At 39.4% G+C, this 576716-nt stretch overlaps 4 protein-coding genes, 3 long non-coding RNA genes and 1 pseudogene across 42 annotated transcripts; 3 read left to right on the forward strand and 5 right to left on the reverse strand.

Moving 5' to 3' along the window:
- Positions 1–1029: 1029 nt before the first annotated feature.
- ZDHHC21 (zinc finger DHHC-type palmitoyltransferase 21) lies at positions 1030–74202 on the reverse strand. 14 transcript variants are annotated; one of them, XM_070590167.1, is made up of 11 exons: positions 73555–73694; positions 70165–70191; positions 67737–67819; positions 65291–65422; positions 57431–57629; positions 55862–55960; positions 49090–49201; positions 45874–46012; positions 21186–21302; positions 9040–9083; positions 1030–8495 (listed from the first exon to the last, which is right to left on the reverse strand). In XM_070590167.1, exons 5-11 carry the CDS (start codon positions 57582–57584, stop codon positions 8363–8365), a joined length of 798 nt encoding a protein of 265 aa, XP_070446268.1. In that variant the 5' UTR covers positions 57585–57629; positions 65291–65422; positions 67737–67819; positions 70165–70191; positions 73555–73694; the 3' UTR covers positions 1030–8362. The 14 variants fall into 14 exon arrangements, with proteins under 14 accessions (XP_070446268.1, XP_070446266.1, XP_070446267.1 ...); XM_070590165.1 differs by having other exon boundaries at positions 65291–65448; XM_070590172.1 differs by having other exon boundaries at positions 1974–8495; positions 57548–57629; positions 65291–65448.
- A 9551-nt stretch (positions 74203–83753) lies between these two features.
- LOC139078754 (uncharacterized) lies at positions 83754–106161 on the forward strand. The gene is made up of 4 exons (XR_011531800.1): positions 83754–83851; positions 92006–92198; positions 102042–102172; positions 105276–106161. It is a non-coding gene; the product is annotated as an uncharacterized lncRNA (long non-coding RNA).
- Positions 87944–97329, reverse strand: CER1 (cerberus 1, DAN family BMP antagonist). 7 transcript variants are annotated; one of them, XM_070590750.1, is made up of 5 exons: positions 97134–97297; positions 96780–96947; positions 94122–94196; positions 91981–92560; positions 87944–90342 (listed from the first exon to the last, which is right to left on the reverse strand). In XM_070590750.1, the coding sequence occupies exons 3-5, from the start codon at positions 94145–94147 to the stop codon at positions 90028–90030; spliced, it is 921 nt and encodes a 306-aa protein (XP_070446851.1). In that variant the 5' UTR covers positions 94148–94196; positions 96780–96947; positions 97134–97297; the 3' UTR covers positions 87944–90027. The 7 variants fall into 7 exon arrangements, with proteins under 7 accessions (XP_070446851.1, XP_070446852.1, XP_070446854.1 ...); XM_070590751.1 differs by having other exon boundaries at positions 93934–94196; XM_070590753.1 differs by lacking the exon at positions 94122–94196 and having other exon boundaries at positions 97134–97329.
- Positions 106162–106271: 110 nt separating the features above from the next.
- Positions 106272–252070, reverse strand: FREM1 (FRAS1 related extracellular matrix 1). Its single transcript, XM_070590749.1, is given in 39 exon segments — positions 106272–109189; positions 111016–111101; positions 119101–119216; positions 119658–119786; positions 119966–120130; positions 120398–120445; positions 121117–121355; positions 122847–122996; positions 128099–128171; positions 130766–130895; positions 139957–140101; positions 140837–141038; positions 146350–146764; positions 154472–154629; positions 154631–154737; positions 159154–159349; positions 163019–163160; positions 166792–166936; positions 170926–171148; positions 174913–175109; positions 176202–176387; positions 177464–177658; positions 181859–182111; positions 185905–185998; positions 188618–188826; positions 192385–192552; positions 194134–194175; positions 194177–194225; positions 194843–195039; positions 201846–201988; positions 202615–202959; positions 205074–205205; positions 208482–208590; positions 211027–211350; positions 217135–217331; positions 218707–219008; positions 222536–222630; positions 227856–228362; positions 251757–252070. Coding segments are annotated over 38 exon segments (6546 nt in total). The 5' UTR covers positions 228096–228362; positions 251757–252070; the 3' UTR covers positions 106272–108989.
- LOC139078755 (uncharacterized) lies at positions 131250–137652 on the forward strand. The gene is made up of 3 exons (XR_011531801.1): positions 131250–131429; positions 132142–132233; positions 133278–137652. It is a non-coding gene; the product is annotated as an uncharacterized lncRNA (long non-coding RNA).
- LOC139078756 (uncharacterized) lies at positions 138987–139843 on the forward strand. Its single transcript, XR_011531803.1, has 2 exons — positions 138987–139266; positions 139509–139843. It is a non-coding gene; the product is annotated as an uncharacterized lncRNA (long non-coding RNA).
- Positions 252071–380077: 128007 nt separating the features above from the next.
- TTC39B (tetratricopeptide repeat domain 39B) lies at positions 380078–522796 on the reverse strand. Of its 17 annotated transcripts, none has more exons than XM_070589709.1 (22): positions 522528–522657; positions 498859–498985; positions 486735–486769; positions 442803–442898; positions 440582–440680; positions 432177–432287; positions 429800–429931; positions 428743–428819; positions 422087–422154; positions 419109–419173; positions 411810–411915; positions 410419–410484; positions 408514–408622; positions 407873–407940; positions 407723–407782; positions 405849–406010; positions 405130–405221; positions 401963–402089; positions 398699–398807; positions 392989–393106; positions 388276–388392; positions 380078–387082 (listed from the first exon to the last, which is right to left on the reverse strand). In XM_070589709.1, exons 2-22 carry the CDS (start codon positions 498925–498927, stop codon positions 386992–386994), a joined length of 1977 nt encoding a protein of 658 aa, XP_070445810.1. In that variant the 5' UTR covers positions 498928–498985; positions 522528–522657; the 3' UTR covers positions 380078–386991. The 17 variants fall into 17 exon arrangements, with proteins under 17 accessions (XP_070445810.1, XP_070445811.1, XP_070445812.1 ...); XM_070589710.1 differs by lacking the exon at positions 522528–522657 and adding an exon at positions 499082–499118; XM_070589711.1 differs by lacking the exon at positions 498859–498985 and having other exon boundaries at positions 522528–522793.
- A 35490-nt stretch (positions 522797–558286) lies between these two features.
- On the reverse strand, positions 558287–559120 carry LOC103567278 (ras-related C3 botulinum toxin substrate 1 pseudogene; annotated as a pseudogene).
- Positions 559121–576716: the final 17596 nt, after the last annotated feature.

The raw sequence follows: 576716 nt of genomic DNA on the forward strand, positions 1-576716 counted from the left end.
TACACCTCTCCTTTGTGACTTCTTGCATGTACAAGTAAAGCATTAGTTGAGACTTAGGAAATGTGTCAATAAAAAGCTATCCAGATACTCTTAGACTCTAACTCCATAAGAACAAAGGCTTTAAGTAATTTAATCTCCCTAGATCGAAAACAATGCCTAGTTGTATACTTAAGCCTTCTGCATTCTATGTAAATTATTCCTCAAAGAAAAAATATTTCCATAAAACAGTGTCTGGCACAATAAATGTTAAATAAATTGGGTGACTGAATCTAATCATCTGGGTCATCTCTAAGACAAATGTGCCTAACTAGGAATATTATGTTTGGCAATTTCAACCCTAGTATGTATACCTAGTTCTTCTTGAATATGTAATGAATTCTGAGATTATGGCAGAACAATATCCTCAGGCTACTAAGTTTGAATAACCATCCAAATTGTATAAAACTGAAAAAAGTGGCCTATCACACTGGTAGTTCTGAAATCTAGAATTTGGGTTGGTTTTAATAAAGAAAGGTGGGGGAGAAAAACAGTCCTATGTTTTTAGAAAATATTTATTTAAAAATAAGATTTCTAAAAATACAGTACATAATACATTTCAAGAGAAGTAAAAATTCCAGAATTTAAATAAAAAACAATCTGCAAAGAAAAATAGAAAGCTAACATGATAAAACTAAACCACTAAAATAAATTAAAAAAAAATATTGTTCTTAAGGTAGATACATGGTTTATTTTCCATTTTAAGAACCAGTGTAGACTTTTCGCTTAAACAGGTATATCTTAGATACATGGCTCCCACTTGATATTTTCCTCCTGCCTCTTCTCATCTCTCTCAATTACTATTTTCTTTATTACCATTAGCATTAGAAATGTTAGTGAAGATTTTCTTTCAATGCTCTTAGGGGAACAGACAGGTGACACAGCAGACAACGCAGCAAAACAGCCCTCCGATTTAAACATACGCACTGAATGAAAGAATGCCTGACAAACTTAAAAGCAAAATCTTCATACGGCACTTGGAACACACCACTATTAAAATAAAAGTCTTTTATTTTAGGAATATAGTATTAGATACAATCTGAGGTTGACACAACATTTTGGGAGCCTCAAAATATCACAGATTTTGCCTATTCATTAAACTCACCAGTTGAACTTAAGACTAATTCCAGGGACACAGAGCTCATGCAAGCAGGGTCATGTGTGCTCAGGTCTCACCAACAGCCTGCCCTGTTCCCCGCATGTCAGACCTGCACGTGATCATCTGAGTGTCTCTGATTGTGGTGAAAATTCTTCCTAGGATATCACTGATTTGCTTTATTCTACCTATGCTAAAGTAGAAATTTCTTTTTAATGGTCATCTCTGGAGGACGGCAGAGAGTGGTGAACTCTCTACTACTGTATAACTTGAACAAACAGCTGCATTCAGCTATGTTAATTTAAATAATACATAAACAAGCCAGATACCCCAGAACCGATACTGTGGCAACAAAATCTGGGAAATATATTGTTGACAATTAGAGAGACATGTGTTGCTGCTGCTTCTCATTTTGCTTTCAAATTTTGCTTTGTACAATGACATGTACGTCTATATTTCTATATATCATTCAAACGATCCTAAGTCACATTTCATGTAAGTGTCAGACTTGATTCTTTTTTTCCATTCAGAATTCACTGCAAAACCATATACTGTATCTACATTCAAAGAGAGATTGATTTTAGTTGGTGATTGAAAAATAATGTAAAACATTCTCAAACGTGATTGTCTACCTTTCCAGTACATACAGATTGTATCTTCTGGCCAAAATTTTTAACCATTTCAGCTACAGTGTTAAGGACACTAGATGAGTGTTTTGAAAGTCTGTGGAAACAAATAGGGAATCAGAATAGGATACACAGCAGTATTACATTTGGACAATTACAAGTACTTCTAAAGGGTGCTTTTTCCCATTTTTTGTAAAATGAATCACTAAGCAGAATTAGTTTTTAACATAATCTAACTTTTTATGTAAAGAGTAACAACATCAAGACTTTTTTTTTGTAAAGTTCAGTTTTCTACTAGTAGTTTTGCTTAAATCAAAGTACATTTGCATTTCCTATTGGGCAAGTGTTTGTATATGTATATTTTAAAAGTGTTCTTTAATTTTATCTTTATTTGCAAAATAGACAAATGGCAATATCATTCTTTAATGCCACTAAGGATTACACACACACATTCACATACACAGACACAGAATTCTTCATTTGTAATCAGAATGGCCCTTAACTTTCATTTTAGCATTTTGTTTCAGCATTCATTAAAAGAGCCCAATAATCAATATAGTTCATTTATAGAAATAAAAGTAGAGTTCTTATTATTTCTTTTTCTTGCAGAAATAAAACCAAACAAAACAAATCTTGTGAAAAGAGCTTCAATTATCTTTTGTAACTTCAACCTATTAAAATACCTTTTAAAGTAGCCAATCTATGCTAACATACAAAATGAAAAACCACGCTAATCTGCCTAACTTAAAAAAAAATGCCCAAATGAGAGACATTTAAAACCAGTAAACTGAGGCAGCAGTGTGCAAAAACTACAATCCATTAAGCAAAATTATTCTTAGTAACATTAACTTCTACTTTATAAACACAAGGATGCGAGAAGGAAACTCTCAACCAAAAAGAAAATGAACTCTTTGGTACAGGAATTAAAAATATCACTCAGGGCTGAAGTGAGCAGCACCACAATGTTGTTGTTGTTGAGGTTGTAAAACACTGACTTCAGGCACCAGTAGGTTCAACTTCACCCCATGTGCATGGCAAGAACACAGAACTCTCACTAGGCAGACAGCTTTCCATTTAGTTAACAGCCTATGCAATTAAACCCTGTACTTCGTCAGAGGCAAGCAAAGCCACAAGAAGAAATACACCTTTCATTCTTGCTGTTTTGTCCACATCTTTGTTTATGTATAAAGCTATCAATACCAAAAAGACGAGCGTGTTGAACTGTGTAAGCACTACGTTACATGCTACAGGTATTCACAACACCAATAGATATGGAGACCCTCAAGGTAGCAAGAACTCCAAAACGGCCCAAATTTTAAAGTGAAAATCACCCTTTATAAACAAGTTGTTCATCTTTCCTCTGGTGACAGTTTACTATAATACTTAGTATCCTTTCTTTGCAATAGGAGACCTGGAAAAAAGGTCAGCTTTTTCAACCAAACTTTTGGCAACCTATTTATTTTTCCTCAGCATTAAATAGCTGCCTCGTTCACAATGTTCTTAACATTTCATGTTACCAAACACTACACAATTATATTTAAAATTTAAAATAATTTCTCAAAGGCATCTGACCAGCTGAAAAGAATGAGCAATATAAATTGCTTAGATAAAATAACTCAAACGAAATGCTTAGATGCATTAACAACTCTTACAGTAAAATGGTATCAACAAGAGATAAGCCTACATTGATTGTAGCAGGGGGTTTTCCAATGTCACAGAAACTATCAGCAACTACCCAGATGCTGAGACGCTGATTATCCATGTTCCATCTAGCCTTCTCTCCATCTTACTGTAAGTTCCTCTACTCTCTTCATCCAATTTTGGCTACTCACTACTCATTTGAACTTGTCCTCTATGGTGGACAAGGGAAAAGAACATGATAACAGTAAAAAATACAATGATAATGGAAAATACTGGCAATACCAATGACTTGAGAATTTTAAATACCATTGTTATCTCTGCTTCAAACTAGCACTAGCAGGCAATATTACAACATCCGAAAAACAGAAAAAAATGTAGTAAATTTTGTTGTTAAAAGTTGCACAATGATAATGAAAGGAGACGTCAGAGAAATTATCAATTTCCTGAAGTTAAACCATCATCGTCTCAAAGGCAGCAGAAATGCTAAATATTGACTGATATACAGAAGGACAACATTGGTTCAAAATACTCCAAGCAAGTTGGTTCTATTACTTTCTCACATTCTACTGTAGAATATTCTAGAATTCAATTGAGAATGGCTAAATTCAGAGCATAATGAAATTTGTGATTTATAGATAAATCCAGAGGATTCTTAGAATAGAAGGTAACAGACGTGGACATTAAATAATACACTCATTCATTGTTAATTATATGGTTACTAATACTAGCAAGTAGAACATACTAAATGCACAACTTACTAACTACTTTTGCCAATACTTATATTTTTGAAAGCAACAATAGTAGTGTTGAGTAAAAAATCTAATACTTCTCTCTATTAGTAAATTATTTAGTGTTTCTAACTGTAAACTTTACCAAATAAATTCTAGATATATCTATGTATATTAGAGGTCACGTCAAAAACTTGTTTAATGAAGCAGCAGTAGTTAAGTAAACTTGATCTGGGTAATCTACTCACACACGAGGCACAAGGGAAGCGGTCAGTGACTAGAGAAAGGTCCAGGGAGACCAGCAGCTCTGTTAGTATCAATGCCACTGTAACCAGGGCTGGACACACTGTGATTGTATAGCAACACACGTGAGAACACTAGAACTTCCCCACGACCTAACACATCGAAAACTGTGTGGACGTAATCGAAATGACTGCACATTTCCTGGTTGGAAGTGCTGTCCTAACTTAAGTCTTGATGATGAGCAGTCAGAATAAATACACCCTGTTGGGTGAAACACATCTTCAACTCATTACTTGCATGTGAGTGACTTGAAAAAGCCTGATGAAGAATAGTTACAACTGGCCACCATCCTTAGAGAAAAATACCTCTAAGCACTAGCAAAAATGCAGTGATGTTCATTCTGACGGAAGTGTTGACTTAGCTGTTAAACTGAACTTTATGCATGCTTATGTTCTCAACTTCGACTACTATTAAAAGTAAACTATGCTTTCTCCTGTTAAAAGAGATGAATACATTAACTGAAATTTTAAATATAGCTATCTCTTATGTTAACCACCAATATTTTTAATACAGCTCTTAAGCAAAATAGCATTTTTCTTATAATGGAACATCAGCTAACTTAATATTTTTAAATGATAAGTCTTGGTTTCAAAGTACCAAGAGCTCTTTAGCTGGATGCCTACTGTGTGCGGGATTTTGAATTCAATTTTTGCCTGCAGTCTTGAGCCCAAAAACATCTTTGTTTACAGAAAAGAATAATAACAAATATAATTGTTCAAGAGGCGTAGTTTATAATATCTAGGTAAAAATCTTTCATTCCAGAAGCCCAATTAATGACTTTGCTGATGTAACACATCCTTTAACATATATTTTGCTTAAAATGAAACGGAATGTTTGTAAGAAAATACTTCATCCAACATATAGATTACATCAGTAATCTCATTGTTCATTATTATTTTCTAATGCCTAACATCATTAGTTATTTGCCAGGTTATCCAGAATATAGAATAAACTGGCTACTAAAGCTACAGCTATAACTCTGAGTAGGAAAGTTTAAAAAGAATGAAGAAAAGTATAGAAAGAATTAGTAATCTCTTACTATTTTAATCCAATAGAATCAGTAAAAAAAAGTCATTCCAAAACTGAGATTTAAAAAACTAACTTTTTTTTAGCTATTCAGTAAAACACATTAGATATTTGCTTGCCATAGTAACTACAATAAATTTCTGTGTTTTGTAATAAATTGGTAATTTTAGGGTAATGGCTCTTCTAAATCTAAGGACTTAATTTGCCAAAATAAGGTTTAAAATAAAATTCATGAAATGGTTGACATTTTTTATCCTGATCTGATATAAATTTATAATTGATAGTAAAACATATAGTAAGAATATACATAAATGAAGCGAAGTAGTCATCATATTTGTATGAACCAGACGTTGACACCATAAACAGGAACACAGTTTCATAAAATCTTACATTTTTGTCCATTATTCTCCCTAAGTTTGCACCGCCGACATGTTCAGAATTTGGCTGCACAATTTCCTCGTGGGGCAGTTCAGTCTCTAGAGCCAGTGCAATTACATCACTTAGCCAAAAGAGGGCGCAGAGAGAACATCGGACTTTACGCACGCCCTAGGAAACTGCCAGGTGGGTTCTCTCAAGTCGTCTAACAAGAATTAGAAAACCCACAGTTAGGGGTGCTAACTTGGTAATACTGAAAGTTACAGCATAAGTATATATATACTTTAATATAGATTCTTATATAAATATATTGATATGTAGCATTTCTGCCATTCAAACAAAATAAATATATGCCTTGCCTATACTAGTTTGTATTCCAGTAACTTAGAGGAATCAGGACCAGGGAAGATAAAGAGAAAAGAGGGAAGAGTATGCACCCTAGAAGTGGTAAGTCTAAGGATAACAACAACAAAAGCCCTCAGAGCGGGAAAGGAACCCCCTCTGCTTCTTACTACTGAGGCCGAGGGTGGCTCTGAGGACCGCCCAGGTGCTTTGCAGGGTAGCTCCTGCTACTCTATGAAGTATAAATATGTCCAGAAAGCTCTTTAGGGCTCTTCACTTGGCTTTGCTGTTTCCTCAAGGTCCTCATTTCAAAGGAATGTATACAACATAAGGCATTCAACTGATATCTATCTACTTTATGTATACGTTGCTTCCTTATAACAGTTCTGTCACCAGGCCAAATTTGGTCAATACGTTAGCTTGCACAAAACCCAACCCATGTGCCTGACACAAACATACTAATTTTGTGGTTCATTAAGCTCTATAAATATATTTCTCATATTAAATTTACTATGCATCTTATCAGCACCAATAAAATATTTTCATCTGCCACTTCTAAGTGCTTAAATAATAAAGCATTGTAATCAGAACATGAAAGACATGGTACTGACATCTCTGAGATGAGCTTATTCTACTATTTTAGAGGATATTTACAATTTCTGAAAGAACTAACCATAGTATAAGTTAAGTGGCTGACAATGGCAATCTTCTGTTTCATGATTTGTCAGGTATGACTGCTTACCATCCAAACTAATTAAAAGGAAAATATCGATATGCTCGAAGAACAGCAGCCCTCTTCAAGGGAAAGACTGTGAGTACACATATTTTTTAAAAAGATATACGGATTTTGCAGTATTCTAATGGAAAAAAATTTAAAGGCTGAATTTCCTTCAAAGCATGCTATATGCCTTTTCACACAAATGTTCTATGATTTCCAAGAGACCATCATTATTAGCAATTTAAATTTGTATAAAGCTAATGATAAGTCCAAATCATTATATTTCTTATTTTAAGGTTATTTCCTAACATTAGCTACTAACAAAAGGTCTCTCAATCCAAATTATAGTTGGCCAATTAGAATTTAATTTCAATTTGGGTGACTACAGGTACACAAAAGTTACTGACTTTTACTATAAATAAAATTTCAATATTTGTTGGCCAATATCTATTATATATAAACCTTCAATGTGTAATTTTAGATCTACCAGTAGGTAAATAAAAAGCATATATATATTTTTCCAAAAGCACAATATTCCTCTTTATACTGTACATTAAATATTATCTAGTTATATTAGCATTTTAAAACATACACCTTCTAATATAACTGCACTGGAAAAGGTATCTGTGGAGTTATTGCAAATTCTCTAGCCTTTTGCTCATCAGAATCTCAGGGTAAGATAGGAATACATGCCCACTTGGTTAAAAATTTCTCCTTGGAGCAAATATTTTTAAAAAACTCAATAATTACAACAGTACAGGGAAAACAGATGGGAAAGGTAATGTGAAAAAACATTTTAATCCCTCCTTTAAAATAAGGTAGGTAGTTGGTGTTTTATTTTAGTGGTATTTTTATTTTATTTTTGGTGGACAGAATAAAACATTAGAAACCTACTGCTAAGAAAACATTGCCCTTTTGTTGCTGTTTTTGTTTTGTTGTTGTTCGATCCTATGCTGCATTTTAAAAAATCCTGCAGCACATATAAAAGGAAGTACTGTGTATTTTAAATTGTATTTGATAAAGAAAACTTACATATAAGGTGTATCAACTTTTGTAAAACCTGAAGAATTAATTTCAGATTTGGTTAATACTGCTTAAGAGTGAGAAATTTAAATAAACATCTGAAATTTCCCATAAATTAAAATCCATAACATCGTCAGTACTACAAGAAATTATGTACAATTATTTCATCCCAATCACTGCCTTGTGAGTTTAATAAGAAAAGCATTTAAAGAAATCCCTGTGGAAAGCTAATTTGAAAGTAAACATGCTTTAAAACTTAAATATAGACCTTGTATTAGTCCCACAACAGGATCAAGATCACTATTAAAATAAAGCCTGGGGCACATTATGATGCCTAAGATTGGTGGGTGGATTTTAATTGACTTGAAGACTGTCATAGTTCTATTATCAGAAAACCTGTAACGCATTTCCAGCATGGAGGACCCATCTGTGCCCACCATCCATCTGTTTAGACGTGATTGGCAAAGTGGTAGGGAACTCGCAGTGGTTGTCTCTGCCTGAAAGGAATAAACCACAGGATCTTCCAACGAGTGCCAAAAACTTCTGAGAAGGTCTGCTGCCATGGCTTTCGGGGCCTCGATCTACAGAAGACAGCATTATTAGTGAAAGACAGCACTCCCATGGTGCACTTCAGTCAGCTAAAACAATAAGGTTGGCTGGGGATCCGTTACTGGACTCTGATGAATTGCGTCCCAGCATCACAAATACAGCTTTTCTTTCATTATGGCATGCAGCTGAGTTCTAACTCTGGAGAGCAGATATTGTATCTGTGTCGTCAATCAACCTAGGGCAACTTTTGAAGCAGAGGAGAAGCTCGGGATTAACAGAATGTGTGTCAACAACACAGTAGCAAATCTCTTTGATGTACTTTCAGAACAAATAATTTAACTTACTTTAGTTAGACAAGGAGCAAGAACGATCAGTACTTATTTTGTTTGAAAACTATGATGGCAAGAAGACCCCTACTGTAAGACTGGGTATGCCTGTCTAGCTCAGGTCTTAGACAAGGCACCAAGAAAAAGCCATCATTATATTATCTTTCCACTACACACAGACATTTTTCAAATGGGGCTAGTTGTTTCTGTTTTTAAATAAGAACACTACAGACTTCACTTTTATACTTACATTTCTTCACAACAGTTTGACATCTTTTCAATAGACGTTGTATCCTATTAAAATTGAAAAAATTACACTCAGATGTAACAAAGTTATCAAGGCTTTATTCTCTATCTATTTTATGATGTTTTTAATCATATTCAGAGAATACTCTGAAGATTTAAACAGTTCATATATGGCTACTAAGAATTTTAAATTATCTACACACTTTGCTGAAATTCCCGTGGAAGCACAAAATCAACATCACATTGTGCAAAAAAAAAAATTTCTTCAATTACAAAACTTCATAAAAATTGTAGAAGTCTCACTTTATTAAAATATAACCTTTTACTACACTTGCTTTCTTGATAATTCTTTCAAAAGACTAGTGTCTATTTTTATTTCAACTGTCGGTGAATATGCATTAAAAATAAATAACAAAATGACAAATGAAAGGCACTAATGAACAGAAAAGAGCCAAGAACCAAGAGTGCTATTGGTTCTGGACTTCTGTAAACACACACAATTCACAAGGCAATCTACGCATCTGCCACACTACAACATCTATTTTTATGAAAAGTAAAGTTAACTGATGAGCATTCTTTGGTGACAACTATTCCCTTTTTCCAAGAGAAAAATCAGTCTCTTCAAAATAATACAATTTCTTAGTATGTGTTCTCTTTAAGGCTCTAACAAAAATATATAAGAAAAACAATTCAACAAAAAGAACATAGCTCCTAGACACACGGGTATAATTCATGTTAAGAGATGATGTATCTTTCAACTGAGAAACTGTGATAAGTATTGTCCAAATAATCAAAACACAAATTATACAACCTTATTTTAGAAATATATTGACATTTTAAATATAAAGTAGTACAAGAGAAAATATATTCTTTTAAATATAAAAAAAAGTTAGAGATGTTTTCCTCCCGTTATCCTTTAGGAGCTTGCTCATATACAGCAGGTGGACTGTGCTGTCATTAAGCAGTACTATTCACGCAAAATATCTGTGGCTGCAACTCCCATCCCAAGAACTACTTTGGTTGTAGAACTTTCTTCCAATGACACTAAGAAAAAGCTCCTTTACTTTAAAATACTCCTCATAAAAGTTACATGAATAGCTCATAATAGTAAATGCTCATGTATGAACAGCTGAAAACTACAGTTAGCCCACAAAAGGGAAAACAAGTCTATGTTTTAGATGACTAGTAACCAATAATAGCATTTCATTTCCAGATTTCCCAAGAATTTGTGACAAGATTAAAGATCAGCTATATATTCTATACTCATTAGTTTTCCTATCATGCTTTGAAATTCATGTTATCCAATGACAATTCTACTTATAATTAAACTTTCTTGGTTCTGTTGCATAATTTCTGTTGCATAATTTGTTGCAACATACTATTTTGCTTTGCGAAAACAGTCTGCAAACACATAAGAACATTGATTAGAGTCTTAGAGGGAAGTTGGGCCTGTGGTTCCACATCTGTTAAGAAAGTAACTGAAGTAATTTTAACGGTTTCTTAGAACTGATGAGTGATGAGTTGTTTCAAAACAATTAAGATAGCTTGTGCAAAAATACAAAGGGAAAGAGAACAGAAGTCAAGAAGTGCTATTAGGAAAGGTACATAAACGGCCTAAAATCACAATTGTGGGTAACTTAAAAATTGGAAACTACTTCAGGACAAGGAATGCAATTACAAGGTCAGACTACTGTAACTAGCCAATATTACATAAAATGCTTACTAGGCAGAAATTTACAACTTGATACAACTTGGAGGAATTTACTTGTGGAGACAAAAGAATCAACTTTAAAGACTTTGGATTTAGACTTCATATGGGAAGAGTTTTTATTTTCAAGTGCTTTTGAAATCTCTTCTAGAATCTGGTTCAAGAAATAAGTAGAATACTACCTATCAAGTTATTATAAACACATGGTTATTCTATCAAAGGATGTGATATTCACCGTGACTTTATGAACAGGATTTGTGAGGCTAGCCAAAAAAGGCTATTTTTTTCTCTCTAGAAATGGCAAATGTTTCTCTCTCTGAAACTCAGCTATCCAGAATACTGTTATAAGAAAAAAGTACAATTTGTATTTGAACAGCCAAACATGTTCCAAAGTTTTTCCACTGGCACTTACACAACATACTCAGACCAACACAAGTTATCACACCTTCACATTCATAAGCGCAATAGAAACAGCAAACTAGAAGAGGAGAGAGGTTACTACTGGCAGGAACATTGGAAACCATAAGTTATTTCCAAGTGCCAAATTAGGTTTAATGTACTTTTTGTTTTGTTTTATAAAGGAGGGAAATGTGGAATACTTCAGAAAACACGAACTAAAAATAATTAAAATAGATTTTGCTGCAGATAATTCCATTCAATATAAGACTCAATACCTTTAGTGACCATCAGAAAATGACAGTAAGATGATTGCTGTCTTCAAGGAGTATAAATATAATTGATAAATTCTTAAGTTATATGTAAACTTTGACTATCCAGAAAAATGTATTCTTCAAGGAATCATAAGAAACAAGCTTATTGTATGTTGTCTACAATCAGGATATCTTATTTCCAGAGAAATATTTATGTCTTGATTATGGTCTAATGATCAAAATACCTAAGACTTCCATCAGTCTGCATAACTAAGAGAGATATGCAAATGCTTTCCTATTTTAAAAACTGGAAGTTTTCTATTTTCTAAAAAAGGATAAACTAGAAAGAGCAAGACTTACAGAAATATAGGCCTTGTCTATTTTATCAAACAATACTTTATCTTCTTCTGATGGCTGATGTTGCCCTAAGAACTGATCTTTCAGATTCAGTCTAAGAAAATATGTTTGACTAAAAAATAAAGCTGTGCCCTAACTAATAAGAGTACACCCGGAATGGAAAAAAAAAGTTCCTAGAAGAAAGGAAGAAGGAAGTAGTTATTGCCTATTGAAAAAATCGGGAGATGAGCAAGGCCTGATGGTCCAGTGGTTAAAGTTTGGTGCTCTCACTGTTTCAGTAGCCAAGGTTCATTTCTCAGTGGCGGCACCACACCATCTGTCAGTTAGTTGCCATGCTGTGGTGGCGGCTCACGTAGAAGAACTAGAAGGACTTACAACTAGGATATACAACCATGCACTACAGCTTTGAGGATGAAAAAAAAAAAAATGGGAGGGGTGAGGGGCAAAGAGCAAGAATTTATCACCAGACATTACCTGGCTAACAGACTTGAGAATCTAGTCCTCTTAGAATAGATAGCTTGATGATACAATCCATCCAACTAACTCACCCTGCTTTGAGTTCATTCTCATCAAGCAACACTTTGCCACATATGTTCTTGTATGGGAGAAAGAGTGTGCTGTAGAGTCCTTTGGCGTAATTGAAAATTGTACATAAGCGAATAAACAGTCCATCTGGTTTATACGACTATCGCTTTTGAGTCTGGAAGTAAGAGTCATTGCCCCTGTGCCTGATTAACTCTGGAAACATTTTCAAACTGAAGCTTCTAGACCTGCCAACGTGAAGACCTGATGAAAGTAAGAACATTGTATCAGAAAGATTCCTTGAAGATAGTTCCATCTATCCTCAATGATAGCCTATACTCTTTATTCGTATTATAGGTCTTTCCATGCTTTTAACTCTGTTGCACATACCTAATTCAACAAGTGTTGATTTAATCTGGAGTTAAAAAGACTATTTAGGAAAGTTTTTCACAACCAGAGACTATATACCTGTTTTATCTATTACTAATTTCTACTAATTCTAAGATAGACTTTTGCTTGCCTTCCTAGCACCTCTGATCAACAGACAGACACCAGGTCATTTAGCTTTCTATCTTCCATAGCACCTAGTGGCATATATTGCTCAAAGAGGGCACCCAATATGTGTTTGCAGCACTAAACTAATTGAACATAGAACTATCATGATTCCTTATTTTTATTTATTTTGCAGTCCAAAGAGAGAAAATGTTCTGTTAATCTTAGTTTTTTCGCCTCCTTTGAAGCCAGAACTCACTATATATCCCTCATTTGAAATACGTTGTTCTTTAAGCATCCATCTCCAACAGCGGACCAGCTATATCTTTTATTAGAGATCTGAAGTTCACATAAACATTTAATCAATCATGGAACCAAAGAGAGAGGGCAGTAGATCTTACATTTACAGCCACTGAAAATCTCTTTCCAGAATAATTCCCATACTTTTCTAAATCAACCTACTTTCTGGCTGTATAAAATCTTAGAAAAGTTACTAAAACTCTCTATTTCAATTTTCAAATACTACTACTTAACCTCATAGGTCTTTGTAGGGATTAAATGACTTAATAAATGTTGGAGCCCTTAATAAGTCCTCAATAAAGGGCAGCCCTAGTTTTTACTGATATCGCCTACTGAACACTTTCTGAGAGGGACTGGAGATAGAATATCTCAGTTACATCAGAATGTAACTTTAAATAATCATATTTAAACAAAAAAGGAGTTTTTATAATGAAAGATAAAATGACAGAGACTATGGGAGACTACACAGATAAAATCCAGTGTCCACAAGGGGTTTATAATCTAGTTGAAAATACAAGTACTAAGGACATAAGCCATGATTCACTTTCTCATTTACCCATCTATCAAGAATGTACTAAGTATCTATTATGGTACAGCCCTTGGCATCAAGCAGCCTACAGTCTAGGGCAAGTAGTCAAGGATGCAAGAAATAACTACAGGAATATACAGACTATGCCAGGGAGGATAACTATACCCAATAACACGTGGCATAAATAAGCCTTACACTAAATATTTGAAACAGCTGAAAAATTATGTTTGCAATCAACACTTAGGGCAACTATTCTTACACTTTTAATACAAAATTACACTTTCAATAAGATTTTTGGTTATCAGTAGAGGTAAGATGGGCTAATGTGCCCCTTCGGCTGGGATTTGGGTGTAACTAATATATTGATAGAATGTGACAGAGAGAAGCACATGAATCATTGTGGAAAAAGATATACAAGTTAACCATAAATATAAGATTCACTGTGTTTTTCAATCCTATAATATTTTAAAGTCAGATTAAAAATTCTTGTAGATTCAGGGGCCGGCCCGGTGGTGCAGCAGTTAAATTCGCACGTTCCACTTTGGTGGCCCGGGGTTCACCGGTTCCGATCACGGGTGTGGACATACACACCACCTGTCAAGCCATGCTATGGCAGGAGTCCCACATATGAAGTAGAGGAAGATGGGCATGGATGTTAGCTCATGGCCAGTCTTTCTCAGCAAAAAAAGGAGGTTTGGTGACAGATGTTAGCTCAGGGCTAATCTTCCTCAAAAAGAAAAAAAATTTCATGTGGATTCAGAACATGAGATAAAAAAATGAATATCTTTGAAAAACATCAAGTAAAAGGTAAACTCATGTTTAGCTTCTGTCCAAAAAAAAGCATCTACTTAATTACTCGAGCAATTAGCAATGCTTTAAGAAAATTAAACTGTACTATTCCTACAGAAAAAAATTATAGAAATAGATTTAAATTGTTTTTAATTACTTTTAACCTTATCAGAAATACTTCCAAGGAGTTTATTATACTGAGCAAAGAGAGATGATGCAATACAAACACATTTTCACACAGGAACGAACACGTTTATGCGAAAGAGCAATCCAATTCTAAACATAATTTTGATGCTAACAAGCATTTTTAAAAAGTATGCTTTTATGTTACCATGCAATGTAACTTAGTAGGTATTTAAACTAATTCCTTGGCAAGAGGGAAGCCTAGTTTCTATAAAGTTCTCTATTGTATCAAAATTCAAAGAACTACTACAGCCAATACAAGATGACATTAGAAGCATATAATGTGACATTTTAAATTTTTATCAGTTTTCTACATTTTTAAAAGCTACTGAGAAGGTATCTTGTATAATAATTGGAAATACTGTATTAGAAATACATTTTGTTTTTATTAAACAAAAATATAATCCAGAAAGGAAAACAAAATGCTGTACAGAGCTCCCTTTACAGAAATGTGAGTGAGTTGGGTTTAGCATTATTACCAGTGATTTCCATATGTGCAATGCTGATTTGGAGTTATGTAAACCAAACATAATTTGTACAGAGATGGTACTGAATGCTGCTAATTCACCACTCTGATGCAGTGGGATACCTGGCAAAATTTAATTATAAGGATTAATAATCTCAGAACCACATTTCTGGGTACATATTAAAAGGCAGATAAGTCCACTAATTGTCTGATTAATGAGAATGCTATTTAATAGATAATCTCACTTAAAGTAATCTGACATTTTGAACATAAGACATTTTTCATTGCATAAGATAACCAACTTAATATTAAGTCACCCCTGCATTTGTGGCTCTTTCTGTACTTATTTAGGTAAACACGAGCCAGTATTTAGAGGGAAAACATTTTCCCCTTTTAATTTGAAAAGCTTTGCTTTAAGCTACCCTCAATAATTCAAGTAGAGTCCAACACTCGTACCTGTGAGACCAAATGCAAAAAGCTCAATTTTTTCTTTGAGAACTTAAAGCCTTTTACAAAACTGCCACTGAATACATCTTCCCAACCCTACCCTCAACCTCAGCACAACTGAGAAAAGCACTAAGCTCCAGAGACGCCGTCAAAAGCTGAAGCTATTACATAAACTCCACGGTGCCCAGAAAACAAAAATGCTTGTATATAAAATTTAGATAAACTGTCAGGGCAGTGTCATGGTACACAATAGCTCACTGTCAGAAGCGCACCAGAAGGCACTGCACCAGCTGTTCCAGAGCTTCTTGATGAACTCTGCAAGCCCAGTGACGGAAACATGACTAATACAATCACCCGGCACTATGAGGACTGGTGCTCATCAGAATGGACATTATTCTTGGCTGTGTGTGAACTACTGCTCAGTAAGAAATTCTGACAACATCAATTACTTTAATAACAACATCACTATCCATTTCATTCAGAAACAGAAAAAAAGGCTAAACATTCTAAGTAAGGAATAATTAGAATAATCTGTTCCCTAAATAAGGAACGCTTCAAAGCACATTGCTTTGAAGACACTTTAACTTCAATATTAGTTTTAATAAAAATGCACAAACACATATTTAAATCCTGTTTGAAATTAAATCTAAAAATAATCAAAGGTAATCCTTTAAAATTGGGTTTAAGATTAGTCTATTCCACAGAAACATCTGGTTGTGTTGAGATCTTTTAACCTGGGAAATGAGATTAGAAATACACTATTTTTAAATTTAAGTAATTTTTAATTATTTTATCTGGGTCACAGATAATCTGCTCTTGCTAGGTCTAAAATGACATCAGATTATCATTACTATGATTATCCTGCTACCTTCTACTATCAATAAGAAGACGGGATTTTTCCTCTGACACAGGAGAGAAATGATTTATTTATTCCAAGTAAGAATAAATAACGAAAAAAAATTACTGCAAATTGATATGCTGCTTCCTCAAAACCTCAATCTACACCTAAAGAGACAGCATCTGTTTTGCTTGTTTGTTGTCTAATAGGTCTGTATTCAAGCTATCGAATTACACAGTTTATATAATGAAATGATACCAGTGTTTTCCCAAAATGCCTCTTGGTCTTTGGGGTGCAGGAGGAGGGGAAGGAGGAAGACTTCAGTTGGAAGGGTTAAATTTACTGTGATTCCTTCTCCTCCTTTTCTTTCTTAAGCTACCTGAAAAATTCATCACTACTTTCACACTGTAAAGAGAGATCCATGGATTCAGATTACGATAAAAACACGTCCAGGTGTTAAATTTCCTGTAGGTAGCATTAATTTTTCACAAAATGAAATAGCAAGCATCTTTTATAAAGAAAGTAAGCAAAATACTGAATGCACGACAACTTTCAAGAAATAAGCCTTAAAGAACCTGAAATCAATGTAGGGAGGAGTGCATTCTGAAAACCTTTTAAAATTTTTCGTTAGATCCAAAAAGAGTGGTGCCTGATGTTCACTATGAAAGCCTAGGTAAATGCCATTGAAATTTACCATAACTTTTCAAACTACTTGGGTTCAAGAAGTACAGTGACTAAAGACTGGACTAACAAATAGAATATATTCTCTCCCTTAATTCTTGAATTCTTTTTTGAATGTTTCCCAAAAACATAATTTCTACAGGCATCAGACCTGTCTAGTACAGATGTTCTGAGAGGACACTATGCGTATACAGAAGGAGATGAAACTTCTGAAGGCAGCATTATTAACAAGTGTGATTTCTACTCAGTTTTAGAAATATCACAACATCAGAACCAATCTCCCCATCTTAAGACAATGAAATGTTCAATATTATAGCAAAAAAGAAAACAGTGAAATTTGAAAATTAACATGTAGTATGGAATAGAGTTATAATGGAATCTGATGTTATACATACTTTAAAAACAAAAAAACAAGATAAATAACTTTATGTCCAACTCAGAAGTGAATGCTAAAATTTTAGACTAGGGATTCTTAAAAGATCTTGAAGACTTCGCTGCCAAACTCCACTCTCTGAAGCTACTAGGGCTTCTAGGTGAGAAGGAAATTGTTACCCTCAGCTACAAACCCTGCCAGCCCTCCTAAGTTACGTGACACCTTAGCAGGGATGCTCCCAAATGTCCATTTCCAGTCATTAATCATAAGAAATTGGGGAAATCTGAGAAATCCTATTCCAAGGGATATAAATACATACCAATGATTTTGGTAAATTCAAAAGTAGAAATTCAAAAAATGCAAGCATAATTTGGCAATTTTGACATGACTTATAAACAGACTATAACCTAATTATGAATTTGTACGAAAGTAGAGACAAAAGATTTTAGGGGAAGACCCACTCTGATCCTCGGCATTGTTATTAATATCATGTCATTCATCATCATCCTTAAAGAAATGGCAAGAGATATAAGAAAATATTTCAAGCTAAATAATAAAAATATATTTAGATAGACATTATACAATCCATGAACAGCCAATAAGCATATGAAGAAGTGTTTGATATCATTAGTCATCAGGGAAACACAAACTAAAAAGAGATACTATTAAAACCTACCAGAATAGCTACAATTAAAAAGACTGACAATAACAGATGTTGACAAGATGTGGAAACCAGAATTCTCATACATTTTTGGTAAGAGTGCAAAATGGTACAGTTACTTGGGAAAAAGATCTGGCAGTTTCTTATGAAATGGAATACTACTCAGCAATAAAAAGGAATTATCAATACATGCAACAATATGGATGAATCAATAAACATTATATTGAGTGAAAGAAGACTTACATAAATGAGTACATATGAAAATCTATAATCAATGATGGTGAATCATTCATCCACCATCCCTGACCAATGGTGGTCAATCAATCATCTGTGGTGAAAAAAATCAGATCAATAGTGCCTTTGCAGAGGATGCAGATTTACTGATACGAGGTATGGGGGACCTTCTTGGGGTGATGGTAATATTCTGTATTGTGAAAGGGGCTTGGATTGCACATGTGTCCATTGATCAGAGCTTATCAAATAGTACACTTAAATGTAAGCCGTTCATTGTATGTAAATTTTCCCTCAAAAGAAAAAAAATGTAAACAAGTATTGAGCTCTAGTTAATGATTTGCATGGTGAACTATTTGATGCCTGCAATCAACTTTGACATGTATCAAAACATATAATGGATTGACAGATGGATTGTTTGAAATGAGACAGCTAGAAGGATAAAGACAGAGAGATATCTCCTGCATTATTTCTTTTTTTGAAAGTTAATGTTTTAATTAACATTTCTTATTAATCAATAATAGAAAAGGATACCTTAACAGAAAATAGACAAAGGATATTAACAAACCATATATATAATGAATGAACAAATGAATGAAAATGAACAAGTGAATAAAATTAACATTTAAATTATGCTAGAAATTAAGCTTATTGAGATACAATTCATATACAGTTCACCCACTTAAAGCATACAATTCAATGGTTTTTTACTATGTTCACAGAGTCATGCAAACACCATCACAACTAATTTTAGCACATGTTCATCACCCCATAAAAGAAACCCTGTGCCCTTTGGCCATCACTTCCAGCACTCCTAGTTCCCCAACCCTGGGCAGCCACTAATCTGCTTTCTGTCTCTATAGACTTGCCTATTCTGGACATTTCATATAAATGTGATCATACAAATATGTGACCTTTTGTGACTGGTTTCTTTGACTTAGGATGTTCTGAAGGTCCATCCACACTGCAATACGTGTCAGTATTTCATTTCTTTTTATGGCCAAATAATATTCCGTTGTATGGATATACTACATTTTTTGTACCCTTTCCTCAGCTGATAGCCTTTGGATTGCTTTCAGTTTGGGGTTATTACAAATAATGAATAAATATTCATGTACAAGTTTTTGTGCAGACATACTTTTCATTTTTCTTGGGTATATACCTAGGAGTGGAATTGCTGAGTCAAATGATAACTCTACCTTTAACTTTTTAAAGAACTGCCAGACTGTTTTCTAAAGTACTTGCACCATTTTACATTCCCACCCGCAGTGCATGAGCGTTCTGATTCCTCTAAATCCTCACCAACCATTGTTACTATCTTTTTTTATTATAACCATCCTAGTGTGTGAAGTGGTACCTCATTATAGTTTTGATTTTCATTTCCCTGATGACTAATGATGTTGAGCATCTTTTCACATATTTATGGTCTATTTGCGTATCTTCTTTGAAGAAATATCCATTCACATCCTTTGTCCATGTTTTAATTAGGTTGTCTTTTTTTATTATTGAGTTATAAGAGTTCTAGATATAAGTCCCTTATCAGATGTATGATTTGCAAATATTTTCTCCCATTCTGTGAGCCTTCTTTTCAGTTCCTTGATAATGTCCTTTGAAGGACAAAAGTTTATACTTTGGATTAAGTCTAATTTACCTATTTTTTTCTTTGGTTGCTTCCACTTTTGGTGTCATATCTAAGATACTATTGCCTGACCCGAGATTTACTCCTATGTTTCCTTCTAAGAGTTTTATAACTTTAGATCTTACATTTAGGTCTATGATCCAATTTGAGTTAATATCCATTTATGTATACAGTGTGAGGTAAGGGTCCAACTTCATTCTTTTGCATGTGGATATCTAGTTGTCCCAGCAGCATTTGTTGGAAAGAGTTTTCTTTCCCATGCTAAATAGTCTTCAACCACCCTTGCTGAAAATCAATTGACCATGGATATATGCATTATTTCTGGACTCCTCAATTCTATTTCATTTGTCTGTATGTCTATCCTTATGCCAGCACCACACTTTCTTGATTACTCTTGCTTCATAGTCAGCTTTGATGCATTTTTTTCTTATTATTTTTTTCACTGAATATATTCTGGTAAACACAAGTTTTCATACACAATATACATGTTATATATAATATAATAATGGAGATCTTTTTTAACACACGTTTACTTACAAACACGTGAATTAATCCCTACAAAATAAATTCGTAGAGGTTGGTCAAAATGAGTGCACATTTTCAATTTTGATAGACATTGATAATCAGCCCTTCAAAAAGACTATACCAATTATACCCCCACCAATAGCATATGAGAAAATCTGTTTACCCTATATCTTCTGCAATACAGTGTATTATCAAACATTTAAATCCTTATTCAATATGATCTTTCTCACTTTTTGATCTTCTCTGTTGTGATAAATCCTATTGGGCTAATAAATACACGCAAAAATTTTAAGACAACTACTAAAAAAAAGTTTCTACTAGCAACTCCATTGTTTGTAATTTACCTTAAATAAATAGTTTAAAGAGGAAAAAAGAGATGTTCAAAGTAATGTTATTTGTAATACAGAAAAAAAATGATCACATACCAGATGTTGATCAACAGGAAAACAATTAATTAAAATATGATATATTCACTAAACAGAGTATATCCAACTATTAAAAACTATAAACGTGAAGTCTATAGCCATATAAAAAATACTTTACGTTAATTTTTAAAAGCAGGATACAAAATTCTATGTATACTCTGCACACTGATTTTAACTACCTTAAAATTACATAGGCCTAAGGAAATGAGAATATACAAAGGACTATGGGTAACTTCTCCTTTAATTTCTAAACTTTCTGTAGCTTTTTTGAATTAAGTTCATAATTATGGAATATGTCCATAAATACATTACTTTATATTAAAAATATACTTACTGTGATGATGCCAATTAGTTGAGTATAAAAAAGTCCAGTTATTCCAACTAACAAAGTAATGCCCATAAAGGCAGCTAGTCTCATTATGGCCAATTCATGTCTAACAACAAAGAGGTCCTATAAGAAGAAGAAAAAGAAAGTCTTAAAAATAATTCAATAAGTTACTTATAGTTGTAATAATAATCAAGAATTAAGCCATAACATTTCCCCTTACTATCTTAAAAGAACTACTCCCCTCGCTTTTGAGTTTATTCCACTTAATCAATGTATAAATATTTGAAAATTTCAAAAACAATTGTTTTTAACCCATAGTAGCAAGCTGAAAAACAGGATTTTACTACTCCACTGGGTCAAAAAACCTCAATTCTACAGTCGCAATTCAGCCATGCTCATTTACTATTTGTAGTAAAAAACACCCAAAAACAAAACCAAAACAGATGGTGTACAATCTCTGATTTGACAAAAGGAAATTTTAGTATTGTATTGCTAAAAAGGTTGAATGTATGAGCCTAATTCATAGTATTAAACGTCACGTGGCCAAAATACTTAGAGATTATGTAACAGTCAAAACACAGGGAACATAAATAGTAGGATCATAGAGACAGTTCTCTTCAAGCCCACTTCATTTATTCACCCATCCAACCACCCAACCACCACTGCCAAGCACTGTGCTACGTAGTAGAAAGGTAAAAATGATAGATATGATCCGTGCCCTCAAGAAGTATGCATTTTATTTAGAGAGAGCGCTCAACTTTGCAAAACTCCAAAACAGCGTGATACGTGCTATAAAAGGGACGTGCGCACAGGACTCTACAAACATAAAGGAACGCCTGGACAGGAGGGAGCAACGGAAATGCTGGGAGGGAAGGCTCATTTTCTGGCTCAGGGTATAAAACTTGGGTCTTGAAAGTGAACCAAAGAAATTATAGTGGAAGAAGAGGAAAGCAAAGAGAAGCAGTTCATGACCCTCGTTGTTACCAAGCAGACAGGCCAGCGAAAGAGAGTGAAAGAACAAAGACTTCTCCTGGAACCTGTCGTTGCTAAGCTTTGGAATAAAACAGCCACAGTGGATAAAAACAACAAATGAATGGGAAGGACTCCAAAAACATAACCACTCACGTGATTTTTTAATACTGATTAGGGTTAAGGCTTCAAGGGATCCTGGTAGCAATACCAAAAATAGGGAGGTGACTGAACATAATGCACTAGCTCGACACAAAGGAACTGATGCTCTTCTGTGTTTCGCAGTGATCATCCGCCAGGCTCAAGCAAAAATCAGTCAACTCATTAGCCTGGAAAAACTGAAAATTCACCAAGATACTTAAGGTGTTACGTAGCAGTCAAATATTAGGCAATCCTTTCAAAACTTCAGTAAAAAGAGCCTAATGCAGACTCCTTACAAAACATGTAAAGATGAAAAGATGGGACTATAAATAATATAAAAAAGTACAGTAAGTTCTGCTATAACGCTGTTTGAAAACACAAATGTATTCCAATATGACTGATACATTAAGCAACAATTTGAGCATAGCAAGTTTTTGTGTTTGCTTATGCATGATTTTATCTGCGAGAAACCCTAGATGAACACGGAAAACTGCATCCAGCTAAACCAAGCCACAGAGAAACACACAACACACAAACACCCCCTCAAACATCTACCAGCTACCTCAGTTTATCGTGTGTGTTATGAGCCACACTCCCCCACATCTGGTATTACAACTTGGCCTCCAACTTCAGAGGACCTTCCTCCATCACTTCACGATAACTCACACACTGCAGCTCTTCCGAGTCCCACTCCACAGGAAAACTTCAGACCTCTTTTAAGTTAAAGGGCCATGTTCACTATAGTATTTATATATAGCTTAACTATTTAACGTGTATAAGACTGTGCCGCTGTTTTATCAGGTTCCTACCTTCTTAAGCGTCACTGACAAAATTTTTGAGAGCTGTGCTTCCATTTTCCCATAAGCCCTGTGGCCTTCACTGCACAATTCTGCATAGTGGGGTCAATTTTAGGAATGCATATATTGTCTTATACTAAGATTATTGTAATAAAAACATCATATATGACCAAATAAAATGCATCTGCTCTTGTCCTAATGAAAAGATTTAACAAATTTTTTGCCAACTAGAATTTATAAATGTTAGGGATGAAGGTGAGAGGAAAGGATTTACTTACTAAATTTATTCACTTGGTTACACATTTATATTTAAAAGTATTTGTGTAAAATAGTAAAATAACTTAGAAATTGTTTTTTATCACTCTTCGATGTTCAAAAAACAATTGTATCCCAAGTTTACACAGAGATAATTAACATCATCAGTACTAAATCCATATTTTGAGTAATTTAACACCATTCTCCAGAGTACAACATCTTTACTTCTACCTTAGTTTTTTTTTAGATACAGCACCTTTTGAATTCAAAAATTGGCTTGGGAAGTTTTATCCAAATCACAATAAGCCATCTGCTATTCAAGATCTTTACTACATAATCAGTGATATGGCAGAATGTGTCTCCCCAAAAATTCACACGTTGAAGTCCTAACCCCCGGTACCTCAGAACGTGACTGTATTGGAGATGCGGGCCTTTAAAGAGGTAAATAAGATAAAATGAGGCCCTTGGGAGGGGCAATAATCCAGTCAGACTTGTGTCCTTATATGAAGAAGAAATTTAGAAACACAAAGAGACACCAAGGATGCTCAAGCACAGAGAAAAGACTACGTGAGGACACAGCAACAAGGTCGCCATCTGCAAGCCAAGGAGAGAGACCTCCAAAGAAACCGAACCTTGATCTTGGGCTTCTCGCCTCCAGAACGGTGAGAAAATGAATTTCTGTTGTTTAAGCCCCCCAGTCTGTGTTATTTTGTTGCGGCAGCCCTAGCAAACTAGTGCAATAACTGTATTTCTTCATTATTTTCATTTCTTCCCAATTTTTTAAGAAATGTGCTTATATACAGATAAACACATAAAACATAAGTTCAGTTTAGAGAAAAGTAACACCGCCCTCTCAAGAATGAGAACATTTGAAACCCCACAGAGGCTTTCCTCGGTGCATTCCTTGCCTATCACATTCTCCCCCTCATCCCTACCCTAAAGGTAAAGCTTCCTGATTCATTTGGATACGCCCGTGTTTCAGCAGCACATTGCAAATATCTTCTCCCGCTCTGAGTCCACCTTTTCACTCTGTTCATGGCACCTTTTAATAACCCCAAGTACTCAATTTTATTGTAGTCCAACTTATCGGACTTTTCCTTTAGTGCTTTTTATTTCCTGTTTAAGAAATCTTTCCCAACTCTGCAGTAATAATGACAGTCTCCTACATTATCTTCTAAAGCCTTCAAAAACTATATAGCTTTGTCTTTCACATTTAGGTCGGTTTCTTTAAAAAGCTGTCCTTTCCTCAGTGATCAGAGGTCAAGCGTCCATACAAGCACGAGTTTGATGTGGGCTCCCTACTCTGTGCTCCAATTTATTTGCTCATCCCTGTACCACTGACACACATCTTAGTTACCATGGCTTTGTAATAACTCTCCATACCTAGTAGGCCAAGTCAGTTCGTTTGTGCTTCTTCAAGAACGTCTTGGCTATTCTAGATAATTTGTATTCCCATAAAAATTTTAAAATTAGATTTTCAAGTTACAATATATACTCATACACACACATATAACATATTCTCTCCATTAAGCTTCCCAATTTTCCCCCTAAGGATCCTGTACCCTTTTTGTCAGATTAAATTCAGGAACTTCCTGTTTCTTGATTCTATTATAAATGGTTTTGCTGTTAATTTCATTGTCTAAAGGGTTGTTTGCTAGCATATAGAAATATAATTGATTTTTTTAAATCTTGTTTTTTAGTCACACTTCTTAAACTTTCTTAAAAATCCAAAAGAATCTATAGATAAATCCTTTACACAATCATATCACCTAAGAGTAATGACAGTTTTTTCTCTTTCAGCAGTTATACCATTTCTTTCTTTCTCTTGCCTCACTGCACTGACCAGAACTCCTGGCACCACGTTTAATAACAATGGTGATGGGGGCAGAGTGGGCATCAACGCCTTGTCCCCCCAACTTGGAAGGAAAGAGGTCAACATTTCACCATTGAGCATGCTATATTTGTTGTGTTTTGTGGGGTTTTTTTTGGGGGGGGGGTACCTTTTATCTCATTAAAGAAGTTCTCTAGTTCTAGTTTGCTAAGAGTTTATGACATGAATGGATGCTGAATTTTATCTTTGTCTTCATACATTGATACATACATTGTCTTCAGATATTTGATTTTTTTCTCTAATATGTTAATGTGATAAAATACACTGACTGATTTTCTAACATAAAAACAATCTTTCAGCCCTAAAATAAACTCAACTTGATCAGGCTAGTTACATATGACCAGATTCAGTTTGCTAATATTCTATTTAGAAGTTGTTTATCTATGTTCACAATCAGACTAATCTATAATTTTCTTTCTTTCTCTTATGATTCTTGATAGGTTATGTATCTACCATATGCTATACACATAAAATGAGTTGGGGAGAGTTCCTTCTTTTTCTATTCTTTTCAAGAGTTTGTATAACACTAGATTTACTGTTTCCTTTCATCTGTGATAGGGCTAGAACTCATTGGTAAATCTGTGAATATTCTTCGAAGGAAAAGTTTTAACTACGCACTCACGATTACAGAACTACCTATGTTTCCAATTTCTTCTTGAAGCAAGTTTCTTCTTGAAGCTATACTATGCTTACGATCAGGAAACTCAGCAATGGAAAGATGTCAACTATCCAAACTGATGCAGAGAATTAATACAATCCCAATAAAAATCCCCCAGCAGTAGATTATCTACTCTACTGCTGGGAGTTTTTTCATTTTACTTTGATTTGGAGAAATTGCTAAGGAAGCTGTTTCTAAATTTCATAGGAACAAACAAACACAAAGAATAACATAGCACTCCTACGTGAAAAGAACAAGGTGGGACAGCTTGCTCCACTGAACACATTCTCAATAGGGGTACTACCACTCCCAGGGTAGATACTTGAATAAGTATCAGAGGGGGAAAATTGGTTCTTGCAGGAAAAAAATCTTAGCTATTACAATGGTTTGTGGCCGTACACAAATCAATCCTACCTGACAAAATCTTATTCCTCAGTATTTAACTTCATAGAGAGAAGGAAAGAAAAAGTCTAGAAAGGTTCCTTAGGGAGCAATAATAATGACAAAAAAGGTTGAGAAACACTTTTCTACTGGATAACAAGATTTATTGTAAAATTACAGTCATGACACTGTGGTACAACCACAAGGATAGACAAATAGACCAACAGACTAGGAAAAAAAACAGAAACAGATATATACATATACAACTCTTCATTTATTACAAAGATGGCACTGCAGGGTAGAGTAGAAAGAATTATCTTTTCAATAAATGGTGCTAAATCAATTGGATATCCATCTGCGAAAAAATGAAACCCTGATCCTACCTCATAAGAATCACAAAAATCAAATCCAGGTGGAAATATGAAAAATATAATACTTGGAAGACAATATAAAAGAATTCTATTGACAACTTGGGCATAGAAAAATATTTCTTAAATTGAAATCAAAAAGCACTAACCAAAAAGGAAAAGATTGATAAGCTGGAGTACACTAAAATTAAAAACTTCTGTTCATCAAAAAAAACATTAAGAGAGTGAAAAGGTAAGCCACACGGTAGAGATACTTACAACACACACAATCAGAAAAAAGCTCAAATCTAAAACATCCTACAACTATAAAAAAAAAAAAAAGTCAAATAATCCCCCTTCCAAACGGGTAAAATACTTAAACAGAAGCACTGCACCAAAAAGGCTATTCATAGTCAGTGAACATAAGAAAAGGGGGTCAATACCATTAGTCACTGGAGAAATGCTCATTAAAACTCAATGAAGTACTGCTCATCCCCACCACACTGGCTAACTTTAGGAAGACCTGAATAAGTATTAGAGAGGCTGTAACCAGAACTGATACTCCACTAGTGGAGGTTCCTTACCAAGACCATTTTAGAAAAGCATTTAACAATATCTAAAGGAACATACACATAACCTCTAACACTATCACTTCTAGCTATATATCTGAGTGAAGCACGTAAGGCAAGAGACAGGAACAAGGTTGCTTCTGGCAGCATTTTCGTACAGCCAAAAACTGTAAACAATGTAAATATCCACCAATAGAACGGAGAAATAAATTGTTTTATATTGTGAAATACTACAAATATTTATAGCAATAGTCATAGCAATGAAAATAAACTATATCTAATGTAACAAAAAGAATAAATCTTATAAATATTGCTCAAAGAGGCTTTGCAATAATTCACTGAGCTACGCATATTTTTATTTTTGTGCACTCTTCTATATGTGTATTATATTTTACAATACAAAAGTTACAGAAAATGTAATTATAGTAAAAAGAAAGTTGTGATTGTGAAATAAATAAAAAACGGTTTTTTAATTTTAGAAATAGAAACAGAACTCTTTTAAAATATATTTGACAAAATGTAAAATAAAATTTAGTTAAATATGGCCTGTGAAAGGACAGACAAAAATATGCCAAATAAGTTACAGAAAAGGATATAAGAGACAGAGGAAAAAAAGACAGCTGAAGAGGCAGACTGGCTATCTGATCTCATCCAGCACTTTCTTGCTGGCCCACTCTGATCCAACCACAGCGATCTCCTTGCTAGTTCCCAAAGGCGACATCAGGGCTGCAATATCGTCTTCCCACAAACTTTTTCCTCAGATATCCATATTTAGTCTCTCACTTTCCTCAGGTCTCTGCTTACCATCACCTTATCAAAGACTTATTTGCTTATTTTTTCAACAACCAAACTACAGAAAACCTCAGTGTTCCCTATCCCCTTGGCCTATTTTATTTTTCCCATCTGATACATATTTATTTATAAACTGTCTTTGTCTCTCAGTAGGATGTAAGTTTTTTGAAGATGGGGACTTTGGCCTGTGTTGTTCAATGTTGAGTCCCTGCAGCCTAGAACCAACTTTATCTCAAAGCTGGTGCTCAATAAATAGGTACTGAATGAATGAATGAAAATGAGGAAGAAAGCTAAGGAGCAGAGTCTCCTCCCCCAACACAAGAAGAGACAGACAGTACGACCTACAAAGACTGTCACTCACAGGTAATAGCAGACATAAACACAGAAAAACCACACGGGCAACATGTACTACACAGACACACATCACACAAACCAAGAGAAGAGGAGAGGGGCAGTTACATGAAATAATATTCCTCTAATCCTATCTGGTAATCTTCTGGAATTACATTATTTAAAATTTCAAAATGTTACAAAACTAGGGAGTAGTGGGGACATCACCTCTCGATGCAAGCTAAATGAGAATAATCCAAGAGTCAGATTTTGCTACTTAGGATCTAGTAAATAATTCTTCTAACACTTGGTCTATGAATTCTTTGAACAGATTTCTTTCAATAATCTTGTCTTCTATCCTAATCTCAATCCAAATTCTTTGATTACATCCTATACCTTATCATTTCCTATAAGTGTATCCATAAGATAAACTGCAAATTCAGCACACCACTCTCTGAATACTACCTCCTGTCTTTTGAGCTAACTCCCTTTAGGTCATCAATGTGAACAAATTCTCAGCCTCAATGGGACTTCCAATCTGCTCACCCACCCATCATTTCAGTGTCCATCACTGCCTTCCCCCAATAGTTCCATTTGACTCCCTACTTGTTTATATTCCACAGTGCATTGTTATAATTTCTCCTTCAACAAACCATCAACTTTCTTGACCCTCTCTTTCACCATTGTTCCCCGCCTGTTTCACTGGCTGCTCCTGCTTAGTCACCTTTCTGGTTCCTCCTCATCTTTCTGACTTCCAAAATTTCAGAGTGCCCAGGGCTTGGTCTTCAGACCTTTTTTCTTCTCTATCTATACTTACTCCTAAAAAACCTCCTATTAGGTCCCATGGCTTTAAATACCATCTTTATGCTAAAAGCTCCCCAATTTACATACCTAGCTCAGACCACTCCACTGAAATCCAGATTCCTATGTCTGTCTAGTTAACACCTCTTCCTGGATGTTGAATAGGCATCTCAAAGTAATCATGCATAAAACCAAAGTCTTTAATTTCTTCCTAAAACCTACTCTTCCTCCAGGCTTCTCCATTTTGGTATCTGTTATCTCTCTTTTTCCAGTCGTTCAGGCCATGAAATCTTGGAATGATCCTTGTCACTTTCTATCTCATACCCCAGATCCAAATCATCACCAAATCCTGTTAGTTCTACAAACTATAATGGACCACTTCTCAATAATTCCACCACCACCATAATCATCTCATGTTTGGACCATATTTTAATAGTCTAGTAACTGGTCTTCCTACTACCATCCTTCCCTCTCAATTTATTCTTCCTAGCAATCAGTTTTCTTTCTAAAATGTAAATGAGTTTGTGTAACTTTGCTCAAAACCCTCCAGTAGCTTCCAAAGCCCCAACCACTAATCGTCCTGACAAAACAAAGTCTCCACCTCCAATCCTAGGCCCCAATCCATCTCCTACTACTCTCTCCCTACCGCCCTCCACTCAAGATACACTGGCCTCCCTACCGTTCCTTGAAATATCAAGTATGCTCCCACCTCAGGGTCTTGGCCTTGGTTCTTTCCTCTCCCTGGAATGCTCTTCCTCCCATATCAGTGATTTGCTTGAGTTCCAGGTCTCTGCTCCAGTGTCACTATGAGAAAGACCTTCCCTGACTTCATCATCAATCATTCTTTCTTTATCCCTTACGCAGCTTTATTATACTTCATAATATTTATCTTGTATACTATGTATTTGTGTACTGCCTGTCTCCCTAATTGGAATGTAAACTCCTTAATGCAGGAACTTTGTTTTGTTCACTGCTGCATCCTCAGAACTTACAAGAGGGACCAATGCACACAGTAGGCACTCAATATTGGTTGAATGACTAAATGAGTGTTCTTCATAATTTTTGAAAATAAAGAAGTATATTTTACAAATAAAATTTTACATATAAAATAATAGTTTTTTATATCAAACTATTATTAATAAGTAGTTTTCTGGGTTTTTATGAGACTAGATTGAAAATTAATAATATGCGAGGTACCTGTGATCCTCCTCCTCCTGAAGGGTCTCTCAACCTCAGCACTACTGATACTCTGGGCTAGATCATTCTTTGTTGTAGGGGACTGTCCTGTGCGTTGTAGGATATTTAGCAGAATCCCTGGCCTCGACCCACTAGATTCCAGTAGCACTCTCCCAGCTGAGACAACCAAAAACATCTACAGACATGCCCAATATCCCCTGGGGGGTGAAGTCTCCTTCCTTCCCCCACTGTACTACTAGGAGAGATTTGGTTTTGTCTGTTTCCCAAAAATGAAAATAGCTTAGATCACGACATATCTAAAGTAAACAAATTTGAATTTTCAAATGGCTAAATAGCCAACTTCACATGCTGAGGTTAGGTTCCTGTGGGAATTACTCTTGTACAAAATAAAATCCTATTATATCTTTATAGTTATCGGCACTTTTTGGAATGGGCCTTAGCTTAAGTTTTATCACTATGTTCAAAAAAACAAGGAAAGAAGTTACAGGACTATTCTGTACATCCCTCTCTAGCCTCTGGCCCCCAGGTAAATGCACTTTTTCAGTCTTGTCAAATCCTAATGAAAATTAATAACTAAATGAAAAAAATCAATATTGATTTCTAACTAATGATTATCACTGAGTGTTCAGAATTATACATTAGATTTTGATGCAAATATAAATGCAGCTTTCTTAGAAAGCAAAATTCACTGGCACCTGACTGCCAGGTTCATGGCTGAGGGTAAAATATTTCAGAAAAGTAATTTTGTCTGCCTTCCCTTATTTTAGCAGTAAAACTCTAGAAAAGTTGGAGCAATTCAATCAAAAACAAGATAACATATTTGCTTGCTAAATTTACCATTTAATACAGTGCAATAGTGTTTGGTAAAAGTAAAAGAGAAATGAAACAATAAAATTACCACCAGGGTTTAACCATTTAAACTCAAAGTGACTGAAACATTCTTATAAAAAAACAAAAACTGATAAATCTTTTATGCTAGATGCTATAATATTAATAATCAGTTATATAAACAAATTAAATGAGAACATACGTCAGTAGACCCGGTATTGCAGGGCAAGGTCAAAATTTATTAGAAAGTTCCTGTGTTCCATCTGTCACTAAAGTCACAGGGATATACTGACACACAGAATTGACAATTGCTAGAAAAACAGGGTAATCTTAAACTTTTTTTCCCCATAAATATAAATTAATTATATATCTGACACTATTCCTTCCAAGCAACAAAAAAAATTTTACCAAGAAACAGTATCTCCATTAGCATTTCAAGATATATGAACAAAAACGCCAAATTATCTTTCTACTAGCATTAAAAGTAATTTTCATCTCATATTCTATTTACTTAATTCCACACTACTCTTGGCTATTCTTGACTAGTCTTGCCAAAAAATCCAAAAAGCTAAATATATATTTCAGCAATTTTATCTGTTATAAAGTGACCATGATAGATAAATGACCCCACAGATATCAAAAAAACAAAGGATATTTAGTAAAGCTTAAAATATTTTTTTAAATAGCAATAACTACCAGAAGTACTCAGGATACTTTGATTGTATAAGAAGATGAAATAAATTATAAAGAGATCTAGCAATATCCCAAGCTACCTGCAACCAAGTCTTCTGGCTATTTCTACTCTTTGTTAGCCAAAAAGCTAGGCAAATAATTCTGTGGCATGGTTCTATCTGACATCCAATCCCTAGCAACGCTATTAGATATGAGCTATTTGGAATAACAATGTATCCTCCTAGCTGAAGAGCTGGCTGGACTGCTAAACATTATTTATTTTCCTCTTCTGAATATTGGCAGCGTGTCCTTTATTGAAATTCTCTCCCTTCTTTCTCCACTTCTGTCGCTCTCCCCATAGCCTTAAATGCAGTTAGTATATTAGTTTTTGCCCTTCACATAAAAATAGGTATAAAAAATCAATTAGACATTATCTGAATCTATGTCATCTGAAAACAATCTGAAATATGTAACTTTAGAAGTGGTATGCCACAAATGATTAGTTGCATAATTTCTACACTGATAACCACAAATTATTTATTTAAAAAAGAAAGCAACCGCTTATTTTCTCATGTAGACAGTAGTGCCTACAACATGTGATTGCAGCAGGTATATAGTTAAAAAAATATTTTTAACCGACTCTAATGCTTTTTGTAAGATATATTTTGACAGTCTTTATATTAAACTACTAAAAATAGGTTGTCTCAATGAAAAATGAGAACAGCAAAGCAGGAATTTACCAATCATGAGATGCAATGAGCTTTCTCTGAAGAGCAGATTTTGTGATGCTTGAGCATATTTTAATCTGTATTGTTTTTAAATGAACAATGCTACAATCATCTTGCTAAAAAATTTCCTCAGGGAAAAATGCAAAAATTGGAATAGCAGCTTGATACTTCAGAAAGAAGACTGACTTAGGGGCAGACAGAAATGGGACCAAATCGCGCCTCTGCCAAGTGGTAATGCTCTGCTTAGACAAGTTATTGGACCGCTCTGAAGCTCAGTCACCTTATCTGTACAATGGGAACCATACACTTGTCCTCTTGGAGCTATTTTAAATGAGTTGACATTTTTCAGTAATCAAATGCTTACAAATGCAGAAAAATATAAAGTAAAAATTATGAAATATATGACTAATGAAATATTCATGGATCAATAAATAATAAATTTTAGAAAGTATACTCTCTAAGTATAGTGATACCTTCCTTCAGATTTAATTAAAAAGCTATAATTTTCTAATACTGGATTTGGTAAAAAACTAGCATACAATAAAATGAAATACATTATTATAATTTAATAATATACCAAATGACCAGGCATTTACTTATAAATATTTAAATGACTATGTAAAAAATAGTCAAATATTGACCTTGGTCGAAGAAAATTCATTTTCTTTAATACCCATCTATTTTATTCATTTCAAATGAGAATCACTCCCCAATCTACAAGTTTTGAAATACTTAAAATAATTTTCTTTTCAATAACTACTTAAAGTAACAGATTAGTTTCAAGAAAGATTTTAAGTAAAATTTAATGTTATATTGGCATGATAAATGCAAATGATGATCAAACTAATTTTACATCCAACATCTGAAAATCTCCAAATATCTCAAAGCTTATAATCTTTATTGATTTTGGATCCTGTGATTCTAAATAAAAATGTTTAATTCATTCCCATTTATTTAGAAAGATACCTATTAAAGCTGCTGTAGCTTTTCTAAATATGAATTTTTGTCTTACTATTAATTGAGAATTTTGAGGTTTCTTTTTAGTTACTATTTACAAAGAAGATAGTAATACTAACTCTTCTTACATTTGTAAGTCTTTAGTATAAGACAGAATATATCAATATCTACAGCTTAAAAATAAATCCTTATTTTGGGCATTGATCCATGATGAATGAATTCCTTATCTCCTATGCCTTTTCCTACCTCCTTCCCTCATTAAAGGACACATTAAAGCATTTCCTCAAACTGCACACAGTAAAAACACAGAAATCCTTGGAAGTCCATGAGAGGTGGACATTTTTAAAGCAAAGATTAAGAAAAAATCTGAAAAAACATTAAGTTACTCTAAAAGACAATGGAGCAGTTGCAAAGCAATTAAAACAATCCAGCACAGAAGAATTCCCCTTATAAGAGAAGGCTAAGAGAGCATTGGGAGAAAATCAGGGTCCCAAACTCCTCAATACCCAGAGTTTGTGAACAGCCTGCTTTCTCTCAACTCTCCTTCCCATGTGCTTAACTATAACGTACCAGTTTTCTACTGAATACAGGTTAAGTGGCATTACAACAAAGTTTAAAGGGCAATCCATTTTTTCTTTTGTTTAATGAATAAACACTTTCATCTTAAAAAAACGAAACGAAACAAAACAAAAGAAGCAAAAACCTAAGTAGGAGTTAACACTTTCTTTTCCTACTCAGAGTACCACTGAGCTTTAGAATTTAAAGATGGGCTAGAAAAGATACTATGCTGCCATCTACCTACCTGAAAGGGTATAAAGAAGAATTCAGACTAGAGCTTTCACGTCCTCTGGCTGACAGACAATACAGGGTCAAAGTCCATGGCATACTTTAACTGTACTATTATCTCCTCAAGAAAGATGCACAGTAATCATTAATATAGTCTGAAAATATAATTAGGAACATTTTGGGATCTTTATTTCATATCCCAAATAATGGAAAGGGTAACAAGGTGAATGAACAAGGTTGCTAACACTATCTGGTCAGCTTTACAGACAAAATGAAGAGCCAGATACAGTTTTCTGCTTGTTTTAGAGAAAAATGAAAGAGACACATGCAAGGACTAGGGGTAAAAAATGGTGAAGCAGGACTGTTTGAAGAATATTCCACTACTAAACACTATTTTTTTTTAATGTCAATGGTAATAATGGTGACTTTCATACTGAAATTACTGGTAACTTTTTTCTACCTTTATAAAAATAGTACAACAAATGTCATCACCAAAAGAAATGCTATAGTAAGCACAATGTTCTATTTTGTAGCCTTAGAATATTTGCCATACGGTATATTAGTACTTTAGAACACATTTGACCTTAAAGCCAATTATTCCAATTGCTGCCTCAAGCCTTTTGTTGTTCTCTTGTCCAGCACGACTTCTCTCATCTCTCCATCTAGTTAACCTCTACCTAGGCTGTAATGTCCATCACAAGTCTCATTCCCTATAGCACTACAGCTCTCAAACAGTGTGGCTACAGGAGTACTCTTCTCACCACTCCACAGGATACTGTTTACATAGACCACGACCCGAGTGTTGACTCCCGGAGCTGTGCACTTAGGCAGCACTGATCAGAATCACTTGGGAAGAAACGTTTAAACAAAACGCTACTGCGAATGACACCTATAAGGGAAGACATTGTATGAGCCTAAACTTCCCAATAAAAACACTACCAAAAAACAAATAAAATCCAACTAATTGATCAACAGCTAACTGAAGACATGGGAAAGTAGCCAAACTAGCCAGAACTTAAAAGGCCAAGATCCCAGAGAGAGTAGAAATGCATTAAGGTGAGTCCTACATTCTACACTGCTTTTTACCTTAAGGTCCTCGCCAATTTATAAGCAGTATTGCACAGAAGGCCAAGCAGATGTGGAGGCTCAGAGCTTTCTGCAATCTCACAAAGCTGGAGGAACAAGGAGAAGGCACAATCCGCAGTACATACCTAAGTTTTTCAGCTGAGATTCCCCAAGGGCTGCATCATAAGAGAAAAGGCAAACTGAAACTAGACCCTCACAAAGACAAAACCCAATAATCATAAATACTTGCAAAATCTCAATAAACACAATAAATGTTATCTTCAAAAGAACTGCTGTATTAAGACCAATGTTCTGTTATTTAGCCTTAGAAATATTTGTTATACAAACTCTTGATTGGATCAAGATGAGCCTTCTCCTATTCCTGTCCAAAAGGAGTAAATCATATCTTGAAAAAGAAAAATCAACCAGATCTTCTACAGTTTGTCATACAAAATGCCCTGCATCCAACAAAACTTATCAGATATGTCAGATGAAAGGACCAAATATCTGGAAACTAAGAGAGAGAAGAAAAAAAAGTCAACGGAAACAGATCCACAAGTTGATCTCAATATTGAAGTTATCAGACATAGACATTAAAATGACTTTCATTAAAACGTTTGAAAATATAGATGACAAATGGAGAATTTCACCAGAGAAGTAATCTATGAAAAGAAGTACCAAATGGAAAATCTGAAAGTGAAAAACATAATAACTGAATTAATAACTCAACAGAAGGGTTTGACAGTAGATTAGACAGAGCAGAAGAGCTGATCAGGTCAGTAGAAAATACTCAGTCGGAAACACAGAGGAAAAAAAAGGAAAATGCAGAAAAGACCGCAAAAGTTACATAGTGCAGTGAGATCTCATATACATATAATTAGAATCCCAGAAATGCAAGCAAAAAAGATTGGACAGAAGTAATATTTGAAGTGATTTAGGCCATGAAATGTCCATAATTTAAGAATGTCATCAAGCCACAGATTCAAGAAGCTATATAAACTCTCAAATAGGAGAAATGCAAAGAAAACAACAATGAAGCAGGTCATAGAATAACTGCTAAAATATAAAGACCAAAAAAATTCATGGGAGTTCTGATCCAAGATGTCAACAGATGAACTCAATTCTTCTCACAAACACAAAGAATCTACTGTTACACACAGAGCAATTTCTTTCGGAAAAAATCCGGAAACTAGCTGAGTGACTTCTACACATCAGGCACACCACTACATAAAATCATCAAATCACAAAGGAAGAAATAAAGGAATTACAAAACTGCCAGAAAACAATTAACAAAATGGCAATAGTAAATCCTACCTATCAATAATTACTTTAAATGTAAACAGAATAAATTATCCAATCAAAAGACATAGGATGGCTGAATGGATTAAAAAAAAAACAAGACTCAATTATATGGTGCCTACCAGAGATTCATTTCAGCTTTAAGAACACAGAGACTGGAAGTGAAGGGACAGAAAAAGATATTCCACGCAAATGGAAACCAAAAGACAGCAGAGGTAGCTATACTTATACCAGACAAAATAAACTTGAAGCCAAAGCCTATAATAAGAGACAAAGAAGGTCAATATGTAATGATAAATGGGTAAAGGCATCAATCCAACAAAAGGATATTACACTTGTAAATATTTATGCATGCAACATAGAAGCACCTAAGTATATAAAGCCAATATTAACAGACCTGAAAGAGAAACAGAGAGCAATACAGTAATAGTAGGGATCTTCAATGCCTCACTTTCGAGAAGAGATTAATCATTCAGATTTAGAAAATCAACAAGGAAACACTGGACTTAAACTACATGTTAGACTACATCCAACAGCAACAGAATACACATTCTTTTCAAGTGCACATGAAACATTCTCCAGGACAGATTATATACTAGGCCATAAAAAAAGTCTTAATAAATTTAAGAAGAAGGAAATCATATCAAGCATCTTTTCCAACCACAATATTATGAAACTGGAAGTCAATTACAAGAAGAAAACTGGAAAATTCACAAAAAGCGGTGAGTAAACCATATACTACTGAACAATCAATGGGTCAAAGAAGAAATCAAAAACTATCTTGATTGGATCTTTCTTTGAGGCAAAGAAAATGTAAATACAACACACCACAATTTATGGGATGCAGCAAACAGTTCTGAGGGAAGTTCATGCCTACATTAAGAAAAAAAAAAGATCGCAAACAAACTTACACCTCAAAGAACTAGAAAAAGAGGAACAAACCAAGCTGGAAGTTAGTAGAAGGAAGAAATAACAAAGATAAGTGCAGAAATAAATGAAATAGAGACTAAAAACACAACAGAAAAGATGAAGGAAACTAAAAGCTCGTTTTTTTGAAAAGACAAACAACAGAGACAAAACTTTAACTAGACTCACTAAGGAAAAAAGGGAAAAGACTCAAATAAGTAAAATCAGAAATGAAAGAGGGGGCATTACAACTGATACCACACAAATACAAAGGATAATAAGAGACTAGTATGAAAAATTATATACCAATAAATTGGACAACCTAGAAGAAACAGACAAATTCCTAGAAACATATAACCTACCAACACTGAATCATGAAGAAACAGAAAATCTAAACAGACCAATTACTAGTAAGGAGACCGAATCAGTAATCAAAACCTCCCAACAAAGAAAAGTCCAGGACCAGATGGCTTCACAGGTGAATTCTACCAAAGATTTAAAGAAGAGTTAACACAAATACTTCCCAAACTTTTCAAGAAAGTTGCAGAGAAGGGAACACTTCCAAAATCATTTTGCAAAGCCAGCATTAACCTAATACCAAAACTGCACAACAACAATAGAAGAAAAAAAATTACAGGCTAATATCCTATGAACATAGACACAAAAATCTTCTACAAAATATTAGGAAGCCAAATTCAACAATACATTAAAACAGATCATACACCATGATCAAGTGGGATCTACTCTGGAGATGCAAAGGTGCTTCAACATCTGCAAATCAATCAGTATGATACACCACATTAACAAAAGGAAGAATAAAAATCACTTCATTATCTCAATGGATTTAGAAAAAGCACTGGACAAAATTGAATATCCGTTCATGATAAAAACTCTCCAAAACAAAACTCATTATAGAGGGAATGTACTTCCACATAATAAAGGCCATATATAACAAGCCTACAGAAACATCACACTCAGTGATGGAAAAAACTGAAAGCTTTTCCTCTAAGATCAGGAACAAGATAAGGATGCCCATTCTTATCCTTTTACTCAACAAAGTACCAGAAGTCAGAGTAATTAGGTAAAAAGAAAAAAAAAGAAAGAAAAGGCATCCAAATAGAAAGGAAGAAGTAAAATTGTCTCTATTTGCAGATGACATAATATTATATATAGAAAACCTAAAGACTCCATCAAAAAACTTAGGACTAATAAATGAATTAAGTAAAGTTGCAGGATACAAAATCAATATAAAAATATTTACATTTCTATACACTGAAAATGAACTATCAGCAATATTAAGAAAACAATCATATTTACATATGCATCAAAAAGAATAAAATACCTAGGAATAAACTTAATCAATGGGGTCAAAGATCTGTACAGTGAAAACTATTAAGACATTGATGAAAGAAATTGAAGATGACACTAATAAATGGAAATCTATCCTATGTTCATGGATTGGAAGAATTAAATATTCTTAAAATGTCCACACTACCCAAGCCATCTACAGATTCAATGCATTTCCTATCAAAATTCCAATGGCATTTTTCACAGATATAGAATAAACAATCCTAAAATTTGTATGGAACCAAAAAAGACCCTGAATAACCAAAGCAATCTTGAGAAAGAAGAAAAAAGCTGAAAGCATCATACTTCCTGATTTCAAACTATATTACAAAGCTATAATAATCAAAACAGTATGGTACTGGGATAAAAACAGACACACTGATCCATGGAATAGAATAGACAGCCCAAAAATAAACCCATGTATATGTGGTCAATTAGTTTTTGACAAAGGAGCCAAGAGTAGTCAATGGAGAAAGGACAGTCTCCTCAATAAACGGTATTGGAAAAACTGGATAGCCAGATGCAAAAGAATGAAATTGGACCTCTATCCTACACCATACACAAAAATCAACTCCAAATGGATTAAAGACTTGAACATAAAACCCGAAAACATAAAACTCTTGGAAGAAAACATATTGGGTAAGCTCCTTGCCATTGGTCTTTGCAATGAATTTTTTGGATTTGACACCAAAAGCAAGGGCAACAAAAGCAAAAATAAACCAGTGAGATGAGAGCAAACGAAAAAGCTTCTGCACAGCATGGGAAACCATCAACAAAATGAAAAGGTAACCTATGGAATGGGAAAAAATATTTGCAAATCATATGTCTGATGAGGTTAATATCCAAAATATATAAAGAACTAATACAACTCAATAGCTAAAAAAACAAACAATTTGATTAAAAAATGGGTAGAGGACCCGAATAGACATTTTTTCAAAGAAGACATACAAACGGCCAACAGGTACTTGAAAAGGTGCTCAACATCACTAATCATCAGAGAAATGCAAATCAAAACCACAACGAGATATCACCTCACATCTGTTAGAATGGCTATCATCAAAAACACAAGAGAGATGTGTTGGCAAGGATGTGGAGTAAAGGGAACTCTTGTGCACTGTTGGTGGGAAGGTAAATTGGTACAGTCACTGTGAAAAACAGTATGGAGGCTCCTCAAAAAATTAAAAATAGAACTACCATATGATCCAGCAATTCCACTTCTTGGTATATATCCAAAAGGAATGAAACAGGATATTGAAGAGATATCTGCACTCCCATATTCATTACAGCATTATTCACAATAGCTAAGATATGGAAGCAACCTAAATATCCATCAATGGGTAAATGGATAAAGAAATTGTGGTATATATACACAAGGGAATATTATTCAGCCATGACAAAGAAGGAAATCCTGCCATTTGCGACAACATGGATGTACTCTGAGGGCATCATACAAAGTGAAAAAAGCCAGACAGAAAAAGACAAATCCTGCATGATGGTATCACTTATATATGTGGAGTTAAAAAAAAAAGTCAAACTCACAGAAACAGAGAGTAGAATAGTGTTTGCCAGGGGCTGGGGATGGGGGAAACAGGGGGAGGTTGGTAAAAAGGCACAAACTTTAGCATGAATAATGTCTGAGAATCTAAAACACCATGACCATAATTGATAATACTGCATTCTATAACTGAAATTTGCTAAGACAGTAGATTTTAAATGTTCTCACCAAAAAAAGATAAATATGTGAGGTGATGGATGTGCTAATTAACTAGATGGGGGAAATCCTTTCACTGTATACACATATATTAAATCACCATGGTGTACAATTTAAATATCTTACAATTTTATATGCAATTACATCTCAATAAAGCTGAAATAAAACAAATAACTGAATAACTAACTAAATCATAAAAGCAGCCAGAGAAAACATACATTTACTTCAACGGAGTAACAATAAGACTAATAACTGACTTTACAACCAAATTGATGGAAACCACAAAACAATGGAACAACACCTTCTAAAAATTAAAACTCCAACCTATGATTCTATGCCAAGCAAACAAATCCTTCAAAATTGAAAGAGAAATAAAGACTGTTGGAAGAGGTAATCAATCGAGAGGACACGGCCGTTGGTTTACCCTCGAGCTGAACTCAGGCAATCGGAGGCTTCTAATCCCCTCCCCTGTCCTTGGAACATACGCTCTGCCTACTGTTCCCACACTAGGGGCTGTTTCAAGGGCACAGCCTTGAGAGAGTAAGGTGTTGTTGAGACCATCTAGACAGCTAAGGCCTCTCTATACAGACTTTTAAGATTTGGCAGGTGGGTGCAGAGATCTACTCAACTTGTGGCCACCCAAGACAAGCCTCGTATACAAGCTCCCTTGCTTACTAACCTGCCACCTGCCGATCTGAAGTGGTCTGCCTCTTTCTTCAGTCTCTCCCTTCCCTCCGTGTATGGGGCTCAGTTTCAGATTACACCTGGGAAGCTCCTGGGGTTGCAAACTAACAGGACATTTTCAGGCGAACCAAAACTGGGAGAATTTGTTCCAGTAGACTTGCACCAAAAGGCAGAAAAAAATCCTTCCAGAAAGAAACTGAGAAATTTATGAAGACATGAAGGACTAGGAAAAGTAGCAGTACGTGGATAACTCCACATGAAGCCTGACTTCATATGGATACGCATCATAACATATAATAAATAAACAACAACAATAGTGTCTTATTGTCATGTGTTTTAGTTCTACATTTATTTTAAACCTCACAATACCAAAAACGATGATGATGGCCGTTCTAAGGCCACTGTGTTCATTATCCAGGCAATGGTCAAGTACTAATTTATATTAAATTTCAAAAATCAAAAGAATATTTTCATCTCTGGGAAAATAATTAAAAGAAGATTAAAAAAAGAAAAGCCATCACAAGGGATAAATTGGTATTTTTTTTCAATTGAAGACTCCAAAGCAGGCAAGAAAAGGAGAAAAATGGAAGCAAAGAACAGATCGGTTAAACAGAAAATAAATAGTAAGATGACAGAATTAATATCAGTTACACTAAATAAAAATGGACTAAATATTCCAATTAGAAGACAAAGATTATCACACCATATTTTTTTAAAAAATGAAATATTCAGTATCAACAAGACACACAGATAAGACACAAGAACCGAGAAAGACAAAGTAAAAAGATAGAAAAAGATATACCACGAAAATAGTAACCAAAGGAAAGCTGATAGAACTAAATTAATAACAGAAAGAAAAACACTTTAAGGCAAGAATCATTACTAAGATAAAGAGATATGATTTATGATGATATAAGAGTCATTCCATCAGAAAGATGTTAGAATTCTAAGATTATATGCATCTAGTATCATAGCTTCAAATTACCAAAATCTAAATCAATGAAATAACTAGAATTCATTTCAATGAATCTTGAGTGCCTACTGAACATTCACTTTGCTTCAGATCCTTGGAGTATCTGGGTGTATATAAATTATAAAATATTTTCCCCAGGTTTAGTTATAATTCCTGTCCTAGAATTTAGCTTTACTCTAGTAAATTTAAGTAGGCTAGAAAAACCAATAATAAACATTCTATTTTTATGAATTTAAGTTAATCAAACAAAATTGTCTTTCCTTATGTTGCACAACATTATGGCAAAGTTCTTCTCTCTCTGTACATAACTTGACAATATATGAATCACTTCATTCATTCAGAGAATATATCTCAAACAAGGTTAAAATGTACTAGATTCCTCAATAGGATGTTAAATGATCTTGGAAATATAACATAACCTCTTTGGATTTCAATTTCATTATCTCTAACATGAAGGTAATTATAACAGCAGCCTACTTAACACAACAAAGATGCTACAAGACTCCATCTAAGACAACAATTCCTGCTCAGCACTACTGGATAAAACAACCCTGCCAGGTCACTAGGACTGTTTATAATTTACTGCTTATTACCAACACAATGCTACTACAACCAGCTATGATCTCGCTAATTATTTAATTTTCATTTGGTAATCCTATTAACTAACATATTATGATTTTTAAAAAATCATTGCTTCTATAATTGATTAAGGAGAACTCAGTTTGAATTTTCAAAACCCAAAACTTGTACTCATTTTTTTATATTTTCTTCCTAGATTTTTAATCTCTTAATAAACTTTGACTATACTGCTAGTCTTTTGTCAACATTCTGTAAGCATGTAAATATATGTGTGTATATATATTTCTAAGTATTCAAATATTATTATCTAATAATCAGTTCTTCCATTTTAAAAAAAAGTGATTGCTTCTCTAATTGGTAGTAATTTTTCCAGTTTCTATCTTTCATTTGGAAAGGGAAATTAGTTTGTAATTTCAAATGTCTTTATCCTTCAGTTAAATAATACCATTATATTCTTTTTTTTTTGCTGCAGAAGATTAGCCCTGAGCTAACATCTGTGCCAATTTTCCTCTATTTTGTATGTGGGTCACTACCATAGGATAGCTTGACCAGAGGTGTAGGTCTGCACCCAAGATCCGGACCCACCAACACAGGCTGCCAAATGAGCACGTGGAACTTTAACCACTTGGCTACTGGGCCAGCCCCCATTATATTCTTATTTGAGTATTGGAATTTCATTAGTCTGTCATTAACCTCCTAATAATACTGTTAAAAGTCTATGAAATTTTCATAAAAATTAATAGGCCAAAGAACATTTGTTCCCTCCTTTAAGAGCTTTAACTAAAATCAAATGTAATATAAATTGAATGTCTATTATATACCAGGTACTTTTACATGTGTAATCTCATTTAATCTCATTCTTATTCATATTTTTCAGAAGAGGACTCTGCAATTCAGAGAGGTTAAATGATGTGTCAAAGGTTACACACATAGTAAGAAAAGCCAGACTTTGATCCTAGGCGTGTCTGTCTACAAAGCCAAGATGATTCCACCACCAAGGGTTGACAAATTCAATATAAAAAGGCAGAGAGTTCATATTTCAGGCTTTCCAGGCCATATGTCTCTGTCACCATTACTCAACTCTACTGTTGTGGCGCAAAAGCAACTGTAGACAATATATAAACAAACGAGAGTAGCTGGGCTTCAGTAAACCTTCGTTAACAAAAACAGGGGGAGGGTCAAGTTTAACCCAAGGCCCAAAGTCTGCCAATTCCTCCACGATAACAAGCCAGTCCCTCCCAGAGAACCTCTATCGGCTTTTCGTTACCACCATTAAATTTTCTCTCTCTCCCACTTTTTAAAAAATTATGACCTTAATCTTACCAAGCAATTTTATTTTAATGCTTTTCTTATTAGCTCAATTATTTGAAACTGGTTACTCTTAGGTAAATATGTACAACCTTTTACATATTCTAACTATAATATAAATTATATCCGAAATTAATCTTTATTTAATTTTAATTGCCTCAAATTAGTATCTGATTAAAATTTATATCTAATAAGCATAATCACTACATGCATAATCACTACCCCACTAATATACGTAGTGAAGCTACAACAGCAAATATCCTCTTTTAATTATACAAAATGATCATGTGTACAAAAAAGATGGGAATAGATAGAACTTAAAGGCCTTCTCACACTCACTCCCTTCTTCCAAAATTGAATTGTATATACCAAGAAACTTATGATTTTTAATATAAAAGATTTAAACACTACAACATGATATAAATAGGAAAGAAAAATTCCCCTTCTCCATCAGGGATTCTATTCTTTCTTCCTCTCTCCTTCCCTACCTTGCTTTTTCACATGCATGTTTGCACACTTGTGCGTTGCTCTCTTTCTCTGTCTCACACACACATACACACATGAACACACACACAGGGTATTTTTAAAACCATTCAAGTCCAAATAACACACAAGATCCAGCTCCATACACAAAACACACAAGAGAAGATCCAGAAAACACAGGATCAGGTTCAAATCCCAGCCCTTCTATTAAAGCCAGTTGAATACTCACTTCCTAACTTTGTGCTTTCACAATTTATTTAACCTCTATTAGTCTGTTTCCTCAACTATAAAAATGGGGACAAGAATCGGACCCACTTCATGTGGTTGTTGTGAGCATTAAAGTGAGAAGTAAAATGACATGCCCACAGCATAGTGTTGATATATAGTCAAGAGCTCAAAACTCCTAGTTGCTGTGGGGCTGGCCCGGTGGCACAGTGGTTAAGTGTGCACATTCCCCTTCAGCGGCCCAGGGTTCACTGGTTTGGATCCCAGATGCGGACATGGCACAACTTGGCAAAAGCCATGCTGTGGTAGGCGTCCCACATATAAAGTAGAGGAAGATGGGCATGGATGTTAGCTCAGGGCCAGTCTTCCTCAGCAAAAGGAGGAGGATTGGAAGCAGATGTTAGTTCAGGGCTAATCTTCCTCAAAACAAACAAACAGAAAAAACTCCTAATTGCTGCTATTACCATCATCACTACTACCACCACCATTTTGGGCAATTCTTATTAACATCCACTGCAGTTTCTCTACAAAATGGGAAAATCACTGCTTCAAATGGTATATATAACAACTTTTTAAAGCATCTTGCAAATTTTCTTATTACTGTTAAAAGTCAGGGACAAACAAGTTCTTTTTCACAAAAATTTAATGTTCCTTTGAGAACTTTTATAAAATTAAAGTGTATTTTCATTCCTGAAAAGAAACAAACAGTTAACATGTTTGATTTTGTTTTGATTATTGTAGATACTTTTAAACCAAAACAAATATATTGAAAGACCTAATATGTTGCTTTTCAAAGAAAGTCACTCAACAGTAACAAATAATTATAAATGAATTTGGTTAAAAGGGAATGTCAGATTAGGGTCTACTTTCTCAATCCCAAGATATTTCAAAATTCACCAACTTGAGGGTTTATTTTTGTTGTTTTTGTTTTCAATCTTCCGCACTTAAAGGAGCCACATTTTAACAAGCGAATGCTACAGCTGCTCTGCGATTAGTGGACATAAACATTTCTTACCAAGTTACGCTTTTTTAGTGGAAGAAAGTAGTAATAGTGGCAGAAAGAGAACATCAGTGCGTAGCAAGTAAGAAGTTCAGTGTAGAAACACAACTGCAGAAAAAGCCAATGATTATCTTCACCAACACAATTGTTAATCCTGAAGGAAAAAAACGAAAAAATAATCAATTATTTTAAACTTTAATAAGACAATTTCAGGATTGGTAAAACTAAAAATAAACACAAATGACTTCATACATGCTTAACGTCATGGAGATACACTAAAGCCACTCAAACCTAAAAGCAAACGGTACATAGGAAAAGATATAAACATGCCACCTCACATTTGTAAAGCACTTTCTACTTCACAAAAGAAGTGCGTGTATATGGTTCCCCTTCAAGTCACAAGTCAGGGAGACAGGAAGAGCAGATGGCAGTCTCCTTGTTTCATTGATATGGAAACGGGAACAAAGGAGTTGAGACACTTGCCAGAGGATGCACAGTTAGAAGACACAGTGGCCAAGAGAAGGAGAACCCTCTTCTACGTGCGCCCTTCCATTACAGCATTCTAGCTGCAGAGAGCAATTTGAACCATGTGAAGTGAAATAACCTAAACCTGACACTCTAACATGGCTGCTAAGTCTCTACGATTTGTATTACTTTTAAAATCTATCCTTGGTTGCTGAAAGTAAACATATACCCAAAACTATTTATAAACTCTTATAGCTACACTTCCACTAACACAACGTGAATCATAACTAGGAAAAAAGGATTAACGTTATAATCCCAACATTTTCAAGGCTAATGCAAGCTGAACATTTTATGGTTCCAAATGTATTTATTGTATCCAAATTTTCAAAATATTTTACAATTCCAGCAGAAAACCCTAGTTCAAAACTATAAATTACCTTGTACAAATGTTTTCATTTTAATATAGCATTATACTACCACTGTTCGGGAAAAAAATGGTACAATAGGTTCTATTCCTAACTTAAATTCTTTTAAAGGTGAGTTGTTAAACTGCTTTTTAAAATCAGATATAGAACCGAACCAAAAATCTTGCAGAGGAATTTCTTAGACTCAAGAGCTTACGCTTGGTAAACAAGAAAATTTCCTGTGTTTTGTTATTGGCAAGCAGGCCTATCAGAGAAGCGCGCTTATATATGCACTCGAGAAATACTCTTCAACAGCTGTTGCTTCAAAGATGACTTATCCTTGTCCCATTCTTCCTGTCCCCCCAAAATTTGAGAAATAACTGCTATGATCATGGCATTCTTCTTAATCAGTGACCTTTAAGAAAACACTAATGTACTCAATCTAGATGTAAGAGTTTTTTTGGTAACAGTTAAACTACTTAGAGAGTGAGCATAGCGAGCAATAGAGAAAATCTTAAGGTGATCTGAGAATAGGCCTCCAAATCTAAAGCTGTTAGGGAGTTAGGAGAATGCAGTTTCTGAAAATAGCAAAACTTCGCCTTGCTTCCAATTTACACTGTACATTTCCCTCACTCTGAATGTCTCAGCAACGCTCTATCAGGGAATCCCCAAACCTATCCAGGCCCACGGTCTACCCCCCTTTCCTATGCTCCAACTTTTTCTACTGCCACTCTCCTTCCCACCCATACTCTGACAAGTTTATTAAACTGCGGAGGCAACAGGCCTAGAAAGAGAGAACTCATCCCAATCGTAGAATTTAGGTTAAATAGTACTTTATTTTGTCACCAAGTTAGTTTTTATTCCATAAAAATAAGTAAATAATATCTCTAATTTCTATGTACCAAAGCATTTCCTAGCTGATGGAGGTTTTTTTAACTTAAAACTACTGCATTCTTTTAAAAGGAAGTACCAATATCCCACAGTATCATGGACAATTATTACATTTTTAGTTAATCAGAAACATTACTCTAAAAAGCATAAAATTGAGTTTTTCAGTGTGATGACTACTTATCTGAATACCCGTTTTACCTAGCTTTTTAAAATCTATTACCATTGTAAACAGCTCATTGAGATTTAGAAAAATCACTTGAGAATTAATCTGTTTAAATTCAAGGCACATATTTTAAACACCAACTATATTCTGTTGATGGAATTAGATGATTTTAAGCTTTTTATACGGTAACAAAGTGCTTTTATCTAAAATGCTTTTAGTTTTTCCTGATCTCAGGAAATTACCTTCTATTTAAATAATAAGTTTATAGTAAAAACTAAATTTCCACTAAAAGCTTGGCTAATAATAACTTGTGCTATCAAAATAAGTTATCAAAAATAAGTAAAACTCTAAATTGATTTGCATTATTAGGCAAAGCAAAACTCTACCCTTGAGTCAACTTTAGATAAATGCGATGATAAATTTAAGAAGCCAGCTATGTAGTTCACTTTCTATATATGCATGCATGTGTGTACAAACATAAATACAAATGTATATAGATATATTTATAAAGTGCTACATTATACCAGTTTAAATATTTATACAGAGAACTCATGCTAGGAAAACAGGATTAAATACAATATCTTGTTCACAGATTTTTGTGACAGCTTTGAAATGAGATACAATGCAGAATTCTCACAGCATTTGTTTTCAAAAATTCTATTTCTCAACTGAACATTTTCTTTAAATAGTACAAGAGAGCCCCCTATTGACCAAAAGTGTTGGCAGTTTGGCAGAATCAGTTAACTACCACTTACACACATTCGGCCGGCATGTAATGTTAATACCTATATCCAAAACATAATACTGAAAAGGCTTCAAGGGGGAGAAATGAGGTATCAGGGTATCTGGAGTGTGTTATTCTTGAGTTAAACAAATGGGAAGGAAAATACAAACAATGGGATGTATATGGTTTATTACAGTTAGAAACAGTAACAGCTAGTATTTAAGTACTTTCTATGTGTGAGATACTGTATCAAATGCTTTACGTACATTGCCTCCTTTAATACAATCACCTTACATATTTTGTATATTTGGGTGCATGTTAATTCTTAGTTTTCTGCTCCAATATCCCCTTGTTAGAAAAGCTAGGATTTCTTTCTTTCTTTCTTTCTTTGCTGAGGAAGATTCACCCTGTGGAAAAATGACTTTGGGAGCTGATAGAACCATATGATCAAATAAAGCTATCCTTATTAAATGAGTTTTTTAAACTGTATAACTTTAATATAACTATGGTTTAAACCTGCTATGTACTAAGATTTATTTTTTCCTGTCTTTTTTTTTTCTAAAAGTGAATTATTCATTTCTTACCACGGACAGTGATGATCCATTCTCCTCACACAGTGGCCGCAGCGGCTGCAGTGATGGGAACGCTTTGGTCTCATCAAATTACACTTGTTACATAATTCCCAGAACTCCCTTTCTAGAGAAGGAAAGTAAAATCCGTTTAACGAAGGCAAATGAGTAACGGTGAAATTTCACAATAACTGTTTAGAAGATTTTATAGGAAGTTTTCGACATATATATCTAAGAGATTTTTCTTCTTCCAAGTCTCCAGTGTATATGTGTTTCCCATGAAGGCTGCTGCTCTAGTCTATGCATGTCATATTTTGTAGGTTCCTAATTTTAAACAATATAAAAATAAGAAACTATTAATAGTCAAACTAAGGGACAGAAAACAAGTATTTGAGTTTTGGACATATTGCTATAATAACGTAAAATAAGTACAGTTTAATGACAAAAACCCTAAAGTACAACCAAGTTATTACATTAAAGCAGAAATTTAGACAAATTAATTTCTAGAAATTTTATTATCTAGTTTCTAAAGAAGAAATAATACTGAGTCTTGGTTTCATAGATTAAGAAGTCAAAATCAATCCTACAAACTCATTAGAAAAACAGAGATGGCATCACCCACCAAACCATTTCATATTTTTAGCATCAATGGATTCATTTGGGGATGTTTATGGGAGAGAGCTGGAAAAGAATTTCAGATACGTTTAGGAGGTATCAGAATAGCTTTAGAAGTAAAAAAGATTATAAGAAAATCACTATTTAATGGAAATAAAAGAGTTCTTTACAAAACTCTGCCCTAGCAACCAAGCAGCAATCTCCTCTAGCCTGCAGTGAAAGAGCACACAATTAAGTTTTGTGCCAAAAACATGGTTTACAGAAATAAAGAGAAAAGTCATTTGTTTTCATTATAAATTGTTCTAATGAGGTCCATAAAAATTATATAGGAGAGTCACCTATCAAGACAACTGCTTTATTATACAGAATGTATCTTTTTAATATTTGTTGAAATGGAATTTTACTTTTACAAAATTCTTAAACCTCCCATCACTTATGTTTAAACTATATCCTACGCTCATTAAAAGTATGGGCATAGTAACCTAACTCCCATATTCAGAGTGAATATTAGTATATGCAAAGTGTGACCCTGGCACCCAGTAGGTGGTCACTAAATGCTTGCTAAAGTATGAAAAGTTTAAAATTTTAAAAAACGAAAGATCCTAAACATAAGTAAAGAAGATAATAGAAGGTAGCGTACAATTTTCCAAAAAGATATTCTATTTTAGTTCCATTATTTTAGTTTAATGGCCAGGAGTAAAATCAATATACTGGAATTTTATATAATAAGGTATTAGAAAACATTCTGCTATAGACGTCTCTGAATCAATCAGTAAAGTAGGAATAAAAACCTCTATCAAAGTAATTGTTTGCTCTAATAATGTGAAAGTTGAGAAATTATCTTTTACATTTAAAATCTCATTTTAAAATAAAATCCTCTTTCATTTCGTACTTACAGATCTTATTTTAATGAAAACATATCATATGAGAGAGCAACAATATTAAAGCTTAATTTAGATACAGTTAAACCAGTGTTATTTAAGTGCAAGTGAAATGGAAACTCATTTCATACATAGCATAACACAATGTCACAAGCATATCACTTTTTTCCCCACTTAACTAGATTCTCCTAAAGATCCCAATGTTAAAACTCCCAACTCATCTATTACAAGGAATATAGTCAGAAAGGAGATTCTCATCAATGAGTTAATTTTCATTATAAGACAACATAACTTATTTTCTTAAACCAGTCCCTTATAACATAAATATGGCATATTCCTTACTGGCAATTTTAGCATGTAATATTCTAAAGAATAAAATTCTTTATTTCATACTTAAAATGTTGTAGCCTCAGAAAAGAAGAGAGCATTTGACTATCGTCAGAGAAAGCCTGTAACTCCGTAGTCTAGACCAGAGGGTGGAGAGCCACAGTCCACAGGCAAATCCAGGCCACCACCCGTTTATGTGTGACCCAGACCCATGAGCTAAGAATGGTTTTTACAATGCTATTTTATTTTAATTTTGGGGTTTTTTTTAAAGATTGGCACCTGAGCTAACATCTGTTGCCAGTCTTTTTTTTTCCTTTTTCCTTCTTCTCCCTAAAGCCCTCTGGTACTTAGTTGTATATTCTAGTTGTGAGCACCTCTGGTTGTGCTGTGTGGGATGCCCCGACAGTGGTGCCATGTCTGCACCCAGGATCCGAACCGGTGAAACGCCGAAGCAGAGTGCATGAACTTAACTACTCCACAACAGGGCTGGCCCCTACAATTTTAAATGATTGAAAACAATAGCAATAATAATAATTTATGGTGTGTTAAAATCATGAAATTCAAATTTCAGTGTCCATAAATAAAGTTTTATTTGAACACAATGTCCATAAATAAAGTTTTATTTGAACACAGCTATGCCCGTTCATTTATGCATTGTCTATGGCCGCTTTTGTGCTACAATGGCAGAGCTGAGGAGTTATGACAGAGACCACATGATCGATAAAGCTGAAAATATTTACCATCTGGCCCTTTATAGTAAAGAAGAGTATGCTGATCTACGGTCTGCACCATAAATTCGTTTAAAGAAAGTGCTTGAGCCATTCCTCTGGCTAAATTTAGCATACCATACAAGTATCTAAAATGAGAAATACCTAAGAAAACTCAGATCTTCACACACACACTTAACATGTTTAGAGAACAAAGAAAACACTATTGTAAAAGACTAGAAATTTAAAGTGTCATTTATGTTTTTGCCTTGTATGGCAAGAAAAAAATCCACCTATCTTAATCTACTCTACAGATCTATAAGCCATTTCCTAGTCTTTTCTCTTTCCTTCTTCAGGGTTTATTCATATCCAAATAGGACCATGGTGACTGATACATCTGATGTCTGATGATTACCTACAAGACTTTTGTACTAGCCATCGACCAACATAAAATAAAAGCCTATGGGAGAGAGTATCCAATTGCTAATTTATGGTAGCTATAGAAAAATTAAAAACTAACAGACACTTTTTTAAAGAAAAATCAAAATATAAAACAACTCAAAGAAAAAAAGACAAACTCCATAAGTGATTGAGGCTGTTCAAGGAAAGTGGGAACAGCATCATACAGTTTAACACAGATCCTCATTAATGCTGTACATGCATAAACGAACATAAAGCAAGGTTTTGTTTTGTTTATCCCTCAGACAGGAAGGAATCACCTTCTATTTGAGTCCTTTAAAAGACTCACTAGCATATTAGGGCCCCCCCCTCAATTACTGTATTTCAAATCACAAAGTAATGTTTTGGGGAGAAAAATACAACTTGAAACTACCAAAGTCAATACAAGGTTTGGGTCTTAATGAAGGTTCCCTGCCCGAATCAGCTGTCAAGGTAGGAAATAAATGTCAGCAATTCTCTTAGAGATCACCTTTAAAAAGCAATACAAGATGGGGGACAAAAGCAAACTAAGAGCGAGTACATGACCCCAAGTACTAACAGCACACGCATCCCTACAGCTCAGGGTAAAATCTCAAGGGACAGTAGCAGACAAATCTAACACATACTCTATTTTTAAAAAACTTGGAAGATTTTGCTCTGCATCAGTGTATCAAAAAGCGGCTCTAGTGATGACAACAACACTGAAGTCAAACATGCAAGTTAAGGCTTGATGATGAAAATGTTCTAAGCTTGATTGTGGGGATGGCTGCTCAACTCTGTGAATATAATAAAAACCACTGAGCTGTCCACTTTAAATGGGTGAATTATATGGCATGTGAATTACGTTCAATAAAGCTGTCTTAAAAAAAGTTGAGAATGACTAAAATCATTTCATAAAATTTGAATGCGACAAGAAGTAATATTCCTATATTTCAAACATGCATTGAGTAATTGAGTAATCTGAATAATATTGACAGACATCTAATGATTCCTTTTGACTATTTCATCCATATACCCAAAAGTTCATAAAATCAAATTCTTGGGATCTTTGCGTAGGAAAATGGAATATTCTCTTATATTGAAATTGCCTCATATCTGGTGGGTTATATAGATACTAAATTTATTCTGTTTAAAAAAACAGAAAGGCACGTAAAATATGTCAGAGTAATTCAATAAAAAATGGTTAAAATCATAAAACTATTAGGGTTTAAGTTTCCTTTTCTAAAAAATTCAATTATATAACACGGCTCAACCTTAAAACAATGCTGAATAAATGTCACTACCATAGCCTCAACTCTTTAGTCATGCTATATTATTTTTCACTGGTAAAATTTTGCATTTTTTCACTAAGTTAAAACCATATTTACAAAATAATCAGGCATCCAGCACCAAAAATCACACAATGACTTTAATTTTCCAAAATCAAGGCAAAGGTGAATAAAAAGCTAAAATTATTAATCTGTATATAGATCCATAGTGAAAAGATGACGGAGACAAGGATCTTGGCCTCAGAGCAGCTCCATAACAACCTGCGGGTGACCTACAAAGCACAATCTATGCTCCTGATTCCTTAGTCTACCTACCTCACACAACTACCATGAGGAACATATGATACGAGACACCAAAAGACTTTGGAAACATTTAGAATACAATAAATGAATGTATTTTTTTTCATTTGGGCAAAAGGGAAGTCTTCTGGACTCAGTGAAGAAAAAACAGGCCAAATGTCAACTGAGATCAGATATAATGCAGACATCCAAATAGCCAGGAAGATGCCATGGTGTCCTCCGTCACTAGAGTCTACAAGCTAAAGGTAACACAGTGGTTTCACATGGATTCAATTAGGCGCAAAGATATAATGTATTTGGCATGCATTTAAAAACAATGCTTTTAAAATTTTTAATTAGTTGCCAATATTTTTTAAAATCATGAAATTCCTCATAAAAATTGAGATTCCCTGGTTTTGCTTTAAAAGTTGTAAGATCTAAGAATATCAGGCCTGCCTGACAATTTCACTGTAGCGGAGCAGCTGCTGCTGCCTTTAGGTAAGATACGAGATTTTCAATATGAAACAGTTCCTCCCTGGTCCCTTTCATAGATGTGCAGTATCTGACACACTTCGGCACTTGAATGTTTGACCGCTGCAGACTAAAGACTTCATCAGAAATGGGCCCTGAGTTAGGACAAACCTGTTTCTTTGATTTTTCAGGGAACACTGGGTTTTAGAGGTGAAGTAGACAACACAACTATCGATATTTTACAGAACCTTTGGTTTAGGCTAGTTGAGAAGAGGGATTCTACACAAATTCCAAGTGCCACTCCCCTCCCAAACGCATGTGCACGTGCACATACAATACCTGCTCAGGGACAGTGACACTGTCTCTATAAGTTAAAAACTAAACATTTAACACAGTTTTCAGAAAGTTCTGCAGCTACACAGAACATCAGTGTCATATCATTCCCATTTAATCATTAAACTTGCAAGGCCAAGTAAGCGCCTAAGTGATGCGTCTCAAAAAACAACAATCAGGAACTCAAGAGAGGCTCTATGAGCGACTCCCCACTTAATCTAATTCTGGAAGGAATTAGTACATTGATTCCCAAACTTTGCTACACACTGGAATCACCCCGAATCTTTCAAAAATACTGATACCTGACTCCCATCCCCAGAAATTCTAATTTAATTAATATGGGATGTGATCTGGGGGACACTGAGAGTTTTCAAAGCTCCCCAGGTGATTCGAATGTGCAGCAAGCCTGGAAACCACTGAATTACTATAAAAAGCATTCTGGTTCTGGGGGCAAGCCCGGTGGCGCACCAGTTAAGTATGCACATTCCACTTCGGCGGTCCAGAGTTCGCCGGTTTGGATCCCAGGTGCAGACATGGCACTGCTTGGCATGCCATGCTGTGGTAGGTGTCCCACATATAAAGTAGAGGAAGATGGGCATGGATGTTAGCTCAGGGCCAGGCTTCCTCAGTGAAAAGAGGAGGATTGGCAGCAGTTAGCTCAGGGCTAATCTTCCTCAAAAAAAAAGCATTCTGGTTCTATAATGTACAAAAAAGACAATAAATTTCTCACTGGAAGAAAGTACAGAGTTTGCAAAGCCTACAGAGTAAATGATCAAAAAAAAGAAGGTAAATGAGGTTTACTATATCTGACACGTAATAAAACAAGGAATACATTGTCGATTCATTTTTGTGGTTTGAATGGTTACTATGCAATAAGGAGATCAAAAATTATCTTCAATTAACACTAGAATAAAAGCCTTTCAAATTTTTCACTGAATTGCTAGAACTTGCAAAAATATAGGCAATAGTACCATAATACTACAACCATCTACTCCAAGTGAGATTATCTGTATAATATCATGAGCTAAGTGGCACCATCAAAAACAACTCCCTTATTAAATAAAAATATAATTTCTCACATAATTATATATCATTCAACAAATATTTACCCAGCATCCACTAAGTGACAGAGACTGTTCTGAGCACTAAATGAATTCATTCAGCACTGAACTAATGAAGAAAACAAAACCAAAAATCTACACCCTCACAGAGGTTGTATTGATCTAGAGCGGGAGGACGGAGAGACAAACAGTGAACTGAAAAGGAGAGCCAGGGAATGAGGGATGTGAGGAGGCAGCTGGGATTTGCAATTTTAAACAGAGAAGTCTGGAAAGGAAACATTCCAGGAGAGATTTGAAAGTGGTGTTAGATGACACATGTAATGAATACACACTAAAGACAATAAAATATCTTAATAAAGACAATAATTCCAGTACAGTAAAACTCGCAAGTCTGCAGAGGATCATACCTCCGTGCGGGATCTTCGGGTTCTCAGGGAGTCTGCCCGGATCTGCTATCGAGGCCCTCACTAAGGCAACCAGACAAAAGATGGCAATGCCATAGAATACTATGAAACAAATAAACGAATAAAATTAGTCATTCACCCTTCAAAACATTTTATCAACAAGCATATTTAAAGATTAAATGTTTATCTTAATTATTGCCATCAGGATAATTTTCAAAACACAAAATTAAAAAATGATTAATTCATTTCACTCATCAAAATACTGCTAAGAGGACCATCTTAAATGTACTAATTTTAAATATTGTTTTGCATGATAACAAATGATAAACTTGTCCTAAATCAGATTCTTTATTAACAGAGATTCCCTATCAATAATGGTGTGAATGAATGGGTTCTCTTTTAATTACTACATGTACTATATTTGAAAGAATCAAAGCAGCACTTTTAAACCTATTCTACGATTACACTTTTTCATTAACTCTACCCTGGCTATCTTCAAAATTACTTTGAGTTAGTGATGCTCAATTGTTCCTTTCAACAGATCTTAAGATACTTAATTTGAAAATAACCTAGAAATGTTTGAGTTTTAAGATGAATAACTAGAAAAAAACAGTAAGGGAAAAGAGATTCATTCACCATAATTCTACCTTTTGAAGGAATAAGAAATAGACACTTTGTTAGGGGCGTGCTTCACCTGTAATAGGAAACAGTTCGCATGCTAACTCCAGGACTGACTGCATGGTTCTGGTCAGTTTTATCATTTGTATAACAGAGATTATATTTCCAAAAGCTCTTGTGAGATCAGAATGACATAATGTACATGGAAACTGTAAATGCCAGGTACATACAAAATATATCATTTCAATCTTATTTTTTTTTTAAGATTTTATCTTTCCTTCTTCTCCCCAAAGCCCCCCAGCACACAGTTGTATATTTGAGTTGTGGGTCCTTCTAGTTGTGGCATGTGGGACGCCACCTCAGCATGGCCCGATGAGCAGTGCTAGGTCCTTGCATCGCCCAAGATCCAAGCTGCCGAAACCCTGGGCTGCCGAAGTAGAGCCCGTGAACTTAACCACTTGGTCATGGGGCTGGCCCCTCAATCTGATTCTTTTAATCATAAGCAAGCCATCACCAATGAACTTTGGCAGAAAATAATTATCCAGAAGTTCAAGGTATTATCGTAATCAACATCATAAGCAATAATTTTTGTATCATGAAATTCTCATTTCTCAGTAACGTATACCATCTTCATTCTTAAAACGCCTTCTACATTTGCAATAAGTACATAACAGAAACATTAAAAATATACAGACACACAAATTAGCACTACTGTACCAGTTTTTTCCTTAAACAAAATGGCCTTTATGTATTTTGCAGAGTAAGATACAGAGATATCACATTTATCTAACCCGAAAAATACATAAAGGTCATGCTTTTTTTAAAACTTTCATAATTTAGTAAATAACAATATTACTAACACTAATAATATTAGTGGCACTAATACTCCAAAAACATTCACAGTAAGAAAAATCTTTAATTATATAAGAAATAAATAAAGATCTAGAAACTTACTTATTATTAATATGCCTGGAATATGTCCTTCTTCATAGTGAGGAAAGAGGACAATTTTGGGAATTAAAAAAAAATTGTATAACCAGACAAAGACAATCAAACCCATGCAGCACCAACCATGTGGGTCAACAACAAAGTGAATCCGGAGACCCATTTTGCAGTCCTACAACTGCGTGCCAACCCACAAGGAGAGATGATCCTAAGGAGAGGAAAAAAAGAAAAAGTTGCTTATATAGAAAAAATTATTTGACTAAAACAAAACTACTGGCAGCTATAAAATCACACAGTTTTCTTTGTATATTTTTGACAAAATAAAACACTTTGGAACACAAAGAGAAGATTTAGGATATTCAAATTTCACAATAAGCTTCAAATAACTTAATTTCAATTTTCATTATCAACTGCTATCATAGAGTGTAAACCGGCATTACCTTGTGAAGCTAAACACAGTCTGCCCTTAACTCAACAATTCCACGTGTAAACCCAAGAGAAATGAGTGCACTAGCTACCAAAAGATATGTACAAAATTTTTTAGTAGTTTTAATCATAAGACTAACTGATGGTCATACAAGTCAAAATAGTGGTCATCTTGTGGTGTGAGAGGTATTTACTAACTCGAAAGGAACATGAGGGAACCTTTGAGGCTAGAAATGTTCTATATCTTGACCTGGGTGGTGCTTTATGGGTATATCCATATGTAAAAATTCACTGAGCTGTACACTTAAGATTTGTGCAATTTAGTTTAATTTTAAACCACAATAAAATGCTTAAAACATCATTTTGAAAAATTATAATAAAAAGTGAAAATTACAAATTGCCAAAAATATTTAAAGTAATGGACTGAAGCCCAGCCAATCTTATTACTATCAATTCAAGAAGATGTCTGTTGAAATGGGGCTTTTTCAGTTGTGTTAACAAAATGCTAACAGACATCCCAAAGAGACACTTAAAGATACTTTGATACATATGGTACCAAAAAAGTGACTTAAAATATATCTGTACTTATTCACAATTGCTACAAAAAGAACAAAATACCTCAGGGTGAATTTAACTAAGGAAGTGAAAGACCTATACAATGAAAATTACAAGGCTTTTCTGAAAGAAATGGATGACGACATAAAGAGATGGAAAGACATCCCATGCACATGGATTGGAAGAATAAACATAGTTAAGATGTCCATTCTACCTAAAACAATCTACAGATTCAACGCTATCTTAATCAGAACCCCAATGACATTCTTTACAGAATTAGAACAAAGAATCCTAAAATTCATAGGAGGCAACAAAAGACCCCAAATTGCTGAAGCAATCCTGAGAAAAAAGAACAAAACTGGAGGCATCACAATCCCTGACTTCAAAACATACTACAAAGCTACAGTAATCAAATCAGCATGGTACTGGTACAAAAACAGGTGCACAGATCAATGGAACAGAATTGAAAGCCCAGAAATAAAACCACACATCTATGGACAGCCTATCTTCAACAAAGGAGCTGAGGGCCTACAATGGAGAAAAGAAAGTCTCTTCAACAAATGGTGCTGGGAAAACTGGAAAGCCACATGTAAAAGAATGAAAACTGACCATTCTTTCTCACCACTCACCAAAATAAACTCAAAATGGATTAAAGACCTAAAGGTGAGACCTGAAACCATAAGGCTTCTAGAAGAAAATGTAGGCAGTACACTCTTTGACATCAGTATTAAAAGGATCTTTTCAGATACCATGTCTTCTCAGAGAAGGGAAACAATAGAAAGAATAAACAAATGGGACTTCATCAGACTAAAGAGCTTCTTCAAGGCAAATGAAAAGAGGACTGAAACAAAAAAACAACCCACTAACTGGGAAAAAATATTTGCAAGTCATACATCCGACAAAGGCTTAATATCCATAATATATAAAGAACTCACACAACTCAACAACAAAAAATCAAACAACCCGATCAAAAAATGGGCAGGAGACATGAACAGACATTTCTCCAAAGAAGATATACGGATGGCCAACAGGCACATGAAAAGATGTTCATCATCGCTGATCATCAGGGAAATGCAAATCAAAACTACACTAAGAATCACCTTACACCTGTTAGAATGACAAAAATATCTAAAACTAATAGTAACAAATGTTAGAGAGGTTGTGGAGAAAAAGGAACCCTCATACACTGCTGGTGGGAATGCAAACTGGTGCAGCCACTATGGAAAACAGTGCAGAGACTGCTCAAAAAATTAAAAATAGAACTACCATACGACCCAACTATCCCACTACTGGGTATCTATCCAAAGAGCTTGAAGTCAGCAATTCCAAAAGTCCTATGCACCCCAATGTTCCTTGCAGCATTATTTACAATAGCCAAGAAGTGGAAGCAACCTAAGTGCCCATCAACAGATGATTGGATAAAGAAGATGTGATATATATATACAATGGAATACTACTCAGCCATAAAAAAAGAACAAAATCGTCCCATTTGCAACAACATGGATGGACCTTGGGGGAATTATGTTAAATGAAACAAGCCAGATAGAGAAGGACAATCTCTGCATGACTCCACTCATTTTTAGGAATTTAAAAATGTAGACAAAGAGAACAGATTAGTGGCTACCAGGGGAAGGGTGGGGGGTGGGCACAAAGGGTGAAGGGGTGCAACTACAACATGACTGAAAACAATAATGTACAACTGAAATTTCACAAGATTGTAACTTATTAACTCAATAAAAATTTAAAAATATATATATATATATCTGTACTTTAGTAGATAAAACTTATAAAGCCTAAACAACAAATTACTATATAAGGTCTATGGGGCACCTTTTATATAAAATACAATGCAATAATACAAAAATAAACTAGGACAACGTTTCTCAAACTTGTCAGCAAACCAGAATAACTGAGGAGCTTTTTAAAAATACTTCTCCCCAGGACCCATTCCAGACCTATTGAATCATAATTCTTTACGGAGTAAAGCTCAACAACCAACAAAGTCTCTCTGATACAGCTGACTGGTATCTGAGAACCACTGATCCAGGAGCAACTAAGACTTCAATGTCACAGCAATGAGTTGAACTCAGTTCAACAAATATTCATTGAGCCTCCACTATATATCGGTCACTTGCTAGACACTGTAGATACAATGAAGAATAAGACATGGTCTTTGCTTAAAGGAACTAACAGTCTAATAGGGAAGAGTCATAAAATGGGTTTAACATAATATGGTAAGTTCCAGAGATGTGGACATGATGTTACCAGAGGCACAGAAGATCAGCACTAGTTAAATCAGGGCAAGACTCCTTATTGGGAGTGAAACTTGAGTCCAATCTTAAAAGATGAGTAAAAGTTACCCAAGCAAAAAAAGTGACAACAACACGGAAGGAAACAGAAGGAAGACCAGGAGGTATACAAGAGTAAAAATTGTAGGAGGTATCACAAACTTCCATCATAAATCATAAAGCTTTTAGTGGAAAGTGAGTGGTGAGAAATAAGGGGCCATATCATGAAAGGCATAAAGATGCCATGATGGAACGCTAAGACTTCATTCCCACGCATTGGAAAGCTGCTGAAGCAGGAGGTTAACATAACGAGATTTTTACTTTTAAAAAATTATTGAAGCTCTGGGGGCTGGCCCCGTGGCCGAGTGGTTAAGTTCGCGCGCTCCGCTGCAGGCGGCCCAGTGTTTCGGTGGTTCGAATCCTGGGCGCGGACATGGCACTGCTTGTCAGACCACGCTGAGGCAGCGTCCCACATGCCACAACTAGAGGAACCCACAACGAAGAATACACAACTATGTACCGGGGGGCTTTGGGGAGAAAAAGGAAAAAATAAAATCTTTAAAAAAAATTAAAAAAAAAAAAAATTATTGAAGCTCTGGTGTGGAGGACAAAATTAAAGACAGAGATCAGTTACGCTGAGAGAAGACAAAAGCCAAAATTAGTTTTAGAGAAGAGATCAGTTGAAGACACAGTTAGAATCAAACCAGTAAGTTTTAGTAATTGATTGCATATTAGGGAGTCATGGAGGAAAGGGTAAAGGATGACTCCCAGTCTTTCAGCTTACATCCAAGACTACTTCATTCTAAGAAGAATTTCACATCGGTTGAAGAGCCTCAGGGTACCATCCCTTAGAGGCCTTGCCAATGTCCTATAAAGCTACAAAGCTACAAAAACAAACAAAACAGCATTAAGGATTATCTAACCTTAAAGGAACAGCTCTATCCTATCATCCCTAGACACTGCAAATATTGGGGCAGAAGAAAAAAAGACAAGAACTCAAACGCAACGCCACCCAACTGTTTAAATCAGATATGGTGCAAGTTAGTACCTATGTATGAATCCTAAAACAGGAATAGTGCCTAGGCCTTCACAAACGTGCATGTTGAACTTTATTACCTTTTAACTAGGAAATTAAAAGACCTATCAGTATCATTAAAGTGAGGAAAGTCACAGAGGATAAAGTATGCTATTTAACTTGCTAGATATCATTATTTTAAAAACTAAAGGAGCTAAAATATAAATGATAAGCTGTCAACATAGCAAAAAGGAGAGACATTAAAAAGAATGTTTAATTTTACAGTCTTGCCAACCATCAAGTGCTGAAGGAAATGACAGAAAGCTCTGTCTCTCAACATGGTCAACATTATTAGCTTCATGTACCTTCTTTCTTTTAATGTTTCAGTTCCATTCAGGACTAAAAAACAGACTATGAATTTCAGTAATTATATACAAGAAGGAGTAATTTCATTACTTATTTCTAAAGTTATTAATACTAGAAACAGAAGCATACAAGACAGAAAAACAAGTAGCAAAGTTATCAAATACTCATTTTTGAACTCTATTTTTACTCTCTTCTATCAGAGAGTAACAAATTTTTCTTATCACTAGAAGAGATTCCTCACAACAGGAAACCACTAGATGGTGGTTAAAACGTGTCTGTTTTTCCTGGATGTAGACACACGCAGCAACAAGCTCTCAAAGAACAAGCATCCCCAAGGAAAAGCGAGCCAAGGATGGAAAAATAAAACAGTGAGCAAACAAGGTGTTGAATATTTTTACAAAAATACCTGATTAGGGAAAATTACTGCCATATACTCCTTACACTTGGATCGTAGAAAAGAAAACAGTTGTCTTCCAAGAGCTCGAAATCAGATGACAACCCAAAACAGGTAAGTGGTGGAGCTGCAGGACTGCTCCGCTCAGTTCATATCCACCAGGCGTGGCTCACGGCCGAACAGAAACTATTACACACCCTGAGAGGTAACCCAACTGAACGCAATGCTGCTGCTCAGCCTTAAGGGTGGCATTTGTAAATACTTTCATTGGCTGGAGATTCCAACATACTAATTCGTATATTAAATGAGGAGCTCATGACTCAGACTTTGATGCAACTAGTGGACATACTAGTACTTCAACATTGTTGAAGACTGCTATTTGGTAACCACGCTTGAGCGCTGTGACTAACTTCATGAATGATGTAAATTACTACAGCCCAGACTTTTTCAAAAGGAAATTATAACTCAACTCTAATAAACTAGACTCTGTAAATATTTACAATGATCAAACTATTCTGGTAGGAAATCATCTCTCCTTTTTCACCCTTTCAGGCAACTAAATTTCACAATATATTTTCCTCCGGAAGAATACTCAAGTCACTATGAAAAAGTGAGACAGAACTGTAACATCAGAGTGCAGGTTTTAGAAAAGGATAAAAGTTGGCCACAATAATTAGCAAGATATCTAGCCAAACACGTATCTCTAAACTTACAGTTTTTCATGACGCTCCACCTCAGCCAGGGGTCTTACTACAGTCCCATGAATATGAAAAATACATGCCCCTCCCATTCCTCCTGTCTGTCTGACACGTCCCTACCATTTTGCTTACTCTATTTAAATTCCACTCATACTTCAAGGTCAATTTGAATCTCACTCTCCATGTAAAGTTTTTCCTGGCACCTCAGTTCACAGTGATTTCTCTTTCTCTTCTAAGTTTCAAACAAAAAGCAAAACTAGTAGAAGAAAATAGCAAGTGGTTTTAGAATCTTGGAATGAGGAAGGGCTTCACAAACGAGACCCATAAGCCAAGTCTGACCACACAAAGATTACAATTTCTGAAGCCCAAAACACACCAAAAACAAAGTTAAAAGACAAAGCAACCCTGGGAAAAATAATGTAATATATGACTGATAAGAGGCACATAAAGTCAATACATAGGGAGTCAAGTCACAAAAGAAAAAAAATCCAACGGCTAATTATTAGGAAAATGTGAAATAACTAGGTATATTTTTCATCCTTTGTACTGACAAAATTTTAGAAAGATGATACCCACTGTGGAGAGGGCACAGGGAAAAGGACACTCTCCTACATTACTGGTATGCATGAAACTGACACCATCATCTCTGAAGGTCAATTTGGCAATATCTATCAAAACGTCAAACTCTTTGACCCAGCAGTTTTATTTCTAGAAATACCTACAAAACTACTCATCAGCATGTACAGGCATATATACACACAAGGATGTTCCATACAGCAATTCTTGTAATCACAGAAATATGGCACAACCTAAATGTCCACGGAGGGGGAGGGCAATGATCAAATTATAACTCATTCATAGCGGGGACTATTCCAAACTACTGCAACTTAAATGAAAGAAAAAGAAGGGAAAAAAAGAGGTAGATCCAGATCTGCAAGTGACTACCTACATATAATGATGAGTGAAAAAAGGAAATTACATAGGCAAAGTCTACAGTGGGGGTAAAAAATCTTAACACTGGTTTCCCATAGGGGAGGATAAAGACAGACTAGGAAACGGCATAAGGGAACTTTCTAGGGTGCTAATAAAGATCTCTATCTGGAGTTTGAGATACAGAGATTATGAATTTGTCAAAACTTGGCAAACATATACTTAAGATTGGCGCATTTCATTATATGTAAATTAACCTTTAAAAAGCCCTGTAAACCAATAGTGAACCCTATTTAATGATATGTACGTTGAAGTACTGGGGAGAGGTGGGAGGAACTGTACTGCTTGTACCGATGTCTGCAATTTACTTTGAAATGGATCCAAAAAAGATAAAGTGGATTGATGGACGGACAGAGAGACGGATGAGCAGGTGATGAAGTTCAGTAAAACCTCAGCTGTAGAATCTAGGTGTTACACTCTAAAATCCTTTCAACTCTTCTGTCTAGAATTTTCCATAACTAAATATTGGTGGGGAAAGCAAGTTACAGGAAAGTTCATATAACTTGATTCTTTTTCTGTTAGAAAGAAATATACATATAAGTAATTTCTGTATAGGTATAAGAAAAAAAGTGTGGAAGAAAACACTTCTACCAAACTGTTAACAGTGGCTCTCACCGGGCTGAGGGAGGAAAGAGTAGTGAGAAGAAAGGTTTTCACATTTTATGTATGTATTTATGTGTTCTTTTAAGTTTATTAATAAACATATGTACTTCTAAATTCTTTTCAGCCAACTGAAAAATAAAGATAGCCTGGGCGGTCTGATCAGACACAACCACCTTACAAACAAAATGTTTAATATAAGCCTCTCCTTATCATTATGTATTATCCCTATATTAAATGTTCTTAAAATTAATTTTTTTTAAATGCAGTGCAGAAACATCAGCTGTAAAGCCATATAATATTTGTAATTCAGAAAGAAGTCTCTGAAACTCATGTTACTTACAGATTATTTTTCTCTATGGAAAAGCCTTAAGGAAATGTTTACTTAAAATTTAATACAAAAAACTTAGAAAATAAAGTAACTACAATTATTTAACAAATGAACAATTGTTAAATGCATCTAAACATAAGACTTTAAGGATACTATGTCACACAATTCAGAAACATATTTCCATGTAAAATTAAATGCAGACTTACCACTAGCAAATTCACTGAGATGTGCTGTAATCTTTCTGGTACTTGCATTTAGAGGTTTTATCTTGAGTCATTGTTTTTTTAATTACATCCCAACAAATGGATCTCTTCTCAATAACAGTTCTCCATGAGACTCTATTAATGGTTTAACAAATAATGATCTGTCACAAAGATAAAAAGCAGCTAAATATTCTGTGAAAACGTCAATTACACAAGTTTAAATTCAGAAATAAGATGCTTCAACTCCACCTGATTCTGTGCTTTCATACCCCACCCCATTCCCCCGGAAATCTGCATTTGACTACCATAATACATGAAAGTTCTTCTCTCTTTTGAAGCCACCCAGTTCCCATAAAATCAAATTAGCATATGTGTCCACCATTTGGGCTTCATCAACTTCCTGACCACAAATCATAAAACGACAATAGATTCTGAGGTCACTGCTGTGACAAAATGCAATGTAATGTCTATCAAGATGTGAGGCTAGAATCTATTCATAATTGATAAATACAAAATAAAAAATTTAAAATAGAAGCAAGCTCTAGTTTAAAGTGTTTTAAGGAAAAATGTTATCCTCCTGTAATGAAACTATTAAGAGAATCAATCATAAGTTAGTTTCCCAGTTCAAGCTTAAACAGTAACATTGTAAGGAGTTCTAGATAAAATATACTGATTCATCATTTCATCAATTCAATCAACATCTATTGACTATATCCTATGCCTTGGTACTAGGTATAGATATAAAAAGACGGGCCCACCCTCAATGGAGACAAACTAGTAAACGGACAAGATCAACATCACCTAACACAAAGCAAGAATGAGAGCAAGGGGGCAAGAATGCATCTCATACAGGAAGGGTATTGGTTCAGGAACATTTTTCAGTTAAGTGAGTATTTATGCATGTACTAGGTTGCAGTACAAAATGTATTCCTTACGGTAAGTTACTGTGAGGACCCGGAATTGGCCACCCCAAGATATGTCTCTTTGGCATCAGGATTATTTGAGGCTGATTGCTTTTGATAAACTGGGACAGGGAAGGAGGTTCTGAGGAACGGAACTTGCCCTTTGTTAGGACACTTACATTTGTAAGGTAAATCTCTATCTGTAAAAGGTGCCTCCCTCTCTGTACCAGGAAGAAGAAAGGAGATGACCTTCTCTCTAGAAACTCTTAATCAATACCAAAGGCAAGGACTTAAATCTGCATTTTATTGTGTTTCTCTGGTAACCTCCTGTAACTGACTTCCCTCCCCCTCCAAACATTGGCATCTCCTTAAAGATTAAGCATCTTTCTTTAGGCTGGGAAGCGATTGCAGCGCTCATCTGTGACCCCCCAGCCCGAGGTAACACACCTGCCACCCCGCGGCGTTCACTGAGACAGCAGACCTATCTGCCGTTTCCATCAAGAGCTGTGCTGAAAGAGCAGTCTCGTGATTAGTGTAAAAGGGACATTTCAATCTATGTGAAACACCCTGTTTGGGGGTATATAACCACTCTGTGCACCCCACTTCTTGGGTGCCCTTTCTTCCTTCAGGAAGAAAGGCCCCGGGCCATGGTTCCTCAAAAAGCTTTGTTTAATTTTCTCTTGCTATTCTGTCTCATGTGAATTTAATTCGTTCTCCTGCCAGACGAACCCCCATTTGGGGAGAGGAAATGTCTTCCTCCCCTACATTACCATCAGAAAAAGATTTCCAGGGAGAGTGAAGCCTGTGAGTTAGCTAGAGGAAGAATAGAGACTGTCTTGAACAAGGGAGCAGAATAAGGTACAAAAACAGGCAGAGAAAATCTAAGTAAACAGAAATAACTAGAGTCATTGCATATGGGATGGGGGAAACATGTCTAACCTCCGACCACAATCAACTCTAAGAAATATATTTCACAATGTTACCAGTACACATAGAAACATATGAGATATATAAGTGATATATGAGTATATTTTAATACAGAACTGAAAAAGTTTACTGAAATGATATTTACCCTTACTACATGGGATACACTGATAACTGTTATTCTCTTATTCTACTTCACATTAATAAAAATATATAATGCTGGTCACAGCATACTAAACAGATTTCATGACCCACAAGTAGAGAGTGAGCACAGAGTGAAAAACACTGTTAAGTCATCCCAATGAGTTTGGACTTCACCCTGAACACAGTGGAAAACCACTGAAGGATTTTAGGCAGAAGAGTGCCCTGATGAAATCTGCATTTGGAAAGAACAGCAACACTCTGAAGAATGGACTTGGGTGGATGGATAAAGTTCCAAGACTGACTACATGAAATAAGCTAGGCTTACTGGTCACCCAGATGAAAAACGAGGACACATGGAAAGCACCCCGAAAGCACTAACTTATAAGGGGAGTGGGGAGGGGAGGGGGTGAGGAGGGAACACTTCAGACAGCAGGCATGCTGGAAAAGGGCAGATTAAGAACTTAATGAGTAAAACTTACAGGACTTGGTGATCAAGTGGAAGCAAAGGGCAGATGCTAGGATGGCTCCCAAGTTTTTGGCTTAGGGACTAGGTGGTATCATTCTCCAAGACAGGAAATAAAGGACAAGTTATGAGTTTGTTAAGCATACTGCTTACCATAGCAGCAGGAAACTACTACATACTGAGGATGTGAAAAATACAACAAAATCATTATCATTACATTTCCATTCCCTTTACAGATTTTTTTTTAAAAAAACTGTACTTTCTCCCAGGGTCAATTTTCCTATGGTCCACGATTGTTAGGATTGTCAAACGTAATCTGTTTCTGCTCTAACTTTCCAAGCTAACTTAAAGTGCTCCTTGGCTGCACCTTTGCTTCTTAAGAGACAAAAGATGGAACGACAAAATAAAGGAGCCGCTACTCTAATGGCAAATGAAGGAATTCACCTTCTTCTAGAAAAAAACCTCAAGCAGAAATATGGTACAACAAAATGTTCTGAAACATGGCCAAAGTCAATAATGCTACTAAGGCGAGGAGTCTAGGGTGGCTTCCTAATGTTTCAGCAAAACGGCAGTTTCCATCAGCAACAGTGTTAGGTAATAGCATAGGTCAACAATCCATGAGTCAAACCCCAGTCACTCACTGGCTTAAAATCCAGGAAAAATCCTACTTTACATTTACAGTTATCAGAGCTACACTGCAGCCACAGCATCCAAATGAGATGAACATTTCATCTAGTTCAACAGCACCACCATTGTGGAGTCAAATCTCACCTATGTGGTATAAAACCAATGCTAGGCTTAAAAATCCAAGAAATTCTGGGATAAGAAAGAATATCCCACGGTTTCATAACTATAAAATGTCATTAAATATTTTTACCATTGCTATGTCTAAAAGAATACAAGCAACAATTATAGGGCAAACCAAAAAACAAAAGCAAAACAAATTTTTCCCCCAAAGGGCCAAAATAAAATGGTTAATATATGAATCTATAAAATTTAAACCTTATAATTACAGCTTAAAATGAATTTTAAATATAAAGTTACAACTATATACTTTTAAACATATTTATAGAGCTATTTAATTTCTGATTTTATCTACCCTGAAAATTGGTCAAGTGAAATAATTCTACCTATCAAGCTACAGCTGTCTCTAATAATTAGCCAATGAGGTAATTCAACTTTTAAAATATCACATAGGTATGCAGTTTATTCCAACAGAGCAGGAAATTAATCTTGTACAGATATTAAAAAGACAACCGCATTCAAATCATGACACAGCCTCTTATTAGCTCTCCAAGCTTCAGTTTCTTTTCAGGCTTTAGTTTAACCATCTGTAAAACGGTGATAAAAATATCAACTCACGGGGTTGTTGTCATGCTTCAGTGAGAAATGACCTGGCAAATGAGAGGCATCTCCAAAAATGGTAACTTTAAAGGGGAGTGGGGGAGGGGAGACGAAGGGAGACTTAAAGATGAGTTTTCCTAGTCTTAGAAACTCCGAATGAAACGACGTTTCTGGGTCCCGGTGACTAAGGTAGTGATACAGTTTACCCTCAGCTATCTCCTTTCTCTAACAGGAAAGTCTGAGAACTACTTGTCAGAGATGAGAAACCTCAGATAGTACAGTCTTTCAGCTAGCATCATACTATAAGCATGTAGGGAGGTTGTATTTCCACATGTTGGCATGAGTTCTCTTCAAGCAGCAAACCAAAAATAGAGATTTGCTCTAAAATAGAGTGATTGAACCAAAGCCTGTGAACTAAATCTCTTTCAAGTAAAAGCAGGACTGGTGAGTTAAGGACTGAAGCACTGGAGAAAATCAGGACCCGATTTCAGAAGCTAATAAGAATGCATAATTAAAGTTGCGAATTCTGACTGAATTGCTGAGTTCTCCAGGAAGACTCTGCGAAAATGTGGGTGGGCAAAGAGTCAAAGTATAACATACTTGCACCATCCATTTGTTTCAAGAACCCACTTCCTAAAACAAAGCTTTAATCACTACATTCTGGGCAAAACTGAACATAAGCCATTGCTGTTTTGTGTACCTGCCTCAAGGGGGAAAAATAAATGTAAGTTCCTATCTCTGTTTAAAATATTACACTACAGTGACACGCTTCATCAGAATCTCCCAACAAAAGGTACAAACAACTTGGAAGGATGATATGAATTAAAGACTACCAAATATTGTTTCAGTCAGTACAGAGTGTCCGTATGGGACTCGTCACTTAGGAAGGTAGGGGTATGGGAACAGGGACAGAAAAAGCAAGAGAAGAACTGGCGTTAAATGCAGGGTAGGGACAGAAGGCAAGAGATAACATTTGCTCCGAAAACGGCACAAGGAAAAATCGTCAGAGACAGTCAAAGCCAGAAATGAAGAGGCTCTTGCATTTCCTAGGTGTGAATCAGGCATCTTCTTCCAACAGGGAAGGGAAGCCAGCTACTTACCTCTACTACCCACGGCACCAAGACAGACTGAAAAAAAAAAAAAAGACTAAATTAGATTTCCTTCACACCAGCCTTTACCAAAGCAGGCATGATTTAAGAATAACACTAAAAGAAAAAAAAAATCTCTCCTTACTTGCTTGCTGAAGCTAAAAATCCTGCAGTAGGTAAAAAAGTTATTCATTCCATCACTATGAATAAAAGGCTTAAAATCAGAGGCCTGATTGAGATCACCCTTGAGCACGTTAACTTAGAACTAAAATCAAATTAATGAGTGAGGGGTAAAATACTAATTTTTACCTAACCTGATCTTTGTGGAAGTGGCAACAGACGGATGAAGCCAGCAGCTATCTATTGAGCCTGTTCAGTCAAAAAAGTTAATCCAACTGAGAGGAAAAGTCCAGGGAAAGAGGCCAGAAAGGCAGAAGACAAAGTTTAAAAATGTCACATTTTGGGGCCAGCCAGGTGGCACAGCAGGTAAGTGGGCATGTTCTGCTTCGGCGGCCCGGGGTTCGCTGGTTCGGATCCCGGGTGCGGACATTGCACCACTTGGCAAGCCAAGCTGTGGTAGGCGTCCCACATATAAAAGAGAGGAAGATGCGCATGGATGTTAGCTCAGGGCCAGTCTTCCTCAGCAAAAAGAGGATTGGCAGTGGTTAGCTCAGGGCTAATCTTCCTCAAAAGAAAAAAAAAGTCAGATTTTTGCCCAGGGTACATCAAAAGAGGGAAGTAAGTAAATAAGCTACCTTCACACTGTGGCATTTTTGGTAAGGCAGCTACTAGTGAGAGCGAGAGCTCCTTCACAGCTATGAAGATGTACTTCTTAAACTAGGCTAACTCAATTTATCAAGGATCTTTAACCAAAAAAGTCACTAGTCTGACAGTAAGAAAGACTGGTGTGTTTCCGTTTATTCTTGTCTTTCACCTGTCTTTTTCACCCATTTAAAATAGTTCAAACATTTTCAACTTTAATAAAAGGTAAGAATGCACTGATTATTCTACCAGATGCTAAAATGCTATTTACATTTAGTGCACTTGAAAAGTTAAACCTGAGCTAAACATTTAGTAAATGTTTTACTAAAGCAATATAAAATGTCTCCGTTCCTTAGTATGAAAGTAAAACTGAGCTTAGGGAACACTTCCTGATAATAAAAATAGCTTTTCCTCGGCCTTCCCTGTTACACCAAGTCGTACTAATACCACCACTATGTAGCCTTCTAAGCTGAAAAAGATTTTGTGGACTCGCACTCAATTACAGCTCCAGAAAAAAAGCTCTATGGAGACATTAACAGACTTCCCAACTTCTTTTTGTTTTTTTGAGGAAGCTCAGCCCTGAGCTAATATCTGCCAAGCCTCCTCTTTGTGCTGAGGAAGACTGGCCCTGAGCTAACATCCATGCCCATCTTCCTCTACTTTATATGTGGGGCGCCTGCCACAGCATGGCTTGATGAGCGGCGCCACGTCAGCACCCGGGATCGGAACCACCAACCTCGGGCCGCCGAAGCAGAACGTGCGCACCTAACCGCTGCGCCACTGGGCCGGCCCCCCTCAACTTGTTTCTTCACTAATATAGGGCACTATTTTATCCACACGCTTTTCCACAGGTTCTAAATCAGCCCCTATGAATTAAAGAAATTAGGCAGTAGGCAAACAAGAAGTAAAAATTTTATGATTTACTGATTACTTTTTCATGTTTTAGGACCTACCGGTTAAGCTGATGGTTATGTGGACACATTTTAAAATGCTTAAATTTCTTTTATGAAATAAAACACCCCAGAGATACGCAAGGTGACACAGTTATCATTTTATTTAGAATATGCTCTATTTCATTTATTCCAACTATAGTTTTAAAGTATGTTAAGTTTAACAGAAATCACAACAGTTTAAAGGGACATAACGTAATCCTATTGTTTTACATCCAAAATGAGGGATTCTGGAACAGTCCTAAACCAAATTCTATTCCCAAAGTATGGAATTATACACGTTCTAGTTATATTTTGATATAATTTTATTAATACTTCTTCAGGTGTTTTAAATCTACCTTTAACACGTTAAAAAGGTCTTAAACTATTTCCAAACACAGCATACGCCAAGCAAGCATGGAAAAGCTGAAATAAGCCTTAAGGAATTTACCCTGACTCCCTAGTTGTCTAGATGAGAAAACAGCGTGGGTCACTGACCTACCCATGACCCCACAGCCAGATTATGACAGCAGTGGGACTAGAATTGAGTTTTTCTTCCACAACACCAAACCTCATTTGGTTCTTTCTTTCTGATTGACTTGTCACCTAATCTCTTCTTCAAAAATCTTTTTTGAAGACATTAAGACAAGGGACAACTAAGGCAAAATAAAATGCCTCTCCAGATTTTATCTTTAAAATAAATAAAATCTAAAGAGTTGGAAGGATTCAGCAAGATATGACACCAAAAGCCTTTCAGTCCAGGGATGGCACATACTAGGCTGTCATCAAAAGATAACTATAATTATTATTGTTATTTTACAAGGAAGGTAGTAAATTTAAGTACACATATTAGCCTACTAGGTCCAGGATCCATTTGACGCATCTCTTTAACTTGAGCTAAATTGTTCTCAGTCGTCTTTATTTTAGACTGCAACTTTACACTATGATTTATGACCCTGATTTATTTTTCCTCTTGTACTTTTATGGACTGCTACAGTGTAATATTTTCAGGTAATAACCGGTCAGGTTCTCTCAGCCCTAGAGATACAGGCATCCTCCACCAACTCACAAGGGATCTTAAAATGTGACCCAAATATAGCTTGAGAAGGACCACAACTTTAAATGGACTCTCCAGTTAAAATCCAGTGACCTATTACAGTGAATGGTCACAAGTGCAAACTGCTGCCATCCCCAAGCCATGTTTTCAGAACCACTCTGGGATCTGGAGGAGGGAGGCGAAAGGTCAATAAAGGAGCAAACTATCTCGCCTCCTGCTCGTCCTCTGCAGCCTCACACCAGCGATGCGGCAATGAATGAAAGGCAGTGACAGCAGAGATAAATCTGAGATCCCTGCGCAGGCCTCCGGGCGGGGCGAGACAGGGAAACTGCAGCGCACAGGCGAGAAACTCAAGAGCCAGATTTAATCAATTAAAAAAAAAAAAACTACCCCAAATCATCTCGACTACAGCAGGAGCCCACCCACCACCAGATACGGGAGGGCAGCTGGCGGGCGGCTCTGGCTGAAGATGCTCCGAGAAAGGCCAGGCCAAGGGCGAGCCGGGCACCCAGAAGCCGCGAGGTTCCGCGCCGGCCGAGGGCAGGTGCGGGCGCGCGGCCCGGGGAGGGCGGCCGGCGCCGGGGAGCCGCGGCGGGGCCCGGCGGGGCGGGGGCCGGGGGCGGCCGCGGGGCCCCCGCGCCTGCACACACTCACCGGCGCCGGCGGGCTGGCCTCTCGCCGCCGCTGCTCCCGCGGCGCCAGCGGCTCTTTCCCCCTCCGCCTCCTCCTCCAGCGCCGCCGCCGCCGCCCGGCCGGGCCGCGCTCCCCTTCCGCTTCCGGGAGCCCGGGCGCCGGGGCCGGCGGGGTGGGTCTCCGCGCGGTGCAGCGCCCCGCTGCCGCCGGCGCCGTCTCCGCTCCGCGCCCAGGCGCCGCGATGGGAGCCGCCGAGGGCCGGAAGACCAGAAATCGCGTCCCGGGCGGGAGGCGCCGCGGCTTCCAGACCGCTTGTTCCGCCGGATCGCCATCGCCCGAGCACTTGTACCTGACGCACCTCCGCGCACCCCTGCTGCCACCTGCCCAGCTCTGCCCCGGCGTCTTTCCTGTGTCCCCACACCCTCCCCGTCCCCCGTCTCCGGGGGGCCTGCAGAGGGGCTTTCCTTTAAGGATTGCATTTATCCTCCTTCCTTCGGGGGAGATGACCAACGGGCCTCTCTCCCCCTAACACGTTGTGGATGTGCGTCGTACCTTGCTTCAAAATGCAGTCCCCAGCATCAGCATCCTCTGGGAGCGTGTGAGAAATGCACAATCTTAGGCCTGCTGAACCAGTCTCTGTAGTTTAACAAGATCGCCAGGTGATTCCTAGTGTGCACCTTAAAGATTGAAAAGCACTGACCTCTAATGAATGGTCTTGCCCACTTCAGACCCTCCATGGAACAAGAGCCAGAGGTGCCCCAGGCATCCAAGATTTTTTCCTATTCCTGTTGTTAACCCAAATCCATTTCCAAACTACCTTTACTTAGTATTTCTGGAGATACCCAAAAGTTGCCAGCTTTCTCATCCCTGCAACCTAGGGGAAAAAATGGACTCAACATTGCAAATAATCCACCTCCCTGTCTAAATTGGTACTTTTGTGAACACCAGAGATATACTAAAACCTGTCCCCTCCCCTCAGCTGAACAGTACATACTTTGGGATGGTTAAAATGTTTGCAATAACGTGGAGCTAGATCTTTGTGCCTGCATGCCACGGGAGACAATGTGTGGATGGAAGAAATATTACCTGCTGCATAAATCTGAACTCCTTACATGACAGCATTGAAAGTGCTCCACAAACTGGTCCCTACCTACCTCTCCAGTCTTAGCTCTAACTTGGTTCATCTACCCATCCTAGAACACTGTCCATCTTCCTCTCTGATCATCTTAATTCTTTTTTTTTACAAAGTGCTCAGACATATTTATTGCAATCATAAATTATTCAAACTCCAAAAATTTACTTTCTAAATATTTCAAATAAATTTACTTAGCTACAATTATACAATTACATAATATTTTCAGTGGCATGCTACAATATATTATTTATTATTGCCTAATTCAAATCCATTCTCCTGTAATCCAATTAAGACTTTAGTCACAATAATCTATTTGAAAGGCACAACTAATCAGTGGACGTTTCCTTTTACATTCTTCATCTCTGTCTTCAGCAGATATTTGTAGAAAAGGAGATCATAAGTCTCATTTGATTCCTGTTATCCGGGTATAATTATTACTAGCAACCCTTTAATTACTGAGGATGTCCCAGTTTGGAGGGAAAATTATTTGCTCTCTCTATTGGTAGAGTACCTATCACATGCCAAGCTGTGTACTAGAACCCGTGATCCAGAAATAAACATTAAAAAGTCACTGCCTCTATTTATTTTAATATTGGTTAGAGCAAAGAGCATCATGAATTTCTATTATAATGCCAGGTACAGTTAAATGCTGGGATGAACAATAACACAGAAAGAGAGAGAGGAGAACTAAGGAAGGAAGGGGGGAGAGAGAAAATGAGGGAAGAGGGGGAAGGAAGGAAGAAGACAAATAAATTACCTACAATTCAAGGGAATGAGACTAGGGAAGTACTAATCTGTGACATGATATTTGACAACAGAAGTGAATAATAATCATCATAAAAAGGTAAAGCACATTTTGGATAAAAAATTTTTCAGAGGGGGACAATTTGAACAGTGCAAGCCAAATACTACTTCCCCCTCATAGTGATGTGGTTGGTTAAAAAAAATCTGTGTAATATCGCAAGAAATCTTCATATACAAAAAAAGTACAATATCTTGAATATTACTCAACAAACATTAACACCTAGGAAACATCTTTACGTAAGATACTGTCTTGTTGTAAGAGCAACCATCCACTAACTTAAAGAGGTTTCACAGAAAGGAAAAGCACTCAGAGGACACCCCTGCTGTCAGTATGGACTCCACGCCTCCTAGAGGAGGCCAGCCTGGAAAACAGGCTGATGGAGGTCCCCTCATGGTCACAGAGCTGTGCCGCTGTCCCCACTCCCAGTGTGCAGGCAGCCTGTGGCCTGCTGGAAAATGCAATGACCTCCACCTCCGATGCCCCCTCTATGGAGAAAGAAAGTGGATAAACCAATCAGTGGGTAATCCAAAGGAGACACCCTGACCCACATCCACAGCACCCAAGAGACTCCCAAATCCTTCTACAGAAACACAAAAATGCGGGGTTATTGACATTGTCAGATGCAGTCAGCAAATGAAAATATTTAATACATTTGTGCATGGGGGATGGTATATGCACTTTCTATCAACATTTTAATCTGATGACCTTAATTCCATCCAAACTTGAGAGTCAGCTCAAATCCTACCATCCCAGAGTTCTCTCTCACCCCTACACTTCTATCACACACACGGTAGCTTATTTTGGGTCCTTATGTTACCCTGTGTAGCTAGGTATTTTAAAACGTGTCATGTCCTGGTTTCTGAATTAATTACCTTGCAGACCTACATCAGTGGTTTGCAAAGTGTGGTTCCCACACCAACAGCGTCAATATCACATGGGAACTTGTGAGAAATCCATATTTGCCAGCTCCACCTCAGGGCTACTGTATTAGAAACTTTGGGGGTGAGGCCCAGCAATCTGTGTTTTCACAAGCCTTCCAGGTGATTCTAATGCATGCTCGAGTTTTAAAATTACTGACATAGAATATTGTCTCCTACCCCCAAAGGAACTCAGTGGTAGGGATTGATTTGACTATATGGAAGTTTTTGCCTTTCAAATTAAGAAATAAGCTCCTCCATTCATGCATAGCTAGGTTGGAAGACTGTCACAATTGCTTTTGGAAGAATTACCTTTGATTTTCACAATGCATTTGATGTAGTAGGATTTTTGTAAGTGGGTTTGTTTGAAAAGAAAGAAACAAAACAGACAACTAGTCACTTTGGGGGAAGAGCAGACATATGGAGTTTTATCCCCTAAATCCAGGTACCTGAATTGCATATTATTTTGCTCTTTCTTAGCATACCCTTGTGAGAGAGAATAATTTGCAGCAAATGATCTCAACAAGTGCCAAAATGAGGATTAGTTGATGGGCATGTGAATGCACATGATAATTGGAAGTGTACGTATTCTTCATGCCTTTTTTTCCTGAGTTAACCTGTCTCTTATCAGCCACATGAGTTCCAGAGAGATTTTTCTAAGAAAGTCGTGGAAGGAGAGAAGTGGCAGGAAAAATATTCTCAAAATCATGAGCCTTTTAACATGAGCAGTTGAGAAGTATCATCAAGCGCCTATCTGTCCTCTACACTGAAGGCCAAGTCACCTATTGTATTGTACTGCAATGCAATATTGCAATATTACAACAAGACTGTATTGTATTACAAGCCGTATACTTACATACCTGTGTCCTAATGAGAGAGTAGGGAGATATGGCGTCATGTAATCCTCTTTAAGAGCTTCTCTATTTACTGTAAGGATGGAGAGAAGATATATATCATGCACTACTTTTTCCCTCCAGAATTCTAGTCTATTTCGTGGTGCCTGTGACGGACTGAAACATGATTATTAATCAAACTAATATTTATCTGGGAATAGGAAGAGTAGACAAGGACAGGTAGCATTGCTGCCACTGCCAATTTAGCTTCTCAACAAAGGCACAGTCAGGGCATTTATGGGGATAAACTCAGCCAACTACTGTGCTTCTGTGCCGTGACTGGGGAGGACTGGATTTTACTGCCATTTCCAAAAGTCAGTGCAAGTGCAGTCCAGAGTTTAATCAGTACTGGCTAATAGCCCTTGGCAGCTTTGGGTGGATAGCGTTCTCCACCTGCCCAGCTGGGTACCATGCCCTAAGCACCCACATTTGATGCACATTCATGATTTCTCGGTTGCTTATAGTCATCTCCCCCATCTGTTTGAGTGGCAGAGTGCCCGTTCCACAACAGTCTAAGATTCTAATAGCTGTTCTTAACCTCTTTTGGGTTACGCATCTCTTTGAGCATTGATAAAAGTTACGGAACCCTCTTCCCAACAAAGTACACATATGCATGCAATTACATAAACATATACATAAATATTTATATATAAAGTTTCACAAGCTGCTCCACCTTCCCACACCTTCAGAGGACCACATTGAAGTCATGAACTTCAGGTTAAGAACTTGCCCTAAGACATAGAGAGTAGGTAAAATAAAACTTTTTTTCCAAATATCAAAGACAACTCTCAAAAACCACTGTGCTCTCAGGAGACAGAACAGAAGCAGTGCTAAACGGAGTTACAGGCAAAGTGCTGTGGGAGTGCACTTAGTCAGGCCAACAGCGTCCTTCGGGAGTGGCTTCTTGGAGAAAGGGTCTTGCATCAGGCAAGTGAGAATAGGACTTTAATTGGGACAAAGGATCCCTGCAGGATGAGGGAAAGTGTAAGCAAAGGCATGGAGATGTGAAAGTAAGAGTCCACCTGGTGTGCCTCCAGTGTAAAATATATGGAAAGATAGAGAAGAGGACGGAAAGGTAGAACACAGTCAAATCAAGGTGAGCTTCAAAAACAAGGCTATTTGCAATGAGGAGCCACTCACTTTTGGAGTAGGGCAAAGACCTGCTCTAATCTGGAAAGACTATTAGTGAGGGCAGTGGCATCATCAAAAGGCAGAATGGTGGGACATCTGGAAAAGTTCTAAATCTCCTAAATAAGAACCTATTAGTGAAGCCACATGGCTTTGCCTCAACATTTTAGGGTTGCTTGATGTTTTCTCTAGAGGTTTCTGTTACGCTAACTCAAGATGAACCCAAGATTCTTACGGTGGGTTAAGTGCCACTGGAAAACGTATTCTCATGAGTGATCAGGTGAATTTAGAGTCCAGGACGCCGAAAGAGTTAAAATCTGGAATAGAAAGAATGAAAATCACCTTGGACTGAAAAGAGAAAGGAAGCCCTGCCACTAATCAGGCTGGGAGGACAGACGCAGATAAAGCCAGCTGCAAAGTTAATGGAAAACACTGTTTCTGCCAAAGTCATGCAGCAGTTATAAATTACCATAATGACCTCTCTTTTGGGTGATTACTGACCAGGGATGCCCCAGACCACTTGCTATTTTCATTTATTGCTAGGGATACCCAATTGCTCAGCCACCTTCACCTCATGACAGCACCCAATTCCTAATTAATTCCCTCCTTTTCTAATCCCACCTCAAAGCAACAACCAGTCCAAAACTGATCCCTGCTTCCCTAGACTATCTTCAGAATCATTCAATGAGATCCCAATTGCCTCGCTCCTCCTTGTCTAGTGGCACTCCTCTGAAGTGCCCTCCCTCCTTGCAAGGCAATAAATCTGATTTTGTCAGGCTACAGGCTTGTTCTGGTAGTTTTTGACTCATTAAGTTTTAACAACCCATGCAATAATGAAAGCCACCTGTTGTTGGGATCTGAAATCAGGATAAAGGTCTCCCTTTCTGTGTCAATGGCACAATCAAATAGCTGCCGTTCTCAGCAGTAAGACGCAGCAGTTTCACGCATGGACTCTTCCAGCATGGGAAGAAGTGATGCTTTGGGCAGGTCACCCTCATCCTTTGGAGAAATGTGGAGGGAGCTGGAAGGCAGAAGGAAAAAGTACTTTTAAAAACAATTTTTGTGAGTAGTGCTTTTAGAAAACAGCTTAATTTAAGTAAATTGGATTAACAGAGTTCCAAGACAGAAGTAAAATGGGTCTAGAAGAATAATAAAAGTTCTGCCCTGGTTCAATGTAAAGAGCATATTAAAAAGAGGGGTGATGCCAATCTCTGCTTGAAGAAGAGAGACTAAGTGAGATTTTCACTGAGAGGTTTTATCATAAAGAAAATAGCAAAAAGAGATGGAGGAAACCTGGGTTTGTCTCCCAGACAAATCCATAGAAATAGAGAACAAGAAGACAAGTTAGAATTGGGAGCTTAACCAAAGTGTGGGGCAGCAGCACCAGTGGAATGAAGAGTTCAAAAGGAGGGTTCTCTTTGGTAGAAGGAAAAATAGTTACTTAGTTTTCAAAGTCAGACGCAAAAGAAGAGCCAGAGGGTGACCAAGTGGGAGATTTTGAAGAGGGAGGAGGGGATTCGAGAGTTAAGATTCAATGGTTTCCACCTTTGTGCAGACACAGGAACCAGAGGTGTTAAGTTCTCCAAAAGGGAAAAGAAAGAGGGGAGGGTTCAGCACCAGGAAAGGAGATGAAGAGACTAAGGAGACAGCCCACATGGCTCACGTGCAGATAATGTTGACTTGGGGAATAAAATAATCTCTGCATCCTTCAAAGAAAAACCAGGTACCAGAGGTAACAAAAATACTAGTTTCTGCTATAAGTGAATGGCTCTAAAACACTTGGGAGAATTAACTTTTGTTGATTTCCAAATATACTAACTCAACAACCTGCTTTGGCTTCATGGTCCCTACATCTAGTAGATGAAAAAATTTAGGCCACCGGACATTCCACCTTTTGACGCCCTGCAGTGCCACAGCAGGAAGCCTCAGCCTTAGCTGGTGAAAATGTGGTTGACATGGGTGCAACAGCAAATAGACGCCTGAGAAAATTCCATAGGCAATGCAGGCTCAGAGTGCCATGATGAAGAACAGCAGGAACGAGCAAACTTGTAATTGAGGAATTCAGTGAAAGCAATGGTGAAAGATTGACCAAGTACGTAGGATGCACTGACCACATCTTGGGTTTATTAAATACCTGGGCTGTTTTGGATAGTAACACCTGCCAAACTCATAGACATGCACGTAGCACACACACACATCATTGCTGTTGTTATCCTTCTTCTTTGATCTCTTAGTCAAGGAGTAATTTTCACTGTAACTGCATTACAAAAACAAAAAGTTAGTCCCAAGCTCATACCTGTTTCATCAAGCAACCTCCTTGTTCAGTCATCTCTTCTTATTCTATTTTTGCTGTTTGGGAAGAACCTGGAGATTTGGCCCTCCAGAACCATATAGGCAATAATGAAATGGAACTGACCTTAGGTTTACAAAATCCTGCATCTAAGAATCATCCCCAGACCTGAATTTGTGAAAACCAGCATTCCGAGAGAATCTTTCTGAAGCAATCTGATCCTGGTTGTGCTGTCATTCATTAATTGCCACAGGAATTACCAACTGCCATCATGAAGTATTTTATGGGCACACTATAAATATTAAAAGAGCATGTTAAAATTACCCCATGTGCAGCAGCAGCTGATGCCGTTTTATGGGGAAAATATTAAAGAGTGTGCAGAAGTACACACTACAACTCCCATGATCTCTATTTCTTACAGCTCCCCTGAAGCATGACGCTGGCCACAATTTTAACTCTTTAATCATAAGCAGGAAATCATTCAACTGATCATTTCTGCTGAAGCAAATCTTATCCCTTAAACTAGGTGTGTAGTTAATGCTGTAGTTGCCTTTTTGTACACTCATCAGTCAACTTTCTACTGTAAAAATGAGGGCAGGAGGATTTTCTTTCAAGTTTCCCAGGGCAGGAAAGAACATTTCACCTTTCCTATAGTTAAAACCAGTGCGTGGGAGTGCATCCTAGGAGCTGGATGACCTGTCTGGCTTCTCTTAGGCTTTGTGTCAAGTGGAATGAACATTCTGGCAAGGTAGGACACTGCCCTGATTTGTGAAATCTGTGCAGAGCTAATCAAGACCTGTTTGGGTTGTCTCATAAGTCCTGCTTTCTCCCCAAAGATCTCTTCCATTAGCCCACCATAATGTCTGAAACTTCCAACTCTGTACTTGAGAGAAAGAACTAGATCCAGAAAATGTCTGTTAAAATGCAAATGACTAGATGATGGAAATCTTGTTGTTTCTCCTAGAGATGATGATGATATCATTATCCTCATTATGTAAGAGAATATCCTCATTCTTAGGAGATGCATACTGGAGCATAAGGCGTGAAATGCCATGATATGTACAATTTACTTTCAAATGGTTCAACAATAAAAAAAATATGCAGTGAATACACATACATACACATTCATACAAACTGAGAGATAAAGCAAATATGGCAAAAGGTCAACAATTGTTGAATTAAGGTGGAGACTATACAGATATTCTTGGTACTATTTTTTCAATTTTTTTATATGTTTGAAAATCTTCATAATGAAAAAGTGGAAAATGCAGATTCCTGGGCATACAACAACCCCAGTGAATCAGACTCCTTGGATGTGGAACTAAGAACACATTGCTTGTGAGCACCTGAAGTAAGTTTTAGGCACACTATTTGAAAGTTATTGAATTATGGTGCCAAATGCCAATGGAGAAATAAGTGCAATCGGTACGTGATTAAAAGAGCAACTTATTTGGGGAGAAAAAAATCAACCCAATTAAATACCTCTATTTCCTCTGGGCAAAACACGCAATTTCATTAACTGGGCAGGAGTAAATGGTACCCATGAACTGCACAGAAGTGAAATTTGAGAAACTTAGAGTTTCAGGGGAGAACAACAAGAGGTTCAGGAAGGGCTGGGAGACAGCACGATGCTCTCATTCTGGAAGAAATCTGAGCAAGTGTTTAGAATTCCTATGATCAAAATTCTTTAGTGACTCCCACCTCCTCGTTATCTGGCCTGGTGGTAAAATCATCTGTGGAGCTTTAAAAATATATCGACTATTGCCTGCTGTCCCCAATCCCTATCTCCACCCATTGGAACAGAATTTCTGTATTTTAAAAGTTTATAAGTAATTCTAATACACAACCAGGATTAAGAAGCAGTCAACTGTAGAATGAAACCCAGACTCTCCAGCCAGGGAAATTCTGTCTCCTCAAAGCAGGACCCAGTCATAACCAGCTTGGTACCCAGAATGCCTGACACTTAATAGGTTCTATGTAGATGTTAGTTGGATGAATACATTGATGGACTAGAGAGATAAATAGACATGAATTAGGAGCTCTGGGCAATTGGAGATCATTTGAATATCCTGAAATGAAGGTGAGAGAGGGAAGGGAGCTCAAGGGTGAGATCACAGGCAGAAAGGACAAAGAGAAGACACCAAAGAAAATTCCAGCTGCTGTACGATTTTCCTTAGAGCTATGCCAGGACTCATACTCTCCTTTGTAGATAAGCAGAAGAATGGGAGCATAAAGTCTCTTTTTGTGATATCTGCGCATTTGGAAGCCTCTTCAATTGTAACTTCACGCTGTGTTCTCACGGTCCTGAAAAACTCCAGGATGTTCCTTCTTTTTTATGTTCAGGGACACTATTAAATCCCCTGGACCCCAGGCCCCCTGACGGGCATCCTTTTAGTGTCTTACCTGAGTTGATGTAAAATGTGAGGTGCCCAACCATGGTGGCCTAGTGGTCAAGATTCAGCGTTCTCACGGCCGTGACCTAGGTTCCTTTCCCAGTCAGAGGACCACACCACCCGTCTGTTGGTTGTCATGTTGTGGCAGCTATGTGTTGCTGTGAGGCTGAAAGCTATGCTACCGCGACTTCAAATACCAGCAGGGTCACCCATGGTGGACAGGTTTCAGACTAGGAAGAATTTGTGGACCTGGCCACCCACTTCCAAAAATATCATCTATGAAAACCCTATCAATAGAAGCAGAGGATTGTCTGATAATAGCGCTGGAAGGTGAGAGGATGGCGCAAAAAGATGGGGCAGGGTTCTGCTCTGCTGTCCACAGTGTCACTAGGAGTTGAAATTGACTCAATGCACTAATAACAAAGATGAGAAATCTGTCTGTTCATTAAGTTTTCATCTAGTTCTTGCCTGAGGTTTGGGCAGGACACAAGTTTCCTTTTAGTTACCGAATTGTGACATAAAGAAGCGCTTACTGGAAATTCTTGTTCCTTGTATATTGGACATAAAGAGGTGTGTTTTCCTTAGCTGGTAGACAAGAGGCAGTTGTGATGATTTCCTTGAAAAACATTAACCCGAGTCCCCACCCACAGGTAGTCACTGGTGATTGTTTCTTTGGGAGGAAAGGAGGAGGAATAAAACAGAATCAGAGGGAGGCAAACAACAAGATGAACATCTGAGCTCTCTCCCGGAAGTGTGGGTGAGTAAGTGGGGCCTGGATCTGGAAAACTAGTAGTACAGGAAAGTCCATTCCTTCGCTCAGGGTATTATTACTCACCTGTTTCACCACTGCAAGCTCCTGAATGTGAGCATTAGATTAAACAAGGTGAAGAAGACCCACTCATGTGTATTTAGAATTCATTCTCTGTTCCTAAAATGGAAACTTGACTTTCCTGAGTTCCAGTCAGAAGAGGTTTGTGCACCTGATTTCCAAGGTTTCTTCCAGCTCTTCTCGCCTCCAGCTTTCTCTCCATTCCAATTTATCATACCCACGATAAAGATTTTTGGCTCATGGAAATCTTTGAGAAGCTCAGGAAAATTCTGGACCTTCTCCCCTGAAGTATGCTCATCCCTACAACATTTGCACACATTTCAGGGGGTTCATGAGCTCCTCTGAAGCTACTGTTGTAAACCCCTACCACCCTAATCTGAGAAAAAACCTTCAAAAACTCCCTATTGCCTGCCAAATATGTTCTTAAAACCTGTTGGCTGCCATTCAAAACTCCCCACACTATGAGTACTATCTATCCTTCCAAGAACGGCTCCCAAAATTCATTCATTTAGCTTACATACATTTGAACACTTATCCCTTATAAAACATTAAAATTATACATTTTATGTATATGTTTATATTTATGTATATATGCAAATATATACATATTAAAATATAAATATTATACTATAGAAATAATATATTCATGTATTAAATAATATAATATATAAAGCATAAAATATTATATTAGAAACAGAGGGGTATCAAAGATGTATAATATACAGGGCTTGCTGTTAAAGACTTTACAATCTAGAAAGAAAGATAAGATAGGTAAATAAATTATAAAAGTTAAAAAGTAGCCATGGCTGTGGCAGATACTGTTGCTTGCCTACTCAACAGCCATTTTCTCTTTATTTCTTGCTGTCAGAGCAAAGATTTTGTTCCATCGTTTATCCCCAATGGAACTGATTTTATTCAGCACTTTAAAAGGTACACAAGTGAGAGAGGATAACTTTTTTCTACTATAGACGTCAGTGTGTGAACAGTGAAACATGATGTCTGGAACTCCAGCAGCCATGTTGTGACTGAGGGGAGTTTTAGCTAGTGGAAGACCCACTGAAAGCGACAGATCAGAAAGAAGGAAGGAACCTGAATCCTTGATGGAATGGTGGAAATGACTTGACCAACCAGGGAACCAGTTGTCCTCCAGACTTCTTGTTAGTGAAATAATATATCCCTTTATAATTTAATATATTCTGAGTTGTGTTTTCTGGTACTTGAGTTGAAAGCATTCTCATGGATATAATTGCCTTAAGACAGGCATGGATAATGGGCTTTAGGAATCAGAGCGGGAATAGACAAGTGAATGAATCAGGTGTTTAACTCTGACTACGTATGGATATATATGGATGGATATGGATATGGATATATATATATATGATGCTTATATAAATATATATATTTCTTTCTTTGCTATCTTGAGGCAACGTGGCATAGTATGAAAGATCTGGGACTTTGGAGTCATTCAGCCTCTGCTACTCCCAGCAGTGATACTTTGGGAAGGCTATTTAATTTATATGAGCCTCAGCATCCTCATCTATAAAATAACACGATACTCCCTTCCTCACATGGTCTTGTGAGGGTTAAATGAGATGATATACACAAAGTGCTTGGCACAGAGCCTGACGCATGATACACTTTCAGCATATGATATCTATCAATATTATTTCTTTTATGAAAATAAAAAATTTTTCTTGAGTAGCTCCTGCATGCTGGGCACTTTCATAGGCATTGATTACAACAGGAAAAGAAATCCAACATGATCCCTGTTCTCCCGGAGCTTATGATCTGACTAATGGTGACACCAATAAAGGTATAATTATAAACTGAGGTGTGTGCTCTGAAGTGAAGGCCACAGAGCCATGAAATCATGTGAGAGGTGAACCTGACTTTGCCTTGGGTTAAGGAAGGGTTCACTGGGAAAGTGGGGTTTGAGTTTGGGGTTGGGGTCATCGTTCTAGCTTTACAGAAGCAAATACATTTAGTTACTTGTTCCTGGACTGTAAGCTTCTTAAAGTCAGGAATTAAATTCAGATAATCATATATTCATTTATTTATATTGTTTGTGTCCAGCGCAGTGACCAGGCTCATCACAGAGAATCATAAATATTTGTGGACTGAATGAATGAACCACTATGACTTTCACTCTCCTTGTCGAAAAAATGGGTATAAAATGTCTACTTCTAGGAGATGAGGACTATAAAGCACTTGAACACATAGTAAGGGCTCAATAATTGGTAGCTTTTATTATTATTACTATTATTATTGCTTTATAATTTACATGCATTAACTCTTTTACTATATTATAAGCTCCAGGGTGGTGAGAAATGAGTCTTATCTATCTTTGATTATTCCAGTGTTCTCAACACAGTGTCTTGCATAGAATAAATTCTCTGTAAAAATTCAGAGAACACATGACATTCTCAATTAGGAATTAAATTGACATGTTAAAGAGACTATGTACATTGAAAAAATAAGTTAGCAAAGCTAAGTTAATCACTCTCTGTAGGGAATACTTACTGCCAAATTTCTAGAATAAAGATAAAATATATAGAAAAAAGACCTCTAAAAACTGTTGTAAAAAGAAGCCAGAATCCTGTGTGGAGAAGAAAAGAACTTAGAACAATTCATATCGAATGCCATGCATGTAATTAAAAACTCACAGCTTTAATGTCCCCCTTTCAGAGACTACCCAATCTAGGGTAACTAGTCTCGAACACTCTTCTCTACTTTAATTCTTTGCATACCACGTATAGACACCTGGTATTTTTGCTTTTCAGCTGATCGATTTTCAAGTTGCTTGACTCTCCCCACTAGAATGTAAGTTCTCTAGGACCAGGGATCTTGTCTGACTAGTTTCCTTGCCATAGTCACAGCACCTAGAGCTGTATTTTGCACATAGTTGGTGGACAAATGTATACCTGTTGAATAAAGGAACACGTACGCAAAAGTAATACTCTGTATTATTGACGGATGTGCATGTACCTTTGCAAAAATCTAAAAGAGTATTGGAAGAATAAACAAGAATCTTTGGGGGTAGGGTGGGTAGTGAAGGGTCGGGGCTTGGGGGATGGGACTCAGCATGGTGGTTAGAGGGGACATTACTTATGTGTGAAATGGTGATTTCCTTTAAAAAAAATAGATGAAAAGCACAAGATGACAAAATGTTAAATATTTTGATGATGAGAATTTAAGTGTCTGTTATATTATTCTTTGCACTTTTCTGTGTCTTTTAAATTTCTCAAAACAAAGAAAAAAAAGAAATTCTGAATGGACAAGAGTGAATTAACCCCTTGCAGTTTTACAAGACCTAAAGCTCTCCAATGTACTGTTACCTACACTTGATCATCACAATAATTTTGATGTAATTATTATCTACTTTATTTTATGCAGAAGGAAAATGAGACCAAGACCGATGAGGCGGCTGCCGTGACCACCTCTAAAGTCAGGGCATGCTTGACTGAACTTGACCTGGTGATGATCTCTCTTTCAAGAGATAACATCAGGGCCAGCCTGGTAGCGCAGCAGTTAAGTGCACACGTTCTGCTTCGGCTGCCCAGGGTACGCTGGTTCGGATCCTGGGTGCGGACATGGCACCACTTGGCAAGCTATGCTGTAGTAGGCATCCCACGTATAAAGTAGAGGAAGATGGGCACGGATGTTAGCTCAGGGCCAGCCTTCCTCAGCAAAAAGAGGAGGATTGGCAGCAGTTAGCTTAGGGCTAATCTTCCACAAAACAAACAAAAAGAGAGATAACGTCAATGTCCTTCAAATCTGAGCACTAGATAAGAAGTAAAAAGAAAACAGCTTTGAAGCCTATAGGCAAGAGACCCAGAAGAGTTAAATCTAAATGGATGGACAATGAATGAGCAAATATTTTAATACAAAGAAAAAATACACTCCAAATGACCTTAGGTAAATTGCTTAAACTTTTTAAAGCTTATTTTCTTCACCTATAAAATAGAGTATTTACCTACCTCATGTGTATTTCAAAGGGATTGTATAATTTATGCATTTATGTAGTACATAAATTGTACAATTTGTATAAAAGACACGGCACAGTATCTGGCACTTAATAGATTGGATACTTTTGTGTTTCCTCTTGGTTTCTTATGCTCCCATGTATTATGTTGAACCACTGAAAATTTCTTTTTTTGTGAGTAAAATTGATTGACTATGGACAATTTTGTGAGGTTCATGCTATCACTCTATGAATGTAAGCTCTGATTCTGCTGTCAGCTATCTCATCTCAAATTCACATGTGTGAAAAGGGCAGACCAGAGTTTGAATAAAACTGGTAATTATTTGGGGCTTGGGCTTGCAAGTCCATTTGCAGGATAGATAAAAGCGATTTGCAAGTGTGGAATGAAGAAAAGGATAGTCCAATTGGCAGAGACAGGTTTACATAATCAGGGTTAAGCAATTGCAAACTAGACAGCTGCTCAATAGCTTTTGGCACCAAAATATATTGACCAGCTGGGATATCATTAATACCTAACAGTTTTATCCTTATGACCATATTTTGGCCAATGAGGTTGTCTTTGACCACCAAAGGGTATAATATATTCTGAAGTAAATGCCACGTGTGTATCTGTGTATCACATATTCTATTACATTGATGTGTGATAGAACATACACTAAATATAAATGCATTCGCTTCTTTGGAACACCAGGTTAGATGGTGTGATTAAAGAGGAATAGAATTTAAAAATATTGATGTCTTTTTTTAAAAAAAATAATCATTATTCTGGGAAATGCTTTTTTTGTGTATACTGAAAGTAAAGAGATCCAAATAAAATAATTTTTAAAGACGAATTTTTAAAGAATGATTATAGAAAAAGAAATATGGCTAGGGAAAACCAGTTCTGCACAATGTATGCATACAAATGAGTACAGACAGGAGAAATGTAATCACGGAAAGATAGTGATTAAATGACCTTAACAGAAAGCTGTTTGAAGTGTCAGAAGAAACACTTGGGCCATTGTCATTAGCCTCTGAAGCCATTTCAGAAATGCTACTAGCTAGGTGACCTCCACATAGTGCCTTTCAATTATGAGACAGACAAAATAAATAAGGAAAAAATATAAGACAATTGAATGCCATGACATTTCCCAGAATGTTTCATACACTAAAATTTAATACATTAACGTATTCAGAATATCTTCAGGACTCGCAATTGCAGCATTTGAAGAATAAAATTTGTAATACCAGGTTTTTACATAGTAGTAAAAAACGGTCCTCCAAACGCAGAACCCATACTTGCTACCTAATCCAAAATGCGTGTGGATAAAGGATTTCACTGTAAATTGTTTCAATGTTAAATCCTTTGCATTTTATTTAATTTGACATCTACTGGCATTCCTTGGTCACTTTTGTTAGCATCTCTGGTTGACCTTTAACCCAGGAAAGGATCATGGCCTTTTCCTTGACCATAATACAGGTACTTTTTTAGCCACAGATGATTGTTCCTGGTCCCTCTGTAAACCACTAAAAGTAACGTCAATGTTCCTTCTTCAAAGCCGAAGACCCAACATTATGAACTTTATACGAAGAGTATCAAAAGTAAGGAGGTAACCAAACAACTTACTCCTTACATCTATGAAGCTACTGCCTGACATGCAAAGGCAGCTACAAGTATGAGGAATCCTTTCTAAGAATACGCCCCCTGTCCTTTTTTCCTGATGCTTTGACAAGCTATTAAAAAAAGCCCAATCTTATGGCCTAGTTTATTTCTTTTGCTTCTTCAGATGGCTTTTACCAAAACTTGGAGACAATAGATCATGGAATATTAGTAGTGGAAAGGACTTTAGCAATCAACTAGTTCAAGTCCCTCATTTATAGGAGAAAAAGTTTAGGTGGAGAAAACTTTTCTACTTGTTAACTTGTTAGCATCCTATGGCCAGTTAGTGGCAGAGCCAAGACTAGATCCCAAATGTGTACTGATAATTGGATGAATACCATTTCCTCTAAATTGTTCTATCTTACTACTTTTTAAATCACCTTCCCTTAAAATATTATGGACCCACTAAATGTTTCCAGACTGAATAATCAGCAACTTTGCCATTGTGGTTTTGCTTTTCAAAAGTAACAGTGGGATAGCTTTTTAAGTTGAAAATCCTGGGATAAAGGGATCCTGGGCATGAAATTCTGCCCGGGAGCCTGCCTGTAGGAGGTATCCATGCTCGTGCTCCATCTTCACCTTGCACTGGCACTCCTCCACCAGCATCACCACCTTGACCACGGGGGCAAGGCCAGTGCAGTTCAGCTGCAAGTGCATCGTGGTGAACTTGGCAGGCAAGCAGTGGAAGCAGAAGGTATGGGGGTGCTGCGCAGCTCCAGGAGAATGAACAGACGCACACTTCCCAAAGCAAAGGTTGTTCTGTACAACTACTTTCTCACAGTCTTCATGGCTGATAGTCTAAAAGGCAAGCACATCTCCATTAAATTATCTTGAGTCATTTCATTAACACATATGATGCAAAAGCTATAGACTGTAAGTCTGAGGATAATTTAGACTAAAATTTCAAAACCTTTTCAATTTTGGATATTTTGCAATATCTAAGTAATGGTATCTACAGGGGCACAGAGTGACCAGAAATCTTATCTAGTTGGATGTTACCAGATGAAAAAATTCGAATGGCTAGCTTCTTATATAAGTAATGTGCCATATCTTTGTATTCCTTACAGATCATTGTGCATAATAGATTCTCAATACGTGTTTGTTCAGTTGCTCAGAGAATAGATCAGAACATCAAGAGTTTAATTCTATCCTACGTCTCAGGGCCTATCATACATTCAGATTTAGGAAGCTGCATGAAACAAGGTTGCAACACATATGCCTGCGGATCCTTATGCATTATATCACTTTTGCCTCTCCCATAACCCTATACACCTAGCTCCAAGTGCACTTCAAAATATATGAGTCAAACACCTTACATTTAATTTAATTAGCAATAGAATTCAAAATAAGAGTTTCAAAGGAAATTTGATTGCATGATTCTTAGGAGCAATTTTCTAATTGCATACGGCCAACAAAGCAGTCATTCTTGTTTGATATTTGACTCGTCATTGTTACACATCCTTGCCTTTTCAGGCAGAATACTTAACTGCCCTGCACAGTCAATTACTTTATAATACTGCCTGCTTAATTGGGCAGCCTTATTGGACTGTAAAATTTTACTCTACCCTGTGTTGCTTTTGGTTGAGTATCTTCATGTTTAAGGGCCTGATGCAATTTCTCAATTTTAATTTAAGATTTGGAATGTGGGGGTTGCCAGGACTGACTGGGGGAAGCAGATATGGAGTGCCCCTTCGTGTTAACAGTGTAGGATCAATCACAATAACCACAAATCAGCCAGTGCGACATGAGTTAGGAGACAGGCATTTCTAACGAGAGGAAAGGTGATTTTGCACTGAGATTATTTTTTGGAAGTTTATGAGAAAGTAAGTTGAATCAAATCACTTTTGCTGTTGTAATACTAGAAATGATATGGCAACTTCTGCCTGACAATGTCAACATATTTGATAGAACTTTGAAGTAGTTAGGAATGAAATACAGGGGTTAAGACCACCATGCAGTTGTACGGGAGTGTTTGGGGAGGGGTCCAATTATTCCAACTTCTCTACAGATGGAGTCGACTTACTCATCCTTATCCTAGTAAAGTGTAGAGATAGAGCTAAAGAGAAGTTCTGGCAATTGCTGTAAATTCCCAGTTTCCTCAATGAAGGTACAGTCTTACTCATCTCTCTGGATAGACCACCCCTAACATAAAAATAAGTCAAGAAATCCCCATAAAACCAAGCTCTGTGTCATAAATATGAATGATTACAATATTGGCGGTACCATCATACTATTTTTGCAGCATTTCCACAATACCAAGAGTCAATGGAAAGTTTAGAAGGCAATTTGGTATGTTTTGCCAAATCCTATGATGAGTGCCAGAGGACCAAATCTGAGAGTTAGGCTTCTGGCAGCTTCTTCTCCTACTCTCCACCTACCTCAGCTCTCCATCCCCTTCCTGCAAACCCTGGTTCCCTCTCCCCCAAGAACACATACCTGGCTGAAGGGCACTGTTCTACAGGTCTCCTGATGCACTTCATGGCTTTTGATGGGCAAGATGATCCCCTGAGAAGCCGGACTCATTCTGAACATGAAGTGGTGCCAGAATTTTTTGGCTTCTTCCCGAAGAGGAGACTTCTTCACTTGCATCCCATCCTTTGGCTGAGTGGGGGCATGCAGCCCAGGTGGGAAGTTCTCACTGATCAAGTCATGAGGTGGGTGCACTTCTTTCTCAGGTTTCTTCCAGAACCTTCCAAACCTGGAGAGCATCTTCTCTCTCTGCCTCTGGCCTTCCCCTGCAGTGCTGGCACCTATCAGGTGTGGCACTGCAACAAACAGATCTGGCTTTTCCTCTGCTTCCTCGTGGTTGCCCACGGGGAGCTCTCTGCGATTCCTTTCTAGGAGCACGAGAGAAGCAGACCTCGGACTCTGGCGGCCAGCCCAGTGCCGTGCAGCCTTCCCTAGAGGCAGGAGCACCAGCAGCTGAAGTAAGAGGAGATGCATGCTGTCGGGGGCCCACACTTCTTTGAGATTCACAGATGGCAAGGCGCAAAAAGGAGGCTCACTCTCTGCAGGACTATGAACAAGGAGATCCTATATATAGATACCTGCCTTGTGGGATGGGAAGGCAGGTGGTCAGTAGCCAGGCAGGGTAAACACATTTATTGTTTGCTTGGATTATGTAGTGCTAATGGTGTCCTGCCTTCACTTTGGTTTTGTGTATTTTAGAAGGCCCCAGTGAAAGCCTGGGACCCAGGGGGTAATTAGCTGACACTTTATTGTCTGAGACTGAAAGAGCAGTATTAGCAAAAACAACACATTCTTTGCCGGGATTTCCCATCACTGCTCTTAGAAGAAGGACCAGAGTCAGCTAACATTTGCGGTGCATCTGCTTTGTGCTGGGATAGAATAGATGAGATGTGTTTTTATGAGAGAAGTGTGTCAGACAAAACTAGAGGCATATATTTAGCAAAATCCCAGGTCTTTAGGCTCTTCTCACACACACTCACACACACACACACACAAAACACACTCACAGGAGTGGTCAAAGAAGTATATCAAAATTGTGTGGAAGGGAAAGGAAGAAATAGAAGGATGTTAACTTTGGTGAGCAGAGGACTCTCCATTTACTTAGATGTGGTTGGGGTTGTAGATTTTTGTATTGTAACAGAGTAAAGGGAATATATCCTCCTTCTCCACACATGGAAACTCACAATTCGCAAGTTAATCCCCTCACCTTAAGAATCAAATACTTGGTGCTAAATTTCACAACTGGTGGGTCATCAGATAAACTCTTTCAATTGTTCACAAATTTCTCAACAGGATCCTAAGTAATAGTCAGCTCATCAGTCTTCAGTGAGGATGGGGAACTGTCTCCCTCAAGCCGCCCTATTGATTTTTTTCCTTTCTCTAAACAAAGAGCCAGACTTGAGAACGTGGATTCTAAGAACCAGATTTGATAGCTCTGGGCATGAAGCTGGCTGGTCAATTCTTTACCTCAGAGAATCCACACCATCTTTTTTATTCTGTAGCAACTGATGACGAGGTTAAATAAAGATGGAGACAAACATATTTCTTCAGGATCAAAGGAAAACTTGTTAGGTGACTCTCATTCAAAAATGTTATAAATTGATGTGGATCAAGGCAGCCCCAGGGAGAGAAGCCCAAGGCGTCTGGCTTACATGCTGATCTGTATCATCCTCTGGGAAGCACAGGACATCCTGACTTGATTCGTATCTAAAGTTGTAAGACCACGCAATAACCAGACCCCACCTGCACTGATACCATTTTAATGACTTTTGCACGTGATCTTTCCTTTGTCTAGTAAAAATAAGTCACATACTCATGCCTTATAAATTTAGCCCTAACCCTCAACACATTGCAGCTCTTCACTGCCCGTGGGTCCTGCCCCCATGCTATTCTCTGAATAAAGGAGCGCTACTACCAGACCTTGAGAGTTCAAGAAATCTTTCTTTCGACTCCTCAGCTCACCGAGCCCACGTCATAAATCAGGCAAGGATATGAGAAAGAAACACATCTAAGGGCCAGCCCAGTGGTGCAGTGGTTAAGTTGGCACGTTCTGCTTCAATGGCCTGGGATTTGCAGGTTCAGATCCTGGGTGCAGATCTATGCACTACCTGTCAAGCCATGCTGTGGCAGGCATCCCACATAAAATAGAGGTAGATGGGCATGCATGTTAGCTCAGGGCCAGTCTTCCTCAGCAAAAAAAAAAGAAAGAAAAAAAGAAAGAAACACATTAGAAAACTGAAACTCCAGAATTGAGACCAATCGACTTTCCACACCATTTGAACAGTATTTTCATTGGGAATCGATCCAATACTTGCTTATATTTCTCCTCTTTCAACTTAATCACCCTATTCCTTGCTTTCAGTAACATACATAATCCTGGAACATGTCCTCTTTTTTTTTTCAGTACTGATTAAGCTTTCTTCCCAAGAAGTGACCCATTAGAATCTTTTTTCCAGACACTTGTGTTCTTTTTAATCGTCATGTCTGATTTCTGTGAGATAAAACCTCAAGTGAGTTCCTTTACCTACAATAATGCACTATTTTATAATGCACCACTTTTTCAGAATTCTATCAAAAGAGATATATTTTACTTGAACCAAATAGCCATAGAACCTGTGCTACTATTAATGACAGTAGAGCTGATTCATACTAAATGAGCATTACTATTTTCCATATTGTTTTAATTGCCTGCTGTTGGAATTTCTTAATTCCCCTCGGCCACCCAAGGCAATAGGCTTTCCAGAGCTGACCACTCTGCCCCTTGATTATAAATATAGTATGGACCCAGCTCTGATATATTTCCTGATCCTTTTTAAACTCCACATTTAGTGCCTGAAGTTCCATTGCCATGGATGAGAGTATCTAGCATTTCCCCAAAGGGAAGACTATTCCAAGGATTCCAGGCGGGGTCTCAGGTTGCTCGTCTCTGAACATAGGATGCAATTCAAATAATTTCTGTTGAATTAAAATTTGTAGCAGACTCACTTTGGAGGCCATGCTAGATCTAGAAGATGATAGAAAATGATACGAACTTGGCTCCTGCCCTCAAGCAGGTTGCATCGTCTAGTGGAATCATACATTTCATAACTTTATTATATTAGCTGTAGGGATGTCACTTATTCATTTGTAACTTTTTTTTAGTCCTAAACTCCTCTTCTTCTGATCCTAATTTTGCTGTTTATAAATGTCATTTAAAAACTACTCGTGGAGAATTTCCTTTTGCTGTTCTGTCATTCCTGTTGAGAAAATGTGCAAATATCTTGAAGGGTAAATATAGCAAAATAAAGCCTTCTGTGATGAGAACTATGGTCCCTAAGTATGGCTTTTACAGCTAAGGGCAGATGACGTTCGCCTTTCACCACTGTGTCCTTTCATCAAGCCTAAAGCTATGTATATGATACGCTCTATTTACTTTTAAGAACATAGACAAACATTTTGGAGCTTTCAGCAAAAGCATGCTGCCTCTTGGGTCTCTGGTGATACAGGCATCTAGTTACCTCTCAGTGTGAATGAAGCCAAATGGAGCTGGGTGTGGAGAGGGCCTCCAGTCACAGCAGGAAGCCTGTGTATGGAGAGAGCCCCACAAATTGTTGGTGTCCTTAGTACCAAATGCCACAGTGAAAGGCAGGCCTGAGCCTACATGACCCCAAGCCTGCTAAGTCCACTTCCTGGGACAACGTCAGGCCTTTGTGAGAGCCAGAGGGGCCAATCTCATAATTCATTCCAATTTACAATTCAGTCTCAGCACGACCTGAACTCTCTGATTTCAACCTGACCTGGTTTTCCTAGGCACTAAGATGTCCTCAAGACCAGATAGAGCTCCCAGTGTGCTGTGAGAGGACAGTAACAGCTACGTCTTCTGTCCCTCTTATGAATCTCAGAAGGGAGCTAAAGAGCGGTCTCGTGTGCTCTGAGGGAAAACAGAGAGGCTAAGATCTTTCCTGAAAACCCTGGATCTAAACCCACAAAAGGTGAGAGGCAGTGTTGGGGTAGGAGGTGGGCACTGGAGTTAAACTTAAAGACAGAAAAGGGAGTGGGTTGATAAATTTGTGGAAGGAATCTGTTTAGGGCACATCCATTGCCTCACAACTACCTCTCTCTTCAAAATATGGAATAGCAATAGTGTTATGGGAGTTTAGATTATTTAAAACAAGCAAACAAACAAAACAAGGCAGAATCGTTCTTTTCTTTTCCAAAGGACAGGAAAGAGGGCAAGTTAGGGTAAGTGGTTTCCACCTAAACCTTTTAACATGATTCAGTTTGGTAAATTATTCAAAGTGTAGAACTCTCCCCCCACTGCACTCCCCTCCCTGCCACTTTCTGTGGAAAGAGCACATGAGGAAGGACCTCACTCCCCAAAGCTGCTCACTTATTGGACTCATTGATGCATTCATCCACACAGCATGTATTTGAGTGCCAACTCTGTGCTAGGTCCTGGGAGTAAAATGGTGAGGGTCCAGGCCCAGTGGAGTTTGCAGTCTGTAAGGAGAGTCTGGTTTATTCAACATAAGTTACACAAAGAAAACCTAGGCAGCACCATTCCTGTACTAATCAGAGACTTTCCAGTAGATCCAAATCCCAAAGGCACTGTGCACTGCTACATTGTGTTTCTGCTAATTTTATTCAATAAATATTTGTTGAGTGCAAGGAAGTGCAATAGATGTGTGATAATTTTCTTTTATTTTTGATTAGGTAATAAATATAGGTAAGAACAAAATTCAAATAACACAAAAAGTTGTGCAATGAAAGACAAATCTTCCTCTTACCTCCCAGTCCTCCTGTCCTGCCATGGAGGCAATCGCTGGAATCAACTTCTTTGTGGTCAATCTTTTTAAGTTGTCACCTGTTGTGGGCCAAATTGTGACCCCCAAAATCCGTATGTTGAAGTCTTAATCCTCGGTACCTCGGAATGTGACTGTATTTGAAGATAGGGCCTTTAAAGAGGTAATTAAGTTAAAATGAGGCCGTTAGGGTAGGTCCTAATCCAAGAAAACCGATGTCTTCACAAGAAAAGGAGATTAAGACAAAGACACACACAGAGGAAACACCGTGTGAAGACACAAGGAGAAGACAGCAGTCTACAAGCCAAGGAAAGAGCCCTCAGAAGGAAACAATCTTACCAACGTCTTGATCTTGGACTTCCAGCCTCCAGGACTGTGAGAAAATAAATTTCTATTGTTTAAGCCCCCCTGTCTGTGGTCCTTTGTTATGGCGGCCCAACAGACCAATTCATCCCTTGAAGAGAACAAAATGTGTAGCCAATAGAGAAGGACAAAGATTAAATGGCATAGCATGCCACAAAAATTCCCCATTTCCGCTTTTAGGCACTGATCCCTGAATTCCCTTTTAAGGTCAGATTATTCTGTTCACAGTGTCAGTGTTCTCATTGTTCTCTGTCCGAAACACTCCCACACTATGGAGAAGCATTTTATTTTTTGCAACTGAGGATGTGTCTATTACAGTGTACAAGTCACGGATAATACCTAAATGTGACTAATGAACTTCTTATCAAGATTGCAGAGGGGGCTCCTGCCAATCTGAGAAGTAGGCCAAGGCGGCTGAGGTGACTTCTCCATGTGCCCTGCCATCCATCCATCCCCCACTGCCCACAGCCTCTATGTATGGCCAGCCCAGGATGCCTTCACTGGTGCTAAACCTGTGTCGTGCTTCTTCTTTTCCATCCTTAAAGTTTACCTTGATCATTTTTCATTCTGCAGAAAGCTGCTCTCAGAGAGAGTAATGTAACTGGAAGTAACTCTGGACTTGAAGCCAGAAAAACTTTATCCGATTCCTGGCTCTGCCTTACAGCTTGTAAAATACATGATCTCAGGTATTTAACTTCACGTCCATAAGCCTTGCCAGGGACAATACCAGCTGCCCTGTCTTCCTTACCTGGCTCATTGCCTTTTTTGTTTTTACTCCTCATCCTATTACCCTGGGTGACTTCAGCGTCCACATGGATGCGTCTGACCAATAACATGCCATCAGTATTACATGATGTCCCATTCAAACCCCTGATAGAAATCTGATGACCCCGCTCCAACTGGTCTCCCCATCCCCATCACATTCTGACCCCTGTTATTACCAGGAATTGCTCCACCTCTAAACTGTGAATTTCACATTCTACTCTCTTGTGACATGCTGTTCTATCAGTTCTCTCACTCAGTTGTGCCTACAGCATCTGTTTTCCGCTTTATCCTTGCAATAGCACTACCACAATTGTCGTTAAATAATTATCTGTGTCAACATTTGTTTAACATCTGTCTCCACTTTAGATTTTAAAGTCCCTGAAAGTAGGGGCTATGTCTTTCTTAGTCACCATCTCAGGCTCTGGAACAGTTTTTTCCATGTAGTAGATGCTCAAAAATATTGTTTAAAAATAAAGGAATGTATGAGTGAATATTTAGAATTGTCTGGTCTTCACTTCCTTCCCTATCTGGCTTGGATTCATGGCCCATCACTTAAAACTTTTGCAGGATTGCCAACTCCCTTGCTCTTTTTTCCTTTTCTTGCACCCATTTAGTAAAATTTCACCCCTGGAAATACCCAGCTGTTCACTTTCCCTTGGCCACACCTGGGCTGTGGAATGCAGAGATGATGACAAAATGGCAAAAACTGAGTCTATACAAATTAACTATCTCCCATCTTAACAGAACCCTCAATTCTGCCCAACAATCTTTCTGATTACTCTAGTCAACTCTCTCTTCATTTTCCATATAGATTATTTAAAAATCTTCTCTGATTATTTCAAACCTTTGTTCTGCCTCTTTCCTCATTTTCAATAAATGACCTCACCCCTTCTTCCACAAAGAAAGATCAAAGCCATCAGATGGGAGAGCTTCCTCCCAAATGGAAGAGTTTCCTCCCATTTGACCATCACACCATACCAATTCACTCCTCCTTTCCAATCTGCCCTTGGAATTCCATCCTTTCCAACCTACTTTAACGAGTAGTCTCCTCCCGTATCATCAAACTCCCTTCACTCCAGTGGCTGCCCCCCATCAGCATTTGTAAAATGTTTGCTTGTTTTGAATCATTTTCAAATGTCTCGATTTAATAAAAGGTTTCAGGTTCTGCACTTCGGCGTTGTCTTCTGCCTTCACAGGCAAATTTTGGGAAGAATTATCCAAACCCATTCTCCACTTTCTCATATCCTCTGACATACCACCTCACTGAAGTCTAGCTTTTTGCTCCAGCACTCCTTTAAATCTTTCTTCCCAGGATCAATCATCCATGCCTTCTTGTAGCAATTGGAACTCGGCAGCATTTTACTCATTTCTCATTAATTTGGTCCTACATAAAATGGAGAAAGAAAGGGAGGTCAGAGTGGGAGAAAGAGCCATGAGAATCCTAAAGTTTTAAGCTACAAGAACAGACCTGCCATCCAGCCAGCTCTCTAGATAGTAGAGGATTTTTACAAGGAAACCAGCTCACTCATAACACCAGGATTTGTTTGGGGCTCCAGAAGCCAGGTCCCTTCTTTACTCTGCCATTTAGTGCTTCCTCAAACTTGGCTTAATTTGGGTGCACAAATATCATCCTATCCAGGGAATGAAGGCTCCTCCAAGGCTGGGTCTGTGTTTGCTGGAAACTGCACTGTCAGCAACTTTGACAACAGGGATTTTTGTTTAAAGCATCTTTCTGTTTCTTTCCCATTCCTGGCTCCTCGCTCGGCACTTTGGAAGTTAATGAATATTCGTTTTAACATACCAAATCCAACAAAAATGTGGGCAGAAACTTCTGACACAGGTCCTTATTGTGCTTTGCTTTCTAAGAGGTATCTCTCTGTCCTGGAGAACTTATCCTTAATTCTCTGTGTTTAGACCCTGTTTTAAAATCAAATTTCCACTGGATCTGGGAAGACTCAGAATAAACCTTTCTTTATTTTCCAGCTTGGCTCAGTCTCAGAGTAGGTCTTTGAACTTTGTCCTACCAGACACAGTTCCCAGGCAAGTCTCTCCTGGAGAATAATTACACTCCTAGAAAAGGTAACTCATGCCAGAGGACTCTATGTGTGTTAGGTAACTTTATGTAGCTTGTAAATTGTTTTCCTCCCTTTGGAAGATGGGGGTAACGTATCACCAACAGAAGTGAGTGTAGGGGACATCCGTCTGAAAACCATTCTCCCACTGGCCACCTTGCCAGTTTCTGCTTATACAATGCAGACAGCTTGGGGGAACCATATTGTCCCTATAAGCTCATAACACATGGACAAATGATTAAAAACACATGGAAAAGAGTTCCGTGGCTAAACTAAAATTCAGATGGGAATGGAAAATCAACTTGCAAAGCTTTCAACTGACTCAGGGCCAAATGTAGGACAGAATGCAAGGAGAAGTTGCCAAAAGGGAGGGAAGTTGGAGAAAGAAGCAAGTCCCGGATAGGAAACCTAAAACAATGACACCTTGTATTGACAATTCTCTCTAAGTCTCTCCAAGAGTAGGCACCAAAATCAACTCTGGAAATATTAAGACCATCATTTCATGAAAGATTTTAGACAGATTTATATTTTCTACCCTCTATAAATAAAGGTTGGCTTGACTCTTTTGGCACCTTCTACGCAGAAACATAATGTTAAGTATCTGTAACATAAATATTAAAATATTACACACTTTTCCCTCCAAGGTGTGGGAATTAAATAACAAGGTGGCATGAGACAAACTGTGAAAAATCACGACAATAAAATGCAAAAGCAAAGCAGAACTTTCCAACCAAGCTTGCCTTCTGTTGTGCACCTGACCCTGGGCCCAAGTTTGCCATAAAGCTGGGTAGGCTTTAGTCATATCTGCAAAAGTTAAAATCCTGGTTCAAATCTGAAACTCTAAGAAGCCTGTTATTTGCAGCTAGTCACTAAAATGATCCGATTCTGACAGGTAGGAACTATGTAGACAAGAAGGTGATTTACTAGGAGCCAAGCTCTGCTAGTCTTCCACTGTGAAACACCTTTCTCTCTGTTTAGCACCATTTAAGTCTTCATGTGTTCATCTGGGGGCATGGTGAATCCTCAACACTTGCAATAAGTGTGTTCCTTAAATACTGAAGGCAAAAAAATTTTTGAAAGTGTGGCTGCATGGAGGAGCCATTCTTAGAAAATAACTATCACCCAAGTCCTTAGCCAACAATCTTTTAGCAAAGCAATCCTTTCTGTCACGTGGAAAACTATCCCCTAACTTGTCTCTCTTTATGATGAGAGTCGTGTATCATAGATCACATCTGAAAGCAAGACATACGGGGTTTTAAAAAGGGTCTCCCTGGTCATCTGAATTTCTCCCCAAACTGGAAACGTGTCCATGTTCAACACAAATATTCTAACATGCAGGAAAGTTCTTACTTGTAACATGGAACTTTAGAACCCTCCCATGTCACTCTCCCACCCCCAGCTCCTGCTTGGTTGCTTCCTGGTGAGGAAGAGCGCTGTTTGAAATTGTCATCCTCTTCCAAGTACTTTGCATCACACACACACACACATGCACTTTACAGCTTTTAGAAAGATGTCTTTATTGAGTGCCAACTATGTCCCAGGCGTATTCTTTATAGTTTCACATTTAGTTTTCACAACAATTTTTCCAGGAAGTTATTGCTATCCCCACTTTATAGGTGAGAAACCTAAGTTTAGGGAATTTAAGATGCACAGCTAGTAAGAGATGGAATTGAGACATAAACCCACCTCACGTTTTTCTCCCCTGTCAGTGTGTCTATTGCAATGTAGCTGTTAAAATGGTCATACATTATTTTATATTCTGCTATTTTAAATTAACATTATGATAGAATTATAATTTTAATGGAGGTAATATAATACTCCATTAAGCATTCTTCCGTCATTAGATATTTAAATCATATAATTTTGCTCCAATTTTTTATTGCCCCTGAAATAAAGATATCTTCATGCATAGAGTTTTTATTTTCCTTTGAAAATTTTCCGTTATGTAGAAATTATTTTGTTTCTCTTTCTTTAAACAGGTTTATTCAAGTATAATCGACATACAATATACAATACGTATTTAACGTGTACAATTTGATAATTTTAGATATCTACATGCATCTGTGAAACTATTACTACAATTAAGATAGTGAACACATCCGTCACTCTCAAAAGTCTCCTTACATCCCTTTGTGATCCCTTCTTCTGCCTGTTCCTGTCCTCCTCTCCCATTCCCAGGTAAATCCTGATTTGCTTTCTGTTACTATAGATTAGTTTGCACTTTCTAGGATTTTCTATGAATGGAGTACATACACATTATGTATTTTATTTTGTCAGGCTTCTTTCACTCAACGTAAGTATTTTGAGAATCATCCATGTTGTTGTATCAATATCTCATTTGTTTTTATTCCTGAATAGCAGTTCATTGTGAGGATATACTATAATTTGTTCATCCATTCACATAATAATGGACATTTGGTTGTTTACAGTCTTGGCTGTTACAAGTAAAGCTGCCATTGAACATTCATGTCTAAGTATTCGAATGGAAATAGGCATTCTTTTCTCTTAGGTAAATACCTAGGAGTGGAATGGTTGGATCATATGGTGGGTATATGTTGAACTTTTTAAGAAACCACCAATTTTTTTTCCAAAGTGGTTGGACTATTTTATATTTCCACCAGCAGTGTATGAGGGTTCCAGGTCCTTCACATCCTTGCTAACACTTGGTATGGTCAGTCTTTTAAATTTTAGCCATTTTAATAGCTGTATAATACTATTTCACTGTGACTTTAATTTGCAATTCCCTAAGGACTAATGATTAATATGTTGACATATTTTCATGTACTTATTTGTCATCCATATAACTTCTTTGGCGAAGTATCCGTTGAAATCTTCTGCCTATTTAAAAAAATTTTTATTATTGATTTTTAGGGCATTTTTTTTCCAATATGGTCTGGATACAAGTCCTTTATCAGATATACGTAGAGTAAATATTCTCTCCCAGTGTGTGGCTTGTCATTCGCTTGACAGTGTCTTGGCCAAGATGTATTTTCCTTTTGTGTATATTGTTGGATTTGAATTGGTAAAATTTTGTTTAGACTTTTTCCATCTGTATTCATGAGAGATATTGGTCTGTAATTTTCTTATAATATTTTTGTATGGTTTGGTATCGGAGTAATACTGGCCTCATAGAATGACTTAAAAAGTATTCCTTTATCTGCAATTTTCTGGCTGAGTTTTGTAGAATTGATACTATTTCTTCCTTAAATATTTCTAGAATTCAATAGTGAAGCTATCTGAACCTGGAATTTTCTTTTTGAGAACGTTTTAAAATATAAATTCAACTTCTGTAATAGAGGATTTCTTCATTACCTTTTTTTATTGAGCTTTGATAGTTTGTGTCTTTCAAGGAATTTGTTCATTTCATTTAAGTTGTGTATTGGTGCAAGCTGTTTATGATATTCCTTGTTATTTTAGTAGGATGTATTCTATAGATTCTATAGAATGAGAAGTGATGTCACTTCTCATTCCTGATATTGGTAATCTATGTCCTCTCTCATTTTTCCTAATCAGTCTGGTTAGAAATTTGCCTATTTTATTGACCTCAAAGAACAAGCTTTTGGTTTCATTGGTTTCCTCTATTGCTCTTCTGGGGTTTTTTTCCATTAATTTCTCCTCTATTTTTTATTTCCTTGTTTCTGCTTTCTTTTTTTTCTAGTTTCTTAAGGTGGAAGCTGAAGTGATGACCTTTCTTCCTCTCTATATAGGCGTGTAATGCTATAAAATTTCCCCCAGTACTGCTTTAATGGCATCCCACAAACTTTGATATGTTGTGTTTTCAGTTTTATTCAGTTCACTCTACTTTCTAAATTCCCCTCTGATTTCTTCCTTAGCCCATGAGTTAAAGAAGTCTATAATTTAGTTTCCAAACACTTAGGGATTTTCTAGAGATATTTCCATGATTGATTTCTAATTTAATTCCCTTGTGACCAGAGAACATATTTTGTATGACTTGCATCCTCTCAAATTTATCAAGACTCATTTTATGTCCCAGAATATGGTCTGTCCTGGCAAATGTTCCATGTCTACTTGAAAAGAATGGACATATATTCTGCTGTTGTTGGGTGGAATGTTCTATAAAAATCAGTTATGTTAATTTGGTTAACAATGTCCACACTTCTATATCCTTACTGATTTCCTGCCTACTTGTTCTATCAATTATTGAGAGAGGGTTAATATTAACATTTCTGACTGTAATTATAGATTTGTCTGTTTCTACTTGCAGTTCTATCGTTTTTGCTTCATGTATTTTTAAACTTTGTTATTAGATACATAAATGTTTAGGATTATTATGTCCTCTTGATGTATTGACTCCCTTAAACTATAAAATAACCTTCTTTATCCTCGGTAATATTCTTTGCTCTAAAATCTACTCTGATATCAATATAGCCACTCCAGCTTTCTTTTGATAGTTTTAGGATGGTATATCTTTTCCCATATTTCTTCTATAGAGTAACTTGGGATTGACTGCCTTTGGGAAGCGAAAATACAGGTGGGGATAGAAGCAAAAGGTGAACTCATGCTTCATTGCTTGGCAAAAGTATTGTGGGGTTACCATAAGGCTTTTAATGGAAGTGTTGGTTGATTTTTTGTTCCTTTCTGTCTTAAGATAAACTAAACTTTATTGCCTAGCAGAATACAAGACCTATAAAAACTGTTCAAAATGAACAGTTATATGTGTAAGTTATGAGGATAGTATATTCATTTCCTGCATGATCCTGTTCTAAAGACTTGTAAAATTAACTTTAAGAAAATCATGGCGTTCTGGACATTACAGACATCCAGACACATTCTAGCATAAGTAACAGTTCTCCCGTGATTGATGGGGAGAAAGAGGAGAAAGACCAATAAAGCAGTACTGTAAATTTAAAAATACATCCAATTGGCATTCCCTTCCCTTTAACCAACTATTTAAGCAAATAAACGAAAACCTGGGTGAGACATGGGGCAAAGACTGGAAAAAGTATCTTGGATGAGTCAGAAAAAAACACAGCAAATATATCAACCCATTTATAGCTTTCTAAAATAAAGTTTTATATGGTGATTTTTAATGGCATTTTTTTATTGAGATATACTTCTTATAACATAAATTCACCATTTAAAAGTATACATGTGAGTGGTTTTTAGTATATTTATTATGTTGTGCAACCATCACTACAATCTAATTCCAGAACATTTTTATCCCCTCATAAAGAAACCCTGTACATGTTAGTAGTTAGTCCCAAATTCCCCTCCCCCCCTCAACCCCTGGCAACCACTAATCTACTTTCTGTCTTTACAGATTTTCCTATTCTGGACATTTCGTATAAATGGAATTATTCAATACGTGGCCTTGCACATCCATCTTCTTTCACTTACAATATTTTCAACTATATGGTGGATTTTATCATACTCATCATTCAGAGATATTTTACTTGAATATAATAAAACCCATTGCTCAGAGTGGAAATAGATACAGGAATAATTGGAGGAGGTCCAGCCTACAATTTGGAAGACCCTGGTTCTAGTGCTGGTTTCATCCCACTTTAACTTCTGAGGACTTTGGTCTCTTCTGCTGTATAAGGATGTTAGATGAGATGATATCAAAGGTCTCTTTTGCTCTTCCTGTTACTCCAGGAATCTCAAAAACAGAGAGACACACACTGCTTGTCTTTTTTGGAAAAAAATATTTATTGCAAAATCAATTAACTAGATTTGAAAACTTTAGTTCCTAACTTGATCTGGAGACAGGAAATTTGGGACAGCTGCTATCAACAACACTTTGACCTGATTATAAACTCAGGAAGTTAACACCAACTTCTTTATCAGGAAGAAATATAACAAAAGAAAGCCTGAGCTGTTTGCACCGGTGTGTGTTTTCCTCCAATTCTGAAAAGGGATAATGTAATCAATGGTTTCCACTGTGACTTCCTCCCTGATAAAAAGCTCCATGCTTAAAATAAGTATTAGAAAGTTGCATATATGGCACTATGCATTTATACTTTTATTTTCCTATCTCATTCACTACAATACCTCCATATCTAGAACAATGTCAGGAGCAGGGTTGGTACTCCATATTCTATATTTGTTGAATGAATAGGTGGATGGATGGGTGGGTGGGTGGATGGATAAAAGTCATGTAATTAAAGGCCGATCTAAACAGCAAAGATTAAAAAAAACTACGTTGAGTTTTCTTCTCCATCTCTTCTTACAATGGTAGAATCATCGAAACCTAAAATGCATGTGTCCCCAGGAAAATTATAAGATGTTAAAAACCAAAAGAACAGAGGCTCAGAACTAGACATAAGTTTATTTTATTAATTTTCATACAACACTAGATACAGTACATTTAACATGCTGCTTTGTTGCAGAAATTAATCAGCACCAGTTTATGGTTTAAATTACACAGAACCATAGTGTTAATGAAAATATGTGCATATTCTTTTTGGCTGTATTAAAAATAAGAAAAAACAAAAACCTCAAAAATATCACTTGGTTCATTTTAACCACTCCTTAGAAGGAGTTGAAATTATTATTATATGTTTTTTAAGTTTATTTTTAGCAAATGTACGATGTATATTTGTTAAAGATCAAACATCGGAAGATTCTGAAAAGCTACACACTATTTAGCTGGGTTGACACCCTTGGATAAAATGGAACTTTTCCTGAAACAGTATCCAAGTCTGGGGAGAAGAGTTGGATGGCATTCACGTCCTTTTTTCTGCTCCTCTCCTTCTTAGCTACCATCAGTCCCCATCTCTTCCTGCTCAATTCTTCTCTCCTCTCTCCTCTCCTATAATCTCCCATTCTCATTCGACTCATTGCTCCATTTCCTTCCTTCCTGCTCTCACTAGAATCTGAAGGGTAACAGTGACCGTTCAAGTGGAGGGAAACACGACACATTTACTTCTTGACCCCCTGACTCAAAGCCCAATCATAAGAAAGAAATGAAGGGCATGGTAAACATTGTCCAGCATCCAAACTTGCCTGAATTTTTATTCGTATCTTCTTTCAATGACGTAGATTTTACCACCTGATGAATACTTTCATGATCAGGAATATTTTTAAATATTCTTCTAGTATTTCTACTTGCTATAAAAATCAAAATATTCTCTTTTTGGGCTACCATTTGCAATTACATTTAAATACTATTGTCATTGCAGAAATCTATAATAAAACCTACCATGCTGACCAGGTTCTATATAGTTGCCATGGTTCTGGATTTCCAGCTTTAAATAGTTAATACAGTTCTAGAGTTCCAGTAGGGAGGAGTGACCCCCAAATTCCTCATTCCTTGAACTTATACTTTCCCTCCTAGGATGTAACCTTAGGTAAACATCTCTTCTCATCTGGCATCCCACCTTTCCACACTGCAGAGCCAGCGAATCAGAAGGGGTTGGAACTGCTATGGAGGATGGGTTTTGCATCTTTTGATTGAACATCAGAGACTGCTGTGTCATCCAGGAGACCTGCATATTGTACTGGTCCAGAGCTTACTTGTGATATCTAAGGTTGGGAGCCTCTTGACTCCACAGTGATGCTTAAATTTAAGTAGAAAGTAGAGTCTAAAGCTTACCCCAACCTCTCTTTGTAAATACTTTATTAATCAAAATCTTGATAAATGAGCAGAAATAAAACAAGCTTGTCATGTTTTTAAATTTCTTCAGTCTTTTTTAGTTTCACTCAAGGTATTATGATAATGAAACCTGCACCAAAGCTTTGGTCTACTTGGCAGCCCCATTCTGATTCTGAAATTACCCTGGTGCCCATATAGCAAGTTACATTTGGCACAACTATATTTTTCAGTGATTATGAAAAGAGGAAAATTATGAGTAACAATTTCAGAAATAAATTTCTAATTTCCTGTAACTAAACCTTGATTTCAGAAGGGAGTTCTTGTAAGCCTGCAAATATACTTCACTGCTGCAAAATGTTTCACTCAGCTGACATTACAAATGAATAAGTTACCTTTACATTAGAGAATCAAGTTAACATGGCATTTCTACAAATATTAAAAGATTTAAGGACTAAAAATTGTATCAAAATCCATTCTGAGAATACAAGCTTTCAAGGCTCTGTTTTCAGTGTTATTTTTTTTGTTCATCAGCATAGTTCATTGGGACACTTCTGAAGAAGCAGTATTTTTCTTCCATATGTTAACAATCATTCATATATACTCTTAATTCCAAATATCCTTGAGAAATGCTAGTTAGTACTATAAACACGAATGAGGAGAGAGGCTTATATTACTTCAAATTTCTCACTATTCTGTAAGGCCAGGGCAACCCAATCATGAGCTTTGCAAACATACGATGCTAACATTCTTTTGGGAAAAGAAGATCTGTCTCATGGGTAGTGATGGGTAGACCTCTGAAGGACAGGTAGCCCCTGAATTCTTACCTGAACTAGAGATTTACAGATGAGCTTCCATCTGCAAGATTCTTCCATCTAAAGCCTTCCTTTTTCACCACAGAGAATTCTCCTTTTTATCCAGAGCCTCTAATCTCAGGTTTCACATTTTAAAGGGCTGCAAAGGGACAAAGCAACCCTTCGCAGTCCAGCTTTGATTTAATGAACTGGTAGGGTTAGCTTCAGACTGAAGTCATAGAAGCACTTGCAATATAGATTTCAAAATGGACGCATTTGAGGTGTTGAGACAAAAAAAAAAAAAAATCCAAGGACCATGAAATGGGTACTGACTGAGATTTGGAGTGGGGTCGGTGTGGGCATCTTCTGGAATCGGCAAATCTTGTATCTTATAATATTTGAGGCATTTATATTGAAAGGCATTGAGGTGCAAGAATTGTATCACTTTCTCTAAGAAACCCTTGTTTATCCAACTTCCTGGAACTATTCATCTGTGCTCCTTTTTCACTAGATAGAATCACTCATACACTATGATAAAAAACTGTACCAAGTCAATCATGACTCCTTGTTTTCTGTTAAGCAATATGCACAAATCCTGTAAATAAATAGGTGCGATATCTCAAGCGGACACCTGTAAGGCTAGTGACATTTAGGGTTTCCTGGAGCATACATAATTGTGACGCTTGCCTTTCCTACAGTTCTTTGTCTGCCATTTCCCTTGTCTTTGAACCAAAACACAGTTCTTTCCAGACTTTGAATGTTGAGGGGGCCCTCTCCTCCAGTTGGTGAAGGTGACAGTTTCGCCACCGATCCACTCCCAGTGGCCAGCACGCGCTCTGTCATTCAAACCTAACGTGAACCAAAACAATATGTCAAAAGATTTTATTACATTTATACTTGGACATCATATCAGTCTATTGTTCTAAGCTCAATAACCACATGCAAACATGGGCCTAGGTTCTGAAACACAGACTAGGAACTGGAAATCCTGTAAGACACACTTAAGAACATAAGGCTTTGGGTCAGGCAGATCCGAATCCAAACCCTAGCTCTACCACTCGCTAGCTGAGCATTTTGGGGCAGGCTTCTTAAGCATCCTGAGTTTTAGTTTCCTCATTTAAGAAATGGGCATAAAAATAGTATATCTAGGGCTGTTATGAGGATTAAATAAAATAATCCATATAAAGCTTATACATATCTAAGTGTTTAAAACAGCAGCTTTATTGTTCCTATTACCCTCCAGGCAGAAGTATCCCAGGGAGACAGATACACTCTTTTCTATTCTTCTTCATTATTTAAATGTCTTGCTTTTCATATTTGAAAGTAACTTACTATGTATTATTTTTAGTCTGGAGCTTAAGATTTTTTTCAGTCTAATACAATCCCAATAAAAAGCAGCTTTTCGACTTGCCTCTCTACTCCCACTGGGAATTTTTGCAACTTATACTTAAATGTTATAAAGCTCTTGTAATTTTTCTTAAAGAAATATTCCTCCTCCTACCTCTCTTTCATAATAGAAATGAGAATAAAGTGAGAAAAGAATCCCTTGCATGATCTGACATCTCCCAAACCAGATTTGACTGTGAAAACAGTCTTAGTTTCATAGCATACTACCTTCTCCCAACTGATTCTCAGTCAATGTTTTTAGGTAGAATGAAATGAAATACTTTTGGTTAAAAATAACCTATCTTCTTCTGGACAGTTTCATGAACTATTGATCACGTGATGCTGTGCCGTGAGATAGAGCCTTGTGGGGATACAGCCTTGAGATCAGTCATTGCGGGTGCAGGGAACACATCCTCTAGCCTCAACTTAATACTCTAGAAATCTCCGAATTCAGAGACTGACTATCACAGAGCTTTGAGAAGCCAAAAGTGGGTTTATTAGAGTTCCCTCAAATACAATACCTTTAAGGAGAGATGGTGAGAACATTAACTTTGATGGGCCCTGAGAAGTCTATTTCTAAAGTGGCTTCAAAATATTTGTATTATTAAAATTGTAGAAAACATCAAAGCTTCAGAGAATAAGCAACAAAATTACAATCACCTATTCTTCTCATGTGGAGGCAAAATATTTCTAATTCTTTGGCATATTTCTTTTGATATATATGTACATGTATATGTATGGATTATATATGTATAAATCACATGTAAACAAACTTATTTTTTATTCTAAATTATTTCATGCTTCATATAGCTGTGGATTCTGCTTTTTTACTTAGCACCTTGCCACTAATGCCAGAACATTGCATATTTTATATATAATATGCAGCCAACATGTATTTATTGAATGAATCAATAAACATGAGGCATTTTGCCATGCCTTTAATATTTAATGCCTTACAAAGCATTAAATATAAAATATCCCTTCATATGGCTATACTATAATTTATTTGACCATCCCCTATTTATAGCTATTTCTAATTTTTTACTGTTAGAAATATCATTTGTTGAGCTCTCTTACTTATAAATCTGACCACATCTCTTATTATTTCTTTGAGGTAGACGTCTCAAAATGAAAGTATTGTGTCAAAAGGTTTAAGATGAGTTTTAAAACATGGACAGTCTACCATCTAACCATTGCTTGTAACCGTAAGTCACAATCATTTGGCCCATGGGAGGTTGACGCCGCCTTCACGTTGCTGCCTCTCTCCTCAGGGCAGCACAGATACTCGCCTATCCAAAAGGACTTTCTTCCACTGATGCTCCAGAGCCATCGCATGTGCTGCCTGGAGAGTACAGTTACAAGGCTGCCCAGGTGACTACATACAAACAAACAGACATGAGAGCATCAGTGACAAGGAGTTTAACATTTCTGCTGATAAGAAATACATAACGGAAATAAAAATCAGTTTAAACTAGATATGTAGAAAGAACTTTCCAAGATTTTAATACTCTAGTTTTTTACTTTAATGAGCATCTTCAGGGTTTGGGTAGGAGACAGCAAAGAAATTGAGATTTTATTATAATATGTCAGCTTTTTTTCTTTCTTTCTTTCTTTCTTTCTTTTTTTTTTTTGCTGAGGAAGATTAGCTCTGAGCTAACATCTGTTGCCAATCTTCCTCATTTTTTTCTTGAGGAAGATTAGTCCTGAGCTAACATCTATGCCAATCTCCCTCTACTTTATATGTGAGTTGCCACCACAGCATGGCTGACAACTGGTATAGGTCCACGTCTGGGATCCAAACCCACAAACCTGGGCCACTGAAGCAGAACGTGCTGAATTTAACCACTATGCCATGGGGCCAGCCCCTATAGTATCTGGGCTTTAAAGCACAAATTCAATAGGTTTTAAACATCTTTGGAAAGTCAGCAACTGCCTACTTATAGAGATCAATTACTTAATGCCAAAATGTTACTCTTCTCACAGGAAGTTTATTTCTAAACAGGATAAATTTGGCAATTATCCAGTTAATTCGATCAGTAAGATAACCCAAACTATTCATTTTGGTGTGTTTTGTCAAATACCCCAATAATTGTGACCCTTTCACCATACTCAGTGAAAAGAGCACGACATCACTGTCAAAACTTCATATGTTGTGTAGAAGTCAAAACACCTGTTCTTACAAACATATATAAATATTTTTCCCTAAAATAGAATTCTTTATGAATTATTTTTACAGCTAGCTGAATTATTCCTATAAGCAATATTTGATGGTGTCTAACTCTGAGTAATGCTCATTAAAAGCTCTTTTAAAATGCTTTAAGGAGCCTGCCTGGTGGCATAGTGGTTAAGTTCATGTGCTCCACTTCAGTAACCAGGGGTTTGCAGGTTCAGATCCTGGGCACAGACCTACACACTGTTCATCAAGCCACACTGTGGCAGCATCCCACACATAAAATAGAGGAAGATTGCCACAGATGTTAGCTCAGGGCCAAGCTTCCTCACAAAAAAAAGTTTTAAAAAGCCAATAGGCAATTCTTTTTTTCTTTTCTTCTTTTTGAATACAGAAACTTTCAAACAAAAAACAAATAAATTCACGATGATCTTCGTGCCTGGTTAATATCCATTGACATTAAAAAAGTAGGAAACAAAATTAATAATATTTGCATAAATTTAGACAACTGTTGAATTGATTTTTATTCATTTTGCCTGTGTCTTTCCAAACTTCAGATCCATTTCTCTGCTTTTCCAGATTACAGAGTGAACATAATTTATCCATTTCTTAATGATTTTTCCCCACTAATACAGTACTTGACTGTTCTTTAATGCAGTGGTGAGTCCAGACCTTCTGAGATATGAAAGCCCCTTTACCTCTTCTCTGAATGGCCTCAGGCTGCTGCATTTGGGTTTTGTGACTTGGCTCTGACCTCATTATTTACTGTCAACTCCTGTCTGACAGTTACAGCAGATATGATAGCTCATCTTCTCCCCGCCCCCCATCCAATATGGTGACTCTAATGTGCTGAGGGTTTAGAACGCAGAATATGAAATGTGTGTTAAATGTAGGCTGAGGGAGGGCTTGAGGGGCTGCCCCAGTAAATATGGCGCATGGACAGAGTGGGGGAGACCTGCGTTCCACTTCCTCTTCTGCCCCAAATTCCCCTACAGATGCAACTTGGCAGCCTCAACTCCATCATCAGGAAGTAACAGGTTTACTCAAGGATATTTAACATCAACTCCTGCTTTAAGATTCTTGAAACTACCTTTAAAACAGACTTTGTAAAATCCATTTTAGCTAGTCAAGTACAAGTTCGATTTCCTTTTTGACTCTCCGAGAAGTGAAAAATTCCAAAAACGCAAGATGGGAAAATAGCTGTGTTTAGAATAAGTAAAATGTTAGACCATAGTTATTTATAGAAGAACTATTCAGGCATTTGTAGGCAGTTGATTATTTTATAAAAATATCATCCCTTTTCTTTTATGCCCATATACATATAAAATACAGTAGATGTAATTATTTTTACATCTATATAGATATAAATAGATATAGATATAAAAATAAAATATAGAGACATACGCATACAAGTAGGAATCTTTCGACAGTTCTGAAATTTGAAGGCATTCAAAGCATAGTATTAAAAACAGAGACCTTAATTTATCTAGTTACAGAAATAAACATCTACTTCTTTGAAATTTTTTGATTAAGTATAGATCCATTTCAGAGTAACTCTTTAAGGATAGGCCAGCAGGGGTCCCAGACACTCCTGTGGGACGACAGAATGGTTTCATAGATAATGATCTATAATAATAGAATTACCAAATGTACAATGACTGCCTAAGGAAATGAGCAGATGAGATTACAATATGCAAATTCAAGAAATACCTAATCTAGGAGTCTGGCTCCTCTAGGTTAGAAAAATAATAAAACACCAATGGAGAGGAAAAGAGATTGGAGATAAAGATTGAGTTGAGTTAGCAATCTGATTAGGGACAAGGGATAAAGTAAAATTTGCTGTTCTTCCTGAAACGTGGGTGCTGCGAAGGATCCTCTGTCAAGGATCTTGAGGAAGCAAGGGAGCCCGAGGAAATATAGCTCAGAATCTAATAATGGTTCCTGAGACCAAATCAAAAACATACTAGATGCATATTAATTCTAATTATAGAATCTAAACCCATCTCCTAAATACTTCATGAGAAGGTAAATATCCAGGTTATAAAATGTTGCAACTATGAATTGAATATCACAGAAGCAATCACTAATCCCCAGAGGAATATCCATTTTTCAAACAAAGGGGTTGGAGAAGAAAAGGACAAAATGAACCCAAAATCTAATGGGTGAAGAAGCAGAGAGGCCCATAAGATGAATGAAAACATGTTGAATGGGGGGAGAGGGCTTGGAGTTCAGAGAAAAATTATGCTGAAGAGGTGACCTTGCCACCTCAAAATGTTCCTCTTAGACTGACTGAACCAAAAGAATATGGAAATCTTTTATTTTTCTTTTAGTTTACTTTTAATCTCTGCTAGACATTTTCTGAAATGCCTGGAACTAATATTAACTGTTCTTGGGGTAGTGATTCTTGTCCTTTCGAAATAAAATGCATATTGAAGTATCACACAGACACAATCAGATCAAATATTCATACCCATTCTTTCAATTAAAATTTTAAAATTATAAGCTATTTATGATATTTTAAAAATCTCACACTATATATTTATTTTTTACCTCTCTTACACACCTTGGAATACCATCAGAAATAGATGTTTTAATTTCTGGACCAATGTGGTGATTAGATAATGTGTAATTTGAAAGAATTTATATTACTGATACATAATTAGTCACCTTCTAAAATATGATGGAAAAATTCCAATTGTCCCTAAGCACTATTTCTTGTTTTTACACCTAAAAAGAAGTCACAGTTCTACAGCTTAAAACAATTCCCCGAGACCAGAGTTTATCACAATAAGTTCAAAATAATATGAACAAATTAGTTCTGAACCTGCTTATAATATCATGTCTGATCTGTTAGGTAAGACCACTAATCTCCTTGAATTAATAGAGGAGATGGAAAATTTTGTCATTATTATAACAGATTTTTTTTTTAACTTTTTTTTTTTATAGATTTTATTTTTTTCCTTTTTCTTCCCAAAGCCCCCCAGTACGTAGTTGTGTATTCTTCGTTGTGGGTCCTTCTAGTTGTGGCATGTGGGACGCTGCCTCAGTGTGGTCTGATAAGCAGTGCCATGTCCGTGCCCAGGATTCGAACCAACGAAACACTGGGCTGCCTGCAGCGGAGCACGTGAACTTAACCACTCAGCCAGAGGGCCAGCCCCTATTATAACAGATTTTATGATAGTTTATTCCAGAACAAAATATCTTTCTACTTATACTATTTCTAAACACCATTTATGTTCTTATATACCCAATCAACAAACATTGCTTGCAATGCATATTATTACATTTAGGTCCAGAGAACGCTTTAATTGGACCTATAGTAAGACATCAACTCAATGAAAGCTAAATTCTGCAATTTAAATTCAGCAACTTTCTTGAAAGGGATTTGTGGGAAGGGGAGGTGGGAAGGAATTATCGGGATTGTATGACAACCTTACTCAAGTAAAATGCAAGGTTTAAGGACTTGCCATAAAGGACTTGCTCCATCTGGACAGCTACGGTGTCTATTTCTTTGAAGCTCATCGATGAATGAGGAATAATTTAGTTATTGGGTTGTGCGGCTAATACTGGGGGATAATAATCAAATTGTGGTCTGGTCTAGACGTTTCCAGTACAATAGGCACCCAATAAATATTTGGTGAATGAATGAATCTATAAACTTAGAACTTGATTGCACCTTAGGTTGGCCCTAGAAGATTAGTTTGATTCCATCCAAAGGAAACTTAAAATCCATAATTTAATCAAAATCTTAAGCTGGCTTTGCCGTGAAAGACAAAAAATTAACACAATTTTGAAAACCTATTTTTGGTTAGCCCAACACAAAGTTAAAGTAGATGTGCTTGTCAATGCACGGGAGTTGAGACATCCTCTGTACTTCTGGAGTTATTTTGGATAATATAATGGAAAATTAAGTCCTGTCTCTTCTGTTTACTTACTTGTACAACTATGAGAAAGTTATTTTGCTTCCCCAGAATTCTTTATCTGTAAAATGTAGATAATAGTATCTGCTTCCCTCACAGAAGTGATGAGAGGATCAAATAAGCTAATATCTGTGAAAGAACTCTGTAAATTATAAAGTCCAATATAAAAGTAAGGCATTATTGGGGGCTGGCCCCGTGGCTGAGTGGTTAAGTTCGCGCGCTCCGCTGCAGGCGGCCCAGTGTGTCGTTGGTTCGAATCCTGGGTGCGGACATGACACTGCTCCACGAATCCTGGGTGCGGACATGACACTGCTCCGCAAACCACGCTGAGGCAGCGTCCCACATGCCACAACTAGAAGGACCCACAAATAAGAATATACAACTATGTACTGGGGGACTTTGGGGAGAAAAAGGAAAAAATAAAATCTTAAAAAAAAAAAAAGTAAGGCATTATTGACAAGGAGGCTTTAGAAGCAGGTCAGGCTGGTGTGAAACGGAAATGGTGTGAAGGTGACTCAAATCAAGTTGCAGATGAAATCTTAGGTCAAATGCATGAGGAATTAACTAGACTTTTAGATTAATTTGGGCCTTAAGTTTACTATGCAGGTGAGTGAATTGTGCGATATTAACAGATACATGAAAAATCCCTTTATAACTAGTCTTACTACTCTTTGTACTCACCATTAAAACTCAGCTGCCATTAGATGGATCAATAAAGTAAACTAAAAAAAGATGTTCAGGGACTGATGCAGGATTGTCAATATGAAGACATCAATAATACTACTATAAGTTGCCATTATTTCACAAGAAATGACTTTTGACACCAAAAAGCTAGAAGACCACAATCTCAGAATAAAGAACAGTCCTTCTAAGAAAAGACAGTTGGTGACCCTACACCAACATTGATAAATGGATGGAAAGATATCGCTCAATACACGTTGTCCTTGTTTATCTCATAACATTAAGAACCAAGTAAAGCTTCTCTAGAGGCCAGCAAAGGTACTTGCACTGTCATTTGAGAACCACTGGAAGATAAACAATACGGCTGCTTTCAAAACTTGAGGTTTGGGGTTTCCATTACTTTGTTCATCTATATTTCACCAATGAATCCCAGCAACAATTTGATCTTGATAACCTTGGCTATCACGATAACACTTCTTCATTTGCCCTCGTTTTTGTCAGTAGAGAAACCCTACCTTTCCTTTGTAGCATGTTGCAATCTTCTCCTGTAGTTCAGAGAGCTTTTGATTCCACATCGAAGCTCTTTCCTCAAGGAGGAAAAAAGACCTATACCGCTATTCCTACATGAACTTTCAATGCATTAAGACAAATTTTAAATAAAAGTAGGACATCTGGTTATTTTGAAGGAAGAATGTCTTAGTTGTTCTTTAACATACAGCATTATTGGAAGATACGTATTCAAACAATGCTTATTTATAAGATTTAAAAAAATATTTTAAGTTATCTTATACCATCAAGTCATCGACAAAAACCTGAAAGCCACTAACTTCCATGGTACCTTCACTTACACTTGAAACATGAAATACATCAGTGAAGAAAAGGGTAGTTGATTTGAGAAGTTCTTAAATAGACTTTTAAAAGATTTTATTAGCTTTTTAAAAATTCTAGGTATAATTTACATATGATAAAATGCACAATTTTTGAGATATTCAATCTGATGAATTTTGACAATCGTATATATCCATGTAACAACCACCCAGAACAAGACAGAGAACATTCTATCACTCTAGAACCTTGCTTTGTACTATTTTCCAGTCACCCCTCAATCCCTGTCAGAGACAACTGTTTTTTATTTCTAACACCAACTAATAGATTAGTTTTTCCTATTCATATAAATAAAATCATACAGTATAAATCCTTTCGTATTGGGTTGCTTTCTCTCCACATAACGTTTATGAGATTTATCCACGTTGTTGAAGGTTTCAGTAGTTCACTCAATTTGGTTGTTTGTAAAATAATTTATCAAAAAAAGAAAATTTATTCCCTTGTTGATGGAGAAGCTATAAAGAACTCATATTAATCAATAACAAAATGACAAACGACCCATACTATTATTACTATGAAATTCTTGTGACTGTCTTTTTTTAACATGTATTTTTATTTCTGTTGGGTAAATACCTAGGAGTAGGATTGCTAGGTCACTGGGTAGATGCCTGGAACTTTATAGGAAACGCCAGACAGTTCTACAATGTGGTTGTACCCTTTCACACCTCACCAGCAATACACGAGAATTCCACTTGCTCCACAACCTGTGGTATTGTCAGTCTTTGTGATTCCAACTCTTCCGGTGGATATGAAGCAGTATTTCATTGTGGTTTTAATTTGCATTTCCCTGATGTCTACCGATGGTGAGCACCCTTTCATACACTCATTGGCCAATTGTATATCTTGTCTTGTGAAGTCTCCAAGTCATTTGCTATTTTGTTAATCAGGTTGTCTTTTTGCTATTGATTTGTCAGAGTCATTTGTATTTTCTGGGTTTGAGACCTTTATCAGATATATGATTTGAGGTTAGCTTTTCCCAAATGTGATTTGCCCCTTCATTTTCTTAATAGTGTTGTTAGATGAGCATAACTTTTTAAATTTGATGAACTGCAAGATCTGACTGATATTCACCAGGGACTTCTCTAGTCTCAATTTCCAGCCATGGGGCATATTAGTCTAATTGCATTGTTTTGGATAACATCCAGGTAAGCACAAAGGAGGATCAGGGATAGTTACATGAGCATTTTTAAAGTCCTTCTGGACTAGATAAATGTTGTTGTCATTATTTGACCACAAGTCATCCTTCATTGAGTGTTCCATTACTCAATGACCCTTTTCCAACTTGTCTAGTTTCATAACCATCCATGTCTACTACATTGCCATAGGTCTGATGCTACAAGACCTTTCACTGCTATATATTGTCAAATCAATGGGCAGGAATTCCTATTTAATAATAAAAAATTGATAGAACCTGTAATGCTGCTGACTCAAAAAAGCTCCTTCTGACTTTCTCCAAAAAGATTGAGATAGAGAAGCCAAAAAACAGAATTGTGCCAATGGTACAGTTTTAACACAAAAGAGCTAAGTCAAAATACATTATCAAGGTCAGTCCCAAATCCATTCTGAACTACAAAACTCCCCCTGGGCTCCTAAAACAAAGACAGGTGGCTATTTGACACTCAGCGCTTGAATGAATGAAGCAACTCTACAATTCCATGGGAAAATGGAGAAACAGCAGAAAAGAAAACGTCAACCAAATGGGAAACGAGGTTTCTTACTGTTCCCTGCAAGCTCGGGCAGCTGTGGTCCAGGTGCCTTTCGGCTCTGTGATCAAGGAGTGGCAGTAGCCCGAGTGATGGTGCCACCCAGCTGGGCAGGATTTGGCTTCCACCTCCTGAAAAATAGTTGTCTGTGTTCACATCATGATGGTCTTTACAATCTAGAGCCTGTCCTCAGCATAAAGAGTCCTATGAGTCCCCTAACATGAATGGTTTTGTCACCACAAAGGAGGTCAGCCCTAGTCCCAATTCTCCATCTTGAGAAGTGCAATGACTTCTTCCAGAAAACACTACTACAGTTGGCAATGTTTCAATTTTACACCTTTGACATTACGATAATTAAACAAAATAAGTAAACATCTTCTTAAATTGTATTGCTATAACTAATGTATTTTGAGATTTTTAAAACAGCGCATGGGCCATTTTTTCGTCTTTACCTTCAAAGTGTAACAAGGGCAGGCAGATGTAGCACAACTTGCCAGATCATTCCTTCCCTACTAGCTTATCACAGGGCACACAGCAAGTAAAGGTACTTGGCTGCTGAGCCTGGGTCCCACCTTAGTTTGGGAGCTCCATGCTTTCCAGGCAACCCCATCGCACTTGTACAGCTTTTGGAGGCTTTCTTCAAAGTGGAAGAGTCCCTCTAATTCCAGTGTGCAGTTCTTTGGAAATGAGGGCAACTGGTCCTATGGGAAGAAAAGGCAATTTAGATTTGACTTAACGTAAGTTGATCACACACCTCCTTCAGGTCTTCATTTGTTGGGTAGCACATGTGTTGAGTAAACTATCCCCAAGCTACAAGGCTGTTTGTGGCCCAGCAAACAGCTTGTTGCAAGGTGAATGGGAAGTAAAAAGATTTTCATACCTGTCTGGGGAAGTGTGAGTCAGTTGTGGATTCCACCTTATCTGCTTGAGGTGGTTCTGCCACTTTGACTGTCTTTTGTGGCTGACTAATAATGGAGACTTTGGCCTTCCTCCTGTGAGTTGGGGAACTGTCATCCTCCAGTTTCAGCGACACTATTCCATGATACTTTAGGAAATCAACAAACAACAGTAAAGAAAAAACAAACACCAAGATAGCAAACAAAAATATTTGTTGTAAAAATGAGCAATTCAAAAATTGAATCGAAGCAAAAAGATATAAAGGTTTTTTTCCTGGTCACCCAAGCCTCTAAAACAAATTTCATAACAAGCTTTTAAGAGAAATACATAAATACAAAAGATAAAAAATAGTTTCACTAAATATTTTGCATCCATAAATACGAGAAATTTAGCCATGCTTTCAGACCATGCTTACATGATAGATGATGTCTGTTCCATTTCTATAAACAGAGGATGGATGGACCTGAAATCAACAGAGAACAAAATTGGAACAAAATTGCATTGAATAATAATTAGCAATAGATTAAAACCCTTCCAGTAAGATCTTGTTAATGTCTGAAAAATTTTTAAACATTTGTTTCTTAAGATTTTCCATGTCAAAAATCACTGGAATTTTAAAAACCACTAGACCTAATCAAAACTTATTAATGTTGGTTCATACCTTCATAGTCCCAGTTAGAGAGAAAACACATCCTTATTTTGTTGGTACATTTATAGGACACAGAGGTCCAAGAAAACATACACATACACACACCCCCATGAGCAAGTGCCTGGTTGGAATGGCGTGCTAATAAGGTCAATGCCATGGTTTCTACACCCAAGTAGATCACTTAATTTCATTCTATGCCAAGGTCACTGGTCATTCCCTATCTGTCTTGATCACAAAAGGAACCAGAGCAGAAATCATCTGGATGAGTCACTATATCTAACATCTCAGTTAATACAATTACTGAGGTGGGGCAGCATTATGATATTTCTATACAAAAGGCATTGCATGATTCTGCAAGGAACCATGGCCCTCACTATGAGAATCAAAACAGCTTCTTCAATGTTCCAGAATACTTACTAGTGCCTTTAATTCTTTTAATATGTACTCCTTCCACACACCAAATGCCTGAAAGTCCCCATCCTTACTGTTTTGCCATTCCCGCGGGTCCTAAGCTTCATTCTGGGAGGATTCGTGGAATCAAAGCCCTGCAGGGTGTCTCCCCTGGTGACTGCTAGCTGCTTGGAAGATGGCAGGCGTCTTCTTTCCAGATGAGAGGAACCAGAATTGGTGAGTGAGGAAGACTCTGGGGACAGCGGGCGCCAACTGCCCTTCTCCCACGCGCTGTGTTTGTTTGGGTTGAAGGAATATGAAGGATGACATCGTCCTAGAGGCGTGCAAGATGGCAGGTCAGTTCATTTCATACAAACAGATAAGTGATCACATCGACACAGCCCCTGGAGCAGCTTGTCACTAAACTTAGATGGATGGTCTTCCCACCAGATGTTGCCTTTTTACCATTTGCCAGGAACTCCTTTACTCTTCATCAGTTTCCATCCAGGAAAGCTGTGCCCTTCTGCACATCTACAGGGTGATTATAAAGTCATGAAATTGATTTCACAAGCCACCAGTGAAAATCATGGCCATGATTTTATAATCATACCGTCTACGTGGGAAACAGCCTCACTTCCCTTCATGTTGTAGTGCTCCTCAATATATCAGGTTTATTCACTAATCTAGCATCATTCTACAGACACTTCAGAGAGTTCATCCGTTCATCCTTTCCCCAATCTCAGAGAGGTAGAAACTGGAATTGTTTGAAGATGTCAGTGAAATCAAGTAACAGTTATAAAAATTAGCCTTCAACTGTTACAGAACAAAGATCCAGTCAATCTTAATGGACCTACTTCTATTGGAAACATCGCCAATTAGTATGGAAAAAAATCTAAACCCAGAACCCTTGTCTGGATATTGTCATACCTCATGTGTAAAGTGTGTCCTTCAAGTATTTTATGTACTTAATGTGACCAGAAGATTCTACTGAAAACGACATGAATTTGGTGAGGAAAGGTGGCAGAGGAGAGATATTGTGGAAATATAAAGGAAAGAGGATAGTGTTTATTTTTATTATAGGATGAGAAAGAGAAGAGGAGATAATAGATTTCAGGTAAGGAAAACACATGGACAAAAGGACATGACAGGTGTAAAATCAGGTGTATAAGCCTGAGCACAGTCACTGGACACTTGTCAAATGCTAAATAGACAACCAGAAGGCATTTGGCAGAAAAAAAATCAGAGCACCAAGGACTGTGGTCAATCTTTATTTTCTTTAGTTCACAGGTTGTTCTTGAGCATATCCTATCCAGGACCTATTTGGCTCTGCAATCCACGGTTATTCATTAATATTCTCCAGCTGCTCCTGAATCCCCGAGCCAGCTGCATCTTTCACATCTATTTTTCTCCAATTCCTTCCTCTTTTAAAAATGTCCTGGTCACACTACAGTGGGGGCTCAGATTTTAGGCATTAAGAGCTCTCTTTAACAGAGGAAGATAATTACAGCCCTACAAACTCTGGGGGAAAATAATTGTCGATAGATTCCCACCAACATTGTTTCCCCCTTGGTGAGAACAACAAACGGGCAGAGGAAAAAACTATGGCACTGACTTGTTGCTTTTCTCAAACGATAGTTCTTAGCAGGAGGAAAGCCACATGAAGCAGAAACCAGAATAAAGGGCCTACATCATGATGGAAGCAGCTTTCTTGACAAGAAATTAAGCATTTTGATTTGAAGGCGTTATCAAGCATGTTGGCTGTTGAAAGCAAGCAGCTACAGCGCCAGGACTGCTCCTGATTTCAAGATGAGGATCAAAAGAATACCTCCTTTTGAGTCCAAAATTTTCACTGCAGCTTTTGTCTTTGTGCCAAGAACTGCATTCACAGGGGAGTTCAGAATTACTTCAAAGACCTCATCATCTTCCTCTAATCCGTCATAGGTAATTGCTATATTCCACATCTTAGTTGACATTCCTACAAGAAGTAAACATTTTAATTACTCTTTAATTGCTATTTCAATCACCTAGGTGTCAGAGAAGTATATTAATTAACATGTCTAGAGCCAGACTGCAGTAGCCTGAGTGAGCTATTGTACTGCTACCAGCCCACTGACGTCGTGCTGTTCTCCCAAATAATATTAAAAGACCACATTTGCTCCTGGACAATGATGAATCCATATGAAGGCAAACACTGTAACAAAAAAAGTAAGCTGCATTTTGCAAGAAAGGGATGAACAAAAAAAATGGTTAGTACATGAGATCCAAGACTTAATTTTTTCCCAACCTGCCCCTTCACTTCTTAAGAATAAACAAGTACTGCAATCTTAAAATCTTAATAGTTTCAAAAATCTTAAGAGGTTGATGTAGACAGTTAAAACTGATTATTGGATGGTACTTCATGCTATTCATGGAACCCTTGAAATGATTGATTTCTAAAGACAGCTGCATCCTTCTGCTGCCCTGCTTCCTGAGATCCTTCTAGCCTGCAAATGCTTTTTCTGATGATGTAATACTCAGCAGTTTAATATCCTCCTAGACAGAATTTATGGGCTGGGGGTTCTAGAAGTAGATAGAGCCAATTTTTTTTCTCTTTCTGTCTGCCTCTGTTCGTGGAGTTACAATCAAGCTTGGTCCACAGTAATTTTGTGAACCTGAAACAGAACAGTTTTGATGTTACATATCCCCAGCCATCCTGTCGCCACTAAGATGGTAGGCAAAGCAACCCCAGAAACATAAAATATTCAAGCTGGAAGAAACTTCCGAGATTGTCTAATCCCGATCTGTTTCCATGATGTGGATTACAGGACATTTCCCTGAGTTTATTTAGAAGAGAAAGTGGTGGCAGGAAGAAAAGAAAGTACTGTTTAGTGGAGAAAGAATGCTCAAGTTGAAGGGGAAAAAAGATGATAAACATAATTTAACCTTCTAGGGCAAAGTTCTGAAAACTTTACTCCTTCTCATTTACTCATTGGCTATTTGAGTGCTTTTGTTCCCATAAACCCCTCTATAAAAGCAGTTAAGCTTGTTTTTTTCTAGCCTTCTCTTCTGAAAATCTGGATTCTTTTTCTCCTTGTGGATTCTTTGCTACAGATTTATGCCTCTCAATTTTGCCATCTATATGACGGCCTCCTTGAAAGGATGCTGCATATAGATTTCATGATCTAATCAAAGTCTCATTGATTCCCAACAGAATCCAGTGGAAATATGAAACTGTTCACTATCCTGCTCTTGGTTGCACTTAAACAATTATTTGAAAAGTATTTGAAAAAATTAATTATTTGAAATAATCTTTTAAAAAACTAGGCTGACAGCTAATTTGTTAAGCTTTCACTATAAATTGAGTTCTCAAATCAATTACTTTCATAGTCCTTGCAAAAACAGAAGTTGAAGCATCTAATATAAAATACTATATAATTCCCATCTCATTGATGGATGAATCAATCCATTAACACTTATATTCTGTATCTATTATGTACTTCCCTTTGCTTTAGATGCTATGGAGAATACCAAACGTGTAACACAAGCAAGCCCTGATATAAAGGAATTTAAAACCTCTTTGAAGAGACAAGATGTCAGCACCAGAAAAGTCAATTATTCAAGGCCATGTATAATTAGTTGCCCAAAGATATAGAATAGATGGTAAATACTATATGTGGGCTCCAGAGTTGGAAGGGTTTGGAGGGAGGAAATGGGAAAACAACGTGAGCAAAGGCCTGGAGATAGCGAAGCAGATGACTTGACCAAGGAAGGCTGAACAGATTAGCTCGCTGGAATAGAGGTCACCGACAGGAAGTGGTAAGGCTGCATTGGCAGTGTGCAGTCAGATGGCAGAAAGGCCTGGATACTAGGTGGCTGGATTCAGACTTTAAACCATAGGCAACAGGGAAGGCTCTTGAAAATGGATTTCTGAGAAAAATGGAACTGAACATGTGATGTGGGAAGATTGAGAGGCAAAGGCAGAGAGGCTAGAAGTTGGGAGACCACATAGGAAGCTGATATAATAAAAGTGGCAAGAAGAGATAAGAGGGTAGACAATGAAGAAAGCATATGAATACTCAGATTTTTAATATTCAGAGAACTCTTTTGACTTTCAAAGCCCATAACATTAAGCATTATTCAAATAAAAATCCAATACAGAAAAATATTTCCAAGTCCCAACCAATTGCTCCCTCATTTTAAGAATCATTTTTTAAAAATTATAGTACCCCTTCCTTCCTGCAAAAAAACCTTAAAGTTTTTGTCAGACCTTGTGGAGTAGAACCAGATGGTTAGAGAAAATCTATTCCAAGTTTCACTTAAATGCTTCTGATTTGTTTGCCTGCATTTCAGCTTTGTTTCTATGCCTACCAGGTGTGCACATATGACCAACTTTTTTAGGTTAATGAGATTGGAAGTAAGAACTCTTTTGGTTTCTCTTTTTCCTTCCTCTCCCACTTTCAAGGTGCAAAGTATTTGTTAAATCACTGAGATTATAAGCGATTTCAGAAGGTTGGAACTGCCCCCCTGTTCCCATTAAAAAAAGGTGCTGAAGAGGAGAAAGAAGGTGTCATTTTATGCAGACATACCCCACTTTACGGAGTAGGTTAATTCCTGGATATTTTCCTGCAAAGCTATTTTGCTATTGAAAGACATTTTCTCAATGTTTTTTAGTGAATGTCACATTAGAGATCTGTTCCTTTTGAAAACATTTTGACTCTTAGGAATGACGAAGCCTCAATTAAGAATGCAGCAAATCTTTCAAGAACACACATTTAAAGGAAACACATTTAAAGGAAAACAATCATTTTCTTAAGGATATTTACACTTCAACTCAAGATTAGTCACCGTAGCTGAATGCAAAGCAGTCAGGTTTAGTTTTTGGTTTGGTGCAAAGTCTACAAGACAAGCTTCCTTGAGTGGAGCTCACTAGACTGGAAAGCCTCTCAATTTCTCTCCAGCTTGCTCCCAAGAGTTCTCAAACCTTTTACTATCCCACTGTCTGTGATTTCTCACTCTCTGTTTCTTCACCAATCATGGAAGCTGCTATTTTTAAAGAAATGAACAGATTGCTTTGGGCAAAAGTGGAGGGTGTGGCAGGCGGACACCAAACCAAAAGAGGCGAGGAGTAACAATATGAGAGTAAATAAACATTTATAGGACCTGTGGGCTCGGGAACTTCAAAAGTTTCTAAAGTAAGACTTCAGCTTATGAAACCGTTTCTAGCTAACAAGTTCCAGAACAATGAATAGCCAAGTGTCGTTTCTTTTTAATTTAAGAGATATGTTTATTTTTTCTTAAAATGTCTAAATAATCTCTAAAATCATGACTATTTAGGGCCCCTAGAAGTCATTAGTATCTACTCAAAAGAGCATGTAAACTCTTCTAGACAAATGAGTGTTTATCTTATCCAGTGGAATCGCCAAGAGGCAGATTTCAGAGACGCCTCCAGTGTGATACATTCTAGCTCCTATCAATCCAAGCAGAGCACCTGGGGGGCTGCTCAAAATCTACTGAAAGCCAAAATCACTCCTCATCTTGTGACAATCAGACCTCAAATAATAAAGATGACATCTTACAAAGACTCTTGGCTCTCCCAAAGTGAAAGGTTGGAACTGCCTTAACACGAAGTACAAAAGGAGCATAATGCAAATGCATCAAATCCCTTCCTCTTGGGATTGACCAGACCACGCGGGCGAGGGGAGATATCAAATACACAACGGGAATCGTTCTCACAAAGTGTGGTCAGCCTGAGGAGCAAACTTATGCAAGTCAGAAATGTAAATGTCACAGGAAAGAGGCCAGCAACAATTTTTGGGTCGTTGAATGTCAAATGTAAGGCTCATCGTTCTAGATTGAACTGTGTTGCTCAAAAATCCATATGTTTAAGTCCCAACTCCCAGTACCTTAGAATGTGACCTTATTTGCAAATAAGGTCATTATGGATGTCATTAGTTTTAGTTAAGATGAAGTCATACTAGAGTAGAGTGGACATTAATCCATTATGATTGGTTCCTTATAAAAAGGGAAAATTTGGACACACACACACACACACACACACACACAGAAGAACACTATGTGCAGATGAAGGCAGAGATCAAGTGATACAGCAGAAGCCAAGGAACACCAGAGATTCCAGCAAACCACCGGAGCATGGAAGAGAGGCATGGAACAGATTCTCTCTCACAGCCCTCAGAAGGAATCAACCTTGCTGACAATTTGATCTTGAACTTCTAACCTCCAGAACTGTGAGAAAATCCATTTCTGTTTTTAAGCTACCCAGGTGATCCAGGTCCATCCCATCTGAGTCCCAGACCAGAGGGAAAGAGAGAGAACCATGTAGCGCAGTGAGAAAGAACCACTTGCCCCCATCTACAGAAGCCAGGGAAAGAAGGCGCTTTAGGTTCAACTCCCCAAAAGTGTCACCTGCAGGCCCCTTCTTCTTCTTCTCTGCTCAGAATACCACCTCCCCTGGGAAATCTTCTAGGATTTTCCTTAGCCAGAACAATGGCTCATCCTCTGAGTCCCAAAGCACTAGTAATTGTTTTCACGTCTGTATTTCTGACACAATAGACCATCCTTGAGGGCAGGCACTACACTTTGATGTTGACTTTTGCACCTAGAAATTTTTTCCCACAAATTTAAAACAAAATATGTGCTATCTAATTAAATCATAATTTCCCCTGGAATCTCCTCATATCAACTTATTCCAAGAGAGATCATTTAGAAATGCCCTTTAGGAATCCACGTGAATATAACATTCTGAAAATTCCCATAAAAATATAAGGCAATTAAATTATTTCAGCTTTGGGTCAGGCCCTTAAATAATTTTTTAAATGGCATTATTTTTTCTGGATTTCTTGGATGTTTGCTTTGGTATTTGTTATTTGTTATGATCTTTCTTCTCATTTTAAACAAATATTCACCGGTAATGAAACGCGAGGGGCAAAACCTCAAGTCCAAACAGATCTCTCTTGCAGTGGGGTGATATGGGTCCCCGGGGAGTTTCTAGGTGGCTGAAGTTGCGTGATATTCTGCCTTCTCCACAATCTCCAGACTTTCTCACAAAAACATGAAACGAACTGTAGACACAAAACGTACCTGGGTCAAACTGAATCAGTTTAGATGAAGTCAGGGTAAAATCTTTCCCAACTGTAGCTGACACTTGGTTGACCTTAGAGGGAAAAAAAATGTCTTTTTTTAATAAAATAAATATTCTATAATAGAGAAACATGTAGTCTAGTCTCATACTAGACTAAACTCATGCTCTTAAATCTGTTTTTAACATAAAGGTGTTTTATTTTTTATTATAGTAAACCATTTTAGATCCAGGCTATATGGGTCTTCCTTACAGATAATGTTTTTCTAGACTAATACCAATAAAAGTAAAAGTAAAGCTTTTTTTTTTGGCTTCTCCTTTATAAATGCTTCAGTTATTGGAGAAAGTAACATGAATTTTAAACAATATTTTTCTCTTTGTTATAAGTATCATTTATTTCATTGCCTTCCTTCTACCCCAACCTGGTTTTAAGATGGTGCCTGAGAGGAAAGGGAGGGGGAGGTGGGGGAGGAGTGGGAGGAGAAGCAAGGCAGGCTCTCCTGACAACCTGAGGGAAGATCTGTCAGGCAGCTGTGAGTTATCCTGAGAGCTCCACAGCACTGAAAACCTTTAGACGAGATGAACTAAAACAAGCCTGGTCCATTTTCCCGTGTGGATGAAACCATCCCTCTTCACAGAAATGAATGAGAGCTTTGTGGGGATGAGAGACCTGGTGAACAGCCCCACAAAGGCAATCCACACTCAGAACCAAGGACTTTAGGGGCTCCATCAAGTAAGTTGTAAAAAAAAGAAAAGAAAAGAAAAGAAAAAATCCACTCTAAAGAGACTATTGACTGATCCCCAGTCCCCCACCCCCACGGCTAAAAGCCAGAGGTGATTTAAGGGCTCTGAAATCAAGGCCTTAACTTCCCCTAGAAGGAGCCTAAATATATGGTAAGAATAGTGTCCTTGGGTAGTCTGGGAAAGAGGTTCTTGAATGAGAACCCTGTGTAAGCACAGTAGGCAGTTGGTACCTAGCACATTTCTTTAAGAGATCTAAGATGGTCAGGAAAGTGGGTTAGTATATTTCTTCACTTTCATACAAAGGAAGTGTATTTCTAATCAAAGGCCCTAACGTCTGTGGATGGGTCTGCAGTGGAGACATTTTGCTGAAGAAGGGTATTAGCTCCCAAGATCCCAGTTGCTCTTTGTCTACAATGCCAAGGCTCCTCCTGAACAGCCTTTCATTGTGAAAAGGAAGCCCATTGTACACCTGTATCCACCATATGCTGTAAGGTACATTTCTCCGCATGGTTCTTGCATGTGCAATTACCTAGTATTTACCACCACTGAGTTTACAGAATCTTATGGGTTTACAGAAAAGGAATGGTCTGAGGCAAGGTGGTTGGAGAAATCAATCCGGCGAAGGTGCGTGATTCAAACCAGGGCAAACCACAGAGGTAAAAGTACTCTCTTGTTCTTGCTCCCAGTCAAGCAGCCAATAAACTCTGGAATAAAGCAGCAAAGGGTACTGTGGGGAGCGTCGTCCCTGCAGGACTCAGGGCTGTTTGATGAAGGCCTGCACACTCAGCTGGCAGGTTCACAGTGTGCAGTCAGCTTAAGTAGAAAAAAGGTTCCATGTCACACCACGTATGTTCTTTCTCCCTGGCAAGGTGAATGGTAGTGTGGCCCAAAATTCCAGACTCAGGCATATGGTGCTTCCTATGGAGGAACAGATGATTACTGGAAAACCATCCAGGCAGATTCTTTCTTTTTCCATAAACAATCTGCCAGAAAATTATAGAGTGTATCAAGTTGTCTGATGTTTTAATAACAATAAAGCACCCACAGATCTGGGGAGAAGAGCCTATCCCTGCTCACTAGAAACATAAATACTGAGTCTGGAGATGTTGGAATTTAGGTGCACAAGGTTCTGAGGGTGATTTGAATTTATTATTGTAATTGAGACTTAACTGAGATGCTATTTTTCCAGAAGCTAACATCAGTGCCCTTTTCATTAGACTGAGGAGGAAAGTCTTTAAGGCTCGTTCGCCATCATTAGTATGTAAAAGCTTTCCATGCTCTTGTTCTCTTGAAGTGCTATTGTGATAGCAACGCCTAAGAAATTCCGTCAGTTCTGGAAGCCATAGGTTGTGCTCCATGGTCTATGTCAGTGGAAAGCAGTAGCAAGTTGACTAATCCAAAAGTGGTTACCGAATATTCCTTATATTTCGGGAAGCCTGTATTGATATACGCCCTCCTAATTTTGCATGACTTGGGTGACTCTTAGGATAAGTGTGTCCCCTGATTTTCCTCATCCACTGAGACCACAGGAAGTGATCCTAGTGCATAGTAAGAGAAAGCCATTTGGGGACTGAAATTTGCTCTGGGTACCTCACAGAATGTCTTGCATACAACCTTTCTTTCCAAAGCAGAGTTTGGCCCAAATTCACTAGGTTGGATACAATTCCCTGTGAAATCAAATTTCAAGACTTAATGACCAGATTTAAGAACTAAAAACGGGTTAGAAATATCATATCTGGGAGCTAATGAAGCCGGATAAAGGATGGAGGGACCAGGAGATGTTGTTCTCGGACTCTCCAGAACAGTTGGCCATTCCTGCAGTTTGAAGTTTCCTTGGTTACTCTGATTTTTTCTAAGAAAATAATCAAAGGCACCAACCAGCAACCTAAGTTTTAGCTTGACCGTTCACATTTTAGAGATATTACCTTCACACTCACAAAGGCTGAGTCCATGGAATATCCCCTTCTGGTAATTTCCAAGGGCAACATGCCCACGTTCTCACAGATCTCATATTCAGTCTGTGACCATTCAACATGAGACCACTTCAGTTCCAGACTGTGCGTGAAAGGAAAAGAAAAGAGAAAATCATAAGAAATGCAGAGTAAATGCCCAGAGGGATTCTCTGCTGGGGAAGAGACTGAACCACTGGTTCACGTCACGATGACAGAGGTGGTTCACTGACGAGTGCTAAAAATTCCTTACACTTGTTTGGTATGTTTTAGTTCACAAACAACTTGCACTAACATTATCTCGTTTGAGGCTTACAACAATGCCATGAGGTAGACAGGGCAAGTATTAGAATTCCATTTTGCAAATGCAGAAACTAAGGTTAAAAGACTGTTGGCGGTCCCACAGTTATTAATGACAAAAGAGTGACTCAAACTTGAATGTTTTGAAAGGAAAGGAACCAGTTGTGAGGTTCAAGGAGACATTCACTTTTGGAAAGGACATTGATGTGAAATCTTCTCTCTGATCCCTTGGCTTTCTTCATCAGTGCAACAAGAACTGTTCCAGACACAGATCTTCTCTGAACTTGGGTTCAGTTTAATATCAAGTTATCTTTGAGGATGTGCCTGGGAATTAAAATGCGTAAGTGTTTTATAACCATTATCTGTTCCTTCTTCTGGGCCTATAAAAGGGCTGTGCTAATATGTAGCTTGGATGCAGCTACGCAACTGAATAAACCTGATAAATACAGGGTGGTCTTTTTTTCCCATCATATATTTAGTGAGCCCAGTATTTGATGGAAACTGTCTTCTTTAATTCTCATAATATGGAGAGGAACTTTTTTCTTTTTTTAGAAAAGAAAATGAGCCTAAGAGAAGTTAAATAACTAATTCAAAGGCAGAAGCTGTGACAAAGCTAATAGATAGCAGAGACGAAATTCCCAGCATAAACCTGAAGTCAAATGTTCCGTTCCTCCTTGACCGTTCTTCTTCCCCAGTAAAGTTCTTCATGACTTTTGTTGTTTGAGCTCAAGCAGAGGAATACAGTTTTATCTTTACTCTGAAATATTTCCCTTTTGAGGTGAAAAAACTTGAAACGTTTCATCTAAACATTTCTCTCCAAACATGTTCTAATCTTTTTTACCCCCGTAACCTTCAGCAAGATAAAAGACACAAGCAATCTTCACTACAACCATTGAACATATTTCCATTGCTTTTGCTTTTCTCATTTCCCCTTCATTCTGCACTTACAAAACCCTCAGTGGTTGCCTCACTGTATTCCTAAACTTCCAACTGGATTCAGGCTTTTTCTTCTAGATTTTTACATTACTTTTTACAATTTTCTTTCCTTGCAGAACTAGAAATTCTGGGTGCCCCTGTGTGGAGCATGGAGTTCACAAATTTCACAGAGCTCTCCAGACTTTCCCAGGACCATTCATATTAGACGGTATGTTTATCCTCTAATAACCACTTTTTGTTCTTGCATCAATCACATGTCACAGTTACATCCTATAGATTAACTTCACTAGCAAAATAAACTCAATAGCACTGTTTCGTACTCTAAGGACCATGGGCCAGTGGAACAAGAGTAGTGTGGGAGCATGGAATTATTGCAGAGGTCCGTGAATCTATATGAACATAGATGTTTCTTCAATCAATAGACATGAAATTTATTGTTACAGGCACGCTGGGCTTCATAAAATTTTGACACGAAAACAAGATCCTTATGTTAAATAATATTGGGACCCTCATGGGTTTTTGATGCAACTGAATTGAAATCTGGCATGAAACAGATCAACAAATAAAGAAGTAAAAGACCATGCTTAAAGAATCACAAGATAACAAGCAACAAGGATATTATAAATGCCAATAGAAAATGCATGTTGTAAAGAATTCCTAAAGGATCCAGCTAAATGAGAAAGGAAAAAAAATCAGCAAGAATGATTGAAGGAAAAGACAGAAAGATGAAACAGGAAGGAAAGGAGAGTGGTGGGAATGAGTGAAATAGGTAAATATGGATGGATTTCAGCTAAGTCTCAGTAAGGTTCAATATCCAATCTTCTGAGAATCCATCCATTGCTAATGCTGACCATGACAAGCAAAAATCCATCACTGTCACTCTGCAGATCCAAGTGACCTCAAGGCCTAAGGCTAAATGCAATTTGATTTCTCATCTAGATCCATAAGGGGACCACACAGAGAGCTGTTCAGCTTCAAAGCATAAAGAGTCTCGGTGTTTGGGAAAGTGTGTGCATTTCCCTGATACACCATTAGAATGTCACGTAGTGCTTAGAGGTTAAGGTTGTCATTACACAATGTTCTATTTTATTTTCTTAAAACTATTTACTACAAAAAATAAAGATCTATTCAAAAGCCATGAAATTTAAGCCAGGCTATATATTCTCCAGAAAAATATTCAAATCACAAAGCATTTCCATACCTACAGGATATATGCAACACATGTTTTGAATGTGTTTTTTATTTTTTGCAGTATTCTATTTGAGAAGATCTTTCTACACTGAGACTGTGGTTGCTTAAGTCCTTCACAAACAGCTGAAAGCAACGTAAGCGATGTAGTCAATCCCTTGGGAACTCTCCCTGCAAGAAACCACACAGCTGTATGCTTGGCGTCATATAGATAACCACATGCAGGGACCCATGAGAGAAATTTGGAAAGCTCTGGATGTGTAGGTGTCATGTAGACAAGGGTTGGTTCAAATCTTCACATCTTAGTGATCCCTCCCTTCTCCTAACATCATTGAGTCAGAAATGAAATTTACAGACACACTGCAAAACTCATGGCGATCATTTCAAGTCATTTAGCGGGAGGTGGGACCTCCTTCAGGGGTTTCTGAACCTTGACACTATTGACATTTGGGACCAGATAATTCTTTGCTGTGGGAGGCTGTCCTGTGCATTGTAAAGTGTTTAGCAGCACTTTTGGTTTCAACCTATCAGATACAATCATACCACTGCCCTCCAGTTACGACAATCAAAAACAGTTTTCAGACATTTCCAAATGTCCCTTGGGGGGAAACTCATCCTCAGTGGAGAAACACTTCCCTAAGCGATTTTGGGGGAACTCGTGGCAATAGAAAATTTGATTTAATGTGCAAACTAAGTTTGGGGTTCCAACAACCACCGTTGTGAATGAAAGACGTAGGATGGAGCAGCGGCAATTAAACTGGATTAGAGGTCATCATGCTTCTGGTCCCACTGCCACTCACTAACTCGAAGTCAGGCACAAGAAAAGCTGTTTAAACACCCCATTTAAATTTGCAATCCATCCCCAAAGTCTAGCATCTGTGATCACCCTTATCCTGACCAACTTTTTCATTTTCCAATGTATGTATCATGAATAATATACTGTTTCATTTACTTATATACTACATATGCTTCAAGTAAGCAGGGGTCTTTGGTTCCCTGATGTATCCCCAAGTCCCTTGTAGAGAGACAAGGACATAGTAAGTGCTCAATGAATACTTGTTAAATGAGTGAATGAGTCTTATTTAGCCCACTGTTTCCCAAGCTAGTGGACCATGAAACTTTTTTTCTCCCCAGGCTTATTAACATCATATTTCATACAATTGGAAGAAATGCTAGGCTAGATGATCCTCATATGTTCTTTCTAGCCCTGACTTTCTAGCCCTGGATTCTTTGGCTATTACTAGACTTCATTAGAATAGAGAGAAAGATGGCATTGATAAAAGAGCATTCTACCATAAAGCATGACCTCTTAACACACATCTATTCTATTCCCTAAGCATGTGCATGGTTCCTAGCATTTGGCTACATCTAGAGGCAGCTTTGATTGTCACAACTGGGAAGAGGGTGATACTGGTATCTAGTGGGTAGGGGCCAGGGATTCTGCTAAACATCCTGCAATGCACGGGACACCTACCCCACTCCACCCCACCCCCGACCCCCACCCCATGACAATTATCTGGCTCCAAATGTCAACAGTGTTGAGGTGGAGGCAAAAATATATACTTTCTGACATTTTATTTTGTGGCTGCTTTATTCATTTATATAAATGAACAATGAACTGAAAGAAACATTGGGGATTAAAACTCTAGTTTTGGATTTGGGACATTAACTAGGTTAACAAAAGCACGTGACACAGGTCCTTGGCTGCTCTGTGCGTCAGTCCCCTCACTTCCCATTGCGTGAGAATGATGAGTCTGTACTTCAGAGAGTTAAATGGACCTTAATGAATAGTCTTTAAGTATTTTTGGCTTCTCAGTGAAAGTTTTTATAGAAGCTAAAATTGTGATTAAATTATTCTTATAACTAGATCGTCATTTATAATCAAGTAGCATATGACTTAAGGAAATTGAAATGTTAAAAATATTTTTCCAAGTATTCAGTTTAAGACCTATCAATTCAAAGAGAATGGCCTTAAGCTCCATAGTCTAATACTACAGACACCTGTGTTTTCATTTTTGCCTTTCTCCCGTGATAATGGGGAAACAGTGTTTAGTTAGGAGGCAGCACAGAGAGTCCCCAAAACAAGTGCTTTGGAGTCAGACAAATCTTGCAACTACTTCTCGGTGTGCGATTATGGTCAGTTACTCAGTCTCTCTGGGCCTCAGTTTTCATTATCTTTAAAATGAGGAGAATTATATTCACATCAAATGATGAAAATTAAAATTCGTTAATAGGTATAAAGCGCCTGTACACAGTGGGTCCTTGATAAGTGCTATTTCCCTTCCCTTCCTCTGAGCTTCCTTAGATCTAGTCTGGAGATAAATATTTTTAACTTCTGGCTTGCAGGTAATGCAAAAGCTTTACCTAGCCAATAGTTTCAACCTCTTCCCCTACAAGGTGTTTCATAAAAGTTGCTCAAACGTTCCAAAGTTCGCTTGTCAGAAATTCGTTTCTTTTTTATTTCTTTTGTCTCTTCTCTTTTAAGGCTAAGAATGAATAATAGAATGGCTACAATGAGGGTAGCCAGAGGAAGGAGAAGAATCAGAGAGCTTGGAAGCATATGACGGCTGGAGAAGCTGCCGCTGAGTTACTAAGAACTGCAGTGGGGGTCAACTTTTCTTTTGAAGTTGACTTTTTTACACTGGGCACAAGAAACAGGTCAACATAGGAGATATGTTATGAAACTGCCTTGGTCAGAAGTTGGCTACATTCTGTGGTCTGCAAAGGTGTTTCTGATGAATGATGTGGGTCCTGTGTAACTTAGTTTGGGAGTTCTGGAGATCATCTTGCTATTCAAGCTGGACTGGAGAACAGACATGAGCTGATGAGTGAGTCATGCCAAGGCAGGGGCCCATCAGATGAGCACTCACTTTGAGGTCCGGTGGTCAGGGTTCACTTTTGGTTCAGCCACTCATTCTCTTAGTAACTTCTGGCCAATTACTGAAATGCTTTGAGCCTGATCTCCTTATCACCCTCAGAGGCTTGTATTTTGCAGATTAAATTAGACATTTGTTAAAAGCACCTAGCACAGTGCCTGAAATGTAGGCACTTAGCCAAATCTAAATCTTTATGCAAATTTCCATGGATTTCAGTGTTCTAAAATAGTTCCTATTCACAATAAAAAGTCTCCCAAATGTACTTCATGAACAACTTGTTCTGTGAGCTATTCTAGGGTGGGGTGGTGGTGGTTCTATAGTCTAATCAGGTTGTGATATACGACATCCTATATCCTCCTTTCAGAGATTCCCAATGCATACAAGCATCTCCACGGTTCCGGGATGCGATGCAGTTAAAGAGCATGCAAGCTAGCTAGCTAGCAATATAGCTTGATTAAATCAAGATTTCCTAACGGCTTTTCTAATGAAATATCTATTGACCCTTCAAGACTGATATTCTATAGAGATGCTGCCATAGCAAAAACTTACTAGCAATCAAGATTCTGGGACATTCCCACTGAACATGGGTTCTCGTTCTTTAAAATAGCCTCGGTTCTGCTCCAGATTGCACCCAACAGTCCCTTCAGCTTTATTACAGAAGGTTTTCACTCCTTCGGATATGTAGAATGTTAATACTATTATTAATATATTAGTCTATTAACTCTGTCTACGCCAAACAAGAACACAAAGTTACACAGCATTTAGCTTAATTATTAATAAGCACATTGATTGTCCACTTTGCAAATCATCACAGATTCAATTTCTAATTACAGATGGGCTTTAGCTGGCCCCCAAATGTTTCCAGAATACTTCTTCAAACAGTCAATCTTTGTACCCACATCAATGAGTGACAATAGTAATCACTACCACAAGTTACATTTGTCAAGGACTTTAAGTATACAAGATGCTTTTGTATATTTTTACCTCATTTGTTTCTCCAAACAAATCTTGGTCTTGCCCCCATCTGACAGATGACATAACTAAGGCTTCAATGATCACCTAGGTCAAGGGCAGAGCCGAAGCTCAAACCCTGTTCTTTGGCTCTAAATCCAGTGGTCTATTCTTTATCAGCTGTACCATAATTCTCAGTGTTTTTGATATGGGGTGCACCCTAATATTAAAACCTGTAATTTACATTTTGAAATAACAACTAAAACTTGTGGTCCTTGAAGAGTAAGTACTTCTCCTTTCTTGCTGCCTGGGTGGTCAATGTCTGGAGAGAAAGAAGGGAGATAAGTCTGCTGCTGCTTTCGCTTTAGGCTAGTTTAGCACAGTTGTTAAGAGTAGGCAAGAAGTTCTTCAGTGTGGTAGGAAAACCGGGGACTCCAGAGCCGTCCTTCCTGGGCCTGAATCCTAGCTGCTTCACTATTCGCTGCAAGAGCCTGGAAAAGTCACTTCCTGTCTCCTTGTTTCAACTTCCTCATCTGTAAATTCTGGATTTGGACAGTACCTAACTCATTAAGTGATTGCAATGATTAAATAAAGAGCAATGAAATAGAGCAGAAAACAATTATATTGCACATGCTTGTGATTTATATTGTATATGCAACTAAGTTCTTGCCGCCTGTCTTGGGAAGACAACCCACTCTTCATAACATTATTTCTTACCAAAAAAATGTGCTTCTTGTTCCAAAAAAATCTACTTACAAATGAGGTCGGGGACAACTATACCATTTAAAAATTATAAAGATAAATGCTGAGTAATTTCTACCTCCCTCTGCCTACTCTAAAGAAAATAATGTATGTCAGAATCAAATCAAAATTATTTTGGGGGGCCAGCGGTGGCATAGTGGTTAAGTTCATGTACTCTGCTTCCGTGGCCCAGAGTTTGCAGGTTTGGATCCTGGGCGTGGGCCCACACACCACTTATCAAGCCATGCTGTGGCAGGCGTTCCACATGTAAAGCAGAGGAAAATGGGCATGGATGTTAGCTCAGGGCCAGTCTTCCTCGGCAAAAAAGAGGAGGATTGGCAGCAGATGTTAGCTCAGGGCTAATCTTCCTCAAGAAAAAAATTATTTTTGGACTAACCCTTGGTAGGCATATTTTGCATCATTTTGTTCCATTGGTTCCGATCATTTCAAGCTGAATAAGATACACCTTCAGCATAGATACTTGAAAACTGATATCCAACAGAAGCTGGACACTATTTAAAACAGCCTCAATTAAGGTTATAAATTCTGTGATTCTCCAAGGAATTTGAGGATTATTTAAAAACATAAATCCTCTTCAAAAGCAACGTCCTTGGTAAGGACAAGGAATGAGAAGGGCATGTAAATGAAGCAAAATCAATCTGGTACCATCGCTGAGAAAAAAAATTCTCTATCGGCTAGGCTGTGTTGACATGTGGAGGACTAGCAGACAGCATTAGGCCAGGAGCAAGTCTGATCAATATTCTCATGTTTTTTAATTGAACTATTAAAAAGCAAGTAAAACCAACATGTTTTCGGAGCAGGATATTTTTTTTTAAATTTCTTGAGAATTGAACGATGTTTGTCTGAATTACAAGTTAATATATTTTCTATAGAGACTGTAATTCCGAAGAATCATTTCTCTTCAGCAAGAGGAGTTTAATGGATGGTGGTTATTCATTTTAGTTTTATAATCCCATGGTTATATTTTAACGTCACAGGCCAGGTCTCCCTTGCTCACATCTACTTCCCAGCTTCTAGTACTCTGTACCTGGCATATAGCAGCCCCTCAATAAAAATCTGTGCCATACCTGGGCAGGTATTACACTTTATCAGGACGGTGGAGGTGGGGCCTCAGGAATGCATTTTGTTGAGAAAGACGCCAGTTTTTCTAACAATAACTACAGAGACCTCTGCTGGTGAGTCTTGGGACTACACTGGAGGATCGGAAAGAAAAAGCAAGAAGGAAGAGTGCAGAGGATTTCTCTGGTTTTCTTCCTTTGTCCATATTCTGTCATAAAAGGCTCATCAAGGGGCTGCACTCACTTATGGTGTGTAGTCTGCCTAGGATATGGTGAATATGAAAACTAGGATAAATGAACAACTTTTCTTTGAGTTGACAGGGAAAGATATCAAATTTAAAAGGAAAGAAAAAACACAGCACGAGAACTGAACTATGCGAACCTTTCTGTGACCATCTGATAGCTGGTAAGTTATTCAAGGTCTACTTTCAAGAAAAGCCTAGATTAGGAACCCAGTGAGTGAAATTACTGTGGTCTGTTAATCTCGTTATTCTGAGGGTCATACACTTTATACAACTTCTAAGTGTCACTTAATACCTCCCCAAGTCTATTTTCCTCCTTACACTGTTTTCATCTCACCCATGATAGGTTTATTAACTTCTAAAGGCAGTCACAAGTAATCGTTTTGTTTCCTTTGTTTTTTGTAAGGGAAAGAGAAGATGTTTTGCTAACCCTTCTGACCCCCTCCTTCGTCCCGGCTCCAGAGATTTTCGAAGATGATGGTTTCTAACAGTCCTACAGTGACCTCTTGCTGCACGATTTGTACATGAGCCTGCAAGCTCAGGCCCGGATGCTACAAACTGTCAAAACAGAAACCTGTGTGTGTGTGGAAGCGTATGCATTGACATGCACAAAATGAATGGCCTAGCACGATACAACTTAACTTTTTCATGTTTCCATACTCTGTAAAGCTACTGGCTTTCCCATTACCAAGCAGTAACAGAAAAATCCCTCTCCAAAATAAATTCCATGAGCTTCTGAAATGGTCTGTCATTTTGTCCTCTTAGATTCTGTTTGAAAAAGAATATTTCACTTTCCTAATCAGATACATTCTGGACATCATATGCAAGACAATTGAACAAGCATAATAATTTACATTTGAGGAGTGGCAGAGTTCCCGGTGGGGTCCATGATTTGAAATTCCATGACATCTGAATTTATTTCCAAAGATGGGTTTAGGATGTAAAGAATGGTCTTACTGTTTAAGTCCTTTTGGCTAAATTTCTCTTGGATAAATTCACCTACAGAAAAGAAATAAATGAATTTCATGATTAACCAAACAAAATATTAAATAAGAGATGAAAAAATTATATGGCTATTTCATTTTAAACACAGCTTTAAAAACAGCCCAAGTGTATTTTTTAAAGAAATTAACATTATTGCAACTATCTTAAAACTCGAATTCAATGAACTTAAATTAGGCTTTAAAATTACTTTGTCTCAGAAGTATTGTGTTTTAAAGAAAATATAAAAATAGAGGAAGAAAGAATAGGAAGATACAGTAATAAAATCGATAATTCTGTGCCATCCTGTTTAGTGATATATTTTTATCACTGTCTTTGTAAAGCAGAAATAATACACAATCCAGAAAAACTAATATACCAAAAGATAAAACCAGAATTTTTTAAAATGAACTGACATCATTTAGAATTCACGATAGAAAAAAATGAGTCACAAATATGAATCTGGTTCTGACATGTGTGTTCCTCTGAATATATTACAATCTGGCTGTTGAAAAGAAGTTGTAAACAATAAACATCTGTGTATCAGTATTTGGTTCTCCCACTCAAGATGAATTTAGGAAAGCTCATCTTCAAACCCTCTTTAGCACCAATATTGATTTATAAACGGCATCTACCAGTAAGCCCTGGGGAGTGTTTACCAAATGGGGCTGCACTTAATTAAATTACTCTCTAGCATTGCCAGCCACTGGATATTTTAAAATGAGTAATTACAAGGATTAAGGAAGGCAGTACCTGTTGTTGTGTTCTCCAGATGTCCATGTTGGGGGCCTCGTAAAATCTTAAAGATGATCTGATTGTCCTCGGTGTCAGGATCCGATGCCTTCAACACGTGGGAAGTGATGTAAATCCCATAACAGCCGTTTTTCAGGAGCCCCACTTGAGAAGGGGAATGCAAGTGTGTGATGTGCGGGGCTGTTTTGTCCAACTGGTCCACCTGGATCATTGATAATTACATACAATGTCACACAAAGCCTTCTCATCCCCATGTGACCAAGGGTCTTAATGGTTGGACAATGACAAATGCTCCCAAATTTCACCTTCCTTATCTTCCTCATTTGTTAATTTCTGCTAAAGACCGTCTTGTTAAGAATAACCTCAGCAAATATCACAGTGCCTGGAACAGAGGCCAACTTTCCATTGTAACTTTGACCCAGCTTTATTTAGGAGCCCATTGTCTGACTCTTCATTAGGACATAGCTCCTTGAGGGCTGACACCATGTCTTTTTCCCCATCTATTCCCTGCACCTGGCACAGTGCCTGCACCAGAATAAGCTCAAGGAATATTTGTTGAATTAATATATTAAAACTGACCCAAGAATTGTATTGCAAACTTAAGGTTAGCTCCACAGAAGGATTTCCCCGTCTTTCCAGTGTTCGTTGACTTACAGAAACAGACTTGTAAGAGTTTTTAAATACATAGAACATTTTCTCGGCATGTCTTTGTTCAAATGGCAAAAATGTTGAATAAAAACAAAAATACTTCAGTAAGAAAAAAGTGAAAAGTGATTATACAGATATGTGTGTATTTGTTTCATTGAGGATGAGAACTGGTAACCAACCAGGTGGACTGTGATGATGGCAAGTCGTCAATTTCTCATGAGTGACAGGAGGAGCCCAGGTTCAGCTACCAAGGGCTTCATTCAGGTCCATCTTGCAAACGACTGTTATAGGGTAGGGATGGAGCAGGTCTGGATGAATAGCACAATTCACCACTTACATTAAAAACAGGTACAAGAGCACCGCCTTCATTCCTCTCACTCCTAAGACTTCATTCTTAACTTCATTTACCCAAAAAGGATACTACTGTAAATCTTAGTTCACCCTAGCAAAGAATTAGTGTCAATGATAAGACCATATGTATTTTTTGTATATGATGATATAATAAACTACTATGCACCTATTAAAAAGAATAAGACGTAGGATGAACCAATAATGAAAAATATCCACAACTTAGTGTTAACTGGTTAAAAAAAAAAAGACAGAAACAGCAAGTTGCATAAGAGGAGATGACTATACTGCCATTTTTGTTAAAAACAAATACATATACATGTTCATACAGACATAGACAAAATTCTGGAAGTATTTGCACAAAGCTGTTCATTTCTCTTGGGGTGGGGGAAAATTACCACTCCTCCCTTGTGTATTTCTTTCTTTTGCTTTTTTTACAAAGATTGGCATCTGAGCTGACATCTGTTGCCAATCTTCCTTTTCTTTTTCCCCCCCAAAGTTCCCCAGTACACAGCTGCATATTCTAGTTGTAGGTCCTTCTGGCTCTGCTATGTGGGACACCACTTCAGCACGGCCTGACAAGTGGTGCTAGGTCAACGCCCAGGATCCGAACCAGTGAAAACCTGGGCCGCTGAAGTGGAACACACGAACTTAATCACTCAGCCACGGGGCCAGCCCTTGTGTATTTCTACATGGAATTCTGCAACAACCAAATACTTTTTTCCTCTCAAGTTGGCAAAGTTCTTTTTTATTAACAAAAATAATCATAAATCATGTTGGCTAATGTTTGGAGAAGCAGACATTTTTATATTTTGCTGCTAGGAGTGCAAATTAGTGAGAATTTTCTGGAGCGGAAATTGGCATATACATATATTAAAAACATGCGTATACTTTGATCCAAAACGTTCACTTTTTGGAGTATATCCTATAGAAATAATTAGATGTGCAGATAAACATATATATATGGATGTTCACTAAAATATAATTTATAGTAGCAATTAACAAAAAATTCCATAAAACAGAGAAGTCCAAGAAGGGATTTATAAACCGTCTCTACCTGAGACTGAGAACAATGAAGCCTTTAAAAGTTAGGTTTTCAAGGAAGATCTAACGACCGGAGGAAACTTCCATAACATAATGAAGAGTGGAGACAGGCAATCTACATGATAGTACATACAATATCATCCCAGTTTGTTATTGCACAGAATAAAAGAATGGAAGGAAGCCACCAATGACAACCATGGCCAGCCACGGTGGCCAGTAGGAGGGATGGTGAATGGCAGGAGAGGAAAGATAAAAATACTCCAAGCCATGTAAGAAATCCTCAAAGTTGATCAATAGATGAGTGTAGCTGGATTTTTTTTACGTTGTATTTTCCCTAAAAACAAAAGTGTTACAAAAGGAACAAATGCCTGTTGTGATCATTCGTTTTAAAAAAAAACGTTAATATTTAAACTCTGGTTATGTGGTCCCCTCTGTGTCATTGGTCACACTTGTGCTAAAATGTCTCCTAGTCTTGCTAAACTTCCAGCTTCTTCAAAAGCCGTTCTTCTGACTCAGTATACTGGAAGCATTTTGAAATATTGGAGTACAAAATTTTTTTTAAAAAGGAAGGCTATATCCTTTGGATAACTTGTGTTGGATTTATTGAAAATCATCTCAGACACACCTAAAACACAGAAAGCTGTGATGCTGGTCCTTTCTGCCTCACTTCCAGCCCCGTCCCCTTTTAAGGAAGATTACAGGAATCATTGCATCAAGATTGCAGTATGTTGGTCAGACAGACATAATTTCCTACGAAATGAATGTTGAATTAGTGCCTGCTGGTATCAGTGGCAGGCACCTGTGTTTTAGCTTGTTCAGTCTAGTATCTTTGCCCTTCGTTACCCAGATCGAGACAAGAAGAGCAGTGCACCCATGCTTGGGAGACTTACTTGGAGCAATCCATCACTCAGTGGTGGTCCACATCATATTGTCTTGCCAGAAAAAGCTCCTGTAGGCAAGAGACTAAAGGGCTCATCTTTCCTGCACGGCTGGCGGGGGTTAGTCACTTCCTAAACTGCTTGACCTCTCTGCTCAGAGAGACCAGGGAATTTGGGGGAGAAAGTTTAAGGCTTTCTTTGTCAGGTTTTTACACACAATGATTTTTTTTGTGGGGGGGGGGCAAGGAAAGCCTTGTGAACCTTTACACCTGTAATCAACATTTTCCTATCAGTAAATTCTACAACTTCCAAGGGATAACTCTCATACTACAACCAAGCTCTTTAAGTTGAGGATTGGTGTTGAGACAGACCTGATTTAAGTTCTGATACTTTCTCTAAACTCTACCCTCTTTCCCCTCTCTGCGCGGAAGTGTGGGAAGGAACTCTTATGCCTGTGCTTAGAATTGATAACTCCTACAAATTTGCAAGGAAAATGACCCAGAAAATCACCCCTGCTTGGACAGTACAATGACATTTCTCTACCTAGTATGGGGAGTCAGGAGTCAAGAAAAAAAATTAGTAGACTGAAGAGTGGGATGGGGCTAATAACAATTAAAACATATAATAACAAAATGAAAACACAATAATGTTTACTATGTACAAAGTACTTCTTTCATACTGTGCCAATGACATCAACACCTTCTCTCTACTCCCAGTGCATCATAATTTCATTACATTTTCTGGACCTCCCTAGTGTCAAAGATTCATCCGGGACCCACTCTACGTATCATGACTCCCCACTTTTCTACTCAGATCCTACCTTAGAAAGAGACTGTAATGGTTCATTTTATATGTCAACTTAGCAGGGTTGCGATGCCCAGTTGTTTGGTCAAACATCAGGCCAGATGTTGCCGTGAAGACATTTTTAAGATGTGATTAACATTTAAGTCAGTAGACACTGAGTAAAGCAGATTCTCCTCCATAACGTGGGTGGGCCTTATCTAGTCAGTTGAAGGCCTTAAGAGAAAAGACAGGTTCCTCGAAGAGGAAGGAATTTTGCCTCCAGACTGTTATTGGACTCAAGACTGTAACATCAACTCCTGCTGGAATTTATAACCTGCCGGCCTTCCCTGCAGACTTTGGACATGTCAGATCCCACAATTGTGTGAGCCAATTCCTAAACAATAAACCCGCCCCCCTCTCTGTGTATATACACACACACACATATATATGTGTACACACATACACACACACACACACATATATATATATACACACATGTGCCGCATAACCAGGTTTCAGTCAGTAATGGACCGCATATACAATGATGGTCCCATCAAATTAGTACCCTATAGCCTAGGTGTGTAGTAGGCTGTACCATCTAGGTTTGTGTAAGTACACTTCACGATGTTTACACACTGACAAAATCACCCAATGACACATTCTCAGAACATATCCTCGTCGCTAAGTGACGCATGACTGTATACACATATTTAAATAAGTCCTATTGGTTCTGTCTCTCTGGAGAACCCTGACTGATACAGAGACTAAACAGCAAGGGAAAATTATGATTATTTTACATAATCAGAACATATCTTGAAATAAGAGACAGATTTATATCTTTTCTGCGTTTGGGGGAAGCATGTAGAACAGGGTGAATTATTTCCAAGGAGAGTGGATTCAAGGCTTTGAGAGCCAGAACATACTTGATGTGTTTTGACTAAAAAAAGAAAAACATATTTTGCCCTCCAAGAATCATCGTAATAGTCAACACAAATGTGGCAGTGCGGTGCCATAGAAAGGACACAGAATTTGGGATCGGAAAGATGTGAGGTCTTTACATGTGCTTGAAAAAATTATTGAACTTCTGAGCTTCTGAACATCTATAAAATGGAGATCATAAAACCTACCTCATAGGATTTTCATCAGAATTAAATGAGATTTATGTAAAGTGGGTCTGAACTACAGTTAACACTCTAAAAATTGTAGCTGCTACAATTATTTTCCTCATCATTATTACATGTACAATATTGATGCTGCCTTGTAAGTATTCATACATTTAATTGAAAATTATTAAAATGCCAGTAGATGACATGGACCAATAAGCATCATCATAATAGCAATAGAGTTAGATAGTATAACAGAGTATAGTTAGATATTTTATTGTAGTTATAAGATATTGAATAACTAATATGCCAGTGTCTTGAGTACCGAAGATTATTTAATTCTCACTGCAGTGCTATAAGGTATGTTTTTCAAAGAAAGAAAACTAGAATCAGAGGAGTTAAAGAACTCTTCCAAGGTCACACAGCTAATAGATGGCAAAGCAGAAATGGCCCAGGTGTGCCTGACACCCAAGCCCCTGGTTTTGTTCCCTTCTGTACTACCACTGACTCCTACAGTCAGTCATTAGCCCATATGCAGGGACCACATCTGTTTTGTTCATATCAATATGCCTGGCGCCTTGCTTCGTGCCTGGCATGCTGTAGACATAGCATACCTATTTGAATGAAAGAGGGAGGGAAATAAGGAAACAGTTCTCCTTGTCGTTTTCTGCACATGCCTGGCAACGAACTGTGTATTTGTCATACTTGCCTGGATAGTGAATGAAACAGGTTCTTGCCACACTCTCCCATCCACCATGAAGCCTTGGTTTGTCCCATCTGTGGCCACAAACGTAAAGCGGTCAATCTGAGAGTCCCCTCCCAAGTGCCTGTAGGCCACATTCCCGCTGTCCACATCCTGCTGAGTGAAATTGTGTTGAAGCAGCACTGTCCCCCATAGGTAGAGCTGGCCATGTTGTGGGAGCTGGGCCAAAAGGAAGGTGAGGTTCTGCGCTGGAGTGTCAGGGTCGGTCAGCTGAAGGAGGTGAGGGGAAAGAAGACCTGTGGCCCCTTCGGCCAGTCTCAACCCCTTGTTCCTGGTCACCACGGGTAAGGCTCTGTCCACAGTCTTCAGTGTGATCTCAAACACCCCGGGCTTGGTCTGCAGCCCATTGCTGACTGTGAATCTGGCAAAGAGAGGCAAGGCAGCCTTCAGCATGGATTCTTGTGTCACCATCTACTGAAATGAAATGATAACAAGACACACCTTTACTAAAGGACATGTCGTGTTGAGACTCAAATGAAAACTCAGGGGTAGATCTTTCAGGAGAACGCAATTCTATCTGTGAAACAAGTCACTGGGTAATACACAAATTGACCAGTAAGCACCCAAAAGTGCTCTCTCAACCACATTGATGGTAGACTCATGTGATGGAGCAGGCGAATTCTGCCAGTGGTATTTATCAGGCTTGTCAGTGCTTAGCATAGTTCCTTGCCCTAAATTGGAATTTCACATCCAATTAGACCCATGACATGAGTTTGAAGACTATACTTAATTTAGATATATTTATAATTTTGCAATTGTATTTTTTTGGTGGGCATTTAATAAGCTAAACATTGAAGACTGATCATTGGGGGCCAAACCAAGGGCTCAGTTTGGTCAATTCACTCTATTTATGTATTTTCACGATAAATTTCCTAAGACCAGATCACAATACTGAGCCTTGTAGTAGTCCATAACATATCTCCTTTTCTGGGCCTCATTTTCACTCTTCTGTAAAGCGAAAGATGGACCAGATGGTCGCCGAGAACCATCGACTCTAAAATATCATGTGATGCTCTAATCCCTTACATTTTTCTTATGCTTCTATATTTCCCCTTACAAGATATGTAGGAGTTACACTAGACATGGATTACTTCCCTGCCTTAAAGAAAATTAGAGCAAAAAGGGTCAGAAACGTGGCGGGAGATCATATAGCAGGTAGGAGACAGAGCTGGACTAGAACCCAGATCTTTTGACCCCACACATCCTGCTCTTGTAGTTTTTTAAAATAAATGCTGGTTTAGCAATCCACCAACAAAGAGTTGTGGTGCCTGGGCACCACTGCAGAACTGTAAAGAGAAAACTGAAATGATGCAAATTCAAGGTAAGCAGAATCTCTCACAATCATGGGTTTGTGCTACCGTAATTGCTTCTGATTATATTGATCACTGAATCACATTCCACCCACCACTGCCAATCTCCAAATAAAACCAGTTTAGGGGCAGGCCCGGTGGTGGAGCAGTTAAGTTTGCATGTTCCACTTTGGCAGCCCGGGGTTCACCGGTTCGGATCCCGGGTGCAGACATGGTACTGCTTGGCAAGCCATGCTGTGGTAGGCGTCCCACATATAAAGTAGAGGAAGATGGTCATGGATGTTAGCTCAGGGCCAGTCTTCCTCAGCAAAAAGAGGAGGATTAGCAGCAGACGTTAGCTCAGGGCTAATCATCCTCAAAAAAATAATAATAATAGTTTAAATGACTTTTAGAACATTTCAATGTGTAATTTTTATTCCAAAGAGAATTGAGAGTATAATGAGATTAAGCAAACAAAATGCACTATTAAAATTCTAAAAGTTAGTAAATCACTACCATCAAATGAAATTGACAAATTCACTGTAGATCAAAGAAATGTACATCACAATTATCATGGCGTTGTGTCTATTAGTTTTTCCCCATGTATGGCGGTAGCTTGAAATATTCATGGAGAAGAGATATACTCTTATATTCCACGGATGTAAAAATCTCTAAAAATGTTTTAGTGGAATATAACATTAAATTATACAAGAATTTCCTTCTAGGCTCTTTTTTTTTAAGTAGAGAAGATATGGCGTTTATATTTATTTTACTAATCTGACAATTTGACTAACTAGTTCTTTATCCTTTGCAAAATACATCTTATCCTTCAGAGTTTGAAGGTTGATACTTTGCTTTTGAACATAAACCTGACACCAGGTTGTGTGAGTACAAGGAGATGATCAGCCAGCCTGAGGCAAAGGACTCTGGGAAAAGAGCAGCCAGACCAAAGTAAAGGGAGATGAGTTTGGCTAAGTACAGATTTTGCTTTGAAGGCTAAGGTATAATTTCTGAGCTTTCTAAGTATCTAATTGATAAGACTGCCTACAAGGAAAATGTGATGTGATGCATAGTAAAAGGAATCTATGTTCAAAAAGTTAAAAGTACTAAAGTGAAATATTACAAATAAAACAAATTTTTGACATTTCACATACCTCAACTTGTAAAGACTATAACCTGGTTATTTTCTGCAGCATTATTTTTACAGTTTGAATAAGGACATTGAATTAACTTTAGAATTGTAGATTGAGCAACATTACATAGTTTCCTTAAAACAAAACAGTTTTCATTTTGTAAAGCTGAACTTTTGCTATTTTCTAAGCAATAGGGCAATTTCACTGTTGGCTCATGCAGTCTTTGCAAAATTAGTCATTTTTTTTTTTTAAAAAAGAAGCATACCCAGAAATATATCTGTACGTTCTTCCAACTTTTTATTTACTAGTCACCTTGACAATTTCAAAGGTCAAGTGATATGCATTTGTAGGTGCAAAAATCATGGTCTATTTCTCAGGGAAAGCTTTGCCTGGAATTGTGCCTTTATTCCATTGTTTTCCTGTTCCTTTTCATGTTTCCTCTCTGGTGCCTATCATCAGACCCATGATATAACAAGGGGAAGGTGAGGTGTTCCCTCACTGCCTCCAATTTCTCCATTTTTTACTTAATCCCTCCAGATACACATTTCATGAGTTCCATTTTACCCTCTTTCACAAATAAAGTGGCTCTCTACTCCCTGCCAGATCACTAAACCAAAATGTGCTCTCGTGGAGAGTTTTAAATTGACCATTTATAGTTTAGCACAAATTTAAGCCAAAGGACAAATATTTTAGTATTAGCATTAATTGTGGAATTAAAGACATCATGCCCCGTTAAAAGCATGTCAAATATGAGCAGAGAAGGAAGGGGAAAGAAGGGCAGCGATGGGGATCAGGAACAAGGAGGTTCAGTGAGAGCTCCAGTGACGGTCAGGGGCTCAACCAGAGGCGGCCATCTTGTGTATCTGATTCCCACTTTCCCCTCTGGAGACTGAATTCTGAAAATGTCTGACCAGGTCCTCAAAGCTCAGTCTCAGGATGGCCGCATTTATATGCATGTGTGACCTGTGTGAGGACGCTGAAGTTGTCTCATGATCCAGGCTGTCCTTCTCAAACCCCTCCCTGCCTGATGATGGGGATCTGACCACGTTGGAAATCGGCAGCCTGCCATCAGACAGATGGGAATGAGGGCGAGCAGGCCAGGGACTATATAAGAGGAAGAAATATGTTTACTGAGGCCACTGTTCCCAGCTGGGACACCGAAGCAGCTGTCTGCACTGACCAAAAGCTAATAAGCCAGTGGCGAAAAGGATGCAATTTTTAAACATGACTGGATCAAACACATCATTCCACTTTCACAGGTAACCATGCAAACTACTCACAGGCAGAGAAACATTATCAGAGAGAGAGAGACAGGGTGAATGGTCATGGTTGGCTTCCCAGTCAAAATAAGCCTAGCAGAACAAGTGCACCAAGGTCAGTGCTGTTCACGTCCGCAAAGGTTGACCAGATGATCTTACAAATGCTCCCCCTCCCCCACAAAGCAACCCTCCAAATAGATTCTCCAGTTTTAAAATAACAGTGCCATTGCTATGATGGTATCCATTCCAAGGTTAAGGAGCTGGTGGTATCGCAGTAGCAGCTCCTTCTGTGGGTCCATTTTGGTTAATTTCACTTCTTATGTCCCCCTGAGAAGAGACACAGCCAAGATGACCACTGTTCTCATGAAATTTGGGGAATGACTCTCAGATTCGTCTGGGGTGCCTGCCTGGTCTGATTTCACCATTACACGGTGCTTTCAAGCTTTCTGCATTTCCTGGCAATAGAGTTGGCTGAAGAATCTGCCATCTGTCATGGCATTTAAAAGATAAAAATGGAATCATAAATAGAGCCAGTTCCTCAAAAAAAAAAAAAAGTCCAGCCGGCATGTCAAAATGGAGGACATTAGCATGTTCTTTTAGTACCCGGCTGCCAGCAGCTGAAGTCAGCTTGCTAATCACTTGGTGTCATCTGTCCTAGAATACGCTGCCAAATCTTTCTTCCAGGCCAGCAGCACCAAACAATGCAGGAGAAATTTATGATTCGCAAAATATTTTTGCAGAAGGTAAAATCTGACCATTAAACTCCCCCGCTTAATTAATGCTGCCATATCCTACATTAAAACGAGAAGGGGGAAAATCCTCTGCCACAGAATTTATCTCCTCTACCCAGCCAAATTCCTTGCCAGATTTAACAGCAAGCGACATAAATTTAGGTGATTAGATTGGTTGCATATATTTAATTTTTAAAAAGCACCATGATCACACTTTCATTAAAACAGGCTTTCAGCTTTGGTTTAGTGCCACTTGACAAACAACGCAGCAGTCCATGATTGGGTTAGTGAAATGACAAGATTAAAACGAGGGTCTTGGGTAGATGCTAGGCTCTTCCATCATCAATATGTAAAACTGCTGGCCGAACAGCAGAATGACACATTGAGGAGGTTCCTTCGCACAAGTGCATCTTCTCCGCAAATTTTTGGTACGATGAGGTATGATGGAAAGAACTCTCCCAAATGAGATCTCAGCCTAAATTCAGCTCTGATTCAGTTATGTCGGTTTAGGCAACTGTCTTTGCTTCTTGGAACCTCGGTTTTCTTGTGCACAAAATGGGAACAAACCATCTCTCTCAAGGTGGTGGTGTAAGGCTGAAAGGAAATGATTCACAAGAAAAGGGTCTAGTACACTGTCTGATGCATTGCAGGTGTTCAAGCAATATCAACTTTTTTACACGTAAGTGAAGGGATGGGACTAAATCAATACCTTCCAACCTGTGGTGTTTGTTTATTTTCCGCATCGACCTATTTTCTAATCTTGAGTCATTCAAACACCACCTTCCTAATTTCTGCCAAATTCTTGACCCACCTGTACTCTTATTACTTATTAAGTTGCTTTAGAGCAACCCACTCTTTGTTTTACCTAAATAAATGTCTCTAAAAGGAAACTTTCTAACTACTAAAATCTGAAATTTTTAACTACCAAAAACTTCATCACCATAAATACTGCAAAAATAAATACAAGAAAATGATGTTTTTCTTTCTAGCTAGATATTGTTGCCCAATGGCCTGGAACCTGAGGTCCGCACTCTCTTTGTTAAAAAGGGAGAACGGTTAATACTGAAGAGCTGTGGAGGACATATGGCGCCAGTCTGGGACTTCCTTGTTGAAACAATCAGAAGGATGGAGAGCACTAAGACGAGAGCAGTTTCTCAGTCCTGACTCCCTGTCGTTTATTGCCTTCTTCCCCCATCAGCCCATATTGCATCTTTGTATCACTGGTGGTACAAATCACTCACTTCAGAAAGTACAGCCACAGGCTTTGTGCTGAAAGAAAACCTTGCCCAGAAGCCCAGTGTGTAAAACAAACTCTCAAAAAATAAAATGCAACAAAGCTCTATCAGTAAATTGGAGTGAGGGCCCCATCTTCTGTCTCTGAGAGGCCCCGAGAGGGCTTCCGTAAATCCTCAAGGCTCCTCAGAACACACTTGGAACAACGGCCTGGACCAGGCCAGCAACTGCTAGTCCTGACTGCATCAGAATCACCTGGAGAGATTTTAAAACTACAGAACCTGGGCCTGAGACTGGACTTACCAAAGTTGCCTCTCTGGGGCGAGGTCCAAGAATTTATATTTTTATAAATCTCCCAGGGAACTCTCTTGAGGATCTAGAAATTTGGAAATTTCTAGGATGAATGATTTCTAAAATGCCTCTAGCATGACCCTATATGGATGTGAATTAGGAAACTTCTATAGTATCACCAATTCTCATATACAGAGATGCTGCTTTCTATTCGCAGCTCATCACTACCATCTGATTGATACCTAACCTTCATTTCTGAACGTCTTTACATGCTCATTCATTGGCTTCTCCAGCAGAGTCACTGGTTTCTCCAATACAGTCATTAGTGTCTTCAGCAGACTCTCCTGCGGGTGTTGACTGGGGGAAGTGGGAATGGACAAGAGGAAGAAAGTCTAGAAATGGGTACAAAATTAAAGCCCCAGAATCTCATATACATGCATTAAACCAAGAAGCACCAGCCTCTGTTAGTGAACAGGGAAAGGAGAACAATCATTTCTCTTGTTTATAATTTCTTTCCTCCTTCAAGATTACGCATGGTATTGTAAAGATCAGAGGGAAAAGGGGGGCCAAAGAAGGAATATAATAAGTAATGATAACAACAACAATAACTCTATAGTAGTAGTAATAATTGCAGCTAGTACTTATTTCATTCTTCCTATGTGCCACATAATGTTTTAAGTATTTTACATGCACAAGCTCCTTTGAACCTCCCAACACCCCTGTAAGGCAGGTACTATGAGCATCATTCCTTTTCACAGAACAGGAAACAGGATCACAAGAGGATGTGTAACAAGACGAAGGCCACAGTGTAGTGAGAAATGGAGGCAGTAATTGACCCAAGCCTGTGCCCCACCAACTACACTATTCCACTTCTGGAGCAAAAGAACCAGGGTGAGAAGGAATCCCCTCATCTCATGTTTTAGTCAAAGCCTGTAACACTTATGCACTGAATCGGTTATTAAGATATTGATCACCCAAATGATTAGCTGTTTGTTAAGGACACTTGTCAAGAAAAAAGGAAGACATTAGTTCAAACTTCCCTGGATGTTTTTTTTTGGTTTAAAAGTTGAACTATCCAAATCATCACTCTAAATACTAAAAAAGCAAGCAAAATCATCTTTACTAATATTTAAGCAGTGCTTATCATAACAGGCATATTGAATTTAGATAAATAAAATGTATGATCGAGAGTGGCATTTGAACACAGCTGTATCAGTACACTTGATAGTGTACGGGCACCACTGAATGATATGGGAATATGCTACATTTCCGTTATTTTATGGCGCTCTTTTGAAGGTTGTATTCTGGTAAAAACTATCCAGAAGGTCTGCTTGGGTGGCCGATAAACCGATGCTCTCAGGGCCTCCTCCTTAATTAGTAAAACTCAGAGTCGGGTATGTACCACTGTTCCGCGAAGGCTAGTCCGAGATTTGCTGGTTCCCATCCCAGCCCCAGGGATCTGTGTCCTCTTAAGGACCTTGCATTCAGCCAGCTTTGAGAACTGCTAGACGATAGATTCTTCAGAGTTTCTCTTGCTTTATGTGACTGGAGACAGATTTCAGTATTTTAAATCACCGTCGACTTTCATTAATGTTGAATCTTTGCCTTTTCACCAGATTGTTATTCATTCTAATGATTTATTTGATACAGAATCTTTGAACAGGTGCACAGCCCCAATTATAACATTGTTTCTAAGGGGAAATATGATCCACTTTATGACAGCATGATTTATGATATAGTTACCGGAACACATTGTGTCAAAAGGCAGTGTCTGCTTATGCCAAATGTTTACTAATAAATACCTTTTCCGCAGATAGAAAAACATACTCAGAAAAAGAGGTAAATTACTTTTCCATGTCTCTCCCGAGCTGGGATCCTTAGGTCTTCCCACTTCTCCTCATGGAACAGCTTGCATTTAGATCTGCTTATGTGTTTATTTTAAAACAGCAAACCCTAATTTCTTGCCTTGCCTCTGTCATTTTAATCATGAACCCTCACCTTTCATACATCTAGGCAGTAGAAGAACAACGTAGCTACACCAGAGCTGGAAAAGGACTCATTTTTTCCCCTTCTTTTGTCCTTCCAAGCATTAATCATGGGAAGGGGTTCTGAAAAATTTCCTTGGGGCTCACCTGAATGTGTCGCTGGAGACAGCTGCCTTGCTGTTGTGGACATAGCAGACTGTCCGTCCTGCTATGTCCATTTGGCTGAAGCTCGTAATGGGGACTCCGGGATGGCGGGCGTGTTCGAGCCGGCCATGTCGCGGTGGGGAGGTGATGACATACAGCAGTTTCCTCAGGCTTATCCGCTCCGTCCACAGCAAGGAGAGTGGCGCTCGTCAACCAACCTCTGTCACCTTTAGACACCACAAGTGGTCTTGCAAGGATGACAATATCACCTACGTGGCAGAAGAGGCTGTCGTCAAGAATCACATTAAAAAAAATAAAATGTCCAAAGTGAAGGTAAAAACCAAAAGCCAAACTGTGCAGAAATCAAAACTAATATGACTGAGAAAGGTTTATAGAACTATGATTAAAAAAAGAATTAGACAAAAGACATGAGCAGATATTACACAGAAGGGGAAACATGTAGGGCCAATAAAGAAACAAAAAGATGCTCAACTTATTAATAATCATGGAGATACAAATCAGGACCACAATAAGTTGCCATCTCACAGCCCTTTGGCAAAAATGTAGAAGTCTGATAATACTACATGTGGAAGAGAATGTAGATCAGGATGCTCTTGCATGGGATTCTGGTAGGAGGATAAATTGGTACACGATTTGGCATGATTTTGTAAAGAGCTGAGTATTCACATATGCCTGGATCCAGTGGTTCCACTCCAGCTGTGTACTGGGGAGAAACACGTACCCTTGCACCCAGGAGAGATGTGCCAGAATGGTCCTCGCAGCACTGTTTGTAATTGAAAACACTGGCGACAACCCAAATGCCTTTCCAGAAAGTGAATGTATAAACAAACCATGCTCTATTCATACAACCAAACTTTGCACAGTAGCAAAATGAATGAACAACAGCTCCACACAACAGCACAGATGTAGCTTCTTACCATTTGTAAGTCCCAGAAAACTATAAACAAAAGTCGGAAAATTAACTCAAAATTCATTCGTTTGGTCATTCCGTCTGGAGGATGGGAAGGGCATACAAGTAGATGTTTGTTATTGTTAATATTCCAGTCCTTGAAGCGTATGGTGGTTGCACAGGTGTTTATTATGTATTTTAAAAAGAATGCTTTGGATGAGCCAAGTGGAAATGGGTCACACATGGACTAATGATGCAGTGTTTCACAAACTAAGGATTATAATTCACTTTTGCTCACCTGAGACTCATAAAAAAATTGATCATAACTAAAATATAAAGCTTATACTTTGTGCCAGGCACAGGGCTATGAGCTCTCACATCTTCACATCCACGCTATGAGGTGGGGTATCATGATATCTCCCAATTATAAATGAGGAAGCTAAGGTGTAGAGATGTTAACCAGCTTGTTAATGATTATATGGTTAATAAAAGCTGGAGCTGGCAATTGTACTCAGCCCATCTGACTCAAGAGCACAAACTCAAACACCATATTATTTGGCATCCTCTCTTTAATATATAGAGAGTTCTTATAAATCAACATGAAAAGGGTGAATATCCAAAAGAAAATATGCGTGAAGTAAACGCCAAGCCATTTCTTTTTTTTCCTGCCCCCCCCCCTCCCCGCAGGGAAAGATTCGCCCTGAGCTAACATAGGTTGCCAATTTTCCTCTTTTTTTCCTCCCCAAAGTCCCAGTACATGGTTGTATATCCTAGTTGTAAATCTTTCTAGTTCTACGTAAACCACCACCACAGCATGGCAGCTGACAGACGAGTGGTGTGGTTCTGCGACCAGGAAACGAACTCAGGCCACTGAAATGGAGCACGGCAAACTTTAACCACTAGGCCATAAGGGCTGGCTCACCAAGCCATTTCTAAATTAAAAACACAAATAGTCAATAAAATTTCGGAAAGATATTCAGTCCCATGAAGAAATAAAAAAATGAAAACAAAATATCAAGGAGGTATAACTTTAGACCAGTGGTTCTCAATGAGGGGTGACTTTGCCCCCCTACCCAGGGGACATTTGGCAATGCCTGGAGACATTTTTGGTGGTCATAACTGGGAGTTTCTGCTAGCATCTAGTGATAGAGGCCAGAGATGTTACTAAACATCCTACAATGCACCAGAAAGTTCTCTGCAACACAGAATTACCCACCCCAAAATGTCAACAGTGTCAAGATTGGGAAACTCTGTTTTAGATGATAAATTTGGCCTTTTGGTGTACTATGCTTTCAACCCAAAATGCTATGCAACTTAAGTGCAACGTAGAATCAATGAGCATCCTAACTTTAAATCAAAACCTGAGCCTCCGATGCTTCAGAGGAAGTCAAGATGAATACATCAAAGAAGTAAGGAGCAGGAACAGGACTGGGGAAACAGAAATCACCCACAAGTGGTTTCAGCAGGAGCAGAAGATGGGTCCGGGCGAGGAAGAGCATCCGGGTTTTGCCTCACTGCAGTTTTTCAGCACTGTAACGGCATAGTAGGGATGGGGGACAACTCTTGATGGCGTCCTTCTAAACTTCTCTCAAAAATCGTATTATTTTAGCCACTGTGCAAATCAGAAGACACCACACAATTGGAAGGCCTAATGTTATTTACAATAACTCCCAAATGAAAAGAGTCCAAATGCTCGATGTTAGGGATTTGACTGAGTCCAGCAATTCAGTGTGGTTTTATTTAGAGATGAACATTTATGCTTATAAAGTTATGCTGCAACCTGAGAAAACTCAAGCTAAGTAAAAAGAAAAATAGGATACAACACTGTACGCATATAAAACACCATGATGTAAAAAGAAACAAAGGGAAGAAATTTAGAACTTCTGAAAATGTTAATAGGTTAGTGTATCTACTTGATGTAAGTGGTCACAAATCCTTTTAGAAAATAATCACATGTCAGAGTTAGCAAAGACCAGCCTCATTTCCTTTTCTTCCCGGGCACATCGCTAGAGTGTCTATTGCTTAGCTGACCTTAATGTGGCATGTGACAGTGATCCAGCCACCAGGATGTGTAGAATATAGGTACCCTACCTCCAAGCCCATGAAATCCTCTCATTTTCCTCCACATCTCACTTCTGGAGTGACTTCAAGGTCTCCAGACATAAAGGACCCTCTACTAAGAAAGAATTCCCAGATGGCTTTATGGAACTTCTAGAACTCTCCTCCACCCCCCAGGAAACACACTGTGCCAAGGTAACGAGAAGATAGTCTGCCCTAATCCATTAGTTGTCTGCCCTGATATATTACTTGTATGACATTTTGCCTAGACATATACATATGATGAGCAGAGCCCTACTTTTGCAGAGAGAAATAAACGTGTACACTAACATCTCAGTTATCTGCATTACTTATTAGACATCAAGCAACACATTTTTCTGGTGCTAGACTGCCTGCCTTTATTTTATTATTATTTTTTTTTTTGAGGAAGATTAGCCCTGAGCTAACATCCACTGCCAATCCTCCTCTTTTTTTGCTGAGGAAGACTGGCCCTGAGCTAACATCCATGCCCAACTTCCTCCACTTCATATGTGGGACACCTACCACAGCATGACTTGTCAAGCGTTGCATAGGTCTGCACCCAGGATCTGAACCGGCAAACCCTGAGCTGCTGAAGCGGAACATGTGAACTTAACTGCTGTGTCACCAGGGCAGCCAAGGAACACATTTTTATAACCAAGAAAGAAGCAAATAAATTATTATACAGCCCCAAATAAACAGCACAAAATAAATCAAGCTGACTTAAAATTTGTTTTAAAAAATTCAGGACAATTGTAACTTTACCACACACACAAAGTAAGATTTTTACTACACTGAAGCATCTAATTTAGCTCAAGCTTCCTGGCAGCCAAGGTGAAAAAAGGAAGCATTCAGTTAATCAAGCATGTACCGAGGATGAAAGATTATGTTTGGTCCTGAGAATATATAGATAGTGGACTCTATAGATGAATGAGATATGATCCTTACTCTCCTCACATAAGCTCTAAGCAAAAGTATGGTGTAGTGACAGTTGGGCATCAAAGGCTTATATTCTCCCTTGCTGAGCTTTCTTTTCAGGATTTTTTCACTCTCCTCCTTCCATGATTTATATGCTGCTGTGTCCTATTATGAAAATGTCTGCTTAACTAATTCAAGAGAAGCTTATTATCTTATAGTGTTCTCCCTTGTCCCCAAAAAGTATGTATTGGCACTTCCCAAGTGAAAAGAGCAACAATTCCAAGCTTTTCAATGACAAAGCTCCTTTTTATTATTTTTTTATTTTAAAATGCGTTTGCTTTTATTTCCTTTGTTATTATTGTGTTGGAAATATTCTTTTGAAACTCCATCATCAAGTAATAATTCACTTCTTAAAGATAAAACTAGAGTGATCACATAGATTTGGTAAAATTTTATATAAAGCAAAAACCCTGACAGTTAAAGCAGCCTGTGCAGCCATATGGTGGGAGAGGCTGGGTTTCCAACAGGCTTTGTGAAAGACGGAAAACAACAAATGGATTGGTCTGTCTCGTGAACCTCATAGATCCCAGGCAAAGCAGGAGAGGAGGCAAAGGATCAGATCATAAATGATGGAAGGGAAGAAGGGAAGGAGTGATGGCTGGAAGGATGGCAAGAAGGAAGAAAGGAAGGAAGGAAGGAAGGCTGACCTCTGAATGCTTACACCAGCTCACTTCTGGTGATAAAAGTTGATCCCAATAAATCTTGGTAGAAATGCTTTTACCTTTTCCCATATCATTGATGATGATGTGACAGTCAAATGCAGGTGACCTGTTGTTGCCATCCCAGAGGGAGAAGGTGAAGCTGTCCTGGCTCTGGGAAGCCACCGCCCCAGTGTGTGTGTATCTCAGCAAGTTCAGGTCCACTTCTTCCTGAGTGCAGTTCAGGCCAGGGTAGAGCGGGACCCAGTCCCTCCCTATCTGAAAGGCACCAGAATTAGTCAGCTGCCCATGGTTTGCATTTTTCTCCCTACGCTGTGTTAGTGGATATTTTCCATATCACCTGAAAACTTCCGATATAAATGATATTTCAGGGGAACTCCAGATTCGATTTTTTTGCCATTTTACCTTATTTTTTCCTTTCAAAGAAATAGACTGAAACAAGATAAGACCTTGGGTGGGAAAAAAAAACTAGCTTCAACCAAAGGAGGTTTGACAGTCATGTAGCAATTCAACAGCAGTGCTATTCCAAAGTATTTATCATAAGCAATCATAGCTGATTAAATATTCCAATTAATGAGAGCAGGTGTGTAATCGAGCTGCTGGAATTGATTCTTTAAAAATTAAATGTGCTTCATTTGGAGGTTTCTTTTTTTTCTTTCATATCGTTGTACAACTAATCAAACCTAATTTTTTCAAACATGTTTGTCAGGGGGCTTATGGGAAGTAGATAAAATAAAAATAGAATGAATGTATTTATTCTCCATACATTTTCCAGCCTAACTAAAGCCCAAAGAAAATTATCAAGATCCCTATCACTCCCTACATTTATACCCTGAGTCAGCAAAGAACATAACTGCAAATATCATAGGGTTTTTTGCGGGGGGAGGAGGTTGATGAGGAAGATTGGCCCTGAGCTAACACCTATTGCCAATCTTCCTCTTTTTTTGCTTGAGGAAGAGTGGCCCTGAGCTAACATCTGTGCCCATCTACCTCTATTGTGTATGTAGGAAGCCACCACAGCATGGCTTCATGAGTGGTATTGGTCTGCGCCTGGGATCCAAACCTGTGAACCTGGGCCGCCAATGCAGAGCGTGCAAACTTAACCGCTACGCCACTGGGCCAGCTCCACATCATAGATTATTTTTTATCAGAATCTTCTAAAAACAAGCCAACATTAGTTAAGCATATATTCTATACAGAACTCAGGGCAGCAATTGTGGCATTTTCAATTAAAAGAGGTTCTTATGATGGAGAGGAACTGACAACTGGTAGTACTATAAAATATAATAAATCTGTATCTGATTCATAATTCTATTGTTATTCTCTTAAGATTCACAGCTTTCCCTAGGAATAGCTTGTAAAAGTCATTTGGCATAACTTAAGAAAAATGTCATCTTAAAAATTTACAATATGATATTATCTTGTGCTCTTCCTGTCTGGCTTAAGAGACTAAAACAGAAGTTTAAATCATTCGTTTTTTACTTCTCTTGAAACATGATTCCACAGACTTCAGTTCCTGGCAAAAATGTTTTGTCCTCCTCTCCCCTCACTGTGTTACCATCTCCCTTTTCGTCGTTCTATTTCTCCCGGTTTCCTCCTCTTTAATATTTTTGCCCATCTGATGTTGGTACACGCATGTGTTCTGCCCTGTGCTCACTGGGTGAAAATTAATTATATTGTAATAATTAAGCTCATTGTTCCCATCATAAGGTCTATTTGCAAATTTAATTTTTAAAAGATTCTCTTTCGGGTTTTAAACTGGACAGCCTGCAATTCTACTTAACTTTTTTCCTTTGCAGTCTTTTCCCGGAAAGTAAATACAGAAGAAGATATCTTTTGCTCTCTCTAGTCTCCATCTAATTCCTCATTTTCACTCCCAAATGTGAGCTTTGACTCGACAAAATCATTTGCAAGCCCCAAATGAGGAAGAAAATAAGTTAGACTCAAGGTGTGAAAAACTACAAAGAGTCAACAAGAAAATGAGAACCCTTGAGAAAGTCCAGGAGGCCTGCAGTCCTGGTCCCTGGTCTTGGAAGACTCAGAGAACCCCTAGGGAGCTGGGAGAGAACTTTGTGGTGCCATCTTGGGAAGCTGAACCCATCTGGATTTTCACATATCCAAAACACTTCAGTTCCCATGCCACCCAAATGCGTGAGCTCTCACTGCATTTCTGCTTCATTACTCTTTGAAATGAAATACGGACACAGCTGTACCTCAATTTAAATCAGTGATTGCTCTTCACTCTGATTCTCTATGGTGCCTACATTCTAAGACAATCAAGCTGTTCCACACAGAATGAATCCTTGCTGCTTTTCTAGGACGGTGTCTACATTATATTAGAAGTGAAGCATTCAGTCAAATAATCTCATTGGGGCTGGCTGGTGGTTGTTGTTGCTAGCCTTAATCCGCCATTCAAATAAACATTTTGATGGATTACTCAAGTGACCTTCTCAAGTGACTGCTCTCAGATTTGTGTTGGGCTAATCCTTGGGTGTCATGCAACAATCTGAATCAGACTGGTGAGCACCATTTGATAAGAGACTATCTTTTCTGCATTGTACCGCCTCTGCTCCTTGTCAAAGATCGGTTGACTATATTTGTATGGGTCTGTTTCTGGGCTCTCTATTCTGTTCCATTGGTCTATTTGTCTATTCTTACACCAAACCCACACTGTCTGGATTACTGTAGCTTTATAGAAAGTCTCGAAGTCAGGTAGTGTCAGTCCTTCAACTTTGTTCTCCTTCAATATTGTGTTGGCTATTCTGGGTATTTTGCCTCTCCATATAAACTTTAGAATCAGTTCGTGGATACCCACAAACGCTCTGAAAAATAAGCCTGTTTTTAAAAATTTTAAAATCTAGTGGGAGTAAAGATGTCTCAAAAGATGCCTGATTCTCATCAGAAACTAGGCGACTTGCTTTACCACAGTAACTCCTTCCTCCCAAATCTCGGTGTAATCCCAGGAGGGAGGGAGAAATGAAGAGCCTTAATATTGATTGGATTTACCCTGAATTTAGTCACTTAACCATGGGGATATGTTCTAAGATATGCATTGCTAGGCAATTTCATCATTGTGTGAACATTATAGAGTGTACTGAAGGGCAACAAAATTTGCTGCTCCAAAAGGGGTCTTTTAACATAAGCATTATTTTAGGCTGATTATTCTTTTAGACACAAAAGACTCAGAAAGTTTTTCCTGTGACCTCCTGCCTAACTGCCTAAAGGAATTCAGATAAAAAAATCTGTCTCAGCAAGTGAGATGCTACCTTAGCGTAACATGAACTAAGCGGTAGACAGGTCTAGAAAAGCCTATTTGTTGGCTTTTGTTCTTCTGTTTCTCTGTGAGCAAACAAATACTTGTTTTCCAAAGGTTTGCTCCTTTTCACCTCCCTGAAAATTGCCTTCCCTCCCTTTGAAGTCCCTGACTCTCCCCACACCCAACATTTTTTGTCTTTAGCTGAGGATGGTATTTAAGATGAGGACTTTAGTCATTTTGGTGAGTTATTCAGTTTTCCTGGATGTCTCCCATGTATACATGTTAGTAAACTTTGTCTGTTTTCTTCTTGTTAATCTGCCTCATGTCAATTTAATTCTTAGACCAGCTGGAAGAACCTAGAAGGGTAGAGGAAAATTTCTTCCTCTCTTACGGTACTTACACACACCTAGATGGTATAGCCTACCATACACCTAGGCTATATGGTACTAACCTTTGGGACCAACATTGTCTATGTGGTCTGTTGTTGACCGAAATGTAATCATGCGGTGCAGGACTGCAGTGTAAGTTCACCCCAAACTAGGAAAAGTAAATTGTCTACTTCTGGACAAAATATGGCTATTAGAGAATAAACTCAGTCATAGAGATCTGTGCATTGAGAAAATTTATATCTAACATTCATTTTGAAAAATAAAAGTAAAAAGGCCACTAACCTTAAGCTGGAGTTGCCCATTTTGGGGAAGCCTTTCAAATAAATAGTAAATCTTCTCCCTGGGTGAGTCTCCATCTATGGCTGAAAGCACAGCACTAGGAATAACACGAGTTTCACCCATGTTCATTACAATTTCAGCCTTCCTGTGAAAAGGAAGATGTCAGGGTTGATACAGAAATAGAAGACATTGCTTTAACAGGGGACATTCGTAACGACTATTACAGTTCCCAATCTTCAACAATTAGGGAATGACATTCAATATCCAAAGTATTGAAAATGATGACTCAGACTCATGAAATAGGCTCTCGTTTTACTTTACATGTAAAAGTCCTGAAAGACAATTGGTCAGCAACAATGAATATAGTATGAGGTAAGTATATACTTCTAATTGTTCACATGTATAGAAGTTTACAATTTTATGTTGTAACTTATTTTATAAAATGATTTTGTTTCCAATATTTCATTTGATACAACACCACCTCCATGAAGTAAGTGGGCTAGGTATTATGATTCTAATTTTACAGACATAAACTTAGTTAAAGAGATTAAATGAGTCATCCACAACTGTTCTGGTACCCTTTATGATATAGCATTACGAGTCTGGTGATGTTTAGGTAATCTGTGGCCCTCTATATTACTCTCCCTCTCTCTGGTAATGTTCTGGGTTGCTAGTGTCCTCTTCAGAGTAATTCATCGTCTTCAAGAGCTGTGGCTGCCTGGTCAGCGCCCGACATCTTAAAGAGAGGGCTGGGACAGCGAGCAGCTGCTGTTTCTACCATAGATGCTGCTGCTGTGGTTTTCGTAGGTCCTCTATAGTGGGGCTGCTTTCACAGCCAATATGGCCATTTTCCCTGGTCTCACCAAAGTACAGAAGGGGTGTCTTTCCACCTGTGTTTCTAGTTCTCAGTTTTGGTCATCACACATGGGCTCTGTCCAACTTAAAGCTTTGTTCCCGAGAAAAACTGGGATGTCTCTTTGGGATTCAGATAAGACATCTGAGTAGCATCAATTGGCATCACTCTAAGCAATCTTCCTCTTCTGCTGAGAAGGCAAAGCCCAAACACATCAGTTCTAACCTCTTTTACTTGGTGAGTTTCTTGTTACTCAGGACTGACATCTTCCCTGGCAGTAGGAGGTGACTTTTGCCCACCTCTTGACTGGAGAATATTAATCCCACTATTCTAGAAAGCTAATGAATCAGTTGGTTGGGGGCCTGTGGAGATTAGTGATGCCATTAATAGAAACAGATTAATCAAATCAGGAAGTCAATATGATGAAGAAGATAAGGAGTTTGGGAGGAAGAAGTGTCAGAATTAAATGTCAGAGAAGCTGAAAGAAGAAAGTATGTCACAGTCTGGGTTACCTTTAAAGGGAGCCTGGGACAAGAAATTTGGGGCAGGTAATTTATTTGGGAAGTGATTTTAGGCACAGAAGAGATGGAGTGAGGAATGAGAGAGAGAAGGAGGAAAAGGCAGCAAAGGGTGTTTTTACTGTGATGAGGCTCAATCCTACTGGACAGCCTTTGAAGAACCGTGTATAGAATATGCCTCAAATTGTGCTCCTGAAGAATGGGAGGCTGGGACATTTATCTAACTAACTAGCTCCCATAAGTTGAAGGCTGCTGTCAGGGTGTTTCCTGCTGTGCCTGGACATGGGCTGAAGAGCCACTGCTGCTTCAAAGAAAGCCCTGGGGGAGAAAAGTGGAGTACTGTGGGCACTTAAGGTGGGGCACTGACAGTGTGCGTCGAATGTTCCACCACAACCACAATCAGAGGTGAGCTGAGGGGATGTCACCTGGGGAACCAAAAGCATCTACTACAGCATTTAAAAGGAATATCAAAGAAATGGTTTCAAACACTGTAATAGGGTCCAGCAAGATAAGAAGAGACATTAGATTTGGTGAGAAAGCCAAGGGTAACTTTTGAGGGAGCACCTTTAATAAAGTGCTGGGGGCTGGAGACAGTGGGCAGAAATGGAGGAAGCAAGTACAAGCTACTTCTCCAAATAGTTTGGCAGTGAAATGAGAGACTGAGTCATCTTTGTAGTTTTAGAATGAAGATACCTGCTTGCAATAATCATAATAACTGACACTTATGAGCACTTACTATGTACAAGCCAGTCTTTCAAGTCTTTTACATATTTTAATTCATTTACATATTTTAATTCGCTTAGTTTATTGCAACCTCCCTATGAAGAGAATACCATTCTTATCCCTATTTACAAAGAGATTGACAAGGAGGTAGAGAGAGGTTAAGTAACACATTCTAGGTCACACCACCGGGAAGTGGCTGAACCAAGGCAGTCTGACTCAGGAATTTGCTCTCTTAACCACTAACAACATCCTTATGTGTTGTTAGCAGAAGGAATGAAAAGAGAAAGCTTGAAGACACAAGAGGTAAAAAATAATGGAGCATGCTCTGGGAAGAGGCAAGAGGTGATAAACCCAAGGACACATATGGAAGGGAAAGAAGGGGAAATATAACTACCTCTCTACAGGAGAGAAGGAAAGAAGAAAAGAAAGAAAAAGGAGGGATTTTCAAGCAGAGTTGAAGGAGATTTTATGATTCTGTAGATGAAGATATCCCAGGATGTTAAATAGCAATAACACAGCAAGAAACAATAAGTCAGAGTTGAGTGAGTGTCTTGCGTAAGTTATTTTAACTCTCTGGTCTCAGTTTTCTCAGTGAAGATAATACTTACTTCTCACAATTTTAGTGAAGATTTAAGGAACCAATATATGTGAAAGAATCCCATATAGTGTGGGTCATATAGTAAGCATGTAATAAACACCAGTTTTCACCATCTCCTTCCCTCTTAAAGTGAGTTCATCAGAAAGAAGGTTTCATAATACTGCGATATCCTTCATATTTTCACTTTTATAAATCAAGGTCATACTTATGCGTACATCGCAGTTAGGGAAGAAGGAAAGAGAAATTTTTGTCGAATATTCTTAGTCAAACTGATGTCGAGGCAATCCTCCAAAAAACTATCACCAGTATTTCCCATAATAGCAGACACTTTTCTATACCCAACACTAGAGAAGAGTTGGGCTTCCTAAAGTTCTAATTTTGTACAGTTCTGTACATTTGCCAATAATAAGAGAAATGGCTGGAGCTATAGAAATATAATTGATGAAGACTGTACTCTATGATCAAACTCTGATCAGCTACAGAGGGAGATACAGAGAAAGTCTGCAGTTAATATCAGCTCAGAATGTTTTAAACGTGATCCTTTTGACAAGGAGTTGACAAGGAGCATTGATCTATACAGAACATAGCAGAGGACTGGTGGACAATGGAGTACCCAGATGATGAAAGAAGTGGCACTGATGTATTTCCCTCAGCCACTCTTAGTTAAAGGTTCAACCAAATCCACAGTGAGGACTGTCTGCAGTTAATATTATCATACTTTGATTTAATCTACATATTAACTGCACTTTGGGGGGGGTGTGTGTGTGTGTGTGTACATGTGTTTAAATATCTAGTAGACTGTTCATTCCATACTCTATGTTCAGTCATTCTTAATTATTTACGACTAAATTGAACTTCTAGAGGAAAACCAAATAATTAAGGGGCTAATTTGACAATTGTTGACAGGTTACATTAACCAACATTTGCACTAAAGGTTCTAGGTGCATGAGTAGGTGATAAGTCATGATAGACAGGCACTATCAAGGCTTGTTTCTCTCCAGGGGACACACACTATATTTGCACCTAGTATTCCAGACCTCAGAATTTTATAGAGAATTTGAAAGGGACTCTTTAGGTAGCTTACTTGCTCAGCATTGGTTTCTCATCATTAACTGGGATGACCTCTACCAAAATGGTTTTAAGTATCTTATGTTTCCCATCAGACAACTGGATTGTAAAGTCATCAGCAAGGCTCTCTGAGTCATCATGCACATATATCAACCTCATTCCTGGAAAAATGGAAAAAAAGAGAGAAAGTAAATCTTTCTTATGATGGAACCATTCCAAAACACATTACAGATAATCTGTTTTAATTTCCAAGGCATTAGTATCAGTAAGAGTTCATTAACCAGGGCAATAGGGTGAAATTAAATGGTTTTTATAAGTAAGAGTGCCCTCTTAGTTCATTAAAAAATCCTATTTAAGTACTTTAACAATTTAATAAGGGTCTTAGTTAAAAATCAGTGAAGAAGGATATATTATTTAATAAACTGTATAAGAACAATGGTGTCAAAGAGTGGAAATGAAACAGAAAATTAGTTCTTTACTTGGGGAAGATTACAGTTATATCCTTAACTCAAGCCAGTAACCAAAATAAACTCTAGGTGAATCAAAACTTAAATATAAAATTAATTTTAAAAAACCTACCTAACATTCATATGGAAATGCAAGAGACCCAGAATATCCAAAACAGTCTTTAAAAAGAATAACAAAGTCAGAGGACTCTATTTTCCCATTTTCAAAACTTACTACAAATCTACAGTAATCAAGATGATATGGTACTGTCATAGAATAGACGTATAGATTAATCTAATAGAAGAAAATCTAGAAATGAATACATACATTTATGATCAATTGATTTTCATTAAGGGTGCCAAGACCATTCGATGGGGAAAGAGTAGTCTTTTCAATAAACAGTGCTGGAACAACTGGATATCCACAGGCAAAAGAATGAAATTGGATCCCTACCTCACACTATATAGAAAAAATTAACTCAAAATGGATCATAGACCAAAATATAAGAAACTAGAAAAACTAGAAAACTAGAAACTACAAAACTGCTAGAAGAAAACATAGGCGTAAATCTTCATGACTTCGGGTTAAACAATGGTTTCTTAGATAAGACACCAGAACCACAAGTAACCAAAACAAAACAAAACAAAAACATAGATAAGTTGGGCTTCATCAAAACTCAAAGTTTTTGTGCTACAAATGATATCACCAAGGGAGCAAAACAACAACCCACAGAACTGGAGAAAATATTTGCAAATCATATATCTGATAAGGGAGGGTCTAGTATCCAGACTATAATTAAGAACTCTTACAATACAATAATAAGACAAATAACCCAATTACAAAATGGGCAAAGGATTGGAGTAGACATTTTTCCAAAGAAGATATAAGAAGATGTATAAATAGTCAATAAACCCCTGAAAAGAAGCTCAACATCATTAGTTGTTAGGGAACTCTCATACATTGCTGGTAGGAACATAAAATGTTGTGGCTACTTTGGAAAAAAGTTTGGGAGTTCCTCAAAATGTTAAACATAGAGTTATCATATGACCCAGCAAGTCCACTCCTAGATACAAACCCAAGAGAAATGAAAACGTGTACCCACACAAAAACTTGTACATAAATGTCCACAGCAGCACTATTCATAATAGTCAAAAAGTGGAAGTGACTCAAATGTCCATCAATTGATGAATGAATAAATAAAATGTAGTATGTCTGCACAATGGAATATTATTGGGCAATAAAAAGGAATGGAGTACTGACTCATGCTACAATGGGGATGAGTCTTGAAAACATTATGCTAAATAAAGGAAACCAGTTACAAAAGATCCCAGATTCCATTTGTATGAAATGTCCAGAATAGGCAAATCTATAGGACAAAAAGTAGGTGAGTGGTTGCCAGGGGTTGGGTGAAGGGAGAGATGAGGATGACTGCTAATGGATATGGTATTTGCATTTTGGGGTGATGAACGTTGACTATGGTCATGAATATGCTAAAAATCACTGAATTGTACACTTTATCATATGAATGAATATCATGGCATGTGAATTATTTCTCAACAAGCCTGTTTAAAAAGATTTAGAAGAAAATACAAGTAAATATCTTATTTCTATATTTAGAAGTCCTTGCTAAACATAAAAACAAAAGAAAAAAGTGTAAAGAAAAATAACAACAAATTTTACTACTCATGATTTTCAAATTATGTACTTAAAAATGTGAATTAAAAGGCATATAAAATATGAAAAACCTTGTTTGTAACGTGACAAAAACATAAAACATCAATGTTTAATGATCTCTTATACAGAAATATGAATCAATGGAAAATTGGACTAAGCATATTATCAGGCAACTCACAAAAGGTGAAACATATGATCGATAAACATGAAAGTATGTTCAATCTCAGTCATAATCGAAAAATTTCAAATCAAGATAACAAGGAGATATTATTATTGACCACTGAATTTTTGAGGATTTCTGAAAATAATACCCATTATTGATTAGGAAAATAGGCATGCTTATGTACATGGTGGCAATGGCAATTTGTTCCTAAAAGTATTATAAATGCTCACTTTTTATGAAGTAATTTCATTATAAAAATTTATGCAAAAGAAATAGTAAGAGATGTGCACTGATTTGTTACATAAATATATGTAAAATACATTTATTGACATATAACTTGTAAGATCAAGAAATGAAAAGAGATAGTCGTATAAAATTACAGCACAGCATATCCATACAATGAAACACTGTAGTTATCACAAACCATGTTTTCAACTAATATTTAAAAAGTTAGAAGATGCTTATAATAATCGGTAAGAAAAAACAGATTACATAATGTGGTAGCAGTTTTATAAATTCTGTATATTTGTGTGAGGGGCAAGTGTGAGAATATACTAAAGTTTTAAAAAAAAAAAAAAGTAGCCATAAATGAACCAAAAATAAAATCAAGGTGAAAACCTAATCTCTGAGAATGTCACTAAATTTTAACCAAAATATTAATTTATGAGAACAATTTTAATTTTTTCTTCAAAACGACTGTATAGTCCAACTTTACACAATATGCATATATTGGTTATTAACCTAATAGTAACGAATGAATGTTAGTTTTAAAAAACTGACTTTTTTGAGGATAGAATTTGAATTGCTATCCTTTTTCCTTTGTCTTAAATTTGAGAAAAATCTTTGTAATATATTGTACTATTTGCTACACACGGTTATTGATTTGGTAATATCATTTAAGTTCAAGAATTTATTTCTTTGCAATTGGTAAAAACTGATAAACACATGAATTAGCTTTTCAAACTCAGATGTGAGATGACATTGTATAGCTATTGCAAAGTAGCCTTTGGGGCAGAGAGCTTACACTCTAGTTGGAGAAAGGAATAATTAAAAGACAAAAGGAAAAATGTTGAACAAGTTCTAAAATGAAGCAAGCACAGAGAAGGAATGAGTTGGAGGTCTGGGTGGGCTCCTGGGGGAAGGTCAACAGTAAACTGGCTTTGAAGGCAAGGTAGGGCTCGCCCAGAGAGGAGGGGAAAAGCCGTCCCCCCAACCCTGTCCCTCCCCCCCCCCCCCCGCCCCCAGCTGGGGAAACAGAACATGTGAAGGCAGGAAGGAGAGAGAGTAGACAGTGATTCCAGATCCTAGAACTGCACACTTTTCTCAAATTTTTAAAAGTATTTTTTATATGTAGAAAACGGGATACGATCAATTTTTTTAAAAGAGTAATTAAAAAAATAATTCAGGCTGTTATTCCAATGTGTCATTTCCTTAAAGAGCAAATTATCTCCTCCCAGAGAATAATGAGTTATTATATGTGGTTCTATATTTGTTTCAAGTGTGGAAATTTTGGCAGACAAATCTCTTCCAATTTAGTTCCTTGATCTCAATAGTTTCAAAAAGGAATTTTTTATTATGACATTAAAAGCTTGAGCTAAAATACCAAAAATCACAAATACTATTTTTATTGATACTCTAAAAGTGAAAGAAAATATATTATTTCCTTTTCAATTACCCACCATCTCTAGCTGTGGCTTCATGCCCTACATTAATCCAGAGCCCAGAGAAAACCTTGAGGGATAAGTGAATAAAGTAGATGAGTGCTATTTCTTCACTCCCTGTTTCTGTGATTTCTTATTCTCATCTTTTCTGGGTTCAATTAGTAAGTCAACAATAACAAATGAATAGAAGTGGAACATGATGTACCATTCTGGAGAAGTTCCATGGAAAAGTTGTGAACAAGTTCATGCTTCTGGTCAAGGTTGGCTGGCTGCTTAGACCGAGGAAAGTCTTTGCTAAACACCCCATTGATGAGGAAGCCATGACGTGGTTTATGAGTGACGCTGAACAGCAAAGGGTCCTTGGGAATGTCCAGGTCAGCAGCACTGATGATGGAAGAATCCAGCTCTTTCATCTGACCCTCACACACCTAAACAAAAACAAGCCCAAAAAGTCAGCCACGTGCAAAATAAAACCTGTCTTTCTTTCAGCAAATTGTTCTAAAGAAATAATTTTAAGATATCCTATTTCTAATTCCCCATGAGATTTGTGTATAATGAGTCCTAAAAAGAAACTGCTGGTTTACCATGAGCTTAGAGGAAAAGAACAAATCTATTAATCTCCTTCACATTTTTTTCTGAAGATTTCAAAGCACTTTATTCATTTCCATGAAGGACAAAGGACATACAATTTTCAGTATACATACATTGTTTATAATTCAAAGGTCAGGAGAAATAGCAACCAAAAGGATGCTTGCTTTCTGGAAGCCATAGAGAAGTTCGGTTGTAAACTTGAGTCTAGACTCTTCACCTTCAGATCCCAATTTGTAATTTTAACCCCCTGGACCTCATTGCTGTAACAGTTCTTATGTTTCTGTTTTAGAAATGGCACAAATCTCTGCTATACACACTGGAGGTATTTGAGGTTTTTAATTTTTATCATTGTAGTAAAATCTTCTGTATTTCAATTGCAGCCAACAACAATTGAGAAGGATGCATGGATGCATCATAGCGTATATTTTAATTCGGGGTCCTTATCTCTCCCTAATTCTCACATTTCTAATTTTCCTGAACTACTTTCCCCTCACTTCTCTACTTTCCCCTACTCCTCACTTCAGGTTTCATAATCCCTTAAACACAAATAGAACTGATGTTTTTCATTTCATGCAGGATCTAGTCATTTAGAACTTGACATGGTACTTAGCTGTCTTGATCTTCTTTTTCTCATAGTGAGGATAAAGAGAACAAAGAAATATTTCTGCTTCCTATTTTGAAATATAGCAAGATCTAAATAATGAGTGTATAAATTTAACACATGCTTTACCGGGAATCTGCAATGTCATTGTGCTACGTGCTGTGGGGAATACAAATATTCTAAAAAATCAAAATTAGATGGAATTGGGAAGGCCTGTCCATCAGTGATTATAATGCAAGGAAGAAAATGTCTAGTGTTACTAAATACGGATGAACAAGAAGTGTAAAAGGGTGGAGGAGACCAAGGATATCTTCATGGCCGAGTGGGCATTTTAGCCTCAAAGGATACATAGGGCTTAGGTTTGTGAAAATGCCCTTTCTCTTCAGCCTCTCTTATTGAGAGAGCCTTCCTGCAATCATTCTTCACTGAATTGCATAAAGAAGAATCATCTGCCATATATGATACTTGGGCTAAAATGATGCAGGTTCTCTTTCTTTCTTTTTTGTTATTGGCACCTGAGCTAACATCTGTTGCCAATCTTTTTTTTCTTCTTCTTCTTCTCCCCAAAGCCCCCCAGTACATAGTTGTATATTCAAGTTGTAGGTCCTTCTGGCTGTGCTATGTGGGATGCTGCCTCAGCATGGCTTGATGAGTGGTGCCATGTCTGCACCCAGGATCCAAACCAGCAAAACCGTGTGCCACCAAAGCGGAGCTTGCAAACTTAACCACTCGGCCACAGGGCCGGCCCTTGCTTGTTTTCTTTTATCTGACCCTACTTATTAAGGACTAAGATGGCATCATAATTTAATGCACAATGATACAATTATGAAATCATCTTTGATGGTAACTTGCCTTTTTCTCCAAGAATTTTAATAGAGCAACCCAAAAATATGTTCTAATTATCCTTCTTCAGAGAGCTTGGGACTCCTGGACTCTGCATGGCAACATTTCTCATTTATCAAATGGTAAATTAATTCACAAAATGAGAAATTTTATTGAAAAACTGTGGTATTCTTTTTTGCACATTTAACTGTTTATTGAGATTACAAATAAAAAGTTTAGATAGATACACATGAAATGCAGAAACCCACTAGTAGACAGGCTTGAAATGGATTATAATAACTTTAAAACCTCAATTTTATTGCAAGTCACAGCACAACTTGACGGAAGACTATATACAAAATACATACACTTTTTCACAAGAAAGCAAGACAAATATAACTGTTTTTAAAAATCACTTGAAGCTTTATGTCAGCTGTGTTAATAACACGTGGGGCTCCATATTTGTTTCTCTTCAACAGCTTCTCTAAGGAACGCACAGATAAAAAGCATGATTACTTCCAGAGACGAGCAAGGGACAATTTCCCAGAGGCCTAATTATTTCAGAAACTCCAACCCTAGACAGAGACAAGGCAACAGAGGTAGGTATAGAAGGAATCATTTGTAGATGTTTTTTCTCTCTCATAATTACTGAACTGCTCTCCAGAGAAACCCAGGTGCCAACAGAAGAGGAAAAGCAGAGCTGGCTTTTAATCTCGTCTTGAGGTGGCTCCCATATATCATGAAGATTCCGTAGAAAATTCAAATGAAATGAAGACTTTTGCATTTAGAGTTTGGTGATTTTTAGTGTAAAATAAGGCAAGATGATGGTTTCAACATAGATAATATTTGCTTTGGTCAATGTCAGCAAAAAGACAGCACACAACAAAAATGATAGAAATGGCGCCTAGTTATTAAGGCTCCACCATGTGCCTACCCATCTTGATCACCACAGTACCGTGAAGGAAGGTTTGATACACATTTTGCCGATGAGGAAACAAAAGCGTAAAGAGAAATAACTTACCTGGGACCCTACAGCTAGTAAACAGCAACACCCACATCCCTCTTCCTCCAAAGTCTGTGTTCATCCATTTAATGAATAATCCATTAAATAATCATATATAAAAAATAGAATTGTTTAAAAAGAATTATATACTGATAGGAAAAGATTTCCAATATGCATAATTAAGGTTTTTAAAAAAATAAAGTAGAGAGTAGTGGATATAATATGATCTCTGATTTGTAAGTAAAAAGATACAGAGAAATCACATAAACACATACACCTCATTGGCATGTGCTCAAATTATTTTTGTGGAATTAATTGCTAAAAACTCAATTAATGGGGAGGGACTATGGATGGGGATGTTGAACAGAAAGAATTTCATATTTCACTGTGTGTTTTGCTCAACATTCTGACCTGTTTAACCACATACATTTATTATTTTTTTAAAGATAGGTATTATCTGAGAGGTGATATTATGAGCCACTTTAACTATATACCTGAATTTTTAAATAAAACTAAGAAATGTTACTATAGGAAAAGATTTTTAAAACTGCATAAAAAGAATAGTCCCAACTGTATTTTTTTCATTTCATGTATGTTTATAAATAGCTATATAAAAAAGATGCTTGTAATTTGTGAATTAAGAGTCCTTGCCATCATAGCATTGGTTGAGAAGGCATGCTCTTGGATCAGATGGCCTGGGTACAAATCTCCTATGAGCCACTCCCTCTGCACCATTTAGTTCTAATCTCTGTGATCTTGGGCCACTAAGTTAACCTCTTTATGCCTGATTTTTTCAGTTACTAAACAGCAATAATAATACCATCACCCTAAAAGCCCATTGTGAGGATTCAATATGAATACATGTGAAGGGTTTGGAATAGTACCTACAACCTAATGAGTACTCATCCTATTTATATACGCAACTACAGTTGCATCCACGTGTTTGCTATATGTTGGCAATTATTACTATCATTACAATCATCATCACTAGATTAATATTTTTCAAGTGATTGCATTACATGACATAGGTTACTGCCCTCCCCACTCCTCGTTAACTTAATGTGTTAAGTGCACCTGGGCCAGTGCTAGGTGAACTGGACTAAGTGCAAATGGAGTAGGCAAAAATAAACATCAAAAAATGACGAGAGACATGAAAATTTTGATATCTTTCTTACAGTAAAATTCTGCACTACAAAGTCAGGAGCTTCATCATTTGTGGGGTTGATTATGACATAAAATGTTGTCTCCAAAGACCGTTGCTTCCCGTCTGTGACGTACACCATGAACTGGTCGGCAGTCGGTTCCATCCTCAGATGCCTGGACTGCACATAGTTAATGTGCAAAGCCTTCATGTCTTTCCACTGAAATGAAGCTAGAACACACCAAGACACAGCAGGCAAATAAGAAAAACATTTTTTTTTTTCAAGCTACTTGTCCTTAATCCTTAACCCCATAGCCTATTTCTCAGTAAAGCAAATAAGACATCATGGCAGTTGACCTAAGAATCAGCTATTGCGGGCTGCTATAATGACTGTCAACCATCAGCATAAAAACAGATATCCATAAATCCTAAGGAAGGATTAAAATTTGCATGGAGAACAGAAGGGCAATAACTGCTAACCAGGATATGTAGGGACTTCATGACCATTCTTCGTATACTTGGAATGAACGTCAGTGAGACCTTCTTTTGATTAAAACCACTTCTGGATGAGCAGTTCTTGTCATGCTTGAATAAGACAGAGACCATCTCTTTCATATAATGGCAAAACAAGAGTCAATCAATCATCTGCCTACTTGACACATATGTCAAGCAACTGATTGAATTGGGTGGAATTAACTGATCTGCTGTTTAGGTATTTGGACATTGCCTTAAATAAAGCAAAAGAGAAAGATGCTGTGTTGTGCATTTAGTCACAGGATAAATTGTGTAACCTTTAATACAACTAATCTTTCCTCCCCCCGCCCAGGTTTAGGGAGATAGAATTGACATATAGCATTGTGTAAGTTTAAAGTGTACAATGTGGTGATTTGATACATGCATATATTGTGAAATATTTACCACAATAAGGTGAGTTAACACATCCTTCGCATAATTACCATTTTGTTATTATGGCGAGAAAATTAAAGCTCTACTCTCAAAGCAGTTTTCAAGTAGACAGTATAATATAGTCACCATGCCGTACATTAGATCCCCAGAAATTATTCATTTTCATAATTATTATTTTCATAGGGGAAATTTTCATTTATTTTGGAGTAAACTCATACACATGGGGAATCCCAAAATAAAAAACTTCAAGTGAAACACCATAGTATTCAAAAGTATCAGCAATAATAATAGCAGTTCCTTAAGTGTCTATGGTGTTTTGAACATTTTTGCAGTCCTTACCCAGTTATGAAGCAGGATCTGGCCAACCAGATCCAGAAGCACAGGCGAGTTATCGCTGCGCTTCAAACAGTGACTTACCTATACTTATGCCCATATTGCTTTTTTCAAAACCTGCAGAAGGGAGCGTGTTTTCAAGGTAGCCAAACTGGGGAGGAGAAACCAAAACAAATTCCAAGTCATCTGCTGCAGTGTCAGGGTCAGTGGCCGACAAATGGTTAACGGTTAGGGCTGCTGAGAACCCCTCATCTACAACAAACATGGTACCTGCGTACAAATAATAACACAATTATGATGTAGTGTGAAATCCTCTAATCAGAACAGTGAGGACAAAGGGAGTGATTGAAATTCCACTTCAGAGAAGCCTCCCATATGCAAATATCCTTCCCTGGGAGATGTTCATTTCCTTTGCCATAACTCTCCTTACAGTGAAAATATTCAGGGGTACTGGGTGGAATTTAATTTGACTTATGGAATTACATTTTTTTCTTACACAAGCAAGTCAGACAATAATGGAAAGACGGCAGAAATGCTAAATGCTCCAGTACAGCCCTTTAGGCATCCGCAAGGAACTATGATTTCCCTTGTGTCTCTATAGATGTGACAAATGAAAATAAGAATTGCCAAATGGTTTTAATGATAAGCCACTAAATGTGGTTTATGTACTCTTCAAGATCAGTTGCTACCTCTGTTTGTCAGAGTGTTAATTGCCTGCAAGCTTTTATGAAGTACTCATAACGAGTATTTTTTTCATGCCTTGGTGCTTAATTATTCTGTAGGGATAATGCTTCCTTTCCAGAACATTGCTTGGGAGATAGTTTGCAAATTATAATAACATTCATACATATGCTTGCATTTTTTTTCTGAGAGACAGGACATATACATAATGCCTATGAAGAGATGACTTTCTAAACAGCAAATAAGGTTAAACGCATATAAATGGTCTCTCTGGTATCCTCATTCTGTTCTAATAGAAATCATTATGGATAAAGTAAATTACTCTCTCTCCAGCAGGCAAGTGATATTTTCCTATGTGAAATAAAACCAGAAAATTTGAGGATTCCAACATTGTCCTCATCCCAACACGTAAACAAATACACACTCACGTACACACTTGCATTCTATCTCCAGACGGAATTACCTAAATTTTTCAACAAGTAAATTCTGCTCTGTAACCTTTTATGGATTTAGAATTTTCCACAAATTTGTGTTGAAGAAATTATTGGAGGCAATTCTGTGTGGTGATTTTCTATTTTGACTATAAGTAAAGTTCATTATTTCACTGAACCGCGAAAATGACAGCAGATGAGATAATAGGGCTTTAACAGAAAAAGCATTGTCACCTATTGCAACTGAAGGTGGTTGGTTGTCCACTGGATGCACTGTGATGTTGAGATCATACACTGGAAAGGAGTCATGAACAGGAACAGATGGCTGAGGTCCATTGTAGCAACAGCCATTCACAAAAGGGCCAGCTCCTCCATCCGAAACCACCAATGTAATGGTGTCAAAACAAGGCACCAGGCCAATCTCACCACCTGGAAGACACAGCTATCGCTGAAACACAACTTATTAAAAATATAGAATACCAAGATGAAACCTACTCACACCTCTTCTACAAGCATAGAATGGCAAGGAAAGGAACTTATGTGCCTAAAATGTAAAACTCAATTTTATCACTATGAAATTAAATAGACTCATGAAAATAATGGAAAAACTGCTTGCCCATCTGTTGCCTCTGGTGAAATCCCTGCCAGCCATCTATCACCATATGGAGGGGCAAAATGGGGCTAACAAGGGTGTGACAGTTCACAAACGAACAAGGGAAAGACACGAAACTAGATAGTGACGGTTTCCTTTTTCCTTCATAATTGTTTAGTGTTAGGACCAATCTCAGGGAGAACAGAAGTCACCCTTGTCCCTTTGGTAATTGTCTGCCCAGTTGCATTAACCACCTTAAACGAACAACCATCAACCACATAGCAGTTGTGAGAGACACAAGAAGCTGGATAGGTGAAATACAAAGATAATCCCCATTTTTGTCCTTTGTTTCAGTGTTTTTCTCATTATATAATAGCCAAAGTGTTAAAAAAAAAAACAGCAATGGCACCTGGAAAAGAAGTGGCATTTTATTTTCTTGTTACTCTTTAACGCTTACACCTATGGGTTTCAAAATGGCTCCAACTTAGGCAGTGAGAGGAAGAAGATTAGATGGTTTATCAGTGAACAGGACAATCTGTTCCTGGGTTACCAATTAACAGCACAGAGCTAGGAGTGCTCGCTATCTGGGGACAGAAAAGTCCTGTAGATGTGATTTTGGTAATTCTCATGCATCACTTTGAAAGTCCCAAGAGGGAAGCAATTATGTTTGAAGTTTTGATGAGACTAGGAGACAAAAGATCAGGGGCTTCATCTCTTTCACAAGACATGCCGGTCAAATCTACAGAGTATTGTGCTTGGCATCATTCTCTTTATTTAAAAAAGACAAGGAAAAGCTAGAGATGATATTATTAAGCAACCAAATGATTAAAGGGTGAGAAAACTGGGTTATTTGGAAAAACTAGAGTTGAAGTTGAAAGAATTAGAATTAAACAATCAGCCTTCAACTTTAGGAAAAGTAAAAAAGAAAGAAGCCCTCTCATCTATTCATATATATAAAAAACAAATTGGCTTAAAGCATATTTATTCATCATTCACTTGATACATATATATTTAATGCCTAACCAGGTGACAATTAGTGTTCTTCATGCTCTAGCAGAGAAAAAGGAAGACATTTTGAAAATGTCAAAAATGTTTCAAAAGAATATCAAAAAGCAAAGGACCTACTACGTGTCAGGTGCTGACCTAGTCTAATGGTAGAGAAAGAAATGCAATATGGTTATAATATCACAGATACATGTATCTATCAAGCAGAACCATATAAAATTGCCACTATTAAGCCATTTCTTACCTATTAAATTGAAAATTCATATATCTCAGCCTGATTATGTAAAAGCTGCTGAGGGTGGAAGAGGGTGAGAATATTGGCTGACAATGGTATGGGGGCAGGGCACATATGCCAGAGAAAGTCAGAGAAGTCTTTCAAGATGCTTAGCTAGGCTTGTACTAAGCATTAAAGGATGAATAGTTTACCAGGTAGATAAGGCAGAGAATTGGGAGGTAGGAGAGAGGACCTATAGGGAGAGGGAATCCAAAAGAGAAATGAGAAAATCATTCTAGGAAGAAAGGACAGCTTAAAAGAAAAGAGGTAAACATAATACATTCAGTAACTATAATTTCAATATAATGGAAGTATAGGGTACATTTATAGAGTGAGCTAGAAAAGTAGGCTGAGCATTAAGTCACAAAAAAGGCTACAACATGGATGAAAGAATTCCTCACCTTGAAATGGAATATAGTCTAAGGACATGATCTATACTTAGAACTGTTAATCGTAGTGTTATTTAAAAGGAAAATTTTGAATGACTTCTTGTTTAATGTTGACAGAATAGCAAATTAGTAATGTACTTTATATCATAAAATATTCAATTATTAAAACATGTTTATGATAACTTTATAACATTTAATAAATATTATTATAAACATTTTTAGGTGATAACCTAAATGAAAAAAGTAATCTGCAAAGCCATGCATACAACATAACTGCCACTATGTTAAAAATTATGATTAGAAAATAGTAAATAAAATGCTGTAATACTGAAATGTTAATAGTGATTATCTTTGAGGGGTAAATAAGGTGATTTTTCAAAACTTCGTTATACTTTTCTATACTTTCCAAGTTTTCTTCAATGAGCATGTATTATTTTCATAATCATAAGAAACAAATAAAATAATGGTGAAAAAATTATTCTCGGGTGGCCTATAAAAATCAATGTATTTTGGAAGCCAAGAGCAGGACCACATAAGTCACTGAAACTTCAGATCCTACAGTTCTACTATGCTTCTTTATACCAGTCCTAGCACAGTGCTAAATAACCACCAATTGAGTAACTGAGCGAACATTACAAGAAAACATAACATTTAACTATCAAGCCATCCTTTGAATACAGTTTTTCTTCTAGTTTAGTAATATAACAAAAGCACATCTATCTGAAATAATTTGCCCCAAAGTACTACTAGGTCTTCCAGAAAAAAATTCGTTAACACACCCTTCCACGGCCATCACTCTAGAAGAGATTTATAAATCTGTATACATGTCGTCTTGCACCTGGAATAAGGCATTGGAAGAGAAGACAGATTCGTCTCACCCCTAATTCACCTATGCTGCACGAGCCTGCCAAAGATGTTAAAATTATGTAAAAAAACAACAATCATTGGTCTTTGGATCCCCTTTCTGCCACTCTATTTGAGATCCTTTGGAGAAATCAAAAAAAAAGCATGGAGTTGTGAACTATTGAGAGACATCAAACATGTGGACTACACTTCCCAGGACAAGGAAATAACCACTGAATGCTTTCCTAAGACTAAACGGAGATGAGAAGACAAGGAGATACCATTTAGAGAAAAAAGATGTCTGGCAGAGTGATTGAAATGCCCCACACTGATTAATTGGCCATGAAACAACTGGTACCCTAATATCTCATTGCTTCCAAAGTACATACGAAAAACATTATTTCAAAATGTCTTCTCCCATTTCCGAATTAATCCTTAGCTATCTCAATCTCCCTCCTTGAGTTCTTTCCCAGTGGGAATACACTGCTTGTATTCTTTCTCTATGTCTCTTGAAATAAGAAAGTGATTTAACTCTGATAGCTCTTATTTTCTGCACCACTCACCTGGCTTACATACCCAATCGTACTTCCCTCATGGGATTTACAGATTAGGGAGGCATATGGACGAGTAAACAGGAAATCATAATCAAGTGTGATAAAAAGTTAGTTAGGGGAAGCATATGGTATTATTATTGATGAAGTGTCCTCAACCCAGAATTCAGAAGATGTACCAGGGCGCTGATATGGGCATGTATCATACTGTCATCTCTGCATGTGAATGGGTTTTGTCTACTCATTTAAATCAAATGTCCTTCACAGCAGGATCTGGATTATACTCTTTTATGGTCCACAGTGCCTTGCAGATATCAGATGTTGCTTTAATATTTTCTTTATTTGAACATTTACGTGGGGAACAAATGCCACCTGGGTAACCATATAATGTGATGCCAGAAATGTAAGCATAATGCTAATATACAAACGTTCGCTGTATCTCCAATCTGTGTCCACCACTGTTGTGTGCTGTGGGAAAGGTACACAAAACATAAGACATCCTCTTTGCTTTTCAGGAACTAAAAAGCAGACCAGTTGCTTCTTAGGAGCTAGCTGGTGATCAGTAAACTTTTAAAATTAATAATATAATTATTTTAGAGAACTTACTACAGGCATTTCTGTTACGATTTATGAATCCAGAAGCTGTGATAGTCAAATAAAGTCCTCTTCAAATTGACCAAAAGTGATGAGGACAACCCAGGGTGCGTTGAAGGCCTATGTGGAAGCATCAAGAACTGAGCAGCAATACCATCTGCTCTTTCTCCACTCTTTGAAATTCATTGTTCTAGCGAGATCATACTTCTAAATAAGGTGATCATACTTGAAAACTGGGATACAGGCTGCTGCTGCTGCTTTTTAATGGAAGCAAACATTAAGATTGTTAGATTATCAGAACCCACAGCAAGGGGTGGAGTTAAGACTCTGTCATGTTGCTTGCATGCCCTTACTTGGACTGGCCACAAAACTATCACTTACCTGTGTGTTTGTAGGTCACAGCCCCTGAGATAACATCTCCCTGAGAGAACTGATCCACTGTGACTCCAGCTCTCCTCACCACCCCATGCTGAGGTCCTCGAGCGATCACAAACATCAGTTTCAAATCATCACTGTCTATGTCGGTAGCAAAAATGTATTCAGAGGTGATGATCACCTCATTGCCCTCTGAGCAATGCATCATGGGAGTGAGGTCCGCCTTTAGGATTGGTGGCTCATCATTTACAGGGAGTACCTAAGCAGGAAAAAAACACACGTTTCCAAGAAAAAGAAAGCAATGACAGATTGCCCAACTGGTAACCCATAGCTCATAGTCAGAATGACAAGCATTTTCAATCTTGCAAACATGTGAAACAATAGCCGTGGAATTTGGCCAAGGAGTCCATCATATCTTTTAACTTTCCCCATATGAACCATCTTGCAAGAAATGACCCACACGAGAGACATTGTAGTTAGGAATGGGAGAGTAGTACGGTTATGGTTTGGGACTCAAAGCTCTCGTTTGTTTCGAAACAGACAAAATATAAATATAATATAATGCCTTCTTCACCAAAGTCCCTATCCTCCTACATTAAATTCACACATATTCTAGAGGAAATCTGGTCGTTGTGGTCTGATGCATTTACATTTACCACATCGAAGTTATTTATATTTCAAATTAGTTGGTGATTACAAAGCTTTCCTCCACCCTCAACTTCCTCCCACCCAGGAAGTTTCTCTGGACTTACAATAAGCAGCAGCTGCATTTCAAACATTTTGAGTTAAATCTGAAACTCTATAACCATCAAATCAATGCCAGTTTTCAACTTGGTAAAACATTTTTTCTCACTGTCATGAAAATAAAGCTCCAAGAAAGGAAAGAAAAGCAACATGAAATCACACTGGCTCTCTGAATTTACAAGATGAGGTAGAAATTTGAAAAAATGTGTCTTCTAAATAGGAATAAAGGACATTCCCCCCCTGAGTTCACTGCCACAACCTGGGGTGTGTGCTGCACGTTTATTTATCAAGTCTGGCCTGTGAACACTCTCAACCCTAATTTCCTTCCTGCCACAAGTCAGCCGAAGTAATCTTTTTAAAATGTGGCTTTCATCAAGTCACTGCCTGCAGGAAACTTCAATGGCTTCCCAGGGCTTCTCCTAGGATGTCTTCGGCCGCATCTCATGTGATGGGGTATCTTTATGCTCCCTCTCTATTTTCACCCCAAGACACTGCGTTCCTCACATCCCAGGTCTTCGCACCATCTCTCTGCCCCCTGTCTCCTATGCTCCGCCCTCAGCTCTTTGCTTGGCTACCCCCTCCTTTAAGTTACATTTGGAATCCTCAGGGAAAACTTCTTGACACCTCAGGCTCATTTACGGACTTCTCTTGTTTACTCTCTTTTAGCATCTGTTAATTGTAGAACAGATCCATATTTTAATCAATTATTTCCGTGATAATCTGTTTCATGCCTGTCTTCATGCCTTGCCTGAAGCTCTAAAAGTACAAGGACATTGTCGTCTTGTTCATCATCATACCCCAAGCACCTAGCCCAGGACCTAGCAAAAAGAAGACATTTATTAAATATCTATGGCATAAATGAATGAATGAATGTAATTATGTATATATGCCCTGATTACTCTGCTATTTAAACAGGATAACAACTCTACAACAAATATGCTTGATATTATGTTGACACTTTCCTTTAATGAGTAAAAAGATGGAATGATGCAAACCTAGGCTTAATTATTTAATCAAAGGTAAATTAAAAAAACATATACAACATTCTATTTTCTACTGGCTTATTAGGAAGCAATATCTTTCTTCAAGTTCTCTGAGTGGATTCATTAAAGACTTTATTATTGTTCTTGATTCAGTCTGAGGAAGCTCACCATTGAGTTCATGATGACCATTTTGCAGCAGTTCACAAAAGAGCCTCAGCTTTCAAATGGATAATAAAATTCAAAGGCAACAGAATTAAAAACATTCCTCCTGGATTAGAAAAAGTCACACCTAGTTGTCCAAAATTCCCTGTACCTCTGATTGGCTTTCAAAAGTCATGCCCTTTTGTCTAAAAGGTAATAATAAACAGATTGTTTTCCTCAAATGTACTGCTTATTGTCATTAAGAAGCAGATGGTCATGGATGGAAGATAGGGTTGGGTATCTTTTGCCCTGAAATTTGCTCTTCAGGAAAAAAAGGAACTCAGAAAAGCTTTCTCTATACAGAAGCCCTCCCTTTTCCATGGCGGATATGTTCCAAGACCCCCAACGTGTGCCTGAAATGGCAGATAGTACCAAACGCCATATATGCTATGTTTTTTCCTATACACACATATGTGAGGTGTGACAGCAAAGCTAGCATGAATTTCTCTTTCCTGCTTCACAATTTCACAGATAGAAGCTTCATTCTTCCTCTAGATCTTAGCAACCTCAGCACACAATTTTTTTTCTTTCCTTATCAAGTTGAGAACTTTCACCTTTTCACTGAAAGGAAGCACTTTATGGCTTCTCTGGCATATCCAAACTGCCAGCATCACTACTCTTGTGCTTTGGGGCCATTATGAAGTAAAATAAGGGTTACTCGAATGCAAGCACTATGATACCACCACAGTTAATCTGAAAACCCAGACAGCCACTAAGTGGCAAACATGTGGGTAGTGTGTACAGTGTGGATACACTGGACAAAAGGATGATTCACATCCTGGGCGAGATGGCATGAGATTTTGTCACACTACTCTGTATGGCACACAATTTAAAACTTAAGAATTGTTTATTTCTGGAATTTTCCATTTAATATTTTTGGACCTCAGTTGACTGTGGGTAACTGAAACCCTCAAAAGCTAAACTGTGGGTAAGGGGGCGGGAGGGCCTACTGTATGTAAAAATCTGTCAATAAAGAAAATTTCCCTTTTTGAAGGTGAAGTACACTGCTCATCATCTAGACCTCAAAAGCCATCATGGGGATTAAGTGGGAAAATGGAAGGAAGGGGCTCTGTGTCATGACTGACACAGATAGGTACTCAGGAAATGCCAGCAAGTATAATACTTAAAATCACCGGGTAATTTACAACTATGGCAGTGGCGAGGAGGAAAGAATACTGGCCAGAGAGTACCAGAGGTACCCGAGAGTGGAGATGCCAGCCTAGGGCTACACAGTCAAATTAATGACTTTAGGCAAGTCATTGAAACTTCTTGGGCCTAAGCTTCCTTAGCTATGAAATGAGGATAATTCCTTCTCTGTCTAAAAACACGAGATGGCTGTGATCATTCTTAATTAATTACTAATTGCAAAATATCTTACAAACACATTACTATTACCACTAATAATAATTTCATATCACAAACGTTTGACAAAATTCAAACAGAAACAGAATTTGGAACTGTGAGACTAATTAGTGGCTCTTTCACGGGCATGTTAAGTCTTTCTGAAGACCCTCCTTTGTCACTAACTACAAATACCTGAAAAATTCTCTGAGCTGTGCCTGTGGACGTGGGTGGTTATTCAACAGAGAAACTCCAGGGTTCCCATCAGACCTTTGGCCATGCACTCAGCCTTTATGTGCAGATGCTTCTTCATTTGTCACAAGGCAAAAATAGTCATCTCAAACAGACCTCAGGCCGGGGGCATACGGTACAGGAATTCACAAGGGGGCACCACGCACATATGGACACGCTTCTTCCACACAACAGGGAGAACCCCAGTGATGCTAGCCCAACCGGCCCAGCTGCTAAATAAATATTTCTGAGTATTACAGCCCAAAAATGTTAGAAATAATTTATACATGGAACCAATTGCTTTTTAAGTTATTTACTCATCTGAGTTTGAGATCAGAGTAGTTCTTGAAATGGCTTAGAGAGAGAAAACAGCATACCCATTTCACCCATACAGCTTTGCCCTTTATTGCCTGTCCTGAGACATTCAAAGACATAAGCAGGCATCCTCATACTCTGGAGTCCTTGTGTTTCAAGTTCTACCAGCGACTCCAAGAGGCTTCCAAACCAGATGCTTTATTTCTATATGAACCAGGGAGGAAGCTCTCTACCCACCTCAACGTGGAGAACAAATTCTGCTGAATTCGTGCCATCTGTGACCTCCAAGTGTATGTCATCCTGAAGTACCTCAGATCCATCATGCTGATACCTGTGGGGATGATATTTGTCACTCGTCTCTCTAGGCCACTGTGAGAGTAGGTTGAGATGCCTGACACAAGAGCTCTTCCATGCCTTCGGCCATGTGTTCAATAAATACATAGATAATAAAACACAGCGTAATCATGAAGTGACGTATTTAACTACTTAGGTATCCCTGAAAGTAAAATTACTCCAACCTGGGAAAATGTGTTATATGCGTTCACAATTGTCTCCAAATCAAAAAGCAGTCCTTGAAGTTGCCACTGTGACAATGGAAAGCAGTAAGAATAGCTCTGCTACTCACAAAAAACCGTGGCCAGGGCCAGGGGGATACTGACACTGGGCAGTAGACAGGTAAAAGTGGGGCACTGTGTTGGGGCTGGCCCAGTGGTGCAGTGGTTAAGTTTGACCGCTCTGCTTCGGCAGCCAGGGGTTTGCCAGTTGGGATCCTGGGCACAGACCTACGCATCGTGTATCAAGCCATGCTGTGGCATGCGTCCCACATGTAAGGTAGAGGAAGATGAGCATGGATGTTAGCTCAGGACCAATCTTCCTTAGCAAAAAAGAGGAGGATTGGTAGTGGAGTTTAGCTCAGGGTCAACATTCCTCAAAAAAAAAACTACAAGTGGGGCACTGTGTGGATTTTGATGATTCTCCTTCCACCCCCACTTTCAAGGTTAATCTTTCTGCCTGTACTCTGGATCTACTCAGCTCTTCTCTAAAACTTTGATCTATAAATTATTTATTGCTTCTCTCCTGCCATTTTTCCATTTTCATTTACTAGTTCTCTTCCTCTCAACCTATAAAGATTCTTGAATCTCTCCCAGACTTAAAAAGAGTTTTTGCTTGGTCAAGTCTTAGCTCTATTTCCTTTAATTCTCAGGGAAGTTTCCTGAAGGAATTGTCTAATTCTAGAATTTCCATTGACTCTCCAGCCCACTGCAGTGATAAGTGGTGAGTTCTAAATAATCACTGAGTTGAATTGAGCCAAATGTTTAGCTTATCGATGATCTGTTCAAGACACTGAGGAATGGAAATAAATCCCAGGAATTGAAAGTAAAAGTTGCATTAAAAGTAGTATAGTATTTTGAACATGTATGTTATTTACATATGAAAAAAAAATCCAGTACTAAAAGGTATTTTACTTAGAACTAGTCTCATCCTTATGGCAGGGTACTCAGGTTGGGATTCCATTTCAATGGTGGAGAAAGTCCGCCTCCCACCCCTAGTATCCTTCCCACATGCTGCCTCCTAGGCTTTGTTTTGTCATGCCCCCTGATATTTTTTATCAAAAATAGATTGATATGTGATATTGTGTTAATACTACTTACCATGCTAGTACCTGTAGAAGGGCCAAGTGAGTCTAAGAGTACACATCCAAAGACATGGCTGTGGAGCCAAACAGAACTTCTTTCAAAACCTGACTCCCCCACATACTAGCTGAGTTTGCCCTCAGTTTCTTCAGCTATAATATGAGACTAGCACCATCTACCTTGTCAGGCTTGATTTCTGTGAAGATTAAATGAAAAAACATAATTGCAAGTCTCTAGCAGAATGCTTGAACTATACGTGCTAGCAAATATTGGTGCTTTTTCCTTTTCTATCCATCATTCACTACTTAGTAAGAATTATCTAAACAGAGCTCTTTCTAACATGTAGCTAAGAGCTGAGATCTTGCAGAGAAAAAAGGAAATTTTAATGAGGATAGGAGTAAGTAGTGAAAAGAGGTCAAGATACTGGAGACTGTAAATCAACAGTGTAACTAAACTGTTGGATTAAACTGATCTTCTGTGCACAAAGCTTACTTCCCAGACAGCTTCCTAGTCAAGTATGGACCTAAGCATTTGATGCCTAATACCTTCTACTATACTTTATCAAAAGGGCCCAAATTCCCATTTATAACTTAAACTTGTAAGTAAGAAATTAACCAATCTATCTGTCTACCTGACCACTGCTTTTGGGCAGCTTGCATGGTTTGTCAGAGAAGTTGTTTTACTAGATTTTGTAGAAAAGTTTCTTATGGAACCACATTAGGTGAAAGAAATGTAAGACCTTATGGAGAGGAAAACGATTGTGGGACCATGAGGCAGACTGTCGGAGAGCCAAGTAGAACTCCATCGCCACCTACCCCGCCTACTGTTTTGCTTGCAAATCCCCACACCAGTAGAATGGAAGAAAACATTACACTAAAGACATCAGTCAACTGAATTCTATCCCAGAGTTCCCAGGGTTATGCAATTGGCTTTTCTTAAAGCCAAGTTCAATTATGTAGATTAGCTTTCCAGATTATTTCAGTCTATATTCATCTAGTTTGACTTCTACCTCTTGTGATATGTGCAACTGCAGCAAATTTAATATTCATGGAGAATATTAAAATTGAGAAAATAATTCATCTCTTTTGTTCTTCAAATATCCATAAAGGCATTCCCACTGGTACAGCAAGCCAGAAGGAAAGAAAATGTCCGGAAAAATTTGTCACTTCTAATTTTCAACTGACCCTTGAAAGTATTAAGTGGCACATTGGTACCCCTGAAAGAAGTGGACAAACTTCTTTCTCTTACTTGGCCTCACAATTGATCCAAATAGGAGCCAAAGCAGGTAAAGAAAAAAAGCCAGGAAATGTTCTAACCTAACTTTTAAGGTATGGAGGTCTCCCCAAGAAAATGTGCCCCCTGTGTTTAGAGGAAATCCGTTCAGCTCCACCCTTCCATGTGGAAGGGGTCTCTGCAGGGAGAGGTAGATACTGTCCAGTTGGGTGTCCACATCAGAAACCAGAATGTGCTCTGTGCTGACGACGCATTGACCTCCCTCAGCCACTCTCAGAGGGTTGGTAAATACCTAGAAATAAGGAAGGAAACATTCAAAGCCTTGTTCCATGAGGTGTCCCTGAAGACAGAGCTCATTAAATCAAGCAAAAACTTTCAGTGCCATCTCCACTCATCAATTAATTTTTCCCAAATGTGGTAAAGGGGATAGCGTCATAAGACATCTTGGCTGAGAAATATTTTTCCTAAATGTTTCTGATTCTAAACATTGATGCACACAAAGAAGCAGGCAGATCTATGAACCCGAAAGTACCTACATTTCATTTATCTCAGAGGCTGAAGAGCAGAAACAGCACTTCAATTGGTTATTATCTGTAGTGCTAAATTGAGAAAATAATCACTTTCATCATCATGTCCATACCCACCATGGCTCCACACACGTACCTTAATCTACAAAATGAACAAAACCTATATCAAACTCCCCTATAGAAAAGAATCCATCTCTTTTTTCACCCTCAAAATTCCTAAAGACTTGAGAAATTTTTTTTAAGATTGGCACCTGAGCTAACAACTGTTGCCAATCTTCTTTTTTTTTCCTGATTTTTCTCCCCAAATCCCCCAAGTACATGGTTGTATATTTTATTTGTGTGTCCTTCTAGTTGTGGAACGTGGGACGCCGCCTCAACATGGCCTAATGAGCGGTGCCATGTCTGCGCCCAGGATGTGAACCGGCGACACCCTGGGCTGCCAAAGCGGAGCTCGCGAACTTAACCGATCAGCCCCAGGGCCAGCCCCCAAGAAACTGATTGGAGATTTCAAGCATCAGTAGTCATGAGTATTTTAGAGACGAAAGCAGAGCAGGGAAATTGAAGATCGAAAACTGAATATTCCATAAGAAATAGATTTACTCAAACATATTAAAGCCATGAAGATGATTTTCTATAATAGAAAAACTCAATATTCAACTAATAGATCATTTGTAAGTAAAATGCAAGTTGGAGGGCTTGGGATATTTTATCACCATATTGGGAGCTGGCAAGAAGTGTTCCACGGTCAAATAAGTCTAGAAAACAGGTACATACAATATCTCCATCTTGGAGATGTTTAAGGCACATAAGGGTGACCAACGCTCTGAGGTCCTTAAGTAGGGAAACCTGTTAACTTTGTTTAACCTACCATTTCCCCAAATTTGTTTCACTCCACAGAAGCTAAAGCATCAGATACCAAGTGATGGGCTCTGAGGGCCCCTCACAGATGGCCTAGGCTGAGCACCTGCCAATAGGGAGACACAGCATTCTCCAAGGAGGCAGCTACTCTCCTCGGAGAGCCGCTGCTCCCAGAAAGGAGAAATTTCCCTGAAGAAAGAGCTGGTAAAGCGCAGAGGACAAGGAATGGGCAGAGGAAAGGGAGGTGAGCAAGAAGAAGTCACCACCTCCACTCAAAGCCCTGCTCCAGCCTCCCGCCCACCAGGGCCCAGCTGCCAGGAGCATCCACGGATGTCCCAGAAGCACCCCCTGGATGGTGGAAATTATGAGACCCACACCCCTGAGACAGTTGCCTTCTATACTTTAAGAAGCTGCTTCCACCAGCAAAGGAAAACAAAAGCAAGAGCCTTCTCTCCCAAAACCACCTCCACCCCCATCCTTCTCGGTGCCTTACACTCATTTTGCCAAATGTACATTTTCACTGTTTGTAGGAGAAAGAAAGAAAGGGAACTCTTATTCAAAGAGGAGTATTATCTTTGAAACACGGTTCATGTGTGCCAGCCTCATTTTTTCCTGAGTTGTGTCATTTAATATCCCAAGACGCTAATGTTTCAAGGAACATACTGTGCTCCATTAGATGATTTTTAAGTGTATAGGTATTTTAGGGCAATTTTCAAAAAGTTGAAGCATAAGGCTAATTCGCCCCCACTCATTAATCATCAACTTTTCTGCCCATACCCAGTGCTTAGGTTTCTGGGACTTCAGGTTAGCTTGGTGTCGAGATCTCTTAGCAGTTACCACTCAGCCCAGCTATCTGTGGGTATTCACATCATGGAATCACTTCTGTGACTGTTTTCACTGAAGCTACTCTTTTTAATTTTATTTCTAATATTCTAGGTTCTCTAAGGTACTCTTTCATTTGTTTTATACACTGTAGAAGAAAAGACAGCAGCCACTAAGCCACTTGAGCCCCAAGTCCTCACCACTGCTCCCAACTACCTTCAAACGATGGAGGTAATTGTTTGCTTCACCTTTTTAGTTTTTTTCCCCAGATCATCCTTCTCTAGCAAGAGCCTTGGACTGCTTTGCATAAAAGACTATTTCTCCATGATTGTTCTAGAAAAATGTTTAACTTCCTTAGATTCTGGGTTATCTCAGGACCTGTATCTCATACATAGAAAATGATGGTCTGAGTGAAATCTAATCAAATTAACAGGAATTTGATTAATTTTCTCCACAGGGAATGTGATCTGATTGAAGGAGTCAAAAAATATAGTTTAGGTTCTTTTGTGCAAGCTCTCTGGCGCATCTTCTACTAAAAATTGCAAGTTCAGAGGCCCGAGGGGTCAGGCCAGGGCTGTGAATGTGTGGTGAGTTGGATAGCGACTTTGGTGACTGGAGAGCATGCCCTCTCCAACTGCTGGCGGGGCTAAGTGAGCTCAGTGTTGTCAGAGCTTCCAGATTTTCAAGAGAAGCCAGAAACCCAGACTTCATATGAAACCTCCTAATGTGTAAGTGTTGGCAACTCACGATTTAAAAATGATGTTTAGACTCATCAGAGCAGCTCTGTGAGTAGGGTAAGCCCCTTGGTCCCTCAAGGGGAGACCTCGGCCCCACAACCTTGGGCAGGTGTAGAGATGGCGAGGAGCAAGCAGCAAAGAGAATGTCAGTGCTTTGCTGGCTGTCTTCCAGGTAGGCAGCTGGGAAGCTGACCTCTTTCCTTAGGGATGAAACATGCATAGGTTCTAGTCCCCTCTGGTTCCTAATGAATGGGTAATCCTATATTGTCTTTCCATTTTTAAGGGAAAAAAATGAGCCTAGGAATAGCCAACCCAATTAAGTCCAGCACTCCAGTGGGGAGGGGGCAGGTGTGCAACAAACTCTCAATATGAATCCCAGCCTCGCAGATAAGATACACAGGTAGCATGGCCCTTATGGCTCAGTTTTAATGAGAGACTCCAGTGCTTGAAAGCTTAACATAAACATTGGGGAGTGAGACAGGCTAAGAAGGAAGGGCCCATCTTAATTCATTTGGAAAATTAAAGAGCTTCTTTAGATTACAGAGCAGCATAGCTGGCCTGTGGTGAGAGCGAATAAGCTCTTCTGGTTGCTAAGAGACCCATAATTTAATCCCTTTCCCCTGATCAACACGTGAAACTCAGCAGAAAGGAAAGGAAAGGAAAGAGATTTTGACAAAGCTTTGAAAATAATGCCAAATTCAGCAACTGGAAAACCTCACCTTTTAGATAGGAAATCCCCTGGGAAGTGAAGGACTACCTGCCCCGCGCTTTTTTCCTACACTACAGCTGGAAAATAAGAAAGTTCTTTAAAATAGCCTAAAGAACAGTTAGCTTTTCCAGTAAGTCTTAAAGTCTTTCCTTGGGTCCTCTGTCCTTTTCCTCCTTCATATCAAACATTGTACCGACCTCAGGAACTTGATTGTCCACTGGAAGAATCGTGATGTTAAAGCAGATCCCGTGCAAAGTGCCGCCATGCTGGTTACTGACGGAAAATGCAAACTGGACACGTTGTAGATGGGGGCCTATATCCTGCATGGGTGGCATGTAGGCCACTTTCATATAATTCACAGCATGCTGCAAAGCAAATAGAGATGCACATGTGGGAGCCAATCTGTGAGGAGCAGGGAGTCTCAGAGATCTGGGTCGAAGAGAACCATTGTCTTAAAGGATATCAAACATTGTAAAAGCTGCCATCATTGGGGCTGGCCCTGTGGCTGAGTGGTTAAGTTCGTGCGCTCCGCTGCAGGCGGCCCAGTGTTTCGTTAGTTCGAATCCTGGGCGCGGACATGGCACTGCTCATCAAACCACGCTGAGGCAGCGTCCCACATGCCACAACTAGAAGGACCCACAACGAAGAATACACAACTATGTACCGGGGGGCTTTGGGGAGAAAAAGGAAAAAATAAAATCTTTAAAAAAAAAATTATAAAAAAAAAAAGCTGCCATCATTAATTTGAAGATTCTAATAAGCTCTATTTTATAAATCACATGTTTTAAAAACAGGAGGGAAAAGAACAAAGAAATTAAGTAAATATGTGAAGTGCGTGAAACCCATCAACTCTATAAAGATAGAAGATTTGAATTGCAGTCCAGTTCCACCATGCAGTAGCTGTATGATAATGGTTAAGCTACTTAAACTTGCTAGGCCTCTATTTCCTTATCTATAAAATGAATAAAATAATAAAATAATAGTACTTAGCACATGGGGTTGACATACTCATTTACAATCTCTAACTACAGTGAGATTAGTCATAATCAGCTCTAAACCACAGAGGTGGCTGCTGCCTAAGCACTCTTCACCACCATTGTGACCCCTGTGAGATCTTCAGAGTAGAGTTCAGGAGTAGGGGAAGGGTGGATAAAGTGTTTGGAAGGTAGTAGATGTTATGGGTTGAATTGTGTTCCCCTCGAAAAGAAAGGTTGAAGTACTAACCCCAAGTACCTCAAAATGTGATTTCATTTGGGAATAGGGTTGTTACAGATATAACTAGTTAAGTTAAGGTGAGTTCATATTGGAGTAGGGTGGGCCCTTTGTATCCTTATAATAAGAGGAGAGAGACACAAAGGGAGAAGATGGCCACAGGATGACAGAGGCAGAGATGGGAGCGATGCCTCCACAAGCCAAGGACTGTCAAAGATTGCCAGCAAACCACTAGAAGCTAGGAAGAGGCAAGGAAGGATTCCCCTACAGGGTTTCAGAGGAGTGTGGCCTTGCTGACACCTTGATTTCAGACTTCTAGCCCCCAGAACTGTGAGACAATAAACCTCCGTTGTTTTAAGCTGCCCAATATGTGGTACTTTGCTATGGCAGCCCCAGGAAACTAATACAGTAGGATACTGGGTGAACTGAATTTGGTGGAATAAAAACATATGCCCCAGGTCCCTAAGTGAGAGCCCTGCTGCTGGCAAATCAATGCAAAAGGCTGTGCTGAATTATAATAAGATTTTGAAATCATATCCAGCTTGACCAAGCATTTTCAAATAGATGTCGCATGCTTAACAGAAATGTGCAAGCAGAGAGAATATAGACATCAAGCATTTGATGCTTGTGACAGATGTCAAAAGGCAGTATTCTCGAGTGCAGCACTAGGGGTGCCATACATCCTCAGAGGATGCCTCGATCATTTGTGTCAACATTTCAGCATAGCATCATACCTGAGTGAACGACCTCAGCCCCGGGGCTGCAGGATTCTTGGTCTAGCTTTGGTATGCTGTCTACCATGAATAATTTCCCAGCATCCGAGTGTCTAAAGAGAAATACAGAAGAACACATCAGCTAATTTTCCAAGTAAGAAAAATTAAATCGAATAGCCCATAACCAAATTTTCTAAAGCTCAAAGAGTTCATCACAGGAAGAAATCAAATGTTGCATATTTATTTTCCTTCTTTATGTTGGGGGTTCTAGCCTTTAGCCCAGTATCATCAATGCCGTGCTCATCATGACTTCAAAAACTATGTAAAGAAGTTTCTGCTTTGGCATGAAGAACAGGAATCGTTATTCTCAACCTAAAAATGTTTACTCGCTACCATGTATATGACATGGGCCTAAGGTACATTCGTGCCACTTTTCTGGATTGAGATCATAGAATGTGACCATTTCGTGATCTGCAATATCTAAAAATAATGTTATGAAGACTCAATCTCTTTAGAAAATGGAATGAAAGACTGTTTTGAGCCTCCCTAAGCTGAAGACACTACAAGCTTCAGGTTTTGAAGGGAGGGATGAGATAGATTTGAGATTACAGTAAATGATGGAGTGATCAACAAAGCAATTGAACCACAATATTATACATTGACACTTTCGACTCAGTCCTAGATCACTAGCTGTAATGAATAGCTCAGGCGATGACTTTCATAGAGATACCTGTGGCTGAAGGAGAAAAACGGAGGCGTTGTTATTGTGTAGAGCAACTCCCTGTCGTATGATTCCATATCTATGAAATGTAGATGTTTCTTAGTTATGTAGGCCACCTCAGTTTCCTTGACAACCAAATGCCGAGAAACTCCGGGAGCTTCTTTTGGAAGCTGGTCATCCACTGGAGTGATATGGATTGTCACCACCTGGAAAGAAATTTCTATACCATTAATTTGAAATACCAAAAAGGCACCAAAGAAAACACCCCACAATCACCTCATCACAGTTACAATGATTTTTCTAAAACTGTCGTTTATATCTGACTTGTATATAAATAATTCAGGATAATTCAGGATATTCAAAATATAATAATTCAGGATATTCAAAATAATTCAGGAGCTATGAAGAATGTGAGCCAAAAAATGGAACATTCTCCATCCATTTTATATCTTAAGAATGTAATTACCACAATTACAGTTAATGAAGTCATGAGCACTATAGAATTGGCAAATAAAACACAAAATATGTGCCTGATTTTATTTCTCTATCTCCCTCCACCTGTGCTTTCCCAACCTCCCTCTTTTCAGTCATCAATCCTAGAAACCTTGACATAACTTTTGGTTCCTCCTTTTCCACTCACATACAACACATCACCAACTGCCAGAGTTTCTACTTATAAAATATCCTATACAGTGACCACAGCCCACTCCCACCCCAGCTGTCATTCCCACTGTTACTGGCCTAGCTCCAGCTCTCATAATTTCTTCCTTCCATTATTGCAACAGCTTTCTGATAGCCATAACTCCAATAGCTAATCTAGACTTTTCAGACCTCTAGTGCTATCTTCAAAGAAATACAAGTCAAATCAGGTTATTCACCTCCTCAAGAATCTTAAACACCCACCCAGGAGGAATGGAATTCAAACTCCTTAGCATGGCATCCAAGACCCTCCACAGTTTAGACACACTCTACTTTTCAACTTTTCATCTTTTACTACCTTTCAGCATTACTCCAGCACACCAGTTGCACACCACAGACCTGGCCCCAGTCCTCAAGCATGCCTCTGTGCTTTGGATCATGTTGTTTCTTCAATCAGGAATGCTTTCTCCAGCAACCTGAGAGAAGTCTCTTCTTAAAACTTTCCCAAATTTCTCAATTGAAACTAATTGTTCCTGAATTTTTCTTATCCCTTCACATTGTCTTGTATTATTAGTTAGTAGTTTACATGTCAGTCTCTCCTAGACTGACAGCTCCACGGGAAGAGGATCACAGTACAGTACAAACCACATGGAATTTGCAGTGAACAAAGTCTTGAGTATACCACTTCATAGTTATTGATCTTGAGCAACTCACTCAACTCTTGGGCGTGTCAATTTTCTTCTTCGTAAGTTAAGCATGATACCAACAACCTCACAGAGTTGTTACCAGGATCAAATATCACTATGTAGATAAAATGTCTCGAATTGGTAGGTGCTCAATAAATATGTTCATCTCTGTAGCTCCATAACTTCTGGCATGGTATTTTGTAGGTAGGAGGCACTTCATCAGTGTTTGCTAAATGAATGAATCTACATGCCCTGTTTGTGATTTTAAGAATTTTTAAAACCACATTCATAGATTTGATTTATGCAAGAGGGCAAGGAGGCTTTGTCAAACAGCTTTTATCATCACATTTGTTTGGTTTTTTTACAATAATCCATGATTGGTAACAAGAAGGCAATTATTACCTCTCTCTTGAAATGGTACATTTGCTTGGCATGATGAGTCTTTGCACAGCCTGATGCATGAGAGTACTTACTCTGCTTTTAATTGTTTTAATACTGTCACTGAAGCACAGATCAGCAAAGCCAGTTTGTCTACAATAAGGGTGTTCACAACACTCAATTTGAAAATGAAGAGATTCCTTTTTATTTTTATTTTTTTAAAGGAAATGAGTTGCGTTTTTTTGTTTAAAGATTGGCACCTGAGCTAACAACTCTTGCCAATCTTCCTTTGTTTTCTATTTTTCATTTTTTTCTGCTTTTTCTCCCCAAATCCCCCCAGTACATAGTTGTATATTTTAGTTGTGGATCCTTCTAGTTGTGGCACGTGGGATGCCGCCTCAGCGTGGCCTGACGAGCGGTGCCATGTCCACGCCCAGAATCCAAAACAGTGAAACCCTGGGCCACTGAAGTGAAGTTCGCGAACTTAACCACTCGGCCATGGAGCCAGCCCGGAGGTTCCTTTTTAAATTGACATACTAAGCAAAAACTAAAACATGGTTAAACTTTTGCTAGGAGATAGGAAAGACTGGAACATCAGCTCAGCCACTTACAAGCTGTGCTCCCTGGGGCAAATCATTTAACCCTTTGGGGCTCAGTTTTTCTCTCTGTACATTGGGAATAATAACGACGGCTATTATAGAGAAGCATTGTCCGGATCAAACGAGATAGCTAATAGCACAGTGAGCACCTGGCAGTGGGTGCTCAATAAATTAATTCCCTGTTTCCATCCTTCATTACTTTTACAAAAGCGTATGGCATATTTACTACTCCATTTTGAAGTAGTCCAATAATTAAAAACTAAAGCCAGTTATCAAAATAAAGGAACACAATGACAGTCATTTCTCCAGTTTCCTGCAGTCTGCGTCACAATTTTTTTTCCAATTATAGTTTTTTGCTAATCTACAAAGTTCAGCAATTCTCTATGGGACCTCCCAGCCAGAGTGTGGATCATCGAGGCTCCACTTAATTGAAAAACTGGATTTAATAAGGAAACAATAGTTATTGTGCCTTCAAAGAGACCATTTTCCATGCTAATTTATTCTCCAGTGTGTTCTTTCTGTGAAAAGAATGTACAAGCATGCTTTTTTATGCTCTTGGAGTAATTCTTGGTGGGAACATTTTTCAACATGCTTTATGATCACCTAAGTTGATGTGTCCTTACATATTTATGCATGTTTAAACATTATTGTGGGTGAGAAAAATCCTATTTTAACAAACTCCATAGAGAAATAAAGTGTTCCAGTTGCAGTGAAATTTGGCTGTAACAAAGACGTTATGGAATACTTGTTCCCAGACAGCGGAAAACTAGTGCCCAGATCAATCTCTGGGCTCTTGCTTGCTGGCTCCTCATACACCCCTCCAGTCTGCTTATGGCCACAAGCACCCACGGACAGATTTGTAGGGAATCATAATATAAAGTGATAAATCAGTATATAAAATGCAAAGCCTGACCTTGACCCTCAGAATCGGGCTCACCATATGATACTCCGCTGACTGGCATCTGACTTTCTTATATGCCTGGGTTCTTGATCCTTTCTCTACCCTGAGCTTTGATTCCTGTCTGATTCTTTATTTGCTTCTTCCTTTGAAATAATCCAGTGCAATTTCTCAGCCCCGGGAACTACTTCCGAATTTGGTTTTGCCCACCTCACCTTCCGATCTGTCTTCTGACAAACGCCCACCTCCAGGTGCCCATTCTCTCCTCTGGTCACAGTTCATCACTCCCTTCTACTCCACCCACAGGGCTTTGTGGCATCTGCTTCCTGTCTTCCTCTGTTTCTTAGTCCTCTTTCTGCTTATCTCTTCTATCCTTATTTTGCACTTTCATTTTAATTCTAATATTACTCTCTCCTGGTTTAAGATCTCTTTAGGCTTAAGGTCCATAAAGCCCTCTATGGAGAAGGGTAAAGAAGGAAATATTTTTCAAATTAAATCGAATGGGTGAGGCTTTATTTGATAACAGTCGTGACAACCAAGATAGAAAGAGGGAGGCAGTTTCTTGCTGATATGTAGACACCTTGTTGATGTGTAGGTAGATCTCGTAGTAGGAGCATCCAGTTTGAAAGGATGAGAGGAGGCAAGGGACATCCCTGCTTATGTCACTTCCTGCTTTAATTGCATTGTTTCTCACCTGAGCAGATCCTTGGTTTCCGCCTCTATGAAAAAAAGTGTTTTAACAGTATGGACTAAACGGTGCCTGAGTTTAATCTTCAGTCACCATGGAACCTTCTGATCACAAAAGCTCCCATCAAGTAACCATCTTATCTGGACTCTTAGTTAAATAGTTGAAAGCTACAAGTTTTGTTGAATACTTTAAATACATTTTTATTTGTGGGACATGACTAGATACTAGTCCAAATTAAAGATACAATCATCAAATAGAGCAGATGATTACTTAAGTCCCTTAAAAGCTGGAGTTTTATTGATGATATCAGCGTTTTGCAACCAAAAAACACATACATATACACAAAATACTTGTTTGGTTGTTATGCACACACTAGTTCCTGGAAACTCTGAATAAAGCTTTACACTAGTTACCTCCCCATCTCACGCCCTCCCCAGCTCCTACCAAATGTTTCAGTCTTCTCATTTCCTCCTGGTTTCAATTTTGGGACCAGCAAACAGTTCTTGAGGTTCTACTCTGACTCAGATACCAAGATCTGAAGATACAGAGATAAATAAGGCAGGATTCCTGCCATCAATGAGGTCACAACTGATCCAATAAAACAAATAATGGCCTCACATTACAGTGATTTGATATTGGATCATATAAAAGAACTAGCTGACCCAGCCTGGGGAGTTGTGGGATGGAGGCATCAAAGAAGGATTCCTGGAGCAGGTGGAGTCGTAGCTGAGAGGAGGTCCATAGTCCAGAGTAGAACTAAGCTAAAGCTTCCACAAATCAGAAGAGGGAGAATTGGAAAAAAACGGATGCTAGATGAATTCTACTAAACACACTGCTACTGTATCAATGGATTTCACTTGTTCTCAATTACAAGGATGTGACTGACCTCTTTGATTCTTAAGAGACCATGTGAGGGATTCTGAGGTTAATCTAGTCCTGAAAAGATGAAGGTTGGAACTAACGCAATGGCAGTGGGGTGGGGAAGTAGGGATAGATGAGAGTAATTTATCAAGTAGATTCAGTAAGACTCGCTGAATGACCGGTTATGCAGACATTAGAGAGAGAAAGGAGTTAGAGATGACTTCAGAGATTCTAGTTACAGTGGTTTCATGCAAGTTTTGGGGGAATATACTAAATGTCTTATGGACATGGTGAGTTTAACATGCTGGTAAGACATACATGTAGAGACGTCAGGTAGAGAGGCAGGTACACAAGGCTGAGCTGGAGAACATTTAGGAGCTAAAGAATAGGTGGTACACAAAGACAGAGAAAATTTATTGATTCTCTCTCTCTCACCACATAGATTAAGAAGAGGAAAGCAGAGATGTGATTATGTCTTCTTTAGAAACCTATCCTTCATAAGGAATAAATTTATAACTGGATCTACAGAGTTCAGTCTGACTTATTTGCCAAAATTTAGAAATAATTCTGTTTCAATAACGTTTTCATTACCATGGTCCTTATTACGGAGGGATCTGACACTATATTTGATTTATAAATTATAATATAAATATAAATACTATCTGTAAAATATATAATACCAGAAGAGGAAAAAGAAGTCCTGAGCTTTCTATTCTTTTTTTTTTTTTGATCAGGCCTTGAGCTAACACCTGTTGCCAATCTTCCTCTTTTTGCTTGAGGAAGATGGTCTCTGAGCTAACCTCTGTGCCAATCTTCCTCTACTTTGTATGTGGGACACTGCCACAGCATGGCTTGATGAGCAGTGTGTAAGTCTGCACCCGGGATCTGAACCTGTAAACTCTGGGCCACCGAAGCAGAATGTTCAAACTTAACTACTGCACCACCGGGCCAGTGGCATAAAGTCTATTTTTAGAAAGGCACATAGTCTGCTAAAAGTGATAGGGTATTCTAGTCAGAAACATAGCTTAGTTTGAATAGATACAACAGAAGATTTAGAAATAAATTCTATTAATAGTTATCATTTTAGATTATCAAATCAACTAAGATTGCAAGCAAAAATGTAATCTAGAAATGGCATATAACACACTAAATAAGAAGAGGGGGCTGTCGTTTACAAAGGAGTTGATTGGTCATTCGCTAAGCAGATGAATTGGGAATTTTCTCATTCATTCTCCTTTCCTTCTTAACAGAGATCACTGACTTTCTTCAGTTTATGGGCTCTCTGACATCACTCTTCCTGATCACCCCCATTTGTTACCTTCATCTTAGCAAATAGGTGAATAGCTCAACAATCTGTGCACTGGCTAATGTGAGTGACTATGACATTGTGAGTCTCAAGACCAACAAGGACACATGATTTAAGTAGTCGTTCTAGAACTAGCTCAAGATTTGCTTAGATCCCTACATATGCTACCTTCCAAGATAATAGGTATAAAATGCCTAGCAAACAGAACTATATATAGTAGGTGATCACATACTTTCAGCTGTCTTTTTTCTACCTCTACCACCAAACACCCTCTCCTTGCAAGGAGTCTACCCTTTTATAGTTGTCCAGACCCTATGCTAACTCCATTTTCTGTACTTTCTATACGAGAATGTCTCCTTAAACCCATTTCTGCATTCTATATACTTAAATGATATCCTTGAGGTGGTAAAACACTTAGTTCTTCAAAAGCAACAATAAATAATAGCTAATTTATTTATTGAGCACTTACCATGTGCCAGAAAGTTCTCAGTACTTTATATGTATTATCTCACTTACCTTCACAATCACTCTATAAGGAAGTTGTATTGTTACCTGCTTTACAGATGAGGAAACTGAGGCATGGGTCAATCAGTTAGTGCCAAGGACAGGAGAGAAACACAGGCAAATTCCAGAGCCTATACTTTAACCACTACACATAAAATATCGGTGTTTTCTTGAGTGTCATGAAGCCAGAAAATTTTGTGAGGTGTTCTGTGTAAAAGGGTCCCATTGGTAAATAACCTTGGAAACACTGCGTCCATGTAAATTGAAAAAACTCTTCAGAAAAGTAAATGGTAGAAAAGCCATGTTGCAAAGAAATTGACTTAATTTTGCTTAATCTGTTGCTTCTTAAACTTGGAACCTTTGGACCTGTTTTCATGTAGTTTCTAATAACACCTCCCAGAACTGATGTCTGTGGACAGGACTTTGGGAAAGTGTTCAGAGATGGCCTCTTACCTGTGGCACTGAGAGATTTGGAGGTTCATGGCTGTCCCACAGGACAAATTCAAAAGAATCTTCAAAGATTTCTCCACCAAAGTGACGATAGTAAATGATGCCATTAAACAGATCTTTCTGCAGAAAGCCAGGAACAGGATAGCCTATGGGGTCCACAAAATACCACAGACTTTTGTAACAATCTGCCAAGTGTTGGGGTGTAAAGATATTGGACTTATCTCCAAAAGCCTTCTCTCCCTAGTATATTGTATATATCCAAGGAATCTTCATTAAATGCTTTTTATCAAAGTTTATAAATAATAAAGCAGAAAAATTAACATTGCTACACCTCCCCTAAAATATGTAGAAAAATTAGCATTAAAAATATTTTTAAGAAACATGATCTTAAGTAACATTAACTACTTGATCCCTATTTGGTCACTCTTGACTACTTTAAGATGTAGTTATGAAATTATTCTAACAAAAGGTAAATGACTGTTATTCATGAAATTACTTTACCAATAATCTAGAATAGGCCAAATATCTCTCTTCAAACTTATTTGTTCTATCACCTTGCTTGGCAGACTTACTTTTTCATAGTGTAATGGTTACCTTGAGGCCCAGTTCTGGAACTTTCCAGATGCACAATCTTGGATAGATCAATTAAACTTCTCTAAGTCTCAGGCTTCCCATACACAAAATGGGAATAATAATAGTATATTGCCTCATAAACTTGATTTCCATGTTTGTACAAATTCTAACTCAAACAACCTTAACTGCCCAGAATTACCTATCAGTCCTGGCCCTGGCTTCTTCATGATCTCTCCAGCCTGCGGTGGTTTTGTGATGTTAAAGAAGATGTAGTCATCACTGGAGTCCATGTCTGAAGCTCTCAGCATGGAACCCTGGATCAGTATGGTCTGCCCCTCCTCCAGTTCAATCACAACGTTGGTTATGAGGAATGGGGGACTATCGTCTTTGGGCAAGATGTTGATGGGAAACTTATGGCGGATGCTGTGATGGCCATCGAATATCCTGAAGACCACAAAGTCTTTGGTGGAGTCGCTGTCATCATGATGGTAGCGAACAACTCCAGCCTGAAGGTCAGCCACGGTGAAGAGAAATCCTTTCCCACCTGATGGAGAGAGCAGAGATGCAGTTGACTGAACCAGGGGGCGTGGAGGCAGCAGCTGCAGCAAAAGCAGCCCTGGAGGAGAGGGCGTTAAGGAAAGTGGTGCAGCTAGATGCTTCCTTTGCCTGGAAGAATAATAGATTGTTTGGTGGGCTCTGAAACTCCACAGATCTGGTTCTGAATACTGGCTGTAATACTTACTAGCTTTGTGGACTTGGGCAAGGTATTTAACTTATTTGAGATTCATTTATAACACAGGAATAATAATACCTACCTCAAATTCTCTAGTAAGGATGAGAGAACTTAGATAACAGTACGTCTACAATAATGTTAATTATTCTCAACTCATTGTTTTTATCCTACATGGCAGCACTACTTAGAGGAGCAGTCTTGAACCAGCAGCATCAGCACCATTGGAGAAGTCATTAGAAATGCAAGTTCTTGAGCCCTATTCCAGACTACTGAATCAGAAATTCTGGAGGCAGGGCCCAGCAATCTGTGTTTTATCAAGCCCTCCAGAAGATTCTAAAGCATGCTGAAGATTGAGAATCACTAGCTTATAGGCAAAGAGCTAGAGCCCTGGTACCAAATGGCCGGCGTTCAAATTCCAGCTCTACCACTTTCTAGAGCTTAGACAAGCCAACTTCTCTAATTCTGAGGTTCCACATTTGAAAAATGGGAATAATCACAGTCTCTCACTTCATGAGGTTGATATAAGATAAAGTATGTAGAATGCTTTGCACCATATCTAACACAAAGTAAATCCTTAACAAATGTTTGTACTATTTTTCTACCTCCTCTGAGCCCAGAACATCATTGCCTTATGGGCTATAACTCTCCACTTCATTCCTACAATAGTAATAAACACAGCTTCACTCTGCATAAACTATTACAATTCTTGATGGAAGGTGCCCCATTACTCTCCCCACATCATATAGTTGTATTAAATACCTCACTGGAATAATGATTAAACACTAGTATAATGGACATTACAAGTTACTTGCAGTCACCACTTTCTGCTTCTTCCTCAATAACAGAAACTTAGTTCTATTTGGAATGGCAATGTGATCATTTTAAAAAATCAGGTCCCCAGACTCTGTTGCACCTTGGGGTAGTATGTGAGTTGGTAGGAGATATAAGTGAAGTTGTTATATCAGACTCCTGGGAAAAGTTGTTACAGAGAGTAACTCAGGTAGCATAATTTTTTTCATTATCCCTTCTCCTTACTTCTTTGAATGCAGATTCAAAGCTTGGAGGTGTAGGCGCCGTCTTGGGACCACTGGCAGAGCAGAAAAGAGCTGTTGGCATCATGGATATAGAATGTCTACCTCTAGGCAACTGGTCACATGAGGAAAACAATGAATTTTTTAAGCCACTGTAGTTGGGTTTCCCTTACACGCAGCTGAACACCCACCCTAACTGATAAACCCAGGCTTAAGCTAACGTCCCACTGTCCTGGGATTAGGTAAGCAAATTTATCACAAATTTACCATTTTTTTTTAATTTGAGAATTCCCCAGTCACAAGTGATGATAAATAAGAGCTCTCTTTCTGCTTTATTATTAGGCAAACTAAGAGAATTAAAGCCTCTGAGCTCATTACAAGGAAAGGACTATATTAACATAAACTATGAATATTATTTTTATCAGGGACATTACCTTGTTAACTACCATCCTTATAAGTATAAGTATAAATTCATTTCTTTTAAACTATGGTAACTGCTACTAATAACATAACATAATTATTACTAAAGTATTAAAAAACACATTTTTCTGTTTTTTAATACATTTCTCAGAAATAGAGAAATGAGAGGGAAATATTTTGTCTTCCAACTGGAATAAGATAATCCATTAAGACGAATATTTAGAAGGAGCCCTACATGGCATCTGAGCTCTGAATAATGAGCCAAGCACAAGGTACCATTCTTAAATGGTCATCCATTGATGTGAGCACCTAACACAAAAGCCAGTGGTTTCAAGATCTCTAGAATTTGAGGATATGGCAATGCATTTAGAAACGGGGCCCAAGAAATGCTATGCATATCCTGTGAAATACGATTTGCCTTTGGAGAAAATACTTCTTGGGTTCCTCTCTAGGTTACAAAGGTTGATCATTCACCTCTTAGTGTAAGACGTCCATGCTGCAGTCCGTCCACAGTGACTAGACGGACAGCACGAATGTCATCATTGTCAACAACCTGAAACTGTTCCCAAGTGATGGCCCGAGACTGCCCCTCCAGGAGATTCAGACCTACAAGAGAAAACAGAAAAGCATCCTGGAAAGATCTATGACATGCCAACTTGCCTACTTTAAGACAAGTTTGATGAATTTTCACTCACAAAACTGGCTGAAAATTATATCTTCAAAAGCTTTTCAAGAAACTGGAATTTAGTTTTTATTTTCAGTAATATTTTTGCTTGTACTATGAACTCAAATCTGACAACTGGTTCCTTATGGTACATCTTTTAGAGACACGATGGTGCCAGAAAATAAATACTAAAGTACAGATGTTATGTTCACAGTGATCTCCAGTTCAAAAACACCCACAAGGAGTTATCCAAAGGCTGCATTCAGATATTTTAAGCAGGCAAAAGAGTCAGAGGTACTTCTATGTGTAATTTATGAAAGCATAAGTAGCCCACAGGACAGAGAATGTAAAGTGGCTAAGTATGCAAATAAGGAGCTACTGTGCCAGGGAAGTGTTTGACGGCGTTAGACATGAAGTGTCTGACACTTTGCAACGAGGGCTGTATTTTAGCCTAGACTCTAATAAGGAAGGGACTTTTGTAACTAAAGCCATAGTAACTTAAAATAAAGCCTTCTCCTTGAACCTAGCACGCTGAAGGAAATCTGAGAAGAGAGAGTTGCTCAGAGCAAAAGGAATACAGATTCTGGACTGAACACTCCAGTCAGAGACAGGGAGCTGCAGCTTCATCAACCATTCCCATTACCCAGTAGACCTGGGAGCCAACAGATTGCAGAGAATCTTGAAAGGGAGCAGAGCTTTTTAAAAAAACAAGTTGATAAAATTTGAAGACAGTGTACTGGTGGACCTGGTTAACGCTCCTCCTCAAATCCACCCAACTCCTCTGCCTCCCTGGCCGTGACCATTTGCCTGCTTTCTAGCTGCAGCAGCCCAAGGGTTCTCTTCAGTCATCACAATTGTAAAGCCCTGGCTGCCACCATAGCCTCATCTTCTAATGTGGCTGCTTACTTCAACTGCCCTCATGAGCGAGGGCGACGTTTTGGCATGACTGTGTGATTTTGTGACTGTGGCCAGGTCCTACACCGTGGGACCCAGGGAGCCTGTGATGTGGCTGCTAAGAGGGGCCAGGTAACACAACCTGGATGTGTGGGGAATTAATATCCAGTGAGGCAAACTGCCCAAGGTGAGACAGGAGATGGGAATGAGCGAACAGATAGATCATTCACTCTTTCCCCACTTCACCTTTGACTCTTCCTACACACAGTGTTTCCTTCTCCTCCCAGAGACAGCAGCACTATTAAGCACTTAGCTTTACTTTCTTGTAAAATAAAGCTGGTGGTCGTACCAGCTCAGTCACACCACCTTTTTATTTGCTTCCCTCTCTGCCTCTCTCACTTCCCTCTTCCTCTTCCTCTTGCTTTCAGTTTAGGGTTATGCTTATGATCTACCTCAGAGGCTATTTGTTAGGGTGCCTGGACCAAGGTATGCAGTATATTAAAAAAAAAAAAAAAAAAGGAAGGAAGCAGGGAGCAGGGAGGGTGGGAGGAGGAACAAGCACATATAAAGAATCTCTGTATGAGCCAGCGCTGATGGTCTAGAGGTTAAAGTTTGGCACTCCCCCTTAGGGGGCCCAGGTTCGTTTCCCAGTCGCAGAACCACACCACCTGTCAATCAGTAGCCATGCTGTGGTGGTGGCTCACACAGAAGAACTAGAAGGACTTAACTAGTATGTACAACCATATATTACATCTTTGGGGAGAAAAAAAAAAGAGGAAGACTAGCAACAGATGTTAGCCCAGGGCGACTCATTCCCAGCAAAAAAAAAGAATCTCTGGGACTGGTAGTAAGGGTTTTGAAGCCAAGAGTGCACAGCACAGCACAGGACAAGGCATCATGGGATACAGAAGAGCAAGCAAGAAGACTATAAATTTATATAGCAAATTTTTAACAGTGGTTATGTCTTCATGGTGGAGTAATGAATGATTTTATTCATTCATTGCTATTTCATTCATTTATTCATTACTATTTATTTTATTTATTGTGCTTTGCAAGTTTTCAACCATGAACTTATATTAAGTTCATAATAAGGAAAAATTCACTTTAAAAGGATTCTGGGGGCCTGCCCCACAGCCAAGTGGTTAAATTCACATACTCCACTTTAGCTGCCCGGGGTTTTGCCAGTTTGGATCCTGAGCTTGGACCTAACACTATTCATCAGGCCTTGCTGAGGCAACATCCCACATAGCAGAACTAGAAGGATCTACAATCAGAATATACAACTATGTACTGGGGGGCTTTGGGGAGAATTAAAAAAAAGGATTCTGATGTCCAAAGTAGCCAAAACCAGATTTGGAACCCTCTTCACAAGCCTGGGTTTCACAGATCGCATCTATACACACAGACTACTGAGTCTCTATGCTTAAGCAATAACCTACCTAATAAGTGATTATTACCAAACTTATGTTACCAATTCCTTCTTTTCTCTCATTATCCTTCAAACAGTGGTCGAGGGGGACATAGCACCAGAATAATAAATCAGGGCTGCTTAACCAATGTTCTCCACCGCTATTGAAACTCACATACACACAAACACATACATGTGCATGAATGTACCCACGTGCAAACACACACACACACACATGAGGCAACTCATTTAAGCTGCCACTTGAGGATTTAAATCTGACACAGATATTTTCCCCTTAACAGAACTTACCACCACTGCTTATAAGTATGTTTTGAACGCTATTGATGGGATTAGTGGGGAAAGAAAAAAATCTTCATTTGCTTTCCACATTTACATCTGATCTGAATATATACATTGCATTATAAGTCCACTCAGAAATGAGAGGCAGAGTAAGCCTTCTTTTAAAACAAATAAAGCCATTTAAGCTCTTGTTTATGTACTGTGGTTTCCATGCAACCTGATTTAAAAATAAGACAATGGATTACAGTCTCCACCTTTCTTCAACTGACCCCTCTGATAATTTGAGTTGGAGACCTTTTCTCTCAGTCCAAGTACAGCTCAATATCACAAAAAGTCCCCTTTTTCCTCACTAGTTGAAAGGCATCCTTTGGGCTTAACTCCCGCAGAGGAAAGAACTTGGCTTCAGGACACAGGAATCCTGGATTTAAATTTCTCACCCTGTCAGCAGGAAAAACAAAACAAAACAAAAAACCAACTATCTGATCCCCTTAACATGCCTGGGTATCAGTTGCCTCATGTGTGAAATGGGAATGAGACAACCTTTCTTTCCTGACCCATATACTCTCTTGTCTTGCCCTCAGGGCTGCTTTGCTTGACGTCCCATACTGAGTTTCACCTGTGTTCCAGGACACTCGCGGGGCGTTTGTGTCTGCTGTTCTGATGGAGATGTGGACTGCAATAGGTGCACTCCTTTCAAAGAAGAAGTCATACACCTCCAACTCCACCTGCAAACAAACAGTTGCATATGAACCACACGTTGACAATTTATAGTCTAAAATACCACTGTTTCTGGGATATGCACCACAGATGAAGGCGAAATGGATTCAGGTTTCTGTTGCTGCCTGATCTAATTTTTGACAACCTGATGTCACTTTTTCAGGCTCTACATCTTGTTCCTTAGTTTATTAGTATTTTTAAATTTTATTCTCCATAAAAGAATTTCCTATCCTGAAATAAGCAAATAGGCTGGAGAAGCATTTGCTCAGGAGCCTATGTCAGTCCACCATCAGACCACTTGAGCCTCTCTCAAAGGATAGGGTCTAGAATAGTAGTTCTCAACTGGGAGTGATTTTGTCCCCCCAGAGGACCTTTGGGAATGTCTGGAGACATTTTGGTCTCACACGTGTGCAGAGGGGTGCTACTGGCATCTAGTGGATAGAGGCCAGGGATGCTACCAACATCCAACCATGCACAGGACAGCCCCCACAACAAAGGATTATCCAGTCCAAAATGCCAATGGTGCTGCTATTAAGAGACCCTGCTCTAGAAGCATCTATCCCACTAGACATATAGTTAAATGCCCATATTTTGTTTGCTCCCATGAAATTCATAACTAATAATTGGGGCTGTATGATAAGTTTTGAACCTTATTATGTGCTATGTATGCATTGCACCAGGTGTTGACAGAGAAGGACGAGGTGTGATACAGAAATGGAAGGCACACTGCCTACTTTTGAAGAATGTGTGGTCCATTTGAGAGGGTAAGAGAAATGATCACACAGCAACATATCAGCATAGTACACAACAAAAGAAACAGATTCAAGGGGGCCAAAGTAACAGACCAAAAATGAAACTCTACTGAGGTGGGGGAAGTCTTTTTGGGGGTATAATGTTAATATTAGGTTTAGCCATAGGAAATTATATGTTATGCTCTCACCAAGGAACTTTCTTCTCAAATAAATGTCATACCTAATAAAATGAGTTTGAATTTTCATGCCTGAAAGAACGGACTGCCTTGGCGTTACCGCCCAGGGAAGGGTCAGCCAGCTTTAGGAGCACTGGCCATTGCTCTGCTCTCAGTAGTCCCACCCTAGGCTGTTGAACGGACAAAGTTTTGTAGAGGCCTGGGGCTGCTGGCCTACATGATCTGAAAAGCACATAACCTCCACTGAGAAAATTGAGAGTTACCTTCTAACCAAAGAAAAATCACATATTTGGACAGGATATACATTAAGATTACACTATACAATGCCAGAAAATACACAAAAGAAGCAGCAAATCTGTGGTCCTTTTTTTTTTTTGAGCTTGAGGTAAAACCGGACACGTAACAAGAAATTACTTCATAATATGGAAGGAATGAGAGGTGAGGGCAGGGAAGAAAAAAACAGCTGCCACTTACTATTAGGATGTGAGGAAAAGCAAAGCAAAGGGTAAAGCATTTTTTTTATCGTCTGAAGTCTTTGTCTGCCCTTGAGGCTAAATGCTAAAATGCCCTAAATTAGATGTAGGACAATTTGGTAACCCCAGGGACACTCATTTTCCTTACTAAACCTGAACTCAAGTCTGTATCAATCTGCTCATTTAAATTTTCCATCCTGTTTGAATCAACTTACTGGTAGGTCTGTAAGTTTGTGATGGGTTATTATGTGCAAGTCTGTAACCAGCTATTGTCCACTCCTATTGAATACAAAACAGGGAGAAAGGCAGGAAGGGGTTTCAATTAGATAGAAAAAGGACTTTCCTGATGGAAAGTGTTTGATAGTGAAATTAGTCACCCAATGAGTTTATGGACTCTCCTGTCCTGAATCAATGATATTAACTAAAATTAAGGATCCCCAGTAAAATAGTCTCCCAAACAAAAAAGAATAAAAGAATTTATTAAGGAAAGAATTGTGACATTCATGCCCATCTTCCTCTATCTTGTATGTGGGTCACCACCACAGCATGGTTTGACGAGTGGTCTAGGTCCGCACCCTGGATCTGAACCCACAAACCTAGGCTGCCGAAGTGGAGCACACTGACCTTAACCACTATACCACCAGGCCAGCCTCTAAAAATTTTAGTATGTTTTCTATATTTAAAACTTGAAATATTTTTACAAAAAAATTATAGATTTCTCACTCCTCTTGACAAATGAGAGCCATAGCTACATTGGGCGTGTCTGTATTCCACGTGGCAGCAATCAGCTGGAGCTGAGTTATAGCTGCTGTCTAAGGTGCTAGCTCTTTTCTTCAGTTCCTCACAGTCTCCAGGTGGGTTTGCCCATTTCCATCACCTGCCTGGCTCCTTTGGGCATTGGAGTTTGCATCCTGATTTACAGTGACTGATTCTCTTCGGAGGCCATGAATGTACCAACTAGCCTGAAGGCTAAGGGGAGTAGCCTCTTAAATACCTCTGTGAATACCCAATAGGCTACGAGCTTTGTCTCTCTTTCTTCTTACCTCATAATGTCTCCTCTCAGAATGGCTGCTGTTTGGTGGCTGATAGGCAATCTGCAGGTCGCTTAGATCTTTCCAGGTAAATGAAGAGACCGGTCTGGTGTGATCCCACAGGTGAGTCACATAGCCCTGGGGTGGGGCTTTTGTAATATTGAACACCAGCAAGGGCTTAGGGGTCTCATCCTCTTCACAGTCCAGAACCGATGTAGTCAAAGAGGTCAGGATGAACTGATCCACTTCCAGAATAAACATGGCCATGAATGCAGCCCTTGGAATCTGATTAGGAATGCCAGGTCTAATGTAGACGGGCAACCACGCACTCTCTGACTTTGAAGGAGAAAACAAGAGGAATGAAGCTATAACACACAGGGTTAATAGTATGATACTTAACACAAAGTCACAGCCTAAAGGCTGTAGCCAGCAGTGATCTGAAACCTGGCTGCACATTTGAATCATCTGGAGAGTTTTTAACACATGCTGATGCCCAAGCTCCATCTCCAGAGGTTCTAATTTAATTGTTCTGAGGATGGGGCTAGAACTCTGGTATCTTTAAAGCTCCCTGGTGACTCAGGGTTGAGAAGGGGCATCTATTTCGGCTTCAGAAGGAACTGGGCTTTTGATTCTATCTCCAGCACGTATGATTTGTGTGACTTTAGACAAGTTATTTAACTCCTAAATCTTATTTTCCTTCTTCTATAAAATGGAAATACTAGATCCCCATGTATTAAGTGAGGATTGAATGAGACAGCCAAAGTAAAGCACTTGGCAGGGTCTGGCACACACCACTAACCTCCTGTGGCTCCCCTGTCCACTTCCTGTCCTGTGGTTTTAAAGGGGACAAGGGCAGGATGAATGAGAATGGCTTTATAACTTGGAACTCATGCAACAGAAGGATGGCTGCTGAATTGTCTAGTTAAGATCCTGGGTCTCCGAGTGAGGAGTAGGTAATTGAAATTGCAAGTGACCACTCAGGCTAGAAATGCACCCTCCTCAAATGAAAGGGCTACAAAGAAGAGGCTCCAGTGATGAGGAGCTCCAAGAGAAACCGTGAAATTGCCTCAGGGGGCCTGAGGTCTCAACAAGTGCTACGGGCAGGAAGACCCTCATTGCAGGAAATGCTGGTTATCGTAGCATTTAACATATTCCATTGTCGAGAGAACCAGCTTAATCATCAAAGTTTACATTAGTTCAATACTGCTGAACACTGGATATTGGACTAGGAGTTATAATCTGTACATAACAGCATGCTAAAAATAGAATTCTTCCTGGCTCAGTCTCAACTGAATTTCCAATAAAAGACATATCAGATTTCAAAGTGAATGTGACACAAATACTACAGGCAGAATTTACAAAGTAAATGGTCTGGAACCAGTTCTAGTCTCTAGAATACTCTTGCCCACTGTAAGAATATAAGAGGCTTGAGAGAGGTAAGAGATTTATCTGGAGAGAAGAGTGCTGGCCTGTGCTGAGTCACCTTCTTGACCCCCAACACCACACACTCCTATGAAAAGGAATGGCAGGGCAATGCTACATCCCTTGTCTCAGGTATCAGGAGAGAAGTTTCCCAGAGACCAGCCTTAAAATGTGTGTTTTACAGGTGGAGCACACAAAAGGATGATGCTGGGCTCATACCCAAGGAAGCTAAGTGGCCAGAGGCAGAAGAATAATGATAGTTGTGCTGGGATCAGCCTATTGTCTTCATCTGTGGCAGGAAGGAATATATGAGTGCTCCCAGATATGGGCTAAGTAGGACAGAGGGTTGGTCTGGGGTCATGCTGGACCCTGACCTTTAGGGTACATTTGTGAGAAGCCAAAGAATCCCAGTAGCAAGAAGGTGGAGGTGGAAATCATATTCTAGGAGCTGTGGGAGGAATTACAAGTGACCACTCCAGCTAGAAATGCAACCTCCCAAGATGGCAGAGCTATGAGTAAGAGGCCTCCGCAATGCAGGATCTCCAGAGGAACCATGAAATTACCCCAGAGACAAAGAAGCAGCTTGAAACATCCGCCAGACTCAGAGAACATGAAGTCATATTGTATCAGCACCTGATCAAATAAGACCTCTCTCTCCAAGACTCCCCCAAACCACTCACCCCCAAGACTGGAAGCTCCGAAGCTAGCCAGCAAAGCTCAGAAGAAGAGAGAAGTGCAAGAGAAACAGGCAAGAAGACAATCATCCCCCACCCCCCACCACGGCATGGTTTATGAAGACAAATGAATGATATGCTGAGACATCCCAGGGTTTAGAGTATGTATCTCTTCTTCACATGACAGGAGACAAAATTATTTGAAGATTCATAATTTGAAAACTCAAGATGTTGAACAATGAGGCCCACTAAGCCTGGAGTTAAACCTAAATAAATATGTTATTTTAAACATGTTAACAAAATGGATACAAATGTCAAAACAGCTTACTTGAAATAAAAGCTAGATAATATAAGAAATAATAAGGTATAACAATCCTACACTAGAACTGAAATTGCAGATTGCGTCAACAAAGCCTGGGAGGTGGGCAATTGCCAGGAGAAACGATAAACAGGATCAACCTTCATCATATATAGGGAGGAGCCAAGGGACCCCAATTCATTTTTGACTCAGAAATTAAAAACATAAATAATTTTGTTAAATTTGTAACTAAACTCTAGTAAAACACAGGGAGATAAAGAACCTTCAAATAAGTAGAGAAAAAGGCAAAGAAAACATAACCTATATTGCAAGACAAATTTTTTTAATTAGCAAGCAAACATAAAACAAGATGACAGAAAAAACCACACATATCTGTTATTACAAAAATATAGCTTATACTCCCTTGTTCAACACGAATATTCTGAAATTAAATATCCAGTTATATGTGCCTTATAGGAGAGGCGTTTAAAATCAAATCATATACAAAGATTAAAAGTAATATGACGATCCAAAGTTTTCACCTAAGGGAAAAAGCAGAAGTGACTGTAATTTCAAAGATGAATTCAAGGCGAGAAGCATTAAAAAGGACAGTGTGTGGACAGCTGATATTGATAAAATATACAAGACGAGGATTCTTATAAGCATCATTATATTTCATATTATTCTGGCCAAAGCAGTGGGGAATAGAGCAAAAATAAAAGGAACAATTACTGAAAAAGAAAGAACAAAATTATCATCATTAGTGAAATATATAATTAGGGTCTTTAAAAGCCCAAAGAATGGAAAAATTTTTAGAATAATTGAATTCAAGAAAAAAGCTAGATAAAAGAAAATTATACCAAAAAATAGCTTTCCTATTTATCGTCAGTAACCAATGAGAAGATACAATGGAGGGAAAAGAGCCTATTCACAATAATTTCAGAAAAACGAACTGCCTAGATAGAGTGGACTTAATAAGTGTGATCAACTTACGTGAAGAAAACTGCAAACTTTGCAGAAACACGTCAAAGACCGCTTGCCTAGAGGAAACGAGATGCCTCATTTCTGGACGAGAAGACTCAATATGGAAAATGTTCTAATATTCAATTATTCCTGAAATAATTTATAGTTTTAGTCCAATCCTGATAAAAATACTTAGGGGCTTTTTTTTTTAACTAACATAAATGATTTAATTATTTATCTGGAACTAAGAATAGGTGAGAACGGATAAGAAAATTTTGAAGAGGAGTGATGAGAAAGAACTTGCCTGTAAACTATTAAACTGTATTATAGACCTTCTATATCTAGAGCACTATGGTACTGGCACAGGCACAAGCAGGCGAATCTAAGGAACAAAGGAGTTGGCCTTGAAACAGTATACATAACATCTTTCTATATGATGGAAGAATCATTGAAAATCAATGGGGAATAGGTAAATTACACAACAAATAGTGTCGAAAATTTTGGCAGCTTGGAAATAACTGCCCCTGTGTTTCACAATACAATAAAATTTATTTCAGGTGGATTAAAAAGGCAACTGTAAAAAAGAAAAGCTTTTATCATCTAGAAGAAATTAGGGGTGAGCAGTCATTTAGCCACTTGATGAGGACGCCGTGCAAAAGCATAAAAATAACAAAAGAACAAGAGTCAAAGCTTCGAATATAGCATAAAATTAATTCCAGAAGACAAAACCAACTCTGGGGTGTGTGTCTCCCACAGTGTGTGTGTGTAAAAATGGTAGAAATACAGCTAGTTTTGTTTTCTTCTTATTTTGCTTTCTGTGTTTCTTTAAAATATTCTCTGTCATGAGCATATTACTTCTATATTCATAAAAGGATCTGTTTTATAACGTGTCAAATTGACTACAGAATAGGTTAATTAATAAAACAAAAAAGTCATTTAAAGGGATAAACTCCCAATTAAACTGATCTAAGGATATAAACAAATAAAACCTAACAATATAGAGAGGAAAAAGAAGACAAATCAGTCAGGAAGAAAAATGAGTCTAATACATTTTTATGGAGACAAGAAATCATTAAAAGTGAAAGGTATTTTGTGTCAAAAGAAACAGAAGTTATCCACTAGTAGTTAGGAGACCTAGAGGTTAGTCTTGTCTCCAGCATAACAGACATTTAGTATGTATGGACAAGGTATGCAGTTTCTCTGGCCACCAATATAAGGGCCTTTGGCTAAAGCCATTACTTACAAATCAGGCTGAGGATCAGTTTTTTACTGGTAGCTTTTTTTTTACTGGGTGGTACAACATGCATAGTGCTTACTATGCACCAAACTTTGTACGAAGTACTTTGTAAGTATTATCTCATTTAACTCTCTCACTTACTCTAAGAAGGTTCTGTTATCCCCATTTTAAGATTAAACGAATGAGACATAAAGTCCAAAGACACATAGCCAGCAAATAGACACTGGAAACCAGGCAATCTGGACCCACTGTTCCTGGTCTAAACTATTAATGGTAGACACCAATCTCTCCTTTAAAAGCTCCCCAAGTGACTTACCTGATCAATTTAATCAGAGTACTTCAAAGTTTTTTTAAATCTCAATTCTAAAATTCTATGATCCTGCTTTATCATTTCCTTATCGTTCTTTGTCTTATCAATTCCTTGGGGGTAATATTGTTCAATATTTGGGGCTCGTAGGAAAACTCCTAGTGAGAAGTCAGATTGTGAATGATGGATGTCTTCCACAAATGTGATCTTGGATCATCTTTTATCAGCACAAAATATGAGCTGTTTCAGCAGGTACACATTTACCCCAGCTACCCAAATAAATTATAGAGTAAAGGAATCAGTCGAGTGACATGTTAAAGATTTCATATAAATTGATTCCACTTTCTGCCATCATTTCAGTGTGAAGAGATCAAGAGGCAGAAAGGGCAGGAGAATCTAAAAAGAGACCGGAGGGCTGGCCCCATGGTGGAGTGGTTAAGTTTGAGTGCTCCACTGCAGGCGGCCCAGTGTTTCGTTGGTTCGAATCCTGGACGCGGACATGGCACTGCTCATCAAGCCACGCTGAGGTGGCATCCCACATGCCACAACTAGAAGGACCCACAACGAAAAATATACGACTATGTACTGGGGAGCTTTGGGGAGAAAAAGGAAAAGATTAAAAAAAATTAAAAATCTTAAAAAAAATAAATGAATAAAAAATAAATAAATAAAAGAGACCGGAAGATGGAGCAGGTCTTTGGAGGCCTGTCTCTTTGAGGACCCAGTCCTCCATTTCAAAGTCTGGAAGAGAGAAATGATTTAATCTGCTATAATCATAAAAGTTGCCTTACAGAGTGGGTGTGTGGACCCTCTGAGTCCTCTAACAGGTGATAGAAGGTTGTAATAAAGAGGGGAAAATGAAGCATCAAAAAGAAGGTGTCACAGAAGATCAAAACACAAGATCAAGAATATTGAAGGGAAAGGGGGAAGAAGGTTAGCAAGTAACTGGCCCCAGTCCTTCCTAAGTTGCCTTGGTGATGGTAGAGCTAGAAGAGAGCCAGAGAAGGGAAATTATATACTGATATTACATATACAAGCTACTGTTTTAAGCATTTACTGGCAGAACAAACAAGCCTACAGTCTAATGAGTCACTGGGCTGTTCCACCCACAATTGCACAGAAAATCTCCTGGTGTGGGAGCCAACATGAGCACCCCCATGGAACAGGTTCTCTTGCTGTGGATCAGCTGGGGACACAGACACATAATCCCAAACCCTACCTTGTATACGATCTTACTCCTGCTATCTGTGAGGTCCAGTTGGATGGCAATATAATCAATGTTGGGAGAAGGGGGATCCATATGTTGATATCGAAGCCCCATCAACAGGAACTCCTCACAGCTCACTTTGAGACTTCCTATTTTCTTCAGTCCCAGGGTACAGCTTCCACCTGGACACTTCAGTTCTGTTCCCAATTCTAGAATGTACAGCATTGAATTGAGACAGTTACTTCAACATTAATGATTGTAAAATTCAAAAACCAATCCTCCCTCCCCTGGATACTTATTCAAACCTCTTGCTGCCCCAAGAATACTCATGTGTACCCTCCAATCATGTGAGTGGGTTGTCATTATTCTGAAAGCCTGTCATTTCCTTTACTGAAAAGAACAGTTGACCAGTTGTCTCATCAGGCCCTTGCCCACCAAAAGTTACTGAGAGAAAAAACAATAAAATGTATTTTCTGGTGCTTGAACATCTCTGACAAATAGGCTCATGGCTCACTGTAGGCCTTCTGTAGTCTAGCTCCAGTCTTCCTTTACAGCATCTGCTTCCATGTTTCCATCATGCAATGCTTACTAGACTATTCTACTTATTGAAATTCTCTTCCCATTGTGCTTGTCACGCGCTTGAATTCTGCGCATCTTTCCAGGTCCATTTAGTCTTTTTACTAAACCTTCCCTTAAACATTCTTTGACCACCTCAACCAACTTGCTTTCTCTCACTGAAAACCATAATCATCTCTCCAATAGTCTTCACGGCTCTGCCCAACCGCATTTTTCACTTTTGCAGGGTATATGATACTCATAGTCCACCTATTTTTTGAGTAGTCTTTTGTACATTTCCCTCGTGGACAAAAGTGGGTATTCTACTTCTTCACCAGATGGTTGGGAAGACTAAATAAGATGACTTATGTGAAAGCATGTCTTTAGCTATAAATTGCTGTCCAAATTCAACATATTATATCCCCTATATATCTCGGTCTTCCCATAGTGCCTAGAACACTATTATGCATACAGGAGGTGCCCAAAATACACTGATTAAATGAATAACAGAAGGAATGTTATCCATCAACACTTCCTGATTTAAACCATGGGTACTTCTCATCAGTTCCACCTCAAACCTGTTTATAATCCAATAATACTTAATAAATCCACCAACTACTTTTACTACCACTGCCATTGCTACTATTAATAATAACAGCTGACAATGACTGAGCACTTGCTATGAGCCAGACACTGTGTGAAGCACTCCATGCATGTGCATGTCATTTACTCCCATTTACACATCCCTATGGAGTAATCACTATCCTTGCCCTTTGCACAAAGGCTAAGTAAAGGGTTAGGAAACCTTTACTTAGGTTCAGGAACTTGTCTAAAGTCACACAGGAAATAGGCAGTTTTCAAACCCATGTCTTTCTGATTACAAAGTCCATACTCTTAACCACTAACCTACATTTTTCAATCAGCTACAAATTATATTAAGTAAAACTCTTTGTCATCGTGGAAGATGACCATTTACAGCTATTTTTGTCAGTTTAGTAACATTCAGATAAGTAGTAAAACGTATCATACGAGACTCAGGGAAAAAACTGTGTGGCTGATCTCCACGAGGTTCTCCTGGCTGGGGCTCCACCAGAACCATCTGGCCATGGGCTGGCAGCAGAGTTCCCAAAGGGTCCAGCCTGACTGTACATTCCAGGCTGGCTGTCCTATCATAATCAAATCTGAGCAGGTTCTTGTCAATGGCTCTGGACAGGCCATAGAATTCAGACACCTCCAGCACATTGTTACTCATACGGATGATGTTACAGTCTGGTTCCAGGAGATAGACCCGCAGGATAAAGGTTTCCATGAAGGTGTCTGTCTCAGTAAATCTGTGGAGAGAACAGAGCAAAAGTAGTATTTATTGGTGCTCAGGTCCTTCTGATACCTGTGTACTTGCATGGCTTAAAGCTTAAGGATTGGCCTTCACAAAATTTTGTATATTGGGTAGAATTTGGATTTTGTTTCATATTCTACACTCAACCTCTCTGTTCTTCTCCCTTCTTCTCTTTATCTTGGTGTCAACTCCTTTTTCTGCCACTTCCCTCTCCAATGATCTTTCTTTCAACACCATCTCTCAAATCCATCATCGCTACTGATATTTAATGACTGCTGTGAGCTCAGAGTGTCAATTCTAGCATATATGTAATTTAAGAGAATCAAGCTTGTATAATTCTTGGATTGACTTTTAATTCAGGAGTGAACGGGGTGAGGAGTCTCCGAAGCATCAAGGCCTTTTTTGCTTTTCAGAAATGCTACTACATAAGACGTCATTTATAGTCCAGTTTGGGTGTCCAGCTCATTGCGGGCACATAAAGGGTGTTCAGTGATTGTTACTTCCATCCCCTCCCTTACCTTAGTGACCACATCCTCAGGATGTTTGCAGAGAGTAATAAAGATGGGTTGTCAGTCTTTTTTGAAGGAGAAAATTAATGAGTGATGGATGTGCATCAATAATGCAGCTCCTAATTGACGAGCTTTTCTTATGATCCAGGCATGTGCTAAACTCTTTACAAAGAGTATTTCATCCAATCTTCCTAGGAACCCATGGTAGACATTGTTAATCCCACTTTACAGATAAGGAAACTGAGGCATAGAGAGGTCAAGTAGCTTGCCAAAGGGGCTGCAGAGGAGGTAAGAGGGGAATAAACATGCTCCCTGATCTTCTGCCTCCAACTTCTCTGATTACAGTCATGCGTCACTTAAGAACAGGGACATGTTGTGAGAAATGCATCATTAGGCGATTTCATTGTTGTTTGAAGACCATAGAGTGCACTTACACAAACCTAGATGGTATGGTCTACTACAATCCTAGGCCATATGGTACTAATCTTACGGAACCACCGTTGTATACACAGTTTGTCATTGACCAAAACGTTGTTATGTGATGCATGGCTATATTCTATTTTAAACGTTCTCAAGACCAAGAAGTATGACAGCTCCCCTAACTCTGCCCTTTCTGAGTGCTCCTCCACCCTCTCTGGCTCTTAGAAACTCAAGGAAGAAATGGGAGCAGCCAGAATTCTTCAGTTTCGTCCTAACTTATCACCAGGCTAGCTCTCTGAAGTTGTTTTTTAGCTCTAACATCTTAGAAAGATCAAATAGCTCTGTATGCTGATTGTATAGCTTCCTAAGGAATCCTTGGGTGTGATCACATTTTGTGAGCCCAGCCTTTTGTTCATGCCTCTCTTTTGGCACTTGTCATTCAGCATCACAATTAGCTACCCGTATTTTGCACCAGAGTATGAGCACCAAGAGTCTGTGGATCCTCATCCTTGTGTTTCCTGTGCCCAGCACAGGGCCTGACCTATAGTAGGTGATCATAAGTGTTTATAGAATGATTCACGCTTCCAATGTCCTCTACAAAACTCTTTTGTATTAGTCTAGTGCTTATGGGAAATTTACACTGAAGTATTTTAGCCAAATATTCATAAAACCAATAAAAACCAAGTAAAAAATTATCTACAGACCTACTCCACCTCTTCTCAGTGAGCAACACCAAAAGCGTGAGCTTAATTTTTAAATTAAATTTTTATTGAGATATAATTCACATACCATAAAGTTCACCTTTTTAAGGTATACAACTCAGTCGTTTTTAATATATTCACAGGGTTGTGAAACCATCATGACTCTCTAATTCCAGAACATTTTCATCACCCCAAAAAAGAAATCCTTAACCACGAACAGTCACTCCACATTCAACCCTCCCTCAGCCCCCAGCAACCACTACATACTTTCTGTTTTTGTGGATTTGCCTTTTCTGTACATCTCATATACAATACATGACCTTTTGTGTCTGGCTTCTTTCACTTAGCATAATGGTTTCTATGTTCATCCATGTTGTAGCATGTATCATTACTTCATTCCTTTTTACGGCCAAAAAATATTCCACTCAATGAATATACCACCTTTTGTTTATACATTCATCAGTTTGATTGGTTCCACTTTTTGGCTATTATGAATAATGCTGCAATAAACATTTGTGTACAAGTTTATGTGTAAACATAAGTTTTTATTTCTCTTGTATATACGCCTAGGTGTGGAACTGCTAGGTCATATGGCCACTCTGTTTAACTTTATAATTGATTTTTAAAACATTTTTATTATTTAATATGTTTAAAAATCGAAGATACCGCACTTCTTATAACTAAGCAGCAGATAATCAAAAAGAAGAATTTCATTGAATTTTGGAATATATTTTCCTCCTAATTCTCATTAAGAATTTGTAGTTTGTTACAAAAAACAAACAACTCAATCAAAAAGTGGGCAGAAGTCATGAACAGACATTTTTCCAAAGAAGAGACACAGATGGCCAATAGGCACATGAAAAAATGCTCAAAGTCACTAATCATCAGGGAAATGCAAATAAAAACTACACTTAGATACCATCTTACATCCATTAGAATAGCTACAATCACCAAGACAAATAACAACAAATGTTGGAGAGGTTGTGGAGAAAAGGGAACCCTCATCCACTGCTGGTGGGAATGTTAACTGATACAGCCATCATGGAAAACAGTATGGAGATTTCTCAAAAAATTAAAAATAGAATTACCATATGACCCAGCTATCTCACTACTGGGTATTTACCCAAAGAACTGGAAATCAACAACACAAGGAGACTTATGCACCCCTACGTTCATTGTAGCATTATTCACAATAGCCAAGATGTGGAAGCAACCCAAGTGCCCACTGACGGATGATTGGATAAAGAAGATGTGGTATATATATACAATGGAATACTACTCAGTCATAAAAAAGACAAAATCGTCCTATTTGCAACCACATGGATGAAGTTTGAGGGCATCTTGTCAAGTGAAATAAGCCAGACAGAGAAAGACAAACACCATATGATTTTACTTATATGTGGAATATAAACAAACTTACGGACAAAGAGAATAAATTAGTGGTTACCAGACGAAGGGGGGTGGAGGGTGGGCACAAGGGGTGAAGGGGCATACTTATATGGCGTATGACAAATAATAATGTACAACTGAAATCTCACTATGTTATAAGCTATTATGACCGCAATAAAAAAAAAAAGAATTTGTAGTTTGTAATTCCATTGCCCATCACGAGTGGGGGGCCGGATCACCAGAGATACTTGTAAAAGAACTCTAAAGGGAAAGAGGGTAGGGCTAATCATTTGCCATAGAAAAGCCACCAGGAAGATGACACAAATAAAGATAATTGAAAGCTGGCTACAATTCTTGCCTCACCCACTCAGGTCTCCAGTTTCTTACTTTCTTGTTTGCAATCTAGTAATCCTGCTCACGATAATATCACCCACAGAAAAATCCCTAAGAAGTACACAGAAGGGTTATCTGGCAAAGATGAGCAATGCTCCTGTGCTGCTTACCTGTAAAGTCTAAGCTTTACTGTGTCTTCATGGAGAAGTGGGCAGCCATTGTGAACATACTTTACTTCATTGGGAAGGAAATGGCAGTCAAAGACCTAGTTCACACGAAGAAATGGATAAACATCAGTGAGAAAATTCGTACAAGATTTCATTTGTCCAGCAGTAAATTTCTTCCTGGAGAAATTATGATCTGTTAGTGGTGTGTGTGTACGTGTGTGTGTGTTTTAACCATCACCACCTCTACCCACCCCCATGCTCACTCACCATCCTGCTTATACAGCTGTGTCTTGTTTTGAGAAAATCTAAATCACGAAAATCCAAGCAGATCAGCAGATAAATTAAGGAGTGATTCTCTCTCTAAATAACTATCTTTTTACAGTCTATAGTGCATTTAAAATATAGTTTCACTTTTCAAAATGTTATTTACCCACACCCTTCAGGGATTCATAGCAATTGAGGTAGAGAGGTCTACCTGTGTGTGTACGTGACAAGGCCTGCCTTACCCCACACAGAAACACACTGTATTAGTTCTATATATATTTTTTCTTCTCCTTTTTTTCCTGTCTTTTTGGAATAGTGTTTTTATATTAAAAAATGAAGCCACTGATTATGGACATTATTGTGGTTGATCAGAGCTGAACGTGACTCACAGTCATTTCTCATAGACTTGTGAAAGACTGTTTTTATTAGTTATGTAATAGCAGAAATGGTTAATGAGACAAATAGGCATCTAAAGGCAATTTCCACTATTCAAATAAAATTATAATTAACCATATCACCTCTCTCAGAACTTCTAAGGAAATTGCTAGCTACTATATTTTGGGAACCTGAGGTGTTTTTTTTTTGTTTTTGGTTTTTTTTTTTGGTGAGGAAGATTGGCTCTGAGCTAACATCTATTGCCAATCTTCCTCTTTCGCTTGAGGAAGATTGTCGCTGAGCTAACATCTATGCCAATCTTCCTCTGTTTTGTATGTGGGATGCTGCCACTGCATGGCTTGATGAGTGGTGTGTAGGTCTGTGCCTGGGATCCAAACCTGTGAACCCCAGGCCTCCAAAGTGGAGTACATGTACTTAACTACGACGTCACCAGGCTGACCCCAGGAAATGCTAGTTTTTAAAAGAAGAATTTTCTCTTCCAAACACACCAAGACCCTCATTCTGCTCAATCTTACTTGGTAGAGTTCTAAGAAATACCCTTGAGGTATTCACTCATCGTCCCTGTTGTGTTCATGGTGTTTATTCTCTGCAGCCTCAAACGCTTACAGACAACACAATCCTCTCTAAGAAGACTTTAGCACGAATACAAATGATCTTCCTTTCCCACAGACATCATTGGTTCCTCTTTCTAATTGACAAGGAAGGAGATAAAGGGAAGACCTTCCCCATATCATTGACAAATACTCATGGTAATAAAGAGACAATCTGCTTTGTTAAAAGAAACATCTGTTTTATGTTTCGTAATATGTTTTCCTTTTATAAAAGGCGACAACCGTAATTGTCCATAAATTTACTAACTAAAACAAAGGAGAGCTAAATCCTTTCCTAATTACTGTCTAGCTTTGTTTTTTTCCACTTCAACTGCTTTTCAATTACAATTTATAATTAAATTGTCACACATTCCTAACTCATTACTCACTTTAATGACAGTGAACTGGTTCAAACTAGAGAGATTTTCTCACCGCTGTGTTTCCTATTCAAAAGAGCAAGATCAGCACTAAACTGGGGTGCTTTTCCACCCGGGAAATTTCTTGCTTTGGGGCAGGTGTGAGAAGTGCTGTGTGTGAGGAAGCCTTGTCCTAAAACATGAGGAAAACATATTGCCATCAGCCTTATCTAATTGACTATATCAAGAGGGTTATCTAAACAGAAGGTACTGGTGTGCGCCAATGGAAATCCCTTCCCAAATATCCAACAGGAAATGAACCTGTTGGTCCTAAGACAAACTTCAGTAATGAAATGAAAACACGAATTGAACAGATGTTAAACAAAACATTTTCTGTGCAAATCAAACCAAACTGTTCCTTACACAGCAGGGTGTCGTTAATACTGTTGTCTCACTAGAAATGGGATCACATAAGCCTTCCTTTCAACTTACTAGTAAGCTCTGTTAAAGAACAATCTTTAGGCTTTGTGTGTGTGTGTGTGTGTGTGTGTGTGCCGCGTGCGGGTGCGCACGCGTATGTGGGTACACGTGCATGCACTTGGTTATGTTTAATTTCAAAAACTCCATAAGAAATAAATCCCTGAAAAGGGCTGAATCAGCCTAGATTCAAAAGAAGTGCACAGGCCAAAAAAGCAGACTTTACTTGGGAATTTTGTTTTTGTTGAAATTATCGTAATAAAAAAATAGGAAGGTCACCCAGCAGTTTGAGAAACAAAGTTTTCCGGATATATAGATTTCTTCATGGTACAAAGTTCTAATATTTGACAAAAAAGTGATGAAATGCTACATTTTAATGCACTCCTTTTAAACAGAGTAAATTTTAGAAGGTATAAATCACATATCTACTTTAGGTGATGTAAATTGATTTGAGATGTCGGATTTACCTTGGGAAATACATGCAGTGAACATTCAGGACTCAGGGGTCTTTCTTGGGTGTTTTTAATGAAAAATAGGACTCTAGGGGCCCAGTGGGGATATTTGGAGCCCTATTCCCTTCCCTAGTAGTCCAGACTTTCCTAACTCAGCCAGGCATGTTGTTGTTTCTGTTCCATATTGTCTTTCTATCTGGATTTTTGTCTTAGAAGCAGAGAAAGAGTGCTAAGAAATCCTCTTGAGGTATTCACACACCGTCGCTATTGAGTTCACCGTGTATAGCTTCTACCTTGTTACAGCTTCAAACATTTAAAAACTGGGTTTTTGCCTTAAAACCAGAGAAAGTTTGAGAAGGAGATGATTTGGAGATCTATTCCAACCCTTGATCTTTGTGACCAAATAAGGTTTTTTACCTAGTTTTAGTCACTTAGATCCCTTTTTGCTGTCCAGTGCCTCAGAGCAGGTCAAATGGTCAGGACCATTAAACATCACTGAAAATCTATAATGGAGACCATTCCATTACTCTCAGAAAAGGTGCCATATATGTTCAGAAGTCACAGGCTATTCGGGAGGGAGGGAGGCTACCCAGAGAGGCTGGGCTGAGTAATCGCACATCCTCCCCAAATTTCTCTCTAAGGAAGAAGAAGTGAATAACAGGCTTTTGTTTTTCTCAGTGGAGTATGCATGCTTGGGGCCAGAGCTAAGTACTGCTGGGCCACAGGTTGCTCCAGCATTCTACAAGGAGGAATTTTTCTTCTCTTCTTCTCCCTCCATAAAATATTCAGCCTCATTTCTAAATAAACGTTGAATCATTTTTTTTTAAATATATTGATTGGAAGGGATACCAATTTATCAGTTCACCAGCCTTTATAAGGCACCCTCATATATCTGTACAGCCCTGGGTCCTGCTTTATCAAGAACCTCAGTCCTCTAGGACTAGGGTCCTATCTTGCTGTTCCCCAAAATTCCAAGGGTTTGCTTTTGACCCCAGTCCCTGTAGTTGGATCTCTGTTTCCTGCAGCTGAGCTTATTCGTGTCACTACTCATCGCATCTGGTCTCCAGGTACGAGCTATCCCAGGTCTCTCCTTTTTCCTTGAGTGATGGGTGCCAATCAAACACACTCTCAGAGTGCAAGTTATGTTGGGAGAAAGTGGAGAGGTGTTACAATTACCAAATACTTGGGAATCCAATGCCTTAGGACCTGGGGCCATTATTGTATACTAACATTTTTTCAATGCCCATCTGAAGCCCCGTGACTGACAAAAGAAAATCTCATGGGAAAATGGAGGGACATATTTGGTTACTACCACATCAGGAATATTCTCAGCTTGACAGCCCTCCGTAGAATTCTGATGTGTTCCAGAATTAGACTATAACTTTAAGTGTGGTAAATGGAAAGTCTAGAGATGTCCATTTGAACTAGCATTTATCTAAGTCTCTTTAGTCCATCTCCACAACATCTAGTACCGCTTTTGAAGAACCTCATGGAATCTGTTTCTTTAGCCAAATGGAGAAGAAGAAAATTACTGTTCACAGTTCAGTAAATGGGAATGGTGCATTTTTCCAGAAACAGCAGCAGCATCCAGTGTTGAATATTCTCAAAATTGTTTGCATTGGGAGGAGAGTTAAGTCACAGTAGGAACAAGCAATAAAACCAGAAGCCATTTTCTGTTTTGTATGGAGATAAACTCCTACTTCAAGCAAATACAATATATGGCAATACAGACTTTTTAAAATCCAGTGAATTAGAAGGTAATTCTTCACCCTACCAAAGGATTGAGCATAGAATACTCTTAAATGACAAGGTCTCCAAGGTTTTGATGAAAGGAAAAAATTTTATGCAGACATTTTTGAAGAACAGTAAATATTTAAAGTGAAGTATCTTCATATCTCTTTTCCATGTCTCTTGCTTATTCAGGGGACGTTTTAAGTGATGTTAACAGAAGAAAATGTCTTCATTTTTTACTTTTGCCATTCTATGGTCACAAGTATGTCCTAAAAATCTTGAAATCCTGATATCTTATCCAAAGGCAATTTGACTAGCAATGGGTGAGATAATTTGGGACAGGAATAATCCTATAAAGACTAACCATGTCACACAATACAAGGGACTTCCCACTCCAATCCTTGGAAGGCTGTCCCTGTTTTTTCTCTCTCTCTCTCTCTGTCTCTCTCATAGAGTGGTGAGGCGTCTAAAATGGAGAGGTGTGAAATTCTCTTACATTGTGCCTTTTCCTGGATGATTAGCTGCTCTCTACCGTCAAGCAGCTGGTAGAATTTACAAAATTCTCTTCAATAAAAGAGGATAAATTGGGAAGACTTGTTGATTTGGTGCATTATTAATTAAAAAATGCATATACCTATATTAGTTTGAACCTGCCTTCCTCCAAAGGTGTTAGCACAAATAGGAGTAAATCCTGTTGATTTCATGGTGGTAATCCAAAACTAGCCAAGAACACTCAAAAACAGGTTTTACCAATATCAAATCATGATGTTGTACACCTGAAACTGAAATAATGTTGTATGTCAATTATACCTCGATTTAAAAAAAACTTTTAAAAAACAGGTTTTACCTTGCATAGGAAAACAGTACAATAGTATGTCTGTGAACTCCACCATTTCAAATTTAAACATCTTACAATACTCACTTTTGGTAGATTGAAAAGAGACCTTTTATATTTCTCATTTTTTCTCTCCCTCCCTCCCCCTCTCTGTCCCTCTCTCACACTCACACACTCACGTTCACAGACACCACTAAACAGAATATCTCGACTATGACCTACCTGTGGAGTGAGTTTCCCAACTCTCTGGGTTATTGGCTCATTCATCACAACTTCCACTTTGCAAGCATCTTTCTCTTTGGGAATGGCAAACTTCAGGTCATCTCCAGACAGGAAGGTGGAGCTGCCCTTCACCACCCTGACCCCACGGTTAGTGCTGACGAAGGTGGGGCTGGCCCAGCCTGGGAGCAGCAGCAGCAGCAGCAGCAGGGCGTTCAGCCCACCCCAGCTCAGGGAGCTCATGCTGACACTGGCCAACTGGTTTCGTCCACCAGCGAAATCCCTTCAACAAAGGAGGGCTTCTGTGCTTCCTCGGGGGATGTCAGCTCATAGTCCAAGGGGCAGGGCAAAGGGTCCCGACAATGTGCCCCAAGATCTTAACATGTCCCTTTCATTTCAAACTCGGACAAGGAGGCCTTTCAGGCAATCCCAGGGGCTTTTAATAAAACTTGCTGATCCCTCCTGACAACGCCGGCAAGATTAATGTGCCTCCCCAGTGCTTTCTTAATCCTGCAAATGGGAGAAAGGGTTAGAGGAAAGGGAGAGAGAGAAACCAAAAGGTTTGTGTGGCTATTCAAAAGATCCCTACCGACAAAGGAACCTTTCAAGCAGCCTATAATTTAGCTAAATTAAAAACAAATAAACTAACTTGACCTCCAGGCCCATCTGAAAGGCGATGCAGCCATTTCATTACCCTGCTAGTAACTCCTGCTTCCGGACTCAACATGCCCCAGTCGGATGTCAGCTGTGTGGTCCAAAAGGAGCACGCCAGCCTCGCTGCCCAAGCACAGCGTTTGGTCCTCTGTGTTCAGAGAAAGCTCTTGAACTCTTTGCTTCTGTTTCCTCATTTGATATATGAGGACTATAATCTAATTTGTGTAAGAGAGCTGATAGAATTATTTACATGTTGTTGGAAAACATGATTAATTCCAAATCAATGCTATCCAAATAAGAAATAGGCTTAATAATTTGTCACATAGGCACAATTCTGACTTTTCTGGGCAATGGAGATGCCTAAGAAACGCTTGAGTGGAAATTGGGGAAAATATATATTTTTCCAAGTGAGCATAAGGGTTTTTGTTTATGTGTAACAGGGACCAAAAATAGAGAAACATGGCTTCAATATATACAGCTAACAACACAGTGGATGTACGTGCATATTTACATTATCTACAAAACTAATTACATTATAATGTACTGAATTTGCACAAATGGAGTCTTTGTTTCTATTTTAACCACTTAGAATTTCATCATTATTTCTCTGTGTTCTATAAGAACAGAAACTATTTTATCCAAAATAAAATGTGTTGAAATATATCCTTAAACTCAATGTCTGATTAGCTGAACCAATGGTGGTTTATTATGCCCATGGAAAGCCCATCCATTTTTATAGTTTCTGTGCATGGATACTGAAGTAAACGTTTGTCAGAAGGGTGTGAACAGAAATGCCTCTATTATCCACAGCTAATCCATTAAAGGAAGACTCATTCTCTTGTCACTGTGTGAAACCTTTCACATCTGAGGTAGTGCATGACATGTGTCTCCCGACACCTGAGGGGGTGTACGCTTTACAGAGCAGCTTATTTTTTTTATGGTGTCAGTCCCCGAATAAAACAGTTCACACACTCCCACTGACCATGTTGCCCACACTCAGGCTAAATTAGGTTGGCTTATTTGTTCAAAAATGCAAATCTGGTTGTTAAACTTTCACAACAAAATCAAACTCTGTTTCTGTCAACCTTCAAAAACAGAAACCAGTTTAAGAGTCAAAGTGTTTATTTGGAATCAAAGAACTGCAATCCGGGGAGCAGAGATTCAGGTAGAAACCCAAGGGTGTCCCGCTGGGGAGTAAAAGTCAGGGGCTTTTAAAGGCAAAGAAGGGAGGTTGCATTACAAAGAATTTTAATTGGAGTTGAAGGCAGAAGCTAGTCTTGGCTAAACATTGATCGACTATTAACTCTAGCTTCCGAAAGTTCACAATCCTCAGTCTTTGTGATCAGGATATCTGTTCTGCTGACCTCTCACACAATTGCTTGTAAAACAATTGCAGTTTTAGCCCAGATCAAAGGTTTGGCCCTGTCCAAGATTCAAGACAGCAAAGCGGTTCCTTTGGAAAGGCAGCTGCGTTTAAAACTGCTCCTCTATAGTCAATTTTGACATTTCTAGGACTTTACAATCTAACGCATTCCTCTTATCTCACTTCTTTTCTTTCACTGCTTCTTGCTAGACTCCTAAACTTTTTAATATTGGGGAACCTATGGTCCAGTCCTTGGACCTGTTTTTTGTCCATACTCCCTCCCTAGTGCTCTCATTCCTTGGCTTTAAATACCACTTATATGTCATGAGTCCCAAATCTATATCTCTAACCTCCTCACTTAACTCTAGATCGTAAGTGCAACTGTCTATTTGACAGCTCGACATGGTTATGTAATAGGCAAGTCGTACTTTGTGTAGCCAAAATTGAGCTCTTGGTCTTTCCTCCCTCAGTCTCCACTATCTCAGTTAATGGCAACTCCAACTTTTCAGTTGTTCTCTTGTTTGTCTCATACTCTACATCTAGATAAACAACAACAAAAAATCCTATTTGTTCATTGTGGTGGACAGACCTTAGAGAGACCTCCAATTCCAGCCCCGTAGTATCCAGAAGCTCCCTCCCCTTGAATGACAGCAGAACTTATGACACTTCCAACCAACAGAATAAGGCAAAGGTGATGGATGTCATGCCGTGATTACATTACATGATATATAAGACTCTCTCAGCAGACTGGAGCTAGAGGGTCTCCTGCTGAACTTGAAGAAGCAAGCCTCTAGAAGTCTACTGTCACAAGGAAAAGAATTCTGCCAACAACCTGAACAAGCTTGGGAAAGATTCTTCCTAAATCAAGCCTCCAGATAAGAATGGATCCCAGTCAACACCTTGATTGCAGTCTGACGACAACCTGAAGCAGAGAACCCAGGTAAGCCATGTCTGGACTCCTGACCAGTGAAATCAGTGAAATAATAAATTTGTGTTGTTTTTAGGCACTAAGTTTTAGTAATTTGTTTACACGGTAATATAAATTTAACTCTTGCTCAGTTCAAAACATATCTGGAATCCAACTATTTCTCACTACTTTCATTGTTATCACCCTGGTCCAAGCCACCACCAACTCTGCAGAATGATAGCAATAGCATCCTATTTGATGTCCCTGCTTCTTCTCTTGCTTCCCCTATAGGCATTCCTCAGCATGGCACCCAAGGTTCCCATTAAACATTGCTTATATCATGTCAATTTGTGCCCCAAACCTCCAATGGCTTCTCATCTTAGAGTCAATGCTGAAGCTCTCCTGATGGCCTGTAAGGCACCACGGAATCTGTTTCTCCTTGCCTCTCTCATCTCCTGTTTGTCTTCCCTTTGCTCACTCTGTTTCAGCCACACCAGAATCTTTGCTTTGCCTCAAACAAATCATATCAATTTTCCCCTTCTCACCCCCATCCCAAACCTTCCCACCTGCTTTTCCCCTCTGGCACAAACATTCTTCCCCCAGAATCCCTCTTTCTACCTCACCACTTTCAACTTTCCATCAAATATCACATTTGCAGTGTGGCCACACTTAACTACCCCATTCAAATTATGATACTCTCATCCCCAGCATCCTTTTCTGCTTTGTTTTTAACCTTAGCACTTGTAACCATCTAACATAGTAGGTTTGCTTATTTACATAGGTCGCTGCCATCTCTCCCATGAAGGTGAGAATTTTTATCTTTTTTATTTGTGGATTTATCTTTATGATTCCCTCAACCCTTTTGCCCAGATTGAGGAGGCTGCCTTGCACATAAGGAACAGGGCCATGCCATAGGCTGGCAGAACTGCGAGCTAGAAGGAGACCAGGTCTCTGGGCCCTATGCAAAGCGGAGTCACCGTACCAGCCCATTCTTCCAGAATTTTACACGGCAGAGAATGTAAATTTCTTTCCTGTTTAACCCACTGTTATCTTGGGTTTGTTTTGTTACTCATGGCTGAACTTGAACTACTCTTTTAATAATCACCTTATTCTTCAAGTTTTTCTATTAATTTAGTCTAGTCACTAATCAGCTAAATATTGTAACTTCTTACCTAACAGCATATGGGGCCATAGCTCATTCTCTAATTGTCTCATAAGTCCTTAACTAGGAGATAAAGGCAAAGACCAAGATCCTAATGTTCATTGACCAGGAAGAGACCAGAGAAAAAGAGAAGGAAATCTATTTCTGTGGCTCCCTCTGCCACAGTGGTGTGAAAAGAGTAGACTTAAATTCTGAAGATCTGGATTCTAATCTTGATTCTTATGATCAGTTTCCCCCCTCAAAAATGGGGCCATCCATTCTCCTTCTTCTGGTCTCCCCGTGAGAACAAATGAAATAATCCATATGGAAATATTTTCTTAATTATAAAGGCCCATACAAATGTAACATTATTATTACAAAATATATCAAAGGAATAAGAGAGTAAATCTTGTCTCAAGGAAAATAGACTAGCAAGACTGGTGCCTTGGTGAAGGCAACAGAATTAGGTTGAGTGAAAGCCAAATTGAGTACGTTTTATTTGCATTCTAATTTTCTCTTTTTCTTCCTCATTGTCTTAAGACAGGATGTAGTAGTAAAAACCGAGTTCTAATATTTCAGAAACAACCTGAAGCAATACAAGTGGGAGGGAAGGACGTAAGAGTAACAATTTCCAAATTCAAAATCAAACAAAACTCCTCCTTCTATCAACTGGGGCTGGATGAAGTTTACAAAATTAGGCTCAATAAAGATCAAAAGAGTATGCTGTATTTATGATTTATTTACATTCTCATTTTGCTCTTGTATTTTTCTCTTGGCATTGGGAAACACCAAGTATGTGGACATTCCATGGAGAATATTGTTGTGATTTTTGCTTGAAGAAGGTGGCAGGGGAAGGGAAAGAGGAAAGGATTTGGATGAACAGACAAAGAGTGACGGGGTGAAAAAAAATAAACAAACAAACAAAACGCAGAACGGCAGCAAAGGAAATCAGGACTCGGAGTTAAAAAAGATTTCACACACAATGATGGGTCTTTTATCTCCCCCAAAATAAAATGGTAGTAATTGTCCTGTCTCTGATACAAAATTATGATATCCAGAGACAGCCAAAATTTACTTGACAACACTAATGGGAAGCCTAGCCCATCTTGAGATCTCCATTTTCTTGGTCCCAACTTAGGGCCGAGTCAGACCCTCAGAATCCGTCTGTCCACAGCTTGCTCTGATTGCCGACAGGGGTCAGCAGAATCAGTGGGGACATTTGGAAGTGGAAGCAGAAAGGGCACTTGGCTTGATGCCTCAAGGGAGCTTGTAAACTGGCTTTTAGCCTCATCAGACTTAATTTGACTCTGCAATAGAAACAAATCCTGTCTCTGCTTGCTTGAGTGGTTCAGCTGCTTCTCAGCATTTCGAAAGCCTCAAGTCGCGGCTACAAACCAGTTCTGCTCTTACAGACCATTTTCCCACAATTGCTTTTTTCTTCACGTGGAAATCACGTATTCTAAGTATATCTGTACAAGCCAACTAAAATGGGTGAAAAGTTGTTCTGAAAAGTGGGAAAGCACCCTGCTTTGAGTTCTTCCTTATACAGATTCAAAAAAGCTTTCTTCCACCAAACTTTCTTCCTTGGTAATTTTCCTAAACAGAAGAAAATAATTTAGTAACATTTTATCTGGTGGAGGGGAAATGTGAGCTAGTATTTATTTTATAATTACACATTCGGTTTAATCATAAGAGCATGTATTTTTCATGTTCCTAGAAACACGATACCCATCACTTATCTGAGATCATCTGTGCACAACGAGAAAAAAACGGATCCCAGCTGTACTCCTAGGCTCTCTCTGTAATGGAAATTCTTGATGGTCGAGGGTAATGATTTGTCTGATGAGAATCATATCTACTATCACTTCTCTTTGTAGTTTTGCAATCGTAGCTACACAACACCGGGGAAGAGTGCCTTCCTCCTCCTGAGCCCAGATTCTATCAGATATCCACAATCAATCACAGCTTTGTTTGCTTGCTTTGCTGTTTGCAGAACTCCTATGTGGCCTGAAACATCTTATCCTCAGTGTTCCAGGTAGTTATTACCAATCAACTGAAGATGGTGTAAACAATGGAAACTTTTGTCTTTCCTGTGCCTGAGGCTATTAGCTCCTAACTCACAGTTTAGATCTCACAAGTACCCGAAAGTCATTTTTTTTTTTTTTTTTTTGGTGAGGAAGATAGGCCCTGAGCTAACATCTGTTGCCTGTCTTCCTCTTTGTTTTTCCCCTCCCGAAACCCCAGTTTATAGCTGCATATGCTAGCTGTAAGTCATTCTAGTTCTATGTGGGATGCCACCACAGATGGCTTGGTTAGTGGTGCGTAGGCCTGTGCCCAGAATCCAAACTGGGGACTCCCAGGCCACCAAAGCAGAGTGGGCAAACTTAACAATTCAGCCATGGTGCCGGCCCCCCAAAAGTCTTTAAGAAAGAAAATCAATTAATAGAGAAGTGGCATTTTAAGCAAAAAATAGCCAGCTCAGGATGGACCCATTCCCGCCCACTCAAACACAGACTTTGATACGCTTGACTAGAATGGTAAAGAAAACCAGCGAGATTGTCTAAGTTTTACTCCACATCAAAATCTTTAAAATGCCAGTCAAAACGAACTTTTGAAGCCATCACAGAATTTCTTTTGATAGATTTTTTAATTATCGCAATTTTCACCCAACTAATTTCCCAAGTAATTCATATAAATCGAATATAAAAGTTTCGATCATAAATTTGTAACTGAATACCATTATCCACAGGACAACTGGATTGGGTCCAAATCATATATAACATAAATTGATTCACCGAGAAGCAATGAATTGGAAATCAGGAGAACTGTATCCACAGGGAACCACTAGCTGTCTAAACTCAGAGAAAATGGTTCTCCTTTTTTGTGTTTTAGCTCAGGAAATTAGACTTAGATAGACTTTACCAAGGATTTCAGATCCACCGCCTCCTCTGACCTTACCACCCCGAGACAGAGAAGTCTAATTGCTTCTTGTTAGAGGAAACAAGGAGTCCACATTCTGAGACTTGCCCAAAGTCACAGCTGGAAGCAGCAGAACCTGGGAGAAGGGGGCCTCTGGCACCCGAGTGAAGTGCTCTTCCCTCCTCTGTCCTGACAACCTGCTTCCTTTCCCTCCAACAGAGAGCAGCTGAGCCACACTCAGAAGAAGCCCCGGGAAGACACAGACATGAAGTAAGTTCTTCTCTTTCAAGAAGCTCCTAACCTCTTAAAGAAGATTTATTGTACAATGACCTCATGAGGGTGGAAAATCCTTGGTGATCTTGCCCAACATGGGATTTCCAGAATGAATTCTCTCAGACAGGGAGAATAGAATTGTGGATAAGAAAAACCCACTTGTGACTTCTAAGTTTTTTTTTTCTTTAACAAACAATTCTTAGTATCTTCCTTTTCTCATTTTTTGATTACTAGTACTTTTTGCTTACTATACACAAGCACTGGGCTATATTCTTTATATGTATGTCTCCATTTATTTCTCACAACAAACTTAGGAAGCAGTTCCTAATTATTCTGATTTTATAAATAAACAGTGAGCTCAGGAAGTGAAATAATCATAATAAAAACTAACATTGATTAAGTGTTTACTATGAGCTAGGTATTGTTCAGAGTATTTTACATATATTATCTTGTTTCATTCCTACAATGGTTTTAGGAGGTAGATAATGATTTTACGATTTGGAAAAGGAGGCATGAAGAGGTTAAGTAACTTGCCCAAGGTCATCGGTTTGACCCCAGAGTCTGTGTCCCTGTGATTGTAACCCAGTTTGCACTTCACCACTCTGTTACATGGCTTCCCATGACAACAAAATCATACACTCTGCAATTGCTTCACTACCCCCGGGGTCTTTTTCCTACAGTATGCAAACTCTTAACAACTTCCTTTATGGTTCCAGTCAGCAACCGATGACTGTTTCAGGAGTTAAAGTTTCCCAAGAGGCTATGTTCTCTCAAGCAAGTAGCTGTTACTTTAAGAGCATAGAATTAGCGCAGACGCCCTGTCTACCAGCATCTTAGTGTCCCAGCTCCTTCCTCCACAAGCTCAGCTTAAAGACCTCGAAGCAAACGGGCCGCTTCAAAACGCCAGTCTATTAAATCAATAAAACATGTGTTGATTTTCTTTATAATCCTCTACTTTGCAATTTTTTCTAAAGTGTAATCTAAATCATAGAATGTATGGTTTAGGAGAAATTTTAGGAATCAACTAGTTCATATCCTTCATTCTATTTATGAATTGTTTTTTCCCATAACTTCCTTTTACGTGTGTAAAAAAAATTCATGCTCATTAACTAAAAGATAAAAACACACGGGGCTGGCCCCGTGGCCGAGTGGTTAAGTTCGCGCGCTCCGCTGCAAGCGGCCCAGTGTTTCGTTGGTTCGAATCCTGGGCGTGGACATGGCACTGCTCGTCAGACCACGCTGAGGCAGCGTCCCGCATGCCACATCTAGAAGGACCCACAACGAAGAATATACAACTATGTACTGGGGGGCTTTGGGGAGAAAAAGGAAAAAATAAAATCTTTAAAAAAAATAAATAAATAAATAAAAGATAAAAACACAAAAACTTAAGGAAAAGGAAAAAATACACTTTCCCAACACCCAAAGAAAACACCTTTAGGTTTTCATATGTATCTGTATGTATATACAGTTTTTAAACTTAATTAGAACCATACCACAAAAAGAGTTGTGTACCATTGTTTGCTATTAACCTAACCGTCTGTTCTAAGCATTTTCCATATTACTGAACATTCCTTGTGATCTTCTTTTTCATCTCTGTACCATCTGCGACACGGATATACTATGATATCTACAGTCATTCTGTTGTTACATTGAAGTAGTTACTACGTCAGTAGATTGTGATGAAAAATCCTTAGTTATAAAAATTAGTTTATTTTTCTAGTTCTTTACTCCTTATAGTTTTCTAGAAGTGGAATTATAAGATCAAAGGGTAGAAACTTATTTTGAGGCTCTAGATATGCAGGCTTTCTGGAAAGATGGTCCTAACTTACACCCTTACCAGCTGTGTTCACTGCTGGCATTCTGTATCGTCCCCTTTCATCTTAACTCACTTCCCAAGTGAAATGCTGTGTCCTGTCACTATTTTAATTTGCATTCCTTTGTTTACCGGAGATTTAGCTTTTTTTTTTTTTTAAATGCCCATTAACCATTTGTATTTTCTCTTCTAGAGCCCCTTCATTTTACAGAAGAAAGGAAGTGATAAATAAATGAAAAGCAATAGGATATATTGGAGTATATGAGGAAGCCATCTGGTTTAAAACTAATTTGGCCTGACCTTGTTTTTCCAAATGGGCCTGATGTGGCATCGTACACCTGCTTTGAATATTTACTATGTCCCAAAGACAAGAATGATGCCGTTAAATATAGGGATGTAACTTCCCCCCATATCGGCATTTCTTTAAGGATAAGCATGGCTTCTTGGGAACTAAGGATTAATTGCTGACCTACTGTGCTCACCTTGTGACCACTGACCTGCTGACCACTGATCTGCTGTGCCAGCTAGGCATCTCATGACAATTGTAAGTGAGACATTCCTATCATACATGATGTATGCTCTTTTGTTTTGTTTTGAGGATGATTAGCCATGAGCTAACATCTGCCGTCAATCCTCCTCTTTTTGTTGAGGAAGACTGGCTCTGAGCTAACATGCGTACCCATCTTCCTCTATTTTACATGTAGGACACCTGCCACAGCATGGCTTGACAAGTGGTACACAGGTCCACACACGGGATCCGAACCAGCGAACCCTGGGCTGCCAAAGCAGAAAGTGCGAACTTGATCGCTGTGCCGCTGGGCCGGCCCCGTGATGTATGCTCTTTGTTCCAAGATGGTCTATAACCACTGTGTACACCCTACTTCTGTGGCGCCCTTCTTTCTTGGGGAGGAAGGCCCTGGGCTAGTCCTCAGATCTGGCTCATAATAAACTCACCCCAGTTTTGATTTATAGATTGATTATGGATTATTTGCATCAACAGAAGTCCTATGACAGGTAAGTGACTTTAGTAATGTTGAAATAACATTCTAGGCCCAAGATGGAGCCAGTCCTGTGGTCATGTCAGCAAACCGAAACTTAGATAAATTTCTTGACCCTGTAAATACTCTGCTTGACCAGAAACACAGTATTTTTAGCCAGTTCCCTAATGCCAAGCCAATTCTGGGCCTGACTGGTTTGACAAGGTGGCCCCAGACGATCAGATATTTTCCATTTGTCTCTTCCTTTTTCTTTATCCTGTAAAAGCTTCTTGCCTCCCACCCCATTTTGCAGTTATCCAAAAGGAGATTGTCCACTTTATGAAGTGTTAAATAAAGTTTGTTTTTATCACCTAAATTGTCTTCTTTAATCCTTTTTTTTTAACACCAAGATCACTCAGTTCTCTGGAAAGCAAGCCTGGATTGGACCTCTAGCTCTCCTGTCATCCAGACCAGTGCAATGCCACTGTCTCATTCAGCTTCTTAAATCACAGATGCTCACTTCAGAAATATCCCTGTCAGTACTTCTTCCCCAGATCTCAGGAAGCACTGACAGACACACAGAGCCGTGGAAAGATAGCCCTCTCTCAGGCTATGCGGCCAAGACCAAAGTTGCAAAGATGGATCTTTGGCTACCATGCAAACTCCTTAGAAGGTTTCCTTTCTTAGATTTTTCAACAGTTCAGTGTCTATCCTGCTGATAAAGGCCACATTTTGCAAATTGTGTTTGTTAAAATGCACATATTGGAGATATTCAAAGTTTTCCACAAAAAAGTCTTCTATATCCAAATACATTTGAAGCATAGAATGCTAAAATCTCCTTTTAAAGATTCACAATGTAATATGAGCATATTAAAGGCTCTAAGAAGTCCTGCAGAAAGGAAACCTTTATGCCCAAAGTTTGCAAACTTATAGAAAGCCTTTTTTTCTTCCATAAGAAAACTAGGCTGTTGGGGCGAGCCTCATGGCATGGTGGTTAAGTTCAGAGCACTCTGCTTCAGCAGCTGGGGTTCACAGGTTCGGATCCCAGGTGTGGACCTACCCCACTCATCAGCCATGTGTGGCAGTGAACCACATATAATGTGGAGCACAATTGGCACAGATGTTAGCTCAGGGCTTATCTTCCTCAAGCAAAAAAATAAATTAAAAACCAGGTTCTTTGAGAAATCATTTGAGATACCAGGTTAGGGAATTAAAATAACTGATATATACGATGGCTATATGGTATCTGCAAAATTTCTAGTCATACCTGATAAATCCATACTTAATGAATCTACATCAGAAATCCAAATTCCAGGCCTCTTTCGAAACCAGACATCTGGCCTTTCTCTACAGATGCCTCTGCTAAGACCACCTTCAAAGGTAGAGAAAACTGATGGCAGAGGGAAAAGGTTCTGTGCCCTCAACTTACAGTTCTGTTTTTAATGACTACTAAAGCTTCTTAGACCATCAAAGGCATTTCCTTGAAGACTAGGAAGCCACCATAATTTACTTTCATTTTGCTTTTAGCCAGAGGGTTGCATCATACAAATTTTCACAATGGTTTACTTTAATTGAATAACTGAGAATGAAAAACACTCATTCACATTCACTACGGTTGACTGTACCTGTCCTTCGCCTGGGACTGACCATGGGTATGTATGTACCCAACTCACACCTGGGATCTTCCCAGCCAGAGTCACCCTGATTGAAATTGATTTTCCTCTTCTTGAGTGAATTCTGCAACTTTTAATTCACAATGAAACATTGAATTGTCCAAGTGAGATTCGGTTTACATTTACATTAAATCATGTTCAAGAGTTCATCTTGAGAACAATCCCATTTTTTGAATACATCCTGGTTCTCTGTTTGGATATGACAAATTCATCTGTTCATTCATTGTACAAGCAATTGTTGAGAACCCACTTTGTGACAAAGGCTATACTAAATACTAGGATTACAAAGACAAAAAAAAATTCTTGCCCTTAGAGAATTTATAGTCTAACGCAGACAGACAGAATATAAAGTAACAATTCAAAACGACTGGTGAGTGCTATAGCCGTGGAATGCATTGTGTGCTACAGGAATAAATAGGACGGCAACATTTGACTCAGACTTCGTGTAGGGGAGGCCTCCTAGAAGGGGAGACAGTTAAATTCGAAAGAACAAGTAGGATTTAGAAAGGTGAAAAGGATACATTTGAAGATGGAGATAAATAATGTGGCATAGTCAAAGAATCAAATAGATGTTATGTCAAAAGCAGAGTTTTTGTATGCAGCAGTAGAAAAGCACTGCATGCATAAAAGTTAACTAGGATATAAGCGCTATCTTTGGGAGATTGAGGTCTTGTGGGAGAGACATTTATAATCAAGTACTTTGTAATACAAAATAGTATTGCTACAATGGCATGTGAGCAAAATGCTCTAAAGAGTTCATCAAACTCAGCAGCATACATTTAAGGTTCTTCTACTTCAGGATGAAATACTTCATTGTGAAAAGGATTGCTCATTCAGAAAACTACCCAGCGTTGCTCCTTGAGCTGTGCTATGATAACCCGACCATCTTGCTTGCATGCCATAGCTAATGACAAAACTCAAACTCACAGATGTCTCGTGCAGAAGAGAGCCCAACCATCACAAATATTCTTGTTGAAAGATCTGCTGTAATAAAAATGCTTTTGATGACTTCAGAAACATGGTGATAAATGACAAAAACTGTAATGTTGTTTGAGCCTAAGTCACAGTATATCAAAAATCACAGAATTCCAGAGTTGGAAGGAGCTGCTCCATTTTTACATATCATCATCATCATCATCATTATCATCATCATCATCATCACACTTTATGTATTCACTTTGGTCCTGGCACTGTTTTAATTCATTTAATCTTCACAACAGCCTATGAAGTATATTCTATTCTAAGAATTCTGATTCCAAGGAAAGAGATAAGTAATTTGTCCAAGGCAAATGCTAATAAATGGTGGAGCTGGAATTCCAACCCCAGCAGACAATCTCGAGAGGCCAGGTTCTTGAACCATGCTCTATGCTCTAGCACACAGCAGTCAAGATGAGGAAATATGGGCTCTAAGAGGCTAAACAATTTACCAAAGCTTAAAGAACTGGTTGGGCCTGCTGCCTTATTCACTAACGCAAGCAGAGAGTGGAAAGTAAACCACAGTATCATGTACTGAGATGTAGCAAAGTAAAAAAATAATTGCGATTCTTGAAACCAAAAAATAATTAAACAGAACTACAATTAGAGGCTTGACTTTCTTCCCTGCTGAGGATCTTAGCACAATTCTGATGTTCAGCTGTGACCTACGCATCACGTTTTTTTTTTTAAATGGCTTTTTATAAATAGCTTTGTAAATAATTTTCTGATACAACAGTACTTAAAAAAAGAGAGAAGGGGCTGGCCAGGTGGCATGGTGATTAAGTTCATGTGCTCTGCTTTGGGGGTCCAGGGTTTGCGGGTTCGGATCCCAGGCATGGACCTACACACCACTCATCAGGCCATGCTGTGGTGGCGTCCCACACACAAAATAGAGGAAGACTGGCACAGGTGTTTGTTCAGGGCCAATCTTCCTCACCAAATAAATAAATAAATAAAATGCAACAGACGTGGAGAGAAGATGTCCCACAGTGAATAAGGGGCTACTAAAAAAAATGGAGAGAGAGAGAAGGAGAGAGCTTAATGCTCTGATACAGGCAGGATTGGAGCAGAAGTGAAAGAAAATGCAGCAGTGATAAGCACAGAAGCCAGGCTGTAAATCAGAACCACCAGACCCGTGTGCCTCTCCTGGTTCCACCATTTCCTTGAACAAGGTCCTTATTCTTCCTGAGGCTCTGTTTCCTCATTTACACAATAAATAATTGATAACTTTGGGGGTTGTTAAAATAGTTAAATATGCTAACGTATGTAAATGTATTATGGTTCACCCAAAGCCCCCAGCATAGACACACACAGCCAGGCTCAACCAAAGCCAGTCCTCCTCCTTCCCCTCCCTACCCAAGGCCAATCAAACAAAGTTTTTTCTAAAGCGTATTGAAAAAGTTACCACTGTAATGGTGCTACATCTCATTAAACATCTGTCCAAACCCACAGAATGTACAACACCAAGAATGAACCCTAATGTAAACTATGGGCTTTGGATAATCACAATTGGCTCATCAGTTGTGACAAATATACCATCCTAACACAAGATGTTAATAACTCGGGAAACTGGAGGGAGGGGGTGTATGTGAAACTCTCTGTACTTTCTGTTCAATTTTCCTATCAACCTAAATCTGCCAAAACCCAAAATTTATTAATTAAAAAAAAAGTTATTAGTTGAGCCATCTTTTGCCATGCTCCATGATTTAGGTTGAATTGACTCTCCAGTAACACTCAGACAGAGCTAGAAAATTTTCTATAGAGCAGTGCGGGGCCATCAGCAACAAAAAAGAAACAAGGCAAACCACAGTGACTTCTTGCCAATCACAAGAATAGGCAATCGGCGACTAAGCATGATTTTAGCCAGGTTGGATTGCTCTGTCCTTTCTGAGGATCTGCATATCCCCAGTTACTCAAGTGCCACTCAAGTGCCATCAGGTCTCACTGGCCCAGAGGACATTCTCCCACATTGAGGCCCCACATGAGAATGCACACTCAACGCCTGTGCTAGTTCCCCATTCACATGCGTGAGTCCCTGATGCCTTTGTGGCCCACTGAGCTTAACTGCGTTAAGAAGACCAAAACTGGGTCTGCTCACTTTGGGAGAATTTGGGGTGGGCTACAGAGATGGGAGCATGGGAGGATGCTCTCTGGCAGTGGGATTAAAAATGCTTCAAGTGCTGGTTCAAACACAAAATCTCCATAAACATCACAGGCTGCAAATAAAGTATCTGAATGCCTGATTAGATGACTTACTGTTGAATAAATCTGTGCAGGAGAATACAGCAAAGCACAAGAACAGCATTGCATAACAATTGCAAACACCAATAAGTCAGAGAAATGTTTTAAAAGAGAGAAAAACATGGAGCACACAGCAATCTTGGCTAAAATACTTTCTTAGAGTCTCCAAGACACAAGTAGGCTATCTCCAAAACTTGGTTTGCAAATCGTTTGTCTAGAAGTGAGAACATATTTACCATAGGCACAGTGTCCAGGCTGGCTGACAAATGCAGTTCAAACTGCGACATCCCTGGGCACTGCATAAACTCATCACGGTGGGAGATATTTCCTTGGGAAAGCACACTAACACATCTGTCCTGTAAAGTGTTGGCCAAAGGTGTTGAGATGCCTTTACTCAGTTTCGCTCAGTTCAGCTCACCAAATTCCAGGGCACCGTGCACGTTGTGACCATGCTCCAGGGCTGCCAGGGGTGCTGTTTTCACAGACCACAAAGTGAATGGTGCCCCCTAGAGTTGTGCAATGTGGTGGTTGACCCTGATGTCTCCCATGGTCCAAGGAAAAGTACTGGCTGCAAAAGAGATTTCACTCTCATGGCTTCAGCCCTACTCCACTGCCTCAGAAGGAAGCCAACAGTCCTTGCGAGGGCTAATGATGGTCTGCCTTATTGATGACAATGGGAAACACACCACGGTGAAAGAGTTGCCTCTAATGTCACCTATAAACTAGCAGGTCCCATCTCTGACTTCACATCACGATCGCTCAAGCATCTCATCCAGAGTTTCTGATTTAATTTGTCTGGGTGGGACCCATGCATCTTAATTCAAAGTTCTCTAGTTGATTCTAATGAGCGGCCAGGATTGGCAATCACTGCTGCAAACAACTGCACTGTATTTTCTTCTCCTTTAAGTATAAGAAGAAGTAAAAGGAGCTTTCATGCCCAAAGACTGCAGTTAGGTCCTTTGGGTGTCAGAAAACCATCAGGGTAGAGTGAGGTGGTGGGGCTAGGGCTGGGGACGCCACCTATAAGACCAGCCCCGGAAAGAGGCTAGAAGCAAGACCCAGTTTGGAGGTGGTTGGCTGAGGGATGGGGAAGAGGAGAGGAAGATAAGATGGCCCCAGACAGAGAGGAAAGGAAGGAACTTTTCCTGACAGCCTAACTGGGAGAGCCATTCTTAGGAAGCCAGTCACACGTGTGACATGTACAGACACAAGGCAGTAGCTTCCTGAATTAGCAAAACTGTTAGAAAGCAAACAAAGGCTAAAATAAAAAACATTAACATAAAGTTTAACTAGTAAAATTTTGTGCTAGCACCAGTTTCCCTTGCATTCTAACTTTTCCCTTGCTGTGAATCTTTAAAGACAAAGTTAAATATGCATATTACAGCAATAAATTTTATTACTCACAAGGCTAATATTTTTTCCATGCTTTTTTTTCATAGTGTGATATTTCAAGATGTAATAGAAATGGTCATTTCGGTTTAGGCAGAAAGTAATAGATCTCCCAAAAGTCATTATTGATCAGATCAGGAGATTTGAGGCTGCTTAATTATCTGCCGCAAAGCAGAAACATTCAGATCTTCTGGTTCATAAATTAAAAATCTCTCGCATCACTCCAAAGTCTAATTCTCCTTTGTGTTCCTAATGTACCGATTACTTCTCGTCAATTCTTCAATGAAACAATGGCCATTATCTCAGTCTCTTACAACACTTCATAACGTGGTCATGAACCTCAATCGCGTCCACTGGAGCCCATCTCATGATCTCCAGCCTTGCGTTTGGGATAAGCAATTTTCTACTCAATAACGAAAAACAAAAATCAATCTTTTGAAGGAAAAAAAGGAGTCAATTCCTTTTTTTAAATAAAACTGTTTTTTTCTTTTTATATAAAAAGAAAGCCAGATAATAATGCATGACATTTATGTCACACTCTTTAGTTCACACATCTCTTTGTAGACAGACCTCAATTAAGCCTTTGAACTAAGGATGAGCACTTTGACTAAATGGTTCGCTTTTTGAAGACTTTAATGTTTAGAAAGAAATGCAACCTATGATAAAAATACGTTACTTGAACTTTCTCAGCCTTGCTTTCATCATCTGTACAGTGGGGATTCATAATATCGATTTCACGAGATTTTTGTAAAGGTAGCTGTTGTTGTTGTTGTTTTTAATTATACGGACATTCAATTGCCCTCACGTCATGAGCACACGAGCTCCTTATGTTATTGTCTTAAAGTCTTAAGTCTTAGTCTTGGAAAGTCTGAAATGTCTAGGTCTTAAAAGTCTGAAGTCTGAAGACTTGGGTCTTAAGGTCCTAACTTCAGATCTCTCTGGCCATAGAGCTAAGTATTCAGACGTGATAGCTGTAAGCACTGGGCTGTCCATGACAGCAAGCCTGCTGTGCAACACCACGTGATCTCTGACCATGTCCCCATTAGCCAACACGTTTGTCATCATTTACCATACTTTTTTTTTAATAATAGGTAGCATTTTTTTTGTAAGTCTTTTTTTTCTTTTTCTTTTTCTTTGTTTTTCTTAAAGATTGGCACCTGAGCTAACAATGGTTGCCAATCTCTTTTTTTTTTTTTTTCTGCTTTATCTCCCCCAATTCCCCCTGGTACGTAGTTGTACATCTTAGTTGCAGGTCCTTCTAGTTGTGGCATGTGGGACGCCACCTCAACGTGGCCTGATGAGTTGTGCCATGTCCATGACCAGGATGCGAACCTGCGAACCAGTGAAACCCTGGGCCACTGCAGTGGAGCACGCGAACTTAACCACTCGGCCACAAGGTGGGCCCCTTTTTTCTTTTTCTTTCCTTCTTTTTTTTTAAGATTGGCACCTGAGCTAACATCTGTTGCCAATCTCTTCTTGTTCTCCTCCTCCTCCTCCTCTTCTCCCCTAAGTCCCCCAGTACATAGTTGTATATTCTACTTGTAGGTCCTTCTGGTTGTGCTATGTGGGATGCCACCTGAGCATAGCTCGATGAGCAGTGCCATGTCCATGTCCAGGACTGGAACCAGTGAAACCCTGGGCCGCCGAAGTGGAGCCCTCGAACTTAATCACTCGGCCACCGGGCTGGCCCCATCATTTACTATTCTTAACATAGGCAAACAGCACAGTGGGGAAGAGATATATGAGGACTCCAGAGTCCTCCTACCATTGAATCCCGTAGCCTGCGATTTCCACGGACTATAAGGAGCCCAGCACCAAAGCAACTTACAAATCTACAGACCAGAAAACATCTCTTTATTGGGGAGCAAAGACCAATAGTTCCCAATAAAGCAATTCAGCAATAATCAATGGGTGAGGCCACGTAGCTTCTGTAATGCAAAATGCTGCACGTGGCACACTGCTCCCTCCTAACCTGAATAGTCAAATCGGCACCACACAGGCTTTATGGCCAAATGAGAAAGATAAAATGGGTTCCATCTGGGATTTTTGAAAGTGCAAAGCTAGTCCTGCCTGAGAAAGTTTCCCTGTCACCTCATCTTGAAGCCACACTCTAAAACCAGAGTGTATTTTGACTGATTTTTAAATGGATTATGAGGCTACTGGTTTTATTCTATTTCCTTTTGCTGTAGTAATGTCTTCAGAATTTGGAATATCAGCTAATTAACACCAAGCAGTAGTCTTGACGTGGTGGCATGGTATTTTGGGCTGGTGTTGGGAGTTATTTGTTCCCCCAAAATTCATATGTTGAAATCCTAACCCCCAGTACCTCAGAATGCAACTGTAATTAAAGATAAGGTCTTTAAAAAGGTAATGAAGTTAAAGTGAGGTCATTGGGGTGGGCCTTAAACCAATACGACTGATGTCCTTATAAAAAAAGGAAATTATGACAGACGGGTACAGAGGGAAGACCATATGAAGACACAGGGAGAAGATAACCATCTACAAGCTAAAGAGGGAAGCCTCAGAAGGAGTCAACCCTACCGGCACCTTGACCTTAGACTTCTCTGGAATCGTTAGAAAATAAATTCTGTTGTTGAAGCCACCCAGTCTGTGGTCTTTTATCGCTCTTCCTTCTCTTTCTACCCTCTTTTTTCTCCTCTCTTGGTCTCATTGCAACATTAAAAATGTAGCATTTCTTAAAAATTTGACCTCTACTGACTTCTCCTACATATCCACTCCCACGGCCTTTGGCTATCACCTCTAGACTTAGGTATCTCAACCCTCTCCCGTAACCTCCAGATACACGTTCACAATCACCTGCTGGAGACTTCCCACCTCTATGCCCTGCTAAATGCCTGCTACAGGCATTTAATTGTTTATTTGCAGTCATTTAACAAACATCTGCCTTTTACCCAAGTCTGTAAACTTCTCGAAGATAACAGCCATGATTGTTCTGCTCGCTTATGTGTCTCCAGCCCTGGTCATTGTGCCTGGTACAGAGAAGCTCAATAATTATCAGCTGAGTTACTGACATCCCATTGCAAACACTGGACCTATAAGAAAACCTGGTGAAAGTGAGAGCTGCATGTTTGAATGGCTACGTCATTCCATTAGGTGATAGTTTATAGGCTGAGCATGGTGCAATCCCAGGGTTTCAAATTCGCAAACAAATATTTCCTCCTGAGGTTGGACCCCTCCTACAATGGAGCAAAAATCCTAAGAAAAACAAAACAATTTCTTTCCTTATATGTTTATCTGAAAGAGCTATAAAAGTCTCCAATTCTGGAGAGTCAAGAAAAAATTAGGACAGAGGGAATGTCACATCACCCTTGCAGAGATCTCTCCATACAGATCGCTTTGATATTCTGTGAGCTCACAGATCTGTTTCTCGCCTCTACTCAATCTGCTAATCAGAGTTCAAGACTGGGGTAGTGGTGGGTTGAGATCTATCTGCCCAGTCAACGAGATCTGGAAGAAAGCTTTATTTCCATTTCTCTTTTCTTTTCACCTATAAATTGAGCGGCTTGCCATAGGCTTGATTCTTTCAGCCTTCACACCTGTGTTAGCCCTCTCTCAAAGAAGAAATATTTATCGAGCACTTATCATACATCATGTATCATGCTAGGTGCTTTCAAAATACCTTTGAGCCCTTATAAACACCTGGTGAGGTGAGTAGCCATACCCTCATTTTACTCCTGAGGAAACTGGCTAAGTCACTTGGCCAACACTGCAGAACCAAAGAATATTGCAGCTGAGGATTGGAACTTAGCTGAAATTTATTCAAAGGCCATACTTTTTTTCTGCTACACCACTCTGATTTAATATTTGGGCTCTCCTATCAATACTACCTTTTGGTTTCAAAACAATCGGTAATGCTTATTGGATGAAATAGAATTATCCTATTATGTTATAACAAAGGGGAAGATTTATATAAAACAAAATTAAAGTATTGCTGTTGTGTTGTCACTGTGTTGTCTTTCCAAGGAGAAGAATCGCTTTTACAGGAAAAGCAAATCTGGGCTATGAAAGGGATTTGACAGGAAACACCAAACAACTTTTAAACAGTTGGATAAATCTTCATCGTGGAATTTTGATCCTTTCTGAAGTTCTCCTAACTATACAATGATTTTGCCTTATGATTTACAACATGAAGAATTTTTGTGCTAATAAGAAATGTAGACCTTGGAATGAAGATACCATGTCATTGAGTGCGACCTCATGAGACAAAGTCCTGGTTCACTTATTTTAAGAGAAGAATTCAGGGAGCGTTTGTTAAGTCCCGAGCAGCTGATAACACTTGATAGAATGCAGAGATGAGGCCCCGGGGAGGTGGAACACACACCAGCAGAAGGACTTGCAGCTGAGTGAGTCCTGGAGCGCTATCTGCTCCCATCTCTAAGGAACCCAGATAGGAAAGTTTCAAGGATAAAGTTGAGGGTAAAGAGTACCTTACAGTCTTAGCAGCTTTCGGGTAATGCACAAAAAGAGTACTTTTGACACCATATCATAAACCGCATAAACAGGGAGTGGATAAGAGTGAAACCAAAGACTATTTTGCCATCTCCCTTAAACTTACTAACGAGAGGCCCAGAAAAATATCTTAACTTTGCAAGATTCCTGTACTCTGTTCTCCAGTGAGTAGTTTCCCACCCAAACATAATATCTTCAGACAGCTGGAGGCTACATTTGTCAGAAAAGCACATAGATCACAGTTATATTTTCTTATCTTGATGGCCAAGTTTTAGAGCCCTTTGAAATGTTGCCCCAATCACTGCAGTACAGAGAAAACGCAAGATTTCATTAGGGAGTTGTTTTTTCTCCCAGCCCCTCAAAGGTCTCTGTTTGAGCCTCTCACCTGGTAGCACAAAAGCTATTAAATCACTTGAATGAAAGGTCAGGTTGCAAGCTGTGCAAGTATGGAAGCCAGCAAGCCCTGTCCAGACCACCCAGCTCTCCAAAGGGGTAGCAACACCAGACGCAGACCAGATAAGAGGCTGCCGTCCTGTGTAACCTGGCCCAGGAAAACAGCCTTTCTAGAGAGTCACAGGGTCCCCCATTGTGAGGAATGACTGAGCGCTCTGAAAAGGTAGCATTTGTCTAACTCCCTATATGGGCAGTCTTGGTTCTCTGTGAGAGAAAGAAAATTTGAAAGATATTTTTGAAAAACATTAAGAAAAGCAGTAAGCCAAATCTTTGGGACTGTTCTCAAAGAAAATGCTGTAAAGCTCCCATTCACCCATATCTGTGTTTAGAAGACTAAGCCATTTCCCTCAGGTCAGAATATCAGAGGTATCATTTCATTCAACCCTTTCATTTATGGATGGAGGAAGTGAAGGTTAGAGAAATTAGGTGGCTCATCCAAGATTGGTTAGCAACAGCTAAGATTTGAAACACCATGAGGACAAGGACTCTGTCCATATTATACACAGTGATTTTTTGCCGTCCTTGGAAACTAGCATGGAGCCTGGCATGTAGCAGGTACCTGCAAGTGTTTGCAAAGAAGAAAGGGAAAAAAGAAAAGGGGCGCTGATGACCACATCTTATTTTCTTTTTACTGTAAATATGCCATAAAATGTCATTGCGGATGGGGATGGGGATAGGGATGGAGGCTGAATTCTTTCATATTTTGTCAAATGAGGACCTCGACATGACAGAGGAATCACTTCCTGTTTCTCCCAATTCTTGTGGGTTGGTCCAATCTAAACTCAGTTTCTAGGAATTACTGCTTCTGAACGTCTCAAGAAATAATCCAGCTCGGTTTGTTCCAACTCAGCCTAGCCCATTGCCAGGAGCAGAGCATCCCCAGGAGGCCGAGAAAAAGTTAAGAACAGCCCTGGTTATAATCTCCAAGACAAACACTGCTTGGCCATTCGGAGGCAGTCAGAGCAACAGCCCCACACATGGAGGCAGGCGAACATGGCGGGCAGGTTCCTTTGCCCAACTCCCTTTTTCACTCATGGGAATGGAAAGGCGGAGATGGAAAAGGAAGCAAGAAAAAAGAGATGAGGTTAGTGGGAAAACTGGTTAAAATCCTTGGTTTGTCAGCCAAGCATGCAAGACCACGTTGCACATTACCTCTGTTCAGCATCAGCTCAAACTCCAGTTTATTATTTAGATACGAGGTTTAATATTAACCAAGTACATGGTGAGAATTTAATTGTCAAGGACAATGGAGAGCAGTGCTTATCCAAGTGTGATCTTACCTGCATCAGCATCCCTGGGTATATTCCCAGACCCACCCCAGGTCTAAAATCCTTTGGGGGTGTGGCCTCGGCACCTGCCTTTCACCAAGCACCCAAGTGGTCCTTATGTGCACTGAGTTTTGAGACTCTTTTTTGGAGAGAAACAGCAAAGGTAGTAAACATTTTCCTAGAGTTACACTGAAGACACTTTTATCAAGTGTAGGCAGGGGACTAAAGCAACTTAAGCTCAAACTGCAGCCGGAAATGGCAGGACCCGTTTTCCAGAGCAGAAACCTGAAGAGCATTTGGATCACCAGTTCGCCTGTGCGAAGCAGCCCTGAAGAGGTTAATCTCTCCAGCAAGATTCCCAGGCCATAAACTCCGACCAGCCCCCGGAAATGCTCTTTTTAAGCTTTGTAATTCACACCACGCAACAGAACAGAGCACAATAGCAAAAAAAAAAAAAAAAAAAAGCAGAAATGAAAATTAAATGCCTTGAAAATTATTCCTGTGATCCAGGTGAAAACCAAAAAAAAAAAGTACTTATTACAGCACCAAGGTCTCTGGACCATTTCTAAGCAATGAGCAGAAAGAGCTTAAAAATCAGTCAAAAACTTCAAGACAATACGATTTCTTTGCCTTCCAACCCTGTCTCATCCCCATAATAACAGAACCATGCTTTTAAAAATATATATCCACATATAACTCAACTAAGGCAAAGGTCTCCAAAAATCATTTCATTCAAATTTCTATATCTTTATACTATGAGGATATTATCTGTATTGTTAAATTTGGAACTTTTTCCTTTGCCATTTCCCTTATCTGAGAAGAAACATTCTGATCTGGAAGGAAAAAAAACACAAAATTTAAAAATGGTTATTTCATTGGTAAGTGCCATTGGGATGGATTCAGAAGAGAGTTACGAATTCGTGTTACATAAGAAAGAGACTCCTCTTTTTGGCATATGGTTTTTTACACTGCAAGTTGTCACTTTCTGAGTTTGCATGAGAATTAAACTTTTGCAAGCAGACTCTAAATACTTCTCGCATCCTCACTTCGAGTTAATGTTAACACGCAAACAACCCCTGGGGCATTCTGCTAACAGAACCGTCACAGTCAAGATGAGAGCAAGTACATAAAGCAGATACTTACAGATAGTGGTTTTCCTTTCCAAGCCAAAAAGCTAGAAACCCTTGGCCCGGGCAGGCGGGATAAGAGTCACTGACCCGGTAATCTCTGGTTTAAAGGACTTTGAGAGGAAGGGGGAGGAAAAACAACCCAGGGAAGGAAAGAGAGCTGAAATTCCAGTCTTTCAGGTCAGCTGAGTTTTAGCTTTCTTTGTACTAAAAATCCATTAACCCACCCAACAAGAAAATATAGAACTGAAGTTCACATACACACTCCACTGTCTTTGCTGGTCTTCTTGAAGCTGCTGCTGCTGCGGCTTTGAAAACTTCAAGACTGCCAAGCCTCAGGACTCCCTCTGAGCAGGGCATGATAAAGGATGCCTGCAACTGTTTGCAGGGCGCCCGACCCCCCTGGCAGAGAGCCACAGCTCGTCCAGTCCCTTCTCCTGGTTGGGTCCGCAGGGACAAAACTGAGCTTTTGTTAATAAGGTCGGTTGCTTCTCTTCCCAGACTCTCCCCAGCTTCCTTTCTCACTATTAGTTCTGTTCTAACTGCTCCGCCACTGGCTGAGCTGAAACTGCCTCTCCCACCCGCAGCTCACAGGCACACATGCTCACACACACATGGGCACACATACACACACTACAAATACAGTCACTCAAACACACCACACACAGGCGCACACATGCTACACACACATAGGCACCCACGTGCGCATAAGTGCACACACACCCGCACACAGACAAGGCACACACATACGTGCTTTCACACCCATGTGTGTGTATACTCACACATACTATACACACATAGGTACATACACACACATGCTCATACTCACCCACATAAATACTCACACAGTTTTTTCCTGAACCTTCAAACTTCAAGCACACTTTTTTCCTGAACCTCTTTTCTTCAGACAAATTTCCCCCCTGAAAGGTTTTTATTTAAATTCAGATGAGATGCCCGCCCGGCATTCAGAAGGGAGGAGTAGGCAGAACTGGCCCCTTTTGACTTTGTCACAGCATTTAAAGGAAAAGATAGGAGATTCTAGCGCGCTGTTTTAAAGTACCACCTTAGTTCTTCAGTTTACAAGGCTTTTCATGTGTCTGGTTCTTTTTAAAAATCCCACTAATCTCATCTCATTTGCATATAGTTCATGACCCCCACTGAATCAAATATCCCAGGTCAAGAAATGTCCTCTCGACAGAGACTCTTTGAGTTAAACTTGTCAGGATTCAGTGGGCGAAAGTCTTGTTGATTAACAACTGGATAATAAAATGCTTTCCTATATTTCTTCTTCACAAGAAAAAAATAATAATGGCATAACATCTGGCCTAACTTTTAGATTGACCATATATAGAGAAGTTGGAGTATTATCTCACTTTGCAGGAAATGTTTATATTGAGACATGGCTGGCTAGTCTAAACCTTAGCCAAAAGTACAAAGCACTATAAGTCCAATTCAACACAGAGTGTGGTTTTCTCTAAGGAGCTCACACCCTGTACCCCTTTCCTAGGAAGCAGTGAGGGGAAGAGAGAGAAAAATGGAAAGGAAAGGGAAGAAAATTATGTGAGGAACAAAGAAAAAAATGCAAAAGAAGAGAGAAAAACAATTATTTTATTTTAAAACATGCTTTATGGATACTTTAGCAATGAATGGTGCATATACACTTACTCAAAATCGCCGGAAATTTTAAATCTTCGAGAAGTTCTTGATTGATTCCATTTGCTCTGATAAGAAATGAGTGAAACTTCTTGAGGAACCATTAAGTTCTTTATAGGTAAACAAATATTGTTTACTAAACAGTTATTGGTAAACAAAATGTAGTGACCATGTATGATTCATGTACAAATCTTGAAAGGGCAAGAAATAAATCCTTAACGATGACAGGGAACACAACGTAATAGACAACTTTGTCCTCAGACTGAATTTAAAAATTTTCCACCTTATGAATATCTCACCTGCAAAGAAATGAAGATGATTCTAGATGCTATTGGTTGAGACACAAAATTCGTTTGATAAAGAATGACAGTAGGTAGTTGCATCAATGCGCGTCTCCTAAAATATGGGCTAAATTAAGTTTATGGATTAGTCTAGAAGCAGAAATAAATATTTTACATCACTTCTATGGGAAAAAAATACATTCAGCCTTCTAAGCAAAAAATAACAAACAACCAAGATTGCAGCGTATTTCAAAACGCCTTCAGGAAATGTAACTTTTGTAAAGTTTATATACATGACTCTTGGCCTAACGTCTGCTGAACATATTCTAGAACAGGCAGAGAGGGTCAGATTAGCCAAAAAGTCTTGAAATCTGAAGTACCTGCTTATACAAAGAAGTTACTCTTTCTCTTATATCTTCCACAAATGGATAGGGTCTGTTGAAATAATACAATTATCAACTATAACAAAGTACTGGTTTGGACAAGTTGATATGCAGTCAGGGTACTTAAAAAGAACAAACCAAAGAAACAACAAAGAATTCTTCCCCCTAAAAGCATGTGCTGCTGAACTTAGTGAGGGAACAAAATTTATTTTAAAGAAATCATCAATTTCTATCCTTAGGGTTGGAGTGATACGAAAAATATAAAATGTCATGTGTTGGAGATTGGCATACCTTTTTGGATTGTAAAGGTATATGATTTTTGCTGAATTACTGTAGAATATGGCATGCTCTGAGAAGCACAGCCAACACCGTCACCAACAACTCCTGCAAAGGAATTAGGAGCGTGCCTACTAAACGCTGCTAATGGCACCGAGCACGGAGGTGTTATCCACTGCAGTGTGAAGATGGCTTCAGCCCAGTGACTGTGGGAAGCAACGCTGTGACAAGACTATCAGTCCAGGAGTGGAAGGGACACACACATCTTAAGATGAGCTTAAAAGCCAATAAGTAAATAAAATAAAAGCAAAATAAACACCTCTGTGTAACAGAAAAGAACAGAAACAAAACCCAGCAAGAGGGTTTGGAGGTGGGGGCTTGCTGACCTCAGAGTTCAGAGCTGACAGGGTGGCCAGGAGATAACAGGGAATGAAACGATCCCTGAGTAGGCGGAACAAAGGGTCGTGCAGTCTGTTGAAATCAGGAAAGCACAGACCAACATCCCTTTTAAACATAAGTGCAAAATCCTAAACAACTTATTTGCAAATCTAATCTAATCGTGTATTTTAAAAGATATTAAGACCAATAGGGTTTATTTCAGGATTGCGAGTATGGCTCAAAATGAAAACATCCAGCGATTTAATATACTAAAGGAGAAAAGAAGCTGCATGATATCTTAATAAATGCAGAAGACTGGTATTCAGTAAAATTCAAGACTCATTCACTAAAAAAAAAACCCAAACACAATGCTATTAGCCAACTGGAAATAGAACGGAAGTCCTTTTAACCAATCAAGGACATCTATCAGAAATCTCAAGCTTAATGGTGAAATCTTAGTAACTACTAAAGAAGGAACAGGACCAAAATGCTTGCTACAGTCCCCATAATTCAACATTGGATAAGAGATCCCCGCCAATACAATAAGTCAAGAAAAAGAAACGAGGCATGAGGATTGGAAAGGAAGAAAACAAATTTTTTATTTGTAAAAGATATGAGTCTCTCTATAAAATATCTTAAAGAAAACTTCTGAATGAGGGTGCTGGAAGAGGGTGCTCCTGGTGGGAGAGACATTGAAGGGACAGACTTTTCCAAACACACACATGCACACACCAAGCAATACAGCTGTCAACAACAAAGGACCCCTTCTCCCAGCTCTTTGTTTTATGTTTGGAGCCAATGGTCCAGCTAGAGCTCTGAAAGGATGAAAGATTCAGGTCCTTTCATTTTATGAGGATTGATACTCAAATCATGTGCTTCACTGACTCTATTTGAGCAAATGTTTCCCATCCTCCATATTCAAGGCCGTTGTTTGTGGGAATGGAAATTCAAACGAAAAATTCTACTCATCACATTATTATTTCCACATTTGTCCACTAAATTCAAGCAGGAAATTGGAATAAACTGACTCATCCCATTCCACTGTGCCCTCATAATTGAAAATCAAACAGGCAAGGCATTTTTCTCATTAGTAGTTAAGTTGAACACAGCTTGAAATGCTAGTATTAAAATAAACAGACATTAGGATTGCCACACATGCATTAAAAACATGAAAAATCATCAGAAATCTTTTTTATCTTCATCTTTTACAGGAAAGAGGAAAATGTACTAAAGACAACATAAACAATTTAATTTTAAGTTGTTTTACATTTCAACTATCTTTGTGAGATTTGGGAATAATTTGGTCTTTCAAAGCCTAGCACCAGAAACAATTTTATCTTTCCAAGCATAACACAAGGAGTTGGGAGCCTTTGCTCATGGAGTCTGGAAAAATCTCGTAACTCCAGCTCTCTCAAAAGATGATGCATTTTGCATCACAAAAAAATCAAAATAAAAACATTTGTTGCATTAAAAAAAAACATCATGGCAGCTTAGCCCAAGTCAGAATACTCTGAAAGTAACAAAACAAACCCACAGACAAAAGACACTTTTCACCCCTTAGGAGTAAACGGCACAAATCTACTAACAAAATCCCTACTTATTTAGAAAGATGAGGCTAAAGCCACTCTGAATGTGTCTTGCAGGAATTAGAATGTGCTGATCTATTAAATTCTCTTCAACAAGGGTTATTGAACCTCAGTGTACATTAGGCTCTGTGCTAATCATGGGAGGAACAGAGATGAGTAAGACCAAGTGCCTGCTCTCAAAAACCTTCCAATGCAGTTGGAGAAGTAAGATAAGAATATATAGAAATGGGCTGGCCCCGTGGCCGAGTGGTTGGGTTCGCGCGCTCCGCTGCAGGCGGCCCAATGTTTCCTTAGTTCGAATCCTGGGCGCGAACATGGCACTGCTCATCAGACCACGCTGAGGCAGCGTCCCACATGCCACAACTAGAAGAACCCACAACGAAGAATACACAACTATGTACCGGGGGGCTTTGGGGAGAAAAAGGAAAAAATAAAATCTTTAAAAAAAAAAAAAAAAAAAAATATAGAAATATACTGAGATGTGAATAAAGATAGTTAACAATTATTGAACATATACCCGCTTATGTACATTTTTACTTACATGCATTTATTAACTCAATTTATTCTGATAACTCTAGTACCTCAACTGGATCTAGGAGCTCAAACTACAGCATCAGTTATCTCTCTGCCTCTATTGACAAGCTCTGTCTCTGCTTCATTTTGCCTGTTAACCTTACTTTCTCCTGGTATATACAGGCTTTTTCGTGGTAAAGAAGAGACTACCCGCAGCCCAGGCCTATAGTGCTAAGGCTTGCAAGCCAGAAAGAAGAGACCCATTTCCATATTAGTTTCAGCAGAAAAACCCTAGGGCAACTGGAGAAGGAGTAGGGGTTATGGATGTTGACACATCAGGACAAGGGGGAGTGGGCAAACATTTTCCACATGGGAGCAGGGCAAGAGGGACGGGAAAGCAGCTGGGCAGAATAGTCAGGCACAGTGAGAGATGTCTAGTTCAATCTTTACGGCAATAAGGAGCCACTGAAGGGGTTTTTCCTCCTTTTTTATTGAAATATTTGACATATAACATTGTGTAAATTTAAGGTGTACATGTTAATATGATATATTTATATATTGTAATACGATTGCCACTGCAATGATATTAGCACCTCCATCACATTACATAATCATCCTTTCTTTTTAGCGGTTGGAATTAAGTTCTAGTCTCCTAGCAAGTTTGAAGATTATAATACAAGATTGTCTGTGTTCACTTTACTGTGCCTTAGATCTCTAGGGCTTAAAAAAGAAATGAGTTATGAAGCCATGAAAAGACATGGAAGAAATTTAAGTCATATCACTAAGTGAAAGAAGCCATTCTGAAAAGTTTACATGTTGTACGATTCCAACTATATGACATTCTGGGTATGGCAAAACCACAGAGATGGTGAAAAGATCAGGGATTGAAGGGAGGGAAGGATGAATAGGTGGAGCACAGAGAATTTTTAGGGCAATGAGACTACTCTGTATGGTTCTTTTTCAATTTGTCCAAACCCATAGAATGTACACCAAGAGAGAACCTAAACGTAGACTATAGACTCTGGTTATACTGATGTAGCAATACAGGTTCATCAATTGCAACAAATGTACCATTCTGGTGGGGGACATTGATAATGGAGGAGGCTATGCATGTGTAGGGGTAGTGGGTATAAGGGAAATTTCCATACCTTCCACTCAATTTTGCTGTGAATCTAATAATTTTTTATAATTCAAAAGTAAAATGAAAGCAATTGTACCTCTGGTACAATCCCCAGAGAATCTCTCAAGGAGGAAAGACAGTCCTTAACAATTCCATATGAAGAAATTGGAACACTTAAGCACTGTTGGTGGGTTTGTAAAATGGTGTAACCACTATAGAAAACAATATGGAAATTCCTCAGGAAAATTAAACCTAGAATTAGCATATGATCCAGCAATCCCATTCTAGGTATATATTCAAAAGAATTGAAAGCAGGGTCTCAAAGAGATATTTGCACACACAGTTATGTGCTGCATAACTACATTTTGCTCAACAATGGACCGCATATACAAGAGTGGCCCCATAAGATTAGTACCATATAGCCTAGATGAGTAGTAGGCTGTAACATCTAGGTTTGTATAAGTATACTCTATGATGTTCACACAACAATGAAATCACCTAAGGACACATTTCTCAGAATGCATCCTTGTCATTAAGCAAGGCGTGACTATATTCAAATCAGCACTATTCACAGTTGCCAAGAGGTGGAAACAACCAAAATGTTCATCAGTGGATGAATGCATTAAAAAAAGTGGAATATTATTCATCCTTAAAAGGGAAGGAAATCCTGTCACATATGACAACATGAATGAAACTTGAGGACATCATACTAAGTGAAATAAGCCAAACACAGAAAGACAAATACTGTATAATTCTACTTATATGAGGTATCTAAAGTAGTCAGTATCATAGAAACAGAAAGTAGAATGGTGATTACCAGGGCCTGGGGGAAGAGGAGAAAGAGGAGTTGCTATTTAATGGGCATAGAGATTCAGATTTGCAAGATGAAAAAGTTCTAGAGATCCGTTTCACAACAATGTGAATATACTTAACACTACTGAACTATATATTTAAAAATAGTTGAGATGGTTTTTTAAAAAAGGATATGAACAGTCACAGATTTTTTTAAAAAAATTCCACTAGGACCTCTTACTCTACAAGCCTGAAATCCCTAAGGATCTGGCATAATTTAAGGATGACCAATCACGCAATGACCATTCTTTAGTGCTGTTTTTTGAAAAAACCTCATGTCTTTACTTACAAGTACAGTTATAGGTTCCCAACTTCCTTACAGTCAGCTCATCCAACCAAATCTGTTTGAGATGGGAGAAAAGATATGGTTTCCTTTCCTTTCCTAAAGCTTCATTTGTTCAAAGTTTCAAATTATCTCTTAGTACTTCTGGATCTCAGGACTAGTAGCACTTATTTAAACTTTCTCTAAAGTTAAATATTTTTTTTCTTTTATTTATTTATTTTTTTAAATTTTTATTTTTTTCGGATGTACATCATATTTCGAATTCTGTATACATTACATCATGTTCACCACCCGAACACTAATTATAGTGCATCTCCTCACATGTGACCCTAATCACCCCTTTTGCCCTCCCTCCTCCCCCCTTCCCCAATGGTAACCACCAGTCGGATCTCCAATGCTATGTGTTTTTGTGGGGTTTTTTGTCGTTTTTATCTTCTACTTATGAGTGAGATCATATGGTATTTGACTTTCTCCCTCTGACTTATTTCACTCAGCATAATACCCTCAAGGTCCATCCATGTTGTCACAAATGGCCAGATTTCATCATTTCTTATGGCTGAGTAGTAGTCCATCATGTATAAATACCACATCTTCTTTATCCATTCGTCCCTTGATGGGCACCTAGGTTGCTTCCATGTCTTGGCTATTGTGTGTAATGCCGCAATGAACACAGGGGTGGAAGCATCTTTATGCCTTTGTGTTTTCAAGTTCTTTGGATAAATACCCAGCAGTGGAATAGCTGGATCATATGGTAGATCTATCCTTAATTTTCTGAGGATACTCCAAACTGCTTTCCATAGTGGCTGCACCAGTTTGCACTGCCACCAGCGGTGAACAAGGGTTCCCTTCTCTCCACACCCTCTCCAACATTTGTTGTTTCCTGTCTTGTTAATTATAGCCATTCTGACCGGAATGAGGTGATACCTCATTGTAGTTTTGATTTGCATTTCCCTGATAGCTAATGATGTTGAGCATCTTTTCATATGCCTGTTGACCATCTGTATATCTTCTTTGGAGAAATCTCTGTTCAGATCTTTTGCCCATTTTCTAATTGGATTGTTGGTTTTTTTGTTGTTGAGCTGTATTAGTTCTTTGTATATTTTGGATATTAACCCCTTATCTGATATGTGGTTTGCAAATATCTTTTCCCAGTTGTTAGGCTGTCTTTTCGTTTTGTTGATGGTTTCCTTTGCTGTGTAGAAACTTTTTAGTTTGATGTAGTCCCATTTGTTCATTTTTTCCTTTTGTTTCCCTTGCCCAGTCAGACATGGGACTTGAAAATATGCTGCTCAGACCAATGTCATAGAGCGTACTGCCTATGTTTTCTTCTAGAAGTGTCATAGTTTCGGGTCTTACATTCAAGTCTTTAATCCATTTTGAGTTGATTTTTGTGCATGGTGTAAGGGAATGGTGTACTTTCATTCTTTTGCATGTGGCTGTCCAGTTTTCCCAACACCATTTATTGAAGAGACTCTCCTTTCTCCATCATATGCTCTTGGCTCCCTTGTCGAATATTAGCTGTCCATAAACGTGTGGGTTTACTTCTGGGCTCTCCATTTTGTTCCATTGATCTGTGTGTCTGTTTTTGTGCCAGTACCATGCTGTTTTGGTTACTATGGCTTTGTAGTATAATTTGAAATTGGGGAGTGTGATACCTCCAGCTTTGTTCTTTTTTCTCAGGAATTCTTTGGCTATTTGGGGTCTTTTGTTGTTCCATAAAAATTTTAGGATTCTTTGTTCTATTTCCGTAAAAAAATGTTGTTGGAACTTTGATAGGGATTGCGTTGAATCTATAGATTGCTTTAGGAAGTATGGGCTTTTAACAATGTTAATTCTTCCAATCCAAGAGCACGGAATATCTTTCCATTTCTTTGTGTCTTCTTCGATTTCTTTCAACAATGTTTTATAGTTTTCGGTGTACAGATCTTTCACCTCTTTCGTTAAGTTTATTCCTAGGTATTTTATTCTTTTTGTTGCAATTGTAAATGGGATTGTATTCTTAATTTCTCTTTCTGCTACTTCGTTGTTAGTGTATAGAAACACAACCAATTCTTGTACATTGATTTTGTATCCTGCAACTTGACTGTATTCCTTTAAAATTTCTAAAAGTTTTTTAGTGGACTCTTTAGGGTTTCTAGATATAAAATCATGTCATCTGCAAAGAGTGACAGTTTCACTTCTTCTTTTCCAATGTGGATCCCTTTTATTTCTTTTTCTTGCCTGATTGCTCTGGCTAGGACTTCCAATAATGTTAAATAAGAGTGGTGACAGTGGGAATCCTTGTTTGGTTCCTGTTCTTAGAGGGATAGCTTTATATTTTTAAAAATAGGAGACATCTCCCCATATCTAGGAAACTTTTGGGGATCTTCTCTGAAATAAGATCAAACACACTTCTCAGAATCTTTTGTCCATAAAGTGGCAGCTTGAAAGCTTGTAAAATTCAAGAGCAAAAATATGATACTCAAGTGTACAGAATGGACTTGGCTTCAAACAACAGATAAAAAATTGCAAGGTAGCTTTTCTGGAGTCTACAGGCCCTTTCTCTGTTTCCTTAGCTATGAGCGCTTGACCCTATCTACCTTCTTTCACCTTCAAATTCTTGACTAAATTTTCCACTAATTTGTAGGGAGGTAAGAATACACAAGTTCAGAAAGCCATTGAGCATTTCAGACATAAATTACATCTATCAAGCCTTGTTCACAAGACATCGCAAATATTTAGCTGTGGCCTTTCCTTGGGTGAATCCCAACACTGTACAATGCAGTGGTTTGCAGAGCCTGTTTAATACACAATACTTTTGATATTGTCTATTTTTATGCCCAATAATTACGAGGAATTGGGACTGGACCCATGGCCGAGTGGTTAAGTTCACACGCTGCGCTGCAGGCGGCCCAGTGTTTCGTTGGTTCGAATCCTGGGCGTGGAGATGGCACTGCTCATCAAACCACGCTGAGGCAGCGTCCCACATGCCACAACTAGAAGGACCCACAACGAAGAATATACAACTATGTACCGGGGGGCTTTGGGGAGAAAAAGGAAAAAAAAATTTTTTAAATCTTTAGAAAAAATAATTAAGAGGAATTATATAAATTATTTATCTTCAATTATATGAAACTGATCACTGCAGCTTGGCCTGGTAAGCATGGAAGAAATGGCATTGATGACAGAGATGATTGGGGTTCATGCTGCAAAACAACATAGCAGAAGGGTCTGAGCTCTCTTTCCTGGCTTCAACAAAAATGCAGTTAGGAAACCAACAGATTCTAGGAATCATTCTGGAAATCCACTGAAGACATTTTGGAGATGGCTAAGCAGAAGGCAGAGATGCAGTTACAAAGATATGGTCTGAGTGGACTGATCACCTTGTGCTACTCTTTTTTGCTTTTATTCTCTAGCAAGGAATCAATTCATTCACTCATTTGACATTTATTAAGCACTTACTATATGCTGAGCACTATCTTGGTGCTGGAAGTGTAACAATGAATATAATACATGTAAAGAACTATGAAGAATCTGGGATTTAATCCTACTTGCAAGCTAGCAAGTTAACTTGCCACAATTTCACGGATGCTCGTAGAGGACACAAGACTCGTGGTCTGAGATAAAGGACCGTTTATTACAACAACAGCTGTAGCCGGTGAATGAGCATTTGCACCACTTCCCTGAAACTCAGTTCCCACAAGAAAACATTAAGAGGGTCACGTGATACCTGTATCTGCAGTGGTAGCATTATGAACAGGAAACGAGGTTAGAGAACCTGAATATTTTGTTATGGGCAGTAAGGCTGCCTGCCCTTTGTCCTAGAAGAAGACATTATCTTTATTATACTAGACAGTAAACAAACCTGCCCTCTGCTCTGGAGGGAGACAGTATGTCTATCTTCCAAGGCTGTTTGCTCAAACATCCTTGAAAGGGTAGTGCAGAATAAAGGCAGCCAGTGCCTTTGCTCATGAGACATGTAGAAGCAAAAGACACTAGTGGAGAATTGTCTCTCCAAAATATAGTCCCTACACTCAAGAAGTTTTGAACCTAAAAGAGGGACTAGAAATGTTAAAATAATAACAATAATTATAAGATGGCAGGTAAAATGATAGTATATGTACAAGATATTATGGGAGAATCAAGAATGTGCACTGATCCAAGACGTGGAAGAAGAATGTTCAGAGAAGCCTTCTCCAAGGACCTAAACAGGGCTGACTCCAAAAGGATGAATAGGAAAGGGCAGCTAGCTACAGAAGGAGGGAGAGGTCACTTTAACAAGAAGTCTCTGCAAGACCAAAGGCATGGCGATGAGACCAGTTTGCTACAAGTAGAAAATTGTAAATTGGGTATCACTGAAGCTTAAAGAATAAGCTGGAGGGTAATGGGAGATGAAGTGAGACAGGCAAACAAGGCCTAGAGTTTGGAGAGCCTGTCATTTCTTGCCAAAGAGCTTCATCTTTGTCCTGTAGGTATTGGGCAGCCACTGCAGGGTTTAAGCAAACAGTTGAATTTGCATTCGACAGATCTCAATAGATCACTCTAAATAGAAAGTGGTCCACATCTCTCTTTGGCTTATTGTCACGATTTTGATATGAAACAGTGGGTCCTCAGTAGTCTCCTCCAATCTCTAATGACATACTACAAACACTCAATACGTATGGTTGCCATCAACCACCCTTGTGTATGCTTCTTTGATAATCCAGCAGGGCTGTTTGCTCTTCTCTCTCCGTCCTGATAAACACTCTCATGCTCACACTCAGCCTAAGTCTCCAACAGTGCACCCTCCTGCCTTTCCTGCCGCATACTTATCAACTGCGCTGTCTTCAGAGTAGTTTTATCTCATTCCCTTGGGTTTTAACAGTCAATGATAAATGTATCAAGGTCAGTATTTTCCTACCATCTAATTTCCTCCTCTGACAAATGCTGTCACTGAAAAATGATGGAGAATTTCCTGATACCTTCTGTTTCCCTTATTGCGGCCCCTCCAGAGCATTTCAGCATAAGTGTTGTTGATGGGAGCATTGGATGTCTGGGATGTATGCTAACACCACAGTTTCCAAGCATGGAGGAAAAAAGGGGATCATTTTTTTCATTTATTTCTGAGGAATGGGAATGTAAGTCTAGAATTCTTGGCCTTGGATCTAGTGGGACATTTAATTACACATCACCAGCAGTTGTTTGGACCTAAAATACACCCTAAATACTTTATCATCTCCAAATGTTATAAATGGCACCTAGATCCGTCACAAATATGATTACTGGGGATCAAAAAGATGTGAAAAGATCCCAGAAACTCCATCCCAGAAAAAATTCAAAACCAAAATTTATTCTGCAAGGCATTTTTTTCATGAAACATCTGACCAGCAATATTTCAGCAAAACCAATGCTCATTGCCATAGTAAATGGAGTAGGAATGTATTACCTATCTGGTCCATACTTTCCCATTGATCTGTTACCTTGCTCAGCTTCTGCAAAGGCACATTAGGATGAAGTTTGTCAACTTCTTTCTTCTTCTTAAATAGTGACCTCTCTAAAATTGACTCCACCAACATTAATAGAAATGTCAAGTATATAATAACCCTGGGTTCTTATAGCAGCCCCTACTTAGGGTTTTAAATGCATAAACTGTAGCATCCGCTGGGCATCACTTTTAACTTAGTACATGAAGAGAAGAAGGATGTGAGTGTAACCTACTCCAACATGGCTGACCTCAGATAAGCATTAATTACTCTAACTGAATGTTGCAAATAATGTATATCATACAATGCTTTGGAGGCTTTTTCCTTTTCCAAAGCCATATCACAGACTTTAACTTATTTGATCATTATAAACACTGTAATTTTGACATGATTCTGTCCATCTTGCAGATAGAAGAACCAATGACTTTTAGCTGTACTTCTGTAGCAAGAGGCTGCCTCTGAGGCTTGTAGTCACAGAATGCATCCGGAGTTTAAAGGGATAACAGAGATGAACTAACTGTGGGCTTCATTTTCTAGAATAGAAATTCAAAACCCAGAGATGTGCCCAAGTTCCTAGAACTAATGGTGGAATTGAAATATGAATTCAGGTCCTTTCATTCCAAGCCAGGGTTCCATATCATGTAGCCTGTGCCTTTGCAATATATTCCATGACTTCTGATTCCCCTGTGATAGGACAAGCAGGGGCAGCCTGCCAATCTTAGCATTTCCATCTGGAGCAGTTTCAAGGAGTCTTCAGCATGTCGAGGGGTCCCCATTGCTCCAACCTGCCAGAAAATGGGCTGTACATTGCATGGCTGAGATCTAATAACAGTCCTGCTATTGACTCTCACATTTGAGGATGTCTTCAACATAAAATGTCACTTATTTACAATTGAAGAACCTGCAAGAAGGTTGATATCTTGAATTCACCAGATTAGTGTGATATGATAGATCTATGAAAGGCCAACAGAGTGGCTTAGCGATGCATGGAAGTCATGGATAGCAGGAAAGCTTTGGCATTTACAAGTTGTGTGACCTTGGAGAAGTAGCCTCATTGTTCAGAACCTCAGTTACTGATGTCTAAAACGGGGATTATCTCTTTAGACACCTCCAGGAGTTGACATGAATTCTGAATGGAATGATATGTTCAAGGAGTTGTCTATAGCCTCTAAAGTGATGATCAAATCTCGTTTGATTAGCTAATGTAGGTAAAGCACCCATATGGTGAGTGCAGTGTAAGAAATGTGCTGTAAATGTTAACTATCAATATTAGCTAATCCTATCATTTAAGTACCAAATAGGACATTTTTGAAAAATTGAGCAGAGTAAATTTTCCTCTACATTGCAGATTCAGAATGTTTTCTATAAAAAGTGCTTGCTTTAGGATAGTTTTTAACCCATATTTTGAAGTATAATATGTTATAATAAAGTGCGCAAAGTACGTTAATCTGAAGTGCAGAGCTCGATGAATTGACACACTCATATACACTCTTGTAACTACCACCCAGATCTAGATATAGAACATTGTAGTACCCAAAACTTCCCTCATTTCCCTGCCCAGTCAACACCCTCCTCCCCGACTCAGAGATGATCACTATTCTATGGATGAGTTTTGCTTGTTCTTGAACTTTGTATACATGGAATCACATGGTATATATTATCTTGTGTCTGGCTTCTTTTACTCAACATAAGTTCTATGAGATTTCATCCATGTTTTTTGCATACCAATAGTTTCTCCTTTTTTTATTACTGTGTAATATACTATTGTATGAATATTCAACAATTTACTTATCTATTTCTCCGTTGATGGACATTTGGGTTGTTTCCAGGTTGGGGTAATTATGAATGAAGTCACTATGAACTCTCTTGTACATGTCTTTAGATGGACCTTTGTACTAATTTCTCTTGATTGTACTTCAGGTCTGAAATTGCTATGTCATAAAGTAGTATATATTTTACCTACAGGATTTTGAAGCCAGATTTTAAATAACAGCATTAATTTCCAAGGCCAGTCAAACCTAGCCTGACTCTAATTCTGTGGATTCATTTCAATGCCATTCACTCAATAACTACTTGTTTAGCATCTGCTATATATCAGGAATATACAACGTAACAGGGCAGATCTGAACTCTTCCTTCATGAGGCTTACCAGCTGGTGGGTGGTGGACTCTTAACCAGAAATTAGAACATGATGAGTATTGTGGAGGGAAAGTGCAGGTCACTATGGGAGCATATAACAAGGGGTCTGATTGGTCTCAAGGTGGGGGCATTTCCTTGCTTCTACTAAAAATGTTCCAATTCAGTTAAGAATGAGTTGTGATAAAAGCACTAAATAAGGAGTCCAAAGATTGAATTCTATCTGCAGTTTTCCCATCAGGCAGCTGTGTGATCTGAGGCAAATCTTTTACCTTCCTGGGTCTCACCCGCCATAATAATACCATGTTACATTTGCATCCAAGTAAATTGTTTCTCTTATGTTGTTTAAAGAAATAAATTTGTAATCTAGTCACCAAATTTAGAAACAAGCCAGTAGAGAAATAAGTCAGAGGAGTCCTGATACTTTTCTGACTATAAAAAGATACTTTTCTTCCCTTTATATACAAGTGAAGTCACAAAACTAAGTTCCCCTGAAAACAAATTAATACGTTTAGCTATGAGAATAATTGTTAGATGTTAGCTAACACTACAGCGGTAATCATTTCACAACACGTAAGTATATCAGATCAACACATTGTACACCTTGAACTTACACTGTGTTATACGTCAATTATATCTCAATTTTTTTTAAAAAAAGAATAATTGTTAAGTTTATAGGAGACTATCATTAACCCATCAGGTCTTTAAACAACCACCTAGAAAGATTTTTACGACTACTAAACCAGATTCAGTATTATTCTGATAGGATCTACCCGCATCACAACACAGGATGCAATATATATTTTTAGTGTCTTCTAAGCTAGCAGTCCTCAAGGTAGTCAGGAATACATGGTGGTCCCCAAGATCATTTCAGGAGCTCCATGAGGTCAAAATTATTTTTATAATAATATTAAGTTATCCTTTTCCTTATTCATTCACATTCTCTCATGAGTATAGAATTCAGTTTTTCCAGAGGCTACATGACGTATGATACTGTAAGAGATTGAATGCAGAAGCAGATGTGAAAATGCAGCTGTTTCCCATTAAGTCAGACATTAAAGAGATTTCGAAAATGTAAAACAACACACTTTTTCAGTTATTTTTTGTTTTCAAAATTATAGTTATTTTTCACCAAAATGCTTATTTACGTTAACTTGTAATAAACTTATTGCTGTTCCTTTAAAATAAGTTCAGTAAATATTTTAATAGTTCTCAGTTTTAATTTCTAATACACTAAATATAGTCAGGTACAACTCAAATAAACAAAAGCTCTTTAGGGTCTTCAATAATTTTGTAAGAATGTAAAGCGACCCTGAGACCAAAAAGTTTGAGAACAACTGATCCAAGCAAACGTCTTGCAAACATCCTCGGTCTCCTTATGTAACAAGTCCTGGATCAACAGTCTGGCTTTACCCATTGTTATATCAGCCAAGATTGAATCAAAGAAAATAGGGCTTATGGAAACCACGGGTTAAATTAAAGAATGTAAGACTTATACTTTCTCCTCAAAGAATATTGGGCATATATTTTTTCTGTCTCTACAAATAGTGCCATCGTTTATGATTCCACATTTACACGCACAATTTTATATAATCCTCATGACTCTGAAGTAAATAGAAAAGGCATTACCCTTCTGATTTTACAGGTGATGAAAGTGACCTAGAGAAATTACATGACTGATCCATGGCCACAAGTCCTACCAGCTGGGCTGGGAGTGGAATGTAGATGTTTGTGACTCCCTATCTAGTGTGCTTCCCATGCAGCAGAATGAAGGAATTGTACCTAAATATTCTCTAAATAAACTTTGAGTCTAAATATTTTATAACTCCACCGTTCTTGATCAATGTTATTTTCCTGACACTTTTTTCTTCAAAAAAGGCAAGATCATCTTTTCTCTAAAACCTGCTTTCTCCAAAACTGAAAGTACCTTAAGAGAAGCTAATTTTCTGGAAATATCTTTCTTTCGAGTATTAAAAAGTCAGATATCCATTTTGTCTTTGCATTCAATAAAAGTAAGCATAGTCTAGTTTGGGTTAGAAGCATATATGTCTTCTGAGACAGAACGAAGATGTTAAGCTTATACATTCTGTAAAAGGAATGGAAGCTGTCTTTAACACAGCAAACTGATAACAGTTAAATACGTTATGAGAATCAAATGAGCTTTTAAATTAAAAAAAGAAAGATTTTGCAGTCGTTTCCTAAGATCAGATGTTGAATGATCGCTTTGTGATTTACTGATAATTTTATTTTTTCCTCTTAAACTCAGCATAAGTTGATGGGTTTTCCCCTACAATCTGATTAATTTCTTAAACTGATGATTAAGTGGTGCCTGACACTTCTGTTTCTACTTGAGATTAATGGCTTGCCAACTTCTAATTTAAGGAATCAATTTAAAATGGCATCTAAATACAAAACTTAAATTCTCTTTGCTGAGAAAGGTGGTCCGGTCCGGTTTTCAGCAGACAAGGATCTTAGTTTTGATTTGGGGGAAGCTAAATGAGAGATTCAAATCATGAAGACAAGTTCCGTCATTTCTGTACTCACAGGAATACCAATAAATGGAAGTGATTGAACCAGGTAATTAGAGCCTGGAGCATCTTTAACACAGGTAAGCAGCATGGGTGTTAGGAAGGCTTCAAATATTTCTAAGTATGAAAGAATTTTAATATTTACTAATGAATAATCACTCACTTTTAAAATATGTTAATGACTTGGACTAATAGGGAGCTTTTTTGACTCCTCTGAATAAATGTCAAACATTTGAAGTGTGAATTTCCAACTTTTATATTTGAAGAAACAGTGTTAGTCATTTTGTTATTATAATTAAAACTACATGGAATTGGGGAGAAGGAGCAGGGGTGGAGGGGTGGAATGGAGAGTGAGGTAAGAATTTTTCTCTTGAAATCACCTTCTTAAATTTGACTAGAGGATCCCAAGCCATCTCTATCATGATTAAAATGGAAGATCACACATTTGCCAAATTTTGGTGCTTTGGAGCTGTTTTTACAACAGGATGACGGGATACTATACTTGTCAAGGACAAAACAAGAGAGGGGAAAGGGAGAAATTCCCCAATCTCCCAATGAAGTGCCCTTAGATTTCAAGGGAATGGAAAATCAAAACCACGTTGTACTTTCTCCTAAGCAGGTCACTATACTTCAGCAGCAATTTAGCTTTACCAAAAATAATCACAAATTTCCTCTCTCAAAAGGCCAAACACCACAGTCACAGGTTGGGCCATTGGATCATCAGAGAATCTGAAGACAAAGCAAGCTCTGAAAAATGTGAACTCCAGTGCTCTTGCACACTGCCCAAACTACTGCCACAGTAAAGCGCTCCTGGACAGTTAGAGAGCAAGGGGGGCAATTTCACCAGGGTAGCTGATGAAATTCCCCATCTCTTTCCATAGACTCCTGCAAAGAAAGACCCTTCACCTAGGTATTTTCAGGCATCACTGGGTTTATCTCCCAGTGATGATCTCGACATTAAAAAGAAGTTATCATCGATGTAAATTAATGACCCTCTATTCCACAGATAGAAATGGGAATTTAGAAGAGGCTCATCCAAGGAGGGTTGAAATTTCCTCTTTCTTCAAACCAAGCTCTCTTTCTATGTCTATGCATTGATGCATATTTTTGGCACATTGTCTTACCACTCTATAATAGAAATTTTGAAACATATGCTTTCAAATTATTTACTAGTATGAAAAATATTCATTAACTGGATTATTTCTTTTAAGATTAGATTTAATTTCAACATGTGACATAAATCTTGGCCAAGTAAATATCTTCAGACATTTATGGCAGATTCTGCCCCACAGGCTAAGGCTTCGTGGGCTCTGTGTTGTGGGGATAGGAGCATCTGCTAACTATCAAGAGGCAACGGGATGCATTTTATGATGACTGTTTCCTGGAGAGATAAACAGGGAAAAAAACCCACAATTTTTCAACATCCATTCCTTTAAACCTTAAATTAACAGCACTTTTACAGCTAATGATCTGGATTTACAATGATAACCAAGAGCTGGGGGAAATGTATTTTCCTTACAGCCACTGAAAAGTAGATGTCTTTTGGTGGAGGGATATATCACAGATCTTTCCAATCTACTTCCAAGCCAAAACTGATTTAAAGAAACTTGAAATGAGCACATCTTTTCAAAAATGTCTGATTCCTAAATCACCTAAATACCATTTTACAGAATTTTTGTATACAAACAAAACTATTGGTTTTGTTACTTACAGAATCAAACCAAATAAAGATTCTTCTAACGAAAAGTCTTAGCTCAGCGTCTAATTAGCAGGAAGCTGTTCTTTGGTGGTCTCCGGGGCACATGTAGGAATGTAATCGAGCATTTGGGAAGCCATCATCTGGCATGCAGACCTTTGGTTCAGTTCATTATTAAGCTCCAGTCACTGGAGTCATGGATCCTAATCCTAGGACAACTTTTAACCTCCCAGATAATTTACTCTTGTGGGTTGCACTTTGGCAACATTCTTTTCCCGACTTAGATTAAGGGACACTGCCTATAAGCATACAACACTCACTGTTTTATTTGTTACATGATTATACCTGAAAACATTGCTAATTGCACAATGAATTTTTTTAAACTAATATTTACAAAGCACTTCGTAAGTTACCAAGCATTTTTCCTACGTTACGTCATTTAAACCTCCCAAGAATGCCATGAGAAAGACTCTTTTATTCTCATTTTGCCAGTAGAAAACAAAGGCTTAGAAAGGGCCAATAACTTGCCAAAGGTCAAGAACCAAGACTTGAAGCCAGGTCTGAGGACAAAAACCAGTCCTGATGGGAAATCTACATCAGGTCTAGTCATCTGATGAAACAGATTTTCCTGGGTGACAGCGTGATTTTCCTTGTGGATATGGAAACCGTACAACCTACATTAGGTCCCTTATTACTTTGGGCAACTAAGCTCATCTTTTTTTTTCAAGAATTGTTTCATTTTTTTTTGTTTTTGTTTTTGGTAATTCTTCTGAGGGAAATGTCAATCAACAGACAAAAGTACAAAGTAGAAAGTTTTAAAAACTAACAAAATTCTACCACCCAGAAACAGTTTAATTCTTGAAGGTCAGCTCCTTCTAAAGAGTAAAATAAGTGATAACATACAATGTCAGTGAGGAGGGATAAAACAAATACATTCATACCCTGCAAATGCAAGAGAAAATGGGGGAAATCTTTCTGGAAAGCCACTGGCAGCTAACTAAAGAGTTTTTAAAATGTCTGTGCCTCTGACTTTGCAGTATCACTTCAAGGACCCTGTCCTACACAATCAGGAAAAGGGACAGAAATGTATAATTTTTATAAATTATTTTAAAAACTCATAAACAAGATGTTATTTATAAAAGGATAAAAAAGAAAAATAGAAAGAACATAAATGATGAAAATTAGAAAAAATTTTAAGCTGTCATATATACAAACAATAAAATATCACACATGAAGAAAGCATGAGGGACGTCAGCAACATGGTGGAGTGAGCCGTTCCCTTCATCTCTCCCCCTTTTGAGCTACAACTAAATGGACATTCACTGACTAACAGAGGAAGCCCACACAGCACAACAGGACACCTGAGAGACACACACAGCTATACATCTGAGGGTGGGTGGACTGGCCCCTTGGGAAGTGGCAGAGATAGGTAAGCATGCCCTGCTCTTCCCAGTAGACCTGTGTATGCACACAAATGCTTTCCAACCTGGTGCAAGCGCCTGGAAAGTGGGAACATGCATGGGGGCAACTGTAGGAGGGGGCAGTGGTAACCCTTAGCTCATGCTTGTGGTTGCTCTCCTGTCAGGGAGGGGGAGCCTACTGCACCCCTGTGCTGCCAAGGAGCAGCCATAGCTCGGGTCCCAGCAAGAAAGCCCCGCCCACCAAGCACAGCAGCCCCACAGACCACAAACCATAAACAGAGACCTCAGTAGATTTATGTGCTAGGGCAAATGCTTCCCAGGTGCATTCAGGAGCACTCACAGTGCTGCTGAGGCCCCAAAGAGGGAACATGTCCCACATGGCTGTAGGAATAGGAGTGGCAGCTTTGATCCCACTCGTGTTCACTCTCTTGGTGGGGATAGGGAGGCCATTGTACCCCTGTGCCACCAAGGAGCAGCCCTAGCTCTTGTCCCATAAGAAATCCCCGACCCCCAAACACAGCGGCCCCAAGGACCATAAACAGAGACTTCAGAAGATCTACACCCTGGGGCAAATGCTCCCCAGGCCAGCACACAAGCGCTCACAGTGCTTCTGAGCCCCCAAAGAGGGAACATGTCCTGGGTGGCTGTGGGAAGAGGCAGTGGCAGCTTTTGGCCCACTGGTGATCACTTTCTGTGGGGGAGAGGGAGCTCAGAGTGCCCCTGAGGCACCAAAACATGGCCCTAGCCCAGCAAGGAAGCCTCACCAGACTCAGACAGTCCACACAAGTGCCTGAATGCATCCCAGGCTGGGGCAAGCACCCATAATAAACCCACAGCTACCATCAGACTGGGTGGGGCCAGAAACACTGCTCCTGCTTCCCCCAGCAGTAGCAGGAGGAATCTGCATCCTAAGAATATCACAAATTCCCCAACAAAGATCAGTTCATCAAACACGATGAGAAACTGTAGGAACAACTCAGACCAGAAGGAAAATGACAATTCTCCAGAAACCAATGCTGAAGACACAGAATTATACAACCTAAATGATAAAGAATTCAAAACAGCTGTCATAGGGAAACTCAACGATGTACAAGAAAACACAGAAAGACAATTCAAGGAGCTCAACAATAAAATGAATCTCTTCACCAAAGAGATTGAAACTATTAAAAAAAATCAAGCAGAAATTCTGCATATGAAAACCACAATTAATAAAATAAATAATCTAGAGTCATTAAGAAATAGAACTCATGGAGGAAAGAGTTAGTCTCCTTGAGGATAAAAATGTAGAAATTCTACAGGTGGGGGAGGAGACAGAACTAAGATTTTAATAAAATGAAAGAATTCTTTGAGAAATATGACTCGATTAGGAAAAGCAACATAAGGATTATAGTTATTCCAGAAGGAGAAGAGAGGGAGAAAGGAGCAGAGAGCTTGTTCAAAGAAATAATTGCTGAGAACTTCCCAAACCTGGGGATGGTTTTGGATTCACAGATAAATGAAGCTAACTGAATGCCCAACTTCATCAATGCTAAAAGACCCTCTCCAAGGCATATAATAGTAAAAATGGCAAAAGTTTGTGATAAAGAAAAAACATTAGGAGGAGCAAGACAGAAGAAAATAACCTACAAAGGAAACCCTGTCAGGCTTTCAGCAGATTTCTCAGCAGAAACCCTACAGGCTAGGAGAGAATGGAATGATATATTCAAAATCCTGAAAGACAAAAACTTTCAGCCAAAAAGACTCTATCCAGTGAAACTTTCATTCATATACAATGGAGAAATAAAAGCTTTCCCAGATAAATAAAAGGTGAGGGAGTTCATCACCACTAGACCTCCCCTACATGAAACAATTAAAGATGCCCTCACACCGGCAACAAAAAGGCAAAGGTATACAAAGCTCTGAGCAAGGAGATAGACAGACATTATCAGAAACCTGCAGCCCTCTACCAGAATAGGGAGGCAAAGACTCAATTACAACTTAAAAGAGAAAGGGGAAGAAAGCATCAAAAGTAATGAGAAACATTTCAGGGGCTGGCCCCATGGTCGAGTGGTTAAGATTGTGTGCTCCGCTTTGGCAGCCCAGGGTTTCACCAGTTCAAATCCTGGGCACAGACATGGCACTGCTCATCAAGCCATGCTGAGGCGGTATCCCACATGCCACAACTAGAAGGACCCACAACTAAAAATACACAACTATGTACCTGGGGTCTTTGGGGAGAAAAAGGAAAAAATAAAATTTTTAAAAGAAAAAGTAATGAGAAACACTTCAACTTAGCCCCAAACTCACAAAATTAAAAACAGAACAACTCGTAACAGCAACTACTCAGAAGGGGAGAGGAAAGGGAAGAAATCTGCTTAGGTTAACAGAGATAAGAGGCAGTAAGAAAATGGGCTATCTCATCTTTCATACAGTCCTCACAGTAACCACTAAACAAAAAATAAGAGCAGAGCCACAATTCACAAAAGGAGAGAAAACTGAGAAATCTCCTTCAGAAGACCAACAACATGAAATGGCAGTCAGAAATACAAAGGAAGAGAAACAGTGGAAACATAGAACAACCAGAAAACAAGAGATAAAATGGCAGCATTAAGCCCTCATATAATAATCTCTCTAAATATAAATAGACTGAACTCTCCAATCAAAAGACACAGAGTAGCTGGATGGATTAAAAGACAAGACCCAACAATATACTGCCTCCAGGAAATGCACGTCAGCTTACATAGGCTTAGAGTGTAGGGATGGAAGACAATATACCAAGCTAATGGCCAAGAAAAGAAAGCAGATGTTGCCATAATTTTACCAGATAAAGCAGACTTCAAGTTAAAAAAGACAATGAGAGACAAAGAGGGGCAGTATATAATGATAAAAGGGGACACACCACCAAGAGGACCTAACATGTATTAATATATATGCACCTAAGACAAAGGCCCCAAATTACATAACACAATTGTTAACAGACCTAAAGGGAGAAATTAACAGCAACACAGTAATAGTAGCGGACCTCAACACCCCACTTACTTTAATAGACAGATCATCCAGACAAAAGTCAACAAGGAAATAGTAGACTTAAATGAAACACTTGACTAGATGGACTTAAAAGATATAGAGAGAGAATTCCACACAAAAATAGCAGACTATACATTCTTCTCAAGTGCCCATGGAACATTCTCAAAGATAGACCATATGTTGGGTAACAAGGCAAGCCTTAATAAATTCAAGAAGATTGCAATCATCCCAACCATCTTTTCTGACCACAATGCTATGAAGCTAGAAATCAACCACAAGAACAAAACTGGGAAAGTCATAAATATGTGGAGACTAAACAACATGCTACTGAATGACCATTGGATCATTGAAGAAATCAAGGGGAAATTAAAAAATACCTAGAGACAAATCAAAATGAAAATACAACATACCAACTCTTATGGGATGCAGCAAAAGCGGTCATAAGAGGGAAATTCATAGCAAAACAGGCCCACCTCAACAAGCAAGAAAAATCTCAAATAAGTAATCTTAAAATGTACCTAACAGAGCTAGAAAAAGAACAGACAAAGCCCAAAGTCAGCAGAAGGAGGGAAATAATAAAAATCAGAGCAGAAGTAACTGAAATAGAGACTAAAAAACTGGAAGAAAGGATTAATGAAACTAAGAGCTAGTTCTTTGAGAGGATAAACAAAATTGACAAACTGTTAGCCAGACTCACAAAGAAAAAAAAATAGAAGGCTCAAATAAATAAAATTAGAAATGACAGAGGAGAAATTACAACAGATACTTCAGAAATACAAAGGATTATAAGAGAACACTATGAAAAACTATATGCCCACAAATTCGATAACCTAGAAGAAATGGATGCATTCCTAGACTCATACAACCTCCCAAAACTGAATCAAGAAGAAATAGAGACTCTGAATAGATCAATCACAACTACAGAGATTGAAACAGCAATCAAAAACCTCCCAAAAAACAAAAGTCCAGGACCAGATGGCTTCTCTGGAGAATTCTACCAAACATTCAAAGAAGATTAATACCTATCTTCTCAAACTACTCCGAAAAATTGAAGAAGATGGAACACTTCCTAACACATTCTATGAGGCCAACACTACCCTGATACCAAACCAGACAAGGACAACACGAAGAAGGAAAAGTACAGGCCAATATCACCAATGAACTTAGATGCAAAAATCCTCAACAAAATATTGGCAAACTGAATACAGCAATACATTAAAAGAATCATACACCACGATTAAGTGGGATTCATTCCATGGCTGCAGGGGTGGTTCAACATCTGTAAATCAAACAATGTGGTACACCACATTAACAAAATGAGCAATAAAAATCACATGATTATCTCAATAGATGCAGAGAAAGCATTTGACAAGATCCAACATCCATTTATGGTAAAAACTCTCAATAAAATGGGTATTGAAGGAAAGTACCTCAACATAATAAGGGGCACATATGACAAATCCACAGCTAACATCATACTCAATGGTAAAAAGCTGAAAGCTACCCCTCTAAGAACAGGAACAAGACAAGGGTGCCCACTCTCACCACTCCTGTTCAACATAGAACTGGAGGTACTGGCCAGAGCAATTAAGCAAGAAAAAGAAACAAAAGGAATCCAAATTGGAAAGGAAGAAGTGACACTTTTGCTATTTGCATATGATATGATTCTATATATAGAAAACCCTAAAGAATCCACCAGAAAGCTATTAGAAATAATCAACAACTACAGCAAAATTTCAAGGTACAAAACCAATTTTTAAAAATCAGTTGCATTCCTATACACTCACAATGAACTAGCAGAAAAAGCAACCAAGAATACAATCTCACTTGCAATCGCAACAAAAAAAATAAAATACCTAGGAATAAACTTAATCAAAGAGGTGAAAGACCTGTACACTGAAAACTATAAGACATTATTGAAAGAAATTGAAGAAGACATGAAGGAATGCAAAGATATTCCATGTTCATGGGTCTGATGAATAAACATAGTCAGAATGTCCATACTACCTAAAGCAATCTACAGAGTCAATGCAATCCCAATCAAAATCCCAATGACGTTCTTCACAGAAATAGAACAAAGAATCCAAAAATTTATATGGAACATCAAAAGACCCCAAACAGCCAAAGCAATCCTGAGAAAAAAGAGCAAAGCTGGAGGCATCTCAATCTCTGACTTCAAAACATACTACGAAGCTACAGTAATCAAAACAGCACTGTCCTGGCACAAAAACAAACAGATCCATGGATCAGAATTGAAAGCCCAGAAATAAAACCACACGTCTATGGACAGTTAATCTTTGGCACATGCAAAAGAATGAAAGTAGACCATTATCTTGCACTATACACAAAAATTAACTCTGAATGGATTGAATGTAAGAACTGAAACCATAAAATTCCTAGAAGAAAATACAGGCAGTACACTCTTCAACAGTGATGTAAACTCTTACGAATCTCAATAAAAAATAATAATAAAACGCTTTTTAGCTTAGAAAATGGAAAACAAAAAAAAATCACACAATTAAAAATCAAATTACTGGGGCCAGCGCCATGGCCGAGTGGTTAAGTTCGAGTGCTTCACTTAAGCGGCCTAGGGTTTCGCCAGTTCGGATCCTGGGCGCGGACATGGCACTGCTCATCAAGCCATGCTGAGGCGGCATCCCACATGCCACAACTAGAGGTACCCACAACTAAAAATACACAACTACGTACTGGAGGGCTTTGAGGAGAAAAAGGAAAAGTAAAATCTTTTAAAAAAAAATCAAATTACTTATATAATTTAAGTGAAAAAAGCAAGTCACAATATAATAATCATGTAATATTATTATTTTAAAAATTATTTACTGCAACAATAAATATAAGTATATTGATATTATATTAGTAATTAATATTGATGTATCGATGCTATTATCAATATATTAAATATATTGACCAAATGTTAACAAATTATTGATATCAAATATTTTTATGTATATGTTGATATTATTTGATAGTCATCAATTAACATTGATCAAATATTAATATGGCGATATTGTATTCATATTGGTTTAATAATATCTAACAATTATCGAGTTTTTCCCTCTATGCCAGGCCCTGTGCTAAAATCTTTTTAGGGGTTATTTAATTTAGTCCTTACAACAATATGATAAGTGCTCCTTTTGTTTCCTTATTTTAACTTTAAAAGCTATTTTGAAATAATTTTTCATTTATAGAAAACTTGCAAGAATACTACAAAGAACTCTAAATTCACTTGAATTTACCAGTTAACATTTGCCACATTTGCTTTATCTTTCTCTGTCTCTCTGTCTCTCTCTCTGCAGTCTCACATACATTTTCTGAACAAACTAGGTTCGTTTCATCCATCAGGTCCCTTTACTCCTAAATGCTTCACTGTATGTTTCCTTAGAACAAAGACGTTCTGTGATGTAGCAGTATAATGACCAAATCAGGAAATGTCACGCTTATACAATAATACTTCATATACTACATTGTCTCAATAATGCCCTACATAGCAATTTTTTTTCAGATCCAAGATCCAAACAGGATCACTCATTGGATTCAGATATCATGTCACTTTAGTCTCCTTTAATCTGAAACAGTTCCTCAGCTTTTGTTTTTCACACCATTCACTGTTTTTAAGGTAGGGCCATGCATTTTGTAGATTTCTCCTCAATTTGTGTTTGTGTTCATTTTTGGCAAGAACATTATGTATGTGATATTGCGCCCCTCTCGGGGCGTCAAAGCAGGAGTACATGACGTCGGTCTATGACATGGTTGGTGATGTTCACTGTGGCTGAAGCCATCAGGTAGTGTCAGCCAGGTTTCTCTACTGTAAAGTTACATTTCCTTTTTGGTTTGGATTCTTTCAGAGTATGCATATGTGCATCACTTCATCAAATTTCCGCCTAGTATTGCAATATCTATAGATGCTTGTCTGAAGCAGTAGTAGCTATAAGGGTCGTAAAGTGGTGACCTACCTCTATCATTCCTGGCTTTCTCCTTTAGGCAAAAGATTTCCTTTTTCTTTTACTTACTTATTTGTTTCTTTATTTCTTATCGCTATGGACTCACAATTTCTATTTTATTCAGTAAGTTATAATCCATTGCTATCATTATTTATTTTCTTTTTTTATAGGTCCTGTGATGGTTAATTTTACGTGTCAACTTGACTGGACCACCGGGTGCCCACATATTTGGTTAAACACTATTCTGAGTGTTCCTGTGGGGGTGATTTTGGATGTGATTAACATTTAAATCAATAGACTGAGTAAAGCAGTTTTCCTTCCTGTAATGTGAATGGGACGCACCCAATCAGTTGAAGGACAAAAATGCTAGCCCTCCACTAAGTATGAAAATTATTCCTACCTGAAGGCCTTCAGACTGGGACATCAGCCTTTTCCTGCCTTTGGATTCAAACTGAAGCACTGGCTCTTCCTGAGTCTCGAGCCTGCTGGCCTGTGGACTGGAAACACATCCTCAGCTTTCCTGGTTCTCAAGACTTGAGATTGAGACCGGATCTACACCATCAGCTCTCCTGGAGCTCCAGCTTGCTGACTCACCCTGCACATCTTGGGACTTGCAAGCCTTCATAATCACATGAGCCAATTCTTTACAGTAAATATATCCTTAAATTCCTTATAATAAATAGACACATTTTTACATTATATATAAATCCTATTGGCTCAGTTTCTCTGCAGAACCCCAACTGTACACTCCTTTGTCCTTTACTTTTTTCACAGGAAATTACTTTATTTTAGTTTATGGAGCTATTTTTTCTTCTTTCTTATAGTTGCGTTGTTCTTCTTGATATGAATGTTCCAAACTTTATTCAAGAAAAATTTCCTGTATTGTAGGATTTAAGTTATTTCCAATATTTTGCAATCATGAAAATGCGGCACTGAGTAATCTTGTGGACATATATTTTCATATGGTTGAGAGACATCTTCAGAGTAAATTCCTTTTACTGAGATTACTGGAGCAAAATGTAAACAGATATGTAGTCTGTTCAGGTTTTGCCAAATTCCCCTCCATAAGGGTGTGCCATTTGGCACTTTCACTAGCAATGTATGAGAATGCTTGTTTTTCCCTTGCCTCACTGACAAAGTATATTTTCAAGCTTTAAAATTTTGCCATCAATTTGCATTTTCCTTATGAGTGAGATTGAATATTTTTTCATATGTTAAATGGCCATTTTTATCTTTTTTTGGTGAGTTATCCTTTATGTCTTTTACCCATTTTTCTATCAGCTTCTTGTTATCATCCTTCTTTAACCTATGAGACAACAGATTCAGGGAAGAGATGTAAGTCAGGGTCATAACCAGGCATTGCTGGAGCTGAAATTGGATATTGACTATATCATGAGAAAAATTTCCCAAAAAATGCTTATTGTTGTTTTTGGATCTTTAGACTTAACTCTCCAAATTTTCTGTCACAGTAAACATATATTACTTTGATAATTAACACAGAAAATGAACTAAAATTTTTTTGGGGGAAAAAAAAAGAAAGAAAGAAAGAAAAGAAAAACCAGCTGCTCCTTAAGTCACAACAACTTTCAACAGTCTGCCAGGATAATCTGCACCTCGAAGGTGGGAGCAGCCAAGCATGGAGGCTGCCAGCTGCCAGAGGCTGTAGGAGTTTGCCATGTTTGTATTTATTTTAAATGAAAGAGTAAAAACAGAGGGGGAAATAAGAAGAAAATATTGATGAGGTGACATTTGAGAAGACTGAGACTGCATATTGAAACCAAGCAGCGAATTGGAACATCCGGCACACCCTCTAAAATCAATGGCTTCAGATCCACGAGAAAAACAAGAGGGAAGGAAGAAAGGAAGCTCATCAATGAGAAAAATCTCAGAGACTGTTTCAGGCTCTCAGACATGACTAGGGTGAAGTTTTCAGCGCAGAGCAGAAGGGAGAAGCAATGCAGCAGATCTGCCACCACAGAGAACTGAAGAATGGCCACGTCTGAGGAGGTGAGCTATGAGTCGATTCTTCTGCCAAGCAGTGGTTCTCAGCCTCACGGCAGATTAACATCACTAGAGGAAGGTTTCAAGAAAACAGGTGCCTGGGTCCCATCTTCAGAAAATTAAATCAGAATCTCACGGGTGGGATGCTGGAATCCTCTTAGGAACCACAGGTCTTGCCAGTGTACAAGAGGGACCATCTTGAAAGTTTTCAGACTTCCTTTCAAGGATAAGAGAAAGAGGTCAGCTCTATATTTTAACTCAATCAGTCTACTCATCGGTGCGTATAAAGAGATGATATTGTCATCATCTTCTTCATCATTACTACGACTATCATGATCATCATCATCACCACCATCATCAGAGCTCCCATTTAGAGAATACCCGACGATACCCCAGATCCTATGCCAGGTACACTAGACTTTTTACATATTCTAATCTTCGCAGCACCTCTTCAGGTAAGTATTATTTTTATTGTGGAGTTGATGAAACCAGGGTTCAGAGAGATTAACAGATTTACTCAAGTCAGGTCTTGGCACATTTTTCATCCCATTCAGTATTGTGATTGCACTATTTTGCTCACATTTATCAACTTCACCAATTACACTTCCTTTATTATACAGCAATTCCACTCCCAGATATCTCCCAAGAGAACTGAGTGCCTGTGTCTAAAAAAAGACATGTACAGAATATTCCTAGCAACCACAGCAATTCTATTTATAATAGTCCCAAAGTAGAAACAACACGAATGTCCATTAGCAGAAGAAAGGATAAACAAATTGGGATGCACACCATGCATCCACACCATGCAATACTACTCAGCTTTTAAAAAGAACAAACTTCCAAACCGATATACACAGCAGCATGGACGAATTTTGAAAATATTTCGTTGAACAAAAGAAGACAGACACAAAGAGGACATATGTATGATTACATTTACATGAATTTTGAAAGACAAAATTAATTCCTAGTGCTAGGAATCAGAATAGTGGTTATATTTGGGGGAAGAGGCATGTATGTGGTCATATAGATGTATACATATGTAAAAATTCATTGAGATATACATTTTAGATCTGTGCATTCTACTTTATGTAAAAGAGACCTCAATGAAGCACAGTAATTAAAAAATAAATAAAAAGAAGTTTACCCAAGGCCATAAAACTAGTGTTTGAGGCAAAAACAGAACCTGGGCTTGTCTGAGACAAAGCTTATGATCTATCAATAGTTCCATTTTCCCCCTAAACATGTGTTGACTGCCCCCATTCAAGTATCACACTTACTTGATAAAACTGAAAACAGCCCAAATGCTTATCCTCAGGAGCATGATTAAGTAAACTCTGGTTTGTCCACATAATGAATTATAATTCAGTCACTAAATGATGATTATGAAGATTTTAAAGGAATTTAAAAAATGCTTATGAGATAGTGTATGTGAAATAAAGCAGAATATTGAATTATACCTATCTAAATGATTATAACTATGTAAGCATTAGGAATGTAAACATGTAAGGACTAGATGGGAGCATTATAAACTCTTATTTGTTACGACTGAAAGATTGTGGGTGATTTTGTTTGATTTCCATTATTATTGTTATAATATTGTCTTAACAACGAATTATAAAGGACTCAATAAATAAGAAATCTTTAAAACCATTGTCATATTTCCAATGAAATGAACCTAACAGCTTCTATCTAGAATAGACGCCATCTTATTATATGATCCAGGATAATGCTGGAGGGTAAGGGAGGCTGTAGATTAGTCTCTGATACTTCCAGTAACTGAGGTTTCTTGGAGAGGACCAATTTTAGAGCCAATTCTTTCTAATTTGAGAGTTAGTGATGACATAATATATAATTATATGAAATTATAAAGTAAAAACAAAGAAATACGAGTGAAATATTTAAAAGGGGCCATTTGAAAAGCCAACTCTAGCATATTAAAGAATATTTGAATATGAATTTTTAATAAGGAATACCTGTAGAAGTCATTATTTACTGCGTGTAATTGTGAACTGTTGGAGAGCAAGGTCAATTCTAATTTCTTTGTACAAGCTCAATTTCTTGTTGATGTGTCAAGACAAGCACAATACATTTGTATTATTAATTTAAAACAACGGCATAGACTTTTGGTTAAATATGGCATATTGAACACATATATTTTTCTCTGCTTCTTTCCCAAATCCTAAAAAAATTCAATAAAAGAATAAAATGGTGCAAGTCCACTTAGCCAAACAGAGTAGTAAGATAAGAGCAGATGAGTCTATCAACTGATGAATGGACCAACAAAACATGCCATATCCATACACTTGAACATTATTCAGCCATAAAAACACATGCTACAATATGAATGACCCTTGAAAATATGCTAAGTGAAAGAAGTCAGTCACAAAATCATATGTTTTATAATTTGATTTATTTGAAATATCCAGAATGGGTAAATCCATAGTGACAGAAAGCAGATTAGTGTGTGCCAGGGGCTGGGTGGGGGTCGGGGGAATGGATGCGGCTGTTTAATGGGTATGGGGTTTCTTTGGGGGATGATGAAAATGTTTTGGAACTAGACAGAGGTAGTGGTTGCACAACCTTGTGAATGTACTAAATGCCACTGAAGTATATACTTTTAAATAATTGATTTGATGTTATGTGAATTTTATCTCCATATTTCAAAAATGACAACATCAGATGAAAGATGAACAGAAAATTTAGAAGATGACCAATGGACAAATGGCAACTGATACACAGCAGAGTAAATGAAAACTTACATGTGGGATATTGGAGGCTTCTTTTCCAGGGAAAGTTAACAGCTGAGGAAAAAATAACTATCCATAAAGTCTTAGCACATTCCTGCCTACCAACAAGCCCGACACAGTAACGACTTGCAGATGCCTCCGTCTTAAATGTGAATGAAATTGAAAGCCAAGAATGACAAGACATTTGAGGAAATATTACACCCATGAAATAAGAACAAAATGCTATATTTTAAAGAGTATTAAGAGAGCAAGAAGTCATGTTTGGAAATGAAATATATGACAGGAGAATTAAAATTTCAAAAGAAGGTTTAGAAAATATAATTGAGAAGAAGAAATGGAGAAGGTAGAACACAAAGACAGATGAGGAAAATAGGAGAGAAAAGATAAGAAAAGTAGAAAGTCGATCCAACTGGTTGGCACTCATAAAAGAGGACAAAGACGGAGGGATGTGGTAGACTGAACAATGGCTCACAAAGATATCTAGGTCCTAATTCCTGGAACCCTTGAATGTTACCTTACATGCGAGCAGGGACTTTGCAAGAGTGATTAAGAATATTGAAATAGAGAGGTTATCCGGATTATACAGGTGGGTCGTAAAAGCGATCACAGATGCGTGTATAACAGGGAGGCAAAGAGAGATTAGACACAGAAGTGGAGCAGGCAGTGTGACCACAGAGGCAGAGAATGGAATTCTGTGGCCACAAGCCGGGGAATGCTTCATCCCCTTTGGGTTGGGGATGCATGGGAGGATTTTTGTTTTTTCTTTGGGGAACTTTGTTGGGTTGTTTGTTTTGTTTGCATTTTTTTTAACGCCGTCGGTGGAAAAACCTCTGAAAAAGCTAACACAATTTTGTGGGCTCATCAGAGCCCTGCTGACTTTCTGAGCTTTTACCTGCCCGGTATGTTATTCTCTCACACAATTTTGTACCAACTCTTTTCTACATCATAAGTCCATTATAATACCTACAATTTGCTGGAGAGCTTCTGTTGTTACAGAGAGTATGGTACTGAAATTAAAAAGGAAAAACAGAGAAATAATAGTCAAATAGTTAAAAGGGGCCATTTGAAAAGCCTCCAAAATTGCTCAATAAACTAAGAGATCCCTAGATCTCTCTTAAACATAATCCTAACAGTTATTTTCTACTTATTGAGTTAGCAATGGCAAGCATCCTCTACACATTTTAATAATTTTTACTAGGAAACATACTATAATAAAACTAGGAATCAGTAAATATTTTTCCTGCAATACCAATGAAATCATTCTTCTCGTAGTTGAGTTAGTAACAATTGCCTATTTCAACAAATACAAAGAAAGAGGAGTAAAATTAACCTGCTCGGTCAGTTAGAGGCAGTTCTGTGCACAAACTGAAAGAATCACTGGTGGAATTTATGAAATGTGTTGTCCTTGAGTCACATACTTTAAAATCTTCTTCTGATGGCGACAACAACAAAAACTCTATTAAGCATGCAGCCAAGGATTGTAATTTGATCTCCATATAGCATAAGCTCAAGTCATGTATGTAATTACACAGAAGGGATTACACAGACAGTATCAAAGTCCTTTTACCCACGATGATGGATGTGATCTTGGCTCATAGTCCCTTTCATGACATAAAGGGTTTCATTGCTTCTAGGAGTCTGTACTCTCCTAATTGTTTTGTCATTCAGTGAGAAAGGGTACCATCTAAAAAAACTTAGCTAAGATACACCAACTAAACACCTGAATGGGAGATATCCAGAGTCTTTCCCATCCCATTCAATTTCACATAATAATTAGAGTTTGGGGGCACTCAGAACTGCTGGCATTTGATGGAATCTGAGTGGATACTTTTCATTACAAAACAAAGCCTGTGAACTAACTGAGTTAGAAAACATATGGAAAAGAAAATGTAGATTTGCCAGAAATCCCCACTTCTTCACTCAATATGTATTTATGTATGTACATATGCATGTCCACCTTCTTCCAGAAAGAATTTCATGCATCCTTGACATTTCTCCATCTGCACAAAGCAATTCATTCTTAGTTCTTTCCACAACCTGAAAATATTTACTTTTATCTCCAACACAGGGAAATGTGACAATATCTAAATCTTGTAGAAGTTTACTATCTTGGAAGAAAATATTTTGTCTTTCTAAATAAAGAAATGCAGGGAATGAAAAAGTGTGAAGAGGTGGGGAGTGTTGGAGATGTTGACTATTATAGTGAGAAGAAGAAAACTTTAAAGAAATTGGGAAATTAATAAGAGCCATTATTAAGATGGATACAAGACCCTTACAAAGTTAACGTTAGGATCAATTTCCAATAAAATATACCGAAGATTCATTACATAATTAGATCATAACGGTATCAAACTTCCCAAAAAGGGGGTTTTAAAAAAATAGGCCCTAGGAATCAGTAAAAATTCCTGGGAGATCTTCAGACCTCCAAAGAGTGTGGAAGTAGTGGTACCCAAGTCAATATCTCTAAGGAGTAAAGGGGAACCAGCTAATATCTGGCTTATAGGTGGAGTAGAGAGAAAACTACACAAAGGTGTATACATATATATGATCTGCTGAGGAAAATAGGAAGGATCAGAGGAGAGTGGAGAGATCTAGTTGCCATAAGCTGGTGGTGGGATCTGCTAGGCTGGATGGTGAGAGAGGGGCGCTGGGTTCACCTTCCTCTTTTTGTCCCCTCATCTGCACTCAAGAGGCCACTGTGACTGTCTCATAACCCTCTGATGCAGGCCTGGAACCTTAGGTTAGAGCATGCATTCTCTGTGCCCCGTCCCCTCTGTGCCCTGTCAGCAGTTAGTTTCAGATGATGGAGAACGTTGGCTGCTTTCTTCTGCTTTTTAGTAGTCTTGGGACTTTGCTCCTACCCTTTCTTTCTTATGTGGGTTTGGGGTCTTCTTTCTGTCTTGTTACTGCATTCAGTGGAATCCAATATTGGAAAAAGACCATGATACCTATTAGGTAGGGGAACTCTAGGTCCAGCTCACAGAGGAGATTGACTCTTGCTTTTTCTTTTTCTCTTGCTTCTCATTTTTCTAAACCAATTATTGGAAGAGTGACATCAGGAATGAGAACTCCAGGGAAAGATTAGAACATCTAGTCTAGGAGAACAGGTTGGGGAGGGCAAGGGGGAGAATGCGCACCAGGGTTTCTTTCAAAAGCTCACAGATCATCTATCTGGGTGTGGTAGAGAGCTCCAGAGTAACCCCAAAGACCATGATGCAGGGGCCATGGATTGGCTTATTAGGAGAATTCAGTACACCAAAGTGAACGGTCCTCAACATTGCTCATCACCCATCTTCCCATCTCACATATCTCTAGGCCAAGTCTCCCCATTTTGTTAGGGCTGATCTGTGAGCAATGCTGAGTCTCTGAAAGTCTTTGATCAGATACTACTCCATCTGTGCTAAGGGAGAAAAATCCTGTAGAATAGAGCACAGATGTTCCTGAAGATATGAGATTCTGTGTCCTTATTCAGTAGAGGACCACTGTCTGAAATAGCAATGAGGACCACATGCAAAAAACCCTTCTTTATTTGAGTTTTCTGGGAAGGATCAGTAGAAAATATTTTTATCCACTTCAATAATGAATAGCATGGAAAGAATCAGATCACAATTAAATCAATGCAGAAAGTCACATAATTCATCAATGAATGCCACACAGTTCATTCAGCAATGAATGTCTTTTACTTGCTTAGGAAGAGGAGAGTCATCAGTTGATCCCAGGCTCCCATTTTTCTTGTCCTTCAGCATCAATACAGAAGCAAGAAGAACAAAGCGGGAGCTTTACAAGGTAAGGTTCTGCTATTCAACCCCCAGCTCCAACAGGGTTAACTTCCATCAATCCTTTTTCTTGAGGTCCCAGGGCCACCATGGCTGAGGATATCAGTTCCTGGAGCCAGTCCTCAGAAAGCAGAGTCCTTCAAGGAGAGTGATGTAGGAAGGAAAGCACAACCTGATGGCCAGGTCCTGCCAGAGGCTCCATCGAAGAATAAATTTTAAAACAGCAGGAAGCATTTGTTGTAGAGCCTTCATCCTTGGAAATGAGGGAAGGACAGGAAAATCTACAGCTCAAAGCCTAAACAGTGGGCCATCTCTATGCAGAGCCCAGGCCCGCTAGATGTTAGAGTTGCCTCTGTACACAAAGGGAATGTTGAAACTTACAAAGAACAAGTCCATCACTGACTAGACTCTAAGGAAGAAAATGGCGCTTGTGCATGGAACTAATGAAAGCAAAGAGAGCTCTTCCTTGAGTGAACAGAAGGACCCAGCAGAGCCAAAAATTCCTGTAACATCAGGGTTCCTGCCTTGCTGAGCAAAGGTAGGGCTGAAGACTACATCCTGAAAGCAGGACCTAAGGGTCTGAATGCTTTAAGCATTAATATGCAGGTCACAGACAGAAACAGAAAACCCAAAACAACTCTGCAATTCCAGCATGAGCAATCATGTTTGAGGCAACTGTCTTCCATGCTCCCAAGAAGCCTATGTCCCCAGCCAGGCCTTGACAGCCTGGAACAAGGATGCCCAGGCCATGCTCACCAGAGCCCCAGGCTCTGGCTCTGGTGGGCTGTTTACTCTGGTCAGCCAGAAAATTCGCCTCCCTCCCCTACCTCCAACAAAATTTCTCTTAAAGAAATGCAATTAGAGAAAATGAATTAGTTCTCAGGTTACCACATCCTCCAAAGAGGATGGTTTCTGTCTCTCCTAACTGGCAATATTTATTCCCAAATCTATTTGTTTATTCTAAATGGAGAGTGATGACTTCTCTGATGTGCTTTGGAGAAAGTTTAGGGAGTTCTAGGAACTCAGGCTTAGAGAAAACAAGGGTTCTTCTTCAGCTCTTGTTGAGAACTGGTTTTGGCTTCTCGAAGATGACCATGTTTAGGGAGGGAGTTTGACAGTGGCATTTTACACCTGCCACCCTCCTGGGTTCCTACATTGTACCTATGAAGATACTTCATTTAAAAATTTTGTAATTATAATACTACTATTATAAAAACATATACACACACAAAAACACTCTACTTTACAAACATTCTGAGGTGTAAGCAATGAGAAAATTCAGTAAAGACCAAGTCCCGGGACCTGGGCCATCAGTCCCTCCCCCACAGCTATGAAGTGGAGTGGGCGGGCTTACACCAGCATCAAAGGGCCAAGAAGTACCCACTCAGACTCCAGGAAACCTCACACACCCTAAAATTGGAACTGGAAGTTTGGGCGTTATGAGGCCCTGAGTTCAGAATAAGGAGAAATCCCAATGACTCTGAGTCTCTTGGTGGAAATTAGCTTCCACCCGCCCCCAAGACCCCCCTCCAGTCCTGATGGAGGCTGGGGAGATGAGCACTGCTCCCCAATTCTTAGCTTAGCCTTAATGAGAGGTAGAGCTGATTGCCACCTCACCTGTCCTCTCTCCATGGGACAGGTTCTGGAGCAGCAGGGAATGCAGAAGTCCTGGCTCCATCTGTGGTTTAGCAGGCAGGGACAGGAGGGGGCCAAAGGGAAGGCAGAGCAAACCGGAGTAGAAGGGAACATGCTGTTTACAGCTCGCCAAGGAAATCTCCATAGATCTTCAGGTAGCACTCATGCCACTCTCCAGACACAACAAGGGAACTGGGCTCAAAGTCAGAGACGGGAAAATTGCTCTATGGCCTGGGTCACCTTGCCCCTCCTCCCATCTGCCAGAAGACAGCCCGTCTCTGAAAGGATTAAGAGAAAGAACATTTTCCTAACAGTGACTTTTTGCGTGTTAGGAAACCGAGCCACTTTCAATGGCCACAGAGCTGGGTGAGCTTTCACTGGGGAAGGGTTTGGGGGATATTGCTAAGCAGGGCGCCTGGGATGGACATGGTGAGGCCCGGAAACAAAGTAAGTACCACTTCGGGTTCATCTGCCTTGAAACAAACTCTGAACTCAACCCATGAATTCTCCGTGGTGGGGCCGGCGGAGGCAGGATGTTGGGAAAGGGAATCTCCTCCCCATGGAGACTCTACAAGGTGCACGGTCACAAGTTAAAGTCCTGATTAACTTCTAGGAGGATTCCAGAACATTCTTTGGCTCAAAAAAGGGAAGATCTGTACAGATAACACCTTAATAATTGAAGTGGTTCTTTATGTTAAAAACAAAAATTCAGTTGATGGCCAAAGGTGGCTGATATACCCTTCAGAGAAATGTTCAGGGTATTTGAAATAAAGTTGGACGTATTAGACAAGAGAAAAAGAAGGACAAAGTAGTCCTCTTCCTCTCCTCCAGCTTCTGGGGATTTCCGCTCAAAGGGAACACATTCAAAATGAATTGTAAAGGGAGAAAATGTAGAAATAGGAAACTGAGAGAGATGTCTGACAATAATAATTAGAGAAAGAGACAGAAGGAAGAAAAGACTAAAAAAAATTAGGAATTTTTTAAAAATCTACATACAAAATAATGACAAATCTTCTGAAAAAGGGTGAGAAAGTTGAAGCCCTTTTTGTGAGGGAGACGAAGGAGGAAAAATCATGAAACTGTCCGGAGTAAGATGACACTGGGTGAGATTTCTTTCTGCCATCGATTGCTAAGTGAACGAGATAATTGCTAACATAATAGCAGAAGCAGTTTCTAAGAAAGACTGACTAATAAATCAAAGAAAGAGAATGGAAAAGATAAATGAAATATAATTACCTGGGCTCCTCCAGTTCTTTGTCTCATGGTTTCTTCTAGTTCAGGGAATAAAGAAAGAACTGATATCTTAATAAAGTTTGCCAGAGCTTCCTGCCTCTTAAAGCCTATGACCTTTGCCAGAACTTAAAACATCCTGCAAAACATTTGGCCTTTAAAGGGCTTCAGATGGATTATAAAGCAAACCATGTGTCCCATTTCATACTCAATCACAACTCACATGGGCCTCTTAACAGGTGCTAAATCATAGCATCTTAGAAACATCCAATTGGAAACAGCCATTTGGACATCTTGCCTGGGGTCAGAATAGTGTGCCTATACCCTGGATAGCCTAGTTACTTGCTCCATTTCATTTTAAATATCTCAGGGGAGGTGTTTCTTATCCTCCTCTTTCAGATCTATGATGCCATCTATTAGGACCCACTGCCAGGAGATCCTCTGTAATGCTGGCCTTCTGCTCTTAATATTCTAATATTTCTCATTAGTGAGTATATCCATCATTTCTTAGAGAAGGAGTTTCCCCACCAGGAAACAAGAAGGAAGCTAAGAATAATACAGTTAGAGATTTTAGAAAAAACATGGCAACTGGGGGCCAAGATATGCTTGTGAACAAATGCATCGGATTTCCTCCTTGTCTTCTACGTGCGGACATTTACTCCATCCTGCCCCAGGACTTCTCATCTCAGCCTGTATTGTACTGTTCTGTTTATTCCTATTTTTCCAATCCAAATGGGAGTACTCGGTGTCCACAGCAAATACAATACACGTTACACGTGTACTGATGTGCCTGGTGAAGAGAAACTTGAATTCCTCTGTATGGCAAGGAAATAACTGTTTGGGTTTTGCTGGGTGATTTTGGTTTCTAGAGATGGGAAAGATAACTCGTGTTGGAATAAAATCCTTTTATCTGGGCCAGGCACCAGAATGGTCCATTAGTTACCCAAACATTAAACAAAGAGCTGTGCATTATTCTGGCTGAGAAGATGTAAGTGGCCATTTGGACTGTACCAGACCTCAAGCTCTGACTCCTCAGATGGATGCACCAGGATACTCTCCTCAAATCACTGATACCCCAGCCTTCCTCATGCTTCCGTGGGAAAACAGAAGCCAACAGACAAGTCTTCCAACACACTGTTACCACCAAATCCCCCACCTGTTTGTGGCTGTGGCTCCCTTTGTTCATTCCTTCCTGTTAGGAGAGTATCAAAGGTCACTTCGCACTGCGGGCCAGGATCCCATCCCTTCTCTTCCTCTCAGGAACTTCATTCCTTCAATGTGCTGCTTCCCATCTATGAGAATCCTCGTCTTTCCTTTCTACAGGATCATTGCCATCAACATTCTACATGCTCTAGTATCACCAGTTCAAAAGACATACAGAACAACCCCCCTTGACCTCACAGCCCCCCTAAGCACACAGCCTCATCAGCTAAGATTCTCAGAACTGTTGCCTGCAAACCTTGTCTGCACTTCCTCACCTCCCATTCACTCTTCAGCCCTCTACAAATCACTAGAAGTCACCGAAGCCCTCCATTCTCTCAAATCCAATGAAGAATTATCTTCTCAAAAAACCACACTCTCCTTCATGAAGCACCCCTCCACTTCCTTGCACTCTCTTCTGTTTTTCCTCCTACCTCTGGTTCATTCCCACTCTCCTTTGTGGGTCCTACCTCTTCTATCCAACTCTAATTGTTGGAGTGGCTCATGGCTCAGCGCTATGCCCTTTCTCTTCTTACACGATACCCTGTGCCTAGGAGATTCCATCCAGTCTCACAACTTTAAATAAATATGCTGATGACTCCTAAATTTCTATCTCTAGATCTGATCCTCTGAAATCCAGAGTTATCTGCCACTGCCCATTTAACATTTCCACTCATACATCTAAGGGATATCACAAACTTAAGATCTACAAAACAGAACTCTTGATTCTCCAATTCTTCCCCCAACGTTCACCCAACCAGGTTGCTCCCCAGCCTTTTCTGTCTCAGTAAATGCTCCCCAATCCCCCCAGTTTCTCGAGCCTGAAATCTTTTTTTTTTATTGAGTTAATGATAGGTTACAATCTTGTGAAATTTCACTTGTACATTAATGTTTGTCAGTCATGTTGTAGGTGCACCCCTTCACCCTTTGTGCCCACCCCCACCCCACCTTTCCCCTGGTATCCACTAAACTGTTCTTAGTCCATAATTTTAAATTCCTCATATTAGTGGAGTCATACACAGATTATCCTTCTCTCGCTGGCTTATCTCACTTAACATAATTCCCTCAAGGTCCATCCATGTTATTGTAAATGGAATGATTTTGTTCTATTTTACAGCTGAGTAGTATTCCATTGTATATATGTACCACATCTTCTTTATCCATTCGTCTGTTGCTGGGCACTTAGGCTGCTTCCATGTCTTGGCTATTGTAAATAATGCTGCAATGAACATTGGGGTACATAGGACTTTTGGGATTGCTGACTTCAAGCTCTTTGGATAAATACCCAGTAGTGGGATGGCTGGATCATATGGTAGTTCTATTTTTAATTTTTTGAGGAATCTGCATACTGTTTTGCACAGTGGCTGCACCAGTTTGCATTCCTACCAGCAGTGTATGAGGGTTTCTTTTTCTCCACAACCTCTCCAACATTTGTTACTATCAGTTTTAGATATTTTTGTCATTCTAATGGGTGACTAATGGGTGACACTAAGGTGATATCTTAGTGTAGTTTTGATTTGCATTTCCCTGATGATCAGTGATGATGAGCATCTTTTCATGTGCCTATTGGCCATCAGTATATCTTCTTTGGAGAAATGTCTGTTCGTGTCTCTAGCCCATTTTTTGATTGGGTTGTGTGATGTTTTGTTGTTGAGTTGCGAGAGTTCTTTATATATTATGCATATTAAGCCTTTGTCAGATATATGACTTGCAAATATTTTTTCCCAGTTAGTGGGTTGTTTTGTTGTTTTAATCCTGTTTTCATTTGCCTTGAAGAAGTCGAGCCTGAAATCTTAGTCATCTTTGACACCTTTCTTTCCCATCTCCCCACCTCGAACTCAACACAGTTTCATATTGATTCTACTTAACATAACATTTAAACATATTCAAAATCAAATTCTTTCCTGTAAATGGTCTTCCAGGAAGACCAGATCCATTCCTGTCTCCTCCAATCCATTTTATACACATCAACCAGGCTGATCTTCTTTTAAAAATATCTGACTATGCTAGTCCTCTGCTTCCCATGGTTCTCTATATAAAGAATATCCATTCATTACCATGGCCAAAAGGCCTTCATGATGTGGCCCTATCCACCTCTCTACCCCTCTACCCTCCTCATCACTCCCTGCACTCCAGCCTGACTGGGTGAGTTGAAGCCTATGGACCGACTGCCCACGCCCATCTAGAATGCCTCCCTGCACTGCGCTGCATGGCAGGAAAGCTAAGAACGTTTCTCAGAGACCCCTTGCAGCGAGGGACCAGCATGTGATTTAATTCTGCCAATCACACGCATTTGTGTGAGACTTGATTTGGGGCCTCAGTTAAGCTAGGGAGAGGCAGAAGTGGAGGCATAATTTTGCTGGTGCAGACTGGCCCAGAATCAGCAAGGTTCTGCAGTCTCTGGAGTCCAGATTGGGTGGTTTCCTGCAGCCGCAGCAGTTTTCCCAGTCACAGAAGAAACAACACGGTTCTGGGAGCAGGAGGTTGTTTCTGGAAGCTTTGCCGAGACTCTAAGCCCAAGATCCTCCCTTCCAGCTCCTTCAGTGATTCTGTAAACCACTGAGTACCTGATGAATCGCTCCTTCCTTAAACTAGCCAAGATGGTTTCTGCTGTCTGCAACTGAACCCTAACAGATGGACTGACCAACTTTTAGTTATTTAACTGAACCAAGATCGTGCTTTAGAATGTGAGTTTTGTAATCTTCCTGGCTGAACTTGAACCCCATTCCAGCACTTAATGCGCTATGTGACGTTGGGTAAGTCACTTCATCTCTCTAGCCTCAGTTTTCTCATTTGCAGAATAGGAATAAAAATAGCATCTACTCCAGAGAGTGTTTGAGGATAAAATGAGATGATATTGGTATAGTAGCTGGTTCCTAATAAGAGTTCACTAAATGTTAGCTTTTATAATTATAATTAAGTATTATTGCTATTTCCTTACTCTGGGCCTTATAATTTGCTTTATTACGCTGAGAGTGTTCTTTCGCCTGCTCTGAACCCAATTAACTCTCACTCATCCTTCAAGATTTGACTTACAAATCACTTATGCAAGAGCTACTTCCTGGTCCAATTCAATTATGTCTACCTTCTTGGTTTTCTCTCATAATGGCATTTTTTCCTCTTAGAGCACTCATCAAAAGTTTCACCTACATATACATTTTTTCTATGTTTACATATTTAATTCTAATCTCCCCCATGGAGCCACAAGTTCCATGAAGGCACGAGTCAGAACTGCCCAAGCCCTGTCATCCAGCCAGCATCCAGCATCTTGCTGGGCACACGAATGAGCTCAGGAAACATTTCTCAGATGAATGACTCAGTCATCTGGTGGCAAATGTAACAAAAGTTGCTGAACACGTGAACACTGTGTCACCAACCCATTCTCATTTAGGGAGCCCAGGCCTGCTTGGACATAAAACAACCCAAAATGAGTTTGAAAAATTATCTGAAAGTGTACCTCATAATATTAAGTTACATATTGATAGCACTCTACAGTTTTCCAAGCTCTTTTAGATATGTTAATTCTTTTAATCCTTACAGTAAGCCAATTATCTTTTTATCACCTCTTACAGAAAAGGAGATGCAGTCTCCAAGGTGTTTGCAACAGGCCCAGCATCACACAGATAGGCAGAGGCACAGTTCATGCATCTCTGCTAGGACACATGAGTTCCAACCCTGGCTTTGCCACTTTTTTGCTGTATGGCCTTGGGTAAATTACTCAATCTCTCTGAGATGGTTTCCTCATCTGTGAAAAGAAAATAATAGTATACGTGTTGTTGGGAAGCTTATATGTATAAAATCTGAGTTGTGCACTGGGTAAATAGCAGATAATCCAGATCTTAGTACCATCATCATCATCATTAAATCAGTCAGTTTCACTCAGCAAGATGGTGCAACAGGCTTCTCCATTAGACCCCGGGATTCTAGACCATTGATACCTTAGAATTACATATGTTAATCAAAGCTACAGCATGGATTCCATCCTCCATTTCATTAACTGAGAGATTTAATGCCCCACGTATCAGGCCGAGATACACAAATGTAGCTTACTCCATCTCTGCAGCCAGACTGGAACTCCCCATTGCAGAGGCTCCTTTCTCTAGAGAGCTTTGCACGTAGATTTTCGTTATTTATCAATGGGTAAGCAATAAGCACAAAAAGCTGTGGGTAGGAAATCCAAAGGGCTTCAAGAAATAGATCTACTTCAGGACAAATTCTGAAGCGTAGATGATCCGAATCAGAGCCAAAGGCTCCTGGCTCAATGCTCAGAATTTTTTAAACCTTAGGCCAGAAAAACCAAACAGTCCTGTATCCCGTTTCTGGGAGGAAACCAACACTCTGATGAGCAGACTGGTGGTCAGAACGCCACAGACAACACATGGCTTTTGCTGTTGTTCAGGCTGGCCTGGTGAGGCCATCGTGGAGCAGGTGTGACCCTGTCCAGGGAACTCAGTGAAGTGAGGACAGACAGCGGGATTAGACTGGGTGACAGGGGTGAGTACTGAGGTGTATGTGTTCAGCATCCTCTAGATGCTACCTGCTCTAACCACACATAAATTGCATATAACCAATGCCTTTCAAAGGGGTTAGAAGGGCTCCCAGTTCCTTCCTCAAGGCTATGACTTCAACATCTTGAATATTCATCTTAATAACGATCCCTGGCTTTAATCCTAGGAGACTGACCACATCATTTCCTGTTTGCGACTCAGCTGAACACAATGGATGGGACTCAGAACTCTGGCTCTCCCACGACAGCAGGTCTCACGTCTTCACTGACCCTCTCATTGAGGTCCTGGCCATTGTGTTTCCACATTGACAAAGAGAAAACTTCTTCCTCACAGTGATAAAGGCTGTTCAGATATGGCGGAGGCACCAAAAAGCAGTGACTTTGTGGTCAAACTGTAAGTGACGAGAAACTAAGCTTGTTAGTAAACCCATCTCTGCAGTGTTGGTTCAGAGCTTCACATCTTAATCATAAGGATACCAGCTGCTAGCCCGGGAAAACAGCTAGTGTGACTTGAAATAATATAGCCAACCTTTATTTAACGCTTACCTTTTGCCAAACACTGCACTAGGTTTTGGGGAAATTAACCCTTTAATCTTTATCACAGGAGGTTGAAATACATACTATAATTATCCCCATTTCAGACGAAAGAATAGAAGTCAAGTACCTTTTCTGAGGTCACACAGCTAGGAAGCAACAGAAAGGATGCTCAAACTCGGGTCAACCTGACCTGAAAGTCATCCTCAGTGTAGCTCCACACAAGGTCCTTTCACTCCCCCAGGCCAACTATCACTAAAGTCAGCTCCAAAGGGATCACATTCCTCTTGTCCCTTCATCCATTAGGTATCAACATAGAAGTCCCCTCCTCCAGAAGCTTCCTTGCTCCCCACTTGCTTTAGGCTCCCTTATGTATGCAGATAGCACTCAATACCTCTTCGTCACAGCCCTCCTTGTAATATCTGATCTCTCCCACTAGCCTGGGGGCTCACGGAGGGCAGGGGCCAGGTCTGTCATGTTCACAGTGAGAACTCTATTGGGTAAGAGAGTGTCTTGCCCCTCAAAGGCACCCAAGAGATGCTTGTGGGACATGGATTCATGAACAAAGATGATACCCCACGAGGGTTCTTTTTATAATGTGAGAGCAGAGGACCTCACTACTTCTCTCCAGAACTTCCTTTGTCCTGGGAATCAGAGAAGCAGGTGAAGCCGGGGGCACGCTTTTTGAAAATGCTGTAAGTCCCCTAATAATGCTGATCCTTTGATTGTAAAGGAGCTCAAATTTCTTTGTGGGATGTGAAAACCAGCGATGTCATAAACATACCACATGGCAACTATTATTTTAGCTCTCTTATAGTGGCAACAGAGGGAGAGGAAGTTTGGTGTCCTGACATACGTTCACGAAGGTCAATCTTTAGGATATTAAGGGTCCTGTCGTCAGCAATGATAGTTGCATTGGAGGACAGCTCTCGGGAAACCACGGTCTTGCCTCTTTACAGCTAAGCAAGACCGGCTGAAGGATGTGTGGGACCCAGTGCAAATGAAAATGTGGGTCCCCTTGTTCAAAAATTATTAAGAATTTCAAGAGAGTGACAGCAGAGAACTAAACCAAGCGTGGGGCTCCTCTAAGCACAGGTCCCTTGGCAAATGCACAGGTGTTACATCCATGATATCTGTCCTGCTCCTGCCACTTGCAAAGCTCTTACTAAGCTTTTCACTGATTATTTATTTCATTTCATTTCATCCTCATAACAGCTGCACGAGGTAGATACTTATACAGACCAGACATTTTGGCATCAAAGGTTTTGTTCTAACTGAATGGTGGAAAGGCACCAAAAGGTAGAAAGGACTAGAATAAGAGGGAGACAAGGAGGCAAGGGAAGCTGACCCAGTCTGGCCAATCCCAGTTAAAACTCAATGGGACCTTTCTCTGTTTGACCTTTGATAGCGAAACACGGACTGAGCAGAGTAAAAGTTTTCAGATAGTTTAACCCAAGGAAATAATTGTCCGCCCAGCATAGAGGACAACAAGTATTATTAATCCTCTCCCTCTGTTTCTCAAGAAGCAGGACCACTGAAAGTCACAAATACTCTCCCCCTAGTTGTTGGACCAGCCTCCTTCCATCAGCCTTTCCTGATCTCAGTGAACACCGACCCCTAACAGCGCTCTGTGGCCACCATCGCATTAGGCGTGGGTGCTTGAGGACTGGATGAGCAGAAAATGAAGGAAACAAAGACCATTTCTCTCTGGCCACCATTTCCCTCTTCTTACAGCTGCATAGCTCCCCTCGCCTCCGACCAGAGGGTGAACAGCGGGTCTGAGAGGGCTGGGGGAGCAGCCATCCTTTCCAGGGCACGGCACTTTTAATTAAAAGCTTAGGTTTGGCAGGAAAAGCCTTAAAGTACTTGAAAAAACAAGGAATATTTTAAAACAAGTCTCAGTGGCATTTTATGATGAGATTTACACAGACTCATAAGATTTAACTAAAGAGCAGTTGTTAATACAACATACACAGTATTACCAAAGGTTTCTAAATGTGGGCATTGGCCTGAACTGGAATCCTATACTATTAATAAGCCCAAACAGAATCAAACACCAACTAAATGTTGCTCCCTCACCTACAGAATAATTCCAGCAAAAAACTATTAAGCTAGCTTTTCATTGCAAAGAGTTAGTGTTAACTTTTATGTTAAAAAGCTATTGTGGGGGGGCTGGCCCCGTGGCCGAGTGGTTAAGTTTGCGCACTCCGCTGCAGGCGGCCCAATGTTTCGTTGGTTCTAATGCTGGGCGCGGACATGGCACTGCTCATCAAACCACGCTGAGGCAGCGTCCCACATGCCACAACTAGAAGGACCCACAACGAAGAATGTACAACTATGTACCAGGGGACTTTGGGAAGAAAAAGAAAAAAAATTAAAAAGCTTTAAAAAAAAAAAAAAGCTATTAGAGGGGCCGGCCAGGTAGTGTAGTGGTTAGGTTCATGAGCTCTGCTTTGGTGGCCCAGGAGTCACAGGTTTGGATACTGGGAGCAGACCTACACACCTCTCATCAGCCATGCTGTGGTGGCATCCCACATGTAAAATAGAGGAAGACTGGCCCAGATGTTAGCTCAGGGACAATCTTCCTCACTAAAAAAAATATATAAATAAAATAAACTTTTTAAAAAGTCTCTTAGAAATGAGGGGCCAGCCCAGTGGCGCAGCAGTTACGTTCACACGTTCTGCTTCGGCGGCCCAGGGTTCGCCAGTTCTGATCCCAGGTGTGGATCTAGCACTGCTTGTCAAGCCATGCTGTGGCAGACACCCCACATAAAATAGAGGAAGATGGGCACGGATGTTAGCTCAGGACCAGTCTTCCTCAGCAACAAGAGGAGGATTGGCAGCAGATGTTAGCTCAGGGCTAATCTTCCTCACACACACACACACAAAATACCTCTTAGAAATGAAAGAGTCCCAGCAAGGTTAAAATCCTGACTGGACTGCTTTCTTGATTTATGACTTTGGGCAAGTTGCCTCACCTCTCTAAGCCTGTTTCTCAACCATAAAAATGAGATAATTAAAGGGATGGCCCGGGGGCATAGCAGTTAAGTTCATGCTGCCCTTCGGCAGCCCAGGTTCGCAGGTTTTGATGGTGCGTGCAAACCTAGCACCGCTCGTCAAGCCCCACTTTGGCAGCATCCCACATAAAAAAATAGAGGAAGATTGGCACAGATATTAGCTCAGTGACAATCTTCCTCATGCAAAAAGAGGAAGATTGGCAACAGATGTTAACTCAGGGCCAATCTTCTTCACAAAGAAAAAAAAGATAATTAAAATACCATAACAATACCCCCCAGGGGTGTCATGAGGATTAAATAAGATAATTATGTAAAACATGTAGTATGGTAGCTGGTACATAGCAAGCACTGAACAATAGTTATCTGTTACTATCTTACTATGACACTAGATTTCAACTTACAATTTCAAGATTGGCTAATGGTCCCAAAGACAATACTTCTCCCATTGTTACCATAATCTTGTTGCCTAAAACCCAGAAAAGTGCCTGTTGATAGTAGACACTTAGTATTTGTTGAATAAGTGATTCACTGAAAATCAGTGTCTGTTTACAACATTAGATTTTAAGCGCTGTCGAGATTGGGGAGAATCAATCATCCACGCATTTTTTCAAAATATATTTATTGGGCTTCTATTGTGTTCCAGGTGCTGTGTCCTTGTAGTGTTTATTTCAGACAAAGCAAATGCTCAACAAAATTTTATTTCAAGGACGTGCTCATGATCCTGATCCTAAAACTCACTTGCAACACAATTATCAGTCTGGTGGACCTTTAAAAAGCCCTATTGGGCTCTTTTACATGTAGCCCGTGGTTTTCTGGAATCCATCATTCTAGAGAAACCAAGAGTCTGTAAAGAAGCCTATGAAACAGTTTTCCCCAGGAACGTGGCCCCTGGGTTCAGCACTGCTATGTCAAAAGTAAATGGATGCTCCTTAAGGATAGGGATGTTTTGTTTTGGTTTTTAGTTTTGTTTATCTTTTTTTAAAAAATAAGAGGGTCCCGGCCCGGTGGCACAGCAGTTAAGTGCGTACGTTCCACTTCGGCAGCCCGGGGTTTGCCGGTTCGGAACCCAGGTACAGACATGGTACCGCTTGGCACGCCATGCTATGGCAGGTGTCCCACATATACAGTAGAGGAAGATGGGCACGGATGTTAGCTCAGGGCCAGTCCTCCTCGGCAAAAAGAGAAGGATTGGCAGCAGATGTTAGCTCAGTGCTAATCTTCCTCGAAAAAAAAATAATGAATGAATGAATGAAAGAAAACACACACACACAGAGACCGAAAAGGCTGTACGTAATTAGGATGCCTTTAGTTTGTAACCACAGCCCCAAAACCTCTCCGAAGCAAAGTGAATTTCAGTAGTCCCTGTTCTCAGCCTCATGCATGGAGGGACCTAAGTATACACTTCCACACCCCAAAAACTACCCTTAAAGAAAATAACACGGGACTGTTCAACTCCACTTCTGCTGTACCCCCAACTCTGCCTCAGTGACCTTCAGGAAATGCCATTGTGTCAAGTAGCAGAACAAAACTTGGCTTAGAGGAAGGTGCCAATCATCCAAAATGCTGTCTGGAACAGAAGACGTATAAGGAAATTAATTTTGCAGTGAGTACGTTCCTAGAGCATAGGGTAAGCAGCTTGCCATAGTGTCCAGCCCATAGTAAATCCTTGATACATGTTGACTGATTGAATGAATGACCTGTCATAATGGAGACTTTTCTGGTCTTCTGGGCAATAGTCCAGTCCTTAGTAGTTGCTGAGTTATATCAAAGCCTGCAATCTATTTCTTCATTTCATTTCTTTTTTAAACAAACTACAGTATTTTGCAGTAATCACTTATACATTCTGGCAATTCGAATCAGGAGGCTTAGAATTAGAATGTCAAAATATGCATCTGACTTAACCAGACTTAGCTCTGGGCTGGACATCACTGAGCTGTCTAAGCAGTCGTTGTCTGTGAGGCTTTGGCTTGTCAGACTCTTGGTGAAAAATCTCACAGATAAGGTAAACCCCTCCATCTAACTTCAAGTGGGGGCGAGGCCATGGAACAGTCTTTCCAGACTCTTCCAATAAAAGATTTTTTTTAATAAACACACTAGCTATTTTTTGCATTGGATTTACAAAGCTTATTATTTTTAAGAATTCCAGAAAGTAACATGTCACTGAAAAAAATGTGATAGACTATAAAACGTGGGTGTGTCACATTCTCTGGTTTGCTTTAACTTGTTCGTAAAAAATCATCAAAATGAACCCAGCGGGGTAAAGTGGCCCTCTGTTACTTTGGTACCTTCATTTTGTTTATTCTGTAGGCCAAATGGAAATTTCTGTAGGAAAAATGGAAAGGCAAATGCCAAGTAGATATTTTTCTCCTCGGTTTCAACCAGCAACTTGTGCTTCCTTTTGAATAAGAAAAATAAAATATTTTAAAACTGAATAAAGAGACCAGGTTTTCTGCATGTAGAGTGCACTCAGTGAGAAGGGTTCTAGAGGCTGTGCCTTTCATGTCTAGTGGAATTATTTTAATTGCTTCCAAGTTTGGCTTAACAACCGGTTTCATGGCCCCTGAACAGCTAAGAGTGTTCTGGAGACAGATACACACACCAAAAAAAGGAGAGAGGAAACTTCCAGAAAAGGCAGCATGGTGTAGTATAAGCAACACAGACTTCAGAGTCAAAACTCTAGATTCAAATCCATACTCTAACACTTCCTGGCTATGTGGCCTTGGGCACATCTCACAGGCTCTTGGAGTGTCCATTTATGCTATAAAAATGTAGATACTATACCTGGAAAGTCGGGCAGAGTTTTTCAAAATGCAAGCTGCTATACACTGGCAGGTGATAACATCAATTTGAGTTACAATCAACATTTTAACAAAATGAAATGGTATAGAATAGAAAATATCAAGGGTGCATTACACGTCGTATGGGTAAATATTGTTTCATGAAATTTTTGCTTTAATTTTATATATAAATATATAATTACATGTTATATATATACATTTTATATATGTATACATAATTAAAATGTCTTTCTTGCTAAGGGTCACAGGCAAAAGTTTAAAAATAACTCTCATAGGTATTTCACGTGGATTAGAAAGAGGGTGTATATATGAAAATATCTAGCTTATAGTAGATGTTCTGTTATTGGTGTTCTCCTTTCCAAGAAGAAACTACCATATTTGGACAAATTTGTGAAGAAATCACCATTTGTTATGGAATGAATGTTTGTGTTCCCCCAAAATTCACAAGTTGAAATCCTAACCCACAATGTGATGGTACCAGGAGGTGGGGCCTTTGGGAGGTAATGAGGTCATCAGGACACAGCCCTCATAAATGAGATTAATTCTCTCAAAATGAATCCAAGAGAGCCCTCTCTCTCTCTTTCCGCCACGTGAAGATACAACAGAGAATGGCAGTCTGAAACCGGAAGAGAACTCTTACCAGAACCCAACCATGGTGGCACCCTGATCTAAGACCTCTAGCCTCCAAAAGTGTGGGAAATAAATTTCTGTTATAGCAGCTTGGACTAAGACGCCATTTTTATGTACATGCCCAGTGTTTCTCATCATCTTCTTTCTTAGAACAAGCTGAAACTTTTAGCATTTTGCTAAAACTAGCTTCTGTTAGATATGACACACCAAATTTTTGGAGAGACCGTTTTAAGAGTCTTTAAGAGGGGAGCTCATAGAACGAAGCTTCCAGCTCTGAGAAGACAGTCACCTGCCATTTACTGTGATGATTATTGACAGAAAACCAGCTCTCATGAGGTTGTCTTTACTAATTTTCTGGATGTTAGCTTTCCTTCTTTGCAAAGAAAAGCAACATCCACAGTAGAAAGTGTTTACTGAACCCCTTCTAGGGACCAGACTCTGTAACGAGCCCCTTTTACAACTCTGTGAGGGATGTACTATTTTTGCCTTTGTACTCATGAAGAAACTGAAGCTCAGAGGAGGTGAGTAACTTGCCCAAAGTCATTCAGCTAGTCATCCACGGAGCCTGGATTGGAACTTAGGTCTGAACCCAAAGACCATGGCTTTCTCATCTACCAAGAAATGGCCATGACCTCACATTTTTCAAAGCGATTCATTATTCCCTTTCACTCCCAGAAAACAATGGCTTTTACCCATTGGCGTAAAGCAGAAACTCCATTGGAGGCCAGACTTCTATCTACACTTTTATTTTCCCGAGTAGTGGAATCATTTCCCTATAAGGAAAAATTTGTATCTCTATCAGGAAAAAGAACCTACCACTAATTCCATGAAGAGCTGTTGGGACTTCATTTATTCCTAAAAACATGAAGACTCTACTTTCCCAGCCTTCTCATCCTTCCTGTGGATGAACCAGGAAATTCCCACGTTTACTCCCCAACTAAAGTATTAAATTGAGATTTAAAGAATGGGGAAACCAAAGACCTCATGTACACACACGCCAAACCTCCCCCATGAGTTCTTCTCAATGCTACCCCCCCAGGGGCATAAAGAAAGTCATCCATCGTTATCTCACATTTGGACTGTCTGTTCTAGACAAAAGCCAGACCAAGCAGTGCCCAGAATGGAAATGTCTGTAAAAAACAGTGTCAGGAAAATAAAGTGTTCTTATCACTGAAATGGTAGGAGACGAAAAAAATCCTGACTTAGCTCAAAATACCAGAGAATAAAACACAGTCAGATTCTGAAACAGCTCATGACGGAGCACTGTAATAAACAAATAAATGAATAAGGCTGGTGCCATACTGTGTCTGGATCTAAGGGGGAAAACAAGAATTTTACCCATAAGGTCAGGCCCATTCAGAATCTTCAGTAAGAAGTGGTGAAGTTTCTCTCTAACCTCTTATTCGCACTTTTCCTGGTTATAGATCCTTTCGACTTCAGGATTTCTCTTCCCCTCCTTTTATCAAAAACAATAGTCAAGGAAGGGGTTTTTGTTCATTTGTTCTCATTAATGTAAAAGTTAATGATATGACTCAATATGCTACCTATTCTAGGGGCTTCTGCCTCATAACTAGAGACAAATATAGCAAATATTTTCAATTGCCTCCTAATTTTGTTCCCTTACAGAGAAGCTAGTTTTTCTTCCTGATCCCTTTTTATCATAAAGGCTAAATAAGCCATGAGGCCGGGAAGGAGGAGGAAATGACAGAAGCAAAGTCCCGGCCAGCAGGGAGGAGAGGCACAAAAATCTCTGCCCTTCCTAGACGGACGACTAGATAGAGTGTAGACGGAAACCGAGGTAAAGCGAGAAGGTTAAGCTCCAGGTATCTTTTCCTCTCTCACCAGCTACCTCAAAGATGAGGTGACATCAGAAATATCCAGAACATTGGAGCTGGAGGCTCACCTTATTCCAGCATTTTTCTCGAGGCCATGGTGCAGAGATGAACTTTCGCCTTCAGCAATATACAATATTCAATGTAGTGTAGGAAAAAAGGGAGGCCTGGCTGGGGTGTCAGTGGGAGCTTATAGACCCAGGCATAAAAAGACTGTTTAAATTAATACCAGGCTGAATTTACTGTTGGGTTGGCCATGAAAAAATACCAATATTCAACACTTTTTGACTTACAAAACAGCAATTTTGTATGGTTTTACGTGAAAGAATGGAGTAGGCATTCATAAGGAACATGAGGTCAGTTAAACTGCCTTTCATTTTTTTGTATGTAAGTACAGTGAGATTAAATGATTAATCTCCTTGCTACATAAAGGAAAGGTACAGAGGATATCTCTGGTCCACTTCTCCCAATCCACTTTCTCTTCTTCTCTCCCTGTTTCATAGCCTGGGAAGCTGACCTGTATGGGCTTTGTTAACAGGCTCCTGGCCCTCCAGCTTCCTGTTGGGAACACTAGAAGGGGATGGGTGGAGAATGAATGACAGTATTTATTTCCATTTCTCTTTCTGCAAGGTCACATAGCTATGTCCCTCCACTATAGGCATTGGTCCTCTCAAGGCCACGTCCTGTACAACACTCTCTCCTATGTAACCTCCCCCTCCCCTTGTCTTCTCAGGCCTGCATCAGCTCTTCTCCCACTGTTATTAGCCCCAGATTACTGCACTGCTCCTTGTAGTTCTCTTATATTCTGCCCAACTTTGTAAATTATCCTAACTTCAGGGTGTCATCTATTTCTTCCTGGGACCTAAATTGACACAAAAGGGAACTAAAATATTTTAAGCCGTGCCTCTGCATCAAGCATTGAACTAGGCATTTACATATATCATGTCATTCCATCTTCATAACAGCCCAATGAGGCAGGTGTTATTATTCCCATTTTACATATGAGAAAACTGAGGCTCAAAGAATTTAAGTAACTTGCCCCAGGATACAGAACTAGTGAATGAAGCAGACTGCTTCTAAAGCCTGTGCTCTTGCCTCTGTAATAGGCAGAGGTTGGAGATGACAGTGATGTTTGAACTGAATCTTAAAGGATGGAATTTTGCTGCGTAGGCAATGGTAGAAAGGGAGGAATATTCTAATATGAAGGAACGGCATGTACAAAGGTATGAGAAGTATCCTGAGTTGTACACTGGGAAAATACCTGTGACTTGGAGTCCTATGTGTCCTTGTCAAATAGTCAAATCTGAAAACAATCAGCAAAATGCCAAGGTTCTGCTGCAATTTGCTCTAAGTGGGCTGTAGGATATGTCTGGAAGTGTAGTGACATGAGTATGGACTGGATCAGATCAGGAAGGTAAGGAGGGTGGATGTGATCAGTGGATCAGCCAGGGTCGTGGTTGCAAGTGACAGAAACCAGCTTGGCTAACACGAGCAGAAAAAGAATTTACGAGAAGGATATGGGATAGCTCCAGAGCGAAGGAGAGCTAAAGAACTACCACAGAATGTCAGCCCCATGATAGTGGGGACTTATCTGACTTGTTTAACACAAAATCCCCAGGACCTCCAATAACATACAGTAAATATTCATCTGATGAATAAATGAATGAATGAGTTAGGCTTCAGGGGAGACAGAAACAAATGCCACTCAGGGTCTGGAACAGAAACTAAGGGCAGTCTCTTCAGGGTGGGACTCACACCTGAACGAGCTCCAACATTTTTAGGTTTTAGATCTCAAGATTAAATTTCCCATTTCCCATGAAAGATTGGCCTTACTTGCATCACATGCCCCCTTTTGGCAAATAGAGAGCCAGTGCCTTAACTGACAGTCCGACAAGGGGTATATGACTGGAGAGAGACAATTTTGCAAAGCAAAACCAGGGAGCTGTTGCCAGAAGAAGGGGGAATAGATGCTGGATTACAATTGCACAGACCGTCCTTAGACCCATCCCAACTAAGACCAGTTTATTGAGGACTTTCAACCTCCTAGCAGTATAAACAGGAAAGAGATTAATTTCTTTCAGAAGATGCTCCCGATTCTGTTGGGCCTCCTTTCCCCCTGAGTAGTACTTCCCTTCATGCTATCTGGGACAGGTTCTATATCTTCCCAGTCACTTTCCATTATTAAAACAACTTCTTTTCAGTATTTCAGGCTTAATCGTATTATCTTTACCCCTATTCTTAATCTCAAACTTACACGACTTTGGATTGAATTCAAAAAGTGTTATATGTGGCTCCCACTGTGATCACTGGGACTCAGAGATGGCGAAGTCGTGATTATCATCCTCTTGATACCTCAGGGTAATGGGGAAGAAGACAGACAAGGAAACAGAGAGAAAAGTTCAGCCGCAGAAGCTAGGTTCAAGATGGCAGAGCTTGGGTAGGGAAGGCGGAATGATTAGCACCTTAGAAGGGGGACAGGGAGTAAGAAGAGACTTTCTGGAAGTGGTAACATCTGAGCTGAATGAACAGAGGTCAGCCAGGCATTCACAGAGACAAAGACATTCCAGGCTGAGCTGGTCAGGAGAACAAAACTGCTCTGAGCCCTAAGTTTGCATAACTCTTCACGTGGCTCCTCAGAACAGTTGAGAAAAACAAAAGGGGCAATGTCTCAAAAACCATTTTGAGAGGATGCAAAAATAGTCCTCGTGTCATTATTCCTTTATCAACTCCCTCAAAGGTCTCGAGAAAGGAAGCTCAAAGAAGCTGCTTCAGTGGGGAACCAGGTAAAGGAAAATCAAGGGCATTGTTTTCAGGTAACCTCACCAGATTCAAGGAAAGACTTGGGGGAATCTAGAAGCCTTGGCCTCTCTCTCTTTCACTGTGGTTACTCATCTTAATTTTGCTTTCAAGAGGAGCAGAACCACAATCAAGTGAAAATAAATAAATAAAAGTGCTCTCTGGTGAGTGCCAGGAAGGCATATGTTCAAGCTGGACTCAAAATACAATGAGCATTAGGCCCACATGGCCCCGTGACCTAAGCCAAGAGCCAGGATAGTTACTTCTGTTCTTTTTCAAAACCATTCGCGTTTATCTGGGGCTGAGATGCTCAGGGTGATAGGCGAAGAATGTTTGCCTGATGTGTCACATGGTTAAGTGCTTAAGCAGTTTGAAAATTCTTTCCAACCCAACCAGTTGATCAGAGCTAAGATTATTTATGAGATAGAAGTGAATTTCCAGATTATATATTTCCTTGGTTATGATCTTACAATATTTACGGACAATTCTCATGTCATCTGCTAGATAAAACTAAGGACTATATTAGCCCTTAAGACTAATAATGTCTTATTTAGTTTTATGTGACTATAAAATTATAAGCATATCATTTTTTCAGAATTAGAATCTTCACTTATTGTGTGTTCTTTAATGAGGGTACGTACATGCATTTGAGCTCTTTATTGTCTGTCTTCTCCCATTAGAAAGTGGTTTAGGGGAGCAAGGGCTCTCGTCTTCTCTCACTCCATCTCCAGCATTTAGAATAGTGCCTGCCCACAGTAGAACCTCAACAAACACGTGTAATTCAGCAAAAGAACAGCTGTGGTAGAAATATGGGAGGTTGGGGTATGGAGTCAGAAACCAATCCAAATCCTAGTTCCACCATTAACCAGCTGTGTAAACTTGGGTGAGCAAGTCACTTAATATCTGGGAGCCTCAGTTTCTTCACCTTAATTGTGGGATAAAATACTTACTTCACTGGATAATTTATTATTGTGTGAAATAATGTACAAGAAAAAGCCTGTAGGAGATCAATAAATACTATTGGAATTGAAACCTTAAGTAGTACTAAAATTATTATTACCTAAATATAGCTCCAGGGTGTTATAGCCTAACAATTTAACACGCTAAGCCTTTAGCTAATACTAAGTGATTAGAACAGTAGATCTCAAACTTTGGTGTGCTTGGGAATCTTGTTACAATGCAGATCCCCGAGCTCTACCCATAAAGACGTGGATCCATCAGGAATGGCATGGAACCTGGGACTCTGCATTTCCAGCCAGCACCCCAGGTCATTTTGATACAGGTGGTCTATGGACCATGCTTTGGCAAAAATGAAACTAAGGGCAGCAGCATAATTCCATCTGCAAAAAATTTAGATTAAGAAGTTGATAGCTCTATACTCAACTTCCACCCTAAAATATGGAGGGTCAGAGGGTGGGAAGTAAATAGAAAACATGCAGGAAGTTTTGTCCCCTCAACTCCCAAGAGCCGTAGGATTCTGGTTGAATGGCAGGATTGTTCAAAGGATGAGGACAGCTGTGCTGCTGGGTTATGACCGATCTAAAAATATTTCTAAGGGTTTTGATGTTAGAAAAGCCTCAAATGTATTTTTCTCTCCCTCTCCCTGGGCTGCCACTACTACAGACAAGCCTTAAAGCCATGTTTATTTCAAAACAAATCTAATCCATATGTTTGTCTTGTTTAGATTTGAGTCAAAAATGTTTCTAGTGTTAATTTGCAAGCAAGAGAGACTTTTTACCATGAACACAGCAAAGAGGAATTAATCTACCTTTGGTAAGTATACCTTAAAATTAACTATTCAGAATTGAAGACTGGGGGCTAAAAATGGGGAAAATAGGAGAAAGAAGGTTGCCATTCAAAAGCAGTTAAGGAGGATTTTTCTCTTGTTGCTTAATGTTTCATTCGGTTCTAAGCAAGCATTCTCAACCACTTTGAACTCTTTTTTTTTTTCTTTTGTGAGGAAGATTGGCCCTGAGCTAACACCTGTGCCAATCTTCCTCTATATTGTATGTGGGATGCTGCCATAGCATGACTTGAGTGGTATGTAGGTCCACGCCTGGGATCTGAACCTGTGAAGCCCAGGCTGCTGAAGTGGAGCGCACAAACCTAACCTCTATACCACTGGGCTGGCCCCTAAACTCCTAATTTACTGCTCTTGTGCATCCATCCTTTCACTATGGGCATATAAAAAGGGTACATTTTCACCAAGAGTAAATTAGTTTTGATAGCTCATCATGCTAGTTGGATTGCTTTAAGCTATTTTTTAAAAAATAAACTTTTCCATGCAAGAGACTTGCCTTAAATCACAAACAAGCTGCAGTGCTATTCCTGTTTATTTCTTGAGGTTGAGCCAAATGCATTAGGGAAGTAGGACAGCTGTACCGTCCTGTAGATCCGTGTTTAGTCACTGCTTTTATTTAGTTCTTTTCACACTCAAAGCTGACATCATAAGAGCTTTATAGACCAGAGACAACCAAAGTATTTTTGTCACCAGAGACAGAATGAGTACTTGCCCATTGCCCCCAGTAGGACTCTACCTTCCATGAGGGTAGAAGCTGAAGAGAGAGCAGCAGTAATCTGACAAATCCTCGAACAGAAGAAAATCTGCACAGGAGTCTGATCTGTTTCTCCAGCTGCCTTGAGGAGGCAGGGCGATGTCGTGGGGACGGCACAGGTTTGCAGGCCTGCAGTGCTGGGTTGAAATCTTGACTCTGCGCTTGTCTAGCAGTGTCCTTGAGTGAGCTTCTTGATCTTTCCAAGGCTCATCTCTAATATGGGGGGGAGAACACCTTGTAGGGTTATTCTAAGTAATGAAACAGATAATATTTGTAAAGCTTGGAGCAGTGGCCTATGGAGGGGTGTGCTGAGAGGAGATGTACCCTTGGGCTCAGGTGAAAAGGGGGTGCATTATCTGTAGAGAATTTTAAAACAATGATAAAACTGACTAAAAGTTGACTTGCCTTTTGTTATTGCAATTCACAGACAATTCTAAATAAACTCAGTGATTAAATACTTCTCTCCCTGGGGCAGGCAACTCCCACTGCGTGCTCCCCCACCCTGGTAGGCAGCTGGCTTAGTGACGGTGCATAGTAGGTCTTCAGGAAATGCTAGTTCTCTCCTGGTGGAAATGGGCCAAACCCGTGTGAAAAAACTAGATCTGACATAAGAAAAGAGCCTTTGTGTGTGAATCCTTCCACAGCCCAACTGAGCCCCAGTCAAGGACAATGAAAAATGACATTTACGGGATATTACAAAAATAATTTCTGTAATCCAAGTGTTGACTGGCTTTACATGTTGTCTCTATTTTCACCCTGCACTTCATCTCCTCTACAATAAAAAGACTATCCACCCCACAGGCATCAGTAAGCAACTTGGATTTTACGATTTCTTGGGGAAGGTAGAGACTGGAGTTAGCATCACACCCAACATATTTCCCTCCAAAAACCCCATTACACAACTCCTCCATTTCTCTGAAATTTCTCCTCAGCTACCATCCAAAGGGTCACTTCTCTTTATACTTTCCCCACCTAGACTTCACACCTCCTCAACCTGCAGCACATGGCTCATGGGTCTTTTCTCTGGTAGAAATCCTAGACAGGAGTGTCTAACAGGACAAACCCTAGGTCACGTTTCTATGAGGCAAAAACTCCCTCATCCTAGTGGGTTACTTACATATGCATGTCTCTCTCCTGTTTTAACCAGAGCAATTTAGGTCCATACCAGATCCTCTATACTATCTTCAAGTATGAAAAAGACCAGCAAACATCAGAGCCTCCAGTTACCATGAGTTCAGCTGAGTTAACAGTATATAACAATAACAACAACAACAACAAAACCTTATTTTTCTTGTTCCCATGTGGAAATTTTTACATTGTGCCTTTGTTGATCATTGACACCCAGAACTAACCTATCTAACGGAAAGGAACAGAAAGTCACATCATTAATTTAATAATAAATCATCCGGTTGGATTTTAATTAATAAAATTAATTCAAAACATCCAATTAAAATGGAGTTAAGGATCATACTGATATTTACTCAGTTCTCTGCTCTCTACACTCATCTTTTCAAAAGACAACTCCAAGAAAATCTAAAAGCTTAAGTCTTGAAAAGTGTTGCTTTCACTTCTTAAAGAAAAAAACTTCCAAAATGCACACACGTTGATGAAACAGAAGCAACATAATAATACAGTGGAGGAAAGATGAGGTAATCAGGCAGAGGTCGTTGAGTCTGGCACTCTTATTTTACAGAGTCAGGCTTCATGGTTGCAAACATTAGAAACTACTTCAGCAGAAAAATTATTTATTGGAAAACTAGTGGATAACTTCATAGAATTCATAGAATCAATGTGAAGATTGAAAATCAAAGCTGAAAAACAGTCAGGATCCAAGGGAAGTAGCCAATTGTGAAACAGTCAAAACCATTCCACAGGAACTGTTTTGGACTTTGCCACTGGGGGGTGCCAGCACTGGACGTTCATCGTTACACCACTGGACTCTTACCTCACCTACCACATAAATAATCGGTGGTTATCCCTGCAACTTTGTGCCATGTCTTCAAGAGTCAAAGTTGTAGGTAGGAGTGTCCAACTACGCCCATCCTAGGGGCAATAACTCCCTCACCCAACCGGGTTACATTTGCACGAATGCCAAGGGGGTTCCCGCCGGTGTCCCAGGCTACAGTGTCAGAGAATCTCCAGGGTGGGGAACAAGAGGCATGTGACATAGGCCCAAGGTAAGTTGCTGTCAGGTTGTACCTGCATGAAGCTGCTCAAAGCGTATATACATCTGGTCACCTTATTCTAGCAGTGACCAATGAGGCCGAGAGGATTCAAAGTATAAACAAGCATGCCCTGCATTTTTTAGGACTTTGCTTCCCACCCTTTGACATACAAGTTTCTCACTACTGGCACATAAATGTCTTACCAAAGCATCCAGGGTACCCACTACTTCCTACTCCTCAGGTCTTACCAGCATGATGTAATCAATGCAGTAGACCAATATAATGTCCTGTTGAAGAGTGAGAATGGCCAAGGTCCCAATGCCACTATAGAGTGGCATAAAGTCATGAAGCTGGTATCATCTGAGGCAACTTAGCAAAAGTTTACTGCTATTCCTTCCAGGTGAAAGCAAACGTTTCCTCATATTTTCTACTAATGGAATATAGGGGAGATATGACAGTTCAATTGTTAAATCCAAGAGCCAAGACAGAACCAATTCGTTCCAGGTAAGAACAAATTTAGAATAGCAGCTGCAGTTGAAGTCTTCCTAATTAAGACTAAGAAAATTTACTGTTAGTCTCTAAAATCCTTCTGTCTTCAGCATTGGCTCATCAGGAGATTTAAAATGGGATGTGGTAAGACCACCTGCCTCTTTCACATCTTTGGTGATGGTTCTAATACCTGTGGTTCCTCAAGGGATGTAGTATTGCTTTTGATTTATTATTATCGTAGGGAAGTGAAACACCATGTGCTTCCTTTTGGTTTTTTAGACCATAACAGCCTTTATCGTAAGAGTCTGGGAGCCAAAGTGAGCATTCTGCTATTGGCTGAGGATAGCTATTTAAACCACCAGACAGAAACTAGAAAATTGACCATGAGATATCATCAGGGTTCCACTGAATCCACTAAGAGATGGACTGTTTAAAAATCCATTTATCTCTTAAGTTTGGACCCCACAATCTCCTACTACAGTGGGAGTACCATTGTACTCCCCACGTACCAGTGTTGTTTCAAAGTCAGTGTTCAATAATTCAATAATTCCTAGAATTTGGAGGTACGTGCCTATTCTCAGTGTGCTATGACCATGGCAATTGTCTGCAGGTCTCTTTGGGGAAAGTTAAGAGAAGTCATATCCATATGTGTTTGTGATATTAATGAAAGTTTCTTCCTCAAGTGTGCCTGCCTCCTTTCCAAAGGGCTCTGGGTCTGTGAAGTGACTCAGTCTAAAGGTTGAAGGAAAAGTCACAGTTCTCTCATTGGCTCAATTCAAGCAAAGTCCTGAAGTAAACCCGGCCCGAATTTTTTTGATTATACCAAGCAGACTTTGGTGAACTGCCTTTCAATTTAAATCTTTAGGACCCCGTGATCCAATAGCCACATTAAAAGACCCCTGTGAAACCAAAACAAAATAAGACAAAAAGATCATGGTATTTCATCCATAATACTTCCTGAAAGTACAAGCCATCCTAAAAACAAAGGACTTTATCTTATAATACCACAATACCATTATCACATCTAACAAAATTAGCAATAATTCCTTAATATCACCACATACCTAGTTCATATTAAAGTTTCCTTTACCGAAGCTCAAAATATATTTTTATAGTTGGCTTGTTTATTACATGTTATATTAAAATACATTATATAGACTTCTGGTTTCAGCTTAGAGATGTAGAGAGCTGGAAAAAGCCTCCCACACACACCCTTACAACAAGTAAAAAGCTGAACTGCAAATTCACCACTTTTCTTGAACCCAGTCAACAACTGAGACTATAGGGCAAACAAGTAATGTGAAATCTGGGAAAGACAGGTGACAGGAAGGAGAAATGGGACTCCAGCAGTTGCTTACATCTTACTGATAAGTCAGTAAGAAGTTTCAGCGAGAAACCCAAAGAATAAAATAAACATCTATGAGCCCATACTGATACACATGAATGACTGAATAGATAAATAAATAAGGGAGAAGGGACAGCTCTTCCTTACAGAAGAATTCCAAGTAACAAATGTAGGAATGAAGGATATAGTAAATCACCTTAGAACACCACAGTAATAATTTTTGGAGGCAAGATTCACTGGTGAACGCTAAAATTATGAGAAAAACCTTAGTGAGAAATGAGATATTTACATAGCCTCAAAGTGTCTCATCCAAAATATTTATTAATTACTGTGATGGTTTTAATGTATGTCCACAAATTCTTTGAGAATCTGCCCTCAAGTGTACCTTGAGAACAGGCTGCCCTTAGTGACTTACTTCTAAAGAATAGAGTATGCAAAGGTAATATAATGACATTACAGTGGAGGAACCCGGAAGACACCACCTTACCCAAATGATCAAAGTTAACATCATCAGTAAAAAGTCATGGTGATATCATGTACCCTCTGACATAATGCACTGAGAAGAGTACTTCACCTCTGTAGTATCTTTCCAAAATCTATAATTCTAGTCTAACCATGAGAAAACATCAGACAAACCCAAACTGAGAGGCATTCTACAAAATACCTGATCAGTACTATTCAAAAATGTCAAGGTCATAAAAGAAAGGAAAAACCAAGAAAGTCTCCTAGATTGCAAGAGACTAAGAAGACATCACAACTAAATGCAATATTGTACCCTGGAAGAGAAAAAGGGCATTAGCTGTGGCATGACTGGGGACATCCAAATAAAGTCTATAATTTAGCTGGCAGCACTGTACCCAAGTTAATTTCCTAGTTTTTAGAACTATACCATGATTACGTAAGATATTCAGATTAGGGGAAGCTTCTAAGATTGTGATGGCCAAAGGGTCTCCATTAGCCGTTATGTGCTCCAGGAGCGCAAAGAGCTACACCAATGAGCAGAAGTACCGGGAGCTGTTTCAGAGGCCACATACAAACACTAAAGATAGATCTTCAAAGCACAAATCAGTCCATACAATAAAACAAAATGGATCAGGTGTTTATTACTCCTCAAATTCTAAATGGTGGTTTTTTCATATACTCTAACATTAACTTCAATGATACTGAGTTTTTCAAAATATAACAAGATCATAGGAGATCCTATTGGGTTTTATTGGCCCCCTTGAACAGTTAAAAAACATAACTTTAGGCAATAGATCCCACATCAGTGTTATAGGTATTAACAATAGAAAAAGTAGAAAATGGATATGAGCAAAAGGGAGCAAATGAAAATCATTACTGGTGAATGTTTTTTCATATCAATAAAAGTCATTCTACAATATCATTTTTCTGACTCCACTTAAGCTATTAAAGTTTGGCTAAACATGATTCACAGGCAGAATATAAAGTTTTAATGGTCAGTGGATTGATGGCTACAACACTTAAAATTGTTGATTATAGTAACAGCCAAAGTAATGCTTCTAAGGGCAGAAATAAAATTCATGGGGAAAAAAAGGAACTTTCTTGCTAAGTACCTAACTAAACAGGGTTTTAATAATCCTCTCTCAGGGCCTTCTCAAAGCCCACGTTTGCACAATGTCCCTTATTCACATTAACTCCACCCTAACCCAGGAAATCCTATACCAAAGAAGGGTCACTAAGGAATTAAAAGAAAAAAAAAGAATTTACGGCAAATAGCTACCTGCTCAGTTACTACATTCAATCAGATAATTCAATCTCAGCTGCTTGCATAAGCAAAGTCCCAAATAAACATTTGTTAACTGATGAGTGAATGGCTAAGGAAGTTGTTGACACAAATCATCCATAACCAATCTATAAATGAAAATTGGGGTGAGTTTATTCTGAGCCAAATGTGACGACCATATAGCCCGGGGCCTTCCTTCCCCAAGGAAGGAAAGGCATCAAAGAACTGGTGTGTACAGAGTGGTTATATACCCTCAAAGAGCATGTTTCACATATGATTGAAATGTCCCTTTTACAGTAGTCATGAGACTGTTCTGTCAGCACAGCGATTGATGGACACAGCAGGGAAGCAGGTCTGTTGTCTCGAGCTGGGTGGTCACAAGTCAGTGCAGCAATCAGTTTCCCTAGCAGTCAGGCCAGGGAAAGATGCTTATCCTCAAGGAAACGCCATTGTGGGGGAAGTTGCACCTTTATCTTAAGGCCATTTGTTCTTGTCTTTGAGACATAGGAAATGCTTAAAGCAGATATACAGTGCCTTCTCAATGGCCATGTCAGTCCCTTTTGGAAAAACAAAGTCAGGCCACATTAGGTTTACACCAAATGGCTTCCTCATATACTCCAATATATCCTACTGCTTGCCATTTATTTGTAAAAGTCAAGAAGGAAAACCATGACCTGTTTTTGGCTGCACAGCTTGAAAAATTCAAGGGAAAAGGAGTAAAAAGAACACGGTTTCAATATTTCTCTATTGGACTATGGTGGAACGTTAATACGTGGGAGGCTATGTATGTACTTCATTTTTACGTTTAACATAAAGATTGATTTTTCTTAACTGCAACATAACAATTAATATTAATAGTAATGAGTCTACTAAAAATTGAAGTGCAAGACAAGGCGTATCTACAAGGGAAGCTTATGGAAATGGTGGTGTCTCTTATTGAGGTGAGTCCTTGGAAACGCATGCTCTGTCAGATAAATCATGACAAACTGTTCACCCTATCTAGAGCAATTTGGCGTGGAGCGGACAGAGGGCGACGATACTCTACACTGGTGTACAGAAACTGGGGGTACATGATCCCTAAGTAATGCAAACTCATAAACCTTGTGTTGGAAGAAGTCTTAGAACCTAATCATCCCAACCACCCAATTAAGAAATCCACTTAATACAAGCCCTAGAAAATGGCACCCAGGGAAGTCTGGCAGAAAGCAAATGCACATAAGAGTGAGCAGGGTGAAAAGAAGATCTTGAGATAGGACAGATAGAATTCTTTTCCTATTTTCCCTAAGGAAACCAGCAAAGAAAGGTTATAGGAATGAGATTCACAGTGAAAGATTTTTACAGAAAATTGGAACAGCATTCAGACATGAGAAAAGACAATGACAGAGAACTTCAAGATTTTTTTTCTCTCAGGGTAATGACTAGTTTCCTAAATATCCACAGAAGGCCACAAAAAGAAAAATTTTAAATAACAAGCAATTTTACTTTCCTTTTTTTATTCTATGTAAATTATAAAGCAGAGAAATGTCCTAAAAGGGAAAAGGTGAAATGTTACAATGGGCTTCTGAGGGAATGTGGCTAAACTCACTCACTCTTTGGAGATATTTGAAAACTGGACTGATTTAAGTGTAGCCTGTAGGCAGGAATGGCTGGGTGACCTCTCCAAGACCCCAGAAGTCTGGTATCAAACACACTGCATCAGTGCTCTCATGGTGTCTTTCATGTGCCTAGGGAAGAATTCAGGAAGTTCACTGACTTTGGAGGTCAAAGTTAAGGAGTCCAAGAATTCTACAGCACTGCCAAGAAACTCAGAGTTTATTAATGGTTTTTAAGGATGAGCCAGCAACTTCATGAAGTGCAGAGAAAAAGAAAGTGCTCTGGTGAGGACTCAATTTCTTTCCAAACATTTCCATAAACTTTTGTGTTCCTTTCCTGTTACATCTGAGATTTGATTTTAACCTATCTACAAACTATTAAGTTAGCCTGTCACCGTTTCATGGGTGGTGGCAGAAGATACGAGATCTCTGGGTTAGAGACAAAGGACTTTACTCATGGCATGGCAAGAAGGATAAGCATGAGTATGTTTGCATCGGTTCCACTTGCCCTCCAAGTCCAACAGAGGTAACATGGAGGGCCCAGATGGATGCCTGCACACTATAGTGTGTGGCACTATAGGAGAGGGACACTAAGCTTGGGGAGCTCGCCATTTCATTGGAAGCAATAAGCAAGATTGCTCTTTGTTCCAGAGAGAGACATTACTTCATCCCTCAAGGTTGTTCTCTGCTAACACTGTCCTGAGAAATGGCCTGGGTATAAAGCAATGTTGGTATTGCATTCTTGGCACACTCAGCAAGACATGTGGAAGTACAGGATCCCTATGGAAGACTGTCTTTCCCATCATTTCCTCTCTCTCTTCCATTCTCTTACCTAATCCTCCTTTCTCTGCTGAAACTATGGGGAAAAGGAAACTCCAGTGACTAGACTCAGCCGCTTCCCACAGTCTAGCTCATCGCATCTTTGAGGTTTGCGGCCGAGAAGAACCCCTCAAACACAGAAGTTCTTATACCATTTCAGATTCTGAGAAATAAGTGTTATCATCTCACAGAATCTCTTCCATGACCAACCAGGAGGAAAGGTAGTTATCCTTCCTTCTCTTGGCTTCCTTAAAGACTAACTGCCCACAGGTTTAATCTGTTCCCCTTTTGGTGTCTAACTTTCATCTCTCTCCTTGTTGTCTAGACAGCACTAGAAACATCTTACATTACGCCATACACAGATTTCCCCAAAAGATCCATTTTCTCAGCCACTTATCGAAGCTCTGTATCCACAAGCATTCCCGAGAAAGATGAATTTCAGTAAACAAAATATTGAATTATTAAAGCATTATGGTTCTCCCTCAGAATCAATAGTGGCCCAACGCATCCCATTTTCTGCCAAGTTGACCTTTACATAACTGCAGCAGCTGTGATCAAGGATGTTCCCCTCTTGGGTCAGGGAGAACTCCCACCTGCCAGTCATGGCGCCACCCTCTTCCACTTCACCCAGGAAAGCAAGTAAAAGTGATGTCACTACAGAGTAAAATTTGAAGTCATTCTCATCTATTTGGTTAGAAAGTAAATCATTTGCAAGCTTGACCACTTTACTAATGATGTTACTATTAAATTGTTGGCAACCCAACTCACAGCTGACGGCAGGCAGCACAGTGGTGAACACCGACCAGCAATTAAGAACTATTAAAACCTGCAGAGTGTAACCAATATAAATTCCCAAGAAAACAGTTCCTGACTGCATGGGTTTTGGTCTCAGCATTTTTAGGTTAATTTGGAGAAAGTATCAAGAAACAGTAACTGAGATATTTAAAGTTTTGGGGGCCTTTCAACTATTGCTAAGAGAAGGATTTAATTCTATTACCTTATGACAAACACACACAACTTTGTCTTGTGTGACCCTTACACTTAAAAGAGAGATGGCTTATCACATTTGCTTGGCTTCTCCACCAACCAGATACTTGTGCAATGCTTGTGGGGGGCGGAAGAGGGGCAAATCCAGGGGCAGGCCCTCTTACACAATGTTGTTGAAAAAAGTTACTTCAGCAAATGATAAGCCCACGATTCCTCCTAGCTGCATATTGGGAGGCTCCCAACCTTAGTCACTCAGTCACCAAAGAGGTTGTCTCTATGCCCAGAGGACAGGTGCATAGGTTGATTTGCTCTCTCTTTCTACTTATTCCTCTCCCCGTATCTAATGCTCTATGATGTCTCTGATATTAATACTTCCAGATCACATTCATTATTTATGGGTCACGTAGAGGTGGAAGGGAGAATCAGGAGCATTTCCATGAGAAGCATTTTCAGGAGAAGGATCTCCTATAGTGGGGGCTCCAGGGGTTTATGCTGCCATTTATCAGGATCTTCCCACATGCAGGCACAAGGCTAAGTGCTCTGTCAGCTTGGAGTCATTTACTATCACAGCAGTCCTCTGAATGTTTCCTCGTAGATGAGGAAACGGATGCTGAGAGGGTGGAAATGCTTTGCCCATGGACCCGAGTGTCGGGCTCCAGAGCCCATGCTCTGTCCATGAACTATGCTATATAAGGTCCAAAGGTGGCCTAGAGTCATTTTATAGAATTTGAACTGTTCCCACAAAGAGTTCATTGTCCATTTGTTCTTTCTATCAAGGCTCAAACAAAAGAATATGAACTTAAACTCCATGGAAAGAAAGTTTGGGTAAACAAACTGTTTGATGATGATCCACTGACCCAGGGAAGTGGGAAAATGGTGCAAGCTCCATCTTGGGAGCACGAATAGGGGCAACAGCAACTGCCCATCTTGGGTTGTTTGGGGAATACATAGGAAATCTATTTTCTTTCAAGGCTGACTGGTTCAAAGAGAAAAATTGAGTCAAAGGAATACTAAGCACTAAGATTTAATGTAGAGCTTTTTCTGTGCCAGACTCTATTCACGTGCTTTATATCAGGTAATAAAACCAAGATCAGAAAAAGTAAAGTACAACCTTTTCCTTGGAAAAATAAACATTCTCCTCAAGCTATTTTTAAAATTACAAACAATAAAACTCTATTTCACAACTACCATCAAAATAACACTTCAGCTCCACGGACAGTTAAAAAATTGGTGGGGTGGGGGGAAAGAAAGGAGAAATGGTAAGAGAGAGGGGCAAAGGGGGGCAGCAGTGGAGAGGAGAGAGGAAAGAGAATATGGGAGAAAAGGAGAAATGCATTTAAAGGTCAGGGAAGAGGACAAAAGAAGAGAAAGAATCAGAAGGAATCAACAGGAGAAAAAAGTGAGAAGTAAACAAATAGAAAGAGGAAAGATAAAGGAAAGGAAACCCTAGTAAGACTATTTTTATGCCCACTCTGCTATTCATTGGCTTATAAGTGGACTTTAGGCCCAATATCAGTGGATTATTTCCTTTTACAATGCCTAGTTAACTGCTTGACCATTGTTCAATGTCTCCAATGTCTCTTACTAAGTTTTCAGAGCCTTGGCTCCAACTGATGTCACTACAGTAGCTCTTTGGAAACATTATCGTTCAGGACGCTCCACAGGTGGCCAGTTACCATGGCCTTCACACTGAATGAAATCAGAATGAAAGGCACACAGACCCTCAAATCAGAAGTGACTTTAATCCTATCTGAGGAAACAGACTGGGTTACATGGCTTATCATGTAATGCCAAAAAATAAAATTAAATAAAATCTATCTAGGGGCTGCCCAGTAGCCTAGTGGTTAAGTTCGCACACTCTGCTTCAGCAGCCCAGGGTTCCCAGGTTCAGATCCCGGGCATGGACCTATACACCATTCATCAAGCCATACTGTGGCAGCATCCCACATACGAAATAGAGGAAGATGGGCACAGATGTTAGCTCAGCAACAATCTTCCTCAAGCAAAAATAGGAAGATTGGCAACAGACATTAGTTCAGGGCCAATCTTCCTCACCAAAAAATAAATAAAATAAAATAAAATCTATCTAGAAGTGTAATTGTGAAGCATTCTGAACTGAAAAAGTATGTCCTTGACTAGATTCCAGATTTCCTCCTTCTCTGGAGCAATCCTTTGCTACATCTGTTCCTCAAGTTAGTGATAGTCTATTTACCTTCCTTCTAGTCAATAAGTTCTGTTGGCCAGTCTCAACACCTCCTTGAGGAAATTCTCTGAGGTGTTTACTACATCATGACGATATGTGAAGTGGCTCCCCTAGCCTCATTCATCTTGGCTTTCCATTCATTACTATTTTCCACCCTAGCTCAAGGCATTGAGTAATAGTAGCACATTATTCAAGTTAAGTTGAAAATTTTCCAAGTTCTCTAAGTCTCTGCAGGCAACTTTACAGATTGGTATAACATAAAATGGAATTTTGAAAGCAGAGTGAAGTTGTTTTGAAATAGAAAGTCACCAGATGTTGCTGTTACAGAGAATATAAAATGCTTTCTTCTAAATGTGCATGTGATTACATCTTGGGGAACTACTCTATCATTATAGTAATGGGAATTTTTTTTTTCTTACAAAGTTGCATTTTTCCTACTCAAAGTCTCTTTTGGCTAAATGAATTTCATATGTGTAATCAAAGCATTACGCATGTCATTGTACTTGGAGTTAATTTGAGCAATTTTTGTTAAAACTTATCCACATGGTAAAACTCTCTTTGAAAACAATTTCATGAAAGAGACATTTTAAAGTTATTATTTTAAACATAACCATGCATCTTTACTTTAGCTGCAGTATTTTTTCTCTTGGACTAAATGGGTATGCTTAGAGGCAACATGTTTTTACATTGGTCCAGGAATTACATTTTGGTTCTTAAGCAAGGTTACATGTTACTGCACAGGGAAATTTTAAAACTTCAAGACCTCCTGGAAGTAAAGGAATATTTTAAAAATATAATTAATAGTGAAAAGTTAGAAATAACTTCAATAATGTTCATTCATTACTTCATTCAACAAATGTTTGTTGAGCACCTACCTTGTGCTAGCCTTATTCTAAGCACAGGAAAACCTCAGTACTTGGAACTGTCCCACCAAATGAAGCTCATAGCCTAGAGAATCAAGAAATTGGTTATGTAAACTATGGTGTATTCAAAGAGTGAAATACTGTAGGGTCCTATAAATGAGGCGGAACAAGTATATTTATTAACTAAAATGTGGTTCACAGTACAGTAAGTGAAGAAGACAGGTTACAAAGAGGATTACAGTGTGATAGTTTTTATTTTATATAAAATATAAGTAATATAAGAGCTAACAATTATCAGGATTTACCATAGGAGGCCCTGTTCGAAGTACTTCACTTAAATTATTTTATCCTCATTACAACTCTGTGCAGAGATTGGGGTTAATGTCACAACTAACCCCATTTCACAGGTGAGGGAATGGGGACTGAGGGACAGAGAGATGAATTAGCTTACCTAAAGTCACACAGCTTGTTAGTGAAGGAACTGGGATTCAAGCCCAAGTAGTTCGGCTCTGGAGATGTGCACCTTGATCAACATGTTTTGACTCATGTGTGCTTGGGATCACACTGTGTGGGTTCAAATCTCAGCTCAGCTACTTTTCAGTGATGTGATCTTGAGCAAATCATTTAACCTCCCTAAGCCTCAGTGTCTTCCATTCTGAAATGGAGAAAACAATTGTTGACCTAGCACATAGTGTTAACATGTGGATTGAATGAGAAAATCCATGTGAAGCGTTGAGTACAATGCCTAGAACATAGTGAGTACTCAATAAATATTCATTACTATCATCATCATCATCATCATCATCTTCAAATTCTGGAAGAGTATATGCCCAAATGTTAACAGTGGTAATCTCTACAAAGTATAATTTCAGATGACTTTCCTTTTCTTTTTTTTATTTAACATTTTCTACTTTTTCTATAATATATATGTATTGTGCAATTAACAAAATTATTGGATATAAACTAAAATTCACATTTCTAAATTGTTGCATGCTAAAAATACAATAACTCCTACAGAGAGAGGACTAACAAGGCTAAACTTTTATCAACCACATTCTATAGGGGTCAGGCACCATTTGACATGAAGAAAATATAAAAATGAGTAAGACATGGAGCAAGCTCTGACAGAGCTTATAGTATAGAAGGCAAAAAAACAAGTGTAAAGGGAGAGCTGTTGAGACAACAAGGGAATATTTTAAGAGAGACGTGTACAATGTTATAGAAAAGCCCAGTAGGGCCTGGGAACCTTCCCAGGAAGCAAGAGAAGGCTTCACACTGAAGGGGATGGAAGTAGGAGTCCCCGGGGATCACGTCCCCTAACTTCTCAGAGGAAACAAAAAAATTATAACTATAATATGATAGAAACGTCAGAAGAAACAAAATCAGCTGTACAAATTGTGAGCCATAAGTCCCACTTCTGTTTCTATGAGACCTAAAACTTCCCAGTACCATATCTGAGGACTCTGTGCACTCCCTGGGCAGTCAAATCACCTCTCCTCATGCTTACAGGTGAGCCTTTTACTTAAGTCCTAGGAATGAGCTGGAATTTTCCAAGTGGCTAAGTTGGGCTGGGAATGGAGGGGACTTTTCTGACCAAACTAAGTAAAGATGGAAGCAATAACAAAGGGTTGGGAGAGAGAAGATTCGGAGAAAAAGAGAAGGCTGACCCATGGGAAGTGTCCATGCATGAGGAGAACTGGTGGGAAGTGAGATGGCAGGTGTTGTTTGAATTCCCAGAAAACCACAGATGAGAGAAAGGAGGATTTGACAAGAAAGAACAGTCCTGCACTGGGTTTTGCACTAATGGAGACATGAGCTGGTAGAATGTGAATTACAAGTTTCATTTTCATACCCTAACCCCTCACCAAGAGACCAGCATTGACCAGAAACTCATCTTCTGATCTGAAAGAGTTAGAGTGTTTCAGCTAAATCTAAAGATAAAGTTCGATTACCAGTGGAGAAAGTCAATTTTGGATATTACTTGGATGATGCTGCTCATATACTGTTATTCTTCCAATCCCTGGTGAAAGGATGTTTATTTACTTATTTTTTTAAAGGTCAACTTTGTTTATTTTTTGCTGAGGAAGATTCGCCTTGAGCAAACATCTGTGCTAATCTTCCTCTATTTTGTATGCAGGTCACTGCCACAGCATGGCCACCGACAAGTAGTGTAGGTCCACACTCAGGAACTGAACTGGGGCTGCCAAAGCAGAGCCCACCAAACTTAAACACTAGGCCATGGGGCAGACTCCAAAGATGTTAATTTTTTAAAAAACACACTAAACTTTCACATTCTGTTAACAAATTAAACATAAAATCTCCAAAATTGTCAACTGAGAGAGAATCTCAACATATGGACAAGAGTTGGAACTACGTAAAAGACCTGTTCAAATCACTAAGATAAATGGGAACATCCCCCAAAGAAAAATGTGTGAAAGTCATGAACAGGTAATTTACACACACAAAAAGTACCAATGGGTAGTAAACATAAAAAGATTGCCATTCTTCTCAGTAATAGAAGCAATGCAAATTAAAACAACAATCAAGTACCATTGTTTTTCCTATCAAATTGAAAAACATTTTTAAAATTACAACAGCCAGTAGTAGTGTTTAGAGAACAGTATGATTATACGCATCAAAAAATATGCATACACTTTGACCCAACATTTGCACTTCTAGGAATGGATCATAAGGAAATAGATAAGGATATACACCAAAATTTATGGCAAAGATATTCACTGCAAAATTACTCAAAAAAAAGAAAATTTAGAAACAACCTAAACATCCAACAATCAGTGATTAGTTGAATATATTATTTTTTAACTTTTTATTTTGAAATAATTTTAGACATCGAAAAGTTGTTTAACACTACAAAGAGGTCTTTATAATAACTTTGGAACAAATTCAGATTGAACTTAACAGAACCTAGGAAAGCAGTTAGGTGAGTGCTTTCTAGTGGCCAAGAGGAACTTGTCTACTAATTCTGGAACTTTTTGGTGAGGAGGGTGTGGACAAGGTGCACCTCTGTGCAAGCTAAGAAACCCAACAGTATGTTGACTTTGATCGGTCTAATGTAGGGCTGCAAGCACCCATGCTGCTGATGGCTTGGTTATAAAATAGCAATACTAATTCTCCTTCCCCTGCGGATGGTGCTGTCTGTAAAGGAAAGTTAGAGAAGCATAAATGATCAAACAATGTTCAGGTAGAGATTTTGCAAAGTACAAACCAATTAAATTGACAATCAATACCTAGGAAATTTCGAGAATTGATTGCTACTCAGAATTCGGGAGAATTTAGTAAGGAAAACAGCATCACTATAAGACAATAGAGGCTTACAAAAATGAGTCAGGCCAGATTGACCTCTTTGACTTGTGTCAAAGGGCCTCGAGATTCATAGAATGAGAAAATATCATAGACAGATTAAACCTAGATCTCATCAAAGTATTTCATGTCTTTTTTGACATCTGTCACCAGTAGCAATTTTGTCCGATTTAAGAAAGTACTTACCATAATTTATTAAATATGTTTGTGTAGATGTGGCACCCACTCTCTTCTTTTTATGACTTCCACAATACCCACATATAGTAGGTACTCAATAACTGTTTGCTGAATTGGTCAATAAATGATACTATGTTTTAATTTTCTTTAGAGACTCTAGAAAACTTTTCAATGGAAGGTTAATTTTTAGAGAAAAGGTACTAAAGATAAATGTGAACAAAGAACTCTGATTCCCTTCAACAGAGTAGGGGCAAATAGATTTTTCCCCTCAAGTTCCTGCATGCCAACAAACTATACTTCACTTGGTCGGGCGAAGGGAGAAATCTATCTGTTGGTGCTTATAAAACAAAAACTTGGGATTCCATTAGATTTGATCAGTCCCTAATTACTACCCCTGCACCCCTATTCCCAATCTCAAACCCTGAATGGTTGTTGAGCCAGCTCATTTTCCCCAATGTCCTTGGAACTCAATTTTTCAGGATAATAAAATTTAGCATGATCTGAGCTATAACAAAATAGTAAGGGAGCAGAATAGCAAGTGAGAAGGGAGACACATGATATGATCAGCTTGAGTCTCACAAACCTCTTAAACCCTCGTTTAGCTTGGTGACCAAGCTTGGTTAGCTCTTCCTCATTTGCTTACACTTTTTCTGAATTGAAATTAAGTATATGCTCACATTCTGAAATACTGCCCTCTCCATAACTCCAATTCTGTATCAGAGAATGGAAGTCCCGATCTTCCAACAGCCTTCCTGGTGCTTAAAAAATTTGTAGGAGTTGAGCTTTTACAAAAGAAAGAAAGAAAGAATTCAGGTCTTCAAATGAAAGGAAGCAGCTAATATTCTTAAATGTTTAAGTTAGAACATAAATTACAGGTAACTCCCACCATAAACACAGCTGCACTATCTCGTCTCATGACATTAAAGAAAAACACTCTTCTGTCAGGATTGTAGGAAAAGCAGAAGTCTGCCTTTGTGGGGAGCAAATTAAAACAGTCCTGTTGGCATCCCCAAAATGCAGTGCGTTTGAAGATGTGGGCAAACAAATTCCTCCCTCCCATCCACTCTCTCTGGCTTTGAGATAAGTAGGAACATTTCGTTAAAACAGCTTCTACATGAAAGGCAAGGCTTTCCAGCTGGAATGGAAGTCTGTGTGTCAATGACAAACACATGCACTGAATGTCAACAACACAACAGTTTGAAACATTACAGGAAGTGCCTCAAATGGCTCTGTTCACTGCAGGCCTGACTGGCTGAGCTGTTGAGACATGATTATCAAGGGCCCACAGGCACAGCTCCAGAGCTGGGCCCCATCCTAGGAGAGACTGGGCTGAACTAGTGTAAGGAGGCAACAGACAAAATAACTCATTCTTGAATAATTCAGATAATCTCAACGTCACGGAGATAGTTTCAAAGTACCTAAGGGCAAATAAAATTAAAATAAAGAAAAAATATTTTGCATTTATTTTTAGTAGAATTATGGCTTTGACATCTCTAAATGCAATAGCCAGAAATAGGAGGGAGGAGGACTAAAGGAAAGAGGAGAGGAGAGAGGTAAAGAAGAGGAGGTTATCCGCCTACCAGATCTTGGGTTCTAATCACAGAATTTTAGATCTGGATGGAACATTAATGATGTAAACCAGTTCTCAAGCCTAGTTGTACCTCAGAATCAGCTAGGTAGCTTAAGATGAGATAGATAGATAGATAGATAGATAGATAGATAGATAGATAGATAGGCAGTCCTCCCATCCCCTACCCCAAGATTCTAATGAACTTCAGATAGGGTAGGGCTAGAGCATGGGTATATTTTAAGCTCTCAGGCAGAGGATTCTCTAGTAATTTCAGGGTGGATAAACACTTATTTCACAAAAAAAGTGTGTTCAGGGCTAGGATACCAGAGGTTTAGAGCAAAATGGAATCACAGACAAGGAATCCCTAACCCAGTTTGACAGGCTAGAAGGAAGTGGTGACATGCTGCTTAAATTGAACCTTAGGCAAGTCGTCAGTCAAAGAACAGAGAAGCAGAAATAAAACTGTCCAGGTAGGCAACGCATATACAGCGTGCTAGGGAGTTTGGCGATTATCCAAGACATTTGGGAGATATTGCAAGACTTTAAACATGGAATGTCATGTACATCTGTTGTGTTTGCCTGCTAAGGCTCCCTTCCTCCCTTCAGCTGATAACAGAATCCATTCATGGGCTTTGGGTGGGGCTGACTCTGTCCTCCAAGCCATAGAGGGTGGATGTATAACCCAGGTCTTCCCAAAGAGAATTCCCCATGACTGGAGCATCAGCAATTGATTCACTGATGGACTTGTGACCCTTCTTGGGACCTTTCTGCCAAAACCATGTGGGAAGAAGTTCTCTTTTTGCTGGGTCATGCAATTGGTAGAGTCTGAGTCCTAGGCTACCAGTGACCAACATATCCAGCAGTGGGTATATTTGAAACTCTATGTCAAGCTGGGCCTTTAATCAGACCCGTCTCTTGGATTTCCCAGTGATGTGGGCCAATAAATTCCCTGATTTGCTTATTGTATTTTAAGTTGGGTTTTACTTACTTGCAAACAAAAAAATCTGACTAATACAGAAGCCCTATTGTATTTTAGAAAAACCAAGCTAGTCGCAAGATGGAGAATGGCATACATTTCAGAGATGACTACAGCAATTCAAGTGTGAAATAATGAAGGCCTGGGCAAGGCAGTGAGGAAGGTGAAGAGGTGATGAGAGAAAGAGAAAGGGAACTGCCTCCCCATGATGCTTAGGGGGAGGATTAATGGTGAAGGAAACAAGAAGTGATGGGTTTATGCAAATATTCATTAATGCTTACTGTATACAAAATGGAGATAACACTGCATGAGGAAATTGGGAGAATTTAATGAGTCAATACATAGAAAGAACATTTCTCCATAGCCACTGGTAATCAGGCTCAAGTCATAATAGACATATGGTTGGTCTTTTTGATTCCACAGGCAGTTTTCTAGTCATTTTCTATTCCAGTATTGATGGATGCATTTCGAGGTATCCCACAAAAAAACACTAGTGAAATGGGAATTGAGCTAATGAATTTTTCGGGAAGAAACGTTTCTCCAAATCTGTCAGCAAGATCATCTCATTATGCACATTGTCAATAAGATATTAATAATGATTTCACAATTTATAGAAAAAATTTTATATTGATGAATACTTTTTAAAAAATACTTCTATTGACTTAAGCTACTGTAAAGTAACACCCAAGAATAAAAGAATCAAGTTGAGTAAAAATAAATTACATGTTTCTAGGCATTCTTGTAGTTCTCATTTCAAAAATATGATGGGAAAGACCATTCATGCCTGTCCTTAGATGAATTTACAAACAGAAAATTAATGGAGAGCAGTATTGGAAATTTATAAAAATAAAAAGACAAGCTTGATATGAGAATAGGCTATTTAAATTTTTGAGGTATTCAGAGAAGATTATTTCAGTGAAACACAAGCAATTATGCATGATTGACACAATCAGAAAGTCTAATACAATGACTTGGAGAGACCCCAAGAGATCTAAGACCCGGCACCAGGAAGATAACATCAGTAACAGGGCTCCGAAAATCAAATCTCCCATTTTATTTTTTTTTTTAAAGATTTTATTATTTCCTTTTTCTCCCCAAAGCCCCCCGGTACATAGTTGTGTATTCTTCGTTGTGGGTTCTTCTAGTTGTGGCATGTGGGACGCTGTCCCAGCGTGGTCCGATGAGCAGTGCCATGTCCGCGCCCAGGATTCGAACCAACGAAACACTGGGCTGCCTGCAGCGGAGCGCGCGAACTTAACCACTCGGCCACGGGGCCAGCCCCTAAATCTCCCATTTTAAATAACAAGTTCCTACAAGCTCGATAGGCTTGCTGTATTGTTCCAGATCAGCAAAGAAGTCACCCTGAGGCTGACGGGAATAATGAAACGCTGCAACATGGCACACATTGGCAGGAAATGTCTCTTCAACATAAGGCCAGACATCTTCATCGTGGTATTCGATCATCAGCACAGAGCGTTCGATGTGATTTATGTCAGACAATCCAAGAGAAGTCGTTCTTCTCATCTATTTTGTCCCATGCATCCTCTGTTATTCAGTAATGATATCATCAGCCACTGTCTGGATGTGAACAGTAATCCCTCATAAACTGAAAATTTGCTCACAATGTATTGATGTATTACAAAAAACAAACCAAAAAACTCTGAGTTTTAGCTGAATCCATCAGGTTTGTGTCATGCAGACGGACATTTCCACCTGAGGAAATTGGATATCATTTCTTCCTGGTTTCGTTATCTTTTTGTCATCATGGCACAGCATTCTAAGTGTCACAGCCCTTCTGTTGATTTTAGCTTCCACATGCAACGATCATGAATTGGAATCCTTCACCAGATTCATAAAAACCCCAACCCAGACCATTGTAAGACAGCTGAATCTGGCTTTCTTCTAGGGTCGGAGTCCCTCCCACATCTCTGTCAAGTGATTTCTCTGCCTCAGATTAACACTTTCAAAGATAGGAAACTCTCCCACCGATGCTATATTCCGAGGCTTACTTTGACATTTTCCCTTTGGAGAAGAAGCTCTATCCCCCAGAGACGTCTTTGTAGAAAACATTCATCTTCTCCAATGAGCTGCCAGGTAAAGAGGTGCTCCTCAAACCTCCCCTAGCAAAGGTCAGCTTGCTCTTATCACACAGACAATTGGTGACACGAAGCTGGACACCCTCAGGTTGCTGAAGCAGATCCCTCAGAGTCCCCACTTCCCACAGGAACCAGAGTTCTTTGCAGCTTTCTCTTGAAATTCTTCCTGTGAATTTTCTAGAACTTCTAGAAATGTCCTTCTAGAAAAATTGCCTATTTCTGTAGCTTCTCCCACTCCCCCTAGATTGAAATTTCTATTCTACCTACTTCGCCCCACATTCTAGGAGCCAGAGTCAGTAAAGGTCCCTCTTTCCTATAGAGTCTACACAGAAATATTAACACACAATACTTTTCATCTTAATTCTCGTAGTGTGCAAAGAGGCATTCAGTTTTCAGCTGCAGTCAGGGGTGACTTGACAATCACCTGGTGCTTTGGGTCTTAAACTTCTATGGAGAACAGAAGAGAACCTGATGAACATTATGGTCCCTCTGGCAGAAAAATACATAGACCTTGCATGTAATTTCAGAGTCAAAGGAAAGTCGCTGGGGGAAATCCATGGGTAAGAATTGCTGACCTATGCCAAGCTTTGAACTCGAAAGATAAGAAAAATAAGGAACACAGAAGACAATACTTGTCCAAGATCTTTGAGCTTAATAATGGCAAAGCTTGCGTTAGACCCCAGATCTCCTGTTTCCTGGTCTGGAGCCCTTTCTACCACTTCATGCTGTTGCTTTGTATGTCAGGGCTAAGTTAGTATTAAAAATTGGCAGAGGGGCTGGCCCCGTGGCCAAGTGGTTAAGTTCACGCGCTCCGCTGCAGGCAGCCCAGTGTTTCATTGGTTCGAATCCAGGGCGCAGACATGGCACTGCTCATCAAACCACGCTGAGGTGGTGTCCCACATGCCACAACTAGAAGGACCCACAATGAAGAATATACAACTATGTACTGGAGGGTTTGGGGGAGAAAAGGAAAAAAATAAAATCTTTAAATAAATAAATAAATAAAATTGGCAGAAAGTGGAACTGTGATTCAGTTGCAACAAAGGCCTCAGTCGACCCTATGAGGAGCTCCGGAGCTGGGGCAGCCATTCATAGTTGTCCTGAGCTAAGCATAGAGCAGAGGGGAAGATGGGGAGCCTGGACCCATATACTCCCATATGCACCAGTCAATAGAAATGGGCTGCTCGGAAGACATGTGACCTTGAGCCAGGAAGATCTCTTTAGGGCCTGGGCTGAGAGTCATCAGCTATCAATACTCCCAGCAGTATAGTGGAATGAGTACCTCTGTCCTAGAGAAGAGAGAATCAAGGCAGGCACCACAGCATCCTCTACAGTAGATGTGGGAACACTTGCAACCAGCCTCCTATTCCTTCTTAAATAACCCTCAAGAGTCTAAGGTAATATCTTCCTCTCTCCCTCCCCCTCTTCTTGAAGAACTGAAATCTGCCATATATCATCAAGAGCAGAAAGAAGGAACACAGCTACAACGCCCCAAACATATCTGAGTTATACTGAGGACTCCTCCAAACACCGTACGGACAATTGACCTTCGCAAAATGAGTGAAGTCCATTTCTGAAAATAGTCTCTGGGGGATCCCAAAAGTAATGGGATGAAATTGATTGAGCATTGCACTGTTTCGCTTTATAGCCTTTCCATTTGTCATACAAATGATAATGAATACTTATTTCTTGATTTACATTTCGGCCTTCACACAATTTGCAGCTCTTGCCATGTTTACATGCACCATCTGGAAGAAGTAATGAGCCAAGGAGCACCAGAAATTATAACTTGCTTTGACTAAACCTAGAAGATTTTTACTGGCAATAAAATGATTTTGCTTTTTTTTCTTTCTGGATTTGTAAAGAGATTAAAACATGAGTTTCACTGAGTGTAGGCAGAAATATGCAAAGCTAATTTTAATAGAATGAACCTGAAGGCACCTGGCACTCCTGATCAATTCAGAATAATTTAGTCATAATAGCAATAGTCTCATGATAGAAAGTCTCATCTGACGTTGCAATCCTTAAAAATGATTACCTTGTCTATACACAAATGTCACCACAGGAGTCATTGGGCATAAGAGGGAACATACAAGAATGCTGAATAGCATAGAGTCTAAGATCTTGGACTCTGGCCTCCCGTGGGCCTGGGCCCAGCCCTGCCATCTACTATTGATATGACTCTGGACAGGTTACTTAACCTCTCCAAATATCAGGTGCCTTGTATATAAAACAGGGATAATAATAGGAACAACATAATGGGGTTGTTGTTAGAATTAAATGAGACAATGCAAATAAATTACATTGAAGTGTTAGAGACAACACTAAAGAAACACTCAATAATCACTCATGGTTACTATTTCCTATCTTTAGAGAGTTTACCAAAAAAATTACAGATTCTTCTTTCAAAGGTTCTCTTGGGTCAAAGTTGTCCTGGGTAGAGGGTAACTAAGAATAACATGGATGAATTAAATACATCCACAATTCCATCCAAGCACTTGTTTTTGTCCCATAACAGAGTGTGAAGGTCTTCAGGTTAGGCCTGATCCAGCAAGCTGAGTCCATGGATCCCAGGATTCGTAAATGGGCATACAGGTGGGATCAACGACTTGGAAGACATTTTACACTCTATTGTTCTTAAAAGTTAAACTTAGAAAAGTAAATAAATGACTGTTCTAATCATTTCTGTTGCCATAGCAAACATCTCCCCCACTAGCAAAGTGAAAGAAGGAGGTAAATATCAGGACTCCCCACTAAATCCAAAAAGATGTCATTACAGTCCTTGAAAGCCTCTTCTAAAAATAATGTACTCAACTTGGCATGTTAGCATTAATGGAATTTTTAATAGTTTTTATAAAATAGCACTTGTTATTTATGATTATAAAACCAAAAACTGCATATTGTAGAAAATACGTTAAACTTGTGAGGAAGATTTTTTAAAAATCACCCAAATCCTTTAATTTAGAGATTAAATACTTAACATATTGATGAGTTTCCTTCTAGTTTTTTTCCTATGCAGAGTTTTTTCAGAATTGCGATCATACTGCCTATTCAGTATTTGACCCAGCTTTGTTCATTTAATAATTCATGTAAATTCTTTCCAGTGTCTTTAACCATTTTTTGAAAATGTGACTTTAACAATATGTTATATCCCCTTATATGGATTCTGCCTATGAATCACTAGTTGTTTTTAATTTTGTACTCTAAAAAATGAAGCTTCAGGGCTGGCCTGGTGGCATAGTGGTTAAGTTCACTCACTTCACTTCGGCAGCCTGGGGTTCCTGAGTTTGGATCCCACGTACAGACTTACACCGCTCATCAAGCCACCCTGTGGCGGCAGTCCACATACAAAGTAGAGGAAGACTGGCACAGATGTTAGCTCACGGCTGATCTTCCTCACCAAAAAAAAAAAAAAAAAATGAAGCCACAATGAACATCTTTGTACATTGATTTGGTGTTTTAAAGGATAGATACCTAGAAGTGGAATTATTGCAAAGACTGTATTTTTAAGCCAATTATAGCCCATCAATAGGTTTCCAAAAAGCCAATACCAACCTACAGTCTCATCAGCAACACCTGAGTACCCACCTTACCAAGCCTTTGCCCAAATGGAAGTTCAAAAATCCTACACTTGAAAGAGTATTTGATAAAAAATAATTGATATCTTGGCAAGGAGGACAGTTTAATGCTCTAAATTAAAATTTTAATGATCTAAATTAAAATTTGAAAACCAGTTCATGATGATTCGATCAAAGTTAATTACATCCTCCATAACGGTCAGTCTCATGGTTGAATTCCTTGTGTATTCCTTTATCTCTTGCCACCACCACCAGTTTATGAACCTCTGGAGGGCAGCAAAAGGTTTTATGTACCTCCCACACCACCTACTACAGTGACTGTACACACTTTGATTTAGCCAAAACAAACGGAAACTGAACAATCTGCCTTTAGACCCGGAAGATTTTCAAATCCAGCAAGTAGGCACTCTCCCATGTGTTTACATCTATGCCCCTGCCCGCACCCTCATCTTCTCCCCACCACCTCGTGGCACTGAAATATGGTGAGGAAGCATTGCAACATAACTATCAGGATTTTGAAGAATCGTATCCATTTCTTTTGTTTCTGTGGACCTGAAGGAATCCTAAAACGAGTTCTGACTCAAATGTCCGAACTAGGGGCCACATCTCACCGCCAAACAACAAGGCTTCCAAACCCAACCAGGCCAGCTATTTGTCCGTCTGGAAGGATGTCGGCTGAGAATGGTTTCCAGCCTGGCTGTGGGCAGAAACAAAAATCCAACACCCAGACAAAGTCCCAATTCCCTGTAAACAAAGAAGGGAAGAACTGTTTATTGCAGCCACTGAAGTCTTTTAATATGAGGCTCCAAGTATGTCAAGCACACCAAACAAATTTAGCTTCACCACCTGTTCCGGAAAAGAGACGCCCCTGCCAGATTCCCCCGAAAAGCGCATAGATATTCTCAGTGTGGATTAGCTGGGAGTCTTTTCAAATATGTTCTATATTAGAGTTTGTAAACTGGGCACTTGATGTACACCACATGGCTGCTGTGTAAGACAGGCGAAGTTTTTGTTCCATGCCTTTAAAAAATCACACTCCTTTGCTCCACAGTTTTCAGACAAAATCTGGGAAAATGGTAAAAATGTCTTAAAAAGAAAAACAACTTACCTACCCTGGGTGTAACTCTGGTCATGGAGAACAAAGAAAGGAGCCTGTAGTCTTACTGGAGGGAAAACACACACACTTGAAAAATTCCATTTTCTAAGAGATATGCCAAGAAAGAGTGTGGTGAATTGCCAGAAGAGTGGGCAAGATGGTAATCGACAAAACACAGAAGTGTAAGCATGTCAGTGTCAAGAGGTATGAAATGCCCTGTTACAGAAAAAGCAATGCCTCAGTTAAGCCATGAAAAGGGTCCAAAAATTAAAGTTAGAGCAAATACCTAAATATAGTCCCACTCAACATTACTTGCAGAGCACTTTCTACAGAGTCTGGTAGATTAAATGAGACAATGTCTGTAAAGTGTTTAGGAAAATGCCAGGCACCTACTAAACGTTCAAGACACGCTTGTTACTGTGGTTGCTGCTGAGATGAAGCTGTGCTCCTGGGTACGTTGTACCACCCACCGCCCCGTTGAACTCCTCTCCTTCTTTTAAGACTCAACTCAAAACTTCTCTTGGAAGCCATCCTTGGCCACCACTCCCTGCCCAGGCAGTGTTAGGAGCTACACTGCCAGTGCTCCCAATGAACAGCTCCACATACACAGATCGCCCCCTACAAACACAAGAATAACTTAAAAGTAAGGCACCTGGACTATTCATCTATGCATCTAACATCTAATTTGAAGCACGCTTGATGAATGGATGAGGGATATGTCCTAAAAGGAAAGAAGGCAGGAAAGAAGACTGGTAGAAAAACCCGCAGGTGCCCCCCACCTCCCCAGCCTATGGATATATTATATCAATGTTAATACCTCAATGTCGAGAGCAACAAGCCTATCCATACGGCACAGGCAGGAATCCTGCGGGGTTGCCCTTGCAAAATTCCCCCAAATTATTTCTGCAGTTCTCCAGAGAGCATCTCACGTGTGCTCCCAAGTCAGTTCTGCCCACCACTTGTCTTCCTCCTTGCTAAGGCTAAGCCCACTGCTTCCCCAGCGACACCTCTGCCTCAGCTGCTGTACCACAGCATTGGGAGCATTCCCTCTCTCCAGGCCCAGATCCCTGCGGATTTGCTGGCACAGGCTCTGTGTCTCAGCTGCATGGAAACAGCTGGGCCATCTCTTAAGAAGGGAGAAGAGAAAGGCAGGCTCCCTCTCCACCACATGTCACTCTAGGTAGTGGACTGGGGCTGGTGGTGGGATCGGGCTGAAGGGTCGGATAGGTGAAATGGGTTTTTCAGGTAACACACACAGCAGTCATTCCTCCTTGGGGTGCTCATGGGAATGCAGAGGAGCAGAGTTGAGATGGGGACAAGTGCCCCCCTAGAACCCTTAAGCCTTCTTGCAGAGTCTGAATTGGGATGACAATCCACGTCTTCCATAGGGAACTGTCTCTCCGGGACCCTCTCTCCAGGGCTTTTTTTATCTACTAGGCGCTTGAGACACAGTGCCCACAGCCTTCCAGGTGTTGGATCAGTAGCCTGTGAAAATGTTGAGACCTAATACAGACCCAAAAGAGCATTTATTTATTCCAAAATATTTTTTAAAACCCTGCAAAATGAAAGTGAATAAATATTCAACTAAAACGTTTACCATATGTAACATTACATCAACTCCAATAATATTTCCATATTAAGGACGTTTACAACAGAAGATGGGGGCATTCTCATTTGTTAGAATGACATGGGATGGGTTCTCCAAAAGTAAGAGCTCTGAGAGCCTCTAAAGGTCAAAACAGCCCATCTGAAGGTCAAAATAGGCTATTTCTCCCTGCAATCCGGGTCTTCAGATTGTCTCCAGCCCCTCAGTCTGCCAGGCTCGTCTGAAAAGACTGAAACTGTAGGTACATGTCAATCCTTTAAAAAAAAAATTTGTGTATAGAAATATTTGAATATACACCAAAGACTACAGTGAGCAGAAGAGGCTTCCTCACTCGGATGGAGTAATCGATGGTGGTCTTTGAGGGCCCCAGAACCATTGCTGGGTCTTCATCAACCTAATGTAACAAGCTTCAGAAGTCTGCTCCTCTTGAAGAGAAAGTAAATTTTCAAATGGATTTCATTTCAAGGTAGACCAGCAATTCAGCAGACACAGGCAGGCAAAAATGTTAGAGTCAACAGCAATTTTTATTTTGATCCACGTGATACAACACAAATTAATTTGAAGTTCTTAAATTTATTTTTCCCTTCATGTTGTTCTCACTAAGAAAGTGAAAAATGGTTCTCCCTCTTTCTGCTGAGGCAGAACTGTAAGCATTGTGGAATCAAATGAAGAACTCTACAACAGTGTGAAACGTATTCATAGTTAAACAACGTCATCATTCTTTGTTCTTCATCTACAGTCATATCTGGGTGGCATCTTCTTCTCTGTGAGACAAAGTCCAGTGTCTTTGGCCTAGAATCCAATCAATGCCCACCCTACCTAGCTGACCTCAATTGTTAATACTTCCCAAGAAATTCTCCTTACCATGGATCGCATCTCCTTACTATCCCTTACCCTCATTCAACCCCTTCCCACAACTCTAGCTTTATCCAAACCCTTCCTCTCCCTTGATACACCCAGCCCCTCTTGCTTGGGTGCATTTGAAGTTCCAATTCCCTCTCACAGGTTTTCAGTTGAACTAAACCATAGCAACCTTTCCTTCTCCAAAATCCCATAACATAGAGCTTTACTCCACAATATTATCCTTAAATTTATGCCCTTTATCTAAAAATTCCTTTTATCTATGTCTTATTCCATTAGTCAGATTCTCAACTTCCCTGAAGGAAAGAATTGTGTCTCATGCATCTTTTCCATCCAGCACAGTGCTGAGCACCTAGCCATCATTCACAGCCTGTTATCTCAATTGCTTTGAAATTTTAGATCCGGCGTGGGGACTGTCATTTCAGCTACTTGTATGCTCACCAAAGGGATTTCCTAACTTCATAGACATATATGTAGAGATTTAGGCGGGTGAAGTTGAGACAGTACAGTATAGCAGCATCTTTCCATCATAGTCAATTTGACACGTGTCCACTTGAATAAACTACCATTGCCATCTTGACTACTTCATTCACTGGAACCACAGAGGGCTATACCAATGTATGGGCTGATATACAAGTATATCTTAGAGTTCTTCAATGAGCAAACACTGAGTTTTCCTTTTTGTTCTCCATGTCAATAGTGACAAATATACTCCTACCATTCTATTCAATGTACTCCAAAAAGAAAGAAGAGAGAGAAGAAGCATTTTGTAATTTATCATTAGTTAAATTAAAGGTAACAAGGTAGGAAAGAGTGTATTGTTTTAGTACTTTTACCATATCTTCCTAGGAATGGAATAGACCCTGAGAAACACTTTGATGAGCACTTGGAGGGTAAGCTGAGACAGTAAGGATCTGGCTGTCAGAGAAGAGCTTGAAACTGCTCTGAGGGAAACAAGGAAAGGAATTTCTTTGTTGTTTTAGAATTAGTCAGGGAGGGGAGGAGAGAAAGAAGGGAAAAAGAGAGCAGAGCAAGGAGAATACTTCATGATAAAGCCCTTTCCTGCTTTTCCGGGTGGAAAGAGCCAAAAGATGACCACAAAAGGAGGGGCTCTAAAGGATTTTGGAGAATTTATTATGGACTTTTAGTTTATCTAGTCTATGTGAAGTGTAGACCCCTACTCTATATGTCACCCAAATCTTCTAACAATCTACTTAATTCATTCTCTGCAGAACTCGAACTTTATGAAACTCAATCTCTACACAACTTGACCTCTTCCCAACCCAACCTCTACTCAACTCAATCTCTACCGAAATCAACCTCTACTCAAATCAAAGTCTTCTCAGCTCAATCTCTACTCAGTTAAAACCCTTCTCAATTCAATATTTGAATCAGCTCAAACTCAGTGTAATTCAAACTCTACTCAAGTAACTCTATTCAACTGAGTTCCTTAAACTAAATTTAACTCTGCTTACAGATGCTTTGTGTGAGTGTACATTTTTGGAATTTGAAGAGATCTGCATTTCACATCTAGGCTGTAGCAATGTAGTCCAAAGAAAAACACAAATGCAGTTGGCAAAGAAGACCATCAGAATGTGAGTTCCCTGTGAATCTGCAGAAATCTCACTGAGGATTTCTACAAGCTACGCTTTCGAGGCATTCAAGTAACCTCATTAGACAGTAAAGGAACAAGGGCTCCCAGTTGATGTGAGACTTACATACACGGTTTAAAACTTTGACTATCATACGTAGACTACATGAAAGTGGGAAAAATTCTTGAGAACTGCTCAAGTCTATATTTTGGGAAAAATAATTTCTAGCTAAGAAGTAACTCTTTACACCAAAAGAAACAGAAATCACCTGTGCAACATATGTTATCAACATGCTATCCCATTGGTGCAACATCGGAAGAACAAAGAACTCAGAACCCAGAGGCAGGGCCCTGAAGGTACCCAGTCCAGAAGGCACAGGTTGGTGAGCAGGACTGCGACAATGAACAAGTAGAAAAATAAGTCCTAATCAGATAACAGGTAGTCGGTGACATTTTACAAAGCATACTGTGGATAGCAAACCTTCTTAGAAAGCGCATTCATGAAATATTTATTATTTAAAGGACTTTTAAAAGGGTACATCTGGCGGAACAGGGTGGAATGAGGAACTGCGATTTTCTACCACCTTTTGAAACGCCACTAAAATAAACTGAAGGGATTAAAAATGCACAATGGCACAAGGACAAAGATAAAAGGGAGGAGACAACTGCCACTGAGTAACGTCAACGGATTTTCAAAGATGGAAAGTAGACAAGGGAGTATTAACTCTAGGAAAGGGGAGGAATCCAGTATCTAAAAGAGAAAAATAATTTTAAAAACAGTGTCAAATCACTTGCCGCACCACAGACAGGCTCAGGAGAAGACATACCAGGAGCCAGAGAGTGGGATGGACCCAGGAAGGAAAATCTGTATACAAAGTAGGGAGTGATCTAACACTAAAGGCCTTTTCTCTTTCCTCAATTCCCTGTAGCCAGGCCACTGGCCTTCCTCCCATCCCGTACGAGACTGGAAATTTAGTCTCTGGAAAAAAATGGACCAGAGAGACTCAAATGTATCAGGTAGTGGAGGGCTGGCCTAAAGCATGGAGCTCAAACTAGGGGACTAAGGAAAGCCTTCACAGTAAATACTGGGTGTGTATCTCCTTACCCTACTGCTGGGAACCATATGCCCTCTAGGAAAGATATTAACATATTCTTGTCTGAGGAAATTGATCAACATATGAGGGCAAAATACTACAGGTATTGGTATTAGGGAATCTCTCAATGAAAAAGTCAGACCACAACCCAAGCCCACGTATTCCTCCACCAGCTTCCAATTTGCTTGTAAGTGATTATTGTTTTAATGAGAATATAGACAAGGATCCCCAAAGATTTGAGCAAAGTTGGTAGCCTTGCACTATGACTTCAAGACCAATGATAAGCTTCAGTAAGGTTCACATAGGGTAGACGTATAGAACAATGAAACAGAAACAGACTCAAATATGTATGGTCAGTTGATTTTTGACAAACACGATGAGGTTGTTATCTAAGGAAAGAATAACCCTATCAACAAATAGTGCTGGAACAATAGGATATCTATATGGACCAAAAATAACCTCATACTATGCATAAAATTAACTCATAAAAGCTAAAACCATAAAACTTTTAGAATAAAACAGAGAAAAAAATCCCCCCCACCTTGGAGTAGGCAGATATTTCTTAGACAAAACACAAAAAAATACCAACTTTAAAAGAAAGGAAGTTGATAACATATTTTAAGTTAAAATTTTTTCATTTTGAAAGACATTAAAAAATGAAAAGTTCAGCCACAATTTGGGAGAAAATATCCAAAGGACTTGCACCCAGAAAAGAATTCATACTCCTCAAGAATAAGACAAACAACCCAATTTTTTTAAATTAGCAAAATACCTTAATAGACAATTCACAAAAGAAGATGTACAAATGACATATAAGCACATAAAAATATCTTGAATATTATTAGTCATTAGGGAATTGCAAATTAAAATCTCAGTGAGATACCACTACATACCCACCAGAGTGGCTAAAATTTTAAAAAGTAACAATACCAAATGCTGACAAGGACGTAGAGCAACTGGAACTCTCCTACATTGCTGGTGGAGCTGTAAAATGGAACAACCACCTGGCAGTTAACCATATTCTTTTAAAGTTAACCACACATTTACCATAGAAGATTTGCTCTCCTAAGTATTTCCTGAAAACAAATAAAAGCACACATCTATCCAAAAATGTACATGTGAATTTTATTACAGCTCTGTTCATAATAGCTCCAAGCTGGAATGTCCCAATTACCCAAACGACCATGGACAAATGGTAAACAAAGGTGGTATATCTACATACTACTCAGCAATAAAAAGAAATAGGGATAAATATATGGATGAATCTCAAAAACATTCTGCTGAACAAAAGAAGCTAGACATAAAAGACTATATAGTGTCTAACAATGAACTAACAGAAAAAGAACTCAAGAACTCAATCCCATTCACAATCGCAACGAAAAGAATAAAATACCTTGGGATAAACTTAACCAAGGAAGTGAAGGATCTATACAATGAAAACTACAAGACTTTCTTGAAAGAAATTGACGATGACATAAAGAGATGGAAAGACATTCCTTGCACATGGATTGGAAGAATAAACATAGTTAAAATGTCCATACTACCTAAAGCAATATACAGATTCAATGCTATCCCAATCAGAATCCCAAGAACATTCTTCACACAAATTGAACAAACAATCCTAAAATTCATATGGGGCAACAAAAGACCGCGAATTGCTAAAGCAATCCTGAGCAAGAAAAACAAAGCCGGCGGAATCACAATCCCCGATTTCAAAACATACTACAAAGCTACAGTGATCAAAACAGCATGGTACTGGTACAAAAACAGGTCCACAGATCAATGGAACAGAATTGAAAGCCCAGAGATAAAACCACACATCTATGGACAGCTAATCTTCGACAAAGGAGCAGAGGGCCTACAATGGAGAAAAGAAAGTCTCTTCAACAAATGGTGCTGGGAAAACTGGACAGCCACATGCAAAAGATTGAAAATTGACCATTCTTTTTCACCACACACCAAAATAAACTCAAAATGGATCAAAGACCTAAAGATTAGGCCTGAGACAATAAGTCTTTTGGAAGAAAATATAGGCAGTACACTCTTTGACATCAGTTTCAAAAGAATCTTTTCGGACACTGTAACTCCTCAGTTGAGGGAAACAATAGAAAGAATAAACAAATGGGACTTCATCAGACTAAAGAGCTTCTTCAAGGCAAGGGAAAACAGGATTGAAACAAAAAAACAGCTCACTAATTGGGAAAAAATATTTACAAGCCACTTATCCGACAAAGGGTTAATCTCCATAATATACAAAGAACTCACACTGCTTAACAACAAAAAAACAAACAACCCGATCAAAAAATGGGCAGAGGACATGAACAGACATTTCTCAAAAGAAGATATGAATATGGCCAATAGACACATGAAAAGATGTTCATCATCGCTAATCATCAGGGAAATGCAAATCAAAACTACACTAAGATATCACCTTACACCCGTTAGATCGGCAAAAACATCCAAAACCAAGAGTGACAAATGTTGGAGAGGTTGTGGAGAAAGAGGAACCCTCATACACTGTTGGTGGGAATGCAAACTGGTACAGCCACTATGGAAAACAGTATGGAGACTTCTCAAAAAGTTAAAAATAGAAATACCCTATGACCCAGCCATCCCATTACTGGGTATCTATCCTAAGAACCTGATATCAGAAATCTCAAGAGTCCCTTGCACCCGTATGTTCATCGCAGCATTATATACAATAGCCAAGACGTGGAACCAGCCTACATGCCCAGAAACTGATGATTGGATAAAGAAGATGTGGTATATATACACAATGGAATACTACTCAGCCATAAAAAAAGACAAAATTGGCCCATTCACAACAACGTGGATGGACCTTGAGGGTATTATGTTAAGCGAAATAAGCCAGTGAGAGAAAGACGAACTCTATATGACCCCACTCATAGGTGGAAATTAGTATACTGATAAGGAGATCTGATCGGTGGTTACCAGGGAAAAGGGGGGGGTGGGGGGAGGGCACAGAGGGGGAAGTGGTGTACCCACAACATGACTAACAAAAATGTACAACTGAAATCTCACAAGGTTGTAATCTATCATAACATTAATAAAAATAAATAAAAATAAAAATAAAATAATAAATTTGAAGCTTTCAAAAAAAAAAAAAAGACTATATAGTGTCTGATTCTATTTACAGGAAATTCTAGAACAGGCAAAACTAATCCACAGGACAAAAAAAATCAGTGGTTACCTGGCATGGCAGGCAGGTTGACTGCAAAGGAGTATGAAGGAATCTGGAGGGAGGGGAAACGTTATAAATCTGGATTGTAGTAGTTGTTACCCAGGTGTATACATTTGTCAAAACTCATCAAACTGTACATTTTACAATAGGTACATTATTATGGAAATTATACCTTAATACAGTTGACTTTTAAAAAAAATCTCGATACCACCTCCTCCTCCATCTACTGCTCTGATTCTCTGCTCCTTTATAGCTACACTCTCAGCAAAGGTTGCCTATAATTGCTAACTATTTCCTCTCCTCTCCTTCTTAACAGCCCATTTCAAGTCAGCCTACGACCACAGCACACCACCAACACTGCTGCTGTTAGATCACCAATGACTTCAAATTTCCCAACTTGATTCTCGATTTTATGCAGTTTCTCACGTCCTTCTTCTTGACCTTCTTAGAGACACCCTTCTTTCTTTCTTGATTTTCCCACTGCCTCACTAGCTGTTCCTCACTAATCCACTGGTTTCTTCTCATCTTTCCAACACCTACTTGGAATTTCCCCATGCTTAGTAATCCTCTCTTCTTTCTCTACACTCACATGCTAGGGGAGCCCATTCAGCCCTTGGCTTTAATTATTACCTGCAAACTGATCATTTCAAAAGCTGTATCTTTATCCCAGACCTCTTCCTGAACTCCAGACTCACAAACCAGCTGCCACTTCACATTCTCCTTGGATGTCTTAAAGGTACCTCAGACTCAAAACCCCTGTAGTAGGCTGAATAATGGCCTGCAAAGATGTCCAGGGCCTGATTCCTGGCACCAGTAAACATTACCTTGTATGGTAAAAGGAACCGTGCAGATGTTAAGGATCTTGTGATGGGTAGATTATCCTGGATTATCCAAACTGGCCCTAAATGTAATCACAAACGTCCTTGTAAGAGGAAAGTAGAGAGAGATTTGACTACTAAAGGAGGCCATGACAAGTTGAGTAATGGTGACGACTAAATAAGATGCAAAGCTGCTGACTTTGAAGATGCAGGAAAGGACCACAGTCGAAGAATGGAAGGAATGCAGTTCTAGAAGGTGGAAAAGTCAAAGAAACATACTCCCTTAGAGCCTCTGGAGGGAGGATACGCAACCCCGCCCACACCTTGATTTCAGCCCAGGAAAACTGATCTCACATTTCTGACCTCCAGAACCGTAAGAGAAGAAATCTGTGTTGTTTTAAGCCACTAAGTTTGTGGGAATGTGTTATAGCAACAATAGGAAAACTAATTCAATGTCCCCAAATGAAGTCCCAGTCTGTCTCCTCCATATCCCCACACTGTTCTCATTCTCAGCAAGTGTGCAGGACAGAAAAATCTTGGACTTCCATTCCACGAGAGCAAGGACAACGTTTTAGGCACTACTGTATCTCTACGCATAAAATAATGCCACACACTTAATAGGCATTCAAAAAACATTTGCTGAACAAATGATTGACTAAATACAGAAACAGACGATAAGATCAATATAGAACTATCCTTAATACCCTCAGGTTAAAAGTAGATGTTGCATCCATGCCACAAGAATGAAAAAATATAGTATTAAAAATCAAAACTCAAAATAAAGAGCTCTTTGAAATTGAAAATATCTTGGCTGAAATTTTTAAAATTCAATATGAGGTTTAGAAGAATGAAATGAAAAAGCCAAGAATGTTAGTATTTCTAGACCAATAAAAAAATTAGGATTGACTCCTAATTCTAATCCAAAATTAACATTGAGACCCCTGATCCAATTAACAGAAGTTTCAGACAGAGAGAATAAACAGAAAAAAAAGGAAATTGCTAAAGAAATAAAATCAAAGAATTTTCCAAAACTGAAGGACATGGGTCTTCATATTGAAAAAACCCACAAGTGCACATAAAATGAATTATAAAAGACCCCAATAAAAGCATATTGCCATGAACTTTCAGAATACTAAAGATAAACAGAAAATTCTAAGGGATTACACAGATTTTACAATAATAATAATAAAAATAAATAATGATAATAATTCACTCCCAAAGAAAACAGGAACTGTAATGGCATCTGATTTTTTAACAACAAAACTAGATTATCTTGCTAAGAGTGTAGAAATTTTCTCACAAAAAAAAAAAAGGGTAAGTAGGTGAAGTGATGGAGGTATTCATTAACACAGTGGGGGAATCCATTCACAATGTATACAAATATCAAATCATTACATTGTACATTTTAAATATCTTAGAATTTTATTTGTCAATTATAGCTTAATAAAGTTAGAGTGAAAAAAACCTAGATTATCAGAGACAATAAACAAGGCCTTCAAAATCTTGGCACATGGGGGCAGAATTATATAGCAAGCCACGCTATTAACTAATCAAGGTAGAATAAAGATATTTTCTTACTGTCCAAGAACTCAAAAAACATGCTTCTCGAGTAAGGCTGTGCTTCAGAAAATGAAGTAATGGGAAAGGCAAGGGATCCAGGACAAAGGGGTCCAGACCACAGAAGGCCCAGAAGACTCTTGGGCTGCAGGCCCACAGAGCAATTTCTCCAGGGTGGAGGAGGCGCCAGAGGTCTGGGGAAGATGGGGGGAGAGGGGAGAGAATGGAACTCAAAGATTTTTTCTGTAAAATTGGTTTGAGTGTTTAAAAAAATTGTTGACAGATGTTTGACAAATCTGTTGGAGCATTTGGAAAACGAATTATCAATGCATACATAGAAAACTAAGCAAATGAAAAAATACAGCAATTGTGAACATCAAGATGAACCAGTTATACAAGAAAAGAAATGCAATCGTCAAACACTGCTTCTGCAGTGAGCAACTCCCACGGTCACAATAATGCAGACACTGAGCACTGATTTAACCCGAAATGTGGATATAACTAAGTTTTGAGGAAGAGGACAGGAGCAGAGCAAATAGTGGGGACAGGAGGAGAAAGCAAGTGAGCTAAAGCTTCATCCACAATAAAAGAATAATGTCTAAAATTGGGAAAAAGCATAAAACACCAGTATAAGCACATTAGTTAGAAATATTATAATAAATACTAAAAGAAACAGCTAAGAGAGTTTAATGCAATCACTTCCAGGGAGGGCTGGGACACGGGGTGGGAGGCATGGGTCAAGGGACTGTGATTTTTTTGGTAAGTTTTTAGTCTTATCCGATTATGTTTAGATATGTACATATATTACTTTGATACAATAATTAGTGCGAAAGTAAAAACTAATAAAACTAAATAAAAGGCTCCGAGCAAGTATAGATATAAACGAGAATTTCTCACAAACACTAATAAGGGCTGTGACACACGGAGTGACATCACTCAGTCAGCTAGAACAGGGTGGGACCAGCACAAGGAGGACAGCCAGAGAAAAAGGGACACAGACGTGGCAGAAAAGAGACCATCTTCTAGGCAGAAGTTGGCTCAGCATTTTTTATCAATCCCTTTGTGAAAAAGGAAATTGGAAAGTAATAAAATATATAATGTTTTTAGTTTTCTGCAAGTCGAGCTTTTTACCCTGTGGAAATGTGTTGATGGTTCTCTGCCACGGGGTAGGTGCAAACATACTCAACAAACGTGCTCGCCACCCTCAGCAAGTCCTGGGCCCAAGAGCCCTTCAGGTGTGTCCCAGAAATCTGCACCTGCTGGAATGAAGGGGCAAGTTCAAGGAAACAGTTCCTCTGACAGAATGCTAATATTAACTGACTCTGTTTTAACCATTCAAACACAACACAGGCACACACACACACACACACCCCTCACAATGTGTTCCCAGGAGGGATTTTTTTTTTTAACCATTGTCTTCTGGCTTCATTTATGCAGCATTTGCTATTCCTCTCTCCCTCCCTTCTTTTTCTGGGTGTTGCACAACTTTTTAATTGAACATCCACTTTCATCTTAACTAGAACAATGAAGTATAAATTGCATTGTGTGAGCTGAGCAAAAGGCACAGAATGCTCTAGTCCATAGCATGACTTGGAACAACAAATAATGATAATGCCAAAACTGGCTACAAAAGCAATTAACCATACCAGAAAACTGCTCTCATTTAAAAAGATCTTGCTGCATAGGAAACTTCTTAATGGTAAGGCTGCATATGTTCTTGCTCTATAGCTACATCTTCAGAAACATATTTTCATTGTTGAAGCAGGCCCCCCCCCCCCCCCCAGGATTGAGGGTCTGCCATCTAATAGTTCATAAAATAAACTTTGACTTTAAAAAAACACTTTGTTTCAAAATAATGTACTTCAAAAAAAATCAAAGGATGTTCAAAGAGTTGCTTGTGTAACTCAGAGGTGGTGGGGATTAAAAGTTGAATGGCAAACCCAGTGTGTGAGCCAAACGAAGTCTCCAGCAAACCCTGGCTAGAGAGAAAATAGTGGTAAGCTTGTAGACACAGATGGAGGTATTTCTAAATGAAACGGGAGACTTCTAAGCATTTCTTTTTTTTTTTTAGCCTAAAACCAAGGAGGCTTCTAAAAGTCATCTTTCCACAGTTACAAAGAAAGAACATTTTGCAATAGGCATTGTCAAGGCCTGTCCACCACAAAGAGTCCCGGCGACTTGGATATTGCTGTGGCCCTGAGCTACCGTGTCAGTCATTTCCGGCCCGGAGCCTGCGTAGAGGCCCTGGTGAGTAACTCCAGGGCGACCCTGGGGTAGCCTGGACCTCCGCTGCTCCGTGGGCACGCACTCGTATAGGGACGCATGGAACCGAATGGTTTAGCCGGATCTAGTTAAATATCGCGGAAGGAGGTTGCTATCACACGGTTGTTTACACGGTGTAGGTTCAACTCTTTAGTGACAGCATGGCATTGTGATTCACGCCACAGGCCCTGGCACTCAGTCTACCTGGATTCAAATCCCAGCTCAGCCACCTACTTGACATCTCTGTGCGTCTGTTTCCTCCTCCATAAAATGAGAATGAGAATGATACCTCCTTCATAGGGTGTTGTGAAGATTAAACAAGTAAATAAACATATGGCACTTAGAACAGTGCCTGGCACAGAGTAAGTACTATGTAAGGACCGGCTATTGTTACTAGTCTCAGTTTATATTTTTTTGTTATCATAAGGTCTAAACTAAAGAATGGCAGGATTGTTAGTGAAAGGGAACTGAATCTGATGGAGGCAACCAAACTCTGAGGCCAAGACAGTCATGTCCACATTGGGGTGGCCAGGTAGGTTGCACTTCTGGGTTCAAATCCCAACTCTCCCATCTTTGCAATTGGAAGAGAACAGAAATTACTCTAGTTATGCCCAACCTGAAAAATTCTTGTGAGGATTAAATGAAATTCCATCAGTGAACGTAGCTGACACACAGCAGGTGCTCCCTGAATAATATTTTCCTTTTTATTCCCTCACAAAGTGGTAAAACCTACTAGAAAATAACCTCCACTGGGACTGAGTCAGATCATATGTCTCGCTTCCTGTTGTTATCACTAATGCAGTAAATAAATGGCTATAATAAGTATATGCTCCATCAACGGTGGCTGTATGAATGAATGAATGAATCTGTTAATTATTGATTAATAAGTGAGTGGATGTATTTGCAAAGGATATATTTCTGTGAGGTGATGGCATTTGTTACAAATTGATGTTCAAATATTTGATTTAATTGGACTGATCTGCCTTAAGCAATAGGTATAGATGAAGTTTACTTAATATAAGAGGCACTGAGAGTGACTAAAATAGTTTTGGGATATGGAAAATCGTGAAAAGATTGGATTAACCTAAAAACTGTGTGATAAATATTTTAGTCAAAACACTGTCAAATAAAATGTGACAGGCCATTGTAAATGGTGATAAAATTAAAAATGGGGACAGATGACAAGATGTAATATTCTTATGTAAGTTAGAAAATATGTTTCCAGCCCTGCAGATGGCTGACCCCAGGGATGGGTGAGCCCAACAGAAATTGAAGAACCCGCTGCTCCCAGCCTAGCGGTCTAGAGACCACGGGAATTACTCATTTTTCAGGTCAGACACCAACACTCTAAGGAGTCAAGTCTTCTACATGGAAGGTGCAAAAGAGAGAATACTAGAGATGTGTCCTGGGAGATTAGAGAAGGGGATGTTAGTGCATCTGTTACTCCTACAGTGATACAAAGCTCGTGAGATAAATACCATCTGAACAGCACAAGAATGCAAAAGGTGTGTGCAGAACTAAGGACTAAGAGCTGAGGATCCATGGAATAACTTCAGAACAAACCTTACCCCACTATGATAGCTCTGAAACGAGACCAACAGAGGAGTTTTAAGGTGTTTTAAGTCACCAAATCATCATTAAGATAAATACATGGCTTTCCACAGTGGTTTCTTTGAAAAGCACAATGTATGTTTAGAAGTACCCATTTCGATTTGCTTGCTAAAATTCAGTCTCATTTCCTTAGACTACATTTGTTTTGTACACGTAAGTGAAGACAGTTTAAGGGGAAAGGGCCGTTAGGGATTGGATGATCCAAGGAAAACTTCTCACGGGAAGTAATCTTACACTGGTGAACCAAAGTCTGGAGGGACACAACAAGAAAAAGGATTACATTTATTTTCCAAGTAAGATGCTGTAGTAAGCAGTAACAAACAGTCAAGGTATAAACTCAGAGAAAGCGTGGTCTTAAGTAAGTGCAATGTCTGTCATTATTCCAGAAAAGTCCAGGTACTAAATATTATGTACCAACTTCTCCATTCGTAAAGCAACCAACTCTCAGATATTCTTGTTAAAGAATTCTGAACCATATGCCCAGTTTTTTAATGTCTTTGTTTTCAATTAGCAGTCTACCCTTGTGTTTTTAAAAACATTCTCTCCTTCCCATTGTTTCCGTGATAAAGAGCCCTATACAAAATTTTAACATTATCGTCATCTCGTGGAAAGAAAAATCCCGTAGCAAAATTGAAAAAAGAATCCTGATTTCCCCCTCATTCTTTGAAATAAAATAAGAAAGAAGAGCTTTGTTTTGCTATCTTCTGATCTTGTAAGCACAGGAGGGCTTGAAAATGGAACCACTTAAATAACAACTCAGATTGTTTCCCCTCACAAAACAGAATAATAGTGGGAACATATCTGTGACTCCAAGGAAGCAAATGTTTCTAATTAGCGAGCAAGATCAGCTGAGGTAGCTGCTCCGGGCATCTGGGCCTCTCATTAGGGACGCTATCCTGTTGAGCAAAGCAGCAAAATTGCCTGAATTCTGTTTGTGAAGGTTGCCACCTACTGAAGAACATGCCGCACTACAACCGGCTTCGAGGCGGAGGGAAATGATGGGGGAATAGGAAAAAGCAGTTAATAATCCTGTGATGGGGTGAGACTTCCATGCCAAAAGAAGGCAAGAAGAGTGTATGGCACTGGCTTGGCAGGACACCGCTGTGGGTATGGGAGGGGTCGGGCTGGAAGGCCTTGTGTGGAAGCGGGCACTCACTGGGCCTTAAGGAGTCATTACGTTTAGCAAAGGGGTGAGGGGAGGATGTGAAGTGGAAGGAGGAGTTTGGAGACAGACACAGAGGTGAGAAGAGCCATGATAAGGACAGGGTCCAGCGAGCAGGTGAGACTGGCTGTGGGAGAGAGCGACAGTGGGAGCTGGCAGGAAATGAGATTCGATGCTGAGGGCCTTGGGTTGACGCGTTAGGGCTTATCCCCAAAGGCAAAAAGAAGCCCCTGAAGGTTTACCAAGGCCTCAGCAAATGACTCTCCATTAAGAACACCATGGTAATCATTTCACAAATTTTATATATATATATATATCAAATCATCACGCCGTACAACTTAAATGCGCACGACATTATTGGTCAATTATACCTCAATAAAGCTCGGGGGGATTAAAAATGAGCAAATAAAAAAATCTTAAAAGAACCAGTGGATTACTGGAACAACTTAGTGAGAAATCACTGCACAGATGGGAGACCTCTTGCCTCTTTGGAAATCGTCTCAAAGGAAAATATTCAGATTAAAGATTGACATAATGCTCTGACAGGTAAAACAGTGATCCTAACACCGTCCTGGGTCACCATCTTCCACCAGCACCAGGAGCTTCTACCCCCAAGACCCGTCAATATTGGAGCCCAACCCTGCCCCAAGACAAAGAAGCCCCCATTCGGCCCACACATGCACATTCCTCCCACATTTCTACTTCATTCATTTGTTCTTAATATAACTAATCCCGAGCTATCTTCGCGGTATTAGCATTAGGGGAACAAAGGTGAAAAGACAGCTATGGTCCCTTCCTTCATGGTACTCACCGTCTAGCAGAGCAGGGAGACATTAATTAAATAACTACACTAATGCTAGTATAAAAGTGGTGAGTATCCTAAATTCAAGGCTGTGAGAGCCCAAATAGGGACAACTGAGCTGGTCTGAGGATACAGGGAAGTGTACAAGGAGATTCTTTCTGAGGAAACAGCATTTGGCCAATACGCTTTGATTGGCAGGCGCAGTAGCGTCCTTTAGTAGCGTCCTTTAGTAGCAGTGCTGCCACAAGGGGGCAGGCAGGAGCACACGGCTTGCAGACACACCACGTTCCATCTTTTAACAGCTCTATTTCTCTGGATAAATCATTTTAATTCTTAGTCTCAGTTTGCTCATGTATAAAATGGGGAAATAGTGGGAACTAGATGATAAAATACACAGAAAATGCTTAGCACAAAGACTGGAACATAGCACCCCTACAATAAATGTTAGCTGAGAGTATTTTTGGTATTAATCCTATTTTTATGTTGGGGTGTGGACAGTGAGAAAGGAGAAGAAAAGAGAAGATTTGCCTTTAAAGACTGGAATTGCTCTATGCTATGTGTATGTGATATGTTATTGAACTTTTAGATTCCAGATCGATCATAGGATCCATTATGATATAGAAGCAAATAAAAACTAATAATACTATTAGAACTCTCAGTTATCTTGCTGGAAATTGAACCATTATGTTTAACATCATTTATGTGGAAAAATGTGTTCCAAACTGAATTGACCAAAAAACCCTTTTGAACACAATGCATTTGTAAATTGATGACTGTGAATCCTTTCACACAGAAAAAATTCTATAGCTAAGACCAGTGTTTTACACACAATGGAGAGTAGCTGAAACATGAGGTAATGCCTTTCTGTGGCTGTTGGCTATTCCACCTGGAAAGGACCAAAGTGGTACCGTTGGCTGCTCCCTCATCACACCTGGGAAACAATCATGGAAATTATATGACCCACCCATCAAGGGGTAAATGCACCTGAGGGGTAAAGCCGCTTAGTTTCCTTTGCTACGTCCCTTTAAAGGGCTGCCCCTAACTACATGGGACATTTTTTTCTCCTCTATGCCTCTTATTATATTCACAGGACCAGTCTATGCTGTGAAGACACAAAAACAAACAATTTGGAGAGTTTCTGATGACTCAGCCCATTCAAATAATTGAGCAACTGAGGCAGATACCTGGCTTGATTTTTTAAAATAAACTTAAGTGAATATTCTACCTAAAATGAAGTGTGGGGTATTAAAATTTTTTAACTCTTGGGGCTGGCCTGGTGGTGCAGCAGTTAAGTTCACACGCTCTACTTCCCCAGCCCATGGTTCACAGGTTCAGATCCCAGGTGTGGACCTACGCACCGTTTGTCCATGCTGTGGCAGCCATCCCACATATAAAATAGAAGAAGATGGGTACAGATGTTAGCTCAGGGCCAATCTTCCTCAGCAAAAAGAGGAGGACTGGTGGCAGATGTTAGCTCAGGGCTAATCTTCCTGGGGGAAAAAAAAGGTGTTTTAACTCTGATCAGAATGATTTACAAAAGTGTGAGAAAAACCTCTGCATACAAAGAAAAACCTGGAGGAAAATGTATTAAAAGTGTATAAAAACTAGTTGGTTTTCTGTTTTTAATATTTTCTCTATTTTTCAAAATTTCTTTGATGGGTGTATAAGTTTAACATAAAGAGGAAAAACTTGTTCTACATGGAGCAAAAACATAAGGCACAGAATAGAGCAAAAACATGAAACTTTTCCTAATTGGGGAAAAAGCCTATTTACTTCCCACAACCCTCAATAATTCGTCTTTATACTCAGGCACCATGGAAATGCCAGAGAAACTAGGGTAAATATTTTTATTTTTTAATTGTATTGCCTGGAAGCAGTCCAATTCACTAAAAATCAATTCCCAGAAAACTATTTCAGTGAATTGCCAAATTGACTCAGGGCAAATTGGTTTTCAGGAAAAAAAAAAAAAAGGACCTAAAACTGCGTTGCCCAATTGTTTGATGAAATACACCAAATTTCTGTTATGAATAGCAGCGCAGAGAGTGAGTAGACACGACTCGCATCTCCCTGCATCTCCTAAATTTAACTTCTTCCTAGCTACCTGGACAAAGTTCAGTGATTTCTAAAACCGTTTCTGTACACGTTCCAACTCACGAGGGTTTCTAAGAAAATAGCTCTTTTTCTTATTTTGCCCCTGAAACAATATGAAAAATTGGATTCTGAAATCAGACTCACCAGAATCAGAGGCCCCACCCCATAATAGCCTTTATGGAACAGGCAGGGAGAGGTCCAGGACCTTCAACCCGGCTTCCCAGGTCCATCCTTGCATCATTTGGTGCTATTTAACATATGCAATAATCACTTTCACAAGAGAAAGTTATTGCCGTCATAAAACATCTCCTTTTTATATTCCTATAGTTACATAGTTCTTGGTTTGAAAAATGGCCTACCCATCCATGGAGGGCAGGAAGAGACCCAAGGAAAATGGCAGACCACTCCAGATTGGTAGGTGGCAGGTTTAACAAGCAAAGGAACTTACATATGAGGCTTGTCTTGGGTGGCTGCAAGATGAGTAGATCTCCACACCGGCCTGCCAGAATTTTTTTTTTTTTTTTTGATGAGGAAGATTGGCCCTAAGCTAACATCTGTTGCCAATCTTCTTTTTCCTTGAGGAAGATTGTCACTGAGCTTACATCTGTGCCAATCTTCCTCTATTTTTTGTGGGATGCTGCCACAGCATGGCTTGATGAGCCACGTGTAGGTCCATACAGGGATCCAAACCTGCAAACCCTGGGCTGCCGAAGCACAGCACACTAACTTAACCACTACACCACCGGGCGGGCCTCTAGAATTTTTAAAGTTTATATAGAGGCCTTAATGGGGTTCAGTCACGTATATAGTCCAGGAGTTCTCAGCAACACCTTACTCTCTTGAGGCTGCATCCCTGAAATGGCTCCAGCTGTGGGAACAGTGGGCAGAATGTCCATTCGTAGCGCGAGGAGGGGGTGAAGAGTTTTCTGTTGCCTGATTGCCCAAATCTGATTCTAGGATCAACCAGCATCACGTCCTCTCAACGACCTCCCCCAACAATAGCTTATGCGACTTTTCCCAGGGAGCCGTGCCCCATAAATCCACAGATTCCTGCTCTATTTACTATGATCAGTTCTAGACAGACCAGGTACATCCTGCTGTGCTAAAAATATTCCACAATTAAGGACTCTGCCATCGGTGAATGCCATTAGTGTGCCTGCCAAGAAGTCTGTCATTAATATGTTTATAAGGAGATTTGACCAAGTCATATTTCTTTCTAGCGAGTCTCAGTAAAAGAGAACGGATTGCAGGCCTGGTGCTCTCTCTTTCCTTCCCAGCTTTTTATTTGCCTCTTTTATTAAAAGCTTTTTTTCTCATTTTGAAAAAAAAAAGTTTGAGGCAAAAAATACAAGCAAGATAAAAATATTTAAATCAACATAATTCCTCATCCAGAGATTATCATTAATAAAGTGTTGTATATCTTTTCTGTCTTTTTAATAAATGCACAGTATTAACGAAATGACTACAGGCTAATGGTCCTTGAGACATATATAAATTATAAACAAGAAGAGGGAATAAATTTCTAGAATGGCAGTGTGAGGAGCTCTGCAAACCTTCTCCCCAGCAAAAACAACCGTAACTAGTAAAACTTATTCCAAAAAAAATTAAGTCTCTAGAAATTCTCCTAAGGGCATACAGCCCTTAGAGAGACCTTAGAAAAATATTTATTCAAGAAAGTCTACTAAATCTCAGTAAGAACAACAAAAATTGGCGGCATTTCCCCTCGCCCCCAGCTCAGCGTGATAGAAACACTAATCCAGGCGAGTGCAGCCAAGAGCACACAGCTGCCTCTTCCCCCAGCTCTGTCTGGGGCTACAATACCTCCCCAGGAGAACCAGGCCACCAGCATTTCCCAGCCCCTAGATTCATGTTGCAGAAACTCTATTCCAGGCAAGAATGGCTGAGAGGTCCATGGCTACCGTCTGTCACCTTCAACTCATAGGGCAGAAGTTCTATCCCAGGCATGGCAGGCTGTGAATACTCAGCCCCAAATCCCCCTCATCCAAGCAGAGGTTCTGTACCAGGAGAGGCAAGCTGAGAAGACCACAGGCTACTCTTTCATGCAGCACCCTGCTTACCAAGCAGGGGTATCATTCTGAGAGAAGTGGGCTGATGTGTCTTCCCCAAGCTCTGGAGCAGTGGCGCAGAGCTTTCTCCCAGGGGAGAGAGACAGCCATAAGAAGAGAGAGCTTAGAATCTCTCCTCAAAGGACTGATTTTATTTGGAACAGGGTGTGGGGAAGTTTAAGCCTAAGGGCGTTGTTGAAACAGTGGAGATTTTGGTGGTAAGTAATTATGAAGAGGCTGGTAGCTTTTTAAGAGTAATAAGCTAAGTTATAGACCAGTAGAAATTTAACAGCAAGAACTAGTGGGAAAGACAGCTAAGAACAACCCTCCTGGGGTCCAAACGAACCTCAAAGATTAGCCTCAAAGGTTTTTACTCCTGCAAAAGGGCCCAAATTTAATTAGGTAAGACTGTAGAGCAATGTCTGTTGCAGGGCATTGTTAAAAACAATAGAGCAACTAGCTGGAAATTATTGGGCCCTAACAGCTGGGTGTGATACCAACAGAGGTGACAGTCTAATAGAAAGATGGGGGAAAGAGACAATCAAAGCAAGCCCTGCTGGAGCCACTATCATCCCAGGTGACTGCACATGCCCCAGGCTGCACCCTCTGAGGTGCGACAGCAGATGCTTTACCCTGGGGACATGGAATTTATAGCCAAGGCACTGAACAAATAAAAAGGAAATGACACACGAAAGTAACTTGAATCCACAGAGAGAACAGATGAGAACTAGAAAGAGTAAATAAAGAAGGTTAATATAACAAACACCACAAAGGGTTAAGGATTAAAGGGTTAAGGCAAAGGGATAAAAGCCCCTCTATGAAAACTGGCCCTTTAGTTAACATTCTAGCTCTATCTTCTGGAGATCTGATAAAGGTGGTAAGGAGTCTGACTCCATGGGGAAAATATACCAGTGGGGAGCAGGTGCCTCTCTTTTGGCTTCTCGCTTACTCTATCATAGTAAGTAAATAAAGCCTGGATTGTTACCCTCATTTTGGCTCTTTGTCTTAAATTGACCACCTAAATACCTGGTTGCTTAACAGGTGGAATGTTATGACATTAAATATCTTAGTCTATTCGGGCTACTATAACAAAGATCCCATGGACTGATTGGTTTAGAAATAATAGAAATTTATTTCTCTCAGTTCTGGAGACTGGGAAGTCCAAGATGAAGGCACTAGCAGATTCTGTGTCTGGGGAGGGCTCGCTTCCTAAACCACCATCTTTTTGCTGTAACCTCACATGGGGAAAGGAGCAAGGGTGCTTTCTCAGTCTTCTTTATGAGGACACTAATTCCATGCACGAAGGCTCCAGCCTCATGACCTCCCCAAAGCCTCTCCTCCAAATACCATCACCTTGGGGGCTAGGATTTCAACATATGAATTGGGGGGATAGGGGCGCAAATATTCAGTCTATAGCACTAAGCAGTGTTGTTTAATGATTGGTAAATTGCATCTGGATTGGGAGAGACTGTAAATGAGTTCTAAATACCTGATCAGACAACATAGCTGTGGTTTCCCTGAGTGTGGTGACTCTTTCAATGGGATTGTCCCTTGGAGACCCTGGAAGCCTAGTGAGTTGTAATAAGAAATATTCGGCTACAGTGAGGTATGAGGCTTCCAAGCCATGGCAGACTCTTGCCCTGCTTGTTGTGTTTCTCCTGTCCTTGCACCAGAGCTAAAATGCTGCAAGGACTCCCACTGAAAAGGAATGCCTGATGCTGCCCTGCCAACAAGCTGTGGTTTCTGTCTGACACTCTCCACAGCAGCCTGGGCCAAATATGTCCTCTGATAGTCTTGAGTTTCAATGTTTAATTGACCTAACAAGACCCCCTGGTGTACATTGCAGATACACAAACACATTTTTCTATTACTTTACAAAAAGTGAATTATACCATAAAGACCGCTTTGGAACCCATTTTTAGCACTTAAAATAAGATGGCCATCTTTCTAGTAGTAAATATTGTATAGTATTTGCAATAACTACATTATATCAATTGAACATACCATAATTTACTGAACCTGGTGTTGGGCATAAGGTTGTTTCCAGTTTTTGCTATTTCAAACCACACTTTAAGAAACATGTGTGATACTAAATAGTTTAATATAGCCATGATTATTCCAAGGATATATTCCTAAAAATGAGAAAGTTATATCTATTCTGCCTGGATTCAGACAAGTTGAAATTTCTACAAAAACTTTCAATGACTATTTCTTTGAGACAAGTGCTTTTTTTCAGTTCTTCAATTCACTAGGTAAAGGCCTCATCCATGCCCATGTTTCAATTATCTAGCACCGTATTTGAAATATTAACCAGGTAGTAAATATTACTTTCTAGAAATTTTCCATAGACTAAATCTACTTGATCAAGGCAAATATACTGCTAAATAGCTTTATAAATCTAACAGTCACGGCTTTTGGGGTAGGTTAAGGAATAAAATGAGTTTATAGCCTATACGTTTCTCTTTTCTTGCCAGTGAAATTGGAACAAGGAGAAGTTTCTTTGGTTCCTGAAGCGTGTTTATAAACCTCTTCTAAAATTGGAAGTAATTTATAACTGAATGTTCTGTGCAATACAGCTGTGTATCCATCTGGCCCCGGTGCTTTATTACCTGATATGTCTTACAGGGCACTTTTAAAAAATTTCTTTTCATCCACAGAGCTTATTTAATTTCCCTTTGCGTCTGGCCTCAATAATTCCAAAACTCTATTTCATCCTCATGGCAAACACACAAAATAAATCCCATAATCCTATGTGCTATCTTCCAGGGGTCATATTTATAAGGTCTATAAATCAAGGAGAAGCTTTGCAAAGGATTTTTCCTAAATTCTATTTAGAATTTGTTCATTTTATGCACAAGCTAAACTTTAACTGATATTGAAGTTGGCTTTTGTCCCAAGTGGGAATATGCCTTTTTAGAATCACAGATCTATCCACAGAGAAGTTGCCGACATCCTACAAAAATTTATTCTCAAAGAAGAGACTGTTTTAAGGAATTATAATATTTCAAGGGGCAACATGAATGGGTCAATTCAATAAGCATTTATCAGGCTTTTCTCTGACTTTAGACCTAGTAGTAGTAAGGAAATAATGATTGTCTTTGGTTCCAACAAGCCTAATACGGAGCGCTAGCTCCTCGGAAGACCAAGACTCCTGAGCCATAGCTGACAGGTGTGTGCTGTGGTGAATTATCAGAGTGGACCAGTGTGGGAGTCTTGGTACGGGCCCATGGAGATGGTCTTTGAAGGCCCTCACTCCCTCACTCCACTGCATCTGAGATTTGAGGGCACAACCATGAGAGAGGCAAGGGGTGAAACTATTTTTAATGTCTGTATAAGTTCAAGCGAGGGGAGCCTCCTATCCACTGTGAATGCAGAAAGGCAGTATGCTTGTGAAATGGCATAATCTAGATATTGAACTCAGGCAAAACCTGAGAAAATAGCACTGATTACCTGGGAGGGGTGGCGGGCCCAGGTAAGAGAGTGAGGGAAAGTCTGTGATCAGCTTGGGTCACTCCACTGCCCACATCCCCAACAATAAGACCAAACGTCCACTTAGCATTGATGTCTGGCAAATAAAGCGATCACAGTGATTCCCCCAAAAGCAAGCGCATTGCCTGAGTTTAGGGCAGATGGGGGCGGGGCGTGAAGGGCTGCTTCCTATAGCTCCAGGGTGCAGGGTTGCTCATTCTGAAGGCAACCTTGACCACAAGATTGGAAGCCACCCATCTGAGCTTTGTTTTCAGTTTTCTTCAACAAGGAAAAGAAGTTTGAAGAGTCTAAATTATCTATAATGTTCTCTTCAACACAAAGCATTCTACTAAATAGTTAATAATACCTGCAGTTATTTACTTCAGGCTTACCCTATTGTAGGCGTGGTGATAAGCATATCATAACTAACAATCCACTTACTAAATATCAGAACTGGCAGAGTATAGAGCTAAGTAGTACATTATAAGTATACTTATAAGACTATAAGATTTGCCCCTAGATTTTCTTTGGAATAAGAACTATGCCTTATTTTTCTTCTCATCCTCGAGACAGTACTGGGCATAGAGTGGGCACTCAATAAATATTAAACTAAATGATGTAGAGCTATAACTAATTCAAGCAGTGAAAATTCCTCCAAAGAGAAGAAAGTCTTATAATTTTGTCTGTAATTCAGTATTTATTTTTCATAATGTAAATGACATTACGAAAAGTTACATCCCCTCTATGTTATCCTATTGGCTTTCAGTATTATGACATCTCAGAATTCAAAAATCAAAGACTGAACCTGTTCCAGAAGAGGCATCCAATTTTACTTCCTTGCTATGAGTGGATTTATAAATCTTCCCAAAGTGGGAATAGTCCCCAAACTACATTCTACAGAACACCAGTTCTACAGTCACTAGCAGGGCGTGTGCACAACAGGCAATGCCATAAAATGGGTTCCGTAGTCAAATTAGAGTGGGTAGTGCTGGGCTAGGAAAACGCAGACTAGTTTCTTTCCTAGAATACCTATTGGAATCTTTACTGCCCTATGAACATTGTAAACCTCCCAAAAGAAGATATGGGCTGTAGCATTTCTCAAATTCATCGTGCATAGAATGATACATCTTGAAGAGTAATGTCTTACTGAACCCTCTTTGGGAACCACTGGCCTCGGTCAGCCATGTGTCTCCACCTATGTCTCCAATGGTGTTCTTTAGGTTCCACTTTCCTAACTGGCCATCCATTTCTAGGAGCTGGGGCTCTTCTGCTTGTGGTCTAGAACATTAGGAGTAGAGAAGGGACAAGAAGCCAGGTTTCAGAATTGGAACTTGAGCACCACTTGCTACTGAGGGAGCTGAGAAATGCCTTTGGAGCCACTGGGAACTATGATCAAAGATGAAGAGATCATTAAGGCTAGGGAAAAGAGGAGGAGGAGGTGGGAGACGAGGAAGCAAACCGAAAAGGGAAAAGACAACCTAAGAAGGAATATATGGTGGGAAGAGATGTGAAACCACAAACAATTAACACCCACCTTCCACATTAATACTATCATCTCAGAGTCGAGTTAAATTTAAGCCATCCTGCAGGTGGTATTTCTGCAGGAGCAGCTGACCAGTGGCCTGAAAAGTGGCCTTTTCCCTGGGCCCTCGGCCTCTTAGCTTTAGCCTCCTCTGCCAAGGGAAGTCATCTAAACACACAGCAAACCTTTGCTATCACTGTGATGTATTCCTAACGTTTCTCACTACTAGGGGTTCTGCTATTTTGAAAGTGTCATATACCATTTACTAAAATGACTTGATCTTGACAAAAACAAAAGCACACAGAGATCAAGTGGCAGGTAGGGACCACATCGCTTTGGCTTTAGAATCTCAGATTCGTAGATGTTCAGCGTTTAAGGAACTTGGAGGCAAGCTTGTTTTATTGACTATCCTGCAAGTGGATCCCAGACATGGGTGCTTTTATAAACTTTGTTCTTTATCTGAAGATCATTAAAGGTAAACCATCAACTCACCTGTTCACTGTGGCTTCCTGGCAGGAGGAATAGTCTAGATGATTTCTTGGAGCCTGTTAACTGTTACTAAAATATTTGCACCAACAATATGATGCAAGCTGGGGAATTGGGATGCTATCTGCAATAGTGACATCTAGTGGCTTCTAAGTCCCAGTGCAACTCCTATGCCAGGAAGTAAAGCCTGGATTTTAAGTAATAAATATTTGGTGACAACATAAATGTATTACATGAGTTCTGGAAAAGGCCCCCAGAAATGTTAAGATTTAACAACCTCTGCTCACAGCTTATGTTGCTCACTATATTAAAAATGATGACAAAAGAACTCTTGTGATTTAAGTCCTTGCTTCCAGAGGGGAAGTAGCTAGGGAAATAAACAATTATTTTTATTGCAAGGGGGGAAGCATGTCTCCAAGAGATCTTTTAAGTGGGATTTGTTTTCCATAGTCTGCTCTGCAGTACCCACCACCCACATACCTGATAAATGGGTGGCAGGCAGGCGACCCTGCCCGTATCCCCTGCACCACGACTGTAAAAATGAAATGGACAATAAGCACTCCCTCTTGAGAATCCTGGAACCAAGAGAATAAAAAATAACATAATTTATCCGGAGAGTTGAAGGTGGAAGTATGCCATAGGTAGAGGGAGAGTCTAAAGGAACCCTATACGAGACAAAGTTTTGAGGAATCAGAGTCTATGAAGATGTAGACAAAGCTGGCCAGGAAGGAAAAGAATGGAATCAATGTGCAAGAGAGGACACAAAGCATGAAGCAAACATAGAGAAATCGATGGAGAAGGAACTGGACAGAGGTGACTACCCTTGGTTTCTGCCCTTCTGTGGGCCTAATTATTCTTTAACTTCAAAAGAAAATCACAGAGATAACTTGAGTGATTTCCTAGGCACAAAAGAGCCTTGATTTCTCTTAATTAAAATATCAAGTCTTTCTTACAAATCTGAATTGCTTTTCATACGGCACTGATTCCTAAGTCCTCTTGTTGCTTATTTTCCTTATTTCTATCCAACGCCCAACAGCCCTGATAGAGAGGGCTTCTTGCTTAGAATTATGAGATTCAGACATGTTGCTCCCATAGTTGCATTAAAGACTCAGGCACCTGAGAAAAATATGACCTAAGGATTCCTTTGTCTTTTACTCAGAAAGGCCCAGTTCATTCTGCACCAGTGATTGTTTAGAGTCAAACTGAAAACCTTCAAGCCCGCTCACCCATCTTCCCCGTCCCACCCAGACAAACCTGCCCTCCTCTGTACAGCCAACTTCCTCTCAGGAACGTAAGCCAGAAAGCTAGGAGTCATTCTAGGTCCTCTCTCCACATCCAATCTGGTGTCACCAAATCTGCTTAACTTAGAATTGCAGAAGCATAAATCTTAGCCTCTTTTTTAGAAGGAGTGTTTTGTGTCCTCCCAAAAATTCATATGTTAAAACCTAACCCCCACTGTAATGGTATTTGGAGGTGAGACCATTGGGAGATTCGTAGGTCAAAAGAGTAGAGCCCTCACGAATGGGATTAGTGCCCCTATAAAAGAAACCCCAGAGAGCTCCTTTGTCCCTTCTGCCAAGTGAGGACACAGCAAAATGACAACATCTATGAACCAGGAAGCAGGCGGTCACCATACACAAAATTTGCCAGCACCTTAATGCTTGACTTCCCAGCCTCCAGAACTATGAGAAATGAATTTCTGTTGTTTATAAGCCACCAGTCTATGACATTCTGTTAAAGCAGTCCAAACGGACTAAGACAGCCACCAACTGGCTTTGTGTAGTTTTCTTACACATTGCTTCATTCCTTTGGCCTAAAATAGAAAGGCTTCTTAGAGAGTTAACACATTAAATCTAATCAGTTCTACCACCATTGTTGATCTTAAGACCAATGGGCATTTTTTCCTATTGAAAACTGATGAAGCTATAAATCAAAATTGTTTTGGTCTTAGGTCAACATTTATTTATCCGATAAATAATTTGACTAAATAATATGTGCCAGGCACTGTGTTGGGCATAAAGATTAAAAAAACGTGATTCAAATAACTCATGTTTTGAAGAGACATGCTTTCAAATTAACTGCAATTAAATGGTATGCATGCTATAACAAAGGTCTGGATGAAAAGTACCAGGTAATAGAGGAAGTAGTAATGAATTCTGCCCAAAGAATAGGGATGAGAAAAGGATGTGAGCCTTTGGAATCAAATAGACATCACAAAAAAAATGTTAAGAATATAATTTGTGTCTGCTGTTATGAAATAAGAAGGAAAAAAATCATTCTAATACTTGACCTATGTGTAGAGGATGTGACTGCATGTGAAATGTAAATAAACAATATTTCCCAGCTTTTCAGTACCGCCTCCTAAAAACAGTAGCAAAATTGGAAAAGGATGAGGTTTGGCTTTCCCAAGAGGAAGGTGGTGAGGCCAACAATTCTCCAATTTCTTTCAAGAGGACCAGAAAACAGAGCAGATGGACCATGTGCTGAACTGTCCCCAGGTGGTACCCCACTGACCTGTGCCCCACCCACAGCCGAAACGTCCGTGATGCTTATATGCCCATCATAATAATGGGCAGAGAATCTGGAAACCTTGTGTAGAAATGGAAATGTACAAGAAAAATCTTGCCCACTGACCAAGGTGGAACAGAACACAACAGGTGTGAACCTCTCCATGGACCAGAGCTAGAGGGGGCAAACGGCCACTGTCACACTGTACTTGCCCTGTTGGATAGGTTTGTGTCAAAATGGACACCACAGCAAAAGGACTCAAATGACACAGCATTTTGAACCCAGAGTATTTTCTGAGAGGAGCAGATAATATGCTAGGTTCCATACTCTCTCACCAGGTTCAAGGCCATCTCAGTCAGATGGTGGCCATACTGTCACCTGAACCACCCTCCCTCTTCCCTAGCCAATAGTACAGGTTCTTTACTCTTTCAAAGATCATGGTTCCCAGAGCAACAGCAAAAACAGTTAGTTAGTATCCTCAAAAGGGACCCCAGGAGACGAAAAGGAGGGAGAAGCAAGGCATTAAAAGCCTCCTTTATTTGGGGTGCGAAACTGTGCCTGAGGTGTGTTATATCAAGTGACTTTCAACCCCACTTTTGAAGGTGTTATGTCCCCCACGTGGGGGAGCCATCTTCTTCCTTTGAGGTGGGAATACGACAATTAACATAGTGATATGGAATTTGAATAGAAAATAAATTGCGCTGAATCTCACATATGGTGTCCTAAAAATGTCCAAAATGATGTCATCCAACGGGGGGGCGGGGAGGAGCTGCAATTAGATGGATGAGGAAGAGGCAGTTGCGAAAACAGATTAATGATGCCTTTGACACAATCAGCCTGAGAGGAATACTGGTTTCCATGACAACCAAACCACTTAACCTAAATTAACAAAGCTGTTAAAAAAGAAAACCTTAAAAGATGGGGAGGGGAAAACCCAGTGCATCCTCTTTGGGGAAATTAAGTAGCCTGTCCCTTCAGCGCCTGTGAGAGGTGCGTGTGTTAACTACATATCCGCAGGGTGTATATTCGCTTACACTCTCTGGTTCCCAGTAATTAGTTTTCAGAAGCAGTCCAAAGGTGTTGAGAAATTGCAACTAATTAGTGCAGTTTCCTGATAGAACAGCCTTATTATCCTGCCGCAGCCTGAGCTAGACAGCAAGGACAAGGAGTAGACGAAAGGCTGCTCTGGCTTCTCACAAACTTTATGTTGATGTCCACACCCGCCATGTTTACACATCTTCTGGAACCACTTTCTCAGATTTAGGCAGGTCCGGCCACATTCTGGAATTTTGTTTGTAGCAGAGAATAGTTGCTTTTACAGTAAAACACAGACCATTCATGATGAGACAACGTTCAAATCAAATTATAAAATGTTTATGCATAACTTAATGTCCCCTATGTAATGAAAGAATTGCATTTTCCTGAGTCACTTTTAAGGCAGTGTAGAACATCCCCAAATTTTCCTGGCTCTGAGGTGAGCTTGTCTGAGTCACAGTGGACATGAATGCAGGCGAATCTAACAGAGAGGAGAGCGGGGAGGGAGCAGAGCAGTTCGTCTTTGTTAAATTACAGCATCAATCCTCCACTACTACGAGCCTGAAGACGGCTGCGGACAGGAGACTTTTGTTGGACTGCCTCTTTATTGTCTCACAAAAATACTTCTAGTATGGATAGCCTACTGCCAACATACAGGAGAAAGAAAAAAAAATAGGTACCCTAATAATGTTGAGAGCACTGTCAAGTTTTAGCATTTCTTATGGTAACATTTTCTGCTGATTTTATGAGAAAAAATACGTAAGTATGATAATCAATTAAATTATCTTAAACCCTTGTTAACATACATTAAGTTTTAGGAAAAACTAATAACACGCTAGGGTTTTAAAAAATAGAACAACTAACTATTAAGTTAAATTTTAATGATTAAATCTAAAAGATAGGAAACATGCATACTGAAATTTTTTAAAAAATAAATAGCATGGTGCATACCCGTACAGGTTTATCTCCTGTTTCACAACTTCGCTGTAAATTTTGACTCGCATTTTGCTTCCAGTGCTGTAAAAATATCACTCTATCTCTGAAACAGAGAGGGACAGATAAAGTTAATCTGGTAGAAGAAAAGAGTAGCTCGTAGTTTAAATTGACCTCTCACTTCTCACATGTTATTGGTGACTTATAGCTCTTCCTTTATGAATTGCCTGTGTCCATTTTTTTTTTCTGCTGGGGTCTTAGAATTTCTGTTACTGAGATTTTAAAACATTAAGATTATTAATCTTATTACTTCCATATTTATGAAAAATATCATTCCAGACTATTGCTTTTTGATTTTATGATGTGTTTTGACATATAAAAGTCTTTCATTGTTATGTAGTGAAGTTTACTGATACTTTCCTTTGAGGTTTCACCTTTTACTTTTACGCGTAGAAACTTCATAATCCTTAGCGCAGTTCAGTTCATGTATATTTAATGTAATGACTTAGTTCATCTAGGATTTATTTTGATGTATGGCTCAAACTTGGCATTATCTGCATATTCAATTTCCCCAATACTTTTTTTATTGAGATATAATTCACATAAAATAAAATTCACCATTCTAAAGTGTACAATTCGGTGGTTTTTAGTATATTCACAAAGTTGTACAACCATCACCACTATCTAATTCCAAAATACTTTCATCACCCCCAAAGAAACCCTATGCCTGCTAGGAATCACTCCCCATTCCACCCTCTCTCCAGCACCTGGCAACCACTAAGCTACTTTCTGTCTATTCCGGACATTTCATATTAATAGAATCATCCAAGATGGGGCTTTTGCACCTGGCTTCTTTCACTTAGCATAATGTTTTCAAGATTCACCCATGTTGTGGCATGTATCAGTACTTCATTCCTTTTTTGGCTGAGTTATATTCCATTGCATCAATATACCACATTTTACCCATTCATCGGTTGACAGACATTTGGGTTGTTCCTATTTTTGACTATTATGAATAATGCTGCTATAAACTTTCATGTACAAGTATCTGTGTGGACATATGCTTTTAACTTTCTTGGCCATATGCCTACGAGTGAGACCCCAATATTTTTGGTTCATAATCTCTCTCCCACTGATTTGGGATACTTTCTTTATCCTACATTAAATTCCTATTATAAGGACGGGCTTCAGGGCCCTCTAATCTTTTCTGTTGTCCTGTCACTTCTTTTACAAATACCAAACTTTTTCAATTTTAGCAGCCTTATGTTTTGTTAACTTGAAGGACAAGTCACCTTTAATTTTTTCCTTTCTTAATTTCTCAACTATTATGGCCTGCTTATTCTTCACTATCATCTTTCCAATCATTTTGTCATGCCACAGGTATTTTGATTGGGGGTGGGAAATTAATTTGGGAAAGACTGATATCCTTTGCAATATTTCATCTTTCTACCCACAAACATGGTGTATCTCTTCTTTTATTTAAATATTCTACTATGTCTCCCACTAAAATGCTGTGATTTTCCTCACATAGGACTCACCCATTTCTTGTGAAAGGAATAGCTAGATACTCTAACCTCCGAGGAGGTGACAGTGGGACTAGTTAAGCTCAAGCTGCTGCCAGGCTGAGAGGGCCAGCCCACAGATGATTATGTGTTGAATTCTAGACGATCATTACTCAGTATCCATTCCAACCTCCTTCTAGTGTGCCTTCCTGAGCTGATGAGCCTTGACATCTAAAAACTACATTTCCCAGACACCCTTGCTGCTATAGATCTGGGGATGAATTCAGTTAGATGGCCTAACAGGAGATTTGAAAGCAGAAGTGAGGCGGACCTCATTTTCCTGCATCTCTGGGCAGTTCCTACTGGCAAGCAAGGTTCTGGAGACATGGGACTTTTCTGCAGCACAGTTCTGTATACCACATCTAGAGAGCAGGTGACTTCCTGATCCCAGGATTACAGCTACACAGCATATTTTTTTAATTCAAGTTTAAATGTGATGGCCTCTTAATTTACCACCTTCCAGATTATGTTCTCTGGGGGGGGGGGGGGGGCCGGGGGGGGGGGTTGCTTCTTCCGTGTTTTGGAGTCATTCCTGGAGGCCCAGCCTACGTGTCTAATCTTTCTAATGATTTTGTAAGCAGCTAGTTCCCTGTATTAAATCCTTTTCTTCTTAAAGTACCTAGAATGACTCTGTTGAACCCCAACTGATATTCAAATAGCAACAAAGCAAAAATGAGCTACTACGAGAGAACCAGCATGGGTTTATCTCCTCAGCAATCCCCATAACAGCCCAAGCAGTCTATTCACCTTGCCTAGTAAAACCATTTTGCCTGGCCACTGTCCTACCGAGGACACTGCCTTCACTTGCCACCTCCCCCTCTCTACACTCAGGCTTAGTCATCTAGGCTTCTCTTTTCTGGCTCTTCTATATAGTCCTCCCAGAAGGCAACCTGAACTGAGCTCCACCAAACAGAGGTGAGTCCAGAAAAGGACTCCTGGCAAGAGTAATCTATTGGTTCACTCAACACATATTGAATGCCCGTGAAAGCCAAGGCTGCTTGCAGGAGACTACAAAAGTTCTGAAAGGCCCCACATCAACAGATTATTGCTGTAAAGGTAATCATGCCACGGCCAAGAGGTAGCCATCAAATGGTCCCTGCAGATCAAATCTTTGTTGACATTGAAAGAGCAAAAGAGCTCCATAGTGTGTGCCCAGTTGGAGTACAGCAGAAGGCTTGACAAAGTGGACTTAGGTGCCTGCCTAAGCCTGCTGTCCCTACAGCAGTAACACTGAAGAAAGACTCAGTAGGACAGCCTCCTCCTGGAGATGAACTTCATGTAGCCTGAAGACGGGTGGGAAAATGGGAAAGCCCTGAGGCAGTCCACTCAATCTTGGAACAACCAGAACGTTTCTGCACAAGGCAAAGAGACCCCGCATGTGTGTGTGTGTACGCATGTTTGCTCGTGTCCACACAAGAACACACACATGTATACACACTTTGTATTGGCAATGATCTTAAGAGGGAAAAAAAGTCTCTTGCGGAACCTCAGAACTCCAAGCAAATGCTAGCTGGCAATATGGATTTTTCCTTTTGGCCAAGAGACTGTCTTCTGAATTTAAGTGTATAGGCTTTAGTATACAAAAAAAGATATCAGAGATACCACAAGTCTGTTAAAGTGCAGTGGCGAACATTTTGCAATACATACAATATCAAATCATTCTGTTGTACACCTGAAACTAATATAATGTTATATGTCAATTATATCTCAATAAAAAAGTAATAAAATTAAATGAAATTTTTAAAAATGCAGTGAGTTAAATTTGTTGAATTAGGAGCTTTTGAACTGGGTTTTTGAAAGGACTGGTTGGGTATTTGTGCCCCTGTGGTCTGGGCTAAGCAAACCCAGCCACTCTAGATAAGTGCCATGATGACCCCTAGTCAGTCCCATCAGAGGAGCCCTCCAGGCCTCCCCTGGGCATCCTGGAATATCAGACTCACCCTCTGGTCCATGCTGTCATGTGACCTGCCCAAAGTCCCACTGGCAGAACTGTTGCCCTGAGCAGATGGGGCTGATAATGCACACCTCTGAGATTTGTGGTGTGAGAGCCACTCTCCTCCCATGAATCTCAACAGCATGGGGCTTTGCCTTGAAGAGTAAGTGCTGGAGCCTCTATTCCTTACTTTCCTTCTTTCCCCTTCAGGTCAAGAGGTGGAGGTAGATGGTGATAAAATTTGTTCTATTTAACTTACATCTGATGAGCTGGGTTCTCTGAGTAAAGCCTACTCAGAAAAGAAGGCTCGAAACTAAGAAGAAACACCTATGTCCATTGGCAAAGGACAGGAGATGTCACAGGAGGGCTTTTCTCCAAATCAAGGGGTGGCATGTCCTAGTTGTTGACTTTCTACTCTTTTCTCTATGTTTCATTTTTGGTATCTGTGTTTTCTTCTGTAAATAGCCATTTTCATTCTTCTGATTTGGCATAATTGTCTACAATTCAAATTCCTTCTTGTCTCAGTAGGTGTCTGATCATTCCTACTCAGCATTATTTGAACAATTTGGTATAACAAAACAAAACATGTCATAGAGAAAAAAAGTATACATTTGCTTAATAATAGCAAAAACAACAGCCATTGCCATCATCAATCATCATTAGACACAAGTTGAAGTCTAAACCCAGGGACATCTAGGGATGAAAGGCCCTAGAAAGTTCCCAGTTTTCCTTCTATTCATCATTCACAGCCTGTAGAGACCAGAAGAACAACTTGTAAATGTGAGTGCCAGGGCAAGGTCTAACAGAATCTCCTTTAGTTCTGTGAAATCCTGTTTTCCAGGCTCTTACTAAATAAATGCCTGAACTACAACCCAGAACAAGGAAGCACAACCTCAGTGACTGTTCCAGGAGACAGCCTGGAAGCCCAGTCTGAGTGCAATTGCCAGCTCTAACTGTGAACTATCCATGTCATTCTGCAGCAACATGTCCAACAAAGATAGGAAGGGAAGCAGTCTTAGCTTCATCTCCAGGTCCTTCCCAAGGAGGGGCTACTGCCAGAAGAGCTAAAAGCGGCTGAAGAGTCAGGCATTGCTCACAACATTCATGGGAGAGCCAAGAAACGGCAGTAATGAGAGGACAGTTGGTAGCTGGCTGGCAGCTAGAGGCCATCCGGAGAAAGAAATTTGCTGCTCTTGGAACAGGAAACTTTTTCCTTTGGACTCAGCTTTACAGACCCTACCTTTGGAGGGCAGAAGATTGCTCAAATAAATCAAGAAACTGACTTTATGATGAAACAGGTGAAAAAGTAAAAGATGAAATCAAACCTATCGTGCTTCCTAAGATTTTGGAAGACTTCCAGGGATCACTTTTAGGGGAAATAAAAATTGAGCATCAAATGTTAACGGAAATATCACTATGGGGGATATGGAAAAAGAGCGTTCATCTGGAAGGAAAGATGGAACAGTTGTTGAGTTTGTGCTTCCCTGTGGCTTGGACATTTAATAAGTAAGAGCCATGAAAATGGATTCTAAGTCTAGCAGAGTACAGACCTGGCATTGCCTTGCTGCTTGATAACCAATGACAGACACAGGGTTTTAACATCAATTATTGGGAATTTGTGCTTTCTTGGTCCCTGCATTCTACACAATGATATCACCCAACAGTGACTATCCAGCCACGAATTCTGATTAGAATCTTGGACACTTAATATTCTTTGAAATGTTTGAGTAAACTAAGTCTAGGGACACAGAACTCATCTAGAAAGATGAGGAGGGCATCTTGGAGGCACAGAAGGGCATACCAATCTGAAATGCCATCCCTCCTCATGGCCCTTACCATCTCACTTTCTGCTTAGAAAACAAGAATATTTAAAGACAGCCTTGGTGCCTCCTCCCCACTGCACTCACCCTCCACCAAAAAAAGATCTGTAGAACTTAAGATGTAGAAAACTGAGAACCGCTACAGTAAACCACTCTGTGGTCCGTACTCCACACACAGATTGCTAAATGTCTGAGGGACAGCTTCTGGTCCTAAAAACGAATGAAACTAGATGGCGGAAAGAGCATCACACAGGAACCATCTTTGCTCTACAGATGAGCTGGACCTTGCCAGAAGTTTCCAACATAAGCCTCCTTTCCAAGAGCCGCAGTTTCATTGACAGGAAACATCATGCAGCTATTTTTAAAAGAAGCCTTTATCTTTCTGACAGGCAGTCAGCAAGTCCCCATTTGGGATCAAAATTTGCCCGATTTGGCCTTAGGAAGATCACCTGGTTGAGACAGGGTAGAGGAGGAATGTGTCCTGTTCTTACTGGATAGAAGTTATGCATAAATCCCTGATCATGATTAGGAAAAAGAACCCTCTAAGGCACTGAAATGTCAGAATATACAGATTTCCTACTGGATTAATGAGCACCATAAATATTTACGTGGTCGGCTGATGGATCTAATTTGTAGGGGGAATATGGGAACAGTGGGAGAAGAAGCTAGACAAATACTAAGTAAAGTGAGATTTCCTAAATAATTATGCTTTCATCATTGAAAAAAAAAACAACTACTTTCCTGGAATAAAGGATTCCATCTCTTTTAGAGAAGCCATTTTATGGACAAAATTTCAAAAGAGTGTTTAGCTCTGTCCCTACATTGGTTCCATTATCACCATTCTTATCTCCATGTTCACCCAGGGTTTGCCAAATAGATATTTTGCCGAATTGAGATTTACTTATCTGATAATGGAGGGGAAATCAAGAAATAGTTGATGTCTCAGGACTTTAAAAGATCACATCCTTTTAATCTGAGTTTTAAGAAGCTATAGTGTTATAAATAACTTCAGACAGATGAAAAAAATAGAGAAAACATTTCATCTTTAAATAAAGAAAAATACAATCCCCAGAATATTATTAAAATGAGTTTGCTTTTAATCTCAACACAGAAGGGCTCTGTTTAAAACTATTACTAGTCTACTAACATAAACGGTTAAGTGAAGAAAAGGAGAAAAATAAAATAGAAACTTTCAGGGCTAGAATGAGCACTTCTTATTTTCCATTTAATATTTGGGTAGGAACAATTCTTGGAAATGATCACAAACGCAATAATTACTGGCTTAATTCTAAATAGATTTGCAGTCATTTCTTTTCATGTTATTTTTGGCATGCTGGCTGTAGCGGTGGCACAGCGTAATGTTGATATAGCCGGTTTCTCAGAAAACAAGATTTGTGACAATTTGCTGCATTTTGCTCCAGAGACAATCTGAAGCTTTCAAAGTGGGGCTAAAAATGCACACAAATCTTCCCCCTCACAGCTGCTTCTTGTTTAACATTGTCAAATTTTCTTAATTAAAATTTCAGATTTTATGCTTGGCTTTTTTCCCCCCCTTTAAAGCTCAAATGACACTCTGCCTCTTGTAGATATATGGGAGTCTGCAAAAAGCCAGATAAAAACCCTAATTGTTTTATCAGAAGAGCTCATTTTTAAGTTTGTGCTTAATATTATGCACCTGTATTATATCTGATTCAATCTGAACTTCAACAAGCTTGATCCAGCTTTGAGGGTGAACAGGGCATATAATTCACCCCAAGTTATAATTCTGATGAAATATCATGGGTGCTCCCTGAGCTCGCCTTATAAAAGTCTCTGGTTGCATGGCTTTCAATACCACCTGTATGCCGAGGACTCCCAATTTTTTTCTCAATACAAACCTCTCTCCCAAATTCCAGTCATTTATCCAACTGCCCTCTTGATATTGAGACATCTAATAGACATCTCAAACTCATTACGTCCAAAATTGATTTCAGAGCATCTCCCCCCGCCGCCCACCCAAAACCTGCTCCATCTCTCACTCTCCCCATCTCAGTTAATGGAACTCCATCCTCCAGTTGTCTAGGCCCAAACCCAAAACATCACACAGTGGTCTGAGCCACCATTTGTCTGTATTACTGCAGCAGCCTCCTGTCTCTCTGCTTCCGCCCTTGCCCACCTCATTCTAACCCCCACATGGCAGCCAGGGTATCTATTCAAAACGTAAGTCAGCTCACATCACTCCTTTGCTGAAAACTCTGCAATGGTTCATTTCAGTCAAGGTGAAAGTCAAAATTCTTAAAAGGGCCCCATCACCTAATGAAGGTACCTTATAAACCTATTATTGGGAGACAATTCTCCATAGGTCTCTTGCTTTTCTGCATATCTTGCAAGAAGGGGCACTGACTTTGTTCCAGACAGTCTTTTCAAAAGTGTTTGGATGGCAAGCAGCTTTGGAAAATATAGTGTCTCCTTCCAGAGCAGAGGGCAGGTTTTACTGTCCAGTGTGACAAAGATAAGGTCTCCCTCCAGAGCAAAGGGCAGGCAGGTTTGCTTATAATTCATTATAAGAGATTCAGGTTCCCTGAGCTCGGGGTTCCTGAGCTGGGACACAAACCCACTGGGGGTGCGGCATCCAACTGGGTGCCTCACATGGCCCCATGGAACTAGGACAGAGGGTACAGAAGCAAACGTGCTGATGCTCATGCTGCTTGTTGTGCCATAAGTAATAACGATTTTGTGTCTCTGACTCAGGAGTCTCATGTCTTCTGCCAGAATCCACAACAGTGTGCAGTCTCAACTTGGTAGCTTGCAAATAGAGTAAAATCTCAGACTCTGCACAGTTCTTGACACCCATCTGTCTCTCCCCTACTACAGTCTCCTTCACTCACTTCAGGTCAGCCACATGGCCGTCTCCATGTTTTTTGAATGCATTTGGTACACTCTTTTCTTACTGTCTTCTCATTGGCTTTTGTTCTCTGCCTGAAGTACTGTTCCCCCAGATATCTAGTTAGCTCCTGCCCCTCTGTCAAGTTTTTGCTCTAATTTCACCTTCTCAGTGAGGCCAATTCCAACCATCTCACTTAAAATCGCAACTGACACTCTTCCCCACCTCAACATTCCCACTTCCCTTATCCGGATCTGTTTTTCTTTTTCCTGTTGCACATATCACCTTCTACATATTACATGGGGAATGACTGTTTTCTTTAAGGCCAGATAGTGAATACTTTAAGTCGGTGGGCCTTAAGGTCTCTTTGCAACTTCTCAAATCTGCCATTGTGGTGGGAAAGCAGCCTTGAATAATATGTAAATGAATGGGCATTTGTTCTAGCAATACTTTATTTACAAAAATAGGCAGCTGGCCTTTAGGCCTCAAATTGCCAACCCGTGTATTATATAATTTCCTTATCACATTTATTATTTGTTTGTCTCATCTCACTAGAATATCAGCCCCATGAAGGCAGAAATCTTTGGGTTTTTTTTAAAAGATTGGTTCTGAGCTAACATCTGTTGCCAATCTTCTTTTTTTTCCTTCTTCTTCTCCCCAAAGCCCCCCAGTACACAGTTGTATATTCTAGTTGTAGGTCCTTCTGGTTGTGCTATGTGGGACGCTGCCTCAGCATGGCCTGATGAGCAGTGCCATGTCCGTGCCCAGGATCTGAACCAGCAAAACCCCGGGCCGCCAAAGCGGAGCACGTGAACGTAACCACTTGACCACAGGGCCGGCCCCAGAGATCTTTGTTTTATTCACTAATATTTCCCAAGTGCCTAGAACAGTGTTTGAAGGAAATAGCAGGAATTCAATAAATTATTTGCTAAACAAAAGTACAATTGGGGAACATATACTTGTAGACCAATTTTCAAGTAACCAAAACCAGAATTAGATTCAAACCCATAGAAGATATTTGAGTTAGATAAAATTAGATAAATCTAACTTTATAATGGTCCTTTCCCCTTAACTGTCCCACTCACCAGTCTGTAAGGGTCAACTTCCAGCAGCCATGTTTTGTTCCAAATGACCCTGTTCCCTTGGTCACCACTGTTTGAGAGGAGGGTCAGCACCTCTCCCAAGCTAGGCCAATAAAAACTCCCCCTGCAAGGACTTGGAACCTGGACTGAGAAAGATAGGTATCTCTGTGTGACTGGAACCATAACATGTGAACTTGGTACTATGGACAGATGTGGTAGAATTGTACTTACCTGTCCCCTTGAAGCTGGGCATAACCACATGACTTGCTTAGACTAGTGAAACATGAATGGAAATGATGCATATGAAAGTTCTGGGTAGACACCTTAAAAGTCAGTGTCTTTCTCAACAAATGGTGGTGGAACAACTGGATACCCACATGCAAAAAAATGAAACTGGACCTCTATGTCACAAAATATACAAAAATTAACTCAAAATAGATCAAAGATCTAAATGTAACAATAAAACTATAAAACTCTTAGAAGAAAACATAGGAGTAAGTCTGTGTGACCTTGGATTAAGTAATGGTTTCTTAGACATGACATCAAAATCACAAGGAATCCAAAAAAAACCCAGATAAATTGGACCTCAAAAAAATTGAAAACTTCTGTTTGTCAAAGGACACAATGAAGAGACAACTCAAAGAATGTAAGAAAATATTTGCAAATCATATATCTGATAAAGGTCCAGTATCCAGAATATATAAAGAACTCCTATAACCAAACAATAAAAAGACAAATAACCAAATGCATAAAGAATTTGAATAGATGTTTCTCTTCAAAGATGATACATAAACAGCCAATAAGCATAAGAAAAGATGCCCAACATCATTAGTCATTAGAGAAATGCAAATCAAAGAAGCCACAACGAGATCCCACTTCACCCCCACTAGGATGGCTATAATCAAAAACTGGAAAGTAAGAGGTGTTGGTGAAGATGTGGAGACACCGGAATTCTCAAATGTTGATGGTGGGAATGTAATGTGGTACAACCACTTTAGAAAACAGTTTGGCAGTTCCCCAAAAAGTTAAATGTAGAATTACCATATAACCCAGCAATTCCACTTCTAGGTGTATACCTAAGAAAATTTAAACCATATGTTCACACAAACCTTGTACATGAATGTTCATAGCACTATTATTCATAATATCCAAAAAGTAGAAACATCCCAAATGTCCCTCAACTAGTGAACAGAGAAAGAAAATGTGGTACATCCATATAATGGAATCCTATTCAGCCACAAAAAGGAATGAAGTCCTGCTACATGCTATGACGTGGATGAACTGTGAAAACATTGTGCTAAGCAAAAGAAGCCAGACACAAAAGCCCACATATCATATGATTCTATTTATATGAAATGTCCAGAATTTGCAAATCCTTACATGAAATTAAGGTGATGAAAATATTCCGGAGTTGAGAGTGCTGTTAGTTGTATAACAGTGAATAGACTAAAAAATACATTGAATTGTATACACAGAATTGTGCTCTTTAAATTAATGAATTTTATATAATACAAATTATATCTCAATTAAAAAATAATATGCATCAAAACCCCAAGAGAGACCACTGCGCACATACAGAAATAAAGACTGACAACATCAAGTATTGGCGAAGGTGTAGAAAAATGGGAACCCTCATACATTGCTGGTGGGCATGTAAAATGGTGCAGGGCATTTGGAAGACAATCAGTCTCCTAAAATGTTAAACATACACTTACATATGACCCAGGCATTCCACTCCTAGGTATATTCCCAAGAGAAATAAAAACTTATGTCTACTCAAAGACTTGTATGTGAATGTTCATAGTGGTGTTATTCATGAAAGCCAAAATCTAGAAACAATCCAATGTCCATCAACTGATGAATGGATAATTGACAAGTGGTATATTAATGCAATGGAATATAATTCAACAACAAAAAGGAATGAACTACAAGCATATCCAACATGGATGAATTTCAAAAACATTATACTAAGTGACAAAAGCTAGAAATAATTGTCTGATTCCATTTATATAAATTTGTATTAAAGGCTAAACTATAAACACAAACAGGTCAGTGTTTCCCTGGGTCCAGGGGGTTAGGCGTGGTTACCGACAGCAAACAGACGAGAGAAATTTTGAAGTGATGGAACTGTTCTAAAATTGGATTGTGGTGATGGCTGAACAAAAGTATACATTTACTAACTGCAGACTTGTATGTTTCAAAGGAATAGACTTTACGGTATTTAAATTATTCCTCAATAAAAGTGCTTTTTAAAAGAAAAGACCAGTGTGCAATTTGCCAAAATCCCTTTCCTTTGCCATAGTAATGAGTATCATTCCAGATGGTGGAGGTTCCAATGGCTTCCATAACACGGAACAGGGTTCTCTATTGATCAATGCACATATAGCATGAGCAAAAAATAAACTATTGTTATTTCAAGCCACTGAGATTTGGGGGTTGTTACAAAAGCATATCCTAGCCCATTCTGATTAATACAGAAATTTATTCCAGAGATGGTACTGACTAAATTCAATATTAAGTTTAGTCAATTAGGTCAAGGAAGGTTGGACATGGGAATGAGAGTAATGCCTTGGAAAAAGCGTGGTGTGGTTACCTGGTACATGATCCTGAATCAAATAAACAAAAAGCAAACTATATTTTTGAGAGAAGTGTACTGCCAAAGAACTTCCTGCATTGGAAGATATATGACTTTTTGAGACTTAAAATGATCCTTTGGCCCCAACATGAGGCAGGAAAGGGCCAAGAAAATTTCTCAGGTCCTAAGGAGGGCAATTTCCCTGATAGCCACTTCAAATGTGGCCAAAGAAATTATGGAAAATAAAGAATCTCTCAGAAGGTGAAGCCAGATGCCACAGAGAAAAATGGACAAGGGCACTACTCCCAGGAAATGGGATCAAGGCCTAATCAAGACGCATTCTCCTTTCCCAAGGTAGGGAGGCTCAAAATAAGAGATGTTAGAGTTGAAACAGACCAAAGTTTGCTGTGTGCTTCCGCTGCTTCACTTTTCACTTTCGGAGTGAGTGTGTTTATTGTGAATATCCTGCCTCTGTTCACCCACTATATAAATTGTGTGCAGAGGGCAAATAACTTTTTAGTTCCTGGCCTCCAGATCAGAGCCACGTCTGGATCTGAAATAGACTACAGGGTGTGTCACAGAGAGGCCACAACTGGATGGGATCTTGGGGTTATCTCCTTTGGGGCAGACATGGGTGTATTTTGTGTGCAGGAAGGAGAGTGAACCAAATATTTGGACTATGGTAGGCACTGGTGTTGTTTACCAACTATTTTTGGTACTTCTCCTTCCAGGCACATGATAGAGCTGCACTTTCCTGCTCAGTTGAAGTTAAGTAAAGCTCTGTGATTTGCTTTGAACAGGAAATATGTGTCACTTACACGTGGAAGCTTTAAGAGCCAATTCTTATATACCGTGCTCCCTTCCTCTCTCATGCCACATGGTGGAGACTCCAGCAGCCCAGGGCCCTGCATGAGGACAATGTGGAGTAGACCCCTCACTGGCCTGAAACAGAGATGGAACAGGAGAGAAAAATAACCCTTTGTTGTTGTGGACATCTTCCTCCCATCGTGTAGCCTATGAACCACTAACAGAGGTTTATCTGCTCAGAAGGAAGTCAATGTGCAGGAGAGACAGAGAAAAAAAGGATCTCTACAGCTTTTCTATTCTGAAGTCATATATTTTCTGAGGATCTCCCACATTCCTGCCCCTGGGTTCCAGAAGACACTGTTTATCTGTTTAATATATTCCACCTGAAGTTTTTGTTTTTACACTAGCTCAAGCTGATTTCTTTACTTCCAACCCAAAGAGTTGTAACTAATGTGTTCCCAACTCCACCAGGTTGCTCATGCCAAAAAACAAAAGACAAACATGAAAGCATGGGACACGCTGGAGAAACCATGGAGCATCCAGACCCAACAGGGATGGGCAGAGACAAGCTAACTGTTGACCACACCCATTTCATCTTCTCCCTGAGCCCACAGCTAGACTACATATCTCTGTCTCTTTTGTCATTAGGTGAAGCAAGGTGACTGAGCTCTCGCCAATGAAATATGAACAGATGATATGTACCACCTCCCTCACACAACCCTCCATGTTTTTTCCCCTTTGGCAGCTTGATGCAAAAGAGCAGAGTGACCTTAGCAGCCACGCATTGAAGACGGCAGAGCCACAAGACTGAAAGAACCTGGGTTACTGAATCACGACATGAAAAGCCACCTACTGGCAGGAACACCTGGTTTGTGACAGACATTAGTTTACCCTAACTGTTCCGGGGAGGGGTGGGAGAATGTATTTCATGCTGGATTAGCCCTTCCTGGTTCTTGCATACCTCCTCCCTTGATCCTCCCTAAAGCTGAATGAGGTAGCAGAATTATCCCCATTTTACAGAGGGGTCAGGCAAAGTTCAGAGAAGTTAAGCTGCTGAGGAGGGGGATCACAGCCCACTACCTAACCAAGTTCAGCCTCAGTGCAGCCCTTCTGATTTCCAGAGACCAATTTTGTTTCCACTGTGTTACAGTGAATGCTAAAGATTCCCCTTTAAACTGAACATACCGGCAGCTAATCTAAATCTCTGAACTATTAAAAAGATTACAAAAAGATGAACAAGAAGGCAATCTTCCCTCAAGATAACTGTATCATCCAATTTATCTCTTCATGCCCCAGTGCTCAGCCAAGAACACAGCACAAACAAAGGCTTTCACATGTGCCTGTAAAGGTTTTTTAAAAAAGTCTTACTAAGAGACAAAAATCCAAGTGTACTTCATGCTACAATTAAAGGCCAGCAAAATAGATGCTGTGTACATCTTTCACATGTAGACCAACCAGAATACGACTGTAATTCCATCAAGTGTAATTTATTTAAATAACAATTCAATTGCACATTATAGGTAAACCAGTTGTAGCAATATGAAAATATAGAGTTCTGAGAACATCTGGCAACTTAAACATGCATCTAATAATGCAGAGTATTCTGTAATACTATGAGATGAAAAACAAAACATTGACTTTCGAGTTGGGATGATTTATTTGCACTTAAAAATACAATTTCTAAGACAACATCTGTTTTCAAAAATGTCTTAAGGTTAAAAATAGGCCACAGGAACTGTTGTCTTCATGTTGAAAATTTAGATCTCCTATCAGCATTAGCTTACAAATCATAGATGATAACATTAACACACAATCAGCAAGTGAATACTCATTGAGAACACAGTTTTTATATTAAAAACATCAGAAGTTCACAGTTTTCTTCTTTCTTCTGGACTTATGTTGATACCATGCTTTTACAGCTACAATCTATTTCACTTTCGGGTACTAGATCCAAAGCCTACTTGATCAGCAGATGGATGCTACTAACACATTCATCTCCACAGAACTCACACATCTTCAGTTTCTAAAAATGTTCTGCTCTGTAAAACTGTGACCGCTGGGAACAGGAAAGATAGGACACTAAGCTCAAATGTAATGAGAAGAGAAAGACTGAGATGAAACGCTGACAATTTTTACTAATAAAATATTGAATTATAAAGTCCATACAGGTAGCTTTGATGATTCAACAGGGAAGCAGACATTGATTACAAAACACTATGACCTCTAACTATTTTTGTTTAATCCAAATAAAAGTGAAAAATATACCTTATCAAAGAATTTCAAAATCCCCTTACAAGTCAAGGTAACATTAAGGGTTTTCAGGTGACCAGATCACAAGACACGTTTATTTTGTTTGTGTGTTTTAAGGCAAAGCAAAATTTCCCAAGTGAAGTATCTACAAAATAAATTTGCTTTGGAAATAAATTTCAGTAATAAAATAATACTTCTCACTTATTAAATATATATTTTGCCTTTACATATCATTTAGCGACTTGCATCAAAAAATTCAAGAGTTCTATGAACATTTGCAAATAAATATTTTAAAATGCTAGTATATAAATGAGTCTGCTGGTATTCATTCAGGTGTTTGAACGTCAACAGTTAGCAAAGGGAAAACAATAGTAAATAATAAACTACTTAGTTATAAAATTTTCCCCTAACACAACATGAGAATGCAACATATTGTTGAGAATTAAGTAATTTTTCTGGACAGCACATATCAGTAAAACACACGTGTGCTCCTTCTGAAAATCTTAAACAGAACCCAATGATACTGTTTTCTTAAGCCATTAAATCAACAGCCTAAGATTTATAATGTTTATCATAATCTCTTCTCACGTAAATTATTGCCTTAAAAAACAAATCACTGTATGGAAAGCAATTGTCTACTATGAAGAATAAAATGACTTTAGAAAAAAAGTGAAGTAATTTAATGAAAATTGTTTAAACTCATTTACTATACCCAAATTGCCACCTGGACACTTGTCTCCAATAAAGATAACAATGAATTAACATGTCTGCATGATTTCCAACGCAGGGAGTGTCATCCCTTCAAAGTGAAGAAGACCTTCCAGCATTTCGAAAATAACGTAGTAATTCCTTTAAAACTGAAATGATAAGCAAGATTCCTTAATATGTTCATTTTATCCAATTTCTCTATCAGTTCTGTTATACTATGACCAGCCTTTTTTTTTCCCAAATGGTACCAAACAGACTACCAATAATTAAAATCAATTTACTAGAAAATATTAAGTAGCAATAAAACAAAAGCTCCCACTGGGATATGCCAGCATCCCTTATATTCATCATTTAAACCATGCGTTTCTAAGAACTACTAGATTAACATACGAGGTGTATTGTTTATTAATATGTAACAATTTTTACTTAATGAAGCTTGGTATTAAAGTATCTTGAGCTTCCCTATTAAATATCCAATCTGTAGGTATCTGTGTGCATTCTTTATTAGTTAAATACAGTAAGGTGGCTGCTTTGACTTTTCTATGCAAAGCCGTGTTACAGTATTACTGTGCTGACACATCTGTAAACTGGACAGAAGGGGGAATGGACTTCCTCTCAAGTTAGACCCGCATATCCTTTTGGGATGGATCAGGCTAAGAACCTGCTCAGCCTTCTCAAGCTGCTAAACAGTCCTTGCATCATTTCTTTCTGTAGCTATGAAGTTACAAAAAGACCGGAATGGACTTCAACCGCATCAAGGTCAGACAGCAACTGCTCGACACCGAAGATGTTCTCCCTCATGATAAAGTCTGACGTGTCCTTTTCATTACATTTCAAATTCAGCATTCTGAAGGAACTAAATCTAACAGCAGATCTATGAGAGACAAGACTAGTGGACATTGAGAAGCAGGAATAGGGTTTCACAACATCCAATCTAATACGTAAAGAAAAAATATGTAAATAATTGGTCTGGGGAAGGGGAAACAGTCTGGAGAAAATCCTGTACCCCTTCTGAAAGAACAGTACAAAACATTGTCTATTTAATCTTTGTAAGCTGTTTTCTATCTATCTATCTACCTATCTATCTCATCAAGAAATGTCTAAAGAGATTAAAAATACATCAATCACATGTATGCATATCGCTTAGGTATCGTACACATTAAAAATAACAGGCAGCAAAAGGTATAAAATATATAACTTTAAATAAACTATCTGCCAGATTATTCTCTAAGTGGGTAACTTGTGCCTAAATCTTTAAATAGTAACATTGGCCTAGCTGAGTTAATGTTGAAACATTGATAATATAAAGGGATGGAAAAGTCACCAAATTTTTCAGAATAATATTAACCTTAGAAAATATTATTTTAATCATAAAATGTAACATCTGAAAGGCTAGAGTCACTTCGTCTACAACTCCTAAGTTTGCGATGTTGCATCTGAAAAAGCAAGGAATGTCTGTAAAGTCAGACTATAATAGTAACCTTAAAAATAAGGTCTTTTAGTCTAGTATATAAGAGATTGGGGGGTGGGCAAGGAATAATGTTCAAAAGCGCCAATGACCTTGATCATCTGCAAAGTAAACATGAGGAAATAAAAGTTTATGGATACTTAAACAGAAAAAGCAAACTTCACAGATATGTATTTGAGCCACAATTCACAATGCAGCTCTGGTGACTGGGTGATCATAGTAGACAAGGAAAAGCCAGAACTCCAGGAATCATGATACTGGGAGGCCTTTAAATAGAACTGCAGCACGTGTAAATGAACGCTTCCTGACACTCAGCATCATTCCAGTATGTGCCACTAGCCATGTTTCAAGTGCTCGAAAGCCACGCGTGGCCAGTGGCTACATACTGGATAGAGCAGGACTGAAGGAGAAACAACACTGCTTAGAGGTCAGGGAGGATGAGATAATCCCCCACGATCCATTCCAGGGCCTATGAATCACAAAATCTTAGGACATCAAAACCATCACCGGAGTCTTTGTGAACTCATTTTAACTAAACTTATTTGAATTTATGATTTATAAATTATAGAGAGAATAACTAGGAAAAAAATCAGGAATATGAAAAAAAAATCAATGAAGAATCAATCAGAGTAATTCCAGAAATTCTTCCAATTGGTCACAAAGACCTTTTTTAAATTATTACTTTCAATATCCAAAGGAAGAAATACCACTATTCAAAAACATCAACAGAGTCACTTTAAAGGAACGGATGAGAAGTGGAATGATAATGAGTACCAATGGCAGGGGCTCTCAGTACCTATCGCAGAGTAACCACCTCTACAAGCAGCTTCACAAGAGGAAACACTCACTTTTCTCTGAAAGAGGGAGACCTTTCTTCTTTACACACATCTCACTGAGTTGAAGGCCTGAACAAAGATTCACAGAGGGACCTTGAGCTTCAACTCTAAGCTTCCAGGTCAGCGAGGAATGAGTCACATAACTCTGCCAAACTCACTCTTCTGCAAAAGAGGTAGTTATACTGTCGGATTGTTCCAATGATTAAAAATCTTCTTTGATGCTGATTAATCTGGACTTCACCTCCCTACAGCTTCTGCCCACGTGCAGTAAAAACAGAATCAATGAACCCCCTTTTCCTATTAACTTGGGACCTTCTTGTACCCAGGAGAAGCATAAAAACATTAAAATATATGTTCCTATAAGAGCCAATGTAGTTAATCTTCCATTAATTGTCAAGTGGAAATCATGCCTTCCTTGTCACCAATCCTACAAAGCATAACCTCTACTTGAGTCTCAAATTTACACAGCACCAATCAGAACCCTGGCTCTCCATTTAAAAAAAGAAAAAAAAAAAGCAATTACACTAAGAACTATACAAATTGCACAAACTGTCAGACACATTGGCAGCCCAACCCCATCACATATGCCCCTCAAAACATTAGATAAAACATTGTCATTTCAGACTCATTCTTCACAGAACACACTGAATCACAAAATAACCAAAAATGCAATATTAGCTGATGTCACAAGAAACTGGTACCACCATGACATCTCGAACATGGCAGGAAATAGATAAATATTTGTAGCATTAATGATATTACAGCACTCAAAAATCCATTGGATACATTATCCATATTACCATGTAACCACAAAAGAATAGGAAAGAAAAAGAAAAGAAGGAAAAATAAAGAAAAAATTGAAACTGAAGATATGAATTTCTTTTATATTTGTTTTGGTAATGTAGGGTTAAAATAAAATAAAAATAACCACTATTAGCTTACGTTGTTTTGTTTTCATTTTATACCAGATAGAACATTTTTTACTTTCACTCTGACTTGCAACTTCTCACCAAAATAATGTGAATGTTCGTACTTTACAAAAGGAATGCTACCAAAGCTCTTCTAAGAAATTTATAAACTTTTTTTTTTACCAGTATAGAAAGTAATTGTTGAACACACATTCTACTAATTGTAATGACAGTTCACTTTATTTCCTCTTTTGTCTAGACCTAAAGTAAAGTTATATAATTCATATTAATAGCCCATATTGGGATCTGGCAGCACACCATCTGAAGGGGTGGTACTCTGACTTGAGCTGTATTAATCATATTCCATTGGAAATACATCCTCACTATTGGTCAAGAATCAGTACCTTAAAGAAAACACCACCAAGTACCAGTTGGGTACAGGCTAATGTAGCAGGGAATAAATAGCAAGGAGCGAATTCATAATCCGGGCTATAGTCAGTGCCAAACACATGAATTAATTTAAAGGTGTTTGAATTTCCATGTTTCCTTCATTTTATATCAGAGACCACAGACTCAGCCAATATCTTTGTGTTGATACTGTAATCAGTGCATATAAACCATAATTATTACAACTCATATTCATATAGCCTTTCACAGTTTACACAAAGATATCATATGCATTATCCAATTGAGCCCTCACAAGCACCAAGCACTATGTTGCTATCCCCATTGGGGAAACTGAGTCCCAGAAAGAATGAATGACTTGCTCTGTGTCAAGAAACTATTAACTGACAGAGATGGGCTCCTGACTCCCAATTTGGGGCTGTTTCTGTTGAACTGCAAAGCTTCCATGACAAATCATTCTTCAAAATAAAAATAGAAATAGGACAAAACTCTGATTCATCCATTCATGACTTGTTTTTCCTCGCTCTGGATGCAATCTTGTCCCTAGCCAAAACACATACATATTTGAAGGGCGAGGGGGTACAGTGATGACTGCAAAATAAAACACACACTAAGTGGGAATGGCTTGGATTAAACATTTTAACTTTGTTTGCTGAAAATAAATACCTAATACACAGACCCACAGCTATAAAACTGAAAGAGACCTTGAAAGTCATCTGTTCTTTTACCATTTCACAGATGAGGAAAACACAATGATGCAGAAGGCAGGGGACACCCTAAACGTCACCCTAGTAACTGCTAACTGGTAGCAAAGCCAGGACCACACAGTCAGGCTCTCTTTGCTGGCTCCATGCTCTGATTGTGTTTCCTGATTGAAGGACAAATCACAGTCCATATATTTACAAGGAACCATCACAGTGCTAGAGAGATTAGAAAATTGGATCTTACTCAGCAACATCACGAGTGTAAAAATTATTGATATTTTACATATCATTTAAAGTAGCAAGAACTTTGCTTCCTATAAGAAAAAGAATCAACGTATATGTTTTAGACTCATTGCTAAGGTCGAGGATAATTTACAAAATATGACTTTTTCTTCCCTTAAGATATACAGAGCTTTTTGAATTTTGTTATTATAATAGACTTAAATACATTCAAAAACAGGATAGTCTCTCAAAAGTGTCACCACCTTTAACTTACATGAAGAATAAAAAAACAGTAACAATGTCGCATCATCTTTTCTAGATACAGGTCTCTTCAACCTGCTGAGGACATTGTCCCATCCCTGTTCACATCCACTGCCTGTCTTTTTCCGGAGTCTTCAGGAGGTTACTGGCAAGCTATTTTGAATGTAGGTGACTTCTAATTTCCTCTCTTGAATTTAAATACTCGGCAACAAAATATCTCAAGTTTAACTGACCAACAAATCTAAAAATGGCTCAACTTGTAAGCCACTTGCTACTTAAATAATATTGATTTCCACATTAAAAAAATAAATAATCTCATTAGACTTTATTGTACCTGTGAGTCCTTTAAAAAGACCTCTCTCTCCAATTCAAATCTAATATGAAATTCTTTTTGGAGAGGCAAAATATAAGAATTTTGTAGATATCGAACATCATTCCATAAAAAAAGAAAAAACCATTTATGTAGACCAATAGTAAACCACACAGATGACAGAAAATATTGACAATAAAATTAGGGTTTTTTTTCTCTCATTCATAAGATCATTTTTCCACCTTAATACAAGGTCTAATCTTTAGCAGATGCCGGCGGTAAGTGAGGGAAAATTCCATCCTTCACGTTTTAATCAATCTGAGGAAGGTTTTTTCCACAGTTGAAGAGCTGCTTGAATTCTGAAGTGCAGTCTGGACTCCAGGGAGTAATCTTTGTAGTTGTTTCTAAAGACAGTAACAATAGAATTGTGACGTCAAAGTTCCTTTGTATACCAGGGTACCACCACCATCCTCCCCTTCCTCATTCCTTATTTGCTTTCAAGTGGAACATGCATAACAGCAGATCTTAAAATGTAGATTCTGGCCCTGAGAGGGGAGGAGGCAATTATTCTGTATTTCTAGAAGCTTCCTGTTGGTGATCTAAAAGTCATACTTTGAGTAGCAAGGCCTACTTAATTCTAAGCCATTCACAAACACAGCAAGAAGGTTACAAGGAGGGCTTAACATTTTAAGCCTAAATAGTTGTGAACTATTCCTAAATAGTTGACCTCCTTTTCTAAACTGGAAATTAAGGCTCCCTCCTATAAACAAGGTGAACATGATCAGTCACCTCCCAAAAGAATCATCTTGAAACTCTCATGACACAACAAAGACAACAAGATTCCTTGGTAACACCAAAATTACTTACTCCACTTCTCACAGGCAAACATCAAGGGTTTGGCCAATAACTATGGTGTGACAATGTCAGAAGAGACCATAGAAATCCACAGATTATTTAAAAACTTTACTTAGATCATTCATGTTGACTTCTCCTTGCTAGAATTGTTAAAAATCAGCAAAATGGAATGGCTTTGACTTTGGGCTCCTGCTTTCACACACTGTGTTGGCCCATGGGTGAGCTCTAACTTCTTTCTTCACTGTGGCATTCACATCTTTCTATAGCTCTTCATTTCATATAGGTCTAAAGGCTACTTATGGGTAAACTTGATAAGGGTTATTATCCAGAATAAGGGTTATTATTCAGAAGCTAAATCAACATCTTACTAGAGTTTACCAGAAGATGTAATTGAATATTTTTCTAAATGTCTGGCTACTAATTTTGGCAACTTTGCAAAGCTCCTACTGCATAAGGGAAACTGTAGACAACTGACACTTGAAATTATCGGGAAGTCTGTTTACGTTGGCATCATCGGTACTGGCTTGAGTTAGTGGTAACTTTTGATCACCGATGGTCTTGGTTTTTAGTAGTGAACTGCTAGTCTTTTACTAGCAACAGCAAATATTTTCATCATTATAATTTGCCTTTTTGAGCACTGTTTAGGCAATACTAAATATGTCCAAATAATGAATACCTGGAACAACAATATTTATAGTCCCTAGTCCACAGCAATCAAGGAAAAGCTTCCATCATCACTTACCTTGCAGTTTCTAGAACCTTCATGGCCTTGTCAATTTCCCCTTGGCTTTTGTACAAAAATGCCAACTCAAACAGAGTAAATGGCACTAGGTAGTGGTCATACTTGAGTAGCTTTTCACTGAAAGAATGAATGAAAAGCAGTTAAGTCTTAACAGAACGAGAAATGCATAATTCTTTTTCAACATACGCATTTTCCCCATTTCTCAGAAAACAGATGCAGCCCTAAGCCTATTCTCAGAGAAAAGGTTTCATTATACAGTCAAAGCATCTGATAAACTATGGCAATAAATAGTATGCTTTTAACATATTTAATCAATCAACGTGATATACCACATTAACAAAATGAAGAATAAAAAGCACACGGTTATCTCAATAGATGTAGAGAAAGCATATGACAAGATACAGCATCCATTTTTGATAAAAACTCTGAATAAAATGAGTATAGAAGGAAAGTACTTCAAGATAGTAAAGGGCATTCATGACAAACCCACAGCTAATATCATTCTCAACGGAGAAAAACTGAAAGCCATCTCTCTAAGAACAGGAAGAGACAAGGGTGCCCACTTTCACCACTCTTATTTGACATAGCACTGGAAGTTTTGGCCAAAGCAATCAGGCAAGAAAAAGAAATAAAAGGGATCCAAATTGGAAAGGAAGAAGCAAAACTGTCACTATTTGCAGATGACATGGTTTTACATATAGAAAACCCTAAAGAATCCATCAAAAAACTTTTAGAAATAATAAAAGTATATGGTCAAGTTGCAGGATACAAAATCAACATACAAAATTGAGTTGCATTTTTATACACTAATAACCAAGTAGCAGAAAGAGAAATTAAGAATACAATCCCATTTACAATTGCAACAAAAAGAATAAAATATCTAGGAATAAACTTAACCAAAGAGGTGAAAGATCTGTACACTGAAAACTATAAAACGTTGAAAGAAACTGAAAAAGACACAAAGAAATTGAAAGATATTCTGTGTTCCTGGATTAGAAGAATTAACATAGTTAAAATATCTATACTTCCTAAAGCAACCTACAGGTTCAATACAATCCCTATCAAAGTTCCAACAACATTTTTCACAGAAATAGAACAAAGAATTCTAAAATTTATATGGAACAAAAGACCCCGAATAGCCAAAGGAATCCTGAGGAAGAAAACAAAGCTGGAGGTATCACACTCCCTGATTTCAAAATATATTACAAAGCTATTGTAACCAAAACACCATGATACTGGCACAAAAACAGACACAGAGATCAATGGAATAGAATTGAGAGCCCAGAAATAAACCCACACATCTACGGACAGCTAATATTCGACAAGGGAGCCAAGAACATACAATGGAGAGAGCAGAGTCTCTTCAATAAATGGTGTTGGGAAAACTGGGACAGTCACATGCAAAAGAATGAAAGTACACCATTATCTTACACCATGTGCAAAAATTAACTCAAAGTGGCTTAAAGACTTGAATGTAAGACCTGAAACCATTTAACTTTAGAAGAAAACATAGGGAGTACACTCTTCGACATCAGTCTTAGCAGCATATTTTCAAGTACCATGTCTGCCTAGGCAAGGGAAACAATAGAAAAAATAACCAAATAGGACTACATCAAACTAAGAAGCTTCTGCACAGCAAAAGAAACCATCAAGAAGACGAAAAGACAGCCTAACAACTGGGAGAAGATATTTGCAAACCATGTATCTGATAAGGGGTTAATATCCAAAATATACAAAGAACTCATGCATCTCAACAACAAAAAAACTAACAACTCAATTTAAAAACGGGCAAAAGATCTGAACAGATATTTCTCCAAAGAAGATATACAGATGGCCAACAGGCAAATGAAAAGATGTTCAACATCATTAACAACCAAGGAAATGCAAATCAAAACCACAATGAGATATCACCTCACTCCTGTCAGAATGGTTATAATTAACAAGACAGGAAACAATAGGTGTTGGAGAAGATGTGGAGAGAAGGGAACCCTCATACACTGCTTGTGGGAGTGCAAACTGGTGCAGCCACTATGGAAAACAGTATGGAGGGTCTTCAAAAAATTAAGAATAGATCTACCATATGATCCAGTTATTCCACTGCTGGGTATTTTTCCAAGAACATGAACACATGAATGCATAAAGATACATGCACCCCTATGTTAATTGCAGCATTATTCACAATAGCCAAGATTTGGAAGCAACCAAGGTGCCCCCCAAGGGACGAATGGATAAGGAAGATGTGGCATATATACACAACAGAATAGTACGCAGGCAAAAGAAATGATGAAATGCAGCCATTTGTGACAACATGGATGGACCTTGAGGGTATTATGCCATGTGAAATAAGTCAGAGGGAGAAAGTCAAATACCATACGATCTCACTCATAAGTAGAAGATAAAAATGACAAACAAACACATAGAAACAGAGATTGGATTGGTGGTTACCAGAGGGAAAGTGGGGAGGGAGGAAGGTAAAAAGGGTGATTAGGCACATGTGTGTGGTGATGGATGGTAATTAATCTTTGGGTGGTGAACATGATGTAATCTACACAGAAATCTAAATATATAACGATGTACATCAGAAATTTATATAATGTTATAAACCAATGTTACCACAATAAAAAAAAGACCATTAAAAAATATATATATTAATCTTTTACTTTATTCCTTAATCTACATCCAGCCCTGAGGATTGTTTACTGCCCCTTCAGTAGATGAATGTATGAGATCTTCCAAGATTAACTCTGGGAAAGACAAGATCATCCTCCTGAACATGAAGAAATGACTCCATTTAGAAATAGGAACGCTGTATTACATTTTACTAAGGTTCAACTCCCTTTGTATTGTTAAGTTTGATTATGCTAAAAACCATCAATAAAGAAGTGGTCAACACTTCTGTTTTCAGTAATATTATCAAAACTCTCTGACTACAAACCATCTAGAAGCACTCGAAAAAATATGGATAACACCCTTTCAAATGCATAGTGCAGCGCACAAGAACATAAAAAGAACTCTTCAGCTGAAAAGAAAAAAAAGCCAGTCTCTAAGTGTATGCATGATGCCAAAGCAGTCCTGGAGTCTGCTTCAGCCTGAATCGACCAGGGCTGTGTGTCACTGGCCATCCAGGAGATGAGGTCCTGAGCCCAGATAGAGCAGGGAGCTGGGGCTGAGACCTCTATATAAAGCTGGGGCCCTATCCCATTAGAGAAAGAGTGGATTAGAGAAAAACACCCCCTGGCACAGGACAAAGACAAGGGCACTCGGCTCCTTGGCCTGTGTTTCAGGTGGGAAGGAAAAACACATTCCTTGGGAAATTAATAACCAATAGGCCTGCCCGCACACAGATACAATTCAAATTCACATTGCCCAAATGATCCAAGAACCTGCTGTAAGCAATTAAATTAACATGAAAGTGGGCCAGGGCTGGAAAAGCCTTTGGGGCACCTGGCAGAAATAAAAGCAAAACCACTTTTCCTCAATCCTAGCCTCATAGGCGTCTCAAGATAAAACCCCACTGAAGGTTAGCTCACAATCCAAATTATAAAACACAGGAGCAAACAATTCACTACAGGTTCAATAAACACAACAAAGCGCACAAATGGGTCATCCTTTTGATTCTTATAAAAACACCAATAAAATAGAACTCAATGGATACTTTAACATGTTTACTAAAAACAGTATATTACTTATTTGGACAATAGACATGGTCTGTTTCCTCTTCTTATAAGAACACCAGTCCTCCTCCATTCTCATAAAATACTGTAGAAAGAAGGGGATCAGTGGCCATGAGTGGAAAGGCATATGATATGGAACAGAGGATGTCAACTGGCGATGTGTGGCTGTGATCTACTCGGCTTACAGTGTTATCGAAAACTTTGAGCAAATATTTAAAAATCGGGAGATTTTACATAAAATCTACATTCCAGGCTTTTCATGAAAAATTGTGGGGATTATTGCTACTGGGCCTACATCATAGAGAGCAATAATCACTTAGAGCTAAGGAGTGGCTGCATTCCTTAGAGAGAACGCACGATCTTCCCAATCTACAGTGCCCACAATCCCTACTCCTGCTGTCACTCAGTAAGGTTACTTGTCCGGCCCTTGTAGATATTTTCATTTGTGACTCCAGATATAGAGAAGAGGGCCAGGCATCAGAACTTTGACTCAACTCTCTACTGAGTAAGGAGCAGGATATCATCAATAATGCTATCGGGAAAACCAGAACAAACCCTCATTTATATACAGAAAAAATGCCCTTTGCCAAAAGAGAAACAGTTATTGTGTTCATCGCATGTCTTTTCTCCCTGCCCAATTATTATCACAGTGATGGCCAGTCTGTTGACTCAACTCTGAACGCCTAGGATCCAGCACAGTCTCTGGCACAGAGTGGGTGCTCAGATATCTGTGGAATAAATGAATGGAAAAACAAATGCATGAATTGAAAAACTGTCAGAGGTTCAGTAATCATGGCCAGAGTTTAGACAGACACCTGATAGCCTGGCCATAAATTTAGTTTTCATGTGCCACCTTTCAACACCAAGTGGAAATGCATAAAGCCGTGTTCCACTTAGATTATAAGAAAAGACTACTGGATTCTCTTTCTGGTGACACCAAGTCAAAGGTTAGCAGCAGGAGACAAAAGCATCTCCTCCTCACAGCGATTCCCCAGAAGTCACAAGGTACACTCAGGTTGGTTTCCATGTCTGGTTTTACCTTTGGACAACATGATTGAAACACAGTTCCGCTTGCATGGGCCGCTGTAAGTTCTTGAGGCAGCATCCTTTCAGCAGCTTCACCAAACACTCGTCATCCACAGAGTAGTCAGTCAAGGCTTCACGCAAAACAAAAACCACACACAAAAAGAAAAAGACTTTTTAAACTCCTAATTAAGAGGAAGAACTAAGAGCGATTAGGGTTCAGAGGGATCCTTTAAAAATAAGGAAAATATTTTTAGCATTTGCCATGCCTCGCTAAATGAAATACAATGGAAATATTTTAAATTAAAATATTGAGTTTACCACGTTAATACATCATTTTATTAAAGGGTTCGCTCTAGTCACCTAAAAAAATTTTTCAGGCTCTCCTATTCTGAGTTACATGACCTTAGATATAACAATAGGAAATCTGAACTCTAAATAAAGTACGAGCTTTATTAACTCTCTAAAAGGGAAAGCCACGAGGAGCATGAGGGCTGCCTCTTCCTGTGGTTCTGGCGTCTAACCGTGTTGGCTCCGTGCTGGAGAGGATAACACTCCCATATGGGGAAGCAGATGGCTTCCTCCTGATTAAAAATTCAGGACACAGAAAACCCTCCCCAGATCATTATGTTTACAACTTATCAATTCTCCCCGGTTATGTTCTTTTGGAGAGAAATTATATCATAAAATTAGACAAAATGGTTCCGAAGGACATGCGAGGTACCTAAAATCCTCACAAACTTCTAACTGCTTGAGACTAATGGGAGGTTTTTCTTTCATCACTTTTTGCCCTTTCAGCCCAGGGCTGTAGAGTATTTAACAGAAGGAACCATATGATGTGTGACATCTATGTGACAAAGGTAGCCATCTCACACCTACCACTTTTAAATTTGGGGTTTTTTGCAAGTTCCGTGCAACTAAGGCAGCGTTGCAAGACAGACTGATAATTTATACATCTCAGGCTGTGACAAAGCGAGGAGGGGGGAAATAAACCAAACTAATGAGGCCCTGGGGGTCCCTCTTATTGGAATCCTCCTGCTTTCGGTACAAACCTCAGAACTCACCGTGAACACAGGCTGGTGCTTTAGCCGGTAAATTGCTTATATATGGGAGGTTAATGATGATACTTAACCAACTAGAAGGGGGTCACTTTACAACTAGGTGCTGAAAATAGCTGATATTCACATCTCACTTCCAAGCTCTGATAGGTCATTTACCAAGAAAATCACAGATAATACCACATTACCTTTCCTAACACTTAAGGACCATTTTTCTACCAAAAAATCTTATCACGGATGCTGATTGAAGTATACATCCAAGAACAATATCTTCCCAGGCCTAGAACCAAAACCTGAAGGTCCGTACTGGATACTAGTTTTTAGCATCATTTTAGCATCACTCTATGCATCTTATGACAGTTTGTGTTATCACAACATTCTGGTGCTCAGTGAACAATTTTGCTGAGGAATAGACACAACACGATGGAAGGTTAAAGTACCAATAAAGCCACACTTAGCTTTATTTAGATCACGAGTTAGGGATACGGAAAATGGGTTCAAAAGCACCTCATTCCTCCAAAAACCTTAAAAGTAAAACCCTTATTCCCTCAGACCACAGAGTACTTTCTCAGATGATTATTTTCCCTTAAAAAATGAAAGCTTTATCATGATTCTCAACCTCATGAGTGAGTGCGTGGGTGAACATTTCATCAGAGAGTTTCCATTTTACATTCCAAGAAAATTACATGATAATGCTACCAGAGCACATTTTTTCATCTCCAAAGATCTGCTGAACTTAATAATAAAACAGAGGGTAGGCTGAAGAAAAAGCAAGTTTAAGGCCTAAACCACACAAATATCTCCACTGAACTTTTGAGAAGCTAGTTCAAATGCAACAAAAGAAAAATTTGAAAATAGATTTAGAAAGTGAAAAGCCAAAAAGGAAGTAACACTTTCCTCTTTATGTGACTCTGATTATGTTTGCTATATAATTGCATCAAGCAAATTAATGGCAACAAATAGAGAGGAATTTCTGTACCAACTTCTGGATAGTGCTAAATTTTGTTAGACTTCAAATGAAACATTGATGGAGTTAATAGCAAACACTGACTCCAGGCATACTAGCAAGCGTTTTTCTCTCTTTAAACAGTATCCTCCTTTTGTATCTGTGGTCAGTCTTTCAAAACTACGGCACTGTCAGAGCAGAACACCAATTGTATCCATGACCATCTTTTACTTTAGAGACACCTGTCAAAGGTAGAAGCAAAACCACATTCAATTCCCCGTAACAGTGGGAGGGGAGGGGGTTAGGGTGGAGCCTGAAGACACCTCAGGGTTACAAACTCACTCCATTTCCCAATTTTGGATTTTTTTCCCTGACTCAGAAAGATAGGAGCTTAATTATTAAAAGGTCATGAGAGGGGGAAAGGGGGTGGTGTGGAGGGGGAATCAGTTAATCTTCCTACATAAAACAACAGACCTGGAAGAGAGCATCATAAATTTCATGTACAACATCTGGCAAAGGTGATCTTCAGAAAAGAAACCAATTTTTTTTTTTTTTTTTTTTTTTACCAAGAAGAAGATAGACAAAGACAGAGTTGTAAGAAGTATGGCGTGTCTGTCGGAGCTTCCCTCAGCCCTGCTGGAGGATCTCTAAAGCCTCTCATCTCAACATGTCATTAAAAGAGGAAAGAGGATGGAGGGAGAGGCCTGGTTTTCTAAACCTCTATTGCATTCTACCTACACAGTCTAATACACATATTACTGCTTTAATTTCTTCCCCTAACCAACAGAGGAGCAAAATAAATTTAGGGTTAGGGAGTGAAGAGCCTGCACAAATAGAAAAAACCCAGTGGTCCTTCAGGACTTCGTAACATACAAAGACCCCACCCTCTGGTGGTACATATTCGTCTATACTACAAAGGATGCATATTCAAACATCAGAATTTATTCTACTGAACCAAAACCCTTATCTCTGAAGGAAAACAGAAGCAAGCTGGCCTACTTTTCTAGAGAAAAAAATAGTCTATGTTTTCACTTAATAAAAAGAAGTTTTCCCTTACTTCCTAGTTTTTACAAATGCACTTATTTTAAAACAATCATTTTTCCATTTAACTTGTGGATATGTGGGTTTTAATTATAGATAATTCCATTAATGGCAGGAACGATGCTTTTTCTACCTATCATAATTTTATATCTAATATGGAAAACCTGTATGTTAAAATGAGCAAATTAATGAAAACTGGCCAAATTAGTTGAAAAAAAATGAATACTAGTAAATTTGTTCAAAAGCCCAAATGGATTTTACAGAATTGCATTCTGTGAAATCTCATTTTTAAGGTGAACTTTCATGGAGTTTCTTTTAATTTAACTTTCAAAATGATGTGACTTTGTGTTGATTTTCCACTCAAAATGAAATAGTTTTCCTTTTTGAAATTATTTCACATTAAAAATAATAAAAATAACCTCATATCCATTAGGATAGCTCTTACCAAAAACAAACAAACAAATAAGCAAACCCAGAAAATTACAAGTGTTGACAAGGATGTGGAGAAATTGGACCCTTGTGTACAGTGGGTGGGAATGTAAAATGGTACAGCCACTGTAGAAAACAGTATGGCACTTGCTCCAAAAATTAAAAATAGAAATGCCATATGATCCAGCAATTCCACTTATGGGCATATATCTAAAAGAATTGAAAGCAGGGTCTCAAAAAAATATTTGTATACTCATGTTCAAAGACGTATTATTCAAAATAGCCAAAAGGTGGAAACAACCCAAATGTCCGTGGGTGGAGGAATGGATAAACAAAATGTGGTACTATATACATCCAATGAAATACTACAGGGACTGGGGCAGGGGGAAATGGGGAATTATTGCTTAATGGGTGTGAACAAGTTCTGGAGACTGGTTACACAACCATGTGAATATACCTACTAGTGAACCGTACCGTTAAAAATGGTTAACATGGTAAATCTGATGCTATGTGCATCTCACAATTAAAAATTAAAAAGACACAATTATTTCCAAAAATAGTAAGGAAGTTTATCACAACTCTATACTAATAAAAACTATGTAGAAAATATGTTAGTGATGGCACATCTAGAACAACACATAACGTCTGAAATGGCCATAGAGTGAGTCTGTAGTCCATACTTATACATACGCTCCTTTGGTGCTTTGTTAAATATTAACTTTAGATTCCACTTTTCCGTCCCAGTTTCGTGAGCCTCCTCATCCGCTTGTGTCCCTGGTGCCCAGAAACCAAAGCGAATTATCAGCCTGTGAAGATGAATACCTCAATATTTTGGCTTCTATACCCAACCTCCAGCTCATAAGGGGCTGAAGTGTTACAACTTTTCTATAAAAGGGGGAGGAAAAAGAAGAGAAAGGGAACAATGATTTTTTGCAAAAATACTCCCTTTTAGATGGGAAGGTGATATGGCTCACCCTTTGCATGTGACTGTTTTTCAATAGTAGAGTAGAATATTCACTCACCTGCTCTCCCTATGACCACCGGTTTGTATTCGCAAGATGGCTGATGGGGGGGTGGGGATCTGTGCCCTCAAAACAGCACTGCTCCTTGTTCTATTGGATTCTTAGCTATGTAGCCCGGAACTTTTACCTTGTTAGCAGAAAGCCCACTGATTCAGCTTTCATTCTTTTTTATTACTTCTCCTTATTGACGGCATTTTAAAGCTAGAATTATTTTAAATATGGAAAGCAGCCTAAACGCCCAACAATACTGAAAGAGTTGATTGAATTATGTTAGATTAGCTCTGTGGCGTGCTATGAAACTTTTGAAATTATTAAACAACTATTTAGCAACAATTAAAAAGTTGATGATAAAAATAAAACTACCATATGATCCAGCAATTCCACTGTTGGTTATTTATCTGAAGAAAACAAAAACACTAACTCAAAGAGATATAAGCAGTCCCATGTTCACTGCAGCACTGCTTACAAGAGCCAAGATATGGAAACAACCAAAGTGTCCATCTATGGATGAATGGATGAGAAAATGTGGTATACATACACAATGAATATTATTCAGCCACACAACGAATGAAATCTTACCATTTGCAGTAACATGGATGAACCTTGAGGGTATTATGCTAAGTGAAATAAGTCAGACAGAGAAAGACAAATACCATATGATCTCACATAGATGTGGAATCTAAGAAAAAAAGAAACCAAGCTCATCATAGATACAGAGAACAGATTTGTAATTGCCAACGACATGGAGTGGGGGTAGGGTGAAACGGGTGAAGGAGGTCAAACGGTACAAACTTCTGGTTATAAAAGAAATAAGTCATGAGGATCTAACAATGTACAGCATGGTGACTATAGTTAATAATACTGTACTGCATATTTAAAAGTTGCTAAGAGAGTAGATCTTAAAAGTTCTCATAACAAGAAAAAATTTTTGCAACTAAGTACAGTGACAAATGTGAACTGGACTTATTGTTGCAATCATTTCACAGTGTATACAAATATTAAACCCTTCTGTTATACACCTGAAACTAATAATGTTATATGTCAATTATACCTCAATAAAGAAAAATTTATGATATGTTAAATGAAAAGAAACAGGCTAGTGTATGTCCAGGTATACTATGATTGTAACTATAAAAATAAGGCTAGGATGGAATACACAGAAATTGGAAATTAATTGTATTATTAAGTGGTAATGGTTAAGACTCCCAGGCTTTAACTTTCCATACTTACTTTCATTTTGTAAAGCTGCCTCAGCCTTTTCGACAGTTACCAACAGATTTTCAGAAAGGTCTTTTCTTTTGCTCACTATTGGAAAACCATTCCACACATACATCATTTCCTAATGAGGAAGAATAAAAAACCATTGGCAATTATGTGAGGTTATTCAGCGTCCTTCACAACAACGAAACTATGTATGCATGTTTTGCCTTGGTTGCTAGGGAACTCAAGACAACATTTAGAGATCATTTTCCTCAGCTTTCCTCATTTGGCAATTAGTGATACAATTTCCCCTTTTCTCATTTTATTATAGGCCTTTCGCCTTTTAAACTGTGAAGTAATTCAATATATAGTATATTATGTTTTCACTGCAAAATTAATTTACTCATTCATTTAACAAGTGTTTATTAAGCACCTACTGGTATTCAGTCCTTTGGAAGGTAACAAATTACAGATACAGAAATAAATATAATATTTTAAACTGGTACTGCGAACAATTCTATTTAACATGGATTTTTGTTGTTATTTTTAAGTAAAGGGAAACATTTAAAAATATCTGCCAATTGTTTACATAAAATATTTCCAAGGACATCACTGGAAATGAACATAGGAAATATTTTACTGGGCTCAGGTTCCTTTATACCGTTAAAAACATGTGACAGTCCAGTAACGCATTCCAAAATGCAGGAAATACATTCACTTAAAGGCCATATGGCTAAATGACAGCCCCTGAAAATGTAAACTAATGATTTCTCATTGCAAATTACATTTAATAGGCTAACAGATGAGAAGTTTTTTTGCACCAAAAGCAAATGTGCTCTTGCCTGAAAATATTTTTCTAATCTTCCCGGTAGTGCAGTTCATATCTTGAAAGGCACGAAATAAGCAGGGTAATTCCTATCTTCTTGGAAATAAATGAATTTTAAAATATGGTAAAGGTATTGTTTGAACAGCCTCTTACAGGGAAGCGGTGGAAATGAGGAAAATACATTCGAGCAAAGTGGCAACAAAGTCATGTTTACTTTCTGGCGCTGAAAACTAAGATCACAACACTCTACTTCTTTTATATCTAACAGTTTCTTCTTGGTCATGGTGTAAGAGCTCAATTCAATAATTAATGGAATATTTATTTTAATCGATGATTTTTAAAATTTTGTTTTTATTGATGGAATATATTCTATCAGAAGAAGGAATATATTTTATCTTCATATCTGAGATTTTTATGAAAAATAGGATTTTGGTAAAATTCCTAGTTACCACGAATTCAAGCCAATTCTACTGGAAAAATAAGTGCAGTGAGTTAACCTTCCTCAGGACTCTTAATAACCAAAGCAAAATATAGTTATGTACACACTAGCACTAAGTTCTAGGGCAGAGAAAGGACTATGACGTTCCAGAAAATTTTCAGGAAAGTTCTGTGACCCAGGAAGAGGAAATTTCCCAGTGCAAATCACTTGACAGAGAAATGAATCAGGAATGGAGCTAAAAGCTGTAAGTGGTAAAACAGCAGCAGGCCCCTACATTAGCTGGGACAGGGGATATCCGGTCATTTTTGTGATTTGCCCGCTGTTCTTGTTTTTATCTGTGCTCAGATATGACTACAGTGTGGTCACGTTTTTGTCTTGTTCCTCACAGGCACAGAATAACCTGGTCTGATGGTGGTATTCTTTGAGATTGTTTATCTTAAGCAGGTAACACCTGGACCTACATACTAGGCACAGGCTAGCTGCTATCTGACACCTGTTAGGAGCTGCAGTTTTCTTTCTCGTAGAATATATAAAGAGCTTCTACAAGTCAGTAATAAAACAATGAGCAACTTGATGAAAAATCAGGAAAGTATATAAACAACAATCCACAAGAGAAGACATAAAAATGAATAAGCAAGCACATGAAAAGAATGTTCAACCACACCAATAAGGAAATGCAAGTTAAAATAATAAATGTCTACACTGTTGGTAGAAGTTTAAGTTGCGACAGTCTTTTTGGAGGGCAATTTGGTGATGTCAAAGTATTAAATGTGTATATCCTTTAACCAGGAATCCCATTTTAATGGTCCCAGAGAATTATATGCCCATGTACAAAAGGAGGAATATAAAGAATTTTTATTGTAGCATGTTTGTAATAGTAAAAACTGGAAACAACTAAATAACCATCAAGGGGGAAGAATTGAATAAACTCTGGGATACAAAAAAAACCCAGGAAACCTCAAAGGAGGAGTGGAGACGTCAGCTTGCACTAAATGGGCTTCCTGTGCTACCTGACTACCTATGCAAAAGTAAAGCCCTGAAGAGCCACAGTAATTTGATATATTCAGTACTTTTTAAAGAAGTCTTCATGAAGAAAATTTAAGTTCAAATTATGCTTTTCATGAAGTCTAGCCTAAATGGACTAAGAATGTGAATGCCAGCATTGCTCTGTCAAACACAGCAGCCACCAGCCGCTTAAGGCTCCTGAGCACCAGAAACGTGGCCAACCCAAGATGTGCCCCAAGAGTCAAGCACACACCAGATGTCAAGGAATTAGTATCATATAAACAAATGTGAAACATCTCATTTTTTTATTGATTACATGTTCAAATGATAAATTGTGCATATACTGGGTTAAACAAAATATAGTCTTAAAATGATTTTCATGTTTCCTTTTCCTTTTTAATTTTCTACCTTTTAATTTTCAATGTGGCTGCTAGAAAAGGTAAAATTACATAGGTGGCTTGCATTATAATTAACTAAACCACTTCAGTCAACTCACCTCTCTCTGCCCGAATGTCCTTATCTGTTAAATGGGACTACAAAGAGAAACTACCCTCAGAGAGTTACTGTAAGAATTAAATGATACATATATATTTTTTCTCCCCAAAGCCCCAGTACATGGTTCGCTAGCCTAGTTGCAAGTCTGTCTAGTTTCTCTACGTGAGCTGCTGCCACAGCATGGCAAATGACAGATGGGTGGTGTGGTTCCACAACCAGGAAATGAACCTGAGCCACCAAAGTGGTGAGAGCACCAAACTTTAACTCCTAGGCCATCCGGGCTGGCTTGATATATTTTTTTAAATAGCCTTTATCATAATGCTGAAACATACCAACTAGTCAAAAAATATTAGCTATAATTTTATTATTGAATTATTAAGAATTTATTTATAAATGTTCACCTAACAAAAAACACTTACAATGGTTTTTAATTGAGCTAAACTTCACAACAAAAGTTAGATATTCTCCCTGCCGCTGTGAACAATTTTATTTCTGGAATGCAAACAGTAAATAAAATAAAGGCTGATACCAGGGCAGGCAAGATGAGCTTCACAGGTGCAGGCAACGAGGGGGAGTATCGGCGAGACTTCCTCACAGCAAACTTCTCGGTAGGGATGGACTTCCCAGCAATTCTCTGCTTCAAGCTGTCCACCTGTCTGTGAAGAGCCCCAGCCCCAGCCCCAGGGACAGGCCATTAGAACACAGACACTATTCACACCTGTGGTTATCACGCTGCGCTCCCCAGACCAGCAGCATCAGCAGCACCCGGAACCCTGTTCCAAACCAGACTTTCGGGCTCCATCCCAGACCTATGGAAGCAGCAACTCCCAGGCTGGGGCCAGCAACGCAGATTTTAATGAGTCCTACAGGTGATGCAGATACAAACTCAAGTTTGAGCATCCCTGATTGACACATATGTCTTTCTACCCAACTAGGCTAATATCTTAACCGACACAGTCCAGGCAATCTGGATATAAAATTGGCAATTTCCATAAATAAGCAGGAAAGAGTTCAAACTAACTACTTACATTGTGCTAACTCAGAGAGATGGAAGAGAGTATATTGTATATTTCCTATTCCTACCTGTCAGAATGACACAGATCTATAAAATAATGTGGCTTAAAAGACAGCCATCAATTAAAGGATGATTTGAGAAGATGTTGCCCAAGCATAGGTGATTTTCAAAGTAATCAGTTAAGGACATGCACCATGTTTACAAACTTCCTCTCAAAATTCTAAGGAAGTCCAATGATGAAATTCACAAGTACATAAAAATGAGAGTATGATGGGGAGACTGCACACTCCTGGAGCACTTTCTTACATATAATTTTGTAAATGCAAACAGGTTGCAAGAGGGAATTCATGGAAATATCCAATTACATCACTGAAAGAAAGAATAAGAGGAAATAAGAGAAAAAAAATACTCCAATATGAGGACGAGCTTGTGTTAGGTTATTTCTGAGCACAATTTGGGGATACGGATTTTAAGCCTGAATGCCCATCATTTGGCGTTCACTAACATCAGTGGAAGACGCAGTGGGAACGTGAGGTGGGGGCTGTGGGGAGGGGTCAGAAGCATGCACTGGATATGAAACCTTACGATTTAAAGATCACAGAGTCTCCTCCTGTCTACCGCAGCCACTGGCCCCCAGTCATAGCCTAGCCCACTTCCTCACCTGTAACTTTTCCAGCTCAAAGCACAAATTCAAGCACACCACCCTTGAACACCATTCTCCTCTTTCTAACTGGATTGTTCTAGCAAGACTTTCAGTCCACTTGCTCTTTCACTTTCTTCCAATCCAGCAGTCTCCTTCTTCCTCCTTGTCCCTCCATATTCCTACTTAGATTGCCCTGTCATTTACTTCTGCACACTCTGGCCCATGCCCTAACTCCCTTGCCCACTGCCCAGTCATGGCGCTCATCTGGATGAAGCTCAGTATCCATCTTCCCCACACCTGCACTGAGAGCAGATTGGTATCACTGTAAATTCATCAGCACCAACCTCGAATGGGCCCTCACATTGCCTGCTATTCCCCCAACTATATTTCTCTCATCACCTCCCTGTGCCACTCTGCAATAATGAGTTCAAACATTCTCTACCTTCCTTAGACCTCCAGCCCCCTCCCTTCTCTTTCATCCTCAACAGATGACCCTGCGTCCTATGTCATAAAGAAAAAGAAGTTATCAGGTAGGAAGTCCTTCATCTCATACTACCACACACAAGCTGCCTACCTCTGCACGTATTCTGTATGTACTCCCTTCCGATACAATGGAGGACCTGGTCCTCCTTCTAGATCAAGCCAATCTTGCCATCACTGCTTTGGATTCGATCTCCCCCTGCCTTCCCAGGAACCTTACAAATATCACTCATCCCATTTCTTGCTTGTATGTGCAACTTCTCTTCCTCCACTGCATCCTTCCCAGTGGTTTTTGAGAATGCTCAGCTCTCTCCCATTAAAATATTCTATGATAATACTATCATCTCCCTCCAACTGACTGTCTCTCTCTCTCTCTCTTTCCCCTTCATAGTCAAAGTTCCAGCGAAGAATTTACACTCAACTCTCTTCATTTATTTGTATCTCACTCACTCTTCAGCCAACTCCAGTCTGGTTGCCACCTCCATTCTATTACCTTATTAGCTCCTGCTGGGGTTATCAGCGATCTCTGTGTCACTAAATACATACTTTGTCCTTTTTAAAAATGCAATACTCTGTTCTGTGGGAAACATTTTAAGTCATCCCTGACCTTTCTTTTCCTCTGACCTACATATATAAAATGTAGGGAAGAACACTAGTTTTGCTAGGGAAGACTGGACTTGGTGAGTTTAAAACACTTTGACATATCCAAGTGAAGGTGGCAAACGGGAGCTGGACATAAGGGTGTGGAGCTCAGTCATGAAGTCTGAACTTGCAATTTAAAGTTGGCTTAGTTGAGATTTCTTAAGTCTCTAAGACTGACCCTTGAAATAAAAAGCATCAACATTTTACAGCTGGATAAACTAGGATGAGCTTACAAAGATGCTAAAAAGGAATGGTGAGAGAAATAGGAGGAAAAATCGGACATATATTATTTGTGTAATTATTTCATTGGTATTTGGTTCCACTACAAGATTATAAACTCTACAAGGACATGAGCAATACCTGTTTATTCAGCATCTAACACAGTACCCTTCACACAGTAAGTGTTCAACAGGAAGGTTCCAGACGGATAGATGGATGGATGGATGGATACTGGTCTAAACAAAGTTAAACGGATTACATCAAAGCAGAGCTTCTCAGGATCTTTGACACACTAATGAAAACTAAGGATACATCATACACTGTTTCCTAAGTTTATCTGATCACAGAATACCTTCTATTTACAGCAATAGTTAATAACTTTTGCCAACTATACTGTTTTAGGAAACTGTGTTCAAAATGCAGTAGCACAGCCTCAATAACAAAACAAAAAATAGTATGTTCTCCACATTCCCAATCACACCAGCATATCTGCAAAATCTGTCGTCTTGTTAAAAGGATGACATTTTGACTCTTAGGAAAATATATTTGTTAAGGTTTCCTGTATCAAATGAGTAGAAATTAAATAAAGATATGAAGGTGAAGCATGGGAAAGCACTAAAGGAAAGATAAAGAAAACGTATCTGTGTGCTCCTCTATACATTCAGGATGTTTGTTACAGAAATAGTGTCTTGCTCACCTGAATAAAGTTACTATATTCTCTTTAGTTGCTACCACCTCTTCCTCCGGAAGCATACTCAAAATTGCAGCTTTCAAGAACACATACGTTGCCTTGAAGAAAAGAAGAAAAGCAAGTAATTATAGAACATCCCCAGGTACATGGCATTTCCACTCTGCAAATCAGGAATGACCTTCCAGATCTAATACTTAAGAGGCATCAGAGAAATAAAAGGAAATAAAGTCTTATATTGCTTACTCCAAAGGAGAGCAACACTTTTCAGTTAATTTTGATCATTTTCCTTTATACAGCTATAGCGTTCATGGGTGAGAAAGTGGACAGAATGAACAAGAGATGACTATCTCATTTCTCCCAACTTCTCACAAATGGATCAGAATTAATTTTGATTATTATGAAAAGCCTTGTCATCAGGGCACGGGAATGTCTACAAAAAATTACCAAGATTATTGATATTTAGTAACTTTTAAATATAAGTGCAGTTAATCTTCAGAGGTAAAGCCTCTTTGTCGAAAGGACCCTTTGGATGGCTTTGAAAGCACGTACAGCTGAGGACAGTGCTTATAAACAGCAGGTACCTCATGCATAGCTCCTCCTTTGACAGATCCCTAGCTGAGAAAACAGTGTCCGTGTGAAACTACTGAACAGACAGTCCTAAATGAAAATCATCCTGGACACTCATCAGCAAACAGCCCAACATCAATGCGAGCACTGCACTTTACCTTGGACCATTTACTCTCTTTGCAAAGTAGATCTGAATAGTAATATGCCTCCATCCAGTTTTGTTGGAACATATGAATCCACATCAGCTCCCAGTAACAGAGATGGTGAAACTGTTTCCATTCTTCTTGAACTGAAATGCATTTTCGATAAAGCTCTTGTGCCTGTAAGTCAATTGCATAAAGCTGATCATCCAGATATTAGACAAGGAGATAATAACCTAATGGAAAAATACATAAAATACTTTGTACAAAAAGAATAAAATCAGCACACATTAAGCCACTCAATACGATGATATGTTCCTTTCCTCACATGCAATGATACAGTTAAGTTCTGCCTCTTTATTTCACTTCGTGACGGGGCTGTGGAACTGTATAATGGGGGAGTAAGGAAGTTCTTTCCCAAGCGAGATATAAAACGCAGGAGTCCTTTAAGAAAAGACTGACAATAAAAGTCAGAACTTCCAGAGGGCAAAATATATTTTAAGCAAAGATAAAGGCAGTGAACAGACTGGGAGAATATATCACTACATACACAACTGGCAAAGAATTGACCCATACACAATAATTTCATAAAATCCTTAATAAAAAGAGAACTCAGTGGGAAAACTGCCAAAGATATGAATAAGCAAATCAAAGGAAAAGATACACAAGTGACAAATATACATATGAAGAAGTTTATAAACTGGAAAACGTTAAATTTAAAAATCAGATTATCAGGCCCAGCCCCATGGCCCAAGTGGTTAAAGTTCCGCATGCTCTGCCTCTGTGGCCTGGGTTCGTGGGTTTGGATCCTGGACGCACATCTACTCCACTCACAAGCCACGCTGTGGAGGTGTCCCAGGCACAAAAAAGTAGAGGAGGATTGGCACAGATGTTAGCTCAGGGCTAATCTTCCTCAATCTAAAAAAAAGAGGAGGATTGGCAGCAGATATTATCTGAAAGCAAATCTTCCTCAGAAAAAAAAAAAATCAGACTATCATTTTTCGGCCATCACATGGCCAAAAATAAAATATATAGATAATCTCCAGAGTTGGCAAACAGCATTGGAAACAAGTATTCTCATATCTTGACAGGAGTTTAAACGGAATAACCTTAAGTTAAGAGAGCAATTTGGCTGAATTTATCAAAACACAAACATCTTTGACCTAGAAATCCTAATTATCAGAATCTGTCTTATATAAATACACCTGTGCACAGAAACATACACATGATGATATTTACAACAGCATTGTTTATAGTAACCAGTGTCTATCAATTGTGGCCACTTTAACAAGTATAGTATATCCATCCCATGGAATGAAACCCAGCCATCAAAAAGAATGAGAGAGATTCAGATATACCGACCTGGAAAGAAATCCAAGATGCATTGTAAGCAGAAAAAACCAAATCAAGAAAAACACATATGTTTGACCCCATTGGTGTAGAAGAAAATTGTTTCTAAGTATATTTATAGGAAAGGCTCTTCAGTCTTCTTCTTCAAGGGATTTAGTGAGGAATTCCCTTTGACGAGGAGTGCACACGTAGTACGGGGGGGGCTGTACCTTACGCAGGGGCTAGATTCCAAAGTCAGTATGTAATACTGAAATTGATAATAGTCAAAGTTTTTTGAAAAATCCCTTAAATTGCCCACCCGTATTTTGTATATTCTACAATGGCTTCACACAGTTTATGTGCAAATAAAGGTAGATTATGTTCAGTGATCTACTACATATAATGGAATGCATACACAAAATTAAATTTTGGCTTTTGAATTACAGATTTTTTCCTTAATTTCCGTCTAGTGCATAGAGCTGAATTCACTTAAATCGAATGAGTGTGTGATGCAACTCCACCATATGGACAACTCCCCAAATGACTCCCCCCAAATAAATTACCTCTTCCACATTCCCTTTCAGCAGCTGTATCCGGGCATGATAAAATAACATGAGTGAGCCCTGCGGAGAAAGGAGGAAAGCAGACTGTTCACTGGTCAATGCTGGCTGACTGATTATGGTTGAAACATACACGTGAAGTTCTCAGCATACATTTGGAAACGCCCGGAGGAAAGGTGCGAGGAGACTCTCTGCTTCCACGATATTCACTTCTCCTGTACCTAGAAATTTAACAGGAAAAGCCTCAGTCTTCAGGAAACACAGTAAATATTTATAATTAATTCTCCAAATTTCATTAAAATATAGCAAAGACCTATTCACGGAAAAGATGAAAACTGTTAATTTGCCATTCTTAAATTTGAGAAATAAAACAAGGCTCAGCTGTGACTTTAATTTAAGAAGGCTCTTGAACAGACTAATTCTTATACACAGAAGTGGTTGTCTTAGATTACTAATTGGAATTTCTAGTTTTCATAGCAATATTAACTTATCTTAACCCAAAATTTAATTTCCTACTAAAAAAGAAACCTAATATGAATATGCTCAAATAGATAACCTTAAACAAGCTGTATCGAATTTTTTTCACCTGAGAACAGATAAAAAATATTCAATGAAGGAAACTCTCCACCCCTCTGCAAATGTGATTATGACAAATGTCATTATTTTCCGTCTTTATGCAAAAAAAAAAGTCAACAGACATAGCCTACTAGCTCTTAGTGATTTTTCTAAATTTTTTCTTACTCAGATGAAAGGTAAGCAACTTTCAATGATGTAAAATATAATCCAGTCCTTACCAAGTATCAGGGAGATATAAGTATGAAAAGCTAGGATAGTTAAGCAGCATAGTGAGGACCTCATGCTTCTTCCTGATGCACCTTCTCGTAATTGCAAGAGGCCCAATTCCTGTGGGGATGAAATGCATTTTAGAAGGAGAAGAGCATTACCAAAAGATCGCATTCAGCTACTTTAAAATACTAGTTCATGCATCCCCACCCTCCAGGACAGCGGGGTTAATTTTTTAAGAGCTTAGAACAGTGGTAATGTCTAACCAGAAACCAATTTTACATTTTAAACTGGCATAAGACAATCTCACAAATTCTTTTACATCATGTGATTCTAGGGAGAAAGGCAGTGCTCATTTCATAGAAATGCTGTATTTCTCTGAAAAAATATTAATTTATCAAAACATATTGAGGATTTAAGTGCAAGGCACTATGGTGACTGGGACCAAATATTGTTCTATGTCTTCAAACATCTTTCTAACTAATAGAGAAGACAGGACATGAGCACATGATTTTATGAGAATTGGTGAGTGCCATAAGAAAGATAAACAAATGATTCTGAGAGTTACGAAGACTTCAGTCTCACTGGGAGAGGATAAGGGAACACTTTGTGGAATTGATGACATTTGTCTCAAAACCAATGGATGGAGAGGCTGTCAAGAGAATACTATTTGGGAGGATACTGGTTGAGGAGGACATCCAAAGCAGAGATTAGCAGAAGTACGTAAACAGAGAAGAACAGAGCCTGTTTTGGGAACAACCAATTGCCCAGTTTAGCAGGAGCACTGGGGAAGCAAAGAGTAAGGCTGGAAGCTGGCTAGAATAGGATCATGGGGCCCTTGATCCATCCTATAGTTTGGACTTTACTCAGGAGGCAACTTGGAGCCACAGAGGAATAAGGTAGAAGATGAATGGTGAAGGGGAAAGGTAAGCATGAAATGCAGAGTCTGAATAGACAACATGAAGGGACCACCACAAATACATAAGAGCTTATGAAGAACTTGGATAGTAAAATAAATGGGAAGAAAACTACAGCTTCTTGTACAAGTTCTCATAAATTTCCCAAAACCTGCTCTCTTGACCAACCAAGACAACGTCTGCAACAAGGCAACCGTGGTAACAGCACGTTGAGTGTTATGATTGATAAAAATTATACGCTCCAAAAACAACCACGCAGAAATATAATGCATAAAACTTATGGAAAACAAATTTCCTCACTTAGTTTTATAGCGAAATTTCTAAAAACACAAGGAAACCCAAAATACTGCAACTATGTTTGATGCATGTGAATCATAAAATGTTAGACATGGAAATTTGGCCTAATTTCCTGGTTTCACAGAAGACAACTCTGGGGTCACTAAAATGTTAAGGAAGCATATTTTAACCACGCGAGAGTACTAAAATTCCAGCAAGCAGCAATATTAGTAAAACATAATTTATGTTTAAAGATTGGTGCTGACCTAACATCTGTTGCCAACCTTTTTTTTTTTCCTTCTTCTCCCCAAAGCCCCCCAGCACTCAGTTGTATATTCTAGTTGTGGGTCCTTCTAGTTCTGCTATGTGGAACGGTGCCTCAGCATGGCTTGCTGAGCGGTGCTAGGTCCGCGCCCAGGATCCGAACCGGTGAAACCCTGGGCCACTGAAGCAGAGCACACAAACTTAACCACTTGGCCACGGGGCCGGCCATAATTTTTCATTCCAGAATTTAGGTAACAAAGATGAAAAATCTTAACTTTCAATAGTTTGAAACTGTAACCTCCTAAAAAATATGATCAACAACCAACAGTTCTTTACAGTCCTACAAACAAATTGCCTATAATTGTCATGCTAGTTATGAGGACATGTTGCATCGCCCTCATATTCAATAAATAATCTTTTATCTTCCTTGCCAAAATTAAAATAAAATTAAATTTGTACCCTGTTTCCAGAAAATCCTATAAATTCTAACAATCTGATAATCCTTGCTGGTAAAAGGGACAGCATCTGCAAGAAAAAAGAAAACACAAGTATATTTATGTGTTACTGTATCTAACTGTAGATAAATGTTAAACTCCAAACAACTTCAGGTTTTAATTACAGTAATATAAAACATTAGAACCAAGTTTAAACCACTGGACTTGTCTCAGTCATCATAAACTGCACATACTATCATCGTTACTTATAGAATTAACTTCACTTAGCTAAGATAATGAACCTAAAAAAATTTTTTTTAAACCTGGCCTTTACAGAATGCTCTAAAGAATATACGTGCTCCTCTTATGTGGAGTGATGAAGCGATGAGAAGGCAACCCCTCAGTGGCCCCCTTCTTTGAGCATCCTTTTCCAGAATGCAGAAGTCTGCTGCATTCTGCATGATAGGCAGGGACCATGTGGAAGGGAACGGCTGTACTACAGCTCCTTTCTGGGACATCTCTGAAGAAGAGTGGCGAAGCGAAATCCTCCCAGCACAGAACTTCAAGCAATGCACCTGGTTGTTCACTTTGCTTGGAAGGAGAGATGGCCATACGTGTGATTATATACTGACTCATGGGCTATAGCCAACGGTTTGGCTCCATGTTGAGGAATTTGGAAAGAACATGATTGGAAAATTGATGACGAGACGGTCTGGGGAAGAAGTATGTGAATAGGCCTCTCTGAGCGAGTGAAAAAAATGTGTGCCCCGTGTGAATGTTCACTGCTGACCTCAGCGCAGGAGCATGTTAATAATTAAGTGGACAGGATGTCCCGGTCTGTGGATACCGGTCAGCCCCTTTCCGCAGCCACTCCATCATCATCAAAAAGTGGCCATGGTGGTGTATACACTCGTGTGTAGGATTCTCTTTACTACTTTATTTTCTCACCAATTCCAGTCACACTTTAATAAAATTTCAAAATCTCCAAATAATATATTGCAATTTGACAGATACCTAGTCAAACTCTTCATCTCCTCCAGAACATCAAAATCATTTCTCAAATTCTATCACTCCCTCACCTATTTTCAATTTTGGAGCCACCACTCCTACAGTAATAATATTTCTGATGTGGAAATGGAACTGGATTCCAAGCTCTTTATTACCAAAAATGTTATTAGTCCATTCAGAGTGCTACAGGATTCCCTCATAGCACAATGCAAAACAACTCTGAGCACGTGCAGAACTTTACAACACACACTGGCCAAAGTCCCCACTGTGTCATGACACAGAACAACTGATCCAACTCTAGCCACTTGCCAACCAAACCCAGGGAGAGGCTCAAATGAGTAGAGAAGGCACTGAAAACCTCAGGTACTTTTACAAAAGGTTCTGGTTGCTTTATACTGATCTACTTACCAAATTAAAGGCCCCTATTCCAAGCTTGACACCCCCTTCAAACTCATAGAAGAACTGTTGTTCAACTTTGTTCTTCTGAATTACATGCAGGATTGAAAGACATTCTCTGGATCAAAGAAAAAAGTTATAGTGTTAAGTTTACAGTGACTCTGAAAATTAATGTTAAATCAAGTTTCACACATACATACTATACAATAAATATCATTAGTCAAAAAATGGCCAAATTTTTAAATGGATGATGCTATGCTGAGTTCACTCTTAAGCCTACTGGGTAATGATCATTAAGGAAAAATGACACACCCATTTTGACACTGTTTATCAGGACCAATCTTTCTGGGCTTAAAGCAAGAAAGGGTTCAAACATCAGCAAGTATGACTCCAGAGTCACAGGACCGCAGGACTGCCATCTCACAGCTTCCCAGCATTGTGTTACAGGAGACTTCCTAAGAGAGCTCAGATCCTCAGCTGCTGTCAACTTCAGCAATGCTGCCTTCCACCCAGACACTGAGAGGCTACTGACAAAAAGATCTGAATTTTAATGTGATCGCCATGGTCTCAAAGAGACTAATAAATTAGAGCTTGGAACTAGGAGAGACTCAAAGAGGAAGGCAAATTCCATCACAACTGCCCCATTTGTTCTCTTGCTTTTTTCTGTTCCATACAAGCAAATCTTTCTGATTTCTCGCTTTCATTTTTTTTCTACACATTTTCTATACATTTCTCTCTTTCCCTTTACATCTTCAAAAGGCAAATGCAAATTAAAACAATGACAAAGGTATAAAAATTGATAATAATCAGGAATTGCTTACCAAACTGACAAACGTACTTTTTAAAAGGTAATGAAGAACTAGATATCGTGTATCACGCAGCGTGATGTAATTACAAAGCACGCAACTTCATTTGTGAGGTATATTCTAGTCAAATGCATTTAACTTGAATCTTAGTTAAGACTGTAGATCTAACTTCCAGTTTACAAGAAATATAAGTGGTTGGAGGAACGCAACAGACTGAATTATGCCCCCCCTCAAATTCCTATGTTGAAGCTCTAAGCCCCAATGTGACTATATTCAGAGACAGGGATTTTACGAGGTAATTAGGGTTACATGGGGACATAAGGGTGGAACATAACTGGATAAGATGGGTGAGCTTATCAGAAGAGAAAGAGAGAGAGAGAACTCTCTCCCTGCCACGTGAGGACATAGCGAGAAGGCATCTCCAAGCCAGGAAGAGAACCTTCACCACAACCCAACCCTGCTGGCTCCCTGCTCTTGGACTTCCAACCTCCAGAACTGCAAGAAAACCAATTTCTGTTGTGTAAGCCACCCAGCCTATGGTATCTTGTTATGGCAGCCAAGATGACTAAGACAAAGAACAAGCGAAAGGAAAACTCAAGGAAGCCACCAAACAAATCCTGTGTGATATTCTGCAGGACAACTGGCTTGGGCTTTTCAATAACTGTCATGAATACACAGACTTTTCTAGAATAAAATATACTGAATGGACATCACAACCAGTTGCAGTAGATAGTCTCGGGTTGGATGCTGGCGTAGATGCACCAGAAGTAAAAGAAATCTGGTGGCCAACTGGGAAAATCTGAAGATGAATCATTAAATGAAATGAAGATTTAGTGGCATGAAAAAGTAAAGATCATTAATGAAAAAAGCAGGTTACCAAAGAGAATGTGCAGTGTGATCTCATTTTGGTTAAGACATACATATATCTTTAGATGTGTATAGAAAATATTCTCAAAGAATATATACTAAGGTGTTAACAGCTGCAATCACTGAGTGGTAAGTATATGGGAGGGAGAGGTGTGTGTGTGTGTGTGTGTGTGTGAATATTTGCTCATCTACATTTTCCTATTTTCCAAAATATATATGCCACTTTTGTGAAAATAAAGCATTATTTTAATTATTTTTAAATGGAAAAACCAGTGCTAGCAAAGGTAAGAACAAACAGACACATTCATTTACTTCTGGTAAGATGGTAGGTACAGCTGGAAAACTGTACAGCTGGCAAGCAGAGGCTGGCAAACTATTGGAACATAGTCACACACACTCATTTCCTTATTGTCTATGACTGCTTAGGTACTACGTGAGAGTTGAGTAGTGCAAGAGAGATCTTATAGCCCACAGCTGAAAATACTTACTCTCTAGCCCTTTAAGAAAAAGTCTGCCAACCCAAACTACTCTTCAGAATAATTTTGCAATATATATCAAAAATCGTAAACATGTGCATATCTTTAACACAACAAATCCAATTTTATTCTAAGGAAATAGCATGGATACACATAAAACTTTACCTATAAGGAGAAATATTATATAACTATTTATAATAAAAATTTATAAACAAACTAAATAGGAAACATCAGGAAATCAGTTAAGAAAACAGTCACATGAGTGCATACATTTATACATACACACATGGTACAACCACATAATGGAATAGTATGCAGCCATTAAAAGCCATGATGAATTAAAAACATTGAAGGATCTAAAATTTTCTGACATAAATGAGAAAGGAAATTTCAAAATGACACAAAGCATGTAATTCTATTATATAAAAAGATAATTATATATGCTTACATACATGTATAAAAAACCTCAAATGTCAAAATATCACCAGGATGGTGGGAAGTGGATATCGTGTTCAGAGTTCTTTTCTTTTTTTAATCAAAATGTAAATGTTCTATTTTCTGGTAATAGATGATTGTTACGAAATTTTCAAATAATAGGGAGAAAACATAAGTGCCTCTGCAAAACCATCCCACAGAGTGATGGTCACTGTTAACATCCTGGTACATAGCCTTCTAGGTGTTTTACTAAGAGTGCAATCTTACGGGCTGGCCCGGTGGCATAGCAGCTGGGTTCTTGTACCCCGCTTCAGTGGCCCAGGGTTCGTGGGTTCCAATCCTGGGCATGGACCTACATGCCACTCATCAAGCCATGCTGTGGCAGAGCCCCACATACAACAGACAGAATAATACCAGCACAGATGTTAGCTCAGGGACAATCTTCTTCAAGCAAAAAGAGGAAAATTGACAACAGATGTTAGCTCAGGGCCAATCTTCCTCACCCAAAAAAAAAAGAGTGCAATTGTTAAAAAACCCCAGTAGGTTCATATGGTACATACTGTTCTATAGGTTATATTGATGATTTTCCATGAAAATACATGAAAGCTACCTTATTCTTTAACAAGTGCATATTATTCCATTCTGTGGAATAATTTAACCAAATTCCTATTGTTAAATATTTAAGTTGTTTCCAAATTTTCCCCATTATAAACAATGCTGTTAAGAGTGCTCTTGTACATTTATCAAGCACTTTTCCTACATCAAGTACTGCAACTATTGTTAATCTACCCTAACTGTCCTTAGGATAAATTTCTAGGAAAAAGACTTCTGTGATCAAAAGTGATGCACATTCTTAATTCTGATATATAATGCCAGAACATCCTTCAGAAAAACTCTATTCAGACTCCCATCAACCTATGAGCTTCCCACACTGTCCTGAGTAATTTATATCAGATGAACATTTGTACTTTTTATTATGTATTTTTATTTTTATTTAGTATTTTTATTATTTAGTATATAAAAATAGTTAGTATTTTTATTATTTTTCCATAATGAAAATTTAAATCTTTATTTGATCAAGTCAATCTTTTATGGTTCCTGATTTTATGTCACGCTTAAAAAGGCTTCTGAATTGATGTCATATATCTAACGATATCGTGCACTGAGCACACAATGTCACTTCTATGGTGTCCCTGCCAAAGATACAAAATCTGAATTGAATCATGAAGAAACTCGACATAAGCCCACACTGAGAGATGTCCTCCAAAGTAACTGGCCAGGATTCTTCAAAAATGTCAAGGTCATAAAAGACAAAGAAAGACTGAGGGATTCTTCCAGATTAAAAGAGACCAAGGAGACATGACAACTAAATGCAACATCCAGGATCCTGGATTGAATCTTGAACCAGTAAAAGGACATCGGTGGGAGAATTGGAAAAATTTGAGTAAGATCAATAGTTAATAATATTGAGTCGGTGTTAGTTTCTTGATTTTAAAATTGCACTGTGATTCTATAAGATGTTAACATTTGTGAATCTGAGTGGAGAATATATGAAAATTCTCTGTTAAATTCTGAAATTGTTTCAAAGTAAAAAATGTAACAATAAAAGTTTAAAGGACTTTCTACTTAGGATTATAAAAAACTACTTTCCTATGATTTTGCTAGTACTCTTTTAAAAATATTTTAATATTAAATCTATACAGAATTTACTTTCGTATAGTCTTTTTTTCTGAAATGAAGAGCCAATTTCCCCAAAACTACTTATTAAGTGTCCATCTTTCTTCACTATTTTGAAAGAGCCCTACGTTTAGAAAGGAATTTAGTATATTTTGAATTCCCAGGTAAATGTGTGTGTGTGTGTACACATGTGAGCACATGTGTGGGTACCTGCACACACACACACACACACAACGTCTATTTCAAAACCCTATGTTCCATTTGACTGATATATATGTCTGTGCCCTTACAAGACTATTCTAATTCCTTCAGTTTTTAAAGTTTTGATGACTGGAAAAGCAATCAACTCTTTAACATTCTTTTATATCTTCTAAAAAATATTTCAAGAGGAAAACCAAAAACAATATGTCAGGTTCCCAAAATTCCCCACCCCCTCCAGGATTCTGAATGGAATATAATTCTCTGAAGTCATCTTGGGTAAAATTATCTCTTAAAATACTAAACCTTGGTTCTGCTTCCACTAATGGGGATCTGCTTCCAGTAATGGCAGGGTAGCTTATATTAAATTAACTCTCCCACAGGTAATAATTATGAACTCTGGAAAAAACACAAAATACATATTTAAAATGTATTTGCAGGCACTGGAAAGTGAAAAAAAAAAAGGTAGGCAGAACCTGGAGAAGAGTTGAACTTTGAAAGAAGGGAACAACTCTTGGGTGGACTTTGCACTTAAATCACCAGTCACCTGAAAGTACTCCCCAGTCCACTCAAGTTGATGTGCCTAGAACTTATACAGAAAGCCATAGTCTTATTGGCGTGCAGAGTACAGAGTTCAAGACAGCCAGAGTAGCCATAAGATAATGGGGGAAATTTCAGATAGGGGAGAACCACATAGGAGGGAAACACCAAAATCTGTGTTAAAACTCCGCTCAAATTCTCAGCTGACCCGAGAACTCTGTAGCACCAGGGAGATTCCAAAGAAAAGCAGGAGCAAGACAGGAGAAATAATGGAGACAAGACTTCAGATGCTACCCACTGCTAAAGAGTACAAGTTTAAAGTCTAAGTCTAATCAAGTTAGAAGCTTCCTAGAACAAAAATCAGCACTCTTCTAAGAAAGATAACAGAACCCAGAGTCTCTACAATGAATCAATACGTAGTGTACAATTAAAGAATTATTGACATGAGAAGAAACAAAAAATATGACATGTCAATAGAAAGAGCAGGCAATAGAAACCAACCTCAAGACAGCCTGGATGTTGAGATAATATGCAATCTGAAAAAAATAATCCTTGTTTTCTTAATGAACACCTCAATGACCTGTTGAACAAAATCAGGCTGACTAACATGTAATTTGAATCTCAGAAGGAGAGTAGTGAGAATGGAGTGGAAAAAAATATTTGAAGAAGTAATGGTCACAAATGTCTCAAAGCCACACTTAACCACATCACAGTCAAACAACTGTTTAGAACCAAAGATTCAAAAGAGTCTTCAAAACAGCAGGAGAAATGACACATTACAGAGAGCGGAACAATAATACAAGAAACAGCTGACTTCTGATCAGAAACAGTGGAGGCCATAAGACAATGGATTGGCAGTTTTAAAGGGTTGAAAGAAAAGAAAACAGAAAAAAAGAAAACCTCGTAACTCTGAATACTATACTGAGCAAAAATATCCTTCAAAAACGAAGGCAAAAATAAAGACATTTTCAGATAAATGAAAAAAGAAAATTGTTGAAACAGTGCAGACGCACTATAAGAAATGCTACAAGGAATTTTTCAGTCTGAAAGTATGCAGTAATAAATGAAGAACACTAAAAATGGCAAATATATAGGGTAAACATAAAAAGACTATAACATAAAACTATTTAAAGCAAAAGTTTGATGCTGCATTGTGGGGTTTATAATATAAAACACAACAGGTAGTAAATGAAACTATACTTTAAAAAAGTTCTTGTATTTTATGTACAATGGTACCATATTAACTCTAACTTGACTGTGATAAGTTAATAAGGATACTGTAATCACTAGAGCCACCACTAACAAAAATTAGAGAAGGTTACAGCTAAGAAAACAACAGAAGGATTATGGTGGAATATATAGCTTTTCAATTTCATTAAAGCAAAAGAAGGCAGAAAAAAAGGGTGGAAAACAAATAAGGCAAAGAGAAAAAGCAAAATGGTAATCACAAGTGCAAACATACCAACGGTCATACTGAATAAAAAGCAAGGCTCAACTATGTGCATCTACAAGAAATGCAAATTAAATATAAAAACAAAGATAGCTTTAACATAAAAGAATATATGCCATGCAAACCCTAATTACTAAAAAGCATAAGCAGCTATATTAGTATCAGGCAAAACGGACTTCAAGACAAGGAATATTATAAGGAGTTAACTTGGGACATTTCATAGTGATAAAATGGTTAATTCATTAGGAAGATAAAACAATTAAAATACATAGGAGCCTGATAACAGAAGTTCTAAAAACACAAAGCAAACACTGGCAGAACTAAAGGGGAAAATGGATGACTCTAGAATCAAAGTTGGAGATTTTTAACATTATGAGTAAATGGTAGAACAACTAGATAAAAATCAGTAAGGATACAGAAGAAGATACAAACAACACCCTGGTCACTGTAATTGAGCATTTAAATCACTGCAGAAAAGTCTATTGGGGAGCATTGCTTTAGAGTCTGGATCAAAGACACAGCTGTCATTCTAAATTTATAAACTATTTATAGGAGGAGAAACTAAGATTATCTCATCAGAAATTACGTCAGTAGCTTTCTTTTCAGCTATTTTTTCTCTTAAAATTGTATTTAAACTTAAATTCTTTTGTCCTACGGCATTGAATACACATTCAGTAAGCAAAAACAAAAGCGCATTTTTAGCAACACCAAATTTTAAAAACTAGTCATACTGAATGAGAATTTTGAAGTACAAAGTGGTAACAGTACAAGAATCATTTAAAAACCACAAGAAGGTGGTCAAAAAGGTACAAACTCCCAGTTACAAGATAAAAATACACATATATCTTAATTCTTAACTTACTTATATATTTGGTAACTTGTTCTAATTTTGAGTCCACCTTTGATGAAGTTGATCATATTTTCATCCTGAAAATAATTCAATTGAATAATTAGATCATTTAGCAAAAGATTCCTAAACTGTCCTCACAGCTGTGTATTTGCATGATTAGAACAACACAGTTTCATCTGAGGACATAATTTTTAAATTAAAACATTCTTCTTACTTTACATTTGAAATGCTTTTTTGAACTTTTCATTCCAAGTTAGATGACAACAAAAAGAAAACATTTTAAAAAATCCTTGCCTTACTTTAAGGAAGTAATAAAGGAAGTAATCCTCGCCAATTAGGGGCCATACAGGTTAGTCCAAATCTACCTTAATAAACATCATCATCTGGTGAAAATTTTCTTCTGGGTTCAACGGAATTCAAAACGGCTGACTTTAAGGATATAGTCAAACACCGAACTTTCCCATCCATCATACCCCAGTAAATGGGATTATGGTTCTTCTTTCACAGGGTATTTTAGCGAGCAGAGTCTATGTAACACTGTGAATTTCATTCATAATCATTTCCAGACCAAAAGCAACAGATCAGGATTCTAAACTGGTTGTCACTGATACGAAATCTTGTTTGGGGAGAAAAAAATCACTTCACTTCTCTTTGCCTGATGGTCGTCGACCATAAAATTGAGGCATTTGGCCTAGATGAATGCCACCCTCAGAGTCAGCATTCTAGGATTCCAAGAGAATCTCTCAACAAATTATACTAAATAACTGCTTGAAGGGGGATGGTGCTAAAGGAGACAGTCTCATGTTTCATATTTCCAAGGAGAATGTTTTTCTAGTCTATTGATATTAGAAAGATGCTCTGGTATTTATTTCCTGTGCACTTGAGCATCCTTCTGAAGCAAAAGCAAAACTGATTTTAGTTTGCTAATTTCATTAATTACTTAAATATTTAACATTTAAATTATTATAAGAATCAATAGATACAAAATTCACTATACAACTTAAATGTTTATCTTCTTATTTTAAGGAATCTTATGATTACACAAGTTCCAATACTGGCCAGGAAAGAACTGCTTAAATTAGATTAAAACCTGCCTCAAATAAGAATATTTCATTTCATGATTGACCAGACATTCACCAAGTGCCTATTTTATACCAGGCACCTGAATGCTAAATCAGACAAAAGCAATACAATGTGCTAAGGGATAGAGGCAGGCACACAAGTGGAGACATGCATAGGGTGTCATGAGAGCACAAAGGTGGGGGGTGGCATGGGGAGACCCACAAGAGCCTCCCACAAGTATCAGCACTTAAAGCACAAAAAATGATTAGGAAGTGGCCAGGTGAAGGAAGGCAAAGCAGATGTGAACTTTGCAAGCAAAGAAACACTCAAGTGGAAAGGCAAGGAAGCATTAAAGATCATGGTGTGCTTGGCCATCTGTGCATACACAGCTCAGCAGTGCTGCAGAATCTACTGCAAAGAAGGAAATGACCAAGGAGTGAGAAAGCTACCTCTACCCATGCCACTCAAGCATGCAACATACCCGCATCTGAGGACATCGGTAAGAGGGGAGTAGGGAATTTGCAGGGAGACAGCAGTTTAGTTTGAAAAAGCCTCCCCTATTTCTGATATTCTGATACAGCACCACTGCCATAGTCAATGAGAGCTACTAAATGCTGAAGCAGAGAAATGGCAAGGTGAGATTCTCATCTTAGAGAAGGTGCTCAATTGCACAGCAGAAAATGAACTGGAGGTAAGAGAGATTAGAGATGGGCGGTGACTAGGGTGCTGTGCAGTCTAGGGAAAGGGTGATGAGGACCTCCACTAGAACAATCATGGTCAGAATAAAGAGGGAGAGATGGAGGTACTAAATTTCCAAAGGGTAAAGAAGTATGACCATGAAACTGACTGATATGGGGGCACAAGCAAGAGGGAAGAGGCATGGATATCTCCCAGATGTTTAATCGCAAATCCCCAAATGTAAAATAAGTCTTCCAATCCCAGATATAATGGTCAAATCCCCATTCGGAAAACATATCAGAAAAAAGAGGGGGGTCCTCGTGACTAGCATTATGTTTACCAAGGCAGCAAGACTGTTATTTTCAGCCAGCCTTCATAATATGTAGGGTTTTAGGAAACAGGGTCATAGACCAGATTGATTCCATTCTACTAAACCAGGATCCAACCTAAGAGGTCAACCTCCGGAAAAAGAGAAAAGTAACTTTCAATACACTGCAAAACATTGAGATTGAGGAAGATTTTCCATCTTCAGTTGAGTTTCTGCCCCCTTACAATCTTCATCCCACCCTAACCATCACTGCCACCCGTGGGACCATGAAGTTTTTTAGAAGCATTGAAGATACCATGATAGGCAAGGTACTGGTTGTAACAGTTCCTAGAGGTGAAATTAAAATGCCCCCAAAGGAAAGGATTCATTGTTCTGTTTAGTGACTTTTAAAAACTGCTCTTCCAAAGGAAGAAATAAAAGCAAGAAAGGAAAATGAGAACAGAAAAAGGGGAAAAAGAAAGTCTGAAGCATTTATGAAAAAGTTTGGCTCTCTCTGCATGCATAAGTGAGCTTTGCTGAAGCATCTGGTACAAGAAGGGATGGCCAAGGATTAAGGAAGCCTCTTCTGCCCAGGCCACTCCTGTGTGTAGCCCTCCACCATTAGCAAGTACAAAGAGGGCTAATCTCAGAGTTTTCATACAGAGAAGCCTCCTGAAATTAGGAGCGGCAGTTATAAGACAGTTTCTTCAAAAGGCAGTGGTTCCCAGTGGACTGGAGTTTGAAACAGACTCTAAGCGCATTTGAGTAGGAATAAAGCTGCTCCCAGGGGTCTTTTTTCAGCCAAAGATTATCAGAATACCATCATCTTTCGTTACAACTCTGAGTCAAAAGAGCTGAAGCACTGACAGAGCGTGCCACATTTTTCTATGTAGGAGTGGCAGGCTTCCCCAGCAGCACCAACTCTAAGCCAAACGTTCATTACCTGCACAAACGTGAGTGCGGCTTTCTGTAGGAGACACTCGGCATAACAGATTTCAGCATGCATCTCCTCTATTAAAAACAAATAAAAGTATATTAAGGAAAATCCCATGTCCACAGTCATTGCTCTGAGATGTTCAGAAAAGACTGGTAGATAAATGAGCCCAAGAGAGACACAAAAACCTAGATTGTTTTGGTGCTTCCATAAAAGTGGAATGATGACCTCAGTTCTGGGTCCCACAGCAAGATTTTCCCAGAATGCATGAAATGGTTCAGGAAAGTCATCTTTGGTCTCATTCAAATATAACTGCAAAGAGTCAGGCACTTGGTATCAGAGACCCAAACTCAGCTCACAAGAGACAACCAAAATTTAAAAGCACTTTTAAAAAAACAAAAGGAAATCGCTTATTTTTTAACTTAACAGTAACATGTAAGTTTAATACAGTTATAAAAGATTGAAAAAACTAACTTAAATTTATATTCTACCTTCTTAAATATGAAGGTATGAACATCATGACAATGATTAGGCACATTATTAACTTGAAAAGAAAGCAACAATTCTCTAGAGTTCCATGAAAAGAACTGCTCTGCATGCCCAAGTCATGACTCCTCACACACAGGAGACTTGATGTAAAAAGACAGCGCTACCACAGTTTGGGCTATTTTGATCATTGAGATATCTAGCACAGAACAAGGCACTCACAGAAGGGGTTATGTAAAGCTCTGTATATCCCAGGGACACGTGGCATGCCCCCAAACACATGGCCTATCCTCCTAAACGATCCATTACACTTGCAGAGATTTGGCGGGGGGAGAGCTTTGCATCCTTGCATAAACAAAATCAGCAGATCACTGTTTTATCCATGGAATGCAAATTGGCATTTTATTTAAGTAAATGAGCTTGCAGTATTTAACAGCCTAGATGGAGGAAAGGCTCTGCCGTGTACTAGCTGCAGGGTCGCGAGCAAGCTAACGTCTCTCTCTGCTGGTTTCCTCATTTATAAAGGCTGGTGAATGATGTCTCTACTTCCCAGCCAAAGAATCAAATGAGGAGCTGCATGTAGCGCTCACCATGCAGAGCAAACGCTAGATATATGTCAGCTACTTTAACATGTCCCTGGCCTATGTCATGCTTTTGGTAAAAGCTCAGAAAGCAGAACATTTTTATGTGAAATAAGTAACTGAAAAATTGGGTATTTCTGGGAATGAAAAAGTAACTGAAAAGTAGAGTGTTATTAGGAATGCTGCTGAATCAAACTGGATAAGAACTAGTGCTTTACTTCTTTCCCTTACACACACAGACCCATCACCCGACACACACACACACACCCGACTGGTTCAACTTGGTGCCATGCTCATATTTGAAAGGTTGAACTTACAAAGAAGCACTATGCAGCTAAGATCTCCCAACAGCACCCCTAAGATGGGGCCAAACCCACAACAGGCCAAACCTGAGGAGTTATGGCCTGTGCACATTCTGGCAGCCTCAACAGCCAGGGTCTCCGGCCTTCAAATCACCTCACCTGAAAGCGTGCCTCTGGGTTTTCTCAGTGTGTTCAGTGGGATAAAAACTAGAAACTTTTATTTTTACAAAGTCATCTGAATATCCTCTCCCTAGGTAAATTTGAAACAAAGTGGAAATTGTGAGAAATTATTCACTTTGAAAGCCTGCTCAGTAAGGCACATTGCTGACTTGGGGCATGCGCCAAGGGGTGCACGTAGGGGTGAGGTTGCTGCCAGGAGAGGACCAGCCCGAGCAGAGGCATGGGGCACAGGGAGTACACCGCACTGTGGGCAAGGCCAGTGGTGCGCCTTTGGCGGAAGCACAAGGTGTGTGAAGGAGGGGTGGGAGGAGTCTGGAAAGGTAAGCTGTGGCTAAATTGTGGGCAACCTTGAATGCCAGAGTCAGGGCTTGATTCGGTAGGGAACAGTGAGTCCTTGCTGAGATCTGAGCAGAAGGGTAGACAGATCAGGGTTAAGTTAAAGATGGACAAATCTAAAAGTAGCTAAAGGACATAACAAGAAGGCAGAGATAAAAGGCAAGAAAGTTTGAACTCTGTGTACCATATGCAGCTATTCCTCATATTAAATCCTCTTCACATCTTAAGCGCTGCATACAAATATCTGTTTTTAAAGGCCACTGGAAAGCCATTCAGGGCAATACGCCAGTCACAAGAGAAGAAATGGTGTGTTCCATGTTAAACCCAGGAAAAGTTTAATTAAATACACTCATTCCTGCAGCCAGCCAGCCACTCAAGGATGGAAATGAAAATTACCAAGGGGAAAACAAATCACGTACTAAAGCTACAATGTTGTGACACGCTCCCTTGAACACAAAGTCTGTTTGGGTTGCAGTGACAGCCAAACTCATTAGGAATAAAACGCAACTTAATTTATAAAAGTCCTATTTCTTCACTCTGGTTGATTTACATTGGGCAGTTCCTTAGTTCTCAAAATTAGTCATTTGGCATTTATGACTAGGTACCTACCAGAACATCTAATAATTACAAATTCCTTAGTCTCTTGAAGGAAATATCTTCATGATGCCCTGAAATGTTAGCTAAGCATGCCTTTAGATATAAAAATTTAAATAATATAAACCTGTATTTCAGAAGAGGCTATTGTCACAAGCAAATTTAATTTTATTATTTGTTAATTAAGACTATTTTGTTAGAGCAGTTTTGGGTTCACAGCAAAATTGAGGGGAAGGTACAGAGAGTTCCCATTTATCCTCTGCTCCCACGCATGCATAACCTCTCCCATTATCAACACCCTCCCCCCCGAGTGGTACATTTGTAACAAGTGATAAACCTCCAGTGAGATGTCATAATCGCCCAAAGTCCACACATTACATTAGGGTTCACTCTCAGTGGTATACCTTCTATGGATTTGGACAAATGTATAACGACATGTATCCATCATTATGGTATCATACAGGTTCACTCTCAGTGGTATACCTTCTATGGATTTGGACAAATGTATAACGACATGTATCCATCATTATGGTATCATACAGAGTATTTTCACTGCCCTAAAATTCCTCTGTGATCTGCTTATTCACCCATCCACCCCATCCCCTGGCAACCACTGATCTTTTTATTATCTCCAAAGTTTTGTCCTCTCCAGAATGTCATATACTTGGAATCATACAGTACGTAGCCTTTTCAGATTGGTATCTTTCACTTAGTAATGTGCATTTAAGGTTCCTCCGTGTCTTTTCATGGCTTGATAGCTCATTTCTCTTTAGTGCAGAATAATATCCCATTGTTTGGATGTACCACCGTTGATTTATCAATTCACCTATGGAAAGACATCTTGGTTGCTTACAAGTTTTGGCAATTGTGAATAAAGCTGCTATAAACATTCATGTGCCGGTTTTTGTGTGAACATAAGTTTTTAGCTCCTTTGGGTAAATATTAAGGAGAGAGACTGCTGGATTGTATGACAAGAGTGTGTTTAGTTTTGTAAGAAACAGTCAAACTGTCTTCCAAAGTGGCTGTACCATTTTGTATTCCCACCAGCCGTGAATGAGAGTTCCTGTTGCTCCACATCTTCACCAGAATTTAGTGCTGTCAGTGTTCAGATTTTGGACATTCTAATAGGTGTGTAGTTGTATCTCATTGTTGTTTAAATTGTGAACAAACCTTTGAGACCTCTCTCCCTGGTCTAAGAGGTGAATCTAGCAAGCAAGCTGCTTAGGTTTAAAGTCAGTGCAAAAATGCATGCTGGGGGCTGGCCCTGTGGCTGAGTGGTTAGGTTCAGCATGCTCCCCTTCAGTGGCCCAGATTCAGTTCCTGAGCATGGACCTATTCTACTCATCAGCAGCCATGCTGTGGCAGCGACCCACATACAAAATAGAGGAAGACCGGCATAGATGTCAGCTCAGGGCAAATCTTCCTCAGCAAAAAAAAGAAAAAGAAGAAGAAGAAGAAGAAGCATGCTGTACTGTGAAGCAGCCATGCTGGCCTCATAAGTCTGTGTTCAAATGACTTTGCAACCCCACACTTCATGCCTGAAGATACCAGCTGGACAGCTCCACAACAGGAAAAGATAAAGGGTACCTCGCTCTCATATTTCCCAGCGGTATTTCTTAGAGATTGAGGGAAAACGTACCAACCCTGGTCCTTGCCTCCCTCCCACACATAAATAACACCAACATTGCAAGCCTTTTTTAATGTATAAACAAAATGCTCTTGTTTATGGTTTTTTTTTAAGATTTTACATTCCCTTTTTCTCTCCAAAGCCCCCCAGTACACAGTTGTATATTTTTAGTTGTTGGTCGTTCTAGTTGTGGCATGTGGGATGCTGCCTCCACGTGGCTTGATGAGCGGTGCCATGTCCGCGCCCAGGATTCGAACTGGCAAAACCCTGAGCTGCCGAAGAGAGCGCGCAAACTTAACCACTCGGCCATGGTGCCGGCCCCTATGTTATCTTTAAAGCATATGACTATTAGATGTGTAAGCCTTTTCCTGAATGTCCATTGCTTTGTTCAAAAAAAGTATATAAACTGCGCTCAGATCCTTAGACCTTGGAGCATTGCCTCAGAATACTCCGTCGGCCTGTTTCCCAGGGCTCAAGTTCCTCACGTTGACTATTGAATAAACTCCTTCATTTAACCTCTACCTAGACTCTTCACTTCAGTTGACAAAATTATTTTTTAATACTTAGTAGAAAGTAATTTTCTACCTATTCCAGATTTTCTAAGTCCCATGTCCAAAGACATAATAGAAAGATAAGAACACAGTACAATCTGTTTTCAAGATGTCTAACATGGGAACAATTCAACATTTCCCTCACCCATATATGACACATTTTGTGCCCTTTTCTACGTGCCTACAGGACAAAGTTTGGGGTAACAGTGGACACAACCGTGGCTTAGGGAAAGGCAGATCAGGTGTGAATCCTGCTCTGCTAGGCAGATAATCTTGGGCCATTTGTTTAATTTGTTTAATCTCTCTGAACATCAGTTCCTAATCTATGAAAAGGGGGTTACACAGATTAGACTGGATATTGAGGAAAGCACCAAGGACAGGGTCTGACACATAAGAGAGTGCTTTTTAAAAAATGGGGCATTATCATTATTACTTTTTAAATTATTTTTTAAATTATTCATACTTACACCAAAAATACCATGTAATTCTTCTCAAAACTAAGTTCAAAAAAATCTCAAATGTCAGTTTTCATAGTGCAAAGAAAAAGGGAAGCAGTGGGCCACTAGAGAGAAGTCATACAGAGGAAAACAGAAAGGAGAATGTAAGTGGAGGAGTCAAATTTCTTTGAGGCTCACTTAGTTTCCCATTAACCTACTTTAGTGGACTTTAGGCCTACTCAGGCCAATTTCCACAAATGGCCCAAAGATGGAAAATATGAAGACATTTTCTATCTGAAATCAAGAGGATAAATAAATTCTGACGGGTTCCTGGAGGTCAGTCTCTGGAGAAGAAGTAATGGGATTCAGCTGCTTGGAGTGACCAATGAAACACCATTCTGTTCTACAATGGTTGTGGGGCCAATATCATACCCTTTTAGAACAAGTCCCATAATCCTCTCCTGTAATTAACACTCTAATCTCATATCATGCAAATATTCCCAAGTTCTCCAATGTCCATAACAAGTTGATAATAATACTCTTCTAACAAAATAAATAAAACTTGATAATGAAACACTTTCAAAAACGTGTCTGACATACACTTGACCGCTGGGAAAGACCTTAACAACAGTATCCAGAATTGTTCATGTCAGCCACAGCTACTTCTAGTATTTAGCATTTTCTCTTCCAGAGAACCAGTCTGTCCGTGACAGCATAGGCACAAATTCTCCTTGGATGGCAGAAGCTTTTTTCTGCAAGGGTCACATGTGAAGACATTATTTTCTTTTCTACAGGAGTATCTAGCTGCTCCTTTCTTATAAACCATTGTGACTAGAGTATACCATTAACAAAACAGAACTGATCATGGAACTTCTGCTCTAATGTCAGTGGGAACATTAAGCAATTGACAACAAAAGGAGTCATTTCCTCCCATCCATCTGATCAAGGTGCTGTAGCCATTCTTGGATTCTTAAATATTCTTAAAGGTCCACAAACCAAACATCTTCCAGATTGTGAAACACTATTATTTTTCTTAAGGTATCAAAATTACTTTTACCTTGGAAAGAAAGGCAATAGCTTGTAGAAAAATAGAGACTATCAAACATAGATGGTAGGAATATAAACTCACATAACTCTTTGAGAAAAAAGTGGCAGTATCTATAAATATTTTCAATTTTCAGTTCCATCCTATGGAATACTACATAGCTATTAAACAGAATGAAGTACAATTTATACGTATTGACATGAGAAAATGTCAATGTCAAAAAGTCACGGTGTATAATAATATATATCATGTGATTCTATGCTTGCAAAAAAATGAACAATACACTAAAAACTACAAAAACCTGACATGTACCTTATGTATACATTTGTTTATGTGCACAGAAAAGTCTGCAAGAATTCAAAACCAACTATAAACAATGGTTAATTCTGAAGGATGAGTATGATGGGAAAGAGAAAAAGACATTCATTTACCCTATATTATACACTTAAGTGTTGAATGTTATGAGCACGATCACATTTTAATTTTTTAAAAGAAGGAAAAAGTTAATCTTTTAAATGACTCTTACCTTCAGTCAGCTGTTCCAGTGATCCTCTAGAAAGAAGACTTGAGAAAGATTCTATAACAGTGTTTTTTTTCCTATATCTGCACAGAATAAGAGAATAAGTAGAAAGGGCAACAGGACATAGAAAGAAAATAACTAACAATAAATCAGGCTGAGCTCATTTTCATTGACGTTCATTTCAGTCACAATCACAAGAGCCGCCAAGGAGGAACTCTAAACTCTAAAGTCCGTAGGGCAGAGCCCATCCTTTCAACACATCACCCCCAGCACTGGGCTGGCATCCTGTGGGCACTCCATCCATGCTTATTGAACATGAGTGGACAACCCCACACAAAACAGTGATTACTAGCCCTGCCAAGCACCTTGCCTGATCCCTGTGGCTAAAATCAATATTCTGTGCTGAGAGCACAGGCAAAGAAAAGAGTTTAGAGTGCAATATTTGGAAAATCTCTTCACTGGCAGGGCTTGCAACAAAATTGCATCAGGATGTCATTTTAGCCATGTTAAAATTCGCCAGTGCTAATTAATAGCTTTTGCCAGGGTTTTCCTGTACACAGAGGAAAGATTAAAATAAAACTAAAAACCCATCCCATTTTCACCACCAAAAGTACACAAATACGTCTTTTTTAGAGCAATAAAACACTCCCTTCTGAATCCGCAGCATCTCCCACATAAAAGAAGACTGCGCTTTGCTTGGCCTGGACTGGCCCGCAGTTCCTAAAGCCGTTCACCACAGGAAGCCCTGGAGAGATGCTTGCTGCTCACCCTACTGAAATCACCCTCTGCCCTTCTCTGTACTCAAATTACCAAAAGAAAAGTGGAAGGGATCGAGGCCAAGTGTTCGGCCAAATGAGAATCACACTATAATTCCTAAGAGGAATTTTTTATCTCTATCACATGAAGCTGCACGATGCCAGGACGCTGTGGATCTCAAGTCCCTTCCTAGAACTGTGGCCAACTTAGCAAACAGCGCTCTCAGGCAGGCGAACCACATTCATTCTGTCACACAGACGTAAAGGGTTGTAGTCGTATCTCAAGTATTTAATTACTCAGTTCATACCTTTGGCAGGTCTGTAAGGCGTCCTTCATAGCAGAAATGCCATTCTGGATGTCCTGTTGCTCAAAGGTCATGACAGCCTGCAACACCACAATGGTACTGTAGCCCAAGGCATGGTACATACTCTCCTTAGCCCTGGGGACAACACAGGGAATTAGGACGTTTCAGTTCAACTGAAAAGCACTCAGGTCTTGTCTGACACAAATCACAGGAAATCCTAGTAAATGCATGTCGTGACTTCCACAATAATAACCTTTACTCCTTCACCATAATCACTGAAATAATTTGGGCAGTGAAAGACAGGACCTAAAAAACTCAAGTATCAAGGACTTTCCAACGTAAGCCCACACGGGCAAGCACAAAATATTCCCAGTTACAGAGAAGGCGACAACATGCTTTTCCCTGTTTCAGCACAAGGGGGCAGCCTGCGGAATCATTTCCTAAAAAATATTGCAAAGCAAACCAGGTTTTCCCATTTGAACAAGGGGCAGTGTACCGTCTTGAGCTCTGAAATAAGTGTTCAGAAAAAGCCCACTGAAAATGTATTTTGTGATAGAGAGATTCTGATACATTTTTCGAAAGAAAGACTCATTTAAATCATCCCTCTCCTCTCCCAGCCAGAGGCCAAGAGGAAGCAAGACTTTTGCAATAAATTAGGTCTGCCCCAAAGAGCCCTGACAAAAGCACATTTTAGTATTTAATCTAATCCCATTATCTGAGATTCCTGATTAAAGTTCTTGATAATTCAAATTATCAAGTTATCAGTGAGAACGGCTTCGATTTTTAAGGACATTAATTGCTCCTAAGGTACCACACAGCCCAGATTCTTAGGCTGTGAAAACCTCACCATCTCTTTTCTCAAAACTTCTCAAGTTACGTTAATCAGTTATTTATAAGATTTAAAATATTATTGCACGGTTTTGTTTTTAATTCAAATATAATGCACAACAGCCTGCTGCTATGCAAAACAAATGCAAGCCCCATTATTCTTTCCCCCCACGGAAATAGCCTAAACCTCCTTTGGTAATTTGTAGTTTGTCCTCAAGAGTGAGAACACCAGCTGCTCAAAAAAACCACAAACAATAAGAGTGGCCCAAAGTTAATCATTAATTGCGGTTTTAAACCTCACATTTTTTAAAATGAAAGCTCCTCCAAAAGGAAGAAGAGTACTCAAGTGTGAAAAATGATGTTTAACAGTGAAACACGCATAAAGATTAGAGAATATAAAATGAATAAATACAATACTAAATCATTTATTTTCCTTCCATATTATGTCCAGCTGGGTGTCAGTGGCAAAGAAAAGAAGGAGATTTGTTTGAATAAAAAAACCAGGAAACAGACAGGCAGGTTGAAAGAAGAGAGACAAAGAGAGAAAGGCAGGTAGACAAGAGAGGAAGGCAAGAGACAGAAGATGGAGAGAGTGGGAAGTCTGAGTGACTGTGAAGGACAGAGGAGAAAAGGGCAGGAGACAAGCAAGGTAGACATTGTGAGAACTACTGAAACCACACTGGACAATTTCCCTAGGCTACAGGCTTCACTATTTTATCATCTGTTCCCAACTCTGAAATGCTAACTGGTCACAGCTCTTCTAAATCTTAATAGAATTACCACAGCAGCTCCTCTGTAATTTAATTCCTGATTCAAAGTCAATGAGCTGGGTCACGTCATCCTACTGACCACTTAAAGGAACAGGATTCCCAATTTTATGCCCAAGGAACCTTCTAGAAAATTATTTATGACGTCTAAAGTTCATCCAAGTGAGTGACTGTTTGAAGGCACAATGCAAGATTACTCCTGTCAAGCAATAGTCACACTGCAGAGACGAGGACTGTGGTAAAAGCGCGGCCCAGCGAGAAGGCTGAGCACAGGTTTTGCTGCCACACTTTAAAATTTAACAGGTACTATTAATTGAATTTAAATTGCTTAACTGGTTTATCCCATAAATAGGGAGTCTCAATACTATTTTTATTATCTTAAATTTCTTTTTCACTTTCCAAGATTAGCATATTCTAGTTCTTCTCATCCCCATTTCAAAGGAAAACATTCTTAATGATACTTAAGCTTAAGAGGAATATCCGTAAATATATTTCACTGAAGAAAGGAAAATAAAGCTCTACAAAACTACATAAGGTGGCACCATTTGAACAAGTATAGAAATTAAAATATGAAGAATCAGAAATTTTCTGATTAAAGTTGAAAAGAGGGATTTCTTAACTGGATATTAAAACTACCCAACAGTAAGGGGGTCTCAAGCAAATTAGTTTATAAATATTCAGGTGGAAATGCACATAAATTAACTGACAAGCATGACGTCAAAGTCAGAATCATTAAACACATCTGAAAAAAGGATACTTTATCTAAAAGAAATAAAGTTAATTACCATGGTCGAAGCAATTCTAAGGCATCTGCAAATTTGTTACTTAGAAATAAGTCCAATGCCACTGCACATTCTTCTAGGCCACTCTTGAGATCCACCTTGGCTGATGGTGACCTAAAGATCAAGAAAAAATACACAGTGGTTCTATAGCTTTACTATTAGCAAGCTGTCACAGGGAGAGCATGTGTGTATATGTTTGTGTGTCTGTTCTAACTTTGGAGACAGAAAGACAGGCTGGAATTCTAACTCTGCCACTTACTAGCTGTGTCTTCAAGTTCCAGGAGCCTGACTCTCTTATCAGAAATATGGGACCACCACCACCTACTTCGTGGGGCTAGTGTGAGGATGGAATCAATCGACAAACAATGCTCACAGCAGGCACTAAATAAATGATAGTTCTCCACATCACTCCAAAGACCACAGGTGTGGCAACCACCTACATTCATGGGGGAAGCGGAGGTTATTTTGTTTTGTTTGGTTATGTAGGGGAAAAAATGTGCTTCAATGGAAAACTGCATCGTCTGGAATCTAGAGGAGACCCCTTCCGGTGACGTGCTTTTGATTCCACGGGAGCTATCTTACAACTCTGTAAATTCTAAGTAACTGATAGCAATGCAGAATCACTGTCATCTATGCACATGTAAATTCTGTCCTGGCCAGTAGAGGTTCCCTCCACTGTGGAAGAAGCTAGTTTTGCCTGAATTTGCATGTTCATTTAAACATTCCTTTACTCCCCATAAATTTGTGCTGTTTTGATTTCTCCTTTGAATCTGTTATAACATCTACCTAGTTCCCCTCATTGACTAATGAGTTAAGTAAAATCTTTAACATGTGTTCATCTTTATATCCATATGAGTCATGATTTTACCCTTTTTTGAAAATTATCTGTTAACTATGATAGAATTTTTGCTCTTTAAAACTAGAGCCATCTTTTGGGGCTGGCCCAGTGGTGTAGTGGTTAAGTTCATGTGCTCCACTTTGGTGGCCCACGGTTCGCAGGTTCGGATCCCACTTACAGACCTACACACTGCTCATCAAGCCATGCTGTGGAGGCGTACATATGAAACAGAGGAAGATCGGCACAGATGTTAGCTCAGGGACAATCTTCCTCAAGCAAAAAGAGGAAGTTTGGCACAGATGATAGCTCAAGGCCAATCTTCCTCAAAAAACAAAACAAAACAAAACAAAACAAACCTAGAGCCATCTCTAAAATGTTCTGTATAACAACTTTCAAAGGGAAAATATTTCAGTAAGTAAATGAGCAGTACAACGATTTATTTAAAGTACTTAAACTTGAATTTCCATGCCACCAACCTCTCTAAATTCATTCTTTCAAGCATGAAAACAAAATCTCACTTCAGTTACTTGTCCACCAGAAATGGGTTCTGAAGGTCCCACAGGAAACCACTCTGCCCCCAGGTCTTCTCATGGCTGGTCCCTTCCTGTTATTCAGATCTCAGCTTAAAAAGCACCAACTCAGAGCTGCCTCGCTGACCCCCCTCCATCCCGTCTCCCTATTGGGTTTGCTCCATACCACTTATTAAGTATCCCGTGCACGTATTTGTGCTCATGTTTATCTTTGTCTTTCCTCTCTAGGATATAAATGCAAAGAGGTTGTTTTTGTCACTGCCATGCCACCAGTGTCTTCGGTGGGTGGTATCTATAACATAGTACATACTCAATAAGCATTGCTAAGTGGGTGCGTGGGTGGGTGGGTAGGTAGAGCTGCTCGGGGTAGAAACTGAGAATTCCTCATGCCTAGAGTTTACACCTCCTCTCAGGTGGTGCAGAAATAAGACAAGCTCTTGGTGGAGGGGTAGCTGGAGAGCTGAGAATTTGTGATGGTAATTTTAGGTGTCAACTTGACGGGGCTAAGGGATGTCCAGAGAGCTGGTACAACATTATTTCTGGGTGCATCTATGAGGGTGTTTCCGGAAGAGATTAGCTTTTGAATTAGTGAACTGAGTAAGGCAGATGACCCTCCCCAATGTGAATGGGCACCATCCAATCCACTGAGGGCCAGAATAGAACAGAATAGAACAGAATAGAGGAAGGGTGAATTTGCATGCTCTGTGTTTGAGCTGGGACATCCATCATCTGCTCTCTCGTGCTCCTGGTTCTTGGGCCTTCAGACTTGGACTAAACGGCACCACTGGCTTTCCTGATTCTTCAGCTTGTAGATAGCAGATTGCGGGACTTCTCGGCCTCCATAATCACATGAGCCAATTCCCATGATAAATCTCCTTATATATACTCATATATTCATATACATATATCTTATTGGTTCTATTTTTCTGGAGAACCCTGACTAATACAGAATTACTTTGCCCTTATGTTTCCAGAGAATAAAGAGATCAAATAAGAATGCAAGGAGTTCACAAACCTCTCGCAGGAAAACTTTTCACAAGAAAGTTCCTTGGTACCTCCCATATCAGTCCCTCACCAAATGTCAGTGTTACTTCCTCAACGTCTCTTGGATTTATCCTGTTTCCTCTCCTCTACCCAGTCCAAGTTAGTCATCATTTGTTGCCTGTGTCGGCAGACCCATTTCTCCCTCCATTTCCTACCCCCGCCCAAGCAAATCTCTATGTAGAATTCATTCATGGGATGAATACTTATGGAGCGCTAAGTACATGCCACGCAGCCTTCTAGGTGCTGGGAATACAGCAATGAACAAGACACACAGGATCCCGGCTCTAAACGGTCTTTCCTTCTCCTGGGGGAGGGGGGATGACTTACACAAGGAGATCAGTAGCTGACTAAGATCATCTCAGATGGGGATAAGTACTCTGGCAGAGAAGCTGGTTTGGAAGGGTGGAGGAGAGGCCCAACATTAATAAGGATGGTCATGGAAAGCTCTCCAAAAGGGTGACATTCAAGAGCTGGAAAATGGAGGCAGCCATGGGAATATCTAGGTTGGGGTAGAGGGAGAGATTCTAAGCTGAGAATGTGGTGAGCAAGGCAGAGCAGGAGAAAATGAGGACAGAAAGCAGACAGAACAGTCACAGAGAGGATGGATTTTTATTCTGAGAACAAAAGGAAATACTTTGGCTCAGAAATCCCCACTCTCTTACTAATCACCCCTTCCTTCAACTATTAGATTTTCCAGTTGTACCTCCCACCTGTTCTCTTAAATCTTCCCTCCCACCAGTTCTCTCAGGTTACAGCTCATCCTTTATTACCAGGAAATGGGCTGTGAACAGATACTGGTCCCCTTGCCAAACAACCACCCACCTGTGCATTTCAGCTGGCCACACTGTCACCTGGGAGCATACACTTAAATGCCCCAGCTTACAGGGATAAACAATGCGAGAGCTCAGCACCTCCAAACACACTTAACTCAACCCTTCTAAGTGGTTTACTAAGACATTCACATGAAATTAAGACCACCCTCCACAATACCGGTGCTACCACGTGTTCTGCAAGGAACGACCAAGAGAACAAGTTCAGTCCCGACCAGGACGTCTCATACATCTCTTGGAGTCAGCTGTTCTCTCCATCTCCACTGCCATTACTTTAATTGAGACTCTCATCACCTCAAATCTGAATTCTGAAACTGTCTCTAAGAATGCCTTCGCACTACCGCTTTGATTCAGCAAAGGTTCTCAAACTTCAGCACACACTACACTCACCTGGAGGGCTTGTTAAAACATACTGCTGGGCCTCACCCTGTGTTTCTGACTCAGTAGGCCTGGGGTGGGCCCCACAAGTTCCCAGGTAATATTCATTCTTTTTCATGCATCCTGCATACCACTATCAGAGTACTCTTCCTACAACAGATGTTCATCACCCTGCCTCCTCGGATTAAGAACCTAAAATGGCTGCCCACACCATGAAGTTAAAACTCCTCTGCCCAGCCCCACCACACTTGTCCAACCAGACTGGAAGGATGAGCATGGCTATTTAATAACAGCCAAGTATCTTGCATGAGGCTCATCAACATGTGTGCTGAGATACAAAGGCAGTGGGCACTACAAGCGTGTTTTGTGAACCTCCAAGCCCCACGCAAATTAACAACCGTGTGTAATTCTCCAAGAGCCATGGTGCTCAGCCCATCCCAGAGGGACTACACACTCATATTCTTGATCTGTTGGAGCCCCCACCCAGGTGCCTTTCTTAATATACACCTTCCGTAAAGTGAAGACTCTTTCTTCTTGCTTCTAATTTAAAAGATACGTTCATTGAAAGGGAGAACAAAGTTTTTAGTCTTATATTCTAAAAAGGAAAAACAGACAAAACCAATATATAACTTATAAAGAATTCAGGATTATACTAGTATTATCGCTTACATGCCAATTCCATTTCTTCCTTTATTAACCGCTTAATAAGCCTGGTTGCAAGCAAGCTTCACTTAATGTCGTGGATGAGGATGTGGGTTCTGGGACCAGACTCCTTTTATTCATTTCCTGCCTCCACCTTTAGCTATATCTGAGCATGGCAAGTCACTTTTCTTCCCTGGCACTTGGTTTCCTCATCTGTAAACCAGACCCACTAGTAAAAGTACCCACTTCATAGGCTGTGCTGTTAATGCACATAATGTACTTAATGTATTGCCACACAGAAGTCCTCAAGTAATGTCAGCTATTATTATCATTATTTTGTAAGTAACTGAATAGCCTTCAATAATTCAGAGCTGTCAAGTACATAACTAATTAAAGGGATTTATTTTAATAATAACTTGTTTAGCTAATCAATTATATAATACAAGTTATACCAATGATCAGAGTGGGGAAAGAATAACATATCAACATGAAAGACGGGAGGAATAAAAATAAGTTCAGAACATTTGAATCATTATTTTCTATAAGGAGTTTTTCTTATTAAAACCTTACTAACTATAAGAGCAAAGAGAAGAGAAAACTGAGCCATTTGGAACATTAAGGTTATATTCTTCATAAGACAGTCAACATGTCAGAATTTTATTTTTTATGGAGATTTGAGGATGTGTGTGTGGTAAAAGGAGAGAAGGGCTATTACGGATCAAGGAAACGGAAGGCAGACAGAAATTCTGGATTCTTTGCTAAGTGCATCCAGAGAAAGTTTCAACTTTATCCAGGGGCCCAGGATCCCCTTTGCCTCAACAGCCGCAATCAAAGATTTCCCATATGTACCGATTCCACTGAACTGTGGTCCTAGCTTAAGCACATCTCAGACTCCTAATGCCATTTTCAATTATTTACCTGGAGATTTTCTTTCTACCCTCTGAGAACTCAATTATACTGACTTACGCTGGGTAAAGAGATAACGGGTGACTTTTTTCTCCCCTTTCCAAATTATCTGAATTCTGTCCATTTTACTTTTATGGTGAAAAACATTTATAAAAATCTTAAAACATAAAAGTAATACTTGAAAGAAAAACAAAAAAGTCTTATCTCCACCACTTTCCAGCTCTATAAGCTTGAACAACCCACTTTATCTCTTAAAGTTTGTTTCCTTATCTGTAAGTTGGGGATAGTCAAGGCTGCTGTTACTATTTTATAAGGTAGTTATAAAAATCAGGTACACTCATGGAAATAAAAGTATAAGCATTTATATATATTGAGGCACTAATATAATTCTCCAGGAGTATCAAACTGCCCAGCCTCACCTGATAAGAACCACATATGCACTTATACTTTCTGATCTGGTAGTTTCTCTGTACTTTGCTCATAATCTCATGACGTACTATTACCATATCTGATTCACGAGACCTGTTGATTACAAGGCACAGAGGGGATTTTTATGATGTGTTAAAATCAACAAAAGTCTACAAAATCAATATATGATGATGCTTTACTTCTGAATTCCTCTAAATTAGTCTTTACATTTTCACTGGATTCCCGTACTTCATAAAATCAATTATTTAAAATAATTGCACATCCAGTTGAATAGCTGTTAACATTTTAGAATTGCCCAAAAACGTCTCTACTACGAATTTATTTTAAATCCACCTCTATGTAATAAAGGCTCAATAGTAACCAGTTTTCAACTAAGGATAGTGAGCATTGTAAATGGTGATGTAAGCTGAAAATATTACAGCAGCTACCTAGGAAACTAATAGATGACTTGGAAGGTAACAACTGTGAGGGAGGGACATTTCCTCCCCCTCCTCAGACTTCCTTGAGGGGGACTTGGCTGAACTAACACTCCTGGACTCTTTCTTCTCTTTTCACTCCTCCTCTGGGAGAAGAGTTATCTGACTGGGGAGTTGGGAAAAAAAAAAAAAAAAGTGGGCATGCGTGACCCAGCCCCTTTCTTGTAGAGAAATAGTCTATGCTCTCTGCAATGCCACCACCATCATCATCCTCACAAGGGAAGCTTACAATTTAGGGCCTAAATTTCATTCAGGGTATGTCAAAATCCCATTTCTCCACTTGCATCTAAGCTGCATCCTCCAATACAGTCTTAGGAATAATAAAGCTGAGAGTTTGATCTGTATAGATCTGACCCCTTCACCAATAACTCAATTGGCTCTAGACTTAGGGCAAAAAGAGACACTTCTTTCAAGAAAAGAACTAAACACTTAAGATTTGTAGGCACAGAATAGTAGTGGGACAACAGCTTACTATTCAGAGAACTTACCTTTACTACTGTGTGTGGGAGTATCCAAGGTTCTTTTCCAAGTAAATCCAAGATCCTATCTGTACTGAGGACTCCAGATCTCCCTGCCCTCGAGAGCTCAAGGCCAATGTTGTGTGTGGAATCCAGAGGCGCAGAAGCACCTATGGCTGGTCACCCAGACTACAGACACTCGGGGTACAACTTCTCCTTAATTACCCAAGGGAGAGGAGGCAGGGATCTTCCCAAGAGGGGATGGGATAGATGTCTTAAACTCATGGAAAATGTACCTAGCACCTTTCTAAGACAAAGAAGGAGGTCAAAGAAAGCTTGGTTGAATTCTACATAATGATATCTGGGCCTTCTTTCTTTCTCTTTTTCTTTAATTGTGGGAGAATACACGTAACATAAAAATTACTATCTTTATTTTTAAGTGTACAGTTCAGCAGGTTAAATTTTACATTGTTACTAACCAATCCAAGAGAGGGTCTCCTCTTCTCTCACAAAGCCCTAGTCAAAAGCTGGCCATAACCTTAATGATTTAGCCATTGGAAAATGGCTCATCCACTAAGCAGTCTCTGGAACTCGGCCTCCTAGGTGACCAGAACTCCCTGCATAACTCTGGGATTCTCCACTGCCAACTTTTATTAAGTAAGTAAAGTCACCAATGGTCTGTGCCCATGCCGAGATGACAATCTAGGCTTAGAAAATGAAGTATAGAAAAGTCTATAAAACATTTGCTCTCCCTTCCTTTAATCCTGAGACCCTAAACCCCTGTTCTGCTTCCTGCTTTTGATAAATTTCTGAAGTAGATCAAGAAGACAAAATATACTTTATCTTAGAGATTGTAAAGTGGGCAACCTTGTCATCATTCCATTTCCCACGGAAAAATACACCTTTGAAGACCAAACAACATGTCTCTCAACTCTAATAAAGAGATATGGTAAGAGGAGGAAATGATAGGAAAGTTCTGGGCCAGAGTGGAAAGTCTTTCTTCATTTTTTCAAGAGACCTTCGCACAGTTGCTTCTACAACTAGTGTGTCAAAAGATTAGAAGTGATTGGGGCTGGCTCCATGGCCGAGTGGTTAAGTTCACACGCTCCGCTGCGGCGGCCCAGGGTTCAGATCCTGGGCGCGGACATGGCACCACTCGTCAGGCCACGTTGAGGCGGCATCCCACATCCCACAACTAGAAGGACCTGCAACTAAGATATACAACTGTGTACAGGGGGTTTTGGGGAGATAAAGCAGAGAAAGAAAAAAAAAGATTGGCAACAGCTGTTAGCCCAGGTGCCAATCCTTAAAAAAAAAAGATTGGCAACAGTTGTCAGCCCAGGTACCAATCTTAAAAAAATAAAAAAAGAAGTGATGAACACAAAACTTACACATCTGAAACTTTGTGACTGGTGCCCTGTAAGGACACCAGCAATAAACTCAAACTCAGAATTTCAGAGTTGCAAGCCATCCTAGTTAGCCATGTTCTTCTCTGGACACCAGGATCCTTATATGGGAAGACTCTCTCCTGGCTCTTTCAAGGTGAAGTACAATCAAAAGAAATCATGAATTGTCAAAACATTTTGTAAGACTCAACCGAGAGAAATTATAACCAGGGAGGAAAATGGGTTGGTTAAAGGTGCACTTGGCCTGAAAATGAGAAGACAGAGCATCAAGATGCAATTCAACCACTACCCGGTTGTGCACCTTGGGTATGTCCCTTGACATCCGAGATCGCTCATTCGATAACTACTAGCCAAAACTCCCTCCTTGACCGCCTCACAAGTTTGTGTTGAGGAGCAAATACATTAGGTATCTGTGGAGGGAGGAGTCACAGGAGGAGTAGCACGTTCTGTGCAATCTAACTACCTACATACTTGTCCAAGTCTGAAGCTTCGCTCCACTTTGCAGGTGTCCTTTGAGGCTCTTCCAGAACACATTTATAAGTGCTTGTTTTTACAAATGCACTACAAGACCTGTTGATTAAAAGGCAGAGCAGGAATTTTTATTGTTTAATTTTTTAAAAGAAAAAGGCTATGAAACCTACAAATGCTAATACTATACTTGAATAGGTCTCTAAATTTTCTTACGTTCCCCCCTCCATTTCTTCCTTTGTATTTCTTTAACCTCTTCCTGTCTGACCCCTTCCCAACTCAGAAACTCGCACAAATCTCATTCACTCCTATTTAAAGCAAAAAAGATAACTTTCCCTCAATCTTGGTTTTTTCTCCTAACATACAACTTCTCCCACTCTTTCTCATCGTAGGCAAGAGAGTCAAAAAGGAGTCGACACTTTTCCTATATCCCCACCTCCCATGCATCTTCAGCCACCCCAGACTGGCTCCCGCCTCAACTGTCCTGAGACCCTCCAAGCTAAAGGTCCCTGATGACCCAATTACAAAATGCAAAGGACACGTTTTAGCCTGTATCTGTGCAGACCTCTTTGCCACACCCAGCTCCATGGACCAGATTACAGAACTCACCCCCTCCCCTAAACCCCCTGCTGTCCTGCAGCCACTATCTCATGGAGTTTCCCTCTCTCACACATCTCCACAGCTCTTTCTTAAACTCTCATTCCCTCAGCTGTCCCATTGACATCTGTACTCTGAAGGTTCCTTCCCCCATTCTTTTCTCATTTGCTCTCTCTTGGAAATAGCATTTTCAGTTCACAAATTCAACAACTACATATATGCTATGCTGAAGAGCCCCAGTCTACACATCCAGCCCAGAGCTCTCCAAACGTCACGCCCTTTATTTATTACTATTTTCAGTAGTAATTTTTTAACTTATTTTATTACAGCTTTCAAACTCAGCATTATAAATGATGCAATAGTTACATAGGAAACTATCAGATGAGTTAGAGGATAACTCTGAGGGGAGAACACCTATTTCTGAAGAAAGCTCAGATTTCCATCAGCAGGGACATAGTGAATAAAATAGTAATGAGGAAAATAAATGCCTTCAGATTTTGAGAAGTTATTTCCAATTTCATCTCCATTTCTCAATCTTCATATTATCGCACCGCTTCCTTATATTGTGGGGATGAGTCCTGAGACAAACCGCCAAGTCCGTGAGTGTAATGAACACACTCATAAATAGCTCAAATTTCAAATGCAAAATCCAAAGTGCTAAAGATCCGCTGTATAATCTAAAGTTTCATAAACCTGTAAGGATAGATGCAAAGCACTTTCCCACGGTACTAAAAAACAGCTTTAACAGAGTTGCCTTAATAACTGACAAAGGAACTAGCTACATGTTCAAAAGAAACAACTGGTTAAATTAACTCTAGAACGGGCGAAAAAGGAAGAGTACTGAGCAATTAAATGTGATATTATAAAAAATATTTAATGGAAAGGAAAAATGTCACGATATATTGTTTTAAAAAGGGTACTAAATAGTATATTTAATATGACCCCAATTAAGCAAAAAAATTTAATATCTATGAAGAGAAGAAGAAAGGATACACACCAAAAAATAGTTATGGTGATGGTAATACAAATGTCATTCTCTCTTTTGTGCTTTTCCATATTTCCTGAATTTTCTACAATGAACATTTCTTAAAATGCACTTTCAAGCCAAGGTTATGAGAAGAATATAAGTAGAAAAGTAACTATAATACAATATTCAAGGAAAAGCCTATAGTTACATCTTTTTCAAGAAGCACAAGCCTAGGGAAAAGACTGAGATGAAATACACCAAAATGCTAACAGTCTGTGTTAAAAGTAGTCATAATTATGATTGATGTGTCTTCTTTCCTCTACTTTCCCTGATGCTTGGCAAGGTGGTTCTATTATTTTACAATAAAATTAATGGTTAAAAAATTTTAAGATGAAAAAGACTCATAAGGGAGCTGTGCCCAAAAAGCTGAATTTAGTTTTGTCTCTGCTTTTATGTAACGGTGCCACCTCTTCAGTGGGTGCATTAGCAGCTCTGAGGCTCCTTCCTTAATCTGTAAAATGGCACTACACCTGCCAGGACCTCTTCCCCTCCAACCGGTCAGTGAAACACAAAGCCACGCCCTAACATCAACAGTACAATTCACCGAAGGGTTGCACTGCACCCCTGGTCCCCCGGGAAGGCCCACACCTTCTTCCTGACCTGCTCACACTGGATGATCTGTGCTGTCCAGATGCCTGTTTTGTATCAAGTGATGCAAAGTAGTGGCTGCTTGTTGCCATATCTGCACGAGAAGACCTGTTAATAAAAAAGGCAGAGGGAGGTTTTTATTTCTTTGTCTTACAGGAAAAGTCTACATAAATTCAAGGACACAACACAAGCCCTTCAATTATTCACTATATGTCACCTCCATTTCTTAGCAATTTTGAAAATCAAATAGCAAAAAATCTACTCGGTTACGTGGTGAACACTCCTAAAATACAGCCCCAATAAAATAAACTTATTTTTCTCTTTATTCTAGGACACAAAAAAGAAGTTAATTGAAATCACCCTCCAAAGCGCCCCACCAAAAACATAGCATTGTGACTTGTATACATCCTTCCCAAGTAAACCTATACATCTATTTTCATATTTCATTAAAATGGAATATTATTGTAGGGGAGCAAACAGTTCTCCTCCATCCTCTTAGGGTTCCTGGCTGAGTCTGAAAATTGAACTGACAACAGGAGAAAAGCATACAAATTTTATGGAATTTTTACATGAGGCTTCATATGCGAACGAAGACCTGAAGAAGCGACCAGAGCAGGAAGCTTTGAAAACTTTTAGACACAGAAACAATAAATTGGTGAAGAACTGATAAGACCAAGGGGTTGGGCCATGGGTAGGAAACGGTGAAGAAGTAACTAGAAAGATAAGAGTTAGTTTAATAAGGTCTGTTTGCAGATTGTCTGTGCTGGAAAGAGTCTGTCTCCAGTCACAGGAGAATTTACTTCCTGACTTTAGATAGAAAAGGGCGAGTTTGGTCAGCGTTTACTGCTTAACTGCCTTTGGCTTGTTAAAAAAACAAAAGAAAACAAAAAAAAATCAGGCCCAAAATGGAGTCCTCTGTCTCAAGACAACAAACCAAGACATAATCTCTAACCTAATTGCACTTTCGGCCGCTCCCAGGAAAGCGACCTTTAACCAGTCAATCTGGAATGATGTGATCAGCACTAGTGAGGGCAGTAACCTGCATGACAGACCCCAGCTCTTCCTCCAAAGGAAGCTAACTTTGCCTGAAACAACCCACTTTGTTAGAAACTTTGTCTTTCTGCCCCCTCTGCCTACAAAAGCCCTCCACCTTGGACAGCTCCTTGGAGCTCCTTTCTCTCTCCTTGCTAGATGGGATGCTGCACAATTCATGAACTGCTGAATAAAACCAATTAGATCTTCAAATTCACTCAGTTTAATTTTGTTTTTTAACAAGGTCAAAACGATTTTTATGTCAAAGAGGCATGTTTTGGGGTGATATAGTCTGGTTTCCTTCACTATACACTTAACTTATCCAGAATCTTTTCTTCTCAATAGAAGTGCTTTATCATAGTTACTGTCTGCACAGCATACTGTTCAATGGAAATAACATAATTTGTTACCTGTCCCTCATTTTGGGCGATGTAGGTTGCTCCCAATATTTTCTGATTATAAACAATACTTAATAAGCCTCTTTACTCACTTACCTGATTATTTCCTAAAGATAAATTTTTGAGTTTAAGGGCATGTATTTTGTAAAGTATCTTATTTTTAATAAACTGCTGCTTCATTTGCCATTATATATACACCAAAAAATACTTAAGTGACATAGAGGAGGTGGACACTGATTTGGTTTGCAGAATCTTAGGCCACTTCTCTGACCCAGAGCTACCACCACAGACACACATGGAGGCAGGTCCATTCAAGAGAAGGAAACTTCCACAGAGTTTAAGAATAAGTCCCACCCCGTATCATAACAGAACCACCAATTTCTCATTTCCATTCACTTCCCACGTCCATGCCATAAGGAAGAGAGGATTATTGACTATTCCTTTAGGGGAGCTTTTTTTCCTTAATTCTAAGATGTACACTGCCCTCAGTTAAGTGGAATTTGATTACATCCCAACTTTCAGACTTCCCAATACCCTATACTGTTTTATATTCAACATTCACCTTATCTCAAACATATCAAGTTTCCTAAATTGTAGATGTCAGGTTACAAGAAAATGTTCTCGCGGGGTGGCTGGGTGTGGGGTGGTGGAAGGGAAGAAAACTCCACAAATAAGGGAAAATTTAGCTTGCAGGCAGGTTACTTTCCATCACAAGAACTTTTTACCAGGAAAAGAGAGGAAGCACTAAGCACCTACGTAAACTAGACTCTCAGCCAGCAGCAGGGACAGAGGAACGGACACATTCAAACGGCTGTCTGCCCTTTTGGACCATTCTTGCCCATCTGTTCTCTTCCAGATTCATTTGTAAGAGCTACAAAATCATGGTCTCTGAAATGTCCCTGTAAAAATGCACCCTTGTTTCTCATTTACCTTTAGCTTTAATTATAAAATTCTCCCCAATACTGAAATTTCTATGTAATCAAAACTAATCTCTTTTCTTTAACATTTCTGATTTTTAGGGCATACTTAGAAACACCTTCCCTTAACAAAGATTATATAACATAATTTTACCAGTGCTGTTACTTCTTAATCTTTACTTTGTTGACCCATTTATAATTTGCATATACAGTATCAGACCGTGCTGTGCATTTTTTTCCTAATCTTTTGCCATTTTTCCCAAGATAATTTTTAAAAGACCGCATCTTTCCCCCAATGATTTGACATATTATATAAATAAAACAGTAAAATTTATTAAGTTCTGCTAAAATCAAGTCTGTCGTACCAGGTAAATGTTGCATGTTTCAAAGCTACAATTATAGTATTTTTACCAGGCACAATAGGCTTGAATTTAGCAGAACTTAATAAGTACTAATAAAATAATATTAGATTTTATTCATTTTTTTCTGAAGTATAAAAGTTTAGGGGCTAGCCCCATGGCCAAGTGGTTAAGTTCGCATGCTCTGCTTTAGTGGCCCAGGGTTTCACTGGTTTGGATCCCGGGCATGGACATGGGACAGCTCCTCAGGCCATGCTGAGGTAGTATCCCATGTGCCACAACTAGAAGGACCCACAACTAGAGTATACAACTATGTACTGGGGGAATTTGGGGAGAAAAAGCAGGAAAAAAAAAAAAGAAGATTGGCAACAGTTGATAGCTCAGGTGCCAATCTTTAACAAAAAAAATTTTAGATTAGTTCCTTGGAGTCCCAGAAATTCTATAGTATTTTAAAATTTATGTTAATATCACAATAAGCGTACCATGCTACAAACTGATTTTTTATTCAACCACACGTTTTTAATAGAGACCTAATTTACTCATTTAAACTACTATCTAGTATTTCATCAAGAACCTATTTTCTTGTTTTCTTTATGATAAATGTTTCAAATACATGGAGAAAATAATATAATAAAATAACACAAAAGTATATCTGGAATCCATTTTGTGTACAGGGTGAGCTAAATTTAATTGTTTCCCATATGCATAGGCAATTATCCCAACACCAGTGAATGACTCTTCCTTCAACTACTCCTTAGCTTAGAACTAAGACAAAAAGGAAGACCACATGAGCTCTCGATGTCATCTTGGAGGACTAACAGGCCCACCCAAGGAATATTTCATTCTCTAAGGGATATACCTTTGTTTGATTTGCTATTTGCTACTGATTAAGGTCTATATTCTGTAAAATATTATGTTAACTTGTAGATTTTATGTCCCATAAACATGCAAATAATTTGTCTGGTAAGCTTATGGTTTAATTGCCTTGTAGAAGTGACAAATAGAAATGGCAAGCAATAGGATATATTGGAGTATATGAGGAAGCCATTGGGTGTAAACCTAATTCAGTCTGACTTTGCCTTTCCAAAAGGGCCTGACATGGCCATTGAGAATGCACTGTATATCTGCTTTAAACACTGACTATGGCAAGCACAAATGCCCTTAAGATAAAGGTGCAACTTCCCCCCATATTGGCATTTCCTTAAGGATAAGCATCTTTCCCTAGGCTAGGAACTGACTGCTGTGCTCACCTGTGACCGCCCAGCTCGAGACAACAGAACTGCCACCCTGCTGTGTCCATCAATTGCTGTGCCAACAGAGCAGTCTTGTGACTACTGTAAAAGGGACATTTCAGTCATACGTGAAACATCCTCTTTGAGGGTATATAACCACTCTGTACACCCCAGTTCTTTGATGCCCTTTCTTCCTTCAGGAAGAAAGGTCCCAGGCCATGGTCCTCACATTTTGGCTCAGAATAAACTTACCCAAATTTTCATTTATAGATTGGTTATGGATTATCTTTGTCGACAGGAGGTAAACCAGTTTTGCATACAATAAATCTCATTCCAAAATTCTTTCTTCAGTTTCCCAAATGCTCTTGAACCACTTGTACCATCTTGCTGTGTTCATTCTATAATTTTTACACTTTGACATACCGAATAATACTGCCATCTCTAATGCAGGGCGAGTTTCCACACGGGCACAGGTCTGTTTCCAGGCATTGGTTTGTCTCATTCACATGTTTGCCTCTCTCTGCACCAGTCACATAATTTTCATTATCATGGCTTGCTTATACACTACATGCCAATGGGGCAAGTCCTCTACCAAATGCCCTTTTTTTGGGTGGTACTGGGGGTAATGATATTATTGCACTTTCATTCTTATTTATGAATTTTAGAATCCGTTATTGTAAAGGTACAAGAAAAGTCCTACAACGGTTTTGACTGGGACTTCATTACAATTCTAGAGAACTTTGCAAAGAACTGCTGGCTTTACAATATTACATTTTCACATCTATACACATTTATTCAGGTCTTCTCTGATTTCCTTCATTAAAGGTTTTTAATACCTGGAGCACTATACTGAGATACACGTAACCTTGCAAAAAAGTCATGCTAAACATTCCCTATATTGCTTCGATTTTAGAATTTGTATCACCAAAGTAAGCACAGTTCTTAAAAACATAACTGAATAGAATGACTTGCCTGTTCCACTCCTGAGCATAACCTAGATGTTACAGTCAGACGTTAGAAGAAATGTATTTTTAGCTAGTGAAAAATATTGTTATTGGGTTGACAGAGGCTAAAAAAACAACACGTCATATTTCAATTACAGATTTAGTATGTCGGAAAATATGTCCTTATTTTGCTTTGTTTTTACTACTCTAATTTTTTTTTAATTTTTAAAAAGTCTGATTGAGGGGCTGGCCCCGTGGCCGAGTGGTTAAGTTCGCGCGCTCCGCTGCAGGCGGCCCAGTGTTTCGTCGGTTCGAATCCTGGGCGCGGACATGGCACTGCTCATCAGACCACGCTGAGGCAGCGTCCCACATGCCACAACTAGAAGAACCCACAACGAAGAATACACAACTATGTACCGGGGGGCATTGGGGAGAAAAAGGAAAAAATAAAAAATAAAATCTTAAAAAAAAAAAAAAAAAAAGTCTGATTGAAACGAAATTCACAGACTATACAATTCACCCATTTAAAGTATACAATCAATGGTTTTCAGTATATTCGTAGAGGTGACAAACTATCACCACAATCTAATCTTGCAATATTTTGTCACCCAAAAGAAACCCTGTATCTGTCCATCAACAGTCACTCTCCATTTCCCCCTCCACACTAGTCCTAGGCAACCACTAATCTACTTTTGATACCAGCCCTGGTATCGGTTTCCCTACATTAAACCCAGCACATATGGGGCTAAAACCAAAGCACTCATTCCCTGCTTACTCCCTGGCTTCCTAGCTCCAGAATCCACTTTCCTCCATGGAGACAGACACAGGCAAGGACAAGCACCTGGATTTGTTATCTCCTCCCCACAAGGAGCTACAAGCTGGTGGGAAAGCTGCTGACCAGCAAGGTCATGGGCTCCCTCCTCTCTGCAAGCAGTCTCCAGGCCAAAGACAGGCTGGTGGGAAAGCTCCAACCAGCAAGGCCATATGCTCCCCTTCCCCTACCTAAAACCCCAAATAAAAACCCTTCCTTTAGGCTTTTTGGGGAGTTTGGGATTTCAGCACTAGCTACCCTCTCTCCTTGCTCAGTGCTGTACAATAATAAAATTCCTACTTTCTTCCACTATACCCAGTGTCAGAGATTGAAGTGCTGTGCAACGGGTGAGCGAACTCACTTCAGGTTCAGTATCAATTTGGCGACCCAGATGGGACAATGTCCCAAGTGGATGTCTCGCCTGTGGCACACTGGCCCCTGGCTAAAGGCCCCTCTTGGAAGCTGTCCTGCAGCTGCCTGAGCCCCTTGTCTCAGGGACAGCCCCAAGCGACTGGCTGCTGACCAGACGTCATTGGCCCACGGTGCTTTTGCTTTGCTGGTGGAAGAAACTAGGTTCATGACTTAGGAAGACATCTCTTATAAGTAGTTGGTAGTTTTTGTTTTTGTCCCTGTGCTCACCTTTTCCAACAGGACCAGCCAGAAATAACGGGTACCTGGCAGCCGTCTGTGCTCCATTTGTTTTGAAGTCGCGATGCCCCAGCCAGATTTTGGTAAGTCCCCTGGGTGTGCACAGCCGAGGTCCCTTGTCCTTGCTCATTTGGGAAGATCTGTGTGGCGCATCTTCATTTGTTGGGCGCCCACCGAGTGTAGGACACGGACGAAGCTGGGACTGGAAGCACTTCGGGTTTTGGTTTTGGTCTTTGTTTTGGCTTCCGTTTGTGGCCAAGGGTTTTTGGGAAAGTGTGCTTGTTTGGTATTTGTTATTGTTTGTCTGTTCGTCTTTCCTTTTAAAAGTGTTAAAATGGAGGTGCTGCATCTATTCCACCTAAGAGCCTCTTGGGAAAAACTTTGGCTGATGGTCAACCTATAGCTATAAGCCAATGTCTACAAAGGGAAGATTTTCTTTTGTAACACCACATGGCCACAATATTCTTGACTCCAGAGGAAAAAAATGGCCAAACAATGGATCCTTAAGTTGGGAAACTTTTAAAGAGCTCTCATGATAAACAGCTGTTTTATGGGTACCTATGAAAAGACCAAATTAAAAGGAAAATATGATGACTAGTCTTAAGAACTTAATCAAACTTGGGGTCTCCACGTCTTCTCGTGGTCTTACAGATGCTAATGAAAACATTAAGTTAACAAAAAGAAATCAGAAAGAAAAGAGTCACAGGACTCATCCCAACAGGATGAAAATTTTTAGCTAGTTATTAAAAAGGAAAATAGGATAAATGGAACAGACACAAATAAAGTTAAAACAAAGGTTTTAATAAAACACTGCCTAGGGTTGGATGGGCTAAAGGGACCCCCCCCACACATACTGGCCCCCAAACATTAAAGGACATCAGAAAAACCTGTTCTATTCACCTCAGTTTGAAAAATTTTTAAAGGTCAGGAGGCAGAAATCACAATAGAAAAAACCTGACCAACAATTGTTTGGGGCAACAGTTAGGCTACTAAGGTTACTAAGACTATAAAAATTAAAGTGTTTAAGCTAATATTATATGAAGGGGTTATGCCAACTTTGCCTGAGTGTTTTTTGGAAATAGATGTTATGTCTAACGGTGAATGCTTCCCCTACACAATATTGTAATACTGAAACTTGCTAATGGAATTCTAATATAAGTTATAATTAGAAGTATAAGAGTTTAGGGGCAGGCCCCGTGGCCAAGTGCTTAAGTTCTCATGCTCTGCTGCGGTGGCCCAGGGTTTCGCTGGTTCAGATCCTAGGCATGGACATGGCACCACTCATCAGGCCACAATGAGGCGGTGTCCCACATGCCACAACTACAAGGACCCACAACTAAAATATACAACTATGTACTGGGGGGATTGGGGAAGAAAAAAGCAGAAAGAAAAAAAAAAGAAGATCGGCAACAGTTGTTTGCTCAGGTGCCAATCTTCAAAAAAGAAGTATAAGAGTTAGTAAAATTAAGGTAAAAGTTTGTAAAAGTTGGTATATTTAAATGGGCTTTATGTAAAATAATTACATCTCTTTTGTCTGATTGTATTGTAAATTATGGCATGGAGATAAACATTATGTCTAACTGGGGAACATTTCCCCTGTCTGATATTTTAAGAACATATAAATCCACCTTTCAGGCTATGTTAAATTAAACATGCTAAAGGAGATCTCACTTTAAAATGGCCAATATGGGGCAATTTCAGTTTACCCAAACTGATGTATGCATTTGGAAAAAGCTAGCTCCAACAATGGGAAGCCTATTTTAATCTTTTGAGGCTTCTAAATAAAATCAGAAATACTTTACTGCCTCTTTAAGAGAAAATAATTAAATAATTAAACATGCCAGCAGCTGGCCAATTCTGCTGCTTTTCTCTACTCTCTTGCTGAGCGTCACTTCAACTCACCCAAAATTCCTGATCTAAAATTAAGCAAGTAAAAATAAGTTATCTTTTGAGATAACTTAAAATTGTAATGGCCATTCTGGGAAATCTCTTTTTCAGAAAAGAGAGGATTCAAAATCTGTCCTAATGAAATGCAGTCTTTGATTAATATGTCAAAACTTCTAAAAGACAAAGTTATTTAACATGATATAAAATGATTTTTGATGAATGAAAGCCTGTTTAAGTTTGCTGGTTTGATTTAAAATAGACATGTCCCCAGAATTATCAGCATTGGACATGATGCAGACACACAGCCTGGGTTTACTGATCAAATGAGCTCATGTCATCTCTGTTACAAAATTTATCAGCAAAACTAATAACTCAGTATAATAGCTGATTTTGTTTAATGCCTCATGAGGTTTTTGTAGACGATCTAAATATAATTGCTAAAGAGAGGTGAACTAAATAAATGTAAAAGGGGGTCAGCCCAGTGGCGCAGTGGTTAAGTTCACACGTGCCACTTCTCGGCGGCCCGGGGTTCGCCAGTTCAGATCCCAGGTGCAGACATGGCACTACTTGGCACGCCATGCTGTGGTAGGCGTCCTACATATAAAGTAGAGGAAGATGGGCACGGATGTTAGCTCAGGGCCAGCCTTCCTCAGCAAAAAGAGGAGGACTGGCAGTAGTTAGCTCAGGGCTAATCTTCCTCAAAAATAAATAAATAAATAAATAAATGTAAAAGCATAAAAGTTTTTGGAAAAACTTTTTAACAAGACCTATATGTATTATGGGGTATGTACTTAAAGCACTTTAAAATGATGGTTAACTGCTTTAATATTACATGAAGTTTTCAAGAGTGATTTAAACATAATTGTTAAAACTGGCTCAGAGTTTTTTAAGTACAATAATTATGTTGTATAGTCTGCATCCTTAAAAAAACAGCTTCCAAAAATGTTTTGGAAACTTAAGCTTTATAGCTTTACTAAGTTAAGTTAAATAATAACAGCTTATTGGGTAATTTAGGTCATTTTCACATAAGATAAAATACTAAAAGTTGATTACTAACCACAGATTTGTCTGCCTTTGGTTTCTTATCTCAAAGAAACTGAAAGGTGCTTAGGTTTACTGATAAACATGTTTTGCGTATGCTGAGGAACTTTCTATAAAAAAAACACATTTCTAAAAGGTCTGTATACAAGAAAACTAAAATGTACGTTTTCAGTAAAAAGATATAAAAAACAAAAGTATTTTTGCTTGTTGGGTTACAAAAAAAGATAAATATGTCCTAAAGTGCTAGAAGGGGAGACAGAAAACCTGGGACAAATTCTAAATATAAAAAAGTAAGTGAGAAAAGATTTATAACAGTAAAACCCTGCAGAATTTTGTGCGTGGTCAAGTTGGCTAAGATTAAAGTAAATCCAATTAAGTAAATAAATTTATATGTCAACAGTAAACTGGTACAAAATTAAAACTTGGTCTCCTCTTTCTTAAAAGGATAATTTTCCTAAACTTTTAATCTGTTCTTGATAAAAAGATTATAAAAAGGTTTTTTTTAAATATTTAACCTCTGTTTCCCCTTGACTGTTTCAGCTGTCACTTTGAATAGATACCTGAATATGGTTTCGCAGTGAGTTTTGTTCCCTAGCTGAACAAATGTTGTAAAGTTTTTATATTTTTGACAAGCTCCCTACACACACACAAAAATATTCAAGTCCTGAATAAAAGATTTCTTTTGACCTGGAAAAGGAGGGAGAGTTTCTCTGGGGATTTTCAGAGGGCCCCTGAGACTTCTCAGAGAAATCTGTTCTCTTTCTATGAGAAAAAATGCTAAACTAATTAGGCTTATTTGGTATGTTAAATTACATGGGAAGTGTTGTCAAATAAGTATTGATAAACTTCTTAAATGGTATTATGGGAATGAGTGTTACTGATATAAGTATTTAAAAATTATCTAAAATTCCGATCTGTTCCGATTGTCAGCAATAATTCTGGTTATTACCTCAAAGTATTATATGTCACAAGAATGGTCAAGAGTCTTGGTCACTTACCATTTTTGAATATTTTCTTACTAACAGACAGTCGTTTTACTCTGATGTTTTTGCAAATATGTTTCATCTTCAGAGAAATTCATGGACAGGACTCTGTGCTTACTCTAGAGTATAGGTTCTGATAAACGTTCAGACTGTAAAACTTAACTGGGTAGGAAATTACAGAACTCTAACAGAGAAACCGATGACTTCATGGAACTGCTGACAGAAGAATAAGATCAAGAACCAATTCCATGGGACTGAATGAACTGACGAGGATGATTATAATTTTTATGGCTTTTTGCTTGAGATATTGGTGATTTTGGATGTTTTGTTTTTTTCCAGATTTAAGAAAACCTTTTTCTTTATTCTCTTAAGGAACTATGATTTATAGCAATTTGTAAATAAAATTGAAACATTTATCTTTTTCTCCCTATCTGAGCCCTCCAAAATGTAAAAACTCCTGATGAGTAAGTATTCTTATTCTCATGGCAATATGGTTGTTTGCATAAGTTCAATGAGAATCTGTTCTTATAACAGGACACATTTGGAAACACTGGTTATAATACCAAGGCTTTGACTGGAACACCATATTTAAGAAAAACATACAAACTTGGATATCACAAGACAGCTTCTGAGGAATGAAGGCTGACATTCTGGAATAAATACTGGAAATACTTATTGGAAATATTGGCCTGGTAATGTTCCTATGGATTTCCAGTGAACTGGTAAGGTTGAGCAAAGAATGTTGCTCCCTCTGGCAGGTACAAGGAACCTCAATATCTTGGGGACCTCTTGAAGACAGGAAGCCACCCAAATCTTTGGGTATTGCAGACGGAATCTGATGACAAGTTCTTGGTCTGGTTTTCCTGGCCTCAAGAGGCCTTTAAAGTTCAACCTGAGATTCCTTATAAAAAGCTCCAGCAAAGCAGATTTAAAAGAGCCTATATAATCAATTACTATTCTTGCTGTATGTATGTAAATAATTATGCCAAATTTATTAAAACTAGACATTTTGTAAACCAATTAGTCTTAATTTGGTTATGTCTAGTGAAATTGAGGGTGATTTTAGAGAGAGAAAAATTATGTTTCAATAAAAACTATAATACACATTTGTGGATATTGGATTTCGGTTCTGTCAATTGTCTTGAAGATTTTTGTTACATCTGTTAACTGGACGGGATACTGAATTCGTCTAGTCTCCTGAAATATCTGGCTACAAGCCTCTAAACTAACATTTTCAGTTTTTTTTCCCCATCATTTTCATTAGAAATCACTGAAAACTAAACTTGCCTTTTTTTTTCCCTGAAGCCTTGCAAACTGAAGCTAGAGGCCTTAATATAAACTTGAGGGATTCACATCTACTGCCGTGTGAGCCACTCAGAAAGCCACCTGAGAGCCCAATGACACCATCAGAGACATTTCAAACTGCAAAAGATGCTTCAACCCTGACTTCTAGGAATCTTGACTGGCTGCCCACTGGGCTCAAGAACTAGTTTATAATTTGCTCCAACCATTAACCTTGTTTTTCTCTTTTTGTTTCTCTAGAAAAACTTCTTATTAAATATCTGGCTACTTACTTATACAATACAGGCTTAAATTCAGGAAACTACCTGCATCATCACCTTATTAAAACACCAGTTCAATGAGATGAAACAACCTATGCCCCGATTCAGCAGGAAGTAGCTAGATCAGTCCCTGTCCAAATCCCTCAAGAATGAGGGATGAACATAAAATAGGGTGGAACTGATACCAGCCCTGATATCAGTTTCCCTACATTAAACCCAGCACATATGGGGTTAAAACCAAAGCACTCGTTCCCTGGCTTCCTGGGTCCAGAATCCACTCTCCTCAATGGAGACAAACGGCCAAGGATAAGCACCTGGATTCGTTATCTCCTCCCCACAAGGATCTACAGGCTGTGGGAAAGCTGCTGACCAGCAAGGTCATGGGCTCCCTCCTCTCTGCAAGTAGTCTCCAGGCCAAAGACAGGCTGGTGGGAAAGCTCCAACCAGCAAGGCCATATGCTCCCCCACCCCTACCTAAAACCCCAAATAAAAACCCTTCCTTATAGCTTTTCTTGGAGTTTGAGATTTCAGCATTAGCTGCCCTCTCTCCTTGCTCAGCACTGTGCAACAATAAAATTCCTACTTTCTTCCACTACACCCAGTGTCAGAGATTGACTTGCTGTGCAATGTGTGAGCGAACTCACTTCAGGTTCGATATCACCTTCTATATGTACAGATTTGCCTATTCTGGAAATTTCATATTAATGGAATTATACAATTTGGGTCTTTCATGTTTGGCTTTTTTCACTCAATGTAACGTTTTCAAAAATCATTCATTTTGTTGCATGCATCAGTACTTCATTCTTTTTTATTGCCCAATAATATTGCAGTATAAGGATCTAACACATTTTGTTTATCATTTCATTAGTTGATGATATATGGGTCATTTCCACTTTGAGGCTCTTACAAATAATGCTGCTATTAACATTCATGTACAAGTTCTTGTGTGGACATATATTTCATTTCTCTTGGGTATATACCCAGGAGTGGAACTGCTGAGTCATATGGCAACTTTATGTTTGACATTTTGAAGAACTGCCAGAACATCTTCCAAAATGGCTGGTGATTTCACATTCCTACCAGTAAGGTATGAGAGTTTCAATTTCTCCATATCTTGGCTAACACTTGTTATTGTCCACCTTCGTGGGTGTGATGGTATCTCATTATGGTTTTGACTTGCATTTGCCTAATGACCAATGATGTGGAGCATCTGTTTAGATACTTATTGGCCATTCATATATCTTCTTTGGAGAAATGTCTCTATTCAAGTTGTTTGGCTTTTTTTTCTTTTTTCTTTTTCTTTTTGCTGAGGAAGATTTGGCCTGAGCTAACACCTATTGCCAATCTTCCTCTTCCCTTTTCTTGAGGAAAATACTCCCTGAGCTAACCTCTGTGCCAATCTTCCTCTATTTTGCATGTGGGTCACCTCCACAGCATGGCCACCAACAAGCGGCACAGGTCCACACCTGGGAACTGAACCCAGGCTGCTGAAGGAATGTGCCAAACTCAACCAGTAGCCCATGGGGCCAGCCCCATGGCCATTTTTTTTAATTGGGTTATTTGTCTTTTTATCATTGATTTTTGTACTGCTCTAATTTTTTTTTTCTTTTGAGGAAGCTTAGCCCTGAGCTAACAGCTGCCACCAATCCTCCTCTTTTTGATGAGGAAGATTGGCCCTGAGCAAACATCCATGCCCATCTTCCTCTACCTTATATGTGGGACACCTGCCAAACCATGGGTCCATGCTCAGCATCCGAACTGGCAAATCCCAGGCTGCCAAAACAGAGCATGTGAACTTAACCGCTATACCACTAGGCTGGCCCCTATACTGCTCTAATTTTTAACCACTAGGTAGAAAGAAGTATTTTCAAATGAACAGCTTAAGCTGTCTTTGTTTATACTTTTTCTCTCATTCAAATCATAATGAGCAGAATCAATTCAAATTTAATTTCCCCAGTAAATCCAACACAATGGGCTATGTTCCTGAACAATGAAATAAAAGCTAGCCCATTTAAAAAAAGAAAAAAAGAGAAATAAAATTTCAAAATATTTCAAAAATTAAGGATACTTAATATCCTTCAAGCTTTTTCATCAAAGTTAAAATCTCTTTAGGGAAGAAAAGAAATGGGTGTAGATATGCCAACTGTTATGCTCCTGGAAGCGCCCTTTCTATCATCTACAGTCTGAACGGTGTCTCCTGGAGCAATGAACGTAGGACTCTAGTGGTCACCACCACCAGATTTCCAGGAAAGCTACTGCTTAATATTATCGACCATGTGATTGGCTCTTTTTTCTTACTAAAGAAAACTGCTCACTAGATCAAATTTTCATGGCCAGGGATCAGAGGAAGAGGAGAGGTGCTGATTCTCCTGCCACTGGGAGAGCAAGAACAGCCCAGCAATCAGCGCGTACTCCCTAAAAACATCGTACTGTCAATTCCAACCCCAGGCCTGTCACCAGTGCCTTCAGAATCCAAAGAAAGGAATTTCAACATTTCCTCACCACTCTGGTCCTGCTCCTTTGGAGGGAAGACCTGAAAAGCTGGAAAACGCCAAAGGACCAGCACTAACAAAGGATACAAGTATTCTATTAAATGAGGTACCAGTGAATTTATGAGCCAGATATCCCACCCCTGAATAATCCATGCTTAGACTCATTACAAAGGCTTCCTGGATCCCAACCCTAAGCCTTCCTGTTATCTGTAGGACTTGAGTGATTTTTGTATGCTTTGTGCTTTTCTATGTCTTTTCAAATTTTTAAAAATGATCACACACTATTTTTAATAATCAAGAAAAAAGTATATATTTTGAGCAATTTAAGTTCAAATTGGTGAAGGAAGTATTCGACTATAAAGGAAATACCTTCTGATTATGAAGGAAATACCTTCTGATCATCCCTTTTTTTTTTTAAGATTTTATTTTTTTCCTTTTTCTCCCCAAAGCCCCCCAGTACATAGTTGTATATTCTTCATTGTGGGTCCTTCTAGTTGTGGCATGTGGGACGCCGCCTCAGCGTGGTTTGATGAGCAGTGCCATGTCCACGCCCAGGATTCGAAACAACGAAACACTGGGCCGCCTGCAGCAGAGCGCACAAACTTAACCACTCGGCCATGGGGCCAGCCCCTGATCATCCCTTTTATATGATACATAGCTTAAAACAGTTCTCCTGAAAAATATGCAAGAACAGTATATTATTTTTAGCCCTTTTCACGTGAAGAAGTTAGACTACATCACTACCCAATGTGCTTCCTTTTTTTCTTTTTTTTTTTTTTTGTGAGAAAGATTGGCCGTGAGCTAACATCTGTTGCCAATCTTTCTCTTTAGCTTGAGGAAGATTGTTGCTGAGCTAACATCTGTGACAATCTTCCTTTATTTTATATGGGATGTTGCCATAGCGTGGCTTGACAAGCAGCGCCAGGTTCGCCCCTGGGATCCAAACCTGCAAACCCTGGGCCACTGAAGCAGAGCACATGAACTTAACCATTATGCCACCAGGCTGGCCCCTAATGCGTTTCTAATGTAATTTTAGCCCCCTTCCAAATTTGTACTTCTTTGAAAAAGTCAGTTCTTAAATGTTGTGAATTCTTTAATTTTGCCTTTTCTATTTCCTACATTGATAACACGCCTCAATGCTATTTTAAGTTTTGAACCTAAAAACTCTCATTCTATATTCCTGAATTGCATTTAAATTTATTACTTTATATATACATTTACGATCTCAACCTGATTTTTAATGTTTCTACCTGTGCTGAAAATGAACTATGATTTATCCCTTATTGGAAGGAGCTGGCCCTCCCAAGAAGCCCAGTGATGCCAATGAGCACGCATTAGCAAGAGCTCTCTACAGCTCCCCGGTTTCATCTTTGGCAGATCAGAAGAACACAGTACACACAGCCTGTGTGCACGTCAGCAAGCTGTCTGCCGTGTCCCACAGCCCTGTACGCAGGATGCGGAGTGACAGGGCCAGTCAAAGAGATGGATTCATAACTGTTTCAACAGCTTCACTGGAAAGGTACTGCCCTTTACCCTGTCCGATTTGACATTTTTATCAGAAACTGCGACTAAGACAGAAAAAACAAGCTAATCAACTCGGCAGAAAAAACAAAGCTGGGAAAGACAGCAGAGAATGGACCATAATCTAAAAAGATAATGCACTAAACGGATGAGTTAAATTTAGTAAGCTAAAGTTTAATTTTCACTCATAAACATCTAGGAGCACCATATTGCAGGCACCACATCAGGTGCCAGATACATAAAATCATACTGCTCTCGAAGATGATATCCGAGAGAATAAATTATAAGTTTCTGAATTGGACCAAAAATCCAACTGAATAAAAGGATAAAACAGATGTTACTTAAGAACATGGTAGTAAACTTAAGAATTATTTAAAAGTGAACTTATAAACACAATAGGATGTTACCCCTCATCCAACTTAAGCTGTATTAATAGAAGCGATGCATCCAGAATGAGGAAAGTGATAGTCTGTCCCAAATTTCTTTTAATTAGCTCTTTTTTAAATAGATAATTGTTCCCGCATCAATGTGTGAACTCCCTGAAGGCAGGATTGTATCACAGCTCCCAGCAGAGTGCCCGGGCTGATGGACTGACTGGCTGAAGGGACAAAGGAATGAATGGAGCATAGAACCACTCTAGCCTGGTCAGACCAACCACATCTGGCCCATCTGACATTCTAGACACGCAGTTCTAAGAAGACCAAGAATTGGGAATGCAATGAGAAGCCAAGCGCCAGGAAGAGAAAGGACTCAAAGACAGTTCAATAGAAGAAACAGTTCAAGGAAGTGGAGAAGCTTAACTTGGAAGAAAGAAGAGATGGATGAAAGCAGAAAAAAGGAAAGAAGATGAAAGCAGAAAAAAGGAAAGAAGATGAAAGCTATTTCGAGACGTTTCCCTCCCCTGATCATTTGGAAGGTTCTGATTCATCCTTCTAGATCACCTTCTCTGGAGCAGCATCCTACTCCCAAATGACTCAGAAAATATATAATAACGTGTCTACAGAAAGAGAAGAATAAAATAGATGTGGCAAAATGTTAAAAATGGATTATGGGTACACGGAAGTTCTCTGTATTAGTGTTTTATTTCTTTCTCTAAATTTGGAACTATTGCAAAATAAGAATTTTTTTTGTTTAAAAGACAGCTTAGATGATCCTGCAATGAGGGGCAGAGACAGGGATCAAATGGGAGTGGCCGCTGGACCTTGGGTACCTGTGGACCAGCCAGCGTCAGTGGAGAATGCCAAGCCCTCGGGGTCATCGGCCAGCCATCACAGGTCCAGCTGTCACAGGTCCAGCTGTCACAGGTGTTTCAGTGGCAAAGGCAGCAAGGACAGAGGTCAACGCAAAAACACCTGGATGAGGCCATCGACCAGAGAGCAATACCCACTGCACGGCTCCATCACTACCCCACTGCTTCCTGCACCCACATGCCATCTGAGAAGGAGCAGAGGGAGGAGGAACCTTCGAGAAGGGAGAAGCAAGCCCGACACAGAGTTTAAATTTTAACTTGAACAGGCATTTATCTCTCTCACCCTCCAAGAAAACCTGAGTCACTCCAAAAGAGACTGTTTGAAATTTGAACAGATGATGTAATCTTTCATCAATAACTTAGGTTTTTTTCGATCCTCAATGGGGATGAGAGTCCTAGAACAAAGTGAGAACAGTTGAAAAGAAAAACAGGTCATTACCATATAAAATACCAAGCGTGCCTCAGACCCTACTCACTAAGAAAATGGAGGGTAGGACTTACTGTATTGACAGAAAAAAGAAACTACCCCATAGAGGCTGCTTTTCTTGCCCATAGACACAGAAATCAGACAGAGTGCAAACTAAAACCAGAGCCTGTATCCTTCCAAATTCTTGCCTTAGGCAAAACAACTTGTACTCCTTTACATTATTTAAAACACAAAACAATGGAATGTTAGATTGGCAAGAGATTCATACAGCTCCTGTTTCATTTTGCTGGCTTTTTTTTTTCAACTAAAAAATCTCTTCCCTACTAAAAGCTTCTCTTATTTCTAACAGAAAACTTCTACCTAATCTATTAATTATCCTTTCTCACCACCCTACTGTAGTGTGACTTAGGAGAAAGCTGGGACACGAGGCAGAAAGCCGGCTTTCTAGCCTAGGCCTGCTGGTCGCTTGCAAGCAGTGTGACTTTGGACCCTTTGCTCACCTCCATGGGCCTCAGTGTCCTCATCTGCAAAAAGAGAGAAGGGATGGACATCATAGAAACAGAAAGAATGGTGGCTGCCAGGGTCTGGGGAGAGCTGGGAGCAGAGTTATTGTTTAATGGGGATAGAGTTTCAGTTTTACAAGATGAAAAGAGTTTCAGAGATGGACGGTGGTGACGGTTGCATATTATGAATGCATATAACACCAGTGAGCTGTACACTCACAAATGGTTAAGATGCTAGTTTACGTTATGTGTAGCTTACCACGATTTTAAAAAATGGGGAAAAGAAAGCATACACACAAAAAAAGCCAGAGGAGGGCTAAACAATACCTGCTCTGTCTACTTCACAGAGATGCTGGGAGGAGGAAATGCGTTCCGTTCTGTAAAAACTTTTTAAACTGAAACATCGCATAAAAGTGGTGCTGACGTTGTTAAAAGAGTTTAAGTGACTGGGGCCAAGAACTTCCCATTAGACCGACCATCGACCATCGCATCCCTGCTGCTCAGCAGTTCGGCACTTCCTGCGTCACCAGGCAGAGGCCACTTAGCGGCCCTTTGCCATTTTCCGTCCATCCCTCAAAGTAGGGATGCAGACCTTTTCAGGATGCAGAGCAAATGCAAGTCTTCGGTGTCACACTGAAGTGAGGAGGAAGGTTGTTTACCTTCCTTTAAAACCTCACAACGGAAAACAAAGATTAGGAAAAGGAAATTTTTAAAAAGTAATGCTGAAAACAAGTTTTCCTCTCATTTGGCTCGCCGTCCATGAGGGAAAGAAAAAAATAAAGGCTGCCCAAAAGTCATTTTTTCAGGCTAGATAATGTAACTATCCTCTGGGTTCCTCAGTCAGAATTTAAAATTCATCACAGTAGGATTATTGGTTTACTTTTAGTAGTGGGGAATATATTAGGAGCTTTTTAGGACAGGAACTCTTTGTCATAGCCCAAAGATGCTCAGTGAGTTTTTGATGACTGAATGACATTTTTATTGATTCTACATTGGCACCCTCGTGCCACATACAAGTCTAGCTACTTGGCACGTCATGTCACATATGTAGATCACGCAAAGGACCCATGAATATACTATCACGGAGACCTTCATTCACAAACAAGCAGCTTTCAGTAAATACAACGGCTTTCCCCACAACCATCTATTAGGTAAGACAAGCAAAACAGACGGGGAAGCATCTAAATATTCAAGGAATTAAGCCACAAGTTTTAATTTTCTTTAGCTCTTCCATGTGTGGCTGCTTTCGCTGTTGTTGTACTGTATTTATTCAGCGTGTGCTATGAAGCAGGTACACAAAATGGTTTTGCTATACAGGGCCTCTACTACTTTAAAAAACAAAAACAAAAACAAAATGCTAAACTAAATTAAGGAGAGGTGATGGCATATAAATGCTATACATCAGGCCTGGTTTGCTGGATCACAGAAAGGCTCAAATTCTGCCCCACCCACCAACTAAGACGACAATGCCTACAGCCCCAAATCACAAGAGAAATTCAAGTCTTGGTCCCATACTTGCCTGTTTTCTAAAATACAGTCACTTGTAGTGACTTGAAATAAGATATTCTAAAACCCACTAATCCAAAACGATCACCAAAGAAATCCATTCATACCACTTGAATGGCCAAGAAAGACTTTCCACACCTGTGGACTGATGAAATATCAAAAGAAAAGTAAACCATGCGTGATATGCACATCCAACTCACATTCCTGGACTCTGCCCATAGATGCAATCCTGCCCTTTCTGAAAGGAGGCAAAGAAACAAGTGTAAACGTGGTGTCAAAAAAGTGGAAAGCAAGTGCAAAACATGAAGAAGATCTCTGGGCATGAGGCTAAAAAAACTAAGCATTTTTCATGGCACGTATACCTGGGAACGCACTGTGGCTGTATTTTTTAAAAAAAGGAGGGGGGGGGCTGCCTATACTCCCCAGTCAACCTTTGGCTAACAGCTTCACGGAGCTCAGATCTGCCAGCTTCTATCACAATGGACTCACCATCAGCTCTGAATGACCTTGGGCAACTCATTTAACCTTTGTGCACCTCGTCCTCGTCATCTGTAAAAGGGGAGCGACAAGGCCAACAAACACGGTTGTCATTGAAGATACGAAGATGAGTTAGCATAGGTACTGGGCCTGGCACAGAAGACATTTAAAAAAGATTCTAGCTCATTTCTTCTCCACTAAGATATGCAAATGATGACACAGCAAAAAGGTACGAAACCTCCCTGACCGCTTTGTGCAGGAAACCACACAGAGCCTCAAGTTGCCCTATTTCGTGACAGCCCTCAGAGCCTTCTGCTAAGCAAAGGAGAGATTTGATGCAAAAACTGAGAGATTGTAAAACCATACAAGTCATGTGTGGGTTATTTCCTATAAGTTTGTTTATGAGTCAGTGGGTTGTAAATCAAAACATATTTCCTATAAAAATATTGACTGATGCATATCTGTATCAATATCTATCTACATGCATGTTACGTGTGTAGATACATGCATGTATACATATATACACACACAGTACATATATATATATATATATATATATATATATATATATGTAAACACATGTTACATTCTCAACCTAAGCCATAAAAGCCTATTTAGGCCCTAAATTATTAATAACTCTGGCCAGAGCCTTAGAGCCAGAACCAGCAGGGTGTCATATTATAGGGCTGAGACACACTTCCCCTCTCCCAATCCCCACACTGTGGCCAGGGAGTCCCGTCCACATACAAATGCATGTAATCCTCACGATGAAAACACTTCAGTGGCTTGTCACTGCCCTCACCACAACTCCTTAGCAAGGCACCCCCGGCATCTGTCTTCCTCTGACCAGCCTCTCCTCACTAGAGCTGCAGGCCTCCCACGCTTCTTCAGAAACCCTGAAGAGATCACAGTGAAGGGGATCAGAGCACATCACCCCCAAATATGCCACTTTGACATAAACGTTGTTTTGAGCTGAAGGTAATTAGCTCTCTGCCCTCCCGCTTTCTGTCTAAAAGCAGGGCACAAATTTCCCTTTGTAAAGGCGCCCCCCCACACACACCAAGAAGAGAACTACCCACAGATAAATCTTATCACCTGAGAGGACTCTTATCTGCATAATAAACCCTACTAAACAATCCTGACTTACATTTCCTAGTCACCTTCCCATAACTCACCCCCACCCAGAAGCCCAAAACCCTTTTCTTGTCTAAACTCTTCTATATACTTTATCACCCTTTGTTAACATGGTACACAAGCCCCAAATTCTAACCACCTCCTTGAGGCACATTTGTGAACTCTCATGCATATAAATGTAATTAAACTTATTTCTCTTTTCTCTTGCCAATCTGTCTTCTGTCCATTTAATTTGCAGGGCCCCAGGGAATGAACCTAAGAGGGCAGAAAGTTTTTCCTCTCCTATTATGGTCTCTCATATCTCAGGGCTTTTGCACCTACTAATAAACCCTCCTGGTATACCTAATACCTAATTGCTCCAAGTATCTAGCAATATCTGCCTCAATTCAGACATCTCCTCCTCCAGAAAGACCTACCAGGTCAGCATCTCCCCAGACTCCTGTCCCTCACCCAAGATTAGGTTGGTCACCCCTCATCTTTGCTCCCACAGAACCCTGACCATTTCCATCCCACAGCATTTATCCCACTACATCCCAATGACAGAGTTTCTTGTCTGTATCCCCCAATAAACCATAAGTGCCTGAGTGAATATTAATAAGCCAAGATATTTATTTTGTTAAAAAAAAATCCTGTGGCTGGCCTGGTAGTGCAGCAGTTAAGTTTGCTCACTCCACTTCAGTGGCCCAGGGTTCACCAGTTCGGACCCCGGGTGCAGACCTACCCACCGTTTATCAAGCCATGCTGTGGCAGTCGTCCCACATATAAAACAGAGGAAGATGGGCATGGATGTTAGCTCAGGGCCAATCTTCCTGAGCAAAAAAAGGAGGATTGGCAGCAGATGCTGGCTCAGGGCTAATCTTCCTCAAGAAAAAAAAAAAAATCCTAACTAGTCCACTTTCAAGTAACAATCATCAGGCAACACAGGGAGACCTCTGAATCGGGCTGCAGGGCAGGAAGGTTGGGTCTGCCAGGCACTCTTCTTCAGAGCCAAGACTAGCCAAACACCTTTCAGATTCAGGCTCTTGTTGCTATTTGTTTTGTTTTGTTTATTTAGTTGGTTGGTTTTGGTCTGTTGTTTAGTTTCAATTCTGATTTCGTTTTCTTAGTATCTTCTAAGATACTGTAATGGAATGAACAGTGGCTAGGAAATCAGAAAACCTAGTTACTGGCCCCATTTTAACTAATGTATGCTCTCTGCCCTCACCATCTTCTCATCTATAAACTGAGCAAATAGTATAAGAATGGTTCCTAACCTAGGTGGCTACAGTCACCAGGGAAGCCTGTGATAAATACAATTCCCCGTCTGGGACCCAAGTAACTAATAAGCAGCCTGGTTCGGGGACCACCAGAAGGGGTAGAGATTTGAAATCAAGTTCCAACTGGGATTAAGTTCTAACTCCTCCCCTTACTTCCTGTGTGACCTTAAGCAAATTACTTAATCTCTCTGTGCTAGGTTTACTCGCTTGTAAATATATAAGCAGTAATTTTTATCACTGCTCAAATTTTATTATATTTTAAAATATACAGCTGTAACAGTAACTAGTTTACAGGGTTGAAGGGAAGATTAATGTACACAGTGTATCAACTAGTGCCTGGCCCACAGCAGATGTTCAGTAAATGATAGTGAAGGTCCCTTCCCCTTTCTGCATTCTCATAGCACCCTGTCACGTCTCTGCCACTGCCCTTAGGAGCTTCCAGAGGCCAGGAGATCTCTGCCTTATTCTCCACCCTATCCTTGATGTCAAGCCAGTGCCCATGACAATCCCCAGCATTACAGCAGACACTCAATAATTATTGCATTAAAGAATCAACAACTTACTAGAATATACTAACATAACCAATTTCCCTTCCTCTCCCACTAGACTACAGTGTGAGCTCCTCCAAAGCAGGGATCATTTCTTATTTACTGATCTAAAACCAACACTTAACAGTGCCTATCACATGCTTGTTGGACTAATTACATTATTTCCAAAATCTCTTTCCAACACAAGCATTCTAAGGATCTGTGGCTTCAGAAGATCTGGGGCAGAATTAGTTGCAACTATTTGTATGTCTGGTATGTGTCTAGCCACAAAGTACCTATACTTCCACAGTTGAAAAACTACCACAATTGCAATGAAATAATCAGGTAGTTTTCGCATGCCCACCTCACCTGCTAAAAATAACCTCTCCATGAGGGCAGAGACAGTATCTTGTTTAGCATCATATCCCAGAGCCTGGCAAGAGCTTTGCAACAAATGTAAACATTTCTTGAATGAATGAATGAAATGAATGAATGAATCTAAGTTTTTCGCAAGTCTAGGGAAGGCATAATTTCCTTTTTTTAGGAATCTTTCCTAATTAAACTTAAAGTTGCTGCATTTAGGTATGACAAAATATCTAAAAATAAAAACAACAGATGTTTGATCTCTGGGTGGTGGAGTGTTCCTTTTTTAAAATCCTTGATTTATTTCACTCTGCAGGAAATGAGCCAAAGTCCTGGCAGCCACAAAGCTCATATAATAAGTCACCCTAAATCAAACATATTCTGCATCTACAAAGATGACTATTACCAGTTGGTGTTTAAAAGTATTCTGACTAGTGACCTCTGAACACATCAACTTTTAGAAAATGCTTTAGCTAAAGTGATTTTAAGATAAAAGAAGATCAGTAACCAAATGATATGAATCAGTTCACTAAAATAATAACACTTTTATTTAACAAAGACAAATCAAGAACATATGGGGGTTATGGTAGGAAGCCAAATTTAACGTCTATCTTTACAAAATGTTCAAAATTGATTCAATAATAATTCAGCAAGGATACAGTTCTAGCCTCCAGTGAATTCCAAAAGGGGAAAGTGGGACACAATGACTAAGGACAGATGTTTAGACTAAAGGGTCTGCGTCACCAGAAAAAAAAAATGGCACCGATTCAAATGCACAATTAGTAAAGGGTGGTCATGCAAAGGTCACTTTCTGGTAACTCCCGTTTACTGTAATCTGCTACAAAGAGACAGGCTGAAGCCAACGCAGCACAGCAAGAGGAGAAGTCTATGACTATGAACCACGCTATTCTGAGAGCATGCCACAGTACTTAATCTTTCTTTAAGGTTTTAATCGCACTATCAAAACAAAACCCTATGACGAAGCCGGCAAAGGACATAAGATAAACACAGTGAATACAAAGTGAGCTGTTCTCATCTTTCCATTGTTCTGCAGCCCCACGCACACCTTGCAGCACCAATAAACCAGCCATGGCATCCAGGGAAGACAGCATCCTCTGCGCAGCAAGATTTGCTATTTTCTCCTCTATCAGCACTCACCCTTAGGGGGTTAAAGAAAGGGGGGTGGGGGAGGGAGGAAAGCCCCGGCAAGCTTGACCCAAAGCCGTTAATGAAGACAACGTCAACTAACAAAAACTGCAGGTCTCCAACGAAATTTAACTCCGATTTTTTTTAATTGGCATAGCTTTCCTTAAATTAAATCCTCACAGATCTAAAGTGAACATTGCAATCATACCCCCAGGAACAGCTAAATAAATACAACATACTCACAGATTTAGAGCAGCTGTAACTTTGGAGGAATGAATCTAGCCCCACTGTGAAGATGCCTTTCCCCTCTCTTCTACCAGATTTTTTAAAAGCCAACAAAAAGAAGAGACAATCCTCAATTTAAAAGCCAACAAAATCCTCAATTTCTGTTTTATTTCTTGGGTCTCCAGTGAGACTCTCAATTATCAGGCATAAGAAAAGAAGTTGCCGAGGCGGCTGACAGCATCCCAGGGCAGAATTTAAGACATGTCAGTTAAAGTGGCAGCTACAGGCACTGCCGTAGCGGATGCTTCTGCAAGAAGGGATGCCGGGAGATTTTTTTCCCCCAATCTCTGCTGCAGCCTAATTCTAATCCATCACTGTTTAATTACCCTAGGGAAACAGACAAGAAAAATACAAATGGTCTGAATTTGTAAAATCTACAGGTCTTTTAATGATTTTTCCCCTAATCCAGGGATTCACCTTCATCTAAAGAGGGCCAATAGAGGAATAAAATGAATTTCCTCTTTTGTTTCAAGGAAACTATAAGAGCAGGTGAATATTCCCAGGTTAGAGTTGGATTTTATATCCCATGGACTTATCTCAAACATGAAATAAGGGAAAATCAATTCTCTCAAGTTTTTTATCGAACAAGTTAAATGCACAAAAGTTAAATTAGTGAAGAGAATTAAATACACATATGACCTAACAGTCACACCCATGCAACTGGAAACAGCGTTGAAAATTAATATTAGATAAAGAATATTTGAACTCATTTTGATGAAACTTAAAAAAAAACAAAAAACGGTTTAGAGATGGTCAGCAACTTGGCAACTTTCTCATCCTGCCTTAAGGGCTCCTCCACAGATGAGAACTGAACCACTCCTATGATGGGGCTCACCATTTTATCTGATTATAAAGGCATCAGAAACTGTATTCTAATATTTCCTGATTATAAAGGAAACCTTTCCTTGGAAAGAACTGGAAAACAGACAAGAGAATTAAAACCAGCCATAATCTCATAACCCAGAGTTAACCACTACTAACATTTTACACTATTTCCTTCTAGTCTTGTTCCTCCATAGACAGACATTTTTCTTTAATACTATTGTTTTACATGCTGTCTACTACATTTTTCACAGAGCATTGTTATGACTATTTACCCATAAACGTGACCCATTTCTAAAAGTGCTCCCAAGAGTCAGTATATGCAGTGAGAGTCAGTCAACACATTTTGGTGTGCCTACTGTGCGCTGGGCACGGGGGATACAGAAGTGGATAGGGCACATGTGGTCCCTGCTCCCTTGGAGCTCTCAGTCCAGCAGGGAAGCCAGATAGTCACCAAATGATAGCAAACGAGACAGGTACTGTACTCCCAAGGAAAACTATAGGACGCTTTAGAAATACGTAAGAGACCTGGTCTGGTGAAGGTCAAGGTTTCTCAAGGAAGGTCAAGCCCAAGTGCAAAATTATTAGTACAGTGTATTTCACACCTACGCTTTCCCATCAACATAAATATCTTTTATCTAATATTCTTTTCTCCTATATCAAAAGAAACTTTAAGTCCAGCTATACTTTTTGTGAATAATGTACAATATGCCAGAAAAAAATTGACCTAACTTGTATTTGAACACAACCTTTGAGAGATTACAAAAGGTAGACCAACCAGGTAATTTTAGGCATCCCTAAAATGGTGAGTTACCACACGTTTCTAAGAAATGTTCAACCTAAAATTAATTTATCCATCTCAGAATATCTTAAAGGCTAAAAGATTCCTTTGAGAATGTTGGAGGAAATATGACAATTCGACAGAGATCTGACATGACCATCTTGATGCAATCTAAGAAAAAAAAAATCAGCAAACAGCCAAATAAGTTATGCAGATTCTAGAGGTGACCAAGGCCAACATCAAGAGTGATAAATCATGCTGATAGTATGTACCCGTCACATGATATGACGAAAATGGCACTTCATCTCTGTGGTCTTCCTCCCAAAAACCCATAAGCCCAGTCTTCCCATGAGAAAAACACCAGACAAATTCCCATAGAGGAGCATTCTTTCTACAAAATATCTCACTAGTACTCTTCAAAACTTTCAAGGTTGGAGCTAGCCTGGTGGCACAGCAGTTAAGTGCACACGTTCCACTTCAGCGGCCCGGGGTTTGCCGGTTCGGATCCCAGGTGCAGACATGGCACCACTTGACAAGCCATGCTGTGGTAGGCATCCCATGTATAAAGTAGAGGAAGAAGGGCATGGATGTTAGCTCAGGGCCAGTCTTCCTCAGCAAAAAGAGGAGAACTGGCAGCAGATGTTAGCTCAGGACTAATCTTCCTCAAAAAAAACACTTTCAAGGTCATCAAAAGGAGGGAAAAAGCCTGAGAAACTGTCACAGCCAATTAGGTAAAAACTAAGTAAATCCGAATAAAGCATAGACTTTAGTTGGTGATAATATATTGACATCGGTTCACTAATTTTAATAAATTGTAATACTAATGTATGAGTATAACAGGGGAAACTGGGTATAGGGTATATTGGAACTCTGTACTACCCTCGCAACTTTTCTATAAATCTAAAACTGCTCTAAAAAATAAAGTCTATTTTTTTAAAAAATTCTCTTTCTCAAATTGAAAGTAACTTTATTTTTTCTGATCATTAGTAAAACATATCCCATAAAAATTCTGACGATGCAAAAAGGTATAAAGGGGACTTTTTAAAATTATAAATATCCTGTAATTCCATCATGCTAACAATCCCAAACAAAATAATTGTGTGTGTATGTGTGTGTATTTGTGTGTACGTACTGCTCTATCATACATGTATAAAATATTATCTGTATTAGGCTGGATAATAGCCCCCAAAGATAACCAGGTCCTAATCCCTGGAACCTATGAATATTACTTTATATGAGAAAAGAGACTTTGCAGTATAATTAAGGATCTTAAAATGGGAAGATTATCCTGGATTATCTGGGTGGGTGCCAAATGCAAACACAAGTATCCTTATAACAAGGAGGCAGGGAGGCATTTGACAGAGAACGCAGAAGGTGATGTGACCATGAAAACAGAGTGACTTGAAAATACTCTGCTGCTGGTTTTGAAGTCAGAGGAAGACGCCATGAGCCAAGAAATGCAGGAAGCGCAGTTCTTGAGGCTGGAAATAGGAAAGAACATCGATTCTCGTCTAGATTCTGCCAAAGAGATTGGTTTTGATTCAGTGAAAACTATTTCGAACTTCCGACGTCCAGAACTGTTAACAGTAAATTTGTGTTGTTTATGCCACCAAGTTTGTGGTAATTTGTTAACAGCAGCCATAGGAAACTAATACAGCAGCCTTACTGATCTGCATTTCTTCTTTTTAGTTATCTGCATATACCCTTTTGCCAATTTTTCCATCAAAGTGTTCTGACTGTTGATCTGTGTTTTGGTACTAACCCTCTTTCATATATGCTCAAGTGTCTTCCCAGTTATTTCTCTTTTATCTGGGTTGACGAGGGTTTCATCATAATGGTCAAAATTATCTTTTCTCCTTTTAGTGTCATGCTCAAAACATACTTTTCAACGCAAAGAATATAGAATTATTTGTCTTAATTTGCTTTTAACATTTACGCCAAAAAATCTCCAATTTTTTTTCTTTATTCCTAAGAACATGCAAAGCCATACATCCCCACACCCGTGTCCCTCCACCCTGAATTCAGCCTCTGGACTAGCATCAACACTGAGACTTGGCTGGAGAACAAGTGTTAAGGAGGGAGACAGGAGACTTCTGGAGACCCCCATCCATACCCACATTCCCTCTGTCAAGTCTCTCCCCCCAAACTAACTCAGTGCCAGATATACAGAATACGCTTGGCAAACATTTGTTAAACCACACAAAGTAGGAAGATCACCTCATCCCTGGTCTGACGAGGTGGGTCTCAGAAATGGAGAGACGGTCAAGGATAACAGCTACTCATTTACCAAATACTTGTTAAATTTCACAAAATGTTTTCTTTTATGCTTTGACTTTTATTTTCTATTATTTTACTGTTTTATATCTCGAGATAGCCATTTTAAGACTGCATGGAAATAGCTGTATTAAAATTTCTTGCACCTTGGGAGGAACAATGGTTTTAACAGAAACAGCAGTGCTCCCATTATATTATGCATTAAGTAATCCGTATATATATATTACATAACATCTGCTTCACATTTTGTAGTTTTACAACATGCTTTCAAATAAACTCTTTCATAGGCTAAAGACACAAATCACACAATAATTTTTTTACTCACACTGAATTGTCTGAAAAGATATCCTTAGATTATTTTAGCGACTAAGTTCTACTGAAAATATAGGATCCATCTATGTATCTAAACAACAAAATTGTACATACTGAGACAATGAGAATGATCTACCAAAATATATATGCTTTAAATTGCTGATCATGGAATTAATTTTCTTGTAGTAACTACACAGAATTCTTTTTTTTTTTTTTTTTTTAAAGATTTTATTTTTTCCTTTTTCTCCCCAAAGCCCCCCGGTACATAGTTGTGTATTCTTCGTTGTGGGTTCCTCTAGTTGTGGCATGTGGGACGCTGCCTCAGCGTGGTCTGACGAGCAGTGCCATGTCCGTGCCCAGGATTCGAACCGACGAAACACTGGGCCGCCTGCAGCGGAGCGCGCGAACTTAACCACTCGGCCACGGGGCCAGCCCCTACACAGAATTCTTTTAATCAAAACAAATAATACATTGTTGGTATAATTTCTTTTAAATTGGGGTCAAATTTTTTTAATGGCAAAGAACCTTTTAAATAATGTGGGATTTGACACAGAACCTTATACATATACACACTTTTTTTTATAACTACATAAAAGTAAAGTCAAGCTACCCATGCAGAAAATTTTAACTGCCAAGATAAACAGAAACCCCAAGTTTATAACTGTATTGCCTAGAGGGGAGACCAAAATTATGCCTAAGCCTCTAAAAATACTAATTCATCAGAGCTACATGGAGCTTCAACATTTTTCCTAGTTATAACATTCTGCTTACAGGTCATAAAAATTACTCCTAGCTGGCTTGAATACTTTCACTCTGGACAATAAAAATAAATAACACAGAAATTACATACATAAATCCCCAAATACCTCTTCAGTTTTAAGCAATTCCAGATTAGGTTTATTAGTGGCTATTAAGTCTTCAGACTATTTATTAAACGTGTATGATACATGATACTGCACTACACATTATTCATAAATGTACCTAACTCAAATTTCCCTCCACCTTTGAGGAGTTCTACCCACGACGTTCTACAAACACGATGGCACAAAAGGGAGAGAGAGGGAAGAAGGGGAGCCAGGGAGAACCAGAGACAGATTAATTCTTAAACATGAGCAATGGAGAAGTTTGACACATTTCAAGAGGCAAAGCTCCCACGTATCCGCTTTGGGGGAGTTTTATTAGTCATTCTAGGTTGCTACTTTTATCAAGAGATGAAAGAACGTATCAAAAAACAAGGTAGATAAAAGATGGAGAAGGTTAACAAAAGGCAGTGAAGTTCACTGCATCCCTTAAGAATCTGACAGCTCATTCACACACACTTCAGAAGAAAAGTGAGTCGGCCCACAGCTGAGAAATGGCAAGGGAGAAACCAACAATCCTGGATAGTGTTTACGATGCCCAAATAATCGGACGTTACCTAATTATGTATGTATTGGGGTTGATTAACACAACAAGATATAATCATCATTTTAAAAAATACATATTTCAAAAGATCCCTGAATGCACTGCCCCTTTGAGTAACGACAGCAATTACCATTGTGCCCTACACTTGGTAAACTCTCAGTAAATGATGGCTGGATTTTTAATGCACTGCAAATCCTTGCAGTCTACTTTGAGGAGCCATCTCTATTTTCCAATTAGCACATTAATTCAACAAACTCATTAATTTGACAAATATGTACTGACACCCACTCTGTGCCAAGCATGATGCTTGGGTACAGGGTACACTGTGATGAGCTGAACAGACCAGTCCCATCCTCATGGATCTTAGAGACCAAAGAAGAGATGGTCAAAAAACAAGTAACAATTAACTACCAAGGAAGAAATGGAGGGAGAGAAACCAACAGGATGACAAGATAGAGAAACGGGGCGGGTGCAACCTATTTAGATGGGGTTATTAAGAAAGGTGGGAGGACATACCAGCTGAGAGCTGAGATGACCAGGAAGAAGCTCTGGGAGAAGGGGAGGAAGTCGCCGTAGTCAGAGACACCAGCTCAAACCTAGGGCAGCAAAGGGCTTGCTCCATCCAAAAGCTGAAAGAGGCTTGTGGCCAGAGGGCAGGCAATGAGGGTGAGAATTGTCCTGACCAGGTAGAAGCAGTAAGTCAGGGCCTGACCACCTCAAGCCTTGTGGACTGAGGTGGACCAGGGTCTTCATCTCAGAGACATGCAAACTCATGGACAGATTTTAAGCAAAGGAGTGATGTCATCCAATTTAATTTCAAGAAGGATCACTCTGTCCTGATTCAAACAAACATGGTGCTAATAAAATAAGTTATGAGATAACTGGGGAAATCTGAGCACTGACAGGACAGTTGATAAATGCTGTTCATTTTCTTAGGTGTGGTACCAGTCTTGTGAAGTTTTTTAAAAAAGACCTATCTTTTATATTTGTGTACTAAAATACAGACAAAATGACATCATACCTCTGTATCACGTTAATTTCCTGACCTTGACGTATGAATGGCAATGAGGTAAGAGCACGTCTTTGATTTTAGGAAGCATGTACTGAAATATTCAGAGGTAGAAATAGATTATAATGTCTAGAATATGATTCGAAATAGCCCAGAGATGGAGTATAGAAGAAATAAGATTGGCCTTGAGTTGACAACTGTTGAAGATGGGTGACAAGTATATAAGAGTTCAGTTTACTATCCTCTCTACTTTTTGTATGTGCTTGAAATTTTTCATATAGAAATTTTAGAATAAGGTGACTTTGGCTGCTGTGTGGAGGAGGAGTAGGGCGCCACTGAGAAGGTGGAAGGAGAGCGAGCAAAGGAAGCAAGAAAGTACATTAGGAGGCTCTTAAAGTCATCCAGGAAAATCCAAGAGTAACTTGAGCTAATGTAACAGAGAGAGAGAAAAGTGAAAAGACGGGGAATCAACTTTGGAGGTAGTAATCGTCAGACTTGGTAACATGAAAATTAAAGGACAGGGAAAGAATTAAAGATATCTCCCAAGCATCTGGCTTCAGCAAGTGCCTGAAGACGTTTATAGAGATGGAGAAGACAGGGAGAGGAAAAGCTTTCAGATGGATGCGCCAGGTGGCTGTCAAGAGTTCAATTTGGGACATATAAACGAAGGTGTTTGTGAAACATCCAAGCAGGTGGTCAAACAAGCAATGATTGGACCTATTTCCCAACACGATTATCAAAACAGTCCCAGACAGAGCAGCGCAGAGCAGTAGCCAGGTCCAGAAGGTCACTGATGCAGGAGGTGAGAAAGTCAGTACTGTGAGCAGGGTCCTACTAAGTTTCAGACACAACCTGGGCACTGCTGCCAGGGTTGAACGACAGTCAGAGAGGCTCCTGAGCCTGCATAAAGGGCAACCACAATGGCAAAGGCCTTGCTCATAGAGGTCCACGGGTCATTCATTTTGCCACCAACACCACCAAGTCTTTCACCTCCACCGGGCCTCCTTGGGAAGATGAGACAATTGGACCAAAGGATTGCTAAGGGGCTTGCCTTTGAGTTAGGACATCCCGTCGCTCCCTGGAGTGAAAGAGAACATTTACAGAACACATATACCTTAAGTTAAAATGTGCATACACACTCCTGCCCCCAATAGCCCTATATAAAGAACATCTTGTTTTGGAAGGTCCCAATACAATAGCCGACCATCAAAGGAGACCTAATAATAAGAAAGAAAATACACAGAAAAGCAATTCCATACAAGGAAAAGACACTTAGGGATGTTACTCACTGGGCTTTTTAGAGAACTTTTATTTCCATTTACTCTATTTCATTGACTCTATGACACAGGATTTTTCACCATGTAGCATCTCTGACACGAGGATGTATCCTAGAATTGACAGCAACTTCGGCCCAGATCAAAGTTCAATTCTTGGGGAGGGGATCTGCATGTGCTTCTGCCAGTCACCTGAGGGCACCACCAACCTGATCCAATCACCTGCTTCAAGTTGTTTGGGTCACACTGGTAACTAATATTCAGACCACAAAACGCGTGAATCAAATTCCTAGGGTGTAGAAAAGTTAAAACACAGGCTTCCTGTAAGACCCAGCAATTCCACTCCTATGTGTGTATGCCAGAGAAGTGCAAACATATGTCCACACACAGATTCGTCCACAATTGTTCATAGCAGCATTATTGACAACAGCCAAAGACTGGAAACAACCTGAATGTCCATCAACTGAGGAATGGATAAACAAAATGTGGTCCAGCCATATACTTGATTATTCAGCCACAAAAAAGAATGAAGTGCTCGTACATGCTACAACATGGATGAACCTCAAAAACCAGACACAGGGCCAGCCCAGTGGCACAGCAGTTAGGTGCGCACGTTCCACTTCAGAGGCCCGGGGTTCGCTGGTTTGGATCCTGGGTGCAGACATGGCACCACCTGACAAGCCATGCTGTGGTAGGCGTCCCACGTAGAAAGTAGAGGAAGATGGGCATGGAAGTTAGCTCAAGGCCAGCCTTCCTCAGCAAAAAGAGGAGGATTGGCAGAAGTTAGCTCAGGGCTAATATTCTTCAAAAAAAAAAAACCAGACACAAAAGAACACATGTGGTATGATTCTATTTTTATGAAACGTCTATAGAGACAAATCTAGAGAAAGAAATTAGATTAGTGGTAGCCTAGGGGTAGGAGTGGGAATGGGGAGTGACTATAAAGGACACAGGTTGTCTATTTCAGGTGATAAAAACGTTTTAAAATTAGACTGTAGTGATGGTTGTATAATTCTGTAAATATATTAAACTTCGATAAATTATAAACTTAAAACAGGGGTTTTATGGGATATAAATTAATAATGCAATAGAGCTATTTAAAAACATTCTCAGGGCAGAGAATCTCATGAGAGGTTTTTTTTTTCCCTCCCTACCTAGTACCAAGATTGAAATACACAGGTTTCCTTACTGTAACTTCCAGCATGACAGTTTTATTTTTCCCTTTCCTTACAAAAGGTCTCTCACAAATTTGTCCATCGTGTGTTTTCCTTCCTGAGCCATATTTAAGGTAATGATGTCAATGGCATCTTAGAGCCAATAAAATAATTAAGTGCCAACCTGGTTAAGAAAAATCGGAGAGGGAGGGGGTCCCTGAGAGACCTGAGCAACATTTATCTTACCTAGACAGGAAGGCTTGGGCCAAAAGAAAGATCAGAGAAAAACGAAAATAAATCCAACTCTGCCTGTAGTTACCACTTATAATTTAACCACTATGAAGAAAAATATTAACTAGATGTTTTTCAACTATCATTCACCCTAAATAACTTTCAAACAAACCAAACTATTGCATCATAATTAATTGATTTAACCTGATGGGGGTGGGGGTGAGGGGAAACGGCCTTAGAAGCCTTCTCTCAATCTACAATTTATGGTTCAAAAGAGAAGGTGTGAAGAAGGAAAAAGCCCATGAGAAATGCTGTGCTACAAAATATTTTTATTTCTATTATAAGCTTCTTATCTCTCGGCTAAAAATATCTGCCTCTTTCAACTTCTAGAGGTAAGGACAAACTCACCACAGTTCTTGCACATAAACACATGCATCCCCACTGCATTCACACTGCCTCAGGACTCGATTAAACAGAGATGAATTTCTAGGTAAGGATAAATTCAAAGTTTTATTAAGGGTATGGAGTATAAGAGATCACTGCTGAGAACATACTAAGCCTGCATCTGTTGTAACAGTCTTTGAACATAAAGTTGCTACTTCTCCTCTAACTTCTCTAAACCACCATAAAAAGAAAATCTTGATTAACTGGTATCTGACCAGGCTCCCCAGTCCATCAGATGTTTGCCCCACTGCCCTCTGTGGTTTTCATGAGAAAGAGGTTAACCAAAAGCACAACCAAGTCACAATGTTTCCGAGTGGTTAGTCCACTCTCTCCAGTCAACAGAGGCCAGGAATCCTGGGGGACCCAACTTCACTTGTGTCCACAGGCGGCCCAGATAACCCTGGTGTCCCTCAAAACCCAAAACCAATGGCAGCCACTCCTATCTCCCAACCAGAAGATAGCTCTCTGTGGAACCTCCGAAATATTTTACTTATCGGTTTTTTTGTGTTTGTTTTTTGCTGAGAAAGATTCGCCCTGAGCTGACATCTGTGCCAATCTTCCTCTATTTTGTATGTGGGTTGCCACCACAGCATGGCCACTGATGAGCAGCATAGGTCCACGCCCAGGAACTGAACCCAGGCCGTCAAAGCATGGCACACCAAACTTAAGCAGTAAGTCACAGGGCCGGCCCCACATTTTGTTTATTCTTTGTGTGTCATATCACAGTTCATTGATGAACAGACTTTACACCCATCACTGTATTGTCAGACATGGTAGCTGTGCACAAACACTGGGAAAGAGGACACCCAGGCATCAGGGCACCAAGAATCACACGCCAGCACGGAATTGTTAAACCAGGAAGCAAGAGAGTACGGCAGAACTAATCTTCTGGCAAGTTTCTACAGATCATGAGGTAGGTCTAAGTTTTAGTCCCTCCCTAAGAGGTCACCTCCTATGTCAAGCAGGTCAGAAAGTTTATAAACAATTTTAACTTTCAAAAAGGAGACATTCAGGGGCTGGCCCCGTGGCCGAGTGGTTAAGTTCGCGCACTCCGCTGCAGGCGGCCCAGTGTTTCGTCGGTTCGAATCCTGGGCGCGGACATGGCACTGCTCGTCAGACCACGCTGAGGCAGCGTCCCACATACCACAACTAGAAGAACCCACAAAGAGAAATATACAACTATGTACTGGGGGGCTTTGGGGAGAAAAAGGAAAAAATAAAATCTTAAAAAAAAAAAAAAAAAAGGAGACATTCAATGTGCCACAAACTGTTAAAAAAAAAAAATCTCTAATTTTCCCTCCATTTCTAAATGTTGGAGATGTTTCATGATCTACCAGTTTGCAAACCTAGCAACTACCCAAAATAGTTAAAATAACACAGTTGTTACCACAGGAAGTAGGAAAATCCATGTCTGCGGTGGTAAATCCCTTAAGCAGAAAAGGAGAGTAGGAAACAGTTTTCTTTTGGGGAAACGATTTAAGGTCTTCCTCATCATTAGCTTGCATCTTTTCATTAGAGATTCACAGGAAAATATTCAGGGGAAAATTTAATCATCGGGCTGGCAAGAGGACCATATCCTGCCACAGAGATGTTGGAGCGCTGTTATCTGTGCTGGAAACACAACCCCAAAATATGTGGTTGAATCAGCGTAAGGAAAAAGAGCTCCCCCGAGTTAGCAGCTAATGGATCACAAAGGGAATGCTATGGCATCACAAATTTAAGAGGAAACAAGAGGAAAACATTGACAAACCCTGAAATTAGGACAAACTAAAAGTTCACATAAAAAACAACTGAAGCATTTTTTAACACATATTTGTAATCAGAGGGAAAACATACACACTTTTTTAAAAGAAAAGTACTGAACAGCAGATTATTTCTGCAATATTTTTAATTTCAAATGGGTCAGTAATGCAGGAGACATAAGTAAATGAACATCACACTCTACGTCGGGGAAACGAAGGGAACCATCTGAATGAGCCTTCTTTGTGAATGAAGGACAGCCTGCTAACTTTCAAAACGCTACTTGAAAACATTTTTAGTCACTTTCAAATTTTCTTAACATATGTGACACAAACGTCCACCTGCTTAAATGGAATATATCAGATATAATGTGACCTTTTCCAGTGTCTCAGAGCAGGTTTATCAACATGATTTTCTCAAGGCAGACTGACAGCAGGTGGGGGGAACAGTACTGAGGACCTACTATGTGCTGTACTCCTATTATCACATTTAAATTAAATTTCATTTTATCTTCCCAATAAATCTGTGACAGGATGAAGAAACTGAGACTCAGAGAAACTGGTCCCAGGCCTCCCAGCCACTAATTGGCGCCTGGGACTGGAGCTGAAGTCCAGCTGTCAAGTCCAGGGATGCGTCTCTCCAGGAAGGCACATCTCGTTGTGTGCGCCTAAGCAGAGGACAACCACGCTGCTGTGCTTTCGGGTTTGATGACCGCAGGGCATATTTCCATCCCTTTTTCGCTGCCATTTTTTGCCACTATCAACAAACTGGCTTCTAAAACCATGCCCTCACCGTACCTCCCAGAACCCTGGCAAAACTATGCCAAATAGCAAAGTTTATTAGAATCAAGTCAGAATTAACTGTAAATAGACTCTGGATGGAGACCTCCATGGCCAAGAAAGGGCAAGATTTTTATACTCTAATATGGACTTTGGCCACCTTTTCTGGCTTTGGGTTCTATTTGAAATAGGTGAGTTTTTCTAGGACGTGAAGTGTTACTATCATGTGCTCCTGTAACCAAGGTGAAGGAGCGTGTACCGGGGACATTTCAGCAACATTAAAAAGGAAACACAAAAATGTGTATGAGACAGTCTTAGGTGCCACAGGAAATAATGCACATCAGAAACCTAAAAGAACATCCCACAACTAGAAGGACCTGCAACTAAGATATACAACTGTGTACGGGGGGGTTTGGGGAGATAAAGCAGGAAAAAAAAAAAAACAGAAACCTAAAAGAGTAAGATAAATTCTAGAATAGGTACACCTTTGGATTTGTTAAACTGAGCAGGACAGGAAGTTAAAATTGGAAGATGAAAGAAAATGCTGGCAACAGCAGATAAATACAGCTGAAGAGAGGCTGAATGAGGCAATGAAGGAAAAAGAAAATGCTAGACAATTAGAAAGTGAGGTAGTGCTGAAGAACGATTGTCTTCAGGATGGAAAAACTGTAACACGGTTGATAACAGAAGAAAAGAAACCAAGACACACGGACCTCCAGAATTTCACATTTTAAAGGTTCCCCAAGGGTTTCTCATAGTCACAAATCAAAACATCTCCATCACAGGGGTCATTTGTAGATGCTGTTCTGAGAACCAGTCACTCTAACATGGGAATGTCTAAAACAGCTGAGCAAACAGTAGTTTTTGTGCAAATACACACATATAGATCAAAGGAACAAACCAGAAAGCCCAGAAACAGAATGCTATTATTTTAACGAATTTATTATTTGATAAAGGAGGCATCAGACATAAATTTTCTTTCCTTCACAGACTTATTAGCTAATGGTGTTGGAATAGTGGGCTAGCAAATCCATGAGCTAGGGATCTAAATTAACTTCAGTTAAGTTCAAGGGTGTGTGTGTATGTGTGTGTGTGTGTGTTTTAGTTCAACTGTGTCCTTACTGATTTTTTTTTTTAAAGATTGGCACCTGAGCTAACATCTGTTGCCAATCTTTTTTCCTTCTCCTTCTCCCCAAAGCCCCCCAGTACATAGCTGTATATTCAAGTTGTAGGTCCTTCTGGTTGGGCTATGTGGGACGCCGCCTCTGCAGGGCCTGATGAGCAGTGCCATGTCCACGCCCAGGATCCAAACCGACAAATCCCTGGGGTGCCAAAGCAGAGCATGCAAACTTAACCACCTGGCCACAGGGCCAGCCCCCTTACTGATTTGCTACCTGCTGAATCTGTCCATTTCTGAGAGGTGGGTTGAACTCACCAACTATGAGAGTGGATTCATCTATTTCTCCTCACAGTTCTATCAGCTTTTGCCTCACGTGGTTTGATGCTCTGTTGTCAGATGCATACACATTAAGAATTGCTGTGTCTTCTTGGAGAAATGATCCTTCTCTCCTTATGTAGTGCCCTTCTTTATCTCTGATGACTTTCCTTACTTTGAAGTCTGCTCTGTCTGAAATTAATATAGCTACTCTTGCTTTCTTTTGCTTCGTGTCAGCATGGTGTACTTTTCTCCAGCTCTTTACTTTTAACCTATAGGTGTCTTTATATTTAAAGCAGGTTCTTGTAGACAACATACAGTTGGGTCATGTTTTTTGATCCATTCTGACAATCTCTGTCTTTTAAATGGCACATTTAGACCACTGACACTCAAAGTGATTACTGATATGGTTGGATTAATATCTACCATATTCATTACTGTTTCATTACCGATTTCTATCTGTTGCCCTTGTTCTTTGCTCCAGTTTTTGTCTTCCACTCTTTTCCTGCCTTTAGCGCAAGAACAGATGGGTAATGTAAGCAGAAAAATGGAAATCATAAGAAAGAATGAGCATTTTATGATCCCATCTTCTGTTCTTTCTTAGCATATCAGTTATATTCCTTTTTTTTACTTTTTTTAATGGTTGCCCTAGAGTTTGCAATGTACATTTACAACTAATCCAAGTTCACTTGCAAATATACTATACCACTTTACAGGGTGTGAGTACCTTAAAATAACAAAATAATTCTAATTGCTTCCTCCTGTCCTTTGTCTCATTGCTGTCATTCATTTCACTTATATAGAAGCATGCATAAGCACATATACACACAAGATGCATACATGATGAAATACATTGTTGGTATTATTATTTTGAACAAACTGTTATTTGTTAGATCAATGAAGAATAAGAAAAATCATGAGGCCAGCCTGGTGGCGCAGCAGTTAAGTGCACATGTTCCGCTTCAGCTGCCCAGGGTTCACCGGTTCGGATCCTGGGTGCGGACATGGCACCACTTGGCAAGCCATGCTGTGGCAGGCATCCCACATATAAAGTGGAGGAAGATGAGCATGGATGTTAGCTCAGGGCCAGTTTTCCTCAGCAAAAAGAGGAGGATTGGCAGTCGATGTTAGCTCAGGGCTAATCTTCCTCAAAAAAAAAGAAGAAAGAAAAATCAAAGTTTTTATTTTACTTTCACTTACTTCTTCTTTGATGCTCTTCCTTTCTTTAGGTAGATCTGAGTTTCTAACCTATATTATTTGCCTTTTCCCTAAAGAACTTTTAATATTTCTCTCAAGGCAGGTCTACTGGCAACAAATCCCCTCAGTTTTTGTTTTCTAAGAAAAAATCTTCCTTTCTCCTTTACTTTTGAAGGATAATTTCACAGAGTACAGAATTCTAGGTTGGTGGGTTATTCTCTCCACTCTTTTGCTTGCACGGTGTCTGAGCAGAACTTGAGAGAATTCTTACCTTTGCTCCTCTATAGGTAAGGTGTTTTTCTCCTCTGGCTTCTTTCAGGATTTTTTCTTTATCTCTGATTTTCTACAGTTTGAAGATGATATGCCTAGGTGTCAGGGGGGTTTTGGCATTTATCATGCGTGGTATTCTCTGAGCTTCCTGAATCTGTGGTTTGGTGGCTGACATTAATTGGGGAAATTCTCAGTCATTACTAGTTCAATATTTCTTCCGTTCCTTTCTCTCTTCTTTCTGGTGTTCCCCCTGTGTAGTTGTCCCACAGGCCTTGGATGTTCTGTTCTTTTTTTTTCAGTCTTTGTTCTCTTTGCTTTTCCGTTTTTGAGGATTCTATTGATATATCCTCTGGCTCAGAGATTCCTTCCTCAGCCATGTTCAGTCTACTAATAAGCCCATGAAAGACAGTGTTTTTTATCCCTGGCATTTCTTTATGGTTCTTTCTTATGATTTCCATCTTTCTGCTTACACTGCCCATCTGTTCTTGCACACTGTCAATTTTATGCATTAGAGTCCTTGGCATATTAATCATAGTTATTTTAAAGCCCCAGTCTGATCATTCCAACATCCCTGCCATGTCTTGTTTTGATGCTTGCTCTGTCTCTCCAAATTGTGTGTTTTGCCTTTTGGTATGCCTTGTAATTTTTCTTGATAGCCAGACATGACATAGAGGATAAAAGGAACTGTGGTAAACAGCCTGTAGTAATGTGGTGCCGAGGTGTGGGGGAGGGGAAGCATTGTATGGTCCTCTGATTCGGTCTCAGTCTTTAGTGAGCCTGTGCCTCTGGACGGAGAACTTCACAACTTCTTCTCAGTTTTTTTCTCCCCGCTTAGGAGGATGGCTAGAGTGGGCTGGAGTTGGGTATTTCCCTTCCCCAGGTGAGTTAGGCTCTGATAATAACCCAGCAAGTTAGGCAGTGGTTAACTAGTTTCCCCTGACGGCGGGCCTTGTTAAGAACAGAGCACTCTGGTATATTTCAAAATGGTCCCTTTTCCTCTTCCCTGCCAGAAGCTCAAGGGAATCTTTCTCTGATATTTACCGTGGGAATCTGCTAGAGCTCCTAGAGATAAATTTCACAATCCTGGGGGAGAGGGTCCTCCCTACGACTGAGTTTCTAACTCTCCGAGTTGTTCACACTGAGCCGCCAGCAATTCACTGCTGGTTCCCACGGTGGCTTCCACTCCTCGTCTCCCTGCTCTGCTAGGTCATGACTCCCTGTATCTACGTCTCCAATATTGCGGGCAGCGTTTTGCCCTCCCCTTCCTTATGGATCCAAAATGAGTTATGGATTTTTTTTCAGTTTCAGTTTGTTCGGCTCTTTCCTTGTTGTTAGGACCGAGTGGTGACTTCCAAGCTCCTCACATGTGAAACCGGAAACCGGAAGTCAAGTTCAGGGTTGGTTGGTTTGTCGACCTATGATTTGATTGTTAAAAACGACTAGATGTTAGAAATCGCTGACAGTGCCTTTCAGACCCAAAGGTAAAGCCACTGCCAGTCTAACGCAGCCAGTGACATCTCAGAGAAACACAAGGGATGATGTGTGCCGCCCACTGGTCACCTCAATTATGTCAGTCTGACCTGTTTCCATCTGTGAGACCTGAACCCCTTTCTGGTGTGTCTGCTGCTCCAGCTTCCCACTGGGAACAGCAGCGCCTCCACTGCTGAACTCCAGTTACCAGCCCCACAGCCTGATCCTCTTCCTCCTCATGGACTGCAGTCTCCCATTACAGCCCAAGTTCACTGCTTGACAGCAAGAGTGGAATAGCAGGAGCAGGGCTGGAAAATCCTGAGATTTCTGGATGGCGGATAACACACTCACCAGGGAAGTGCCTTTTTTTTTTAATCACACGAACAGATTACCTTCTAAAGAGTACAGGATGAAAAGAGAAGGGGAAAAAAGAGTAACTTCACAGTGGAGAAACCTGACCTCAAGCCAGGGGACCAAGTTTAACATCAACAGTAGTAAGCCACGTGGATAACATGTACCTTTCATATAACGTGATGAGAATGATGCTTTATATCTCTGATCTTCCCTCCCAAAAACACGTGACCTCAGTCTAACCATGAGAAAAAAAACAGACAAATCCCAACTAAGGGACAATCCACAAAATAACTGACCAGTACTGCTCAAAACTGTCAACGTCATAAAAACAAGGAAAGTCTCAGAAACGGTCACAACCAAGAGGAGCCTTAGGAGACATGATGACTAAGGGTGATGTGGGGGCCTGAATGAGATCCTGGGACAGAAGAAGGACGTTAGGTAAAAACTAAAGAAATCTGAATAAAATAGGAACTTTAGTTAATAATAAGGATTCTGTAGATTATTCCATAACAGATTATTAATTATGACAAATGTACCATGCTAAGATGAGAAATTAACAATAGGGAAAACTGGTGTGGGGTACACAAGAAGTCTCTCTACTATCTTCACAACAATTCTGCAAATCTGAAACTGTTCCAAAATAAAAAGGTTATTTTTTTTTAATCCTAATCACAATTAAGTTTTTTTTAAAAAAAAATAAACATTCAACAACATGAACATTAAAACTTTCGGACAATATAAAATTTGTAACTCTAACATAAAGAAAAATAGCAATTAGGGGGAAATATCTGTAGCAAATATGACAAAAGATTAAATTGTGTTTCTATTTTAACTCTCATAAGCATGTAAGAGAAACATTAAGAAAAAAGCTAAACAAGCAAAAGAAGACTAGAACTCATACAAAAGGAAATGCAATGTACTAAACAATGATAATAAAGAAAATTTTTAAAAACTAAAACAATTAGGTATTATTTAAGTAGCAAAACTGTTTCAAGTAATACCCAGTGAAGGTGATGCTACATCATAAACCACTTCACTGATACGGTATCGGCAGCCAAATGAACTGATAAAATTCTTTTGGGTGACACGGACTAAACTGTGTCCCCCCCAAATTCACATGTTAAAGCTGTAACCCCCAGTGTGATGGTATCTGGAGATTAGGCCTTTGGGAGATAATTAGGTTTAGATGAAATCCTGAGAGTGGGACCCTCATGATGGGATCAGTGCCTTTATAAGACACCGGAGAGCTTGCTCTCTCCCTGTCTGCCTGCCATGTGAAGACACAAGGAGAAAGCAGCCGTCTGCAAGCCAGGAAGAGAGCTCTCACCAGAACCTGACCCTGCTGGCACCCTGAGTTCAGACTTCCAGCCTCCAGAGCTGTAGGAAAATAAATTTCAGTTGTTTAAGCCCCCCAGTGTACGGTATTTTGCTATGGTGGCCAGAGCTGACTAATACAGAAAGGCGACTTTGAGATGTATCATATAAAGAGCGATAAAAATATTCATCCCTTTTAGGGCTGGCCCTGTGACCTAGTAGTTAAGTTTGGCGCACTCAGCTTTGGTGGCCCAGTTTCAGTTCCCAGGCAATGACCTACACCACTCTTCAGCGGCCATGCTGCGGTGGCAACCCACATACAAAAAAGAGCAAGATTGACACAGTTGTTAGGTAGGGAGAATCTTCCTCAGCAAAAAAATAATAATTCATCCCTTTTAATCAAGTAATCCTTTTCTGTGAAGTTAACATTTGGAGATAAAAAATAGGACGAAACTATACACATGAAAATATTCATTACTTATTTTTAAGTTTTTAAATCAGTAACAACCTAAGTATCTAACAATGAAGAAATGATAAACAAGTTGTGGTGTTCCACTTGATCTAACATGATGTCATTTAGAATCATTATGAAAACTATGTAGGCTTATAAAAAATGCTTACAACAAAGTTAAGCACAAACCAAAAGCAAAAATCTACAATATGAGGCTAACTATGTAAATACATAAGGACAAGCTGTAAAAGGGTTAGCAATAAACACATAAATTTAACTTGATGGAAAAAAAATTTTTTTAGTTTAATGACTGTTACAAGAAATAACACTTAAAAATATATTTGATAGTAACTTTACATAGATCCTTTCTTAAGCATAATCACATCCGAACTCTTAACTTACAGAGAAGTGACTTTCTCTGACAGAAGTCACTACTCTGAAAAAAATGAAATGAAATATTTACATTTTATATAAGAGAATTATCAATTTTTCTTTACTACAAACTTTTTTTTATTATGTTACTACTTACATAGAGATGGTTTCCAAGGCATCTTCAAAGATGTCCTGGAGGGGAACAAAAAATACAATGAGTTTCTCAAGAACCAAGAACTCTAAAGGTAAAAGAGAAAATGAGTGTGTGTGTGTGTGCCGGGGCAGAGGGGCCAGGATTTTGGTAGGATGCACTAGGATCATTCCTCTTAACACTCACTAATGGAATGCCTTTCAAAGAAACCAACCTTAATGAATTTAAGTGAGGTTTCATTTAATTTTTTAATAATTAAGACTAGTAAAGTATTCAGCTAGCGATCAGACCGGGCTAATCTGAAGAGAGCGTGACTTCTTTAATGGAGTTATCCTTCATTCCCCAGTCTCATTCATCCCAGATATAGGATAAAACAAGCAAATAACGGGACTTGCCCAATTTAGTCTTCTCTTTCTCCACAGCTAGCCAAGTTAGTATCCTCTGGGTCCTTACTTCACATCCACTTCACTACGCTCCTACTAGTCTTCCTGCCACCATCCTTTTAATCTGTACCACACAGAACAGCCTTTTCATTCACGCCACTGGCCTGTTGAAAAGCTACAACAGGAGAAACACCCCCCAACACACACACACTCATATGCACTCATAAATCCACACTCGCACCCCACACTTATACACAGACACACACTCACAATGTCACATATAAACTTACAGTCTTACACACACTCACTTACAAACTCACACATACACAAAGCTCCCTCATAGCTATAAAAGTCAAATATAAGCTCCTCATCCAGGTATTTGGGACCCCCCCATAACCTAGTTGAACCTTCAAAGCATCCTCTCTCTCCATCCCTACCACCATCACCACCGCCCAAGAACAAGGACCTCACTCACCGGTCTCCCTGCTCCCATGCTTGACACCCTCCATTCAGTTCTTCCCACAACAGCTATGGCTATTCTTTTCTTTTCTTTCTCTTCTTTTAATAAGCTCACACCACTCCACTGCTCTAGACCTCTCCAAGAGCTTTCTATTGCACTCAGAATAAACCCAAACTCCTTCCCATGATCCACAGAGCCCTAAATGGCCCCGCCATTCTCTGACCACCTCTCCGCCCAGAGACCCCCATGCTCACTTCACTTCAGCCCCAGGTCTGCCTTTCTGTTCCCTGAACAAGCCAAACTCACCCCACACCTCTCTGCATTGTTCTCTCTTTCCTAGAATATCTTTGCTCAAGTCTTCCATGGCTGACACATTCTCAGCCTCTCCTTTTCAGCTCAGAAAGCCACCTCCTCAGAGACTGTCTCTCATGAATAACCCTAGTTAACTACTAAGAATAGCAGCTTACATGTAGCTTCTCATCATCTGATTTATTTCATTCACAATATTTATCATAACCTCTAATCATCTTGTTTGTTTACTTGGCTACAATCTGTCTCCATCAGGGCAGGTTCTTATTTACCATGTTTACAGAAAAATCACCAGGGCTTGGCACACAGTTGTTGCTCAATAAATACACGTTGCCTAACGAATGAATGAATGAATGGAGCTTGGACTTCAAAGCTCTGACCATATCGCCTCATTTAGAGCTATGACACAGAAATGAGGAAAGAGGGTTACAGAACTTTTCCCTTGCATGACCATTAATATTGCACAATGTTTATACTGCACTCTGCATTACGAAAGGAAAGGAAAAAAAAACATGTAAATACTAAAAAGAAGAAACAAATCTATAAGTAGTGACAGAACTGAGTTTAGAATTTGGGATCCCCAACTTGTTGAACTACAGTAATCCCACACTCTGTAAGGGAGGTAGAGTGGAGGGCAATTCCATCTTATCCTCACTCTCCAGAGATTAGCGACTGGAGCAAAATCAGAAGCTCAGAAACCAGCTGATGGAAGAGAAATGAGCTAGTCCGGAAGCACAAGAACCTAAGCCAAAAGTAGAAAGATGCTTCTCTGGCCCCTGTGAACATTCTTAACTAGAAAAAGACTCCCTTCTCTAAAGCAAAAGTCTGAAGAGGCCCTTGGTACCACAGATTTTGTCATTTGGAATCACAGCTCAGTGTCCCACATGCCAGGTTATCACGCGAGGGGTTGGTTTGGAAAAGGGGAGAGAATCTGCTCTCCAGGAACCCAAATTTGGCTGTGATAACCAGTTGCCTGTGCCAGACACCAGCTCTCAGTCCCTCTGGCATCACTGTGACCCCACCTGGGCTGACCTTTCCCAAGTAAGGGGGAATGTAGAGAGCACACTCCTGGAGGCTTCTGTGCACATGGCCCCCTCCTCACAAACCTCAAAGAGCAGGGCACAGAGCAGACACTGAAATACTCACCGGGCCGGATTCCCACTTAAAAGGAGACAAGGCTTTTACAAGCAAGAAACACTCCTATCCCGGAGGGGAGATCCAAGATGGCGCCGTGAGTAGTCCTCTTTGTCTCTCGCCCTTCGAGTCTACAATTATTTGGACACTTATCGCTTGACAAAGGATATCCAGACAGCATCTCAGGACGTCTGAGACACCCACGCGACTATACATCGGAAGGCGAACAGACTTTCCTCCGGGAGGATGTGGAAATAGGTGAAAACTCTCCGACCCCGACGGGCAGCCTAGTACCCGCAAGCGGCTTTCTTCCAATGGACGCCCCCAGAGGATCCACACACATCTAGGGCAAGAGCGAGAACACAACAGAGGAGCGACGGTGGAAACAGGTGACCAGAACCCTACCTAAACCCCCCGCAATTACTCCTAAACGCAGAGGGAAACTTTGGAGTTGCACACCTGAGCCCGCGGGGAGAGTCTCTCCTCGCCATTGGCGGGGAGACCCAGCCTGGTGCTCGGGGCGCCCGGAGGGTCCCAGAGAGAGTCACGGAGGGTACGGAGGTCTCCCAGCTGCCGTTGCCCGCCCCGTGGGACTAGGGATTGCTGGAGATCTCGGAGAGGACCGGGGCTGGGGGAACTTTCAAAGGCCGGTCCTGCGACCCGGAGGGGAAGCGCCGGAGTTCCGCCAGGCAGCAGACAAAACTCTCTGTCTGCCATTAGCAGAGGGGCCACGCCCAGCATTCAGGGCTCCCGGCAGAGGCCCGGAGAGAAGCCCAGAGGGCGGGGCGACCCCCAGCTGCCGTTGCCCGCCCCGTGAGACTAGGGATTGCCGGAGATCTCGGAGAGGACTGCAGCTGGAGAGAGTTCCAGAGACCCAGCTTAGTAGCCTAGGGGGAAACCCTACAGGCTCACAGCAGCCTTAGGGAAAGCCTCTGCACAGCACCAGTAGAAGGCACCCAGCCGCCAGCCACAAGGCTGGAAGACCCCAGGGCAAAAGCAGCATAGCTAGGTGTACTAACCACAGACTGTAGAAGATGCCAATAGCTCTCCTGCGACCCACAGAGGACAAGTGAGATTCGGTGGGTGCCGACAGCAACGGAGTGACAAATATAAGTGATCCCACCCCTGGCCGCTGGAAAAGCCCATAACACCGTTGCAGACCCCAAGGAGAGAGCGCATCTAGGTGGGCTGCAACAGTAGGCACCTGCAGCCTGAAGCCCCCTGTGACGGCCCCCATGGCAGAGGAGGGAATCCAAAGGGCCACTGTGGCTATGAAGAGGGGCCCAGGCCCAGTTAGCAACTACGGACAGGGTTCCTGGTTGGTGAAGTATAAACAGCTGCTCCCCCCACCGCAGCAGCTGAAACAAGTGAAAGGAGCAACTAAACTCTATCTCCATGCGGAGGCACAAATCAACAACATCAAGCAATATGAAAAAATACATTAAATCTCCAGAACAGAAAGAAAGTAACAAATACACAGAAAACAATCCCAAAGAAAATGAGATATATAACCTAAATGATGATGACTTCAAAACAGCCATCATTAAGATTCTCAATGAGTTAAGAGAGAATTCTGACCGACAACTCAACGAGTTCAGGAGCTATGTCACAAAAGAGTTTGATACAATAAAGAAGAACCAAACAGAAATACTGGAAATGAAGAACACAATAGAGGAGATTAAGAAAAATCTAGATGCTATGAACAGTAGGGCCGATAATATGGAGGAAAGAATTAGCAATTTGGAAGATGGCAATATAGAATTGTTGCAGGCAGAGGAGGAGAGAGAAGCAAGACTTAAAAGAAATGAAGAAACTCTCTGAGAATTATCAGACACAATTAGGAGATGCAACGTAAGGATTATAGGTATACCAGAGGGAGAAGAGAAGGAGAAAGGGGCAGAAAACCTATTCAAAGAAATAATGGCTGAGAACTTCCCAAATCTGGTGAGGGAGATGGATCTTCAGGTGACAGAAGCCAATAGATCTCCAAACTTTATCAATGCAAGAAGACCAACTCCACGGCATATAGTAGTGAAGCTAGCAAAAGTCAACGACAAGGAGAAAATATTAAGGACAGCCAGGCTAAAGAAACTAACCTACAAAGGAACCCCCATCAGGCTATCAGCAGATTTCTCAGCAGAAACTTTACAGGCTAGAAGAGAGTGGAATGATATATTCAAAAATCTGAAGGACAAAAATCTACAGCCGAGAATTCTCTACCCAGCGAAAATATCCTTCAAATACGATGGAGAAATAAAAACTTTCCCAGATAAACAAAAATTAAGGGAGTTCATTGCCACAAAACCTCCTCTGCAGGAAATCCTCAGGAAAACCCTCATTCCTGAAAAATCCAAAAAAGGAAAGGGGCTACAAAACCAAGAGCAGAGGAGATAAGTAGAAGGACAACAACAGAGAGTAGCAGCTCTACATCAGAACAGATTAAACCATGGGACGAGAAACAAAGGAAACTGGAGAAAACCGGAAAACAAGACACAAAATGGTAGTGGTAGGCCCCCACATCTCAATAATCACTCTAAATGTAAATGGATTGAACTCCCCAATCAAAAGACACAGAGTGGCAGGATGGATCAAAGAACAAGATCCAACAATATGCTGCCTCCAGGAAACACACCTCAGCCCCAAAGACAAACACAGACTCAGAGTGAAGGGATGGAGAACAATACTCCAAGCTAATAATGAACAAAAGAAAGCAGGTGTCGCTATACTAATATCAGACAAGGTAGATTTCAAAGCAAAACAGATAAAGAAAGATAAAGAGGGACAGTATATAATGATAAAAGGGACTCTCCACCAAGAAGACATAACACTTATAAATATATACGCACCCAACACAGGAGCACCAAAATTTGTAAAGCAACTCTTAATAGAACTAAAAGAAGACATCAACAACAATACAATAATAGTAGGGGACCTCAACACACCATTAACACCAATGGACAGAACATCCAGACAGAAAATCAACAAGGAAATAATAGAATTAAATGAAAAATTAGACCAGATGGACTTAATAGATATATATAGAACACTTCATCCAAAAACAGCAGGTTACACATTCTTCTCAAGTGCACATGGAACATTCTCTAGGATTGACCATATTTTGGGAACCAAAGCAAACATCAATAAATACAAGAGAGTTGAAATAATATCAAGCATCTTTTCTGATCATAACGCTATTAAACTAGAAATCAACTACAAGAAAAAAGCAGAGAAAGGTGCAAAAATGTGGAGACTAAACAACACGCTTCTCAACAAACAATGGATCATTGAAGAAATTAAAGAAGAAATCAAATATTATCTGGAGACAAATGAAAATGAGAACACGACATACCAAATCATTTGGGATGCAGCAAAAGCAGTCCTAAGAGGGAAATTCATCGCAATACAGGCTCACCTCACTAAACAAGAAAAAGCTCACGTAAGCAACCTCAAACGACACCTAACAGAACTAGAAAAAGAAGAACAAACAAAGCCCAGAGTCAGTAGAAGGAGGGAAATAATAAAAATAAGAGCAGAAATAAACGATATTGAAACAAAAAAGACAATAGAAAGGATCAATGAAACAAAGAGTTGGTTCTTCGAAAGAATTAACAAAATTGACAAACCCCTAGCCAGACTCACCAAGAAAAGAAGAGAGAAATCGCAAATTAACAAAATCAGGAATGACAGAGGAGAAATCACAACAGATACCAATGAAATACAAGAGATCATAAGAGAATACTATGAAAAACTATATGCCAACAAATTGAACAACCTGGAAGAAATGGACAAATTCCTAGACTCCTACAATCTCCCCAAACTGAATCAGGAAGAAATGGAGAATCTGAATAGACCAATCACAAGTAAGGAAATAGAAACGGTAATCAAAAACCTCCCCAAAAACAAGAGTCCAGGACCAGACGGCTTCTCTGGAGAATTCTACCAAAGATTCAAAGAAGACTTAATACCTATTCTCCTCAAACTGTTCCAGAAAATTGAGAAAGATGGAGAACTCCCTAACACATTCTATGAAGCCAACATCACTCTGATCCCCAAACCTGACAAGGACAACACAAAGAAGGAGAACTACAGGCCGATATCACTGATGAACATAGATGCAAAAATCCTCAACAAAATTTTGGCAAACCGATTACAGCAATACATCAAAAAGATTATACACCATGATCAAGTGGGATTTATACCAGGGACGCAGGGATGGTTCAACATCCGCAAGTCAATCAACGTGATACACTACATCAACAAAATGAAAAACAAAAACCACATGATCATCTCAATAGATGCAGAGAAAGCATTCGACAAGATCCAACACCCATTTATGATAAAAACCCTCAGTAAAATGGGTATAGAAGGAAAGTACCTCAACATAATAAAGGCCATATATGATAGACCCACAGCCAACATAATACTCAATGGACAAAAGCTGAAAGCCATCCCTCTGAGGACAGGAACAAGACAAGGGTGCCCACTTTCACCACTCCTATTCAACATAGTACTGGAGGTGCTGGCCAGAGCAATTCGGCAGGAAAAAGAAATAAAAGGAATCCAAATAGGGAACGAAGAAGTAAAACTCTCGTTGTTTGGAGACGACATGATCTTATACATAGAAAACCCCAAAGAATCCACAGAAAAACTATTAGAAATAATCAACAACTACAGCAAAGTAGCAGGGTATAAAATTAACGTGCATAAATCAGTAGCATTTCTATACACTAACAATAAACTAACAGAAAAAGAACTCAAGAACTCTATCCCATTCACAATCGCAACGAAAAGAATAAAATACCTTGGGATAAACTTAACCAAGGAAGTGAAGGATCTATACAATGAAAACTACAAGACTTTCCTGAAAGAAATAGGCGATGACATAAAGAGATGGAAAAACATTCCTTGCACATGGATTGGAAGAATAAACATAGTTAAAATGTCCATACTACCTAAAGCAATATACAGATTCAATGCTATCCCAATCAGAATCCCAAGAACATTCTTCACAGAAATTGAACAAACAATCCCAAAATTCATATGGGGGAACAAAAGACCGCGAATTGCTAAAGCAATCCTGAGCAAGAAAAACAAAGCCAGCGGAATCACAATCCCCGATTTCAAAACATACTACAAAGCTACAGTGATCAAAACAGCATGGTACTGGTACAAAAACAGGTCCACAGATCAATGGAACAGAATTGAAAGCCCAGAGATAAAACCACACATCTATGGACAGCTAATCTTCGATAAAGGAGCAGAGGGCCTACAATGGAGAAAAGAAAGTCTCTTCAACAAATGGTGCTGGGAAAACTGGACAGCCACATGCAAAAGATTGAAAATTGACCAGTCTTTTTCACCACACACCAAAATAAACTCAAAATGGATCAAAGACCTAAAGATTAGGCCTGAGACAATAAGTCTTTTGGAAGAGAATATAGGCAGTACACTCTTTGACCTCAGTTTCAAAAGAATCTTTTCGGACACTGTAACTCCTCAGTTGAGGGAAACAATAGAAAGAATAAACAAATGGGACTTCATCAGACTAAAGAGCTTCTTCAAGGCAAGGGAAAACAGGATTGAAACAAAAAAACAGCTCACTAATTGGGAAAAAATATTTACAAGCCACTTATCCGACAAAGGGTTAATCTCCATAATATACAAAGAACTCACACTGCTTAACAACAAAAAAACAAACAACCCGATCAAAAAATGGGCAGAGGACATGAACAGACATTTCTCAAAAGAAGATATGAATATGGCCAATAGACACATGAAAAGATGTTCATCATCGCTAATCATCAGGGAAATGCAAATCAAAACTACACTAAGATATCACCTTACCCCCGTTAGATTGGCAAAAACATCCAAAACCAAGAACGACAAATGTTGGAGAGGTTGTGGAGAAAGAGGAACCCTCATACACTGTTGGTGGGAATGCAAACTGGTACAGCCACTATGGAAAACAGTATGGAGATTTCTCAAAACGTTAAAAATAGAAATACCCTATGACCCAGCCATCCCATTACTGGGTATCTATCCTAAGAACCTGATATCAGATATCTCAAGAGTCCGTTGCACCCCTATGTTCATCGCAGCATTATTTACAATAGCCAAGACGTGGAACCAGCCTACATGCCCAGAAACCGATGAGTGGATAAAGAAGATGTGGTATATATACACAATGGAATACTACTCAGCCATAAAAAAAGACGAAATTGGCCCATTCACAACAACGTGGATGGACCTCGAGGGCATTATGTTAAGCGAAATAAGTCAGTCAGAGAAAGACGAACTCTATATGACTCCACTCATAGGTGGAATTTAGTATATTGAGAAGGAGATCTGATCGGTGGTTACCAGGGAAAAGGGGGGGTGGGGGGAGGGTACGGAGGGGGAAGTGGTGTACCCACAACATGACTAACAAAAATGTACAACTGAAATCTCACAAGGTTGTAATCTATCATAACATTAATAAAAAAAAAAAAAAGAATTTGAAAAAAAAAAAAAGAAAGAAACACTCCTATCCCCACCTTCAGAAAAAGAGAAACTAAAGAATACCAAGTAAGAAATCATCTTCGCTTAAGAACATCTCTCCATTTTGTCATATGCAGAGCGTTCTCTAAAAAAAAGCATACTGTATAACATGGTGACCATAGTTAACAATACTGCATTGTATATTTGAAAGTTGCTGAGAGTGGATCTTAAAAGTTCTCACCACAAAAAAAAAAAAAAATTGAGGCCAGACCCGTGTCCGAGTGGTTAAAGTTCTGCACTCCAGTTCAGCAGCCCAGGTTCGCAGGGTTGGATCCTGGGTGCAGACCTACTCTACTCATCAGCCATGCTGTGGAGGCATCCCACACACAAAATAGAGGAAGACTGGCACAGCTGTTAGCTCAGGGCGAATCTTCCTCAAGCAAAGAAAAAAGAAGAGGAATGGGAGGGGGGAGCGAGGAGGGCAAAGGGGTGATTAGGGTCACATGTGAGGGGATGCACTATAATTAGTGTTCGGGTGGTGAACATGATGTAATGTATCCAGAATTTGAAATATGATGTACATCCAAAAAAAATAAAAATTTAAAAATAAATAAATAAATAAAACTACAGTAAAATCAGCCAAAAAATAAAATAAAATAAAATAAAATTTAAACAAAAAAAAAAAGAAGAGGAATGGCAACTGTTAGCTTGGGATGAATCTTCCTCACCAAAAAAAAAAAAAGTAACTATGTGAGGTGATGGATGTGTTAACTAACCTTATTATGGTAATCATTTCACAATATATACATATATCAAATCATTACACTGTACAACTTAAATTTACACAATGCTAAATATTCATTATATCTCAATAAAGTAGAGGGGAAATTTTTTTAATTAAAAACATGTTAAAATCTATTTTTTTCCATTTAGATAAATAATAAAATTGAATAGAATACCTCCATTAGTAATGGAGAAGATCCACCAGAATTCTAGGATATTACTCTAATAAACTAGAGGAGAAAGACCAAAAAAGAGAGAAAATAAAGAAAACGTGTCTATGAAGGCCAGACAAAAGGTCAAACATTTTTTCATTTTAAAAAAAGGGAAGGTAAAAAGATGAGCTAAGATTTATCGCATGCCTATCATGTGCCAGGCATTTCACAAAAGCTATCTCGTTTGCTCTTCCCAATCTGAAGCAAGCAAATCGAGTCGCAGGTAATTACCTGCTCAATATTAAACAGCTGGTAAGTGAAGCAACTGGGATTCAATCTCAAATTTCTTTAACTCCAAAGTATTTTCTAATGTTAATAAAACTATCCAAAACTTGGAACTAAGGCAGTTGGGCAGGACCAGAGAGAGGCTGGGAGTGGAGGGGGTACCATATGCTCTCAAGGTCATACTGTAGCATCACTGAACAAGCCCTTCTAGGGATTATTTCTCTAGAAGGCACTTATGTTTGACTTTGCTATTTACTATCTGATTAGAACCCAGACACTGTGAGGTTACATTTTAACTTTACAGGTAGACTTTTAGATGGTAGAAAAACCTCAAAGATTATAGTTTTATTGCCCTAAAGGACATTAGCCAGTTTTACGTATAGCCTAGCAATCTTAATATAACATTATTTTTTTTTCAGCCTATAAATATTCAGTTCCTCAGATACCCTTTGAATCAGTTTACCATCTCACTAGTTTCTTCATTGATAGGTTAAATAAAACTTTGATGCGTTCATTTTATATCTTTATAACAGTCACATTTCTAATTTTCGGAAATTACACTTTGACATTAATAGTGACAACACACTCTCTCCCTGGGTACCAGCTCCTTGGGAAAACTAACGTGGGTTCCACCCGGGGGATAAAATGCCAGAAGTCAAAGAGGCTGTCTGCTAACATACCATATATCCAGGGACCAACTGCTTCCTTTTCCTTCTGTCTCTCTAGGTCCCGACCCCCTGTCAAATTCCACCCCTTCCTGCTAGTGCCTCAGAGAGCCCCTTTCCTGTGTGGGGTCTCATCAGGACCCCTAGGTTTGGCACTTGATCTGCAGCAGATTACTAGTCAACAGCCTCCCACTGAGCACTAAGTATACTCCATATATTCTTCGTGTGGTAAAACGAGATTTCTCTACCTGTGGTCTCTATGCTTCTCCATACTCACCACCAACTTCCCAGTGCTTCTCCAGCGCTGGTTTTCATTTCCCCAGGGATTACCAGAAGCTGGTTTCCCTTAAACCTCCCAGTACTGGGTAGGCTTACCATGTGGACTCCAGTTAAAACACATACAGTCAGAGAGGCATCCAGAATCCTTCTAGTTTAAGGAAAGTAAGACAGGAAAGCTCACGCCGCTAACAAATACGACACGCTCACAGGAAAGCCTCAGTGTTTAGTTCCTTCTTGAAGGCTCTGGACTTGCCTCCCTGTTCCCACTCTGGGCCAACCAAAAGGGGCTACTACCCCTGGGCCTAGTGTAACAAATGTTTAACTGAGCCACACCTGGCTCCTAATTATACTCTGCATCAAAATGGTACCTGCCTTTTTCAAGAGCTTATGTTGACTCCCTGGCTGGACTCAAGGGCCATCATACTCCTTTTGAATCCACTTTATAACCCAGCACAGTGCTTCGCATTTCACAGGCTCTTAGCAAATAATTGTTGGCTGTCTGGCTGGCTGAGTACCCTGTCTTGAGATGGAAGGTCCTTATCTAGAGCGGTTTCATTTTGCAGTTTAGCAAACAGGTTAGCCCTGTTAGGTGAATTCCCTGGAGGACCTTCTGGATGCAAGGCTAGCACCCCAGGGCCTGCTCGCGGCTGGGTGGGGGCGCCAGAACCCCCCTGCCCCCCAGATGGATGGAGGACCCTGGTCATGGAAAAGGACGGGAAGTAAGGAAAGGGGATGGGGGTGCTGCATCAACAACGAAGAGTTTTCTAAACAATTTTCCTCTTAATTCATTAACTTTGTCATCTTCTGAGAAGCAAAAATGCACACAAGTACATTTAAGTGACAGCAGGTCCTTAATCAATATTTATTTAAGAATCTTAAATAATGACGATACTAATGATGGAAAGGTATATATTCTTTTTATCCCTAGTGGGGAGAGGCAAAGAATAAAGATAACAAATATGCTATTAACAGCAGTAATTTAATACTCTGTATTAATTTCCAAAGAGACCAAATAGATTAACAGACTTTTCAGGCTTCTCCACTGGAATTTTTATTTACTTTGAGGTGTGAAAAGGAATATGTGGGAAATGTTACTCCAAGAAGGAAGAGGAAGTAGGACGGAACATGGTTAAAATTCAAACTAGGTAGTGAAACCCAAAAAGTCGAACCTCTCCTCCAGGACCTCTTCCTCTCTCCTCTTACCTCTTCTTCTTCCTCCTCCTCCTCTTCCTCCTCCTCCTCCGCCTCTTCCTCCATTTTCCCCTCTCTCATATAGATGACTTCACGGGTCTGTGAGCTGACGCCACCATGTTCTCATTTAACTGTTCTTCTTGAGGAAGGGATAACAAGGTTTGATGGGGCTCTGGAGACACCTTCCTCATCAATGAGAACTACCCCCCAACCCCACAGCAGCAGACCCTCCTACCTGGAGCTCTCACCCAACATTCCATTCTATTGACCACGGAAGCTGCATGTTTGGTACCATGGACTCAAAGAATCCCAGAGCTGCTGAGAACTCTGACAAGTCACAGATTCTAAGCCTGGCTCTGGGGCACATCTGGACCATTCCCAGGAAGATGAGACATGAAGAGGATGCCCCAACCTCCCCTGGGACGAGGGCAGGGAGTAAGAGCCATGGGCACTGGGTCCTAAGGATTGCACACACTCCCCTGCATGACATTCACCCCTGGTGAATCTAGATGATCAAAATGGGAAACCAGACTGACACTGGTTGTCACACTTTATCATTATCATAGAGACACACCAGGAGGATTCCTCAAATATTGGATGCAAATCTTTTCACACATAAAAGGAGAAGGCACACTGCTAGTTAAAGAATCATATTAGGAATATGTAAACTTAAATAACATCATTCCCCACTATAATTTCAATGAAGGGTTGAAAGTTCTCGAAATCAGGATTAACTAATTTAAAATATACATCTATTACGGGTGTGTGAAGTGACTTTTAGAAGGAAGATTGGGCAAAGAATTTTTTTTTAAAAAAATATATGTGCCCTGAGCTCATCTGTCAGGAATAATTTTTCATTCTGCTCACATTTGCCATCCATTTCTCTGTAATCTATTTGTCAAGCTCAAAAAAGAAGGGCCATGGCCTTCTGGAGCACTGAAACTCCTCAACGGGATCCCGAGGGCGACCACCAACTGCAGCTTAAATGCGATGCTACATTTTTTTAAATTTCCTATTGTATGAGGGAGCATCAATACCCTGAAACCCTTTGAAGCCAAAAGTAAAACTCAGCTTCAGCAACCCTATTACCGGGTATGAAGGGGCAAACATCACTCACACCTCCCGTTAAAGGACTAACACCAAGGCGAGTTCTCTGCGAAAGCTTAACTGACCCTCAGAGCTCCACTCAAAGGGAAGGGAAGCCACTGGGGCCCAGCCACCAGAGGCCAGTCACGCTCCCATCCCCACCCCACCCTTGCAGTGAACAAAACGTGACCTTCCCAAGGTTTAAAAAGATCAGACTACGAATGCAATTCTCAAACAGAGCAGAGAGAAAAGAAAAAAGAACGTGACACAGAGTTCATCTTCTGAATCTGCCTGGAAGTTTTGTAAAATCCAGGTTTTTTTGGATACACTTACTCAAAAACTGGAGGTTTGCAAACATTATCTTAAATTAGAGTTTTTACATTTTTAATAATACAAACGGTAAAAATCAGCTGCCAGAAGAAAAGATTTGTGCCTTAGAAATTTTTACTTTAAACATTCACCACTTGAGATTGAAAATAATTTCACACATTCTCCAAGCGAAGCATGAATATAGTTCTATAGCTGCTCTCACGACACAGGAGTAGCTTTAAGATAACCCTGTATAAGTTCTTTCTTCTTTTTAAAGACGTACTTACCAAAAATCACTAACCTGACAGTGAAAACTGGGGACACAGAGAAACAGTCACTTTACTAGGAAGAACTACTTGGAACACATAAATAAACTGAGCACATTTTTACTAAGCAACTATTACATGTCAGTGAGTTAGGTTTTATTCAAGGATTCACTCCAACATGAGAGTGGGAATGTAGTACGTTTCCAATGCAGGACAGTGGGAAACATAAATTTCAGCCTGGAAGTTAGACCTGTCTGGGTCTGAATCTCGGCTCTATCCCGGCCCTGGGCGGGTTCTAGTCCTCTGAATCCTCTCCTTTCTGATGGGTAGATGGGGATTCCAACCACCTCCCCGGATTGTTGTGTGGATGCTAGTGACATATTTGAGGTCTGACTTGAAACAGGCTCAGTATATACAATTCCACAGGATACTAAATTCTCAGGTATGGGATCAATCAGTGGACTCATGGAGACAGAGCTGGGATCCTTCACTGTACTTCCTCTACAACTCTTTTTCACACCAAAGATTCTGCGCCCCCTTTTGGAAGAGAGAAAAGAAGATGAATGTGGAAATATTTATAGCAAACACCATACTCAAAAATTTTAACTGCCCTTACTTCTCCCCTCTGAAAATGCCTTCGCCTCCTATCCCTTAATGCCCAGACCTTTCTTACTCAGTAGGTTACCAGCGTGATAAACATAATTTATGGGCACAGAGCCCAGGACCTCAGCTCACTGGGAAGCAGACTGACCTTGGCCAACACAGTGTGACCTTGGCCAATATACTCAACCTGTCAGAGCTCCAGCCTCCTCACAAGTAAAGCAGAGAAGTTGGCATAGATACCATCCCTTACTCAAACTTCTAAATTCTCTGCAATAAACAGAAATCCTCTGCAAGAAGTCAGCTGTTTGTCCATCAGACACCTCTCAGGGAAGGCTGGTATTCAGAGGGACTGTACTAAATAGAGCGCCAGACTTCTCAAAGCCATACCAGTGGTCCTAACTTAATCCTGGATAGCTGGCTAGTGTAAGTACCAAGACAAGCAGTTCACACAATGATTCTTTGGAATTTCTAACAACTTCTAGCCAAGCACAGAGAAACCAGGAGAATTCAAAAGGAACCACCAGATGTCACTCTCACAAAAAATAACAACTGCTTTAGTTTCTACTAACACACAGATGAGTGTTTGAAAAAAAGGACTGTTAACTTTACAAAGAGGAAAAAAAATCTCCCTTTCTGCATTTCATTATAAATATAGAGTTGAGTTGCAGCTGAAGGCCATGGTTAAGTTCTAAGGTCAGTACTTAAAACGAAAATAAGGAATAATAAAAATTACCATTGAACAAATGCTTTAAATTGCCATCACAATAGAGTACACGTGGTTTTGGAGATAACCTCATAGAGGAATGGGCATATACAAGCAAAAAATGTGTACAGTGATGGATGGAGTGTAATAAAGACTGAATATGCAAAATAGAAGTCTTTTACAATGATGTATTGTTGAATTTGCTTAACATAAATGAGTAAACTATTTTACTCTCCTGTACCTATGCCTCAGCTACTATTTTTACAGTTGTAATATGAACCTTGGCAATGACTTATATGTCAAGTATCTCAAGTGCCAACCCTACCTAATCTACAGTAAACAGAGGAATGGCTAGGGCATTCCATTTTTGCAGGGGAGTAATTTTACACAAAACAAAGAAATAGAACCAAGAGACTGAGTTTTAACTGTTTAATTTGGAAACCATCACTAGTGGAGGTGTTTTTAAAATTAAAATGAACAGAGTTTATAGGATCTTCCCATGAGTAAATAATCGCAAATTCCATTTAACACCCAGGCACTAGGTTGGACACTTAAATGCTTATTTCTAATTCATAAACCATCATAAAAAGTGACCTTTTCAGGGCCGGCCCAGTGGGGCAGTGGCTAAGATCACGTGTTCTGCTTCGGCAGCCCGGGGACAGCAGGTTCGGATCCCGGGTGCGAAACTACACACTGCTCATCAAGGTGTCCCACATACAAAATAGAGGAAGATTGGCATAGATGTTAGCTCAGTGACAAGCTTCCTCAAGCAAAACGAAGAAGATTAGCAACAGATGTTAGCTCAGGGCGAATCTTTCTCAGCAAAAAAAAAAAAACAAAAAAAACAAAAAAAAGAGTAAGCATTTCATCTCTATTATTACTACTATGACTATGTTCTGATAATAATAATAAATAACAGGTAACACCACTAAGTGCGAAGCACTGCTCTAAATCCTTATCAAGCATTAACTCATTTAATCTTCGTAAAGACCCCATGAGACAGGACAATTATTATATCCAAATGAGGAAACTAAGACTCATGGAAATTTAATTAACTTATCCAACATCCCATAGCTGAGCAGTTTTTCCATCTGTGCAGTGGGAAGAATGCCACTTAATTTACAGCATTGCTGTGAGGTTGAACTGAGATAATGTATTTAATGCACCCAGCACAGTGCTGACACGGAAGACACTAATAAGTAATCTCTTTTGTTGTCGTTAAAGTGCTTCTATGGCTGAAAGTCTCCATTGCAGCCTAAGGATAGGCAAACAGAGACGGGGCCAGCCCTGTGGCCTAATAATGGTCAAGTTCGGAGCGCTCTGCTTCAGCAGCCCGGGTTCAGTTCCCGGGCAGCAACCTACATTACTCGTTGGTGGTCACATGTGGCAGCAACCCACATACAAAATAGAAGAAGGTGGCACAGATGTTAGCTCAGGGTGAATTTTCCTCAGCAAAAAGAAAAAAAGATAAATGAAATCTCTTGCAACATCTTGCTCCACTCTCAAACTTCCTAGCTATACCAGAAAAATGGCAGAATTAGCATTTCCTTTGGTAGCTCTGCTCCAAAGTCAGCGTCTTAAAAAGAGACCACAGGGGCCAGCCAGGTGGCGCAGCAGTTAAGTTCACGCACTGCATGTCAGTGGCCCAGGGTTTGCCAGTTGGAATCCTGGGTATGGACCTACACAACCCTTGTCAAGCCATGCTGTGACAGGCGTCCCAAATATAAAGTAGAGGAAGATGGGCACAGATGTTCATTCAGGGCCAGTCTTCTTCAGCAAAAAGAGGAGGATTGGCAGCAGACGTTAGCTCAGGGCTATAATCTTCCTCAAAAAAAAAAGAGACCACAGAATCTTGTCACTTAATATCGTGCTCAGAAGAGGCAATTCCCAAAGAGTAAAGCTTCCAAGGTGACAGCAAACTGAGAAAGCCCAAAATTCGGGAAAGATGAGGTAAGAGGGCTTGAGCTCCTGTGGGTTCTAATCCCAGTTTCACCACTCACTCACTTTGTGACCTAGGGCAAGCTACTTTCCTTCTTTGTGCCTCAGTTTCCCATCTCACTGGGTTGTCCAGGAATAAACAACACATGTGAAAAGCACAAAGAACAAAGCATCCAGTACCAAACATTAGTTATTATCACTATTATTATGAGGACTTGAATTGCATATGCTGCAGCCTGCAGAAGGTTGGGCAGTAGACAGATTTGGCACTAAGAACTCTGGTTCTGCTTCCCCCTGGCTTACATATCTGGTGTCGCCAGATAGATCAGGCCACCACCACAGAGGTCAGCAAACTACAACCAATGCGCCAACTCCAGCCTGCTGCCTGTTTTTGTAAATAAAGTTTTATTGGAACACTGCCTGCTCATTCAGCTATTAACATAATGTCTATGGTTGTTTTCCTGTTACAACCACAGAGCTAAGGAGTTGCAAGTGAGACCACATGATCTACAAAGCCAAAAATATTTACTCTCTGGCCTTTTACAGAAAAAGTTTGCCTCCTTTTGCACAAATGGATAAAACTTCCTTCTCTAATGCCATTGGCTGTTTTGAGGATAGAATGAGAAACAGATATAAAAAATCTAAAAAATTGTAAGAACTACTTACCAAAAAAAAAAAAACCCTACAGCCTTCAAGCCTTCAATTCGAGGGGGAAATAATGCAAGAACATAGGCTGTAGAGTCCCACCAACAGCTCCATCACTTATTAACTGCGTGTGGCCTTGGGCAAGTTACTTAGCTTCGCTAAGATTCATATTCATCCTTGTAAAATGTGAATAACACAAATAAACTTATGGGTTGAAAGAATTAAATGAGATGTCTGTGGGGTTTAGCATGGTATCTGGTCCACAGTAAGTACTGATAATGTCAACTCTCATTAAATTATTGCTTTCATTATTATTACTGCAGAGAAAATTCCTATGTCCAAATATTGGACCACTCAGACAGTACTTTCCCTCCCAGAGTATTTACCCTCATGAGAAACAGGTGCCAGCAAAGCAGAGCCACTGAGAACTGTAACCTGTTCTTCTGGAGCAGTCTAAGAGAGAAAAGACTAAGACTTCGAGATATTCATTTCTGTTGAGACTAAATTCTCTTCCCATTCCACCAACATTCCCCTCTCAACAGCAAGAAATTTTCATCAAGAAACTAAATGCCTACCTACACATTTGTGTTCGGTAGACAAACTTTATACTGTAAAACCAATTAACTGAATCAATTCCATCATAAGGGAAATGCTGACATTTTAGTTTCCAACAAGAATCAGTTAAATATGGAAACTTATTCAAAACCAGCAGAAAGGAGAAGCTTCCAGAAGAGATTAGTATAATAGATCATATAATTAGAATCTGGAATTTAATATACATTATACATCAAAAAAATTTTTTAAGAATTTAAAATTCTAAACATGTAAAAGACAAATACTAAAATTCTGGTAAAACTAATGAATTAAAAAGAATTTAAAATAACTGCAGAGGAGCCCCAGGGAACTGATGCATTGGGGTCGATGCAAATGTTCGATATCTTGATTATAGTGGTGGTTAAACGGGAGGATAAGGGCCGGCCCTGTGGCTCAGTGGCTAAGTTGCGCACTCTGCTTCGGCAGCCCAGGGTTTCCCTGGTTCGGATCCTGGGCACGGCCATGGCATCAGGCGATGCTGAGATGGTGTCCCACGTGCCACAATTAGAAGGACTCACAACTAAAATATGCAACTATGTACTGGGGGGATTTGGGGAGAAAAAGCAGAAAAAAAATAAATGGGTGGATACATTTATGAAATAATCTGTACACTTAACATGATGCATTTTATTGCATGTAAATTATACCTCGATAAAGCTGGTTTTTAAAAGAATTTGGGAAAAAGTAAATACAAAAAATTTCCACACTAAGTGTTAAAAATGTGGATGCTAATGATATCACAATGGCTAACACTCTACGACACTCTTTACGTGCCAAGCACTGTTCTACACACTTTTACAAATATTAACTCACTTGCTCTTCATAACAACCCTCTGAAGTGGCTTAGTATTATCCCCAGTTTACCAAGGATGAAACTGGGACACAGAGGATTAAGTAACTTGCCCAAGGTCACAAAGCATCTAAGTGACAGAATCTGGATTTGAACCCACAAAGTCCAACTTCACAATCAGTGATCTATATTCATTCTCATTAAAACCTTTCAAACTGTTTTTTGAGAAACAAATCTTGTAAATTCAAAAAACTGAGCTACTTTACAAAATGAACTTCATCAAACTGAACCAGAGCTACAGAGACAGTCTAACTTCTCTTCACACCATCTATCTTAATGGCAAAATTAGGCATGTGGTTATTTGTTTGCTGGCTGTCTTCCCTCCGGGCTGCAGGTTCCATGAGGCACATCCTCTGAGCAGCAGGCACAGTGCCTACACACGGCAGCTGCGCCAGAAATCCCACTTGAAGGAAGGAATAAAGAAACAAATGAGTGGATCCAGGAACATACAAATGCATTTAGTTATACCTCAAGAGTCACTGTAGACTGAAATTTTGTTCACGTGTGTGTGTGTGTGTACACACTAGTTTCTTAAGTCAATGTAAAGGTCATGATGATTAATAAGCTATAAAACTGTTACTGAACACGTCAGCTCTCTGTCACTATGGGGATACGTAAAATATTTTTTAGCACATTTATGCACCAAGCATTATGCTTTGCATTTTAATATATGGTCTCATATAAACCAGACAGCGTTTCTCTAAAATAGGTGCAACTATCATCCGGGAGCTAATAAATGGTTTACACACAGGCCTATCCGCCTTTGCAGCCTGAGCTCCTATTCCTCACGCCGTGGAACCACAGGAGGAGTTCCAAGGTTACCTGAAAGGAAAGCATTTCACAAGGATTTTTCCTGCCAATTAAAACTGTGGAATTGACACAAGAACATATATATAGAGAGAGAGAGAGAAGATAATAAAGAATGCAAACACAGATTCTTACACACATAGGAATTTATTTTATGATTCAGTTAAAATTTTCAATTGGAGGAAAAATAACGAATTATTTAATAAATGATGCTGAGGAAATTGGTTGTCTTTTGGGACAAAAATGAAATTAAACTCATATACAAATTTCCAGATAGATTAAAGAGATATACATAAAAACAAGAGATGAATGTATGGAGAATTTTTTTTATATAATCTTGAAACAGAGACAATCTTTCTAAGTAAAGCACAAAACCCAGAAGCCATAAGGAAAGAGTAAAAGATTTGGCTATAGGAAATGTTTAAACTTCCAAGCTAAGCAAATAGCTAGGAGAAAATATTTAAGGCACCTTTACCAGACCAAAAAAATAATATCCATAATATTAAAATATTCCATACTATTAAAATATTCATACATGTGCACAAGGGTCATGTAGTATGGTACATATTGTACTGGAAAAAATCAGAAATTCCCCAAATGATCTTCTATAGGGAAGTAGTTAAATAAATTATGGCACAATCATATTACCCAATTTTCTTCAGTCATTATATAAAGAATAAAGCAAATAGTGGAAAATATCTCTAAGAAATATTAAACAAAAAGCCTTGTCCTGGGAAAGGTGTATGGTCTAAGAACCCACTTACATTTATAAAAACTCAATCCTGATTTCTTCTGAGGAGGGGAAGGAGGAAATAGCAAAGGGAAAGATCATATTCTAGCTTCTGAATGATTTAAATCTTCTACAACAAGAATGCTTTTATGGGGGCCGGCCCAGTGGCACAGTGGTTAAGTTCGCATGTTCCACTTCTCGGCGGCCCAAGGTTCGCCAGTTTGGATCCTGGGTGCCGACATGGCACTGCTTGGCAAAAAGCCATGCTGTGGTAGACATCCCACATAGAAAGTAGAGGAAGATGGGCATGGATGTTAGCTCAGGGCCAGTCTTCCTCAGCAAAAAGAGGAGGATTGGCAGTAGTTAGCTCAGGGCTAATCTTCCTCAAAAAAAAAAAGTTAAAAAAAAAATTCTTTTAAATGCTTTTATGTATTATTTGTGCAATGTAAAAAATAATGAACAACTTGAACAATAAAAAAAAGGTTAAAACATAACTTTGAGATAAGCAGATCCAATATACCTAGAAAAAAACTCAAGCACAGTAAAGTAACATGACATTTCAACTAAATTTGTTTTATGACCCAGATCCTTTCCTGCCCAGTACTATAAGTGAACAGCACTTCCAATCCCTGGATAACTTTTTTGAAATTTTAGAAATTATTTAGAAATAATTTCAAACTTACAGAGAAGTTGCCAGAATTAGGAGAGTAAAAAGAATACCTGTGTGCCATTTATCCAGATTCATCTATTGTTAATATTTTGCCCCATTTGCTTTATAATCCGCTCCTTCCTCTCCCTCCCCACTTCCCAATCTCATCTTCTGTATCTAGCTTCCTAGCTAAGATTTTATTTTCTGAGCCATTTGAGAGTAAGTTACACATAATCTAGCCCTTTACCTCTAAATACTTCAGTGTGTATTTCCTAAAAATAAGGATATTCTCTTACATAACCAGAGCGCAGTTATCCACTTCAGTAAATTTAACTACTTTCAACTACTCTCCATATTCCAATTTTGTCAACTGACCCAACAATTTTCCTTTATAGCATTTCCCCTCTACAGTACAGGAGTAGTCTCAGGTCCATTCTAGCATTCAGTTATCACGTCTTCTTTATTTCCTTTCATCTGGAACATGCTCACCGCCTTTGTCTTTTATGACGCTGACATTTTTGGAGAATACAGCTCTCCCCTCCTTCTAAATAGAATCTTCATTTAAAGTTTCTCTGAGGGGCTGGACCGGTGGCACAGCGGTTAAGTGCGCACGTTCCACTTCGGCGGCCCGGGGTTTGCGGGTTTGGATCCCAGGTGCAGACACGGCACCATTTGGCAAGCCATGCTGTGGTAGGTGTTCCACGTATAAGGTAGAGGAAGATGGTCATGGATGTTAGCTCAAGGCCAGTCTTCCTCAGCAAAAAGAGGAGGATTGGCAGCAGATGTTAGCTCAGGGCTAATCTTCCTCAAAAATAAATAAATAAAAATAAACTTTCTCAGATGTTTCCTCGTGATTGATTCAGGTTAGACTACTACAGAAGGGACATGGTGTCCTTGTCAGGTCATTTATATCTGGAGGCACAGATAGTCATCTGGCCCCACTGGTGATATTAACTTTGATCACCTGGCTAAGGTCTGGTCTGATTTCTCCACTGCACAGTCTTACAATTAATAAGGAGTCTGTGGTGAGACAGTATAAGACCAGGTAAATATGCTCCTCACCCAAATTTGCCCTGGATTCAGCACTATGATGAGAGCCGCCTGACTCGATCTTGACTGTGAGAGCTCAAAACTGATTTTCCAGCTCCAAGACTCCCTCTGCTTTCACCAGTGCACCTTTGGCATCCTACTGGAAGTAAAAGCCCTCCTACCCGCACTTATATACCGAGTTAGTTACCGTCAGTCTGGACTCAAGGACTCCTAGCATTCAAAATGGCCTATAATATATTACCGTCCTTAATTATTTTTAAGCTCAAATTGTCCCATATTTGGCCAAGGCAACTTTTAAATTTCTCCCTATTTACCCCACTCTGAGCATATTCTAATACCTAGAACTTGCTTATTGCGAGAATTGTTTTGCCAAGGAATCTTACAAGGTTAAGGCATATTTAAACTTTAGCAATAAGATTAAATTCTTTTTCTGATTCCCCTAATGAAAACTGATGTATGCAACCACTGACCTACATACTTAACAGACCAATGTACATTACAGAACAAACTTTATTCAAATGAGAATATTAAGGGTCTGCCTGATTGGCTGCCACCTGAGGCTACGTTTCACTATTAATTCTTAGCTGTTTACTCATTGATCTAAATACTTGGAGGGGGACCTAAAGGATGGTTGGATTTATATCAGAATAACAGACCTCTAAACTTTAACAGTCTCTTTAAATAGTTTTTTTTTTTAATTAAGGGAGAGAGAGAGCTGTCTACTGTGAAAACTGGTGAAAATGTGCAGCCAATCTGAAAATAAAGCACTGGCAAAATTACGAAGCTGAGAAACAGCTGGAGACAATAGAACGAATCAATTGTAACAGAATTTTGGTTGGTCATAACAGAAACTTGAGGAACTCAGTACAATTCACAGAGACAGGAGCTTCTGAGAACCTTATAGATTTGCAGCCGTAGAGGAGTGAATTGACCCTGGGTAAAAACAAGGTTGCACCGTTGAGATATACCTGTGCAAGATCCAAAAGGCAGAGGTCATTTTCCTGCCCCTTTCTGAACTTTTCTGCTGTCAAACAAGGGTGAGGAAGCTGAGGCTGTTTCAACAGCAGTGGTCCAGAGTTCATTTTCCAGCTCCCTGCATATAAAAAGCAGTGGCAGCAGAAATTTCTCGATTCCAGATTCCCAATACCTGGATCACAGCTACCGCAAAGTACTGTGCACTCTTAGTTCTAGAATCATAAGCCACAGAATACGAGCACCTCCCCTAGTGGGTCAGTTCTGGATGAGACTGAGGGGCACTCTGAGAGGCCCCACCTAAAACAGTCCTTCAGCCCCTCATTCCCTTCTTAAACTCTTCTGACAAACTACCTACAGCAGTTTCTGCTTCCTGCACTGAAACCTGATGGAGTGAGACAGATACGAAGAAAATAAACAAACAGGATAATACTGACTGTGATCATATCTGAGAGGAAATAAACAGGATGCGTAATAGAAAAAGAGAAAGGCTGCTTTGAAGATGGAACCGGGGGAAGCTGCACTTGGAACCTGATCTTTAAAGTGAGGATGGAAAGATGAGAAGGAGCTGATGACGTGGAGGCCTGGTGAAGTCGGCCAGGCTGGGGAAACACCCATGCAAGAATACCGCAGTGGAGAAGAACTGGGCATGTTCAAAAACCTAACAGAAGCTAGGGTGGCTACAGCAGAGGAACGAAGAGGAGAGGACAGGAGAGATGAGCTGGAGGAAGAAAGCAAAAGCCAGACTATGGAGAACACAGAAAGGAGTGTGGATTTTCTTCTAAATGTTAGGGGGCCGACCCCTTGGCCAAGTGGTTAAGTTCGCGCACTCCACTTCGGCAGCCCAGGGTTTTGCCGGTTCGGATCCTGGGCAGGGACATGGCACCGCTCATCAAGACATGCTGAGGCAGCATCCCACACGCCACAACTAGAAGGACCCACAATTAAAAATATACAACTGTGTAACGGGGGGCTTTAGGGAGAAAAAGGAAAAAAAATAAAATCTTAAAATGTTATGGAAAGACACTTAAAAGTTGTAAGCAAGGAAGTAACATGTCTTAATGTTTGTAAAGGAGCTCTTGGGCTGCAGAGTGGCAGGTGGACTGCAGAAGGCAGAGAGGAAGACGGCAGAGCAGTTAGGATGCTCTCCCAGAGGCGCAGGCATGAGAAGACGGTGGCACGGACTAGGGGGACCGTGGAGATGCAGAGAATATGCACGAAGGAGCCATGTTTTGGAAGTAGACTCAACAAGACTAGCTGATGACAGAGATGTGGGAGCAAAGAAGGGTAAATTGAGGGGAACAGGAAGGGAAAGTCAAGTGTGAGGCATGGTGGTTGAGCAATATTGTTTTATTAATATTTTGGGGGGCCAGCCAGGTGGTGCAGTGGTTAAGTGCACACATTCTGCTTTAGCAGCCTGGGGTTCACTGGTTCACCGGTTCGGATCCCGGGTGCGGACATGGCACCGCTCATCAAGCCATGCTGTGGTAGGTGTCCCACATATAAAATAGAGGAAGATGGGCATGGATGTTAGCTCAGGGCCAGTTTTCCTCAACAAAAGGAGGAGGATTGGCAGCAGTTAGCTCAGGGCTAATCTTCCTCAAAAAAAATATTTTTTTAATTATTTTATTGAGGTCATATTGGTTTCTAATGTGTAATTTCAGGTGTACATTATTATTTATCAGTTTCTGTATAGACTGCATCTTGCTCACTCCCAATAGTCTAGTTTTTATCCATCACCATAGATATGTGCCCTTTACCCATTTCACCCACACCCAAACCCCCTTCCCCTCTGGTAACTACTAATCTGTTCTCCTTATCCAGATGTTTGTTTACCTTCCACATGTGAGTGAAATAATATGATATTTGTCTTTGTCTGGCTTATTTCACTTAACATAATACCCTCAAGGTCCATCCATGTTGTCACAAATGGCAAGATTTCATCTCTTTTTATGGCTGAGTAGTGTTCTACTGTATATATATATACCACATCTTCTTTATCCATTCATCAGCCATTGGGCACTTGGCACTTGGGTTGCTTCCACATCTTGGCTATTGTGAATAACGGTACAATGAACATAGGGGTGCATAAATCTCTTTGTATTGTTGATTTCATGTTCTTTGGATAAATACCCAGTAGTGGGATGGCTGGATCATATGGTAGTTCTATTTTTAATTTTTTGAGATATCTCCACACTGTTTTCCACAGTGGCTACACCAGTTTGCATTCCCCCCAGCAGTGTATGAGGGTTCCCTTTTCTCCATATCCTCTCCAACATTTGTTAATTTTTTTCTTGTTAATTATAGCCATTCTGACAGGTGTAATGTAATATCTCATTATAGTTCTGATTTGCATTTCCCTAATAATTAGTGATGTTAAACATCTTTTCATGTGCCTGTTGGCCATCTGTAAATCTCCTTTGGAAAAATCTCTGTTCACATCCTCTGCCCATTTTTTGATCGGGCTGTTTTCTTGTTGTTGAGTTGTATGAGTTCTTTATATATTTTGGAAATCAACCCCTTGTTGGATATATGATTTTCTCCCAGTTGGTGGGTTGTCTTATCATTTTGTTCATGGTTTCCTTTGCCTGAGCAATGTTGTTTTAAATTGTTCCCCCAAAGCCTTATGTTTGCTCCTGAAATAATTACAGAAAGGACGACTGTCTCCAAATTGCCACAACTGAAATGAGATGCTTTGCGATCTGTAACAAAGAGACAGGAGTTCATTTAAGCATATCACACGTCCCGTGGTCTTAAAATGTACTGGCCTAATCTATTGCCATGTGAAACCTGCTCCCCCAGGCATGCAGACCGGCAGTTCTGACATGGACAGGGCTTATGTACATCAAACAGGGGGCTCTTGTCTAAGTTGAAATATAACCCCCTCCTCCATAAACTACTAACCAGTAAGTCTTTAGAAGAAAAAAAATGATTCTTTCTAAGCTAGTAGCTTTAGTTTTAAATTTCTAATATACTTAGTGGTATGATTAGATTTGTGGAGCCTCCCCTTTAGTAAAGTCATGTCTACTATTTATGAAATCAGACTAGGTTTGCTTTGTCTGATGAAAGACAATTCCAAGAATCTCAGTGTTTTCTATTTTGAAAAGTTGTGAGAAATACCACATACACACGTTATTATTACTGAATAGGCAAACTGTGAGAAATATGAACACCTCAGGCTTCTAAAAGCATGAAGTGTCTCAATAAATGATAATCATCCTCATTCTATGAATGCTCCCCATCCACCCCACCTACACTGCATACATTATCTCATTTAGCCCCACTGTTAGGAGTGAGGAAATGATGGTTCCCAGGGCCTTCTGCCCTTTGACGTGAGCCAGTTCTCCAAAATGACATCTACCACTGTTTGCATTTAAAAATAAAACAAAAACAAAGCCTTCTTTCCCAAAACTAAATCTTAAAATTAACATCAGCAAATGAATATTTAATATCAAGATGTTCAATATGGCTAGTTGCAGTATTTGATACAATCTTACTGTGATTTCTTTCCTGCTCTGTAAAACTCTACCCAGCTAAATGTGATCAAAAGGAAAATCTATACAGAGTTGCTATTCAAATTAATGGCTGCAACTAAACATTTCTAGTATAGTCCGCACTGGGTAAGGTGCCAGGAATGCATACAGCGACTCTACCAAGTGGGCATTACTGATGAGGAAACTGACTCTCACAGAGAGATTAAGTAACTTGCAAGTGGCAGAACCCAACCCGTGTCTGCTAACCTGCAAGCTCATCCACGTTCTTTCCTGCCTCCCACATGCCTGCCTAGGAACAGACAAAACAAGTCCGAAATTCAAGGGTGCCTGAAAAGAGGCTGATTTCATTTGACCCTTTGCCCTACTTGAGATTGTAGCTATGGTGACAGTCCCTTGTATTCAATTGGTAATGGCTTTGACATGCAATTGCTTGTTCATCCTTCTATTAGGAAGCTAAACATGTTGGATAAATAGTATCTGCCTTGGGGGATAAACTAGAAAATCAGGAAAAACCATCATCTATTCACACTACACATCTGCTTGCTTGCAAATTGGACAAATTATCCATGTGGACTGGGGTGTTCATGTGGCTTGAGCCTATTTTTCCAGTTAAAAAGTCAGTCAGTCATGGGGATGTAATGTACAACGTGGCGATTATAGTTAATAATACTGTATTGCATATTTGAAAGTTGCTAAGAGAGTATATCTTAAAAGTTCTCATCTCAATAAAAAAGATTTGTAACTATGTATGGTGACAGATGTTAACTAGACAATGTGACAATCATTTTGCCATATATACAAATATCGAATCATTATTTTGTACATCTAAAACTAACAAATGTTGTATGTCAATTATATTTCAATTTTAAAAATTAAATTGTGGTGATCACTTGCACAATTCTGTAAATTTACTAACAATCACTGAATTGTACACTTGAAAGGAGTGAATTTTATGGTATGTAAATTACACCCCAATAAAGCTGGTTTTTTGGGGTTTTTTCACGTGTACTGAGATGATGCTAATAGATTATGGTGGTAAATTCTTCTTCCTGGTTGAGAGGACAAAAATATCACATTGTTAGAAATCACTAAAGAGAGTTCCTTTGCTGGTTTCTATGGAAAAGAAGGACCACCCTTTCCTTCTGGAACAACCGGGTACCTACATCCCATCCATGTTGGGTGCTGTAGCAAGTATGCCAAAAGAGGAATATTTCTCCTCTGAGATGAAGAATCACCAAGTGAGGGAACAGCATATAAAAAGCTGGGAAGTGAGAAAGGACTGACCTTTTGGGACCTTTTGGAAGGGAAACTCCAAGCACTTCAGCATGGCTGATGCTAAAGGTCATGTAAGATTCCAAACTTCTGGGAACCACCCCAGACCTACTAAGAATGGCTCATGGTGGGCCCTAGGAACATGCATCTTAAGCAGTCACCCACTCCCCTAACCAGGGGATCTGTGCACATTAAGTGTGAGAATGCTTGAGCTAGATCCTAAGTAAGGCCTTAAATGCCATGCTAACGTGTTTGCAAACTACCTCAAAGGCAGTGAGAAGCTGTGACAGATTTTAAGCAGCAAGGTGAAAATGGACTTGAACTTTAGAAAGAGCAGTCTGGCATGGCACATTGCTCTGGGATAGAGCAAGAACCCTCAAGCCCCCTCCAGGGCCCAGGAGTGCACATACATTGTCACCTCCTCTACCTTTTAACCTCTTACACTAAGGCAATGAACACAAACATACCTTTTACAGGTCATAGTCACCTATTAACATCCAGCTACTAAATGAAAACCCTGTAAGAAGGTTATGACATTCACCAGAGTCAAAGAGGGAACCATCCCACAGAGCAAAACGTTTGGAGAAGCCAGAAGTGACTATACATACCACCTATGTGTTGGCAGGCAAAGGCCGTTTTCAAAATATTGCTGACATTGCCACTCCCCTTGCTGACCGATACTAACAGTGCTTTGCTTAAACAGATGGCCATTTGGGCGCATGTTCACCACTCTCTTTTGTGGTAAGTGGTTTCCCATCTCCCCTGAGGGAGGGAAAGGTGTGGGGACTGTAAATTTGCAGAACTGAGGCAGCTGGAGGCTGGGATTAGCCTGAGAGGTGCTTCTATCCTAAAGAAATCCAATGGCAGAAGAGGAGTTGTGCAAGACTCTCCATGGGCCAAGCTTTGAGTGAGGCCAGCTCCTTACACCGTTGGGAAACCAATGTCAAACAGTCTTAATAACCATAGTGCAACCTTGATGATAATAGTGCTAAGAGTCAACATTTGCACCCCATACGCTAAGACTTTATAGGCTTTAATCCTCAACAATAACCCTCTGAAGTAGATTCGATTATCTCTATTTTACAGAGGAAGAAACTGAAGCTTAAAGAGATTAACTTATCCAAGGTTGTATATGGAGGAGCAAGGATTCAAACCCGTGTCCATCTGACTCCAGAACTTGTACCATACAACTTCATGGGATGCATCAAATAGATATCCATTTCTTCCTAGTTTTTGATGCCTATATGAGTATTAAGGAAATAAGCAAACTTAATGCACAAGGTTTAGACCACATTATAAACAAATTTATGTATAGCCCTTGAAATCACCTAGTACAGGGGTCAGCAAGCTTTTTCTGTAAAGAATCAATAAATATTTAGGCCATGTGGGCCATCCAGTCTGTTTCCCGACTAATCACCTCTGCCATTGCAGTGTGAGAGCAGCCATAGGCAAAGCCTAAATGAATGCGCACAACTGTGTACCACTAAAACTGTATCTACAAAAACAGGCAGGAGGGGGGCAGGATAAATTTCTCCTTCTGGTGAAACTTGCCACCCTCTGACCTCGTGGAAAAGATACTGAATGTACAGGTAGAGCACTTGGCTTCTAACTCAGATTCTGTGCCTAAGTGAGCTAAGTGACCTTGGATAGATCACTTCCTGTCTGTTTGTAGGACGTGCGCACGTTCAGAATTTTCTTCTCCATTGACTGCAGAAATAAAGTAAAACCATATTTGAACACACTAAAACATGTGCTGCAGATTCTTCATCAAATCCATAAATATAATGAACAGTGGCGGCCATATCTTAAGGTAAAAACATAAAGGGAAAAGAGAACTAGCATTTTCAGAGTACTTCTATGTGCCAGGTGCTTGTAAAGTGGGCTCTTATTTCATCCTTATCGCCAGCCTTATGGGGTAGGTATCATTATTACCATTTCATAAATGAAGATCATCAGATAAGTTAAAATAACGTGCCCAAGGTCACACAGCAAATGGGAAGACAGGATCTGAACCCAAGCTGGCTGCTCCTCCGAAGCTCGTACTACTCTGCGCCAGGGGTAGCTGTTCTTGGCCAAAGAGCACCTGTTGCATGATTTTGCACAGATGATGACCTACGAGTGCTTCTGGGAGAGGGTTCTGGAGTCAGGCCTCATCCCCTCTCTTCGGGTCTCTCCCACTGTGTCATCTGCCTTGCTCACCTCCTCTCCAAAAGATCAGACTCCATTTGGCCTGAAAAAATGATGTGAGAATCTGAGATCTGTTTTCTTTAGTCTGAGTGAAATGACTGGAACTCATGTGTTGAAGAAAGACCAAGAACCCTAGAACTCTGGGGAAAAGTGGTCTAAGGAAGCAAAGATGGAGAAAGGAGGACCGAGGAGACGGTCCCAGAAACCCCGACGCTCCTGCTGACCACACCAGAGTGGAGGGTCAAGTTCTGTATCTCAGAACTCAGCCAAGGGTAGGAGTCTACGTGGTGAAACAGAAGCCGATGGAATTACTCAAAGGCGTCTGACTAGTCTGTCTCTTTCACCACTGCATCGCAGTTCACAGTCATCAGTTTAAAACTGTACTTTGGAAATGGGGTTGGGAAACGAGAAAGCGAAACCAAGAAATGAGATCATCATTGCTTCCTTTATCAAAAAAAAAAAAGAAAAAGAAAAACATTCTCCAGATAAGGGAGGATACGTGTCTCCCTACTGCCAAAAAAAGAAAACAAAAAAGAGCAAACCCAAACTCCTTAGCTGAGCATTCAAGTCCTATCAAAATTGGCTGGAGCACACACAGCACTGCTCTCCTGCCTCAGGCACAGAGCTCCTGCTCACTCTCTGCTTCAGCACAACGGCCTCCATCGCTCGTCATGCACGCCTGAGCGTGTTCCCCCTGCTACTCTGTCTGCCTGCAAGCATGAAGCAACGATCTGCTCCTTCGCTGCCTGCTGAAATTTCACCCCTCAATGTCCAGATCCAATGTCGCCTTCTCCATCACAGATGTCAAAGCTGAGAAGAACTTCAGAAATAGATCACCAATGTCAATTCCTTCATGCTTCCTATGAGGAAACTAAAGCCCAAAAGGGTTAAAAGACTTGCTCTAAGTCACACAGCTGGGCAGACAAAACTCAGTCTGGACATCAAGTCGGCTGACGCGGGGGCGGGAGCATGCCCTGACCGTGATGCCGTGGGTGACTGCCCCCTTGAAAGCTCTCTCCTCCCAGCTGCTCCAGGCCTGCTTACACTCTCCCTGAACTCCCTACACTCCGGGTCAGAGCTGTCTGTGTGTCTAAAACCAGACCTGACCCATCATGTTATCCCCATACTTAGCCACCTCTGCACACAGTGGGCCTTCAGTGGGCTGTAACAGTCATTCAACAAACAGAACAAAACACCAGAAAACCACCTGCCTCCCCACCTCCAGTCTGGGCTCCCTCCGATCAGACTTTGCACTGGCAGTGAGAGCCGCCTGCAGCGCTGATCTCTGCTCCCCTCTCCTCAGCTTCAGTCCTTCAATACACACCAAGACAGCCACGATCCGGCATGAAAGATTTGGAACAGCCTTCCTACCCTGCCAGCCTCATTTGCTGGCACCCAGAGCACCACAAGCTCTCCCTCACCTCCTACCTTATGCCTGCTAGTCCCCTCCATGGGATACACTTCAAGAGCTCCCCTCGTACCCAATTCTCTTTTATAAGGCTAACCCTTACTCATCTTGCAAGACGCAGAATTTCTAAGAAATCAACTCCTCCAGGAAGCCATCCCTGACCACCCAGCCCCCTGGGTGAGGTGCCCTCCTCTGTGCTCCTGAAGCCTCCTGCCATCCCTCCTCCATGGTTCTCAGCATAGATATTGCCTCTATTTGTCTACACCCCTGCCCCCATCCCCCACTAGACCACAACTTACGACAAGAGCTATGTCTGCTGCTCTAGCTATGTCCGCCGCTCTAGCACCTGGCACAACATTCAACATGTTAAATTAGACTGAATAATTCTTCTCGCTTACTAGCTACAATCAGACCCAACAACCATATATAATGCATTATTTCACTAAAATATTTTAAATGATGTAGACCCTGTGTATATTTCAGCATAATATCAGCAATACCAATGGGACATGTCCACAGATCTCAGCAAGAAAGCATTTACTACATACCCAGAGTCTTCGAACAAAAAGATTAGGATGCATAATGGCATTATGAACTGCCAGGCACTCAAAATTTGAGGAGTCCCTTTGGGGAGGGGACCTAACCAATGCGGCCAACTGGCCAGAGTATCTCTAGGTGCACAACCAATGTCCGTTAAGCACAGAGGTGGGAGAAGAGAGTTCTGATGCAGTCAGGAACCAAAGGGAGGTTTGACAAAGGCAAGCTCTCCCCAGGAGACCTCACAACTGCCCAGGAGAGTCTCCAGGTACTCATTTTCTGGGAAGTGAGCACACAGTGGCTTCAGGAGACCGCCCCACTGAGATGGCCACTGGGGCACCCAAGACTGGAAGCGGGGGAGCTGTCAGCAGGCGGCTGGATGGAAACCATGAACCTCACAGAATTCACAGTATCAGCTTCATAGGATCAGCTCACCCTGTGGATAATTAGTAATAGCACCATCCGCAGGGAACTACGATAAGGCGGCCAACAGCTAACACAAGGAAGAAGTGACACCTGCCTAGAGAAGCTTACCTGAGCTAGCAGACTGGAAGGGAGGAGGGGGTAGCTGGGTGCGGGGGGACACACACCCTGTCCTAACCTTGCCCAGATTCACCCACTCATAAACAAATGGCCATGCTCCCTCAGTAAGAAAAGTCACAGTGAGCCTCAGGCGTTCACGTATTCTCCGTGAAGACACCCTCCTCCACATCCACATGACGGGGGCGGGGTTGAGCCCTGTGGGGACTCAGAATCCTCCCTCAACTCCATACCGCTGACCCTCAAACTGGGGAACAGGCCCCCAGGCCAATTCCTCCTCCACATCTCTCAGCCCTCAGGGCTCTCCTCCCAAGGCTGGGTGCCCTGCTGAACCCAAGGTGTGCTCTCACTCCCAACCATCTCAGCGTCCACCCAGGCCTGTGCCTTATTCCACTTGCTCCGCCCAACGCAATCCTGCTCACCCAACGCAATCCTGCTCACCCAAGACCCAGTTCAAATATCATCTCCTCCTCACCACCTTCACTTTTGCTTTGAGTGTGACACCCTTTCACTTCCCTAGAATATCAAATAGTGGCCACACAGGCCACCAACCTTATATTTAAGTGTTTGAACGCTTCCCAGTTGAAATAAGCTATTTTAGTTTCAGTCACCCAGTGAAGTTCACTTACAGATAGAGCCCTTCGACCCATTCAAAGTGAGGGACTTGCTACAAATAAGTCAAGGGTACCTAGTCTACAACGCACACTACTTCTGACTTGCTTACTCTGCCTTGAGCTCTTTTCTAGAGTTCTTATACACATGTCATATCTCCCTACCCAGACAGAGAGCCTAGAGTGCCAAAACTGTGTCTTCTCTTTCTAAGGCACCTTCCCAGTTTGAGCACTGGGCAAACGTGTGAAATCAATAAATGTTTGCGAAATGTGTGTGAAATTTATACAGCGTAAACAGTGCACCATTTACAGGACAAAAAGTGGACTTGGCACGAACAAAAAATTCTGTTTGTACTCTGTTCATCTCCTAGGACCAGGATAGTACCTAACATGTAATAGGAGCCTAATGGCTACTGACTGTAAAAAATAAATTAAAGCTATGGCAAAAACTGAGAAATCATTAAGCAACATCTATTCTGCAGTCATTCATTCACTCAACAAATATCTATTTACCAAGCATCCATGTGCCAGGATCTCTGCGGCTCTGAAACCTAACTTCCTCCCCAGAGCTGAAACCCTCCTTCCCCAGCTAATGAACTTCGGTTCATCTTGTAGGCAGTGGGCACACCTAGGGTCGCCATGTGTCTCCATACACCCAGGACAGTCCCAATTTACACCTATTGTCCAAACATTAATTATTAATAGCATCCCCTTTCTCTCTCAACAATGCCCTGGTCTAAACAATCATACAGCACTACGACTAATCAACCTTTTTCAATAAGCAGGCTAGGGATTCAAAACTTTCACTCCACATTTACTAGCTACTCCCAGTCTTGTTTCCTCACTAATAATACGGGCATAACACTGATTAAACTAAATGGTTATACACAGAAAAGCAGCTGGGGGCAAGGCTGGGCCATCAGATTGAGACCACACTGTAGAGAGCCTTGCATGCCAGTTACATGAATCCTTAATTTAATACACAACAAGGAGCCACAAAAATTTCTGAGGAAGGGCGTGAACGTAGGGTCAGAGCACCATCGAAGTGTTAGCACCTTGATGACCGAAAAGAAGTTAAGACAGGAGGAATGAAAAACAGCGGGCTCCAGGTCATACCAAAACAGACTGCCTAAAGCTGTAAATAAAGGTTGCCACAGATAAAAACAGCAATAAATGTTATCTCATCATTTGCCTTTATGTATAGTTTAAAAGTTTCAACAATAAATAGATGTAGTCTAGCAAGCTCTAGTTCATTGGTCTGTGGTCTCGGGGCCCTTATTGCAAGGGAGAGGCTGTAAGGAAGGTTCTGGACTTGCCCTCTTGTCTGCCAGTCGTGTAAAGGAGCTGTAGTTTGGTTTTGTTTGTTTTTACTTTAAGAGCTACATTTAAAACATAGTATTCCTTGTCAAGAGTTTCCCGACATTGAAGAGACGGGCAGGGCTTCCCCCGCCTGCTCCAGATCTTCCACTATTGCATCATTTGAAACTAAGCCTCCCCCGGCAGCGACTAGTAAAATTTAAGTCAGGTAAAATGGCAGCAGCAGCAGCTGTGCGTGGGTGAAGCTGCGGCGGCCGCCGGCCTCAACTTCAAGAGCAAGAGAGCGCGTCCCTCCGGCGCTGCCGGCGCTGCAAGGAATAGTCAATAAATCAACAGGTCCCGCGCGCCCGCCCCAGGGTGCCCAGACCCCGGCGCGGAAGCCAGGAGGAAGTGGCCACTTATTTAAATACAGTTGAGGAGACAAGAGACCGGAGTCGTTCTCAAAGCGCCTTCCCTCCGTCTACCACCGACAACGGGACCTGCTTGGGAAAGGCCCGGGACCCGTGTACCGAGACGAAAGCACCAGTTCCCCGGCTGCTGTTCCGGTCCCCTAGCCCTCCGGCCCCTCGGCAGCCCCTGCCCTGCCCGCTCGGGCAGATGCCCCTGGGGCTCCTTCCTTCCTCCAGCTGTCCCCCTCCTCTCCTATCATCGACCGTAAGCCTTTCGGTTCTGCCCCCAGGAAACTCCCATAGAAGGTGAGATTCCCAGGTCAAGAGACGATTCCACAAACCCCAGCGTCGGGACTTCGGGGTCAGACCTCACAAAGCCCAGGCGTCCCTGGAGAAGCTCAGAACAGCTTGGTGCTGCGGATCCTCCGCTCCCGCGCGCTCGCACCCATCCACCAGCCGACCGGACGTGGTGTCCTCCATCCCCACGACCCCACCGTGCCGGCGCCCGGAACCTCGGCAGCGCCTCTGCTCCAAACGCCGCAGAAACCTCCTCGCTCCCGCGGGGACAGACCGCCCCAGCCCGGATGCCCCGACCTGCCCCTTCCTCCGGGCGGGAGGCTCCCAGACCGGGGACCAAGGGGGCGGGACCTCGGCCGTCCCGGCCGGGCTCGCTCATCCCTCCCGGGCTCCAAGGGCAGTACCCACACTTCCCACCGGCCAGTACCTCGTCCGCTTCCAGCTCCTCTCCGTTGCCTACGAGCGCCATGTTCCTCCTTCGGCTACCGCCGCCCAAAATCAAGCAGGAGCTCAGAGCCGACTCCTTTTCTCGGCTCCGGGCTCAGCCCAGCGCCAGCGAGGGAGGAAAGGGGCGGCCCCGCGCTCCCGCCGGGTCCCGGGCGGGGCCAGCGCGCAGCCCGGAGAGCGCTTTCCCCGCCCCCGGCGCCCGCAGACCCGCAGAGCACCCATTTCCCGAGCGGGCGCCGGCGGCCCGCCCCGCCGAGAGCTCCGCCCCCCGCAGGCCACGCCCCGCCCTCCCTCGCGGCTCAGACCCGAGCAGCCAACCAGGTTCCCGCAACAGTCTCCGCCCCCAGCCTGCAGCGGCCTCGGACCCATGGGGGGGGGGGGTCCACATCGTGGGCGGAGTCACTTCGCAGACAGAGACTTGGCCGGTCCGGCCCACCTTCTGAGAACGTACCTGAGGGTGTCCGCTTGCTGCGCTGCGCAGAGAGTTCGCGTTCCCCTGCGGCCAAGTCTCCGCCGGGTTGACTAGGCCAAGGTCAAAGCTGCGCAATCCTTGAGGCTCGTGGAAGCGTCCACCTGGTCCTTGGGCCAATACCAGTCCCCTTCCCTCGCCAGAGGGGGCCACTGCGTCTCACAGATGATGTGGCTAGAAGGCAGCCTTGGGTCATGGTCACTGGTCACCCAAAGGACCCTGTCACGCCACCAGCCCGGACACTAGGTCAAGGACATCATCTTCAGATACAGGGACACTGGGTTTGCTTCTATATGTGTTTGAAAAGTAAGAGAAAAACCACAGGACAGACATTTATGCAACTTAGAGCTCCTCTGCCCTTCCTTCCACATCCCTGTCACGTTTATGTCCCCATAGCGTCCCACACTGACCCCTTTGGTAACCCCAAATATATGTGTATAATCCGTGCTTGAACTATAAGCTCCATGAGGGTAGGGAGGCCCTCTTCTTCAAGGTTGTATCCCCAGCACCTAGAACAGTGCCTTGCAGGTAGTAGGCGCTCAACAAATATTTGTTGGCCGAGTTTAAAAATTGATTCTTGCTTCCAACACGTAAAATAATTGAATTATCCAACTGGAAAATTAAAAGCTATATTTTTTAGGGTTGTTTTTGTTGTTGTTTTGACCAGCTTTATTTTACATACGATAAAATTCACCAAGTTTAAGTAATTCCATGACAAATGTTTACAAAACACCATTCCAATCACAGTATAGGACACCCCAAAAAGTTCCCTATGCCCCTTTGCTGTCAACTTCCTACCCCCACTCCCAGGCCTTTGGCAACCACTGATCTGCTTTCTATATTTCAATTTCAATTTCATATAAATTGAATCATAGAGCGTGTGGTCTTTTGCATCTGGCTCATAAAAGGCTATTTAATGCTCATCCAGTGATAATTAGAAAAATAGCTAACATTTATTGAGTACTTGCTATATGACAGGACTATGCTGAGCCCCTTGCATATGTTGTCTCATTTACCCTTCACAACACAATGAAGTAGCTACTGTTATCTTACAGATAAGTAAGATAAACTTAGAGAGTTTAACCAACTTCCTTGAGTTCAGATAGCTCTTAAGCAAAGAGGGATGTTGGAATCTGAACTCCAGCAGTCTGACTCTAGGGCGTGGTGGTAACCATTGCTCTGCACTGCCTCCAGCTGCCCTCCCTTTCTTTCTCTCTACTTGTTTCAGTAGAGCAGCTGTCTGCACATGTCTATCACACACATTTTCAGTGAGTCACCTTTGCCTCCTTAAAACTTGCTCTAGGATTTTAATGAGTCACTGTATACTTTTATACTAGAAAAATAAAATGGCTGTACCCCACAAACAACAGGAAAAAATGGGTCAGTTTGTGGTGATGGTTGCACAACTCTGAATTTACTACAAATCATTGAATTGTATACTTATAATGGATAAATTTTATGGTTACGTACAGTATATCTCAATAAAGCCATTTTTTAAAACTGGTCAACTCATTCTTTGGGTGCTGTTAGAATCAGATGCATGGGGCTAGAAGGACCTAGAGGTTATTAATGCCAGTACTCTGAGAATTTCCTTTCTTCCCCTCCACCTCCTTCTGTTTATGCTCCACTTTCTTAGGCTAGATTTCCTGTCTGGGTCCAGATTCTACTCTGTATTACTCATTCATGATTTCTTTTTTTGTTGTTTTTTTCTTTGAGGAAGATTAGCCCTGAGCTAACTGCGGCCAATCCTCCTCTTTTTACTGAGGCAGGCTGGCCCTGAGCTAACATCCGTACCCATCTTCCTCTACTTTATATGTGGGACCCCTACCGCAGCATGGTGTGCCAAGCGGTGCCATGTCCGCACCCAGGATCCGAACCGGTGAGCCCCAGGCTGCTGAAGCAGAACCTGCAAACTTAACTGCTGTGCCACGGGGCCAGACCCCATGATTCCATTTTTGAAAGATCATTGGTTCCTAAATTAATATCACGTCTTTTTGACATGAAACCATTTATTGGTGGCTTCTTCCTCTGCCATATGCTTTGTCTGTGTCTTATGAATTTCAGATCCTCAAATTTGAAGAGATACAGAAGAACTTGGCTTTAATTTATAGCATGATGGGGGCAGGCCCCATGGCCGAGTGGTTAAGTTCTCGAGCTCTGCTTCGGCGGCCCAGGGTTTCACTGGTTCGAATCCTGGGCATGGACATTGCACCACTCATCAGGCCATGCTGAGGCGCCATCCCACATGCCACAACTAGAAGGACCCACAGCTAAAATATACAACTATGTACTGGGGGGCTTTAGGGAGAAAAAACAGAAAAAAGAAAAAGATTGACAACAGATGTTAGCTCAGGTGCCAATCTAAAAAAATAATAATTATTATTATTATTATTATTATTTATAGCATGATTATGTTATAATGAGAAGCAAGTCGATTTTTCAGAGATCTATTCTTATAGAGGAAGTTTGGTAGGGATTTTTTTTTAATATCAGGGATCAAGTCTAAAGCCCTGTTTGTTTTAAATTCACGTCACTAGATAGGCAACACTCATCTTTCTGAGCAAGCCAATTATAAACACTGAATGAATAAATGTGTTCTAGCCACTGAAACATCTAATCTAATTTGCTTTGCTCCTGGCAGGTGCCAACTTTCTTTTCCTGCACATGGATAATTTTACAAGATCATGAATCACAAATATAAAACAGCTCTTGTCAAAGAACGGCCAGAATGGATTCATTTTTGTAACAGAATTTCTCTTGCCAGTTTGCTAACAACATTGTACTCTAACAGTCAAGTGAGATTACTCAGATATTCCATTTCCCCAAAGTAACTAGCATAGGGATTAAGCAAGAGCAGTGTCTGAATTTTTTTATTTGGAAGGCACACCTACTGGGAGCTGTTTGGGGTTCAAAATAAATCTAATATTGCAGACAATCTAATCTTTAGTATTCCTGAACCTGTTACTCTTAGTGGATGTAAGGTTTTTTGTTGATATTTGACTTAAATAAAAATTGCATCTTTATTATTTGTGTAATAGGAGAGAGAATGGTTTTGCATTTAAAAATGAAATTTTTTAGATGCTGGTATCTATGAAATAAGAGCTTATTGTAAATCATGCAGTCGTCAGTGGCTTTGTCTCACGTTCATGTCTTATCTCCTCAAGGAGAATGTCCCCTTCTGAAATAGCCACCCCTCTCAATCACACGCTCCGATGACTATCTTTAATGCCTACTCATTTTTTCAAAATTATGCAAGAGCTAAGCACTTAGAGTTTCCTCAGTGATGTAGAGGGGATTAACTCATGTCCCTGGGAGAGGCTTAGACGCTGGGGGAAAAAACTTGTCTACCCTCATCTAGCGGAGGCTGAAATCTTCCCTTAAGAAGAGCCCTGTTCTACAGACATTTTCCCAAAGATATATAGATGGTCAAAAGGCGTATGAAGAGATGTTCAACATCACTAATTATTAGGGAAATGCAAATCAAAACTACAACAAGATATCACCTCACACCTGTCAGAATGGCTGTTATTAAAAAGACAAGAAATAACAAGTGTTGGAGAGCATGTGGAGAAAATGGAACCCTCAAAGGCTGCTGATGGGAATGTAAATTGAGGCAGCCACTTTGGAAAACAGTATGGAGATTCCTCAAAAAATTAAAAATAGGGGCTGGCCCCCTGGCCGAGTGGTTAAGTTCGTGCACTCTGCTTCAGCGGCCCAGGGTTTCACCGATTTGAATCCCGGGTGCAGACATGGCACCACTCGTCAGGCCACACTGAGGCAGTGTCCCACATGCCACAACTAGAAGGACCCACAACTAAAAATACACAGCTATGTACTGGGGGCAGGGGGTGGCGGGCGTTGGGAGAAAAAGGGAAAATAAAATCTTTTTAAAAAATTAAAAATAGAATTATCATAAGACCCAGCTATTCCACTTCTGAGTATTTATCCAAAGAACATGAAAACACTAATTTGAAAAGATATATGCACCCCTATGTTCATTGCACCATTATTCACAATAGCCAAGACTTGGAAGCAAACTGAGTGTCCATCAATGAATGAATGGATAAAGAAGAGGTGGTATATAAAAACAATGGAATACTACTTGGCCACTAAAAAGATAAAATCTTGCCATTTTTGACAATGTGGATGAACCTCGAGGATATTATGCCAAGTGAAGTAAGTCAGACAGAGAAAGACAATTACTGTATGATTTCACTCGTATGTGGAAGATAAACAAATAAACACATAGATACAGAGAATAGATTGGTGGTTACCAGAGGGGAAAGGGAGTGGGGGAGGCGGAAAGGGGCACATAAGCATGGTGATAGACAGGAACTAGACTGGTAGTGGTGAACAGAATGCAGCCCATACAGAAGCAGAAATACAATGATGTACGCCTGAAATTTATATGTTTGTTATAAACCAATGTGACCTCAGTATAAAGAAAAAAAAAATCCTATCACTGTTCTAGGCCTTTGGAGCTGGGTAAACACTCATTTTGCCCTGTTTATCAGTTGTATGTTTACTGTTTTCTCACACACACATATATATATAATCTTCCCCATTGCCTTCCTATTTATTTGCACTATAGTTCTTTAAATTAGATTAATCTCGTTTTTTCAGATGAGAAAAGTGAGACCCAGAGAAGAGAAAAGCAAAACAAAGACAAACTTTGACAATATGAGACCTTAGGGTGCAGTGCTGAGGATTTTAAAACAAGAGAAATAAGAATAAATAAGGATTCTCTGGCAGATGTTGCTCGCTGCCATCTGCTATCCGTTCTCCCTTTGCTCCATTAGTAAGAGAGCCTGATTTTATATAGGGCAGCATGGTGCCCAGTTGAAAGACGACATTTTCAAGGACTCCTTTACAGCTAGGAATGGCTGATGTAACTAAATGCTGGCCAATGAAATAGACTATATTTGACTTCCAGGAAGGCTATTCAAGGAAACAACTCCACGGAGGCACGTGCCCTTTTGTCCTCTGCCTTTTCTCCTTCCCACAGGCTGGAACACATGTGGTGGTTGGAGCTCCTGCCGCCCTACTGGACCATGAAGAAATACCTTGAGAATAGAAGCCATAAATTAGAACAGTGAAACGAAAAGGAGTCTGGATTCCTGATAACTGTGGAGCTGCCACACAAGCACTTGACTACCAACCTCCAGATTTCTATTACGTGAATGATAAATCAATTAGTAGCTGGGTAAATGCAACCAAACCTAAATCAGAATGTCTAAGCATCGAATTCAAAGTGTTCTTAGATGTTCTGGGTTCCCATATACCTTGCACTCACATGGGTAAAGCATTTAGAACTTCTGCTTAGTGGTGGATTGGAGTAGCTGACTCAGCAGTTTTGCAGCCCACGTACAACTTCTCTTCTGAGGACACCTCCCCCACATCCTCTTTCTGTGGGTTCTGTTGTGCCTTCTTTTCTGGTACGTTTTCCCTCACATTGCTAAAGACTTTTATGGGCCTACAAGTCCAAATATTCTCCACATTCTGAAGGACACTCGCCTCTTTTTTTGAATGACATTCTCCTTGTATTTCATACACAGTTTTAGTAAACCAGTAATTATCTTCGGCCATCTCCAGCAATTCTATTCTCATAACCTCTTTTAGGCCTGGTATTTACAACACTTCTGATTAGGCACTTTGGGTTTATATCAGGCAATTCCTACACTTACCTAGAGAAGGGGTCGCAGATACAACTCTTCTCTGTAAGACATACACATAAGTAACATCTGTATTGTAAAATCAGTTTGACTCGGCACTACAATGATTCACTCTGTGTTTCTAAAGCAATGCTTCTCAAACTTGACCATGCATCAGAATCACCTAGAGCGCTTGTTAAAACACAGATTGATGGCCTGAACCCCTAGGGTTTCTGATGAGGTAGGTCTGGGGTGGGGCCCCCTTGTTGCTGCTGCCGCTGCTGCCGCTAATTCAAGAACCACACCTTGAGAACCGCTTCTCTAAATCTTGGCGAACAGGAACTTCAGAGGGCAAGTCTTCCTTTACTCATAGTTGCTTCACCTAACCAGCGCCCCTTTCTCCTCTCACTTTCTGCAGGAGCCAGAGCTCCTGAGTCCCCTGCCATACCTGACCCAGACCTATTTCCTCGGTGGGAAACCAAGAATTTGGATGCCAGCCCCTCATGGAGAAGGAGAGGGCAGCAGCCTTCACCCAGGGTCAGCTTCCTGCGTGCTGAGTATGGCCCTGGCCAGCAGGCGGGGGCTCACTGACCCACAGTCATGACTGATACATGGAGCAAGCAGAAAATAAGATACAAGCAGGAAGCAATTTAATTCTCCCTCCCACTGTCCCTTCTGTTCCCGTCATTTTCTGCTCCCAAGTGGAATCTCGGGCAGGTGCCATACCCTTTCACGTCACTTGGTGATTCTCTGGAGTCTAGCCCAGCCTAATAATCATAAAACTCCAAATATTCAATTTAAAACATCTTCCCACCCAGTTTCAAGCTTCTGCAGAGGGGAAAAAGAAGACAGACTGTTTCTTTCCTCTTTGTCCTTCTTCCTCCCCACCTCTGTCACTAGCTACAATTTTGGGACCCTCATAGGACAGCTGTGTTTCAATGGTACTAACTGGCAATAAGTAGTAAGTAAGTTCTAGAGATCTAATGCATAATATAGTGAATATAGACAACATTGTTTTTATAGTCATAAAACTTGTTGAGACTAGAAATTAATTATCCCAACCACTAAAAGGAAATTATAATTACGTAACATGGTAGAGGGGCTAGTCATAGATTGCTACAATGGCAATCATATAACAATATATAAATGTATCAAATTAACATGTTGTACACCTTAAATTTACACAATGTTATAAGTAAAATACATTTCAATAAAAAAATGAATTTTAAAACTTGAGACCCTCCAGAATTGGAATGACAGAGATAAGGACACAAAAGCTCTTGCTTGATTAGTACAGTTCCCCTCTGGGTGACAGGTCACACGTCTGGTCCTTCCTCTCACAGGGGGCCTTTGCGATTCTTTAGAGATGTCTGAAAGTATGGGTTTTAACTTCTCTTATCCCCAGTGCTTCTCACAGAAGATGCTTCTTTTGAGGGAGACCCTTCACCTCTCCAGGTGTTCCTGAAAAGTGTCTGAGGATCCCGTTAAAGACAACCTGAGTCAGCTCTATCAGCCAGAGTCTCATCTAATGAGGGCTGAGAAACACGCTTGTCCCTGAGGCGGGAGGACACACAGCTTGCCCCCAGTGCAGCCCTCTCTCCGCCTGCTCAGCCTCCAGCCAGCCTTCACGCAGGCCTTCCAGAGCACAGGCAGACCGCAATCCCTACGCCCTCTGGCTCCAGCGGACGTGGATAAGCTTTCTCAGTGGTTTTGTGGAAAAGTCTCTCTCTTGAATGGAAGAGAAGGAAGAGCTCCCATCCATGCCCCTCTTCTCTTCCCTTAGAGTCGGGTAGAGGGAGAACTGCACCAGACACAACAACTTTCTCTGCTAGAATCAGCTTTACGTTTATTATTCCAATGACCTCTAATGCATTCTTAGCCTTTTCTTGCATCACCTCAAAGAGGATAGTAATCCAAGGTCACAAAGTAGTTTTGGAAACTCACTCTCTTTGGTTGTACCACAGAGATGGTCTAGTCCCTGCTTTGCTTTGTAAATGGGAAGATGAGGGTCCATGGCACACGTTGTTTTATTTTTAGGCTTTTGGGGCTCCCAAAACCAAAAGGCAACAAGAAGTATCACATTCAGCATCCTTTAGATACGTATTACTCACACATCCAGAGAGAATAATTTGGAACAATACAGAAGAAACAGTTAGCACTGTTTACATCTAGGGAGAGAAATTGTCTTTTGGAAAACGCAGGAGTGGACATGAGAATTTTCAGAATACCCTAAAGAGATTCTCTGCAAAAAGTCCTCTGCTGTGTTCCTGGTAGATTGCCTCTTAGTTTGAAATGCCTAAACTTCTTAGAACATACATATTTCTCAATACACTTTTCAGCCAACATTTACATAGGAAAAAAATTATATTGACATTCCCCAAGTACTTTTCAGGAAAAGTCTTGTGTTATATTCCAAATACAATTGGTAGGATATCAGCACGTCACTTAGATGATTTTCACAAATGCCCTGAGTGTCAACAACAGGGTCCTGCCTCAAAGATGTTGCTGATGCAGAGACATGATCTCCTGCAAAACAACTATTGTTTACAACCATAGCAATTGTTGGGTGACACAGAGCATTTTCCATCCTAACAGACTGTCTAACTGTGTTTTGATTATATTTTAGGAAATTTAGGAAGCTTAGAGCTGATATTTAATGCATTGTAATTTTTCTTACTTTACCAGAGCATTGTTTCATAATCTGGCCTGAGGAGCATTAGGCCCTCTATAATTTTTATTTGACTTACAATTGACTAATGATTGGTCCCTAGATGCTAGAAAGTTAGATGTTAGCTTGTAAAAGATTGATAAGTTGCAAACGATTTCTGTCCAATAGAGATGATTCCCCCAAAGGTTAAAGTTTTATTGCCCTAAAGTACATTAACCAGTTTTGCATCCCATTTATCAACCTCATGTTATACTCTTTCTTTCAATTGCTGTAGATACATATGTTTCTGCTATGCTCCTTTGAACCAGTGTTACTATCCTACTGGTTCCCTTACTAATGAATTAAATACATTTTTTAGTATGTGCCCATGGTATGTTTGTGTTAGAGTCATGTTTTAACTTTCTAACATTCTAAAATTCTAATTTACCTCTTGAATCAAGGAATTATAGAATCACAACCATGCCTTTCCATTTATATAAAATAATATGTGTATAAGTATATGTAAAAAGAAATATTTGAAATAATTTTTACCAAAATAGTAACATTAGTGGTTTTCTCGGAGTGGTGGGATTTGGAGTATTTTTTCCTTTCTTCTTCACACATTCCTCTATTGTTTACCTTACTTTACAATGATCTTGTATCACTTTTAAAGTTAGAAAAAAATAATAATGCAGTTTATTCTCATTATTGGTGGTAGTTACATCTATACAGTTGCCACAAACACTGAATTAGCAGATACTGAACCATCGCTCCAAGGAGAAACACAGGATTAGTTTCCTGCAGGCTCTGGTCACAACATTTTTATCAACTGATCAATACATAACCTTGTTTTATGTGTATTTCTGTTTAAAGACATATATTTATTTATGTCATACTGCTGATTCATGAACACTGACTTGACAACCAACAGCTCCATAACTCACATCTGAACAAAGCTTACCTATACACGTATCTTCTCTGCAGGGCACATCACAGCCTTTTTGCACTTAGGAAATAGACAGCACTTCAGCACTATGCTTGGGGGCCATTTTAAGCAATAAATTTGCCAACAAACCCCAAAAATGTGTGGCCGGCGCCTTGGCGTAGTGGTTAAATTTGGCATGCTTTAGTGGTCCGAGTTCACAGGCCTGGATCTCAGGCATGGACCTACACCACTCATCAGCCATGCTGTGGCAGTGACCTGAATACAAAATACAGGAAGATTGGCACAGATGTTAGCTCAGGGCAAATCTTCCTCAGCAAAAAAAAAAAAAAAAAACAGCACAAAAATGCAAAAACCATGGCACTAAATAGGCTGCAAAAAGGACACTGGTTTACAGCATGAGAATGAAACAAGAAGGCAGATCATGGCCTTGTTCAACCTCAGCTGGGAGCATGAGCATTAGACAATCCAAATTTTCCAGTGCTTTGCACATTATGATTTAGAACATATAACATTAAAATTCTAGAATGAATGTTAAAAGCATGACTCTAATAGCACATGCTAAAAATCTATTTAACTCATTAATAAGGGAACCAGCAGAATAGCAATGCTGGTTCAAAGGAGCATGGAAGAGACCTCCAAAGTGCCATGGGTATTGATTTGGGGGTACAAATAAATTTTAGCAAGTAAGTGAATTCAAAATACTGAAGCCGCAAATAATGAGGATTGACTGTATACCTATTTTCACTATTTGAAATTATAATACAAAATTTTTTAAAAGCATCTATGTACATTTGCCTCAGGTATTGGACTCTGAGCTTGAGAAGACAAGGATGATTTCTCAGCCACCACTAAACACCCAACAGCTAGCTGAGTGCCTATAATATGTGCTTAATAAATGTCCCTTTCTCCCATCACCGACTTTTCTGAATGACAAACTCAAGGGCGTACAGATTTATCCTCAACCCTGCAATGAAGTCCAGTTGATTGGAGATCACCAGGTGGGAGCATGAACCACTAAAGGAAACATCTGTCGTTGTTCATAGCAACCCAGCATCTAAAACTCTGACTATGTTCAGAGGACTGCCCCCTGTAAGGCAAAGTTTACCTCCCACTTGAAAAGCTGAAAATGCCAGAGACTTGCTTCCCCAGCCTCCTTTATAATGAGGATGCAAGCTATGATCTAGGTTCCACCAATCACAAGTGCCCAACCCATGTGTTGAAGTCAACGCTTGTGTCTGAACAGCAGGCATCCTGCAGAATCCATCCTGGAGATGAGCAGTGACAGTGGAAGCTGCTACAAGCCATTGCCAGAGACAGCTGCAGCGACAGTCCTAGTGAAGGTAATCGGTGTCCATCCAGCATCACTAGCATTGGCAACACCAGCCACAGTGTCCATAGAGTGGGACTCACACTGTGGCATGATAATGCACTTTGTTTCTGGTTGTGAAGTCTCTGAGTTGGTTGTCTGAGCCCTCTGGAAAACAAGCAAGAATGCTTTTTTTTTTGAGGAAGATCAGCCCTGCACTGACATCTGCTGCCAATCCTCCTCTTTTTGCTGAGGAAGACGCCCTGAGCTAACATCCATGCCAATCTTCCTCTACTTTATACATGGGACACCTACCACAGCATGGCTTGCCAAGTGGTGCCATGTCCACAGCTGGGATCCGAACCCGCAGACCCCGGGCCGCCAAAGCGGAAGGTGAGCACTTAACCACTGCACCACCGGGCCAGCCCCGCAAGGTATGTTTTTAATGAATTCCTTTTCTGCCTCAGTTAGCAAGAAATGGTTTCTGTTGCTTGCAGCTAAGAATCCTGACTAATACATACATATATATAAGAAATCGTCCTCCCAGATAATAGTTTGGATCTCAGTTCAACAGCTTTAACAGAGAGCAAAATTACAGCAGATTAAATAATATAGGAGGTTTACTATTTTCCGACTAAAAATCAAGGTTGAAGATGGTTCAGCGAGTTTGAGTGGCACAGATCCTCAACATCGCTTAGAGGCCCAGGTTCCTTCTGTTTTGTTTCTTCCCTCTCCCCTGGTGGGTAGCCCTAGTCTACAGGGTCAAAGCTAGATTGTCACTTATCAAATCCACATTTCAGCCTGGAGGATGGGAGCAGAGGAAGTAGAGAGCAAAAGGACCCTTCTAAGGACACGACCTAGAAGCTGTACACATCAATTCTCACATCTCATCACCCATAGTTTAGTCACATACCAGGGAAAATCAGAAACGTGGTCTCCAGCTGGGCAGCTGTATACAAGCAAAACTCAGAGGGTCTTATAACTAAAAGGAAGATGTTGGGAATGAATACTGGGGGACAATTTGTAGTTTTGATTACATATTTATAGTCTACAAATAATTGCTGACATTTGTTGAACATGCACAATGTACCAAGTACTTCGCTTCCATTAACTGACTTACCCTATGTGGTAGATACTGTTTCGATTCCCACTTTACAGATAAGGAAATTGAGGCTTGAAGAGGCAGTGTGGCAGAGAATGTGATTACCACCCCTATACCCTTCTCCTCTTTTTCCTTAGCAATAGAAAATCTAGTTTGTAGCTGGGCACAAGTACTTAAAACAGAGATTTACCTTTCTCAGACTCATTTTCTCCAACTGTGACAATCTTAAAAATAAGATATAGCCAATGCTATGTGAACATAAGCATTGAATGGATACTTCCGGAAAATTCCTTAGAAGGCAGTTGACCTTTTCCCTTCGCCCCTTCTCCTGTGCCCCTTTCTTCTTTCAATTTGCTAGAATGTAGATATAATAGCTGGAACTCAAGCAACTCGCTTACACTGTGAGGTTGTACACTGAAGATGCTGGAGTAACGAAATAGAACCTAGGTCTCTGATGACCGTGCAGCCACCATATCAGTTCTCTACTGCCTGTGTCTGGATTTCCTTTATGTTAATGAGAAATAAATCTCTATCTTGTTGAAATCACAGTTAGTTTGGGTTTTTCTGTTGCCTGGAGATGAATGCTAACAAATTTAAGAGGCAACTTGCCCAATATCACTCAGCTAGTGATGAGATTGGAAATGAAACATAGTGCCAGAGTCCTTGGCCACTGCATTCTCCGTACTGGGCTGTGCTATATCAGTGTTGTCCTTTATAAAACCCAGAAAGATCTGGGAGAAGACCACCTCCCACTCAGAACTTGGGAGGGACAGTGTTTTCTCTATGTTAAGCTCTAGGGGACTGCTTCTTTTTCTCAGGGAAGAGAAGAGAAAAGGATTAATCTTTCCTCCTCCCCACTTTCCCAAACTTCTATCCTCTATGATTTTTTTCACTCCTTTTATTCACCTATAATAAAATAAAAATTATCATACACTTTTTGAGTAACCAGACTTCAAATTAACAGGCTACTTTTCACTCCAAAGCTAGCAAGGATTCACTTAGAAACATTTATTTATTAATTGATTGACTACGAATAGTGAAAAGTTGGTGAAACAATGAATATAAATTTAGGCCAATGTTTTTCTCTACTCTTATTTTATTCCGTTTTCTTTGATGAGGTTTTGTCTCTAACCCAAGAGTACCTAAACTTGAGATGAGTTTAATCTACGATTGAAGATCAAACTTGTGTTTCTCAGTGGTGTTCTTTTTATCTTCCTAGTCATTTCTAAAATCTACATAAAAACAAAGTTAAATTAGAAGACAAGAAATACGATGCTCAGTTACAGAAACTAAATTTGGAGGATATCTTTTAAAACTGAATGCAGGTTTTAGTGAAATTTTATCTGTGCTCTGTACCACATAAAATGGATAGACATCATCTTTTAGATTCCTACAGTATAAAATAAAGCTAAAAATGCCTGATCTTTGTCCTGTTCCCTTAAACAGAAAATTTGAGCTAGGCTCTTATCACACCAAAGTCTTAAAGCAAAGATCTCTGACCTGATCTTGAATGGAAAAATATAAAATTTCATGCTAGAGAGCCTAACTCTACTATAATCTTCTTTCTATGAATTTTCAGTTCAGCACTTTGCACCCGGCAGAGGGAAGGCACATGTGAATTATTTTTGAAGCTCCTGCTATATCAGACTATTGAAAATAAACGAAAACTACTATACCTACTAGGCCTGACTTCCCCAGACAAAACTGAAAACTCTGGGCATTTTTCTTCTTCTGATCCTCTCTTCCCCATTGCAAAGGTATCCATGTACTTTGACACTCAGTCATGCTTCTGATCATTAATTTATTGGCTTAATTGATTATTAATCATAATATGATTATTAATTATTAATCTAATTATTAATGAAAACATTGTTATTAATTATCAATCTAATTATTAAGTAATTGACACTGGTTCTTCCAAGCTCTGGGTTTTTTTTCTTAATTTCTTATTTACTTATTTATTGTTGAGGAAGATTAGCCCTGAGCTAACATCCACTGCCAATCCCCTTTTTGCTGAGGAAGATTGGCCTTGAGCTAACATCCATGCCCATCTTCCTCTGCTTTATATGTGGGATGCCTGCCACAGCATGGCTTGACAAGCAAGGCATCTGCACCAGGGATCCAAACCGGCAAACCCCAGGCCACTAAAGCAGAGTGCACGAACCCAATCGCTGCTCCACCAGGCCGGCCCTTCTTTTTTTTTTTTTTGTGGGGAAGATTGGCCCTGAGCAAACATCTGTTGCCAATCTTCCTCTATTTTATGTGGGATGCCACTACAGTGTGGCTTGACCAGTGGTGCTAGGTGCGTAGCTGGGATCTGAACCTGCGAGCCCCCAGCTGCCAAAGCAAAGTACATGAACCTAACCACTATACCAGCAGGCTGGCCCCTGGGTTTTTCTTGACTCATGATTTACTCCCCCACATTTATTCATTCGATAAACATCTATCGTAGCCTACTATAAGCAAGGCACCATACTGGACCTGTAGGTATAAAGATGCCTGAGATAAGGGGCTTGGATTTGGGCAATTTTCTCACTAGTGACTCGTAATAAAAAATGGTACATACAAGGCATATATTTTGTTGACCTGAAAACTTATAAAGATTTGGGAGACCTCTTTAAGCAAAAGAAATATTGGGTGTACAAAATTAGGAATACAAAACTAGATATGAAAATGAACATTTATTTAGAATGAAAGAATAAATCATTTTAAACACCGGAGGTCTGGAGATTCCGATCCCTTTCTTCTGACATCTCTTCAGGAAATTTCTCAGAAATGCTTTCATAGAAATGTTTCCTGGCTGCAACCTGGCTTCCCATCCCCGCTTAGAAGTACCCTACAACTCCCAGCAGCTCCCAGCACCCACAGCAGCCTGAGCAAGTGAGGGACCCAGAAGTTAAAATCTCATTACTTTGGTGGTATGAATGTCGATCTGCCTCCAGGCATGCACATCTTGTAAATTCTCTAGAAGTAGGTCCAAAGTACCACCAGAGCTTGGGGAGAACATGCCTCTGCTTCCGTGGGGGAAGACTTCCTAGAACAGTCAATGCTTGAGAAAAGCCAACAAAGAGAAGGGTAAAAAAATGGAAGAGGAACTGGGATTTCTGCCCAGCTGAGAATTTTGGAGTTTACAAAGTGGAACCCCATTCCCATTCTGAAACTCTATCTTAATTGTTGTCTTCCTCCTGGTTTTGTCTTTCCTATGTTAAAGATGGCATGTTCTCTTTCTTTTATGTTTTAGATTTGCTGTTTCCAACTGGTTTTTAATCTTTTCAGTTGAATGCCCATTCTTTGATGCCAAGAGATTAAAACTGAACACTAGAGCTCATTAATATCTAGGTTGAAAAAAATATATGTCTAATGGTAAAATTCTAGTTAGGACGTGCTCTAATCTAGAAATGAACACTCTCCCATAAAGGGGATTTGTTATTGGAGAAGTCCACGTTGTCATGGAGACAGAGGTCTGAGACCCTCTGATAGATGCACTCTGCTTCTAATGATTTCTTACTCCCTCTTCATTCTCTTTCCTCCCTGGGAACTACGGGATCCCATCCCTCCCCTGACCCCACCCCAAAAGTTGTCTTGACCCTTTTCTCATTTCATGCTATTTTCTCCATGAATGATCTTATCCACTATCCATGTAAACTATCATTTAGTTGTTGGATTCCCAAGTCAGCTTCTTCAGCTGGACCTCCACCCAGCTCCAAATCTGTGTTTTGTCTGCCAATGTGACCTCTCCTCCCACACTTCTCATAGCATGTCAAACCCCTCCCAGTCCAACTGCCAGAAAATTCACAGTCGTTATTGATTCATTGCTGCTCCACCATTCCACATTTAATCAACCACCAAGTCCTGTCATTTCACCTTTTCAATGCCTTTTCTCTCCATCCACCCAGGATCTGGGTAGTAGCGTTGTTGCTAGGTACAAACATAGGTTCTTCACCTGCCACACAAGAGGGGCTAAAATAGAAACTGGAACACCAGGCCTATGGAAAGGAAAGAGTTTTTATTTCAGTTGACGTCAAACAGGAGACAAGATTGAGCCCTCAAATTCATCTCATCTCCCCAGAAGATGGGAGGTGAGAGGTTTTAAAGCTTGCAAGAAATGTGTCTGCTTGTAGGGAGGGGGGAGCCTGTGGCCTTGCTATCTGAAGCTTTCCCACAAGCCTGCATTCGGCCTTGTGAGGCTGCTTGTAGGGAGGAGAAGGAGGAGGTAATGGAATCTGCAGGTGGCTGTTCTTGATTGTCTGCCTCTATGGAGGATGGTGGATTCTGGTGCCAGGAAGCCAGGGAGTAAGCAGCGAAAGGGGATGAGTGCTTTGATTTTTAACTTCATATATCCTGTGTTTAATGTAGGGGAATTGATATCAGTTCTGGTATCAATTACCCCTTATTTTATGTTCATTCCTCAATCTTGAGGGATTTGGGGCAACGACCAATCTAGCTACTTCCTGCTGAACTGGGGAGTAGGTTGTTCCATCTCATTGAACTTGTCTTTTAATAAGGCTGTGATGCAGGTGGGCTCCCAAAGTTAGGCCTGCATCATGTAAGTAAGTAACCAGGTATTTAATAAGAAGCATTTCTAGAGAAACAAAAAGAAAAAACAAGGTTAATGGTTGGAGAAAATTATAAACCAGTTCCTGAGTGCAGGGGGCAGCCAATCAAGAAGATTTCTGGAAGTCAGTGTCAAAGCATCTTTTGTAGTTTGAATGTCTTTGATGGTGTCATCAGGCTCTCAGGTATCTTTCTGAGTGGCTTACATAGCACCTGGGATGAATCTTTCTGAAGTTTATATCAAGACGTCTAGCTTCAGTTTGCAGGGCCTCGGGAAAAAGGGCAGTTTCAGTTCTCAATGATTCCAAATGAAAATGATGGAAAAAATGTTACTTTGGAGATTTGTTATTTCAGATATTCTGAGAGACGAGAAGAATTCAGGATCTAGTCCAGTTCACAGGTAGAAAACAAAAACCTCAAAGACAACTAAAAGAACCAAAATCTAACATCCACAAATGTGTATTATAGTTTTATTGAAACATAATTTTTCTCTCTGAAATCACCCTCAATTTTACCAAGCACAGCCAAATTAAGACTAACTGGTTTGCAAAATAAGTCTAATTTCAACTAATTTGGCACAATTATTTACATGAGTTCAGCAAGAATAGTAATTGGTCATATCTGCTCTTTCAAATCTCCTTTGCTGGAACTTTTTATAGGGAATTGCAGATGGAACTTTAAAGGCCTCTCAAGGCCTGGAAAGACAGACCAAGAACTTGTCATCAGATTTTGCCTGCAATACCTACAGATTTGGGTAAATTCCTCTCTTCTGAGGCCCCCAAAATATCTTGGGGTTCCTTGCCCCTGCCAGAGGGCGTGACATTCTTTACTCAAACATACCAGGTTACTGGGAACTCTGTAAGCAAGGTACCAGAGCCATATTTCCAAGTGGCTTTATTCCAGAAAGTCAACCTTTATTCCTCAAAAGCTGTCTGGTCCTATCAGAGTCTGTATGTTGGTTGCTCTCAAATATGACATTCCAGTCAAAGCCTTGGTAATATAACCAATGTTTCCAAATGTGTCCTGTTATAAGGAGAACAGACTCTTATTGAACTTATGCAAATAACTATATGGCCATAAAAATAACCATACTCACTCATTCACTAAGAGTTTCCAAATTCTGGAGGGATCAAGTAGGGGAAAAAAAAATAAATGTTTCAATCCTGCTCACAAAGGTAAGATTTTACCAAATTGTTATAAGTCATAGTTAGCAGGAGAGAAAAAAGAAAAAGTTTCTTTAAACTCAAGGGAAAAAAATTTTTAAATCAACATTACAAACGAAAGTCATAAAAAATTATAATCATCCTTATCGGTTCATTTAGTCTTGTTAGCATGTTCATGAAGTCATCAGTTTTTCCATTAGAGTTCTGTAATTTCTTACCCAGTTCAGTTTCATAATCTGCAAGTTTATCAGAAACCTGTATTCCAGAGTAAATGTCAGTCTTTTCCATGAATTTCTCTGAAGATTAAACATATTTTGTAAAAAGATAAGAGTAAAACAATAACTATCTGTAAACAAAAAGACTCAAAAATGGCAATAGACAAAGAACTTGGCTAATTTGGTGACATGTGACACTTTAAAATAACCAGAATTATGACTGATAACCAGGACAGATCAGAATTTTAGTAATGTTATACAATTTTTAAAACGTTTATATCAATAACATTTACTAACATAACATCATAGGTCCCCATGAACTAATGTTTAACTATTCATTTAACCATGGTGACAACCAGAGATCTCAAAGACAAACATACAGAGCCAAACAGTTTTTAAAAACTTAATAAAGAGACCTCAGTCTCTTGAACATAGGAAATTATTTTAACAAAATATAGTTTTTCTGTCTTTTAGATAGACTTACTCAAAAATTTTAAAAATAAACCCTTTTATAACCTCTTTATCAAGAGCAGACTAAAAATCCAGGAAAATTATCCTTTTGGGAGAGAAAACCAAATTTTGATTTTTGCACTAACTTATTTTTGACATTAAAATTTATCTACTTAATTAGATTTACCTTAATTTTAACCAACTTGACCATGCATAAAACTCTTCAGGGTTTTACTTCCATAAATCTCCTGTCACTTATTTTTACATTCAGAATTTGTCCCATGTCTTATTCTTTTTTTTCCCTAGTACTTTAGGATAAATTTATCTTTGTTAACAAAAGTAACAAAAATATCTCTATTCATTTTACCATCTTTACTGAAAACACACTTTTTACTTTTGTTGGATACAGAAATATGTACTTTCTCATAGAAAATTCCCCAGCATACACAAAGCATGTTTATTAATAAACCTAAGCATCTTTTAGTTTCTCTGAGACAAGAAACCAAAGGCAGTTAAATCTATGCTTAGCAATCAATTTCTAATATTTTATCTTATGTGGAAATGACCTAAATACTTAATAAATTTCTATCATTTAATTTAGAAAAACTCTAAAGTTTCAAGTTGTCAAAGATTTGGAAGCTGTTTTTTAAGCATACAGACCATAAAACATAATTATTGCACTCAAAAAATTTTATCCATTTTATCTATTTAAATTATTTGTTTTCAATAATTATGTTTAGATTATTCACAGAAACTTCACGTGACATTAAAGCAGCTAGCCATCATCTTAAGTTGTCTTAAGTACATACATTATAACACATAATTATTGTTAAAAAGTCTTCCAAAATCTTTTATCCTTTTTCATTTATTTAGTTTACCTGTCTTTAATAATTATATTTAGATCATTTACAAAAACCTCATGAGACATCAAACAAAATCAGCTATTATTCTAAGTTATTACTTTTGCTGACAAATTTTGTAACCAAGATAACATGTCTGCATCACATTCAATGTTGAAAATTCTGAAAGCATATTTATTTTAATCAAACCAACAAACTTAAAAAGGCTTTCATTTACCAAAGATTATTTTATATCATGTTAAATAACGTTGTTTTTTAGAAGCTTTTGCATATTAAAGACTGCATTCCATTATGAAAGGTTTTGAATTCTCTCTTTTATTGGTGACCCTTAAGAAGGACTCATCTGAAACAGAAGTTCCCCAGAATGGCCATTACAATTCCGAATTATCTCAAAAGTTTACTTATTTTCACTTGCTTAATTTTAGATCAGTAATTTCCGGGGAGTTGAAGTGGGGAAGCTCAGCAAGAGAAGAGAGACAAGCAGCAGATTTGGTTTCCACTGCTGGCATGTTTAATTATTTAATTATTTTCTCTGAAAGAGGCAGTAAAGTATTTCTGATTTCATTTAGAAGCCTCAAAAGATTAAAATAGGCTTCCTGTTGTTGTAGCTAGCTTTTTCCAACTGCTTACATAAATACACCAGTTTGGGTAAAGTGAAAACTGCCTCCCTTAAATATACTAACTTTTACAAAGTGTTATCTTAATTTTATCAAATCTTATACCTCTAATTATAATTTATATTAGAATTTTGTTAGCAAGTTTCAGTATTACAATACTGTGTAGGGGAAGCATTTCCAGCCAGACATAACATATATTTCCAAAGAAACCATCCAGCTGAACTTGACATAACTTCTTCATACAATATTAGCTTGCACACTTTAATCTTTATAGTCTTATCAACCTGAGCAACCTAACTGTTGCCCCAAACAATTGTTGATCAGGTTTGTCACTGTGATTTCTGCCTCCTGACCTTTTAAATTTTTTCAAACTGGAGTGAATAGAACAAGTTTGTCCTGTAATGGTGGGGGGCCAATCGGGGAGTCCCTTTAGCCTATCCAACCTTAGGCAGTGTTTTATTAAAACCTTTGTTTTAACTTTATTTCTGTCTGTTCTATTCATTCCATCTTCTTGATGATGGATGAGTCCTGTGACTCTTCTCTTTCTGATTTCTCTTTGTTAATTTAATGTTTTCATTAGCATTTGTAAGACCACGAAAAGAAGCTGAGACCGCAAGTTTCAGTTCTTAAGACTAGTCATTGTATTTTCCTTTTAATTTGATCTTTCCATAGGTAGCAATAAAACAGCTGTTTATTATGAGGGAGCTCTCTAAAAATTTTTCCAACTTAAAGATCCATTGTTTGGCCATTTTCTCTCCAGAGTCCAAAGAATATTGTGGCCATGTGGTGTTACAAAAGAGAATCATCCCTTTTAGACGTAGGCTTATGACCATAATTAGACTGTCTACTCAGAATCAGTCCCAGCAGGCTCTGCTTGGGTACAGACAACACATTCTTCATTCCAATAGACAGAGATGGACAGACACACAGATCTAGACACAGAAAAACCAGACACCAGTGAACCAGTTCCCAGATTTAGGATAGAAAGTCCTATAATTCTTCCCACTCCGAATGTACACCTAGATGGCCCCTCCATGAATGGAAGGGACCCCAGATGGCCCTGCCATAAATGAAAGGACCCCAGATGGAGGGGAAGGAAGTTCACGGGTGTCCCTGAGGCTACTTACTCTATTCCAGATTGAGTCCGTTGACTCATCAGAAAACAAACAAACGAATCTAGAGCCTGTTTCCCTGCCATAAGAAAATGTGCCAAGGGTCAGTGGTGCTGGGTCAGACAGAAAGTACTGGGGGCAATCCCTAGGACAAATCACCTAGGCAGCTGCTGGACTGCATCCCAGGAAATCCCAGTTGGCCTGGGGCCATGGAGCCATGGGCAAAGAGCCTCCTGGCTGGCTTGCCAGATTGTTACCAGCTACAAACATAGGTTCTTTACCCGCCGCAAATTTAAGGGCTAACTCTCCTCTCCTGGCTGATGTCACCCAGAATAAAAACTCTTTCCTTGCCCTAAGCTTGGCACTCCAGTTTTTATTTGGGCCCTCTTGTGTGGCAGGTAAAGCACCTATGTTTGTATCCGGGAACAGCATCTTGTCATTTCTCACTTGAATTTTCAGCTGATCTCACTGAGTCCAATTCCTTGGCTCATCAGTGTATCATTCCCATCAAGGAGGTGGTATGGCACAGAATAAGTTACTAGGTCCCAATGTGGGTTCAAACAGAACCTCAGCTGCCCCGCTTTGTGACTCCTAGCAAGTCACTTAATCTAACTAAACCTCAATTTCATCACATAGAAAATGGAGTCAATTATAAGTCACAAAGATGTTGTAAGGAATATATAAAATAATATAAAATATCTAATACATAGAAATGCTAACGTGGGGCATCAGAATTTGCCACGCTAAAAACGCATCTCTTTGGCTTAATTATTTTTAAGAACAAAAGACGCAGAAAGAAACTTTGACTTTCCTCCTAATTGCCTGAAAGAACTTAAGATAGAAGACCTTTTCCAGGAAGGAGCTATCACCACAGATAACTCTTGGTATGGTAGACAGGAAGGCACCTAGAAAGGCCCATTTTTATCAAAGTTCTCTTGGGTTCCCTTATCTACAGTTGGCCCAACAAACGTTTACCAAACATTTGCTTTTCCGTCTCCAGGTAAATTGCCTTCTTCCCCTTACAAGTCCCAAATCATTACCCCCAACATCCTCTTTTGTCTTTAGCTGAAGATGATGTTTAACATGGTGGCTTCAGCCATTGTGGCGAGTTACTCAGTTTTCCTGGGTTTCTCTCATGTATATATGTTATTAAATTTCTTTGATTTTTCCCCTGTTAGTCTGTCTCATGTCGATTTAACTCTTAGACAGGCCAGAAGAACCTCTTGGGTAGAGAAATATTCTTCCTCCCCTACACTTAATACATTTTCCCTGTTATTATCATAATTCTTATCAGAGTTATGATCTAAAAATACAAGTTGGTCATGTGCTAAATATTACTAGTGTATACTATATCCAAGTTCTTTTCTCCTTTGGAGCACATGGCAGACTGCTTCCTAGCCACCTTCCAGTTAACAGGGTCATGTGACTAGTTCTAGCAAATGGGCCAAAATACAGAAAATTAGGTAGGAATTTCGACGTGTTTTCTTCTCCCATTTGATGTCCAAGGAAGCATATGTTCCAGGCGGTGCTTCTACAGGATGGTGGAGGCTCCATCAGCCTATGCCCACCTATGTGACCACAAAGCAGAGCCCCACACCACTTTGCAATGGACACACAGTATGAGTAACTCAGACTTTGGGGACTTGCGGGTTGTTGTTATCACAGCAGAGCCTAGCCTGCAGTATCCTGACAAATACAAGTCACCTCATTTCCCACTGCTCAAGCCTGGTGATTTGCCCTAACACATGTAAGATTCCCTAAAATAAATGGACCAGCAGACCACCAAAAGTTCTAATTATTTGGGGACAAAAGAATGTCTGTAGTTTTAATTTATTTTTCAAAGTTGTTATCTCTGTATATATTTACTTGAAAGTGATCAAAAACCCAAATGATGCTGGCTTATGCAAAATAGGAAATTTATTACCAACATAAATTAAAAGTCCAAGAGTGGAGCAAGCACTGGGCACGCTGGCTACAAAGGCTTAGGTGAGGCATCAAGGACTCCGGCTTGCTCTTTCCATAGTTTAGCTCTGTTTTTGTTTTGGGGGGATTTTTTTGTATACGTGTGATTACAATGTTTTCCAGCAATATCTCCCTTTTCTTGGAAAAATGGCTGCCAGCAGCTCCGGGCTTAGACTGTTTTGTCTCAACAACTTCAGCACGAAGACTGATTCTCTCTCCCAACGGTTCTGGCAAAAGTTCTGGCATTCACTCTCATTGGACCAAATTGAGTCACACGCCCACCTCAGAACTGGTCCTGGTGACCAGAGGAATACAATATTCTGATTGGCTGCTCGAAGTCATGTGCAGAACCCTGATTTGGGGGAACTCCTGGAATAAGACAGGAGAGTGGAGGTTACCTGGAAAAACCCAAGCAAGGTCCTGCTACCAAAAGAAGGGTGAACGGACACAGGACAGGTAAAAATAAACATTCACTATAGACATTAATATAATCCATATGGTATTTTGGGTGAAATACGTAACCAGTTAGGAACTTTATGCAGAAGTCCCAAAGATAAGATAAAAATTTCCCACAAAAGGACCATCTTCCTTCTGAGAGCATTGTAAGCTTCAAGACAGCAGGCTTCCAGCCATACACCACTGCCATTACCCACCATGCCCGCGTGGAGTAGGCTTCTAAAATTCATCAAAGCTTTATGACCTTAGATTACTTTTACATTATTCATGTTAGCAAATGTGAAATCTAAAAGGAAAAAAGTGCAACAATATATATGGTTTTCTTCCCTTTCCTATCATTGGGGTGTGTGTGTGTACACACTTGAATGTGCATGGTTATATTTTCTCTTGTTTTGTTTTTTGCCTCATGTATCAAAGCCTTGGAGACTTGCTATCTTCTGAGATGGGATGAAACTCCCACATCAGGCATTTTACCCTCCACATCTCTTCTCTCCAGTGGGCCGTTCCTCTGGAGAATTTCTGGCTTCTTCAACTGGAGAGAAGCAGTAATAGGCACAAAGTAATGTGTGGAGAGAATCAATCCTTGCAGATTTAATCTGCCTCTTACTGTGGCTGAGGCCTCAGGAGAAACTGAAATGGGACACTCATCTTTGGTTGCTCCACAGCTTGTGAAAAGTAAAGGGATTTATTGATAAAACCATCTCCCCCACCAGGTGGTGAGTGCCTCGGGGACTTAGAATGCATTTTATTGATTTCCGTCTCTACAGCACTCAGTGGTGTGAGCAACTAGAGGATGATGGACTCTGCCCCCAAGTTGTTGATAATCTAGTGGAAACAGAAAACTGGTATATGAATAACCAAAACACACCACAAAGAGGATAAACTACAGACAAAAGGACTTTGGGATTTCCAAGAAGGAAGTAATTCTGTTCAGCTGCAGGGACAAGAAATCTTGACTAAGGAAGTAGCTTTAAGAGAGGGAGAAGGGGGAGGGGCAGAGCTGAGGACAGGAAATACCAAGCAGGGGAACTGCTAGTAAAAGAAGACAAAAAGGTGACCTTTTTTTTTTTTTTTTGCTGAGGAATATTTGCCCTGAGCGAACATCTGTATCAATCTTCCTCTATTTTTGTGTGTGCGTCATGACTACTGACAAATGGTATAGGTCTGTGCCCAGGAGCTAAACCTGGGCCGCTGAAGCAGAGTGTGCCAAATTAACCACTAGGCCACAGGGCCAGCCACAAAAAGGTGATTTTTTTTTATCTTAATCACTGGCACTAGAATAGGAAAGAACATTCTTTGTTTTGAAAAATACTCTGGTAAGCTACTAGAATTAAGAGTGAGAACTTCAAGCTTGTGGGTGACTTCGTGATCCGAGAAAATATCATGATCCCTACCGTGTACTTGGGTAAGACACAGGAGGGACTCTGACACATAGCCAAGTTGGGGGACCAATACCCTGAGCCATACACCCTCCCATATTACGTTGGAATGCACTAAGTATTTGGGGGGAATGGCGATGGGTTCAGAGGGGCTGCAATGCATTGCATAAGCATGTCATGGAAGACAGCCTAAAAATATAAGCTGGGGCAATAACATAAAGTCCAAAATGCTGTCATATGGAATTTGGAGTTTATTCTGAAACCAATAGCATTAGACCATGACTCTTTTCTGTAGCGTTCCCACTATCTGCTCTTTTTTTTAAAGAGGGATCCTATGTACCCTTTACCAAGCTTCCCTCAATGGTAATTGATGCGGGATCGGTGAGCCGAGGAGTCGAAAGAAAGATTTCTTAGACTCTCAAGATCTGGCAGTAGTGCTCTTTTATTTAGAAAATAGTGTGGAATAGCATGGGGACAGGACCCATGGGCAGTCAGAGCTTCTGCTGCTGCCGCTTCTGCTGCCCCCGCTGGCATGGGGACAGAGCCCATGGGCAGGCAGAGCCACTGCTGCTGCCCCCGCTGGCATGGGGACAGGATCCATGGGCAGGCAGAGCTGGTGCGTGGGGACAGGACCCACGGGCACTCAGAGCTCCTGCTGCTGCCCCGAGTTGAGGGTTAGGGCTAATTTTATAAGGCATAGGTATATGATTCATCTCTTTACAAGACAAAGGAAAGAACATGAAAAAAAGTTAAAATGGTATCAGTGCGGGTGGGGTCTGGTCATTGGGTGATCCCATGACTTTTAGACAAGAATCAAATCGGATTAAGTAAAGGTTAGAAAGGTTAGACACCACCACCCTAAACCAGTTACATGAGATTGCCAGACAGCAACCAACTTAAGTTCTTGCCTCTGGCATTGACCAAGAGCCTCTAGAGATAAGACCATTCCCCCCTCTTCCTGGCACAGAGAGGGAGGCATCTTCACAGATAGAGGTTTCCCTTAGAAATGTAAATGTTTCCCAACAAAGGGGCAAACAAATTCCACTCCTTGGAGCCTGCATCTCATCTGTAGTTTTAAAACTAACCAGCCTAAAAATCCTCATCATAAGCCATTTTAAAATTAAGCAGCCTAAAAATCCTCATCATAAATGATGAGGATTTTAGGCTGGTTAATTTTAAAAAACTGCAGATGAGAAGCAGGCTCTGAGGACTGGAATTTGCTTGCTCTTTGAGAGATATTTGCATTTGTGAAGGAAAGGGGGATGACCTTGTAGGGACCTGAAATTGGCCACCCCAGAATATGTCTCTTTGGCATTGGGATTGTTTTGGGCTGATTGCTTTCGATAAACTGAGACAGGGAAGGAGGCTCTGAGGAATGGAACTTGCCCTTGTTGGGACACATTTACATTTGTAAGGTAAATCTCTATCTGTAAAAGGTGCCTCCCTCTCTGTACCAGGAAGAAGAAGAGAGATGACCTTGTCCCTAGAAACTCTTAATGGGGAAGGCAAGAACTTAAGTTGGTTGCTGTCTGGCAATCTCATGTAACTGATTTAGGGGGGCGGCTTCTAACCTTTCTAACCTTTACTTAATCTGATTTGATTCTTGTCTAAAGTCATGGGATCACCCAATGACCAGACCCCACCTGCACTGATACCATTTTAACTTTTTTCCATGTTCTTTCCTTTGTCTTGTAAAGAGATGACTCACATACCCATACCTTATAAAATTAGCCCTAACCCTCAACTCGGGGCAGCAGCAGGAGCTCTGGCTGCCCATGGGTCCTGTCTCCACCCACCAGCTCTGCCTGCCCATGGGTCCTGTCCCCATGCCAGCGGGGGCAGCAGAAGCGGCAGCAGCAGCAGCTCTGACTGCCCATGGGCCCTGTCCCCATGCTATTCCACACTATTCTCTAAATAAAAGACCACTACTGCCAGATCTTGAGAGTCCAAGAAATCTTTCTTTCGACTCCTCGGCTCACCGACCCCGCATCAGTAACATTTTGCAAAACGATAGTATAAAATCACATCCAGAACATTGGCATTGGTACAATTCACTGATCCCATTCAAACTTTTCTAGTTTTACTTGTACTTGTGTGTGCACGGGTATTTTGTTCTGTACAGTGTTATCACATGTGTAGGCTTGTGGACCCATCACAGCAGTCAAGATATTGAACAGTTCCACCACAAGGACATCTCGTGATGTCCCACCTCCGTGTCATGTCACATCGCCCCCCAACCCTCATCCCTAATCCCTGACAGCCAATAATCTGTCCTCCATTTCTAAAATTTTGGTATTTCAAAAATGTCATATAAGTGGGATTATCCAGCAGGTAATTTTGGAGTATTGACTTTTTCACTTGGCATGATTTTCTCATGATTCATCCAAGTTCACATTTATCAATCAATTGTTCTTTTGTTGCTCAGTAGTACTCCGGGGAATATATGCACCATGGTTTGTTTAACCATTCGCCTGTTGAAGGACATCTCAGCTGTTCCCAGTTATGGCTATTACAAATAAAGCTGCTATGACCATTGTGTACAGGTTTTTGGGTGAGTATAAATTATCATTTCTCTGGCTTGAATGCCCAGGAGTGCTGGGTCATATGGTAATTGGATGTTTAGTTTTATAAGAAAAAGCAGCTGTGCCTTTGTAAATTTCCACTAGCAATGTATGAGTGATCCAGTTTGTGCCCACCCTCACCAGCTCTTGAGTTATACCATTTTTTATTTTAGCCACTTTGCCAGGTATGGAGTCATAACTCATTGTAGTTTTTATTTGCATTCCCCTGATGTCTAATGAAGTTGAGCATCTTTTCAGGCGCCTATTTGCCCTCTATATATCCTATTTGGTGAAATGTCTGTTCATGTCTTTGCCCATTCTATAATTGGGTTGTGGTATCTTTACTCTAGGGTTCTGAGGATATTCTAGATACTTGTCCTTTGTTGGATATGTGGTTTGCAAAACTTTTTTCCATTCTGTGGCTTGTCGTCTGACTCTCTTCACATGGGCTTTCACAGAAAATTTTAATTTCGATGAGTTCAAATTGATCAGTTTTTTCTTTTATGGTTCATCTAAGAAAACTTTGCCTAGCCCTTAGATCCTGAAGAATTTTTTTTCCTGTTTTTTTTCCAAAGAGTTTTATAAGTTTTACATTTTGCATTTAAGTTCATGACCCATTTGAGTTAATTCTTGTATTAGATTGAATTTTATTTAGGTTGAGTTTCATTTTTTGACTATAGACGCCCCAGAACTCCAGTTTCGTTTGATGAAAAGGCTATCCTTCTTCCATTGAATTGCTTTTGCATCTTTGTCAAAAATCGCTTGAACGTGGGGCCAGCCCTGTGGCCGAGTGGTTAAAAGTTCATGAGCTCCACTTGGGCAGCCCAGGGTTTCCCTGCTTTGAATCCTGGGCATGGACACGGCACCGCTCATCAAGCCATGCTGAGGCGGTGTCCCACATGCCACAACTAGAAGGACATGTAACTAAAAGTATACAACTATGTACCAGGGGGCTTTGGGGAGAAAAAGGAAAAATAAAATCCTTAAAAGAAAAAAAATCAGTTGAATGTATTTGTGTGGGTCTTCTGGATTCTCTGTTTTGTTCCGTTGAGCTGTGTGTCTCGCCCTCCACCAGTACCACTTTGTCTTGAATACTGCAGATATATAGTAAGGCTTAACATCAGGTAGAGTGATTCCTCCTACGTTATTCTTCTTAAGAACGTTTTAGCCATTTTGGGGCCTATGGCTTTCCATAGAAATTTTGGAATAACTTCATCTGTATCTCCAAAAAGCTTGCTAGGATTTTGATGGGAATTGCATTAAACCTATAGATCAGTTTGGGGAGAATTGACATCTTTACTATGTTGACTCTTACGATTCATTCAACACAGCATGTCTCTCCATTTACTTATTCTTCTCTGCTTTTTTTTTTTTTTTTTTAGGAAGATTAGCCCTGAGCTAACATCCACTCCCAATCCTCCTTTCTTGACTGAGGAAGACTGGCCCTGAGCTAACATCCATGCCCACCTTCCTCTACTTTATATGTGGGATGCCTGCCACAGCATGGCTTGCCAAGCAGTGCCATGTCCACACCCGGGATCCGAACTGTTGAACCCTGAGCCACTGAAGAGGAACGTATGAACTTAACCACTGTGCCACGTGGCCGGCCCCTTCTTTGATTTTTTTCATCAGTGTTTTGTAGTTTTCAGCATACAGACATTGTACGTTTTGTTAAGTGTATACCTAAGTGCTTCACTTTCTTTAGAGAATTATAAACGGTTTTGCATTTTTAATTTTGGTTTCTGCATGTTTATTGTTAGTGTATAGAAATGCTACTGATTTTTGTGTGTTGATCTTGTATCCTGTGACCTTGCTGAACTCACTTACTAGTTCCAGGAGTTTTTTTGTAGGATCTTTGGAAGTTTCTACATAAACAATCATGTCGTCTGCAAATAGAGGCAGGTTCATTTCTTCTTTACTAATCTGTAAGCCTTGTACTTATTTTTCTTGCTTATTGCAGTGACTAGAACTTCCAGTACCATGTTGAGGAAGAGTGATGAGAGCTGATGTCTTGCCTTGTTCCCGATCTTAGAGGGACAGCATTCAGCTTTCACCATGAAATATGATCTTAGCTGTAGGCTTTTTATAGATGCTCTGTATCAAATTGAGGTAATTCCTCTTGATTCCTAGCTTTCTAAGACTTTTCATCATGAATAGATTTTCAATTTTATCAAATGATTTTCCTGCATCAACTGATTTGATCATATGATTTTTTTCTCTTTAGCGTGTTGATATGGTAGATTATACTGATTGATTTCAGAGGGTGAACCAGCTTTGCATGCCTGAATAAATTCCACTTGGTCATGATGTGTAATTCTTTTCACACATTGCTGATCCGCACACTTTTGAAATCCAGAAACCTGTTTGTCATCTTTAACACCTCCCTTTCTGTCCACTATACCTTGTCCCATTACCATGATTTTTACTTCCTTTTGACCACCACCCTTCTAGCAAAAGTCCCTATTCCCCATCTGTTCTGCTTGAACAGCCTCCTAACTGGTCCCGCTGCATTAATTTTTGCTCCTTTCCAACCATTTTCTACATAGCAGTCAGAGCTATTTTTATTATATAAACCTAATTTTGATGCTTCTCTTCTCAAAATCCTTCAATGGCTTCACACCACTTTTAGGTTAAAGCCCCACATCCTTAATGTGGCCTGCGAGGCCCAGTGTGATGTGGCTCCTCTCTAACTCTAAACCTATGGCAGCCCACTCTCTGTGCTTCAGCCTATGAGCCTTCTCTGTTCCCCCAGATTCATCTGCCCCAACCTTGGGGCCTTAGCATATGTTACCCCCACACACTCCTTCCCCCATCCTTTGTCAGGATGACTCTTTCAACTGAAGAATCACTTTTCCAGAAAATCCCTCCCGGCCTCTCTAGCTTGGTCAGGTCCCTATTATACTCTTTCATAGCCTCCTTTTCCTTCATAGCATTTACCATAGTTTGTGGGTATATATTTATTTGTATAATTATTTGACTAATATTAGTCTCTCTGGAGACTATAAAAGCTTCATGAGGGCAGGGACCATACTGTTTTGCTCAACAAATATATTTTAAATTAATACATGAAATCAACTGTCCTACTTAGTTTATCAACACATATTTATTAAACATCACATGTACCTTATCAAGAGAACAGTAATTTAAGAGAATAAGAGGGAAAGAGAGAGAGAGAGGGAGGCAAGAGCAAATGCTTCTTAGGTACATATTACATACAACCAAAATAATCCTTATGTGCTGTGTCATGTAATTTCATGAGGAGTGAGGATGTCTTCCGCTAATTTAATTGATCAAAGAATTATTAAATACCTATAGTGGTCCAGTCATCTCTGGGTGGTAGGATTCAAAGTAATTTTTACTTTCTTCTTTATGTTTCTCTGTTCTTTTTCAAAAATTTCTAAAATGAGCACACACTACTATTTTAATATATTAATGAAAAGACTTTAATTCAGTAATATATTAATGAATAGAGCACTCCTGGAAAATACTCTAGCTTTATTCACCTTTCTTCAAAATATATAATCAAAACAAATTTTAAAAGATGTAAGAAGAAATTATATTTTAAATATATTAGTTCTTGAAGACATGAGTGAGTATTCAGAATTTAAATTATATCTCTAGGGGCTGGCCCCGTGGCCAAGTGGTTAAGTTCGCGTGCTCCACTGCAGGCGGCCCAGTGTTTCGTTGGTTCGAATCCTGGGCTCGGACATGGCACTGCTCATCAAACCACGCTGAGGCAGCGTCCCACATGCCACAACTAGAAGGACCCACAACAAAGAATATACAACTATGTACTGGGGGGCTTTGGGGATAAAAAGGGAAAAATAAATAAATAAAATAAAGAAAGAAAGAATAAATAAATAAATTATATCTCTAATGATCAATGGTGTCAAAAATACTATACTATGCTTGAATTATATTTCATGAAACATAACATAACTTCCCATTCAGAAACATCTTTGTAAAAATACATCAAAAATCTGTTAGCTGCAATTCATTCTGAGCATTAAGATGGGATTAGATGATACAGTTGTGAGATGGTCAAGAGACTTAGCTTTTGAGCCAGCCCTGACGGCCTAGAGGTAAAGTCTGGCGTGCTCCGCTTCAGCGGCCTGGTTCAGTGCCTGGGCACGGAACCACACCACTCGGCTGTCAGTTGCCATGCTGTAGTGGCAGCCAACACAGAAGATCTAGAAGGACTTACAACTAGAACATACGATTATGTACTGGGGCTTTGGGGAGGGGGATAAAAAAAGGAAGCTAGGTGACACGTTAGCTCAGCACGAATCTTTCCCAACAACAACAAAAAAGAGACAAATTTCACTTTATGTTATCTGTGCTATATTTCTATTATTTACTTAAGTATGTATTATTTTCCTATCTCTAAAAAAAACTTTTCAAGAATACATTTGAAGATCAATTTTTTTTTTTTTTTGAGGAAGATTAGCCCTGAGCTAACATCTGCTGCCAATCCTCCTCTTTTTGCTGAGGAAGACTGGCCCTGAGCTCACATCTGTGCCCATCTTCCTCAACTTTATATGTGGGATCCTGCCACAGCATGGCTTGCCAAATGATGCCATGTTTGCGCCCTGGATCCAAACCGGCAAACCCCAGGCCACAGAAGTGGAACATGTGCTCTTAACTGCTGCACGACCGGGCTGACCCCTGAAGATCAATTTTTAAAACAAACAAATGACCTTGATTCCTGTGACCTTCCCTATCTCTCCCCTTTGTCACACACATTCATCAACAAACACAAACATACATACACATTGTAGCTCAAATGGAGGAGTACCATTATATATGCCAACCTCAAAAATAATAAGAAAGTGACTTCTGTTTCTCAATAAGATAGAGTAACAAGACTCAGATTTTTCCATCTGCCTAAAATGACTAAAAAATAGTGTGTGTAACAATTGCATGTGAAAACAATGATTTTCAGACATTGTACCTCAGGCAGTGCAAGATAGTGGTCCCTGAGAGATAGCAAATAAATCAAGTAAGCCCTTTAATTGCCCAAGCTTACTGCCTGGAAAGAGTTTCCAGGCTGCAGCCTAGGGTGAGGGAAACTGGATGAAGCCCATCAGTCTTCCTGAATTGAGGAGACAGGTGAGAGTGCAGGGAGGCCAAGGTAGCTAGAGTTCACAGGGCAGACTACTGGACAGGAAAGAGTTGCAGAGAGAGAGAGAAATCTGGAAATCTGCAGAAGATCTCCTTTGAGTCCTCAGCTAATACATCATCAGCACATTAATGATTAGAAGAAACAATCCTGGGAGATAACACAGTGCCAGTAATAGTTCACGTTCCATCACAGAGTAGAAAATCTCCTAATTCTCAGGACATCAAATAGAGTATTCAGCAGAGAATTGTCTCAGTAGTGGGGTAAAATTAGCCCTTGACAAAATATTGCTCTGGTCCTGCTTAATAATGCTTAAAAGCAAGACCCAAAAGTATACCAATATTTCCAAGTAACTTCACTGTGTCCCAGAACAAAGCTCAACAATACTTATAGGAATACTAAGATATATAGCACTCAACACAATTAAATACACAGTGTCTGGCATTCAATCAGAAATTACCAGGCATGCAAAGAAGTAGGAGAAAACAACTCATCAGAAAAAAAATCAATCAAGAAACAAATCCAGAAATGACATATATGATAGAATTAATAGACAAAGACATTAAAATAGTTATCATGGTATTCCATATATCCAAGAGTATAGAGGAAAGATCAAATATCTAAATAGACACATAGAAGACATAGCAAAAGACCCAACTTGAACTTCCGGAGATGAAAAATGCAATGTTTGAGATGAAAACTACTCTAGATAGCAGTAACAGCAGATTAAATACTGCAGAAGAATATATTAGTGAACTTGAAGATACAGCAACAGAAATGATCCAAAATAAACACGAAAAGTAAAAGACAAAAAATAATAATAAAGAGCATCAGTGAGCTGTGGGAGAACTTCACATACCCTAATATACGTATAATTGGAGTCAGTGAAGGAGAGGAAAGGGGAGAACAGAAAAAATACTTGAAGAAATGGCCAAAATGTTTCCAAATTTGGTGAAAACTATAAACCCACAGATCCAAGAAACTTAACAAGCCACAATCACAAAAATAATAAGAAACTTCTCATAGTTTGACTAAATAATAGTTATCCCCTACTTTTAGAAACGCAGTGTATTAATTATTTATTGCTAGTGAATAAATCACCTAAAACCTAGTGGCTTAAAACAATAATGATTATTTATTTTCTCTCTCAGTTTCTGTGAGTCAAGAATTCAGAAGTAGCTCACTAGTCAGTTCTGGTCCAGTCTCCCATGAAGTTGTAGTCAGATGAGAGCTGGAGCGGAGCTATCTGAAGGTTTAACTGGGACTCACTCACATGACTGGCAAGTTGGTGCTGACTAATTTTGGGGAGCCTCAGTTCCTCTCCCCACTGTCCTCTCCCCACTGCTGTTTGAGCGTCCTTGTCACACGGTAGTTGGCTTTCTCCTGAGCAAGTGGTCCAAAGGACTAAAGCAGAAGCTACAAGTGCTCAGAAGCATATACCATCACTTCTGTCTTATTCTATTAGTCACATAGGGCCAGCCCCAATTCAGTATGAGAGGGGACAATATGAGATGCAAATACCAGAAGGCAAAAATCATTGGGAACCATCTTGGAGTTGGTTATTGGACTAAATATTTTTAAAAAATTAAAGTCACCAGAAAGATAAATGAGTAATAAAGATTCATATAATGCAAGCATTCACTAAAAGTTTCCTTTAAATAACAAACCTACTTAATACTTTTAACATATGATTCAATTTGCAAAAATTCAGTGTATGACTAACTTGGAAAGCATCCATTGTGTAAAGCCAAGCACTCCTGTGACCGACCATGAGGACAGTATGTACTCTCTCTGAATGACTTCAAGTCCTAGGATACGTTTTCCTTTGAGTTGCGATTTTCTGAAATAGTTTCCCCATGCAACCTCATCCAGGAATCTATAGAAACAAAATGTCACAATGTCGGTTTACTTGATTATATCTTTACATGTAGCAAGATTTGTTGCCAAACCAGGTTCATTTTTGCCCATCGCCCAGAAAGCCAAACACCAAGACAACAAGATTGCAGCAGAGAGAGGGTTTAATCACAAGGCAGCCAAGTGAGGAAACAGGAGAATGAGACTCAAAGCCACTTCCCCGAAAATGGGGACTCAGTGATATTTACGGGGTAGGGGGCAGGGTGGTCTGAAGCGAGTAAATAGATAATTGGAGGGAGGAGAGATGAAGTAATTGACGATCTGCACAAGCGTGGTCAGACTCCATGCCTCTTCATAGGACGCATGTTGACAAAATGGCAGCATTAGCATGATCTGAGGGTGGAGTTTTAGCCTCTTAACGTCAAAACGTTGCTTATCAGACATCTGTGGGCCCAGTTGATGAGTTAGTGGTCTCAAGTGGCCTAAAGTGGACAAGGGATTCTAATTCCTGAAAAACAGCTCCAACACCCATTACCATAGTGACCGAGGCTCTGGGGAGATATCTGTAGGAACCTAGCGGGAGTCAGATAGTATGTTGCCTAAGCAGCACAGTTAACAGTGGGTGTGTGAACAGCTAAAAGCTATAGTCAGTAATTGCAAAAAGGAAAAAACTTTAGTTCCTAGCGACTTACTCATCAATGGCTGTCTGCCAGTTTCACTAACATTTACTGAATGCCTACCACATTGCTTCCCAATTATCTGCTTTATTTAACAAGGGGTGAACTGAAAGCAAGGATATCAGGGGATTTGCCCAGCGACATAGCTAGGTAGTGGCAGAGCCCACACTAGAACCTGTGCTTCTTTAAGTCCTAACCCCAAATTCTTTCTTCTGCCTAACTAAAAATGAATTGCTTAATTAGCACAAGCCTTTCACATAAATGATCACATTTAATTTTTGCAAAAAAGAAAACCATGAACTAGGTACTTATTGTTATTATTTTATTCAAAATAAAGAAATTGAGGCCACTACAGATGTCATTAGCCTAAAAGAAGTTTGCTAGTACACGATGAGGGCAGGACTTGAATCTAGACTTTCTTTTTTCATTTTAGGGCTAAATTTTAACAGAATGTGAAAGTTTGAACTCTTACACTTTAAACAAACAAAACCTTAAAATCACTGATTGATCCAAAACGGTTTTATGGAAAAACTAATCTGTAACAAAAAGTTGGCATTGAGTTCAAAGGCACCGCTGTTGTTGAGCAAAGTATGCAAAGGTTCCAAGGAGGTCAGGGCGAGGAATGAGGGGCTGGGACATTTACAGCAGCAGGCATTTTCTGTTCCTCTTCTTGAAGGGAGGTGGGCAGAGATCCGCTGGAATAGTTTCATCAGACACCATCTGGAGCCCCTGCTGTGTGAGAGCTGAGCATTCCAGGTATTCTATAGCACAGACCTCGTCAGCCAGGGATGAACCCTGTGGCTGGGTGATGGGAGCCAGCTTCTTCTTCAGTTTCTCAGTCATGTCTTTATCATCCCTAAGCTCAAGTTTAGATCCCACTAGGATGGTGGGAGGGTTGGGACTCTGGATGATGTTGCACTTCCAGACACCACTTTGCACGGGCATTTTCGAGTTAGGCAAGACTCAGAAGAGAAAGGCAAATTAAGAATACACCTATTTGCGGATGGGATAGGAGGCATGATCTGTCCTCATCTTCTTGTCCGGCTGTATCCATAAGCCCAGATTCACTGGTTTTCCATCTACCGTAACATTGGCAGAATAGCTGTCAAAGACAGTGGGCTATATTCCCCAGGAAATGCATTGGTTGTGTAACTGGTCAGTACACAAATTTTACCAACTGCTCCATCTCCCACCGCCACACCCTTAGTGGCTGCATCCGGGTCATCATCCAGATTCTCCATTTCTACACCCTGTGCCCCATACTCAACATCTTCCCTCACTGAGTATGCATGTGCAGCTCTTGCTCTTGACTCTACTTTCCTTCGACACTCCTTTATGTGTTGCATCCATTGCAACTTCATATTGCAGTTTCATGCGTTCTTCTTAAATCATCACCTGAGTTGCAAGGCAGAGAAGAAAGCACAAGGGTCCTGGAATCAGATGGCCTTGGGCTTTAATCATATTTTTCTTGCTGCTTGCTTGTTTTGAGACCTCAGGCAATAACAATAATTGCTAACATTTACCGAGTGCTGAGTATGTCCCAGTAATGCTCATGGCTTAATATGTAGTAACTCATTTAGTCTTCAAGAATGGAGGTAAAAACAATATTCCCATTTTTGTGGAAGAGGGAATTAAGTGAATCGGTCTTCTTTTGTGTAAAGTGATGATAGTCACATCTAATTTGCCAGGTTGTCACGAAGATTACATGTGATGACATATAGAAAGTGTCTAGCGTCATGCCTAGAACACAGGAAGAGCTTTGTCACTGTTCATCCTCTCCCCTTCACCCTCCTCCCTTGGGAGCAAGGACCACATCTCCACCGCTTCTGCTTTCCCTCAAAGTAGCAGGGACACCTAAGTATCATCAAAAGTCAATTTGATTGATTGGAACTCTGCTCGCACTTGAACTTGACTCATCTTTCACCAGAGATAACAACATACAGATGCCGACCTTTGTCATTTCTCTGACTGCCACTAGCCATGCAACAAATACAGCTGGTGAAGCAGCTGAGCTTCGCTGGCCATAAGAGCCACTTAATATGTTCTGCCATCATGTTCCAGATGCAAGTGACTAAGAAAAACTCACATCTGAGCTGGATAATGACAAGATGCAGACAAGATATAAGTCAGTACTTTGCCACCTTGACCATGAAAAGAATCACCTGGGAAGCTCATTAAAAATATCGAGGGGGCCGCCCCGGGGCCAAGTGGTTAGGTTCACGAGTTCCCAGTTCAGTGGCCCAGGGTTTTGCTGGTTCAGATACTGGGCGTGGACCTAGCACCACTCATCAGGCCATACTGAGGTGGCGTCCCACATAGCACAACTAGAAGGACCTGCAACTAGAATATACAACTGTGCTGGGGGTCTTTGGGGAGAAGAAAAAAAAAAGAGGAAGATTGGCAACAGATGTTAGCTCAGGGCCAATCTTTAATTAAAAAAAAATTGATGCCTGGCTCCACTTCAGAGATGCTGATTTATTTGGTCTGAAGTGGGGTCCAGGCATTAAAAACGCTTCAGTTCTACAGATGACTCTAATGTGTAGCCAGGTTTTCAAATAACTGATTTACCTATACACATGAATGGGAAATCCATTTCTGCCAGTCAAATCATTATTACGGGTGGGAAATGTCTTCCTGCACATGACAGCATTCAGTCTAGAGCCAAATGTTATAGCATTGTGCAGTAACCATAGAGGAAACCAAAAAACATATGATAAATGCAAGGATCAACTGCCCCTGGCTGCCCCTCCCTGGGCCCACAGTCACAGCACTCCTGTCCACTCAGTCATGGTATTACCAAGGGAGCATCTTGGTTGTCACATTAGATGGAGCTTAGTTTTGCACAAGATATACACACACCTAAAAAGCTATTGTAAGACAGTATTTATTCAATAAACCTTGATCAACAACTTACTATGTGCCAGGACCTGGGTTTGCTGTTAGCAATATGAAGCTGGGTAATATGTGGTTCCTGCCCCCATGAACTCAGTCTACAGAGAAGAGAGAACGTGGTAAGTACTTTTGTAGACCATGGACACTGTGCTGCTGGAACAAAGAGAACAAAGCAACTCCCTATGTTTAGGAGAATCAGGGAAGACAGGAGAGCTGTCAACTGTGTTAGATCATAAAAGATTGAGAAGGAATTCACCAGGCCCCCTTCAACAGACAGGGCATTCCACAGAGGGAATAGCACGTACGAAGGCAGTGACATATGAAGCAGCTGTTGTGTTTTGATCTATAAGTGGTGCTATTAGTATGACGTCAGCCTGGAGTGAGCATGAGGGACTGACAGAAGGTGAGGCTAGAAAGAGAAGCAGTAGGGCCTTTGCATGGCATTTTGGTGTATGAATGAGAGCCAGTGCTGTCCAATAGAACTTTCTGTGATGGTGGAAATCAAGGGTATGGTTCAAGCAAGAAAGAGGATGGGAATTCCAAGAGCAGACCCAAACTCAAAGGGAAGGTCTTCGACCTATATCCAAAGTTTGAGAAATCAATGTATGCTTCTGTGTTTATTTACATAAAATATTTAAATTCTGCTTATACCTTTTTTCTAGTGATTCTCAACTCCAACAAACTTTTCGTGTTCATAAACCAATTACTGATCCAGAGAGCTTTTTTTTAAATCCCACAACCAAGGATGTGAAGATGCCATTTATGCCACCGTATCTCCAGTCGTACAGTTTACCACTGCTACTTAAAGGAAAGTTGCGGTTCCCCACTCACCATTAATAATCTCGCTTCTGATCCACTCTTCTCAAACTGATGTTCACTTAGACTATGTTGGTTTCAAACCTCCCAGCTACCAACCTTGATCCTTGTTTGCAGTTTTTTTCTCTGCCTAGGGCTTCGGCCTCTGTGCTCAATCCTGTTTTCCTAACTGCAAACTCGACTTCACCTGGCACAGTCTATTTTCCCACCTAGCTATGTTGTCACAGGAAAACATCCCTCCTGCTTTGAATGGGCCCGAGACCTACCTATTCCAGGGCCACCCTCACGTGTGGTGATCCCAACAGGCTGGCTCCAGCTTCTTAAAAAGGTTAGGGGGAAGGGAGAAAGGGAATTGAGGCTGGTACCCAAGTTTCTGTCTCAGATGGAGGTGGATGGAGGTGACAATAGATGATGGCTCCCCAGAAAGGAAACACAGGAGGACAGATTTGGGAAGGAAGAGATGAGTTCTGATTTAGGCGTGCTAATTTGAAGTGTTCTGTACCATTCAGGTATGAACCTGATGTACAGCAGCCCATTTTCTCCCTAGGACATCCCTTTGTCCACATCAACTCTCCCTCCTATTTACCTTTGTCACCGCACTTATCAAACTATTTTGTGAACTATTTGAGAACTCCATATTAAAGGGGCTTTGTCTTTATCTTTGAACCCCACTGCCAGCCATAGCAGGTAATACATAGCATGTAGTCAGGAAAGTGTGGTGGATATAAATGAAAAGTGATTGAACTGGTTACCGTTGAGAGACCACAAGCACAGGGATTAGGTTTGGACAGAGGAAAAGAAGACAGCTTTCTCAGAGAAGGAAGAAAGGAAAGGTAAATTATGGAGAAGTTGTCCCAAAAGAAGCTGACATTGTTTCACACCCTTTACTAAATGAAGTTGTGTTCATAATTCACTTTTACTCAGAAAAGTCCTAAATTGGCTAAGCATTCATTTATGAAGCTCGGTCAGAGTCAAATTCCCTGTGACCTGCTTTGAATTTATAAGCACAATGAGTACCATGCTTACTCTGTTGTTAGCACTCAACAACATTTCATCTTGCCTTTAGGAAGCTCCTGGTTAATGATTGTTGAATGAATGAAGGAAAAAACTGTTAGTTGCCCTGCAGATATAGCACTAATGGCAGGAAGTCAAAAGAGAAACATTTTAAAGTTAAATAGATTTACTTTACCCAATTCCACATGTTTATTTCTCTCATTATTGCCCGTAAAAGCTGAGTGTGAACCAGTGTTTTACTAAATTACTCAAAGCGTTGAGGAGTCATTTAAATTTTAGCAGCATAAGACTCATTAGATGTGAGCAGATCATTTCTTATTTACACAAACGAATAAAGAACAAGATGCAATAGGACCATCTATTCTGGGAACTTCAGAAATATCCATAACATTTTGTTACTCTTTTCACCTGGACAAATTCAGGAGTATAATATATCATCATTTGCAGAGGGATTTGTAAACAAAGTTTTTCATATTTTTGCTTTGATTATGTTGTTCTTTGTGTACTCTCTACTTTGGTTCAAATTCTCCCTGCCATTGGTCCCATACAGCCAAATTGGGCAAGAAATTAATTACAAGATAAGAAGAGCGCATATTCGACAGACAAGTCAACCCACCTGTTCTCAGATGCCCTCGGTTGCTGCTATGGAAACAAGTAAACCCACGGACACAAACCAACTGCTGTGCTCAGCTCGGCAATGAGAACTCGCCTCAGACTCCTTTCACTTGGCACTTCGCTGGTTTAATGTCTTTAAATGTCACTGTTGAATGGATTAAACACTGCCCTACTCTCATCAGCTTTTAAAAATTAAAACCAATTTTTTCTTATTACAAAAACAGTACGATACATTACAGAAAAATCTGAAAAAGCAGTTAAGTAAAAAGAAGAAAAGAAAATTACCCCTCAAGTAACTGGACTTCCTCCTAATAGGTCAGTTGGAGTTGAGTGATTAAATAAAAAATAGAGGAAAACATCTAGCAATGTTTTATAACTATTACTTAATCTCACAGTATATATCAGTGATTAGCAAATTTTTCAAATTTGCAAAACCTTTTCTTCAAATGAATCTTCTGTAGGATATCAACATGTAAAACCAATAAAAAATGAGGGGGGGGGCGGTCTGCAAGCCCAAGGGTTTGGCCCTCAGATGACCCCCGAGTTGAGTCCTGAAGCATCTCTCATTGCTTTAGAGTTCTTCAGAGTAAAGTTTAAATTTTATTGGAATTTATCATTCGAGACCTTTTTTCTATGAACAATATTCATGCATATCAATTTATAAAATAAGGATGATATAAAGCATGCATTTTTATAATCTATTTTCATTTCACAATATTATAAATCATGAACAGCTTTCCTACATCAAGATATTCTCTTTAACATCATTTTAAACAGCTGCATAGTATTCCTTTGCTTTGATTTACTATATTTATTTAACCAATCCTCAAATATTAGACATGTCATTTATTCACAGTTCTTCCCTATTTTTAAGCAACACTGTGACTCATATCCTTGTAAGTAGTTAAATACATGCGTAGATTCTTAATTATTTCCTAAACATTCACATTATAATGTTTTTTTTCAAGAATGTAAACCTTTATAAAAGGCACATTGACAAACATTGCTCTGGGGAACCTGTAAATGTAACCTGGAAAGTGTTCCTGCCCGTGGAGCACACAAACTGATGAGACAGAAATAGAGAAGCATTGCTGACTGGCATAGACGAGAAATGTTTGTCAGGAAACACTGGGAAAATATCCCACAGGAACACGAGCTAGGATTCTAGTCTTGGCTCACAGGTCAGGGTGCTTATGAGTCTCAAGACCAGTTTTGTCACATACTAGTGGTTAAGAGATGCCCAAATGAGTGTTCACCTCTTCTAGAGCTTTGTGGCATACAGTGGATATTCAATAAATGCTCAATGAATGTTAGTCAAAGTGTTTGTTTTAGGAGGTAATACACCATTTCTCATAAGGTTATCCTTGCCCCACACACACTTTTAATAATTCCTCTTCAATATAACACCCTTCAGATTTTGCCTTTAATTTTATTTAATAATCTTAAAGATTATTCATTTTGGAAAAAAATCAAAAGGCACCCACGGCTGATTTTAGAAAATCCTGGGAGACCCCAAAACAGTTTCAGAGAAGCCATGCTGTGAGCCAGGATGCCACTGTGTACTTTTTAAATTTTTTTGCCTTACTGGCTTCTACTCAGTCAAGATGGCCTGAGTGATGACTTATGCTTACAGGATGAATTCTCGACTGCCAAAGAAGCTCTTCAACATAGATTCTGCCAATGATTTTGACAACTTGGGGGTTTGGGGCAGTATTCTGCCACAGACTTCAAATATTTTTTCTAGGTCATGACAGAAAACCAAGCCTACCGCCGACTGTTAAAAAAAATAATAAAAACAAACAGCTATTTTTTTTCCAGTTTTCTTTAAAAGAAGAGGAGGATGGGGCCAGCCCAGTGGCACAGTGGTTAAGTTCGCACGTTCTGCTTCTCAGCGGCCCAGGGTTCGCCAGTTTTGATCCCAGGTGCAGACATGGCACCGCTTGGCACGCCATGCTGTGGCAGGCATCCCACATATAAAGTAGAGGAAGATGGGCACGGATGTTAGCTCAGGGCCAGTCTTCCTCAGCAAAAAGAGGAGGACTGGCAGTAGTTAGCTCAGGGCTAATCTTCCTCAAAAAAAAAAAAAAGAAGAGGAGGATGTTCTTGCCTGCTCTGTTCATCACGCAACAGAGTGGTCAAATCTTCACAGAAATATTTTCCCACTCACGTTTGCTTTCTTTTTTTTTCAGAAAAAAAGTTTCTTTACTAAATTTAGCTCCTGTGGTTCATTTGAAAACATAATTCTTTAGTCTTTGCTCTTGTAGGAGAGGAAAAAACTTTTTCCTCTACCCTCTTAGGTTCATTCAATGGGGCCCTGCAAATTAGACTGATGAAAGAAAGACTAACAGGAGACAAAGAGTTATTGTGTATGCATATGGGGAGCCTTACAGAAATGAAATGAAAACCCCAAAGAGGCCATCAGACCCAGAGGCTATATACCATTTTAACAAAGGGCAATACGTTTGTGGAGAAGTGACAAGACAAAGGAAAGGGGTTTTTAGCTTCTAGGAATGGCAAATTGTGAGAAGGTAAATATATGGGGAAACTAATTGAAGACAAGGGTTATTTTAGTAATGTTTGCTTATATAGGTCCATCTTGGTTTCACTTTACATTTTCTTCATGGCAAGAAAACTCCCCTGGGACAGGGTATTTATGGCAATCCTTGTTTCTCAGAAGTTTCTGCTTTTAGTCAGATAAGGGAAACTCCAAGAAGGCTTCTTCTGAATCTGTTGATTCTCAACTATCTTCAGCTCAAAATAAATATGCCACTTTGGCATATTCTGGGGAGTCATACTCTGATCCCCTTCCCTCTCATCGTTAATCATTACTTGAACACACTAAACCTCCGGGGAACAGCTTGCTACAATATCATAGATATCTTTCCCATCATCCTTTTAAAAAGAAGTTCCCTATTTTCTTTCAATCATTCATGTTGTTTACAAACCTTTGCTTTTCATCTTAATTATCTTCTTTTAAAGTGTCAATGTCTCACTTGCAGTTAATTTCACACAGAATCGTATCTTCCTTAATTCACATAGCAATTACTCCTAGAACTTGATTACTCATATCAGTTATGCAGGTTCATGCAGCAAAGGATCTCAAACAACCTTAAGCAACCAGGATGTGTAACACTTCCATGGTGACCACACCTCCTTGGTTTCCATAAGCCACATGGGAAGCTCATTTCTTTAGAGATTCACCTTGAGTTGGGTAACTCCAAACTATGTTTACAATTCTCCATAGGCTTTATTTACTTTAAAAATGCATTTATTCAATTTCATGTTCATGGGGCAAAAATAGCTATGAAGGATAAAATAATAAGTCTAGCCTGGGGATAATTTGCATGTAGCAAATCAGTTTGTAAGCAAATTTTAGTAGAAGCAACAGCTCCTGATTACAGTTATCATTTGTCCATGGACAATGTTCAGAAGGAAGTCACTATGCTGTTGCTCTTTAGTTGGGAGCGTTAAGAGGTGTGCTTGGTGTGGCAAAGAGGACGATAAGAACTGCCAGTCAAACTTTAAAGTCAAAAGGCCTAGAAAGATCTCCTAAGTTCAAAAAGAAAATCAGGATAGTGGTGACCTGGAGGGGTAGGAAAGCTACACAATGAGCTTCTGGTGCATTATCAACTTTTATTTCTTCAGCTCCATGAGGAGGAAGAGGAGGAATGGGAAGAGGAAGGAGTTTGTATGGAGATTTTTTCTAAAAGCCTAAATTGATCGCAACTCAGAGATTCTGATTCAGTCCATCTAGGTTGCAGCTGGAGTTGGCTTTTTTTACCTAAGGGCAGCCGGAGTTGAACAGTTTGCTTACAGGACAGAATAGCTGTTAACTTAGGAAGGAACAAAATCGATCAATAGTGCCACAGTTTAAAAGTCATTTGAGCCCTCTGTTATTTTTGCAAAACCCAAAGCGATCAACGTAATGTTTGTTTTCCCTAGTGTTATTTTAAATGAAGTGTCCCTAGAGGCTGCATCAGAGAAAAATTTTTTAAAAGGTCTAAATTTGATGTTTTATAGATTCACTAACGTGATTTAATACAATCAAAGCTAACAATGTACGGAGCCCATTTGACAAGAAGACTTCCTCTGATGACACAGTTGTTATTCAAGCAGTATCTTATGCTTCAGAGGCTCCCAAACGGGGAAAGGAGAAAGAATGATCATTTCTGGTGAGAGTGGATTAAAAGGAAGACACTTTACAAAGTTTTAAAAATTTACTTATCTGTTATGAGGTTTCCAAACATAAAGAAAATATATGAGGAATAATGTAACAGATACCTATGGATCCAACTCCTAGATTTATCAAATCTTTACTTACATCGTATTTGCTTCAGATATTGTTAAGAAAGGGAATATTACAGATATTGTTGAGGCCTCTTATGTGCACCCACTAAAAGTGTAACTATTAGCATGAACTTGACCTTTATACTTCTCATGCAGGTTTTTATTCTTTTCTTACATTTATGTATCCATGAACAATATTTAGTATTATTTTGTAAGTTATAAACTTTATATAAATGCTATCATGTGCCACATGTACATGACTTTTCATAACATTGTTTCGAGATTTGTCTATGTGGATACATGTAGCGATGGGGCCATTCATTTCACTACTTTTCAGTGGTCTTCCATATGAATGCATTATGATTTATCCATTCTCCTGTTGATGAGTATATAGACTGTTTCCAGGTTTTTGCTATTACAAGCAAGACTTTAATGTGCTTTGTTGCACACGTCCTCTTGAGCACAGAAAGGAGAGTTTTCCCATGATTTGTACCGAGAAATGGATTCTTTTGTGTCGAAGGGTACAAACATCTTCAACTTCGCTAGACATTGCCAAATCACTCTCAAAAGTGGTCAGACAACTTTACATTTGCACAAGCCCTATTGGAGACTACTAAATCTTGCAATGCAGGTTACCAACTTTGAAAATTTTATCTAATTTTGCCTTTTTAAAAATGTTGCCTGTGAAATGGTATCACTTAGTGTTTTTAATTTGTACTTCCTTGTTTTCAAGCGAGGCTGGGCCTCTTTTCATAGATGTATTTGCCTCTCTTGCTTCCTCTTTCAGGAATGTTCTATTCACATGCCTTGCCCATATTTCTATGGGATTTCTCTTCCTTTTTAAGTTGGTTTGTAGCAGTCCAACACATATTCTGGCTACTCTCACTTTCTCAGTTGTGTGTGAGTTGCAAATATCTTTGTCCTGTTTTTCACTTATCTTTTCATTTATATTTGGGGTCTTTTTTATCCAAAAGTTTTAGTTGTAATATTCTAAATGTTCAGTCTTTTCCAAGTTTTTATGCTTACTATATCTCATCTAAGAAATCCTTTCCTATTCTGAGCACATAAACATATTCTCCCATATTAACCTCTAAATTTTCTGAAGTTTTGTGTTTAACAATTAAGTCTTTATTTCATCTATCATATAGCTGCTTCTGGTGTGAGGATCTAGTTTTTCCCACATATGTAATGAATCATTTCAACATCCTTTATGGAACAGTCCAATGATCCGTAATACTAACTCTGTCACATGTCATATTTTCATGCCAATGCATCTATGTCTTGCTCTCCATTCTATTGATCAAATCATCTAGCCTTGTGCCAGTATCATACTTTCTTAATTTTATGGCTTCAAAATAAAACTTGATACCTACGAGGACAAGTTCTCCCATCTTTTTCACAGAACATTTAAATTTTTTTTTTTTTTGAGGAAGATTAGCCCTGAGCTAACGTCTGCTGCCAATCCTCCTCTTTTTGCTGAGGAAGACTGGCCCTGAGCTAACATCTGTGCCCATCTTCCTCCACTTTCTATGTGGGACACCTACCACAGCATGGCTTGCCAAGCTGTGCCATGTCCGTCCACATCCAGGATCCAAACCAGTGAACCCTGGGCCGCCGAAGCAGAACATGAGCACTTAACCGCTACCCACCGGCCCAGCCCCTCCTTTTGAAACTTTTATAGTTTTATTTTTCATGTTTAAATCTTTGATCCACTTGGAATTTATCCTGGGAGAAGATGTGAAGTATGGAGCCAACTTTACATTTTCCAGATGCCGGTATTATGAGGCTTTATAATACGTTTAATATCCAGTATTGCTATCCTCTATCAGTGCTTTTATTTTCAGGCTTTCCTAGCTATTTTTTATATATGATTTAGGATCAAGTTTTCAAAATTAAAACATTTTCAACAAAGTAAACTTGTTGAAACTTTTTGTTAGGACTGAATTAAATTTATAAACTACCTCAGGGAGAATTAAGATATTTATGATGCTATCTTCCTACCCAAGAATATTATATGTCCAAGAATATTGTATGCTATTTGTTCAAATCTTCTTTTATATCTTACGGATTTTTTAACGTTTTCCTCATATGCATCTTGCACATTTTTTGTTTAGTTTATGCCTAGATATTTTGTTGCATGCCTTGAAAACTTGCATCTCTCTCCAATTTTTTATTTTATTGTTAAATATTTAATATTTATAAAGTCTGAACTACCTGGATTAGCTATGTTTACATGAATGAAGCTATTTTTTTCCATTAGCTGGACACTCATATAATTATTTTCATGTTTTTAATGGTTTGATGATAGGTGGGGAAACAATAGACAAGCCTTGTTTTTCTTTACAAAGTGGAGGTAAATTTGTATTCCCACCAGCAATGTATGAGTGTTCATTTGAGTAATTTTTAAAAAGCATTCATTTGTTCAATACTTACTACATCTGTACTATTTGCCACAAGCACCAGAGATGTGAAGAAAATAAGTCAAAAATTCTACTCTTAAGAATTTTTAAACAAACATCCAAAGGAGTCTTTTCTACTTCCAAGTATGAGCCTTAGGAGGAGGTACACATATTCTAAAACAAGTTTAAAGGGTTGAGTCTGCTGTTCAATATTATGTTGCTAAAAAATCTAGTTTATTAGCCAGGATATCACAGCCTTCAAAATTTGGCTAGCATTTAAAAATTTAACCAGTTTATACATGTCCCCAACAGAGACTAACAGCTTAATTAGAAGCATAAAACCAGGAACGTAAATGGTGTTGGCGGAAGAGCAACCGCTTCCCGCCTTGACCATTGTCCTTACTTTCCTCCCCAGTGGGAGACCTCAGCTTTTAATGAAGAACGAGGGGATTATGTAAATCAGCTATGACTCATCAGGGACAAGAGTAAGGAACGACTTCTTCCTGCCATTCTACAGGAGGATGCTTAGCTCAGTGCTCAGCCAGCCATCTCATTACCATGGTCACACCATCCCTCCTTCCCAGTCTAGGGAGCTCTGCCTGCCTCAGCTGATGGAAGGGCACTGCAGCATTTGCACAAGACATCAAATAATATCTTCCAATAAAAACTTCAGTGACTAATGCGTGCACAGGACAGGAGGCACAGGAGTCACGGGCAGTGGTCTTGTTGGAGATGAGCAGAATTAGCCCAACGTTTATGATGCTAAAGATGGCATCCTTAGCATCATTTCCCGCTTTAGCAGCATGGGAAATCGGTGACTCAGAACTCAGGGAGCTTGTAGATGAGCAGAGGTTAGTACCAAGTGGAGAATTTCCTCTTCTCCGAAGACAAAGAGCTTTCCACAGCAAGCCTGCCAGGTTTTCAGGACTGCTTCCAGCTGGTGCCCTTGGGGCCTGGCCCCACACTGCCTCAGCACTTGTTCAGAAACTCTCTCTCTCTCTGGATTCCACCTCTGTCTTCTCTTGCCTTCATGCGCTTCTGTTTGCCTCAGTTTCCTCTCAGGTTTGGTTTGGGGTGACTGCTAGTCTGGGTGATCCATCCATCCTGCTGGAGAACTTTATCCAGGACATCCCCCTCACTGGCCCTCCTCTCCCTCCATCTCACTGGAGGTGGACACAGCAGTGTCTGGAAAGCGAACCTGCTTATTCCTCATCCCTGCACTTGTTTTCACGGTCTATCTTTTCCTCGTCCTATTCCCTCCTCCCACACTTCCTCTCTCTTTTCTCTCCCTTGCTTTTTCCTTGCTGCTCTTCTCCCCAGCCTAAGCCTAGCACCTTCTCAAAGGCAGCCATATATGTTTCACCCCAAAGAGATGCTCATGGCTATGGTGGATGGCTAGCCACCAACTCCATGTCATCCAACAAGGCGCCAATGTAAAATCCTGGTGACTAGATATCCATAGTCAAAAACGTACATTCTTTACAGACGTAAGTCATAGGTTATAGAGCCACACTCATCAAACTAACTTCAATACCCTCGTCTGGCTGGATCATTCACACGTCCCTTTCCCCATTCTTCTTTACCAAACAAAACCCAGTTTAGTAAGTCCAGCAATGTTTCACACCATAAAAAATTCATTTCCCACCTGGTCTCAAAGGACGACCAGAGAGATGTGAGTGATTGTGGACTGGGGCTTCAGGGAAAGCCCATTAAAGAAGGCTGATCTGCTGAGACATATCTTTTTGCCTTCTCCCCTTTGCTATGGGCTGAATCGTGGCCCCCGCCCCTTCAAAATTCATATATTAAAGTCTTAATTTCTAGAATGTGACTATATTTGGACATAGGGCCTTTAATGAGGTAATTAAGTTAAAATGAGAGTTATTAGGGGAGAAGTCCTAATCCAATAGGACTAATGTCTTTATAAGTAGAGGAGATTAGAACACAAAGAGGGACAAAGAGGGAAGAGCATGTGGGGACACAGAGAGAAGGCAGCCATCTATAACCAAGGGGAGAGGAGGCCTTGGAAAGCACCAACCCTGCCAACACCCTGATCTCTGACTTGCAGCCTCCAGAACTGCGAGACAATTTCTGTGGCACAAGCCACCTAGTCTGTGGCACTCTGTTATGGCAGCCCTAGCAAACGAATACACACTTCCTCCATCTTCCAGGCTCAAGCGGATGTGATAGTAGGAGCTGCAACAGCCATCTTAAACCCACGAAAAACCCGTGTGCCTTGTTACAGATGTGGAGCAGAATGTCAGGATAGACCCGGGACATGGATGACACTAGCCTACATCGTTTGAGCCTCTGTCATTTCAGGTCTCCGTATTAGCAGCCAAATAAAATTCCTAAGGAATAGGAAAAAGCTGGTTATTGATTTCGTGCTTTTTACTCAGGCAGGATCTCTAACCTTAACTGCAAAATCCTCCCTGATTTTCTGGGACTTCTCCAAAGAAAGTCACACATGCAGAAATCTGCTGCCTCTTGGTCCTCCGTCTCCTCTGTGTTCCACTCGTGGACAGCCCCTGCCTTTTCTGTCACTTGGAGGAACTTCCCCGTTGCCACTGCTAATTACATTTTTGGGGAGACTTCCAAAGTCAATCCTAATGTGCTATCTCCCAAATCGAGCCTCAGCGCCAGCGCAGGCTGACCTCCGCCCCCGCTCTGAGCTGTCATCTGCCGCCAGGCCCTCCAGCACCAGGGCCTCGTGACCCTAAAGCCTCTCAACCCATAAGCTCCTCCAGCTTCTGGCTTAACCCACTGCAGAGAGAGGAGCATGAGCACAGCCGCACCATCCTCTGGTCTCACGGCCCTCTCTTCATTATAGAGGCGTCTTTCATTTGCTTTTCCCTTTCCCGAAATGTTTGCACCAGTAGAAGCATTCACGAAAATCAGTTGCACTTAAATCAAAATTATCCAGTAAAATCCCCTTAGATTCCAAATTCCAGGATCTTTACTGTAACAATCAGGAGAATGCCTAATTGTGAAAAGACTGGATGAAGTTGACATTGGGCTGATAGCGGTAATTAATGTGGTAACTCTGGGGGAAAGTTTATGTCTATGAGATTCTGAAAGTGTTCGGAGCCATCTCAAAGTTCACACCGCCCTCTGTTACTAAGAACCGATTACATCAGAGCAGGAGAGAGAGCACAAAAAGAGCTCCCAGCCAATTCACCTTTGTCCCTTGAACTTTGCACCTTCACCTCACTGATCTAATTCTTTTGCAGCAGGATTCTTTTCACCTGAGAAAACCTCTTTTCCAGGCTGGCGGGAGACTTACACTATAAGGTTCCAAGTGGGCCTCTCACGGAGGAGGCATTTGGAATTGTTATTTCTTCTTTATACTTGCCTGTAATTTCCAAAGTCTCCACAACGAGAGAGCATGGGGGCTACAAGGAGAAAAAGATGCTGTTTTTAAAAAGAGGAGGAGGGGCCGGCTTGGTGGCGCAGCGGTTAAGTGTGCATGTTCCGATTCGGAGGTGTAGGGTTCACTGGATTTGACCCCGGGTGCGGACATGGCACTGCTTGGCACACCATGCTGTGGTAGGCGTCCCACATATAAAGTAGAGGAAGATGGGCGTGGATGTTAGCTCAGGGCCAGGCTTCCTCAACAAAAAGAGAAGGATTGGCAGCAGTTAGCTCAGAGCTAATCTTCCTCAAAAAAAAAATAAAAAGAAGAGGAAAACCTTGTTTTCCTTTCAAATTTATCTTGATAAAAACCTAGTTCAAACTAGTAGGCACTTCTATTATTTCCTTCCTGGATGGAAAAATGGATGGGCCAACAGCTTGCATTTATTAACACCACTACATGATTATTAAATTCTAACTCTTTTAGTATAGAAGAGTTTTTCCGCCCATTTTGCAACCTTGTCAAATTGGACTTTTTAGGGAATGTGATCATAACTTCAGTAATCTTAAAAATAATAAGCCTAAGACCAGAAGAAGCAGTTGGCAACTACAGTAAGAAAATCAATCAGAAAAGTAGCTCTTACATGATGAGGATTTTTAGGCTGCTTAATTTTAAAATGGCTTATGATGAGGATTTTTAGGCTGGTTAGTTTTAAAACTACAGATGAGATGCAGGCTCCAAGGAGTGGAATTTGTTTGCCCCTTTGTTGGGAAACATTTACATTTCTAAGGGAACCCTCTATCTGTGAAGATGCCTCCCTCTCTGTGCCAGGAAGAGGGGGGGATGGTCTTATCTCTAGAGGCTCTTGGTCAATGCCAGAGGCAAGAACTTAAATTGGTTGCTGTCTGGCAATCTCATGTAACTGGTTTAGGGTGGTGGTGTCTAACCTTTCTAACCTTTACTTAATCCGATTTGATTCTTGTCTAAAAGTCATGGGATCACCCAATGACCAGACCCCACCCGCACTGATACCATTTTAACTTTTTTTCATGTTCTTTCCTTTGTCTTGTAAAGAGATGAATCACATACCTATGCCTTAAATTTAGCCCTAACCCTCAACTCGGGGCAGCAGCAGGAGCTCTGACTGCCCGTGGGTCCTGTCCCCACGCACCAGCTCTGCCTGCCCATGGATCCTGTCCCCATGCCAGCGGGGGCAGCAGCAGCGGCTCTGCCTGCCCATGGGCTCTGTCCCCATGCCAGCGGGGGCAGCAGAAGCGGCGGCAGCAGAAACTCTGACTGCCCATGGGTCCTGTCCCCATGCTATTCCACACTATTTTCTAAATAAAAGAGCACTACTGCCAGATCTTGAGAGTCTAAGAAATCTTTCTTTCGACTCCTCGGCTCACCGATCCCGCATCATTACACATCCTGGAGAAGCCGAGCCTATGACAATGTGAAATAGAACGTGCTTTTGTAAGGCTGCCCCAAGCAGTCACTTTGTTTATTACAAGAGAACTTTTGAAATCAAAGGAAGAAATGTACTGAAAGCCAGCTGTCTACACCCTGCACAGCATTCTTAACAACTGATGGGAACTAGCATTTGATTTTATTTGAGATCATTTTAGAAAAATTGCCTAATCTCTCCTCTCTTCAGTTTGTCCCTCTGTAAAGCAGGGATGGTAACACCAGCAGGGATGTTGTGAGAATTAAATGAGATGTTCAGCCATTTTCTCGGTTAGTGATATTTTCATTTCGATGTGACTAGTTGAGAAGCTGATTAAATGGTTTAAATATTTCCCCACCCTTTGCTTCTCATTTTTTCCTCCTACTGTCTAACTTTTGATAACTGCGATCTCTTTAGTTCCTCCGTCTATGCGTGCAGATAGGGTATCATAGGAAAAAATCAGTCAGTTTTGCTTCTGCTTTGGCGGCTTCAAATTAGGGAGGGCTACTGAACGAAGAAGGACTTTCATCGACCTGGTTGCATTTAGCCTTGTTCTTCTAGGCTTTTCAACCCCGGGATTCTTTTTACTCAGTGTACTGAACCAGGATATTTGTTGGGGAACAACCCCAAGGTCTTGCTAATGAGGCACCTCCACCCACCGGAGCCCAGAGCTGGGGCTGACGTCACTGCCACCCGCTGGCCTCAGGGGCTGAGTTCAAAGCCTCAGGGCGACCTTTGGCTCCTCTAGGCCAGGGTCCACTCAGCCTCCAGCCCAAGCCCCACCCTAAAACTGATGATAAAGATGATAGCCAGCAGTTACCGATCACCTACCACGTACCTACCTCCCCTTTACTCCTCACATAACATCCAACCTATTTGGCCAAATCATATGAAACTGCCATTTCTGTAAACCAAAAATGGTTGAATATTAGCAATTTCATTTGGCTCAAACTAATAATTGTCCTTATCACTATGCCCCTTTTAGAAACAAGGAAACATTTTTTCTGAAAAAGCCCAGAAACTTTCCACTCTTGCCTCCTGAGCCACTTGAAGGAAAGAGTCCAGCATGGGAAACACCACTTTGTAAAGAGAGGCTCTGTACAGACAATGCCTGTTCCCGTCACTTTAACCCCTGACACTGGCCCTTAGTCCGGTGCCTTTCTGCCTTCTGCTGGCTTCACAACTTAGTCAAAGCCTGGAAATGTCACTCTTGAATTTATCCTCTTCAGCCTGTACAAAGAACCACTTCAAAGCATTCTTGCTTGCCTCTTAAAGTGTGTTTGTTGGTGCCACAGCAATTAATGGTAAGATAATTAATTTTCTTCAAAGGTTACTAATGCCATTCTGCCCCCCTCTAAAGTCAAGGTAATTGGATGGATATACTGCATGCATTCACGTATCTAGATTTGTCTGGTTCACAAATGCATATATCCTCTCTCTCTCGATCCCTCTCTCTTCCTCTCTGTCTTTTTTGGGGTTTTGATGGCTACCTGCTTAATGAATAAGATATGACTATTCTATTACTTGTCAAGAACATCGTAAGGTTGGAAATCTATGCCAAAGCCCATTGCTCTCTCCTCTGAATTTCTGGAATACTTATTAGACATCCGTTCATTTATTTATGCAACAAACATTTATTAAGCACTGTGATGGTTGACTTTATGTGTCAACTTGGTGAGGTTATGGTGGCCAATTGTTTGGTCAAAGACTAGTCTAGATGTTGCTGGGAAGGCTTTGGCGAATATGATTAACATCTGTAGTGAGTTGACTTTAAGTAAAGCAGATTGGCTTGATAAAGCCTCATCTTATCAACTGATGAGAAGAAGCAATTCTGCCTCAAGACTGCAACAGAGAAACTCTGCTTGAGTTTCCACCATGCTGGCCTGCCCTGTGGGCTTCAGACTCAAGACTGTCACCATACCACCACCAGCTGTTGCCTGAATTTGCCAGCCTACAAGTTTCAGACTTGCCAGCTCCCACAATCATGTGAGCCAATTCTTTGAAATAAATCTATCTATCTATCTATTTTATTGGTTCTGTTTCTCCGGAAAACCCTAATATAATCACCTACTATGTGCCAGGGACTGTTAGTCACTGAGGACTCAGATAAACCCACTGGTTAGATGGCCTCCCTTCAATGCAGAAGAAACATGCTAAGAGAGAAATTATAACTCTCAAGGTAAGGCTATTGGAGTAACAGTGAAGTGCTGTGTAAGTCAAAAAGGAGGCGACTCATTCTTCCTGGGGGGTTGA

Source organism: Equus przewalskii, chromosome 22 (assembly GCF_037783145.1).
Source record: "Equus przewalskii isolate Varuska chromosome 22, EquPr2, whole genome shotgun sequence".
Taxonomy (NCBI): Eukaryota; Metazoa; Chordata; class Mammalia; order Perissodactyla; family Equidae; genus Equus; species Equus przewalskii.

What these genes read in the sequence shown, in the direction of transcription:
- ZDHHC21 (XM_070590166.1), bottom strand. Translation starts at nt 57,584, where the DNA reads ATGGGTCTCCGGATTCACTTTGTTGTTGACCCACATGGTTGGTGCTGC. An exon ending in TCCAGGCATATTAATAATAA is followed by an intron (nt 55,961 to 57,430) that starts GTAAGTTTCTAG and finishes TTTGTTTCATAG; the next exon opens with TATTCTATGGCATTGCCATC. An exon ending in TCAAACTGTTGTGAAGAAAT is followed by an intron (nt 8,496 to 9,039) that starts GTAAGTATAAAA and finishes TGTCTTCTGTAG; the next exon opens with ATCGAGGCCCCGAAAGCCAT.
- CER1 (XM_070590750.1), bottom strand. Translation starts at nt 94,147, where the DNA reads ATGCCTGCCACAGCATGGCTTGACAG. An exon ending in GCCACAGCATGGCTTGACAG is followed by an intron (nt 92,561 to 94,121) that starts GTAGTGCATAGA and finishes CCTTGTTCATAG; the next exon opens with TCCTGCAGAGAGTGAGCCTC. An exon ending in GAACAGTGCCCTTCAGCCAG is followed by an intron (nt 90,343 to 91,980) that starts GTATGTGTTCTT and finishes CTTGCCTTTTAG; the next exon opens with ACTATCAGCCATGAAGACTG.
- TTC39B (XM_070589709.1), bottom strand. Translation starts at nt 498,927, where the DNA reads ATGAGAGAGGGGAAAATGGAGGAAGAGGCGGAGGAGGAGGAGGAAGAG. An exon ending in ACTGGAACAGCTGACTGAAG is followed by an intron (nt 422,155 to 428,742) that starts GTAAGAGTCATT and finishes TGTTTTTAATAG; the next exon opens with AGGAGATGCATGCTGAAATC. An exon ending in AGCTCATCTTGCCTGCCCTG is followed by an intron (nt 398,808 to 401,962) that starts GTATCAGCCTTT and finishes CTTCCTCATTAG; the next exon opens with GAAATGATGTATGTGTGGAA.